The 559,128-nt window shown below is 41.2% G+C and overlaps 6 protein-coding genes and 1 long non-coding RNA gene across 13 annotated transcripts; all 7 read left to right on the top strand.

Moving 5' to 3' along the window:
* Positions 1 to 84,509: 84,509 nt before the first annotated feature.
* On the top strand, positions 84,510 to 343,960 carry PLXNB2 (plexin B2). The gene is given in 43 exon segments (XM_040544762.1): positions 84,510 to 84,597; positions 94,818 to 94,920; positions 166,325 to 166,512; positions 228,989 to 229,057; positions 260,021 to 260,244; positions 265,530 to 266,640; positions 268,385 to 268,567; positions 269,559 to 269,681; positions 273,481 to 273,581; positions 275,722 to 275,848; positions 277,681 to 277,735; positions 277,738 to 277,830; positions 280,065 to 280,115; positions 280,118 to 280,178; positions 280,896 to 280,998; positions 281,466 to 281,567; positions 286,239 to 286,331; positions 287,512 to 287,587; positions 291,862 to 291,974; positions 291,976 to 292,035; positions 294,432 to 294,580; positions 297,701 to 297,809; positions 310,308 to 310,444; positions 311,098 to 311,265; positions 312,915 to 313,023; positions 315,210 to 315,437; positions 315,929 to 316,105; positions 316,562 to 316,701; positions 317,755 to 317,855; positions 320,017 to 320,246; positions 321,307 to 321,488; positions 322,266 to 322,332; positions 322,449 to 322,595; positions 325,788 to 325,944; positions 326,982 to 327,082; positions 327,987 to 328,071; positions 333,032 to 333,186; positions 334,797 to 334,957; positions 335,558 to 335,705; positions 336,234 to 336,298; positions 337,030 to 337,105; positions 339,107 to 339,181; positions 342,705 to 343,960. Coding segments are annotated over 39 exon segments (5,556 nt in total). The 5' UTR covers positions 84,510 to 84,597; positions 94,818 to 94,920; positions 166,325 to 166,512; positions 228,989 to 229,057; positions 260,021 to 260,212; the 3' UTR covers positions 342,810 to 343,960.
* A 23,535-nt stretch (positions 343,961 to 367,495) lies between these two features.
* Positions 367,496 to 372,855, top strand: LOC121066172. Its single transcript, XR_005817557.1, has 3 exons — positions 367,496 to 367,773; positions 368,843 to 368,924; positions 369,819 to 372,855. It is a non-coding gene; the product is annotated as an uncharacterized LOC121066172 (long non-coding RNA).
* A 31,193-nt stretch (positions 372,856 to 404,048) lies between these two features.
* MAPK11 (mitogen-activated protein kinase 11) lies at positions 404,049 to 437,920 on the top strand. 4 transcript variants are annotated; one of them, XM_040549566.1, is made up of 12 exons: positions 404,049 to 404,249; positions 417,938 to 418,067; positions 419,026 to 419,084; positions 420,271 to 420,382; positions 422,821 to 422,850; positions 422,983 to 423,030; positions 425,408 to 425,522; positions 425,646 to 425,717; positions 426,530 to 426,609; positions 430,686 to 430,764; positions 432,151 to 432,324; positions 435,827 to 437,920. In XM_040549566.1, the coding sequence occupies exons 1-12, from the start codon at positions 404,137 to 404,139 to the stop codon at positions 435,898 to 435,900; spliced, it is 1,086 nt and encodes a 361-aa protein (XP_040405500.1). In that variant the 5' UTR covers positions 404,049 to 404,136; the 3' UTR covers positions 435,901 to 437,920. The 4 variants fall into 4 exon arrangements, with proteins under 4 accessions (XP_040405500.1, XP_040405506.1, XP_040405504.1 ...); XM_040549572.1 differs by lacking the exon at positions 404,049 to 404,249 and adding an exon at positions 410,788 to 410,839 and having other exon boundaries at positions 435,827 to 437,345; XM_040549570.1 differs by lacking the exon at positions 404,049 to 404,249 and adding an exon at positions 416,846 to 417,088 and having other exon boundaries at positions 435,827 to 437,345.
* Positions 437,921 to 445,751: 7,831 nt separating this feature from the next.
* Positions 445,752 to 479,748, top strand: MAPK12 (mitogen-activated protein kinase 12). Its single transcript, XM_040549548.1, has 12 exons — positions 445,752 to 445,978; positions 446,442 to 446,571; positions 456,722 to 456,780; positions 460,370 to 460,481; positions 467,012 to 467,041; positions 468,400 to 468,447; positions 473,567 to 473,681; positions 474,345 to 474,416; positions 476,558 to 476,637; positions 477,376 to 477,454; positions 478,563 to 478,736; positions 479,559 to 479,748. Exons 1-12 carry the CDS (start codon positions 445,863 to 445,865, stop codon positions 479,627 to 479,629), a joined length of 1,086 nt encoding a protein of 361 aa, XP_040405482.1. The 5' UTR covers positions 445,752 to 445,862; the 3' UTR covers positions 479,630 to 479,748.
* A 17,451-nt stretch (positions 479,749 to 497,199) lies between these two features.
* Positions 497,200 to 500,708, top strand: LOC121064105 (secreted frizzled-related protein 2-like). Its single transcript, XM_040545315.1, has 4 exons — positions 497,200 to 497,542; positions 498,090 to 498,259; positions 499,057 to 499,149; positions 500,248 to 500,708. Exons 1-4 carry the CDS (start codon positions 497,256 to 497,258, stop codon positions 500,556 to 500,558), a joined length of 861 nt encoding a protein of 286 aa, XP_040401249.1. The 5' UTR covers positions 497,200 to 497,255; the 3' UTR covers positions 500,559 to 500,708.
* Positions 500,709 to 503,378: 2,670 nt separating this feature from the next.
* Positions 503,379 to 524,535, top strand: HDAC10 (histone deacetylase 10). Of its 4 annotated transcripts, none has more exons than XM_040549538.1 (21): positions 503,379 to 503,473; positions 504,362 to 504,428; positions 505,322 to 505,456; positions 507,394 to 507,490; positions 508,181 to 508,278; positions 508,356 to 508,460; positions 508,668 to 508,736; positions 509,385 to 509,460; positions 510,001 to 510,066; positions 510,429 to 510,488; positions 510,866 to 510,955; positions 512,155 to 512,261; positions 513,910 to 513,977; positions 514,493 to 514,763; positions 515,401 to 515,491; positions 517,051 to 517,136; positions 517,640 to 517,693; positions 519,851 to 519,935; positions 520,391 to 520,576; positions 522,027 to 522,186; positions 522,880 to 524,535. In XM_040549538.1, the coding sequence occupies exons 2-21, from the start codon at positions 504,364 to 504,366 to the stop codon at positions 522,903 to 522,905; spliced, it is 1,995 nt and encodes a 664-aa protein (XP_040405472.1). In that variant the 5' UTR covers positions 503,379 to 503,473; positions 504,362 to 504,363; the 3' UTR covers positions 522,906 to 524,535. The 4 variants fall into 4 exon arrangements, with proteins under 4 accessions (XP_040405472.1, XP_040405450.1, XP_040405467.1 ...); XM_040549516.1 differs by having other exon boundaries at positions 503,380 to 503,473; positions 509,385 to 509,511; XM_040549533.1 differs by having other exon boundaries at positions 503,456 to 503,596; positions 509,385 to 509,511.
* Positions 524,536 to 525,023: 488 nt separating this feature from the next.
* Positions 525,024 to 547,994, top strand: TUBGCP6 (tubulin gamma complex associated protein 6). Its single transcript, XM_040549502.1, is given in 27 exon segments — positions 525,024 to 525,187; positions 525,446 to 525,896; positions 525,898 to 526,260; positions 527,625 to 527,788; positions 529,132 to 529,342; positions 529,860 to 530,033; positions 531,118 to 531,239; positions 531,568 to 531,643; positions 532,149 to 532,258; positions 534,020 to 534,111; positions 534,208 to 534,347; positions 535,755 to 535,904; positions 536,568 to 536,649; positions 536,733 to 536,821; positions 536,994 to 537,109; positions 537,793 to 537,931; positions 538,023 to 538,139; positions 538,389 to 539,703; positions 540,122 to 540,177; positions 540,441 to 540,627; positions 540,902 to 541,070; positions 542,009 to 542,150; positions 543,166 to 543,360; positions 543,794 to 543,926; positions 544,159 to 544,372; positions 545,545 to 545,744; positions 547,530 to 547,994. Coding segments are annotated over 26 exon segments (5,238 nt in total). The 5' UTR covers positions 525,024 to 525,187; positions 525,446 to 525,506; the 3' UTR covers positions 547,622 to 547,994.
* Positions 547,995 to 559,128: the final 11,134 nt, after the last annotated feature.

Here is a 559,128-nt window from a genome sequence, read left to right as displayed (position 1 = left end):
TGAGTCCAGCTTCGCTGGTGGATGATGGCTCATGGATCAATATATATACCGACATACCTATTGTTTAGTGGGAGCAGTAGAAATTTCAGCAGCTTCTGTGATGCTGTTACAGTTACCCTTACCTTCCCTGCAGCACTGTAGCCAGAAAGCTGGATGGAGGTAAGATTCCTCTTGATAGTGCATGTTTCTTTTTCTCTCCATTGTAATTGTCGTTCCCTTGACATGGCATACACTGCTGCTGTTAAAAATCCTCTTCTAGTTTTAAGCTAAATACATGCTAAATTAAGTAACAGCAGTATATAAATCTTCATGGAACAGACTAAATACCCTGTGAATTCATCTTCTTTTCTTCACATCTTGAGAAGTTCGTCCTTCACTTTGAGTTTCTGAATCTGTATGCATAGTTTGGCACAGATTAAAGTCAAGTGATATGGCATGGACTGCCCTAAAGTAGCCTTTTTCCTATTAAAAAAGCATAGCGATAGCTCCTGTTGTGGGACAAAACACCCTCATCCAGAATGTTATCAAGAACCTGATGTGAGATGCTGCTATCCCTGAGCTCCCACAAGCCGCAGCAGGTATGCTGGCCAAGAGCCACAACTTTTCAGTGAAGCACTACACCTCCAAGCTGCTAATAAGTGGTATCTTGCATCTGTAATGGACACTGCCTACTGGCACTCTTTTCAAGGTGGACTGAGCTCAGAAGCTGAAGCTGAACAGAGGCTGAAAAATTCTGTTTCCCATATAGGAAATATCCATGCCTCCATGATTCGCAGCATGTTCTGTTTTGGTTTGGTCTGTTTTACTTCATTATGCTTTATTGGTCTCATTAAGGCTAGATTTACCATAAGGAAGAAACCTTTTCCCTCCACTTCCAATAATTACATTCCCTATCCCCTCCTGCTATTCTTACACAGCACTCTGCAGTGCCACCCCATGGCTGCTCTGTATCTCCTCTACAGGACTGCTGTACTATCCTTATTAAATATTCAGAATATTTATGGCAATGGGATTTACCCACCAAAACAAGAATGATTTGGGTTACCTGATTTGGGATTTTGACCAGGCATGTCACTAGTCATTGGCACCTTATCTTCTCTGGCCAGACTGCAGTCTTTTCCCTTGGCTGTGGACCTAGCTGCAGTTGGCTCAGTCAGTTTTGTTGGCAAATGGGACTACTACAACAAATGTATGTGGCTAGTTTTGAAGACCACCTGGAAGCTCCTACTAGAGCAGTATGTGGCTGCCTGTGAGATGAACAGCATCATCTGTGAGGCATACAGTACATCAACACCACACGTTCCAGCTATTTGCATGTGGCTGCAGCAGAACTGACAGTGCTCAGTGAAGTCCTGCATGAGGCGGCCTCAGTCAGCCTCTGTTTGCCTTACTGGTAATGTTTTAGAGCAACTGAACAGTTCTAGCTAAGAATCTCAGAGACAAGGTTCACTGCATTCCTCAACATGACAATTTTTTCACTTGTCTAGCAGAGCCCACAGCTGTTGATCAAGTGATCAACACAGTGGAATACACATCAATTTTTCTCAGGCCTCTGCTGTAACAACTGAATTTTAAGGATTTTATACAGAGTGGTGAAGGGATGCAAGACACAGATTCTTGATGGCTCTTGAACAGGAGACCTTTATTGCCATTTTTCACTACTACATATACTTTCCCCGTAGCCCCACGTGCTGTCCACGTGCCCAAATCTGTCATACAATTGGTTAGACACCCTCAGACACGCGCCTCGAGCCAACCAGCAATTGGCCACTGCCCAAAGCTCATCTTTAACACTGTAGCCAATTTACTTTATCTCAACCTTGCTCAAGTTTTTGTTTCTACCGCCTGTTTCCTCATTATCTCTAATTCAGGGACATGTGAAACAGCGCGAAACCACCTGCGAATTCCTTTCCCACAGAGTGACTGTGATCCATGTATACAGCTTAACACAGGCTGCTGGAGCAGTGTATATGCCCCTAGCAGCAGCAGCAGTAATAACTTCATTGTTATGTATTTTTAAATCACACAACATTTAGAGATCAGAGTACAATCCATTATTGTAAAGAATGACAAAAAACACTAAGTAGCAAGCAAGGAAATAAAGCTTGGTCTGCTTTTTCTTCTACCAGAAATCAAATAGTTGGGCTTCCTTGCCTGTTCCTCATGTGTCCCCACCATAGCTCACACACTATTTTTCTGACAAGCCCCATCCTTCATCTCACTGATGGATTTATATTCTGCAGCACTCAATTGAGTACTTAGCTAGTCAGAATCTGATCTCATTACACGTGTGTCAGCAGAACTAACTCCAGAAAAGTCAATGGAACCAGGCTACATTTACAGACTTAGAGCCAAATTTTTAATTCACCACTCAACATCTGTCATAACTTCAAATTTAAACTCTCCGTGGACATGACCTACATTCCTAAACCTTACAGATGGTATTTTAATATTTCTATAATAAGAAAAATCTCATGTGCCAGAGGAGTGTACTCAGTTCTTCTCATCTAAGCTATCTGACTTTACAGGCACCCTAATTCCTCAAGGAGTGTTTATAAGGGCAGCCACTTGGAACTCAGAGAAAGGGAAAGGGAAAAGGAAAAGAAGGCAGCTATGTCAACAGAAATGTCAAGGTGCTGGCTAGCCTAAAGCTCTGTTCCAAAGCTAATTGGACAGGGGAACTCAGATATATATTTTTTCCACATTTCCACTGATTCCTGTGTATTAAACCTTTCGGTGACCTCATCCAAACTGTGCTTATCCTGAAAAGTCTGGAATCATCAATCCTGGCTCAGAACAGCTTTGAAATGATTTTTGATGATGCTTTTGACGATGGATTCTAAAATATCTGCTGCTTCACTGCTAAACACAGGAAAAGTTCTGATGTTTGGACATACTTTCTCCAGTTACGTTTTTTCTCTCTGCATTTCACACTGCAAGGAGCATTGATTAATGTGAATGTTTTAGCTGTAGTTGTTGTTTGTGTATAAACTTTTGTTAAAACAAGTACTGCAGAATAAATGACCTTTATACAGACACCTATTAAGGCACTAAAAGGCTTGGCTACATTCATCTGAGACGCGTATACATAACGTTTGGAACAATAAAGGGATCAGCAGCTGCAAGGGGGTTGAATTGAATTCTTTAACAATAGAAAAGTTTTTCAGGCCCAAATACCAGCAAAGAGAATTTTTTGCAGATAATCCAGGAGAAAGAAAATAATAAAAAAAATGCTAGCCAACTTTGCAGCAGTTAGCATAAGGGTGCCATCTGAAACATGTCAGCTTAGGGGTGCCCCATAGTACCATTCTTTTATACAACCATAGTATTCAGAACTGTTTCCCCAAATAATCCCAGATGGCATGCCACAAAATTTCAATTCATTTTAAAAGCTTTCTTTGCTGTTATTATGTGATTGAAAGTGCAAAAGCAAGTTGCCATTCTCATGGCACTATTTGCATTGGCTATTATCCCCTAAAATCCCCTTTAAACAGCTACATTGTCAGCCCATAGGCCTCATTTAGAACTACAAAAAAGCCCAGATTAATTCGATCAAAGGGAGAGCCAAGTACAAAATGCACTTTTCAAACTGTATCAGAGTAGGTTCCCTTTACAGATTGCTGCATGGCTAGAGCAATGCAAAAAAAAACCTGCCTGAAATAAAGCCAGAGCACTGACAGAAATAACTGTTCATGTTTCACATGAAGCTTTTGGGGCTCTTCCAGGGTAAATCTCTCACTACAAATGATGAGAATAAAATATATTTAAATATAAGTCTGTAAATTAAGTAGCAAGTATCAGTTTTTGCTTGTTTGGCTTTCTGCCACTACTTTCAGGAGGCACTGATGACTTAGCCAGCTACAGACATTTCTGAAATCTGTGTATTGGAATTTTTAATTAATTAACTTAACAATTAGCTACAAAACTTCCAAAAGGTACAGAAAACTCCCCCCAGAATTATTTTGTTGCTATTACAAAAAATCATCGTCACTGGTGAGGCAAAGGAAAAAGAAAAAGCTGCTGGTATCATTTCTGCAAAATAGTCTATTTCATCATCAAAGGTGAACCCTTTCAAATTAAGCACTACACAGGTTCTCAGATCTACAGCCAAAAAGTCTCTAGTGGCTTTTCAGTCTCACCTGGGGTTCTGATGACAGGCAATATTGCTGATATTTTTGTTTCTCACAGAAGCTCCTTTGGTGTCTCTGCACCGTCTTGCTCCCTCAGTCTCTACTGGAGTTTGCTTATTGGTGCTGCCATCAGTTCTCTCACCCTCGGTCTGAAGCGGTTTCTTCAGCAGCTGCTTTTGTGTACCGAGAACATTTTGCAGAGTGAAGGACTGCAGCACAAAGGTAGAGCAACTGAACACGTGCAGCAGTATGTGCCATTGCCTCTTAAAGAACACATCAGGCCGAGAGAGACACGCTGAAAAGCTGAGCAGCTGCAACTAATATTGAAGTCATTTGCTGTAGGATGAAACTGGATGAATGCTTTTGTTAGCCACTTCCAATGGGTTTTAGATTTTTGAGCGGGACCATTTTAATATAACAGACGTATTTGTTTACTTACTACTTGTATTTTATAGAAGTGTTTACGTGTTATGTAGCAAGAAAGTGTTCCTGTGGAGATAGAAATAGCTCACACAGAGAAAAAAGGCCTTGAAAATCTGTGTGATAAACATATATTATTTGTAAAAAACTATTAATACACTGGCATACAAACCTTGTTTTACTGCTTGCAATTATGAAAACCATTATATGCATTTGTGCTGTTGGGAACAAGAACAGTTAAAAAGTAAGTTAAACAGTGAAAATGTAAAATTGGTTAAGTATTAAAAGGGTCCACATTTTTTTAAAAGCATTTAAAAGCAGTTTAAATATGATAGATTTCACACTCAATTACAAACACTGTTTGAGTTTTTAAAAATCTGCAGATTTAAGCATTTAGATGTCATTCTACATATTCATGGAAAAAAATGCCAGAATTTACTAAACTCAGTCATAGCAAGGTACTCACGGCTTTGTATGGAGCAGTACACATAAAAAAAAAAAAAATAAAATGCTTCAAATAAGCCTCTTTTTCCCAAGAAAGTAAAGTAGCTCCAATGAGTACTTGTCCCAGCCATCTCTTTACCATAGGACATGTAACTTATTCCACTATTGAAACATTTTTAGTACTAAGAAGTAGTTTCAACCCATAGACAATTATAAAAATATGATACTTTATGGAATAAGGCTCTATCTTGTAAACATGCTTGATAAATTTCATGAAAACCTATTAGGTTGTACAAGGGTTTGTAGAACCAGGTGCTCAGAGCTAGATCCAAAGACTCCTTTAGATGTCTAACTATGGGTAAAAATACTTAATTTAAACATAAAGACCTTCAAACACATGCTTAGCTCTTCTTTTTTTTTAAAAAAAACTAATCCTGGAAGTGCCTAACCACTTAGAGATACTTAATTCCCAATAGTAAAGAACCATAAATTGAATCATCTTGTAAGCATTCCCAGATTCAGGTCATAACATGGAAGCCCTTAATAGGGTAAATCCCTCGGGATCCATGAGCTCAGGATCCCTGCCATTTCCCAGCAAAGTCTGATCAAACAGGCATTCTCCAGCCACACATATCAGATTACACTGCACAAAGTACAGCCCGATGAGGCAGCGCTTCTGCCGTGCTCCCCTACTAAATCATTCAGTCAGTTGTTAGAGCACTCTCGCTGGATGGCAAAGGGATTTGAACCTGCATCACCATCCCCAGGCAAAGGCAAATTGCAGCATGGATTATTCTACAGGGGGCACTCTGAGCCTCTTGTGCAGGCAGGATTACACTTCACATGGCGTAACTAATACAGGGAAGGAAAAGACCAGAAAGAAATACCAAGTATTTCTCAGTAGCCAAACTACTCATCTGTCCAATAGTAAATCTTCTCCAAAGATCCTGTAATATAAAACACACGTTTGTTGATCCTTTCAAGAGTCAGTTTCAGCTGTGAGCTATGGATTCATTTTCTTTCCCTAGCCAATGTAATATGGTATTCAAAGTGGGATACTTTTAATCCAAGGGATAGCAAGCATATTTCTATTTGTCCCATCTCACCTATTTCACTTCAATAGCCTGCTATTTTGAATATATATACCTGGTAATTTTTTTAAATCAGGTTCAGATCTCAGAAAGAAGGAATCGAATCTGAAACACATACAGGGTTGACATCAGTGTCCCCATCAGATTCACCATTCAACTGTAAATAAAAATAACTATAAATAATAAAAAAGACACCAGTATCACTGGCGCTGTCTCCAACCATATTTCTAAAATGTAAAAAAAAAATCTTTATCAAACACCTGTTCAGAGCCAAGTGCTTTCTCTAGCCCAGAGAAAACTAAACTAAAAACTGGAAATTGAAAAATAAAAACTGGAGCTGGAAATTAAATCCTGTAAAGAGGTAAGGCTTAGACCTGCTCCTTTTTTAGCAGCTCCTACATGGGGTAGTTTCACACTGTCTACTGAATTTTATGAGTTCCCTCATTAACTATCTAATGCTACTATGCATTATAAAGGTAATGACATTCATCTAACAGCTCTCGGTTAAAATCCAGCAGATGAGATGTTTCTATCCAGCCTACTGCTGTTTCTCTAATGAAGAGAAGGAACCGCTCAGGCAGTGAATACTGCCCAAGCAGCCATTCCCTTCCTCCTGCTTTGCTAATGGCCTGCTACCAGATTTCCCTGCTGCTGTGGATGGAATATGAGAAGATTTGAAGCCTAGGTACTTCTATGAGACAAGGAACCTTATCCACATTCATTGCACAGATTCCTTTCTCTCCAGAGCAGAAATACAACTGCGTGTGACAGAGCAAGGAGAGAGGGAGTGGGGAAGTCAGAAGGAAAAGTCTGCTGCTGCCAAAGTATTGCAGGAAGAGAGGAAACTGCATTGTGGCAAAACCTGGCTCTGAGGTCGACTACCTGAAGAGATCATTACCTTGTACAGTTGCTAACACTGTAACATCCAGCATGTCAATGCTGAAATCCAATTTTGGCTAGCCTTTAGTAGCAAACTGGTGCATCTCCCAATTAAGTGTTTTTTTTCTTATATATTGAAGTTACTTCTACTGTATGTGCTCAGAACAGAATGAAGTTGACCAACACTTTACTGATGTCAACCTCTTCTATTTTCTTCTTCCCTCACTTATAATGAGATACAGACATTTCTAATCAGTTCTCTCCAGGCTAAATCACTGTTCTTTCAGATCATGTAATAGAATAGTGAAGGGGAAAAAAAAAAAAAAAAAAAAAAAAAAAAAAAAAAAAAAACAGACAAAGCGATTGCAAGTGAGGTTTTATAATACTGCATTCTTTCCAGACAGCTGTAGGCTAATAAGTGATAAAGCCATGTTCTAACCTTACATTAGCATAAATCTACAATAAGTTCATCAAAATCAATGGAATTAAATTGTCACACAGGAAAAGATGTTCAGACCAATCTGTTTTCACAATCATTTTATACTCTTCCAATATCCAAAGCCTTTGGAGCATTAAACTCAATCTGATCTTGAGACACTTGATCATCTGTCTCAGAGATGCCTATTTCTTTCGTTTGCTGTTGTAAGTGTGAGCACATTAGATTTTAAGGTTTCTAAGTACTGTTACTGCCATAGACTACCTCTTCATAAGTCTGTCATCAGTGAAATCACCATATCTGTGAAATGGCCAATTACACTGCTTTCTCTGACTGTTCCCATTGTAGATTTGTAAGTTTTATATAGTTTTCCTTCAGTATTAACAATCAGAAATTAAGTCATAAGAAGGCTTTCGTCAGACAGTCATACTGGAGAGAAATGAGGGCTAGCAGCGTCTTTCAATTTCACAAAGAAATGTTTTGATATGTATGAAATGCATAATTGCAGGTAACCTTATAAACCAGCACAACATTTTTATCACTGAATGTTCACAGGTACACTGTTCACTTTACAATTTCATTTTGATTTTGCCATTTATATGTTCATCGTATTACACAGAACATTTCAGGGAGATGCCTCAGACTCAGAGTTGTGGGAAGCAGCTGGGAAGACAACTGCTATGTTAAAATGGCCTGAGTAAAATGGTGTGTTCAGTCAAACTGGGAGTTGAAAGACTCTATATGGGAATCTCCTGAAAATGTATTCTGGAACACACAAGGTGAGATGATACAAAAAGAGGAGGATGAACAGCACAGACAGTGCTTAGGAGAATGGAAAAATCACTGCACCAATTGAGCAGACAAAAGAATATGAGGAAATTCAGCAGAGCTATGATAAGGTGCGAGACAACAGCCGCACTCTGGTATTATAACAGAGTGGAGAAAAAGATTGTGTTTTCCCTCTCTTGGTCTCATTCTCCATCCCACTATTACCCCATTATTTAACCCTCCCATGAAGAACAGTACGCACTTGGAAGCAGTCTAGCACAAAATCCACAGCCTGATAGTACAGCCAACCTAGCACAGCAAGGCATGATAGTCTGGCAGCTAATCTGTAAGCAGGTGCCATTTTACAGGTGAACTATTAAAGTCAGTTTGTTACTTGCAGCCTCAGTCCCCCAGGTGGAATAATTGTAATTCCTTTGCAGCACTGATCACTTAAAGATTTCAAGTACTTGAACACATATAATTGTTGAGAGTGGTGGGATTCATTTCTGCAGCTGTGAATAGGTTTCTTTTAGCAGCCTCTTTCTGGAAACTTATTATAAATTTATGCCAAGTTATATCCTTATTCTCTGACTCAGTCCTTTTCTACCAAGGTAGGGATGGCCTTTTACTCTGCTAGCCAAAAGAAGTGATCATATTTATAAAGTTCCTCCAGAGTATCTGATTTCAGGCACACTTATGTGCATTTAATAGCTGATTCTTGTCCAGGGTCTTATAGGTCAGCCCAAAAGTTTAAAGTAGCCTCACTTTTAAGTGGATGGAAGAGTAGCTGAGAAGTTCCCATTAGAAAGAAGAAACACACTTTACATTTTCATGTCACTGATAGAAACAACATTACTAGCTAGTTACCAGAACTGGTATTGAATTAAGCATCTGAGGTAATATATGTAGTTACTCCTAAAAAATACTCCTCCCTATCATCCCGAGAAGCAAAAAACAAAGGGAGACTTGCATCTACCCTGGTCATATGACAGCATTTCATTTTGCTGTGCCAATCTGGGGCAGTAACAGACCACAGTGAGTTTAGCTAACTCATTTTTACCTTCTCCTTTTACATGACTTGTGGAAAGCTTGTGTGTCCTTGCTGTTGGATGAATAGAAAATAAGACAATACTTAAACAGGCAGTGTTATTTCTATTCCTTTTGTGTATGTGGGGGGGAGGCACAGGGGGCCTGTTTGGTTTTGGCTTTTTGTAGGTGACACTAGAGACCAGGGCAGTTTTATTTACTTATGATTTAACTAGGTGAGAAAATCCAGCCAAACAATATTCATTGCTTTTACTTTTGATGACCTATTCTTTGAACTTTATATACAATAATCTCAGGACTTGTTTACACAGGGAAGTTGGCAGAATTCGAGGTTTCATATGAATTTCAATGTATTTACTACCCTGCACTAGCATCTTCTTTGAACACCCTCAGAACAATGTAAAGTGATATTAAATGAGCCTGCCTTTGGCCAACCACCTACCTTGTGTTTCCAGAGGCTCCTGTGGGGCAGCGTAGGATCTTATTGGACTCCACAGTACAACAGGTACTGCAACTGAAGCAGTAGAAAGTTATTCAGTGTTTTTTTCTGGGTTCATAGAATCATAGAACATCCTGAGTTGGAAGGGACCCACAAGGACCATGGAGTCTAATTCCTGGCACCACACAGGTCTACCCAGAAATTCAGACCATATGACTAAGAGCACAGTCCAAACGCTTCTTAAACTCTGACAGGCTTGGTGCTGTAACTACATCCCTGGGGAGCCTGTTCCAGTGTGCGACAACCCTCTCAGTGAAGAACCTCTTCCTGATATCCAGATTCAGTATCGGGGTTCAGTATCTTATTATTTATACTGTAGCCATCACCACTGGAGTCAGCCTCTTGGTACAGCTGGTTTTCTGTGTAAAGTGAAAGGAAGTCAAATGTCCAAATGTTGCCTGAATGGCTTATTATTTCTTACCCAGAAAGTTCCTGTAGACCACAGAATGTTACTGAAAAGGCAAGAGGGGGAGACAGGACAGTTCAACTGACATCTTACCCTGCTGATGGCCACAAGTAACACTCAGCTTCAGACACCAGGAGCATGCATACTTCACTGGGCTCAATAAATCTAAGCGCATATGCTCAGGCACACATGCCTAAGCACTGCAAGACAGGCACACTATAATGCAAAGCCTTGTAACATTTTTTCTTCTTCCCTTTTTTTTTTTTTTTTTCCCAGTCTTTATCTGGGCTTGTCTGTGCTATATGTTAAAGTTATTTGTGTTCCCACAATAAAATAAATGAATTTCTCCATACCACCATATCTCTCCCCTCACCGAGCAACTCTAATAAAACAATGAATAGTGTTTTGGTTTCCAGATCTTTGCCACCAGTAAATCTCCAGCTTATGAAAGCCTTGCAGAGGAAGCCATTTACACAAGGAGGATGAAATATAGAGCTGCAAATAATCGTCCATAACCCAGTGCTTGTTTGTGCCTACCCATAAGGTCTGGAGAGCCCGTTCAGTCTCCTTATAGCTAAAAGAAATCTCATCTGCATCACTTGAGAAATGGATACAGAATCCTGCTCATCACTGTGAAGCACGGAAAACACAAACTCATATCTCGCAGTGCTGTATTTACAGGGTTGTTTGTTTTGAGGAAGTCTAATTAGTAGCTCCTAATGCCTCAGACAGCAATGTCATGCATGTGCAGCAGGACTCACACAAGTCAACAAAGAACTACTCCAGTCAGACACGCTCTGTTCATGAAGGTGAGGCACAGGCAGAAGCCGAGTCCATTCCTAGGAGATTTGTTACGTCTGTCCTGGATGCATGCGTTACTTACCTGTTCATGTACAATCAGTACCTTTTTCTATATGCTAAGATAATTTAGGAAAAAGCATTCAGCTTTTGCAAACAAAGCAAATCCTGCCTCTCCAGGCTTTCCTGGAGAAATTTCCTGATCAGATTTCATTGTACATGACTGAATGCCAGATTTGCCCCCAGGCCCAATTCTGGATGATAAATTTCAAACGTGTGGAAATGATACACCATGGCTTATCACAGCACCAATACAGTTCAAGTGCTCCCATTACTTCTTCCTTTGTTACAGAGGCAGCACCCGTATGTGAGCATCACCTGAACAGCGCAGCACAGGAACAAACAGCAGGTACCAAAATATTTACTGCAGGCTTTTTAGAAGCACCTGCTTCTGACCTTCCTCTGCTTTCTCTTGAAATCTGTGGTCAAAGTTCTTTGCGGGAACACAAAATATATATATATATATATTCACTTAGTAATAAAATGAAACCACATCTAAGCACTTTTTTTAAGTCTTTTTGAGTTTCAGAAGTAGGTCTAAAGCATCACTTTCAGAAGTGGAGATAGATATAGCCCATCCTATCACAGAGCACATACTCTGAGCTGAATTGCCTCTTTAACAATCAGGTAACAGCTTATACATTGATTTTTCAGGCTGTTTAAAGAATAGCTTCACCTCAGGTGCATTTCAATAAAACAATGCATTGTGACAAAGGTAAGGCTACTGTGAGAAGGTTCTCATTACAGAAATTACAACTTCCTGGCTAGAGGTCTGCAATCTTCTCTTACCTCTACACTATTTACTTCTTGTATAGCCAACCGCCTGGAAAAGCATTTATGGGGCAACAACAACCTATACTTCTCAGAGAGGCTGATACCACAAGTGGATGTGTTGCAGCTACAACAACCTGGTTGCGTTTCTTACCTAGCTGAAAGACAACCATTTTGCATAGTCCTTTACACAAAATGGCAGTAATCTGCCTGTACCATCAGATGGAGCCAGCGTCAGAAGATGTTTCCCTTCCCTCTCCACATGATTTTCATACTGTGGTCTTGAGGCTCCTCTGAGCATGCCTCTGCTGCTTCTTTTTTTCCAGGGACAGCAAAGCCGTGTTGAGCAGCAAGGTGGCTGCTACTCTGTGGTGAAGCTGTGGAGTGGGGTGGATGGCGCTGATGTACCACAGAGTGGCAGCCATCTTGGTGATGGGCACGGCATTGCTCTCCCTGCAAGGCCCAGAGTACAGGTGCTGCAAGGAGCTGCATGCACCCCAGGGAAAGTGTGTGGGAGACATGAAGTAACCATGGAAATGGTTGCCACAAAGTGATTTGAAAGTTATGTGAACTGGGGACTGGAGAAGCTGCAGTTCACACTACTATGAAGCCCGCCCCCTAAAAGCAAGTGTCCAGCTGCTGATTGAAGAAAGGGTTACAAGCATGTTATGATTTGATTAGCTCACTATAGCTGCCAACACTTACCAAGTAGTTTTATTTAATCAGTAAAACATTGTAGGTAGTATAAATAGGGGTTTATTGGCCAAAATTATAACCATCAGCAAAGTCAGAGGAATAATAAATCCATTACATGCTCCTCCCCACCCCAGTAGGTGCACAGCAAGGGAAATCTGACAGTAGCTGGTGAGAACAGCCACCAGCAAGTTATGCATCTGGGGGACATAAAATAGCAGCGCCGATAACAGCTCAGGTTTCCTAGCACCGGTATTTGCAAGGATATCTGTTGGTGCAGACAAGAGCTGCAGCTCTAACCTAGGGCAAAATATTCCATTTTCCTGAGACTGCTTTTCAGCCTAAAACTGGGGCAAGGGAGAAAAATCCAATACAGCAGAAAGCAAAGGCAAGCTGGAGAAATCTGCTGAGGACCCTAGATAGAGGCAAAGCCAAGGGCAATGGTAGGGAAAGGCATAAAACATGAAAGAAACCTCTTTCTATAAAATTTTGATGGTTGTGGTTTCTGCATTTGATTATTATTATATTAAACTACATTTATTGTAGTTATTAGATAACATACATTTGTAAGTTTGTTTTCATGACAATTTCATTTTTATAGCACTAGAGCTAAACTGAGGAACTTAATAGCATAAGGACAGAAACACTCCTGTCTGTATTTACATATTTATATAGATAGATAATGAATAGAAACTATGCTTATAATTTGAGAATGCTTTTAGTATTATTATTATTATTTATCCAAACTTATTTTGGAGTATACAGTAAGTAAATACTCTATATACAATGACTATGCTAAATCAAAGAAAAACTGTGCTTTAGTTCTTTAGTTGTGCGGCTTTTTTTTTTTTTTTCAGAATCTCTTTGTGGTTGATGTAAGTATTTCTGTACAAATATAAATCTTTGTAGGATATATAACCCTTTCCTCACAAGTATCTGTAAAACTGAGCATTTATAAAACAGATATGTGGTTTTTTGAGTATTAATTGTGTATTTTGTATCTTCAAAGCCCCATAAAAGGGATAAGTAGATAGGGGGTCAAGTGGGAACAAGTCAAGCCTTTAAAAAAAAAAAAAAAAAAGGTTTAGTGATGTGAATGGAAAGTAAATAGGGGGAAATGAGAATTTCATCCCCATCAGCTTTAGACTAGCAATTTTTATCACAAACACATTGCAAAATAATACAGAGAAACTAAAAATCCTTATGGCTTAAAAAAAAAAAAATGTGGGTGGTGAGTGGATCTTCAAAATTAGAAAGAAACTTCCTCTCTGGGCAGGATGGTGAATAACAGTATTCAATTAGTAGAGGGTTAATAGGCTCCAGCAGATGTGTCCTACCAGTTCGGGGGTAGATTACAAAAGAAAGGTGAAGCAGGGTTAGAAAGAGTGTGTTCCCTTTCTGTCTGGCCTGGTTGCTCTGTGGTTTCTTTGTTTGATTGTGTGGCCCCATGACTGTCTTCTGGACAATAAAGCATTCTCTGAGGGAAAGTCTCTAAAAGAATTTGGTCTGGAAGTTTACTTTCTTTCTCTGCAGTAATTCGCACAGACTGAAGGATTCTTAGTGCCTTGAAATATCTCCTGATGGCTACTGCTAGAATCAGATTCTGGACTCCAGTAAATTAAAGGATCTACTATGGAAGTTTATTTGTGTGTATAGCTGCAAAGACCTAGGCAACTATGTATGGTGTTGCTGGGAATTTATTTCCATTGTGGTAGCTTCTTTTGACAATGTGTGAAAATTTAACTGACTGCAGTTTAAGATTGAAAGTGTAAACCATACCATTCGCAAGAGTTGTGTTTTACAATACAGGCCTACTATACAACACACACGACTGTATGAATTGTAGATTAAAACTGATGAGGCGTATAAACTCTGTGTTTGGCTGGGGCAGAAAGAGGTCTGACCTGCAAGTAATCTGTTGCCAGCTGTACATCCCAACTGCAGCTTTTAATATGGGAAAATGTTTAAGGCAATTTAAATGTTCCCTCAAGCAAAGGATCCAGTTTAGTAGACCACAGACTTTCTGACCAAACAGCCTACAGTATTTCTTAGGTTTACTTTAAGTATAGCATGTTATGGAACATAATTTGCTCCAAAAGTACAAATGAAGTTTGAAAGGGGCCTTCAGAAGTACTGTTTCCATAAGGTCACCTAATGGCCAAGCATCTAATGCTATTCACAGAATTCAAATCTTAACAATATATTGCAGTCGCATATTATCAAAAAAAAAAAAAAAAAAAAAAAACTTTAGATTTTTTCCAGTGTCTTGACACAATCTCACATTACCTCAGTTTTATCTGGATTAAGCTTTAGTGCAGCAACCTTAGTCTAGGCCTCATTATTAGTTAGATATTAAATGTAAAAGAGGGTAGTCAAACCAGTTCAGGTCTGCAGCTCTGGTTAGGAGGAACATGCTGGTAACTGAACAATCAGGGACGTGATATATATATATATATATATATATATATATATATATTTTTTCCTCATAGTCATTTATATAGTAATGACTTTAGAAGTTGCTAAAGCAAACTCTGAGTATTCAATTTTTTTCATTGACAATGAAGAATATTAATTAATCTGGGAAAAATATTTGTATTTTGGGACATTATAGTTTGAATAACATTAGAACATTTGAGAAATATGGAGGCTTACAACAGGTCGACCTCCTAATCTAATTTTCATAATGACCAATTTGACTAGCATAAATGAATGCAACAACTAGTTCAGATTTCATTAGCCAAAGGCTCTATTGCACCGTTCTTGTCATAAAAATAAGTTTCATTGTTATATTATAGTCCATTCATCTTCCCATCTGAATGTCAAGGAACATACTTTGTCATAAATATATGAACATATTGAAAAAAGTGGATGAACACGGGTACTTGCTAAGCATTCATAACTGTTTCATTTCACTTCTTGCTTAGCAATCCTTAAAGATGTTGGATATAAATATTTTTTTAAAAAATCAAACATCGTTTGGTGCCTGAGTTAACAGCAAGAGTCCAAGATTTTTGCCAGCTATGAGTAACTTTGCAGGCAGTGGAACTCATTTCTAGCTTCACAGTCTGATCCAATTAAAGTTGGGTGGGGATGTAAATAAATTCCATATTCTAGATAACTGCTTTTCTGTTTGTTTACTAATTGTGGTTACAGGTCAAGGTATACTACCCAGAGATAAATCTGCCACTGGAGAGCACTGGCAAATGAACTAATCTAGTGTCTGTGTAAACTCAACACTCCGTGCCTTTGCACGCAATTTGTGTCCGTTGTCATAGCAGTGTGTATTGCTCCTTCTTGCTACAGCTGCAAAGCCAGCATACTGGTATTAGGCGGAGTTCTATGTACAACACCTTGGTAACATGTCCTGATTCAAAACAGTATCTTTTGGAATACATTATAATATGGAGTACGTATGATAATGCATTTTGAATACATTATAATAATAATACCTTTTATTCCCAGTCTCTACAAATAAGATTTCCCCTCTCCTGTAAAGCTTGAGACTTATATCCTGTCTGTCATATATGACTGTGCCATCTTACTTCTTCAACGTAAGAAATTGGGAGCAATAGCATATATAAGATACTTCAATGAAGTGATAAACACATCAGGTGCAGTTAATACCATTTAGCCCACTTTGGTGATCACAGACTGGCAATTAATGTTGAGCACAGGACCAAAATTAGATATCTGCCTATGAAAACATTCTTCCAAACATGCGCACCTGCCCCTGCCTGATGGCAAAATGCCATTCTCTGGACACATTCTTATAGCAGTTTGATGTAGAAGGGTATCCCCTGTAACATTTCCAGCCTCCCAAACACTGTACTTTGGGATGCACCCTGATTTCTCAAGCCATTTTGTCTGAAGAAGACATGACTAGAAAAGTCCTCTGTGAGAATATGAAAAAGGCTTCTGCATTCACCAGGCAAGATTGTTAAATAGTCTTTTTTATCAAATTACAGAGCTGCGCTTCACCTAGACAGTGTAGTTAATAAGCCCCCTTTTGCTTGTCAGCTTGCACTCGAATGCATAGAAAAGAAGATTAGAATTGCTGATTCCAGCAGCAATCTGCAGTTAGATTGGTTTAAACCAGTAGTGAAGTTACCCTCTGCATGAAGATGGCAGAAGCACACAATGTTTATCATTAGATCTGCTAGGAGGAAATGGAGAACCATTCAGTGGAAGACAAGGCATAGACACCCGTACAGTACTCTGTGCAAGTGCAGATTGGGTTTACAACACAAGAACACCTAATGTTATGCAAAGCATCAGAGCTCGCTGGTTGGGCACCTGTATGTTCTGCCATTTTTCGTTGCCCAGTGTCAAAAAAAAGCATGAGGATGTGAACAACTTAGAAAGGTGATGGATCTTAGCAGCTGGCACAGGAAGCACAAAGATGGAATTTCCAGTGAGATATTACAGGACCTGCAGCTCTCAGGAGCTGCATATTTTCGAACACCAGCTACCAGAGCACTGTAATGTCTGAGGAAGGGCTGAGACAGTTGTCATAATTTGAAGCCATGTCCAACTGCCTGGAATCGTACTTCTCTCTGCTGATCGTCTGTGCATAGCTGTTCGTGCAATGACCAGGGCCTCCAGGCTTTTTAAATCAAGCTGCCAGCATTAGAGCTATCTTTGTGCTGAAAAACAGAAGTGATTTTGTCACAGGGAGCACAATATACTGAGGGTCATCAGTGCCCCAGTACAAAGGAAACGTAGCCAAGCTCATTTTAAACTAGGTAGCTCATGTTACTTTATATGTCTTAGTTGCAGTGGCACGTTCAGGCTAGGTTAACTTGCCACTCTGTGGGATAAATAGTGCTAAGACTGAAATGACTTCTTGTTCTGCCAGGTTGCTCGCCTTATCCCAGCAACCTATTCTACACAATATTAACCAGAGTTAAGAGTGAAGTTAGGCTAAGGGAAGAAGATCATATGCACCTTTGACACTATGAAAGGAGATTAGTAACAGGAAGATCCCAAACAGCTTTTTAGTTTGGAATATTTTGTGGAGAGTCTGAAACAGTTCACTTTAGAAAGTTGGAAGAAGTTGGAGAAGGACTTTACACACATGCTAGGTATGGAATTGTTTAAATGACTTCAAACTGAACCTCAGTAATTTCTGGTTTCAACGGGGGTTCATAGTATATGGTTTGGTAATACTTTGCTTTTCTTGCCAGTATATTATTTAGTGGGCAACTATGAGCTGCAGAGGACTGGGGCTGGTTGCATTCACACTCACTGTCCTGGTTGCAAAGAAAGAGCTGGTGCCCCTTCTCCGGGGCTGCGCTTCCAAGGGTGCTGCACAACACCACCACCAAGTGGTCTTTGCAGCACAGTACAGTAGCACGCCAGACCCTGCATCTGTTTTGAAATGGGAATGGTGATGCTGTTTTCCAGTGTTATAAAAATGAAATGTCTCTTCGACATCAGATGAGTCTTCACCGTTAGAGAGTGTTTGTGTTTAGCTCTTCCCTCTCATATTTCATATTTCACAATCATTGCTCTTTCTTCAGACATGCCAGTAAGCTTATTTCTCAGAAGTAGGAAACTTGTAATTTAACTACCTTCACAGAAAAGTTTGTTACATTTATACAGATGCTTTCTTTAATAATTGATGTAGATAACAGAGGAACAAGAACAAATTTCCTTGCTTAAAGTTATGAATATATAAATATAGTGCTGAAAATGCAGTCTCAAAGGATTGCAGCCTGCATTTTTCACTACTGACCATTCCACAATTTCCTGCAGAGAACTGTGGTTTGAACATTTATCAAAGTTTCTTCTATAGGGGCCTATCCACTAGTGGCCTATAGAGTATTCTGCTCTTGCTCTTTGCATTTGGAGGGGATTTAGATGCATTTTTGCTGCTTAGTGTTGGAATTTTTAGTAGTTCTATTTTCCTTTTTTTTTTTTTACTTTGTCTCCCATGGTACTCTCTTTTTGCCCTTTGAAATGTATAGTACTGAGCAAGGTAATTTAGAACATTTCAGATCAGGGTTTTAAATAAATTCCCAATACTTATTAATGTGACTCCCCTTTCCAAAACTTCCTATCATCTGTCTTTCCATGGGGGCAGAGTAATTTAAAAGCATCTATATAGCAACGTTTTCTTGGGCCACTTCAGAGTCTGTATGTGTCCATAGGGATCTAGGACTTGATGTGATCCTACATAGCCCAGATGTTTTCTTGGAAGCTAGCTCAAATCTATTATTTAACAGCACTCAGGAGACGGGAAAGTAGCCACCATTTTCAGTGTAGGTTACTTTGTCCTCCTGATGGTTCACTGATTTGATCTTAATGTTAAGCATCTGCAGCACATGGTAAAAAATGATATATATATCATATATATATACACATTGTTAACCTTTTTCTTGGATTGCATCTCCTCCCTACCCTTTAAGGAGCTCTACTTCCTTATATATGAACAACATATCCTTTTATGCAAACTAAAAGTGCTGAATTTAGCAGATGCATGTGATAGTGCAGAATAAAGTAGATCAAATAGCCTAAAAGCATCTCAGAGTTCAGTATGTCTCCACCTGGACATCACAGTAACACCTAAGGGTAAGCAGTTAGAAGGCATTGTTTTGATCAGATGCTGAGCTAAGGAGGTGAAATATATGCCAGCTGTTTGCATAGTTTGCCTGAGTCACTCCAACGGAGATTTCATGGCTTTTGTAGGCTCCAGTGTTTTATCATCCTAGTTAGACAGTTGTGCCAACTTCAGTCCAACAAAAATGAATTTTGCATTGTTCTTGTCATCTTCTCTGCTAAAAGCTGTTTTCCATACTGGAAGATTATCATACACACTCCGTTAGATTTCTCTTTCTCATATTTAACTGTACCAATTCCTTCAAGATCTAAGTATCTTGTTCTTTTTTGGACGCTTTCCAACTTTATTTTTGTCAGCATGGGTACCTATAATGGGAGACTATCTATAAATATGTTTACACTATATATACACACATATATATAGTGTTTGAGTCTGCCCTTTTTAACATATCACTGTTAGAGTTGCAACATAGAGTCTGTGTGAGATTATAAATATAGTTACTTAATGTAATTCTTGATGTGATTCTTCTAATATTTCAAGTTCTTTTTCTTTATTTTTGCCTTAAGTAAACAGTGAACGATTTTTTTTTCCTTAGTTGGGCAAGAGCAGTGACTTAAGTATATAGCAGAAGCATGTATGCCCTGCCTTGTATTAGGCATTGTATGAAGACGGAACAAAGATATATCATTCTTGCACCCACAACTTACAATCTAAATATGAAGAAGATAAATTCCAGTTAAGCAATGACAGTAATTGTCAGTAGCAGTCAGAAATTGCGGTAAACAAAAGACAGAAAAGGAGGGAATGAGGGTTATAATCTCTGCAAATAGGGACTACTTTTGAAAAGTTCTGACTGCTTAATGATTCACACTACATAAACCTCAGCAAAGGTGACCAGATTATTATAGTTGTTAAGCATGCAGCAGGAGCAGTGCAAGTTTAGGGCTTGCAAACACATCCACTTGACCGGGGCATCTGAATGAGAGTTGAGCTCTCTTCAGCATAGTCATAAATACACAATTTCCTACAGTTTAATACTCATAGTTACACGGAAAGCTTTCTGTGTGTTTTTTATGAAATAAAGGAATTATTGATGGCAATCTTGCAGTTGCATTATCATTATGATATTAATTTATATTCAGTTATACAATTGTTATGATATTAAAAACTGGACAAGCCGCTTCTTTTGCCAATTTACAGGATAAAATCAAGACTAAATGAACTGAAAAGATTTTGTTGTGGAGCACATTTCTCACACCTTCCAGGAAGCTATGTGAAAAATAACAGCTTTCTGAGGACTGTGTCCATTGCTTTCCAGTTCAAAACAACCAAGACTAGATGTGGCACTTTTCAGATGCCACATTCTGCATAGATATGTTTTGTATTTCAAAGAAATCACCTCTAAACTGTCAAGAAGAATAGATGCAATATACTTCAAAAGCAAATTTGTTGAGCAAACACTTATTTCCCAAAAGTTACTGTAAAATATTGAGTGATTCATGACATATTTCTGTTAGTATGCGAGAATGTAGGGCAGCTTTTTCAAATACATTTGAAAAAGTAAATTTGATTTCAAATAGGCATTTAATGAAAAAAAAAGAAAAAGAAAAAAGAAAAAAAAAAGGCAAGTAAGTTCAGAAAGAGGGGATTAATGACAAGATTCATTTCAAGGTATGCCATAGATTGAGGTGGAATGAAATTTGCCTAAATCTGACCCCTTCCCAGGAACATGGCACCAGACATTTTTAGTACAATGCCTGTTAACTTCTTTTGGTAAGCTTTTGCAGTTCTCTCTGCTGTTTATCTGTAATAAAATCATTTTTCTTTTCTTCTTTTATTTTTGATGATAAGGAACATCATAATGATACAACCCATCTGCTTCTCCTGCCCACTCAGCCAGTGGTACTGTTTGATTATATGTGTAATGTCTAATTAGAATTTTGTGCCTGTCTTAAGCACAATCACAAGTGAAACAGGCAGGCAGGAATATAATTTGAGTCCCACAAGGTGATTCCATGCATCACTTAAGCAAAGAAGAAGGAAGACTGATTAAGAATGAGATCTGCACATCTATTCTTTTATTAGAAAGTCAGAATGACCACAAAAATTACAATCATTCTCTAAAAGCCGTCATTATATTTAACTGAGAGAATTGGGGAGCTTGCCAGGTTTAATCTTTTAATCTTTTTAATTTTAAAATACAGCTTTTCCTTGCACACAAACCTTTATTGTTCTTAATTCAGCTAAATCACTCATATTCATAACTAAACAAATATTAAGCATGATGCCTTTTGTGTGAATACCAAAGATTTTGATTTTTTTTTTGTGTTGGGTTTTGTTTGTTTGTTTGTTTGTTGTTTTTTTCTTTTTTCTTTTCCCTCCAAGGGACTATCTATCTGTTCATGAATCCTGTTTCTTGAATGGCAAGAAGCTTTGTTAAATCCATGCAGCCATACAAAATACAGCCCTTTTTCATATTTTCTAGCTGATAATTTCTGAAGAGTTTGACTCATGTATAGTAGGTGATATATCATCAGATATAGGTTTGATAAATACGAACTGTAAGGCTTTATTTATCCTTATAGACATCTATTACAGACGTCTATTATAACCTTCCCATTACCGTACTATCATAAAAGAGTCCTTGTTACTACAAGATCAACTATTTCGACTGACCCTGATGAGCAGCAAGGTTCAGCTGATCACCAGTAATTCACCAAGCCGCAACATCTCAGCCATCTCAGTCAGCAGTCTCTGGTTGCCTGAAAGGTAGCCTGGTGGGAGATCAAGTGGCTCAAAACTTTCTGGGAAACAGGTCTTGTTAGTTTCTAAATCCCTAGCCAACTATGGGAAGCTAGGCAATGTCTAGTTGACCCTTACTCCTGGAAGAGAGTGACAGAAAAACAACAGGACAGACTCGGTGTAGTGTGAGAATATGAAAATATTGGGAAATAAATTTTCAGTGTTTACAAACTTGCATCCTGTTGTCATATTCCTGGTATTCAGAAACCTGTAAATATGTCTACATGTTGGAAAAGACAACAGACAATTCTTACTTCAGCTATTTCCTGGACTTTGTTGAAAATGGAAAGACTGGTTCGAAACAATAGCTGTGACAAGGCAAATAAACATGTTCATGTCTGGTACAGCTTTCTATTTGTTCAACGTGATGCTGTGGTAGTATTCAGTAGTTATCACAGGTGACCTGGTTCTCCGTTATATGTTTAAATCCCTGTTTATAAAGCGCAACTGTTTTAATTTGGCGATAGTTAAAACCCACTTTCAAGCATATAAAATGATGTTTTAATGGACGGAAGCAAAGGCATGATTGTAAGGATGTGTAGTAACTGTAGTTTTAATACTTGTGCTCAAGATGGCAGTATGAAAGCAGGAAACAAATGCTTCTGTAGGGACTTGCCAAAGCTGTTTTGGATCTTCCCTGTTCTTGATTCTGTTGCATTCTTAATAAGTCTGAACAGTTTAAACCACGTCAAAATTAAAATTCAGAATGCTTGGCAATGAGAAACATCCAAAGAACAAATATTCAAGACAGGTTAAAAATCATTAAAACATACAATATTAACAATAGAGTATTGATGGAGTAATGCACTTTTTGACAGAAATTCGCTGACAGAATGAACAGTTTCAAAACACCAAATCATAAAAATAATAGCATTCAACTAAATCTTGGTGAACTCCTAGCAAATACTGAAGCTTCAGTGAATGCAATTGCAATGGGTTCTTCTACCATCAAAATGACAGCTATGATATTTAAAGGAAAATCTTGGTTCTCATTCTAAGTGACATTTTTTTTCCTACATTTTAATGTATTACCCATCACAGATGTCCCCCTTCTATCCTTTTGCCTCTCTGCCTTGTATCTCCTTCATGCATGCATACACGTACGTCCTTCTGTCAATGCACGTGCAGTATCTCATGTAATTGTTTTTGTCCCTAATAAATGTCTGATGTGTTTAACTACAACATAATGTATCCTTTGTCTATAGAGCTGAAAATAATTTAATTTTTGTCTCATGGAGCAACACAGTTTGATGCTGAGAAGCTTTGATACTATTAAACACAGATTGTGTTTTAGTGTTTGTGTCAGGTATCAATTGTGAAGTTATTTTATTGTGTTTTATAATACAGAAGTAATGACTGCATAATAGGCTCTAAACGAAGGTAAAACAAAAGTTCACAGTAAATTGGTGACCAACATTAGGAAGTACTAGTGTGGTGAGAAGATATCCATCTGGAGCCAAACAAATTCTTACAAAGACCTTCCCAAAAGAAATTCCTGTAAGAACACAGTGTTTCCACACAACTAGAAAACGAGATGTGTTAACTTTTTGTGACAATATAGCAATATTAAAGTAGCAATGCTTAAATATTCCAGGCCTCATTTATATCTCTAAATCTTCCATCAGCATGTTTTCTGTGACTGCAAACTAAAACAATGTGTGAGAGAAGGAGAAAGGCGTCTGGTATTACAGGTTATGCTAAATCATCTTTCAGCCCTTCTGCCTAATAAGAGGCTTTTTTGTTATGTTTAGAGAAGAGTGTGGTGACTGAGAGAAGAGTACAGGCAGCCAATGGATATGAGAAGTGAAAAAAAAAAAAAAAAAAAAAAAAACTTGGCTCAAATTCTACTATAAGTTCCTGGTGCGTGACTGGAAGAAGCAGTTGAATCATTACCTTGTCTTTGCATGTGGCTGGAAAATACCATGGTGGTGTGAATCATCACCGTCCTGTAACTTCTCTTTCTTACCGTAAACAGACAGTGTCTGGAAAAGTACTGTAGAACAAATGTTACAACTCTTTTGTAATTCTGGTTTAGGAAGAGATGCTACTAACAAACATCAGGAGAGTTAGTCCTCTGTTTGCATCTCTGGAGCTGGGGTAAGCTTTTGTACAGAAATCCTCTTGAGAGCTAAGCATTGATGTCAGAGCCAAGATTTCCAAAAATTGGGTTTGCCTGCGTGTTATTTGCCTGTATATCATCTGTTAGGAGGTTAGAGCATGAGAGTGTACCTTTCCCCTTAAAAATGGATGGCTCCTAAGTTGGTCAAAGGGAGAGCTCTTAGAAAGGGGGTAAATGGAGCAGAGTTTACTATATTCCTAAAGTCTTGGAAAGCATGAAGATGGAATAATATTCTGGATTTTGATAGCAATTTCAAGTTTAAAACTCTCTCCAGTTTTACAAAGTAGGGTATACCAAAAAAGTAAACAAGTCACCATAGGAAAACGCCCAGAGTCTGGGTCAGTGTTTTTGTTTGTCATGAAATGGGAGAATGATCTGCAAAACCCGCATCATCTACCATCATTTAACAATGAGGATACACTATGGTAATCTTTACTCCTTATTAATAGAAGTTATGGGAAAGAAAGGGAGATGTTTGTAGACTTACTTGGGTTTCTTACTCCTAGTCTGCAGCAGCACTTCCAAAGAGTTACATGTAGCCATCTGGTTACCATCTGGGGCTTATCAAACAGCATGGGACATTTCCAAGTAGTACGCTGCCAAAAAACTGAGCATCCACAGCTTGTGTATAAGAGTACCTGAAGGAAATATGCCTACTATATAATGGAAGCCATGTGTAATGAGCATATGATCCACTCTGGCTCTTCGTGTAATACTTTCTTTGAGTATCTGAGGCCAAATTCATTTAGATGACAGTAGACATAACTCCTCTGACTTATTCCAGACTGAGTCTGGCCTTTGCTTTCTGAGCTATAATCATGCTAGCTGAAATTGCACTTTCTGGCATCAGTGAGGTAAGGCTACTTTTGTAGGACTCAGTAAATACCAAGGGTTTAAACCTCAGTTGAAGGCAGCTATACAGGGTGAGCATGGCTTCATGGATGTTCCACCGAAGGAACAATGCACCTTGTAACTCCTCCACGTCTTTGCTCTGCAGCAGTGCCTACTCCTTGGGCATCTTTGGATCTGTAGAACAGCCAGAGGAGAGTTACACCCCTAAAATCCATTTCCTAGACATATATCTATTTCAACATCTGAATACAGCAGGAGTGCAGTAAGCCCATCATGATCACCTGAGTTTACAGATAAAAGAATGATTGCATCCCTTTGCACCTGCCGTGCTTGGGCAATGGGTCATCTCTTCAGATGTAACAGAAAGTAAAAATCTTCTGTGTTTCTATTCCTCCTATCTCTTGCTGGAAGTACTATTCTAGGACACACATGGAGACACACACACACACACACCAAAAAGAAAAAAAAGTGATTAAATGAAATAAATCAGATGCCTTGGTTTTGATACTTTCTGTCCTTTCTCCACATAACATTTGGGAATTCCCTGAAACACACTCCAGTGCTATTAATATACTGTTGGAGAGAGCGTATGGACTGCTTCTTCCAGTTGCATAAACTGGTGTAGTTTCATGGAAGTTAATGAACTCCCTCATTGCACCTAGCTGAGGATTTAGCCCAAGGCCCACTATGACTTCTAGTAGATTTCCTACAAAACAGTTATGTTACTACCCCTTCCTGAGATCAAGCTGAAAGTGCCTGTAGAAATGGCCCAGTTCATGACTTGTGCTCTTCCTTCAGGATATTTGTAGCATTCATATCACTCCTCTGAAAGATTTTATAATCCTATGCTTCTGTTTGTCATCAGCTGTAGAAAGCATAACTCACGGGAGGAAGGAGGACAAAATATTTGTCTCTCTACAAGCAAAAGTTTAACAAGTTGTCTGGAGTAGAGGTAGGCAAACTGATACAGATTAAAAAAAAAATAGCAATTTCATTTTAGGTCATTCAAGCCTGGTGTTTTGCTAAAGATAAAAAGTTAAATATGTACCAGAACATTTCAGGAGAGTTTTGTACAGAACAGTGAAGTTCTCTGTCCTCCTGATTTTCAGTTTGGACTAAAATCAGAAATTCCAATATGTTTCAGGAAAGTGGACACGTCCGCTTATCATATTTAAGGTTGAAATTGAAGATAATTAATAGCCTTCTAGCAAAATAGGAGACAGGTTGACGGGACACCCCTGGAAAAAAAAAGTATAGATGAGTTCTGCTCTGAAAAAAATATCAAATCTGAGGTAAGTATATGGAAATTTCTTTCCTCTCCCTTGCCAAAGGAGATGCAGGTCGTCAGGATACAATAAAGGAGAGGGTTAGGGAATTAGGGTATAAAAGGAGTTAGAATAATGGAAGTGATCCAAGTAATTGCCCTGTAGGAAAACACACAGTGCTCTTCTGGTGTCTATCATGGCTGAAAAATGATAAGGTAATAAGAGATCTGGAATTTGGCAATAGGGTAGGTGACATTGGTATGCAAAGTAATTATGCCTTTACAAAAAAAAAATAATTGCATGCTTGCCTACTTAAGACAAACAGTAATTGTTACAACCTAGGTTCAGTTTACAGCTAAAAAAAAACATTGAACTACCATTAAAAAAAATCATGGAAATTGGAACTTTAAATTTGTTATATTAAATGAAAGTAAAAATCTTTATACAAACAAACTTTGTGCCAAAAAATGTAGTCCAACACAGTCAAATTGTCTCATTGATTTATGAAAGATTTTTCAATTTAAATAAATGTCTCACTCACTGTTTTAAAAATGTATGTTTAAATTAGCAGAACATTCTAGAATGTTTTGCTTCTTATTCTGTCTCTGGCTTTTATCCCTTCCAGGTAACATGCTTAAAGCCCCCAGTTCTGTTTTTTTGGAATATTCCCACCTTCTCAATCACAACTTTGCTTCACGAGTAGGACTGAGTTACTGAAGTTAGCGGTGTTAAGACAGGGTCCTGGTTTTGACTGATCACAGCTGAAAAACATCCAACTGCTAAGTTTCAGTGAGCTGACAGTATTGACCTAGGCAAAATCTTGTAAAAGAATGAAGTCAGAGGCATGGAAGCTTAACAGGAGAATTTTTTTTTCTTTAAAGCTGGGAAGTTGTAAGAAATCTGTAGTGGTGGCCATGCCTTCAGTGGGTAAAACCTTAAGATTTGCCAAGACAATCAAGATTACTGGATGTGGAGGTCTCAGCGTCTATATTGTCCTTGTGTGGAAACTTCATGTGGCTGTTAACGCATGAAGTATCAATTGACAAAACTCATTAGAGAAGAGCTGAGTGCTTGAGTGTAGGCAGTGATCAACACAATGTAAGTAGGACCTTGAGTATTTGAGGGAAAACAGCCAGAAGCACAAAAAACTTCAGACTTGCACACATGCATTGGGCAAAATCTGAAGAACAGACATAAATGAAGAGTGTAAGTAAAGTACACCATGAGGACAGAGGGAGATGAGGACAGAGTAAGAAGGGTTGCAACACTCACTTGCTGCAATACAAAATGAATAAAAAAGCAAAATGGTAATGAAGAAAATAGTTTTTTTCACTAAGGAAAAAAAAAAAAAAAGCCAGGACTGAGAGACCAAGAGAAATATAAATGGTTTTCAAGATGTTGAGAAGGAGAAGGAAACATTACTCTCAGACAGAAAGAAGAGAATAAACGGTTGAAGATTCTCAAAAGCCTAGTGAAGAGGCAGGATCTCATTACCCAAGAGTCCTGGCTAAGAAACTGTAGACTTATTATTTGAGCAAATCCAGTAGAAAAAGTGTTACTTGTCAGGATGTATTTAATACAAGAATTAGATGAGACTGTAAGGTTAAAGAGACTTCTGATAAGAGCCAGAAGATTTAACTGATTTCCTGCTGGGACAAGTGACACAAGTGTCCCATTGGTTGAGCCTCCTGGTTGAAGAATACATTCAGTCGCTTAAAAACTCATGATATCTGAAGTTTTTCAAGTCCTTAGGGGAAAAAAAAAAAAAAAGAAAAAAAGAAAAAAAAAAAGCATGACAAGATCAGGAAGCAAAAGGATAACGTAAGATAGTGAGTGCTATTTTAGGGAGGTATTAGAAGAAAGAATAGAGTCCAAAAGGAATGCAGAAGTGTACTGACAGAGGGAAAGGAATGAGGATAAAATTGTCTTCAAACACAGGAAATACAGGGGTAAAGTGAGAATGAAGCTGAATAAAACCTGGCGGAAGACAAGAAAATAAAGAGACCAGGCTTTTTGAGTCATATACATGGAAAATCTCTGGAAAAAAAAAAAAAGAGAGAGAGAAAAGAAAAAAAGAGAAACCACTAAGTAATGATAGTCTCAGTTTCTCTGAAAACTAAATTAACTGTTGTCTTCTCAGTTTTCATTAATAACCATAGCTCAGGATGCAAAGTGAAAAGCATAATATCTAGTAGGAGAAAGAACAGAAAGGCATAGGGACCTTTTTCTGGAATGTTGTTAGTAATGCAAAATTGAGAAGCATCTGCAATACAGAGAAGCATCACGCTATCATACAGTACCTCATAACCTTGGAGACTGTCATAACAGTAATTGTATAGCTGTTGGTTCTTCAACAGGGTGCAGTTACAGAGCAATAACAAAAAATCTATGCTATAAGTGATAAGAACTGTGTGACTGGGAGGAAATGAACTAGGATGTCCAGCTGATTAGATGAGGGCTCTGAGTTGTTAACACAGAGCAAAGAACATAACGAGACATAACAAGTATTTCCAGCAAGTTAAATAGAAAAGTGTTAATGTCATGTAAATGTCATGACTTTGAGTACTGTGTACAGTACTGATCATCTGTGTTTCACCATGACCATCTATATGTGCCTGTGTGCGTTGGTCTGCTAAGACTAGTGAAGGATGAACTAAATCATACCTGTTTTTAGGTAGTATTTGAATTTAATTGTGTTATGTAACTATTCAAAAGCACTAGAGTGAAAGTAACCTCTCAAATTCCTTTCTATTTTTATTTTCTAACAAAATGTAAGTTAGCTGTCTGACAGCAGTTACAGAACTGATGCTGCGGCTTCCCAGTTCTTCTGTTAGGGAATTTTCGAAGTGTTGAAGTATTCTGATACAACTAAAAAAAACAAACCTAGTTTAAACTAAGTGTACTGTACCACCACAGTAAACTAAGCTCATTCAACCTAAATATTAACTTATTCTGTCATTCATCACTGCAATATTGTCTATTTAGTTGTTTCACACCTTCCTTTTAAGATCTGTTTTTCTTCACATAGCCAGTCTACAAGCCTCACTTTCCAGAATTGATATCTCTTGCTATCTTTAGATACCTTTTTAATATCTTTAGATATCAAGAGCATGACTATGTAGGGAAGTTGACCTCTACTGATGGTAGATCTAAAACTAAGAGTCTTGATTTGAGGATTTTCAAGAAGTAACTCAATCTTCAACCACACCAGATCAAAACATAAACCTGATTCCTTTTGCTTAGCTTTCTGGTTACAAATAAAGAAAAAACTAAATAAAATTACAAATTAGTGGAGGTAACACTACAGCAACTGTTACGTTAATATTTTAGGCATGTGGATACAGCTGTGAAAATGTGAAACAATTACAATGCTAAATTACATCTTAGTGCTGTAAGAATTGCAGCGTATTTGGTGCTATAAGACTCTCAACCTGTTTTTGCATAGGTCCCAGTCTTCATATCCCCATGTAATATCGTCAGTCAAAACATTTCACTTGCTAAAGGGTTTCATTTCAATCACTGGCTTATTATTAATAACATATTACATTCTGATAGGCTTCAATAGATCTTTAAAAGCTTCAGTTCAGCCAGAAGAAACATTCAGATTCTCAAGACTATGAAATTCCTTGACTGTGCAGTTTTCCTCTTCTGCTGCCATTAGCTGAACTCTTCTTATTGCCCTCTTCTCCATTAAAATCATTGCTCAGCTGCTGTTATGTCTTTGTTGCTATGCTAACTCTTCCTGTTTGTACTACAAAGGTGACGTCTCTCCAATCTACTGATCAGGATGATACCGGGGAGAATAGATCAGAGCTATAAACTTGATTTTTTTCAGAGTATTTGCTGAAGGACTCGTGTTTCTCACCTTTCCAGTCTGACCTTCATTTTAAACTTGGAGATGTGTAATGATGAACCTCTGCAAAGGATGAAAGAAGGGCTGCTTACTGTTGTTAGCATTTGCTTGACTGGTAACAGATGTTCATGACAGAGACAACTTTTTCTAAAGTGTTTGCTGTTTCTTTTTTCAGGTTTAATGTACAAGGGAAGGAGATTATTAATATTCTGATCGGGTACCATACTTTCCATGAAACCATTTTTCTCTCTCTTCATGGGAGCCAATCCTGACACATTTTCACAACGTTATCAATTTAAAAGTAACTTCCATTCATATTATTTCAAAATCAAGAATAATCCAAGGAAGCATTACTAGAATCAATATCAGATGTCTTATAATTCTTTCTCTGTGGCCTGTGTCAGTTTAAGTGTTACATTCTATTCAGCAACAAGAAAAAGAAAAGTGATTTGTGATTTTTCAGGCTGTCAAGGACACAGCACTTCCACTGAGTGATCTTTCCTCTCATCCCTGTAGAAATCCCTGCACCTGTGCTTGAAGTCTTCGAGGTCTCAACTAATGAAGTAGGATCTATTTATAACTCTTCAAATCTCCAACAGTTTTTGATGAAATACAGTCAGTCCTAAAAGCATCCGTGCCACACAGGTAGTTTCTCAGACTGGAACTTCAGACCAGCTCACAGAAGAAAGACAAACTGGCCTTTCTTGCCTTCTCCTCCTTACGTCAGATGTCGTCTACCAAAAGCCAGTTTCATTTATTCACTTTAAAAAGAAAGGAATCTGAACCATAATGTCAACTGAAAACTTGGTAATAACTGCATCAAGTTACTCCTGATCAGCTTTCTGTGGCCTTATAACTTCTGCTCAGCTGGTGCAGAGACTGTCAGCCTACACTTAGAAAACGGCACATGAAGTCATACAGCTTCAGCTGCGTCCACACAGTTACCTCAGCTCTCAGATCATCACAGTAAGCTGTTGAAACACAGTAATTTGACTGCAAGCCCGTGTTCTAAACTTTTATACTTCAGTCAGTTTTCCTCCCTTCTGGGGGATCTGTAACAAGTGACACCTTTTTAGAAGATTTGGGCTGAATAGTGCAAGTCTGAATGCGTGATGCTGTGGCCCACGATCTCTGACAAAGAGTAGATTGTCATGGTTGGGAAGTTTCCTCTATGGGCATACTCACCTCTTTTCCTTTGTCGGTCATCGATAATTTCAGTCACATAAATCAATTAAATGACCCTACAATCAAAAATACAATTTTCCAGCAGTGGGCTTGAAGGCATTTGATAGTATAGAATAAGTTAGACTGTTGCTATCGAAATCCCCTGAAGAGGCCAGATCCAGGCAGACTAGACCTGATCAGCTTTAACGTGGGAATGCTTTCTGTGGGTGAAGGAGGGAAGAGAGAAGGGAAGCAATGAAGAAGAGCTAGCTTCTGGAACGATCTACCCTCTTGGGTAGTTATCAGACAGCTAGCAGGAATCTAGTGTGTCTGAAAGGAGGATTCCTGGGAAGTATATCTTGCTTTAGAAAATGGAAGATTGGAGCTCCCATTTTCTCTCCAAAATAGGAGAAGAATATGGGATAATTTCCTGGGCCTCCAGCTGTGACATTTTAGTATGCAATTTTCCTCAAATAAAATTGTCTGAAAACAAACAAAAAAAAAAAGGATCTTTGCAATTTCTCTGGCTCTGTGCACAACTCTAGAGAAACATGCAGTTGTCTTACTGTTTCCTCCAAATAATATACTCCATGTATCCACCTCAGCAGCTCTGCTCATAGCACACTCTGGCACCGGCCTGTTACTGTGCTGCAGAAGGACTGAAAGGGTCTATTTTAAAGGGCATAAGCTTCAAGACTCAGCCCTGCTTTCACTGAGTCTTTGATTTCAAACGAGGGAGAAAGAGCTACTGTGTAGGCATGAAAATGGAGAGCCAGAAACAGCCACCTGCTATAGAGAGAGAGAATCCCACATGATGGTGGTAGCAGCTACACTGCTGTGTATTATGCCTCACATACAGTGCCAATGGGCAGTCTATGACCCCTGTGATACATCTGTCCCATATTCCCTGATTGAAGAGAGGACAGAAGGCTAAGAAGTAAGAAGCTTATTTTAGCTGACTGGGTTGCTAGAACACAAGCATAATTGACAGTTTTGCTGATATAGCAGACTTAAACTTATTATTTGGCTTATGCAACAAGAAAAACAAGAGGGAGCAATGAAAAACGAGAAGTAGCCAGGCAGACTTTATCTCATGACAAGCTGAAATGACTCATGCTAATTTATATGGTGGCTCTAGTGTTTTGTGTTAAACTTTGTTCTGTAGCTGTTCTCTGTTATCAGTTAAGCCTGCAAAGCCCTTCTGTACAACAGTCACAGAAGCTGGGGCTGGGTTCATCCCAGATCAAGTAACCTGACAAATGTTAAGAGGAGGCATCCCTCGTGGATCTGCGCAGGGCCAGCTCAGGACCAGGCCTGCTCAGACTATTCACTCATGTACTCCACTTCCAGTGCTGCTGACCTGGGAAGCCTCCTAAGACAGACACAGCACCACACCAGATCTGCTCTGAGCATTGCTGGTGTACTGAGTTCAAGCTGGCAGGCCCTCTCACAGTCTGAGGCTGCAGGGCTTTGCCAAAACTACCTTTGATCCAGTAGTATCATCTCTGAGAGGGAGCTAAGCCAGATTTGACCCAAGCGACTCAGATGAGAACTGGCACTACACAGAAAGGAATAGGAGTAAGAGAGACACCCACACCAAGTCTGCATACAGCCAGGTCAGATTTACAAGTCTTATTGGTATGTATCGCATGAAAGCTGACAAAATGCTTCTACTGTGCTTGTGTTAATACAAGCCAAAACCAACCAGCTACACAGAGAGCCAGCTCCATTGTCTTGCATCCACGACAGAGTTAATCTGCAACCTGGATAAACAGCCCATGGATAATTGGGATTGAAACACACGATATATCAGCATTCTCTAGGCATATTTGAGTACTGACACATCATTTATTTCCCATAGACTATGCATGCAAAGCTGAAAACAGAATCTTCAGCGTTCACAGAGAAATGGAAAAGATTCTCCATTTTTATATATACATAATACCTTCATACAGTTTTACCTACACTTACCAAAACAACTAATTAAAAATATGTTTTAGGGAGAATCCTAAATGTACAGATAGAATTGATTTGAGTCCATGTAATTACTAACCTTAGTTCAGAATATAATGTGAACAAGAGGGCAAATAAATTATGAGAGATTTGGTAGTTGACTAAAACCTGTAAAACACAGCATAAGGAGATTCTAAGATCAACCTCCAATGGTTCCACACATACACTTTAAGACCTTTGAATATGAGCATCTCTATATGACCAGGAATTGCTAGGTTCAGTTTCCTTCTCAAGTCTTATCTTAATTGACTCACACTGCAGTGAGTCACCCTGTTTTATTTGAGTTTCAGGGACTTCATAGTTTCCCTCTCCAGGACTATCTCCTAACATTGTCATCTAAAAGCTCTCTTCAAGTTCATAATTTGTAGAGCCTTCTTACTGGGATTGTTGATTCAGCTCAGCTGTGGCTAAAACCCATTTGCCCCTCTAGTTCTCCTTCAGCTTCTCATGTTAATCCAATGACCTCTGCTTTATGAGAAATGAGATAGGTAACTGAGTCCCATTAAAATGAGTACCTTATTGGTATCTATGCTGTGGAGGTAGAAGGGCTTTTACAGATTGGGAGTCTAAATTCTATGTTCTTGTGCCTAATGTTTCATATTGCTTGGCACCTTGTCTAGCTCTGGCACCTTGTGTAGGCGATCTGAAACATTCCTCTACTGACAAGACACTTGGATATAGGTAGAATTTACGCTGTTTAAAAATATCCTTAAGTGCCAGATGCATGAGGATATTTTAGGACCTAACCTCCCACTGATTTCAACAGATCTGGTATTCGCTTCCTACTTAGACAATTAGTCACCTACATATTATGCAGATAGATTTGAATGGCCATGTTTTCCCTCTGTCCTCAGCATATTCCCACACCTGCAAGCGAGGTAAGTTAGAAACACAAATGGGCCGTGCCAGCACAATCTTATTTTATACTGGTAGGTGTGGCTTTCTTTTTGTACTGTCTACATTCTCTTAAAGTAAGGAGAACACATTTGCTCTTTCTAGTATAAAAATAACAGACAGAGAAGTAATAATGTAAATCACTGCAAATAAAAACAGTAAGCTGTTTTTATTTGTAAAAAGCAAAATTCATATTCAGTATGCCAGGAGATCTTTTGTTTAGGAAGGTGAGGATTTAAATATGAAATAATGCATTTTTGTGAGAATATTACTTGTGACTACTACTTTTTAACAGGATCTAGGGAAAAAAAAAAAACCTTTCTTCATGCTGATTCAGCAGCTCTGTAGCATAAAAACATTTCTTATGATGGAAAGCAGACTTCAAAGATAGAAGAAAACATAAGAAAAGAGTAAACAGTGACACCAAATCAAAACTGCAGAATCCATTCTATGAGTCAGCTTTGCATAATGATGGGCATAACAGTTTTTAAGATCAGGTAAGTGGTTAGATAAATGCATCTTTACTGGAAAAGAAATAGAACTCAGTATAATTAGCTGATTTTGAGAAGAGCAAGAGTACTGAACTACCAGATAAGTAACATACAGTTCTTTTTTCCACTGGAGAATATCCTATACTGATCTAGATATCACTCAGATACATTGCCATTTAGATTATTATGCCAGGAATAGTTTTGCTGAGAAATATGTCAACATAAAAACCAAGAGTCCATTACAAGAATTTATGAAGTACTAGGATTTTAGGTTTTAAATGAAATACAAATTTTAGGATTTAAACAGGTAAGGTTAACATCACTCTAATGCCTAGTTTCACTAGTCCAGTACTCATCCCATGTTTCCTCCTTATAAGATTCTCCATCTTTGTGCTTTCTGTCAACACTCTTCCTTTCATCTGAGAAATCTCCATGTTATTATCTGGCCGCTAATGCTCCAAAATAAAATAAAAATTTGCCAAATTAGAGCCTTGAAACTCAGGTTTTCCAGTTTCCTACTACAAACTAATGAACTACCTCTTCTGCACTGAGGCAAATTGTGATTTTCTTTGTCCTCCCATTTACCTGGAGGATCTTCACTTATTTTCCTCACTCTCATTATTTTGTAGTGTGATGTTCTGACATTTCTTTCTGGTTTAGTACAAAAAAATGAAAATGGACCCAAAGTGTCTGAGAAAGATATTCATTACTCAGATAGTAGTTACAAGTATATAACAGAACATGGGCTTCTTCAACCCATCCCCAAACTTCCTATCTCCAAAGCTAAGCCACTGAAAGGAAAAATTTCTCATATCACTTCTTTTCTCCTAGACAATGCAGTCATCACTAAGTAACGATAGTAAGTAACAGTTTGGAATTTCGAACTGAATCCACCTTACTGGTTAAACATATTAAAACTAATTACTTCTTATTTCAGGAGTGCCTCGTGCTGTTTGAACACTAGGCTCAGGATGCTGTTGCTTAAACTTAAGTCACTAAAGATATCCTAAGATAAGCAAGATATCTGCACCATGAAAGGAGACCTACAACTGGAGGCAGCACAGAATACGCACAAACAGCACCAGATGCCTACCTGGGGGGAGTTTTAGTTTATTTGATTTATCATCCACTACATCTTGGGGCACAGTCAGTACTTGGTCCAGTCGTGACCTGTTAATAGACTTTCTGGTGCAAACAAGCAATGTGTGGCATCTTATCTCCCCAGTTCTGGAAGGCTGAGAAGACATCAATTTATTTTTAGTCACGGTTGCTAATGGCCTCAAAAAAACTGCATATGAATGTCTGCAACCATTGACTTGTATCAGAGATGTGCATGCAACAAATTCATAATATGGTAACAGCTAATTTTACTGAGACTGTATTTCTTCAGCTTTACCTGTATCCTCATTGATCTCCAAATACCAAACACTTCTTTTTTTATCTTCAAAAGCTGCAAGGACTCTAAGTCTTATTTTTATAATAAATACAATACCTGAAGTAGGCAAGCAGTGGTTCATGGGCAATGAATCCATTCTGCATTAGCCTGTCAGACTGAAAATAATAGGGATTAGGGATTACAGGTTGAAATCCAAATGTCATACCTATTTACAGGCTCTAATATGTCCAATCTACTATGGGAGAAATAGTATTAGCATGCATAGTCATTTACCCAGCTATCATATCTCCTAGTACAAACCTACATGTGCATAATTAGAATAATTGTCTAGAATGAGTATATGGTGTATAATATGAGTAAAGCTTTTTTGCTGGACAAATCAAATGAACCTATTTTTTTTAGAGGACTCTTTTTTCTGTGCTATCAACACAGTTATTTGGCTGACTTAGCTTATATGTTTGCTGTAGATGACAGGTATCCTTGAATTTCTCAGGACTGTGAATGTATTTTTATGCAGTGTCTCTGCCACAGCCTTTGGCTCTATAGACAAGATCCCACCTAGGAACAACTGCTGTTCTGTACTAGCCATCAGTTCTGAGAACATTGCTTTTTTTCTTAGTTACCGTCATCCTAGAGCTAATTTTTCTTGAACATTATTCTAAGCTGGACAGGTCTCTTTTCTATGGTATTTTGGATAATCGTACCTACAGTATCAATATAATGTCCATTGTCAATACCCTTCATTCTTAACAATGCAAGTTCTCATTGGCTTATCATATGGTTGTCGTGAGTTTCCTCAAAATCTCTTTCATATTATTCATTCATCCTCAAGCTCAGTCTAATCTCTAATAGACAATTCTGTTTCTCAGAAATGTGCTTAAATTTTCAGTATTCACATTGTTCTTCAATTCCATTCAATCTCTGTACCATCTTCTGAAAAACATATTTCTCGTGTTTCAGTTTTATATGGAGGACAGTACTATATGTACTTCTGTAAGGGGTCGGAGCTAACCTCCTTCGTCTGGGTTAATCAAGAGTCATTAGAACATAAAGTGCATTAAAGGCTGCTATTTCCAGAGACGAGTCTGCCTTTGAACTGTATTTTTCCCACTCCACTGGAATTTATTGTATGCAGATGAAGATGGAAACTAAGGTAAATCTGTCTTTTTTTTTTCCAGATAGTTTCCATGGGTAATAAAAGTAGCCTGTCCAAAGGTTCATTTGTTTTCAATTTCAGTAAAAATGGTTTTATCTCCTTGAAGCATGAGAATGGTAAAGAAAACAAATTCTTTTTCCATTTCAAAAAGTCTGTAATTGAACACATTTGCCATTGCAACAACTGAAGGCAGAACATTTCATTGCAATGACTGAAGGCAGAACATTTCAATCTGTCTTGTGGCTATCCCTTGTTGAAAAAGTATCCTTGAGCATTTCTGTAAATACTGGAATTATATCTGATTAGGTTACAAACTTCTGATTATGATGTTTTATTAAGTCACATTATAGTTCAGTGCAGAATTGTTAGGATGATATGAAGTGGTTCACAGGCATATATGGTTAGCCCAGCTACCTTGTGACAAACGGAGCAAAAATGTACAGGGAATGGGTCATGGGAGCACAGTCAATAAAATCATACATTTTTCTTTCACTTTTTATTCCCAGGGCCCAGTTCTGCAAACACATTAAATTCCTAGCTGCCTGACAGAGGATAGTATCAATCTGTGTGTTAGTGCTTATTGATTAGCTTTGCTAGGATATGTGCTGTTAGCTATAATAAGCAGAAACATTTCAAGTGAAATTGATCACATTGGTCCTAAAAGTTAGAGCATTTTTGTGGGAAGTCCTCATGTAACCATCTGATTTAAAACTTTTTAGTTTTGAAATCAATATCCTCAGACCACAGCTGGAAGAGATTGTTTCTAATGGATTTTTTTAAGTCAGTGCTTTCTCAATACCAATAGTGACATGGTACAAGTGAATTTGAGGCCATGTTGACCAAGCTTATTTTGGTATCTTCCTACAAAGCCTAAGATTCAACAGCCTTTTCTACATTACCAAATAATGTAGCGTGATAGAAGCAGATTACTAGATCAAAGCAGCTAGTGCAGTGGCCACCACATCTATATGCTACAAGGTTTGGAGAGTTTATTGCAGGCTAGATTTAGGCTGGTCCTCACAACCAAAGGTTCCAAACACACACGTGAGTTAAAGCTGTCCCTTAAAAAAGCCATTCATTCTTTTTGGCCTTTGTTTTCCCATAAGTGTGAAGTGCATTGGATACAGGTCTCAATTTCTTGATTATTTTTCTCCAAAAGTGATCAAGTTTATACACACTAGCGTAGCTATGCAAAAAAAATGAGTGCACAAAGTATGTGAGGATGATCAGGGGTTTCACTTCAAAACTGTTTTACTGTTGCAAACCAAAATGTTAATGTAAATGCAGATATTCTGGTCTTTATTCTCTGCCTCAATTTTTTATACTATAAGCATTAAAAGATCAAAGGAAAGAATATGTATATACTACCCTACTGAGGTAAGAGATCTGAATGTGAATTAGACTCTTCTACAAAGGAGTGAAAAATCCCCATTTTCCTCTGTTAGGACCATAGAAGAAATTTAAATGTTTGGCCAGACTGATGAAGCTGTCAACGTATACCTACAAAGCATGAAGCAGCTCCTGCTCAATGCCACATACTACTGCATCATGAATAGTCAGCATTGTTTTGGTATTGCGGGCTATGTTATAAATGCATAAAAAGGGAAAGAGAGGGTGGCAGCTGCTGTGTGATCAAGTATAGGAAAATTATATGGGGGAAAGGTTTGATGAGAAAGCACGTTATCAGTGGAAGGAGAAATAATGTCTGAATGCTCTATCAGCAAATGCAAAGACAAGGCAGCAGCACACAGCAAACCGGAAACTGAATAATGAATAGACAGTAGGGCATCAGTGAATGTGCCAGGTTACAAAGACTTCCACAGCATTGCAGGAGATTTCAAAATGAAACAGCAAACAAGCAAAGGCTAATTAAAATTATAGGCTGGTACCATCACAACTTCACTTGGATATTGCCAATTGCAAACAGAACTATAAATTGAGTCCAATGTTCTGGAGCCATTCAATGGACTTTGGGAAAACATGGCGAATTTCTTGTATTCCTCTCTGAGAAAAGTTGTAACCTTCAGTTAGGAATAGGTTGGGTTACAGTCCAAGGTTCATCACAGTGTAAGTAGGGTGAGTCAGCGTTTTTTCATAGATGAAGAAACCTCTTTCGTAAATTGCCTACCTGTGACTTAATGTCAGCCAGAGAGGTCCAATCAAGGGGAACTGGCACTTCTCTGGTGGGTCTCCCAACGGGAGTCCCTTGTTTAGGACATCATTGGCCATGGCCACACTGATTGGAGTCCTATGAAATAGCCTGAATCAGGGGGACAAACAGTTGCAAGGAAAAGAGGAATGCTTAATGTTACAGATAGTACAGAAAGCACTGTACTGGCACTGAAAGAAATGAAATAATGAGCATACTGACACTATATGGGGCATAACCAATACATACAGTAGACACATAAAGAAAACAAATATTATATCCTGGCAATATATTGCAGCATTCTTGTAGCAAGTTGTATGCAAAGGCTGGGATGTCTTCTGGACATATTTTTCCTGGAAATAGATTAAAACAATTCACCAACTACAGTGCTGTCTCATACTTCTGATGCTATTACAAGAAAAAAGATACAGGAATAATAAAGGGAGTGGAAAGAGGCAGTATTGTTGCTAAACAACACTTAGATAAACTGCATTAAATAAACTGCATATTTACATATACTTAAGCATTGTTCTCATGTGCCTTCAGCTAAATTAGAATTGACCTTCCTTCTCTTCTCTTTTGTTGCCAAAACCAAGAATTACAGGAGAAATTAATAGGTATTTTTCCTCATCTTGCATAGCACGGAATAGTTGTAGATGTTTGGGAGTGTAATTTGGGATCAATTTACAATGGAAGAATATCAGTTTCACCAATAATAGGGACTGCAAGGATTCATGGAAATCCAAATGGATGCACAGCATTCCAGTGTATTAATGTGGAGACAACTTTGAGGAGTCTGCAACAGATAGCAATGACACCCAACTTTACGCTCAACAACACCAGGGAAATAAATAGAAGTATCCACAGCAAAATTGCTATTGACTGCAGTTCTTGGGACATGTGGGAGGAGATTCAGCTCATCTAACTTCAGGCATTTCTAGAATGCATACACTTGACCTGTTTTGGAGATCTATATTAGGATGAGATGAATCACACATTGGAAGTGTCTGTTTCTCACCAGATTTACAAGAGCTTGGGTGAGTGACTCAGAAGATTAGGTTAGATGAATCCCACTTTACCGACCTTCCGGGCACTCTGACCTGATGCAAAAAGTAAAAGCAACATAGCAGGTGTTCATGCTTGCAAAAACACAGGAAAACCTAGACTGCCAGCTTCAGTGAAAGGTCTGAGAGCAAATTATGCAAGAAAAACACTAACAAATGTCTGTAGCTACTATTTTTTCAGAGAGGCCAGAGAATAAACACTATTAACCTTCCAGGAATCCAGATACCATAGAGACACCTAATGTGTCCTACAAAGCAGTTTCAGATAATAAATTCCAGTGACATTTGTAAGATACATTAAGAAATGGAAATTCTAGCACACCATCACTGCAAGGCGGTAGAAAAAAAAAACAGTGATTAAATTTGCTGAGGCTTTAGATAAATAAATAAATAAAGCTCTGGGAGGAGAACATGCATCCCCACCTTGGTCTTCTGGTGATCCAATCAGCATGGAAAAACATTTGATGCCAAGAGATATGTTCACCTTAGTGCCCGTTATGTTAGCTGTTTGGATGAATGTTGGTTAGGAAAAATAGTAATGGTGAAAAGGGTGACATGCATACCCAGAGCAAATACAGTCAGCAAGCAGACTTTAACTAGCTCAGCCTATTTTCTCTGAATAAATTGTGTGCTGAGAGCAAGCCATATGTTTTGAACAACGGTGTAACACAACAAAGTATCAGGTGGACATGCATTAAAGAGGCAGACACTTTCTTTCACTAGGAACACAGGCCATGAACATCTCTGTGGAACCTGGATGAAACACTCATTCCACTAAAACTCAATCAGCAGGATGCAGAAGGAGCACTGTATGCTGAGTGGCTGATACTGAGCGGAGCCTAGCATCAAACTGCCTTCGAAGCACACACAAGACTTATTGTATAATAGAAAGCCTGGACAAACAACTCTCCCCAAACCAGAGGAAAATGCCTTGCAGCTTTGATTCATTTTCCTTGTCACATTTAGCTGCAGCAGGCTAGAGAGGTGACCTCCCCCACAGCTGGAGCAGTAACTTCTTCAGCTGCCACAGCATAATCCACCAGGGATCATGAATCAGATGCTTTAACTGCTGCAGTTCACAGCCAGTGAATTAACATAAACTGCCATTGATTTTAGGTTATGTGACTAAACCAGACTGAATTGTAGTAGCTAATGAGAAAGCTACCCATTTTGATCATTACCACATAGCACCCATTCTGTGCCTTCTGGCAAGCCATCTCCAACAAAGGAAAGGGGTGGACAACTGGGTGAATAGCCTCTTCACAAACTGCATTTAAGTCTAGGGAGGATCATGAGTTAGAGCTCCTTAGCTGCCAAAAAAAGTTGATAAAATAAGAAAGTTACTATTCAGTCTAAGGTGGTATTGTTTTTATGAGGTCTAATAGAATTTTAAGTAAGAAGTTCACAATATTCCTGCTTAATTTTGTTATCTCAAGAAGTACAAGAAACATCACAACTGACAGCTTCTCAAGACATTATTATTATGTAATTCCTCTGCAAGTCCCTGCTAAGCAGCAAAGAGGATTACCTCCCAAGAGCAGAGACTTCTCCAAAACTTAAGCAAAACCATCTCCAACTCCCACACACACATCTAGAAAACAGAGTGTCATGGTGTAAGAACTCATGAACTACATCTGACCTCTGACAAGCACTGGATCCAAAGTGTTAAAGCACAGAGCTTTATCAAAGGGAAAAGAAAACTGTAATAAACAGTAACTTGGAAACACTGAGTAATAAATCAAGAGTAAATGAGACTACGGGGCCTAACGTGGAAAAAGGGGATGCATAGTTGTGTGGAAGTAACTGCATAACATTACTCAGATCTCCTGTGCTGTAAAAGGCAATGTTCTTAGAGCTACAGTCCTGATAAAACATTTACTTGGCCTCCCTGTTGGACTTTAGCTGGACACCTCCAAGGTACCCTGCCGGTAACGTGACCCAGCTTCTCACCAGTGCAGGTGGGCAACTGCCCCAGTCCCTTCCCCATCCCTCCCCAAGGTAAAAAAGTCCATATGAAGAGCAGACCCTAAAAAATATTCAAACCAAGTTGTTCATATGCCAGCTGAATTTACCGATAGGTCTGTAGGTCCTCACTTACTTGTCTGGTTTAGGCTGCTACTGGCTGGCCTCATCTCTTTGCTCCTGCTCTTGTCCACTGCCTCTGGTTGTCACCCCCTGGAGACTGCCTGCTTTTGCCACTCCGTTTGCTGCCCACCACCTGTACATTGTAAATCTTTACGGCATGAAAGCATAAGGAAGATTATAGTATTTCTTAACATAGCAACATACTCTTTCATGTTATGGGCCTGTCAAATTATCTTTCCCTCTGTGTTTTCCATCATACATTAGGTACATGCACACATTCTGCACTCCCTGGCTTGGAGACCTCTCTGCAACCAGCTGCTTTCATGGGCTTCCAGTCGCCTGCTACCTTGAGTTCATCAGGGAGCACGCTAACATTTGCTCATGACATCCCATTACTCAGCACAGCCATTTGTGTGAAGGGCTTCTTGCCAGCTGAGCACTCTGACACAGTATGCTCATCCCGTTTCCTTAGCTTACAACATCTGGCAGAGGGATCTCTCCTCCTCGGTTCATCAGGACTTCTCAGGAATTTTCATGCCATTCTTTTCCCCATCCACCAGCAGATGTTAACAGCAAGCTTCCTGTTTTCAAGGGCTTCAAACCACCAGCCTGACAGCTTATATGCAGAAATCATTTCCATGCAAGCAAACCAACAGGGTGCAAGAGCTCTGTGTATATGAAGAAAAGAAATAAGACCAAACAGTTTCTTTCTTTCCTCTTTTTACATACACACTGAACATTGAGGCCTTGATTGTTTGTCCAGTGTAGCTGCAGTGGCTGACTGTCAGATCAAAAATTCATAACTCAAAAGTAGGGGTGCACTTGTCAGTAATTACCCTAAAGCTGAGCATGTTTACAAATTACACCTTTAATGATCAACATGTTGCCAGAAATCCTATTATGCGTGTTATATTGTGAGGGTGGTATGCTCAGCACTGCCTTGACATACTAAAGTCTTTGCTTTCACTGTATTTGATCACAGGATTCTTCATGACTAAAGATGCCTGTTAAATAAAGATAAAAGTGACCCCTTACTGCTGACATGTTTACACTTACCTCAGCATGGGAGTCATGGGTAGAAGCACTTTATTTACCATTTCAGAGGGAAATTCAGACCATAAATAGACTTCACAGCCCTCTGAATGCCCCTATCTTTCTCCACTAAGTAGATAAGGTACAAAACAATTGTGTTTACTTATTACACCCTAAGCCAAGATGGATGAATCTAGGCCAAAGTCAAGACAAATTCCTCGCTGCTGCCCTGGACTCCTTACAGAGGATGTTTGCATCACCACGTCTGCTGCACCCATGCAAGCTGCAACTACAAACTCTCCTGGCCTTATAAGCTACATACTGAAAACTTCAACAAATTTGCATACCAACCAATCTTTACCAAGTTACATACCAACAGCTGTGTAATGTACACCATGTACATGGAGTAGTCACAGTTGACACTTCCCCACTCCAAGATTTACCTGGGTTGGACATGCAGCTGAGTCCCAGGACAACCCAGTACCTTGGTTTCAGCAGTTCCTTTCACTCACTTCTTCCCAGAGACAGTGATGTGGATTGCGTGAGCACAGCCCTTGGTCATGAAATGTATCCCCAGCTTGGAAGTCACACTGGAGCTCTTTGTGAGTCACATGTGGCCCAGGAGGCTGTGTGACCTTGTGCTATTCTATAAATGCAATGGCTGTGATTGACATAGAGAAATGAAGTAAAAACACATTTATTACATTCTCTGTCTTTTTCCTTTCCCAAGTGAGATAGAAGCATCATTGGCTGTAGCCCAACAGCAGTAAAACTGTTCAACTTCCAACCTCACTAAAATGTACTGTCAAAGCGGTATTAAGTAAATAGTGAATGCCTGAGCCTGTGAGAGGAAACAAAACGTAGTTCATAGATACATGAGTGACTGTATTGACAACTCTGGGATATGCAATACCCTGTCTTTGGGATCTCAGGAGTGATAAATAGGCAGTCAGAGTATACTGTTTGGGCATGAAGGAATAAAGAACATGCCTGGGCTGGTGGGGCCTTCTTCATCTCAACGAAATAGGAGTCAGCTGACATGTATTGGCACGTGGATGTTATATCACTCAGAATCAGAAATTGAAATAAAAATTGAGAATCAGAAATGAGTCTGTCCCCATAAAGAGATCCAGTGTTTTGAGAGAGATTGAGATACTTGGCCCTAGATATTTCTTTAAAGAGTAAATGAGCTACACCACGTCCAAAGGAACAGTCAAAACCCTATGGCAAACTCAGTGTCATCTACGTATACTCTAATATACATTCCAGTTTTAAGGCAGGACCTTCACCCCAGTGGTATGACCTTGATCTCCCGTACTTTTGCACACCTTCACAGAATCCTGGCCCTGTTTTTCCTTCTCTTCCCACCCTTCACCCAGCCTCCTCAGACCCATGGTCCTTATCCTCCCAGTTCTCTTTTGCCCACACCTTTACCCGGAGGACCAGCCACCAAGGGAACTGCAGCATGTTGGCTTTTATAGCCCCAGGTATCACATATCAGCTGATGGGTGGAGCTGGATGGGCAGAGCAGGAGGGACCTTCTGTGGCAGATAAACAGCTCATTACTCACCGGCCAGAGCAAGACAGTGTACGAAAAACCTCCCTATGGCAGTAGAAAAAAGAACCAAAACACAAGAAAGATGAAGGCCACTAAATGGACACTCCAATCCTCCTACTACAAAGCATTTTTAAGGAAATGCTGAAATTGACAGGGAATTTCTCATGGTTATTATACAGATGTGGAAAGATTCATGCTGGTCTGTGTTACAGAACAGAATCCTTAGGGATAAGACTATTTTCCAGAATTTTTACATCTCCAGCTAACACCACTAGAAACTGAGCAATCAAGAACAAATCTATTTTATTAGCCAGATGTGCGACTTTCATTCCTGGCAGCTGGCAGCTGAGAACTTGTAAATGTGCATTCACCTACTTCATTTTTAAGCAACATCATTGCCAACTAGCAAATTTGCCCTGACACTCAGTAATTTCTTTTGTCCATCTTCCCACTTCTCTACCTCAACAATCATGGCAATTTGTTAATTGTTTTTGTTTTGTTTTTATTGTCTATTCTTTTAACCATCAGGAAGCTGCTTTCAGAAAACCATCTGCACTTATTCACTGCCAGCACTCAATACGATTTTAATAAGCCTTGTGTGGTTTTGACTTTAACACTTGTTTCCCTGTGCATAAAAGCCTATTTCCTTAGCTGTCACAGTTTGTCACTTCAGTAAAGTTTCCTGAATTGCCTTCTAAGCAGGCCAAATTTTATTCTCACTTTCTTAAACAACTAGTTAAATCTGAGCATAATAGCGACACTGATGATTATCCAAACCAGTTGATGTCCATTGCTTTGACCATATGTTTCCCTCTGGCTAGAATCCTTCAGAAGAGAAGCAGATACCTATACAAGTACTTATATTTGTCATTGCAAAATGACAGCGATCATATTTTAGGGTTCAATGACAGCATGTCTCAATGACTTCAGGATCAAGAAGGCTCTTTTCACAAGGTGGTTTAATGAATTTCCATCTCTACAAAGCTCACCTGGGACTGAAAATTAGAGCCTGGTGCTTTTTCTGCTCTCACAGCAACACTAGCAGTGATAATTCTGGGGCTGAAAATCCCTTGCCACAAGAGGATTTCTCTAAAGACTAATGATATATGTTGGAAGGGAGTGCTGGGTGTTCTCATTGCTCTCCTGAGCAGAGGCAATCACAATCTTCATTAATAATGGAAATAACAGAGAGGTAAAAATTAAAAACCGCCATCACTTGGGTGTTGTTCAAGAAGGAAGACTGAGTTGCTCTAACAGCTTCTAGCTGTTGGACTTTCTAGTCTCTTCTGCTGATGGTAAAATTTAACCACGTCTCTGGCACTGAGTTTGATGTTACTGCACCCCCTCAGTGAGGCAGCTCGCTTACCCTCCCGGCAGGAAGGCAACGCATGGAGAGCAGAGCTTGGCCCCCTTTGCAGCTGCACTGCCTTGCTGGTGAGTGAGGTGATCCCAAGGGAGCTGGAGGGACTGTGCCCCAGGAGAACCGGAGTTGGGAAAGGATAATGGAGAACAGAAAACACTAAGAGGTTATAGGAAAGAGCAGAAAGACCACTTCAAGCAAATTGCTAGTCTACTCTTTTCATTTCAGACTGATTCTTTCCTCCCAGACTCCACGTTTTTTCTTCCATATCATGTTTAAATTGTAAGCACTTTTGATCAGGGACTATTTTTCATTAAGTTTACTCAGAAAATAATATTGTTCTGTGAATAGGTCCTGGAGACAGAAGGCCTGATTTTTATTCCTGCTCTGTCCCACTTGGCCCCACTTGCAAGACAGTGGGCAAATCATTAAATCTTCTTACACTTCTATTTTCCCATGTCTTTACTGTCTGTTTGAATTCAATCTCTTCCAGGCAGAGATTGGAACAATGAAAGCCTGATCCTTTATTATTAGCACCTAATCAAAGTGTTAATAAATACACAATACTTGTAAATAGTACAAACAAACAGCAACAACACAAGTTCAGAAGGCACAACAAGCCCTGCATTTAAAGCTGAATTAGTCATTGTAAGGATACAGGATTTCAAAGAAAGTCCAAATTACTTTTCTGTGCATGAGAATGTTTTCCAGCAGAAACAGGAACAAGGGTATAGAGAAAATTCTTAATCTCTAAAGCAAACATCAAGCAGGTGCCATATTTCATATTTTCATACACATTTTTCAGCCCAGAACCACTTTAATCAGGAAGATTTTATAGTCCAGAGCTTCCTGCATATCTCTGCTTAATGTAAATTTTAATACCTTTGGCATATTTTGGCTGCCAGCCTATTATTCACTTGACACACCCCAAGCAAGTTTTAAATTATGCTGTTAAAACAAAAACTATTTCAGATGTGGTAGACAGTAAAGTGATTTTGTAAAACAACATTGTCGGAACCTACAGTTATTGTCTGTCATTAATTTCTCTGTGTTCAGCTCTAAGATGTGTTCAGTTTATAAGTAAATTGATGGCTGGGTGGGGGGAATAGAGGGACTTCTAGTGCTGCTAATCATGGATCTGGAGAATCAGGTTGTAACTACATATTGGTTTTGGCAGCAGATCCGGGGTAAGACTAGGTTGGTAACTTATGTTTTTAAAATGACTCTTCTGATAAGTCTATAAAATCATGTAAAAAAAAAAAATTATAATAATAGGAAAAAAAAAAAGAAAAAAAAAAAAGATTAACTGCCACAGCTGCTGGGGCAGTAACTTATACTATGAGAAAGAGGTGACAAACCTGGGGGAATTCAGAAGAAAGAATTCTCATAAAATGATTTGCTACCTACAAACAAGTAATATGCATCTGCAGTCTAAAACTTTCTCGTTCTCTGCTTTAGGCTAAGACCATGGCCTTTCTCTAATGAAATATCTGCCTAGGACATTGAATATCTGATATGGAAAGGCAGAAAAAAATATCCAAGGAGAAGTAGCTTTTAATTTGTGAGAATATGAGACAAAGTATTTAATAATGAGGATTTTCTGGTGTTTCTTTGGTTTTTGAATTAGATTACCACAGCATGTAGCTCATCATATCTTTAATTCAGAAACAAAATCAGTAAATCATCTAGAAAGTAGCTAGGGGGACTGAGTTCCCGCACCCGCCCTCCAGCACAGGCCGCAAGGCACGCGCTGCAGCATGCCGCCTGCCCGCTGCCCTGGTACCGCCGGGGGCTGCCGCAAGGGCACGGCAGCCAGGGCCTTCCCTGGGCGGGTGAGCAGCTTGTACCTCGCTTGTCTGAGCAAGAAAGTGCATCAGAAATCTCCCTCTGTGAGTAGAAACAAAAAATCACATAAGAAGCACCATTAATTGGCCTCTCTGATCCTCCTAGAGCAAAGCAGTTTTAAGGAAGTGCTGATTTCATCATGGGTATCTCTCATATGATATGCATGTGGGAAGGTTCATAGAATCATAGAATCACAGAATATCCTGAGTTGGAAGGGACACATCAAACTCCACAAAAATCACCACCCAGAAATCAGACCATGTGTCTGAGATCATTGTCCAGATACTTCTTGGACTCCAGCAGGCTCGGTGCTGTGATATCTTCCCTGGTCTGTTTTACAGAACAGAGACCTTAGGGATAAGATATTTTTTTTTCCATGTTTTTAAGTTTACATCTGTAGCTATCACCATCAGAAGCAGTAACCTAGACCCAATGTATTTTATTAGCCAGATATATGCCCACTCAATAACAGGCGAACCATTTGACCCTAGGGATCTGCTGGTCAATCTGATAATCACTCAGGTAATCATGATATAGATTGCCTGAATCTCATACATGTTGAGCTAAATAAGCCTCTGCCTTGTTTGATGGGCTAATCTACTCCATCCTCAATTTGTAAAGGTCATACCTACGTCCCCATGTGGGCTTAGCATCACAGTCAAGGTTTCACAGCACAAAAGTGCTCTTTAGCAATACAATTTGAGACAGTTCTGTCCCCACAGGCCTTGTCACTTGCTCATGATCCTACACTGCAAGGCAGCCCTTCCATAGAGGCAGAGCAACTGGTTATTGGACCACGCCATGACAAAAGAGAAAATAAGGCTGTTTTTTTAAAAAATCCTGGGGGGAAGGGGGGGGGGAAGAAAAACAAAAAAAAGTTTGGTTGATTTTTTTTACTTCTTGGTTTAGCCAGCATTCAAATTTATGTTTCATTTAGTCGCTGAAAGGTCCTTTCATAGTCTACAGAGTGAAACTGGCATTTCTAGGATGCATCTCATCTCATTGAAATGTACATGTAATCTAAAATAAAGCAGACGAGCCATGCCATGAAAGTGCCTATTTCTGTCCACTGACTATAACAGGAGCACAGACTGGCTGGCTCAAATGGAGACGCTGACACTCTAGACGTCTAAAGTTAGGTGAGATAAATCCTGCCAAACATTTGTTGCTGTTCCTCATACGGATTTCCCCTCTTCGTTGCTCTTATGTGTGAGGTTTCAGTCTAATACTGAAATGTTTCTAGTTGTGTAGGTGAGGCATACACATGTACACACATTCTCTACTGATCTCCATCTGCAAAAAGCAGTGGCTTGGGGTATAGGGCACAGACATTTTCTCTGGCAGCATAGCTATGAAGTTTGCATCTCTTGTGCTGAATGCTGACATTTGTCAGTCAAACTCTGTGTTAATGTAGTTTCGCAATTCTGAAAATCTTCTGAGTAAGATGGTGGATATTTGTGGGATGTCTGCAGAGGACTCCTGGCATTGTCAGGCACGGGGCTTATTCTGCTGGAGCCATTGCCTGGCATTTCAGGCTGTGTCTAGATGACCAGCTGGGACATCCTCCTGTCCCTTCAAACCACAGTCCTCCAGCTGTCCAGACCTGGGGCTGGGTAAGGAGTTCCCTGCAGTTCCCCCCACACGCAGCTAAAGCAACAGAGTGCTGACAACATCATTTTTGCCACAGCATGGAACAGGGACATGGGTCAGGTCTGGGGAGCTGGGAGCTCCCAAATCTATCACAGTTCCCTTTACAGGGGATCTTTACCAGGTTTTTCTTCACACCCTGAAGAGTACTTTATCTCCACCACTCCAATAAAATGAGCGCTAGTGGCCTCCATTGGAGTTGGTGTTGCTTAATATAAGCATAACTTCCTCTCTTCTTCATACCACTTTCTAAGCATTAGTGTGGTAGGCACACCCTACTTTTCAGGAAATCCAGAATACATTCAAAATGAATCAGAAATGGGAAAGGGGAAGCAGGAGATATGAAACCACAAAAACCAGTAACTTTTATTAGAATCTCAAATGTGGTAAGCATTAGAACATGTCTCAGCTTTGTACTTGAAAAATTGCACCATCACTACCAGGATTTCAGCTTTCTTATAATTTATGCCATTTATCTTCTAATATTAGCAGGCTTCCCAAGTCCCCTGCTGTTGCTTGACTATCTGAGGCCCTACTACACTGCCTTGCACAGACTCTGTTCTCCCTCTCTCCTCACTTGCACATCCTGGCTCTGTCCCCAGACTGATCAAGAGCTAAGCCTGCAGTTCTCAGTCTCTTAGATACGTGGCTGTGGTTGTTGTTCGTACCATGTGAGCTGCGCTCAGCAGCAAAATGAGGAAGTTCTAACAGCTTTTGATACCGCTCTCTCTTCTCCACAAAGCTGGAATGTTTCTCTGTATTTCTTCATTAGGTCCGTGCCTGTGATCAATATCCCACTTTCTATTAATACATACCACTTTCTCTTACAAAGCTTTCATAGCAGCTCATGCACATTGACAAAGGAGCATTCTTTCTTTGCTGAATGCCCCACAGATCAATATTAACTTCTTTTTTTCCCGACTAGTGAGTATTTCTTGCACACATAACATGGAAGTGTTTCTGCAGCACGAACACACCGAATTTTCATTCCTAGTCTGTAGCAGCTGACTCCATAGGGGTAGCATTTCTTCAGATCATCAGAAGTCTTTATACAAAATGCCAGTGTTGATCGAATTGTTTCTTCCTGTTTGTTTGCTCTTAAATTTGTTAACTTTACTCACTGATTAACTGCATGGTTTTCACAGCTTGATGTTAGCCTTTTGAGGTAAAAGCTCTTATTCTTTCCATGGTTTTCTGCTGATTTCTCTTCCTCCTGCACTGCTGTTTACTGTAAACAGGACATGAGTTTATTAACAGAAATGATAACTTAATAAGGTAATACAGTATTTTCCCACTGTTGTGACAGACACCATTATGCCGACCAGTTGGCTATTCTGGGCAAACAGCTTGAAGTTGTCATTTGGTGTTTACTAAAGCGTTTGTAAAAGCCAAGAAAGACTGAACAAAACTGTTATTTTCCACGCTAGCAAAGAGGTGAATAGCTGGGAGTGGCAGCTATCCTCCTGGCTAGCATATTATTTCAGACAGCTTTCCCCATTAAGAGGTATATTCTGACCCACCACCAGTCTTGCAAGACTTTGAATTCTCTCTGGGTAAAGAAGAACTTGAAGAATTTATTAAAAAATAATATAGTTGCACGTCTTCTAGGAAACCTTCCTCCTTACAAAAGGTAAATATACCTTCAATCATACAGTTTCTTCCTAAATGGATGTTTTTATCTCACGTTTGCCTATGTATATGCTTAAATCATACTCAGTACGGATCATTTGCAAGCTGCATAAAGCCCTTTGCCCTCTGGACAATCAAAGGAAAAAGTGATATCCGTGAATACATAATGAGACATGTCTTTGTAACACCTGACCCTTGCTGCAACCTCACCTCAGTAATCTAGGACTTCAGCTGATACCAGTCTTTACTCATACCATACCAGTTACTAATGTGGTCATGCCTTCATGACTATCTGTAGATGACTTCTAACTTTTGTACACACAATCATGAGCCAGAGAGATGATGCTGCAAAACTGTTAATTGCCTGGTTGCTTCATGGAAATTGTTTGTTTTAGACTGAGCCTCTGGAGGCTTTGGGAAGGTAGACTGTCTCTTCTAATTTAAAATGACCTTACCAGAAGTTACCCATTTTTCAAAGCTTTTAGTCTTCACATTCTTTTCAGACTGTTACCTTATCCCTTTTCCTGGGAAATATCTTCCCTTATAGATGCCAGTAAGGCAAAAATAAAATCAGACCGTATTTTTTGTTTGAATACAATATATATACATTTATATGCACATACACGCATGCACACACACATGCACACATATCTCTATAAATCAGAGTGGCTAAATTGAGGAGATTCCTGTATCATATTGAGGCTAAAATTAATGCATTGCAGATCAGACTTTCCAGATGCATTTCTGAGATTTTTTGTCTCCTTGCAGAGGGAAATAATGTTTAATTGGTAACCTTGAAATGTATTAAAGTTGTATTAGATACTGATTTATGGTTCTGACAGTGCAGATAATCAGCGTAAGAGAACTACATGCAAAAAATATTCTGCTTTGGTACCATAAAGCATTAGAGCTGATTTCCTCCACTAGGTCTAGAACCAGAATGAGTTATATGAACTGTTACTAGCATCCTTCTATTTACAGAAAGAAAACAGAAAATATTGCAGAGGCAGCAGTCAAATAATGGGATAGCTCAGTTTACTTTACAAGTTTAGAAAAAGCTTTATACTCTGGATCTGATCCCTTATTGCAGCACTTCAATTTATTTTTTTTTGATTTTGTTGTGCATTGGTACACATTTTGTGGTGCTGGATGTAGCAGATGTCTTAGGGAGCCTTCCAAAGGAGACCCAGGAGCCTGTGTTTGCAGAAAAGGTTACATGGTGACCCATTTAAGGTATCAAAGTCTATGGATATCACATAGGTCTAGAGGAGCACATAGATCTGATTCATAACAAAACTATCCACAAAGACAAGTGGTAAGAAGGGGAGATGGTTAACTTCTGGCTTCATAAGGAAGCCTGAGAGACTTGAGACTGAAGAGCAAAGCTGTGTGAAAGGAGACTTTTATTTTTCTTTAGAAATTAAAAAAAAAAATAGTTTAAGAGGTGCTTATATAGGAGTTGTTGCAGTGCTTGATTCTGGCAGAAAGCAAGACCAGCCTATCAATGGTTCCCTGAACCTGAGAAGATTGTTGAGTAAATGCACTGTTTTGGGTAGATGCTTCCTAGAAAGCAATACTGGAAAGGCTGAAGAATACTGCTGTACTGAAAGGTACAGTACTGTGGTGTGATCGAAATGCTGGAGGGAAGGGATGTCATCTAGAGGGATCTGGACAGGCTTGAGAAGTGGGCCTGTGAGAATCTCATGAGGTTCAATAAGGACAAGTGCAAGGGCCTGCATCTGGGCCGAGGTAATCCCAAGTACAGATACAGGCTGTGTGGAAAATGAATTGAGTGCAGCCCTGAGGGAAGGGCCTAAGGGTGCTGGTGGATGAAAAACTCAGCATGAGGCAGCAACGTGTGCTTGCAGCCCAGAAAGCCAACTGTATCCTAAGTCACTTCAAAAGAAATGTCGTAAGCAGGTTATGAGAGGTGATTCTCCCTCTGCTCTCATGAGAACCCACCCAAGTACCGTGCTTGGCTCTGCTGCCCCCAACATAAGAAGGACATGGACCTGTTGGAGAAAGGCCAGAGGAAGGCCATGAGGCTGATCAGAGGGCTGAAGCACCACTCAGGCTGAGAGAGTTGGGGTTGTTCAGTTTGGAGAAGAGAAGGCTCCGGGGAGACCTTATAGTGGCCTTCCAGTGCCTAAAGGGGCCTGCAGGAAAGCTGAGGGGGACTCTTTGTCAAGTAGTGTAGTGATAGGACAAAGGGGAATGGCATTAAACTAAAAGAGGGTAGGTTTAGATTAGATATTCAGAAGATTATTTACTTAGAGGGTGGTGACGCACAGGAATAGGCTGCCCAGAGAAGCTGTGGATGCCCCATCCCTGGAGGTGTTCAAGGCCAGGCTGAATGGGGCTTTGGGCAACCTGATCTAGTGGGAGGTGTCCCTGCCCATGGCAGGGGGGTTGGAACTGGGTGGTCTTTAAGGTCCTTCCAACCTAAACGATTCTCCAATTCTATGATTCTATACTTGCAAATCACATTTCCAATGCTATCTTTTTGTTCCCATCATATCATAACCAGTGCTAACTCTTGCTTCCAGTAGTACCTTAAGTTACTCTAATAGTCACAAAATTTAAGTGTTCTTCTTCTTAAGTTTGCCTGTTATACTATGCATTTGGTAGATTTTTGTTTTGCTTTCTGGCTCAAATCTTAGTCTGAACGTTACCCTCATGCACTGCTCCAGGCTAAAATACAATGCTTTCTTCAACCCACACAACTGTGAAGATGTGGAAAGCAGGGGTCCAGCTGGAGAAAACATGATGTCATATTTAGAGCAGTAGCCTAGCTTCAGGTACCAACCCTAATACAAACATGTGGGCCCAGGAGGAGTTACTCAGCTTCTCCATAGTTCACTTCCCCTTCTGTAAAATAAAAATAACGCTGAGTCCCTACCCTGCAGAAGTATTCTGATGGAAATGATATCACAGTTTAAAACATAGTTAGATGGGGTGGCTGGAACTACCAACTTTCTTAGGTAGATGTAAGGTAAGATGCAGCAGCTTCCATTACAGAATAGTAGCCCACATAAGCTTTATAAAGAGAAGTAATAAGGACAGCTATTGAACACTGCTGAACCTTTTACTGCCTTTTGCTCACAACATTTCTGTCTTCCTGACATCTGTACCAATTGCCCAAGACCAGATCTTGCATTACTGAAGTTTTGCCATCATTTTCAATGAGTTGAATCAGCTTTTGTGTGTATGCATCATTATCATATTTGGATGTTTATGTACACAGAAAGAAAGCAGCTTTTCATCTGAAAGAATCTGAATCAACATCTACAGACAGCTTTCTATAGTCTTGCAAAGTAGGTCAGTAAATCAAATCATCAGAAACATTGCTTTTCTGAAAGCAGGCAAAAATAACCTCACTTAATGTACCTACACTTTTATTTCCTGTTTATGAAATCAGTTATTGACAATCTAATTTTATTTCTTGCTGAATCCTTCTTAATCATTTAGGTCTGCTAAAGGAAAAAATGCACAGTGGCAGGTGATGCTTCTAGTATAGAGTAAACTGGGTTCTTTGTACACTTAAAAGCATAATTCTTAAAATAATAATAATAAAATAATCTTGTAGAAATTACCAGCATGTTGCAGAGTGGAGAACTTTGCTATTAACATGAAAACCGGAAAATCTTGCAAAATCACCAGTCACAGTTCTTAATTCATTGGCTTTCTTGGCTTCTGTGGAGGTTTTGTGGGAGTAAAAATAAGGCTGAAACTCACAGCTGAGTTGGGAAGTGACAGATCTGTAAATCAGAGGTCTTAGCAGTAAAATCCATGCTTGGGAAGCAAAGGTTGTGCCACCCAGCTCTTTTTTCTTTTACTGCTTCTAGGTGCAACTTCAAATACATGTAGGAATGGGTTGACTTCAGAGAAGCTCTGGCTTGTATGAGAAGTTTGCAAGGTTGAGTTTAAGTTCAGCATTTCACAAGATAAGTATTTGTAGGAAATCATCTTCTGCTTTAGTTCAAACCATTAATTTAGTTCAAAACCATTAATCCACTTGGGGTGAATAAAACATTTCAATGTTTTTGTTCCTGTAACAGACTTCAGCCAGAATACCAAAGTGCTTTGAAGGCAGAATTCACTGGAAAATACCCTGAAATGTTTTGTTCTATTTTTAGTCTTATTGGGAAAGTAACACTTCTAAAAACACTTTTTTCATTCTCTTTTTTTTGGGGGGGGCAGAACCAAATAAAATCTTACCTCTGGAAACTCATTTGTAAGACTTTTAAAAACTCACATTTAGATGACCTTTTTCAAACAAATTCAGCTAACCTTGCTGTGCATCTTTGACTTTTTCTACCTTTCCTTATTTCCATGAATATTTATTTCCTTATTTCCATGAACCTGTTCTTACAGCTTAATCTGCTGTAGTTTTACAGCTTTTTTTTGCCCAAAATTCTTGCCTTTTTTTTTCACTTAGGATTCATTGGCAGTACAATTTATTTCCTTGGAAGGTAAGCAGATGTAATGCATCATGGAAGGGAATATGTATTCCCTATGGAAAGGAAGGTATGCTATGAATGTCAGAAAATCAGATAGAGCAAAAAATCTTCTGTCAGTGATTTAATGCTAAAACATAGTATTTTATGTCTTCGATGTGCTTCTCCCTTTGTGCTAAAAAGAAAAAGTGAAGAAACACATACAAAAATAAAAAGAGGAAGCTGTAATTGTTAATTTCTTTGTTTCTCTCTCTCTCTTTTTTCTTTCTTTTTTTTTTTTTTTTTTTTTTTTTTTTTTTTTTTTTTTTTTCTTTTCTTTTTTTTTTTCTTTTGAGCATAGGAGAGAAAAAAGTAAGAGTGCTTAACTTGGCAAAAGCATGATGACAGGTCAGAGACCTGCAAGGAACATCTGAATTAATACACAGTCCAGGAAATAACTGGGCATTGCAGCCAGTAATAGACAAGAGTGGGAGCCAGGAAATAAGTGGGGATATGCATACCACTCGCACGCTTCTCCTGAGACCAGCCCCTGTTGGTGTCTTGGTCCCTAAGCCTTTGCTTACCAAGCCTCCCTCCCACTGTTGCTGGTGATCATCGTGAGGAGCTCTTTGCCAAAGGATGTGCCATCTGGGAAAACTCCTCACTCTGGATTGAAAAGAAGGCTGGAGGACTACTCATTTTTTGCACCCAGTGCAGCCTAGCACATGGCTGCACAGATAACACAAACAATAAGCAACCAGTTAAGTACATCAAACCTGCACACTCAGCAGATGGATTCCTAACAGTACAATTACTTTACCACCTTTTTCTCTTTCCATAAAAAGCAGCAGTCTTTGAGGAGTGGATTTGCACTGTAGAGTTCACCTAGAAAATAATACCAGTAATGACAAGTAATTTTAATGACAATTCTTACTCTGGAGTTTTGCCTTAAGCATTACTCCAGTCTGAGGTCAGTCTTCTTAGCAGTATGTAAGCAGTCGTGGTGAGGGTCTGAAATTCTTTGAGATTTTTAGTGGGAAAATGTTTCTAGACTCTGTAGTTGTTCAGATCTGATCCATTTCCTTCAACTGAATGTCAGTACTACACAAAAGAAGTCACAGTATAAAAGGCAGTACTGTTCCGTGTATGGATTTCCCCCTCTCCTTTTTGTCTTTGTTTTTGTTTTGGTGTTTTTTTGTTTTGTTTTTGTGGGTTTTAGTACCTGGAAGTTGCTTGCTGTTGGTTCCTCAATCTTTCTTCAGGTTCTGCAGTACCTGCATGGTACTCTTCTCGAGGTCATTCATCTGTTATTTATTGCATGAATTTGAAGAGGTTCTTAGTAGTTTATGTGAAATAAGGGGCAGTCTCAAGCCATTTATTCCTGACAGGTGTCCGCGTTGGGAGAAAAACTCCACATACTTGGCAGCAGGAGGTCAGTCATAAAAGCTTCATGGGAGAATTAATCTGAACCTCCTTTAGGTCAGGGTCTGCATACTTTGGTACATCAAAATAGTAGTAGTTTTCTGCTATTCTCATTCAGAGAGATTTCATTTTTAGAACAATCAGACCTACATCTTTCATAAGTACTAACAGTGGAGATAAAGGTACCCTTACAAGGCCTTTATTAACTAGGCCTTAGAATATGCTGAAAAGATTAAAATATCCAGACTGTTAGCATTGAGAAAAAAAATGTGTTTATTATTAACATATTTGTAAAATGTTTTAGAGAAATTAGGTTGCAGATATTTGTGCATTCTTCATACTATCATGTTTTGATCTGAGTGCAAAAAAAAAGTTAAGAATGATAAGGGAGGTTAAATCATTGTCAGCTTGCATGACACTGAGCATAGTTCACCTTGAGCCACAGTGGTTGTGGGCTCTATTCAGCACAGCTAATGCAACACTTCCTCCTGCATCTCTGGCATGGAGATAACCATCATCTGCCAGAGAACCAAAAATATCAGAAATAGTTTCTGAATTACCTTTAAGTTGAACAAATGATGACTTCTGAGTTTTTAACAGACTTTGTGTGAGAGGAAGCTTTGTATGCTAGTGCTTTTTTTGACCCTGTTTTCAAGACAGCACAAGGAACAGAAAGTCAATGTTATTGCATTCCCTCTCAGACCCAAATTTTACCTGAAAAGCTGTCAAAACAACTCTTAGCCTAATCCATTTTTCTGAGTCACTGCCTGCACTCAGTACTTGCATAGCCCTGACTTTCATTTCCTCCAACTTCAATTTCAGCCCATCACATGGGTAACAAGGAAGAGAGCTAAATAACACCCAGAGTTTTTAAAGCTCTTGTAGCTGTACTGGAGCTTTTTTGTCTCCAGGAGAAATATTTAAGAATAACTTGAATACAAACTATGCAATGAGGGTTGGTGTTTTTTTCCAAGTTCTGGACAAAATGCCAGTGAAAATATGCAACTGTACATTTAAAAGAACAGTTGATCTCCATTATCTCTACCCAGATGGAAGCATCCCACAGACCAGATCTGGTCTGTAGACCATCAGACAGAGCAGAGTGAATTAGAAGTATCTTTCCTCTGAGCACTAAAAAGAACTAAATAATATTTATAAATTTTATTATAAATAATTTCATTGCCTTTCCCTATTTTAAGGGAAAATGGGCTCTTATTATGAATTCCATAGAAAATGTATAAGAGAAAAAAAAAAAAAATAAAATTACATTTAATGATGGAATGGCATTCAGAGTTCGAATATGTCCTCTCCAAATATCTGCAACCTTTCAACACAGAAGTTAGAGTAGGGGAGATACAATGTTGCACAGCTGGTTGATTGAGCTTTTATGAGTGTGGCTAAAAAGGAATGGGAATTCTGTAAAATTCGAGCTTTTCCTGGAAAAAAATATCACAGGCAGAATTTGGATGATTTGTCCAAAAATATGTGTTGATGGGAGGCATAGAATTGCTATGGTCACATTCAACACATCTACTTAAGGACGTAGTGAAATTGCAAAATGCTCTAGACACGAATGGATTTTAAACCCTGCAGCACTGAAAGTGCCCTTGCCATCCAACCCTTATAAAAGAGCACTTGATCTAGCAGGAGTAATATATTGCTGAGAACCCTGTGGCCTGTTTCAGCTTTTAGTGTGCCTAATAATATTTTGCATTTAGATGTACTATGGAAGTAAATGGCAAGACAGTCAGAAGCAAAAAACTTCCTTAAACTGCTTGTTTCAGAGGGCCTCCAAGGTGGGTAATTCTGAACGAGCAGAAGATGGCGTTTCCCACCTCTCCTTGTGTCCCTCTGGCAGCACTGGGTTGTGGTGGGATGATCAGCCTGAGCAGACGAGCCTGAATTACACACGTGTGGCTTCAGAGCACCTTCTCCACCACCACTCCCTGAGCCATATGGAGCTGCTTTTGGCAAAAACACGGGATTGGGACCGGATGGTTGACTGGACCAAAGTCCATCTCATTGTTCTTCCTTTAAGACAAATACCCTAGAGGAAACGGTAACAGGATAACCCTCAAAAAAAAAAATCCCTCTTACCAAGTTTGACTGGGAAAGGATTATTTATGAAACTTACTTTAATCATCAAGCTTTGGATGAATAAGTTGGGAGACCACACTCCACAGACAGCAGACAGAGATGAGCTACTCTAAGGGGTGATGCAGATACATCCCTCATGACTTCAGGCACTTAACCAAATCACCCTGATCACTGGAGAATTAGGTATCTAATCTGCAAAGGCAACTTAGGTTGCAGGGGATGAAAGCATATTTTCTCGGAAGTGTTTTTTCTCCCTCCCTCCCTCCCACCAACCCCACACTTTGATTACTTAAGGAAAATAGAACAGCTCTGCTTTCTGATTTACCCGCTTGGTTAAGTGCCTAAGTCAGGTGAGATAAAACCAGGTCCGATCCCCTAGCTTAGAGATCTGAATGTACAGACTGAGCAAACAGTGTAAATACCTGCCATACTAGCATGTGATAAACATGAGCTCCTCATGTAGTAAGGAAATATCATTCCCTTATTGTCTTTGGCCATCTGCACAAACAAGTCTTCATAAATATTCTAAATCAATGTATTTATCGTCTAGCTAAATTAGCAGCACTTTTTATGATTGGAGTATTTCAGCCAGCAGCTGAGCTCTTTGTACTGTGTGTTCCTTTGTAACAGATAGTCTATCACTCTCTTACCGCACCAAGCAAATTGGAGACTCACTTGTGTTGTAAATATAAACAGAATTCATACCAGGAACACAGATCTTGAAATGTTTTAAATCCAGACAGGGTTGTTAGTCACTGTCATGCAGCCCAAAAAGATGGCGAGATATGTGGCGATGTGAATTAGTGCTCGGCTACGTGAAGCCCAGTCTTCCCTTAGCCAATTCTTCAATGAGCTACCGTATTCACCACTTGGATGTGAGCAATTTAGCTTCTTCAAGTAACAAAATCTGACATCTGAATCTGGGTGGTCAAATTTAAAACTTAGAAGCACAATTCTGCCCAATTGTCTGTGAAGCCAGGTTGCAATCAGTGGTGTGCCTTCAGAGGTCTACCACAGTAACCAAGACAAGAATCCAACTTTACATGATATCCTATCAAAGAAAAGGGAAAAAAAAAAAAAAAAAAGGAAAGAAAGGAAAACTATGAGCTTGGAAGTAATGCAAAGAAAGAATGACTGTGTGGTAAGCAGAGTAAATTCATAACATATTTTTTCCTTAATAAAAACATAGCTACTTTGTGAAATGGTAGGAAAAAAATGAAGCAATGCAAGGGGAAAAGGTTATATGTCTAGTCTTTCATGTGAAAGTATGTGTGGTATGCTTTCAGGGTGACTACAAGAATTTAAGTGCATTTTTAGCTGTGTGGCTGCTAATATCACAAACTTGGTTTGGTTCTGTTTCACAAAAGTTATAAATCTGCTCCATCAGCTTAGAGTGTTTTCAAGTCACTTACATAAAACCAATGGCTAGAATTTATGCTTTTCTCTAGGTCACTCCAAAAAAATCCCATCATTCTGGAGGTGGCAGCAGAAAGTTTCTGTGCTGTTCCTGGGTGCAGTGCGGTGATGCATCTGCAGCAGCAGATGGAGAGCTGCTGTCTGTCTCCCAAGATCTCCTGACCCTGTCTCCTGAGAGATTTGCGATTGAGAATGGCATCAGTGAAGATCTTCTTTGAAGAAGAGGCAACCTTCTAGCTTGGTAAGGTTTGCAATGAATACTAATAGTTTGGCTAAGCACCTGATTTTTGTCACAAAAGTTTAATTATGCTGGGTATAGTTTCAGGTGCTTCAGCTTTACTGAGGTCACTTCGCTGAGTTTCAGAGGTTTCGTGAAGCATATTCAGAAGCTGAGCCTGAGAGATTACTGGGTCTGCCTCTCTTCATTCTCTCATATTTTTCTTTTAGTTACCCATTTCTGCTGTCATGATGGTGCATCATCCATCCAGTACATCCACTTCCACGTGTCATGAAACTTATGGCATAGTTAACCCCAGCATATCCCTTGCAGCAGACCATTAACTGAGGTCAACTCTGAGCAAAATTAATCTTCTGTCACTTCTGCCCTGCCTTGCTTCAAGTATGTACATGTACATTGATTCACCCTGTAAATTGCTAAAGCTTCTCCATCTCTTCAATAAGGCAAAATTAACGGACAACAGAACTCAGAAGTTTCAAAAATCATGTGAAGCACACTGGTGTGAAAATTACAGAGAAAACTTGAAATCAAGAACGCACTTTCACGTGCCTATTTCACAGCTAGAACATTGCTTTGGATTCCTCTGTCAAGGATAGCTCTTTTATGGAGGTTTATTCTCCGTGGTTTCCACGCAAAGATCTGACCGGCAATCCACGAGTCCCAGGCAAGGGGATTGTCTGCACAAGGCAGCTCACAGCCACCACAGAATAAATTGCCATGGGAAGATATTCTGTTGAAACAAAAAAAAAAAAAAAAAAAAAAAAAAAAAAAAAAAAGACAATCCTGTTTGGAAAATGAAATAATTACTAAAGCTATAAATAACCCCACAGGGTGGAGTCCCTGCAGACAAACACTCACACTGCTGTCCTTGCCAGGGCAATGAAGTTGGCCCTGTGCAGGCAAGGCCATTCTGGAGTAATCACTGAGCAACCAGCCAGCACCAACCAACAGAAACTATGGGAGTCTGAGACACTCCTGCCAACCCCAGCATCATTCCCAAGGTAATGAGGTTATATAGGATAAAAAGGAAGAGAGCAACTGGTGGTAAGTCCCAATACAATCGTCCTTTTTGATGAAAACACAGGGAGCAGGAGCCCCTTATATAATTCATAGGATAGCTACTAAGCTTATGCCACAGCAACGCTGATTTTGTCTCCCATCCTGCACTTTCACCATCCAAACAAGCTTCCTTGTTTAAAACTTCAAAAACACATTACTTCAAGTATTTTTATTGGTAGGCAAGCTTCTGTTTCACTCTGGTCAAATTCCAAACTGGATAATTACAGCCTGTCTGCTGAAAACTCCCACCATAATTTCATTTGGCTCTACTGTTCTAAACTACTGTGCAGAATAGCTGCACGCTAAACAGCTTCCCTGTAGCAGTGTGCAAAATGATGCCAGCAAAAATGCTCCCCTGATCTGTTTTAAAGTTTGGAAAGCACTTTAGATTTTTACCTAGTGGAAAAGGGACTCACCAACAAAAGATGTGATGTATATTGAAGCACAAACATATACTGAACTTACCGAATATAATGCATGGTATACATGAAAGCAATGTTTTAGAGAAACCACAATCAATTATTTCTATTTCAATAGAGGGGGAAAAATCAGGAAAACACATGCTTTTCATTATTTCCCATTGTTTTCACCACAAAGATTCATGGACTATGGTCTGTCCAGAAAACCATTATTCCACCCCTACCCCTCCTTTGTACTGACTGTGAATTTCATACTCGTCACACACTTTCCCAAGAAATTGTCTGCACCAACCTTTGTTGATGGGTGTCACAATATTTCACAGTAAAAAGCCACAGCATGTGTTGTAAATAGCAATAAGACTAGGTCTTGCAGATATTTTTTCTTTTTGTACTAGACTGGGAATTCTATCAAATGAAACACCTGAAGTTCACTGCTTCTGTGTGGTTTATCAAGCCAAACAAGTGAACTGGATATAAACATCCCTGCTGCATTTATCAAGAAGTGAAATTGAGCAATAAAGCAAATTTTGGTGATGAGAAGGTATATCATTGATGCCCTTTAGGTACACAACGAGCTGCAGTAAAAAGGCCTCTCATTTATTCAATTGCTGTTCATCCTCCGCCCTAAACAGAAATCTTGCAGTCAGATTTTACTCTTGGTTACCTGCCCCCTTGACAGTATCTGTGCACTCTGTCCACACAATGCAGACATTCTCTTCGAGCTGATGAACTCTGGGTATACCTATGTCAAACAGCAAAGTATTTTGATTGCAACACAGGCCTTTGAACTAAAACTCCAGAGGAATGTTGGCATGGAGCTAACAATACCAAGCAATTAGCTTAAGTGCTATCCCACCGAAATGTAATCACCCTCCACGAGAAACCAGCTCCTACTGGAGAGAGCAAGGAGAAGGTGGTTTGGGCAAGAAGGCACCTGGCAGGGGGTGTGAACATCTCCTTGGGGAAGACTGGGTGGTCAGGTGCCACATCTGACCTCTGGCAACACACGGGTGGGCCCTCGCAGGCTCCCCAGAAGTGGCTAACCGCATCCAGGGCGTCTCCTGGCTTGTTGGTAAGGTGTGTAATCTCTCAGGTTTTCCCCTCTGAGTGAAAATAGGAGGCCTAGAAATATTGTGCAAATTTTTTAGCTTGTGTGTTTTGCAAGTACCCTGAGCCTGTGGCATGCAGGCGTTCTCAAGGCAGCCAGGGCTCTCAGAAGCACTGAGCTGGGCCCCCACAGAGGGGACGGCTCAAAGCACCTTGAGCTCCTGTGTCTGGATAGCAATAATCTAGTGAGTACTCAGCCAGAGGATCCTTCACTGTGTTTTGTTATGCTGCTTCCTTTCTCGTACTGTTAACCCAGCTGAAGTTACACAGAACACCAGCAAGGAGAGAATATCATTATTACATCCTGATAGATGTTGTAATGTGCTGATACCTTCCTACAGCAGTCAGAAAAAGAGCCTTTGGTGAGGAAAAGCTGTTGTAAGAGTTTTAGTGACACAAGCTGACAGGTAAAAAGTAGGATTTCATGTTCCACATACAAGGATCTTTCTCTTTGCTGCACCAAAGATAAGGGTTGAGCCATGCAAAAGACAAACAAATAGCAAAAAATTCCAAAGAACATCTGAAAAACCTCTTACTATTGACCTGACATAGTTTCCCTGGTGATACATATGAAAGCATGCTATTAGATGCAAGGAAGGGCAGGGTGAAAGAATGAAAGAAGGTACTCCTCCAGCTGCCTTTGCTTTAGGGAAAATGATACTCAGCATCATGCCCTTAGCAGGCCTGCACAAAGGCAGAAGGATCAGGTGCCAACTGGTCTTCAGAGATGAGGAATGGAGGATGATAAACTGGACCTAAGGGAGCAATGCACAGATCTTGACATTAGGCAAGAGTCAAATGCCTACAATGTCTTCCCAGTTAATTTTGGAGACACTACATTGGAGCCTATGCACTGCATACCATGGCTTCTCTACTCTCTGTTAAGAGGAATGAGCGGTGATTCAGATGTTCATGGGGCCAACTCACCCCAGCTGTGCCCACCTCTAGTCCATTCCCATGCAATGGACCAGATTAACAGTGGTTTGAACATTCATGAGAGATACCTCTGTAGTTCCTTAACAGCAATGCTATAGCCTACCCATAAACCTCCTCCAGTGTTCACTATCCTAACAAGACAGCAAATAGCAAAAGCAGTCCTTACTAAATAACTTCCTGAAGTAATTGAAATGCATTAGTGCTTGCCCTGTCCTCAGCAAAAATGGAAAACAACTGATCAGTATTTTGTTTTTTTTGTTTGTTTGTTTTGTTTTTTAAATGATCTACTGCTGTCAATATACAGTAGACTCTTACCATAGCCTCACAATTTACTTCCTTCAGTACCAGTTCTCTCAGAGCTGCAGCTTGGCCCATGTTTTCTAAACCTCTTACCATTCTTGTAGTTCCTCTCTGAACTTTCCTCAGTTTAACTTCATTTAAAATGTAGAATCCAAGCTGCACATGCTTCCTTACATAAAGCCTCCTGATGTCTATGAATAAATGCAAGTGTTAATAACTGCTTGTAATTACCTTTTAATTTGATGCCTATTTCCGTCATGTTTGTCAGCTAACTTTTGCTACCTAAGGATAAAACTTTGTCCTTCTGTTCACTGAATTTCCTTCTACTCATTTGGAACCATTTCTCCCAATTATCAAAGCCACCATGAGTTTAATCTTATCTTCTACCAGGTACATAATGCTTCCCACAAGTTTCATCCGTACAAATTTCCTCTCTACCTCACCATTCACTGATGACGGGAGTAGCAGAATACTAGAACCACTCTGCTTTCCAGTTTTGAGAAGGAACCATTGATAACTTCTCTGAATGTGGCTTTTAAACCTGCTGTGTAAGTCCATCTTAGTCCTATTTCCCCTGGATTGACAGTCACATGACTCCGTAACAAAACTTATTCTAAACTCAAGATATGATATACTATTTCTAATGCTTGCCCTTATCTTCATAGCTGGTTAGCCTGTCAGAAAGGAAGTCTGATGGATTTGACATTATGTGAGTGTTGATTAATGCATGTTGGCTGTTTCTTCAATCTAGGGGTCCCAAATTATTGTTTAGTAATTTGCTTCAATATCTTTCTTTTAACTTTATAAATTTTGTTTTAAATCCATTCTTTCCCTATTCACTGTCCCTAGCTGTTCTTTTTTTCATAGTAAATAATTTGTGGCTTCAGCTAGGCTTTTTTTCAACAGTGGAGACAAAGAAAAGTACTGCTTGTTTCAGTCTTCCTCCTGTTTTGTCCATTAGTTGCTTACTTCCCCATAAATAATGGAACTACATCTTCTTTAATCATTCTCTTACCTCTAACATAAAGCTATTGATTAATAAGCTGTGCTGCATAACAACCTTTTCATGACAATGAATGTTCTGTATTTCTCCGGCATTCTATAAAACTTTAAATTGCTCTAAGCCAGAATTTTTCAACCATTGTGTATTCACCTTGTAGTTCAGACGAAATTACCATATTTCTCGAGTTTGCTTATGAGAATGTCATGTGTGGCTGTATGAAAAGCTATAATAAAATCAAGATAGTGTAGAGCTTCGACTGCTCCCTCTTTAAAGGATTTTTTCCATCCTCATCCACAATGAAAAAATTACAGTGATCTATTGCAGGTGTACACCTAAAATTAAGTGTCTAAAAAGGAGACAGTGCTTTTAAAGGGATCCAGCCAGGCCTACAAAGAACCCTGAATGACAGTGCTCTCCCCAAGGTTTCCACCTCCTACCCAAACTGCAATAAAATTGCACAGAGCCTTTGCATTCCTCAATGTTTATGGAAATATATATATATATATATATATATATGCATTTTTTTCAGTTGGGTGTTATCAGTGGTAAACAACTCCCATCAAATTTAAGAAAGACTGTTAAGGAGGGACATGGCAAGGCCAGGCTGAGTATGCTGCAACCTCCTCATCCTGCGACTCCACCAACAAAGCTCCCTCCTGACCAAGAGCATCCTGCCATGCAGACCGAGATGGCAGAATTGGACCTGAAATCAGTACACGTCCCTTCTGGCTCTTGTGTTGCCTCTGCTTACATGGGTCTGAGGCATTCACATTTGTATTTACACTGTTATTTGGCACCTCCTCTGTACTACCTCTCTGCTGATATATGGTTACGGAGCAGTCATAGAACGGAGGCACAAGAGAAAGTGCAGCATGTCCATGGCCATGGTGGGTGGGAAGAGTGGGAAGGCACTGCAAGCTCACCTTGTAATGCAGCCAAGATTTCCCCAAATGGCCCTGTTTCAATACTTGTTCCCTTCCTTTGTTCATGTCCCTCAGTTTGGCTGGAAAGGTTACTGACATTGAGGACCCTCTCCCTCACTCTTCAGGTCAGTGTTTCCAGCTTTCCTCCACAGCCAAAATACCAGTTCTGTTGTATAAAATGGTCCTTAAAAATAAATACATGAAAAACTCCCTACTCCTGATTTTTTTTTCCATTCCTACTGATTTCTGTGATGTTACTCTTTTGGCTTTATTATTCTGTTTCACTATTTTCCCATTCTATTTGGGTTCCTGCAATTGAATAATTATCCTGTCTTCATCCTTCAGGTTCTCTTCTTAAAATCCCTCTAAGTCTTACTCTCTAAGCAACAACTTCTCCCCTGTCTCCTATGCTGTTGTCCTCTGCTTTACCTTGTGTTATCTGCTTTGACTTTATTTTTTCTTTTTATATTTAAAGCTCTTCAAGCAAGGACAATATCTGCATGTGTAAAATGCATCATAATTCTATGATGCCGTATAAGAAAGAGCAAAATAAAGGGAAGTTGTTTTTACAATCAAATAAACACACATTAACTATGCTGCTATAAAAGAGTAACAAACAAATAGACATTACGGCAAGACCCTGTGCCAGCACCAAACTAGTTCAGCTCTTCCTTCCCCAAGTTAGGCAGGCAGAGAACAGCCTTAGGAGCTGCTTTTTTGAGAGGCAGCGGGAAGGCAATGCCCTTGGAGCAGAGATCTACCACTCGCTGACATACGACTTGGCTGAAAAACCAAGCTGAGAAATGTGCTGGTTTGGATTAGGTTATTTTGTTTCGCTTTTTTGTTATCAGTGCTCATCTGTGGAGGAGCAGGGGAATGGCTGCTGGCTGCTCCCTTTTCTTTGCCCAGCCATTCCACACGAGCTCCTTGCGGTTTCTCTTCCAGGCAGAGAACCAGCAGTACGTCTGCTCCTAAGTCTTTACTGTGAAAAGCTACTTTATATACGAAGAGTGTATTAACCACAAGTACATGGTTGGGATGGGCAGATTGATTCTGAAGCTGGTTATCTTTTGAGAATCACCTTTATTAAGATTGATCCATCAGACATTTTTTCCGATATGCTGTTTTAAGCATCAAAACCAAATGTGGCTGTCTTCTTATCAATAAAATTATGTCAATAGACTGAAGAAGACTTGAATTTCTGGGAAGTGAATACTTTCTGGCTGACTGGCCACGTGCAAATTTTAAATGCTAGTATCTCAAGTTCCTGCATAAACAAATCACATTTATTTTCCCTGTGGATTATCTCATATTCCTGCATAAACAAATCCCAATTATTTTGCCTGCAGACTAATCTATTCTAACTCTTTCAACAATACTTTAACACTTTTTACTTCAATCTAGATGATCTTTAATTTAATTTCTATGAGATAGTCCTTGAAACAGTGGTTGTCTGAAGTAGTAGAATTATCACATACTTTAAATGTCTCTCTGCTGAAATAGTGCAATTAGATTGCAACTGAATGTGGCTTTCTAAAAAACCAAGCCTAAAAAGCTAAAAAGAGTCTTTGTCCAAGAAATTCATCTCACTCCTTCCATGCTAATGAAGAACTCTGAGCCACGATGAATTGTTTACTGTGTAATGCACAGATCTGTAAACATTAAAAAACTATCTTTAAATGAACATAGAAAATACAGCTTGAGTTGCAGAAAGTTTGTTCGAAATTGCACTGTATGGGTTGATCTTCTGTTAAGCAAACAAAAATGTCTCCAGGCAGAGAATTCAAGTTCAAGTCCTTGATATTTCTTAACAACTGTCAGATGAAGCAAAACATTAAGGGCAGATCTGGAGATCTTCCTGTGAAATCCACAGGAATTTCAAAGTCTGTTTGCCTGGAGGAATAGTAAGTGAAAAAGCAATTGCAAGTCACACTACAAATTTACTGAAGCCTTGATCATGTGGTGTGTAACTGCCTGTTTGGGACCCTTGTTCACTCACAAACCCAGTTTCAGGGATCCTAAGTGCTAGGTCAAAAGTACTGAAGCCAGAGAATGCAAACTGTCTGGATCAGAGTGAAGTTATTCAGCAAGCTTAAATCAACTTGGAAAAAACAGTGGCTTTGTACCAATAGATATTGTGAGTCAATTCCCATCTGTGTGTGCTGCAGTCTTTGTCTTTCCTATTGCTGCCCATAGCCATTTTCTCCAGTTTTCCTGCCTCTTCCATCCAGCAAAATGTCATTTTCCCCATCTGAACCTTGTTTCTTTTAAATGCAAATTCAGGACATGTCTTCTCTGTCTTTGGATATTTGCTAGAACTAGAACATTTCTCTTAAACAACATGTGCCATATCACACCTTTGTATTTAGATTTGGTATAAAGTCCAGGATCTGATGGGACAACAGAGCACCATTAATCATAGCTGTTGGCTTTTTGCTTTGCTATCAGCCATGAGCTTGCTATTTGCATACTGGTTCTGCCCATCACGGTCAACTTTGGAGTCAGGTGTAGGTATTGGATCACAGAATCATAGAATCACAGAATCATTAAGGTTGGAAAAGACCTCCAAGATCATCTGGTCCAACCATCCCCTTACCACCAATATCACCCACTAAACCGTGTCCCTAAGCACCACGTCCAACCTTTCCTTAAACACCCCCAGGGATGATGTCTCCACCACCTGCCTGGGCAACCCGTTCCAGTGCCTGACCACGCTCTTGAATCTCCCAGGCGTCTAGGGAAGAAGCCACTATTGCAGTGTACAGTGGTGGAAGTCCACAAGCCCACATGGGTGAGCACATATGTAGAACAGAGCAAGGCAATGGCTGAAGGCAAGTGAACCAAGAACATTTCCATCCTGTCTTGCTGTGGCAACTTGGACTGAATCCTAGTGGGACAAAGACTAATTATAATTTGTATAATTTTCCATAGTACTGAGGTTGTTGCTTGCAGAGCATCTTGGTTTACACACACACACACACACACATACACACCTACGGTGACAGTTTGCCTCGACCAGGAAAGAAGGGCATCCAGGGGCAATTACTGCTGCACTACAGGAGAGCAGGCACCCGCAGAGAAGAGGTGGCATTTCGGTTCGACACCTTTCCACTTCAGAGGCACATCTAAGATGATTCCACAAGCAAGAGACAAAGCAGTCTGCAACAGTCCTGCAAAGAAGTTCACACTATGTGTCCTTCACACCTTTTTTTTTCTGTCTTGGCTCCTAAGTGTTTTGACTAAAGGGCTGTGTCATATTAACAGCCACGCTCCCCCCAGCCCTAGCCTGGCAGCCTGCACCACCGTCCCTCTCCTACCACGTGGCTCTGAGTGGGCTGCAGTACATCTCCTGCTCCCCAGTCCCATCCAAGCTGCCCCTTCCATCCATATGACACTGCAAGAGTGAAGAAGGAAAGTGTGTGTATATATATATATATATATATATATAAATATATATGTTCTTAACTGCCAAGATCTTTAGGTCGTGTCTGAGCTACGAAGTGAGGCTGAATGCTGATAGTTCACGAGTTTTGTCTGTTTAGGCACAGCAGTTGGGCCGTTAATCCGTATGTGGGCTGCAGTGCATTTCAGAAACAGAAATGCCATGGTCCTGTTGTCAGACCATTTAGTGTCAATAGCTGCAAATCCAACTGTTTGACTTTTTTTTTTTGCTCCTGACCTGCAAAGGGATGATACTCTGGGCATGTGACATTTTCTGGGTTACATTTCATTTCTAAACCAACAGTGGATATTTCTGTTGAACCATGGCCATTACAGAAACAAACAAAAATATTGAAAAAACAAGGTGTTTTGACTTACACACGTTTTTAGTTTGTAAAGTAACGTGTCAGTATTAGCAACACGATACATTTGGGATAGTTAGCTACAGCTGGAAGGAAATGTAAAGCATTGCAGTTACCACAGTCACGTTAACTGGGCTCCCTGTGGTGTGTTTTGCCAACCTACACACGTTGATCCCATCACGAATGTGCACAACAAAGAGACCTCATTTCACTGTGAGTTATTTCAAACAGCCTGGGTGCCCAGCTTGGCCCCTGCCAGCCAAACAACCCCCATAGCAGTCCCACTGCTTTCTGATTTGGGCATATGCAGACCAGAAGGCTGCACATCATCCACTGCTTAAAGAATTCAGTCACTAACTGTGACCTGAGGCAGCACAGGAACCTGTGGCACAGATTGGACCTACATTATAGCCTGCTGAGCTTTCTGCATTCCTGTTTGGTACAAGCTGGACTAAAGTGTGTGCCATCAAAGACTTTTTTTTTTTCATTTCCTCAGTTCTGAGCATTTGGATTCACAATATTTATATTGTGCGGCTTTGATAGTTTAATAAAAACATAAATTAATCACTGCCTTTTTCTATTTATCAGGCTATTATCACAAATAAAGTTCTAGCTGAACAAATAATCAAACTGTCACACATTAAACATAACAGAAGCAGAAGGAAGTGCTTTGGTATTTGTGCTCAAGCTCCATTTTTACTGGAGCTAGTGATGTTTATAATGAGTAGATTTTCTTTAGAAAGCACTGAAAAACATCCAAAGGATTGCTCAGAGTGTTTCAAATGGTCTAAAATTACAAAGACTCTGCAGAAGCAAGCAGCACTAGCAGCCCACTCTTCAAAAAAGAATCTAAAGGTTCCCAATAAATCTATTAGAAATGAGACCTTCTTGTTGACCTGGAGTTTCACAGATTTTTCCTCTTGCTACCATTGTTCAATGCTTTCTTTTGGGGAAAAATAAATAAAGAAGAAAAAAATACTGACTGTGGGAGGGGGAGAGAGAAGAAAAAAAAAACTTAATGAAAAGATTGCTGGTATTTCTTGGAACTAGTACTTGTGCAACTACATTGAAGTGCCTTTGTCCCGTGAATGACAAGATCACTTTGAAAAGATCTGTATTCAATAAATGACAATACTCAGATGACTAACAGCAGTGCTATATTGTTTTATGTCAGAAGAGCTCTCTGAAATCTGAATTCTCTTTCTAGGATTGATTTTATCTTCTAACAATGTATTACTGTGTGAGAGCATGAAGGAATATAGAACCATAGAACCATAGAATATCCTGAGTTGGAAGGGACCCACAAGGACCATGGAGTCCAATCCCTGGCTCAACACAGGACCACCCAAAAATCAGACCACGTGTCTAAGAGCATTGTCCAAACGCTTCTTGAACTCCCACAGGCTGGTGCTATGACCACTGCCCTGGGGAGCCTGTCCCAGTGCCCGACCACCCTCTGGGTGCAGAACCTTTCCCTAAGACCCAGCCTGACCCTCCCCTGTCCCAGCTCCATGCCGTTCCCCCGGGTCCTGTTGTCTGCAGAGAGCAGAGCTCAGTGCCTGCCCCTCCCTAACTTTATCTATCATTTCTGTAGCTGATCAGAAATTACCTGGAGTCTGGCTGCCTTAGAGGACTGGCTATAGATTTCTGTTGCTGCTGCCAGTGGCTCAAATTCAACCCATGAGGTAGCAACTGATCCAAATGCCATTGAGTAGCCACCCTCTCCTAACCTGGAGAAGGCATCATGTTTTAGATACCAATCAAACACAGCTGCAATCCAGCTTCCCCTTTATCCAGAGACCAGGTGCACACTCAGTGAGGATGGTCACATAAAATATTTGCTTCGGACCATTTCTGCTAGTGATTGAAAGCAATGACTATCATCCAAGAGTAATCAGGTTTGTCTATGAAGTGAACTGATTTTGTTCAAGCTCACAATGTGAGATAGCAAGGTGATAAAAAAGGACACTGAAATATCCTCTCAGCCCTGCAGGTAATCCTTACCAGATGAAACAAAGACTGAAAGAACACGGTGGTACAAAGTAGTTTGAAATGTTGTTACACCTCTTCAAACACTAGGTTAAAAATCTTCCTTCCCAAGGCTTCAAGTGCATCTTCTTCTCATCACTTTAAATCTGTTTTGTAAGATAGTGACTGGGTGATAATGAATGCTATCCATTTACTGCCTTTGCTGAATACGTTGGTTAATTGTGCACAACACTTTGAAGATAAAGCACCATGTTGTTAATAAACACAGTCTAATGACTCTCTCATGGTTCTTTAGCACTCCTCCTACTTTGTCCAAGGTGTAAATACCTCGCTGAAGCTAAGCTGGCCAGGCTGGCCGGCCGCGCAGGCCACATGCTGATTTCAGATGAAGGCTTTCACATCAGTTGTTCCATAGCTGTTCCCCTCCATTGCCAACACATCACCCTGTCTCCAGCTGTTGTTTCCTTGCTTGCTTGTTCAGGGCCAGGATAAGGGAATTTCAATGATTTCTGGTGAAAAGGGCCCTTCCTTTACATCAGGCTGTCATTTCCCTCTGCCTGATACACAAAGAAGCCAGCCAACAGGAGCACAACTGCTTTCATTGGCTGCTAACAGCCTTTGAGTGGAACAAAATGACGAAAAGAGAAGAAACACTAATTTCCTCTTCACTCTCTTCACCCTGCCTTAGAGTAACATTAGGGGGGCAATTTTCTCAGAGGAAAGAAAGAACCTTCCTTACCCTGACCACAGGACTGTGACAGAAGAGGCTGCTGAAATCTGCTGCTAGCACAGATTGGTATGTTTTCACACATAAAAATGCCTCTCGTTTGGTTTTCTGATTTGGACTACCACGTTTTGGGAAGACAATGAATATTGCTCTCACGTGTAATTGTCAACATGCACCATTATAAAGGTATTCATAACCCAGAAAAGCACAATGTGAAACCAAAGAAACAAGGTGAGAACTTAGCTGCTAACACGGACTGTCAGTGTGAATTAAACAACCTTCTGCACCCTACCCATGTCAACCTCACCTGAGCTAAGAGAGCTGCTCCATAAGTTGAGAGAAACACTGAGCTCTTAGGAGTGTCTGCTAACACTTACACATGTGCTTTGTCTTAAACTGATGAAAATACTCCCATTTTGGGATATATATACCAATATGCACAAAGTTACAACACGCTGTAAATGCTGGTGAGATCAAGACCCGAACCCACTCCTGTACCAGCCACCAAAGACCACAAAGCACACAAAACTTCTTAGTAGGTTTCATATCCCAGGCATGTCAGAGAGAATCAAGATTTTGGTTTCAAGCTGATACTGTTATGAATAGTACCCAACGCAGCTAAAATATGAAGGAAAATATCTCCTTCATCGGTGTAATTTGCACAACAGTCACTTTCCTGCTTGTAGGGATATTTCACAGGGAAACAAGAATAATAAAATTACCAAAGTCAGTCAGTTCTGTAGCTGATCCTATGGCTCTTTCTTAGTGTAATACCATGACAGCAACCATCTGAACCCTTTCCTATGCCTGAACATACCTAAATCTCTCTCCTGTTTCAGTCATCCGATGCCATTAACAGCCTCACCAAGATAACTTTTCCTTTATGAGGACACCGATTTGGGCTTCTTCTACCTGTTTTTACAAAATTTCCAGCACTTTAATATCTATGAAATCTGACTAGGTCATGGTTCCCTGTTTATTATGAGGAAACAGATAAAAGTCCATCATTGCAAAAGCCTTATTTCCTTAGAAAAACAGTAAAAATAAGAATATATGTTTGTCAAACCACAAAAGCTGCTAAAGGATTCAGGAGCAGATGCAGTACATGATGTTTTTTTACCTTCTGTCCTTCCTTACTGAACTAGACTTAAATGTGCTCTACAGCAATACTTATATGCCTGTGATACAGCACTATGATACTCAGTAGTAACTGTTTTGAATATGATGCTATTAACACAGTCTGATATGCTGAAATTCCACCTAGCTGTTCCATTCTGAGGTCAAAAATGCTTTTTCCCTCTCCATCTGCTACAGTTTTGGAGATTTATTGAATAAAAAAAGACAAAAGTTCTAAGCACTGAGCAAATCTGTTTTAAGAAGTATATATAACACAAATTTAATGTGTTGGGTGACTAACAACATGCATGTGTGCACTGCGCTTGCCAGAAAATATCAACATTTCCAAATAGATACCACATTTAAAATTAAAATAATGAATTTGCTAAATGTTTGGTAGTTTTTCTTTATTTTATTCAAATGGTGATTTCTGTTCTGGTAGAAGTGCAGAACAAAATTTCCTGAATTTCAGAAGTAAAACATTAAAGAGAGATTCTAATGTCTGATAGAGCTTCGTTCAGCCCTCAGCCATACAATATTGCTTAGATAATATCAGGCTTGTCATTGTTGTAGGAAGCCTAACAGCATTCCAACAAGGAAAGCTGAAATAAGGCTTAAAATTTTGCTTCTTACGAGTCCTCTGCTTGTTGACTGAAATTCTCCAGCCATTTCTCATGCCCAGTGGTTTCTGGTCTCCACTGCCCCTCCTGCTCCCTCCATCCTCCGTACGCCCCGGAGGCAGGAGGGTGGCAGCAGGTACTTTTTTACACTCTGAAACCACTGCATGCTGTAGCCAGCATGCAGAAAGCTTGATATGTGAATGCTGCTGCTGCATTATTGACTCCTGCTCTGGGACTGGCCTTTCTTACAGAAAAAAATAGGTGATCAAAGAAGGAAAAGAGCTTCCCCATGTTTTCTTTAAGGAAAGTCAGAATTAAAACTGCATTGTCTTTTTGTAGCGTTCTCATTCTTAAGCTTCCTATCTGCTGCTACTTCAAAGGAATGTAGGAACTAAAGCTCAGGTACTGCTAATGAAATACAGATTTCAGAAGAGATGACACAAATGAAACACCTGGTGAGCAGGAAGGGATGCTGAGTCTGATCTGGTGGTTGATCTAATGGTCTGCTGCCTCTGTGTCCAGCTCCCTCACCCCATTCTAACCCTTGGGCTGCTTCTGGCACCACCCTGACCTCATGGTGAACCAGCTCTGGAAGTAATAGTGGTAGACATTTGGGAAGCAGAAAAAAAGGCATTACTTTTTTTTTTTTTTTTTTTTCATTTTCTGATGGTTTGTTCCCAAAACAGGCTTACCAGGGCATCAGATGTGTACCAGAGCTGGACCAAGAAGTGCTGGAGGATTACATGGCCAGCAGCAGAGGTACGGATGGGTCAGCACCATCAATCATGGAAAGAGACGCATACATCAGCTTGGCCATAATGTGAATCTCCACTTGAAGGTATTATCAAGGACATACCAGAAGGGGAAGGAGAGTGTAACATAGGGGAAAGCTGTTCATTAATCATCCTTTGCTACTCTCAGCCTTCATGTCCTCACTTCCATATAGCTCCATGCTGAATGTACTGCTTGGGAGAGGCACCAAAGGTAGTTCAGTGCAGCTAGAAGGAAGATTTTGGAGATGGGAGTTGCTGGCTACAAGCCACAGTTGCTGCCTTAGGCCATGTCTGGACGAACACAACTTCACGCTGAACCCTTCTGCCCAGGCTACAGGCTGTGGGACATGAGACGGCTGCTCCAGGAATCACATCACCAGGTTGGAGTTGCACTGGCAGGGTATTTTAGTTTGGGCACTGAGCAGCTGAGCAGAACTTGGCTTAATTCCATCATGCAAAAGGAGTGCATCTTTGTCTGGATCAACCTCTACATGTGTGCTTGGTTATTTTCTCTAATGACAGTGAAGTTTATCCTCCTGGACACTTATTTCATTAGTTATTTTATGTTATTTTTATTACTTAATTTTATTAGTTAATTTTACAGACTTTTCCTCCTCAGCCAAGAAGAAAAAAAAAAAAAAAAAAAAAAAAGCCTGAATGCAAAACAAAACAATTCCAGCAAGACTAAACAACATCTTCAGGGTGCTATAACTGACATTGGTCATTTAATCATACCAGACTTTACCATTGCTGGGAGCACTGCAATACTTAAAGAAGCAAAAACATCTACTGCAAGGCTCTGCCTTTCTCTTACCAGCGTGGCTCAATTCTCCTCCATTTCAGAACACAATTTCCCCATAGCCCTTTTAGCTCAGCCTTCCAAGTTTCATAAAACAGCAGTACAACTTGCAGAGCACCTGAGGTGATCTTTCCATGCTATTCACTGCCGGTAAGGGCTCAGCTGAAGGATCATGGCCTGTGTTAAAGACTGCATTTCAATGACCAAGCCCACTTATACAAGCCTAGAAAACAATCAGAGACCTAGAAAACATGGCCTACATGAGATATTTGAATGAACGGGGAGGAGAAACATAAAGAAATTAAGACTGAAAGGACATATATTCACAGTCTTCAAATACGTAAAGGTTTTTTTTGCAAAGAGGCAGGAACAACCTACACCAGCTTTCAGCATCCTGGTTAGATAGTATAAGTCAGGGATATGCACTAGATAGCTCAGAGTCCCCCCTAGCCCTCTGGGTCTGTGAACTCCCATGCACAAGGTCACACCATGGATGTGGTCCCAGCAGAAAGGTCCCAGCACAGAGGGCTGCTGGTGAGAGACTTCTGCAGCCAAACATGCCTTTTGGGTGAGGAGCCTTGGCAGGAGACACAACTGTGGCTGTGGCTGGGCATCACAACCTTCCCCCTGCTCCATAGCTCCTCAGGAAGCCCACCAGTGGGGAGAATGGCCAGCTCAGCAAGTCTCACATCGAGCACACATGAACGCTGGGCTCTGCTGTCTTACCCCTGATTACAGCATCAGACCATCATTTACGTAAAATTAACATCAGAACAAACTTCAGGATGCCTTTAGCACTTTCAGAACCCAGGTTCTGCCTAAAGAAGGATTTTTGTTGTTGGGGATTTTTAAGAGAAGCTTGAACGGAAATGTATTTATGCCATAGAAGTTTTCTTGAAAGGAAAGAACCCTCGGCACTATCCAAAAAGCAATCAAATTCCTGATTTCCTGAAGCCACTGTGCAAAACAGATCCATAGCTGATTTGGTCTGGCTGAATTTTGTTCACCTCTCACAGATTTTATACCAGGCTTTGTGTTCTGCCTTGTCCCAGAGGGGTGCAGTTCCTACAAGAATTATTAGAGTGAACTACAGCCTCAGCCTGAACCATTAATCGCTTTGGGAGTGAAGACCAAGGCTTCCTTATGCTGCAGCCAGGGAGGGAATATGCGCACAGACTTCATGCACACATATACACAAACCAGAGCCATCAGAAAACCAAGCATCTGTTTTGTACTCGCCGAAACCTACACAAATCCCCACAGTTCACTTCAGATAGCATGAATTCCGGTTATCTGACATGGCTGCAATAAACATGTGGGTTATTACGACCTGAGTCATTGTCCAGAATAGAATAGCTTAATCTCTTAATAAACCAAAACATAAAGAAGGCATTTTTGAGACTGATGTGAAGAAGGCATTGAGATTTTGCAATATCCTGATGAGCGAGGGCTGTTTTCTGTAGACAAGAGACAGAGACTGCATTTTGGCCAGTTCTTTGTAGCATTTTCCTCTGAGGACAAACACTGTTTTCTTCTGGACTGCGTCCAAGTCGAACCAAGTGCCTTCATCAAAAACATTTCTTTAGGTATTCGGACACAATGGCAAAGGCGCTTAAAATGCAGTTAATGTCAATGGAGGATCGTAACAGTGATTAATGCTTTTTCAGCTGTTTGCCACTGTCCTTAAATCACAGACTTGGATGTGTGCTGACCAGTGAGCTCACCTGCATGAGCAGCTCAATATTCATTCATGGCAGAGCAGGATGGCTCTGGTATTCTGGTAGGCAAAATAACGGAGACGGGCAGGGCAATCAAAACACTATTAGTTCATCTTCGTGCCAATACCTAACCCAAATCGTTTGAGTTGGATGTCCCAGGCCTCACTACAAACCTCATGATTTATGCATGCCAAAAGCTGCTTTCGAAAGCACTCATCTTTTTCACGTTCCCCAAGAGCATCAAAATGTCCAATGAGTCTCATGGAAAGCAGCGTATTTATTTTTCACATTGCTCATGAGGAAAAGCTAATTTAGTAAACCCACATGGGGTAGCAAGCAATGTTAAGTAACTGAAGTTTCTCGTTGATTACCCCATTCCATCTCCTCCATTTGGCAGCCACAGATAAGATGTGATTTTTCTACCGATTTCATTGACGTGAAAATAACCACTTTTAAAATCAGGCCTAATGAGCTAGAAATGTACAACAACAAAAAAATCACTCAAAAATTGTAAATACGGACATTGAAATGCAGCTATTTGACATGCCGAGCCACAACAATGACACATGATTTATTGATTAGTTGCCATCACACGATGGAAGCTCAGCTAGTCATTTAAAATACCCATATTATCTTGGAAATCTTCCTATGAATAAAAAGGTAAAATATAGCCTCTGTGTTAGTAGTCAATACTTTATTTTTCTATCATCTTAACTGAGGTGGCATTGATGAAATCTGGTTGATCTCATCCTTTTAAAATGATAAATGCTTCTCCAACTCTGTTGTACCACATTAAATTCCTGCTGTTTTAGCTGCATGTTTAACTACAACAGCCCAGATACACTTGAACATTATAAACACAAAAATTCTGCAATCTACATTCTGAAAATATTAATTATCCACTATCTGAGGTTACTGATGTAAAAAGATGCATTATTTCCAGAATAAAGTAGTTAAACTCTGATTTTCCACTTCTGAACAGAGCACTGTAATCATGTGCTCTTACCAGCAATTGTCTTCCCACAGCCTATTCCTTGGTACCAAAACTAGTTCAAATATTAGTAGATAATGAGATTCTACTATTTTTTCTACAGTATGGATGCATTTATAGCAGTATGCATGACAGGTAACTAATTCCAGTAGTCAGTCAGCCAACCAGCTGCACAAGTAGCAATAGCATTGCATGTAGGTACGTTGGCTGTCATTGCAATGAATGGTAGCTCCACGGCAGCAGAGCAGGGGCTTTGGACTTACCTAGGCAGCTGCCTTCATTACAAATGGAAATGCTGGCTTGACTGATTATTATATATACATACACGTGTGTGAGTGTGTGCGTGTACGTGCGTGGGGTCTGCTTAAAGAGCAAAGGAGGAGAAAAAAGGGCAGGGTTAAAACTCACTTGTCAGCATTTTAAATTCATTTTCATTTTAGCTACATGTAGATGCTAAACTTTCTGCTGAAATTTCTTACCATCTTTTGCTCTTTTTTTTTTTTTTCTAGTTAAATTACTTAGAAAATTCAAAGTAACATTAAAAAAAATAAAAAATAAATAATCCAGGTGTTGCCTGTATGAACCTCTTCATCATCCAGGGATCTCTTAGCTGGGCTCTCAGGCGATCTGGTATAACCAGGGGTGTGTCAGAATGTCAAGTCCTCATGGGGAAGGCTGATACTTTCAGTAGTTATGCACATACACATACACATTGCACGCAGCCATATAAGGCTTTCTGCGCATTCCACATGGAAATTGTATCCAGGGCCTGCTGTTTTTCTATCTCATACCTTTGCACAGCAATTTATATCTGTCACAAAGTATATGCAAAATGTCTGCAAAGCTAAACAAAAGCAAAATTTTGACTGGGTAACATTTTGCACAGGGGCAAACAAATGTACCAAGTGAGGGGTAGTTAGAAAATACCCCAAAACACCTGCTCCACGTGGCTCAAATATTGTCTACCCCCAAAGGGAAGAATGAAAGAAATCTTACAACACACTTGATGTTATTTTACCCATAAAGATTTTCTCTGGATTGATGGAAAATGGGCTTTGAGAGAGCCATCAACCACAGGAAATAAACAGATATAGACAAATTGATCTGCCATAGGAGTTTGGTGCAAAGGGCATGAAACTCGGAATGTTTGCAGTGACATTTCACAAATCTGATAATAACAACTTAGATGTATCTGGCACTTCTCAGACAGAAAAAGTAGATTTCGGGGTGATGTATGGACTGTTAAAATATGAATATGGATGTTCGGGTCATCCAGTCCCTGGTGCAAGGCAGCACGGTGCCCTGTCGGAACAGAAGACATCAGGCTGCCCTGCACTCAGATGGAGGGTGAACAAGTCCGGTAGAGCCCTGCCTTATACCATAATAAAAAAGACTAAAACCATTCAGGCAGAGTCCTACCCCTCGTAGAAATGCTCCTGGCATCCCCATCATCAATACGAATGTGTTACCAAGGATGGCAGTGGTGCTAAGCCAGCCTGAATCTGGCCAGCACAGCAGGCACACTGCTGCTCCCACCAGGAGGGATCCTTTCCCCTTTTTTCCCCTTCAGACGAGAGCTGGGATGAGCGAGACCCCGAGGCCAGCTGTAACGATGTTGCTCTGACATGTGGGAACACAGGGGTGATCAACATTTTCTGCGCAAAGCGCAATTTAAATCATTGTAAAGGCTCTGAGGCTCCTTTTCAGCCATTTGGGTGGCTCTTGGTTTATCTCCATGACCACACGGCAACAACCTTCCTTTCTGAAGGCTGAACATCAATCACCTGGCTGCTCAGCTGCCCACCGGCCCCTCACAAAAACGTCACAACACGTTGGCCACTTACAAATACATGCATGAAGGAGGTACAGGTCTCAAAGACAACAAAGTTGCACAGGGCCCATGCGTATCAGTGACTCGAATTTATCTTCCAGCAGAGAGAAACACAGGAGGAATGCAGCCGCAGGCCACCGGGCTGGGCAGCATGGGCACTGCTCCCAACCCTCCTGCCATCACACAGAGATGGCACGAGGGGCACAGAGGAGAAATGGGAGGCAAGGGGACGGCAACCAGTGAGTCAGGCACGAAGCTTCAGGACTGGGCTTCGTTAGTCCTGGTGTTTGCAGAGTGAGATGTTTTTAATGACAACAGCTGGAAATTCTGGTCCTTTTATTACAGGCCTCTAAGGTGGTGGCGGTAGGAGCGGCGCTGTGTACGGATAAAATTGAGAACTGACACGGCCGGGGAAGGAAGCAGGGGGCAGGCACGGAGAGTGCATCCAGCATAAAGGCTAACAACAGGCAGAGACAAAAACAGAACAACAGGCGGAGACAAAAACAGAAGGAAGTGCATAACAGTGGCTGGGCGATAACAAGGTGAGGAGAGACAGAGGGAGTGCAGAGGGAGGAAATACATAGGAAATTGAAATCTGGACCGGCATCCTATCCACATGCAGCCCTGTTATCTCTGTTCTTACAATGGAGAGTGACAAGGCAGGGCTTTCCCCCTCGGTCTGCATGCTGCCCGTGCACGTGCGAGTGCAGTTAAGATCGCCAAGATGCTGGGAAGCTGTTAATCATTCAACCATTTACTTGTTGCTCTTTTCCATGCATTTCTACGTTTAGGATTTGATTATTATTACTATTATTATTTTTGGTGGGTGGCAATAAGGGGGAGGAGGGATAATCCTTCAGCAGCAAATAGCAGTTTTTCATGTGCAGCTGTTATCTGGGTTCACTGGGGAGTTATCTAGCCATATCACATACTTAAGGAACAGAACGGGCTGAAAGTCCTGCTGCAGGGAGGACAACGTGCTGCCTCCAAGACAAAGAAGAGGCAGAAGACCTTCCTGTGAACACTGGGCTCCTCCTCGAGCAGGCCTAGCTCCGAACGGTGCTGCACTGCTTCGTTTCAGCCTGGGCTAACACCAGTCCTGCTGCACACAGCTGTGCCCCAGCGGGCAGGAGCATGGGCTGAGGCACCACCCTGCTGCTTTAGCACAGCCACAGGCACCTGGCAGAAAAGCGAGGTACGGAGGCTTAGCAGAGGAGACAGCTGGCCTGTGACGGGATGCTGCACGGCCACCTTGAGCTCCAGTTCAACTTTATAATCCCTGTCACACTAGGCAAGGTCAAACGCACAGCAGGTAATTATCACGGACCGGCTGAGGATTCAGCACAGCTTCCCTCCACCGGCTCCTCTTTGGAACTGAATAAACTGTCACCACTGCTCTGCCTGTGTGTGTCCACAGGCAGGCTTCTAAAAAACATAGCCTCAGCAACAGGAGCCAGAGGGAACCGTTCCAGCCAGAGGGAACCATGCAGAGTGCCGGGAGGGGGCTAAGACTTAGATCTAGCCTGGGGATACCCACCACAAGGCAGCAGCAGTATGGCAAGCGCTGCAGCCCTGGCCAGTGGCCATGGGATGGAGCAGGTGTGGGACTACTGCTGGGGCTGCTGCCCCAGGCGGTGAGCAGATCATGGGCTTTGGAGAAGGCAGGGCTGGGGGAACTAGTGACAGAGACCCCAGAAAAAGCCCTGGGGGCAGAGCATGCCGGGAGGCAGGGATTCACAGGCCAGGGCACAAGGAGAGCTGCCTGGCCGGTAATTCCAGGGCATTCTGCCAAATTTTGGGCACAACCTGGCCATAAGCCCAGACGTTGAAAAAACAGCCTGGAAAGTGAGGTCTTACCAAGCCCATTAGCAGCCTGCAAGCTCCTCTGTCCTGGATCTCTCCCAGGGCTTGCAGGACGCGACTAACCCAATTTTCCTTGGGAAGTCCCATCTCCCTCCTCTTCAGATTCCCCTTCCTTCTTCCAGCAAGCAAAGAGGTACATGGGGGGGGCATGCAGATCTGAGACACTCCACAACGATGCCAGAGCCGTTCTTCCTCATCTTGCGGCAACTCAGCCCACTCACATACAGAGCAGGAAGGAGGCAAACAGGCAGGGACGAGGCCTTCTGCTGGAGCATTTCAGAATGTGGGGATGGGACCCAGGCAGCCCACACAACACCACGATGGTCCCACCCCGCCACGAACACTGCGGCTGCACTTTGCACAGCCGTGGCCGAGCGCCAGTTTAACCTCTCCTCCAACAGCCTGCCACTTCCTACTCCTGCCCAGGTTTTGGAGCTGGTTTTCATTTATTTCCTATTTGTTACTGCTCCAAGACCCAATGACAGTTTCTCAGCAGCTTTCCGGGTGCCATTTGAGAAGCACGGCTCCGACCAGCCCTCTCCTGTTATTTCAGCGAGAAGCCCAATGCACGCAGCATTTAATGAAGCTGCACTCAAAGTGCCAACAGCAGCTAATTAACTACTCCTTGCAACGTTGCCCGTCCACGTTTGACTGATGGAAAGCTACCTACCAAGTCTAAACAACTTGCCTAAAGCTTACGTGAGCCATTCTTCTAACCCATCCCTCTTTTTAATAGATCATCCCTATGTTATAAGGATATATAGTCAAGGCAAATTTGGCATCTGGGCGCAGGGAAGCCCCTGATGCTGCAGCAATGCGACGCCCTGTTTATGCACAAGGAGCGGGCTCTCCTCTTTGGGTGTTTCTGGGGGAGAAAGGAAGAAATTTGGGTTTTTGGAGGAGAGCCCCAGAGGGGGAAAAGACCTTCAGAAAGCACGATCGAGCACAGTATACCAGAGAGGGATAAACCCCGAAGTACTCTAAGTTCACTCCAGATGTTGCCGGGGGTGGGGGGGACATATTTTGGGCCCCACAACGACAGGAGCGCTCGGGAGAGGGGAACCGAGAGCCCCGCAACAGCTGCCTCCCCGCTGATGGGACGAGGGGTGGCGATCTCTCCCTTCCCGACCCCTTCGGGGGGCGCTTCCCCGACCCCCCCCGGGGCCGTGCCGGGCACCCCCGGGCGTCCAGGCTGGGCACAGCCGGGGGCCCCCCCGCTCCCCGGTACCGGCTACCGATTCCCGAGGGCAGCCCGGGGCTCGCATCCCGGAGGCTGGAGCGGATCCCCCAACCCGGCCCTGGTTCCCCCGCGGGGGGAGCCCCCTGGGCTCTGCCTGGCTGGCGGGCAACACAATGCGGAGCCGGGGAAGGGAAAGGGAGAGAGAAAGTGCGGCTGGCTCCTCCGCCCGGCCCTCTGCCTGCTGCTCCCGGCAGGAGACAGCGCTGCAAGCGGATCCTGACCGGGGGCAGGGGGTGGAGAGAGCAGGAGGAGGAGGAGGAGGAGGAGGAGGAGGAGGAGGAGGAGGACGGAGGGAGGGAGGGAGGGAGGGACGGGAGCCTCTCTCCTTCCCTGGGCTGTTTTTTTCAGTTTCCTGTCTCGCATTGTGCTCACAGCGGATATGTGCTGCGCCTACAGGTGTGTCCCCTCCTCGCAGCTTTTCTCCGACTCCCCGGCGTAGGCTCCGGCTGGCGGGCGGCGGATCGGCAGCGCCATGTGACGGCCGCTCGATCCCTCTCGGGGCTCTTTCTCTCCTCTTTCCCTGCCTCCCCTCCTTCCTCTCCCCGAGGTGGGGCCCGCGGGGAGCACCGGGCGGCCGCCGGGGGCTGCCGTAGCGCCTCCGCCCAGCCCCGGGCTGCGGGCTGCCGGCCGCTCGGGCAGCTCCGGGGCTCCGCGGGGCTCCCCCCTGCCTGCACCTGTTGAAGGTAACGCAGCCCCTTCCCCTGCCGGGGGGGCGAGCTCCTCCTTCTCCCCTTCTCCCCGGGATCGCGGGGTATCGGGCAGGGCGGAGGGACCGGCACGGCACGGGGGGGTTGCGCTGCCCCTCGCCCCCCTGCTGGTTTCGCTTTCGGGGCTCCCCCGTGCGCGGCTCCGCACTTCGAGCGCGGTCCTTGCGCGGTCTTTGCAAGGGCCGCGGCGCCCCCCGAGTGCCCGCAGCTCGGCCCCGGTTCCCCGGCTCCGGGCGCGGCCAGCCCCGGCCCCGCTCCCCGCCCGCTCCGAGCTGCTTCGGGTTTTTCCTCTCGTCTCTTCGCGCAGGCAGCTTTAAACTTTCTTTCCGAGCTGTTAATTACATAGGGGGTGCTTCGCTCGCGTTTCGTGCGGGAGAATGGAAGTGCGAGCTTGGAACATGGGTGACTCAAAGCTTAGTTATTCGGCACCGCAAAACACCTCTACCTTCCTTTTTTATTTTTTTTTTCCGTGTCGCGATGGGCTGTACCTGCGACTTGCGGCTGTCTCCCCATGGGAGGCTGGCGCAGCCTCGGTGCCACCCGGGGACGGGAGGGAGCGGCACCGGTTCGGGTCCTTTTGGGGTTAGCCGGCTGCTGGGGTGAATGTAGAGCGAGCTGCAAGTTTCTCGAGGCTCCGAAATCTCGTGGAAATCTCTTTGTTGTCGGTGAGTTGCGAGGCTGCGGTCCTGTCCCTACCACCATGGAACGAAAACTTGCTCGTGGGGGAACTTGGTGCTTTTGTAGCTAACGCTGTTACCTTGAATGTGATGATTAACTTAGTGAACACCAGAGGGAACTCTCAATAGGTAATTCATTCAAGAGTGATATGTGCTTGTCGTACTATTTATGTTCTCATTACAATGGAATCTAGAAGGAAGCTAGGGTCGGTAAGCAGTGGGCTGCTGGGACGTACCTGGGATCGCCTCAAGCTTTTCGAAGGGTGTCAGCCCTAAAGGTGGGCTGGCGGTTCTCTCTCGCCTTTCCAAAGCTCGAAATACATAACCAGCCTTGCAGGAGCGGGGTTGTGAGCTGGGTGCATGACCCATTAGCTGTGAAGCAGGGAGAGAGCTCATGAAGGCACTTGGGGCCAGCACTTCATACCCAGCCTGCCTCTTGGGTTGTGAGACTGATCCTGCACGCTCCGGTGCGGGGGCTGCCGCCTGTGTTGGAAAAGCCAGAACAGAGCACGCTTCCAGCCAAAACAAAAGGGAGGAAGTCTGCTCCCGAGCCTGGCGTGGTTTGTCCTCGTTGCCTTGAATGCTTGTGGTTCCCATGCCCTGGTGGGAAAGCCTGACTGAAAGCGAAGTAGAAAATTATCTTCCTTAGAGTGTTAAACCAATAGAGAACGTAAATGATGGCTGTGTTTGGGAGAGGAGTTTGCATGGTGATTTCTGGTAACAAAAGCTTTTTCTATGTTCTGATACAACTGGACAAAGCTGGCGTTGACCCAGCAAAATGTGATGCTTTTAGTAGTAAAGTGAACCCCCGAACATGCACCTGAAGCTTTGGTTACTCGTGGTAATCTGCTGCAACAGTTTTGTTACCAGACTTCCTTGATACTCCCAGATTGCTGACGACATGGGAAGGACAGCATAATAAATACACTTGTGACTCTGACTTATGCTCCGGGAGCTGAAGCATCCAGCTGTTCATCCTGTCCCTTTGCCAGAGGTTACTTTGCCATTCAGCCTTGTTTCCTATTGGAGCTTGAATCTGCCAGAGTTTACAGCTTGGCATATGAATGTAAACTGCATTTTATGGCTGTTCATGTTAGCACGTAATGTTGTCAAGTCCAGTAGCGTCAGCCTCCTGCTCCTCTCTCTGTGCTGGCAGAGGGACAAGGCAAACAGCTGGGGTCAGCTAAATCGGGCTCCAGTTTTGTGTTCTTCTTGTATGTTCTTCTGAAATGGTGTTTCCCCTAGAAAACGCAACTCGAACGAGCTACCTCTGTGTAGAGTCTCAGTGGGTACCAGTGGCGGGGAGGCAGCTTTGCACGGGGAGAGGTTGTGCAATGGTCTCAGTTGTAGCACTTGGCTTTCTGGGTTTCAGAGGAACGTAGCATGCTGTGCTGGAACAGCCTTCCTCTTCCCATCCTTCCTCCCACCTGGATTCTGGCAATCAGCAAGTGAACAACGTGTTTCTTCTAGACAAATCTTGCTTTGTACATCTAACTTAAGAACCTATATATATATATATGTATATATATATATATAAAAATATGTAAAATGTCCTCACAGAGGGCACAGCCCTTTTCTGCCCAAACCTTCCTACAGATATTATTGGAAGTAGCATAAAGGCTTAACAAAATCAGGGGCTGTTTGCCATGCGTGCAGTAAGCTCCCCAAAAATGAATCTGCATTTTGAAGGGAGCTCTCTTCATGAATGCTTGCTAACAACAAAAAGTTCCAGTGACTTGTTGCTAACATGTTTGGGTTCTAGCTTGTTTTTGAAAAAAAAATGGTTTGTACATCTATATATATTTAATGAAGATGTAATACTGATCATAAATATTTTTGTAATGCCTAGAATGTGAAACTTTTCATGCACTTTTAATATATTTATTATATGAAGCACTGAATGAAGGTATTTATTACACTAGTGCCACATTCTGACTATTGAATTACAATTGTAAAATTAAAGTAACAAGCTTAAATTAGGGTTTGCAACTTTAAACTCTTGCCAGCAAGCAGTTAATGGCAAACGTTAACTGCTAGTAAAGTAATTGCTACAGTTCTTTTACTGTCATTTTGTTCTCACTTTCCTCCAGTCAGACTGTTCTGTAGACATATAACGAATATTCCCCAAAATAGCTTGGCATTGTCGCTTATGCAATTCCTCATCAGAACCAATATGTTGATGAGCTAATGCGCACTTGATTAAACGTACTTGATTTATGCAAACAAAAGCTGTAGGTCCTTCTTTAAGTAAAGTTAGCACCTGTTAGCGAGATGAGAGTCTAAATAATTAAAATGGAATTAAGTAAACAAACAACACAAATGTGGTGTTCCTCCTACCTTTTTACCTTTGCCTTTTCAACTCAATGGTAGATATTTATTTTGCCTTTTCTTGCAGGTTTACTCAATCACTGCAGGAATCTCAATTTATAGTGAGGGGGATCAACTTCTATGTAAATGGTTTCCATTAGAATTAAAATAATAATAATAAGAAGAAGGCCATTATTAGCTATAATAAAGCCAGAAGCAACTAGAATTAGTGGAATAGTACTTTAAGGGTTTTTTTAAACACGAAGCCAGCTTGGACTTGATATTGGTCTCTTAATTCCTGTTTAAAAAACAAACAAACTTAGCCTGAGTAAGGCATTTAGGGGGTGTCTGTTTTAAAAATGCAGTATTTGAACAGTAAGTGCTTTAACCTCCTACTCCTTGCTTGGTCAAAACCTACATAGACAAACTGGAAATAAGGAACTGAAGAAATGAGTTGAAGATAGCCGTTTTATCTAACCATCAGTGGCTTAGTGTTAAAAAGCTCCCTAACTCTCTAGAAAACCACTCGGATTTGGCTTTAGAAAGAGGTTGTGGAGTCCGTGCCCCTGGAGACTCTAGAGAAGGCGATGGATGGAGGAGGGAGAGGGCATGTGGTTGCCCCAAGCCCTGGGGCAGCAGGATGGACTGGAGAGCTGCAGAGTTCTTGCAGGGCTGAGACTTGTTTTCTTTAGGCAGATGTTATCAACAGATAAGCCATCTACTAAGTATTTCTCAGTTTCTGTCCCTGTAGAATAGAATAGATATTCTGTCTCTGGGAATAGATAACTTTTGGATCTCTCTAAGTTCCTTTCTGTCTCAGATGGTTGAGGGAAGACTTGTTGACATAACACCCAAAAGAGTCTGTGCTTAGCAAACATCAGTAATGACGATTAAAAAAAAATACCAGAGCCAACCAGTCCCCGCTCGATTACTCAGGCGGAGGCTGCTGTAGAGTTTGTCCCCAGGAATGTGTCAGCAGAGCTGTGGTCACCACCACGTGCTCATTGGGCTGTTCAGTTTCTCTTTGGAATTTGGCTTCCGTGAGCCAGCAGTGGCGCCGATGCAGTTTGATAATTAGCTCCCTGCGGAGCTTCCTGGGCTCGGGAGCTGTGGTGCTCGCCAAAGGACAGAGTCCACCCAGCACCTTCCGAGGCACTTTTGACCTTACTCCACCTTTCCGTTTAGCTTCCAAGCTTTTGCCACTTTCTGAGGAAGTGTCTTCTTCAAACAGTTATCTAATCATAACCGTATTTCTAGTGTTTTGCTAGCCTTTCTCAGTAACTGACATTTCTAGCATCAGGCCACAAGTAAAGAGTAGGGACATTTTGTTAGTTTGAATTTTAGATTTTATATTACTTGACTGTCATGGTTTCCTTTATGTTGCAGATACAATATCTCTTTCTTTCTTTCTATTAAAGTTGATTAAAACCCTCAATCGTACAGTAAACCAGAAAGCTGCAGAGAAACTTTGCCCCCAAGCTGTCCTTCCTGTGCTTTAGTGCTGGTTCTGCACAGATAGACGCATGAAGAGTGTTCTGGTGGATGAAGTACATAGGAACTGTCAGAGATCAACATGACTTTAATTAAAAAATTTTTTTTAATAAAATCCACATGATTATTAGCACTTAAACTGAATTGCTACAAAACGTGCATTTTTTAGAAAGATACATTTGTGCTTATTGCTGGATAGACCTGGCTAGCATCTTTCTAGTCAAGCTGGATTAGTTCTACATGTCAACTCGGTTTGAAGGAAGCTCTCATAAACCCGACACTAATCTTCCTATGTCTAGAGATCGTTAGGGTGATAGCTGAGTCTCCTGGAGAACATAGGAATCAAGTTGTCTCACACTTCAAGCTTAACCTCTTGTCTATACTAATGGGATGTGTTTTAAATATATAGAAAATTCAGGAGTAAACTCTTCACATCTTTTTCCCTAGGGCTCCTATTTATCTTCTGTATAGTTTAAGAAGAGGTAGTGCCTCTTTTTGACAGATGTGTATACCTATATATACCTGTTTATAAAGAAGACGTAGCCCTTACATTACTAATTGCATCACTACTTAGAATTTATGAAGGACCAGTTCTTTAATCCATGTTTGCCCAGGGGGGAAATAGTTATTATTCGAATGTCTTCAGACAGACGAAGAAAGTAAAGGACAGAAAAAATAAAATACATTGATTAGGTAAAAATGGTACAACGGAAATACAAGGTGAGGTCTGCCATCATGAATCAGAAAGGTCAATTTAGTTATCTTTTGCTTGGACATAGCCTAGGCATACACAGCAAATAAAAGTTGCTTTCCTGAATCATTCAAATTAGTAGGTTACGGTTTTCTTCAGCTTTTCATAGTTATTTAGTCATTACTTTGTCTTTAATGATTCTGGTTGTGTTCATTGCAACTGGAAGTCCAAGAAGTTCAGCTGCTCTCTTGAATACGTAAGAAGACTTAATTTGTCATTCCTTAATATGTTGTTGCAATGTGTATTAAACTTGTGTGTTATCTTCATTTAATCAGTATGAGACAAATTGGTAGAAACTTGATAGAATCTCAGAATGGTTTGGGTTGGAAAAGACCGTAAACGTCATCTAGTTTGAACCCCCATGCTATGAGCAGGGACACCTTCCACTAGACCAGGTTGCTCAAAGCCCCTTCCAAGCTGGCATTCAGGCCCATCCAACACTTCCAGGGATGGGGCATCCACAACTTCTTTGGGCAACCTGTTCCAGTGCCTCACCACACTCTGAGTGAAGAAATTCCTCCTAACATCTAATCTAAACCTTCCCTCTTTTAGTTTAAAGCCATTACTCCTTGTCCTATCGCTACATGCTCTTGTAAAAAGTCCAGCTTTCCTGTAGGCCTGCTTTAGGTACTGGAAGACCACTCCTTGGAGTGATCTTGGAGTCTCCTTGGAGCCTTCTCTTCTCTAGACTAAATAACCCCAAGTTTATCAGCCTGTATTCATCGGAGAGCTGCTCCAGCCCTCTGATCATCCTCCTGGTCCTCCTCTGGACTCATTCTCATACTTTCATGTTCTTCCTGTGCTGGGGGGCCCAGAGCTGAACACAGTACTCAAGGTGGCGTCTCACAAGGAGAATCACCTCCTCTGACCTGTCAGTCACACTTCTTTTGATACATCCCAGTATGCAGTTTGCTTTCTGGGCTGCAAGCACACATTGGCAGGTTATGTTGAGCTTCTCATCCAAGTCCATCCCCATGTTTTTCTCCCCAGGGTTGCTCTGAATCTGTTCTCTGCCCAGCCTGTATTCATAGAATCACAGAATATCCTGAGTTGAAAGGGACCCACAAGGATCATGGAGTCCAATTCCTGGCTCAACACAGGACCACCCAAAAATCAGACCATGTGTCTAAGAGCATTGTCCAAACGCTTCTTGAACTCGGGCTCAGTGCCATGACCACTGTCGTGGTTGTTCCAGTGCCCGACCACCCTCTGGGTGCGGAACCTTTCCCTAACACCCAGCCTGACCCTCCCCTGTCCCAGCTCCGTGCCGTTCCCTCGGGTCCTGTCGCTGTCCCCAGAGAGCAGAGCTCAGTGCTTGCCCCTCCGCTCCCCTTGTGAGGGAGCTGCAGGACGCCATGAGGCCTCCCCTCAGCCTGCTCTGGGCTGAACAAACCAAGGGACCTCAGCCGCTCCTCATACATCTTCCCCTCTAGACCCTTCAACATCTTTGTAGTCCTCTGTGGGTCATTCCTTTTTCTGTCCTCCTTATACAATGGTGCCCGAAACCGCATGTGGGACTTGAGGTGAGGCCGCACCAGCTCAGAGCAGAGCGGGACTATCGCTTCCCTCGTCTGGCTGGCAGTGCTGTGCTTGATGCACCCCAGGGTACAGTTGGCCCTTTTGTCTGCCAGGGCACACTGCTGACTCCTATTCAACTTGCCATTGACCAGAACCCCCAAATACCTTTCTGTGGGGCTGCTCTCCAGCCTCTTGTCCCCCAGTCTGTATGTATAGCCAGGGTTGCCCCTTCCCAGGTGCAGAATCCAGCACTTGGTCTTGTTAAACTTCATATTGTTGGTGATTGCTCAGCTCTCTAATTTGCCAAGATCTCTCTGTAAAGCCTCTCTACCCTCAAGGGTGTCAACAGCTCTTCCTTATTTAGTGTCATCCACAAACTTACCTAGTATACCTTCAAGTTCTGCATCCAAGTCATTTATGAAAACATTAAAGAGAACTGGCCTAAAATGGGAATCCCACTAGTAACTGGCTGTGAATATAATGCAACCCTATTTACTATAACCCTTTGAGCCTGACCTGTTCACCCATCATATTATGTATTTATCATATTCAGCTGTATGCTGAACATTTTGTCCAGAAGGATACTGTGAGGTACGTCAGTCCATCTTATTGAGTATTCATGCTTGGGATTGCCCTGACCGTGCCCTTAGTGAAGCCATGTTGGCTGTCACCAATCACCTTCTTATTTTCCATGTGCCTTAGCATAGTTTCCAGGAGGATCTGCTCCATGATCTTGCTGGGCACAGAGGTGAAACTAACTGGCCTGTAGTTCCCCGGGTCTTCCTTTTTTCCTTTTTTAAAAACAGGGGTTATGTTTTCTCTTTTTTCAGTCAGTCAGAACTTCATCAGACTGCCACAACTTCTCAAATAAGGTGGACAGTGGCTTAGCAACTTCATCCACCAGTTCATTCAGGACCCACAGATGCATCTCATCTAATCCCATGGGCTTGTGTATCTTCGGGTTCCCTAGCAGGTCTTGAACCTGATCTTCTCCTACAGTGGGTGGTTCTTCATTCTCCTAGTTCATGTCTTTGCCTTCTGTGACTTGGGCAGTGTGGCTAGAGCACTTGCCAGTACATTGGACCTGTTGAGTTTTAAGGCAACAGAAGCAATAATTTAACTTCTTCCATTTCCAGCCTTGTGGGAGTGGTAAGAAAAGAAATGAAAAAGGGTAAAAAAGTTTTTGTGTACAATTTTGATTCACATCATCAACAACAGAAACTTTTTTCCTTCCTGAATTAACTAACAGCCCATGTAAGTTCTAGCTATGATCACAAGACATGCACAGCACTCTTTAGGGCATAAGTTGCAAAGCTAGGAATCTAACTGAAATGGGTGACTTCTTGGTTATTTTTTTTTCCCAAACATGCTAAATGAAGGTGTAGCCTCTATACCAAAGGCCTTTACTCAGGCAGAAAGAGTCCTTGAGAGTAGAGTACTTCAAAGAAGTTTTTCAGGAGTCTATAACTCTACAACTGCAAAGGTGACTTTGTGACTGAGGAATATGTATCTTCTGTGTACTTCAGGTGTTGCCTTCTGTCTTTCCAAACTGTTGAGATGAAAAACCAAAAGACTTCACTTACGCTGGCTACCCCCCAGCACTAAGTGATGGTATGAGTTTACTTACTAGTGCATCAGATAAAACTGCAGAGAGGTGCCTTTTATGTTCATTAACAGATGGTCTCTTTGTTTGGCATTTAGCTGTGGGAAGATCTGCAGGCATTTCACAGTCCATTGTGCATTTGATCCAGTGTTCAATAACATTAGTGAAAATGCAGAGCAATATCCTTCCTTTTTTTTTTTTTTTGGAAACTGTCACTCGCATTTGAGGGTCAGAGGAGCCATCAAGGCCTGCAGTTGTTTGACAGAGTCATTTGGCTATTTATCGTGGGCTCAACAAATCTTTGGTTTAAGGTATATCTTATCCCCAAAATATTGAGAAAAAGAACCAATTTTTAAGAAGTTTGTTCCTGTTCATTCCTCTCTGTTCAGATCTATATCACATTTCTAACAGGAGTCTTCTGTGCTTTTGACTTACATCTCTTGGTCCCTGTTAAGTCATCTTCTGGATGTTTTCAAGTGTTTTTTATTGCCTATTATTTTTTATCTTAAAGATGATCAAGTAGGCAGTCAGTTGTCTGTGTGCTTTATCTGGACTGAATCTTTAAATCTGATTTTGTATAATGCTTCTTTTTCCCCCCCTCAAGATGCTAACTGTATTTTTGATACTGCTCTGCAGGTTCTCTGATTTTCAACATCTTTTTTTGAGCATCAACCATGGGACTGGGTGCAGTGTTTCAGATTTAGTTGCTTGCTACTGTTACATATCCCATCCTCCCCCATTCAGTATTTCCATTCACTCTCGTATATTTGCATCCATGACCCACATTAGCCCTTTAAATAACAACAGGATCTCCAAGTGATGTTGTATGTCTATGGTGACCTCCCCATCCTTTTTGGCTTCTTTGCTTCTTAAGGTTAAGGTCCTCCAACTTGCAATCCTACCTGCGTTCCTTGTTACTAGATACATACATCTGCATTCTGTTGTCTTAAGACTGTTTTGGCTGGAATGAGCTCAGCTTGACAAATAATTGAGATAACTCTGTGTGATATCCTTTCTATTATTATTTACCATGCTACTAAACCATGTAATCCATTAATTTTATTACTGAGGACATACTTATTTCCAGGCAGCTAATAAAACTGATAAGTGATGTGGAGCATAATTCCAGTCACTGTGAACTGCAAAAGGAGCATTGCAATTGCATTGTGATGTTATTCAGCAATGACAACTTTTCTGAGATCTTTCAGTTAACTGCTTTTTAATCTATTTGGCATATATTTCTGCTATTCTGTTCGTAAGATCTGATTGATTTGATGTTTGACTGTTGTGATAACTATTTTCTTTGGTTGCTGAATTCAGTGTCAAATCAATAGATTTCACCTTCCTTACTTTTCTCCCCTTCAAAAGGGGGGAACCTCTTTGCATTTATACAGATGAAAATGAGGAATTTTCTGTGATGTTTTCAGATGCCAGTTCCAAAATACTTCTTTGCTTAGGATACTGAGAAACCCACTGAGCAAGAAATTTCTCTTTGGTTGTGCATGTTGCCCAGTCCCTTGTCTTTTGTCTTACCTGAACCATCTTTTCTGCATCTCTCCCAGCAGGAACAAGTGCACGTCAAAAAGTGCTTCGTCCTGGAAACTATTAGCACAGAAGCCTGAGCCACAAGAACTCCCTTTCTCTAGTGGTGGTCGTGCTGCTCAGGTGGGCTAAGAACTTGCTTGGACTGAGGTGTTTTTTTTTTTTTTTTTTTTTAACCTCCCTTTCTCCTTGTGTGTTGCTTCCTTGACAAAGAGGAGATCCTCTTGTATAGCACTGCAGCACGGTTTGCTTGGTGCATCAACAAAAGAGATGGCCATGGGGGGTTTATTTGCTTACGGCTTAGGTTGAAATATTATAGCTTTAAATTCAGTGCAATGATCTGGCATGACAATGTATTTACTTTACAATTCTGGTGGATGCTGTCTGATTTCATAGTGATTTTTATGCGTATTTTTATACCTCCTGAACCTATAGTGTAAAATGACGTTAAGCAACTTGTGTGTCTGAGTCATTTCCAAGGTAACTTAGTTATCAAAACATCGTATCTCAAGTGCTCAGAGTAACACTTTCCACTTCTCTAATTGCACTTTGGCAATCTGTGTTGCCTATACTGCTGCTCTTCAAATTATTGTGTACAGGTGTGCTCGGTAAGGACTTTCCACTTTACTTTTCCCAGTTGTAGCAATTAGTTATTATCTTTTCATTTTGATCCTGAGGCCTGTGAAATAAGTAAGTACGTTTTAGAAATGTAAACAGCATCCTTGAAACTAAACTCTTCATGATATTTTCTCCTACTGATAATCTGAAGAGGCAGCCTGTGTTTTCTGTTGTCTGTGGCATAATTAATCTACTTGAATTATACTTGAACGAGAGCTCATATATCAGAAGAGGGTTTAGCAGCATCGGAAGTTCACAGCTTTTGCATGAGACAGTAGTGAGGACTTGCCAATCCATGATTATTAATCTTGTTAGGAAGAGAAGAGACTGGTAAATTTGTTGTTATATATCTGCATCTGTTTTGTCCCTCTCACAGACTCTTCTGTTTTGCTCGCACCTTTCGTGTGCGGTAATGTTACAAGGTGACGTTGTTTGCTGCTGTATCAGTGTCCAAAACTGAGATACTCCTACACCATGCTTATTGTATCTGTCAGATGAAACAGGCATATCTGCTAGCATACAAGAAGTCTGGGCTGCTTTGGGTGTAAGTTTGGTGCCAGAGTGCCATATATATACCAACTAGATGATCTTTAAGGTCCCTCCCTTCCAACCCAAGCCATTCTATGACTCGATGATAAATGATCTGCTGTATGCAGTGGGGTTCTGTAGGTTACTTGACTGGTGACTCCATGCCTTCTGTTTTTGTTTCTGTCTTTCATGAGTAATTTCACTTCTGTGCCACTTTTTGAAGATTTTTTTTGCAGAATTTGTGGGTGAAAATCCAATTTATTATTTTGTGATAAGTAGGGCAAGTGAATGCCACAGCATTCCTTCTTGACCAGGAAGGATGGGGACCTTCTAGCTCTATTAGCTATCCTGCTCCTCTACCCCAAAACCCCTGTGCAAAAGGGGACCTACATACCCAGATCTCCTGACTTGAGGAGAGCCTTCTACAAAGCACTTCCACGTCAGGCTCTCCATACTCAGGAGATGACTTGGTACAGGGGGAGCGTTTCTGTTCCAAGTGGGTTAGCAGCATGTGTAGACCATCAGTCAATGATAGGGAGGCTTTGGTGGCAGTTCTTCTGTGACTGGTTCCTGGTGTCACTTCCTGGTAGCTGCTTTATTCTGCTACCATGATTGTTTTGTGAACTGGATGGGAGAGCTGATATAGCATTATACTGCATTACATGTAGCTGTTATATGGCTTTGAAAAAAGTACTTTAAGAAGCTTGATCACGTCTCTGATGTATTTTACAGCATGGCCATACCAACACATGCTTTTGCAGTGTTGGATCAAAAAGCTGAAAGGGTAAAAAAAAAAAAAAAAAAAAACAAAAAAAAACTATTCAAGAACCACTTCAACTAATTTTGTTGCCAAATTCTTTGTGTTATCAAGCCACAACTGTGTGTGCAGCTCTCATCCTTTCCTGCCCATCCCCTCCTGGGTGGTCCTATTAGGCAGGGAAGAGGAGGCTTTTGCAAACAAAGTTTGGGTGTTGAACTTGCACGTTCAATAGCAGCAGTGCCCTTCTCTGGTTCACTTCCATTGGGGATAATATGAGGTGTCCTTAAATTGAATACAGCCATTTTGCATAGAACTCGCTGTTCTGTATGGGTGCTCTAAGCATGGTGTACATATGCAGTTCGTGGGAGAGTGTGAGAATGGGCCAGCTTTCTTGGTGCCTGATGGTTTTTTTTCTATAGCTAATGACCTCCTGTGCACTAACAGCACACAGGCTGCTAGTAGGGTAGTGCTAACCATGCGTGTAGTCACTTCCTTTTCCCTCTTACCTCCTTTTAGAAGACTTTGCTCTTGAATCTTGTAAATGGGGTGATAATTTCAAAGCAAACAGCTTTCAGTTGCTTCTTGCCAACTTTTGCCCACAAGGTATGTAAAGTAAACAGAGCAGCTGGGAAATTAGATTTCTACCTCCCCTCCTGTTGCAAAGCATCCTAGGATGTCTCTTGGCTCTTTTTAAAGTAATGAGTAAAGTGAGAGAATTAGATTGTCACACCCAAGTTGCCTTTTAATCAATGTATCCATCGCACAGGTCATTCCTATTCTTCAGAAGCTTTAGGAAAACCTTGTAAAATGTGAGACTTTAAAAAATCTTTGCCATTTGCATATTGAACGCAGAAATATTTCATTGCTTGCTACAAAGAAAGAAAGTCAAAATATCAAGAATGGGGTGAAAATAAATATAGGTAATTTTCTTCATATCTAAAACAACTTTGAAGCAGATTATAGTGAAATATGAGCATTTTTAGCTCTGTTAGGCTCTTGGAGGAAGCTTAAAAGGATTTCCAGGTGCTACCATTTATGTTTGATTCAGAAACTGTGGGTCTGGATACTGAAGTGGCAGGCATACAGCACTTGCAAGGATCAATATCTTTTGTAGGATATACAGATAGACAGCTAAGCTCTGCCATCATGCCATTTTAATACAAAAAGAGAGTATTTTAAAAAATAATAAAAAAGGGAGAAAGTATTACAAAAGTGACTTTAAAAAGTTGACAAGTAAATGGTTAATGCTTAATGTATTTAGCTCCAGCCTAGGTATTGAACAGCCTTTGCCAATTGAGCAATAGAAAAATTTGTTAAATGTGAAAACTAGACCTGAGGTTACTGACCCTGAGGCACTGCTATGAGGGGAAGGCATAGCTCTAAAGATGAATATCCATTATGTGATGCCCTCCAAATGAGAGAGGGCAAGTCCCAAGTGTACGAGGCTTACAGGAATTCAAGTCAACAATCAAGTTATAATCTAATGAAGCCACAAACACAACTTCAATTTAAAGCTCACCCGTAGAAAGCTGGAGGCCCCTGTCCCAAAAGAGGACTCCTCATTAGCAATTTTACTCCCTCGGCATGCTTCAAAGGGCAGTATCCCAATAACCCATAACATTTCTCCTTCACAGGTCTCTAATCCCTTCATAAAAGTAGCTATATACATGGAGTGCTCTCTATTCCTTTTCAGAAATAGGATCTCTATTATATATAGAGATAAATAATATATAATTATATATAATACCTATAATACATAACATAATTACAATTGATGTGTTTTTAAAGGAAAGTATGCTCTGGCATGTGAAAACTTTCCCTTCATGTTTCCTGAGTAAAGGTTTTGAAACTCATTGGGGGTGGGTATTTTTTTTTTTTTTAATAAAAATTCCTTGAGTTCATTAAGTCCAAACACCTGAAAGAATGTAACAGTTCTGTCTTCTGGAATATTTCAGTTGTACCAAATGCAGAGCAGTGAGTGCAGCTGCGAGGGCCTAGTTTGGCTGTACTTGTGGTCCCTAGAATGTATGAGCTGATTTATTTATTTTTTAATACAGATTTAATCTTAAGCTCTTACATTTACTTGAAGGGAGAGGAAAGATTACAATTTGAGTACATTTTTAGTCATTTATATATATGTGTGTGTGTAATAGCCACAAAGTAAGGATGATGTGTTCTTGCAATAATTTATTTTTAAATAGTTATGCTTCAATAAAGTATACTTTTTTTGCTCTTTACTTCAAATAAACCTCACCTCAATTGAAATATATTTTTTTCCGAAGTCAAATCATGACTATCGTTTTTACAGTCCTAAGAGAAATTAGGACTCGAGGTAGCCTTCTGCTTAGTCCAGCCCCCAAAAGCAGACGCTGCTTTGTGAGATTAGATTCTGCATCCGCTTTTTACCTGTGAATCCTTAATGAAGCAAAAGCCATCCAGTCAAATGCAATACAAATATGATGCAGATTTTGCCAAAACCAGGAGATGAGCAGTCCGGCTTTATGGTTGAGCTACAATCTACCAGAGTAACCTCTTCATTACGTCCCAGCTCCCATGAGGAAGAAAAGGCAGCGGTACTCAGTGGGACAGACTGTACCAGCACAGCCTGCCTTGTGTGAAGATCAGCAAACAACGTAGGCACCCAGATATTTTGTCCTCTGAGTGGCTGTTTGAGTGCTTTTCCTCCTGCTCAGTGATTAGTCAGGAAGACAGTGGCTTACTCCTCTGTCACAACTACAGTAGCTCTTTTTTGGCATAGTCTACAGATGAATCTTTTCTAGGTGGTGTCTAGGTTTTTGTTTTTGTTTTGTTTTGTTTTTTCCTTGGTGTGATGAGGTTGCACATGTGAAAATCTTGAGAATGCCGTACTTTTTTTCCTGGTTTGTAATTTTGGTTGTAAATATCTGCCCTACAATAAGATGGACTGATGTACCTCAAATGGAATAGCTGATTTTACGGGGAAATCAGATTGGTTTCCTCAAGAGAACAGCTGTCCAAACTCCAAACACTCAGAAAAGGTGGACTAACAGAAGGTGTAGAGATGGAGACACCAAGCCTTTTGTGTATGTGTTCAAGCAGGCTGGGTGTACTTGAGAGAGAAATTCGCTTTCTCCTTTGGATTGGGAAGAAAGGGGGGTTTGCTCCCCTGTGACAATGGAAGCAGTGTGGTGATGTTTCCTCCTTCCACTTGGGCTGGGGAGCTGTCCTTCAGCAAGGTGGCCTGTTAGATCTTTTCCAGTGGGGAAAGTTGCAGGCGTTTTACAGGAGAGCAAAGTGAAGGGCTGGGCTGTACTTTCTTGCCCAGGATCAGAACTGTAGATTTATTCCTCAGCCCTGGCAGATCCAGGAGTAGAAATCATGTGTCTTAAGGCCTTTGTGTTCAGGGACCCTCAAGGGTCTCCTCCTGGCTGAAGGATGACCCTCAGGTGGTGGCTTGGACCTATATTGTACTTAAATTGTGTAACTCCAACTAATGAGAATGCTCTGAGATTACACTGAGTGCGTGTCTGTGCAATGAAATTAAATTGTGAATCTGTACAAGCGTGTCCGGTTAAAATAAAGTATCACCACATCAATCGCGAGCAGAGGCACATTGAAGTAAATCCTTCGCCGGTGTTCCTCGGGAACGCTGCAAATGTCTCTCAGTTCCTAGAATGCAAAATCATTCCTCCATCATAAAGAGCACCAAAATGCTTTTAATATTGACTGGGAGATTAAAAAAAAAAAAAAAGCCAGCAACTAAGTGTATAGTTTGGATCCTATTACTGCATTGAATGGCTATTAATATTGCTGCTGTGGGAAATGTGATAGGAAAGGAAGCTGAGCTTCCTATAACTGCAAACTTCAGAGGTTCTAAAGTTTTAAAATGCTCCTGCTGCTTCCTCCCACGTCAATATTAACTGCCATGCTCTATTTGTATTTTGGATGTCGGCTTGGGAAAAGATTTGATTTGACGCTGCAGCACAGCTTGAGGAACCTGCTGTACAGAATATTAATATCTGATCTTGTTTCATTAATATCAATTTCAGGCATGCATTCCAAAGAGAGTTAGTATTAAGCTGTTTTTAATCGAAGCGATGTTCTGCAGATTTTGAGACTTAACACACCAGCTGGTTTGCACTAAATTTTGCAGTACAAGAGACAAGACACAGGCTTCCTCACAGAAAGGGGATGTGGCAGTGCAAGAGTGCAAGTCCTTAAAGTATGGGGAGTTTTATGCACTGGGAATGATGTCTTGCTTTCAAGGAGAAAATTGGTAAACGTGAGGCTGGAAACTAGAGGGATGGCTTCCATGACTCTACTCTCTCTTCCGTTTCCAACATCACTGCTCAGGTACATTTTTGTCCTGGTCCCACCTCAGCTCCTGTGCTTACTGGTGTTTGCCCATCTCTGCTTTCATTCCACAGTGGGATCATGAGTTTTCACACACGCGGGGTTTGTGGGATGTCCCACAGCTGTGCACCTCCTCCCTGCATGCACCTGATACACAAGTGGTTGTGCAGCCACTTGCTGGACCTTGGAGCAGACACTGTGATGGCCTCACCTCCTGGCAGGCCCATGCAGATCTTTGCATCTGAAACCCAACACCAAATGAGGTTATTAGACATTAGGGTGTTTTCTTTTTTGCTGTTGTCTTTTTTTTTTTTTTTTTTTTTTTGCAATTCAGAGAGACATCCTTTGAAGAAGTGAATGAACCATATCCTTCTCTCTTTCTCCACTCTTTGCACCACATAACATGGCATAATTATACAGCAGCTATATTGTTTTACAAATGCTTCTATGCGTGAAATTAGTAAGCTTCCAAAAAAGGCCCTAAAACCAAAAGACCCTGCAATGTTTGTTACAGTAAGTTAGGCCTGTGACACTCTATCCTCTGAGAAATATTCCTGCATAGGATCTAGTTATCCAGTTCATCAACATGCATAATTTCTTCCACTACTCCCAGCTCTGAATCAAGATTGGATTTTGTAAAGATGTCTGCAGAGGAGTTTTACGTATTAAGCTGTACAAGAAGAAAAGGTTAAAATTTGTTGTTACAGCAGTCGTGGAAATCTATAGCATAAATGCGTGCTGCTTTAAAATATGAAAAATGGTGTCTTTTAAATATCAAAGGGATTAGTATTAATCCAGCACTTGTGATTTTCTTAAATCACATTATTTGCATAATAATGCTCACCACCTGCTATATCTTCAAAGCGCTTTTCAGACATTAACTAATTGATCTTTGTAACACCCCTGTGATGTAAAGACCTGTTATTATCCCCACTCTGCAGATGTGGAAACCAAGACCCAGGATAGTTCAAGTAACTCGGTCGGCGTGAGGCCGAGACAGTGGCATCACGGTGCTGGGTGTCTGACGTCCCCTCCTCTGGCTGCGCCCACTTGCAGCACCTCCAGGGGTGTCTGCTCTATCTCCTTGCCCGCCTTTGTTTAGAAACACAGAAACGAATGGAGTTATTTCTTTGTGTCTTTGGGGGAATATTGCTGGGGGATGTTGATTTGTTTTGATTTTTGTTTTTTTTGCTAAATGATTTGGCTGCAGTTTTCAGTCTCCCTATAGTAAAAGAAACGGATCATAGAAAAGCTTCTTAAAGCTCCTTATTGTGTGTGTGCACCCCAGTGGTACTAGTTGAGAGCTTTCATGCATATTTTTCTTTCTTCAGGACTCGGTGTGGTCTTGCTGTTAGAAGCCTTTTGGTCAGATTTGCTGCTGGTTGTCAGAGTATGATATTCTTAAAATCGGAAGTGACAGGCTGAGTCGCATGCCATTTCAAAATACAAATCCTAATTCCCACCCCGTGCTCACAGCTCCCAGAAGACGAGGGCTGTGCTGTGCTGCCCATCAGGATGGAGGGAGCAGGGGGTTTGCTCCCTGCGGGATGCCTGGCTCGAGCCTTTCCTTCGACGAGTGTCTAGGGGAGCTGGGGGTGAGCGTTGGCCCAGCCCTCCTGCAGGTGATGTGCGGGTGACATGCAGTGCTCTGAGGGTCCCCCAAACCTCTGCAAACCTTAGGAAAATGCTGGGTGGAATTTGGTAAATGTTGCTAAATGGGGTAAAAATGAAGGATGGGCTGGTGTCATGCATGTAAGTCAAAGAACAGTTATTAAAAACACTGTTATGTCTAACAATCTGAGAAGGTGTTTAAAATGGGGTATTTAAAAATTTATTATGGCCACTTTAATCTGGCAGTGTCACTTTAATGCTTAGTGCAGGGGGTTACTATTTGAGTGCACAGAAGTGTTTTTACCGATGTACCTGCAGCACAATCTCCAGGCAGGAAAATAAATCTCAGTGCTGGAGCACTCGATGCCATCGGCGCAGACTAAAACTTGGGAAAAGCACGTGTCGTGGCAGATTTTAGGGAATGATTTTAGCTAATGTATCGTTTCCCAAGCACAGTGCCCGGGCCCCTGCAAGGGCTGCAGCAATGGTGAAGTGGCAGATGATGTAAACAAGTTAGGTGCACAATGGTATATATTGGCTTTGCTTATTGCTTAGGCAGGGGGCTGAGAAAGGCGGGGAGAGGGAGTATGAGTAACTCTGAATTCCTTTGTAGTGTAGCTGGGACAGATGGGCTGTAATCTCTCTTCACAGCACAAATTAGAGGGTTTCCAGACCCTCGGACACTTGTGGTTTCTTGGCTTCTTTTTGCTTCCTTAAACAACGTTTCTATACAGACTGTGTTTGCTCTGGTGAGAAATGGATCTGGCTTCTGGTCAGAGCATCACTTGTCCCGTAAGAGCCTCTCTCTGTCTGTTTTGTGTCATCTTCAGGTGATGTGAACATCAGAAAGCTCTTCTGTACTGTGCGGGTGACTGAGCACTGGCACAGGTTGCCCAGAGAGTCTGTGGCGTCTCCTCCTTGGAAATACTCAGAAGCCACCTGGATGTGGTCCTGGGCAAGCTGCTGTAGGTGGCCCTGCTTTAGCAGGAGGTTGGACCAGGTGGCCTCCAGGGGTCTCCGCCAACCTCAGCCCCTCTGCGATTCTGTGAGCAGGTGAAGGGGGTGAAGCCAACTGGTCTCTGTACGAAACAGGGAAAGAAAGAGAGAGTGCAAACAGCAGTGTGGGAGAGGAAGGAGGTCACACTCCAAGTGATGCTTGACGGCCAGGGATGCATTCCAGTCCTGATTAATCCGCTAATGACCTGTTTGAAGACAGAGAAGCAGGATAAAAGGTAGATCACTGAGCAAGAGGCAACATGTTATGGCAACGTGGGGCAGGACACGGTGCCCGGTGTGGGCTGGGGAAGCTTTGTGCAGTTCTACCACCCGCTGCCCCGCAGCTGGGGCTCAGGGAGTGCCTGAAGGAAGAAGGCCGCAGCCTTTTAAACCCAAATCCATAGCATATCTGGCCCCTCCCCCCTTATATTAATCAAAGGGATAAAAATATTTTTGCCACTCAAACGTACATTTGAGGTTTGGGATTAATTTTTTAAGCTTGATGTTTGTGAAGGATGCAGGGCTGTCTGCAGTGGTGACTGACGTCCTGCGTATGTCCAGCTGAAGCATCTCCAGAGCACCCTATCAGAGGGCCTCAGTTCTGGACAGCGGACAACATCGGATGCAATTTACTCCTGGCAAATTTTATTTAATTTTTCTTAATGTGGACACATACTCAGTTATGGAACTGAGATAGTAATAGCTTTCCAGCAAATCTGGGCAGCTATCAGGCAATGATCATTTTTGATCTCTTTTCTGCTAAGCTGTGCAGAACTATGAACCCATGGGAAATGTCTTGGCAAACTCTGTTTGTTTAAAATAATAGAAAACAGGTTTGGGGAGGGACTTGAAGAGGCTGTATTCAGAATCCATCCTCTGCCTTAAGGGAGGGTCAGCTGTGTTTAAGCCATTCCTTACAGATATTTGTTGAACCTGTTCTCCAGACCTCTGATGGGAAGGGCTTTGTGGCTGTGTATTCCTGTGCTCAACTATTATTACCGTGATTTTTTTCCTGATGTTTATCCTGCATCTCCTGGATGCTATTTAGGTCTCTTGTCTTTAATAGACATGGCAAATGGTTTATTCCCTTCCTCGGTGAATAATTCCTCTCTATTTGTGTACTCAATAAAAGCTAAATCGCTTGCCAATAATTCTTGGGCCCTTGAAAGAGAGAGAAAGCAAGCTTTTAAACTGTTTAAAGGTCTCTTCAGAAATAATACTGCCTTGGCAGTTTATTTAGCTTTGAACTTGTTTGTAGGCTGACTCCATAGACTCTAACTGGCTAGGTTTGTTTAGTAAACTTTTTAAAACCTCTCATAGACTCTAACTGGCTAGGTTTGTTTAGTAAACTTTTTAAAACCTCTCACCTTTTAAGAACCAATTGTTTCTGTAGTCCCTTTACAAGTGAAGTTCTGTGCCTTGTACTTGTTTAATTTCACTGTGAACAAAAATGCTAGTGTCTTCACTCAAGGGCCTGCCTTGCTTGTAGGGGCTGATTTAAAATACAACGTGTAAGTGTAGTAGCAGCTCAGAACAAAGGGGAGCCTGTTTACCCAAACAAATTTGAGGGTGAGGGCAAGGAGGTAAATTGCGGCCTGCTCTGTGCAGTCGGAGAGCAGGAGGAACCAACTGTGTGAGGAAGTGTGATGGACAACACAATCCCATGGACAACCCAATCTGATGAAAGCAAGATCCACAGGTTTCTTCAGTCCTGCCCTCCTGTCACCTCAGGCCGGCGCTGACCCAGGGAGCCAGCCCAAGCGGTGGCTGCTGCTGTGGCACCGAGGTGCTCCTGAGCCTTTCTGAGGGGCCTTAGTGCCCGAATTTCACTGGCAATTAAGGGTTTTTGTAGCCGGTTGTGTGCCCCGCTATACCCGATTGCTCCTCTGCAGGCGATTGAGAGGAGTCAGATGTAACTGCTCGCCAGGTCTTGCCGGAGTCGCTGCGCTGCCCGGGGCGGCCGCATTTTAGCCAATTGCTTCTACTTGTCCTGAACTACAGCCAGCAAACGCATTTCTCAGATTTAAGTATTCTGGGTATTTTAACCTCATTGTTAAGCTTGTGTATTTCAGCTGTAACAGCTAAGTCTATTAGCAAAGAGATTAAATTGTGTTGAAGTTATATTGCCTTGTCCAGACATGAAAAATAAATTGTTTGAAGTGGGCTTCCATCCAAAGTGTGATCACTCCTGGAGAATAAATTGGAATAAAGCACTTACTGCAGCGCTTTGCGTAAAAGGCCTTGCACACTTGCTTTCCATGCTTCGTATAGATGAGTTAGCTGCCTAATTACAAAAAATGTTAAGGAGAATCACCTATTCAAACTCCTGCTGATAGTGCTTCCTCATGTTGGCTGCAATAAGTGTGAGGGTTGCTGAAAATCTTTGTTCTTGCTGCCTCTGTTACTGCATAACAGTTTGAAATGGTGATTTTTAGAAGGAGGAGGTTTGTTTGGAGCTGGGAGAGGAGTAAGGTGAGCCCTTCCCTAACGCTGCTAATCAGGCTCCTGTTTTAGTTACCTGCTGCGTGCTCTGCAATATCTCCTGTGGTAGCAAGCAACATGAGGTTTCATCTGTCCTTTGTTTTCCTGCCCATTAAGTCCAAAATTCATTTCAGTTCTGCACAGCTTTCTTCTAAACTTTCCCAAGTTATAAATTATGGGTTTTCTGAAATCTTCAGCATTGCCTGTGGGAAGAAAACTTTAATTTGGTTTAACAGTAGATGAGTAATCTAGCTACACAGTGATTTTTCAGTTCAGCTGCAGTCAGCTTCTTATTCCAACTGTTCCACTAAAATTTCAAAGGCGGCAATCAATTTCCAGCCATCCTTGTTTGTCCTTCTTTTGATTTTTCTTGTTCTCTTCTTGGTCTATGACACTGAAAACAGGGCACAATCTTATAATGCATGTGTGCAGTTTTCAGTGTTAATGCTTTTCAACATAATTTTGTTAAGTCAGGGTGCTAACCTGTTCCTCGGCTAGAATTTTATCACAGGGACTCAAGTATTTTATGCTTGCCATTTCAAAACAGATGAACAGCATCTCATAAGGAATACATTTTAACTTCTCCTGTCTGTTTTGCTTCTTTCTGGTGTGAAACTGGGTCAACGTTGGTTAAACGAGTTTATCTCGTTCTCCGTTTACCTGAATACAAAGTCGGGCTGACAGCACTGGCTTTGTGCACAGGGTGACTCCACAGCCACTGTACAGCCACCTAGCCTTCTTGCTCGTCCCTTAAATGTAGAGCTCTGTTCTGCAGATGGGTGGGCCCGTGGGGTGGATGGACATAAGGGCTGAATTGTGTTTGTGAGGACAGGAGGTGGCTGATCGGGTGCACGAGGTGCTCCTCAGGGCAGGTGGGCATGGTAGGAGGGACACCCTGGTGGTGTGGTCCTTGTGGGTCAGTGGATGGGATGTGCTGCTCCTGAGAGAAGCCTGTGCTCATGCCTGTAATTAGTAGCTAAGGTAACTCAACAGAGCGGTTAATTTACTCCTGAGACTGTGTGAGAGGGAGGTTTGGTCCCTGGGGACTGCTGCCTGCTGAAGGAGGGGGACGTTGTTTTGTTTTAAGCAGCTAAGTGTGGCATGGACCGTTTCCTGATGAGAGGACAAACATCTTCATAGCTCTTGCTCTAAAAAGCTTTCAGAAGGCTGTGGGTGATGGGTCAGCCCATAAATGTTATTAATTTCATGTGGAGTGGCTAAACTTCCTGCTGACTTAGGTAATGTACCCACTGAGCTTGGATAAAAGGTTAGAGATGGCAATTATGGAAAAATCCTTTTCCGTTAAGCTTTTCTAAGCTTAACCAAGCCACTGTCAATAATTACTCTTTTTTTTTTTCCTTGCTATTGTGGACTGAGTCTAATCCAGACTTGGTTTATTTAATTTTTTATTGCTTGAATGTGCACACTCAAGCTACACGGAGAATATCAAGCTACATTGGGTACACACTGAGCAAATGCATTTGCTGGATGTACCTGGCGTGTTAAGCAGTGAATAGATTTACAGTATGTTTTTAAGTGGTCATAATTGGGTTGTAAAAGTGCTTTTATTTCTCCAGTTGTCTTTTAAGTTTAACAAGGCTTCTTGCAGAGTGGCATCAGGGCTGGAGGAGGGGTTCGACCAGAAGGGCTAGAAATAGCAGCTGTTTGTTTATGCCAGAATTTTTATTCTCTCTTCTTCCTACTCCCTTTCTTAGGGGTAGTCTTATGTATTCCACCCACTCTCATTCCCTTCTGGTGAATGTATGTGGATATGCTCCAGGACCATATGTGCTCATAGATACATACTTCAAAGGAAACTCTAGACCGCCTAGAGAAGCTGTTTGAGTTTAGATGAGCCCTGAATTTGCCGACTGCTACAGCGTTTCTTTTGAAGAAACACATGGCAGTGCTGCCATTTCTCTCCTGCAGCACCTTTATACACCGATGCAAACCCTTAGCCTCCAAAGCAAGCGAGCTGCTGATGCGCATACTTTGTATGAACTTAACCAAGCTGAATTTCACCTCAGGGCACCAGCTCAGCTGGGCTTTTTGGTCGCTAGCTGACGTGTTTTGGATCACAAGAAGTATTTTCCCAACAGTGAGGATAACTTGAGGTCTGTCTTTTTTTTCGCCCTCCTTGCACAATCATTTCTTCAAAGAGCACTTCTCCAAGTTTTCCTGGAACGGCAGACAGTTGCCCCAGCTGATTCAGAGACACTGCCTTGCTGTTACTTCTAGGGACTGAGGATTCTGGCTGCAGACCAGAGGGCCTTTAGCTGTGTCTGATCTTTTGCGGCTGTTCTTGGTTAGAAGCCCACTTTCAGTTAGACAAACCTCTGCATGTTTTGGTGGCTCCCATGTCATTTGTGTGGTGTTAAACTGGATATGCTAAACATGCTCTTGGTTGGGGAATAGAGGGCATCTGGTGCAGGCTTCACCATCCTTTTGCATCCAAAGAAACAGAATTGCACGAAAGCCACTCCATTCCAGCAACAGCAGTTGAGCCTGCACTGTATTCATGTTAAATGTTTGCTAGAAGTTGTCCTTTAAGTTTTCTAATATGAAACATTGATCTTTCACATGAAAGCATTAAAAAAAAAAAAAGTAAATCTCCCTACCTATTTTTATGGATATTTGGTCCATTACTCTTGAAAAATGAGAGATTGTACCTGGCAGATGCTTCAACAGACTTTTATATAGCATCTTTCACTCTTTATGTGCTCTAATCCATGGTGCTGATCTTTATTAATTTGTTTCTCTAGAAGCAAGTTTCATATCCCAGACAGGCTGATCCTGTTTGTCTGTAGCTAGCTGGAGGTAGGGGAAGGAAAATAGCTTGATTTCTCACAGGTGTTGCCATGCAATCATGCATTACCTTCTCTAGCCCTCACACTTTGGTCAGCCATGAAATGCAGCATGCGAGGGTGTGTATGGAAACTGTCAGATTAAAAAAAAAAACCCTCTGAAGGTAGGGAATTGGTAGTATTAGGGATCAGCAGTTGTGCTTGCTTGCCTCCTTAGACAGCAGCATGAAATTGCCTTTAAAGACTTGACAACAGAAAAGAAAATGACTTCTCCCCCTCTCTCTCCCTTTGGAAGACCATCTTCTTGTTAGCCCATCTGCTCATAAAGGTGCGACTCTCTCCATTTGTTATCCCTGAGATGATCTGAGTGCGTGCTGGGGGGGGTTCTCTCCTCCCCCCGTGTACTCGTTTCCCTGTTATCTGAGGCTGGTGGAGTGTTTGTGCTCACAGGATCATTTGTTTACAAATGATATCTTTCCTCCTGAGAATACATCTTCTGATGATGATCAATGGCTCAGTTACTTTTAATAAAACCGAGGCAGTCAGACACAGGAATTCTTTTGAAGCTGTTGAGGCCTCATCTGAGTCATATAATACCTTAAATGAAAACAGAGCAAATAGGAAATGTAGAAGCGAATGACAGGTGTTGGCAGAAGGGATGTTTAGGAAGTTTATAGCTTTCACGGCTTTCTTCTCTGCTCAGGGCAAACAATTACTCTGCCTTTAGGCACAGCCGAGCCGCAAATGAGAAGATGGTGGAGAAAAATGGCTCAGCAGTGGCAGGGAGGTGGGTGATGGATCCAGCCTGGCACAGCTTCCTCCTTCAGTGCAGGAAAAGCTCCTCATGCTTGTGGACCTGCTCCAGCGGTTGGAGCTGACGGCCTTGGCCGCGGGAGGGTGGCCACGGGACGGGGCTGGCTGGAGCCAAGGGCACTGCAGCCCAGCTTCCCACCGGCAAGCGGCTCGTGGGACCTCTGGTAATCATTAGCTCCAAGATGTTCTGGCAGGGTTGCGGTGGTTTGGGGGCGTGTTTGGAAGCTCGTTCTGTAGTCTGTAATAGATACTCCCATGTATTTCAGTCTCCGCCAGCCTCTCTACCTGTGAGTGTCCATATGAGAATTAAAGTCCTGTGCTGATTCAGGCTGCCCACTGGCTTTTGTCAAGCTGGTGAAGCAATGATGCTTTTCCAAGAAGACCTGGAAAAGGGGGTTCGTGAGAGATTCAGTTTAATTTTTTTATTGTTTTTTATAGCAATAGATGTGTGCTGACTGGTGACATCTCTCCTATTCACTTTTCTGATAATCTGGAACTTAAAGGCAATATATTTATGGTCTTTAAAAATCACCCTAAAATAGACCATCAGAGGTTCAAAAAAAGTTAATTTTCAGAAGAAAATGAAGTACAACATGTCTTGTGCTGGTGAGTTTGGGTTTGTAACCCTGGGCATACATAGTGGTGCTGTAGAAAATTTGAGCTCTTCTTCCCCCGCTCACTTTTGTATGCCATCAATTTCCAGACTTCTTGAACCAGTGCAAGTTGTTAGCTCCTGGCATCTCTCCCTTCTCTGCTGTGCTGCTTTATGGTTAAACAGTTGACTGGTGCTACCACCCAGGCATGGCCGTGACAAACAGCTTATTGCTTTGCTGTCAACTGAGTGTCATTCTCCATGCCACCTGACCACAGTTTGAGGGCCACTGCCCTGATCCCACCAGACCTTCCCGCTCTTACACAACTGCTGAAGTGCACTGCTCGTTTTGCACCTTCAAGATGAGGTCTTACCATGCTTGGGAAACCCAGCCTGGGCATTGGCTCATATTAACCACCATTGATTAAAATGTTAGGGGACAGATGGATGTGGGTTTTATTTCCTGAGATGAGTTTTCTTGTGGCAGGGTATGAGCAGCAAAGAGACGGGATTAAAAAGCACTTGAACCAGCTGCTGCTCGGGAGCTGAGAGGAGCTGGTGTGAGAGCTCAAGGACATGGGGAGAGGTGGGGCAGTGTTTGAAAGGGGATCTTTGGGGAGGCAGAGATGTGTGTCTTGTATGTTATTGCCAATTTGTACGTTTTTGTCACTAGTTTGGCAATAGCTTATCCCCAGTTTCTGGAGTCAAATGATGTAGCGAGTCTCAGCACTTTCTTCAAAGAATAACAATCTCCTTGTTCCTGGGATTAGCTTGAGAAGGTACAGCAAGTTAAATTCGTGCTTAAAAATCAAAGGTAAATAAAAAATATGCCTTATGTGCCACTTCTGAATGGCTGAGGTTGTCAGTACAGTCAGAGCCTGGACTGCTTTGTAGCCCACGTAGCCTGGTGTCTGGGTTGCTTGGGTACTGTGAGACTGCACACAGAGGGTGATGAAGGCTTACTGCTGGCAAGACGGACGCATCATGTTTCAGTATGCATCAAGCAGGTGGGGTGAGCTCCCAGAGACTTTAATATGGCTGTAGACACCCTTTGTCTGCAACGCTGGTTGTCAGTTGCAGTGCTGCTCCCCTTTCTGCTTGGCATGGGGTAGTTCACTGTTTCCGTCCTGCCACCAGTCTCTGCTGCCTCCATCCCTTCCATCCTGCAGCTGCTTCCCCACCCAGCTGGTCCAGCTGATGTGCTTTAAGCCAGACAGGTTTCGATTTGGGGTGTGCAAAGTGCTCTTTTGGAGGTTTTTGGAGGTTTTTGATTTTAAACTCCATGCACGTACAAGCACCCGGCTTGTCTTGGGTTGGGCGAGTGGCTAGGCTGGCACAAGGGCGAGGTGTGGTGGCCCCCCCAGCGGTACCCACGCCCATCCTCGTCTCCAGTGATGATGGCATTTTCCCTCTGCTGGACCCAGGTTTACCATAGCCCTGGAAAAGACTTCAGCATTAGCTGTGTTACCATTGCCTTGCTAAGGAGTTTATATTTAGGTATTAGTTTTTCCTGGCTCACCTTGGTGAGGAATCCTGTCTAACAGCCAGAGAAAGCCTTATATTAGGCGGGGCGAAAAAAAAGAAAAAAAATTCCTCTCCGAGCATCTGTTAGCTGTGTCCCAATTGGCTCGAAAGATCTGTGTACTCTGTGCTTGTGAGCAAAAAGCTATGTGAACCTGCCAAAATTATGCCCTTGGCTGCAAAGAGAAGAGGCACATGGAGTCCAATTACTGGCTATAAGCAGTATAAAATAATGTTAAATAACTCCTGATTTTTGGATTTAATTAAAATGAAAGTCTGATCTGGCACAGACACTTCTGAATTCTCAGCAAGGGGTAGAAGTTTGCAGCAGAAAGTGAGGTCTAGGGGAGAAACTTTGCAATAATTCTGGTAGTGCTAGAAGACAGAGATCCAAAAATATTTGGCCTTGTTCACAGCACTGAACATGCTCCCGTTCATGCTTTTTGTTGCTTGTTCCCAAGTGACAATGACACATTCACTTAAGTCATCAGGGGAAAAAAAAAAAAATTAAGCATCTGATTATGAATCATACAAAAAAAAATCAAACCAACCACTCTGTACTGGGGACATAAGAAAGATGTAGCTCAGCATTTACAGTCATGAGAAAAAAATAAGTTTGGGGAAGTAAAGCACCCAAAGTAGCCTGCAAGTTATTGTGTATCAATACAACTTGACAAGAGTGATTTCTGTCAGCGTGTCAAACTATGTATTTTGTAGTAATCTTCCTCTATTTGTACCAAAATTGCCTGGTCTGACTGACAGCTAGTTTGCTTGTTCATTCATGGAGTAATCTGTTTTGTCTCCTATGTCTGTATTAGTCTGAAGAAGAAAATTGCACGTAGACTCTTTGTATGGAGAAGGAGACCTTCCTATTCATTCCCATGGGTAACAAGTCGTTGGAAGAGCAAACCATGTGCAAAAGAGAAAAGAAAACCTCAGTTCTGCTGCTGTTTCTGGGATGTTGTTATAACACCTTCCTAATGAAGCTATCATAGCCCGGCCATGGGTCAGTCCCAGATGGGTTCTTCGCAAAAGTGAATTTGGAGAATTCCTACAGCTTCTTTAAAGTCTGTTCACTAGTGTTATGTGCTACTAATTTAGCTTCTTAAACCTGTTTTTTTCATCAACATGGAAGAATTAGCAATCCTCTGAGTATAATAACAATTTACCTAGCTTTTGGACGTTATTTCAAATACGTGGTTATAACTGGAGTACTAAAGTTTTATGTTGATAGCATTTAAAATATTGCGATGAATTACGAAGTTAAATTCCAGTAGGACCTTTAGTTTAAAAAAAAAAAAAAAAAAAAAAGTAATTCTAAGTACTTAGGCTTTCTTGTGTTATATATTTTCTGAGAGACACTGTAAAAGTAATTCAACATTGGAAATCCTGGCCTCTTTGCACTGACATGATGTTGAGCAATGCTTGGACAAGTGCATTTTTGAAAAGACGTGGTTGAAAGCTGAAAACCTATGTAATTATGTCCCTCCGGATGCATATACCAAATCTTCAGTGTTGCCACACCTCTTAAGAGCGGTCTGAAGTCTGATATCTGTCATGAATCTTGCAGTATTTCATGGGTTATTTTTTCTTTAAACACAGTTCCTCAGGGTCACATTAGAAATAATTTCGCCTTTCCATTAAAATCCTGCATTTCAACAGCTGTAGTGAAAGACAAATACAAACAACAAAAGCACATAGCTGCTCAAAAATCAGGATGATAATAGGGATGCTTCATGTATGTTTGACTTTGTGTTGCTTTTCTTTTAATGGAAAGAGATTAATTTGAATCGTTGCTTTTGAAGCACTTGGGGTTTGCACAACTGCCGCAAACCGTGGTACCACTCACCAACATAAATAATGGCGATGCTGTCGAAACCCACTCTGATCACTTCTTTCATCATTTTCTGATGGGCGTAAGCTACAGCTATCAGCATCCTAAATGCAGGACTGACCCATTCATGTGTACTGAAGTTCATGGGAGCGCTTGTTTTTTCATCCACCTTGTTAAGTGGTGCAGGACCCCGGCGTGGGGTGTACCTGTTGTATCTGGCCCATGACTGCACCTCTGGGCTGGCCAAGGTGTTACAGCACATTGAGTCGCTGTACACAAGGGCAACCTTGTTGTCTTCAGGTTAAATTCATCTGCCCTAGCTGAACCACTGACAAAGTATAGAATCATAAAATGGTTTGGGTTGGAAGGGACCTTAAAAGACATCTAATTCCAACCCCGCTGTCATGGGCAGGGACACATCCCACCAGACCAGGTTGCCCAAAGCCTGGTCTTGAACACTTCCAGGGATGGGGCATCAACAATTTGCCTGGCAACCTGTTCCCATGCCTCATAGTAAAGAATTTCTTCCTAATATCTAATCTAAACCCACCCTCTTTTTGTTTAAAACCATTACCCCTTGTCCTATCACTACAGTCCCTAACAAAGAGTCCCTTCCCAGCTTTCCTGTGTTTTTCAGCTGTGGTGCAGGTGAAGGCAGGTGACTGCTGAAGCACCAGGAGCACTTGTTTCCCTTCCAGGGGCATTCTGAGGAGAAGGGCAGTAGCAGTGACTGAGGGTGGCAACTTCATGAAAAATGTTCACAGCAGAGCTCCTGACTGCAGCTGTATTCTCTCATTTGAGTGGGCTGAGGACATGCATGTTATTAGGTGCCACAATGAAGATAAGCTTAGATGTCAGTTATTTTAAATAGTATGACTCATCCCTTATCCTTTTACCTTGTACTCTCTCCTTTCTCATGCCTTTGCTCCTCTTAGACTACAGATCATTAGCTTTGCTAAAACCACTGTTGGTATCTTCAAGGCAACTGGATCGCAGGGATGTGCCTTCACCAGACCAGACATGTCTCTTTGATAGTCGCCTGGCTGCGTTTGAAATGTCAGCTCTAAAAGGCTTTTCACAAAAAAAAAAAAAAAAAAAAAAAAAAAAAAAAAAAAAAAAGGATAAAATATTCTGGTAACAAGGCACTGGAGCTGGATGCTGTTTGTGCAAGAGCTCTAAAGGAATAAAATAAGAAATTTCTCCTTTGTCTTCTGCTGCTTAAATAAACCAACAATATACCCATCTAGCAAGGGTTTCTGGGGTCATGCAAGGAGATTATCAGTAAATCTGGCTTTGTTAGGTAGTTTGGTAGAAATCATAATGAATAGAATTAATAGATAACAAAGAAATGAATTGTGCCAGAGAGGAGACAGCATGTCTTCTGTGAATGGGATTTGTTTCTCACGAGTCTGCTGAAGTTTCTGAAGGAAACTACAACATGGATACAGCAGATCTAGCTGATGCCTTGTCAAAATCTCTTTGAAAATGAAAGTACAAGCTGCATTTTACAGGAATCTATTAGAATCACATTTTTCAGGGAATAAAAGGAAAAGACTTCTCACAAATTGATAAGTGGTTAAAAACAGGAAAGAAAGAACAGGAATAACCTGATTAACTTCCTGGTTCTATAAAGGCTATTGCTGGGATGAAGTCCTTCAGAGATCTGTGGTGTTGTCTGACCTGTTCAATGTATTCACCAATAATCTGGTTATACAGAGATGACAGAACTTGCAGAGGATAACAAAATTATTTACAGTTTTCTGGCCCAAACCTGCCCAAAGTGGCTTGCAGACAGCCCTTTCTTTCTGGGATGGCAAATGAAATTCAGTGTCAACAGATGCAAAGTAACGCGTGGAGGGGGAAAGGAAATAATCCGGTTCATGCTGAGGGGGTAAGAATCACACCTTCTTGGACATATACTGGATAATTCTTTGTAAATGTCATCTCAGTATGTGGCAGTGCTCAGTAAAGCAATAGAACACTTGGGAATGCTGGGAGAGGAGTAGAGAACAAAACCAAAAGTATCCCTATGATGCTTTAGATCCATAAATATGTGCCTCTCACATGCCGTGGAGAGTTCTGGCCATCCCACCTCAAAATAAGAATTGAAATGGAGAAGGAATAGAGGAAGAGTAAAAGACCTTAGAGTGAAAAAGATTGAGGCAACTTTCCATTGAAGAAAGACTAAATACACTATACCTCTTCAGTTGGAGGGGAAAAAAAAAAATAAGGAAGAGAGAAAATACCATAAAGGTGAAACCAAGAATGGATTTTAAAGGTACAGAATAGGAACAGTACAATTATCATGCAGCTGGCTTAGATGAAAAATAAGTCTAGCTCCCTCTTCTACCCCTTGTTCCGTTCACAGCAAAGTTAAGTCATGAAATTGCTGCAGGAAGCTTTTGGATGCCAACGATACAAAGAAGAGATTAGGTGCATGTATATGGAAAATAACTCCTTTTATTAACTTCTAAGCCTTGATGCAACTTCCAATTCAGAAAGTTTAGAAAACACATTTTTTCAGAAATCCAGGAGGGTGTTTGAGATGAAAAATGAGTGATCCTCAGTGGCTGCTACCAGCCACTGTTTAATTTTTTTCATCTTTCCTGATCGTCTTCAGCAAGACAGTTAATGTCAAGCTCTGTTTAGTTATTTAAGGCTACCTCTACAGTCAGTGGGTGGGGAGGGAGAGGCTGAGGTGATTCATGCGAGCCTGAGATAAGCACCTAAAATAGGGGAGTTGAATTGCCCCCGGGAGGACTCCCTCTCCTTGAAAACAGAAATAACCTCGTGACTAGTTCATGCTGACTGCTTAGCAAAAAGTGATGTGAAGTCTGTTCTCAGAGAAGGGTGTTGGGCTAGGGGATGTTTCGTCTGTCTTAAGATTTCTCTCAGGTTTATAAACAATAAAAAAAAAAAGCTCTTCGTCAAAGTAGATGGGTATCACAGACTTTAATTCAGAATGGCTTAGCACCATGGCAGTGAGTATGTTGGGCAGGCTTTCAAATGGGTTTTGAGCTTGTTCAACAGCATATGATTACATGTGTGAAGAGGGGCTCTAGGCTAAATGCCTGGGTTTGGTAGTGTCACCTTCTTCTTGTGCTGCCAGCCTCCTAACAGAGGTAGCATTGTCTGACGAGGGGCTCAAGGGCTTGAAGGAATGGAAACAAAACCTGCTGGAATAATGGGCAAACATTGTTACAGATTAACATTTAAATATCTTTAATTAATGTAATTACATTTTCTGAATTGCACCCTACATTGAGCGCACTTCAGTACGTTCCGCTGGTGCCCAAGAGAATCAAATGTGATTAATTTCTTTAAAAGTTGCTATCTGTAGACTACATGCAGTAATAAATAGCTCTGCAGGTCCGTGCTGGGGCTTCCTGAGCTGAGCCTTGACATGCTTGGTGGCATGCATCAGCCTGGCCCACCGAGGGCCTCTGAAGTTGGTGCAAGTGTGAGGGAACTGAAAGAAGTTTAACAGAAAGTTGCCTCACGCTTGGGGCAGGCTAACTGCGTGTCATTCATGAGGGCAGCTCATCTGACTTGCAATAACTTAATCATATGATTGTGGAGATCACTTGCGGTGATAACAAGTAAGGTAATTGGTTTTATTAAGGGCCTTATATCAGCACAGCACCTCTGTACAAGGGACCAGTTCCAAAGTAATGAAGCTCATCTATCTGCTGGTACAAACATCTCTTATGTGTTGCTGTAATGCTGGACTGAGGAGCAGAATAATTCATCTTTTCCTGGTGTCTAGATGAGTTAGTAAACAGGTGAACTCCACAGCTGAAATTTAAAAAGGATGAACGATGAACTTTTTAAATTATTTTTTTACCTTTGACAGCAATCGCTGCTATTCTGTATAGCAGACCTCCACAATATGTGCCTGTACTGTTCATAGGTTTTGATTTCCAGCTTGCCACCAGCTGCTTTAGAAATGACGTAACCGCTGGGTGAACGTGATGCCAGGCAGCGGGGCGTGAGGCCTGAGTCACGGCAGCCATGCCTGAGCTGAGGGGCAGGGCTTCTCCGCCAGCCCATGGCCCAACGGATGGCCCGACATGCCCAGGGCTTTGTTGCTTCTTGCCTCTATCACTAACTTCCTGCAAGGCCCTTATAAAAAAAAAATCCTCCGTATTGTGAGGGAAGGACTTCCCACTCAGACTTATGTTGCCTATTTGTACACCGCTCAGTTAATTAAGAAGGAAATGGAGAGTGTGCTATCACCCAAAATTTTAATTGAATTGTTCAAATAGCAGCGATGTGGGGGAGGATGTAGGATACGATATGCAAAAAGAAAAGTTTTTTTTAAATACACTTATCTCCTCTCTATCATTCCCATAGCAAGGCCTGTGTAACTGCATTATACAGCTATTTCAAGAGTGATTGAAAAAGAGCCACTGAAGCACCCAGGGGAGAAGGGAGATTCGGTGCTTTTGAATTGCTGTCACAAACAATCTAATGTTGAAACACTCTGTAGTACAAATATGATATATATATCCCCAGTCAGCTGCGTTTTCATTAGAAATTGAGACATTGAAAACTTCTCTTGACTCAATTTGCAGTGCAGTGGAGTGACCTGGAGAACAAGCCGGGAGGGAAGGGAGGCCCTTTATGACAGGTATTTTCCAAGAAGTTACCAAAACTCAGTGCTACAAGAATGTTTCGCACAATTTTCCAGGGTTACTTACTGTTTTCAAACACATACTCCCCTATCGTCATTTAAAAAAAAAAAAAAAGAAAAATGATGGCCAGCCCCTGTAATATACAAACCTTTATGCTGTCGTTGAAAGTAGGAATTTATTGCTGCCGCTACCACTGATATAAAATGAGTGACACTCTGAAGTGGGGGCTGTGGGAGGTTTAGAGAGAAGCAAGCCTGAAATGTTTCCTTCTTCAAGAAAAGGCAACCTAACCTTTTTAATAGATGGATGCTTGACACATCGTGAAAAAGCCAAATCTTGTACTAGGGGAATTATTTCTGGACACTGACAACCAATCAGCTTAGCAACATTAAGGTGAAACCTCCTCATATGCCCATTTTGGACATTTTAGAAGGCATTTTAGATGTGCATAACTTCCATGGGCAATTAGCGGGAGGATTGGCTGCTTGTAATTTTTGAATCATTCAGGAAAGTAACACCTGCACGGCTTCTAAAATTGTACCTTCATCATAGCACCACCTAGTAATTATTATTCTGAGTCATCAGCTAATGCTCATTACCACTTCATAGTAGCAGTATAATTAAAAATTCTGTGCCATATTCCAGTAGTGATCAAGCTCAAAAAACAGCGACTTTAGAGAAGTTAGTTGCAGTATACTGCTATGCCAAAAAACTTCTGAATGCTCCTCAGTTATTCCTGAGCTAAAGCTGTGTTTTCATTTTTCCTGGCATGTCTTGCATATAAGTAAACGTTGGAAAATAAGGAAGGTCAAGGCAGTAAAGGACACCAGGGGGAAGGAGTTTTTGGGTTTGCTCTGAAAGAGGCTGGGGTCAGGTCTTGATGGATGTGAACTCCTGCACTCGTTATTTTGAAGGTCAGAGGGGGCCTACTGAAAAGCAAGAGGCAGACCAAATATATATGTATATAAATAAATAAAAGGAAAGAAAAGAAAAATCACATTCTGTGGTTAATTTTGAGTTGAACAAAATATTTTGGATTTCCTCCTCAGTTCACACACAGGTGAGCCTAAGACATAGGTTTGCTTCGTGTTTTTCTAGGAAGAAAATTGATTGGAGTAGCCAGCGGTATTTCCTCAAGGCTTTCATCTGTAAAGTGTGGGGGTGGATTCAGAGGGTATTTTCAGCCTGACTTGGGTAGCTCGTCAGACTGGATAGTAGCCTACCCCATCAGTCTATCCTTTCCCTTTCCTATCTTTCCCTGGCCCAAATGGAATTTCTGTATGTGAAGTGAAACAGCTCTGGCAGGTAGGAGAGAGCAAGGGTTTTGAAGGTGGTTTAGTTTCTTGTTTGGGAGATGGAAGACTGAGCTTGGAAGTTGTTTTCCAACTTAGAAGAGGAGATGATTTAAATGGAGATCCCCAGGTTTGATGGCTGCCAGAATAGATCATAGCATCAGGAACCTGAGAAATTTTATATCAGTTCTATCAAATCTTCAAGTTCCTAAGAACAGCTTCAGCCCAGCAGATTGGCATTCTCTGATCAAATAAGCTCTAGGTGAGAGACTTATCACCTATATGCTGACACTTATGGGCAACGATCACTACCTTTTTACCTTCTCTTGGATAAATCAAATGGATAGGCTACGGTATCTGTCTGTAAGTCTAGTTCTTAAATAGAGCCTATTGCTTTCATCTGAGCTCTTACCACTTTAATGACATTAGATGCAGGCAGTTGATGTCAGGAGCAGACACGTTCTAGGAGGACCAGTGCTAAATGGCATGATTACTTCTTGCAGTTTAAACATGGTACTTTGATGCTTTGTGCGTTGGAGTATCACATTTGTTTTCAATCCACTCCACGGAGTGATTGTTCTAGCGGGCAAACCACCGTGACCCTAATGTTCTTTTAAATTACTGTCTTCCAAATTGCATTCTAACAGTGTGACCTAAATTTTGGGTCTGCCTTTTGTATAATCTTGTTTGGTTACAGTAATAATGCCACTGCTCAATTGAGTCTGTTGTGCTGTGTGATCCACATCACACCTTTGAACTTGACTTGTCCTTTCTTGCAGGTCATGTGAAAAATGGTGGAATGGTACATTTACACCAGCACTGACTTTCTTAAATAGAAGTTTCAAGCTCCTGGAAGACTTTTGTTTCGGGTCCTGATTCCCATAAAGACTAGGGAAGCTGTTATATCCAATATTAAATGCCAGTGGTCAAGAATGCTGAACTATTTAAAATGCCTTGTTGACTTGTGTAACATTGTTTTTTAAATAAAATTGTTTAGCTATAATAGGCTAACATGTGCTTAGTTCGCTGAAAGACACTTAACTAAACTTATCAGGCCGGGGACACTTTCTAGATAGGATTGTAGGTCTGATTTTCCTAAAGCTATATTGACTGTTTTTACTAAGGATTCTGTGCCTTAGTTCTGCATGGTCTTCATTTTCTATTGACACTTAGGTTCTGTTGCTTGGGATCGATGTTGAGTTAAACGGCCTGTAATTGCTACAGTGACCTCATCCACAGTTCCTAAATATTACCAAAATACTAATGATATTTAATTAGTCTTCAACCCCAGCGGTTCCTTGGCCTACTCTTCTAAAATCCCTGGGAGCAAGTGATTCGGTCTGACAAATCTTAACCGTTTTAACTTTTAACAAATGGTGTTAAACATCTTCTGTAACTTGCTCAGAAAATGGTTACCTGCCGACTGTCAAAGCTCAGGCAAAATGTTGTTTATGTAGGGTGAGGAGGTGACAGACATCTCAGTGCACTTGAAATCCTCCAGTTTCCCAGCAGAAGGCTGGTGGTGGGAAGCCTAAGCCAGGTGTACCCAGTAGCCCAGGCTGCGCTAATGGGAGCTTTTGGGAACATTTGCTTCTGCATTCTTCTGAAAGGTGACTGATGAGCACTCAGTAATGATCTCGTCATAGTCAGGGTAGCACATTTTGCTGCTATTGGTACCTGCAATTCAACCATCGTCTAATCTCACAGATGTGGTTTGATTTAACTTAATTTGAGGGTAATATGCTACAATATTGAGGGATATTTATGAAGCGAGTTCTTTGAAGCTTTCCCCTTCTGCTCTTAGCATCACTTAGTCTTGCAGGATGCCTTTTATCTTGGTACAGATTTCAGCCAGCCATTAGGGAAGCTGAATAGCGGTGCTGTTTCAGTTGGCTCTGTGATATTTTGCTCTTGCATATTAACTTTGCTGTTCTGCTTCCTATTCTGGTTGAGTCTTAATATTTTTGCCTTGCTAGTGGCTGTTTGTTTGATTTAAGGATGTGTTTGCTGCAAAGGGGGAGAAACGGAGTAGGCAGTTAGCTGAAGAAACAAGGGTACCCATATATAAATACATATATAAACATTTAATGATTTTTCCAACTATATCAGAAAGGTGGTTCTTCTATTCACACAGTGCAGGATCTCCCTGTCCCCTGTTCCCTGCTGCAGACATGCTCAGCAATTCCCGGTTTGTTTGCATGCTTGGCAGCTTGGAGCAGAGGCAAAGGAATGAAGAAGGAAGAGAAGCCCGCGCCAGAGCGGCGGGGAAGGGAGATTGCAGGCTGGGAAGTCTGTGGGGTGGGGAGGGAGGGAGCGAGCTGGGAGGTGGCTGTGCCCTCCCCGGCATGGAGGGGACAGAGCAGATGCTGCGCTTGCTTCCTCTGCTTGTTTCTATTCTCAGCCAGCGAAACTGCCTGAGTTTCCTGGTGTGCTCTGTCAGGGCTTTGTTACAGCACTGTATTTCGTGTTCAGTCTCTCCAGCTTCTTTAACAGAGCTATAGTCAGAGTTGGCCCTATCTGTCCCACTCTGACCCCAAATCCTCCTACATTTCAAACAGAAATCACAAAAGCATACATGCTTTTAAAGAAATCCTTGATGAACATCTCAGTTTGCAGTATGCTTCGTTAGTGGGAGAGCTGAAAAAGAGCAGTTATTTCTCCTCCTTGCATGCAAAGCAGAAATCCTTATCAATATTGAGAGACTGAGGTATTCATACATATATCAATACATATTTTACATATACCATAGGAGAGAAAATTAAGAAATTCAGTCGCAGCAGCCTTAGCTCCAGGGGCTGTTGGATGTTATTACCACTTTCTTTTCTTCTCAGGAAAACTTCCCACAATGAGTTGCTCAGCTTTTTTGGACAGTGCTCATGTGACTAATGGTTATATTCTATTTTTAACTTTGGCTGAAATAGTTACCAGGAATACTTTTGTACTGAACCACTGCAAGATATTTTTTAAATGACTGCTCTGGCCGTGTACATATCGGTACTACAGGAAAATAGGCAGAACTGGGACGCAGGTGTACTAAGTCCCAGTCATGTTCCAAACTTCACATCTTTTTGTGGTCTTGAGGTATAACGCTATAGTAATTTTCCCCAAAGTGCCTTTCTCCTGCTCATCCTAAGGAGGATGCCTCCTGCTTCTGTTGCTCTGAGTGCTTGCTTGGCCACAAACAACTGAAATGAGTTGTTAAACTATTTTTCTTTAAAATATCTAAAACTTTTTGTTGTTTTTTTTTAATCCGTGTTGCCTCAGATGCCAGGTGACAACATGGGGCACAAGGACTTGTGCAGCTGAGGTGGAAGCATATGGCAGTGTAGGTGACTAGAGGCTGGAATTTCATAAGCTAGGTTGGCTGCCTAAAAAGGCTTAATATATAACTATTCCTTCGATCACAGCACTTGACACCTGATAGAGCCTTTAGAAAGACTACAGGCTTTTTGCTACCATGCCTCATAAGGTTATTTTTGTAATACGATGGTTTTCTGAAGGGTAGAGGTGAGAAATGCAGAAGAAGTAAACAGCAACCATCAGCCATCGGCCATTGTAAATGGAACAGCTTTACTTAGACTCAAAAAAAAAAAAAAAAAAAAAAAAAAAAAAAAAAGAATTCCAGCCTGTTACCTCTCTGTTCCTGAGAAGAAATAGTCCAGTGAGTCCTATTATTTTGGAGGTACAACTTGTAAAAAACGAGCAGCACAACTGTTAGTTAATTTTCCACCACTTCCTTCTTGTGGGAAGGAGAGGCTTGTTTTTTAGGCCAAGTTGTGTCTGTTTCTTTGTCCCCATTACCTCCTACTAGAAAGCAATTTGTTTCTCCCTTTCTACTCACTCTTCCAGATCAGATCATTTGAGAGTTCAGCAGCTTCTCAGCTTGGCTCTGGCTGGCTCTGAATTGAAATCTCACCTGTTCTAGATGGCCTGATGCTTTTCTCTTCATGCACTGTCAACAGGAGTCCCACAGCAAATGTCTCTAAAGCAGGAAAGATGTTCAGCTGCTCCTTTGCACTGGTGCTGCATTGAATTGGTTAGTGGAGGAGCACACGTCCTGCCTTTTGGAAGCAGTACAGAAAGGATTAGAGAAATGGAGTTTTGCTCCTGAGGTGGGGGAAATGTGGATCAAAGCTGAGGGGCTGTAACAGATAATGAAGAAAAATTCATATTCTCCCTGGATATAGGCTAGACTTCAGGAGTCCGGATTAGCCAAATAGCCTGAGACTTGAGGTGTTCCGAGCATGTCCTCTGAGATACCTCAAAGGGACTCGATCACCAGAAGAGGACGAGCATGCAGCCCCTGAAGCTGCTGCCCTCTGTTCTCAAGATCAAAAGATTATTTAATCTCTCTGAAAAACATCCAGTGCCTGTTTTGCATTTCAGCTGGTGCACGTAGAGGCAAAAAAGGAGCCGACACTACCAGCAGTTAGACACCGGCCCCTGGCCCTGTGTGCCAGCATGCAGAAACACAAGCTCTCCAGCTTCCAGGCAGCGTGTGCTTGTGAAGATTTCTCCCCCAGCTGCCTGTCGTTCTGCCGTGCTCCTCCTGAGGTCTCCAGGGCAAAAGGCTGAGCAAGGCTTTTTACTTCGGTGTGTTCTCTGGTATTACAGCAGTTCAACATTGCTGTGATACGCTGCTTGGAGATTCTATCTTCAGATACTTTATTATTATATATGAGAGCTTTGAGCATTCAAAAATTTATCCTCGTAACAGTGTGACAGAGGCAAGTGCTATCACCACTTCAGGTGTACAGGAGCTCTGGATCTGCTGCCCACCAGCCACAAATCCTGACCACACCATGGTCTTGGTCCCCAAGGGCTTGGTTTGCAGAGGGGAGAATGAAACGTGGAGGTGGCTGAGGAGGTAACGAGAGAAGGGGATATGGCAGAGAAATTCTGGCAGAATTACAGAGAGACAAAACTCATCTATATGACTCTTTAAAGTGGTGTTTTTCTACTGCCTAATCAGAGCTGAGAGAAGAAAGATTTCTAACAGAGTCCTTTGGGATCACTGCTGACATACTGAGGTGTGTTGCACAAGAGGATTTTCTTTGTTTTGGCAACATGCAGGCAACACAGACTGCTCCTGCCCTGCTGAGCCTACTGTCCTGGTACCCAGGGATTTGCTCCAGGCTTCTTATTCCCCTTCTGCATTTTGTTCAAAGGGTCAGGAAATCGATTTCTTGTACTTCTTTTACTGCCCATATTTGTGTCACCAGGATGCTGTGCCAGCAGCTGCCTCAGCAACCTGCAGTGACTCCTCCAAAAGATAAACCAGTGGGTGCCCAACATGTAGCTGCTGACAGGCAGTTACTCATCTTTTATGCTCTCCTGATCCATCCTCACGTGAAGCATTATCCTGTGTGCCACTGGGTCTGGACAGCTGGTCTCTGGCAGACCTGAGGTGGTTATTTGCTTCCAGAGTTGTGACAGCCAAAATCTGGCTTCCCCAGGGTGTGGAGCCTGAGCAGTGGGCTGTGTCCACCCCACCACCATTTTTTTTTTTTTAAATCATAGAGTTATAGAATCATAAAATGGTTTGGGTTGGAAAGGACCTTAAAGATCATCTAATTCCAATCCCCCGCCATGGGCAGGGACACCTCCCACCAGACCAGGTTGCCCAAGGCCACATCCAGCCTGGCCTTGAACACCTCCAGGGATGGGGCATCCACAGCTTCTCTGGGCAGCCTGTTCTAGTGCCTTACCACTCTCTGACTAAAGAATTTCCTCCTTATATCTGATCTAAATCTTCCTCTTTTCATTTAAAACGATTTCCCCTTGTCCTATCACTACACTCCCTGACAAAGAGTCCCCCTCAGCTTTCCTGCAGGCCCCTTTAGGCACTGGAAGGCCACTATAAGGTCTCCCCGGAGCCTTCTCTTCTCCAGGCTGAACAACCCCAACTCCCTCAGCCTGTCTTCACAGGAGAGGTGCTCCAGCCCTTTGATCATCTTTGTGCCCCTCCTCTGGACTTGTTCTAATTCTTCCATGTCCTTCTTGTTCTGGGGGCTCCAGAGCTGAACTCAGTAACATTTTTCCATAGGAACAACGTGAACTGCACTTTTAATAGCTTTGAAGTATTTAGGACTATCCTAGAACTGGCAGGCTGTCTTAAAGACTGACTGGTCCTGGGTGGTGTTTGATACCATGCAAGTTTGCTTCGCCTCTTATCATGATTTATCTGAAGAGTTTTTTGGAGACTGGCTGAAACTCCTCAATTCTTACAAAGTGCCAGTCTTGTAGGCTATGAAATTATATGGCTCATCTTTCATTGGAAAAAAAGATTGATGATCTTCAAGATTTGTCTCCATAATGTGTATGGTTTCCCTTGTAGCAGAAGAAAGGCCCTGAGCCCAACCTTGTACCCCTTTCTGGACTTAGCCTTGTAAACCCTAACTTGTTGTACAGTAAAGGCCTTGGGCTTCCTGAGTGGCAACTTGAATATTATTATTTTTTTCCAAGGCTGTGGTAAAATAGCAAAAAAGCTGGAATGCCTATATTTTGTGGTACTGTCTTAAAGATCACCTGCTAGCTACATCTACATCAGCTTCTGGAAAAATCTAGCTTTAGCTTACTTCTCGTATGTTTGAGCCACCTCATTACCGCAGGGAGCCACCTGAGAAATGTGTTAATGGCCATATGCCAACAGGCTCAGCGCTATAAAAACCGCTGAGATGAACCTGTTCTGACTGCTGAAAGCCAGAAACAACTCTGCTCTTGTCTACACCAGGAAAACTACAACTTGTTAATTTGCCATCGGCCAGCAGCTGCTCTTGGGCTGGCAATGGTGGAACTGGTAAATGGAGCTCAGGCATATTTAACACTGTAATAAAACATAATTTAGAATTATAGAGCAGGCTGGTAATGCTGTCTATTATCAAGGTTGTTTGACACTTCCCATTATAAGACTCTATTTTCAGCTGCTTACAAGTTTGCCAAATTTTAACAGCTTGCACTGAGATTTCTTTAACTCAGTGTCTGTCTCTTGCTGAATATTCTGTTATTGTTGTTCAAAAAGAAGAAAACAGCACTTAGCCAGAGCAGCTCAGTTGTTTCTAAGAAAGAGCATGGGGAAAATATCTCGTTACTCCTGTTAAATTGAGGTGACCTTTTCTTTTAACAGCTCCGAGGCAGGATTTGGCAAGAGTAGGGAGCCATTGTCAGAGACACTTGTGCTCTTTCTATGAATATTGACCAAAATAGGTTGAAGTGCAAAGTCCTCAAAACATTTCAGTTAACACCAGCTAGCAGGTCTTTAATGCCTAACAGCTACGTGCCCTGAAGAGGAGGTGCCCGCAGGCCATGTGCCAGGGGAGGCTGAGCAAGGCGGTGCGCAGGTGCTTGGGGACATTGTGCCTGGCATCCCCAGGGCCCTCGACCAAGCCTGGGCCATTCAGAGGAGGAGGCTGAATGAGTTAAATGGGGCAGAATGCAATAGTGACCCCGAGAGCGATTCCTGGGTGCTTTGGAGAGCTTTAAGGTATGCGTAATATGCATGCATAATATAGGTAGACATACCCATAGGTAGTAGAAGTGCATTCCCTGTAACTGTCTTGTATGTTAAGGTATAAAATACAAGCCCAAAATCAAATTTTCTAATAGCATTTCTTAAGGGCTTCTTTTTTCTTTTTTTCCTTTTTTTCTTTTTTTCCCCTGGCTATGGTGTTAGACATTGGATTATTATCATAGAACACTATAGGCAATCAAAACTGAATTAATTTTGCTCTGTGACTAAAATCACTGTAGGTTTTTGCTGGGTAACATGTGGCTCTTTAATTATTCTTTGCTTTCCTGTAAACACACAGTTGAAATTAAGTGCTGCTTCTACCTGTGCAATCCTGCAGGGTCTGGTGAGATTTTGATCCATCCCTATGGAGACCCAGGCTCATTGGCCTTGGGGGGAACAGAGAAGAGGAAAGAGCTGAACCCCCATTAGCCTACCAGCCAAGAAAATGTCTCTGCTTTTAGCTACGGTGCCAATCCACCAATTACAGTAGTTGTGATCTAGCCATCAAAATTGCCCTATCCTTTCAGTTTTCTATTAGCCTACTTCTATGGAAATTACAGGAGCATCTCATAGCTTGTCTTGCAGAGCTTCTAAAGTCTGCAGACTCAGCATAGGCAGCGCTACTCTTTATCTACTACATATCTACAACTGCAAGTGGTAGGGCAGCTGCTAGCCTGCACCAGAGAGTTCAACATCAGAGAATCATGAAACCAATTACATTACTTACTTCTGGGCAAACTAAGTTACGAAGGAGTTCAGCAGTCCAGACACATGCGCTTATGGCTGGAGATGAGGCATGGCTGCAGGAAGACTGCATTTAAATTTAAAAATAACATTTGAAAACTTAATTAAAACTCATACCTCTCCTCCCTTCTTAGTGCGTAATGATATCAGGTTAAGACACTTTAAACCTAAGGCAATTTTGTATTTTTATAGTCACAATTTATTAACAGGCAACATTTCTCCAACTTCCCTGGGTTGCATGAGAAGCCCACAAAGACAGAAGAAATTATGGGGAAAAAAAGTAAGAGAGAATATAACTCAAAAGGCTGTCAAACACGTGTAGTTTAAAATAAATGGTGCAAGATGCTTCCTCAGCTTTTTTTCCTTCTATTATCTGCTTTGTAAAACCATTCTCAGGCTGAAGGTGGATGGGAATCCTTTAATGACCCATCAATAAAACCACTTAGGAGAGCTGAACAGCAATGGTGACAGGTGACCTTCCTTTTTTTTCAGAAGAGCTCTATTAGTGCTTGTTATCTTGCTTCTTGGTCACATTTGGGGGCCTTTCAAGGTCCCTTCTTTTTCTCCTCTGAAATAAACTGTGTTCCTTTCCATCTGGAGATGAGTCCATATCATTTGTTGGGAGACGATGGCATTCACAGTAGCCGTGCAAAAATAGCTTCCTTGCCATTGCAGAAGTGCTCTCGTAAGAGGAAGCTGAGGCAGGTGAGGAAGGGCAAAGGGATGAGGTGGTCTGAGTATAGCTGGTTTAAATTGCATGGTACAGCAAAATGCTTGTTCCTCTGCTCTGTTACTGATGTCAGTGGTGCCACCTGTCCCCTGTCTCCTGTGTTTATTTCGTAGAGCAGCTGAAACAACCTGCCTCTCCTCTGGCCTGCCTGTGCAAAGTTCTCCCATTGCTTCAATGTTTCACCAACCAAGGAATACGTTTGAAGCCAAGTGACAACAGTGCAGGGATCTCTTTTCTGTCCAGCAAATACTCAGCTAACTGGTTTCCATTTCTGTTCCCATACGGGTGCTGCTGAGTTCTTTCTAGCTCTCTGATTTCTGGGATCAGAAAAAACAGTTAACTCCTTTCTCCTATGGTGTGTTAGATAAGACTGTGAAATTCAGTGGTTTTTTAGTTGCCAAAGAAGAGACTTTCTTGACAGCATTTGCATCAATGTTATTTTTCTTCCTTTGACTTGTTTTGTGCAACTTGGATCTTTGCAGCAATGTTGGTACATGGTAGTAACGCATAAATAAATAAACAAATCTGCTAGTAAAATGCTACATTTTGTTCTGATTTACTTATAGATATTTGGGTGGATATGAAATCTGGCAGAATTGATGTGGAAAGGGAGGGAGAAAGAGACAGCTCTTTACTGAGGTATCTGTTCCTCTGAAGTAAAATGAAATGTTATGCTGCAATATCGTGGTCGGGACAGTGTAAATGTCCATATTTCAACTTTTAATAGCAGCACTTTCTTATCCATTTTTGCTTTAGACATGGAAATACAATTTCTGAGGCTTTATCAGGCAAAACAAGAAACTTAGCTTGGAAGGAACTAGAAATGAAGTTTCTACAGACATGTTTTCTTTTTGTAAATGCTGACAAATAACTCCTGCCAAATACTACATAAAGGAGAAAAAGAAACATATGGCAATTCAACGGGAGTGAAAAGATGAGCTAATCTAGCATCCAACAAGTCTTTGGATGAGACTAAAATAAAACCAACCAGCCTTTATCATGCTTGATAGCACCACTATAATTAGGAGTCTGTCACCAGGTTCATAATGAACCCTTAGCCCTATTTTCTGGGGTTTATAGTCTGGTAGTAAGAGTCACTTTGGGTTGAAACTTGGCATAGTAGAGCTCACTGTACAGAAGGCTCAGATCAGGTTTTAAATAAACTGACTGTTAAAAGTTGGGGGAGTTTTGCCAGCAGTGATCTAGCTGTGCTTATAATCTGTCCGGAATGTTTAAGGAGTCAGTGTATAATGTGATTTATTTGCCTTTAGCATGAAAAATATAAATGTGTGGTTCAGTATCCTGATGTGCTCTCTTAAGCTGCCATGTGAGGAAGCAAGAATGTAAGGAATCACATTTTATTTTTATTTTTCCTTCCTTGGTTTTATGATCCCTGTATCTGCCATGATAGGAGCTGCTGCTGCAGAGCTAGCATTTAGCATTTGCTGTACTGTACCTTGAAAATGCACTTGTAAGAAAGCTCATTTTTGAGAAGTCAAGTTTTCAATCTTATGGAGTTGTAGGGAGAAGTCTGGCAGATGAGCAGAAAATCCAGCTTGCTGCTTTCTCCCATCTTTCCCTCCATCCTCAAGACTCAGCTGCTGGCAGTGGGACTGGCTGTGCAGAAGTGCCACAGACATGCACACGTTAATCTGAGTACAGTGGTTTAAGCTTCAGAAAATGCCCATTTTTTTCTGAACTCAGAATTATTGCATATCTAATCCAAGGTACTACCCTGTGTACCAAGAGCTGAAAGAAGTCTCTTGACTGTATCTTTACTGTATGTTGTTCTCTACTCATACCTGCAGTGCTGGAGTTTCACAGCACCACACTGTTTAATGGAGCTGTTTGTGAAAGTCCGTACGAGATAAGGCAGAGCTGTCACAACATCTTCTCTGTAGAACACGCATCTAGTAAAGAAAGGTCAAATATTTGTACATTAGGGAGGGCTGTGTGTTCAAGGTGCGGGTAGATTAATAATGAGATTTTTAGAAAAACGAAGGCTCTTCTGCATCTGTATGTCCCAGACTCTTAAAAGTCTGGCTTAAAAGGAATAACTAAGCAACCTCAATAGCCTGAGCAAAACCCGAGTAGGTCAGTCCTGTCCCGGTATGATTCAACCTTCTGACTTGTATGTGAAAGCAAAGGTGAACTGAGGTGTACCCAGTTCACATTTAATATACAGTAGATGTTAACTTTCCCTCCCAAACACTTCAGGGGAGACTTTGATGTTCATTTGATGAAGGTGAAGAGGTTGGGGTAGGATTAAAGTTCACCAAGTGCTGCAGTAGTCCTATGGTGAGCACGGCAGGCAGCTGAACAGTGTCTCTGAATCTTCATTCTAGAGAAAAAGATTTTAAAACTGTGCACACCAGTGCTGGCAGCAGAGTAGGGGGGTGTATCATTTAAGCCCACCACCTCCATGCTGTATTGCTTCTGCTTTTCAGAAAGAGAAAGTCTGTGCTGCATTTCTGACTAAGAGACCTCCCCAGATATCCACATTTATGAATTAGTAATTCATAAATTAGCAGCTGCAGGTTGGCAGTCTCTTAAGGGGGCTATGCCAGATTATATTTTGCTCACTCAAATGAGAGGCTGATCCATAAAGGCTGTGCCCGTTGTCCTGGGAGTTGAGAAACCCTGCCCCCTGAAGAGACAACATGTTGTTGGAGGCCATCGTGCCTTGTCTCCAGGCGAGGCACTTCAAACCCTGTGGGAGCCAGGAGCTGCTGCCCCTCGCAGATCCTTTGGCCCCAAGCCCCTGATCTCACTGTATGCCATTCACACCCTGCTGGCACCCCTGCTGCTGACTTCTGACCTAGCTGGCTGGGGAGGACAATGGGAAGGAGAGAGCGGTAACATATGCGCCTGTATACACACTTACTCTTGGCTTTCTTGCCTATATCTGCTGGCAAGCATGTGGTAGGAAGCAGCTGCTAACACTACTAGTTGCATTACACTCTTCATTTGGGCCCTATGCTTTCCAGCAGGAGCCATGGAGCAGGGATTGGAAGCGAACCATGACAGCCTTGTGCAGAAAGAGGGAGCGAGCACGTGAAGAGCAAGGCACGGCAGGCAGGCGTGCGGGACAGCACGTCACATATTCTGACATACCTGTAACCGTGAGGGGTTGCCACATGTAACCTCCGTGGGGAATGAGTAAGATTCATTCAGCCATCTTCAAAAAGCCACCAGTCATGCAGCGCGTAGGAACCACTCATGCTAACAACTTTGATACTGGTACGAAAGACTGGTACCTTGAAGATTAGTGTGCGAACATGAGGGACCTTTGTGAGTAGGGTTTTGATCATTAGAAAAGAACAAGCTGAGATGTTCAGTCAACAATGTAAAGCTGATCACAGAAGGAAGCCACTGTACAATAAGCTGATAGAAAAGAAGGCTTTTTAAAATTTCCATTAATTAGGATGTATTTGATCTCTTGGCTTCATCTTAACTTAAAGAGAAATATGGAATCACCTTCCAATTTCTGCTTCATATAAGAAGCTCGTGTAACCATTCAACTCCTGGCATTTTCCAACTACAGTATAAATTATGAAAGAAAAAGTTGCAGTTGATGTAGAAACGCAATCTATGTCTACAAATTCTTCTGTCTTAAAATTCCAATTTTACCTCCAGAAGGTGTGACAGTTCAGGTTATAAGCTTTTTTTTTTTTTAATATATATAAATTTGCATTGTTAAACACTTCTCTGGAGGAAAAAAACAAACAAACAACAACAAAAAAAAAAAACCACACACACAAAAGCCCTAGAATGAGGAGGAAACCTTGCCATGTTTTTCTTTTTTCTTTCTTTCTTTTTTTTTATTTTTATTTTTTAAAAAGCTACATCACAATTCCTATCCTTTCTCTGGATAAGTGCGTTATTCACAAAAATATAGATATAACATCTAACGTTACTACTACTCAGAACTTCATAATTCATTATTTCATGCTTAAAAGCAGCTTCTTACTCTGTTGCAGACTGAAAAAAAGCCTATTAAAAAAAGATCAGCTCTCAAACAGCAAGGACAGAATTTGGATGTTTATCTTCTCTAAAACATACCAGATGTTCATCTCCTCAAATACGAAAATTAGGTGTTTGCCTTTTTTTTTAATAAATATTTTGCTACCAAATGTTACTTATCAGAAATGGCCGTTGCAGTTTCTTTTCATATGATCTATGAAACAATTCCCTTCAGAAAACTGTTATTTTCTATTGCGTTAATAGCCAAACTGTCGAGCTTCAACTGTCAAACTAAGAGTTTCGTTTTTTTTTCTCACTCTTCTGGAGCTTATTATTTAAAAAAAAATAAATCCCAAAATATAATTCTGCTTAACTCTTGTGCTGCGGAGACTTAAGCCTTCCCCTGTTTGCTCTCAAGCTTCCAAGTTCCATTTTGAATGTTCCCAGCTTTTGGCAACTTGCAAGTCTGACAACGCCACAGAGAGAAGAAAAGGCAAAACAGAGAAGAAGGAGCCAAGCCTGCGATCTTCATCCCAATGCGAGACCAAGGCCTCACGCCATCATCTCTCCCAGGAGGCAGGTGCTCAGGGAACCTCTGGCTGTTCCTCGTTCCTGGGCCGTGTTTGAGGACTGAATGCTGGCTATTCGCTGTGCCTTTTGTCTTGCTAGTAGATGCCTAAAAGTTTTATCATTCACTCTTATTCCAAGCGCTAGGAGGGGAATACTATTATTTCATCTGTTGCTAACTCCCTGAGCAGCTTTAAGAGTTGTTCTCCGTCCCCCCTGTATTTCCCCTGAGGCTTCAGAAAGAGAAGTCTCTGCTACTTTTGTAGCAGCCCCTCCTCAGCCTCTTCAGTCCTCCTGCCTTTCCAGGCTCCTCCTCTTACATTTCTCAGCAGTTCCTTATGGCTTTTCCAAAGAGCAGCAGTCTATAATTGGCATGGTTCTTGCCTTTTTCATTAGCGCCATTGTTAAACTCATCATGGAGCAGTTAAACTGCCTGCACTTATTAATTTTATTCTGCTGTTCTTGGTTGTAAGGAGCAAGAGACTATTGCTGACTGTCTTCGAGCTCAGGAAGAGGGCACTGAGATGCATCAGTCTCCAACTTACCTGCAGAAACTGCTTTTAGCAGAACCTCTCATTTGCCAACGTTGATTATTTAGGTTTTCCATTTGCCCAGGATAAGATTATTTTTCAACCTCCTTATATGTTTATAATCATAGACATCCATTTTAAAAAATCAAATCACCGAGCAGGGAAGCGGAGGAGCCTGCACTTACTCAGCACGCCGTGTGGACTGACGGTTGCAACGTGACATGAGAAGCCAGCCTAAACATTTGCAGCGCTCCCTCTCCAGCTTTTTTCCCAGTTTGGCTACTTCACAGCACTTGCTGCTTTTCTGCTCACCAAGAAGAAGGGTGGGGAAGCATTTGTGGCTTGACAGAATTGTATTTCAGGAAGAATTTCACTTGTGAGAAAGGTAGAAGATTTTTATTTTTGCAGGCAAAAATAAGAGGAAGAAATGAAGCTTCAGACACAGGCAAGAGCAGATACTTAAAAGCACTGTGGTTTGAATCGATGCAGTGTGTGTTGGATTTGTGCACACACAGTAAGAAAAGCCAGCAGAAGTCTTCATAGGATTTTACTGAGAAGTTAATGCAAATGCCAAACCCATTTATCATATCTTTGGTTATGTGCCACTATCCCTTATGACCTTCTCCAACCTCAGAGCAATGAACACTTTCCCTCCCATTACATATGCTTGTTTTATTTTTAACCACTTCCTCACCAATCCACTACTCATGTTTTGTGGCACCAGTAGTTTTTCCTCTTACAAGGGGCTGGGTGCATTGTTTTAAGAATTGCATATAGTTGTAGAGGGAACAGAATTGACCTGGAAACAGCTTTGAAGGATTTGTGGGACTTTTGAGGGGGAGGTTGTTTATGACTGAATTTATACAGGACTGCTCAGGATCTACCCCCTTTAATTAAAAACTTTTTTTTTTTCCCCACTCTATTCTTCCCCACCAACCTCTCACATTAGAAAGCATGGTTTCTATAACCTTTTGAGGTCCAACCAGTCTAACAGTGGTATCAGGTATAAATTCTTCCACAGCCCTGAGGAAGGTGCTGTGCCTTAGTTACTCCATCTGAAAGCACAGGCAATTCATAGCTTTCCTGTGCTTCAGTTCAAAGTTTCTGCAGTCATTCCCTTCCATTTCTGCTTGAAGATACAATACAAAGTGTATTACCAGCACTCTTTGGTGCATGGTCAGGTAGCCTCCTGTGAGCATGGAGCAGGACACATACTTTGGTTTTTACCATTCTCATCCTCCTGAGCCACAGGTGTTGACATCAAGAGCTGTTGGGCAGATCACAGCTCCTGCTCCCACCACAGCCCTGTCAGCTGTTCCCATGGTCAGAATTAGCAGGGATTGCTTAAACAGTTTAAATAGGCCTTCACAGACCTGGCTGATTTTGACAGAAGTGGGCTAGGGAGCACTATCCAAAGGGCTCTGCTGGCAGCTTTAAGAGGTTGTAACCTCCACAGGGTCCTGAGAAGCACTGGGCTGAGGGCAGTTGCTTCTTCAACTGGTGTAGCTGTAGCTGGAAAATGGTGTCCGGTTACAGGTTGTGACTAATCCCTGTAACCTGCACCATGACAAATCATTTCTCTTAGGTTGAGCTTACAAAGAAGTTGTGTAGGAATGTGGTAAGTCAAAGAAGTGTGTGCTTCAAACCTAGAGCTGTCGTAATGTGCACTCTTAGCACTGTTGTGTGGCCATGGGATCCAATAGGATTTGTCATAGCTGGTTGCCAGAGGTTTCTCTCAGAGCATCGTGAACAGACTATTTTACAGAAGGTCATCACTGAGTTCACCTCAGTTTAGACCTCAGGGGGTGGAACGCAGCAAGCATGCGGTTAGGCCTGATGACAGATCTTAGTGCTATGGGAAGTTAATTCACACAATGTTCAGCTGATGCTTTCTGGAGAACTTCAAGATACAACAAATGCAGTTATCAACAGATAATTTAGTCAGGGTAGTGGTAGAAAAGGTTCTGTTGGTCTTCTCACACCTTGTGATGCTCTTCCAGCATGGTACAGGCTTGTATGAATGTCAACTTGAAGGAAGAGGTGCTTTGCGAAGCATTGTCAACTGGAAGGTCACTTAAGTGGTGCTACTGTAGGAAGAGGAGTTAGACCTTCTGTGTCATTCCTCAGCCAAACCAGACAGAGAATTTCTAGCTTCTGTGGTTTCTCCTCTGTTCCCACTGAAGTTCACCACCACCTCAAGCAGTGGGACAAAATTTTTGGCTTGCATCTGTATGTATTTGTGTGTGAAACAAACACATACGGATACGTATCCTTCCTTTGTTCTCTGTTAATGTTTTTTACAGAACGGATCCTGTCTCTTTTTGCTTCACTTTTTGGCAGCCTTCTTCTGAGTTGGGCTTGCCCCCCATCCTGGTTTGGTAACGATGCTGTGGCAGCAGAGCTGAGGGTGGGTGAGGACACAGCCTGGTGTAAGCACAGAAGGACTACGTTGTGAATCCTTGGCCTCATTTGTGTTTGTCGATCTGTCTGTGTGCTTTAAACCATGCCTGGGAAATGCTTCAAAAAGTACTTGAGCTGAAGGAGTGGTAACCTCTAGCAGAGGGTGTGAAGGGTGTAGGAAGTATAAGGGGAAAGGCTGGAAGCTCTTCCAGCCACCTTTATCTCCAGGGGATCCATCACATGGAGTAACACCCTAAAGCACCATTGCTGGTCCTCTCAGTGCCATAATGTAAGAGATAACCACAGTCTCTTCCAAAGTGAACTGATAAAATCTGCTTCCTTTGCACAAACCTGCATTGCTCCCTTTGTGAGGAAGAAGTTGAGTTTCCCTGTGGGCCCTAGCTGTAATTTGCCTCTGTTGCTTTCAAAGGTGCCTGCCTATTCTGGACAAAACTTAATTTAAGTCTTCATTTTCCTTGGAGCCTGCCTTCAGACTCAACAACAACAAAAACACTGAGCAAGTGAAACTACAGACTTGTTCTTTTCTTGTTTTGTATTGTTGTTTTCCAAGAAGGACTGGCTTTGACTGACAGTCTCTCTTACAGAAGAAAAATGGATCCACATTGACATATACTCTTTTCTCAATTAGCTTAATGGGAAAATGAGCTCCCTATGTCTTTTCTTTCTCTCCCAGGTAAATTCGTAATTAATTCAGTTTGGGTACATTCTTCTGACCAAATGCTTTCATTCTCTAATCTGCTTAATCTCCTTCGCTGTGGTCAGGCTAATAAATTCCTTAATTCTGGAGACATAATTCTGAAGGCTGAATTTTGGTGTTTTCTCTGGACCTGGATTCTCCGCCAAATTAACGAACAGCCTTTGAAGTTACCATCAGCATAGGTTTGGCCTTTGAAAAAAAACTTCTTGAAATGAGAACTTTTGTCATCCAATGACTTGCTTTTGGCCTGAATTTTAGTTAATGTTATTAATATAGTTCAGTCTGATGTGAACTTAATAATCTCCATGGCATTCCAATATTTGAAATTATTATTATTATAAGTCTGCCTAATTTGGGTTGAGAAAACAGAGTGGGAATTGGCCTTGTCTGTCTCATCTTGCCATCCCATATTGACTAGCGATACCATCAATTTTTCTAGTGCAAGCTTGGATACCAGTATAGTGAAATTAAGCCTCCCAGAAACAAGCTTGCTTTTCTTAGGAACTCCTTAAACTGGGACCTGCAGATAGCACAGTGGATGGTTTCCAGCAGTACAGCACAGCTGTTCCGGGTGCATTGCTTGCACAGCTGTTTTACAAGGTTCCCTTTGCAGGGTCTGCACTAGTTAGTACCAGGTAACTGCTGAGGCAGCACATGGTTGTGTGTTTTGGATCTGGTTCATGCCTTGTTCTCCAGAGGCAAGCCACTCCAGTTTGTGAAGAGACCTCAATATAGAGGCAGTTGCTGTCCAATGAACATGTTATTTGGCTTAACATATAAAAACATTAGCGAGGGTTTTCTTATGCCTGTTGGCAAAAAGGTGTTCTTCTAAAGAAATGCCAATAATAACAAGAGCTACTTCAAGTAAGGTCTGAGTTTCTTGACTATGAGTGGGAAATTATGTAGATTACCAACCCTGAGAACCCTCTGATACTCAATGTCATGATTAGAGGGTGTAAAAGTCTATTTGAGGGCCTGGCTAATTTAAACTACTTGAGCTCCACAGCAAAATTATTTCAGGTAATGCTTGACAGCTGTGTTTTCCAGCAGTAAGGACTCAATGTGTTTTAGAAGACATAGTTTGTTTGCTGTTTGTGACCTTCTCTAATTTTCAAGCAATGCTTGTGCTAATGACTGTTTTTGAGGGCTTGGGGAGGGGATAGTTTTGCTAATTGTGTTCCAAGAAGAAGTTACATGATTGAACAGATGTTTACTTTTTGCTTTGTGACTGTCCTGGTTTCAGTTAGGACAGAGTTAATTTTCCTCCTAGTAGCTGGCAGGGTGCTATGTTTTGGATTAGAATGAGAAGAGCACTGATAACATGCTGATGTTTTAATTGTTGTAGAGCAGTGCTTACACCAAGCCAAGGACTTTTCAGCCTCTCTCTGTCCTGCTAGCGAGCAGGCTAGGGATGCAGCAGGAGCTGGGAGGGGACAGACCCAGGACAGCTGACCCAACCTGGCCAAAGGGGTATTCCATACCATCTGACATCATGCTGAACAATATATAGGGGTGGCTAGCCGGGGTGGAGGGGGGGGGGGCGGCTGCTCGGGGATAGGCTGGGCATTGGTCAACGGGTGGTGAGCAATTGCATTGTGCATCACTTGTTTCGTACACGTTATTACTATTAATACTATTATTATTATTGTTGTTGTTATTCTTTTCCCTGTCTTAATAAACTGTCTTTATCTCAACTCACAGACTTCACTTTCCCGTTTCTCTCCCCCATCCCGGAGAGGGAGGGGGGAGGGTGAGCGAATGGCTGTGTGGTGTTTGACTGCCAGCCGGGCTAAACCACAACAGTGACATAGTCTGATTTGTTGGCTTTGGAAGAAATAATTGGAAGATAAGATGGCAGATATTTTAAAAGGAAATTGTTTGTTTTCTATACTCTGTATAAGAGTCTCTTGCTCACTGCATGTGTGCCTGTGCATATGACTTAAACCACATTTCTGGAACAGACCTGGAATGTATTTGAAGGTGAGAGATGTATAACGTGTATGTGAACTGCAGTGTTATGATTTTAACTATGTGTATGTATACTTTTTATATATACATATATATTGCTGGCTTCTAATTCATTTTATTAAGGCTTACCACAAGATCCTTACCAATCACTGCTGCTAGGAGAGTGTCACCCCTGCTGCCCCCCTCCAGAAATCTGCTATAAATGCATCCTGCTACCTTTCCCTTCCTTCTTTAGAGAGGCTAAAATCTCCTATGAGAACTAGAGTCGACAGTCTGGAGACTTCCTCGAGTTATTTACAGAATATCACTTACTCACCATGACTGGAGGTCTGCAACAAACTCCCACCACAACGCCACCCTTATTGTCCTCTTCTGACAACAACCTGCAAGCTCTCACCTAGTCTATCATCTCTCCCATAAATGAACTCCATGCACTTGAGCTGCTCTTTCATGTAAAGAGCAACCTCTCTCTGTTATCACATTTTGTCAGCTGGCTCCCTCTCATAGCCTTCATTGCTCAAGAAGTCCCCTGGTCATAAAGCCAAGGTGCTAGCCATGCAATGCAGCAAGCCAGTTATTTGCAGGAAGTATATGCTCCTACTTGAGCTTTTGCCTTTAGGACCAGGGGTAATATCACCTGGACTCCTACTTTTGCCCTTAGAGCTCTCTGGTGGTTCTTGATGTGCTCTAGGTCTCATTTGGCAGTGGCATTGGTTCCAACATAGATGAGCAAGAAGGTGTGATAATTGGAAGGCCGGATGAGCATTCCCCCATGGAGGCCATGGAGGAGACCAGGGTTGCTCCAGTCCCCAGCAGAGGTGCTGGGCAACCCTATAGCCTGAGCCCAGGGCGATGGTGACCTCCTCCCTCTGGGGCTGTGTCCACCAGTTTTCTAGGGGGCTTTCTCCAGCAAGGGCTCCTGATCCAGAACCTGCTAATTCCGTTGGGAAAAGTAAAGCAGAATGGCCCTAGGTTTCCTATAGGGGAAAGGAAGCAAACACGTTGCTGTGGATTCCCTATGGCAGAAAATTTTATTGAAGTCTGAGTCTCACCGGGACAGGAAGATGGCGGCATAGCTCCCTGGCGGAGGGGTGTGAGGGATGTGTGCTGGGTTAGAGTGGTCATGAGAGGAGAAACTCCACCAAGTAGTCAAGCTTGACTTTTCATAATTAGTGTTTAAAAAGGCTAGTCCTGACAATGCTGAGAAAATTTTTCCTGCTTTGCTGTCTCCAGGCATCCTATTAACAGTTTTGCTGTGGTCAAGTAATCAGATACAACAGTATAAAAAAGTGTAGGATTGGTGTATTGTTTTCTTCCTTTTTTTTTTCCAAAGGGTGTAGCAATGTCTTTTCTGTACCTTTTTCTTTTTTTTTCTCTCCTTGGTGCCAAACTGAAACAGGTCTCTATTTTTGTTAATTCAGTGCTGCCATTTATAACCACATTTATGATAACTTCCTAAACCACTTGAGAGTTCCCCCATGAAAGTCAATAGTATTTCATGTTGTTGGTGGTGGTTTCTTTTTTCAATCATGGAGTGCCTCTTCTTCATTCAAATACAGACCTCAGCCTCATCAAAATATTAATAAGTAGGTTTTTATGCATAAGTATTTATTTCCAGACCCAATTTGCAGCTGTTATGGTTTGTTGGATCAGCAATTTCATTTTTTAATGAAAATTCTAAGGAGGTTTTGATTATGAAATGCAGTGTCTTGCAAAGAGCTATTAAGTTTTAATGTGTCAATATCTGCTTTTTTTTAAAATTAGTTTTAAAACTTTATACCTGTTTAAAATTAGATGAACTGTGGATAAAGTAAAGGTCTGTGTGACAGCGGGCTTACGTTTGTGTAACAATTAAAAAGAAAAAGAAATTAAAGAAATTACTTTTGAGTCAAATTCAGACTCACAGAAGCAAGAGATTTTAGGGATCAGTGCTTTAGACTACCATGCAAGATGGTTCCCTAGGCCTTTTCTGTGTTCACAAAAGCCCTTTGAGGAGGTTTTGGGGGCATTTTGAAGACCATGCACTAAGTTTAGTCTTATGGTTTTCCAGTGAAGCTGGCTGATGGGACCCTTTTAGTGCAGGGGAGGAATTTCAGCAGAAGGACAGAGTTAACCAAAATCACATAGTGTGACTGCCAACTGGAAATTAACTGTACAGCTCTTACCCTGTGGTTTCATGTTTTAGACAATGCTCCCACATCAGCTCCTGTGAAGCTGTGGGGAGAAGAGGGAAGGTGGGGGGGCGGGGAGTGAATCTGTTGCTTATTTGGGCCTGTGCAAGTTAAAGTGAACTGTACGATGTCAGGGAGGAAGGCACAGGAACAGCATGGCTTTTGGAGAGAATGCACGCCTGCAAAGGTGGCGAGACAGCGGTTTACAGTTCACTGACAAATTGCTTGGGTCGGATCCAGCTTCAGCTAACAACAAAAATTGCAAGCTGTGAGTGCACTGGATCCTGCGGTCCCCTACAGCTGTTCACCAGATCTCAGCTTTTATGGGGACGGCCCCCCACTGGCTACTCCCAGAGCAAGGCCTGGCAAGCACTTTGTCCCAAGACAGATTATTCAGCAGAATCCACCAGAAAACTTGCTTCAGATTTGCCAGGGATTTGTTGGCCCTGAGACTGGCCTGTCTGAAAGGAAAACTTTGCTGGAGGATGTCTGAAGAGCCCCTGTCCCTGAGCTTGCCTGTTTGTTTGTTAGCATTGGCAGAGGGAGGGAGAGCTTGGGGATCCATTTTGGGCTGCGCAGAGCAGTCTTCCAGTCTGTGTTCAGATACCCTGAGAAAGAGAGGAGAGAAATGACAGGAGAATGATCAGCCTCAGTTGAGCCGCTGAGGTTTTCCTGATGTGGGTGTCAGGGTTAAAAATGACATTCTATTTGTGCCTCAGGTGCTCACATACGTGTTTTATTAGGTTTTTTGTTTTCCTTTTGGTCAGGAAAGCAGGTTGGGGGCATCTCCCTGTTACTTCTGCTACCTTCTCCTTCATCAGCTTTGACTGAAACACCTAAAAATTTTAGGCCCTACCAAGCTGTTAAAGAACAGGAGGCAGGAGGAGGGGAGAGCCTGTGAGTGTGCCCCATCAAGGGTGTTTGTGTTTTTTTTTCTGGGAGCTCAGACCTTTCTGCACATCAGGGGATTCACGTGAGGGGGCTGCTTCTGATCGCCAAGAGAAGCTGAAGTCCATGCCAGAGAGGGGCTGACTCAGAAGTCAGACAGAGTGCCTGAGGCAAGCGCAATGACTCCCAATGCCAGAAGAGGTGGTCCTGCCCTGTCTTCCCTCCGTGGCCTTTGGAGCTTGTCTGTCTGCGCAGCCAGCCGGCTCAGCTGTCTCCTGCGGCAGAAAGCTCGCCAAGGCAAAGAAAATGAGTTTTTTGCTAGATTAGCGAGTCGAATCAGTTTGTTCCTAAGGGCCAGCTGAAGGGAGGTGCTGGGCCTGTGTGGTTTGGGCTCAGGAAGGGAGAAGGCCATGTGCAGGCAGAAGATCACCCTGCTTGGTGGTGCGGATTATCTGGGTTGGCTGTTGCAGAGCCATGCCCGAAGCATTTGTTCTTAGGTACCCACCAAGATGCAAACTCAGTGAAGCTTATACTGTAGAGAGACAATGTTAATCTCTGTCTGCCTCTCTCCTCTGCTTTTTGATGTGGGTTCTCTCTCCAATATTTGTTTGGGGGATATTCTTTATTTTCACGAAATTCTGTTGAAACAGCCAGTCAGCCACAAGAGGACAAATATGTTTAAAAAAAAAAATTTCATTCATTCCATTGCTCATAAAATCATTTGTGCTATAACCTATAAAAAAGACTGGATGTCAGAGAAGCTATTTCAGTTTCCTGGTCATACCAAGTATAGCCGCTGTCAGCACTGGTGATCCCTCACCCTAAAATATTAAAGCCATGGCTATGGCAAATATTATTCTTCAGCTCAGTAATTCTGTATCTTACAGCAACAGCTTCCATGAGTCAGTGACGATTGTAAATGCCTCTGTCTTGCAGAATTTTCTAAAAAAATGATTTTACTTCATTTTTTCTGTTAATTAAAGTCAACAAAATTTGGAAAAAATACTCCAGGGAAGAAAAATGTAAGTCTACTATATCTCTACAGGAGAAGGAAAAATGAAAGTGTATCAATTTGGAGATATGATAGTTTGGGCAGAACTTCCAGTGCTGAAAAGTATTTCAAAGAGACAGTGCTTCAGACATTTCTTGGGTTGCATATTTTTCAAACATTGCACAGCAACTCAGTCTGAAGTCCTGAAAACCTTTCTGGATATTTCATAGAGAAGATGCAAAATTCTGAAGACTTCTAGTCTTTCACTGGGCAATGACAAACAGGCTTGAGCTGTGCGTATTTGCAGAGTGTTTTGTTAATCATCCTTCTTTTCTAGCAAAGATTAAAGAGCCAGACCCTTGCAAACTGCAGGAAGCATTTATGAACTAACCATAGCAGAAGCTGATTAATACTTTGTCTCCTGCAGACACTGCTGTATAAAGAGATAACAAGAATGAACACCAAGCATGCTACCTTGCCCATCTACTTACACTAATGCAGCCAGCTAGTGATTAAAGCCATCTAGTTTCTGAGGGCACCAACAGAAACGCTTGGGAATTTCATGCTGAATTGATTTAGGAGGTTACTGCTCTGGCTGTCAGCTATGTTTCTTAAGCAGGGATGGTTGAAGGAAATGCAAGTTGACTTCCTGCTCATCACTGTTCACAACCTGGTACGCTAACTTACACTGAAATATGCTGGCCATCCTTTTCCAGAGATGGCAGGCTTGACAGTTCGGGGTGGCATCTGTCACCAGATATGAACTGCTTGGGCTCATATGCCCACGCTGTGTTATCTTAGGGTCAGGAGCCTGCTCTGCATGGTATCTCACCAAGAACTTTCACAAAATGATACACCCTATACATTTGCATCAACAGAGAGCATGCAGGTTAATGGGAATTACATCCTATAGCAGATGCAGTTGCCTCTTGCTTGAAGGAGGCAAACTCATGCGGTTTTGCTGGTACATGTGGCCAGCCATGCTGCCAAGGGGTCCCCTCCTGCTTTTAGGAAGGGACAGGGCATGTTCTAGGCTCACTTGTCGAAAGAGCTCTCCCTTTCTTTTCATTTTGAAAGAACCCATCTGCGTTTTTTTCTTTCCTTTTATTTCAGTAGCTGTGTTTCCTGTTTCAGGGAGTTCAAAATTAGGCTCTGATGATGTTAACCTTTCTCTACATGTACGGCAGGCCTGAAAATATTTGTTACTGAAGGCATTTTTGAGAAGCTTTTTCTACTTATTCACAGAAATGAGAGGAAGGGAAGGCTCTTCTGTCATAAAATAAACTCAAGTCAGACAGGTTTTAAAGCTTCTAGATATCTAGAGGTACATGTTTCTGTTAAAAGACTAGTTTCACTGGTGCTCTGAGTGCACTGCTGTCATTCATTAAGGTTTTTGCCTTCATCCTGCAACTCTGCTGTTTTCAGGACCTGGTCCCTGGGAATAAACCATGGTAATTTTGCAGGCTAGCCTGTGCGTTTTGAAGAGGTGTAAGCATATCACTTTCATGAACCAGAGTACTGTTGTGTTTAACAGAAATTGTGCAAAATGTAAGAGAAGAATTTACAAATAAAAATTAAATGAACGGCTAGTTTTCAAGATTTCCTGATTTCAAGATTTCATTCTCTGTAAAGCTAGCTAAGCATGACTGATGGCCTGTTCTCCTATATTTCCTGTTCTGTTGTGATTTTCTCATTTATCTGCCGTTTGCCAGAGCTCTGGCAAAGGCATATCCTCATGTCCAGCAAATTCCTCTAACCCATTTCAGGTATCTTTGGTTTGTGTCTTGATGACTGACAATGCAGTCGAAATTAGGGAGATGAAAATTGGCTGCCAAAACTCCTTTCTAGCTTTATGATTTGTCTGTTTACTGTGAAGTTACCTCTGTATTGTTTTGCTTTTCTGGTAGCTTCTTAGTATTTTCTACTAATGTGAAAAATCTAGGTTATGCGTTCATTGAAAATGTCAATATAGCTACTATATCATTAACTTAATAACCTGGGTCAAATGCAGTACTCGTGAACCGCTACGGATCAGTCCCACCTTCTTCAGAGCCCTGTCAGAGTGCATGGCCTTCAGCCTGAGAAAATGCTGGGCAATCGAAATGACTTTATTTCCATGCAATTTCCCTCTCTGAAATGTCTCTTGCTTTCTGCACCGCTGCCCATCACATACAGCTAAATGGACAAACATGAAACTGTTGTGCGTATCAGTATGATGCGCATGCCAGAATGTGTCATGCATAATCTGAAATTACCAGCAGACATTTATCTGCCCTTTTTCTGTTTATTGTTGAGTTTTCTGTGTGTGTATTTGGGCTATATGTATGTCATATTTTCTCTAAATAAATATAATATAATAGATTCCTTCTGTTCTAAGTGGCTTCTGCTCCCTACATTACATAGGCTTGTCCTAATAACTAAGTCACAAATTTTATAGCAAGTCTAATAAGTGTTGTTAAAGTCCTCACTTGAGGAAGCAGTCTCAGCAGGTGCTGTGTTTTCCTTTAAATCTGTAGGTTGCCAGCACGAAGTACCAATAACAAAGCAAAAGTATGCATTTTTGAAAGAGAATGTGGTACAGAAAATAATACTTCAAGAGGAATTTTGTTTTAATGACCTTCCTGCACAGAAGAGTTGTCTCCCATGGTTCTTTGCCATTGCCGTGTTATTGTTGTTGTGTTTTATTAAAGCAGACATGCATGGAGACCTTGCCAGTCCTTGCCTCACGTTTACCAGTTAAAAATAACAGCAGTTGGTCCTAACTTATAATAGGGTAAGGAAGAAAGGACTTGGTCCCACAACTATTAAACTGCACAAAAATTCTCTGAAGAAGGATGAATGTTTTTACATTCTTTTTCTTCAGTTCTTGGCAGAAAGCATGACAGTGGTTTGCATGCCTTTTTCCTCCCCATTTCTGCTGATGATGATCATTAACACTGTTACTTCCAGTATCATGTTTGAATTAGTGCGTCTCTCCAAGTGAAGTATTAATAGGCTTCTTCACATTAGCAGTACATTTAAATTTGCTTCTGGTCAAGGCAGGACTGTATTTCTTCCATTCTTCCAACTTTTGGATACAGCATTTGGATTAGGCTAAATACTCTGTTGGAGGTCTTCTGAATCTAGTAAATAACCTGGCTATCTGGGCAGCAACCTAAAAGCAGTCTTCTGCGAGAAGAGCTTTTATGAACATGTTGCTCTCAAGTAGGAGAAGTCACTTTGAAACTCTTTCTTATCCTGAGGTGGTTTTAAAAAAAAAATTTCCACGAAAGGACAAATGTATGGACTCCCTGGCATCCTTTCTCTTTACAGTGAACTATGGAAATCTGACCACTGCTTTTGGAAGAACATTTAAGTCTTTAAAGATTGGACTATAAGCAAATGTTTTGGATATGTGACATTGTGCTACACATCATGATTCCCTGAGTGTCTGTGCATTTTGTGGACAGTCTCTCTGCTTTACTAACCTTAACTACTTGAGGTCAGATAGTTAATTCTTGTTCTTGTTAGGGCTGATGTTTGTGCTTGCTTTCCAAGGAGAATGGAGAACTACCTAAACGTCTTTGGTGTTTAAGAATTGTTTGTAAATATGTAAAAAGGTTATTACTGTGCAGATTTGGTATCCAATGTCTTCCATTTTGCTTAGTTTCTTGGGCTCTCTGAAGACTGTAGCTATATTTAAAGTGCTGCAAACCGTGGTGGAAACCTAGCGGCTTGCTTTTAACCCAAGATTTTGGCTATATTGTTCACATCTGTGTGAAGGCAGCAACACTGTGTAATGGTGTCATCTCGTTAGATAATCAGTTGACCAGATACTCCATTGCTTACAAATCAGTTGTGGAGAAAATGTAATATGAAACTTAAAATCAAGCATGTGTATATATATTTCGATGACTGACTTCTGAATGCAGGCCAGACAGAAGCAATTTGCACATTGAAAAATGACAAGCTCACAGTGTAGAATTTTAATTAATGAGACATTTTAGCTCATCTACATATATTATTTATGCTTGAAGACTAATATCGGAATGAAATATGGCAAACTTGATCTTCCCAAAGGAGAATTTGGAGAGAGTATATAAAGACTCAGTGTGATGAGGTTAGACACGGCGAGAAGCACTCTGCCCCATTACACTGTTAATCAAACCGGTTGTTTACATCAAAAAGTACATTTGCTTCTGTCTTTGATTTAGTAGAAACCTTCCAAAATATTGGCACTCTTCCAGTTCCTAGTGTTAGAATTGAATTCCAGAGGTAACACTACTGGTGGGCTAGCAGTGCTTTGCTTTATGGCAAACAATTCCTTTGCTGCTCTAATCTGTGAGGTTAACTGACTGTTGTGTGAAGGAGTTGTTGCACTGTGCTTCACCATGTTCCTGGTGTCAGAGAACCTTGCTTGCAGCCATCACCTTTCACAGGCCTCAGATCAAAATATCACAGATCACCTCACAGTACCGTGTACCTTATAGAAATGTCCAAAGGAGTATGCACTTTGCGACTGTAGAACATGGTTGTCTTCTTAAAAGTACCACGATGGCATCCTTTGACCATCCTATTGTATATAGGTGTCATCACCTTATTGTATATAGATGCCTGTACTTTCAGTATGTTATGTGAAACGTATAGTTCATGTTTTCTAAACTTAATCAACAAATATGAGTTAAAATATCATATAATAAAAAAGAATTCTTATATCCTAAAAAGAAATCTGCGTTCATAAAACGAACATTGAGATCACTGGAAACTTCAAAGATGAATTTGAGAGGCAGAGAATGATTGACTTGTATTAATAGGGGGGAAAACTTTATTCCCAGCTGGAGAGGAAACAGCACTGGCAGAATATCTTTGAAGCATTTGTTCATAACAGAACAATCTAGTCTTTGGGGTTCTGTTAAATGAATTAAAATCAGCTTCCTTTCTCTTAACATACTGAATTAACAATAAGAGATTAACAGCACTAAGATAGAATTCTAAGAGTTCTGACTCGGTTAGCTCTTTGTAAATGGGTAAACTTTATTTTGGCCAGTGTTGAACAAATAACTCATTACAAATAAGTAATTCAAAACGAAGAAGGAATTTTTGCTCGTAAGTTCAACTGCATTATTTAAATGCATTCCATGCATTTTTCTCTCCAGCAAGTGGGGAAGGAAGTGGTACCGTAGCTGTTCTCTCTTTTCAAGTGTGTTTAGAAATCTCTGAAATATCATTATAAATCCAGAAAAGGGGCAGAAGGATGAGGTTCTTTTAAATTTCCAAATGTTCTACCTGAGAACTCAGACTACTTCAGGCAGCCTTCAAAGAAAAGCAAGTTATAAATACCGAAGCTGCAAAAGCTGTGTATGTGGTTTGGCATAGTAAGTAGAAAAACTTGCTGGTCGTGCTTTTATTTATTACAGTGAATAATTGATAATTATCAATAAATCACATATGCTGATGGTTAGCTTGTACATTCTTCAGCGTTACGGCTTCAAAGCCGGAGTGTACCTGAAGGCCAGTGTGTGTGTATGTCTGCATGTGTGGGAAACTGCAGATGGATGGAGCTGCATCAGTGGGTCAGCTGATGCTGTCTCTTATTCAGATCATAGCCTGCAAAACTGGTATCATGCCCCACGAAAGAAATTATCATAATTGTCACAATAAAATAATATCATAGATCACTTTCTTTTTGTAATCAGCAGTTCTTAATGATTGGGTGTGCTGTTTTATAAGTTTAGCTCAAATGGGCATACACATTTGAAATGTAAGCAGGATTTTTTAGGGACTCATAACTCTGTGTGCATTCAGATCATTTTTTAAACTGCATTAATACTTTATGTAGTTCTTCACATAATGCTCCTTCGGGATTTAGAAAGACAGTAATTACATGGTAAACATATACTCATTATTGGAACCACTTGTTGCAGCTTAAGAGTGTCCATGCAGATTTGTCACTTCAGTCTCTGAGGGATTATGTGAATTTAATTTTCAGGTTCTCAGTCTGCCACCCTTCACAATTGCTAAGCTCTACTGTGGAAACAAAGGGTAGTTTGAGTAATCGGTAGCGGGTAAACTGTCTGTATTAAATATGACAGGTGCTAGGGAGATATTGATGATGTTGTCCTAAGAGTTTGTCAGGGAGTTTTCGTAGATTATTTAAGACTTCTTTTCCCTTCTGTATTCTTAAAATAAGCCTTCTACAAATCTGACTTCAGATGATTCTGTTGGGTACCCTGTGATTTTTAATATCGTGAGGTATGGTGGAAATCATGTGCTATTCACTTTCCCTAGGCTACTTACAGTTTGTTTGACCTTGGTTATATCCTCTGCATCTCTTTTGCAGGTTTGACTGCTAGGCCATGTAGTCTCATGTCTAAAGGTTTGTTGATGCAAATCTTGCTGCCCTTGTTGCCCATGTACATTTTTTTAATTCTATGGCTCTTGTCAGTACATGGAGCATGCTTTGGGTAGTCAAATCTACCTCAAAATTTTGAGGAGTGAGGTAATTATTTAGTCTCCAGTTAGGTTGGTGTTTGTTTGTTTTCTTCCGTAGTAAATCCCGAGGCCTTTCTCAAACTCTGCCTTTGTCTTCTGCAAATTTGCATTGGCCAAATTGTTTTGGTGTAAATCCATGTGAGGAAGCATTCCCTTTCATTTCATCCTAATCCTGTTTCTAGCTGATTGCTAAGTTAAGATGCAAGAAATGCTCTTTCCAGGGCACCTTAAAGAGACAACTCTAAGAGGGGAACTCAAAGGTTTAAATGGTGTAACTGTGCAGACTGCCGATTTTTTTTCCTTCTTTTTCTCCCATCTGATTAATCTGGGACTTTGGGAACAGTAATCAAGGCTTGAAAGAAGTTTGGGGCAGTTGTACAAGTGCAAGACAGGCACATACTTTATTAGTCTGTATGCCAAAATTCAGATTTTGAAAATCGGTTGTCCCACGTTTGGAAAGTCTGTGTCATACTGGCTCATTGTGTATGTACATACATCAATGTATGTACATTTCTGGGAATACAAGATGCTTCTTAGTATATTGTGAAATGATAGGAATAATGCAAAATAATATTTGTAATTAAGGTTCTGTGATCCTTTCATTTGATTAATGAATTTTCCAAATTAGGAAAGTATCTATAGATATTCCTAAGGTAATTTTGATATCTTTCTGACTTGAAAGATGGATTTAAATTTAAAACTGTGGTTCACATCTGCCCGCGGATTTATCTTGACTAGCATAAAGACAAAGGTAGAGTGCTCTGTGTGTGTTTTAAGATTGTTGCTGTTAACAAGCTGATAAAAAAAAAAAAAAAGATACAGTTTGGGAGGTTGTATTAAGGAATACTTTATTATTATTGTCATTAAGGCTGTCCGTAGTTGAAGTCTGGTTGGTCCTTTGCAGTTCTTGTAGAGTTATCAGCAGTAGCTCTTCTAAAATTTCACCTTTGCTTGGTAACAAAGCAGACTGAAAAAAACCCTATTGTCAGGCAACTCAGGACTATGAAAATCTCAGTCTGAGAAGTGATATTTAATTACTTACTGCCTAGATAAGCTTGTAAAACAAATTTAATTACATGCAACAGACAAGCTGCTGACCTCCACTTAAAATCCTGTGTACACAAACTGACCTGTGGGTCTGACCTGAGATTGCATGAAAAAAAATGGCCCGAGTTCCCTCTTGTATGCCACCAAAGAGCAGCTGCACTTTTTACTCTCCCTGGGGAAACAAATGCATTTGCTGCCTGCCCCACAGTCATGACAGAGAAGCCAAAAGAGAAATTTAACCAAGGTAGAGGTTGAGATGAGTCAAATTGCTTCTAACCACAGGAATACCGAATTCAAGGCATCGGTTGAACAAGTAACGCTGTGCTTGATCTGCCAGTTCTTATATTCAGCTATCTCCCCAAATGTTAATTACTAGTGACTTTATTTTTGTACCGTAGTGTAACAAGAAGCCTTGTGTTGATTTATGGTGATGAAGACGGATAGTTTCACTGCTGAAGTTCTCTCATGACAAGGAACTGAATTTAGGTCTTTAAGTGTCTTTGCAGGAGGGAGCAGGTTGGTCATTTGTTTTCCTCAGTGCTACAGCACTGCCTTGCAATTCAAAACTAAATAAACTCGCTTTCCCATGAGGAGCATCTCTGAGGCACAAGCACAGTCCACTCGCTCAGAGCTTGCTGTGGAATTGGGCTGTAAATGAGGGGAAGGTTGTTTGCAACTTGCAAAGTAGATATGCAGTATCTTTTTAGGGAGTTAAGAAAGCAAATGCTTCCTAGGAAGTGCTTTGTGTACAGAAGTGGAACGAAAACCTTGCAATGAATGCCAGAGAACAGAAAAGCCCTTACAGTAGTAGCCTGGGAGCAGATCATGCTGTTGCAGAGACACAAGGATCGCAGCAGCCAGTTGCAGACATGCTCCTGTGCTTTTTGCCATTGTTTTTCTCTCAAGTTCTGACTCGAGCCAATTACATAAGGCTTGGACTGCCCAACTCAAGCAGATGCAGCTGGGCAAAGTGCCACATTTACCCCTCCCAGGCAGCCTCTTTGCCCCTCTGCTGGAAACTACAGCCCCCTAAAAAGGGCTGCCCAGATGACACCTCTGCTCCTGGGCTGCTTCATGGTACAGCCCGGTGTGGAAATGCAAACAGCCACCAACTGCAGTTTATGTTACGGTGGGGTACTATCGTAAATGCCGGCCAAGCTCAATTTATTTTGAATTAATATATAGACCTTACTATTACATTTTGGCAGGAAATTACCCAGCAATATATGCCTGGCCTGAAAGATGAGCAGCTGTGTGCTAGTGTCTTAGATGTTTGCCTGTCCTTGTAACTAATTGAATTCCAGGAATATGTATACAGTGAAAAAGAGATACAACCCTGTAGAGTTACCATCGCTGCTGCTAGCGTATCTATAATGCACATGTGCATAAACAAAGGAAAAATGTGTCTTCTAAAGAAATACATATAAATATGGGAAACTGCAGCTTTTTCTCATAATTGTATAGTGTGTATCTGTGTCCTTATATGTATGTTTTGCCTGTAAAACACAATTTTATTTTCCCCAATATTAAAATGTTTGATCAAAGCTCCGTGTACATCACTGCTGAAGACTGAGATACGTGTTATTGAGAAACCAAATTGAACAATAAAATACTATTCCTCCCAGGAAAGTTGGGAAACTTTATAGATCATCCTCTGCAGAGATTGCTCATTTTTACAAGGAGACAAGAATAATTGAGGTGTTACTTACTGGGAGAAAATAACAAATCTTCTTTTTACAGAAATGAACTTAGATGGATTTCCAGGGGGAAATAGGGCAGCAGGAATATACTGACCATTTTTGAAAGTCATCCGTGGCAGTCCAACATTACATCTGAAAGTTGTTGCTCTGAATGTCCATAATTTTAGCATACCTTTTGTTCTTCTCTCTTTTTAGTGGTTCTACTTTAAATAAGCTCTGCTGAAAATTTTGCTGTCAATTCTGGGAAAGAATATGCAACACCTTAATTTTCCAAATTACAAAACATTCTCAAATGCTTGCAGAGGGATCCCAATTCCTGCACAGAGTCAGCTGAAGTAATTAGGGCATGACGCAATTGTTTTTTTATGGGCCTGAAGCCTTCCCAAGAAACACAAGGACTTGCTTATTGTTAAAAGTTGCTTAAACTGTTGGTCAGGTGGCTGTAATGTTGTGGCCAAATGGTTTGAGCTTCATGACAACTAGGGTCGCCAGACCCCAAGTTACTGTGCTCACAGGACTGCAGCTCAACATGTCCTTGTCTGAATTTTTAGGAATCACAGAACCACAGAACAGCTTGGGTTGAAAGGGATCTTAAAGATCATCCAGTTCCAAGCCCCCTGCCTTGGGCAGGGATGCCACCCACTAGATTGGGCTGCCCAAGGCTTTGCCCAGCCTGGCCTTGAACACCTCCAGGGATGGGGCATCCACAGCTTTTCTGGGCAACCTGTGCCAGTGACTCACCACCCTCTGAGGGAAGAATTTCCTCCTATCATCAAATCTAAATCTTTTCTAGTTTAAAGCCACCCCCCCTTGTCCTGTCATTGTCCACCTGAGCAAAAAGTTGCTCTCCATCTTTTCTATAAGCCCCCTTTAAGTACTGAAAACCTGCAGTGAGGTCACCCCAGAGCGTTCTTCAGGCTGAACAGCCCCAGCTCTCTCAGCCTGTCTTTAAAGGAGAGGAAAAACAAACCCTGTACAAGGAATATGAAATATTTATTTATTTTGCTACAGAAGGATATATATACCATTAATAGTCTTCTACTTGATGAATCAGAATCTGAAACTATTTGTTTTGGCCAGCCTATGTGTTGTCATCCTCTCACTTCCTTCTGGAAAATTTTGGCCTTTACAGGAGTTCAGTTATAGGAGGAGCAGCCTTTCTGACTGCTGGGAAGAGCAGTAAAAATCTGCAAAGCTGTCTTCATTCAGATTGGAGAAAGTAGGCTTTGAAGTTGGGGATTTGTGCTATGTGCTTCTTGTTGTTAGGATGACAACAATTTTGCTTTTTTAAAGGAATATAGTGAACCCAGCGTTCACAGACACTAAATGGTGATGTGCTGCTTCATTTGCTTGCCCTCACTGTGGTAGTATGAACTGATGCTGGTCTTTTAACTAAGACAACTATGGAAAAATATTTTCAAAATTGAAGAGTGCTTTGGATGGGTTGTTTTCTCTTTCTTGGTTTTGGTTTTCTTTCAGAAAAAAAGAGGCCAAGGAGGTTTTTGCAGGTTGTCCATATAGAAAATGTGCATGCACATTTCATATCTTTTCTCAGAAGCTTGCAATGATTATTTTAGGCTTTTCTTTCTTCCCTGAATAAGTTTCAGTTAAACACCAAGGGTTTACTCTCTTTGCAGTTACTTTCACCCCTTTGACTATTGAGGTATAGAAGGGACATGTTACAGCAGTCTGAACGCCGATGCAGTATGAACCTGTTTTGTCAACATTTCCTTTGTCTTCTTTATAGGTATTTACAGTGAATCTTCCATGTATGGGGTGGGAAAGTGTTATCACTTCTACTGAGTAAATAGAACTGCCATGTTTTTTATTTCACTTCAAAATGCACAGGGGACTTGTTGGCTGCGCCTTCCAAAAATACTCATGGCCAGTTCTTTAAAAATCACTTTGTGACAGCAAAGATGTGGGCATTTCTGTGCCACCTCTGCACACGTCAACAGCTCAGGTAAAAACCTGACCTGAATAGGTATGTGCCAGAACTGTGACACCAAAGATTGGAGCTAAATAGTAGGAACAGATGAAGGCTTTCATTATCTGCTTTCTTTCTGTGTTCATCTAATAAATCTTAATTTACACTGACGGTCTTCATTACCTCTAGGCTAGCCAAAAGCCTCATTAAGTGCATCATCACTTGCAAAAAGTGGGAATTGTATAGAGGTATAAATAAATAAATACATATAAATTAAAGCAGCTGAAGGTCTGTACCAACTTCTCATATAGGATATTACAGCATGACATTTCTGTGTAGTCACATTTCATCCCTTTTTTACATCGTGCTCAAAGCAGATTCTCCAGCAGCAAGCCTGTATTTGTTATTGATTTTGTTTAATTTTCAACTTTGGACCCAAGCTGTTTAAACAGATTACTCCATGCTTTCATCTGAGTCAACTTCCTCATGCTTTCATCAAAGCAAAAGAGATTATTTGACTTTGTCTGCTAACACAGCATTACAAGAAAGTCATATGTTAAATGGCAGTGATGTGTTCTGTAGCAGGGAATGGCCACTCTGTCTGCGTGCAAGTCCCCTGTAATTGTTCCTTGGCAGAGACAAAAACATCTCATTCATATTTATTTGGAGGATATTTATTAATTTTCATTACAATAATATTTACTCTCTAACTGAAGCTAATACATTTCGGCACTAAGATTAGGTGAGCTGTGTTTGAATGAGCCTAATACTGTGCAGTCAGGATGTGCTTGTATCCTGGCACTAACACTTTGACTTAAGCAACAGTTTTTCTCTTTGATGCACATGCAGTATTTGTGAACTGCTTAATGCCTGGCAAGAGGGATACACCTTCTCTTCAGACTTCGCAGTGCAGTTGTGAGAATCTGATCGTAACCAGCACCAACACAAAGCTCCAGCTACACAGGAGGTTTTCTGGCAAGAGCAAAATCTTCTATAATCCTTGGCGTTTTATTTATAAGAAAGTTAAGATTGAAGTAGTAGGCCAACCAATTTCTCAATCAGTTGAATCTATGGAAAATACTTGGAAGACTCTGCTGGGAACACACAGAAATCCACCTGAATTTGTTTTAGTTCTGCAGAAACAGGTTACAGGTGTAGGATGTGGGCTCCCTCAGTCAGGGTAACGGGTAAAATCAATAGGGACAGTATCAGATGCTTTGGAGTCACAGCATCATCAGTGACTAAAGTGTTGGCAGATTGCACGTGTATCCATTTCCCTGGACTTCCTTGGGCTTTGTGCTCCTGGCTGAGGAGGTGGAGCACCAGGTTCTGGGGACACTTCTTCCTAGAGAGGAACCGCAGATATTTGCTGCCCTCATTTAAGATGTGGAAGGAGTTAGGACTTCGAGCTGTAGCTAATGACAGCTCCCAGGCACAGTCTCAATTCACAGTTGAGCAGGCAGAGAAACCCTTCCAGGCTTTTCCTGCAGAAGGCACGTGACACCTTGAGAGCAATGCAGATGCATTAACTGCTTGTTATGTTCAGACTTCTCTTTGCATTGTTTCTGTTCTGAACAAACAGTACTTTGTATTGAAGCCTCAGTCATCACGGGCTTTGTCATTAACCTGGAGGGAGCAGAGGTGCAGGTGATCTCAGCTTGCTGCAGTAAGCCACAGAAACCTACCACGAAGTCCTCCTTTGAATGCGGGTCAGGGATACCTCCCAGGGAGGGTGACCTGGACAGGGCCCAAGTGACAGAGGAAAGTGCACAGAAACAGGAGCTGCAGTGAACTCGGGAATGGCATGGGAATAAAGCATTCTTGCCTGTTTAAATTTTTCGTGTAGTTAGCTGCTTAAAAAGAGCTGCTGGAAATGATCACAGCACTTGCAACTATTGAAGGAGTGTTTCTGGTACAATTCAAACTTGAATACTAATTGATTGCGTTTCTGTAGGAGAATCAGTGCAAGGCTGAAACTGCTATACTTCTAAAAGATTACATGTCTAGGCAGTTGCTGAGATGAGTAGAGTCTAACCTCTGGATACATTGCAATCTTGTTTGCAACCTAAAGTAGCTCTAAAAATATTTCTTTACTGGAAAAATTCAATTGCATCATTTATGTAGTTATTGGCACCTATGGATTTGTAATCACAAGTTATTTTTTGAACATGATGCATTTCAAAATCAAGATATGGATTAAAAAGTGTTAAACCTGAAATTATAATGGCAGTCCTGGTGTGGATGCTGAATTCACAAAATCACAGAATGGCTGAGGCTGGAGAGGCCTTCTGCGAGGACATCTGGTCCAACCCACCCTGCTCAAGCAGGGCCACATCCAGCGGCTTGCCCAGGACCATGTCCAGCCAAGTTTTGAAGATCTCCAAGAACGGAGATCCTGCAGCCTTTCTGGGCAACCTGTGGTTGCTTCATCACCCATAAAGTGCTTCCTGATGTTCAGATGGAGCCTCCTGTGTTCCAGTTTGTGCCTATTGCCTAGTCCTGTCCCTGGGCACCACTGAAGAGAGGGCAGCTCCATCTTCTTCACACCCTTCCTGCAGGCATTTATACACATTGATAAGATCCTCCTGAGCCTCCTCTTCTCCAGGCTGAACAGCCCCAGCTCTCTCAGCCTTTCCTTATAGGAGGGGTGCCACAGGCCCTTCATCATCTTCTGGCCCTTCATTGGACTCTTTCCAGTATGCTCATTTTTCCCTTGTATTGGGGGGCCCAGAACTGGACACAGTACCGCAGGCGTGGCCTCACCAGAGCTGAGCAGGGAGCAAGCATCCCCCCCTCAACATACTGCTGATACTTTGCCTAATGGAGCCCAGAGTGCTGTTAGCCTTCTCTGTGGTAAAGGCACTTTGCTGGCCCGTGTTCAAACTTGGTGTCCACCAGGACTCCCACCCAGGTCCTTTTCTGCAGAGCTGCTTTCCAGCTGGGTGGCCCCCAGCATGTCCTGGTGCCTGGGGTTGTTCCTCCCCAGGTGCAGGGCTTTGCGCTTCTGCTTGCTGAACTTTGTGAGGATAAATTGTTGTTACTTCTCTGTTAGTAATAAATAAACAAGCTTGCAAATAGCCAAGCTTTTTGCTGGCCAAATTAGAATTGGGTCAGTTAATTACACGTTACCTGTTTTTACCCTCCCTCGCACATCTGTTTACTGAGAGCTTTGTGTATATGCTGAGAATGGAGGAAAAAAAAAGACCTGCAAGGCCTTTTATGTTTGTACTGCGGATTTATATATTTTTGAGGTTTTTATGACACTATGTAACAGTACGATCACAAATGGTGATTATAATTATCAAGATATAGCAACCTGCCTTTATTTTTTTGGAAAAGTATATCCCTAAGTCTAAGCCTTTCTCTAGCATGAGTACCTAGAATGTTATTAAAATCTGACCTCATTTAAGTACACCATCAGTATTAAAGTAGTGTACCCTACATCTCAATCATTTAGAAATTATCTGTGCCTGAAAAGATGAAATGAGAAACTCACCAATTAGTAATGAAAGTCTTAGAGGAGCAGAAAGTGACTTCAAAGAACTTGGTTATATATTTGGGTGGTGGGTTTTTTTTGATATATATCTTTTTTTTCTTTCTTTCTGAAGTACTTCCAATTTGTAGAAAACTTTTAACACTTTTTTAGCATAATATTGGAACATTTGAAGTTTCTTTATCGTTTGTGTGTAAACCAAAAGTAAAAAGAACATGTAAAATTATTTTAAAGCAAAACAATCTGTTTAGTTTTTAAAGATGAAAGGACTGAAAATGCAAAGTCTTAGTCTGCCTGCACTCTTCTGATGAGCTATTGTTTTCTTTTTTATGCGCTGTGGGCTGGTGTATGATCCGGCATTTCACCATGTTACCTAACTCTTCTTGTATGGCAAGGCTTTTCATAGTGCTTTGTGTCTGTGTCAGATCTTCTCTACTTACCTTTGTGAGATGTTTGGGCTCATCTTCTGATCAGATGGTATCAACCAGCTCTAGAGAGCCCAGTAAACCTCCAATTCCCAACCTCCATCAAGTTCAAAAGAAATTGAAGCCTCAACTCCTGTGCAGAAGGCTCCCACCTTCACATGAAGAGCATCCCACTCTTGGGCTGGTTTAGTCCTTTGGTTATACCTAGGTGTAGATGGCATTTTCAGCTTCAGTTCCTCCAAATTTGTGTTGCGCTACATCTTGCTACCAAAAACGTTTTAATAAAATAGCATTCAAATAGAGAGTCACATGCCATATAATGACTAGCATTGAAAGAAAGCAAGCATTGTATCCTCTTGTGTGCAACGTCCCGGTGCTGCCTTCTAGTTTTCCTTGTAACAGACGCAGCCTGTTTTTTAAATTTGGGGGGTTTTGCTTATTTTTTTAACAATGTTTCCTAGTTTCTGCAGAAATTTAAGCAACACTGAGGCTTGCTTTGGCCATTCTGCAAGGGATACTGAATGAGTAATTCAGACTTAAACCTTTTGACTATGCCACTGTATAATGGTGATGTCAGTAGGATTTCTTATCACTGCTCAATATCCTTTGTGCTTCCTACTGGAGTGGGAGGTAAGGAAAGAGCAGCACATCAAAGCAAATGGTGTATTTTTGTAACACCACGTGTATAAATATTGGTACAGTGGTGCAGTGGTGGTAGTTTCCAGGGTAAGTGCCAGCAAAAAAGTTTATTAAAAAAACACCTCAAAGCTGTAGGTCCAAAATTGCATAGTAAGGCACAAGAATGAATAAACCATTTAAATGGTGAGGGTATAAGTGGGAAACAGACTGGGGAGCATACCTACAGTCTTGAGCTCTGCTGTGGGAGGAGGAGGAAGCCCAGATGTATTTTTTTAAAAAGGGAGAAAAATAACTCTTTTCCATCTCGCACTGTATCAAATTCCACACCCCTTAGCTTTTTTAAGCCTCCACAATTTTTAGAAATTATTGTTTAAGGAAGAATGTAAATGTAATTATACGTAATGGGTATTATCATAAACATACACGTAATTATGTAGTTTGCAAAGATAGGATAAAAGCCATTACTGAAATAAGAAAACACTTTTCTATCAACTCTAATAATGTTTTTCCTCATCCCTCCGTTTCAAAATGGAAGCGAGTTAGATCAGCATGAGGAAGCTGTTCCTGCTGCTCCCCAGCTGTGGATGTGTCAGAGGAGATAAATTTCATGTGTGAGAATATTACCCCTTTCCTGAGGACCAATTCGCACACACCTTAAATTTCACTTTGCCAAAAACAAAGCTTTCCAAGGTGTTCATCTGTTCCCTCAGCTAGCTTTCGAGATGTTGCAAAGTGTTTGTACAATGAGATTAAAGGCCCGTATGACTAAATAAAAACAACCCCAGCTGTTGTAAATGACTGCTTTCCTCTGCCTTCCGTTTGGAGGAGCAGAGGTCAGGAATATACATTTATTTTCATCGTTGTCATAGCTTTTTCTGTGCCCTTCCAGGCCAGGTTTTGTCTGCTGTCCAGCTGGGTCATTGGCCAAAGAGCAGAATTTATTGCTGGCCAGGCTGGCCAGCGCACCTCAGCTGGGCCTCCTGGGACTGGAAGACAAGCAAGAGACTCTCCTTGGGTCATTCTTTTTTACAGTCTGTACTAAGATCAGCAATCTGAGTAGTTTTTTGATTCAGTACGTAGTCTTGGGGCATATTAAATGTCATTTCTATCAGATTTATTTATCCCTCAGCCCAGAAAATCTAGAAGAGTGGCCTGCCTCTTTCCTCAAACCATCATTGTTCAAGGTTTTATGCTGAGTTTAACTGAAATGAGTTTAACTGAAATGTTTTAAAATGAGTTTAACTGAAATGTTTTAATATATATATATATATATGTTTTTTTTTAATGTATATTATATATGTTTTTCTAGAGGGGGAACAAAGATAAGTTTTTTGGGTTTTGTTTTTAAATTCATGTCTGTTTTTGCTCACAAACTGCTCTTGCTTACAAAGGTTCACTTGTACAGATGCTTAAGAGAGGGTCTTGGTGCCTTCCAAAGGGTAGGACCCTGCGCACTTTTCTGTGCTGGACGTTACCTTGTGGCAGTTAGCCCAGGGTTATTGTAAAACCAGTTTTCAGTTAAGTAACTGAATATGAGAAGGCTTAAATAAAATGCTTTTGGAAATAGTAAATGACAAACTTCTCTGAACGTGGTTTACAAGAGCCTTGCAGCCTAATCTCCTAAAAGAAGCAGCCACAATCTGGTTTTATAGCTGATACACAACTAGTTGGCAGACAAAAGCCTTGGTAGGATTTCAATTTACAGCCTATGATACATAGGGTTCTCTCTTCCTTGTAATGCTTTAAACCGAAATTGAATTTTAAATTAACTTGACACTGTGCTGTTTTGAAGCCAGATAAATAACCACGTTCCTTTTCCCTCTTTTCATAATATATTTGATATCTTACTATGAATGTATTTCCTGAATTGATATTAATATTATACATTTGCCTGTCCTTACTTTCCTTAGAAAAAAAGTGAAACATATCTATCTTTGCTGTATTGTTTGCACTTTGACAATGATATGGTTTTGTAGTTTAAGAATTTTCCAGTTTTATTTCTGTTGCTCACTGTAAAAACTTATGTTTTATTCCATGTTTTTTCACATAACATTGATCAAACACCGGCCTTCAGAGTTATGTTCTTTGAGCATGCATGTTTGTGATTTCCATTTGTTTTAATCCATCAGAGGGCCGTATTCTCCACTTCACTACCTTGATTGCAGCATGAATCAATGTCTCAATTCCTCCGGTTTGGGAGTGGATTTTTTTTCCTGATATTTCCTGGTGTTTTAAGCTGTTAGACCCACAATGTACAGTAGCGAGTAGCTTGTATAACATACCAGGTAGTCATAAACATGGTCAGTGGTTAATCTGAAACCTGATAGCATAATTCTCTTTAACATTTGATAGATCGTACAGCTAGGAAGAATATTGCAAAAGAGCTGTTTTATAAAAGGGAAGGGGGGGGGGGGGGGGGGGAGATTTTTTCTGAGTATTTTAAAAGAAAAGCAAATAAATACCCACATTTCTGAATGTACATGTGTAGTAGAAAGGAAGACTGGTACAGTAGAATTGTTTTGTGTTTTCCCCTAATTCTCATGACTGTACATGAACAAAACATTCTTATAAAACTGTTTCTGGATCTTATACTGAAAGACGTACAGTGGCATAATTCACAATGCTGGCATGTTAGGCAAAATTTATTTTTTCTGTTCCTGGTAGAAAATGTGGCTAACATCGCCCGTCAGGGTGTGTAACTTGAAATAAAAGTATCCGAGTGCATCCTCCCTCTCTTCTCCCCCAGGAAGATGTTCTCCAAACAGCTCCTTTTCATACTGTTTGGCTTCTCGCGAGGCATTAGCATTCCAGAAAGAATTTCTGAGCCCCGAGGCTTTAGTAGTGGTCAGGACAGGCAGAAGGAAAAATTACCAGGCACATCCCCTGGTAGGCTGAGGGGTGGAATTTTAACCAGGGGCTTTCGGGAGCATATTAAAGACCATTGTTTTTCTTGCTCCCTCTTTCGTTATTCCTTTGCTAGCCAATACCAGTAAGACTTGAGAGCCTGACTTGACGCTGTTTTCATTAACGAGCATAATGAAGAAATATTTGGAGTATTTTGTCTCTATGTGTATCTTAATGAGGGAGAAAAAGAAACTCTACCTTAAATAGGACAAGAAGTTATGCAGACCTGCCTGATTTGGCCAGAAATTCTCTTAGGCACAGGAATGCCACACGAAATTGGAAACTTCTAAGTCGAATAACAGTCAAACAACAGAGCCTGAGCTCGGCTGCTTTTCAACATCTTGTGCTCCTGTCATCTCCTCTCCCCTCTCCCTTTCCCCTGCCACTCCCCCGAGGTATTCAGATGGAAAGGATTGCTTTCCAAGGTATTTACACAAAGGAGGCATCCGGCAGCACATGAGACTTCTTCGAATCCAAGGCATTTCAGCATGCTCTGATCTTTCCCCAGAACTTAGCTAAACATGCAGGAAAAGGACTCTTGCTTACTACTGTGCAGTTACTGGTCGTCTTGGTGGACATTGGCATTGTACATCCCGGGGGCATGCACGTGTGTATATTTAGGGATATTTGTTGGAGTCTTAGCCAAGACAAGTGCCAAAGAGATTACACTTCATCTTTCATCCTGGGCAGAAGAGAGCCTAAATGGGTTTATCGTGGGGTTTTCATTCACTCTGTCATTTCTCCCTTCTTTATCTTTCATTGCTAGACTTCTAATTTTTCCAGACAGCAGCGCACACCCCTGCAGCTGGTCCTGCATAATGATTCCCTCCTCCTCGACTGACACGAGGGTGGATGCATAAATCTCGTGCCGTCAGGGTGCCTCCTTCAGCAGACACTGTCCCCTCTCCCCCCTCGAACAATATCTGTCCCCTCTGCAACGTTCTCATTTACCACCTACCAGCCTTGCCTGCTGAGCCAAGATGCTGCCTGTGACCATTATCCAGCCTATGCTAAACATCGGGAAACGGTTCTTTTCTGACAAAAATGCAACCATTTTTTTTCTTCTCCTAATGACAATTATTAGTGTAAATTGGAGCGCCTTTAGCAATTGTGTTTGACACAAACATTATACCATAAAGCAGCCAGCTCCTGTGAAAAGCAAGAGCTGAGTGATGCTTTTGCATTAGGAGCTGCAATATGAGAAGGACTCTCAGGAGGAAGAATTTTGTCTGAAACAGTGGTCTTTAGGAGGTCTTAAGTTGGAGGTACCCTTGTTCTCTCAGGCCCTGCATTAATTCAAAATGATTGCTTTGAACCATTGAGCAAGGGCAGAGCTGTCAAATCTAGGGCTTCCCAGCTGCTGAACCCATCCAACATTTTGGCAGTTTATAAATCAAAGGGGACTTGCAGACTGTTTACGAAGTATTGTTTTAAAATCTCTCCTCCTTCGTCCTCCATCCTCACTTGTCATGGTGGAATATAACATCTGGCTAAAAATCAAGAGTAGTTTAAAGGGCAGCAATCCCTGTTCCTGTCCTCGAGATGAAAGTAGGCACAGGATGGATGTGCGGTGTACAGGAAGAGCTTCGTCATACTTTACTAGCACCAAAGGGCTACGTAAAGGTCAGCGTCTCTTCCAAGAGCAGCCACACAAAGTCCGAGATTTCTCCCGTAGGTGTTCAGGGCTGGCTTGTCTGATATTCATAGTCAGTTGCTTTGAGAATTCAGTGTTTTCCTCCAACTGCGAGGATTTGACTGTTTCTCTGCTGCTGTCCTTACGATGATTCATGTTGCAGTTATTTAAAAGAGGCGGATAAACTGCAATTGTTTATATACAAACAGAATATGGCATTGGATGCCAGAAACCAATCTCACTAATATTTGGCTTACTAGGTTGCATCGTTGTCGCATGTTTTGGCTATCAGAGAGAGCAAGCTTAAGATTAATTGAAAAGAGTTTTTTTCTTTCCAAGTGTTCTCAGTGCTAGCGATATTTGCTCCTCTGTAAATGCTGGCAATTGATTATAAAATGTCAGAGGTGTTAGCCGTGTCACTGACCTTCATCTAGCCAGCTGGAATACTAGGCAGGACTTGCATTAGACAGGCTGCAACCATCGGCAGGTTTTGTCGCATCTTTATATCATTAACAAAAAAAGACTGGATGGTGAGAGTGGATTGTAGATGCAACAGTGCATATTTGCCTGAATTTATTTGAAATATGGCAGTGGCTGTAAAAAAATAATCATGTTGTACTCTTCTGGGTGAGCCTGGAGGGATGTGAGCAACCTGGTCTGTCCTCTTCCCAGAGGGTTGAACAAAGCTTCCTCTCTGCTGCTGGGGGCCAGCTTGTGAGCTGGTTTCTTTCCCATGCGTTGTCATTTACTCCGTGTTAGTGGGAACCCAGTAATCTGCAGAACCGTGTCCTTGCAGCAGACGTGCATGCCAGCTGTGCGTCCTGTGCAGCTGTTCTCAGCTGGCAGGGATTTAAGAATTCTTAAATTTGACTTCTCATCTCAACCACCCCTACTTAATATAATGAGCTTCTAAGCGAACGATGGGGAGGATGTTGAGGAAAAAGCTCTTCATTTCTAACAACAGTTCTCTTCAGCTTCTGTTTGAGGCTAAGGCTCAGGTGATGGTGTTAATTTATTTTAAATCATTTTATTAAAATAAAATTGCAAATGTGCTGTATTGTGCCTGTGATTCCTGAAAAAATGAAGAAAGGATGTGTATCCCCTTCCTGGGCAGTCCCATGCTAGTGGTGTGCTGAGGGAATTAGCCTTTTCTTCCCGTGGTGATCCCTAGCAGCAGTAGCAGTGAGAGAACTGGATGGCCAACATGCCCAATGCTATGATTAGGAAAGTATCTGGAGCTCTTGGAGAGGAGGATAGAGATAACAGGAGTGTTAAGCTTTGAAAAGCAGTACAAATTAGGCTTTGTTGTTGGACTTGAGGAGAACTTTCTAATCCCATGGCATTCCTTCACCATAATGGTAGAAAAAGCATGTTTGTTTTTTATTTGAATGTTTTGTCTTTATGATGTCTTAGGACTGGAATTTTTGCACTTTACTCCCCTGGATATTCCTCTATTAAATTACGTCTTTATTCTTCTCTAATGAGAGCAGGTACATGGGGAAGTGGAACTTTTTGCATTACATTTCTTGAGTCTACTACTAATCAAAATACATCCATATAACAAAGAATATGGAAAAAAAAAATCATGAGCAAGTTTGCCTTGTGCAGGTCTCTTTGAAAAGTCATCTTTTAACTGCTCAGGAAGCTGCCAACCAGTTAAGTGGTTCGGCTCGTGCACATGGTGGAGCCGGCCAGAGGTGCGAGAGATGCAGGCTGTGCGTGCCCCGGTGCCGTGGCAGAGGGAGGAGGCGTTACAGGAGAACCGTGCTGGCAGGGAGAGAGGGGTGTGCAGCCTGCTAGGGATCCCGCTGCTCTGCTGCAAACGGCAGTGACAGCTGCAGATCACACCGGGGCTCAGTCTGATTTTAAAAACAGCCTCCTGACTTCTGAATCACAGATAGAAAACGTATTACTGTGAACTTGGCAGTTCTTCTTCTACAGTCAATACTACCACTTTTTCCCCTCAAGCTCTTCCTCATTATTGCCTAAGTGAGAACACAGAATATGTTCTTAGTTTTCTTACTATGCTAATTTTCCTTAAATGTGTTAAATCATTTGAGTTTATGGCACGTGAGAAGATACTTCTGCTAATTTAAGATTCAAAAAATACTTTCTTAAGAGTTTTCACATGTAAAATTCTCATAGAGTTGGACTATTGAAAGACTCCCATGTCAGAGAAGATGCATATAGTTAAAAAAAAAAAAAAAAGGCAGTAACTATAAAAAAAAAAAAAAAAAAAGGTTTGCTTGAATTTCTGAGAGGTACAAACTGGTCTTTGTTCCCTTTGGAAAAAATCACAGGATAACTTAGGTCGGAAAGGAACACTGGAGGTCATCTAGTCCAACACCCTGCTCAGAGCAGGGCCAGGGAGGTCAGGTTGCTCAGAACATATAAAGTATTTAACAGTCTGCTCTAGATAGCTCAAAACTTGAGTAGATGGTGGTGAGTTTCTTGGAATTTCTGATAGGGAAAAAATTGAATTGTAATATGTCTCTTTTGTCATCACCTTTCAGAAGAAAATAAAGGAGGAAGGCTGGGGAAAAAATTCTTTACTATCCATTTCGTTTTATTTTTAGATGGAAATAAAAATTTCATCAGGCTAAATCTTACTTTCCATACTCAATTATTCCCCAGAAAGTTGAAATAAGTACAGGTGTAGTCTTTTCAAAAATATGCTCCTAGAAGTTAATTTCTGAAGTGAAGGGAAACTGCAAGGTGACATTGCTTTTGAAAACTGGGCCTTAATAAAGGGCTTCATTTAGGCATCCATCCTTAAAAATGGGTGGTGAACTATCTAAGGGTTGGAAGGGAAAAGGGAAGAAGGGGGCTGCAAAAGAATGAGAGCAGATGAAAGTATAATGTAATTTAAGTCTTTGGTTAATGTCTCTATTTGAAAGTAGCACTGGTTTATTTGGTCAGCCAAGCATTGGCAGCTCATAGTCAAATTCTTATCATGAAATGTTCTTGCCACAGATGAGGCTTGAGTAAGTTTCTTATGGGCCTGTCATTATCTTCTACAAAGTGACCCTTCGAAGGCAGAGTAAGGATGCTTTGTAAACAGCTTCCTAGGGGTTTGCATTGCCCCAAGATGTCTTAAGTTGAGGGGGCACCTGCACTTGAGAAAGGCAAAGAGCCATGCTTGTTGACAACAGCAGCTTTAATGGGTTTCCCCTTTCATAAGGCTGTACTCAATATCTAGCAGCCAACATGAACACCCATCGCTGTGTCTTGAAGCCAAAACATTGCCTCGCTACGGTGCTGAGGTTGCTGACGACATGTTCTGTTGTTCCAGGTGAGAAGACAGAGGGGGACAGCCCAGGGCACAACTTTGCGGCTTACCTGGTGCCCTCTGGAGCGCAGCTGAACAAGATTAAACCCTGACACCACCTCATCTCCTCCTGAAGTTCCAGCAGAAGTCAGCTCTTCTCTCCCAAGCCGTGGTGTACACACAGTATTCTCATGTGATATTTTTGTTTTCAGGTAAGCTTGCTTTTTCTTTCTTTCTTTCTTTCTTTCTTTCTTTCTTTTTTTTTGATCTATTTGTATTTTAAAATGGGATATTATCATTCTATTTTCTCAATAAATTTGTTGCTATTCATCAAAACTTTCAAATGTTGCTGGAGCATGTAATAAATGTTTATTACTTCTAATGGAGGTAAAACTTCTAGGAGCCAATCTTGCAAGAGGCATTAAAATTAGCAAAGAAAAAAAAAAAAAAAGGAAAGAAAGAGCAGCTTGGCAGAGGTTCTGTATTCATAAACCTATTTATAGCTGGTATGCCTATTAGGAGAGCAGGTTTGTGCCTCTGCCAGCAAGATGCTCCAGCTGACTGCCGTGCTAGTGCTTGCCCTAATTTTGCACTTAGGTTCTGAGACTCCCACTGGGATGCTGAGCAGATGTGTGATTGAACTGAATGTCGAAGGTGTTGAGGTCTGACTGCATCTCTGAGGACAATCAGAGAGATTCGATCCAGATCTTTTCCAGGACCTGTTCACCTTGATTAGCACGTGTTGTCTTGACAGGATTCTCAGAAATTGGCTTGTAAAACCCCTTCCTCCAGCTAAGAATTTTCATTAAATTGAGCATCCAAAGAGACCTGAAGTTAAGATTGACAGAGGGGTTGCTCAACCATGGCTCTTGGTCTGTTCTTTAGCTGTAAATCAGTTTAAAACAATTTAGACATCTTGCTTGGTGCTGGCGACGTTCCTGGAAGTGCCACTGTCTGGAGTGCTCTTCCAGTCTGGTGTGAGTTTGGAGGGAAATGCGAAGAATTTTTCTGGAATTACCTCTGCAGCTTAAATCTCAGCCTTTTGCTACTGGTAATAATTATCCATAGACTGTGCTTTTTGGAAGATAGCACTTAGCCTTTCCAGAAAGAGAAACGCGTGTCTCCTGGATGACACTGAAGAGAAATGAAACAATGGGAGAGGGAAAAAAATTTACAAAGAACCAAGTTAAGAAAACCAAGTGTATAATAGCATTTAGCTAGTAACTGGCTGCATGCCAGTTTGGGAGGTTTTTCTTTGTTGCTGTTTTTTACACTTAGCTTCTGTGTATAAAGTTTTTACTTCCCCTTGAAAACTACTGGGAGGGGGAGGGATCAAAATATAGTTTTACGTGCATGTGAGCGGCAGAATGAATAACAATGAAGACAGCTGTTTTAAAACAAAAAAGTACATTCCCTCCTATGCACATTCATTTAGATACCTAAGACCATGATTTTTCAAAATGCAGAAAAAAGCACGAAAACAGCTACTATATTTAAGCTTATTTAGAAATATGCACAGGGGAAGATGAGTATCACGAAGGAATGTCCTGCGGAGGATGCGAACATAAGGGTAGACTCACTGAAAGGGAGTAATAGCACAGTAGTTTTTGTAATTTTGCTATGGAATTTTAAATCAATTACATGAATAACACAGGATATCTTCCGAGACTAGCCAGAAGCGCTTTTTTGCGGGTGTAGCTAGCATGGTTGCAGAAAGCCTCCATGCCAGGCTGGGATTAGCGCTCCCACAACTGAGACACCACAAGTGCTCGCGTGTTTGGCTATGCGTCGTCTCCCTGCAGTCAGCCTTCAGTGATCCGCCTCTCTCGGACGGTAAATTCTTCAAAAAATGCACCGAGGTGTGTCTGATAATACATGGTGTTTGTACGTCGGCCTGGGAAGTTTGATGTTCAAAATGGGTTTGGTCTTGGATTTTGCGTTGATTAAACGTTTTGATAACTTGCGTTATTAAAACTTTCAAAGTCTACATTAGACTTTTACAGAAATTGCTGCAAGTTGCTCAAAACTGCACTGATTAAAGGTAGTATTTCCTTTTCAAGAAGGCTTCACTGATCTAGTTGTTTCTTGAGGTCTGTTCCTTTGAAAGGAAGATTAGCATCCTCGTGCTTTTTAACAAAATGAGCAGAGTACTAAAAATACACGGTCAGCAGTTTGGTTAGAACACCAGAGTATGTGGCTCATTGCTCTACAGAACATGTAGGATATTAAATGTGGACATTAATTTTGTTCATTCCTCCATCACAAAGAAAATAGAAAATGCTTACATAAGGGGGCAAAATAGTTTATGGAATTCTTCAGCATTGCCTTTCATGGTATGCAATTATAAACTTTGATGCATGGGGGATATGAAGTGCTTCCTGGAATTATCTTGTGTAAATAAGTATAAATCAGGTTGGTTGCTGGTTTACAACCCTTTAAGCAACTACATGGTAGTGCTTAAAGAGAGAAACAAAAACTGTGAGCTTTTTTCCTAAATTTTCTCTCTCTCTTTTTTTTTTCTTTCTCTCCAGAAGCTTTCCTCAAACTTCATTAATCTTCCAAGTTTTCCCTTTAAATCGACGGCTAGCGTAAGCGTTTTTGCAGACTCATTTCATGTGAAGATTTTGTCTCTCAAGTTGTTAAAGCCAGCATAGCTGCAGCTCTGCTTCACTTGTGTGGCAATGAACTTCACATGTAAATGGGGCCTCTAATAAGTCCGCTTTGTGCTGGAAGGTGCTAATGGCTGCCATCAATCAGAGGGCTGGTAAAAGTTGTTCGCCCCCTCCCCCTGGACTAAATGAGACAGCAATTAAATGCCCTTTTGTTGAGTGATAGCTGAGACAATAGAAATCAATGTCCAAAGCACAAACCGGAATGGCAAGTCTTAAGTATAAGCTAAGCCATGTGTCCCAAGGGATTGGCATGTTGATTTGCTTACAGCTGAGGGTGGATATGAAAGGAATAACTGGACGTGCAGACAGCAGGAGAAGCTGTAATGCTCCTTGGAGTGCAGCCAGCTCGCAATATTTGCTGGGAAGACTTCTCGATGAGGACTGCTTCCATGGGCATGTGCAGCCCAGCATCAGCCAGCAGCACAAATGGGATCCGGAGCAGGCCCTGGCACCAGGTTGTGATCAAGAGATGTGATACCAGCAGTGTCGGTGGTATGTTTTTGTGTTGGCTGCTCAAGAACAGGCAATATCTGATCTGGTAGGAAGCCTGCTGATACAAGTTTAGCCTTTCAGCTTTCCTAAAAGTACTTCGAGTGGCAGGATGAGTTTATACTCAACCTGTGCCATTATTACAGAGTTTGAGATTCTTAGAGCAGGAGTTGCAGTGCTGTCATGGTACATCCTCAGAATGAGCCCTCACTGCCCCCAGATGCCATCAGTTTGCTCCCCAGTGCTTACAGGTGCAAGACCTACTCTTGTGGTTCTCAGTTGTGCTGTTTGTAAACAAAAGCCAAACAAACAAACAAACTACAACAAAAAACACTTTGCTCATCAATTTCTTGAAAATGAAAATCTTTTGATACCCTTAGTATTGGTTAACAATTGTCTCCAAAGGATGTGCAGTCATTTAGGCTGCTGAACGTGTTCTGCCTGTCTTACTGACTCCAAACCTTCTCCAAAGCTCATTGATGTCAGTGGGACACTTCCTTTTGACTCTAGCATGCTACTCACAGTTCTGCTTTAGCTTTATTGCCTCGCTGAAAGGGCCTTAAGTTACTTGTGTGCACAGGGCGGCATTGTCTCTAGTCTGTGTGGGTTTTTGTTTTTGTTGCAGTTTTTTTTTCCCCTACTTTTGTGCAAAACTGTAAATGCATCAAGAACAATAAGCTATTGCATTTGCTAATGACAAGGCATGCTGCTGTCTTGCAGTTTATATGCTGCTGGCAGGGACTGGCTATATGATGCTTTACAGCAGCTCAGCTAAAATGAGAAAGTCTTTAAGTTTGTCTCCAAATAAATGTTACAGGAAGAAGTTATTTTATTTTGTGCCTGAAAAGTATGGCACACAAATGATCAGAGTCATCTGAAATAATAACTGAATTTGTTTAAAAGAAAATGTATCTATTTAGAATATCGAATTTGTTCTGTGGAGTGCCGTATCCATCACAGCTCTTTTGGGGGCTTAAACAAAAAAAAATAAAAAAATAAAAAAAGCTACCTGTATTAAGAGGTCCATAGAAATCAGCTGGCATTGGGAATGGACTCATAAGGACTTTATAATATTGACAATTACTTCAAATGACACACTTCACAAACCCATTGTTTTCATGTAAGTTCATGTATTTGTCTCTGACGTTAAATCTGCTTCTAGCCTTGACTTGCACCTTGCTTTTGCATCAGGTTCTCTACTCAAATAAAAAGCAGAGGGCTGAGGAACCATAGGCACAGCAATACATTCCCATGTTACCAGCATAACTCTTTAATCCTTTCAATAAAGACCTTTATTTATTAATGTTTTTCACTGTTACCAATACTAATACCTTTTTTATATATATTAAAGCATTCTAATCAATAAATATATGATAATAAATTCTACAACGTGGCCAAGCTATCTTGAGATGAAGGTAGGCATAGAGAGTACAAAAGCTATTTGTAATGTTTTATATTTACTTATTCAGCATGTAATTTTGAATAATCATAGATTAGCTTTTTTTAAGCATCTGCTTCTGTATGGCAAACAGCAGTCCAATAAAGCAGAGCTGTTCACTGAGATTTGATGTGTCCATTACCTCCTGCAAATGCCTTGGAATACAATGGGGGTAGCATGCAGACTTCAGAGCTGTCATGACAGGTATTAAGAATGTGTCAAATCCCAGTGATGACTGATAACATATCTGTCATTTGTGATGGGATTATTAGGAAGAGGAAAGCCACTAGGAGAAAGATACTCTAGGAAAAAAAAGGGGGAGGGAAAGGCAGGAGGAGAGAGGATTTACTGTTCTTCAGAGCTGCCTCATTTAATTAAGCTTTGTCTAGTCCATAAACAAATCTATTAGCTTCCTGACTGCTTTGGCAGTGTAGGCACTTTAACACTGCAGTGGTAATTCCAGAAAATTAGGTTTCTCTTTGGTGGATAGCTGCACTATAGGTATTGTAGCTCTGATGAAGGTTCTTGAGGAGTACCTGGAAACAGATAGTGTAATATTACTATTCTCTTTATTTTATTTTCAAAGTAAGAATTTAACAGAATACTGTAGAAGAAAGAATTCAGTAGGCACCTAAGACATTTGCTGCATGGAAACTTAATAGAACTGAGGGAAGAGTATAGCTTGCCAGTGCCATTTGATTTGCTTCTTTGGTTAGCATAAAGCACATGAACTATTGCTTTTTATTATTATTATTCTGAATATATATCTTGTGTGGGTATGGAAGGGCGGATTTGTTTTGTGTCACTTGTAAAATTAGGTTGTGCTTAGCAGGTCTAGTGCACGTAGTGCACAGACTGATTCCTGTCAGGTGTCTTGGGCTCAGCCATAAACACATCAAAGGTCTAAAAGCAGTTAAATATTAAGAGAGAAGAAGCATCTCTTTCTCTTTTTACTGTTGTCTGGCACTTAAGCAATGTCAGGACAGAGGAGGTGACCTGCGTGCTTCTTGCTGTCAGTATCTTTGGTGTAGGAGCATCTCCACAAGAGGCAGAACCAGTGTACCTATCCCATAAGGCACCCACGTACAGAATTCAATTTTGGGGGCATATTAGGTGTCAGGAAAGGGGAGACTTGAAGCACAGTGGGCTCAAACAGCTGTTCTTAGCTGTCATATGCTCCCATAAATCCACTTACAGCAGGATTCAGCAGGATAGCCTTTGAACGGAGACTCATAAAGCTGTCTAGATGATCTTTCTGCCAGTCTTTCCATTGGCTTTTTATGGAAAAGGACGTGGTCTTTACCTCTGTCCCTTCTACATGCTCAGCCAAGGTGCTTATCAGTTCTCTCAGGTCCCCTAGCCCATCAGTAGAGGTTAGCCCTGTGCCCAAGTGGGCACTTGGGTACCACTGAACGGTTCTTGGCAGGCAGCTACCTTGTTGGACGTGTTCAAACTGGGTAGTAGCCAGCTTGGATGATCCAGCTGGTGGTCATCAACGTTGGTTGATGGCTCACTGAGGAGCAGCTGATGGTCTCAGATTTGGGAAGCAGAGGCAGAGGTGTGGGCCGCAGTTCAGACCAAACTGCAGCTGCTGTGGCATGAAGTGAACAAGGTTTGGCAGGTATGTGAGCAATGGACCCTGTTCCTGACAGCCACCGAGAGCAAATCAGCTCCCACATGCTGTCCATGCCTGGGCAGCTGGCCTCTCGTCCTGCAGAAGGGCCTGCCAGGGCAAGGCGCAATGCTGCAGCCCGCTCGTTAGCTGGCGAGGCCCGGTCTGTGTCTGTGTTTTGGGTGTAAGCACAGGCTCCGAGCTGTCGGGGTGGGTGAAGGCAGGAGTCGAGGTGCAGCAGCTGGCCGATGGTACCCGCCATCCTGGTCAGATACCTTGTGTTTACCATAGGGGAAGAGCACACACGAGGGCAGTTGCAGCTTGCCCCTGGCTCTGGAGCGAGTTCACACCCTTGCTTACCTCATGGAAACTCACTCGCCTTCCCTCAGGAAAGACTTTTTCTTTTTTTTTTTCCCCCTTCCTTCTATAAATGTATACTTACCCCACCCACAGATGCTGGCTGAGCAAAGACTGTAGAGCAATCTGCAGCAAGGACTCTGGGGTTTTACTTCTTAATATGTGATGTATTGTGGCTTAATTCATTTCCCAAGGTGGTTCTCCAGAGGGCCTCGTGGCAACCATCCCAGAACAGTCAGTGATTTGGGTACCTCAACCCAAAGCTGGTTTAGCTTAAGAGTTGTTAAAGGAGACTGATTTATTTATTTATTTATTTCCTCCAGAAGCTGAACTCAGCATTCCTTCAGAGTAACTGAAACTGTGCACACAGAGATCATTAATCATACTTTAAAATCTGGACTTCAACTTCTCCTTTTATACGTAGATTACCATATGGGATATTAATGTTGCGTCTTGCCGGCTGGCAATGCCTTATTTCATACCAATTAAATATGGTTTTGGAAAGAGGGATGACTGTGGAGAATGGCTCCGAACCAAAGAGCCCTTCCCCATTGATCGCAGGTTTGGTTTTGGCCCGGAGTGGATGTGGCAGCCATGTTCGTGTATACCAACCACGGGTAGCCCACAGTCTGTGACCACCCCTTTGGTGTGCCCACCTTGGGAGGAGACACCACTGCACACAGGGACTGCTGGCAGCAGTCACAACCTATTTTTTTTCCCAGTGCTCTCATCAGCTCCCATATTTAATGGATTTAGGTAGTGAATGGGTTTTCTGTCCTGGGGGAGCACTACAGTGCAGTGAACTTGAGTTTGGCATACTTCTCTGAGGGAAGCTGTTTCTTCCCTGTACTCTCTATCCCTTCCCCCATTTCTTTAGACTTTGCCAGTTTAAAAAAAGGAACAGCAGCTCTTATCTGGAAGGTATTGCAGAAGTGGACTTGAGAGACTCAGCTATTTCTTTTTTTCATTTTGTTGTATGTAGGGTGTCCTGAGATAACACAGAAAATCATGGGGTTGGGGGAGTCGCCTTTGAAAATCACTGAACATTTAATAAAATTCCTTCTAGGGTCCAAGATCAACGCAATACTGCACAGGCTCTGTCCTGCTGTACATGTGCTCACACTTAGCTGCAGTCCAGTTCTTGATTTATTTTTTTATGTGGTGATAAGATTAGAATCATCTTTTGAAAACAAAACAAAACCACCACTACCACCCAATTTAGATGCACATGGATATCTTAAAACAAAACAGCACTTTAAATCTAACTCCTGAGTTTGTCACATACTTGGATGAAAACTGATTTCCGTGCTTGTCTGGAGAAGTAAAATATTTCCAAAAATTGAAGAAATTAGCAATGGTAGTGATTGCTGTTTGGGGGGAGAGGAGTTGGAAACAAAATATTGCAAAACTACTTCTCGCTGATAACAAACAAAGCTCAATGGGAGATTTTGTTTTGAAAATATTTAACTGTTGACATGAGGATGTTTGTTAGAATATTTTTAGTGCCGATAAAGAAAAGCAGCATTCGTTGGAATTTTGGTAATCTTGAATGAAAACACATGTTAAGCTCTTTGTTAAGCTCCGTGCCTCTGCCCTGGATGGTATGTTGCATTATGTAGGAAAGGTTTTTTTGCAGCTGAGACTTTCCTCTATTGTTTCCACCTCTAATCTTTTTGTATTGTATTTGGAGGAGAGGGAACGAGAGAGAGGGAAAGAGAGGTTTGGTCATAAACAGAATAGTGTGCTGCAGAAATGTCTCTGATAAGACTTTTAAGGTGGCATTTGCAAGTTGCAAGGTTGCAGCTAAGCCTGTGGTAAAGCTGAAAATTTTGTGCTTGTTTAATTGTGGTGTAAAACATCATTATTATCATATGAAAAGCACCAGTGATGCCTTGACTTGCTTGATAAAATAAGAATCTGTTCATGGTAATGACCATTAACTCAGTGACAGGATGATAAAGAGATTACAGGGTTCAGCTTCCCACTTATAAAGAATTGGTTGGTGCACGTGCTATTCTGCTAGTCCAATCTCCGGGTGTGTTGTGGAACAGTCATGGAAAACATTTTTAATATTTTTAATGTGCTACCTGACAGCATGATCTCCATAGTATACAATTTTCAGTTCCTCTGACCCCTTACCCACCAATTGTATTGGCAAAACACTAATTAAACGGGAACAATGTATTTATTGTGACTAGAAGTTGCTTTTGTCGTTGTTCCTATTGTTCAGGTTCCAGAACAGGAATGAAAGAGCCTGCTTAAAGATGCTCTCAGAGCTCCTCTGTTTAAAGATGGCTCTTTGTTCAGAACTGCCAAAAAGTAGCAGCAAGCTATAAAAGGAAAACTTTCCCTCTATGCGATTTCAGTCCCTTGAGTCTTGCTGCAAAATGGTTTATATTAAAATTAAACGCAGCTAAGTCTGGAAGTGAATTAGTCTCAGTCACGGGCCATCAGTGTGTTTTGCTCTTCTTTAAACGGACTGTATGCCACTTGGTGGCACTTTGTAAGAAGGTAAATTTTTGAGTAATACAAAGAAAGGTGGGACCTCATGGAAATCCAATGGAAGTCTTGCTTATCCTCTAACCTGTGGTGGCCTCTGTCAAAAGAATTACCGACTTTCCAAGGTGCTGTATATTGGAAGAGAATGCGTGAGCACCCTGAATAGAAAACAGTGCCTGTAGAAGTTATAGTAACAGCACTGGCAGTGACCATCATCTAAAGATCTTTATGGAGAGCAAATACCTGGAGGACCATGGATAAGATTTTTGAGTTCAGGATCCACCAAAGTCACACCCCTCAGGAAAGGTTTGGAGCTCTGTGGCTTCTTATGGCCCCTAATGATGTAATTTGGATAGACAAAGCTGATTTTATCACTTTGTAAGCCTTGCTTCTCTTATGGCGTACTACATGATATGGCATGTAGCATCTTCAAATGGAAGACAACTGAAATCTCTTTTCTGTCCTAAATACAAAAAAAATAGTTTTCATTTGTGGCTGTTAGCCAGCATAGCTTCTAGAAAGTTGCACTTAGTCATGCTATACCCAGCAGAAATGTTTACTGTTTTGAAGTGCCCAAATAAATTCTTGTTCATCTTATTCTTACCTCGTTACCATTTCTGCTTTTCTGTTATAAAGCACCGTCCTTCCGTGTGTCGAACCGACCAATTACATATCATGCAAAAAAGCAGTTTGCTTTTCTTAACTCTCTTGTCCAGCTGTAGCCAGTTCCTTTGTCACCCTTCTAAATATTCTCCTCCCATTTTTGAGTGTTGCCACGGCATTTGTGTTATTCTTAGTGATGTGCGAACTTCTCTCTTCCTCACCAGCCTCTGGCTACATGCATTCATATGAAGTAGAAATGTTGCCATAAGATATGGCACAGAGAATTACAACAAAAGAAAGGCTGAGAACAGCACCTCAAGCCTGTTAGGCCGTAAAGAAGTTCAATGTGTGCGTTCACAAGGGGTGCACAGGTCAATCTGAGGAGCTGGATGCTGCCCACTGCTTTGAAAAATTAGGGGACCCTGTTCAAATCCCAGTAGTGCCAGAAAAAAAGTGGGTACTCTGAAACACAGGGATGGAGTAAGTAAGCTCTCACATTGGTATGTGCCTGGGAGCGTTTGCTGCTGCTCTGCTGTAGTTTCTCAGTTGCTTGTATTCAACTGAGCTTTAACCTCAGCAGCTTGGAGATGGTGTTCACCAGCGTTGCAGTCATATCCTGATAGCAGTTCTGTTGTGGTCTCAGAATTACAGCTCTTACTTCAGTCCTACAGGCTTTAAAGAACGTTAAACCTAGGATAGTCGGCAGAGTTTATGTGCCAGGGTTCTTTATCCCCATCCTTTTCTGCCAGAATATGTATGAATAAGTAGATTTGATTTTACAATGTTTTTGTATGTAAAGAGCTTATCCTACCTGATTCTCTTGCTGATGTCTCCGTTCCCTTGTTGCGAGCCTACTTCTTTCTGGTGAGAGGCATGCATGCTGAAATTTGGCATTACGATATGCCAATATTACACAGTCAGGGAGAAAATTAATTGAATTTTTTGTCTGTGGAGTACAGAATGCAGAAATAGAAGCATGTAAATTACTTAAAAGGCATTGTATGGTTCACAACTGCTATGCTACCCTACTGTTATCTGGAAGGTCTGCTCTAGAGCCAGCCATCTGTGTAGTTACTTATATTAGTGCATGCTTCATATCTGGCACTCAGAAAATGATGTTTATTCTTTTCTTCCTGATGTGAAAGCCATTCTCAGTCAATAAACTGTCAAGCTACTCTTTTTGTCATCGTTGCTGCCTATTTGTGCTTTTTCATATTGAGTTTCCTCAATCTTGCCAGTCTAATGTGTTCTTTTACAAGAATGTTCCAGTTTCTTGATCACTGAGAGATTTGCTTATCTTTTTCTTTTTTTTTTTTTTTTTTTTTTTTTTTTATCCCTCTCCATCAATGAAATGCTTCTTGGTGAAAATACAAATGCAGTAGAAACTGAAAAATTCAGACTTCCTTCACAGTCAATAGAGAAAAATGGGCACTTGTGGAGTGTGATCTAGTACACTGCTTTAGCTCTCCACCCAGGAGAAGATTAATTGCATTCTACAAGTGCCTGTTTTTCTCAGCTGATAAAGAGACGTTAGTTGGGTCACTGAGATAGCTATTTCCACACTGTTGCTACGTAATTTTAGGAAAGATGCTCTCCAGCATTTCAGTTTCGTCAACAAATAGCACAGCTAAGCAAGGACCTGCATCTCTTCTACTGTGTTTCTATTTAAAAACAAACAGGATGTTTGCTTGTGTTCCAGGTTCACATCACAAAGCTGGTCTGTGAGATCATCTCTTTCTCTCTCCTATTTATTCATTTTTTTCTGGTTTGTTTTTTTAACATGGAACCAAACTTGGCCACAAACAGGCTGCTTTTAAGTTTGAATATTCAGACTGAAGCTGAATCTGGCGAAGTGCTGCAGAACCAGACTGTTTGTAATCCTCTCCTTAAAAGTACTGCATGCAAGTGCTGCGGAAGCTTTACCAAATACATGTAGTAAGCAAATTATTCTTCTCTGACATTAGCCTTTTCCCTGCTATGCTTGGGGAACTCTGTGCAATTGACTTTTTGAGACTATGTTATATTTCACATTTTTGTACTCATGATAAAGCAGAGAATGGGATACACTATTTAAGGTGAAAATAATCTTGACTTCTGCCTTCCTTGAATTTGTATTGAGGGCTGCAGGTCTGCAGCAGCTAAGTTGTCCGATGTGTGTGATGAAGACAGTCCAAAAGATGGTCTCAGGCTTTGGACAGAAGGCAAAATTGGAAAATGTATAGGACAGCAACAATTTCTATATCTGCAATACTTACAAAGGAATTTTCCCTCCATATCAGTGCAGTTTTCCACCTATGTTTAGTCACACAGAGTACTGTATTTTTTTGCTTATATAAAAAGACGTGATATTCTGCAGTACGCAGCAGGGAATGGTGTGCTCATGAGGCAAAAGCCCCGTGACCTCCCCATAAGGAGCCTTGCTGCTGGAGGACGTCAGTGTGGCCAGGCAGAGCTGGCAGAGCAGGATGTCAGAGCCGTCCTCGTCCCTTCAGTGCCAGGTCTGCTGCCACAAAGAGTGGTTTGAGCTGACCTGGATGATTCTCATCAACCACAGTGCTTAAGAAGAATTGCAGTAGAAGATCATTTATTTGACAGACAAAGGAATAACCTCGTGGGGAAACGGGCTTCTGAATGTCCCCCACCCCTGTTATGTTGGGTGAGGGTAGCAAGTGTTGTGGGAAGTGGTGATGTGCTACCACTCCAGCTACTGCTTGAAGAAAGAGCTTGTCCAAAGCCTCAGAGATGTGCAAGTTCCAATCCTCTAACTGGGTTTGTGCTTGGTTCAATTCCTGCTATTACAGTATAGGATTTTCTTCTAGCCACTAAATGTCCTGTCTCTGTCTGAGTTGTGCTGATATGCTGGCCTTGGTGACAGGGTCAGTCACTTATGCACTGTGCTTTATTTTCAGAATGTGTTTTCTTTGATTAGTTTGCATATTTTTACAAACCAAGTCAATGTGCTTGCTCTGCATTGTTTGTGATTTAATTTTATTCATTTTCTTTCTTAAATAAGTATCCTTAGCCTTTTCAATTTTGATTCATATGGAAGCCTTCCAGAGCTGCATTGCATGTGTTTGATTATAATTAATTATGCACTGACTAGTGATATGCATATATATATATATGAAGCTAATATCTTTAGTCATTTAGCACGGAAATGTGCTTTTCCAAAACTATAGGCCTATACTTTAAGGGCTCTGACTCATGATTGCAGGCAGATTTATTTCCTAGAGTCATAGAAAGGTTTGGGCTGGAAGAGACCTCTAAAGACCTCTAAAGGGGTGGTGAAGGAGAAAGGGAGAGTGAACAGGTAGGAAAAAATATCTTCCCCTGTCCCCTCCACAGATTGGCTCCCTGATGAAAAAAGGCAATAGGTGTAATTGCTAATAGTTTCTGAGATATGGTTTCCAACGTATAGAGTCGACGACAGTGCTGAGTACAAATACCAGGTTAGAGTCATGACCAGAAATCTCATCATTTCATAAGCCATCGTTACACCGCACAGTATCATAACGATCTTAAACCAGGGCTTGGAAAGGATAAACAGCACGACAGGGAGCACATACAGAAAGTAACTTGCTATAAAACTCAATTTGGAAAACAGGCACAGCAGACTTGAGATTAAGGCAATCGACATTGTGACTAGCAACTATTAAGCAGGTCCAATACTTATACCAATTTTAGTTTAACACACTCTGGTCAAATCTGTCGTTATCTCAACCCTTCGTGCCCCACGTTGGGCGCCAAAAGGACTGTTGTGGTTTAACCCCGCCGGCAGCCAAACACCACACAGCCGTTTGCTCATCCTCCCCCCTCCCTCTCTGGGATGGGGGAGAGAAACGGGAAAGTGAAGCCTGTGAGTTGAGATAAAGACAGTTTATTAAGACAGGGAAAAGAATAACAACAACAATAATAATAATAGTATTAATAGTAATAATGTGTACGAAATAAGTGATGCACAATGCAATTGCTCACCACCCGTTGACCGATGCCCAGCCTATCCCCGAGCAGCCGCCCCCCCCCCCCCCCCCCCCCCCCCCCCCCAGGCTAGCCACCCCTATGTATTGTTCAGCATGACGGCAGAGGGTATGGAATACCCCTTTGGCCAGTTTGGGTCAGCTGTCCTGGGTCTGTCCCCTCCCAGCTCCTGCTGCACCCCTAGCCTGCCCACTGACAGGACAGAGCAAGAAGCTGAAAAGTCCTTGGCTTGGTGTAAGCACTGCTCTACAACAATTAAAACATCAGCATGTTATCAGCGCTCTTCTCATTCTAATCCAAAACATAGCACCCTGCCAGCTACTAGGAGGAAAATTAACTCTGTCCTAACTGAAACCAGGACACCATCTAATTCCAACCCCCCTGCCATGGGCAGGGACACCTCCCACCAGACCAGGTTGCCCAAAGCCCCATCCAGCCTGGCCCAGAACACCTCCAGGGATGGGACATCCACAGCTTCTCTGGGCAGTCCGTGCCAGTGCCTCACCACCCTCTGAGTTTCTTCTGAATACCTTCTGAATTTCTTCTGAATATCTAATCTAAATCTACCCTGTTTAGCGAAAACCACTCCCCCTTGTCCTATTAGCACACACCCTGACAAAGAGTCCCTCCCCAGCTTCCCTGCTTTGACCTGTTGTTTTTGAAAGGAAACTGTTTCCTGGATCATCTGCATCCCGTCCTCCTCTCAGGCTCTCACTGGTTAAGGTGTGGAGTTTTGGTTCCTCTGTCACGCAGGGTATAATGCCCCAAAGCAGGATCTCTGAAAACAGGAACTTAGTGGGGTGTCAGCCCCCGGGGCTCTGCTACAGATAGCCCAGAAGGTCTGATGTGGTCGGCACCTCTGAAGTTTCCCTTTAAGTCTCATTTGAGCTGGCTGAAGTGAGTCCTTCCAAAGCCTGCCACTAATTCACTGGCCAAAGTGTGCAAAATTATCTTTTGCACTTAAACTGGACAAAAAGGGAGCTTGGCACACATCTCCCTTACCAAAGATCCTCTCCTGCTATTTCAGACCAATCTGGCTTGCTCAAGGCCTTTTTATCAGGCAATGTAGCTGGTGCCCTTTTGCTGCCCTGGTGCTCCCGGCCCTCCAGCTGTCTCTGCAAGAGGCGCTTGGCAACATTTCTGAGCTCCCTGAGAGCTCCCCTCTCTTCAAGCACCGGTGTCCTTTGATCTTCCTTCCCCAGGTTTGGCAAACAGCCCTGCCAGCGGGATTGGCTTGAGGAGACCTTCGAAACTATAAACGTGGCTAATTTGTTGGAGGGCAGGCTTCTGAGCACTGGCCATTGTTTTACCTTTCCTGCTGAGGTACCTAACTCGCTTTTTATGGCTTCCGTCTGGTTTTTAATGGTGCGTTTGGGCAGGCAATGAAACAACAGAACAAGAAGAAAGATGCAATGGTTGTTTGAAAAGAAAAAAGAAAGAGTAAAAGCTTCCTTAGTTCAGTCCAAGCCAATGTTTTCTTCCCTCCCCAAGCCTAACTCCATTCATACAGCAGGAAGATACCGCTTGGCTTTAATTTAATGCCCTGCCCTGCCCTACCTCAAAGTCCAAATCCATTTGTCACTCCACCAAGTTACCTTTCGCCCATAGTTTCCAAACACCGCCCAGGCATTTAAAAACAGAAATGATCAGAGTACAGGAACAACAAAGGCTCTTTCTTAATTCATGTTTGTGTGTGCCGGTGTGTGTTATCTACGGGGAGGCATCTCCGAATGCGTGGCGTTGCAGTTACTTGTCAAGGCGGTGCTATTTTAGTCTCCTCCTGCAAGAGGGAAGTCCCATGACCGTAGCCAGCCGAAGTTCTCCCTTCTTCACGCATGGATTTTCTCCAGTTTAAACCACCTCTAAGTGATGTCTAGCTCCCTTTGAAGTTGCTAAAAAGGATTTTTGCTCTGTAAACACTCTGTATATAGCCTAAACACATGCTGCTCTGGTTCACAGAATGGCTAGGATTCCTGAAAGTTTTTGAGACTCAGATCCATTTTTGTTATAACGAAGTGGCTAGTCCCAGCATTTCAAATATGTCTTCACTGGACCCCCAAACCATACAGGATCATTTCTTCTGATGTTAACATCTGGATTCCAACATGACTCAAGTGCTTCCAGATTTTTTGTTTCCCTTGCATTTCTCAGCATGAAAATACCACAGTGGAGAAAAGCTATGTTCCTGTTAAACCAATAATGGATGTAAGAAAAGTATGTAAATAGTGTATTGCTTCCAAATTGTTAGCTGAGTAGGTTCGCTCCCTCCCCCCCAATCACTTCTATTAATAACAGAATTTCACTGCTTTCTTCTCTACCACTAATCCCGTGGAAAAAAAAAATCAGCTCAGCCTTTTGGAAGGTAAGAATATCTTACAGGAGTCTCCTGACTAGCTAACAAGAGGTTAACTTCTAAATGAAACAAACAAAAAAAGGCTAAGTGCTGAGATTTTACTCTAGCAAAATCCTATTGACTTTACAGGCCATTGGTTTGAATTAAAAATAGTAAAAACACTAGGTCTTCATGATGTGGGACAGCACAGAGATGGCTGCCGACTGATTCCTATGTTGCTAGTTTTGTACACTGTCACGTATTCTTTGCTTTATCTGCCAAAGACAGTAGTTTGTAATTCAGACCGCCAAGAGACAGCTTCTTTGAGTGTAGCAGTATTAAAAATATTGCTTCTTCTTTGGCAAACCAGCAACATTCTTGTGTGTGTATAAGAAAGATGGACTGGATATTTTTGGATGCTCACTAACTCAATTCAGCTGTCCTTGTTGTTGTTTTGTTTGCTTGGTTTGGGAAAATGAGAGCAAAGGAGACTATATAGAATTACATGAAAAACAATTCTTTATGGAGCTCTGGACCGCCTTGTTCATATCTTCTTTATATATCAAAAAAAAAATCGATCATTTGCTGTCTATTTTTATCAAAACATGTATCCTTGTAATGGGCAGACCAGTTTGGTTTTATCAAAGTATTCATCTGAGGGTAATATCTCCTGCACTGCCTGGTATACCAGGTCACGTACCTGCAGTGTCTGTTTATCTTTGTGTTTAAGAATTTACTTACACAGCAAAAGGTAAGAAAGCTTATGGGCAGGAAAACATTTCTTTTTAAAATGGTAGCAAGGCTTGTGGAAAACATTGCTGCAAAACCTCCTTTGAGGGATGGTACCCCAAACCCTGAAGCAACTGCATGCTTTGAAAGCAAAACCACATTATCGCAGGATGATTGATGGGTTTTTGTGCACAGGAAAAGAAAATGGGTATGGTCGGAGGACAAGCTGGGACTACTTTTCATCTAAACCCATAGGCAGCTGCTCTGTTTGCCATGTGGCTTCATTCAGCAAGAAGAGCAGGCTGGAGCAGACAGGATGCCAGCTTTGTGCACTGTTATAAAAGGGTGAAATATAGTGCGGGATGGGAAGGAAAATGAAAGTTGGGGAAGAAAAATCTCCTTGAGATACTGTGATGCCCAAGAAAATCTTTAGACCTTTGAAGATAAGTGGCTGTTATTTGTTCTTGGGTTTTGTTTTTCTTTCTGGGGGTGCTTGGTGTTTCACATCGTGTGTCCTTTGTTAGAAGTGAGTGAGAGGGGGTTTCTCCATATTGAGAGGTCTCTTTCTTTCCCAGCCGGAGAAGGTGATTACTCAGGAGAACATTCTTAAAACCCCACTGAATCTTGAGATCCCAACAGATAGTCCCAATATATTTAACATTTTAAGCTTTGTGTTTGAATGGCCTATTCCTATTGCTCCCTTACCACTAGCAGGAGATACACTTTTCTGTGTTGCGTCTGTTAGCAGTCAATAGCTTGGCCCATGGCAATTGAGAACTTGTACCAAAACCGTGGGTTTAGCGTGCTCACGAGCACTTGGAGGTTCTTGACAGGACTGGATTATTTTAATTGACATAATGAAGTCAATGCACTGTACAAACAAGAGAGAGACTGTTTTCAGGTTGAGGCACATTAGTTTGCCAGTAGTAAAACCTAAATTGCAGTATATTATACATCCATTCCTAGAAGATGCGAGTTGATAAAGTTGTGTAAGAAGTTCATGCTCCAACTGCTGCACTCTGGTTTTGTACCTCCTCAAACCTCCAGCTTCCCTCGGAGCAACACAAGTCTGGAAAGTGAAGGCACAAACCAGGGACTTTTCTGTGTACAGTTTACATTTATTAAGAAATGTACAAAGGGATCTGGGCTAAATGTAATGCTGGTTGTACACTGCGTTCAGAATGCTTAGGCGGAGAGGGAAGTGACGATCAAAACACCTGCTACAAAAATTGAAGCCTGTGCTGACTTTTGAAGCTTTTGAATAAGTACCTTCCTGCATGATTAGTTTATGCTGTGGCATCATCGTTGTGGATGATACATACAACTGGCAAAACCTGCTGGTTATGCTCCTGGGATGTTGCCTTTTTTCATATTTTTTGTCTCTCAATGGGCAGCATGTGGGTTAAGCTTCCTATGGGTGACTGCAGCTTTGAGCACTTGCTTCATAGCTAAAATTGGAGCACAGCTGAGAGGCAGGAGGGCTGTTAGGCGTCTGTGGGATCCTGCCTGCTTTTAAAATGTATTTCCAAGGTTTCTAATTGACATAAATCACCTAGCCCTTCAGGGACAGCTGGGTTTGTTTTAAACTTGCTAGGTAGGATTTAATATTGGAGTAAACAGTTGGTCCATAGCAAGAAAGTTGAGAGGAATCTCAGGACTGTGACGGAACAGTCCTTATGAGGCGGATACAACATTACTTCAGCACCAAATTAATGTATTTTGGGTCAACCACGTAGGCATAGAAACCATGGGGGCATCACTGGGCATGCTGGGGTGGTCCTGCAGCTCGGACTGGGCTCCCTGCTTCCCTGGGCTGCTCAGCTCTTCTTCACATCTCATCACCTCCACTCCTTTCTGCATCCCCCCTGCTTTCCTTCAGCTCTTCTCTTCATTTTTCTCCTCTCTAGTTGGCCAAACTCTCCCCATCACCTGCAGTTAGCGAGTTTGCTGCATTTGCTTTCCTCGAGCCTTCATCCCTTGCCCTTTGCAACGCCTGTTATGGGCTCCTGGGAGCAGGCACTGTCTACCAGCTGGCTCACGGTGCCGTCCTGTTCAATAGTCAGGCCTGTGATGGATATAAATGCAGCCTTACATTATTTCTTATATAAAGATACCAGCCTAGCGCTGAGGGTAATTCGTCACTGCCCTCACTAGCCTCAGAATGGCGTGGCTGAAAGCAGGAGGTTGGGCACGTCATCTTTGGTTTTTTAACCTGGTTATGCTTAAACTTAGATGAAAGGGTAACAAGTGGTTAAAAACAATGTCAGGTGGCTGGCTCACAGGGACTTAAATAGCATAAATACCCGGGAATAATTTGAAAGGCGTCTCAGGTGATATGAAGATGTATATATCTGCTAACTGCCTGGGCAAATTAGAGAATTAATTGAAAGGGAATGTTAGCTTGTTAGCTGAGCAAGCTAATGTCAAGAAAACCTGCAGCTTGCTTTTGAGTCTTAGTGATTTTTTCCAGAATAACCTATTATGAAATGATACTTTGGAAAGCAGCCTCTGAACAGAGGCGAGGGTTTGGATAAATTAGCAGCTTCCTTATGTATTTTAATTGCATTCTTATTCCAAGAAGTGATGTTCCTTCTTCCTTCCTGCCTCCTCTACACTAGAGATTAAACAACACGCTTAAAACTCATTTTTGACTGGGGAAAAACTCATATGCAAAACATTGTGAGCAATCCTCTCATTTGTGCAAGTATTTGTATATCTTTGTAAATCATATTAAATTGCTAAGATTTGTCCAGTAAAGTCCAGATGCCCGTTGTCAAAAGGAGTACTCAAAAGTGCTCAAAACGGGAAGGGAACCTTTGAATATATGCTCCTGTAGAGGAAAGGTGGGCATCTTTTCACATTTTGGTCATGCAGCTGTTGCAATGTGTGAGAGGGAGGAGAGATGGGACCGCTGTAAGCATTTATAAGACTGAGCACTGAGTAATAATACAGAACCACCCTGCTGGAAAGAAACCACCCTGGATCAGCGTTACTTTTATTCGTTTCTGTTTTGGGAACCCTGGGGATCACTTACCACTCCTTAAAACTACTGAATTCCCCAAGTAGAGAGGAGGAGGGCTTCCAAAGCGAGGAGGAACGCTTGTTGTCCCATGATCCCTTTGCTCCTAGAGGTGGGGATTTGTGAGCCACTCGTGGAGGCCAGGAGAGCAGAGAGGGCAGTACGGCAGGGCTGTCAGCTGCTGCGTGGGTGTTGTGCTGTGTGTGCCCAGTAGGTCGCTGCGTGGCTGTCACTACAAAATCAGTAGTGCCACCCTAATCTTGTAGGGAGGGGACGGGAAGGCACAAATACATGACATAGCGCAGGGAAGGATGTATAGTTCCTATTTCTCTCTTTCAAAGTGGATTTGGATTTCAAACAGCAGTCTGAATTCATGTGCAGATCAAATTGAATGCATACAGTGAAAGTTAGCACTTTTTTTGTTTTGCCAGAAAACAGAATACTTTCAAAGAGCATTCTGCAATTCAGTGGCCTAAGCTTCCTCTCAGGTATCCTAATTCTGAGTTACAGTTCGTCTTCCAAGGGCTGATAGCAACCTAGTACAATGGCTGATGTGAAAAGTAAGAACAGATTATCACTAACCATACTTGAAAGAGAAATGCATAATGGCAGACTTCAAAGGCAGCCTCACGATCACGGGTGTGTGATTAAGGTGGAACACTTTCTTTTTTTTTTGTGGGTTATGAAATGTTATCCGTGAGTATTTCTGCAAGTGGAAGTAGGATTAAATATGTATCAGAATTAGCATATTATGGTTTGATCATAGAATGGGTTTGGATTGGAAGGGATCATTGCAGGTCAGCTATAAGCGTGCAACTTTCTTCCGTAGAATGAGTTGCAAACCACAGGCTGCATAAGTGTTTTTGAATAAAATATTTATGCGTTTAGTGTTCGCCACTGTTACTGATTTAGCCTAGTCATTGGAATACAATGTTCTATTTATTGTGTATTGTTACAGCGTAAGTGCTGCCAGTTGATTTATAAACACCAATAAAAATTGGTATTTTTAATTCCTTCTTATTTTTAAAGAAATATGCCAAAATACATGCCAGTCTCTTCTAGTATCTGCAGCCCTCTGTGCAGGTGCATTTTGATTGAAGTGAAGATTGCTCTGAAATTAAACTTCGAACCCTTAAGTGGGTAATTGGGAAAGGAAGCCATAAATTGTTTCTTCGTTAGGCAACTTGCAAGACTGAGAAATCAATTACAGGGGCAGGGAGGGGAGGGAGGGATGGTTTTTCGTTTTGTTTTGGTTTTATTTTTTTCTTAACAGTGCATTTTGAAAGTAAAGATTTGGGAAAGAGAAAATAAAAAATAATAATAACATTTTGTCCAAGTTTGGTAAGCTAATTTTATCTTGGCAAACTATGTATTTAAGCAGTACCTGCATTTTGCATGTTTATTAAATGAAATACACAATATCGTTATTAGGGCACCCCTAAGGGGAGGACACCTTTTTGCTTTTCAAAAATATTATGATTTTATGCAGCATCTCAATGCATTACTTATTCCATTTCAGTCTCTTATTAGTGCCTTTGGGGAGCAAGGGGCTTTTTCCCTAAAACTCGCTAACTGTAAGCTCTCGGTATCAATCTCGTCTATTTTTGCACAGCTGCCTCGCGTCTCAGTGCTACCAGGGGATTTCCAGGTAGTTTTTTCCTGTGCAAAAGCATTATTTTCTTCTCTGCTCTTCTCCTAACAAGAATACTGAACAGTTGGGAGAATATTTTCCTGTCAACTCCTTTGCTGATCAGTAAGGGAGAGGCCGTGTTTCTTACAAGGGAGAAGATACAAAAGCTGATGAATCCTCTGTAAAGAGAATCTAATTTAACGTCTGAAAGTTGCTTGACCAGATATTATTGGCTTGATGGATGACAGTCCCTCAGGAGCATATACAGATAAGCTGCCTTCATTATTTATGGGCATTCATTAAAGTAAGCAGCAAAAACCTTATTGATCTTCCAGATTCACCTCTGAGGAATTAGAGAAGTCTATTGTCCTAGGTGAGAATCCAGAAAGATGTTTTTTAAGAGGATATAATATCAACATACTGTAAGATTGTATGCTACAGTACCCTTGCCTAGATGAATGACCTTTTTCAAAGTATGCTTTTCCCATCAAAGTATGAACTTTTAATTTTATGGAAGATGAGAAAAAATGTAGCTATCCAGGGATCTAAGTTACTCAAGAGTAAACATTTCACTTAAGTAATTTTATGCCTGCAATCCACACTATATCACTTCAGGACGTTAAACTGTGCTGGGGAGGTGTGAAGTGCTTTATCCAGGCTAGAGCTATCCCTGCCAGTTTATGGAGCAACTGAAAGATTGCTTGCTGAGGCACCTCATTTGTGGAGCAGTCGGTCCCTGAAAGTTTAGGGGTGGAAAAGAAGCAAAAAGCATTTTGTCTGCAGCCTTTCTGTCAGCGTATGGTGTGCCACGGAGAACAGGGAAGTCGTTTCCCTGCAAGAGAAAGGAGCCTCATTTAGTTGGAGTGATGTCTACGAGACGCCAGCTAGCTCTGTGGAAGGACCATTTCCTATAAAACATACTGGGGGGCTGCCAGAAGGCTCGAGCAAATTTTGGAGTGTGCCAAGCCACATGTCTCCCAGCCTGTTCCCTTCCCTTGCATCTCTTCATTAGATCCCTTATGTTTTTGTGGAAGCTGGGGAATATGCTAGTAAGCAAACAATGTTCTAAGTAGATTATTTTGTTCCATTTGCATCTAAAAAAGCAGATACAGCATAGCCAGGCTGACTGGGAAAGGGGCGGGGGGGGGGGGGGCGGGGAGGGAAGGGAAGAAGTATAGACGTTAAAATAATTGATTAAACAAGTTACATTTGTCCTTTCTGACTTAAAGTATCTTTTCATATGTTTTTTCATTCCTGTACGTACATTGTTTTGTTTGTTTGTTTAGTTGATGCTCGTACGCTCCTTGTCTTTGCACTACTGACATATCTCTCGTTCTAGATCTTCTTTTCTATCTGTATACTCCTTTCTTTCCAGCCACATACCGTGCCGGATAACATATTGTTAAGAACCAGCCACGCACTCCTCATTCCTTTCAGAAAGGCAGTGCTGCAATGCTTCAGACAGGGACGCCCATTTATTTTCTCTCGCAGGACAAACACAACTCCTACGCATGCAGGTTGACTCACCGGCGAGAACATAGAGGATAGAGGCACCAGCTCAAAACGGCAGCGCCAGGGCTGCTCCTCAGAGCTGGGTGCCCTTGGGTGACCTGGGACGAGCTTCATCGATCCCCTGCTTTGGTTGACAGTGGGCTTTGCTGCAGCATGACCATACTTTCTCAGTTAACATAGCATTATTAATTACTAATGCTAAAATGGGTACGCTCCGAGTCAAGTTAAGTACCTGTAATGCTTAATACTGAACGTCGTGAAATGCCTCACCAGCAAAAACGCGCCGGTCTTTTTTTGTCGTTAAAAGGCAGCGTGGCTCTCCTGAATTGTGCTGAACATGCTATCACATAAATAATATAGGTGATTAAATGGCGAGATGCGGGAGGCCGCGCAGGACCCTGGCCAGCTTTGGGTTGAGTTCTGGGATTTCTGGGATGGAGAACCCCTGGGGCAAGGAGGGGAGGGTGGAAGTTCACCCCGCTAGCATGCAGCAGCACACTGCCCAGCTTTTTAATTCAGATTGCTAGGCATCACCACAGCAAAAATATCACACAGATATGCAGAAACCATGTCATACTGTATCGCGAGTTTGGAATTTTAGGTGCTGCATTCGCTTGTCCCATGTCTTAGAAGCCTCTGTCTCAATTTGTGTACATTGTACAAGGGTTGCCTTAAACACAAATCTTATCTGTTCTCCTAATTTTGTAGTTACCAAAAATTCCTTCCCATTTCTACACCTGGCTTTGGGTGAGTGCACAGCTAGCTGCATTCATCCCCCTTGACGTGCTCTTGCTGCGCGCTGCTGTCCCTTTCACCCTGAACGTGCAAGGTCTGCAGCCTAGAGAGCAATTCGGTCGTTTCTCAGGCTTAGAGTCAGCAGGCAGTGGAAAACCTTAAGAGAAGTGTTTCTGTCCTTTAGCGAGAGGATCCCAGCTCCCTGCCCTCCCGTAACCAGCTCTGGCACAACGTCTTCCCAGGGGGTGTGGTGGATGGGAGCCCCTGGAGCACCAAACCGCACTGACCATGGAATCATAATTGCACGGTGCCAGAGCAAGTAGGATACCGTTCACCTGTATATTGAGAAGCAAAATATACCATAAATAAGCTACATCTTGTTTCAGTCAATTTAACAGTCTTTTTTTTTTAAAAAAAAAAAAAAAGCATTAAGTCTTCATGGCTTTATGTGCACGAAAGCTTGCAGTCACTCATCTTAAATGGTTTTGCCTTCCTCGCGTTTTTGCCTTCTTTGTAGGTATTAGCTTTTCTGCGTGGAAAGCAAGAGTTTCTCAGCAGAAAGGTGATGCATTGAAGTTCTCTAGCTGTAAGCTTATGTTCTACTTGTCAGTTCCATTATCGCATTTAAATAGTCAATGGTTTTATGATTAATTTCCAATGACATTAATCATTTACTGGCTCTAGAATGCAAGCTGATCTGTATTTTTATTGAGAGCTTGTGTAGCTACTGAAAACTTGTTTCCCAGATACTTTTGAAGCAGAAAAGGCTGTAGCACAGTGCCTGCATCTCATAGAGGGCTAGTTTGACTTGAGGATAAAGCAGAGTTAAAAAAATGTATATATTTTTTAAAGGTAGAGTGAAGCAAGTATGTCTTCTGATAAATGTGCCTCCACCCTTACATTAAATGACATTGGGCATATTCTTACTGCTTGTGGCTTTTTTATTTTTATATTTTTTCTAATGGGAGCAACATATCCTTCTACAAATCCACAGTCAAACAGATCTCGTGCCACACTGCTATGGAGAATAGGTAGCATGGAGTAAGGAGCTACCCTCTAATCAGAGCAGCTACGCAATATGTGGGTGGGCCAGCCCCATCTCCTCCGCAGTGCGGGGAAAGGCTGCGGTCCGGTGGGAATTCTCAGCTACCCGTGAAATCACAAAACCTCTGGCTGCACCCCACATTTCCTCATTCCTTCTCTTGAATCAACTTGTGACCTTGCCTCTATGGAGCTGCTTCTGGCAGCCCTGCCCCACCGTGCCTACAGCCTTCGAAGTCCCTCTGGGGCAGGGGGGGCTCATTCACGTCCTCCTCAGTGGAGGACATCGAATGGCTCGGGACACTCGCTCTTTATCATGACACGGGTAGCACTCTGCCTCCTCATGTAACAGTCTGGTTACACCCTATTTAGCTTAGCACTGGAAGAACAAAGGGCTGAGAATACTGTACATCACACTCTTCTGTGCTCCATATCTCTTTTTCACCCTGTCAAGTTTTTTTTCTGTCCTTTTTTTTTTTTTAATATTTATTTGTAAACTGTATTCCCTGATGGTCTGATGTAATCTGCAAGAGTTGAGTTTGGACTGTGTACAACAGTTAGAAAAGGAGCCTTATTTCAGGAGAAGTAGATCCTCATGGTTGTATATCTAATCAAGGTTAGAATATTTCTGCTCACAGAGTAACTTTGCAGATTTGATTTATTTTTTTTTCCCACCATGGTGAGAGCCTTTATCAGTGTTGGAACCTGTGTCAAGTACATTTGAACAATACTATTTTGTCTGAATCTGTAAAATACGCTTTTGGTAACTTTCTCAGTTTCTAAGTAAAGCTTTTAATTTTTACTCCTGCCAGGCAATAAAACTTAGCAGAGGAATATAAGGTAATTGCATGGATGGGTTCATTTGGAGCTAGATAATTTCATGGTTTGTTCACTTGGTTAGAGAGTAAGAGAGAGGAGGATGAGAAAAACAGAAGGTGCTTTAAAATGCAGTTTTCAGATTTCTCGCCTAATAACAGCTGGCACTGGTGTTTGAATAGAAACGCATAATTTCAACTTGTATAATTTGACTGTGGTGGTTTTGTAAATGCTTCTATTTTGGAAGATATTTGTGTTCGATGGTTCTTTTCTGACAGTTTTCTGACTTCTCCTTTTTGATGCAGCTTCCTTTGGAAGTTCCTTGTTTTCATTCTGGGCTTTTTTTCCTCCCCTAAAAATATTGTGGCGAGTAATAACCGCAGAAAGCTTCTTTGGATACCCTCCCACTTGAGCTGTTAAGAGCTTGAGTAATCTTGTTTATCAATTTCCACAGAACAAAAGATGGAAATGTTGTTTTTATACAAAGACTGTTGCGGGGCTTTGTTTTTCAGACAGTTTGTTGTGGTCACCATAGATGTGAAAAGCGAAATCTGCCAGCCTTTTCAGCTCGGGTGAGAAAAGTTCAAGTATTATGTGGTCGGACATTGGTAGGTTTGGTTTGTCTGCAGATGGAACTTGCGCTGGGAAAGCTCAGCATTTCCTGTTTAAAAAAGGCTTGGCTTATTAGCTAAAGGTCTTCCAGACGAAGCTGGAAATGTCACGGTGTGGTTGCTGGTTGGGATGGAGGGGGCTAACTGCGACATAAGCCAGCTCCATGGTGCCGCACTGACGTCACTCTGGAGATCTTACAAGTCTTACAAGGAGCGGCTGAGGGAGCTGGGATTGTTCAGCCTGGAGAAGAGGAGGCTCAGGTGTGACCTTATCGCTCTCTACAGGTACCTTACAGAAGGCTGTAGTGAGGTGGGGGTTGGTCTATTCTCCCACATGCCCAGTGTTAGGACGAGGGGGAATGGGCTAAAGTTGTGCCAGGGGAGGTTTAGGTTGGATATTAGGAAGAACTTCTTTACTGAAAGGGTTGTTAGGCATTGGAATGGGCTGCCCAGGGAAGTGGTTGAGTCACCATCCCTGGAGGTCTTTAAGAGCCGTTTAAATGTTGAACTTAGTGATATGGTTTAGTGGAGGACTTGTTAGTGGTAGGTCAGAGGTTGGACTCGGTGATCTTGGAGGTCTCTTCCAACCTAGATGGTTCTGTGATTCTGTGATCTTAACCACTAAGTTGACTTGGAAGGAGCATCTCAGCCCGGACCTTCAGTGTAGCAGACGGTGGGGTGAGTTCATGCAAGCATTTTCCGTGCCAGTGAGCGCTTACACTCGCGTGAGCAGGCTCGCCCCAAGGAGTGAGAGCTACAGACACCCGAGCATAGCAAGGGGCGGCAGCAGCAGTGTGGGAACCTGAAGTCACAGAAAAAAGAGCACATGCGGCTTTTTTTTGGTGTTGTTGCTTTTCAGGCACCAAAATAGACACCTTGTGTGGCACTGAGGTATGCTTGGTGTGCTGGGTGTGTTCGCATGCGTTGCATGGGGGATGCTCGATGGCAGGTTGGTGCCACCGCTGCATTTCATTCATTTTAAGATTCAGCACAGAACTGTGGAGCTTTGTTGAAACCAAAGCTTCCCTGGCTTTCATAGGAAGTTCGCTGAGATTATAGAGCAACGATGGAGTCCCTATTACTAAATCTGAGGAGCTTTGTGTTACCGCTCTGAAACCAGAGCAGCTTCTGGAATTGAGGCTGTTTATAGGTGAATATGGCTTAGGGTATTGTAGAGTTTGATGTTACAAGCATTCCTTCACAGCCCTCCACCTCTTCCAGCTTTTCTGCCAATTCAGGTGAATATATAGCAGGGCAAATTACAAGTTACTGAGGAGAAGTATTTTGAAGGGAGCTTTTTGATCCATGTCAATAGCAGGAAGAATTGGTCCTCCATCATAACAGTTTGTATGTTTTTTAATAGTTCTGCTTGGTCTTAGGGAGTATTATGGAGCAAACCCTTCCCCTGCCTCCTTCCCTCTGTACCCCCGATTATATTAGGAACATTTTAAAAGAATATAAGGATTTTAGAGTTTGTCTGAATGTCTCTGACAATATAATCATTTTATCCAGCCCAAGAGGGAAAGATGCAAATCCGACAGTTTTCTAAACACCCCGAACAAACTCATTTGTCAGACTGAGAAAATGTTGAGTACCCATATGGCAGAGTGAAAAGTCAACATGTTAATTCCTTAAGTTAGACAGGTTTTGTTGTGTTGGTTGCTTTCTTTTTTCATTATACAAGACCTGTGCTGCCTACATTTATCCTCCAGCTATGGGCTGAATTCCTTTATAATGAAGTGAAACTGTTCAGATCCTGTTTTACCTGTTCTTCAGCTTCCTATTTCACTTTTTTTTTGCTCATATTTTTTCCCCTGCATGTTTTACCCTTGTTCAGAACAAGTCATACAATCAGATAAGTCCCCTTAGCCAAAACCTCGGGCACATGGTTTGTAGTTGTTTTTAGCACAGATTTATTGTCCTGAACTTCTGGGGGTGGTTACTTCTGGCGACCACCCAGTTCAAGCTCTATTAAGACCTACAGCTATATGCAAAATGTTGTCATAAGGCACCCCATACCTTACCACAACAGCTAAAATTGGCTGGAAAACTGTGATGACCAGGATAGCCAGATGAGCACCCCGACATGTCACCTTTTTTTGTTAGTTTGTTCCTTCTTTCTGTCAGTCTTCCAGCCCTTCCCCAGCTGGAGCAGTTCAAATCACAGAGATACGCATCTTAGAATGGATATTTTGGAGTGTCTGTCTCTGTCCGTGTGCATTTCAGGTTTTCAGCACTGGGATACTGTAATTGCTTGTATTTCTCTCTGTTTGTCACACTGTTTCTTTAATGCAATCCTTTGGGACTCCTCTTTGCAAACTGGGTAAATGTGCACACCTCCTGCCCTGTACAGAAGCACAAGCCATCAAGGCAGGTTTTAGATTTTGGCATAGCAAGCGAAACCATGTAACCTGTGCTGGGATACAGAGCAGGAGGAAGGGAAATGCAGTATTGGAAAGAAAGCGAGTTTGAATCAAAGCGGAGCTCCACTTCCCCCCACCCCTGGGTTTTGCTGAGTGTACCAGTACAAGTCATTTTCATTTATTATTCATGTTGTTTGAGCCTTTAGTTTTACTTCAAGCCTTGTTGATAAGAAATTTTGACGATGTGCAATTGTAAGTTGGTTAGGAAGTTTGTTATCCTCCCAAATAGCCAGTAGCTAAGAGCTGAAGAAGCCTAGCTGAATTGATCCTTTATGAATAAATTTCCCAGAGCTGACCTCAGAAGTGGGTCTCCCTAATGATTTCATCGTCATCTGCCTGCGGACAGGAATAATAGCAGGCAATCTTCTTTGGCTGCATACAAGCAACTGCAATACGTCTGTCTGAACAGCCCAGTCATCCATAAGCAAGTTCTGAGCTACTCAAAACCTGGGTAATATGCGGAGGACAGCAGGCAGAGAGTTGAATTTCCTGGCACTTCCGTGCACTCCTGCTGCCTGCTGTTTGCTGTGCGGTGGTGAACCAGGACGGGCTCTCTCCACTTGGTTACTGGGAGGAAGCTGGCAGCATCCAGGACCCTTGCGCCTTTCCTCACCCTGCTGCCATCACTGTCATGCGCCCTGAACGGAGGAGGAGCGTGGTTGTCCCAGGAGCAGTGCTCTGGCCACAGGTTCTAACTTATTAAAATAAATCTTCATAAAAATGAGTCTGTGCTGAGCAAAGATTGGCTGCCCTGCGCGCGTGCCAGGGAGCTAGCTCGCCCTTTTAGAAATGCATGAAACATCCCGGTGCGCTTGACAGTGCCAAACACTTCCCTGTCTGTCTCGGTTTTCCCTCCAGATCATCCTTCCAAATAAATAGCTTGCCTGACACAAAAAGGGATGAAGTTAGTTTGAAGCCAGACTTGGAGTCAAAGCATATGTGTCCTTCCATGTCAGGTGCTGGCTGGGCATGCCGGCTGCTCCTTGACCAGCTCCCAAAACTTCCCCCCAGGGGAGCAGAGGCTGTGGCACGAAAGCCCTGACCTGGGCTTGGCACTGCTGTTGCAAGACCTGTAACTTGTCCACCGTGTCCACGTAGCTGCTTTCCTGGCCCGCACCCAGCACTGATTGTGCCAGACTGTTCTCAGCTTCTTGGTGCAGTAATGGGTAAGGAATGTTACAGGCACTTGAGTTTCTCCTCCTGGCAAGCTCTCTTCCCTTAGCTCTTGCCTACCAATTACCCTGCACAACTGTACCTGGCTTTTCTTAAGCTCTGACTGTCACCACATGGGCTGTCCTGCGCTTACAGACCCGCTGCGAACTGACTCAGCCAAGGGATCCCAGCCAGCAGCAAGGCAGCGCTCAAGCGTTTGCTGCTGCCTCCATCGGTGCACAGGAGCCCCATGAACGGGCTCAGGACCTCGTGGGAAATCAAAGGCCTCTCCTAGAAATGTCTTCGGCATCCTGTAGCACTTCAGAGCTTCCCCCTTATGCAAAAAGCAAACAAACAGTGAAGTCGGCCGAGGCAGTAATGCTGAGATGATAGGCACATCAGAGACAAGAAAGTCGAGTTCAGCCTGCAACACCACAGAGCAGCGGTATGCTCTTAGCTTTCGTTGTTGGCGTTACCGTCGTTGTATATTGACATCACACGGCAGCTGGATTTTTTAAAATGCTTGCCTTCACACCAAGGTTGTCATTTGCTAATTGTCTGTTCTCTATGTTTTCGGCCTGAAATGTGTGCAAAGAGGTTTTGGAAGGAGAAATTGCCTGTTAAAGGTGGGTCTGTGTGCTTATTACACCGTCTGGAAGGGAGCTCATTTGGATATCATTTTGAAATTCAAAACCGGTGGGTGCGGGGAGGAGGAAAATTTGTTTCTTCCTCCCTGCTCCCTTCCTCACTCTCTCCTAACATCTATCCACAGCCTGGATTGCCAGCTTTTTTGGTTTTGAGTGCCTTGCTGCTATTTTGTTTTTCTTGAGTTTTTAGTTTGCTTCTGTTTCAGTTTAGAAATAGTTCTTCCTGAACACTTTCTTCCTTCTATGCCACCTAACAAAACTAATTGTGGAATGATCTATGCAGGACCTCCCAAATTTCTGCTACTGTACAGCATTATTCCTGTGCTCTTTCACCACAAAAGACATGGAAAAAAAAGAAAGAGAGAACTAAATAAAAGGGAGGCTTATAGCTGAGAGACAGAAGTCTGAATTTGCAAACTAATGACTAATTTCCCTAAGTACTTGCCTACTCCTAATTACGTCTAGATTAGATTCTTGGATCGCTTGGGGCAGGGATATGTTCTTTAAGTGCCTTGCATGTCTACGTCATAAGAGAATAATTCTGAATTATGTGTAGCCAGTGAAATGCATCCACCAGAATTAAATTCCACTTCTGTGCTCTGATTTTGGGGAGAGAACAACAGCTTGAAGATCATAATCAACCTGAGAATACTCCAGATTTTCCTGGCAAAAATCATCATTTACTTTATCCTACTTGCCCTCGTGGAAAAGCTTCAAGATCTCCGGGACTCTCAGTACTACAAAAATATGTATTTAACACACAGTAATGCTGTGCGCTCGTCACTGGGGCCCTGTTAGAGTACTGAAGAATGAATGATCGTGGTGCTTTAAAGAAAGTCTGCATCACTCCTTCTCCTGGCGAGGTTTTGCTGAGCCTGCTCCTGCCTTTCTTAATTGTTTCTGTGTCTGCGTGGTGAGAGGCAGTCCCTCCTGAGCATTCTCATACCATGAGTGAACACATTTCTCCACCCAAAACTTGTTGTGACACATCTGTTTCATATTGAGACTGCTGGTTTGCTGCTAAACCCTCCAGCACAGAGTAGTCTTTCAGGCATTTATTCTGCATTCCAGCTCAGAGCTATTTGCGAGGGGAAGAGAAAGCAATGCCGTGTCTTTCATTTAAAAAGAAAAGGAAAAAAAAAAGAGAAAATGACTACCTTTTGGAATGCAACTTGCCTTTTGTAGTAACCCACGTGGAGGGGAATGCTGTAAAGAAGACAGAGCCAGTGCTCGGCTTTCCGGATGGAATAACTGAGTTGCTTTGGTCAGCACGATATCTTAATATTTCTCCTCCATCTTCCAAGGTAGCTTGTTTGCTAGCTCATGTTTGCTTCTCTATCTTCTTTTTTTTTCTTTTTTTTTTTTTTTTCTTGTTTTGTGTTGTTGCAAGTCATGTGTTTGGCTGTGGTAGACATCTCATAGATTTCTGGTAGTATCACAAGAGTATACAGTTCATATGTAACTACTGAGGAGGGACCTAATGCATCTTTGTGACTTGCAACCACATTCTTGCAAGGGCAAAATAATTTTCAGGAGTTCATGTTAGGTGATGTGGCCATGGGCACTGCTGTTGGCTTTCCTAATGAAAATTGGTTGTTTCATATGATGGGACAAATTTCAGCTAGGTGTTTCCTTTTTCTTTCATTTACTTATTTTTTTTCCAGAAAATTACATATCACATAAATGCTATTCAAGATTTAAGATATTTATTTTTCTATTAGAGAAACAAGCAAACAAAAAGTACCCATTAAAGCAGTTCCAATGAGAACTAATATTGTTATAGCGTGTTTTGTTCTTAATTATTATGTTCCTGGCTGCAAACACTACAATACTTCCTGTTGAAATTGGTTACTAACTTAATGTTCTCTTTAATATTTAGGAGTGCGATTCTTGGTTGCCTCTGACTTAACTAGGGCTAATTATCCTTCTTGCCAAACATTTTTTAAAATCCTTTCTGTCCTATCTTTAAGTGATATGTCAGAAAAAAAAACACACTAGTAATAGCATTTGAATTAAACTTGCTGAAGGGGAGTAGAATGAGGAAGCAGAATTTTCGTTTAGTTTCATAGGTGTTTTTTTCCTTACAGAGATTCATATTGTTTTGTGCAAAGTAATAAAATCACTAGCTTTTAATTAAATTAAAACAATAGCTTTCCTAAATCGTAACTACATAATTTGTAAGTAGCTATATGCATTAAGATTCCCTTTTAATTATGAATCAACCCAGAATGCTTCCTATAACCTGAAGAACACTGACATCGGTGGCTTCCATAAACACCTACAGCCAATGCAAATGTCCTGTTTCTTGATTCCTGTTGTGTGCACTTCAGTTATGTTTAATTCATTGTGTTCTTCAATTCCTGCTGTCTCTCATACCCCTCTGGCTCATTTGCACGATGTAGCAAACTGTACTTGATCGTTGCTTTTGTACGCTATTGGCAGCCTCGGGGAGGTGGGATGGTGTTCCAGCTGGGGAAGGCCTCCAGAGCCAGGGGTCAGAGCAGTCAAATAAAATGGTCACATTAGATCTCCTAAATTGCGGAGATTTACAAATTACTCAGTGCCTTTTCCTAATCAGTCTTAAATTGTGCTCTCCTCGCTTATCCTAGCTTTGTTCTTCACAGTTTGCCCCAATTCGTTCTACATCAGGTCCACACCAAACATCTCGCGCGGCATTTGCCTTCTGTGCGCGATCACCGTTTCGCACAGATGTCCTTAAGAGTAAGCTTGCGAGTGTGGAGAGAGCTAACCCATGTGGTCTTGGGTCAATATTTTGGGCGATATCTTGGGTGATATTTTCTCCTTCCATCTCCACGAGTGGCATGTATCTGGCCTCTCGGCGCGTGATGGCTTGCGAAGCATGTAGGCCGTGGCTGGGCCCCGCTGGCTGGCAGGGCCGACAGAGAGGCGGAGGTGCCAGACGGTGCAGGGGCAAAGCTGGGCAGGAACACCTGCTCCAGGACGGCCGCTGGACTGGCACCCCAAAGACACCCCCCGCCACTAATGAATGAGCTTGTTAAAGCTGTTCCACCGCTAAAGCTTAATGTTCCTGAAAGGTTCAGAGCTCCTTTTTAAGAACATTGTTAGGCTAATCTAAGTAAACTCTGCGGAGTTGCATCTAAATGTCCTTGAGGAAAGTGGTGGGTATCTACAGCGCTCTTTCTTTCAGAGAGAATGCTTTGTCGGCCTTTGTCAAAGAAATTTCCATTAAAAAAAAAAAAAAAAAAAAAGAGTTGAAGGAAGAAGGAAGATCTTTAATCCACCGGTGGTTGTTTACAGATATGAAAATAATATAGGTGACTTAAATCCCAGATCCAAGAGAAAGCACAGCAAATGCTACGAAAAGTTATTTCTTCCACATGAGAGCGAGAACCTAAATCATTCTGTGCTCTTTTAAAAGTTTGGAGATATCTTTTATTTCAATGAGAACCATATAGGCTTTTGTGTGTGCTCAAATGCGCAGAATAAATTGAAACTCGCATTCTGTGCGCTGTCACACATCGCGCCTGGAATGTGGTTGTACTTCTGGCCTGGTGAGATCAGGTTGGTTTTTTTTTGTTCAAACATAAGGGTAATTCATTCTTCATAGTCAATTGAACCCGAGCATTTTCAAGCCAGCTGCCAATTGTGCTACGTGCACTACTTGCTTTGTGGTGTATTCTTTTGTCCCTGCGGTAAGAAAGTAGGAAGGCTAGTCTGGTGACCTTAACCTTTTTGGAGGTAAAACCGAGTCCCTTGTTCGTCCAGACTAAGGTTTTCACTGAAGTTTTCAATTTTTTCTTGCTTTTCTTCTTTTTCTCTTATCTGAGAGTAACGTCCTTCCTGTACATGTATGAATTTTGCAGAGCCTAGGAAAAGCAAAGAAGCGCATCGGTAGGCCTTGGTTCTGGAGCCCAACGTTTCCGTGTTTCCTTCCACCGAGGAAAGGTCACCTTGTCACCCAGTGCAGCGGTGGGCTCAGAGCAGCTTTCAGAGGGGAATCTGAAAGGAAATTCACCCTTACCTGAGCAAAAAAAAAGTCACTATTTGGGACTTTTTTTTCTTTCTTTTAAATTGTGACAGTGAACAAGAGGCTGTGCAATAATATCCTCACCCTAAATGGGTAAGTGTGGGGCTTTCTTCTCTTTTTAAGACTTTTAAATGATCAGAAATTAATATTTTGATATATGGCTTAAATCTGTAGTCTATTGGCACCTGAGGCTATCACCAAGATTGAATCATTTTAAAACCAGTATATGCATACTTTGGGGATAGCTTTAGGGATTTGTAGGGTTCTGAAATGTTTTAGGGGTCTGGTTATCTTCTGCCTGTTTTTGTGTTTTCCTCCTGTTCAGAAATGCTTCTTTTTCAGCTTAGTTTTGTGTTGGAGAAAAGGGTTTGTGTGTGTTGTATTGAAGTGCCATACAGGAATGAAATCCTGGGAACAGCGTAGTTTCTTTCATTGCCAAAACATGTTAAGAGGGAGTCCCAGAGAAAGAGCTGGTGTACCCACTGTTATTTGGCTAGCTTTTGTTTCTTACCAAGTGGACCAAAGCAGTTACTTTAAAATTAGATAAATTATGGATCTGTTGATATATGAGGTATGTTGCTGAAATATTAAAAAGAAAAATGAGGCGGTAGAATCGAGGGTTTTGACTGCTTCTCTCTATCCCTCTGTGGCATGCTAAAGTTGCCCACTTCTATGTGATAAATTTCATTGCAAACCCCAGTAATTTGTACTTATGCTTGAACAAAATGAAATAAATGAGCATTGGCCTGTAGGTGAATGTCACAGGAGACTCCTGCAATACCAGTCAGAATTGCTGACACAGAGTTTGAAGTGTTGATGAAGGCTTAATTTGGAATAGTTTTCTCTTACTGCCTTGTATATATCTTAGAAATGTGGTGTTTCTATTTAATTAGAATTAATTTTTTTCTTGCAGTTAAAGGAGCTAGTGTCATATTCCAGCATTGTGGTTTAGTTATTACTGTTATACCACTGGGCATACCCAAAGACAGGCATTGTGAAACACAGGAGGAGTATTTACAGAGCAGTTTGTCAGCCAGCCTGCCAAAATGGTTTGAGGTATACATCTGGAGTTTAGATTCTATTTTGTTATGTTCTGTTTACAAATATCAAATCTAGGAGGTTATCAATCTACATTATCAATGTTAAGGGAGTATAATTGGTTATGTCCCAAGAATTAAAAGTTGGCAACGCTTACTCTCTAGCCAAAATATTGAGCTTTTTACATGACTATCAAAGATGTTTGTTGATTTCGGATTTTATAACCCTGTATTCCTTCTTCCATGGTATTACATTACAGGCTTTGGGGTGTTTTGACTCTAGAAATTAGACGCCCTTGTACTCTTCAAATAGCTGTTTCTTCCTTTCATATATTGCTTTGGTCACCAGATGAGAATGAAATAGATGCTTTTGTTAGTCTAGCATGAAAAGTTGACATCTGTTGTGCTGTAAAGCAGATTTCCAAGTAAACTGTATAAAATCTGTAATCCTAATAAGAGTCTGAACTTGACATAATCACTACTTTTAATAAAATAATTTTTCCATTTTATTGGAAGATAATTTAGTGGAACATGCAAAAAAAAAAAAAAAGGCGAAGGAAAAAATGTAATGATTACATTAATGAAACAGATGAACGTAGCCAGTTTCGCTATCCCATTTGCTCTTGCAAATCCATAGCGTAAAATCCTGATCTGTGAGTGAAACTGAAGACTGAAATCAGATATGTGAGGGTTTTTTTTCCATATCTCCAGTATTTAGAAGGAATAACAAACCAAACACCACCAGGAATTTAGATGAGCAGCTGGATAAGGAAGCAGTTGGAAGAGAAAAGTGCAGAGAATATGGAAAATACTTGATCACCCTGACAGGAAGGACACCCTTGGCTGGTCTGTGGGCATCACCAGTCCTGTGCACCCAGCACGTGGACTTCCTTTGCAACTGATAGAGAAGAGAGGTGGGTGTATAGGCTTCTCTGGGATACAACAATAAATTGGGGGTTGTAAACTTCCTTTCCTCCCTGTCCTCCTAAACTTGTAGCTTTTTTACTCTATTTTGGGTAGGGTAGAAGGAGATATTACTCAAGTGGAGTGGGAATCATTGGGGAAGAAAAGAAGGCAAGGTAGTCCTGGGGTTTTCGTGCAAGGATGCTGCTAGCTCTTGATATTTGTCCTAGTCAACTATATGTATATTTCTGTATACTGGTAAACCTTCTGCTTAATAGGGAGAAGCTGGAATTTCCAAATCCTTTTTGTACTTTGCAATTTGCCACAGCAAAATGCTAAGAACTAACTAGTATCAATGATAGGCCTGCAAATCTTTAATTTCTAAATAACAGTGTGGGTTTTTTAATTTTCTTCTACTTCACCTGGAGTGAGAGTAGCTCCTTCTGACTACCCAACACCCTTTGAACAAGACCGATTTCTCTCTGGTGTTTATGCACCATTTTCCATGCACAAACGTGGCCCCCCTTTGAAACTACAGAGTTGCAAGATGCTCAGATGAAGATTGTCAGTGGGACCGCAGGCTTCCCACCTCTGATGTGTCCTTTTTTTGCAGTTCCATTTTAAAACGTTCCATTCTTGGGAACTTCATGGTAAGTGTCTGAATGCATCAGCAGTGACTTTCATTTCACCTCCTTGAGACTCTTCTTACAGCAACATCTGGGAAATTCGTTTAATTTACTTCAATGTGAAATTACTTTCAATTTGTCAGACATGAGCTTTTTACTTTTAAGTGTTTAACTCCCAAGTGAAGCACATATCATTAGCTGATATTATTTCAAGAGTTAAAGTTTGGGTAACTAATATTCTAAACCTTAGCCAAATCCAAATATTTTGGTGACCATTCTTTAATAGCTCCTCCAATTACTTTATGATAAACAGAGATAATTAGGTAGTGTATATATAAGCATTCATTTTTACAGCAACAATTCTTCCTCAGTAAAAAGCACTGTTGTAATAAAACTCAGGAAAAAGAAACTAGGCAGATCTGTTTAGTTAGCTCTGCATTTTCAGCTAAGAGTTTCAACTGACAGCAGGATGTAACCTGAACACTTTGGGTGTAGGCAATGCAGACACCCCATATAAAGTCATCCCAGGAAACTATCTGTCTTAATGTTATAGTATGCAATTTGCCGTTCTGCTTCCTCAATTATTCCACCATTTCTTTTTATCCTATTATGCCCATCATCGTGGTGCATGAGTATCTACTGCATAATCTTTTCCCAGCCTGTCCTGGAGGTATGCATGCATAGAGTGGAAATTAATTTGGCATGAAATGCTAACAGTACATAAGAATTCATGTTTAAGCTTACCTCAGCAGTGGAAGATATACACAATATAATGTCATCATCCTAAATGTACGCAACAGTGTCTGATACCCTAGCTATTAGCCAAATAACCGGCCTTGTGTGTTGCTCTTCACCAGCCAGCCGTAGGCTCTGCTGACACCCTGTAATACTGTGATCCTTTCCACAGGGCTTGCCCGTTGCCTTTTAGCAGCTGAGAGACAAAGGGATGACGGTGATGAGACATTGCCTTTCCCTCCCTGCTTGTCCTCTCATGCCTGTCTCCCCCGCCCATGCACAGGGATGCAGAGCGAGGTGCTGGAGCAGAGCAGCCCCATGTAGAAGGATCTGCGAATGGCAGGAAGGCAGCATGCAGGTGGATTATACTCAGTTAAGTGGCCTTGCATCCAAGGATGTCAGTGGAAAAAGTAGAGGATTCAAATGCTCTAGTTTTCACTTTATTACTATAATTTCTATTACACGTATGACAAACTGGACATGGACAGCTCTAAGCCCCATTCACAGACCCCTGAAATAGCACAGACTCCTGTCCAAAACATTTATGTGGTGTCTTGATACTTGTTTACCTGGAAATGATATTGGCAAAGGGCTATCAGTGGTCTTCACCCTTTCAAGGCGTGCTTTTCTCAGGTTTCTGCTTTTTCAAGCAGTTCAGCCAATATATTGGGCTCCGCTTCTGAAGGACCTCTCCTCTCTCCCATCCAAATAAGAGCAATAATAAGCCTCTTTGATGAGACAGTGGATTAAAGCCACTTAAATCCTTACCGGCCTGTCAAAGCAGTGAGGAATTTAGATAAAGATTACCAATATGCATAAAATGGTGCTGTATTGATACATATAGGAGCGTGTGTGTGTGTAACTAAATGAGCAAATGCAATATATAAAAAGTGAATGGGAAGGTGCCATATAACGAGGGTGTCAGTGATTGCTGAATCTCTGTGCTGAAACAGGATCGCATTGAACACGCCGGGAATCCAGAAAGTACATATCCACTCAGGAGAATTAGTTGCATTATTGTGTTTAGATGACTTGCTTAATTCAGAGTTAATTATTGAATTCATGCTGAAAAACAGTCTGCTCATCTGCTGCTACTCAAAAGCTCCAGGAGGCTGAATAGTACAAAACAGTCGTTTTTGAGGAGTGATACTGAAGTGCAAGTAATTTTCTTACCTTTTAGTTCCTTCGTGGCACGCAGCCCTTATACTTCAACCAGGTGGATTGGAAGGTGCTGCCAGTAATCGCTGATGAGTTCTTCGCAGAGGGAAGTGAGGGATGGAAGATGTGGTTGTAACTGCATAACTGTTTAAAAATCTTTCTTCCAATTACACTACGTGCAACAAGGTTTGTAAGCATCCACTGAAGATACAATTTTCTGAGCTGCAGAAATTTATTGATTTTGTTATATTTTTCCCCCCTCCTTCGTGGACTTGGTGGGAAGGATTAACTTTCACTTAGACTCAGCCCTCATTTATCACCCCGGTTCTCCATCCAAACCTGCTGCTGAAATGTGGCAGGTGGTTTTGCCAGTAATTGCGTGCTACTTCATTCCATTTTAAATGAAAATATAGAGTACAGTGGCCTTCTTCTCTCTTCACTGGAATACTTCACAGCTGTATCGACTGAGAAAAGGCAGGAGAGCGGGCTCCCCTTTAAATTGGAGAGATGTGTTAACCTGCTGTATCTTCCCTTAGGAGCTGGTAACTTAATTTCCAGGCAATAAGCTTCTGACTCCAGCATGACTAAAAATAAAAAAAATTAAATGTCCACTTTTTTATTTAATATAAATAAATGAACAAAATCTGTGGTAGGCTTCATACTTTTGAGTATTTAAAATGAGCAGAGGCTTTTCCTGTGGACTGGAGGCAAGTTTCTTGTAGGGTATAAATATGTCTCATCTCATTCTGAGGCCGGTAACCATGCTTTGGTACAAGGTGGCTTTTCTTCGGCCCCAGCTGTGCTAAACGCTATTATAATTAGCACAACGGTTAACTTAATCAGAGCACTTGGCTCGGGAGAGAGGTGTTACAGAGTGCACCGTAATTAGCATTTTTATTCCTTTGATCCTGAGTGTGCTCTTTATTGACAGAAGTATCAAGTACTAGTTCAGTTTTTTTCTTTTAACACTTCAGGAGGCGGAAATGTAGGTGGCTGGTGAGATTACAATTTTATTAAGGAGGACTTTTTATTTATTTATTTAAATACAACCCTCCCAGAGGAAGTAGAAGGGAAAATGATGCGCGTATGTGGATAAAAAAAGGCATCGGGCCTCAGTGCTGTGCACTGCAGCGTGTGGGCAGGCTTACAGCCAGAAAACACCTCCTGGTCCAGCTGCAGCCCTTTGGAGCTGCGTGGGCAATTTGAGCAGCGTCCTAACCATTTTCGGCACGCTGCCATGGACCACATGGCTGTAGTTTGCTTCTGTAGAAAAGCTGCTGTTTCCTTAAGGTGAGGAGGAGGCTTGCGGAGAATGTGATCTGTCTGGCAGAAAAAAAACACACAGGTTTGGATAATACTATGGCAGCGTAGGTCAGACATAGCTGCTGATGTTAGCAACAGCTCTGGGCACCGACACGCAGGCGGCTGCCCTGCCCAGTGTGCCCAACGGAGGCAGGTGGCCAGAGTGTGCAGCAGAGCAGATGAGTAGCTCAGTTCATGAAAAAACATAACATTTATGCTGTCAGACGAAATGCTGAAGACTTCCAAACTTGCATCTGGCAGCTGATTGCAGGGGAGGAGAGATGGGTAGAGGCAAGATGCCCGAGGGGCTCTTCTCGTTCCACGCCACCGAGTGGAGTGGTTACCTGCAGTAGTAGCAAAGCCAAAATGCTGAAGTGGGGGGCACTTTTGGTAGATGAAGCTTTTTGGTACTCTCACCTTTTGGGAGATAGCCTTCATTAGGTTCGATAAACATGCTGGCTTTTCTGCCTGCTCTGCAGCTGGATGCCTGTAGTATTTTCTATCTCCAGTGCAACCATGCTGCACTTGGTTTAATTTGTCCTGGTAAGTTCTGAGTGTTCATTCAGTAATCTGGAAACACAGCTTTATAGACTTTTATATATATATATATTTTTTTTTTCCTCATCTCATTATTTTTTAAGTTTGGGATGATATTAGCTCAGGTATTTGGTTGGCATATCCTCCATATTCAAGTTTCATATCGCCTCAGCAATTTTTACTGTTGGTTTTAAAGAGAAGGTGCAGTAATGTTTATTACAGATAATGGAAGAAATAGGGGAAAAATAGTGAGGTTCTCCTTGTACAAGCACTTTGCAGGTTTTTACAGTTTTTTATGTGCATCTCTTTCCAGTCTCTCACAAAGAGGAAGAGTTTTCACACACCTGTATTCTCGCAGTTCATTTGTATCTGCTTTGCCAGCAGAAAAATCATATGCTAATAGAAGCTGTAGAGAATACAGCCGTCATTAAGGGACTTCCTATGTTATCCTTGACTTCACTAGATTACCTTTATCTCCTCAGGATGGATAAGTAATTTTTAAAACATTTATGTAACTAGGTTTTAGGTCAATAGCAGGTTAAACGGTTTATTTAAATAATCTTTCCTGATGGAAAGTATGTGGAAAGACCCTTTCTCAGTATTTTTTCAAGATTATATTCATATCAGCATTAAAGCAGCAAGCAGCCTCCTTGACAGTAGGCTTGGAAGATACCCATTATTTGAGAGACATGATAAAAACAGTATAATCTTTTCCAATACCCATACAAAGCCAGCAATTGTCTGTTTCTGCCGTTCCAGTTATTTATATAATTATGCTTAATGCCACACAGATTGGAGAAGAAAAAGAAATTGTTACTGCTGCTTCTGATTATTTTTCCGTCCTGAGATCATAAAAATAGTAAATGCCTCTTATGGTGAATAGAAGAAAGGACTACAGATTTGCAAGCAATTCCACAGAGGAGCTGAACTGGATGGGAGAGTGTGCCTTTTCTGAGTCTGTCTCCTGGCCACATACAGGCATGATTCCCTAAGTTCACAGACTGCTAGGAAACACTGCCATCACCTAATATCACTTCTGAGATGTTAATACCTTAAACTAAAGCATGTGGTATTTTTGCAGTTGGTTTCAAGGGTACAGGATTTTCCTAGTTCAAACCTGGCTATATCCAGGCTGTCCTGCTTTGTCCAGTTCTTCAGAGTGGCACTCCTGGTGAAACTCAACCTGTTCAGCAGCCAACAGGTCTTTAAATACCAAAATACCTCCCTGCTGTCCTGCTGAATATAACTAGGGGAGCCAGGGAAAAGGAGCTCTAGCTGGTGAGCCCCTGCTCTCCATCTGATCCCACACACTGAAGTGATCCAAGCGTGCCTGGGAATGCACCTGGAAAGCAACGCGGTGCTTTCAGACTCCTGGATTAGGGGAGCAGTTTGAAACTTTACAGACTTCCTCCTGTCTTGAAATTTGCTGTGTTCGCTTGCACACAGCTTTAGGTATTTGGATTATTTCTTCATGGTGTCTAAAGAGAAGGAAACTGGCTATGTATTATGTTTACAGCATAAGGCTCAAGTTAGGAGTTCAGATTGGGTTCAGCAAAGCTGCTGCAGTCATTTAAAGCAGATACAGGAAAAACTGAATTGTGGAAGCCCACTCAAGAACTAAATATGTTCTTATAACATATATAATGTTATGATCATCTAGGTAGCTCAGCTATAGTATTATACACTTACACAAATTCACTCAGCCTGTAAGTTCTGCTTGAGCTAGATAGTATCATTTTTAAGACATCCAATCTCAATTTTTTAAATACATTAGGTAATGGCAAATTTACTGCATGCAAATGTAAAAGGTTCCAGTGACTTCATTGCTCCCCCTCATTTTTAGCCTGAATTTTGTCTCAAACTTCCATTTTCAGCTTTGTATTTTGTTGTGCCCTTTATTAAATTGCTCTTTTTAATGTAAGTATTTATGGACTGTGATCGAGCCATTTTGAACTTTCTCTTTGTGAAACTGAATAGATTGAATTACTTCTGGCTCTTGCTTTAGAGCATATTTTCCTGACTCCAAATCCTTCGTGCAGCTCTCTCCTGAATGCTTTCCAATTTGTCAATATCTTTTGTGAAGTATGGATGCCAGACGTGGACGTGGATGCTTGTAATCATTTCAGTATTGCAGAATGAAGTGACAGAAGTAGTCCCAGGCTTCTCAGCCATGTAAGAGAAACTGAATCCTGCCACTGCAGGAATGAGGGCAACATGAGCTTGCACAGAAGATCTGGGCTTGCTACCCCAGCAGTGAAGGAGAGAGCGCGGTCGGGGCTGGGAGGAGCTGGTTCCTGCGTCTCCTCCCGTCGCCACTTCTGCCAGCACTCACAGCAGGAAGCTCAGCTCCAGCACAGGCAAAGCAGGCAGCAGGTCCAAGACTACCACTTAAAGACATTGTTTTTCTTGGTACTCTGTTTCCTTGGAAGACCTCAGCTTCCTCTGTTCCTAGTAATGTTCCTCTCAAGTATTACAACAATGTTTTTTTGCTTTGTGTCTTCCCTAGCTCATGTATTGAAAGATCTCATTAATTGTCTTAGCCCCTGCATCACTGTCAGAGTTTTAGTTGTGGGTCCCCGTGGCCCTGAAGTCATTCTTCAAGTCGTTGCTTCCCAAATTAGTTTGCCATCTTACAAGTTTAACCTGTATTTGAAGAAGCACGACCTTGCATTCTGCAACTGTTCAAAGTAATGTGTTCAAAGTGCCCCATATAGCATATTTCTCAGTTCACTCTGTACTGGCTTGCCCTTAGTCTGCCTGCTGTACCATTAGTCACATCACCTTCACCTTGGCTGCCAGAATGCCATTTCCTTCCATGTCACTTAAGACTATAGATTAGAGAAGGACCAAGATCTCTCTGTACACAAATCACCCAGAAGTTTCCTTTGGTCCCACCTTCCTGAAGTCTCTCCTATTTACTTGCAACACTGCTATGCCAGGGGACACGTGCCTCCACTTCACGCTCATCTCTGAGTGAAAGAATTAAGAAGTCATCTCTCGTTGTATGGTTCTTGTGTTGTACGTGCGGTTCCTACTACTGCAATGCAGTTGAAGGTACTGCAGAGGGATATTTAAATTCAAGTCCCCCCCTAAAAAAGCCTAATTAAAGTAAGGAAAAAAATTATGAATGCATTTCTATTTTTAGGATTGATGAAACTTGCCTTAACAGAACCTTTGGGCTTAAATTAGTAGACATTCCATCTTTAATTGGAGCATTTTGCTGCATATGATTGTTTAAAATGAAGGGTGAGTTAATTAGGCATTTATTTAAAAACTAAAACATTCGGGGAAGCCAGTGTGCAGTTTGGGATACGATACAGACTGTGCAGATAAAGGGGCAGGGAAGGGAGACAGATGAGCAACAGACGCTCGCACAGATCGTAGTTAGCTGTGCTTTCTGGGTGCTGTCCTTAAGCAACCAGGGCAAGACAAAGACATATCTCCAAGCACACCAAAACCACATTCCAAATACTATTTTTCCACCCTGCAGAATTGTAAGTTTGTGTCTGTGTCAGGAGTTGCAGAGTATCTCAAGGGTTTTGCTTTGCTTCCACCCCGTTCTGTAGATGTGCTTCAAGGTTGTTGTCTTTGTGCTTTTTGCTGCTACCCACATTATGCGTGCACTAAAATAAAGAGGGATTTGCTGCCCAGGGAGTAATGTCAGCAGAGTTGTGGGGTTTTTTGTGTGTTTTTTTTTTAATTTATTTTATTTGTGGCAGCCAGCAAAAATATTGTGGCCTAATGCAGAAAGGGAAAATCATCACAGGCTCTGTGGCAGCCAGAGGTGGATGGCAGCTCCCAGGGGCAGCGCTGGAAGATCAGGTCTGCTGATGAGCCCAGGTGATGTTAATTGCAGGAAGCTGGTCCTTTTCCCAGTGTGCCGGATCTTAAAGGAGTTATATCTGCATGTTGCTGGTGTTTACCATGCTCGAGGCTGTTTAAAAGAAGAGGAAAGGAGCATTCAAGTCTGCAAGACTTGTTGTGTGTTTTCAAGTCACTGATGCTCAGCAACCGCTTGCTCTTGCTGCCCCTTAGTCATACTGCCCTGAAAACTGCTTAAACAGTAAAAAAAAAAAATCAAATACCAGCAGATTGGGCTTCTATTTTCTGTATGTGACCATATGCTTAGAGAACCAGGCTGCAATTTTTTGGAAAGAGACTGACCGGCCACAGTGCAGTGCTTTGTTCCTGCCCTCGATGTCATCCGTAGCCATCCTCTGCTGCTGCGTGGCTTCCCTCCCAATGCTGGAGCTGTCAGAGAAGCATCGTTGCCTCCCATACGTGCTGGCAGTTTTAAGTACTGTATCAGCCCCAGGATGAACATACAGCTAATCAAATCTGACTGCGAGAAATATAGTGGTATGCACACTAGCAGGAGTATGGGAGAAATATCCCCCGAGTAAGCTTTCCTCTTGCCTGCTTAGAGCCATGCAAAGTTCAGCTCTTCCGAACACTGCACAGCCACTGAAGTCACACTCACCCCTGTTGTGTTCAGGAAGCATCTCTGTTTACCTGAATGACTTCCTTCCAAAGTGCTTTGCTGCAGACTGAATTGCCCTTTCAATTTGGATTGTGGAGTTCAGGGGGAATATCCCATGTTTTTTCTATAGTGAGTCTTTAAAGCTTGCGTCTGTTCGCTGCAGGAATGCAAAGTGATGTTTTTCTTTACCGAGCACAAGCATACGTTTGAATCTGAAAGTTGCAAAAGTTATATATGACAGTTCATGATTACAGTTAGCTCTGAAAGAAATGAAGTATTTTACTGATGTTAAACACTGAAAATTAGCATTAAAGTGGTGAATACCTGGATCACAGCATTGCAGTTTTTATAAGAATGATTGTTTGATCTAGTCTAAGCATCCTAATTTCAGGATTTACTAACTTCCACATCTTCTCAAAAATGGACTGGTTCTACGCCATCCCTGGAGGTCTTTAGAAGACATTTAGATGTAGAGCTTAGTGATATGGTTTAGTGGAGGACTTGTTAGTGTTAGGTCAGAGGTTGGACTCGGTGATCTTGGAGGTCTCTTCCAACCTAGATGATTCTGTGATTCTGTGACAGTTGTCCTTCAGTAGATTACATCTCTCTCCTCAGAGAATGCTCCACTTCTATGACATTTTCAGGCTTTATAAACCATAATTAAAACAGGTTGAATTCATCTGTGAAACATCAACATAGAAGCAGTAATATCACATCAGGAGTCATTTTGTTCCATTGTTCTTAATGGTGGCAACTGAAATTTCAACAGGGAGATCCTGGTGGTGCAATACAGAGAGCAACGAGGAATGGATGTTTTGAGCATAGTGCTCTAATTTTTTAATAAAAACTCCAAGATGTTAATTTTCATAGAGACATACTACAGTGCCACAGCACAAGCTGTGCTGGGTTGAGGGAGCCTCATTTTTAGGAAGGAGACTTCCTTTTCTAGGAAGTCCATAGCTGTCCTTGGTAATTCTCTATTATAAGTGTATTTTGAAAACAAATGGTAATCTCCTCACCCTCTTCCTTCTTTATTTTATTTTTATTGTGAGCTGTTTGATCTTTCGGAGAGATCCTCACAACAACCTTTCCTAACAACTCTGCAAGGAAGAAATCAAACCATGTTTCGTTATTAGCCCTGTGCCATTCAGACAATGAATGAAACATTGTTTTTTAATAATTCCAAGTTAAGAAGTTAAATCTTGGAAAGTTATTAAAATTATTCATGCTTAATAATTAGATAACTTTAAAATGCAAATCAGTATGATAATGCTGAAGCTTAGGTATAAGTTATTCTACAGATAGGCAAAAAAAGAACTTCACATTTCTGAAGAGTTCAAACTGTGTGTTGCGGCTCTCCTTGCAAATGTGAAGTATGTTGTCTCTGTGACATACTTTTATAAAAAATACAGATAGTAACAAATGAGCCAGTGTTTACCATGGGAAGGAGTATGCGGACGTAGCCATTAGACGAGGGAAATTTAGGTTTAGCGTTATCAGTTAGAAATACTGCAGTTGAGTGGAATATTTTATTACATGAAAACATCTGTAACCAATATATCCCTCGGGAAGCTTACATGACCTGTGATCTGTTTGGAAAAAAATGTTTTGGTTTTACGAGACTGTTCAAAAGAAACTATGCACAGCAGGCCACGTCTAAATGAGCAGGGAAAGGCCTCTCTCCTGTTTGCATGCCTCTTGGAAATTTCTGGGAGCTACAGGAATGCGTGTGCTTTCCAGGCTGTAGTTTTTGAAACTTGCTCCCTGGGCCTGTGGCACAGGAAAGGGTCTGGGAAACGTGTACAGCCTTGCGTAGTACCGTTATCGGTGCCATGGTAAGTACAATTAGCCTTGCTGTGAGCTGTCCTAAAGCTAACATAGTCACGGTGGGGTTCGTATCAAGAGGCATGATGCAGGCGTCTGACAGCGTACATATATTCTGTTAGATCAAAGTGTGCTGGTGAAACAGGAACAAATAGCATCTCTACTTTATTTCTCAGGCTTCAATGTGTACCTTTTCATGGCTGCTTTTTTTTTTTTTCTTCTCTCCTTCAATGAAACCAGAATATGTCATCCTAATTTCTATTTGGAATGCAGTCACCGCAGCTTACATTTCAGAGGGCTTTGGCAGGAAAACAAAGTGTGCAGCTGCCGAGGCCGTCAGTCAGGTCCTGGGCACTTCAGGAGCCGGAGAGATGGGCGGATAGACTGCCTGAACCTGACAGCCCATTAGGTACCTGACCTTCTGCTTAAATGACTATTGAATTCTGTAAAATGGGGATTAATGCTTCCATTTGTTCCCTTAGTTCAAAGGTGAAAGAAGCAGATATGCAGGGCAGTTAGAGACAGCTTTGCGGTGAAATGCTGTGTGTCGTGTAGCAAGGCTGTATTATGAGCAGCGTCTTAACGTGGTGTTTCTGCAAAAGGGAACCACTGAGCAAAACTGCAGCTTCTTTGCAGAGGGGGAAAAAAAGTCAGATTCTGCAAGGATCTCATTGCACTATAAAGCTCCATAATTAGAGGCAGAAAATACTTGTTTCTAGTTACTTTGGTTGCTGCCTACACCCAGCGATCAAAAGTGGCCAGTACATGATCTTAGGCTATGCAGGCATGTTCCAGAAGATAATAAGTCTAGCACTTTTTCAGCATAGGCTACAAAACAAATAGGTTTTGTGCCAGGCGGACCACTGCATTGCCTTCCTGGCATCACTTCCAGTTCGCACTTCCTACAAGATGCTCTGCAGCTACTGACATGTGAATGCAGAAGAATAGAGAGCATCCCTTAGTCAAAAAATAATTTTTTTCCTTAAAGTCAAGTGAGCTAGTGCAGCTTTTTTAAAAGTCAGCCTTGTTTTGTGAATATTTACACCACAGTGCTGCCTGTAAGTACTTTATTGCTGTAAAGAAAGAGAAAGCCTTTACAAGCATATGAAGCACTTCTGTAGGCTCTTTTGTCCATGATAATAACACTATGCCTAGGACTCGACACTGAGTGTAATTTGCCCCAAAAAAGACCATCTGATATATATGAAAGATATTAAAAATGTGTGCTAATGGGCTAGTGATGGTGCATGTTCGTGCAAGGCACAGAACTGGTAAGAGTGCAAAAGACTGTTTTGACCCAGCAAGCAGGGATGCTCTAAGGAAGGCAAGTCATTCCCAGCATGAAAAATCCTAGATTTCTAGTACTCTGTGAAACATTTCCCACCCTGCAAAGTGAATTCTGTGAAACGACATCGCTCCCTTTCTGTAAGGTGAGATACGAGTGTGAAAATGCAGGGAGTGAAACCATGTGCATCTCAGGATTTTACCTCTTCTTTCAGAATCGCAGAGTGGCTGAGGTTGGAAGGGACCTCTGCAAGTCATCTGGTTCTGCAGGACCTCCCTGCTCAAGCAGGGCCACCTAGAACAGGTGGCCCATGACCATGTCCAGATGGCTTTTGTCCACACTAGGTATGAACTGGAGCCGTGCTTCTGCAGGGTGGTCCACTCTGGTATGGAGCAGATACTCCAGGTTGGCAGCAATGAACAAACTGCTTCTGTAAGCCACATAACTGCTTTGGTATTAGCTGAGAGGCAGGGCTATTAGCCATAAAACAACGCTGGGTAACTGATAGTCTTCTTCAGGGACCACAGCTAGGATATTTTATGTTTTCAGGATAGTAAGTATTAGAAAGTCACATTAAACACATCACAGATGGGACAGGAGGAAGGTGATGTCTTGCGTCACTCTGGAATGGGCTGTGACTGCTCCGTGCAGACCCACAGTTGCCCTCAGAAACAAAGATGAGTTTCATGGCTACACCTTATGTGTATACAAGGCAGTCGCAGGCAAGAAAGGCTCTGTGTGACACAGTTGGCTGAGCCTTGTTTGCAGAAGGTTGCATCATTTATCACGAAGTCGCATCGTTTGTCATTCCTGACCGGAAAGGGTTTCAATCCTAAGACCACTGCACAGACTGTCTAGAAATGGGACAGCTTGTTTTGTCTAGCTTTTTGAGTCCACTGAAGCCAGGAGGTAGAAAGTTCAAGTCTAACATTACTGGCTTCACATCCTGTTTTAGGCAGATGGGACATAGAGAAGGCTGTAGGGAAAAGCACAGAGGAAAAGGGCAGAGAAAGAAACCTGATGAGGGAAGGAGGTGTGTTGCGTGTTGAGGGGAGGCAGTTCAGCCTCCCATTTGGAGTGGAAATGTGGTGCAAAGTCTGTGTTTTCACAGCGTAAAAATAGCCACACAGTTGCCTTGAGCAAAGGAGTTGGTAACAGCATGTGGGAAACTCTGATAAAACACCTACCTCATTTCTTAACTTTTCTGCTGTAATTTAATGTTAACAGGTGATGAATATTCTCCTGCAATGGCTACTTCTTTAATCGCTGAGTTCTTTTGACAATGAAAAAAAAAAAAACCACAAATCCCACTTTTCCTTTGAAATGGTGGAAAGATTTAGCTGGAGAGAAATGGTTAAGCAGAAAGAAAGCAGAGCAGTATCAGACGGGTGACTTGACAGCAGCTGCTGGCATGCTCATATTTTACCCATGTGATTCCCACCCATTCCAACCCAAATAACTGAGTTAAGAAATGTCGTAAATTAACATAGCTAAGTTTTTTATTATACAGCAAATAATGATTTCTGCTGTTGACATCATCTTATTTCACTGCAGTGGTGTTTAACAAGAGGTGAGTAGTTCTGGTAATCCCCAGGAAATCTGCGTGTTGTTTACCAAAACCCACTATTTTAGAGAAGAAACATGCTTTGCCAAGGGACCTGTGAAATGTCAGACTAGGAAAATGCTCTTGATGTCGGAGAGGAAAAAGCTTGTGTGTGTATGTAAAAGTGTGTGCCTTCACGGTAAGCACACAGAGGCACTTGGCCAAGCCATGGTGCTTTGTTTCCAGGAACAGGAGGCCGGTAGGGCCAGCTGCTTTCATGAGTCTTGCTCACAGGTCTGAAGACAGTGGTTTCTGAGAAGGACCTAGCCTCTTGTATCTGACAACACATCTTGCCTTTTACCTCTAAAACAAGTGTTAAGAGACAGCTCTGCCTTTTTTTCTTTCCTTTCTTCTGTTGTTGTTTCATCCAATTTGACAAAATCGTGGATTTAAATTTGTTCTGAACGTAATATTGTAGGCTTTTTTTTTCTCTTGCAAACTTTCCACTTAGTTTACTGATTATAAATGCTTAAGGATCTATTTGAGCTCTACAATCCACTTGTATTAATGAATTTTCTTTTGTGCTACTTAGCACACAAGGTGAAACGAATGAAAAACTGTATTAATTGTTCATTAGCCAAAGAATTTCTTTCACTGTAACTCAGTTTAGGGTTTGTAGACCTCTTTGCATAAACTAATTGATTTTAATCATAATATTCCAAGTGGGTTTAATTAATAATAATTTAAATGTAATTGTTTTGGGAAGTTCTTTAGCCTTGTTATGGGCAGCTGGTTCTTGAAAACAAAATTTAAGAATTATTTAACTTCAAAAACATGGAGTTATATTTCCGCAGCTGATATAAAATGAAATTAATAAATTAAAGGTGCAGGAATTTCTTTGGATGAAAGGTTAATTAAGTCTAAATCCAATTGTGTTCTAATCTAAAATTAAACATGGGAGAAAAAAAAAAAACAAAAAACACGGAGTAGGGTCAGAGAGTTCCCTAAGCCTTTCACACCTCACTGTGGTTCAGGAAGAAGGAGGGAGAAATTAGTGCCAAAGCAATCAAATCTTTTATCTCAAGCACTATTTTCAGCAAGGTACACTGGTCTTGTTTTCCATCCTCCCACACATTGGATAGGAGTTTTGGGAATACTCTCAATAGGGTTGTAATAGAGACTTCAATGCCAGGTGGCTACCGATCTTTCAAGCAGACTACTGGTTTGAGTCACAGCAGAAGTTAAGGTGTATTACTTCAAACAGGAAGCTGATTTACTGTGAATTGTCAGAAATCTCTCTACTTCCTATGCTTCAGCTAGTGTTGAAAACTTTAATTGCTGCGTGTGGAGGGAAATACTGCTTGTCAAATATGGTTTTCTAGTTGATGAGAAAGTTCTTAACACTGCAACTGTACCAACAAGCACAGTGGGGCTGTTGGGCTTGTGGTGACTTAGAGGTAACGCCATGACCTGCTCGGTAACCTCGGCAGTGGGACCTGAGATGGACCCAGCGTGAGAGCAAGTATTTCTCAAGATGAGAGCAACATCCACCTCCAAAGATGTCCAAGCACTGGCTTGGACAAGTCACTGGCAGCAGATCTGGTGAGTGCAATGTGCTGCTGCCATGGAGCTAGCCTTCGGCCTCTTCCTCTGCTGGACACTCTGGTGTCCATCACCATAACTGATAAGAGAAAGCCCTGAAGGAGAGAGGATCTTAGAATCATAGAATATCCCGAGTTGGAACAGACCCACAAGGACCATTGAGTCCAACTCCTGGCTCAACACAGGACCACCCAAAAATCAGACCACGTGTCTGAGAGCACTGTCCAAATGCTTCTTGAGCTCTGGCAGGCTCGGTGCTGTGACCACTGCCCTGAGAAGCCTGTCCCAGTGCCCGACCACCCTCTGGGTGCAGAACCTTTCCCTAACACCCAGCCTGACCCTCCCCTGTCCCAGCTCCATGCCGTTCCCTCGGGTCCTGTCGCTGTCCCCAGAGAGCAGAGCTCAGCGCCTGCCCCTCCGCTCCCCTCGTGAGGGAGCTGCAGGCCGCCATGAGGCCTCCCCTCAGCCTGCTCTGCTCTGGGCTGAACAAACCAAGGAACCTCAGCCACTCCTCATACGTCTTCCCCTCTAGGCCCTTCACCATCTTCATAGCCTTCCTTTGGACACTCTTTAATATCTTTATGACCTTATACTGTGGCACCCAGAAGTGCACACAGTACTCGAGGTGAGGCCGCCCAGCGCAGAGCAGAGCAGGACAATCCCTTCCCTCGCCCAGCTGGCAGTGCTGGGCCTGATGCACCCCAGGGTACAGCTGGCCCTCCTGGCTGCCAGGGCACACTGCTGGCTCCACTTCTACTTGCCATCAACGAGGACTCCCAGATCCCTTTCTGTGGGATGGTATGGCAAACCATGGGTGCTACTGAGAATGGTTCCTCCTCCCATGTGTCCTTGGTGTGGAAGGAAGCATGCAGCGAAAGGGAAGGGAGCTCCTGGTGTGCTGGCTACCACAGTGGTGGTGACCGTGGTGGCAGTGGCAAGGAGGGAGCCACCTGGCGAGAGCTTCCAGCTGGCCCCATACAGGGGTTCAGGGAAGTTCTCGGCACTTTGTGGAGCCAGTTTCAACAGCTTTAATTACGTCTGTGGTTTGGATCGCTTTGGTTGGCCATTAAAATTCATTTTACAAAGAGTCATATTGAAAGGAGTGAGGAATATTTGTGGCCACTGTGGATTTCCTCCAGGCCTACAGGAAGAGTAAATTAGTTACTGAAAATTTGACAGTTTGTCCCGCATGCTTAACTCTTTCCAATCTGGAAGCTGCTTTTTTATAGACAAGTGACTTTGAAAGGAAATAATATGCCTGAGGCTTTTTCTTTTTTTCCTCCTCTTTACGGTAGAGCTGTAATTGCAAAAACAGCAAGGAGTGATTTGTTTGAACAGGAAGTGTGGGAACTTCCTTTATAAATATTGTCTTTCCCTTCGTGTGGAACCAAACATGGTTTCCTCAGTTTGTGGAAAAAAGTGCTTGGACTGAATAAGCAGCACTTTTTCCCGTAGCTCATGCCCTTTCATATAAGCATGAAAGAAAGGAGTTCCATGAAAAAGGAACAGATTATTAGTCTGGGAATGAGTAAAAATTCCCAGGTGAGCTTGGTCATCAAATCGGCTGGCCGTGTGCCTTGTCATTCCCTGTAGATGCTGGCAGCTGACCTGCCGTGGCACTCTGCGAACACATGTTCGTCCTTCAGTCACTGGTTGTGCTCAGTAGCGCTGGGCAAGTTAAGGTCCCATGGAGGGGGCGTGAAATCAGTGTTTGCAGAGTCTGTGCTTGTAGAGCCCGCTGTGCTCCACGAGATACGGCGGTATCAGTCTGAGCCTGGCTGGTGTCTCAGTTTGGAATAGTTTCTTTTAGGGAAAGAAAAATAAAAATGTATCTTTCCTAGTGAAGTAGAAACAATAAGCCTACACCCTTCTCCGAGCACTGCAATACCTCTGAATTATTTGCAGAGGAGCAGGCGGCAGCTCTGCAGGCTGGGTGCCACGGGGAGGCCAGGCAGCTGCCCTGGCACAGTCCTCGGGGACAGGAGCTGGGGAGGCGCAGGGGTGGCTTCCTCAAAGCCAGGTAGGTTAAGCTGACAGAGCAAGTTCTAACCGGGCAGGCAAGGCTCTACTGGACTTTTTACTTTCATGTTTGTTTTGTTAAGATGGGCACGGTAACAGAGCGTATATACTCCTAGCAGATGCAGGAGGCCAGCTGGCCTGGCTTGCTGACATAAATAGGTGCAGATGATGGGAATCAAGGCAGGGGGTCTGGTTCCCAGCTCTGAAGGACTCCAGATCAGGAAGAAAGCTCACGGAGGAAACGGGGGGGGCTCAAAAGTAGCTGGCAGATTCTCTGAGAGGCTTTGAAGATGGAGAAGAGCCCTTGTGCTTGATTTGAAGGAGGGCCGTGTTCTTGTAATGCTGATAATTAGGCAGCGTTGCCTCGTTCCTTAGTTTTGATGGACAAATGAGACATCCCTGGTATTTAAACCTGGATAGCACTCTTGATTGCTGATCTGGCCAGCAAGAGGCTACTGTTGTATTAATGAGAACGTTCTGATTTTTACACATTTCTCAGTTGGAAAGATGAAATTTCCATCAAGCTTCAAAGCAGGCTTTGTGGCAATTTCTTACTTGTGTTCTTAGAAACAAGCAAAATATATAAAATTTGCAATGCAATGGGCTATTCCAGAAAAAAATAAAATAAAGTTAACAAGACACCTAAAACTTCACCAGTCTTTTCAGTGGGGCTCTGGCAAGGCTCACCATGCTGGGAACGCTCACAGCGTTTCAGATTCAGCTCCAGAGGAATTAGCGTCCCAGGCTGGGGGAGTGGGAACTGAACCCTGGGTGATCTTTACTTTCTTTTCTTTCCTTTCCTTTTTTTTTTTTTCCCTTTGGCTCTACACTCAAATTAGCTATCTCTAACTGTTCCTCCCGCACCTTCTTCTCTGTTCAATGTCTTGCAAACACATTTAAAGCAAAAACCTGCAGTGTTCAGGATACACTCTCCATCCTTTCAGGCTTTCCTTTTGGTTTCCACGACATCCTTTGCTGCTTTTTCCTTATGTGACTTATTCTGTCTCATCCATGTCATGTTCCCCATTTAACAATCTTTTCTCCTTTCTACCTTCCTACTCTTAACATTTTTTCCTCTCCCTCTTCACACTCCCACTGCCATGCCTGCTCATTTTTCCAATACGGCAGGCTGTGTTTTCTAATTTAGGGAATAAACCTTCAAATTCATGTGCAAGTCCTTCGACGGACTGCATGATTAAGGGACTGCAGGACTGGGCTGGAGTTTGTCAGATGTGTGGGGAAAGGTAGAAGTCTGCTAGTGAAGCCAATTTTAAAGCAGTCTTAATTACCTTGGTGGTTTGGATTGCTTTGGTTGACCATTAAAATGCATATTTCTAAGGCGAGGTGTGCACCAACGGTATTGTATAAGTAATAAAGAATTTAAAGAGCTTGATATAAAAGACTTTATAGAGGTAATATATTACTTCCAGTCGAGAGAAATAGAGGGCACTTTAAAATTAGTTTTACTAGCACCGTGTGTTTAAAAAAAACTTCTTTTTCCTTTTGTTTAACCTCCTCTGCAAGCCTGGGCTTGTTTGAGGCTCCCAGGATCCAATTTCATGTAGTATCCTATTTCAAATCCAGGCCAGAGCAGATCGATAGAAAATCAGTGCTCTCAGAAATAAAACTGCCTGTGGAATGCCTTCAGCTCCATGAAGATGAAGGGGGGATGTAATACCACAGACACTGATTTTCTTTTCTGAGATGGGAGGCTCTGAAGCAGTGTCCGTGGATGTTGCACAATTTACCTTGATTGAACAGTAATGATCATTGGGCAATTTGGGTGATTTTTTTGTGTTCTTCAGTTTGCAGTTAACAGCTGTGTTTTGCGAAGGGGAGGTGGGGGGGGGAATTGTTGCTGAGGTTGTTTTAAGCCAAAGCAGCAGCTGTAGAATATTTTATAGCGGGAGCAGAGCTACCTGTAAGTCTGCACATAGCTCGAATACCAGAGATTTGTGGTAATTCTTATCAGTGAGATATTTACTGGTATTTTGAAATGATCGAGCTACTTCAGTACTTTGAAATCTGTAGGTGAATGAAAGCTAGTCTATTAACTGGTCTGTGTTTATACCAGTATTTATGGTCAGCACAAATACAGATGATAGTCTGCTTCGTTTTCAGTACACTTCTCTGTATGCCTCCTCTCTTCCATGGCCAGAGAGGAAAGAAAAAAGAAAACAAAAAAAAAAAAAGATTTTTGGGTCACTGGGAACAGAGGAAAACGGCAATATCATTTTAGGACTTAGAGGGAGTAGGCATCGATCAATGCTTTGAGCCAAGTAAAGGGAAAACTGAACTTGTGAGCTTTGGGTGATTTTGAGTGCAGGAGTTATTGACTGTGCCAGTATTATGCTGAATTCCTGGAAAACTGACAGTAAACTTTGCTCTGCTGGAAAGTGGTGTTCACCTGCTGCAGGTGATGCTAGTGACCTGGGGAGCATCTCCCACTGGTGGCACAATGTCAGTGCGAGTGGCAAGGCTGCACAAACAGAGCCTTGGCCCCCTGTGCTGCCAGAGCAAGCGGGGGGCCTTTGGAGAGAAATTGTGTGCTCACATGTTGGAAACAGTGCTGTCCAAAGCTGGCCAAGAAAGTAACAGCAAGCACAAAGAGCGTTTGAATTTATTTTATGGTCTGTCCCTTGGGCAGTAAAGACTTGTCTGTTGTGGACCTTGAGCGTGCTGTCCCCTTCAAGGGCAGGTACACAGAAGTGTATTTCAGCTGGGCGAGGGTAGCTAAATGCACTGCCTCTCAAAAGTGGAAGTGCAAGTGGTTCCTGTCTTTCACATGAGTGTGGGGGTTGCATCTGTAGCCTCTTCCTATGTCGAACCATGTGAACTTATAAGAACACACGTGCACACAGACAGGCAAGGTAATCGGGACAGCAATCCTGGCTTTACGGAAACTCTCACGTACTTCAGTGACCATAGGATTTCACCTTTGGCCTTTGGATTAGCTCATGTTTTGTAAACTGCTTGGTGATTAACCTTTAGCTAGAATATGAAGTCTGCAGCAAGTGTTTACTTAATAGTTAGAGATTTGATTCCTGCTCCCAGGCAGTCAATATTGCTTGGCATTAGTTATAAATAAAAGATCTGTCTCCAGAAATTTCAGAGAGCCCATTCTGGTCTCCTGACAGATGCGGAGAAAGCAAAGTGCTCAAAGAAAAGACTAATGAGAAAACTGTTGGAAGTCTGTCTGTGGTCATCGTATGGACTGAGGAGGCCATGCTGAGCAGCTAACAAGACGTTCTTTACTCTCTTTGCATATTTATGCAGAGTATATCAGGAAAAAAAAAAGGCATTGATTAGTTTTTTACGAACTTCTAATTACTATTTTTTAAGCCAGAGGCCACAAAATTAATAATCTGTTACCCTGTCATATAAAGAGAATATTCACTTTAATATATTAGATTCCTAACTTGGGCACCTGCGATGCCTCTCTAGCCAACAGAAAGAGAAAGAAGCCCGCTTTCCACTGCCTTCTGGAAGAGCCTGCCTTTTCCCTTTGGCTATGTTGAGTGTAGAGAAACTAGCAGATTTAGCAGGTGTAAACATCTTGTACCATGAGATAAGTTGCTTCTCATGGGATTCATTTTGCAATGATTTGCCAAACAGCATTGAAAAGTCATGGGCATAGACTGTATTGTTTATGATTTTGAATTTATCATCTTAACTCCATGGCATTCAAGTTGCAGATTAAAAACAAAATAAAACAAAAACAAAAAACTCTAAAAGCATGGATATTTCTAATGCGTATTGATCTGTCTATCACGTAGAAAGAATCTCATATTCTCTGGCTCGCATACAGTGTTGAGCTTGTCGCATAGACTAGCCTGGTATGTTTATACTTAGTGTAGGTATTTTTATACTTAACCAGGAGTTCATCAGATATGCAAAGTTTCATTTTCATGATGAAAAAAACATACAGCCATCACTGTGTTAAAAATCTGCCTCTCCTATTATTCACCGGTAACTAATACAGTTGACATTACTGCATGATTTTTATAGCATGTAATGCATTACTGCATCATAGCATGATTTTTGTGGTATCAGTTTGGGACAACAATGTTATTTACAACCAAAAAAAAACATGAGTGAGTTACAATGACCATCCCAATAGGTACCAATATTTGTTTTATGTTACAGCTCACTATCAGGCATCTTGTTTGTGTCTCATAGCTGTGGATCTTTCTAAAATAGCTTTCTGTGTAAAGGCTTAAAAGCTGTTCCTGTTCTTGGTAGGTGTATTCCTATTTTTGGTATCCTTATTCTTGTAAATTTACCAGGCTTTGTATGCCGTTGGAAGATGAGGAAGTGAGGTTTAAGAGTTTCTCAAATAGCTTTTGAGAAACTAGGGTTGCTTCTCTGTTGCTTTGCATTGAATGAAATCCTTATGCCAGGCCGCGTGGTGAGTATCAAGGTCTGGTGGATCACCATTAGGTGCTGGCTCTATACTGGTCAGAGTGAGGCCTTGTTGCCTTATGTGAGCAGCAAGGCAGGGTACAATTTTGCCCATTGTCAACTGTAAGGTTTGTTAAATAACAATTTGAACAGGCTGGAAAAGTGTACCTCACCACTCCTTCACTGATACTTGTTTCAGTTCTTTGTCCTAAAATGTGAGATACTGGACCTCAACCAGTTCAAAGAGCACATTCTTGCTATTTGATCTTTGCAGTGAAATACTGTTGAAAGAGCAGGTAGGCTTTCTAGGCTGGTCAGAAGGGACAGCAGAGAAAGTGGCTAGTGCATTTAATTCTGTAGTCAAGAAATCTCTGTGGAAAAGTCTATAAAGAGATAAGGTATTTAGTCACATTAGACTGAAGTGAAGGATATTCAGAAAGGCTAATGGAGTACTAATTCTTGGTTTTCAGTATCAAGTTATGCTGGTCTTTGTTCTTGTATTGTATCTGTATAACTCAGACTTTGGTCTGAGACTTTTAACTTAAATTTTAAGAACATAAAACTCTAGCATATATGCTTTTTCTTTTTTTCTTTTTCTTTTTTTTTCTCTTCCCTGCAAACTACAGGAAAAGAAAAATGAAAGGGCTTAGTGAAAGTGGTGGTTCTTTTGAGGTACATCCAGCAATATTAAACACTTCCATTATCATTTTAATATTCTGCAAATTTTTGCACAGAGGAGATGAAGGTCTTTTCATAGCACATAAATTTGTGGACAAAAGGATGTGGGTTTGACTGGAAACCAAAGCAAAAGAAAGAGTTTCAGCAGTATTAGATGTAAGTGTACTAAAGGTAGAGCTATGTCGAGCAGCTTCCAGAAAATGATGATACGAAGCCTGAGGTAGCCAAGTGGAGGAGACAGAAAGGAAGTCAGTGATAAATCTTTGGAGCTTGTATGTTAGAAGTGAAACTGGTGTCTCTGAGGTCAAGAGTTGTAAAGGGCAGAAAGGGAATGACCAAGAATGACTTAAAACAGGGAGCTGAAGGTGAGCGAAGATGCAGAGTTAGCTGGGCATTGCAGTGTAGCAGTGTGATAGAGAGTTAATTAGAAATGTAAATACACCGTAATATTTGGGGTCTTAAGCTGACATTTAATACCAGCCTAAAATTTTCAATAGTAAATTCTGTGTCCTGTTTCCATATGGACACGATCTTGGTGTTGTAACACAGCGTTCCTAGCACCAAAATGTGAGGATCCATTTTCAAATTTAAGCTCAAAACAGAAATCCTGGAAGTGTTATCCTACATGCTCAGAACTATCGAGTGCACCATGCTTGTTAGCTAAACAGCCAAATACAAGTCCTGTGGGTGTGTAAATGCCTGTATGAAAAGTATCTGCTCAATATGTTCCTCAGAGCTGAAGCTCGAGGGAGTAAGGCCTGTGTCTGGGAACCGGATAGTACAACTTTCTATCCCTGACCCAGCGTGTGCCCTTTCTAACAAACAGACAAAAACATGCCTCAAAGAAATGTGTTTTGTAATCTGTTTTTAGCCCTAGAAGCAAATAAACAAAAATAGCATTTAATACATTTGTACTTTTAACAGCACTGGCTGTAGGCTCAGTAGGACGAGTGCTGCATTTGTTCCTTGCAGCTTTCAGAAGCCACCGTTCCTCCAGGAGCCACAGTACTGGAGCTTCACTCAACATTTAAATGCAGCCGATCAACCTGGGCTAACCATCTTTTTGAAATGACGGTACCTAAAGACATTCACCCTACTTACTGAGACACAGTTGCATGATGAGCAAGAGGTCTCTTGCAGGATAGGGAGTTTGTTTGCAGCTGTGCTGGATTATTTACCTGTCCTGATAGTCCCAGCTGCATTACATGTCCGTGGTGTTCTTTGTCCTTTTTTCCTAAGAAAGTCTTTTGATTTGAAAGGCAAAAATTGTGTCGTGAAAAAGCAGGAGCTTTTAAGTGCATTCAGATTGGAGTGGGGCAGTATAGGAGCTAAATGTAGTCTAATGGCAGTCATCTCCATATATCTCCCTCTGTGGTTATAGAGGGGAGAGGGAGTCTCCTCCAAAAAGTAGTTCAGAAAAGCCAGATTCCTCTTTCAGAAGGTGATCCGTAGCAGGACTCTCTCTCTTGAGCCAGTGGAAAGAAAAGAAGCAAGGTGGGCAAGATGACCTCCAGAGCTCCCTTCCAACCTCAACCATTCTGTGAAGGTCAACCTTGTTCGACTGTGAAGTTAGCTTCTGTGAGTGTCCCCTCACCCCACACTTGCTCCTGGTTCATGCTCCTGGTTGCTGTCAGCTTTAAAGAAATTTGACTATGTCATCTAAGTACTTTTGACTTTCAGTCAGCCTGCAAGAGCTTCCAGCTCTCAGGAACTCTGATAGCAAAGTGTATTTTAGTTCCCATAGTTCAAGCGTTTGTTTTTGTCCAGCCAGCTGGCCAAACCCATGCCATGAAAGACGAATTCCTTGCAGTGTGTTCCGTGTAAGACACTGAAAAAGAGCTGTTGTGCTACGAGCAGGAGGTAAAAGGAAAAAACAAAACTAAACAAAACCAGGAAGCCTTGTGGCAGATGGTACAACCGGCGTCCATCTAAACCTAGCCAAAGCAGTGTGTCATCTGGGAGTGAAGAAACCTGGAAAATCTGATGACTCAGTTTGAATAAGTAGGGAGACAGCGAGTAAGATTTCTGGCTTGTGTCCCAAAACTATTATGAAAAAGGCTCCCTATATTATGTAGTGCAGAAATCTGAGTACAGTTTGGTGGCATCCTTCTCTAACACAGCTAGTTACCAACCGTAGACTAAAATGCCCAGGGTACACATGTGAGAGCTGACGCATACAGAACCTGATTGCTCTCTGCCAGTTCCTTGGTTGTGGCTGAACCTGGTTTCCCAATAAATAAAGTTTTGGTGTTATTAGCAGGGTGCATGCTTTTATTACTGGGAGTATCACTGGCTGGACACAACCGTCAGAGCTCACAGTATCCTATTCCTTTTCCAGGCACAGCCAAATTCTCATTTCCAGGCACATCACTTGCAAGTGCAAAGTTGAGCTGTGAACCAACTGTTCAAGAAATGTCCAAAACACCATTCAGTAATGCTTGCAAAGGGTTTCTAAAGGAGAGAGATAACACAGACATAGAAAGAGAACTCATCAGGATGAAATCTTGTTTTCTTGCTTACTACCACCACTTCTCTCCTTCTCAACTGTTGTTGAGAATATGATCTTTCACACCCCTAGCACTTCCTTTTACTTCTGTATTTCCTTTTCCTTTATGTGCTTAAGTTGCACCAGGTCTGTTTTTTCCTTTGTTAGTAAGACTTGGAAAGTAATCTGTCCTTTCGCTTTGTCCTGAAGCCAAGACTCTTGTCTGTCTCATGGGCTGCCAACTTTAACTTAGGCCTCACCTCCCATGCTGTCCCAGCGGTTCCAGTCTAAGCCCCTCTCTCCTTGTAGGTCATATCATCCAACCGTGGTCTAAATATCTCAACCCGCTCTTCTCCTCTGTCTCTGTCTTCCCTTCTTTATTAAAAAAGGGAAGTCCTGACCTGAAACGTCCTTTTCACCTTGATACTGTTTGATCTTCACCTCATGTTCCTGGTGGAAGATCCTTGCACCTTCTCTCCACATCTGCCCCCTATCCTTGTTCCACCCCACTCCATTTTACATACCCTCCCCAACCTCTCTTCCTATTTTGGATGCTCAGCCTCCAAAGGTGGAAAACACTCCTTCAAGTCACTTCTAATGACATGCACGAATATTGAAACCAACAGCACACACCATGGTTTTCCTGAGCATCCTTGTAAGTGAGCAGGTTCCTCAGACAGCTTTTCCTTGGGACCTCACATAGTGCTGAGCAATTTGTATTGTCAGGAGCTCCAGGAGGAGATGAATGTACGTAGTCCTAAAGAATGTGTTACCACAGCAACTAGATATGGGGAATGCAAACAAGAAATTAAGTCCCATCGAATATTAACGAAATAAACACGCTTCAGTACTGGGCAGCCTCAGGGCACGTGAAGAGGAAAATGAAAGTCCTGCTGAGCTTTATTTCTTACCTCCCTGGGGAGCCGGTGTTAGGCAAGTCTCAAAGTCAGCCTCGTCTAGCATGGAGATGAGATGGCTTTGAAGATGAGGTGGTGGATTTTGCTGTGTGTTCGGGTCGCTCTCCCCTGGGGACTGCTATTTGATGATCTTTTAGAGCGTGTGTTGGCATTTCCTGTGAACTGCTTGAGTGTGCATCATGTGCTTTACAAAAATGAGCTGATAAATATCTGTATGTAAGAATCAGGTTGGGACATTCAGCACTCACTACATAGATTGATGGGGATATTTTATTAAGGACAGTTGTCATGTTCATATGCAAGTTGAACAGTCAAGATTAACACTTTCTTAATCATTTTTTGGCATATACAGTAATGTTAAATGATATCAGATGGTATTTTATCCTTCCCTAGAGGGACAGACACTGTTTCTCTTCCATTCTTAAATGTTTGATCGTGGGAGGTGCTGAGAGCTGCCATTGATAAGAGCATGTTCAAGCTCTTGCAAGAAGAGTGCCAAATCATACAATACCCCATCTGTAATGCCAGGCATTCTTTCTGGTAATATATCAGCTGAGCTCTCAGTTCTGTAGTAATTAGTTGTACATCTGTGAGCAACTGTCCGTCTGATTTATTATCTGAGCAGCTACTGAAATACAGAACATTGCCCCATTTAGCCTCAGGATTGGAAGTTATGGTGTGCTAAAATTGTGTTTAAAATGTAATAAAATTGACTATATATAAACAAATTATAAGTTTATGGAACACTATAGATGATCTTAAATCAATATTTTAAAGTTCATAAATTTAAGGTGATTGAGCATAGCATAATGCATATGGATATAGTTTTAATCACTGCCTTCTTTTATTTAGTGAGAAGATTAAACGCTGTCCTGGAAAATAACTTGATTGTAGTAAAGAAGAAGTAGTGGAAAAGTGAATGTAAGTATTTTGCAACATGTAAGTGGCACTTATTTATGTTTGCAAACCAATGATATTGGTGCTTTTATAGATCGTGCCAAATTGGCAACCTTATTTACCTAAAATACAACTAAACATCGTACTTTTGACATGATGAGAATGCTGGATCTGAATATTGTGCATGTGCGTATAAGGTATAAAATGTCTAATATGTATTCTTAAATGTGGGTCTGTAGGCAGTGCATACAAAAATGTTACTAACAGGGCCACATACAAAATTATTTGCATGCTTATGAACTGCTTGCAGGAAAAATGTCAACATGAAGTTTTCACTAAGTGCCCTTAAAAGGAAAAAAAAAAACAAAACAACCCCCTGTACACGTACCCAGGGGGATCCTTAAGTTCTGTAACGCAGACATATTTTCCATTTCCAAAAGAATTTAGTCTAACTTGGAATAAAGCAGCCACTATACAGTATTTTTCTGTGTACTTGCCCCAAAGATGTGAGCTGATAGCAGAAGAAGATTGCACTGTGGATTGGCAATTCAATTTAGAATGAAATACAGCGGCTGCAAGTTCCAGGCTAAGTGCATCATTGCTCACTTGAGGTCACTTTTTCAAACCTGGAGTCAATAGTTCTCTAACAATAAGAGCTTTGGTTCATTTTCTAGACCCTTTTGAAACTGTTACTTTGCTGGTGAATACCCCATTATTTTTCTTAAAGTAATTGCTTTCCCTAGCTGTATTTCATAATAATGTGAACTCCATAACTGTGTGTGTGCATATGTACGTACGTATTTGTGTGTGAAGCAAAGACCTATCTTTGCAAGTCATACCCCAGGAGGCTTTGAGTGGCTCTGGTGTGCAGAGTAGTGATAGTCATAAACTTTAAGCTGCCAGAGATTTGTTCCAGTATTTTTTTCATAATACATTTTTCCCACGATCTCACCTTCCATTTCCCAGAGCTTGCCTGATGAGTTTGGAAGCAGTCAGCTAAGTCTTTCCAAATGCTGGATTACGTACAGAATTCATGATTTAGATGTCAAGTAGGGTGGTGATCCTCTCTTAAAAGTCTTAACGAGCTGGGGCACTTCTAATTTTAGGCTATGGCTTTTTGTAAACTCGTCTTCTAAAATTACTAACTGACCAAAATAGTACCAAAACAGTGAGCTACTACAGGAAAATAGTGAAATCTGTCTGTTCTATAGAGTTGTCTGCTGATACCGGACTTTCTGAAATGAGGGTCCCAAGATTTGACAACATCTCAGCTTAGTACCTAAGCTAGAGATTTACAGACTAGACTGTGCATTTACTCTCTACATTACTGGTAACTGCCCCAGCTTGAAACCTGTATAAGATGTAAAACTAAATCCTTAAGACCTTCCAGTGTGTATTGAACAAATCAAAGCACACAGTCAAAAATAACTTTAATTTAGCTTCAGGGTCCTAGAAGTACATCTCTAGAGTGACCTTGTTATAGCCAGTGGTACTTCTTGATCGGTTCCATGTGTGTGTGATGAGTTTGTCCATGTAAAAGTTTTCTTAGAGTTACTTTCACATTATTCTTACCAACTTGATCTTTGACTGTTTCTCCTGGGAAACTTGGGAAAATGTTCGTTTATCTTCAGTTCCCTCAGAATTATGAAATAAGCAGAATATTCAGACTTCCTTTATTTGTGTCCTGTTTTTTTTTTTTTTTTTTTATGCTTGTTTAAGGAGACAGCCATTTCACTATCAGTTGAATTCTAAAAATAACAGCCCAGTTAAAATGTCATTTCATATATGTGTGTATATGAAAACAAATAAAATATGTGAAGTAGAGCTGTACTTTAGGAAGTTCAGTGGGGATAGACTATTGATAATGTGATTACTGTCTGGCCATGAAACTGTCAGAGAAATAAACACATCTATGTGGTGGGTTGGATACTAGCACTTTGTCAGTGATGTGAAAATGGATACAATCTCCAGTAGATCTTATTTTTCTGATATTTTAATTTTGTGGATGTGTAGACTGAGTTCCTAAATGAAAACCTTCTTTTTGATCTGGCTGTTGCAACTATCAGACATGAAAAGTAGGGATTTATCCTTCTGAATATATCTACCAAATAATTTCCAAACATCAGTTGGCCTCATGTTGGCTGGGATTTGGGTAGTAACATGAAATTAACAAATATAGGCAGAGAGGAGAAAATACCTTTTCATATCTGCTTTTGGTCTGGTATCTCAGACATGGCTATGGAGACATCCTCATATAAACAGTCATGGAGCCAGCAAGAGGGAATAAGATCACTTCTCAGGAACTGAGAAGAGCAGTGGCTCAACCTTCAGTCACTCACAAACTGGAGGCAGATCCCCCATACCAGGAGATCCAGCACCTCCTCTTATGGTCATCCTCTTTGATACTCAGCACATCGAGATACTAAATAAAATGATTATTTTTAGTCAGAATTGCAAATGAAATCTTAAACTTGGGTTTGAAGTACATTACTTTGGCTTAGGTTTAGTAGGATAGCTGGCAGGATTTGGGCTTTGGCTGCCCGTAAAGCCAGAAAGTGGAAAAAACTTTCAGAAAACTTCTTTTCCCCGTTCTTTTCCAACAAATTTCCAGACTGTTTTCATAGAGCTGAAAGCCAAAGCTGGGATAGTGGAGGAATCTGGGAAATGTTGGTTTGCTGTGTTTCCTCACCTGGGGAGGAGGAGAGTAGAGATGGGGAGAGTGACTTCTCTGTTTGTTTTTCATCTTTTTTTAAGTAGTAGGAAAAGGCTGGGAAAAATGTGAAATGGTCTGGAGGAGATGATAAGCTGATAACTGTTCTGCATTATGCTGATGATACATCCTAATAACCTTGAGGCAGTGAATGCAAGTAGAGGGAAGGGGAGGTGCAAGTTAGGGAGCGGGGAGCAGGCACTGTCAAGTAGAGCACAGTGCAAAGGGAAGGGGGGGAAGAACACCCAGCCCTAATTAGATGCCAAAATTAGGTTCTTGTTGTTCGTCTTGTAATCTGAGATTCCCGGAATAAGTCTTTAACATAGCATGAGGAGTTTTGTTCGCTGTTCCCAGCATTAGTTATGTAAAATGTGTGCACCGGCACCATAAATAGCCTGGTTCGAACACGCTTTTGAAGGGTGAGGACCATGTCACGTCACGTGCTCTCACTAAGCTCTGCTTGCTGGCAGGCAGGTTCCTTCTGAAAAGTCTGTGGAGATCCTTTTTAGGCTTACTGGTATAAAAAGCAGTTGCTAAAAAGCAATGACCATCTCCAAAATGTCCACCTTACTTTCAGGATCCAGCTGGGTATTGTAAAACTAATTATTGTTTATAAGGACTTGGTTCTTATATCATGAACACTATAAATAATTCCAGGCAGCCTTTGGATAGCATGGTAAATAGGGCATAGAGTCACGCTGGATAATGAGGAGAAAAATAAATATTGAAGAGCTGCTAGTTCATTAAGTAATGTCTGTGTTATGCATGAAATGAGGCAGGGGAATGGTACAAAAAGTCTCGTCATAGGGACTATCAGAAACAATTCACGTAAGGAACTTCATTTCTAGTATCTTCTTGCTTTTAGAATTTAGCTTTGCATTGTTACAGAAATAATAAGACACTGTTATCAGTACCTTCCTCAGTTCTTCTACTTTCCTAAGTTCCTTTAAGTAGCAAATTTTGAGTGACAATCAGTCAGGCTGAGCCCCCAGAATCACCTGTGAGATCTGTCTTTAGATCTGTAGGACTGAAGCTGCTGAAGCGCCGGGTAACGTTTGTCCAGCATCTTCTGTGCATCGTGAGCATCAGGTGAGAATGAGATGTGCACGTTGCAAACGCTCTGGCAGAAATTTTCTGTTTTCACCCCAAAACCCAAGTCTCTAATTGGAGTTTGGGGGAAGTAGGCAGGAGTTACATCTATCTTCACACTTGTGCTTTCTGAGATCTCTTTCAGTACCTGTTGCCTGTTTTGTTTTTTTTCTTTCCCTTTGGCTCTGTCATCTTTGTGTTGCCTGGCTGACAAAAAACTGCGGAGGATCAAGGAAAGAGGATCTCCCTGTGCTGCCACCACAAGTAGCTTGTGACACCAGGTCAGGCTGTAACTACTGGTGGCAGCAATCACAGGAAAGCCCTGTGTAATGATCTCTCTGGGGTGTGCAGAGCAGCCTATTTGGAGACTTGTGCTTCTACTTTCCCACATGCTATCAAGCGCAATCTCTGAGTTCCCTCTAATATGAGTTCATATTCACTGGGCTATGTAAAGGCCAAATGTCATGCCTTTGCTCCTAGATCTTTGCAATGAGGGTGCCACGGTGGAAGTCCTGCCCTTATTATTGAGCACAGAGAGAATGGGAGAGAGCCGACTCCTCCGGCAGGGCTCTGCTCACTGTCTCTGGCAACCGCGTGCATGGGTGACACGTGTATCAGAAGCATCACATAGCTTTGGACATGTTTCGTGTCACTGACTACAGAGGAAATTGTACTGCGGTTTTGCCTATATGTTGGCACCTTTCCCTCGTGGAGAAATGAGGCCATACTTTACCAGTAGCTGCAGCACTTGGATATCTTCAGCTTCTCATGTGTGTGTTGGTGACCTGCCTTGTAAGAAATACTCGTAGGTGAGGTATAAACAGGTGTTTGTTATTGGCAGTTTCCCTTCTCCCCTTGTTCAGTAACATTTGAGCTATGTCTACAGGTCTGGCTACAAGGCCCACAGGAGAGCAGATTCTTGCAACAAAATGCAGACAACTGTTCATGTCAGTCTGTCTGTCCCATGCTTCTCCAAAATAATCTCCTGGGGAATATGTAGAAAAACAAACAGTAGATTCTTTACTATTTTGGGAGAGGGATGGAACCAAATTTAACTCCAAAACACTAGCTTTTTAAGTGCAAAACAATCCTTTCTTAATTAATATTTGGCAGAGCACTTTAAAGATCAAAGTGTCAATATTAGCTAATTCTCATGACACACCTGTCAGGTAAGTAAAAATTATCTCCATTTATAGCCTAAGAAGCTGAAATAATGGCTAGCATCAGCATTTTCACAGTTGCTACCTACTTAATTTATCCAAATAACTACTCTAATTCTCAGTGGTTCTGCATGTTCTTGTTGTTATCCTACATTATTCTTGGAGCTCCAGCGCATTCATACTTCTGAATCTGAATGCAAGTATTTTCGGTACCGACACTTTGGATATAGCAGCTGAACCTGAGGCAGATGCCTTTTTAAAACTCAAGCACCCCTAGAAAATCTAGAGCTGGATGTTTGCTGCGCGTTGTGGGTTCGCAGGCCGGGCTTAGGCTCCTGCCCTGCCCAGCTCTCGTAGGGTAAGGCCAAAGATTGCTTGGTTCCCAGAGGAGCTGCCGCAGACTTGAGGTGTAGCTGGGCTTGGGAGGCTCAGTTTAGGGAAGTTTTTTTTTGCAGCAGGAGCGTTTAGAGAGGGAGAGGGTGCTTGAAGTGGAAATAAAAATTGCATGTGATGGCAGTTAATTTTGTTACATCCCGCTGTTGCTTCCATTAGAAATGTGGGTTACTTTGTTATTTCTGTCATGGCTCTTTCTCCTTTTGTTACAGCATCAGCAGAGTGGTATAATTGGGCCGGAGGACAAATTTTAGCCATGCTGTTCAGCAACAACCAAAAAGGAGAGGGGATTGCGAACAACTGCTGTGTCCCCTTCAGTATGCAGTGAGCCTTGTTTCCAAGTGTTGTTTTAGCTGGAGTGCTGCTGGTTTTCAAGTGCCTTACTTTGTCCCTCCCAACAGCTTTTGTAACCTGCTTGGTGTGTCAATAATACCCTGAATACCCCACAAAACTCAGCGGATGGGGTCGCTTTGGTCCCGTCTGTTCTCACTCTTGCAGGAGCAGGTGGGAGCGAACAAAACAGCAGCCAAAGGCTTTCCATGGAGGGCTTTGGCACTTCGAGGAGGGGAAGGCCTAGACTACAAAAAAGGGGGTCTCAGCTGATTGCACAGCCTGGAGCAGGGTCGCACGGCTGAATTAGTGCTTGGAACCGTCCCGCTTTCACATGCAGAGGGCTTGTTTGCCGTCTTGGCCCTGCTTAGAGTGAGAAAGTGCTGCTGCTAATAACAAGGTCCAAAACAGAGGAGGAGCAAGGGATTGAAAGCAGAAAATGATGACTAACCCTCCCGGCCCCCCTCCTCAGTTTCAGTCCCAACTAAACCACTTTACCTCACCAAAGCCCCGGTGGCTTTTCGTTTATAAATAACCGTGTGTTTGAAATGTTAAAATATGTAGGCAGGGATTAAAGGGATGTGTGATGCTCCGGCATTAAAACAGCACAGGCATCTTCAAGGGAATTTTGAAGGAAAATTAAAACATAGTTATTTTTGGCAAGGACTGCCGCATCCTGTGGAGATCAAGAGAAGGTAAAAAGCAGTTTACCCGATCCTAGTGAAACAGAGTGGACGAGGTGGAGGTGCTAGGATAGGGCTTCACATCACTTGTTTGTGCTACTAAATTTTTAGTAATGATTTTTTTTTTTTTTAATGATTTTGAAGTTGCAGGGTTATCACAGTCTTGGGGGCATGCAGTAATGAGATTCACTGAGAAATTTCTTTTGAAGGTACCTTACCTGTACTTCTTCTCCTCTTGTAAGTGCTGGTGAATAGAACTGCTTTGCTATCATCCACGTTGTAACAGATTTCTTCCTTCTCATAATCCACCAGCTAAGAGATGCATGGACTCCCGTAACACTGAACTCCACTAAAGCACAGCCCAGGGGGTTTCGTAGAATAAGCAGGTTCTGGTGCCCCTTTGGGGGGACACAGGAATGAGAATATTGGTTGTGTTCAACAACTGAAATCAAGAATTGTCCCTGTTTGGAAAAAGAAACATGCTGTGGGCTTAGGCAGGGGGAACTGTTGCAAATCAGTTGTCAGCATTGATTCTAGCATTGATTCTGGAGTTTGAATGTCATTTACAGTGTCATTCTCAGTCGCTACATTAGTTTTGTCTCCATAAACCTCTGATTCTGGGCCGAAGCGAGCCCTTTCCTGTGGCTGCTGTTGGTGGAGTTGGTGAAATCAGCTCCTTTACCCTCTTTCTTTTTAAATATAGGTGAGTGAACAAACACTAAGGGCACCGTTTGCTGCTTTTCTTACTGTCGATATTGCTGGAATTGTCTGCTTGCTGGTACAGAGCAAGCACCTGAATGCTGTGCCTGTGGTGACTCTGCAATTGCTAATACATGAACAATTTTAGGACTCCCCAGTCACTTCAGGTCTAATTAATTTTTGACTCCACTGAGCCTGCAGAACCTGGGAGCAGGGCTCTGAGGGGGGCTCTCTGTGCTGCTCCCCCCAAGCCAGCTGCCCCATGGCTCTCTTCTGCCCTCCAGGCTGTAGCAGTGGCCTCTGCCACTCTCAGCTCCATCCATGGGGATTTCAGCCCATGACTTTCAGCCCAGGGCTGCAAAAGCTCTTTTGAAGCCCTCTTCTGCTGATCCCTTGGGTTTGGAGCAGGAACACCCTGGCTGCCAGGAGGTTATGGGACTCCCCAGACATACAGTCTGCGTACCGTGTGCTGGAGGACTTCTGCACCATTCCCACCCTTCATCCTGCTGCTTGACAATAACAATATTGTACAAGCAGTTGTCATGTGTGAGCTGATATGTTGCTTTGCTAAATGGAGACAGTTTGCATTAACGCGTTGACTTGTATGGAGTACGCCACCTCTGCTGCTCCTAACCTTTGCTGTTACTTTTGTGCTAGCAAACACGAAAAAATGCCCTGTGCTTGCAGGGTGTTACTTTCTTAATGCTGTTTGTATGAATCTATTTATAAGGCTGGCTTGTGTTCTTGTTTTGTTTTTCTCCCAGCTTTAATGCATTTAAATGTATTAGTTGAGAAAAACCTCTTTAATAATCCTTAGTTCAATTAACGTTATATTTAATTAAAGGATTTAACAAGGATAAAAGTAAGAATTAAATACTTGTCCGCTTAATTTTTTAGGGCTAAATTCAAGGCAAACCTCAGCCTTGTTTCAGTTAATACAATACATGCGAAAAACACATTTAAAAATAGTTGTTCCTTTGGACATCCAGACAGTATTCTAGTGTTTTGTTGCTGTAACACTCGATTTGATCGAGCACAATGTCACCAAGTATGACAAGAAGTAAGAATATTTAGTGTTAGATATCAAATTTCCTAGTGTCACTCGGTAAGTCAATGACTTAGTAAACAAAAAATGATTTAGTTATCTTCCAGAGATACACAAAAATACAGTCTTGTTTATCCTTGCTGGTTTTACTTAAAATGACATCAGTTGAATTTGTGACTACTTAATGAATTGTAGTGAGTTACAGTTCCTGGGAACTTCTGAGTTTGCGAAACATCGTAACTCCAGTGTTTATACACAGCCAGTATTTTCTTGAAAATGTGGCTGGAAGTTTCAAGACCACTAAAGGGACCTGCCACACTTTGCTTCAGAGCTAGGCCTATGTGTTCAAAAAGCATGGTTTTTAGAGTTTGCTCTTTGAACCTGGAGGAAGGATGATGTTACTGGTTGCTCTAAGGTGTGCATAGCTTTGAGAAGTCTGGCTGGTTATTTTTCATATATAAGCACAGAGCTGTGTTTAACTTTATTTCTAAAAAAAATAAATAAATTTGCTCCTCCTGTGGAAGCGATGACTTAATGAACCATGGTATCCAGTATGGGTGTTGTTATGGGGATTTATACTCTTGACACCCTCTTCTTATTCTCCTTTCTGCTGAAATCCTCTGACCGCATGGATCTGGGGACATCACAGGGAGTGCTGGGGGCCTCTCACTGAGAACAGAAAGCTGGCTCATGGCTTTGACTTCAGCATCCTCCCCATCAATTCCACGTCCAAACATCTCCACCATTGGCTACTGCACATTTGGCTGTTCAGGATACTCATAGTGGAAAAAAAAGGGTCACAATCCTGTTTCTGTCATAATGAGCAAAAACATACGTTAGAACCATTGTCAGGGATGGTGGAGTGTCTTTAGAAAGCCTGAGCTATATATTTCATATAGGAGAAACCTGTACGGGCTAGTTTGGTGTGTGCTCTGGTTGCCAGTGCTGGCATTGCTCGCCAATGCCTCACCAGAAGTATCCAGACATGGAGTGACTGCAGAGAGGTCTGTGCGGTCTCAAAGCCAAGAAGATCCTGTTCCAAAGTGCTGGGAGGGCAAGGGGCATGTGGTCAGCAACCCAGGGGTAAGCTGATTTGTTGCATTCCCAGGTTTTTCATACCCTTGGGTGAACTGAGATCAGGCCATCCATCCATATGTGAATTTTTCAGTTGATTGACTTGAAAGATATATTGGGTAACATTTGTTTATAGTGGCCCAAGCTGCAGGATATGGATTTTATCTGGTGTATAAATATTTGTGGGGCTACCCTGCGTTTGCTTTGCAGGATGTGTATGTTTCCTTCTTGAGCTGCGCCACATGGGAACCTTCTACCTGTTTGCATGATTGCAGATGTTGCCTAAAGGAGCTCTGCACAAAGAAGTTAACTCTCCTAAGGGAGATATATGTGTGCAAAGCTTTTACAGCTGGGGGGCAAGCTATGCTGAGAGAAATGGTTCTTTGAAAATATGTCTTTGAAGTGTGTATAAGACCGGGAGGAAAAGAAGTATATGATGTAGACTGGGGATGGAAACCAATAACTAAACAAAGGAAAATGTTCCAATACATCTAGTTGGCACGACTTGAGCAAAAATTGAATATACTAACATATTATTGTAAGCAAATGTGGTACCCTGCAAATTGTCATCCTATACCAAAGCAGTCATTTATTCTCATGAAAGAAGAATGAGCAGAGATAATATCCTCTCCCTGCAAGCCTGCCTGTTTTCTCTGACAAGGTGAGAGACTGCATTTCTTTTTCCAGCTCTAGGACACCTACTGAAGTTACATTACTTGAATTGTGTCAGACATGTTTACACTGTCACTTCACTGGGTACCGATCCACAGTGCTGCAGCACAGGATTATTTGGTTCTCCCGTCTCCCCTAGCTGCTTGTTTCTGCCACTTCCATGGGTGGTATAAGCGTGGGTGCAACCAAACCTCAAGTCTGAGCAGGGAGCTGAAAACCAACCTGAGCAGGAGCTGAAAAATGGGAAGTTTCTGCTGGAGCAGCTCCGTGACTGTGTTCACACCTCCTCTTGCTTTCCAGTACCAGCACAAAGCAGAGACATTCCCTTCAGATCAATGCCTACTGCATTTAGAGGCAATATAGCTTCTTTTTGGTGATGAATGAGGTATCCACGGTTCTGCCCAGATGTTCAGCAAAGGATAACGTTTACCCAGGATCTTTCTTTGAACTGAATGGCAGGACAGCCTGGGAAGGGCAGGGCAAGCTGCTTGCTGCCTGATTCACTAGATAAAGCTGAAACTCTGACCTTGTGGGACAGTAGAGGAAAAGGAGGTGTTCCAAGTGAGGTATTAGGCATGCTGTGATCTTCCTCTTGCATCTCCTGAACAGCTGACAGGAGCCTTGCCTGTGACTGCAGTCGCTGAATAACTGGGGAGAGGAAAGGAAAGAGAAGGTGGGGACAGGTTTAATGTTTTGTGATAGATGACTTTGAGGCAAGCATCTCTGCAACGATGCTTTTCGTCGTGTTCTGCCAACTCCTTTACTGAAGCTGAACTACATTTATTGTCTTTGGCATTTCTAATACATCTAACGTTCTTGGACAAGGTAAATATCTGACAGCCCCTGTGTAGTTAATTCGTCCCCACGCTTTAAAGAGTTGTGGTATCCGTGTAAAATATTGTCATATACGAGTAGTGGGTGGCATAGTGCATGCTGTTACAATAAGGAAAGCAGAGCTTTTTCAGTATATTCTCTCAGCAGATGCACATTAAACCTTACCACTAGTTTTTCTAGAAGTGGCTGGAATTGCACAAGGGTCTCTGTTTTTTCCATTCGCCAACCCCATAAAATGCATAAGCATCTAAGAGATGGAAATTAGTACAAATTGATGTCATAAGTGTAAATTTTGTTAAAATCCTTGTCTGTCAGTGTGTGAGTGATGCTGATAAATTAGATTACCAAATGATTTTGTTCACGACAAGTTTGCTTTCATTATGGGTGAAATATGCAAAATAATATCTAAATAAAGACTAAGTTAAGCTGTTAAATGCTGCTTCCGGGAGTAATCAGACATTTTCTGGCTTGTGCTTTGATTTGAAGGCTGTCTGTCAGCCTTCATCTTTATTCGTGGTAAATAAAACCTCTTCCCTGAAGGGATCAAGGTATGAGAGAGTAAGAACCTTAATATTATGCCTACCGCAATCAGTGATTTTGTAGGGATCTCGTTAAAGTTCAAGTTCTTCACCTGCAAGGGAGCAGAAATACCAGTATATGCAGCAAATACATCAGACACTGTTAAAGGAGATCGAGAATGCTTATGTCCAAAAGCTGTAGCACTCCTCTTCAGGAGTCAACAGCTTGCAAACTCTCGGTAAAAGTAAAAGCATATGGAAAAAAAAAGGGACCCAAGTGTTCGAGAAGCTGTTTAAAGAAAAGGCAGCCAGCTACAGTCAGTAGAGAGAAACTGGCTCAGCACAGCCTGCCAGCTCAGTGGTGGCATTTATGATGCCTGTGGACAGCAGCAATAAGTAGTGGATTTTCTTGGAGTAATGGCTTTTGGTTCGCCTTCTCGCCTGGAGGCTGTGCTGACCTCTGGTAAATACTGGGGTTCTTACCAGCACCTTTTGGGAGAGAAGAAGCCTAAGACAAGATGGTAAATGCTGAAGATGATGGTAAGATCTCTCCCTCAGTCCTTCCTCCAGCCAGCAGCTCTTAGTCATTTGCTAATTTGAAAACCAGGCAGGTGACAGTCTGGGGAAGCACAGAGAATTCATTTGATGACTGGATAGCAAAGCAAAACTAATGGAGGGACTAGCATTAAGAAAGGCACATGTATTAAGATGGTGTTGTGCACTGTACAAATGGTCATTGACAAATGTCCATATAAATGAGTGTCCTGTTCATATATAAATGGATGTTTGTTCTGCACGACCCTTTCTATGCTCACCATCAATGGGACTGTGAGAATGGGAATATACTAAAGAAACCAAACTTTCCAGAACACCTTCCATGGTGATGAGGGTCAGTACAACACACCAGCAGGGCACCAGGCACAAACCGACGGACAGAAGGTGAAGTGCTGCCTGCAGCTGTTAAGTGACAGACTACACACCAAATTTCGGTGAGTGGGGACACAACAAGGCTGTTAAGTAGTTAGTACTGTAGCAACCCATAAAGACTCGGTGAAAGTTGAAGTGGATCTGACTGAAAAGCTCCATGCTCATTCAGGAGGAGGCAGCTTTTCAAAATGTGATTATGGATATATGTGAAGATTTCATAGATGATGACATGTCCATTGTAACAGTAATAAGAGGTCCAGGTAGGAACAAAAAGAATACTGCATATTCTGTGAAAAGAAACCGCTGTACACAAGTGGCAGAACATCAACCTATGTGGGATTAACTCAAAGCTCTTTAGTGCACAAAAGTGCCTGGCAGTGTCTGATAATAAGCTCTGGCTGAAACATGCTGCCTAATAGCAAAACATTGATTGACTCTCATTTAGTATTATTTCTGGACTGTGGCGTATCTGATGTGGCCCAGATTTTGAGTAACTCCTCGTACTGGTTTGTTTCTGTGTGAATGGCCACCGTATCACAGCACCTGGCCAGATCATGCTTTTGTATGCTAGGAGTGAGAGGACCATACAACAGGTTTCTCGACTATATATTGAGATCATACATCACTTGACAGAGTGTTGCTTTCATGTTCAGACAAATCTAATACTCTTTTGTTGAGAATGCATTAACAGAGTGTAACTGGCATAAGAACCAACAGATGACATAAAGCATTTGGTGAGAATCTAAATTGCTCAAATACTTGGGAGTTTTTTCTATTAACTGTTTTCATGGAATAACGAAAAGGAATGTTGACCAAAATCTGACATTTACTTTTTATCTAGTAAATGTTGCTGCTGTACAGTCTTACATTATTAAATACACCTATATCTTTTTAGCTGCTTAGTTATCCCTTGTCCTCTGTCGTTACTGCACAAATAAGGATTTTGTAGTACAGAGGCTGAGAATTTGCTCTGTGCCAAATAGTGATCCAAAGATAAGACAGGGCTAGCAATTCTTGGCTTTATTCACTAGACTGTCCTGGTTTAGAGTTTGGACTGTGATGACTGTGCTTCTTTCCTCCAGACCTCTAAATTCTAAACACATCTATCTTCTGAAAGCTTTCGTGTGGAAGTATTTATATAAGTTATCATACATAATTTCCCTGTTGCCTTTGCTTGGGTGTCATTTCTTTGTCCTGCTTTGGTTCCCTCTGAATTTTGAGCGGAGCTCTCTGGGGATCAGCGTGCTGGAGATCGCCATGGCAACCCTCAGAAAAATGCACACCGCAGGCTCGAGGCTTCGTGGCTCTTATCCCTGCGAGAGCTCTGATGATCTCTGGACTTCTGGGCTTACTGGGGGAGCTGCGAGAGGGACACAGTAGGCAAATGAGAGCTGCGTGTACCTTGCCTATTAAAAACGTTTCCTGTGTAATTTGAGGAACTCTGGATATTGTTCACTGATATACAGCCCTAGCATCCAGCATTTTCATAGCTTACTGCTGAGATTTCCATTTGCAGACTGTAAACCCTTGTTTTTATTCCACATAATTCTAATATTAGTCTCCTACATCGTAGCTCTCCCCATTTTCACTCAAGACTACTGTGGGAGCCATTGCAAAGGCAAAGACTGTTATCCTGGTAAAAGCTTAGAGATAGTTGGTGATAAAACATGTCATAAAGATTATGATGCAGAGTTTAAAAGAGGTGAATGTTTGTATCCCTGCTGTTCCCAAATCTTATTTTTTTTTCTCATGAAAACATTCAAGGCAGAGTTATTTCATAGACGAGTATTTCATGGCTCTGGTTGTGAGAGCATGGGTTTTCTACAGCAGCAGGAAATAACTGAAGCTGGATAAAAATGTATTGCCATCTGAGACAAGAAATAAGGGCTCCAGGTTATACTCTCATATGGAGTGTGTGACATCGGAGTTTTGTTTTATAGTACCGAATTAAGAAGTACAGCATATCCCAGTACATGAAGTGCTTTTCTTGTATGGTTGTTTGTTTTTGTGGTTTCTTTAGTACTATCTCATCCCACCAGACATAAGGCTAGACCAACAGAAGGATGTGGGCTTGTAATGCTCAGAGCAGTGATTAATTCAAGTGTAATCAGCAGCCTCAAATAAGGTGTCTTCGCTTCCAGTTCCTGCATGGGTTCTTGCAAAGGCTGGGCTAGATCTTGGAGGTCTTTTCCAACCTGAATGATTCTATGGTTCTGTGGGGTGTTCTAAGCCCATCAGGGCATGATTCATGAACAACCAGGATGCAAAGCAGGAATGCCCAAGTTAGTTAGCAAGGAATGCCTAGGAGAAATATGTATTTGAACTCTTTCTTTTTAGGGATTTTCCCAATCCCATTCTTGGATGCATAGAGACACCCACAACAAACTTTTCACTACCTGGACCCTTGAACAATCAGATCTCCTGTGTTGTTCTTTAGGATAAAAATGGAGCAAGGCTCATTCTCTCTTCTTTTTAAATGTCTTGGACAAGGAACATGGCGCTGATGATAGTGCCCTTCCCTTTACATCCATTCTGAAGAAGTGTGGTGTTTGAGTTCATTGTGTTCCTCAGCCTGAGAAAGAAGGGAAAGAGAAAGAAGGGGGAAGAGATGAGATCTGGTTCTTATTCTGAACATGGGTTAAATGCTCTGCCTTAATCACCGGGGTAAAATGCACAAGCTGGTCCTGCACCAGGGAGCCCAGATCAATGCCCTAAGAGTCAGGTATCCCTTTGTCTGTTCCTATATGTAGCACTGTTTCTTGTACAGCACTGGGTGTTCTTTAAACGAGATGATCAAGGAGCCCCCTTTGGCACAAAGACATCTGGTAGCAAAGCATTAGAGAGATGGGTGCAGATGGGTGCACTCAACAGCCTGAACCTGAGATTTCCCAATTCCTAAAAAAGCGTTCTAGCTACAGAGCTACTGTACAAACACTGCAGCGTTATCAGCATGTTCTCTGTCTTCCACTCCCTCCTGCCACAGGTTTGCATTTCTTTCTTAATGGAGGTGGCTCTGGCTTCTAAGTGCAGCGATCCCCACTGCTGTGTTTAAGTGCTCTAAATCCTGGATTGAGCTTCTAGGGGAGATGAATATAATAGTGTCTAGTCTGAGGTTCCCAGACAGCCTTGAGCATGAGAAAAAGAGCAGAGCTGCTGAGTCCTGACAAGGGGAAGGTAGTTCAGTTTCTGTAAGATCCAGAATTTTGGGGAATTTCATTGGGAAAAAAAACACACAGAAACTAATGGTATGCATAGGCAGAAGTTATGAGAACAGCTCTGGTATGACAAATAAACCTTAGGAATGCTGCTTTCATTTTTTGCAGTTAAAGGGCTTCGAATAGTTTATTTCAACATGCAGCCATTAACATGGAATAAATTAGCCAATTTCCTTCCAAGGGCAATTAATTAAACTCATGCATGCCTCTCTGAAAGAAGCTGTAAAATTATAAGCTATGCCACATATTTTAACCCATTTATAGACAGTAAAACTGCAGCAAATTAAGGGGTGTTGAAATGTTCCCGTAAGTGCTGTCCAAAGAATACAGCACTCTGTAAGAGACTCGCAGAAGAGAAGCAAAGTTCGTGGGTTATTTTAACTTCCTGTTTGTCTCTATTTAAAGTTCATATTTTAAAACCAGGACTGAAAAGCATATTCCTGCACTTTTGAAGACTCTGATTCCCAAGATTTTATCGAGACAAGACTTTTAAAAACTCAACATTAGAAAAGAAAAAAGTATTTATTGGTGGTGGTTCGATGCAACCACTAATTACAAATGCAGCTGGCAGGAATGTCATAAGTCAAAAAAATGTTTTACCTGAGCCCTTTGTTTGTTTTTTTTTTTTTTTTTTTTTTTTTTTACTGTAAGTTTAAGACAAAAATGTGAAGGTTATGTGGGTCACCTCTCTGCCAGAATGCATAATGTAAACAGGATAAAATAACTGGGAGTTCATGGAATCTCAGCATGAGCAAAGTTTTAAGTGCTGACTTCTTACTACAACTTCCAACATCAGCATTAATTAAATCCAGTGTATTTATTTTCCTTTGCCATTATCACTAAAATAAGCTTGTTTACATTTTTGAGCAAGTTAATGGCATACTTAGTGCTTACTTGTACTAGGCAGAAACAAGCCAGCAGAGAAACAACCTGCTTCTATCACCTCTAAAACACAATTACTATGAAATGACTAGAACAGTGGTGAGACAAGTGATGATCTATGGAAGAGTTTCTTCTAGATGAGAAAGTGAGAGGTTTAGCTCAAAGTGGCTGGGCTTCTGAATATTCTTCTGCACTGAGATGCATAACTCTCTTGAGATACGCTATAGTCGATTCTGTCAGTTCCTGAGGGCTCTGCAGGGAAAGAAGGGCAAATATATCTTGAGAATCTTTCCTAGAAAAACAGCTTTTGGTCTTGATCAGGATTAATACCCAGCATTGTTTGTTACAAGTCTGTTTGTTCCTAAAAATGTAAATGTCTTACTTATCCTTGAGGTTCTTGTACTCATTTGAATGTGTCTCGACTTTGATGTGGAAAAGCAATTTCTGCCGTGGCTAAAACGTTATGTGGAAAAATACATTTTACTACTTACATAGTTAAAGAATTCTTCAATTTGGCCCCATTTCTCTACCTCAGCCTCATTGTTTCTAATGATGCTTTCACCTGGAAAATCCAGGCCTCGAAGAGAATAATGCAGTAGGTAACACTTTTAATCAGTATAGGAAATATGAAACAGCAGGGAATAAATTTCCAACTGTGCAGACAAGGAAAAAAAAGGAAAAAATGTGAAAGCTATTTTTTCATTTCTTTCCCCTTAGATTGGTCCTACCCGTGGGGCTTTTACGGTGCCACAGTTGCATACTTATCAATAATTGTTTCCTAATTCTGCTCCGTTTCTGCGCTGAAGTAGTATAAAATGTCAAGCTCCATGCAGCCAGTCAATTTTCAGGATCCCATGTGGACAACAGAAACCAGTGTGCTGTTAGTAATCTCTTAAAAGGATAATTTTCCTCCTGTATCGATGTTTAATTGGATGGAATCTCAAATCTTAACAGTACCTACGCCGCTTCAATAGCCTTCTCTTTGAGATATGAAAATGGAGAGGGAAGGACCACTCATTTGACAAGCCAGCTTCTGTCTAATTAATCGAAACCATGAGTGGAAAAAAACCAAAACAAATCATAAAAAGTGTACTGAAATCATTTCAAGAGTCACAATTGGATGCCTCCTCTCAGCAGCTGTTCACGTACACCACGGCGTTGTTCAATGGTGAGTAAACTGACCTCATGTCTGGGGGAGCTTCTTGCCGACAGGCGTTTTGGCAGGGGAGAAGGCCGCAGCAGTTGCCTGTAACTCACTGGCACGGTGGCTTTGACTGTAGATTTTGGAAGAGGGCCACATCCCTCTGCCTTCCACCATACCTACCATGGCTGCTTCGGCATCGTGACAGGACAATATCGCGACCCAAAACTCATAGTTATGGCAAGCTGCATGAGGGCCTGCACCCGGCTGCACCCAGCGGCTGCGGAACTGCGTGCAGCAGTTTCCTTCTTTTCTTTGTTCATTATTATTTTTTATTTTACTTCATTATTATTTTTTAGCATGTTTGCATTCAAAAAAAAAAAAAAAAAGAAGGGGAAGGGGGGATTTGTAAAAGGAGGAAGGCTGTTGCAGGGAGGATTGGGGCCCTGGAGGCAGGTGGGAGGCCGGGCCGTGCTGCAGGGGAAGCGGAGGGGCAGCCAGCACCAGCCTGGTGAAGGGCCAGGAGTGAGCAGGAGAGGTGGAGCGTCTGCGCCGTGCTCGGGGAGCTTATTAGGAACGAGAAGCATCATTCAAAAAGCTGGTGTCCTGCCCTAATAAAGAAAATTAGAAGAGATCTTTAACTTTGGCAGATTGAATTTAAAAGATTGAGTGCACTTAGGGAGGCTTAAAAAGGCATTTGAAGAGTGACTTACTGGAGTAAGCAAAACTAATGCTAAGGCCTCCTTTAAACATGTCGGGAACAAAACGCTCAGCACAGGGCCAACGGAGGGCTGGGATTTGGAAGGACACTCGGAGAGGATGAGGCCATCACAAATATTTCATTCATTTTTGCAGCATCCTGTTCCTTCTGGAAGAGGTCAGGGAGCTTTTCACGTTGAAGACCTTTGGGTGGCTGGGAGGGGGGAACAGTGGCACAGGATCAGTTGGGAGCCTGTTTGAGTTAGAAATGCCCTAGATCTCATGTTTATATGGGAAAAAGATGAGACTTTAAATAGGCATAAAGGAAGTGTCTTTTAGTCCCTGGATCCACACAGAAGAGCTTAGACCATTTTGCCACTGGGCAAATTTTGTCATTGGGCTCTGGTATCAAGGCTGTACCACGTACAAATGTAGTACTTCTAGTAATTGTCATGTAGCCATTAGGAAGTGACTTATTTCTAACTTATCTCATCCTATTATTCACTGTCCCCTCTCTTTCTACTTTGTCTTCCATTAAAAAAAAGTCCCTGGCAAAGAAGTGAAAAACAACTGAAATCCTTCTGTAAGAAGCAGGGTTTGGTAATTCCCTGAGATGAAAGGAAAAAAGACAGTGAAACAGTGACATCACAGTTCTGAATCCTCATTCAGCCATTCTCGATTCACATAAATAGGGTCCAGTTAAAATAGAGGCTAAAAGGAGGTATGTTAGAAAGCCATTTAACTCCAAACATCTTTTTAAACAAACAGTGTTACCCAAGACCTCACAACTGATGCCCACTGCGGTGGGAAGGGAGCGCCACCATACAAGTGGATGTCCCATCACCGCACGCGATGCGGTGCAAAGCTCATGAAAGCTTCCAGTCATTAAACTTTGCTAAACGACATACAGCTTTTTTCAAAGAATGGTGCTCCTGCTTCAGAGAGCTGGCCATGATCCAGCCCTAATAAGTACCTTCTGTGTATCTAAATTGTTTTGTTTATTCAATTGGACAAGGTTATATGTCAAAAGATGTTACTGGGTAGGGTTGGTGGTGCTAGGACAATAGGTACCATGTCACCCAACTCATTCAGGGCTGGGTGAAGCAATTCCTACATGCAGATCATAGTGAGTTTGTGCAAATCAGTCCGAAGCTCGCGAAGGACTTCATAAATCAAATAGCAGTCCCAGTAAGTTCAAACAAAACGTTATTAATAAAAGTGCTGAACACTGTCAGGCCAACCAGACCACTCTGGGAGTTGTATGTGAATATTCTTATAATACTCCAGGATGTATAAAATAGAGACGCCTGGCTCATACAAGAAGTTAAGAAGTTTCTCCATATGCATTGCCCACCGATTTATGGCCATTCCACCCTGAAGCCTAGAAGTAGCGCTGGAAGGGGCAAGCACCACTGATTCTTCTAGACCAAAGTGGTTGTTCCTTCCAAGCAGGTATTTTTCCTCCTGTCACAGCGCTGCTTAAAAGCTAATTGAAACGTTAATAACAAATTACATTTGCGTCATTGGTAAGACATCCAGTGCACTTCCTAGAGCTCTGTTTCTGTTCTTGCCCCGCAGGAGGGGCCCTGGATGTGGCACGCACTGTTGCACGGCAGTTCGGGTGCCTGGCAGAGAGAAATCTAAAGCTATCTAACACAAAATGTGGCAAACAGCTTTGTCAGCAGTTACTAAGCTTCTTCTCAGGATTTGACCTAGACTGGAAGGATATGAAAAAGACATTACAATTTAAGGAACTTCTTCAAATAAGCAAACAATGTTCCTGCTGAGCAGAGCTATTTTTGAGGGGGAAGGTGTTTGTTTAATCACCTAATTGACCCACTGCAGTTTTCCAGATGTACTCAGATCGAGTAATGGCCTTTGAAATCAGTGGTTTAGTTGCCCTGGATTTTTTGTTGTTGTTGTTTTTATGGAGCAAGGGATCTGGCCCACTCCTGTAGCTTTTCCCGTGGCAGGGAGCACACTTTACATATTGGTGAGACTGAGCAAGGTGACCTTGCTTTGCTCTGTGAATTATTACTTCCTCAGTTTGAACACTTGCCCTGCTTTAATATTAAACCACTGTCTCTTGCTGAAGGAACTGTGCAGTGGAAGTAGGCACATTTAAACCCATTGCCAGAGAGCAAGAGACTTCATTAATGTGTGGAGTATTTGAATCCCACTGTTGTTGCTGTCCTTAGCATCGGAGATCAATTATTTCAATGCACCAAATATAGGTAATTATTTTGCCCATTCCCAGTCATTGGCAGCTTCCATATCCCTATGTCCTCTGGGTGGTTTTACTACGGGGTTCTGTCCCAGGGGCTGGCCAATTTCTCAAGACAATTACGAAGGTAAATGACTTCTCACCATCTTCTCATTTCGTTCTTATTCCACAAATCTTGGTGCGCTGTTAATGCTTTTACTTTTCAAAGGCTTGTCTGAATTCACACGTTGGGTTAATGTTACTGAATGATTATGTCAATTTAGCTGCATACTCTTATTTGACATAAGCCTAACTATGTCTAAGTAAATATTTATACTCAGTCTAAACAAATCTAAATGTTAAGTACTGACTTAAAAGCTTTAAAGTGCCTTATTTCAAAATCTTATTTAAAAACCAAATGAGACAAATAAGTGTGGTTGAAGTTAAAACCTAAACAAGTGTGACCATGTAATTGTGTACTTTTACAGCCTTCTGGATATCACACCATAGGAAAAGCAGTGAAAATCTATGAAAGCTGAGTCTAAAAATGTGTTGTCTTTGTTCTCTAGAGGCATTTTCTGCTTTCATTAAAATCAATGTGAAGCTTCTGACGATTTTTTTTGTAGGATGAGACTGTATGAGAATTTCTTGGCATGTTGATGACAGGGGGTGCTTTCAATCATCAAATTAGCAGGAAGCATAGGGTGACAGGATGTAAACAGGGCAACATGGGCTAGTTTTTGTGAGTTTCCCTTCTGCACAGCTATAGCTCTTTCTAAATGCACATAAGAAGCACTCTTGCTTACCAATTTTAATGACCACTTATGGTCAGACCTGAGGCCATTATTGAAAACATTTATTATCCTCTTTTTCCTGCATGCAAATCCTTCCCACCACGCTACTGTGAAGCCAGTGTGGTGGTAGTGACAGAGTCCTGGCTCCATCCTGTCTGCGTGAGGTAGCAGAGCTGGAGGCACGGTGGTGGACATCAGGCCTTCCCTTAGCCACTGTGACCAAGGTTTCAAGAGGCACTGAGGCTTCAGCTTGCTCAGCCTCCTGGTGGAGTAGCCTGCTTGCTCCAGCCCCTTGTCGAGCATGGTTCCATCTTTTGGCACCAGGTCTTTTCTGTGCCATCTTTCTTTGAATCAATATCCGGAGTTCACTAGCTGATCGTGTTAACTCTATCAAATGGCAGCGTACTCAGCCTGAATACACTCCAGCTTTTTATGGATGCTGATACAGGACTAGTGGAGAGACACAGCCTCGGTGAATTGCAATTAAGTGAATTCTCAGAGCAAGCAAACATGTTTCAGAGATACTCAAAGAACGATCTTCATCATCTCAGACATCCCCACATTTCAGTACTTCAGTGACTAATTTCTGAATTTCTCCCTGTCAGTTACAATTTATGCCTGCTCTTCTCCTATCAAGCAGAGAATTGTAAGTTTGAGCTTCCTACTGGCTTTTCCCTGTCATTGTCTAAGTCCTATAGAAAGCATTGAGACAAAACTTTGCTCAGATACACACGTGCAACTCCTGCTGTTTCCTGTGGGATTGTATTAACAAAACATTTGCAAAGCATCATAGAGTACACAGGTCATTTACGACTGAGAGCGAAGTTTCCTCTGATGTGACTCCACAGGCTCTGTACACGTGCAGCAAAAAACTGCTGGAAATTTGTATGTTGTTGAGAACTGGGTTGTACTGCAACTCCAGCCCCCAGTTGGGGAAGAGGGAATTCTGGCCTCCAGGACTGGTTCCCAGCTTTGTTCAGGAAGGGAAAGCTCTTCCACAGGGGAGCTGCCAACGCTTCAAAGCTTTCCTGTGTCCAGCAGGTTCTAGCCTCATATGTTTAACAAACCTCCATGGTTATCTTACAGCCATGAGTTTGATGGCAAACATATTTAAAGCTTGAAGATACGAAGTTTCTGATGGCAGTCATAAATGCACAAAAATATTAGCATCTGAATGTCTTTAGAAATTCACATTGAAAAGATAAGGCCAAGGGGCAGGATTTTTTAAACTGTGCTAGCACTCTGTCACGGCTACAGATTGCTGGTACATCACATCCAGGACATGCAGCATGAACAGGCAAATCTCTCTGTACTGTGATGTGACTGATAATACCTCTGCAAGCATCATACATTTCCACTAATTGGATGCTATTACTACCTCATGCGTAGGTCATTGCTTCTAATTAATTACGGGCCAAGAAGGTGCTTAGTACTTTACAAGATGCAGATGAAGACAGATGTCTGCTTGGGAAATTAAAATGTACCAGATTGAGGGTTTTACATAAAACCAGATCAACTATAAAAATCTGATATCTGGACAGATCCTAATAAACCTATGAAAATGAGAGAAACTAGATCGGCTTAAAGCTAATAAAAAGTGATAGAAATGTTTAAAGTCATCTCCAATTGCTTTCAGGAGGATTAGCATGAAGCTTATTTTTACAAGGATTAGGCAGAATATTTTACAGAGTAAACTGGCCCACGGAATTGTTCTTTTTTACTTGAGTCTATAGAATGACTTATCTCATGAAATGCACAGCATGGACAAAAACTCACGTTCTTTGGCTATAGCAATCAGAAATGTTCCTGAAACAACTGTGAGCTGTGCATTCTAGTTATTTGGAAATAAGGTTATCCAAATAAAAGCCTCAGAACATACAGAATAGAATAGTTGGAAGGGACCTACAGAGATAATTGAGTCCACCTGCCTGACCACTTCAGGGCTCACCAAAAGGTACAGCATATAATTGAGAGCATTAGCCAAATGCCTCTTGAACACTGAGGCACAGGGCATCAGCCACCTCACTGGGAAGCCTGTCCCAGTGTTTGAGCACCCTCATAGCAAAGAATTTTTTCCTGATATCCAGTCTGAACTACCCCCAGTACAGCTTTGTGCCATTCCCATGCATCCCATTCGGTTACCAGGGAGCAGAGCCTGGCACTTCCATCTCTATTTCCCCTCCTCAGAAAGTTTAATATATATTAAACATTTTAATTCTGACTGTCCTTCAGCTGCTTTGCAGGGAAATGCAGGTTCTCCTTTCAGTGACATTGTGCTTTGGGGCATATTTGCTATTATCCATACGCATCGGTGCTGTAAACTTTGTGTCTTAATGTAGCCCTATAAATTTCCAGTTTATTTGCTTTCAAACAGTTTCAAACGGAGAAGTGTTTATGCATGGTGATCATGTTTGAAGAATTTCCTAGGTATATGCTCTCCATTAGAAAGTGTGCAGGCTATGTTTGAAATTAGAGTTTATCTACGGTACAAAATTTCTAAACACATTGAGTAGCCACTGTAAATTCAAATTTGAAATATATATATACAGACGTACCCCTTGTACAAAGCAAACATTGTGAAATAGGCTTGGATTAGACCTTTTAACCACATCACTGAGTGCCGTAAAAGAAACATTTAGCCTAAGAGCTCAGAAGATGCATGACGAAAGCTGCCCAAAAGAAGTCTTCGGAGATTGTCTGAATAATTAGGGACGTGGGATGAAACTGGTCATGCAGGTAGGAGGATTTACACTTCTCCCTATTTGCCTCATATAATGTAGCTGGCCGTTATTGGCTCTACTAAATCAAGTGTCCAAATATGCTTACCGGCGAGAAGAAAAATGTTGCCGCCAGCTGTTGAGCAGGCACTCACTGTGGCCTCTGTCAGGCAACAAAGATGCAGAAGAAACTCATCTTATTACAGCTGGAACTGAAACATGCTCTGCACCAGCAGAGGCTAAAACCCTCAGGAGTGGATGTCCTCAGCCTCACGTGGAGCCTTGTCCCCATGGACACACGAGTCTGTGGGAAGCCATTAACGTGGGTTGAGACCTCTTTTCTCTTTGATCGTATTGAGCATTTCATGGGGCATATATTTGCCTTTGTTCGAATATAAAATGCAGCTCAGGCCAGGAAGTGGGACCTCCATAGATGGGGCTGCACATGAGGCAAATGCTCTGTACAGCTTGTCCTGTGGCTTGTCTGGTCAGAAAGCGTTAACAGTTTGCATGGCTTTACTTGTGGGTTTGCATCCTTTATCATGTGTTTTTTCACAGGGAGCATTCATTTAAGCAATAGGTTAAAGACACGCTGTGCTGCCAGAAGCAGGAAAAATGCCACTCCTTCATTTGACCATGGTTAGCCCAGCTCATCCATCAAAGACAGAGAGAGTTTAGAGTTACCAACGTTTAGGAAGAGTTAGGTCTCTAATGTTAGGAAATCAAAACCAGATGTTTTGTTTACAGTGCAATTTATGCTCTTTTTACCCTCCCTTTTTTTCTTTTTTTCTTGAAGATATGTTTCTGGGTCTTGCAGTTGTTTGAGGTTAAAATGCAATTTGGGAATGGCTTGGTTTTAAAATCAGCTGGGAGATACAGGAGACAGAGATAAATAAATCCCCCAAACCATGGGTTGTTATTGGTAGGAGTGGAAGGGCTGGTTTGCTTGTCTGTTGCTTTTTACATCCATGCAGCCAAAATTACATCCTGTGATCTTTAGAAACAAGGCTTGTGGTTCTTGAATGCCTTTAAAGAGACAGGATAAAATTGTAAATCTGGGACTAGTAATTATGGGGACAAATTCTGGGACTTAGGCCTAGAGTTTTTTTCAGGGCAGAGGAGAAAAAAAACCTACATGCGCTTACTGCACAGCAGCTTTTCCAAGGAAAAAATGCACCCTGCAGAGTGGAGTCTGATGCACAATTTGAGCATCACCTAAATGCTGCTAGAGCCTCCAGCATGGGGATTTGCTGACCCTAGCGTGGAGGGCTCACCATAGGGATAAATTTCTCCTGCTTGGACGCTATAAATTGCACTGAGCTCAATGATACCTGTTTCTGTTTGCTCCAATTAGCACAGGAGGGTGAAAATGCTCCGGAGGGGAGCCTCATGTGTAACAGGTGGATGGCAGCCGTGGATTGCCACTCATCTGCCTTTTCATCAGCAGGTCACCTTCTGCGGGCACACAGCTTGGTCCCTCCTAAACTGATCTGCGGGTCCAGCTGGGGTGGGTGCTGAGCCCCTCCAAGCAAACGGGCTGGGTTTATTCGCATCTGCCCCACGCTCACACGGCAGAGGTGCCGTGCAGAGGCAATAGTTTTGTGTTCAGTGTGGCTGAGGACCGGTAATCTTACAAGAAGAACCTCTGTTTTGGAAGAGTTAGGCAGGGATCAGTGTGAAATGGCTGGTAATATATTTTCATCACGCATTGTATCATGCTACTTTTTTGAAATAAAGTGCTCCTGGAGATGAAATCGTGTCGGGCAATTCTGAAGCTAGGAAAAACACATTTTTATGACTGTGTTATGCATCCATAAAAAGGGGATTTTATAATGGTACTGCTGACAGGCCATTAAATAGACAGGCACAGGTAGGTGCTGCTGTCAGGTCCGTGCAAGCTACTGGTTAACTGGCTATATAAATTTAGAGCAAAATGTAATGAATAGAAACATGGAAGAAGTGCGTGCAGTGTCTGTCTGGGCAGATTGGATCCACGCAAGCCGGTGCCGTTCTGTTGGACCCAGGAATGCTCCAGTCACTTATCTGAGCCTCCTTTGTCTAAAAAAGAAAGGGGAAAAAAAAAGGTAGGAAAAGGTAAATACAAGTCAAAACACTGCAATTCTCTTTTGTCTTTTCTCGCCTGCGGCAGCAGACAACCAATACAGATAAATAAGCGCAATCAAATGCGACTTGGATGCACCCAGCCTGCTCTCTATTTGTAAGCATCGGGTACTTAACCCTTTATACTGCACGTGGTATTTATTTTAGCACATTCGATTTCCTGCAAACCCTCTTTTGTCTTGTGAATTCCTTTTCAGTCACCTTCCCAGTACATTAAAAGCCTCTCCAAATATTTACCACGTGCCCTTTCTTGCTGCGCTTCAAATCTGCTTCTCCGAGTGGTTTGTGCCCTGTCTCCTCCCCAGGCTGGAGTGAAGGCTCAGTGTGTAAAATCAGCAGGTGTCATGAAGTTAAGTGCTTCTTGCTCCATTCTTCTTCCCTCTGAAAAAGCACAAGGAGGGAAACAGAAAATGTAGTTGAGAAACAAAAGGGATGTTCCCAAGTAAGGTTGGAAAAGAGAGAGAAAGTCAATGAGGCAGTGAAGATGTCTGAGCTCCCCATCGAGGTCTGAAAATCACCTGAGTTTCTTGTTCTTTTTTTTTTTCCCCTTCTTTTTCTTTTGCCTCTTGCTTTGTCATCAGAGACTTTCCACACAAGTATTCAAGCTGTAGTAGCAGCAACCATAGGGGAGGAAAACTTGGAGGCTGTTCCTGAGAAGAAAAGAAAAAGGTGGGGGGAGGAGGAGCTGTAAGAAGATGTGAAAAGATGTGTAAAGGAAGAGAAATAAAAGAGCTTTTTAAAAACTGACATGAACATTAATTTGAAGGGCAGAGAAGAAAAACTTCAATCTCAGAGCGATCAAAATGAGCAACACCGCTATGGACATACAAATAGTCCAAATGAAAGTTTAAAGAATTGAAAGAAAGACAAACCAGACAAAACCCTGCGATTTATCTCCAGCAGCAGAAGCCAGGAAAAGCCTCCATTCCTCAGCTATGTGTTTCTTGGCTCCTAACATTCAATAAACTTTCTATTTCGAGAATTTCACCCATCCTCCTCTGCTTGTCTCTCTTCGTGGCTTGCGCTATCAGCCGCCTGAGTGCGATATACGTCGCTGTGCTCCGTTTGGCGTGGCTCACAGCTTCCAGTTCTCGCAGAGGGTCTGGCCCACCTGCCAGAATTTCCTGGATAAATCCCTGGCATGGCCAGACAACTGCATTAAAATGGAGAGTGTGGAAACCTGTTCCACCCACGTGGGAAAACAAGATCACAAGAAACAGAAGCATACAGAAGTGCAATGAGAGCGGGGATCATGCAGCCATCACTGTCGGTGGAGGGGAGGGATTAGGGGAAAGGACCTGGTTGCGTAGGGCTTAGTAACTGACTTGCCATATTTGCATTTCATAGATTGAAGGGTTTATAAATTTCATACTGCCTTATCGTTAAAGCTTATACATGATTGTTCTATTAAGACCCATATCATAAAGAAAAATGACGGCTCTGCCTTGTGCCAAAGTGCCCCTTGGCTCAGGAAGTCAGCGTGCAGCCCCGTGCAGCTGTGTCGCAGCGAGGGACGTGCTGGCTGCTTGCAGATCTGCTCTCACCACGCTGAGGTCAGCAAAGGGGACGTGCTGCAGCTTGGAGCCACCGCTGAGCTGGGACAGGGCTGAGCAATCCGGTCTGGCTGCGCTGCAAATCCGGAGTGGGGTTTGCTGCTCCTGTTTGGAGGAGGAGAGCAGTGCCGGGTGGACTGCCTGCACGTGAGCTCTCAGGCCTCGTTTGTGCAAGTTGTAGGGAAAGTAAAACTTTGCACATGCTGGCGACGTCGGCTTTTCGATTTGATTTGTGCGTGTGTGCCGGATTAATGGTTAATTACGAGGGAGAACTGGTTCTGGCAAGGAAGGAGCTGGAATAGTTTGTGTTTGTTTCCACATGGTCATGCTCAGATTCCCCTGTGCTGGAAAAAAATCCGCCTCCTTTCTTGTTTCTTCCAGGGGAAGTCCGAAACCAGTCCTCGAAGATGACCTTAGCACTGAAAACAAGCAGTCCATTGTTGTAGCGGGGAGCTGGTGACACAGAGTCCTTTTACTATCAGTATAAATGCATTTTTCTCCTTGAGCCATAATACCCTTAGTGCAGGGAAAGCCAGTGAATTAAAGCTACCCCAGCTCTGTGGTGTTTCCTTCCCATGCTCTAGGCTCTCCATCATTTTCTCCTGGTTCCTCAGATAAAAGAGAACAAAAAGTTTTCCCAAGTTGCAGGAGGGGTCTGAGATAGCACAGTGCTGGCATGGAGCTGGCAGTGGTGGCTGTGTGGCGCAGTCCCCGGCTCGTGTCCTTCTTCTGTGACCACCTCGCTCAGCGATGGCTGCAGGATGCCGCTAGCCCTGGAAGCTCAGGCAACTCAGCTGCTGCATGTATTTACACCTCGACTCATCTCTTGCCAGCATCAGGGAGAATCTAAGTGCCTGTGGGCATCTTTGGTGGTGGCCGGAGGGGCTTTGTGGTCCTGTGCCGACTGCAGGCTGATGCAGGTGTGGTTTGGTCCGTAAGGCAGTTCTGGGCATCACCGGGCTTAGTGCACAATGACGTTTGAAGAAAATAAGATAAAAACTTAAAGTTTCGTTGGCGGGAGGCCTCGCAGTTTAAAAACAAACAACAACAAAAAACACACCAAGAAGCAGGTCAAAGAGGGGCTTCTGTGGGTTCAGATTCCTGCCGAGTCAGCTGCTTGCTATTAACCACGTCACTCGGCTGCTTTTCTTGCAGATCAACTGCATCTTTGTAAAACTGAGAAAGCGAGGCCTCATTAAAATGGGTGCTTCATTTCTATTGAGAAAACACAAAAAAAGATAGAGGGATAAATACAGATCCCAAACTGCAAGGGAGGTGTGGTCCGAGAAGGCCAGTTTCTGCAGTGCCATGTAGCCTGTTCTTGCAGCATCCTCCTTTTCCTTGCATGCTCCTGACTGCATCCGTGGGACTGGAATAATATATATTATAATAATATATCATATTATATATATGCAACCGTAGGATTTGAGGTGATAATATAAACACTTTTCTTTGTAATAAAAAATACAGTAATAAAAATTAGGATTTGAAGAGACCTTTCTGGCATAAGCTACCTCAGACTATTTCATACTCAGTAACTGCTGGTAGCTAATGCTACAGAAGATCTTTCCACAGTGGCTTTTCTCACTGAAATTTTTTTAAGCTACTTGGCACTGTGAACTCTTGAAGATCCTTTCACTTAGAGAATTTTTAATTCTTATAAGCAGCCAAAAATGCCAAAAAACAACCAAACAGACAACAACAACATAAAAAAACACCTTGGATTATGGCAGAATCCATAGTAGAAAAGATTTTCAAAATCCAAACACTGTTAGGTCTGGCTGTAATAAGCCAGGGAATTCATTAGAGTTCAGCTTGGTGTAGCAGAGCTCTGCTTCTAAGAGTTCATATAAATCTGCAAATTGTTTCTGGATTTTTGTTTGTTTGTTTGATTACCTGCTGATGTTGCAGAGACAGCACATTATTGGAATTTCTTGAGTTGGATTGCAAAATATGTAAGTATGCATTTTCTCAGTCTCATTAGCTGTTCTTAATGCTCTTTTGAGTGACTCCTAGTTGAAAAATTAAGGCTCACATTCCTCCTGCTCCCTCTCACTCTGACTTTGGGTATGGATCAGAATATTAAATGCTTTGGAGTTCAGATGCGTGTGGATGAAAGGTTTCGATTCAGACTACTAACAGAGTTATTAATTTAGCTTGAAGCTAATGACATAATTATTATTGCAAGTTTTGAATTCGCTAGCTATTTGTCTTGTGTAAAGTTGTTTGACTCAACTCTTGGTGTCAAGTTTGTGCAGAGCCTGTGAGAGTCCTTGGTGGGGAGGTGCTCTCCTTGTGATACAGGACCTACCATGTTGTGTTCCACAGCTGTTCATTAACACTAAAATTGAGAAACCTTTTCCACGTTGGCACAGGAAGATGTTGTGGAAGCAGGGGGCTGTCTGGTTTGCTGACTCATTTGTACATGGCGGTGCTATTTACCGAAGTTACCAGAGATGTTAGAGCTGCATGACACGTCCTGTTTCATTCCCTTGTTCTCCCCTTGGAGACCGTGAGACATGAGGCAGGGGACAGGTTTGGAGTTTGGAGGGTTTTTTCTGGTAATATGGCTGGAGGTACAGACTTTCAAACTCATCTTCTGACTTTGCGAGAAGCTTAATGAGGGGGATGACCTTGTAGGTGAATGTCAAGAAAAGTCCTTAAAATTCAGTGTGGGCAGCCTTGTATAAGTCAAACTGCTCTATCCCATCAAAACTGTCCCTTTACCGTTGAGGTCACAGCCGACCAGGCTGTGGGATGCCTCACGATATCCCCTTAGGTCCATGGTCTCTCTAGGAGTGAGTTATCTGAGCTCTTTTTGCAAGAGCCACTGCTGATACCCCCGGTCTTCTGAAAGATAAGAGTCTGCAGAGTGATAAAAGGATCTTCCTCCCCGTGCCCCTTTCCCAGGGGCATCATCCTGTGCACACTCCCCTGTTTTCTCAGTCACTGATGTCTTACTCTGAATCTGCTGGTACGAGCGATAAATCTACTCCTCTGTGGGTCCCAGAGTACAGCTCATTCTTGCCCAGCCAGATGAAGCCATGGTACAGGAAACACTGCAACCTCCCGTCTGTCTTCCTTTTGTTTTACCCAGCAATCGCAGCAAAACGCCTGCAGAATGCACAGGGGTTGAGGGCATAATATCCATTATTTCCTTTGCAAATCTGTAACTTGCAACAGGCCTTTTAAAAGAAGACTCTTACAAATATAACTATTATACACATTAAAATAAACCTTATACTACTGAAAATTACTCCAAAAAATGAGATTTTGTCTTCTCTAGCATACTTTTGTCTTCCACATAAGGAATAAAATCTATATTATAAATATTTTTCTGTTTTTTGCCACTTCTCCAGTTTCAGCAGGTGGGATGGTTTATCCCATACAAGGATGCTCTCTATATGTTAGCAGTTTGTGTTTTGAGAAGCAGTGAGAGAGAAAGAAAATGAATCCGTTTATGTTTGAGCGTTACAGGCTATCACAACTTTTAATGAAGCAGATGTTGGTTTTCCATTCTCCGCAAAGTGATCTCCCACAGGTCGCCAGCCCGTGGGTCCCATCTGCTAGCAGCCGACCGTCAGCAGTGAAGGATGGCCACCCGTCACAGCGATCGCTCTTCTCAGTGGTTCTACAAAAGCAGTCCTGGACTTAAGCCATAGTCTATAAAAGAAGTTCTCTCTCCAGAGCCTTTCCAGCATGTTGCCTTGCTCTTAGGAAATGTGTTTGAATCCTGCAGGGTGTTTTTCCAGGTGATTCCTTTTCTGAACCAGTGAACTACATCTTTGATTGGCTTTGGGAAACAGTAACAAAAGTTGTAGCCCACGTAGAAAAAAGTTGTAGAGGACGCCCACGTTCTCATGAAATCAGAAGCTTTGAAATCCTAACTGAAAACCTGTTCATCCCCCATCCTCACATTCTGCAATTTCTGTTCTGATTTTTTTTCAGCTGAAGAATGAAAGATGAATTATTTTTGTCTGTGGAAAACCTATTTGAGGCTAAAGGCAAAGTTAATTAAATGAGGGAGAAGAGAAATTTCTTTTAATTCCTCTTCTCTTTTCCCAAAATCTCTAAGCCACTTGAGTACATCCTTTGGATTTTTATCTTTTTATGCTGCAGTTTTGGGGTCTTTTTCTCTCTGATTAGGGGAAAGCTTTCAGTGGGAACCACAGTTCTCCGCATCACTTACTCTAAAAACCCATCATATCAGTTTTGCATGCCAATCTGTTGGCAGAAGCATGTCTCTAGACCCAGCATTACAAGGAAACTTCATTTGGGCTAGATGAGGTATCAGAGTTAATTCAGGATAGTACAGTTAGCAAGGAACAACTCTGCAAAAACACCACAGAAGCTAAACTGTTGAAATTATTCCTTCACTAGAAGACTTTCTTACCTGTTGTTTTGGGAAATACCATTTGCTTTAGTTGTCAGTTTTTCAGATTTTAGCCAAAACCTGGTATTCTTTCACTTCAACTGAAATAAACGTAAGAAATGAAATAACATTAAAGTTATATTGAAGGCAGAAAAGAGGTAACGGGATGGCTGAAAAGTTGCAGGTTCAGGTATACAGGTGGAGTAGAGGAGGGAAACAACCTCCACGTGTAGGTCTGTGTGTCGCTAATGCTAATTCTTCGGGGTATTTAGGAGAGTTGTGTGAAGTCAATTTGAAACTCGCTTTGTGCTTGTGGATTATGGATGCTCTTTACTTTCTTCATGCCTTTTGAGGAATTGACTGTTAACTTAAGGTTATTGGTCTTGCTTGAGTAGAAAGACATAAAGTTACATGCACTTAAATTAGAATTGATCTAGCTCGGAATGGGGCAGAGCGCTGGTAGCTGTGTCATTCCTACACAGTGTCACTTCATAGCACTTCTCGTGTATGAAGTGTTCTCCCGGGTGCTCTGTGTTTCCTGCACACCACTTCTGGAGTTTCGTATTCCTTGTAAGCCTGTGCTTGTTTTCAGTGGGTTTCTTTTAAAGTGCTCAGTTGCTGACATCCCGTTTTCCCTCTCACCAAATAATGCTTTCACCTGTCGAGTCCTGAGTGGCTGTGCAGGGGCTATATGTTACCCACACGTTCTTTTTAATTAAAATAGACCTTCTATAATATTTTTTCTACTACCATTTATTACTACCATTTTCATAGAAATCACTTTCAGTTGTCTGTAAGGGATGTGAATCAGAAGTGTGTATTTCGAGATGGGGGAAGGGTGGGGAAGGCATTGATGAAAAAGGCAGAAATCCCAAAAGGAAATGATTTTGCAATTCAAGTAATCTTGATGGCAGAGTGGTAGAGATTATGTTAGTGATATCATAGGGGGTGGGGAGCATGAAGCATGATGGAGGCAGGACTTGGAGAGTGAAAGCAATGATGTGATCAGCTGCTCTGTTGGGCTTCTTTTATCCTGATTCTGCGAAGTGCTTAAAAGTAAATGCAAACTTTGGTCAGAGGATGTATACCAGGCTGTCACAGGATCAGGGTATGACTTTGAGTAAACCATATGAGCCCATGTGTAATTAAAGTTATGTAAATAATCCATTGGAAATACGTTTGCCATGCTGAGTGTCTCAGGTGCCATGCTCCAGCCTGGCTTTCTTACTCATTTTGCCTCGTGTTGCCTTGACTTGTTCATTGAAAACAGAAGCTTTTCCCAGCAGGAAACTGTTCCTAGGTATGTTTCCACAGCACCTAACTCAGTAAGGCGTCTGCGTTAAGGGCATCCCTGGCCGTGGCAGGTGTCCTCCTGCTGCCGCTTCCCACTGCCTGAGGTTAACAGCAGGTGAGAGCAAGCACTGCAGTCGCTTTGCTTTTCTCTTCCCCAAGTCTGGGGTTTTAGAAGTGAGCGGGGATTGAGCTCCAGATCTTTCCCATAGCTTATTTAATTTTGGTTTTCCATTCCCTTTGATGAAGGGGGGGGAAAAATGAAACCCATGCAGACCGTGAAGAACTGTTGCCTTGCGTGGAGGTCTGAGATAATCTCGTTGTGTTTGACATGATGCCGGGGCGACGGGGAGTGAATGCCAAAAAGAAAAAAAAAAAGGCAGAATTAATGGAGAATGCATGTAGCTCTGAATAATTTAAGCCGAAATTTTGATTTTAGTGCCTTATAGGATTTGTTTGCCGGGCATCGCAAAAGATATTTTCTTCTAATATTTTTAATGGGATTTAAATGTCATTGACCTAGGTGGAGATCCTAATGAAGATCATTAATTTCTTGATGATACTCGCTCTGTAGACCCAAATGAAATTGGAATGGTCTTCTGCTGGCTAGTGTCTGGAATCTGATTAGTAAGAGACTGTCCTTGTCATTCATATTTTAAATCTGAAGTAAACAAGGCAGAAAATAGTAGGGAAGAAGTGTTAGCCATTTTTGTACAGGGAGATGAATTACTCCTAGAAGTATCTTTCTCTCTTTCTCTCTCTTTTTTTTCTTTTTTTTCTTTCTCTCTCTTTTTTTTTCTTTTTTTTCTTTTTTTTCTTTTTTTTCTTTTTTTTCTTTTTCTTTTTTCTTTTTTGCCTTTGTTCTCCTTTTAGGACAAAGGCAAGTGCAATGCAAGTGCTGCCTCTGTGTCATTAGCTGGGTGCCATGAGTGGACAAAACATGGCAGAAGGGAGAGATCCAGATTAATGACTGCTGTTAAACAATCCATTTGTAATAACTGCATTACAATTCAGTACCTGCAGTACAATTAGAATTAAAGAGATGCATTCTGCTCTTTCGTTACATTTTTTTAATCCACTGAAATACATAGACATGAGGGTGAACCAAGTCCAGAATTTAAGGTACAGTATATTACTATCCATTCATTTGAGGCGTGTTTTATAAGCAGAGCTATTTATGGCTTTTTGATTGTGATCAGTGATGACAATAATTACCTTGTGGGAAAAACATGAACAAATGAATCTGATTTTTTTTTGCATTTGATCCTTGCACAATAGATAGTGGAATGATAAAATTGTTGTGAAACATCATTGACGCAGTGTGTCAAGCTGTTTTTTTTATTATTATTATTTCATTGCAGATAAATGTCAGGGACAATGTTTGAAACTAGATGACATGCATTATGACATACCATTTAGCTGCGGAGATATAAGCTGGGGCCAAAGCTTGTTTGGAAAATTGAGGTCCTTGGGAGCAGTAAGAAATAGGAGTTTCTTACAAATAAGAGCAGAATTCATTCTGAGCTCCTTAGAGCAGGTCTAAGGTTGTTGCAGAGAAGTCCAAGACTTCATTACCTTGCAAGGTGTGTGCTGAAGTCTGTGTGTCTCAAGAACGGTGTATAATTCATAGGCTTTTCCTGGTCACTGTCATATGAGGTCAACCTATCATTAGAAGTTGGACTTGTGCTGTTGGTAATGTGCCGGCTCTTCTTTGACCCCTTTTTTCAGTTAACTATTCAGTCCGGTATGTGATAAGAGCTCTAGCAAAGTAAGATTGAAGTTAGCCTGTTATTTTGTCATTATTATTATCCTGAGCTACATTTAGTAGGTTTTGGGGTGTTAGAAATGAGAAGCACTGTACTCTTAGAAAAGTTGATCTCACCATTACATGCACATTTTCTTCAAAGAGGAGCAAAATGCAGTCAGTGCCAGAAGGCAGGGTGGTTCGTGATACCAGGGTGGTTTGGGGACCTGGCAGATGCCTTGTTCTCAAAATAAAAGTTCTTCCCTCCCTGCTCAAACATTTGCAGCCCAGTTATTTATGATTAACATCCCGCTATGGTCTGTTGCTGCTGCCAAAACAGAAGTTGTAGCTGGCACAGGAGGGTGGTTCCTTCATTGTTATTTTTATTGGTGTTTTTTTTCCTCTCAGTTCCTTGTTTTGGCATTTTCGGCTGTTTTCCTCCTCCTAGCAGACTTTCCTCTGCTAGGTTATTTTTTTTTAATGTTTCTCTTCTCTTTTGTGGGGTTTTATTTTTTCAGGTCTATTTACAGTTCCAAATATTTTCAGATTTAACTTTATATTCCATGTAATTTTACAGGTTCCTTCCTCATCAGACTATGGTGTCTCATGACTTACTTTGAAAATAAACATACTGTGGATTATACTTGTTTTTCAGTATTTCCTTCAAATGCTATTTATCTTTCCCCCAAAACATCTGTGTGTCCAAGCCTTCTGTTTTATGCTCTCAGAACGAAACACTTGCAGAAAACATAGAAAAAATGTTCAGTGCTTAGGAAGCCAGTTTGGACTTGCCTCCTCATTTAGCTCTTGAGGTTAAAATTAGGCCCCTTCATAGAAGTCTCAGAAAGTCCTCGTTTAATTGCAAACAGCCAGGCAATCTTCTTTGGAAGGAGAAATTGGGAGATGGGGGTAGATGGGGGACACACACACATAAAAGTATCTTAAACATATAAAACTCTAAGTGATGTTCTTAAGACAGATTTAAAACCGTTAAGTTGCAGTGCTAAAGTGAATTGAAGTGTTGGACTGTAATGTATACCAGCAATCAAAAGCAATGTTGCATACAAAGGGCTCTACCAACTTCCAACTTTACACTGGCAAAGGATTAGTGTAACACCTTCTCAAAGAGCATCGACAGATGGATCCAGACTTACTTGTAGTCAGTGGAAGGACTTTTTCCTTCATCAGGAAAGTCCTGCAACACCAGATGTCTCAGCCTCTTGTATGTAAAGTCTTCCACTCTACCTGAAACACTAGGGTCATCCAGCTTATTTTTAAAATCTCAGTAATCAACTATACTCACATTATGAAATGGGAAAGCACTATCACTTCTTGGGATGTCGTTTCAAATTGTCTATTGACCTCATGGTGCTTTAGCAGAGAATTGATTATCTAATTGGTTGTATGATAATCACTTAGACATATGACCTTATTTCATCCTTCCCCAACATACTAAATTGCTAGGCAATTAACAAGATTTGAGGCTTTCCATAATCTTTATGATGTCTACATATGCATAAGGATGAGTGTATTTGTCTGAAGTCATTAAAGAAAAAAACCTTCACATTGGTGAATTTCATGTACATTTTATTTTTCAGTTTTAATGGTTTTGTTTTCTTTTTCTTTTTTAGGTATTGCATAGAAATGGCTTTATGGATCTGGACACTGAGCATTTTGAGCTGCTTTTGCATCACCTTATCCAGAAATGAGGAACTGAATTTTTTTCAGAGTACCACGGAGCTAAATCACCTAACAGTGGACAATGACACTGGGATAGTCTATTTGGGAGTGGTAAATGCTCTGTATCAGCTCACAGAAAAACTGACTAAAATGAATCATGTAGAAACAGGTCCAAGAAAGGACAACAAAAAGTGCACACCTCCCATTGATGAAAATCAATGTAAAGAAGCAGTACTGACTGACAATTACAACAAATTATTGTTGCTGGACAAGGCAGATAAAACAATTGTGGTGTGTGGAAGCCTTTTTAAGGGAATTTGTGCCATCAGGGATTTAGAAGATATTACCAATGTTAAGTATTATGTGGACAGTAGTGGGGAGAAGTCCTTTGTAGCAAGCAACGATGAGAACGTATCAACAGTAGGATTGATCACTTCCTTGAACAATGACCGAGTGCTGTTTGTTGGGAAGGGGAATGGACCAAATGACAATGGGATAATAATTAGCACTCGGCAGCTCTACAGCAGAGATGGGAAAGACATTTTTGAAATGTATACAGACTCTGCAGCTGTTAAGTCAGCATATCACTCATCAAGCACACAACAATTTGTCACAGTCTTTGAGGATAAAAATTATGTTTATTTTATTTTTAATCAGCAAGAGAAACAGCCTGTCAATAACCGCACACTAATTGCACGTCTGTGCAAAGATGATGCCCACTATTACTCCTACTTTGAAATGGACTTGGGTTGCAAAGATGATGATGGTGCCTACGATCACTGTCATGCTGCTTACGTCACTAGCCCAGGAGAAGAGCTGGCTGAGAGCATGGCTCAGCAAAGACAAACTACGGATTCTCCCTCAGATGACAAAGTTCTTGTTGCACTCTTCAGCAAAGTAAACAAAGATAACGGCTCTCCAAAATCTGCCATGTGTGTGTTTTCTTTGAGGCACATCAATGAGAAAATGGAGAAGAACCGGAATGATTGCTACACTAATAAGAATACCAGCATGTTTTACAAACTCTTTGCAGTAGAAAACCCGTGTGGATCACATGGACTGGTAATATCAGCATCAATGTTAGAATCTGTGATAGGAATAGTGGAAATTATATAACTGTGTGTTTTTTAGGTGGCTTTGAGTTAAAGTCTAATGAGATCAGGTGCCGGAAAATCAATAGCTGGATTCACTACAGAAATGGAATGTGGTTGGGGTTGTTGTGGAACAAGTCAAGCAAGAAGTGGCAAGATAGTTATAATTTGGAGTCTTTTAAAAAGAGTTGATGTCTTCTAAAAGATGAATATTATTTGGTTTCATTAATGCATTTATTTTTAAATGTTCCTTCTGGTATGGAAATTACTGAGTCATATGCAGTGATTTGTTATGCCCATGATCAGCTTCCAGATTGGCAATTCTGGTCACAGCCAACATATTTATAATGTTTTTAAATAGTATTATTAATCCTGTAAGTGATATCTGGAGCTCAATATTGTTTCTTACTTGGATATGAATTTTCAGATAATTGGAAATATGCATGTTTCTTATATTTAGGTGGGTTTCGTATGTTTCTCTGGCTCAGAATACACTAATAGCATTATGGCCACCTTCCATTTCTTTTCATGGCTTGTCATTACCTTGGGTACGAGGGTTGCGGAGGGCACCTTCCATTTCTTTTCATGGCTTGTCATTACCTTGGGTACGAGGGTTGCGGAGGGCACTGTTACACCTCTCAAGATACTGATCTTCGTTTTATGACTATGACTGTAAGAGGCAATTTTCAGCATCTCAGTTGACTTTATGATGTTTTTGCCCATACCACTCAACCTGTTTCCAAGCCCCACTTGTGCATGCCATTTGTTACTGCAGACAACCCTAAAGTGGGTTGAGGGATTGAATCACCTTAAAAATAATTCAGCCAACTCTTAGAAAGATGTCTTAATTCCCCAACCTGAATATGTTACACACTTAAATAAGCAGTTGCTAGAGCCTAGCTTAAGAAGTGGTGTGCTACAGCCCAGGGGTAGGAGCAAACAGCTGAAGGGATGGGGCATGGGAATACTGGGTCAGTACTGGTATTGACCCAGAATCCTTTATCTCATGAAACCACAGCCCCTTCCACACAGTAGGCCTCTAACACTGATAAGAAACCAAACCAACACTTTTTGCCTCCAAACTCCAGTATTTCTCACTGCAGTACCCTGCACTTGAGATGGGCATCAAATATAGAAATTGTGAATGTGACAAGTGGAGCGGCCCTGGCTTCCAGCAAGAAGGAGGTGTGAATTTCTGGTCAGAAAGAGTCTCATTACCAAATGTAGCAGCAAAGGCAAGGTGTGGATGAACTTCCTTCTGGTAGATCTTCCTGCAGTTTGGGTTTAAAGCATATCGAAAAGGGAATGTGTTGAAAGTTCATGAGATGGTTGCCGGTGGACTGCTTTTCCATGGAGAACAGCAAATTAAAAAACAAAACAGCATAAAAACAGTCTTCCAAACAAAATCAGTCAACCTGATCTATATGACATGCTAATTAAACAAAGTGGTTACTTTTTAATCTGTGCTTCTACAATGAAAGAGAAACAAAAAAAAATTCTCCCTCCATGCCTCCTGGAAAGCAAAAGCATTGAAGCGGTTTGCAATTAGCAGGCTGCTTGTTGGCTTGGGTAAAATGGCCAGGCAATCCATTTCTCTTTCTGCTCTTCTATGTCTGAGGGGTATTATATTATGGTAATAGGGTTGCACTTCATTCTTAGCTAGGAATTAGTGATCTGAATGTTTAACATCCTTCTGTATTGCTATTCCTTATTAGAATGCAAGCAAAAATTTCCCCTGTGGCTCTGAACACTTACCGTACCTTTTGGGAAGTAAAAATGGTGTTGTAGAGAAGCCGGTGTTACAAAAAGAAGGGATGAATCTCACGGCTGTTACTGTGACTGTGGAGAATGGGCACACCGTGGCGTTTCTGGGAACTTCAGATGGAAAAATTCTTAAGGTAACAAATCTGATTAAAAAAATTAGAACGTGTTGAAAAGGTTGCAAATTGTACTGATAACATGCTTATGCTCTAAAAGTAAATGTGATTTATAAGATCACGTATCAGGACCAAATTCTCTTGGCACTTGGTATTTTTACTTTCAAACAGGAAAAAAAAAAAAAAAAAACAGGTCATTTCTTGCGTACCTCCACTTTCCAACACACAGCTGGAATTAGCATTGCCTGCGTAACACTTTTCCCAAAGGTTTAGATATCTACTGGGAGCCCTATATTCATAGCCTTAGGTAATCTAACAGCTGCTCTGGCCTTATCTCTGTTCAAGCCCATGCTTGAAAAAGAGCAACTTTTCATTTTGCGATCATTCTGGCCATTGAGTGAATAGAATACAGATCATAGAATCACAGAATGGTTTGGGTTGGAAGGGACCTTAAAGACCACGCAGTTCCAACCCTCCACCGTGGGCAGGGACACCTCCCACCAGACCAGGTTGCTCGAAGACACAATATAAAGCTAAAGTTGGAGCTCTGGTAAATTCTGACTCTGGGGCTTGTGGTTCAAGGGTCTCTGTGTCTGCAGAGTTAAAATATCAGGACTGTTACACCGTGCATGTCATTTTGTTGAAGGGAAGTGATGGCCATGTGCCACTCCGCAGTTTGAAATTTGAAGCTGATACAATTGGTTATTGTAAGGGAGGTCAGCAAATTTGAACACTTTCAAGTGCAGAGGCTCCAAGTCGAGAATTTGAATTTTACAGCACTCAAATAAATCAGTATTTCCAAAAAAATCAATGCAAATATTAGCTATTGTGAGCAGTGAGCAATTTTTTTTCCATTACTTTTCTGCTGTACTTGCTGCTTTTGATGCTAAATACTTCAAATTGAAATGTTTTCTCCGATATGGATTTGTGAACTTGAGTAAACACAGCATTTTCGATAGTGATAATTGAAAAAAGAGCAACCTTTACCACCTTTCTTTCTTCCATGAAACAGGTGTTCCTGTCATCCACTGCAACTGAGTACAGCTCTCTTACTATTGAACTAAATAAACCCATAAAGAACGACCTGGTTCTTGACAAAACCCAAGAAAATCTGTATGTGATGACCACAGACAAGGTAGCGTATCCCTCTCTTTTTAAGGACCAGGTTCAGTTTAATTTTCTCTGTGACTTTACCTGAGATTGGAATTTCTCTCATTCCTGGAAACCACACTAAGTCAGTGGGGCTGCCCCCACCCTGTGTTTGTGCGTGCACCTTTACAGGCAGAAGGAAAGCAGAATATTACAAGTAACTGAAAGTGCTGCTGGGGGTAGGAGGTGGATGAAAATACCTTTTACTAGCTTCAGCCCCCCCTTCTCCCTCCAGCAGAGGTGAGCAGAAGGTCTGTAGATGCCTGTAAAGCTAAGCAAAGAGGGTTCCTTCATCTTTTCAGTGTTGCCAGTTCTTCTGGCATCAAGGTCTCTCCAAAAATGAAGACCTTCCTCGAGTCCAGGCTAATGGGCTTAATTGCTTGACTGTCCCTTGGTTTTATCCTTAATGTTCAAGATTGGGAATGGGAGGTGAGTTGCCCTCTGAAGCTCTCTCACAGGGTCTGTAAGAAGGATGAAGTTGTGATGTTTGGCACCAGAACATCGCAGGGTCAGGCAGCTGCATGTCAGGGAGGATGCTCAAGCTGCCATCGGGCCTTTGCAAGAGCATTTCAGGATTTGGGATGCTGGCGGCTGACGTAATAGCATTTACACATCTGTAAAGCTGCCAAGGGTTTTCATGAGTCTTGCTGTCAAAAACTAAGAAGCAATGGAAAGAATTACAGTGTTGGGAAACACCCTTGTATGCTGGTGCAGCAGGAAAGGTCAGACTTTGCTCTGAAAGGAACAGGCAGTCTCTTCTCAGTTCCCCTTCTCTCAGCTGCCACAATGGAGACTTGTAAAGGAAAAAAGAAAGCAGAAAGGAAAGGAGGAGAAGAGAAAGATGCCAGACTTCTGGCTGTAACCTGCTCCTGACACTTCCCTCTGCAGTCGCTGGAGCTGCCAGGCTCACACACATGGACCAGCAGCTCTCTGGGACAGGGTGGGTGACGGACAAACTGCCACTGTTTGCAGCACTGACAGGGACACTGGGTGGGACACGGGAAACGTGCTGGTCCCAGTAGCAAGGAGAGAACGATGATAACTGTGAAAGTGGAGTATTAGGGAAGATGGTGAGGGAAGCATGTTCTCTTCCTGTTTTATAAAAGATTAATATAAATTTCTGCAGTGCTAATGCTGCATTCTAGCTGAAGGATTTCAGGCTGGAAGCTCCATTGGAAAACATGCCAGATAAGTGACTGGTAAAACATTTAGCAATGTGACAGTGTGTGAGAGAGGTTACTGCACTTTTTTGTGCTAGTTGGTACTTCTAATTTGGCTTCTGCTCAAATTTGGAACAGAACTCCAAGCCTCAAAATTGTCTGTGTGAGGCCAGGCAGCCTGGCACCTCGCGTGGCAGGATGGCATGTTGCTTCAAAGCCCTGAGGTCCCCACCAGGCTATGCCATGAGCAGAGGGGCAACCTTGAAGCAAAACAAGTTTTCTGGTGATAGTCTGTGTGAAATGGAGCATTTAGGAAGGTCCCTAATAATTCTATCTCCACAAGATGTTTAAATTCAGAAAGCAGCAAATTTCTGCCAAAGAAGGTATTTCAGTTTAATTTTTTCCAAGCAGCTCCCACAGACACATCCGTTTCTAGATAATGGGAATAAAAGTTTTCTTTTACAAAACCTGTTCAGCTTAAATATGAATAGCTAAACTTGGGAGCTCTGTCACGGCATTACATTACTGTCATCTCCACGAGTTAATTACAATGAGCAGTCCCACCCACTTTTAGAGTCAGATAGATGAAAGGAGAATGGAGGCCTTCGTAGCTGGAAGAAATGAAGTGACAGCAGCGAGGGGAGAGGAATAAATGCTGAAACACACACTACTGTTTTCAGAACAGCTGTGAGTTGTGGGAAGAGATGTACCAGAACCCTGCCCTGGGAGTTATTTAAAAGAGGGTAAATGCTGAAGGGCACAATAGCTGCACTGATCTGCATGCGTAATTCTGACCTGCCTGGCAGATGCAGCACTTGCCTCACAAGTGATGTTGTGATGGGTGATAACTTGAAGCAGCCTTCAAAAAGGAATCAAATGGAGAGAAAATATGGGGAGGAATGATACAGAGGTTAAGAATTGTAGTGAGAAGTCAGCGCTTGCTTTCCTGTTTCACTTCTCCTCCCCCTCTCCTTACAGCATCGATAGCAGTGGGTGGCTTGGAGCAGATGCCTTCAAAAGTCAGCCCACTCCTCCCAGAGTTGGGGCAGGCATCAGGAGGAGCCCCTTGAGGCTGGAAAGGACCACACCACCCTTGCCGTACTCCCTGTAGCTCATTAAAATAAACAGAAGTGGTAGGATCCCAAATTCCTTCTGATACATCCCATATCAGGAGTAAAACTGAAGCCTGTGACAGTCACTATTCTCACCAGCTTCTCTGCTTGTTTTAGCTTTTCCCACTCTCTCTGGCTAAGACCTACTATTAGAAAATCTCTAAAATTAGTTTCTCTGCATTTTGAAGATGACCGTAAGCTGAGCTGCTGTTCTTTAAAATCCATTCAGTTTACATAAAACTTGCAGAGACAGCAAGGGGCTTGTTTCTGCCTGCCAGAATTATGAAACAAACACTTTGTCATAAAAAAGCCATTCACTGGATATTAAGTTACTCACAAGAGTAGTGTTGGTTGGTGAAGCAGTGTGCCAGTAGCTCAGCTCCAGTTACACAGCAACCTGAAAAGTACTAAAAAGATAAGCCTAAGTAGTAGTAAATGCACGAAAACTACCAAATGTTGACATTTTCCTTAACTGAGTCAGGCTGAGCTCTCTTAATGTGAAAGAAGGCCAAATTCAGACTTTCAAAGTAGCTTTGTAGCTGCCAGTAGTAGGTTTAAATCAGAGGGTTAGGTAGCAGAAACAAAGCTTACATCTTGTAGTAAGCTTTCTGCACTCTCCACAAGTGAAGTATAGTCACTGACAGCACTGGGAAGAGGTATGTCCCCTTGCCCTCTTGCACAATTCAGCAGCACAATTAAAAGGGATGATAATGTGCCAACTCATTTTTCTGGGCACCAAAGAAATTGTTTATTCTCACCCCCGGAGGAAATCAAAACCAGAAGCCGTGTATTTACTGGGGGACTGAGACCTGATGATGCTGCTTCCTGACATAATTATTTCCATTTTCTGTTGTAAATCTATTGCATGGCAGAAGGGCTATGCGTGGAAAAGTGCAGTAACCCTGAGCACCCGGGCTCTCTGAAGCTTTCAAACTTTCTGAAATGCCTTCTGGCTAAAAGTGCCACTTACAGTTACATTTCCAAATGATTTCATCATCATGCTAATGACAGGAAGGGGAGGATATTCTATTTAAAAATGATCTAGCCAGTATGAAGTTAGCCTTTAGAAGGTATATGTCCTGCTGTAGCTGTTTCTTGAATTGGAAGAGCTGTTCATGCAGTTTCTGTTCCGCAGCAGCTGCTGTAACGCAGGTTTCTAGAAGTACTTTAACCTGCAGGAGGTGGATAGCTCGGGTTTTTAAGACTTTCTCATTTTTCTTGGTTATGGCAATGACCTATGTTACTTTGAAGAGAGATTAGAGAATATTGGACTGAGAAAGAAAAGGAAAAGTGTGTAAATTTAAACTTCATTAAGTCATGATGGGCGGGATAACCAGGCTCCATTTTTGTATGGATTTTGTTAAAAATCAAACTGCGCTCTGATCACAGTAACACTGGATCAAGCCTTCCACTGGCACAGGCAACAACGTTGTACAACCCCGTCCATAAGCTTTTCAGCCTTCATGTGCCTTCTTCAGATACGTTACGGTTTGTCTTGCTTTTGTCTCTCTAGGTGCATCTCCTTCCCGTACAGGACTGCCTCAAATACTCAGACTGCGAGAAGTGTATGCAGGCAAAGGACCCGTACTGTGGCTGGTGTGTGAGAGAAGGCAGGTGAGTCCTGCAGGTGTTCTTCGGGCGCAGGCAGTTGAGATGCTCAAAATGTGACCCATGCCTTGCGTTATTGCTTTGCGTAGCAATTCCGTCTCTTTGTACTTAGCCTCACGGTCCTGATGGGGATTTAATTTTATCACACAGACGTTGGTATCAATCTTCCATGCACACAAATAAGTCCCTGTTGAGTTCTGCAGATTTCATTAGTTTGGGAAAATATATACGCTTCTGCTGGTACTGAAAATCATCACACATCTTGCAACTGCAAGTTTTATGACTCTCTGAACCATCCAGTTAAATATTTTCCCAGAAAATAAGAGTGCTTCTTATTTAAAATCCTAAAAATATAGCATTTATTTTAAGTAGAGAAGGAAAACATAAAAAAGAGCATAAAAGAAAAAATTGCTAATGTCTGAAAATAAAGAATATAGATCAAATGCTGTTTTTAAATAAATGACAGCTACTGAGACATGTAGCTACATTGAGCTCTCACCTAATTGCAGGAGAACAGAAACTGGCATTTGGCTGACTTGTCTGTAGAGGTTATCTGAATTAAAATTCAAACACATGTAAACTAGAAAAAATCTGGATGTCGCTTCTTTACACTGTGCATTGATTGGAGTGGCGAGAGGCAAGAGCGGTCTTACAGCTCTCCTTTTGACTACTAAGTTAATTAACCCCTTGGCATGAGCAGTTGGGAATTCATGATTCTAAGTACTTGCTGTTGGAACAAAGGGGCTATTTAATTATAGTATGCAGATGAATTTCAGACTTCTAGCTTCCTGCTTGAAAATGTGAACTATCACATTAAGTTACCTAACAGCCTGATGTGGAGCATAATGTAAAGCACTGCAAAGAAACTTATGCGTTGCATACAGGTTTATGCAATATACTGTAACTCTTCAAGCCTGGGCTTCAGCTTCGGTGGATGAAACCTGGGGATTTGGAATATACAACTCGAACTCCTCCTGGGCTACTGGGAGTTGAAGGCCGTGTCATATATCATACAAAAGGCAATTTTCCCTAGATTTCCCTTCAGGTTTCTGATATGACCACTGACCTCAATAACTTGAAGTATTAATGATCTTTGAGAACAGGCAAACATGAATTTTTGCATTTGGTAGTATTTCTTCTATCAGAAAAAGAAAAAGAAGTGCATAATTTCTAAAGTTTTTCTTACCTGCACCAAGTTCTGTCTCGTGAAGGCATGCAGTGCTTAATTGTGTGTTTAGGGACACATTATATGAATGCAGACTTCATACGTAAATGGTATCCTTAGGGTAGGGCAGGCAGAACTGTGCAGCAACTGTGCTGTACTGAAGTCCCTGATGAGTTAATAGACTTGTGTTACAGCAGATAGAGATGCTACAGAGTTTTCTCCCAAGCGTTGCACAGGATGAAAAGAATATGTATGAGATCCCCCCGACCCTTCGTCAGGCTTTTGTAGCCACATGTGCAGCTTCTGTCCTGCAGCATCTCTCCTTTCAATTCTTCCTGTAGGGGAGCTGGGAAAATCTCCCAGTGCTTTTGGTGAGGCTGCACAGCCACTGTTGTCTTCCTGCAATGGCAAGGGTGCCCAGGCAGAAAGAGATCTTAACTAGTGGCAGGAGTCAATAAAACCATTCACCACGAGAACAGCATTTCCCTGTGCACCCCCAGCAATACTTCTCTGTTGCATTTCTACCCTCATGAGTCAGATGTCTTCTTACTGCTAACACACGGGTGTCATCCACTTGAACTACTGAAAAAAACAGTCTGTGCCCACTCCTCCAGGAGTTTGTTATGTATTAAAATGAAGATTAATCAGCCTAGTTTCAGAAGATGGCTCCATTCTCCTTTTGATGCTACGTAAAATATGATTGCGTGTCTATAAGTTTGAGTTGTCTAATCCTAGGTAGTGTGCAACATATACATATGTTTCTCCACTTGCTTTTTACATCTCAGACACAGTCAATACTTACTCCATCAATTATTCCTTCAAAAGTCCTCTGATAACAACCTGAATAGTCAATATTAAAGCAAATTCCCAGTCATCTTGTGTTGTAATTTCAGTCTCTAATTCCAGAATTGTTGCATTGTTCACAGAACTGAGTCCAGCTATAATACTGTTTTGCTTTCGGTTTTGTTCCTATCTTGTCAGGTGCACAAAGAGGGCAGACTGTGGAACAGCTGATAAGGAGAACCACTGGCTCTGGAGTCCAAGTGGCACGTGCGTTACTATCATTAGTGCAGACCCTCGAAACATGAGTCGCAGAGCCCCTGCTATGGTATGACAGGAAAATGCTTTCCCTACTTGTTCTTAAAACATGCTGATGTGACTACCAGACAAAGGAATATCTGCGTTTCTTTATGCATGGTGGTGACAGGAAATATAAAGTGTTTTGGGTATCTCAGCCTTTGGTGTTTTTCACAGTGCTCTTTCTTGCCTGCTCTTCTTGTGGGTTGCAGTTCATGTTTTCTCCTAAGAAATGCTCTTTTCACCTTCTCTGTAAACCACGGTGATGCATTAGTGTGGATGACAAAGCACTTAGAGTGAATATTATGAAAGTGTTACACAATATTGTATAGCCCATAAAAGGTAATTGATAGGGGAGATTTCGTGCTGCCCTTGCATCCTCTTTCAGCTTACTTGAGCATAAACTTAAGTAAGTAGCAAAGTCATAAGCTGTTTCTTTAAAATCAGCAGTGGAATTGCCTACACAGCAAAGTTTGCTTGCATACATGGAGGAGGTAAATTCAGCATGCAAAACTGCTCTGTGGCAACAAAACTGAGTGTTTGGAGTGTGACCAAGGTGTAAGAGCTTGCTCTGATTCCAAATGGAGCATGCCAACGAAGACTGAGGACTTCCTGGTGGTGCTCAGCAAGTCAAATCAGGTTAATTTTGAGTAAAGTAACTAAATGACTTTTGATCCTTCTTAAGCAGAAAGAGATGTTAATTCAAGTTAGTTTAATTTCATTCATAAAGGATGTAAACAGCATTCTGTTAAGGCCATCTCTATGTTGAATAAAAATGCTAGTAGAATGTAAATAACCCACTTAAAATCCACACCTCTTCTGAGTTCAGATCTTGTCAACTTGTGTTGACAAGTCTTCGGTGCCTCATATCAGAATATCAAGTAATATCAAAATATCTAAACAACAAAAACAAGCCCAACTTCAAATGAGCATCTGCATGCAACCTTCAATATTACCAGTGTCGCCTTCTTCTCGTGATTACTTTACTCACCAAAAAGCATTGCAGCTCATGAGACAGCAGACCAGTTTCAGTGGAAAAAGAATGATTACTATTTCTTTTCATACAAAATGGAAAAAGTTAAACAGTATAATAAACACACCAGAAACATCACATCACATCAAGGAAGGCATCCAAAATTTCATTTCAATTTTTTCCTCTTCACTTGCTAAGTTTTCCCTTTCTTGTTTTGTTTGTTTGTTTGTTTGTTTGTTTGTTTTCCTTTTAGTTTCTAACATGTACACTGTATCGATAATTTCCTTGAAAAGGTTAAGATCTCACCATCACTCTCTCAGAAATTCTTTTTCGGTAGTAACAATAGATATCAGCATTTGTGGGTTTTGTTTTGTTTTGTTTTGTTTTCATGTACATTCACTCTTGTGAAGACCATTTTTCTACTCAGCCCTTTCAAACTCCAGCTTTTCCAGCCTATCCAGCCTTGGTTTCGTTCTTGACTAATAACACCTACGGTTAATGTAATTTTAATTAAGTTCTTCAAGTTTTAAGTGTTAACTGCTCTGTTACTGTTGCTTAACATGGATGCTGTGTACAAGAACGAAAAGCTGTGGGTGTATCTGTACAGACATTTTTGTCCTGATCTAGTGCACTGACAGGACAAGAGGTGTTTGTGACAGTTTAATTCAACATAGACCCATCTGGAAAAGTGGTAGAAAGATAAGAAGAAAAGATTAGTAGTCGGGAACAAGTTAAAATTGAAAAGGAGAACCATCATCTATGGTACTAGCCAAAATATCACCTTTGGTTGGGGAAAAAAAAAAAGCAGCTGAAAATTCTCTGGCCATAAATCGTACTGGGCCTTGGTTAATTTCTTTCAAACATTTTACCTTTTTATATATTGTTTGCAGGTGAAACTGACTGTAAGTCCACTGCCAGCTTTGAACAGCAATGACCAGCTTTTGTGTACATTGGTGAAACAACCCATCCTGCTCAATTAAATGAAGGGGTTATTATCTGTGGTCCACCTAAAGTAATTCCTCCAACACCAGAAGGTCAAGGTAAAGAAATTTTGCTACCTGCCATGTATAATAAAAGGAAGGAACGCAAACCCCTGTTTCCAATGTGATTCTTTTATATGAACTGCATGCAAATTTTTTTCTTCTTCCAGTCCTTTGCCTCAAATAGCCTATTGTTGATCTTTGTCCAGTCAAACATTAATTTGAAAAAAAAAAAAATTTTTACTCAGACTTTTTCCATTGCTGTTTTCACAAGTTGTACCAATCTCCAGTGTTTCTACCTGGAGAAGGGGTGCTGTGTCCCAAACAAGCAAAACCCAACTACTCTAATCTTAATCTAATCACTCCATGTTGTGAAGCCAGAAGAGCAGCATATGCACAAGTTTTCTTGTCTTAGTTTTGCTCTGCTCAGCCATAGTTCAGTGGCTTGTTTTCTGGTCCATGTCACAAGGTTGTCCTTTCTGTCATAAAACCTGCCTCTTCTACTATGTGCCCTCCAGCTTCTGTAATAGTATGACCAGCGGAAAAATATGCGATCGTATAGTTAACGGCTGTATCATTGTTCTGAACCACTGATTATACGCTTAAGGTCTGTTGCCAACCATAATTCTTGTGCTGTTTCCTAGATGGTGCTTTATTTGTGCCTTTAGTCCATATATCTTGATACATAAACACATGGGATAAAACCGGTGACACAGCACAGATTATTAAGTGGTCAAATTTAAACAAACAAAAAAAAGTGTTCTTACATCCTGTATAGAGGCAGTCCCTGTGGATAGCTTTCTTTTATGTACCAAACCTGCCCTGAAGTGTCAGAGTGGTACTTGGAAGCACTTTTTAAGACAATCTTCGATTCTCTTAAGCAGGTCAAAATCCAGTTTTAGTTGTGCAAAGAGCAATGCTGTTAAAATCTCTCTTAAGTTTCAAAATAGCTGGGGTGTGTCAAGGTATCAGACTGTGCAGTGTTAAAACAGCACTCCTTTACTTAGGGCCAATTCACATTCCTTAAATATTTTGAAAAGTAACGCATAGAGAGACTAAGTTGATAAATATGACAGCTTGACATCTTCCAGCATAGAACGTAAGACTAGAAACCTGTCGGGAATGGCATTAGAGTAACCAAGTCACCAAGAAATACTACACCTCCCTGAGTTTGTCCCACAGGGATCCATCTGAAAGAATGTTGAAAAATAATATCAAGATGTTCAGAAGCTTGGCAGACACTTCAGCAGAAGGCAGACAGTTATTAACACAGGCAGTGGTTCCTGACAGCATGTGACAAAAAAGTCCAGAGCTGACCACTTACTGCTAAAAAACCCTGTTGAGTTTAGAATAACCCAAGTTGATGGAGTCATGGTCATTCCAAAAGGAATGTGATATTTCTAGAGAAGAGGGATGCTTTTTTCCAGTCCTGTTTTTAGGAAACCCCCTGGCATTTCTACCAGTCCAGAATATTTAACGGAACCCAGTGCAGGCAAAGGTGACTTCCAGTCATGCTGCTCATGGTCTTCAAGAACCTGTTAAAGGAAAGCAGAGTTTGAAGTTGCCCAATAGCTTGTGAAATAGCTTGTCACAAGGGCTTAATGATTTCTGCAAAAGGTATTTCAAACAGCTTCACTGAGGAAAGCATCAGTTTCTAAAGATAAATTTTCCACTCTCAGCTCAGTAATGATCCAGATAAGTACATTTGTGGGGAAATTGCGTATGGCAAACTGAAGATCACAAGTGACTGTAGTAACTTAGCATTGCAAGCATTGTTGGGCATTAACTGCAAGGACCACTTGTTTCAATTCACATGACAATGACAGTTTTAATCCACAAATGAAACAAGTAATTTTACATGAAGACATATTCATATTTAAGAGAATCTTTGATTTAAAATGACTGTTCTCGTGCCAGTTTTCATCTGCGTTCAGTTACCTTCTTACTCAGTTTTCCGTATGCTTTTAGACTCTTTAATATTCTAGCATGATGATAGTACCACTGAGAAACACTTCCATAAAGCAAAACTATTCTATAATTTTGCTCCTTCCATTTATCCCATCTCTGCTTTTCTTCTGAAAACCATTTGCTGAAAAATTTAGAGGTTAAAAAGACAAAGCAGGGCTCATAAATCTAAAGTATAAGAGGTCATGAGATCCAGAGTGTCAACTGTGTAGTTAAATATTTGCCTGTCCTATAAAATAATAAAAGTATTATTATTGTATCATTCTGCTCAAGAGCTAAAGAATTCAACAACCACTTAGATAACTTTTTTTCTTTTTCTTTTGTGATAGATCATGTTTCAGTTACATTACGGTTAACCTTTAGAGAGAATGATATATTTTTGCATCACATACTTACCCTTTTTATGACTGTGAAGAAGCAATGAATCTGTATGAAAACCAGCCGTAAGTATTTCAGCTTCTTACTGAGGTGTTTAGATTCTGTGGCATGGTGTTTCAGATAACTGGCAGCTGAGTTACTGAATCATCTCATAATTAAGCCTTTTTCCAGTGTCTTAATTCCTTTTTTCTTACACTTTAATGGATTTTAAAAATGGTTGAAGCTGGTAATGTAAAGCACTTGCAATGTGAATATTCATGGCACATACAATTAAAGGCAAGTTCATTGGGCTTCCATCTTTGGTAGTATCTAAAGTATCTGCAGGTGAGCTCTGTGGACATCCATTTACTATGTGTTGCCACGAATGTTAGCTTGGAGCTTTGGGTTGTGGTACATTCAAATATGATGATCAAAGCTGACTCTGCCCCCGTCATCTTCCCCACTTGAGATGTTACTGCTCCAGGACAAACAGCCAACTCAAACCCTGCATTATTCAACCTGACGTATGAAGGTTGATCAAGATCGTTTCCTTTCTTCTTGGACCCAGTCTCAAAGTTTGTGAGAGGTGCTATGGTTTTCTGATCCTTGCTTATGTTTGAGAAGAAAGTAGCTTTGGGGGGTTCTCAAACTGTTCTTGCTATTCGATTTTCGGCTTAATGTAGTAAGGACTCTGTAGCAGATTGATCTACTCTCCATGAATAAAGATGGAATTTAATTTACTTTTTTTGTCAGTGGGGGAAGAAACCTGACAGTTTGTCATGACTATCATGTTATATTTGTAGATGCTATTCCTGTGCAAGCAATAGATGGAATTGCCAGTGGGACTGGAAGAGACATATCTGTGAAGAGTCCTCTTCAACAGAGGATGTGATCAAACAAAATATGGTAATGTTTAAAAATAAAATTTATTAGATTTTTATTAGAAAACTTCAATATTTTCATTGCTTTTTTTCTCATATCCGTTGGTTGAATTGGGGATTTTTAAATGACTCTGAAGTTAACTCCAGAAGTGTGAGATTTTTTTAGTGACAGTGCGGGGGTGGGAATTTAAGGGTGTGATTGAGGAGGGGCAGTGAGACTGAATAACTCCTGAAAGGATATTTTTGTTCCTTTACTATTTTGCTTCAATGGGAGGAACAGGATTTCAAGGCTGGGAAAGATAATCACCCACAGCTTTGACATATGCTGTAGTCATTTTTAGCATGTCTAATTTGAAAGGGTGTAATCAAATCTGTCACTGTATTTTAAGCATGAAGTTCTTTAGAACAATCATTCCATTGTCCGAAGGCCATCGGAGCTTGTTGTGATAAGACTTTTGTTTTGAATAATGTGTAAAATGTTTGTCTCCCCAGGAAGAAGAATGCCCACAGTTCCTAAACCCTAGCCCACCAATAATACCTATGGAATACCAAACAACAGTGTATTTTGAGGGAAAACATCTAGATTATTATCAGGTAAGCAGATAAATTCAAAGCTAGCTGTCATTTGAATTCCACTTCTCCAGCCACACACACTCTTAAGGCATTAGTTTCTGTATTCCTGGGTGATTTTGCTCATAGTTCTTCTTAAAGAAGGAAAGGGGCTACACATTTAAGTTTGATATAAGATTAGTTACTGTGGTAGGGTCTCTAAATCTGAAGTCATCACAAAGATCAGAACTGGGCAAAATACTGTAACTGCTAGGTGATTTTTGTTTTAAAGAATGTAAGGTGGACCTCCTCAAACACCTTAAGAATTATTCTTCAGCTATCAAAAGGAGAGGATATTTAGAAAGTCTGAACGTTAAATATCTCTTTCTATTTAAATACTTTTGATAATTCATATATTAAGCACATAATTCAATGTCCTTAATTCTCTTTCCACTTTTCAAGCAAAAAAAAAAAATGCACTCAGAAATTACATGCTTTTAGTTTGGGTAAAATCACATTTTGTTCTTTTTTTTTTTTAAACCATCAAACCAAAAGATCAGGTATTTTCCCAGTTGTAGCAAAGGTTTCTGTTTCTCAGTACCTGCTTCCAGAAGGTCATTTACAATGCTTCTAACAAGTGAGAATTTGACTCCAAGTTTTTAATTGTTTTAATCACCTGGACATTGCATAAGTGTTAGTGTAGGTGATAAAAACAAAGCTTAAAAAACAATTCTTTAGGTGATAGCTTGAGTATAGTTCTTGGTTTCTGTCGTTTGTTTCTGTGTTTTCTTCATGTAAGTACAAATTAATGATAAATATGCTGGATTGTATTGATTGCTTAAGCCACCAGCCATCTATCAATTGAACAGATTCATGTTTTTTGAAGGTTTTTTTCCCATGTCAAACTGAAGTATTTTAACTCTTATAAAGTCTTTCTATCACCTCTCCTATGACTGCCAAGAGAAAGAAAAGGGTAAACAGGACTGGAGTATAACAACAATATAAGAAGCATGGTCAAAAAAGGCTAAAAAGAAACCCATAAATACTGCAGTCATATCAAAAGCATACTGTGCATGTGGTGCTAAACAAGCATATGTTCAAAAATAAATATTTTTGCTTGAAGACATATAATATATGTTAAAAAAAAAAAAAAAAGGAAAAAACAGTTGTTGAATTTTGTCAGTTTTCTGTGATGGCCAGGACTAGCAGGACATCTGGCTGGGTGAACGAGTCTGGTCTGACTTACACTGTGTGCAAGATGCAGCACACAACACTTAGCTTCAGGATTTAAATCAAAATGTAAGCTTATTGTGGAGAATTTACTCCAGTTTCTTTGTCTTAGTATTGTGAAGAGCTGACAAACTGGTTTCTACACTAGAGGGAAAAGCTTTCCCTGCTCTCTTGATCTAAGTGGAAGAGCACATTCTCTCTTGAGAACAAACTCAGGGCAGATGCATTATCTAGATGTGCCAAATTTGCCTTTTAGAGGACTCTTTTTCTTAAAGAAGGAGAAACAACAGAAGGAACCCACAAAGCTAATCTCATTCATCTAGTTTATCATTCTGTGAATAAGCACTTCAATCTTCTGAACTACTAGTAGAGAAAAGAGAAAGAAAATGCCTCTGCATTTTTTTTTCAGAGGTATCAATTACATTTAACAAAGCCAGACACATACTGAGGATTTGAATGCTTTGTCATAGGATAGCAACATTTAACAGTTTTCCTACCGAGCAGACCAGTATGCATTTATTTAACTGGGACCCAGGGAGGCTTACATGGAATTCAGGTGTCTGTAAGAAGTTAGATGGATGGCCCTAGGCTGGAAAGACACTGGAGAGAAACAAGTGTCTAGTGATGTCAGAATTTTTCTTAGGTGATAGCCAAGTGGAAACATCATCTCTGTCATGGGAGCAGCCCTATGTATCCTGGTACAGAAGTACATTTTTACAAAAAAATAATAATGCCTTCAGTGCCAGTATTTGAACAGGCACACACAGTGTCTACAGCTGTATGCACAGACCTCTAAGGATATGTGAAAATAGACAAATGAAATAGTTGTAATTATACAGGCACTCGTTCCAATGTTATCAAACTATCTGAAGCAATAACTTCAATTACTGAAAGTTCATTTGAGTAATGGGATAACCTGCACTCAGTGTTCAATAAACCTCTCATGGAGGGCAGGGTGGCTCAGAAGAGTATGGACAGATCTTTTACAGGAGTTGGCACACAGCCCACATGCAAAATAGGATGTGGCTTCTCACATGGGTGATTTTGCCACAGGACATCTTGGGCATTATGATGTATGGAGGTAGTAGTTGTGCAGCCATGAGCACATTTAAGGTCTTTGTTGATTAGGACATTGGTATATATCAGGTTTCCTCCTATTGTCCTTGCCGTCGTTGTTGCTTAGGAAAAGGTGATCAGCAAAAAATGAATGTTCTGTTGTTACTTTGAATTACTAGCTCTATTATCTTAGCTTAATCTGTGCTTTGTTTAAAAGAGCATGCACAGCCTTCCTAACCGTGGGTAAGCACACTGGTCGGTGTCATGCATGTAAGCATCTCTACTTGTAAAGGAAGATTAGCAGTTAAAGTTTTGGCTTATCCCAGTGAGTAGGTTATGTGGATAGCTTCTGAAACTGCTATTGCAGAACTCAAGGTTGAAGAATGAATTCACAATTTTTATATACACCCTCTTAACTTGTGAACACTTACAGTACAATGAATAAATCTCGTTGTGAGAGCCTTTGCTGGAGGCAAATAGACTAAAAGAAGAGAAGCTGTTGACTGTTCTTCTGACCCTCCTTCCTCTAAAAGAATTTGACTAGGAAGCAGAAGTAAATCCAGGCTGTCATTGTTCTCTTGGGAATAGCCACATCCAGAACAAGCAGCTGAGGGGCACTGAAGGAATGTTTAATATTGATCAATTGTATTGCGTGCAAGAGACATTCTCCAGCTAAGTCCTTGAAAGACTGGCACAGTAGAAAAGACGGATATACCAGCATCAAGATCACCTTATTAGTTCTCAGAAGATTTTAGTTATAAGTAACTTCCCATTTGGATTTGTCTTTGCCATGCATGTCAGATGCATAACCTGCTTCTCGATGTTTGCTGCATGTCTCTTCTAGCACCCAGGCTGCTGAATAGAGCTGTGGCCTCCTGCTAGAGAGCCTAGCATTGCAGCTCCTATCTGCCATTCACTCCAGGTGGCAGCCATCACACACATCGAAGGTCCCCTCTTCTTCCAACGTGGCCTGCTAAGCATGTGGGAAAGCTTTACACTGCAGCAGCAGAATTTGAACACTTTTTAAAACATATGATATATTGAAATGTAGAATAGGGAAAGTGAAGCAGTGTTCTTCAAAAAAGAGGTTTGTAAGGTGCTTTAAAACTTGGACATATACATTTTCTGTAAAACAGAAAATGCAGAAAAGACTTTCCAGAGCTCAGCAGCTCATTTTCTGTATGCAGCTTCTGAGGAGGAAGAAGTAAATGGTCTGTTTCCCTCTGTAACATAAACCTCTGAGAGACTGGAGTCAGGTCCTTTGCCGGGTTAAGTACATGCTTCTCCTCAGCCCCAAACCTTGGTGGGCTCTGGTGTCCAGAGTGAAGGAGCGATAAGAAAGGTTTCCACTTCGCTAATTAGATAAACCAGGTCTGTGAGTTACCAGCAATGCCAGCATTAAAGAAGTAGCTACAAATAAACAGGATAAGATCTACTTCCCTCATAGACAAGGTTATACTTTTTCACCCTCAGAGCAGGAAAGAGGAAGCAAGTTACCAAAAATTTTTTTGCCATCTGCTCTGAGATTCAAGTGGTTCAGGTTGAAAGCAGGGCCTAGAAAGCTTTAAAGGTGAAGGTGGTTGTGTAGCCCTGTGGACTCTGCTTTCTTCAGTCTTTACCAACAGTACTGTCTAAAGATATCCTTGCCACTTGTTTCTTTCTCAGGGTCTTCTAGCAAAACTGTTTGGACAGCTGTTCTGTGGGCCAGGATGGGAGACAGACCCAGCACAGAAACAGCATCATGGGTTTCGCTTTCTAGCTAGCTCGGGCCCTTGAGTGAGAACAGCTGTGCTGAGAGTTGTGCCAGTGCTGCTCAAGTTGCTATGTGCTACAGCCTCAGGGCAGGAATGAATGGATTTGGGACACAGGGAGAAGAGAGGGGAAGAAGGTTTGTAGGAGGCAGGAATACCCTTAAGCTGGTGCTGCCATCAAAGACTATCTTGTGAAAACACAGCTGGAGTCTTGGTGAAGCAGGAAAAACAAAACCAGCAAGGTCCGAGAGATGCTCATTCCTTTCTCCCGTGTAATTCTTGCATTCCTGCTCTGCCCAGAATCCCCACAGAGAAAACCTTAAAGGGCAGAACTCACGCAGTTCTGCTAATGACACATCTGATGTGTGAAGCCCATCCAGCTTTCAAGTGTCTTGGCTTTTCCTTAGTGCTCCCTGAAACCAAGTGCTAGATGTGTTCTTGCTTTATTCATACTGCTCGGGTGCTTGCACCTTAAGGGAATGTTGGAGGGGAGCAGCAAAGCAGCAGATTGCACTGGCTGGATGTTTCACCAGCTTTGTTTTCAGGTGACAACTTTAACTGGTTAGCCTTCTCCATTTGATCTTATTACTTCCAGTGCTGAACAGCATATTGCCTGGTGATATTTTATTGCACTTGGTAACGCTGTAAAAATTCTAAGCTGAACTCCTCTCTTCCACAGGATAAAAAGTTTGTGGTTGGAAACAGACAATTTGAATTCGAAACTTTTGTTGATGAATCAGCAGATGGAAATTTTTCATTCATGACTAAAGAGGTAAATGCAAAAAAATGGTCCACCTACCAAATATATTCTGTTCTTATAGTCCTGTTCCAGTATACACCTGTGTCTGGAAATATGTCATACTGGTTTCACTCAGAGAAGAAAGTCATCTCTGGTGGAGATTCTCCATTGGTGGTAGCAATCAAAGGCAGGAGCTTTGGCTCAGTGTTCCTAATGTTTCTTCTTAAGGCTCTGAATCTTTATCCTACTTTTTATCTATGCATCAGCGGATTTGTTGAACTGTCCCTGGATGAATATGGGACCATCACTCCTTTATTCTCCACTTCTTACACAATCTGGTGAAATCATTGAGGATGAAAGATGAGCATTTCAGAATTCTCCCTCTCCACATGCCAGTTAATCATCTTTCCCATCGCATATTTTTACATCTGTAAAAATTGGAATGGTAACAGTATGTTGTTGTTTGGCTACTTACTAGTTGTGCATCTTTCACTCTGGTTTCTCTCTTTACAGAGAAAGGAAATAGTATCCAAAAAAAAAAAGTCTACCGTGTTCAAAGTTAAAGTCACAAATGTTATGCTGACTTTAAACCTTTATGTCGTATCAGCTTGCTAAGAGAGTGGTTTTGAGAACTAATTAACATTTATGCAACATTTGAGTCTAGCACAAATAATTTCCTTTATAAAGCCAGTATATTTTCCTTTGCTGTTTTTCTTTCCCACCTGTTCTTATTGCTGCTGTCTTTCAACCTGAGCAGAAGCCCATGTCTTGGAGCAAGTAAACCTTTGGCTGTAACGAGGGGGCTGCAGTGCAAAAGATGCAGAGATTTCCCCTTTGTGTAGTGTGAGCCTGCAATGGCCATGGAAATAATGGGGCCAGATGGTGTGGGAAGGGAGAACTCAGCAGGGTCAGCAGCTATTTACTGCCACTGAACAGTACCCTAGCTGCTTGGATACTTACAACCAAACATAAATTAAATTAATGAAAAATAAGTATTCGGATATTGCTCTCCTGTGGTACTTGAAAATTCTGATTGTGAAGGATTAGGTTCATTAAAACATTTTTTTCTATAAATATATTTGGCCAAGGGTGAAAAAAGAACATATTGTTTTGGATAGTTTCTGAAATCTTCACAGCTTTGGTTACCAAGCATTACAGAAGGTAAGCGATACACCTTGCAAAATTAATGTCTCCATTGTGTTGTCTTTTTCAGTTCTCCTATAGCGCAAATGAAACCGTACAACTTAATTTATCCATAAGACAAGCAAAGTCAAGATTGACAGCAAACTGATGGGTAAGTACAAAATGCAGGAGTAAAGAAAGGTTAATTACAGTAAACAGAAATCTATTTATAATTTTGGAGTCACGGATAGAATGTTACCTTCTAGATTTTACTGGTTTTGTTGAAACAATCAATCTGACAGATCAAAAGTTATTAATACTAAAACTCACACCAGTGTTTTAGTGTATTTCAGGCTGTTTTGAAGATGTTGCCAGTATTTTCAAGTTTGATTTTTCTCTGAAAGGCAATATTAATAGCAAAGCTTCGCAGTTCAAGCATACTTCAGCAGTTAGGTTTTTAAATGGCCATTTTCCTTCTATGCTCTCCAAAATGAACTTGCTCCCTCTGATAGCAGAAAAGTGATTTTTCTTACTGCCACTTCGTCTGGACTTCACCTCAAGTCTGCACTTTCAGCTGTCTCAGCTCCTAAGTGGCAGCTTCGGCAGTCTTTGTTTCTGCTGGCAGTCAGCAATACACTGTGTGCTTCCATCTCATTACTTTATTCATTTATTTCTATGGCAACAAAAAGTATATTTAGTATATAGCACAAGTAAAGAATTGGACTCCGATATAGATCGCTTATTTATTTATTTTTACTTCTTTCAACCTACAACAATGAAGCAGTTACGTCTGTGGGTCTAGTCCGGTGCTGAGGTGAGAAAGCTCTGTTAAAATCAGCGGAACAGTTCTGGGAAGTGGGACCTGCCTGGCACTTCTTTGGACTGATGTTTAAGCACAGTCTTGGAAAAACAGCAGAGCAACACAATTACTACTCGTGTGATGAGTCAACATCAGTAAAACTAATACTGCCCCAAAGTAATTCCCCTACAGATTAAGTTTTCAGACTGTATTTTTCCATCTGTACAATACTTAAATTGATCCCGTGTCACATTGGCAACACAGAAGTATGTTTTCAGAAGATTTTTCCCTATGGCTTTTGTGCAGTGATGGAAGCACTTAAAAGAGGACATGGCATGCATGTTATAGGGAGGTCATATTGTGGTCTCACAGTGTCTTCATTTCCATTTTAAAGGCTGTGGTGTTTAAAATCACAGAATTTTGACCAAATGTTCCCAACATCTTTTTTCCCAGTCTGGGGGAAAAAAAAATAGAAAAAAAGTAGTAGCTAAATTATTAAAGAGAGGTTATCATTTGAATCAAAACATAGAACCCTTGCAAGAGGGGAATTGAAAAATTATCACAAATGTCTCATCTCTTTTTATTATAAAAGACTTTTTAATCTAAATTATCTCCTGCTTTAAAATCTCCTTGTCATGTGAAATCCAGAGCATAGTGTTTTTTATGCATCTTGAAAAGAATTGACTTTGGGTATGTGGTTGCTGCTCAGAAGCACCTTTGAACTTGCCAGTCAAAGAACCCTTTCTCTGTATGACACTTAGCAAATACTAAGTTACGATAGTGCTTTTACATCTCGAGCCATTGGGGTGCTGAATGGTATGACATCCAATATATCCCTTTTATCCTTTGTCCTTTTTATCAATGATTTTCACAGCTGCCATCTCAAGGTGATGGATAAGAGTCCTGAAATCTAATGAGTGGCTTGCTGCTGGTACATTTAATGAGCTGATCAGTGAACAAGGGACTGTTTAATGCTTTAAGGCTGTAGCTGTCTCTGCAATGGGATGTGAGGGACACCAAGACGTGGCAGTGCTAACATTGTTTATGGAGGGATGGGAATGAAATTCCCTCTCCAGCCAATGAAGTACAACACAGCGATGCTGTAGGCGTGCTCCCGTGCTTTGCTAGATGGTCATGTGGTGGTGTGGGTGGGCAATGCAGGGTTTAGGAAGGCAAAGGGAAGAAGGAAGGATTTGTTTACAATATTGCCTGTCCAGGTTTCTGTGCAGTAGTAGCCCTTGTTGAGTGCCCGGATTAAGGAAGCAAACTGGTTGCATGGGCATGAGGACACTCTTCCTTGCTGCTGCCAGTGCTGTCTCTCCTGTCAACACAACAAAACTGATGTATCCAGGCTGTCTCAGACTTTTCCCCATCACCACATTCATATCCAACACCCAGAGTGAAGAGTAACACACAAACTATTGCTTATGTGTTGTTAACTCGGTGACTTCCACGCTGATGGGCTCAGTAATATGGAGCAAATAATGCTACTCCTACTTTGTGCTCATCGATTCCTTGTAAATTAAGAGAGGAACTGAACCAATGCATGCTTTTTCTCATTGATTTATTGATACTAACGCCAAAGTCTCTGAGCTTTGCGTGCACCTCCAATGATAGCTTGTCTGAATGTGTCCTGGCAAAGCTGCTTGATAGCAAGTGGATATGCTGACTAGATTAAGAAGAGTTAAAAGCGGTCTTCACTGTTGCATTAATTCTTCAGTGTAAGGGAGGGAATAAAATCATGCTATTCTACTAAAGACTGTAACTGTGACACTGAATGCAAGGTTTTTAAATATGCAGGCATTTAGAAGAAACTGCCCTTGTGGGGTTGTATGCTCTCATGCAAAAGGCAGAAAGACTGTAGTGAAATTTTGGGCATCTGTAATAATTGTTCAGAGCTAGCAGGGGCATAAGGGCACTGCTGGAAAATAATGGAAAACCAGCATTACCTTTTTACCTTTTTCATTTCAGTAGGAATTTGACATGGCATCCTCTTAGAATTAGATTTTAAAAGCTGCCTCTGCTGCTGTTATCTAGGATATCACGTGCATTGAAACGTTAGGGACTGGAGGGTGGTTTTGCTGGTGTCCTTCCTAGCGTCCCTGCTCCTCTTGAGAATAAAAGCCTTCTTTAAATAGACATTTTTATGGCCTTTACCACATGCAATCTCAAAGGGATTACCCCAGTGTCTTACCCACCTCTGGTCACCTCCATTTATGTCGGTTTGCTTACTGCAATCCGTAAGGATGAACCTCCTTGGGGATAAAACAATGTCACCTAGGGTAGCATTTCTTGAGGGTTAATGAGCTAAAGGCAGTTAATGGCCGCTGGAAAGGGGAGATGTCGATTCTCTGTCGTGTACTCCCCACTCCCATCTGTGAGCACATTTAACACTTGAAAGAGCACAGAGGAAACCTGGATAGTTTTCTGCTCGTCTGGTAAGTTAAGCTGATTTACAAAAACACTCAACAAGTGCCAGAGCCTCGGTGACAGAGGGTGAGGCTGCGTGGCCAGAAAAACGGGGCAGCCAAAAGGCACAGAGAAGCAGCATAAAAGGAGGGAGCAAGAAGCTCCCCTCTTTATGATAACCAGCTTCACCTACCCAGGGAAGCACAGCACTCACATGCTGAATAATCTGTGCCGCATGCACGCTTCCCCACAGCAACGTGTGACATCTTTCAGTCTGTTTCTTCCGGGCTAGCTCTCAAGGGCATCTCTTAATGTTTTCTTGCAAGGCCAGGCTTTCCTTATGGTGCTGAACCACCAGCTATGTCTGAAGGCTTTGCATCCACTTGGCAAAATTAATTTTGTTCAGTGACTGTGCACCATACTGAGATTGACAGGGGCCAAAATAACCTTAGTGTCTGGGACAGCTGGTGCTTGGTTCACCAGTAGGAGAGGGTGTGACTGTCAGACCTGATCTCTTGGTTTTGAAGAACTGGGATTAAACCCCACTGCAGAAGGAATAAGGCGATTGTCAGGGTGCAACTCCAGGCAAAGGGGAAATTGAAAGGTGAGGAAATGGAGAAGAATGGAGAAACAAAGAGGTATTAACTTGGACAAAGGATACACTTCATGAAGTGTTGACTTTATATTCGTTCAGGTTTTACTGATGAGTTTGGAAAGGTCCAAATGTCCTGTAAACAGCCCACAAGGCAGCTCGCTTCTTTTAAATACGCGGATTGGCAGGGGTCCCACGCCAGCTGATGTCTGTCCCGCAGCGACACCCCGGGGACTAAGCAGCTTTCCATGTCTGGCTCCTGGTGCACCAGGAGGACTGCTCGTCGGAGCTGGTCTTCAAACAGTCATGTAGCCAGGTCATTAAGGATGGTCAAAGAAAGGACTTTGGGCTCAAGAGTTTTGACAAAGTCTGAGTGACAAAACGTGTGTTTGGGTTCTTCTGGGCAGCTTGTTTGTACTCTGCACATGGATGGTGTTGAGTTTTGCTGCAAAGTCCAGCAAAAAATAAGGTTTCCTCCCAGCAGCATTCAGGGGTTCAGTACATAGTGTGCATGTTCTTCACAGGACCAAGCTGAGCAATGGGTGTCTTTGTACATAAGAATTAGTTTTTCCTTCGATAATACACTGAATATCCTTGAAACAGAGGGAAGTATCTAAGTGCATTCTCCATTCCTATTTCAGTGACCCTGTACAACTGCTCTTACGGGGCAAGTGACTGCAGTCTGTGCCTCGCGGCCCATCAAGACTACAAGTGTGTCTGGTGTAAAGAAGATGGCAAGCCGAGCAAGTGTGTGGTATGACAAGTTCTGTCATGTTCCTCCCACCGACACATGTCCTCATCCGGAAATCACTCGCGTAAGATTGCTTTTGTTCTTCTTCTGACCAGTGCATTATTTTTCAGCAGAAAGCATCCAAGCAAGCTCATACTGAAAGGCTTTTTTTTTTTTTTTCTTTCTAGGGTTAAGTAAGCCTCTGAAATAGCTGCATGGAAATAAAGCCAGTAGTGATGTGTGTGAGAGATTTAGAAAGAGTCACAATAAAAGAGACTGAATGGAGTCTTTGAGACTCACTGGTTTTTAAGCCATGGCCTCGCTGTGCTATAAGCCAGGCTAGCAGCATACCCTTAAACATGGCACTTGAAGCTTGGGAATAAACATGGGCTTTTCTTCTCTCCCAAAGTCTGCTCTACCTGAAATAAATTTATAAAAGAGGATCACCATGCACTCAACTGCAAGCACTTAACAGGCTCACTAACAGGCCTCAAACTCGACTTTATACATAGCATTTAATAAGGGAGCTGGTTCTTTCTGCACCAAAATTTGTTTTCCAGGTGTCAGTGATACTTCCCAGTCCCCACTGGGATGCAACCCAAGGCTGTAGAAGTTGGATGTGAGAAGTCAGAGGGGCCCAATGCACAGCTTTTACTGGGCAGTGGGTCTGCGGTGGGAGCATCCCCCTGGGGTGAAGGAAGAGCTTATTCTACCCTGGTGGATCAGCAGCCAAAGCAAGAAGTGATAAACTCTCATCTGCTTTCAGCAGTTGCTTTTTGGCAACAAACCAAATGCTGTTTTTCTGGGCATAACAGCCTAGAAAACAGTGTAGATACATACTTCCACTGATCACATCTAAATTACGGCAACAGTGGCATCAGTACCTTGAAACCCACACACGCCATTTGATAAGGACATATCCCCAGCTATCACAAAATGCAGTAGTGATGTGACAGAGGCCGAGAGTCATAACGGGGGTGTTTCACTCCAATCAGATCGTTAACAGTTTAAGTCTGAAACCTGTGTTTCGTGCTGGCAGAGACACGATGAATCTCTCCTGAGGCTACGCAGCTAGAGGTGCAGTGTGGGTACAGCCAGAATGGTAGCACAATGGGTGAAATTGGCTGTGATGCTATTTTTGAGAAGAAATGGCAGGTAAACATTTGAAGTCTGCCAAGGAAGATAGATTTCCTGAAATCTTGACAGAAAGTGTAGAGAAGGATTCTTGTATAATGCCTGTGCCCTGATAAAGCTGATGTGAGTGGGAAGGAAAAGAAAAACAAAGGAATATGAGAGTGATACTGTTTGTACGTGATTACAGGTTAAATACTTACAATGTTGTGATATATTAGTTTTTTCAAGGCTTTTGTTAGGTTCAAATTTGAACAAAATATTTGGAAACAGCTATAGACACTGCTGAGTCATTTTTCAGCTACTTTATTTATGCACTGAGTGCAAAGGGATGGCCATGGGCAAAGGATCCAGTTTTAGTAATTTAGTAATTTAGAAACTGGGAAAATAGAGCAAGTGATTCTGGAGCTGAACTGGTCAGCAGGCAGCAGCAGCAGCAGCCATGTGCCTGTGCCCAGACTTGCTTAGTTAGATCTAAGTTAGAGTTAGATCTAAGAAACTCAGCAGACACTAACATCCAGATTTTCAGAAGATACATTTGTTTGGCTTCCAATTGCTGTATCTGGGACTGTGCAGTCTCCCTCTTCCAGGTAATAAAAAATTTACAGCCCTCCAAAGCTGAACACCTGAAAAGGTCTCAGTGGAAGTGCTCCATATATTAAACAGCAAATCAGGTTAATGTCCCCCCAAAATATTTAGAATTATTTAGAATGACAGAGTATTTGAATTTAAAATTCATATTTTAAGCTCAGAAGTCCTTTTCAGGTTTGTCAAGGATTTTTTCAGTCCTCATTTTATTCAAAAAGTACCCATGTACTGCAACACCTTACCAGCTGATGCAGTAAGGAAGACCAGGGGACTAAAGAAATTTTTGAAGAAGCTGTTTGGGGCACCGCTTTGTGTTTATAATATGCACTGTTTGGATGTCAACCTAAAGGGAGAAAAACATGTCAAAAGCAACCAACAAACAAATAAAAAAAGTCTGGAAAAGTTCAGTGGGATGGTTATGAGAGAAGCTCGTTCAATTTGCTTGTCAAAATCACAGTGCTTTTATGGAGAAAGCAACTTAAAACAGAATAAACACCAGGCAAGAATTTTATACGTAATAGTCTGCCACAGCAGACATGAAATCTGCAGCTGATGAATACTGGTTATGGGCTCACAAATGAGTAATTAGCATTAAAAAGTTAAGGTACAGAGCAAGTTTTTATGCGGGTACTACAGTAAACATCTTTTTCATTTTAAGTGCTGGTAAGTCAAAGTAGCTTTAAATAATATGGAAGAGCAACATGGTCACTGCAATATTTAATTTTGATTTTTTTTTTTTTACTTTCCCTCATGCAAACACAGATTGAGCCAAAAACTGGACCACTAAGTGGTGGAATTCTTTTGACCATAATGGGATCTAATTTGGGAATAAAAGCAGAAGATGTAAAAAATATAACGGTGGCAGACAAGGAATGTATTTTCAAAGAGGAGTTCTACTCTGTTTCCACAAGGTAATCACTGGACATTTTTCACAAGATTTTAGGCAAGATTTTAGATGAGATTTTAGTTCCCAGAAAGGAAACTCTGTGCATCTTCAGGAGAATAAGACATTACTGTGGGTATAGGAAATTATCAAGAGGAGAAAAAACTAGTGCAGTATATGTGCAATATTTCATACTAACGTGTCCAAGTTTTTATTTAAATTTGTTATAGATTCTTATATAGCAACAAATTTATGATGGCATGCTACCCTCTTGCTCCTGATTGATTGACTTTTTTTATTTGTTTGAAAACCTTTCATAAACTATTACTGCAGATGTCTCAAAACTATTTATGAGTTTTTAAATTAAAGGCATTGTAAGTGTGCATCTAGCCATTAAAATCTTTGCTAAGTCTCAACCACAGTGCAGCCAAGCATACAGGATTTATGGGAAAGCAGGCAAAGCAAGAGGAAGCTTAATTCTTTTTGTTACAGTCCAGCCACAACGTTTCTTTCCTGGGGTAGGGAGGGAGCCCTGAGTTTTGGTTTAGCTTTAAATGACTAAGTTTCATCGCAGAGCCAACAAGTCCATGGATGTTGAGTTGCCTAAGCAGGTTGGTAGCTGTTTTGTGGATTACTTGTCACACTCTTAAGCAGCGCCAACAGTAAAAACAAGGAGCCTAAATTCTTCTAGGTGTCTAGGTGTTTACTACAGATTATATCGAGCATCTAATTTCAAGAGGGAAATACCCTTTTGATACTCGCTGATAAAAAGAGTAGCATAAAGGTTCGGTAGTAATATTAATAGTAATGATGTATTTTAAGCAGTGTGATTTTTATTTCATTCACTTTTGATATTTAAAACTGAAATTGAAACCTTGGCTTTCTCTCCCTTTGGTTCTTTTAAAGTTTAACACAGTAACTTTTTGCTGTTTCTGTGGCTTGTTTTGAAAGAGATTTTAAAGATGCCTAAGTGATTTTGTTTTAGCTTTTGAAGAAGCTTTGGCTTTAGTCAGTTTGTAGATCATGCATTTAGCATCTTCTTGGGCTCCAGGGACCTAAAAGTATATATACAGTTGTGTATCTCCTGCTGCTTCCCAAATCTATCACCATCACTCCCGTTTACGCACTCATCACTATCCAGAAAATTCCCAACTCCCTTTTAGCCATCTTTCCCCTTCCCTATTTTCAGTGTTGCAAAAGCTGCATTGAATCCCAGCGTAGCCTTACAAGAATTTCCCCAGCCTCTTGTTTTTTTCTAAAGCTTTTTGGTATTTTTAAATACATGGAAAGGAGCCAGAACTGAGATGACTGGTTCCTTGTATCATAGCAACATTACTGGTTTCCTAAGCTCTGCCAGTGTGGTAATGGGTGAGAACAAATGCAACTTGCATAATGTAATTTACCAACAAATTAGGGGGTTTTGAAGGATGTTCTCCATTAGGGAAGCCCTGAAAAAGAAGTGATTCAGAATATTTGAATGGATATCTGTAATTTTGCATCTTTATCTTCTTCCATTCTTTTGTTTTATTATTACCTTTTTTATTTAATTGAAAAGAAAAAAAAAAAAGAAAAAAGAAAAGAAAAGAAGAAAAGAATAAAGAAAAGAAAGAAAAGAAAAGAAAAGAAAAGAAAAGAAAAAGAAAAGAAAAGAAAAGAAAAGAAAAGAAGAAAAGAAGAAGCACCTAGTGTTTTCTGTCCTATCCTTCCTGCAGTAAAAAGCCAGTCATTTTTAGGAGGTGTTCTTACCATGAGTGGGAGGGCAGCAAGCTTTATGGCATTGAAGGCTGCTCGCTGGCTCTGCTGTGATTTCATTGGTCGGCCTTAGAGAAGTCGTGTCCCCCATCCTTTGTAGTTTTCCACTTGTAACGTGGTGGGAAGGGAGGCAGTGCCAGTGCTGGGGCGGGGAGGGAGCTTTTCTCAATTAAAATCCTGCAAACCATGCTGCTGCGCTCCCCCACACACACCCCAGCCCTGGCCCCCGACTGCTTTCCCTAGCTTGACATATGGTAGAAATTCCTCCCAAAGGCACCGTTTCCTGTTTCTGCCTGACAAGAAGATACAACTTCCAAGAATACAGTAGAGATGATGAGGAACAGACTCAGCGGCCGTACACATGCCAGGACATGCAAGATTTAGAGAATTTTGTCCATTTGCCAGTACCCAGGCAGAAAATTCTGGAGTGATCTGCGAGGGGACTTGACAATCCTTTTATTATAAGTCCCAATTTAAGTACATTATACTCAGTAATTTGGGGTTGAGTTGTTTTTTTTCTTTTTCTTTTTTTTTTTGTAAGCAGTTGTGCATTGGTTACAGAAGAGCAGTAATCCAAGGAGAGAAAGAATGAAGAAAATGACAGTGATTTCCTAGGGTGTGTCCTGCACGAAACTGCCTGTGCAGGCTGCAGACGTTATGTGCATCCTTAGCCGACTGTATTAGCAGCTCGACGTTAAGCATTTGTCCCACTTTTCAAGTGTGTCGAATCTTTGTTGCATTTTCATGCTCATATTCTGCAGGTCACCTGTTGGAAACATAAATTCAGACCTTGCAGCTAACCCTCAGCAGCAGTGGGGGTTAACGCAGGATGTTTTCTCCTCCACTGTTCCTTGACCTCTGATTTTGTGGGGTTATCTGAGGATTTATTTTCAGAGAACAGTAATTCTGAAGGGATTTTGATCATAGGTGCGAAAATGCAGTAGCTTAAAGCTGGGAGATAGCAGGATGCACAACAAAAGTATTAGCAGCTGAAATACACAAAGGTATAAGATAGCTGATTGATTCTTGCATCAAAGTAGGGGGGGAAGGGATTCTTTGTGGGTTTTTTTTTGACACCTCCAGGTACAGTGAAAACCTTGTGTAAGTTTGGGTAGTTTCATCTATGATTTCTGGACTGAATTTGAGTCTTCTGCTAAGAAGTCTGCTAGGTAGCTGCTGTGCACACTGCTTAGGTTTCACTTTTACTCCATGTAGTTACAAGAGTAAAATATTCTTGGGTGGATTTGGTGGGAATCTGAGCCAGAACTCAAGTACCTTGTGTAGGAAAAGCAAAGTTTGTGCTTTGGCTGACAGTATGCGTGGTAACTAACGTACCTTGCATTTGTATTGCAGCTGCTAGTGCTAACAGATAACTTACATTGTTATTTCCTGTTAGGATTGTGTGTCAAGTCGGAAGAATGGATGAAGCTACACAAGGTCAAATTGAAGTTAACATCAATGGAAAATTAGGTATATCACCAAGCGAAGTGAAGTTTACATACCAGGTAAGTGCATTTTTAGCATTGACCCGTTTTGTACTTTGCTCATGACTTAAATTCAAAGTTTACAAGTTACGAACACAAGCACAGTCGCTTGTGTTTGCCTTACAAACTTTGTTTAATCAATAGCACTGTAATTTAAGCATGTTAGAAAACACTTAAGTTGAAAAGATGTGGTAGAAAAGAAATGTTAATCAACTTATTCAGCAGTGACACAATATCTCATAAGTGTCACTACTGAATAAAAACAAGTCGGACACTGGAAAAAATTAGATTTTCTTTAGACACACAGTTATTGCACTGTTTTAATCACTGGTGTTAGACTAGCCAGTGCTCTTAATTGCAAGAATTAATGCACAGCAGCTGAAGAATGAGTAATGAAGGTGCGTTAATTTTTTTTAATAATTTATTTCATTCAAAAACATGGCATGCAGAGACACAGACAGCATGATGTGAGTTCGTATTACAGATGTGCTTTGTTTTCAGTGTCACTGTGAAGGAGAATTTAATTTGTGTCTTTAATTACTTTACCCTAAACATAGCCATGGGTTGTAGCTGTTCTAGCCTGTGGCTTTAGCTGCAAGTAGCTTTATCTGTATCTATGAGGTCTTCAAAATTTATAAGAGCCTGCGATAGCTGAGAGGTTTAACTAATCTCTATCCTCATCTTGATATTTAAAATTACATCTATAAACTGTAAATCTATAAAACGTAAAGGGTGTGTTACAGTTTTATCTTCTCCCATATTTTAACTTCTGTCTCATTAATTCTGATTTTCTGTGAGAAGGAAAGGAAGGGAGTCAGCAGTAGGAGGTGGAATAAGTCAAGAATGACATTCAGCTGAGAAGAGGATATTCTTGTTTTCACAAAACAGTGGTTTTTTCCATTATTTTCAGGCAAATACCTCCTTTCCCTTGTGGTATCTCTGCAAAAGCACGCATTTTGCTTGAAAATGATCTTTTACTGTCACAACCTTCCTCTGCTCCTTTGTGGAAATGTAGGTTATAATTAAGTCTTCCTTTGTCAATCATCTTATGTGTCTTAACCAGAGTGGGAAATGTACAGAAACATCAAGTCCCATGTTTGTGTGCTTGTGATCTCTAGGACAGAGGCTATGACGTTATGTTGGTACGTTTTACACCAGTTCTCCTATGTTTCTCCTGTATATACAGATTCTCTCATGGTTTGCATGAAAACCACATGAAGAAGTTACAGAGTGTATTGAAATGTAGTGTGAAGCCTCCATGTAGGCTTAGAAGACCTCTCTGTGACCTTGTTCTGACGGGGTTCCCTGCTTAACACATCTGTGAGATGAGATGAGATCAGCAGCCACTGCTTTTGCTGCTTAAAGGAAAGGTTATTGAATGCCTGACAGACTCAGGGAGAAGCTGTCATGCACGGACATCATCCAGGTGGACGTTTTCATGAAAGTCCAAGACTTCCTCTGTGCCAGTCTCTGAGTCACTGAAATATCAGATACCTAAGCCAGCTGCTGCTAAAAGGCATTTTTATTTACTGCAAAAATCTTTCCATGGGGACTTTCTTTACAGAATGTGAAGCAATGGCAAGTAATACAAAATCATCAAGCACAGCAGTTCGTGCCTTAAAACTGGTGAAATTGGTTTCTAGTTTCATTTCTTTTACTTTTTGTTCTGTGAGAAAATAAATCCAGCTGTGGACTGTGGTAGGATTAAAATCAGTGCAGGCTGTCACATTCATGCACACCTCTGCAAGCGTGACACAAGCACTTTTGGCATCTCAACAGGCTATCAGAGCAGCCAATCCAGTCAGTTGGTGTTGTTTTAAAATTTACATTCTTGTTTCAATGTTGTTTTCAGGCAGTTCCTTGATGGCTTGTTTCAGGAGACATAAGAAGTCTGTGCTTTATATGATAACTCTGCTATTCAATCTATAGAAAAGAAAGAAAATACTCCTCTATCCAAGAACCTTCCTAAAATATGTCTCCTATTATGTATTTTCCCCTTTCTTTGGCACATTATCTGGCTACCCTGCTGCTGGTAAAAATCAGTTTTTACTGTGTACTTTGATCACCCTAAACACAATAGCTTCGGCTTTAGCAGTGCCTGTTTTAAATGCAGTGTGTGGCAGCACTGTGCAGAAGTGTACAAACAACACAAAAGGAGACAAGGATCTGCTTGGCCTGATGTGTCTATGGAGAGTAGAAGTGTCACCGTGCTCCCCACAGTCTGGGGGTCACACATGTGGCTAGCGGCTGCCACCAAGAGCACATAGTCGGTTATCAGGTACTACTATGTTTGGCTATGGTCAATACCCAGCCTGAGGGATGGGTCTGTTTTTAAAGCTGGATTGATGAGGATCAGCACAGCTCTGGGCTTAGACTCATGCTTCTGCCCCGTTCTGCCAGCACAGCACATTTCTGAGGCAAGGAACAGGTGAGACTTCCTCTAGGTGGGTCAAAAATCCAGTCAGAAAGGATTTCAGTTTAAAATCACTTCTGAACTAAAATGCCCTGATCCACAAGAGTCTATGCTGTGTAGTAAACATCTCATTCATATTTTCTGCATAACGGGAAGAAAGTTCTACATTGCCATCACAAATTTCTTCTATCCATTCTGAGTGTTGTTCGAGTCCAGACATTCCAGCGAAATTAAATTCTGGTAACCTTGTCCTCTTCCACTGACCTTTCTATTGTTTCTTTCACTATAAACAGAATAGGGCATTCTCCATTTTACTGAAATAGAAATGAATTGATGCTAAATGTTAGTATCCAGCTATGCAGTACCTCTGACAGCTTGGCTGGTCTCTACGCAGGTGGAGCCATGGCATGGCTAAAAGCCAGTTTTTTGTTTGTTCATTTGATTTGTTTGCTACTATGGCAGTGAGAAACAGTATTGAAGGTGGGAATTAAGCTTTTCTTAGGTGTATGGCCCAGGCTGGCTGATACCATACAAGCATGATTCTTGTCTCAGATCTCATCTTCGAACTCAAGCCAGCAGAATGAGAGCTTGCAGCTGGCTTTGGTTCTTCAGTGCCTGTTTGCAAGAGCAGTTCTGTGAGCTTTAGTCTGAGTGGATGAAGACATAATATGGTTTCAGAAAGCTCAAATAAATGTAAGAAAGGGGGACAAATTAGAGTCTGATCTGAAAACAAACACAAAGATGACTACTCACCATACTGGGACTTTGAGTAACCCGATCTGCACAGTTGGATTTAACAAGGTACATTCTTCCACTTTAATATTCTCACAAGTTGGCATTTTCCTCTCATCTTCATCCATCCTCTGTTTCCCTTCTTAATGTTAGAAGCAATTGCTCAGGGAGCTCTCACAGCCACAGCACTATTAGTGCCACCAGGCTCTCGTGGAGGATTTTAGCTCACTGCTTGATTCTTCTCCATGAGTCTTCACCATAGCACATACATTTATACTGTAGCTTTTGGGGGGGAGTTTACATGGCTTGTTGCCATTATGATTGATGCTGATAAACCACACAACCACAGCAGTCTGGAATTGCTGCCAGAGGGCAGTGGCGTTTTATCCTTGAGTTCTGGAGCACAACTTGTTTGTGCGTCAGCCTGCACAGCAGTCAGAGAACTCCTGCATAGCTCAGAGTTTTCAGTAAGAAGGCCCTTCCTCACGTGAGTATTATTAGACTTAATTCTCTATTATCTTAGACACCACTACAATATATGTCCCACCATTCAGTGTTTGTGGGTTCTGCTTGAAAGCTGCCAGTGAACACTGGGTGTATGATAACGCAGGCTTTCCAGTCACACATGCTTCCATTTCTCCATGAAAACTGTCAGCAAGGCCCTGTAGTCTGTTCAGAAAATGATGTGCTCTCTGCCTCAGGATAAAAAGAGGCAGAGATCTCTGCCTGCAGTCCAAAACTTAGTTGTTTAGAATATCAACGCTCTGCGTAAGCATCCCATCCACAGCAGGCAGCAGACACTACAGAGAGGAGTGTGCACTGCCTGGCAAACACTTTGCCTTCACACCTGGAGTGGCTGGAAGCATTTGGGCTGACCTGTGAGGTTGGGAAGAAGCAGACCCAGAGAAGCAGGACCCAGCCAGAAGTAGCCCAGGACCTGAATCCTGGCTGGTGCTGTGCCTGGGACTGCTCCAGTGAGGCGAGCCAGGGAGTCAGGTCAGCTGCTGCGGCGAGCACTGGGCTGCCAAGTGTGCACCATGGAAATTCTCTGCCTGAGCATCATGTGAGGGGGCGGCTTGTCTGAAGAAACAAGCAGCAGGCTCCCCTGAGTCTGAGAAAGAAGGGGAGCGGAGGGAAAGAGCAGTTCCTAATGGTTTGTGTGCCCTGGTCAAAAGCTTAATTTAGCTTCTGTGGTTACCTTTATAGGCCATGAGAAGACATTTTGACCTTCAAGAATGTGGCCAGTGCCTACAGCACTTCGTGGACTATGCTTTTAATGCCTTTAATTTTTGCATGCATTATATGCAAGGGTTGGCAGAATAATTCAACTTTGAACGGGGTGGGGGTGGATAATTTTGGTAACAAATGAGTTGTTTTACAGACCTGCTTCAAGAGCCAGAACTTAGTGCAGCTGGGATCAGGGTGAAGAAAGAGAAAGCATACTTGCTGGGGAAGGGACGGATGAGAGAAAGGCAGTGCAATAATATGTTCTCTACACTTTTGAAAGTCTTACCCACATGTATGTGTGCACTGTCATCAGGTCCTTGGCACTGCATCCCTGTGCTCTGCTTGTGTGGAAGCACAGGAGCACATTCATACTAGTGGATGTGTGCTTACATCAAAGGCAAACCCCCACCCAGAGGTCACTGCCTACAGGAGCTGACAGGAGGGAGCTAAGGGGTTTTGCCATTTGCTGCCCATCGTGTCCATTTGAGCACATCCATCTGTTGCTGGCTTCCTCTTGTGCTGCAGCTGGCATCTCTCACAGCATCATGGGGATGTGCTCTGCCACCATCCTCTTTTCCCTCCCCAGTTGTCTCTGCTTGTGGTCTGGCATGGTTGCTTTTTTGCCTCTGAAGCACAGACATTATGCCAAGGTCTCTTTGCATCTCCGCTAGGCTCTCCTCATCTGTTGCCTTCCAACTGGTTTTGAATTTCTGGCCCCTCTTGTGATTTACCAGTAGCCTCCTTAGTGACTGGTTGTTTCTTTCTTTGATTTTCTGCATTACTGATGGATAAAGGGTGACCACTTTTATCTCAATGGTGTAGGTTTTGGGCTAGAAACTTCCTATCATAGCTCAGCAATATAGCAGTTAGTATCATTATTTACAGAGTCATACCCCAGAATATAAAAAGTTCAGGACATGCTTGGGGATAGGTGAATGGAAAAGCAGAGAAATTGGAAAAGAAGAGCTGCAGAGCCTTAGTGGTGCTCCACAGGGGTACGTTCCTCTTGTTCTTGGATACTGTGCAAGGGGCCGGGAGTGAGTTGGCTTGACACAACAAGGTAAACCAAAAGCTGCAAAGCAAATAAACAAGTGAAAAGAACATTAACCAGTGTGGCAGATCAGATCCCAAGTGCAGGTCAAGAGAGTGTAAAGAGGCTGGGGGAAGGCTTCTGTGTTGCACCCGTGTATCTGTAATGGGAAAATTGCAAAGAAGCTGGATAACAGGAAGAAAAGGAGAATAAGAGTAACCCCGCTGTTAGCCAGATAAAAGCCATGCTTCGATTTGACACCAGCAGACTGCAGAAATCTAAAATGCTGGGAACCCTCCAAGAGCATTTTCAGCCTGTAAAAAATATCTTTTAATAGCATAGTAATCAGAAACAAAGAAATAACAGATCACCTTCCGAAACGTGCAAAAAGACCAACTGCAAGCAATAAAATATTAAAGAAGAAAAAGTTCATTCTAGATTAATAAACAGGATGAAAAATACAAGAGATCAGACACGAGTGCTCAGAAGGTTGGCAATAGTTTTATCAGAAGCAGCAGTCGTGTACATTGCTAATAAGTAAGTTCGCTTCTAAATGTGATTATAAGTGGAACAGACATGGGGATAATTTACCCTCTAGCACACAGAAAGCATGAACTACACTGAAAAATATATAAGCATTCCTGAGAACAAATATGTAAGTATGAGGCACAGGATACAAACAGAAAGCAAAGGAAAGATTTCTGGCTGCAACAAAAAAACAGGACACTGGAAAATGGCCTGAACATGAAGTCATATACATGCTCGGGCCAGTGCAAGCTGTTTTGCTGGTACTTCATTTTCCTCTCATACCTGTGTGCTGACAAAGCACAGAGTGTCTCAGAGGACAGGCTGTTGCAAGAGCATGACATTACTGTGAGGCAAAGCCCAAAAATACAGCTTGTGAAGCTCAGGTCAGTCTGCAATGCATGGATGAGGCAGGGGTACACCGTAATGTGAGTGCCAAGTAAGGGTTTGTCAAGTTGCAAATAAATCATCTGTATTACAAAGAGAATAAATGAATTTGCTACCAAACAACCTTATTCTGTTTGAATGTTATATACTATAAGCAATGTGCAAGGATTTTGCTTAAAATTGTCACTGTCTCACTGCTTCAAATCGGAGCAGAAAACCACTGCTTTCAGGTAAACTGTATCAACAGGATCAGCACTGACTGTAGTCATAAAGGCAGACCCCGTAACCTATTCTAGCATTACTGTCCGCCCACCGAAGCTACCTAATGGTTATCAAAGCTCTGGAAACCTGCTCATCCGTTCAGGAGTACTCATTCAATAGTCTGGTACAGCATGGAAAAGCTGAGTTGCAGGTGCATTACAAGACCTCTCAGCATTGTTACACCTACCTGTGATTTAAGGAAAGTTGGTACATAGGATATATAGATGCTCAATTTCCCACAACCAACAAGCTAAAATCTGCTCCAACCTACAAGCAAGAAATCCCATTGAGATCAAATTATTTCTTTGGGATAAATCATTCTACACCTGTCAGGAGTGAGCTACACCTGTTGAGAAGAGATCCCTGCTCAAATAGCACAGCCATGGGTGCGCATATGTTTTACCAAAACTGCAAATCCACTTCCTACAAGCACAGAACATGATCATCAAAGCATAGGTGGTGAGAAGTCCCTCTGCTGGGAGGTGACCTACCTGACTTGACAGGCCACTGAACAACTGACAGGCATTGGAGAAAGCTTTTTAAAACCAGACAATCTGAAAACCCACATATGAGGTACGTGTTACTGCAGAAAAGATTATGCTCACTCAGACACTAAATAACTGGAAAATATGAATGATATTTGTCCAGTGACAAAGGGAGAAGTATAGACCACTGCAACTTGAAAGAACATCTGTCCTTTTCAAGCAAAATAAGAACAAGACTGCACTCTATGTCAATTATGATTTTCTACACTTTAAGGAATTATAAAACAAAGGTTAAATTAGCATTTGTAGGGTTGTTTAAGTTTTACTGTGTCCATGAGAAATGAAGTATTGCCAAGTCTCCATGAGAGCTGATGTTTTCCAGAAGAATTATTACAAGGCTGCTATAAATTCCATATAGGACACATAATCAAATGTTCTACTTAACATTATAATTTCAGTGCACACTGTGGTGTGATGCTGCAGAAAGTGTGATGTCCTCTGAGCACGTTCTGACTGAGAGAACAAAGACACAGAAGTGCAGAGGGCTGAAAATGGAAGTGGGGTGTTTGTAATGATGGCAGGAGTACTTCTGATTCAGGAACTGAAATGAAAAAAGGGAAGAAAGCAGGAGAAAAGAAATCCCTGAAGGGATTTTGAAAAGGTGGTATCACTGATCTCACATCATTTGAGGTTCTGAGATTGTCAGTGCAGTTTGTAGTGGCTGAATTTTCAGTATTGCTTGGGATTTAGCCCAAATTAGAGGTATCTGCATCTTGCTAAAAGCTGCATTTTCATTATCCCTCAGACAATGTTTGCAGTGAAGGATTTACCCTTTTCCCTTCATTTTCTTTTGCAAGGAGAAGAAATCTCATGCAGAGTTGTGTTCAGCAATGTAGAGGTGTGGGTTTGTTGCAGCTCTGCTGGAATTTGTATGGTTAAGACCCAGTCTAGCAACTTACAAAGGTCTGAGCCTCTCCGTCCTGTGGGTGAGTGCAATGTCACCCATGGGAAGGTGCTGCCTTCTCCTGAGGCAACACGATTCTTCTCAGAGGCTTGCTCCACCACTCAAAGAGTACTTTTTGAACTTATAATGACATTCAGCAAATATCTTCTCCCACTGGTCCTGTCTACCTAACTGCATTTCTGAAAAATACTTTCCAGCTAAGCATTTAGATGACCCATTTTATTCTTTACTAGTACTCTAAGAGACTGCCAGGTAGGCCAAGACAGCTTTGTGCTTTACACCGTCTGTGAACATTTTAAGAGAGCACTAAAGCTTGCTCATAGTGCATTGGTTTTACGATAAAGACGTTATTAAAATTGTTAAAATTGTTGGTAGTTTATTTAAGCTTCTTATTTTTTTTCTGGAAGGTCCTTAAGAGAAAGGGAAAGGAAAAAATTGTGAAACTGAAAATAGCAAGTAAGAATTAATCAAATCATTTTTCTGACAAGTTTATGGTAACAAACTGTTACTATACGATGCTTTGTTTTAGTAGTCATCCTGAAAAATTCCTTTGCATGCAGAGCCCAGTTCAGCTTCTCCTTATTAGATCATCTTTATGAGGCGTCCACATTATTTGGTCCCTGGAGTGCTCTTGGTATTTGCAAAATTACTTTAAATAGGTTAAATATGAATACTTTGAGTTAAGCTGTTTTAAAATAGCCCTTTGAGAGATTGCTGCAAAACCAGTGATTAAAGAGAAAATAAGGGTTAAATGTAACTATTCCACCTCCTCCTTGGCTGCTACCTGCAGCAGCTACCAGAGTGATTCTTGGCCTCAGGTTTTCATTAACTTGAAGCGAGGCTGAGATGTGCTGGCTCCGTGTTGCACCTGTGTCATGGAGGGGGGCTGAGGTGTGAATAGCACATTCTTTTTGGCATAGCTGAGTTTCCACAGAATGACACAGAGTCACAGAATGGCTGAGGTTGGCAGGGACCTCTGGAGGCCACCTTGTCCAACCCCCTGCCCAAGCAGGGCCACCCAGAGCAGGCTGCCCAGGACCACGTTCAGGCAGCTTTTGAAGATCTCCAAGGAGGGGACGCCACAGCCTCTGCCAGTGCTCAGTCACCCTCACACAGCACAGGAGTAATTCCTGGTCTTCAGAGGGAACCTCCTCTGTTTCAGTTTGCTCCCATTGCATCTTTTCTCATCACCAGTCACCACTGAAAAGAGCCTGGCTCCGTCCTCATTTAACTTTTTAACTTTTAGCAGGCGGAGTCTTGCTAAGAAAAAAAAAAATCTGGGCAAAACAGAACAGGTACTTATTTTACTTCCCCGTTGCTGTTGTGTTATTCAGAGATAACTTTGCTATTTGTTTACCTAGATACTATATCCCTATTCACAGGGAGTTAAATGCAGGCTGCCAATAAAAGTTTCCACACAGAAAATGGTTCTCAGTGGTTCTGCTTCAGCTTTGTGGCTTGCTCAGTGTTCACTGATAGGTAGCAACTGAACCAGCTTTTGCACTGCCAAAGTTACTGATCAGATATGCCAGTCGAGCTTTAATCGTGTAATTATTTATCATTTTTGCTGACAGAAAGGAATACAGCTGCCTAGCAGAAGCTTCTTAACAAGCTTCCTTTTTCTTCCTTTTTTTTTTTTTTTTCCCCAAGATTACAGGGTTACAGAGAGTGGGGTATGCTGCTTCAGAAATCTTTTCTTATACCTTTCCTTCCTAAGTCTTTGCTAAAGGCTTGACTTTAAGTGGAGGTAGGATTTAGGGAAAAGGCTACAAGCTTTAAATATATTTTTTTTCTGAGGTTGAGGGAGAAAGAATTTGTCCATATTAATTCTTTTAATGGTTCTTGGGGAACATTTGCTTCTGGAAACGTTGCAGTAGATTTTAACTGGTGATGATAAAACAGTCCAATATTCTTAACACTTTGTAGCAATCAATATTTAATCTGGAGTTAATAAAAGGTATGGTTTTCTGTATATCTATCAAGGTTAAACTTAAAGGATTTGGTAAATTTTTGTAAGCAATACAACTTAATAATCTTTTTAATCAACAATATTGTGGTTCAGAAAAGCACAAACGAGTTTTCTTGTGAAATGCAAGTCTAGACTTGTGTTAATTTAAGCTTCAAGTGTGACTTTTAAAACTGACCCACTCAAATCTTCTATTTACTCTCGTGCAATTTCAACTTAGGTTAAATAAGCAGGCAATTAAATCAAAAGAAGAGTATGTACAGAGTTATGTAGATCTAAGTAAGCAAGTTTCAGTCAATTCTGTTATATTGAATCAATGCTCCTTTTTGTTTAAACCATGCTTAAAAATTACTTTGAGTCGATTCCTTACGTAAAATGTTGTAACTCAAGTGATGTATTAAATTAAAAAGAAATCAAAGGTTGGTGCATGAGAGCAGTCATGTGCTGTAGCATCGTACATCTTGAGGAGTGAAGGGTTTACAAACAGATTTCTCTCAGGGAAGAAAAGCAATTGACACCCAATTAGTGTTAAAGCATATTCCTAAAGCTCAATGACTTGAGAGCAAATTACAGTTGTCATTGTGGATTTGTGAAGTGTGCTGAACCGTGATGCATTCCTTCAGAGGGAAGTTGCTCAGACATGAAAGAATAAAACAAGCACAGCAAGTACAAGTTCTCTGTGTTTCTATAATATCAGTGCTTTAATAAAACAAATTTATCAAGTAACCACGAGGTCAACTGAATGCTTTTTTACAATTTCCTGCTACTTGTTAGAAACCCATCAGTGGCTCACTGAGCTTTTGACCAAACTCTAGTACATCATTCCCTCTTTTCCCTGACATTCATGGACCATTGTTTTTCTAGCTGCAAGCTGACACAGAGATGGCAGTCTGTGCATGAGCAAAATAACGTAGGGGAACGCTTTTTCCTATGTGATGAGTCAAGCAAACTCTCTTTCCGAGCATGGCCTTTGCTCCTTAGAGTGAGAGACCAGTGCAGTATGATGGTGATCAGGTAAACCCCAATCAGTAAGGGAAGTTCTCAAACATCATTGCCCTTGCTTTATTCATAGAATCATCTAGGTTGGATGATTCTATGATCCCCTCCAACCCCCCAGCTCAACTTGAGACCATTTCCTTGTGTCCTATCACTTGTCACCTGAGAAAGAAGACCAACACCCTCCTTGCTGAGGCCTCCTTTCAGGTAGTTGTAGAGAGTGATAAGGTCTCCACTCAAACTTTTCTTCTCCAGACTAAACAACACCAGTTCCCTCAGTTGCTCCTCATAAGTCTTGTTTCCTAGTTCCCTCAACAGCTTTGTTGCTCTTCTATGCACATGCTAGAGCACCTTAATATCCTTGTAGTGAAGGGCCCAAAACTAAACACAGTACTCAAGGGGCGGCCTCACCAGTGCCACATACAAGGAGACAATCAATTCCCTAGTCCTGCTGGCCACACTCTGATGCAGGCCAGGATGCCATTGGCCTCCTTGGCCACCTGGGCACACTGATGGCTCATGTTCAGCCGGCTGTCAACCAGCCTGTATGTTCCCGTATGCAATAGCCCCAAGGCTGGACTCCATCATTGTCCACTCATTTGAACAAGTTGGCAGGCAATGTGTGCTGAAGCGAGGCCGATCGATCTCACGTGGCTTACATGACTTCATTCATGCTCTTGACTCAGTAGTGGCCGTGTTGTCCTGAACAGCAACACTTTTCTCAACTGGGAGTGGGGACTACTTAGCAATGAAGTAATTAAATTGCACTGTTCATGAAAAGCCCTCACTATTAATTTACAGAATTTGTCATGTCTGGGGTAATACAGTCATGGAAACAAGGACTGAATTGAGAAAAAAAGGAGTGAACTTAGTTGAGAAATTTAAATTTCTGACAAATTTCGTGACAATTTGAAACATATCTGCTTGTTCCAATTGATTTTAGGAAATCCTCTCCAACGTTCTAGGTGTATAAAGAAAAGTTTATTATTTTTTGATATCTTTTCTCTGCAAGCTCATTGCTCAAGAAAGGGATAATAATCTTCTACAGCAATTAAGAATCTTATGAGATAAATGGGACCTTAATATTCTCTCTGTTCAGTACCAGTTCTGAAAAACTCGCTCTGTCTCTCCTGTCACTGACACAGAAGGGGTAAGGAAGGGTGAAAGTAGACTCAGCCATAAGGAAGAGAGAAATCTTAAAATAAGTATGAAAACAGGAAGTCCAACAGGAAGCTCACACAAACTTAATAGCAGCTAACTGTGCATCTTGCCAGTAGGTAATTTAAATCCATATAAAGCCTCATAAAGTACAGTATGGAAAAAATGTGTACATTCACATCACATTACTTCTTCCTTCACTCACCATGAATAATGAAAGACTTTGTTTTATTTGAGAAGACTTGTCCTTCATTATTTTAATTTATTATCTTTTGGGTAATGATATTAAACTACTATTATCTATTATACCAATTAATCCTGGTGTAAATTTTATTTTAATTTTCTAAATTAGTTTTCACCATCTGCTCTTTGCAGGAACCTCATCCATCTGGAATAAGACCTGAAAGTGGTCCACAAGCAGGTGGAACCACACTTACCATCACTGGTACCAACCTGGAAACTGGTTCCAAGAAGGATGTTCGTGTTTTAGTCGGTAGCCAGCCTTGCAATGTGTACGTACCCTGAGTAACTAATAGTACAGAGTTGTACCCTAAAAAAGTACCAACCTTTTCTGGCCTTTAGAAATTATACAGGTCTGTTGTCTGTCTCATAGAGACTCATGCCATGCAATGTGGCTCTGCACATAATGTTCAAACAGAAACTCACTGAGAGGCTTCAGCTGGAAGAAGCAGCTACAAAAATTACCAAAGTCGGAGGACTCAGTTATCCAAAGAGTTTTTCCAGTTTCAGCTCTCTCCTCATGACCAGCTGCTCCAAATCAGCCATGCTCTCACTCAACATCTCCTGTATGGTTCCATATAAAATTTTAATCCTCTGGTGCCCCTTGACGTGTTTCTCTCACTTCTTGTTCTCTTTATTAATTGCTGCCCTATTCTCCCCCCAAAAGTGGAATGAGCTGAAGTGTGCTGACATCGCATTGTTCTTGTGTCTGTACACTATTCTTTTTCATATCCTGTTAAAGGCTCTAAATGATCTAGAGAAAGTGTTGTCTCCTCATGTAATTGTTCAGTGCAGAGCAGAAAATAGAGCTCAGAGTTCTTTTTTGTTTGCTTGTTTTTGTTATGGGGTACTGCTGTAAAGAATACAAATCAGAGTAATGTTAGTAGCTGAATATGTTTCCTTTTCTTTTTCTTCTCCGATCTAGCACTGACTTTGGAGAAGAGATCGTTTGCGTTACAGGACGTAATAGCAAAGTTGAAGCTGTTAAAGTCACATTGCTCTACGGGGAAACAGTAATTAATGTACCAGGACAATTTTCATACAGTGAGAATCCTACCGTCACCAAGTTCCTGCCAGTAAATAGCTTCAGCAGGTAATGAAATGTTTCTCATAGCTTCATTTACAATTGGGTCAAAATATGTTATAGCTTTTCCTCTGTATAGAACTGTTTGATATGAAAACTGCCATACTCTACCTATGTTCAAATTTAGATACATAGAGTTTGTGAACTTTCGTAACCATGGCTGATGTTGAAAGTATTCTGTTTACCTCCAAATTTTAATCACCATTTCAAAGCTATATACTGAAATCAATAAAGGTAATGAGCTTCTTTTAAATAAGCATGTCTCAAAGAAAGAGATTTGAAGCATTTCGGCATGATGTCAAACAACACGACCTTTGCATGATGTACAAATCCTTCCCCTCTCTAAAGGAAAGATCATCATCTGAAAGTGATATAAAAGGTTTCTAGCCAAAATGTTTCTAGCAGTTCTTCTGGTCAGCTTTTAATAAGTAGGCTGGAAACAGAGGAAAGCTATGGCTTATCATCTTTTTGTCCCATGAGGAAAAAACGTATCTTTAGGAAATCTAGATCAGGGATCCATAAGTCTCTTAAAAGGAGTTGTTTCTCCTACAGTGGCACTCACTTAACACCCCAGCTGGCAGCTGTTCATTCGAAACAGCATTCCTTCTGGAAAAATGCTCACATAGTATCAATTGTGAAACCAAAGAAATGTGTGCCACTCCTCTACTTGTAGCAAAATGGCAGATCATCTGTATAAATGTCCTTTTGTCATACCTCTGGTTCTGAGAGTAATTCTGTAACTGGCTCAGGGACAAGCTTGTTAACTTTCCCCATGCTGGTCTCTGTTGTTCCCTAATATTCTGATCATTCTGCCTAGTGGGTGCAGTTGGCAGAGAGAGCGGTTAAGATGTTTCCACCCTCTTTCAGCAAGAAGAAGTGTAAGATCATGACCTTAAAAATAGGATGTTAAAAATAAATTGACTGTGACTTCTCCTGGAGGAATTGGTACTTGCCTTCTTGAATATGGAGTAATCATTTATGTAAAATAGGATTTGTTTTTAATACTTGCATTTGTTTTTTGCTTGGGTTGTTTGGGGGCCTGGAGGTTTTTTGGTAGATCACTAGTGATTTACTCCAGGGTATTTAAAAGACTGTTTTTGTTGTTGTTGTTGTTTTTTCCTCTTTATAAACTGAACCTTATTATAGTGGATTGCTTTGAGGATAGCTATCCTTCTAAATCTATGTTACTTAGATGACTTCAGTTCCCACTGGCCACTTACATGCATTCTTCTTCTTATGTGAATGCATTCTCTTTTAAACAATATGTTGCAAATGAAAGGGAATAGAGAAGCCAGGTTCCTACAGATCTGTGGAAAATACACCCACCTTTGTCTGTGTGAATGCTAGGTGGACTGATTGTAACAAAAACATTGGAGAAGTAAAGCACATAAAAATAGGTATCAATGAAAAGCCACAGATACTGGCAGTGATTTGCACTTCTTTATTCTGCTATTTTAAGACTAGTATGAAGTAGACATTGCTGATTTTAAATACTGTCATCATTGACAATTTTAACAGAAAATCTTTCTGTAGGATATCTAAGTGTCCTGTAGGCATTACATAACTGTTTTCAGTAGAAGTAGTAGCATGCAGGATAAAGTATATGGCTGTAGTATTTTGCCAATGAATTGACTTATTTTTTTAATTTTGCCTTTCAGTGGAGGGAGAAACATTACAGTAACTGGAACTGGGTTTGAGCTCATCCAGAGTTTCTCACTGGTGGTATATGCAGAGCGTCCAGAAGCAGGGAAAGCAAGTCTCAAAAGGGTAATTTTCTTTTTTTCAAAAAAAAAAAAGGCATCATACTGGATGCATAACATATAATCTATTCAAAAAATGCAATGAAAAGTTTGCCCACCTGAATTCACTGGGATTGAGGTGGAATGAGATTTGAACAGTCTTCTGGGTCTCCATGTAAGAGGAGCCTACTCCTGCCATCCTGACTTACATTTACTTGCACCTTGTAACCTTCTGCTTCAAAATTATTTTCATTCAATATGAACAAGGATAGAAGAACTAAGCTTTAAATGGTGAACTGGATATATTTGAGAATTTGAAAGTGGTATAATTTTACTTTGTCTTCCTCCTTCTCCTCCCCTGCAAAGTTTAGCAATTTGTCTGAAACAGGACCTAAATCCAGACAACGTCGAGTACTTGGCTTTGCACAGTCAGTCTTTTATTTTCTCACACCTCAACGAACAGTCTTCTACTTTTCTTTCTTGCTTCAAGCACATTCCACTTACAGCATGATCCCAAAAAAAGATATGCAAGATAAATAAAGGTTAAAAATAAAAAAATTTTAAAAAACACTTCTTGCATGTAATGCTAAGAACTGACATTACCAATTGGTCTCGATTTTCCACTCTTCTAATGAAGATTGCGGTTTAATGCAAAGATTGAGAACTTAAAAGCAATCTTCCTGCAAGAATGTGTTTTAAGCCTTTTTTTAAAGCTAGCTTTTCAATTTAAGACTGTCTTGTGATCAATATCAAAAATAATTATTATCATATAGAGTTGGTAATGTACATTTCTTGTATTATATGCGTGATTCAACTTATGTATGCCAAAGCCAGCTGGATTTGGGTCCATCAAAACACTCTCCTTTAAGAATGTTAAGAGGAAAACTGCCTACATTTTACAGGCTGTAAACTGCAAGATGTAGTTATCTTGCTTACCTTAAACCCCAGGAAAATCTTAAACTCTGTTTAGCATTCTTGACATTATTTATCAACATATCTTACCGCCTCTCCTCTTGTATGCTTAGCATCAATTCAACACATTAGCCTAAATCTGCATTACATATAGTACATACTCTTGGTTAAGACTAGAAACTCTTTCATAATCTTTTGTTTTGCTTCCATTTATGTAGTCGTATCAAAAATGTAGGGAAGAAGCTACCAAATTGCATTTGATTTCTCAAAGTGGGAAACTCAGGTGGTGATAGAAGAAGTTTTAAGGGTTCATATTAGTGTTGTTGGCTTGGTTGGTATTACTGAATGGCTGAAGGAGTTTCTAGCATAAGTATATGAGAACAAGTCTTACGAGGAGCGGCTGAGGGAGCTGGGATTGTTCAGCCTGGAGAAGAGGAGGCTCAGGGGTGACCTTATCGCTCTCCATAGCTACCTTAAAGGAGGCTGTAGTGAGGTGGAGGTTGGTCTATTCTCCCACGTGCCTGGTGACAGGACAAGGGGGAATGGGCTAAAGTTGCGCCAGGGGATGTTTAGGTTGGATATTAGGAAAAACTTCTTTACTGAAAGGGTTGTTAGGCATTGGAATGGGCTGCCCAGGGAAGTGGTTGAGTCACCATCCCTGGAGGTCTTTAAAAGATGTTTAGATGTTGAGCTTAGTGATATGGTTTAGTGAAGGACTTGTTAGTGTTAGGTCAGAGTTTGGACTCAGTGATCTTGGAGGTCTCTTCCAACCTAGACGATTCTGTGATTCTGTGAACATTTGTGTAATTGTGAGTGAGGTGGGGGACAGATCAACAGAGTTGTTACCTTGTGTGGGTGATTTACAACTGGCAATTTTTTTCAGAAATTCACTTAATAATTGCCTTGAATTTCAGAAAGGTATTCTACAATGTCAGTAGAAAAGAATCTACCTGAGAAACTTAATAGTACAGAAGATGGTCTGGATTAAGCCTGCCACATTAACTTCTTAATCTTAGAGCAATTTAATGATATCAGTCCAGTGTAGTCCAGAGTCACAGAATTTAGAGGCAATGGAAAGTGAGCTAAGTTTTTTTCGGGGGGCAGCTGCTAAAATATAATTAACCAATAATTTGTTCCCATCAACATCTTTTTTTCTTTTCAGCAAGTACCTCATACTGTGTTATTTTTTGCTGTATGGAGGATACAACTCCAGTCTTTTTATTTTACAGTGTGAAGTTATCAACCGTTAGGTACAGGAACCAAACTCTAATATGCACGTTCTTCTTGTCTCATTTCTTATAGTTTCATGGAAGATCTGTTACAAGACTTAATGAAACCACAGTGATTTTTTCTTCCCCACCAATACTGGAAGATCCAGAAAACTACAACATTACCACTATTATTCTAATGGATCATTACCATTTGGTTGTAAAAAATGAGAGCCACTCTTTTGCATATGTTGCAGACCCAACCTTTGAAAATTTCACAGATGGCATCAAAAAGCAAGTCAACAAACTCATAAATGCAAAGGTAAATCCACCAAGAGATGGTGGTTGTTCATTTTGTCCTTGAAGTGTGTATGGGATTTTTCCTTTCTTTCACAGACCCTTAACCTATGATGAACAGCTGCTTGGTAGCATATCGAAAATGCTTTCTAGAGTCCCTTACCTCTGCTGGATGATGAATATTGTCAGCTCCCCTTTCCTTCCCTCTCCCCTTCTCAGAGAATTTTGTTCTTTTTTGCCGTACTTTGGGTTTCCCCAGGATGCCCCCTACTCCTGAATCTGACATTTGGAAATGCCCTCTCCCAGAGAGCTCCCAAGGATTGGATGGAACTTGTCTTCTTGCACCAAGAAAGAAAGGAGGTGGAATTGCATAATTCCCCTCCGCTCCACTCTTCTGTACACTGCAGTTCCAATCACATCTGCTGCTCAGCACGATCCAAACGGAAATTAGCAACTCGGGACTTCTTGTTTCCCAAGACTTTGCCATGATAACTTAGCCTTGTATTTTCTGTCTAGGGCAGTAACCTGAACAAAGCCATGACGATAGACGAGGCCCAGGCTTTTGTAGGTGATGAGCCTTGCAACATAAAAACGCTGACTGAAACAGACTTGTATTGTGAGCCACCTGAAGTACAGCCACAACCAAAGAAAAGGCAGAAGAGAGATATGATCAATAACCTTCCTGAGTTCATTGTAGGTTATCTTTTCAATATAATATAGTATCATGTTTAAGTAACGCTGCTACAATAGCTTCTTAATTAAAATAATTTGTTCTCTAAAGTTGTTATAGTACTGTAAAAAACTCCTTGCAATTCTTTCTTTCTCCAGCTTCTGCCTGCTGTCTAGAAGACATCACACATAAAGAGTGTTCCCAAGCTGCCAAGCTGTACCTTCATGACATAGGAATGTAAAATTGTAGCTAGGCAGACTGGGGATTTGTCTTCCTCTGCAAAGCAAAGTAAAATTATTTCATAGAATAAAGTGCTAGTGACCTAAATTCAGTATAAAATATTCAGAAATGTTTCCTTTGTTTGGCAGATTGAGATAGAAATTTACTTAGTAAGAATTACTAAGAATTTAGAGCACAATTGAGAAGTGAACCATTGTCCATTTGCAGTTTCTGAGGCAAATGTGTGTTTATCTAATTAGGTGAAATTTGGGCTCCGAGAATGGATCCTTGGAAGGGTGGAATATGATACACGTGTGAGCGACATCCCGCTGAATCTTATTTTGCCACTCGTACTTATTCCTATGATAGCAATCATCGTCATTTCTATCATCTGTTACAGGTAAGAATTTCCTTTAATTAGGTCTTTTTGCTGTCCTGTGGCTTTGAAGGTAATACATGATTGTTCTGAGCTCAGCCTACAAAAAATTATCCTTACAATTTTTTAAGAGCTGTAGGGTTAAGAAAAGCAGTTACAGCTGGCGATATGTATGGGCACCAATTTATTCCTCTCACACACACCAAATTCCTTGGTGTCAGTCAGCCCAGTCTGTCCTTTATACATCAGCACAACAGTTGGTCCCAGGCTTGCCTAGTGCACAATTGCAGACTGAGTTGCGCAGATAGCATTCTTGAAATGGCAACTGAAGTGCCTCTCACGAAGGAGATAACTCGTTCTGCATACATATCTTTCAGCGTTTATGCTGCTTCAGTCAGTACTGTAGATCAGAGCTGGATAGATTTGGCTAAGTGGTCATTTGGGTCTTTCCAGCTGAGATAAGTGTTACCCACACAACAAATTTCATGATTAATGATGAAATTCATGCTTCACAAAGGGCCAGAACAATGTCAGTACTTCTCTTAAGACCTACTTAGCCCAGTTTCGGGGTTAGTAATAAATGGGCCTCATACACAAACCTTAGGAGGGGGTGGATTTCACTCTGGTGGTGTGTATCAATGTAACCAAAGCACTGCTGAAGTGCTAAGCAGCACTGACATTCTCATGGATGTCCTGCAGCCTCCTTGATGTGCTATGATGATCTCTAGCTGCTGCAGAACATGCTGCAAGCAGTCCCTGTTCAGTACATACAAATTAAGTTTCTGTAGTCAATACATGATCACAAGCATTTGTAACTACCACTTATTGGATGTCAAATCTCTGCCCTAGTGTGTTTTAAAGTAGCAGGCCCATGGTGGTGCCAGGTTGTTTGGCACTAAATGAAGATTTGGGCCGCTGTTGCTGTTCTCCTCCATTCTCTCTCTGCCACTAGTGTTCAAAAGGAAATCCAAACAGAAACGGTCCTCCAGTCATCCCCTTGGCTTTCCATTCAGAGCTGCTGCAAATGATTTGCTTTTACAGTTTGTAACTTTAAAATCTTACTTCTATTCCATAAAGACGCAAGAGCCAACAAGCAGAACGGGAGTATGAAAAAATTAAGTCACAACTTGAAGGCCTGGAGGAGAGTGTCAGAGACCGGTGCAAGAAGGAATTCACAGGTATGACAGATATTTTACTGCTGTGAGTCTTGAGCAATCAGAAGAATGGTGCTATCTTGCTAAAACTGTCTCCTGAGAACAAATACTTAGAAGTAGACCTTGGTAGTCTTGATTACACGCGTTGCCATACAGCACATAGTTTGCTATTATATATGAAAGTCATAAAGTAAAATAGGGAGTTGAGCTTGTTAAAGGAAATGGACAGTTTCAGTCTAAAGGGAGCACAGAGTTGGCAACTGGGAAATGTAAATTAGTTGAGATTGGGGTTATTTATAGTGGCCAATGACATGGAGGAAAGAAAGGTTTGTAATGACTTATCATGCACTTAGTATTTAACACAATGCCTATATATGCCACGTATGTACATAAAAATGATTTTCAGAGCTGCAAAATGTATTTGCAGCAATCAGCCTACAAAGGGATAAGTTGGCAAGCATGCACGAAAGAGCTAGCGCGTTGCACAGTTCATCACGGGAATACCTTAAGCTTGACTTGAGGAGCTAGCTAATTGTTCTATGTAAATGTAGCAGCAGCATCCCAGGGAAGGCTGCGGGAGGTGTGAAGGCTCAGCATTTCTACATGTTGAACCGCTCATTGCAATACTTCAATTAACCGTCTGAATGCAAACATTGCAAATATTGGCTTAAATGATTACCATGAAGTGTCATCTCATTACCTGAATCATACTTGCTGTTGGGTCATGTTAAAATTATCCCAACTAAAAAAACTCCATGTTTTATTTCTAAAGAAAGAAAGAAAGATTATTTCATGTTGGCAGTGGCTAAAAAGTGGAATTGAATTAAGCACCAATTTGAGGTTAGAATTTGAAATTAATTTTAGGAGCTCAGGGTATCTCAAAGACTTCTGTCATGCTGGAAGCCTCTTCAAGTCTTGATTTCTGGGAACTTCTGGGACAGAATGTTCTTTCCTTGTGTCGGATTTCTTTCTGTGGAAGGCCAACTCCTTCCACGTTCTGGACACAACCCAGAAGCAAATCTTTGAATCAAAAACTGTTCCTAGAGACGTTTCATTTCAAACTGCATTTTGAAATGTGAGAGGGTCAAGCAAGGTTAACAGCCCTCCCTCCATCACCTCCTGCATGCAACTTCATAACCATTTCTGAAAGGAGAAGGTGCCTTTCTCTTTCTGACACTCCTTGGGGATGCTACAGACTCCTGATGTTTGCTGGGTTGAAGGTTTCCTTTCTGCTCCACCAAGCACAAAGGCTGGGGAAGCAGAAGGTACATCCAAGGAGTAATCCAGTTCCCAAACTGCATCCGTCTTGGCTGACAGTTAAATGAAACACTGAAGTCAAAACACATTCTGGATGCATGCTGTAAAACTGTAATGACAACAGCACAAAGTGCAGACAGTCTGAAATACATAGGACCAATAATAGCTACAGAAAGGGCCATCAGGAGGAAGTACAAATACCACAAAGCTGGAAACCACAAGACACTTAGTCTCTTAGCTTTGCTGGCTGTTAAGAAGTAAAGGGGTAAATAAATGCATATGAGCAATAAACTTTCAGAGACACTGGATCACTATACTAATTAATGTGGTACTCTAGTCAATCAGCAATACTGGGTAATTGGAAAGCCTTCAGCTAAAATAGCTGGTCCGAAAGATGATTCCCTAATTGTTGTCCCTTTTAAGAAATTCAAAGCTTTTGAGTTCCACAGAAATGTTTAAATCAATTTCAACAAGCCATTTAACCTTCTTCCTTCCTGCCATCCCCTTCCTTCCAATTAAATTAGCGGGCTTTACACTTTAAACTTTATTTTCCTGGATTGCTATGTGTTTTTAAAAATAACTTTTATTATTACATGGACTCAGAGAAAATAGAATATACATTGAAAAAAACAGTATTGCTCTGTCTATTTTTTGCTCTTTGCTACAATCCTATGTTCATATGTATAACTCACTCAGATAGACATAAACAGGGAAACCATCTGTGCTAAAGACAGTTATGAGCATGTCACCAGAGGATTAGCTGTGGTCATAGTTGACAGGATAATTGGGAAAAATAGCAAGAGAAGATGTGAGATAGAGTTTTCAGCGTTGAGTTACTTTTTCTACATTACAAGATACCCAAAGAGATCATGCTACCTGGAAAAAAAAAGCTGCATTTTTTTCAATCAACTCTTAAACTGTATTCTAGATCTAATGATAGAGATGGAAGACCATACAAGTGATGTAAATGAAGCTGGAATCCCAGTACTGGACTACAAAACATACACAGACAGAGTCTTCTTCTTGCCCTCCAAAGACGGAGAGAAAGATGTGATGATTACAGGGAAGCTGGATATTCCAGAGGCTCGGCGGCAGACTGTGGAGCAGGCTTTGAACCAGTTCTCCAACCTCCTCAATAGCAAATCATTTCTCATTAATGTGAGTATTGAGGTAGATTCTCCTTGTCCTTTAGCTGGGCATACCTATATGAGCAACACAGTAGGTTTGCAAGCACAAGTGAACCCAAGTTAGTAAAAATAAGTGATTTTCATAAGTTTCTGTTTCCAAAGTAGCTGATGGCAAATCTGTTGCATCACAGCCAGAGCTCCCTGGGGTTACAGGGAAGATAAGATTTCTGTAGAGCCAGCCAAGTCATATTGCACGGACTTAGTCAACATGACAGTGGCTGCAGGAAAACAAATATTACCTGATCTGCCATAAAAACTGCTGTTACAGGGTAGTCCGTTTTAGCCTTTTAAGAAATGTGGCATGGGGAATGCTTATTTCCTCCTGGTTCAGCTGGGTGCTGTGGTCTCCAGTTACCTGCCACAAGCTGTCAGCTGGATTTCTATCCCAGGGTCCAAGACATAGGCTCCTCCAACCAGAAAAAAAATGGTCTATTCATGAAGATGATTGATGAGTGCTCAGCTCCTCCAAAAAGACACCTAATTGCTCACTGTCAGAAAATGAGCTGATTGTCAGACACCTAAATATAGATTTAGGCTTCTAACTTCTCCTTTTTAAATGAAGTTCCAGTGCTGAGCTAGTTAATGGTAGTATTACAGTTTCTGGCAGAAGAGAGTGCATTCCCAGGTGTACTTACTTAGATTAGTGTCTTTGTAATATGATGTGAAAGGACTGGGAATGTGGGGGAGAGAAAAGTTGATTTTCCTTTTTAAAAAAAATTGTCACAGAACACACCTTTTATCTTTTTTTTTTTTTAATTAAAGCATAGCTTTTACATAAGGATTCAGTTAAAATATATTATTTATATATATTATTCCTTGGGTTAGTCCGGTAGACAGTGTGTGTATCTAAAACCAAATTATAGGTAACGTTTTCTTACAAGTAGTTTTTTCAAACTTCTGAAAACTTTTCCATGCTGTGCTTAGGAGATTAATGTTAAAATAATATTCCTCATCTTCTTAATGCAGACAAGCATTGAGGCTCTCCAAAAACATGCTATCTGACTTGATTTTGTATTTGTTTTCTGTTTCAGTTTATTCACACGCTGGAAAACCAAAGGGAGTTTTCTGCTCGAGCTAAAGTGTATTTTGCATCTTTACTGACAGTTGCTTTACATGGAAAACTAGAATACTATACTGACATCATGAGGACGCTGTTCTTAGAACTGATGGAGCAGTATGTGGTGGCCAAAAACCCAAAGTTGATGCTAAGAAGGTTTGAATGATTGTTATGTTTTTCTGTAGTTCTCTGTTTTTCTGTAAATGTATTTCTTTTGCAACATGACTATATTAAAAGACCAATTATCTGTGGAAGTCAAAAATACCCTGACCCGAGGATATTTGGAAAACAAGTCCACCAGAAACAGCTGTAGAAGGCAGAAGCAGGACTGTTGGCAACAGATTTCCTTATTCAAATTACTGTAGCGTAGAATCTGTATCAAGATTACTGAAGCATCTACCTTACCTCAAAATACAATAATGAACATTTCATTTACTTTTTAATCTAATTTTATTCCAAATTATCTAGCATTTATACCACACATCATCTCTGTAATGAGCACACATAATCAGCTTTCATTTTGTATTCAATGAAGGCTTGCTCTAATGTTTTTAACCCTCTTGTTATCTTAAATACATTACAAAAGGCCTTGCTCTGCCTATGTTGTAGCTTTGTAATCTGTAGGGTTATTTTCCCAGTATGTGCACAACTGGGTTAATTTTTTAGCTCTTGTTCTTACAGTATAGACACAATTTAAGATTTTGCATAAAGGCTGTGTGCTTTTCAGTAATGAGCTGAAGGTACCCAGGAATGATGAGCAATACAAAGCACTTATCATAAAGCAAGTACATGCTCTCAAGACTCTACAGGGAAATCATTGCATTAGGAAAGTGCATGCAGTTAAGCATGTAAAAATATTATATTTCAAGCAATGTTTTTCTTTAAAACTTTGTCATTAAGTACCGTTAACATACTTGGTGTTGTTTTTTTTAGATCTGAAACGGTTGTTGAGAGAATGTTGTCTAACTGGATGTCTATTTGTTTATATCAGTACCTCAAGGTAAGAGTTGAAGTCTGTTGCCTGTGGGGTTTTTTTATCAATAATACTTAAACATTCTGAATTGAGTGTATCTTTTGTTTTTGATGTATTTTATGTTATTTTATTTCCTTTAACAGGACAATGCTGGGGAGCCTCTTTATAAATTGTTCAAGGCCATCAAACACCAGGTAGAAAAAGGTCCAGTGGATGCTGTACTAAAGAAAGCCAAGTATACATTGAATGACACAGGCTTATTGGGAGATGATGTAGAGTATACACAGTTGGTAAGCAGTGCATGATTATTATATTATAAAACTATTCTTCTATTTAAAGTAAGACCTGTAGTGTTAAGTCTGTACGTACTTTCTGGACTACTATGATCTGCATAGAAGTTCTTATCATGGGCAATATTGTAGACAGTCTTACCAAAGCAAGTCTCCAAGAACAAAAATAGAGTTGTAAATTATCTTCTAAGCATTAAATCCCAGTCCTGCCACCATAGAATTCAGTTCAGTAAACCCCTTCCACAATTTTCAAGGTTTACCCAAAGAGTGTTTGGGGTGTTTGCCTTCTTCCCTTTTCCCATCTAAATTAATTAATTGATTTTTGTAAAATTCTTGCACTAACATTGTGCTTGGACTTCAGGCTGTCTCTCTCCCTTGATATTTCTACTTGTCAGTATATCCAATGTCATTTTAGAGTTCACTTTATTAGTATACCATGATGAGCTCCTTTCCAGTCCTGTAAGATGGCTCTGCAATATCCAAAACACCTTATGAAACTATTTCTGCACTTGTTTGTTGGTGAGCCAAACTCTTCTGAACACAAGCAACCAAACTGGCATTGAAGGAAGTTTATATCCCCATTAGAAGTTTAAATTCCCTACACCGAGTTGAGGAAGCTGTCTGTATAAGGCAGTCCTGGAGACCCGTGTTAGATGCATCAAGTGGGATGAAGTGGACACCCCTGCCTCTTCCCCATCGGAGATCTACAACCTCTGAATCTGATCTCCAGTGCCATGGTCCAGTTCTCTCTGTTACAAATTCTGCTTTGGCTTAATTCTGTTCACTGGCATGGATTTGCACCATTTTTTTTTTCAACCAAACTCTAGAACTTGGGATTCATTGTCTTTTTAAAAAGCTGAAACACCCTACTTTTTAGCTGTTTAGGGATTGTAAATTCTAGTTTTTCTCCTCCTGACAGTCTTGCTGATTCTCTTCAGGATACAGCGAATATCCAAAATACAATGAATATCCAAGACATGGACTGTCCTTGAAATAACAAGATTATTTTTTTTCCTCTCTGATTCCTTTTTTATTGGCATGGTAGTAGTCATTTGTGTTTGTCTCCAACTGAGAAAAATGCAGTGACATAACTGCAGTGTTGAAAGAGATACTTAATAAAAATTTTTCTTAAGTCCTGGTAAAAAAAATCAGTATTTTGTGTATTCAGAAGGGATGCTGATGGGAGGGCTGATGTGAGGAGATTGCTGTAGGACTTTCACTCATTGAATCACTCAACTATTGCCTAGACTGCCTTCAGGAAAAGTGTGTACTGGCCAAGAATAAATATTTTAAATTCAGTTGATATTTTGGGAATTAGCTGAGTTATCATCTGAGCTGAAAGTACCACCCATAGAGCCACACTAACTAACAATGCTGTGTGCATTTTCTCTTGTGCATGGTGAAAAAAAATGTATTTGCACTGTGCATCATATAAGACTTCAAGGCAATAATTCTCTCTTCAGTCTGTTCCTTTTCATAAAAAAGAAAAAAAAAAAAGATGTCTACAATTAAGCTAATTGAACATAGTACAAAAGCAGAAAATTTGTGCATGTAGTCAGATATGGGCAGAACAAGCATGCTACTTAGATATTAGACATTATAACATTGTACAGTAGCAGTATTTGGTCCAGATTCACAAATATCACATGAAACAATTGTCTCTGTGCATGCACATAAGATGATGAGATATATACAGATAAATGTATGATGAAAAATTATGAATTGGGATAATATTGCTTTAAATTATTGGGATCTTTGATGATGTTGTGGTAACTGCGAACAGTTAGGGAGCATTCGTGCACCAAGGTCGGTTAAAGCATGAGTTAATTAGTTCACTTCTGCAGGAAAGTGAGACGTGGTGGGAGAGTACGATACAGAGCAGTTGTCTGTGCTCTAATTGTTCTTATTTAAAAGCTGAGTCTGTTTTGCATCACTGGTTACACTGACATGCTGCATACTGAACCAGCAGCAAAATCATGTCTAATTACCATAAAGCTAATAGGAAAAGGAAGGTGAAATCTCATGATTAGTTTGAGAGTTCTGTCAAGGGACAGTGCAATCATGTTTAATTTCACTGCCGTATGGCATAGTTTTTCTTCACTGTTTAAAAATACCAACCATGCAAGTTCATTTCTGAGGTTTGACATGATGAATTTAGGTATCATGGTTGGCAGGACCATATCTGAGAACTCAGATGCTTAGGATCACTGGCTGATCTTGTGACATGCCTGGCCTCCAAAGTCACCTGACTAGCAAAAGATCCACAAAGACATGGTGTTGTACTTATTCAGCTAGTGAAAGAAAGAGGCTTTTTACAACATCTGTTCTGCTGCTTTTTCCTCCCATGAAGGTTTACTGGCCATCCTTTTCTCATTTGCTTTTATCTGTGTTGAAATTGACCTATCTATTGAAGCTACTTCTAAAAAAATCCCCCAAGATTTAGCAAACTGCAGGCTTTTGGGGGTTTCTCCTTAATGTCCAAAAAAAAAAAAAAAAAGTCAGTACTATCAGAAAACAGTAATATTTTAGAACTAACATAAACTACTTAGGTATACTAATATATGCTTAATGAACAGCTGGTCACTGGAGATAAAGTTACAGGACATGGGCGAGTCACTACTCATCAGTTGAGCCATGTTAAATCACCATATGTACAGTCAGTCTGCTCAATGAGAAGTAAAACCAGAACTACAAAGATAGCATAAAGGAAGACAAAATTGTTCAGCTACAGTATTCTAGGAGCTCAGAAAAGTGCAGCTCCAGTGATTATTGGTAACTCATTAAATTTAGGCACTGCATTACTTGTTCATTGCTGTGTCTCAAGTTATCAGGCTGCAAGAGAAGTGGTCCTGCTGCTTTGGACTTATGCCTCCCCTTTGTTTTAAACTTTAATAAATTACCAAGACTCAATAATGGTATCATATTACACATAAGCAAATCTATTCTGCAGCTTTTCTATTTAGTCATAATGGGAAGAATTAACTGGAATTAAAAGAGCTGGTTGGCTGCGTAACAGTGAAGGATCTCTCAAGGAATCCATAGTCGCATTGCAAATATGTGCTGCTGTGCAATAATCATTGCACAATAAATTTTAAATATGGTTTGCATTTAAATCATCCAGAAAACTAGATTTAGAGGTAATTCAAGTACTGGTTTGTCTTATTAACCATATATATATTCTTTCTTTTACAGACAGTAAATGTGTATGTACAAGATGGAGGAACTGATTCCACACCTGTGAAAGTGCTTAACTGTGATACCATATCGCAAGTGAAGGAAAAGATAATAGACCAAGTCTATCGAAATCTGCCATGTTCTCAGTGGCCAAAAGCTGAAAGTGTAGCTCTTGGTAGGTAGCTAGTGATCCAATATTGAGTAGGTGAAATGTGTTTTGTAATTTTGACTTTTCCCATTGCCAAAAATTTCTACAGAAGCAACATTGGAGAAAAAAAAAGGGGGGGGGGGGGAGGTAGAGTTGAATTCACATTTAGCTGGATGCAAATATAGAGCATTTTTCCACAATCTTAATATGCATTAAAAATTAATGCTTCCCTATAGAATTCTTTTTCCCGGTTCTTAAAGTTTTGGTCTACTGTCATTAGTGTGCAAAGAGCCTGTTAATGACTGTTAGCACAAATGTATTCATGTCTGACAGAATCAGTATTTCAGGTACTAATTAATGTGATAATGACAGCATGGACAATTAACTGATGGAGAAGTAATGATGCAATTTCAGAAACCAGTACTGATTTTGACTTGCCTTTCTAATGATCGTTCAAAAAAATTATAAGTTAGAGGAGTTGCACTTTTAGGAGATGATGAGCCACCCAGCCTCTGAAAATCATCCTCCTTGAAGGCTTTTAGAATTGATGTTCTCTTCTGAAAAAAAAAAAAAAAAAAAAAGAAAAGAAAAGAAAAAAAAAGTGAGGTAACTTAAAAGGCCTAATAAGCTTATAATAGAAGCTCTATTTAAGTAGTTTTGCAATATCCTCATTACTGCCTTAACCTGAAAGTAGATGATGCAATTTTTGCTCTTCAGATAATCCTAGTAAATTACTTAAGAATGCCTTTTCCAATCCACAGAAAATCCTACTCCTATATTTTGGACTGATAGCATGTTATTATTGTATGCAATTGTAGTATTCTATGCAAAGGAATTTAACTTTCCATGGAAAATGGTCTGAAGTCATGTACATGGCTGGGAATAGTTTGTGCAAGCTTCTGTAATGAAGGCCAAAGCAATAAATAACACACATTGTGACATGTGCCAAATTACTTTTAATGTTCCACAATGCATCAGTGGTTCTCTAAATTGAAACATTCTTGGAGTAGTTATTTTTGCACATGGTTAAAACTGTTTTTTTTCTCATTTTAATTGCTCCTTAGAGTGGCGTCCAGGTTCTACTGCACAGATCCTCTCAGACTTGGATTTAACATCCCAAAAAGATGGCAGATGGAAACGTATCAACACACTGATGCATTATAATGTAAGGAGGTGTTTCAGAGCAGTTGTTCACATCTGTTAACTGTTCTTTAGTAATAAATAAAATATTTATTTGTTTGTAGAGAAACTTCTGTGGTACATAAGGAATCAAATGAAAAACTAGCTCTGAGTCTAGGCAGTAACAGCTTGGGGATCATGAAAGGCTAGGTCTGGACATATTGCATAAACATCTTACCAAAAACATATTACCTAAATGTAGGCACTTTGGTTTCATCATCATTGCAGCGTCCAAATCCAAATTCTCCTTTCAACATTCAAAAGCTCCCTGTACCTTTGCTGGGTCTCATATTCATCTCTTCTTTTCTTTCCTCTGCCACTTCCTACCCCTGAGAATTATCTTTGTCCTTGCTCTGCTGCTAAATAGATTTTGGGTTGGTCTGGTTTGTTCTGCAACACTGTCAGGAGAGCAGATGTTGATGTTTCTGTACCGTCTGTTTTAGGTTTCATATTGTGCATACTACCAAACACATGCAATCCACTCATCTTGCCTTTTTATTCTATTTATCCATTTGTAAAAACAGATATCCTGGTTAGGAAAGCTAGAAGTTAGTTTTCTCTCAAAAAGAGACAGCTCTGATTCTTCATGATAAAATCCATGTTTGCACAAAGGGCCCTGGCATTGGACTGATGAACCACTGAAGTCTTGGAAGTGCTTCTAGCTTTTTGAGTAATCTCAGAGGAGGTGTTGATGTGATCTCTTATGAAAGGAGATGGGTGGCAGTCTGCTCTGAATTGCAGACCCGGTTGCCTAATAGACGTTTGAAGGGCAGCATTTATCATAGGTCCAGATATCCTGCAAAAGGTTACAGGAACCACAGTTTAACTGTTAAGAGGTTCAGCCATGCTTACTTATTTTGAATAATGTCCCTGTGTTTGTATTTTCAAAGGTCCGAGATGGTGCCACACTCATCTTATCAAAAATGGGAATTTCCCAGCAGCCAGAGGATAATCAGCAAGATGTCCCAGGGGAAAGTAAGTATCTTGGGCTGCCCTACCTCCCAAAACAACTAGAAGTCAACCAACAGAAAGACAGTGGCACTGTTGTCTTGATAGTGTTCACTGAGCAAATCCATGGAACTATATAAGGCGTATTTGTTTTGTGTTGCCCTCTATAAGCTTGCAGTGGTTTTCTTTGTCCTGGGTATAAAAGCCTGAAATAATGAGGCTTTAACCATAATTGGCTTGATGAGTCCATAGCCCAGCTTAATAGAAAGTGCTCTTAGAAAATATATCGTGGATATTTTGTTTTTTAATCCCATTACATCTGTAGCCATAAAGTATGTTTCATGTTTCCAAAGCTTTACCTCTTTTCCTCCTTCCTTCTTCCTTTTATTACTTTCCTTTCCAAATTTCTTCCACTTATTAGAGAATTGAACTCACCATTCAGAACCACAGGACAGACCTGTTCCCCTGCTCCATGACATAATGGATCTGATGTAATTTCTGTTTTTTACAACTACATTGCTTTGCAGACTCGTCTCTGTACATGCATATTTTGTGTCTCTCTCCAATGGCAGGCAATATTTCATCAGCTCTGTTTGCTTGTTTTTTTTCTGGGCTGTGTTGTCTAGTTGTGTTTATTCCATATGTTATCTCTTTAGATTCAATGTTTTCCCTGATTTCTTTGTTTCAAGGTTTTCAATCCACTGTAAGTTAGTATCAGGAACTACCTTATAATGTTTCCTCTCTTTCATGTCACTAATACAGCCGTTACTTAATTCTAATACTGCTGCTTGCTACAATAAGCTGAACTTCTCAATGCTGGAGACAGCGTGTTAGCTTGGAACCTGTCTTTCAAAGCTTTTAGTTCCCTGTGTCGGTACTCTGTCTAGACCAATTTCCTTTATCTCACAACCTCTTGAGACACAATATCCATTCCAGCCTAAAATGCACTCAGATTTTAATGGAAATATTTACTTGTAAATTCGTGTTCTTTGTCACATGATTTCCTTTACATTTTAGATGTTCAGTTTCTCTTATTTTTATCTTTATATTCAGTTATTTTAAATGAGTTGGAAGTTAGATTTATGGAATGATAATTGTTGAGATCATTCTTCGTTCCATCAACCCATTTGATATACTTTTCTGTCTAGCATTGATTGCAAAAGCCATTGGTTCACCTAATAGTTTCATTCCTTTAAACAGATTTAGCGATCTTAGATTGAATAGGTTCCAAGGGCTCAGCAGTCAGACTGGAAATAATATACCAGAAATGTACATTTTTTCAAGGAGATGGCTCTCAGCTGATAGCTCTGACGTGTATTATTAGTATTTAACAAGTGTGCAGATTTCCATTTCATTAGTGCTGAGTGTTGGCCAGGAAATCAGGACAGGCTGAATTACTTGCCATTTATTTTTTAGTCTTTCCTCATGGATGCTTTCTGTCAAGACTTCTACCAGAATCCTTTAAGGTTCTCTCCCAACAATCATGGCTATACCTCTGCTGCTATCCTCTCACCACGTTACTGCAGGTGTTTGCCTTAGTTGGACAAGTGGTGGCTATTCCTTTATCACAGCAGTTGCCAACCCAGCTTTTTCACTTCATAAAACGTTCAGTTTAATACAGAGGGTAATGAAGTGCAGCAAGGTGAGGAGCCCATTCCTAGTCCCTCTTCAGTTCAGTTGCATTGATTGCTGAGATAACTGCAGAGGCGTTATTCACCTCCACTCTGAAGAAGTAGACCAGTGGATGGAGCCTGGTGGTATCCTCAGCTTGCTTTCCCTTCTTAACACGAAGCGGTGATCAGTCTCCAGATCTGGGTTCCCAGTCTTCCATCCTCCCCACATCTTTGTGTGAGAGAGCAGAGGACCAGATCACGTGTTTTTATTTGTTTGTGGTTTCTTTTCTTCTTTTTTTCTTCTCTACAAGTGCATCTTTAGCTATTCAGTATAGTGAAGCTCTTTGAACACACATGATCTGTACTCCAAGATGGACAGACTCCTTAGCTATATGTGTGGCATATGAAATTGTAAAGGAGAAGCAGACTTCTGGGGACAGTGCTGTCACATAAGGGTTCTCATACATGAGAGAAAAAAATCTGTACAGACAGCTCAGATCCCAAAGCATGGATTGAAGACAGCTTCCACCTTGTTTCTTCTACACACCCTGTCTTGTGCAGTGGTGATGTACAAATTTGGGAAGACAGCATTTTGTGCCAGGCTAGCCCATTTTCTTTAACGCCTAAGGGTCTTCAGAGCTAGTTGGTGCCAACTTGTTCTTTCAGAAAGCTATAAAATGTAACAGAGCTAGTGCAAAGCAAGAGCCCACAGCGACAGTGATTTGTGAGATGCTATGTGTATAAAAGGCAGAGGAGAGGATCAGAGGCTTCCCCTCCCACACATACGCATTTATATGACACAGGGATTTACAGGGCTGGAATAAATAGAAATCCTATCTCTGCTCTATGAATAAGGCTTGTGACGAAGTGGTTTTCCTTTTATCCAGTCTCTCATTAACTTGCACCTTTTGCATTGAGAAATGTCAGCTGAAGCCATTGACTGTCTGCCAAAGCACTAGGCTTTGCACAGAACGAAAATGTAAAACCATGTTCGGAGATGTTGCTCTAAAACCTGGCATTGCTTCCATGCTGCTTTTGATTCACAGCTTCTAACAGGAAGACACTGGAAGCTGGCAGTTGTGACAAATTAAATGCAGAATCCTTTGCTTCTGGAGATAATAAATGCAATTACTAATTTGTATCAAGATGGAGAATGGTTTCAATGATTTTATGCTAGGATTTCTGTACTGAACTATAAGCCAATGCAGCGTGTTCTGTTGAAAACTTATTCTGGGTATTTCTTTCTCTTTTGTTTTTTTGCAAAGGGGTTGGTGTTGTGGGTTTTATTTCTTTCTTTTTTTCAGTTATTCTGATGTGGAATAGCCAGAGGGCTGCAGATCAGAAATACTGATTAACAGACGTGTGTAGGACAGCCCTTCCTCCACCTACCCCGAGCAGCAGCCTGTTCTCAGGGGGGGATGGAGCGAGCCTGCTGCAGGCCATGCAGCAGGAGGAGGCCAGGCTGGCTGCCACCAGCTGACTGGCCTCCGCCATGTCCCCACCTGGTTCGTGCCATTTTGTATCGGCCAAAGACTGCACAAGGGGCAGGGAGAAGCACTCAGGGGGAAACATTTGACCCAGTGGGCGCAGTCCTCTCTCCACTTCCAGCTTGATGCATCTTGCGGCTACTACAGCCACAAAAGACAGTGTTCTCCCCTATATTTTACTTCCTTTGCTCCCTAGGTTTCCACTGGGAAGATGTTATCTCCCAGAAGTCTGGTCTCCTCCTAGCAACGTGCTGCTAATACGTCTTGTTGCCCCCTCTTCTGCATTTCTCTTCCTCTTTCTTGCTGCTATTTTTAGCAATGAACTGGGATCTTTGTTTTGCAAAAAGTTCATCCGGTTGAGCTGCACTCCCTTTAAGCCCTACTTTCCTATTAAATAGCTATCATTTCACTAGTAGCCAATTCTGCTGTTGCTGAGCAAACACACGCCAAATTAAGCCGTATGTAAGGGCAAGTAATCTTCGTGGAATCCCCCTTGGTTTCTTCTCTTTACTGCAAAGTTAAATCGGGCCACGCACCATCAGCAGGGCAAAGAGAGGATGAATTCCTTTGAATCACAGGAGGAAGTAGAAGAGTACCAAACAACTGACATAGTTTAGTTTCTTCTCTTACTGTGTGATTTTGTCCATTTATTTACAAGAGTAAATAACAGGCATTGCAAAAGAGACTCCAAACTTCAGGCCCATCAGCAGTTCTTACTGCACTGGCAAACAGTTGTTATGAATGGCATCAATTGTGATATCACAGCTGCTTCAAAATAAAAGGATAGCTTTTATTTCTTTCTTACTTCATGCACATGAACTTCCAAGTCAAATTAAGGACTTTCAAAGGACAAGAGCATTAAATGTCTCATTTTTCCTTGGCTAAAAGATCTACCTGGTCAAAAGGAAGTAAAGGCACCAGAAGACTGCATAGCTCATGCTTTCCACGAGAATGTATAAAACAGATTAATGTGAAAGTGTTGTCTTGGCCAGATTACACATTAATGTTATTTTCTTCTATGATATAAAATATTTAGTACACATCTGGTAAATTTAATGTAGATGTTGAGGAACTTAGTTAATAAACTACTGTGGCCAAAAATTTGAAAGGACAAAATTTGTGCAATTAGAAATTGATATTTTTCATTATAACTGTGATTCAGTTACATTATACACATATACTTATATTAAAGCATAAAACTTAGAAGTATTGCAAAATAATTTGCGTAAGAGGGCTGAATCACAATTTTTATGGGAAAAATAACTTTCATGTTTTTAAGACGTCAATGATTTTAAAGGCCCTGATTCAGTAACCTCAACTGGAAAAGCATCATTGATTTTTGGGATTATGCCAAGCAGATATATTAACACATACTTTAGGATTTAAAGGAAGAACAAATGAATTTGCCACTGCCAAATTCATCAGAGCTGCTATAATACCTTGTGTTGTACCTAGAGCAGGCTACAATTGTCCTTTCCATGGGGGCTGTTGGGTCAGACCTAACTCAGTTTCTGTAGCTTGATCTTGTTCACCAAAGGGTAGGGTATTTCACTGTGTAGATCTTAAAAAAATGTGCATATTGTGCTTGCACGACTGAAGAGGAGTTTCCTTATTGTATGCTTAATTCCTCTCCTTTTTGTTCTTGACAAAAGCAAGCCACAATCCTACTTCAGTGCTACTCTTGTAACGTAAAGCAATACTTGTGTATTAATGAAAATTTAGTTCTTGGGTTGTTAGAGGGGAACCAAGTAATCTAGGTCCTCTTGGCAAAAAGAAAGGTAAGTCAAGGATAGAGTGCAAGGGTCTTACAGGTACTGATGTGCATGATTATTTCATAATTATTTCCAAGGGAGAGTTTTTTGTGATTATTGCAATTACTGTTTCTAGGGCATGCACTTCTGGAAGATGAAAATAAGGTCTGGCATCTAGTTCGGCCAGTAGATGAAATTGATGAAGGCAAATCAAAGCGAGGCAGTGTGAAAGAAAAAGAGAGAACCAAAGCTATTACAGAAATCTACCTGACAAGACTTCTGTCTGTGAAGGTAAGGGTCAGATGTCACAGTTACACCGTGCCTCTATAGATGTTGACGTGTAACCGAAGAAAATGATGCAAATATTAGTCATGCTTTTGGCTGAAATTTTGAATATCTGTGTCATGTACATACAGGCTTGTGTTCAGAGCTTCAAGTGATTAATAAGCCCTCAAGAACATTGCTGGGAAAGAGATAAATTTTAACTCCAGATGAAAGCTGAGAACCATAATTCTGAGTTAGCTAAATGAGGATTTTTCTTGCAAGACAAAGACAAAGATGGATATTCTCTTCTGCGCCACCTGTTTAAATAATATTCTCTTGGTTTTTATTCTAAACCAAATGCTTTACATACTGCTACAAAGCCTTTTGTTTCCCCATGCTTTGTTTCCAGTGCTGCAGTATTATCTAGAAAAATAGTAAAAATGTTTTCAAATGGTAATAGTCCTTTGAGAGTATTTTTAGTGTTTATACTGGAGAACGGATCACAACCAAAATAATTATGCTAAGGATTCCTCCTTGCAGAAGGAGTTTAGGATAATGTACTTAATGACCAAGACCAAGTTCTTTGTGAAAATGGGAGTGACTTGACTCCAGCTAAGGCTATTTGACCAAGTGTGAAAGTGGACCGGAAGGAAAGTCTGTGAATGGATGGCACAGACTTGCAGCCTGCAAGATGCGTGTATCCCTCTCTTCTGATAAATCCCTTTTCTATTCCAAATAGCCAGTTGGTAGATCATTGCCAATCTGGAGCTTTACTAACTTGTACAGAGCTGGTGAGGTGTAATGGCTGGGACCACAGCTGCCCATACAGTCCAGGACCGGTGACGTGTCCTCCCTGCCTGCACTGCCAGCACAGGGGTTTAGGGCTCAGTCCCTGCCCCGTGTTGGGGCTCGCAGCTGAAGTGATGGAGAGAGAGAGGATGCAGCCCTTCAAACATGTCCGTAGGGCCAACCAGCTGAGTGGGGATGGACTGCATGTGGCCTCAACAAGGTCATCTTCTCCTTGTCTCTACTACAAATGGACAGTCTCAGAGGTCGTGGTCTTTAAGGTCCAAGCAGGTGCAGGGATCCTGGCAGAAGTGCAGCCCTCCTGGGGATGCTTCATCCCTCACACTTGGTGGAGCTCAGGGAGCTGGACCAGGATGGGCATCTAATGAGACCCAAGTGCTTTCCCCTGCACAATAAGTTAAATGGTCACTGGTGCTTCTTCCTCTCAGTCTGTGTTTTAAAATTGCTGTACTGGTGCGTGATGCTCTGGAGCTGGGAAGCCGTGAAACAATTACAAAATTGCCAGCAATTATTTATGTGCACAATGAGCTTAAATTGTAAATCTATTGTAGGAACCAGGTTCTGCTGCTTTAGTCAGGCAGAAAGCACAGCTTTCCGTGTTAACTGCATGATGATAATGGATGAAGTGGGAGTCTTTCAGACTAGAACATAAAGTTGTTCTCTAGAATGTTTTTACTGTTTGGGCTGTTTGCAAGGTTTTTTGTCACCTGGCACCCTCAGCACTCAGCATTGATGACCTTCAGTAACTGCAACTGGACTAAAGGAAAAAAGACTCTAGGATAGCACTGAGTTCAGCTTGTAATGCAAATTTCTTTCAAATTCACTTTTAGGGAACACTTCAGCAGTTTGTAGATAACTTCTTTCATAGTGTGCTCAACTCAAACCATGTGGTGCCACCAGCTGTGAAATACTTCTTTGATTTTCTTGATGAACAAGCAGAAAAACATGACATCAAGGATGAAGATACCATTCACATCTGGAAAACAAACAGGTATGAACAGACTAATAATTACATTGCAGAGGAATGAGAGCGTAGTTCCCACGTATGTGCTGGCACTCTTACCACTAATCAAAGTAAATTTCATTTGTAATTCTCAGAATCATTTTAATTGATATAATATGTTCATATGATCAAAAGTATTCCCTGTAAGTCTAGAAGTTGCAAAAAATGATACCTACTTATGGGATAACTGTTGGCAGATTTACCTCTTTGCTTTTCATCTTTCCTCAGAGAATAGGAAAGCAAGAAGCAAAAGGGACTAGATTTACCTGTCAAAGCACAAAATCTAATAAAATGTTACTCAGGTAGTTTTTCTAACCACTCAGACATCTTCTCTTGCTGTTTGGGGACACTTAGGATTCTTCTCAAATAAGTTTTTCTCGTTTTTTCTGTGAGAGATACAAAGGCTTTGTTTCCAGACATGAAAACCAGACAAAAGATAGCTTGTGTAATTGTTGAAATATAAAATTAATTTTCATTGTAGTGAGATCAAAACGCAAAACCCATATTTAATTTCATGTGCTTTGCTTGTTGTATAACATTTATTGTGTAAAAGGTGTGTTTTTTTTTACCTTTTTCCTTGCTTTGCAGCTTGCCTCTTAGATTCTGGGTAAACATACTGAAAAATCCCCATTTCATCTTTGATGTTCATGTTCACGAGGTAGTGGATGCTTCCTTGTCAGTCATTGCACAGACTTTCATGGATGCTTGCACGAGAACAGAGCACAAATTAAGCAGAGTAAGTGATTTGCATTCTACATCCTGACTACGTTCATGCCTGACAAGACATGGGGCATTGTCCTAAAACAATACCCATTCTCTAAGAAGATACAGCATTGATAGTTTCCTTTTGGTTTTATAATGAAGTTAGCATTTCACCACTTAGCAGGTTGGTGAGCATGTCATTGTTACTGTGTAGTCTGCCAACTGAGTTCCTAAAAAGCAGAAAATATCAACTGCTTTTATAAAAAGCAAGTTTAAGAAATAGTTATTTCATGTCCACCATAATTTAGAATCATCTTCCATTGATATATTTGTCAAACTTGACAAATAATGCCATATGTAAACTTCATCTTTTTAAGACAAATAATCCCACCCATGTACCAACATAAACGTTAATAATATTAATAATAAGCATCAGAATGTTAATATCCACAAAGCTCAAGTGCATGTGATTAGGAAGGCTTGATCTTGGGTTTTTGACTTCATGTTTTTTCTTAGAGACATTCATAAATCAACCAAGTTTCTCTCTATTATATTTTTTCAGGATTCTCCAAGTAATAAATTACTTTACGCGAAAGAAATCTCTAACTATAAGAAAATGGTGGAAGAGTAAGTATAAAGAGACTTTTTTCATGCTGATTCAAAGTTGTTAGGGTTTTAAGCCTTTGTAAATGTACTTAGTAACAGGAAAAGTGAATGCTGACACAGTTGAAGTCAACTGCCAAATGTTAAAAATTTTATACCTGAATGTTAAAACGTTCCCTTGTTAGCAGTGTTTCCAGTGTTGAAATGGAGTGCCGTTGTGACCCAATGCATGTCCATGCCTGTGCCAGCAGACGGACAGAGTTATTTGTGAAAGAACACAATGCTGTTCTGCATGACAGCTGTTCTTACCCATGATCTGTCTAACCAGCACTGCACTTCCATAACTGAATAGGGATCAAATCCTGAAAACATTTTCACAAAGACATTTTTTCTATTCAGACTCTGACTTCAACATTTACTGATTTGGGAATTCTGTCAGTACCACTGAAGGTCTGCTACAGGACTCAACTCTTCCCAGCTGATGACTTCAAAAGTTTGAAGACATGAAATAATCATCAGCTGGATTATAAATAGATTTCTTTCCCGTGTTGTGGTCCTGTGCAATCAGGTGTGATTTGCCTTTCTTGCAAGGGTATCAAGTACTAATGACTGCTGGGAGACAGCATGACTAAATGAATCATTGGTCTGTTGTGGTGGAACATCTCCTGCACAATTAGGAAACACGTTTAAAATAACTGCAAAATGAAAATTTTGTGTATTTCACCTAACTGAAAGTTTGTTTTAATTTGTTGCAGTTACTACAAAGGCATTCGTCAGATGGTGCCAGTTAGTGACCAAGATATGAATACCCATTTAGCAGAGATTTCTAGGGTAAGAATAAATTAAGTTTCCTTGTCCTGAAATTGAAGCCAAGTATAGCACTGTTTTTCTTTATCTTCTCATTCTAACTCGACAAGTGGGTTTATTGTATGTTGAAGCATCACATGAGTTATTTAATACATCTCTGAAAGACTCCTGCTTAGTGTAGTGCTTTTTAGCCTTTTGAAGTGTTGATTATTGAATGGAACCAAGAATGGCTATCGTCACGAATCTCTTTGAGTGATGTAGGTGCCAGAGCAAAGTGTTTGAATTTTTTCACATCCATTGTGGAAAAATTACAACACTGCTGAAAGGTGTTTTCTCTCCGCAACACAGAGAGGGTTTTTAACATTGATCATGCTGATAACAAGTGGTGGCTGAATTCAGAGTGCTATCGCAGCAACAATTTGACTCCAGAAATGAAAGGGGAGTTGCACACGTTACATATAGTGCATTTTAGAACTGTCTGTATGAGGACAATACTTTTGCTTTACACTGCACACAAGAAGCTCATCATATGCCTGCTCAATCGGCGCTTCTTCTTTTCACAAAATAGGTTACTGGGGGTTACCTGCTATGGAGGAGAGCAGAGGGGGTTGATTGGTAGCTGGGGGCTCTGGTTTGAGACTCGGGGAGCAAAAACACTACAAAACCCGCTTCATTCTTGAAAAAGCCTGTCTGCTGTGCTGCTCGGCTTAGCTAGAGCAGGCTCATGCCTTTAAAGCACTCGATTTAACCCAGAGAACCTGCAGAAGCTCTCGCCAGTCTGAAAGGAATGTGTTTAGCCTGAGCAAAGACATACTGTATGTACTGGCTGGTTTGCTCATTTGCCTAATTTATTTTAAGAGTCCTAGTGATATAAGGATGTTTGGAGAATTCTTGTGATTTGTTTATTTCAGTGCCCTTAGGACCTAACATTTTGTAGATTAACGTCCTCATGAGAATGTTTCTATTTTCATTCAGCCACTATGAAACTCATCTGCACTGACATTTCATTTTCCAGTTCATTTTATTTATTATAAAAATTGAGATGTATGTAAAATTTAAATGTTTGGTCATTAAAAATAAAATCAAAGGAATGTTTTAAAATCAGCAGAATATGTTGATCCTTTCTATTTACATTGCAAATTATGATAGAAGTAAGTATGAAAAGACTGATGGAACATTGCAAATTTTGACCTGTTCTGGAAGTGACTTTTGTAGGGCAAAGAAAGATGGATGTTTCTCTGCTTGTTTACAGCTTGGATAATCATTTGTGCCAGTAGCAATATTTTGCAATTCTTCATTTTCTTAACTAATTTAAAAAACTAAAGGCATAGCTAGAGAGTTGAATCCTATACGTTTGAATGAGAAACATCTGTTTAGACAGTCAGAGCACATTTGCTACATAAGTTAAATGTCATGGGGAGAATGAAAGGAGAGGTAATGGAAGGGTTATTTCTTGCATCATTTGAAGTCCCTTTTCTCTCTCTCTCTCCCCCCATCCCCCTTTCCATCTTCCTGATTCAAATGGCTTTTTCCAAATGTACATGTGCTTACTATCTTGATGAGTTACACCTTCCCTATAGTGAGGTGTGAATAATTTCAAACAGTTACAAAGAGCTGAAGAAATGATTTCAAACAGACATGGCAGTGACAGAACTAATGTTTAGTATCTCAACAATATGTAGATTGTACTGACTGAATGCTTTAGTTATACGTACCCATGTTGTTAACAGATGTTACAGCTGTAATCTGTGGTTTGACATTCAAAGTTCAAAATATTTTCCACCTCCTGTGTTAGAGCTGCAGACAGGCCAGAAAAATACCAGTGGGAAAATCTTGATCTAAAAAGCACCAAACAAAAGTTTTCTCACCCCTTTTTCTGTCCCAGCATCACTTAGCAAGAGTTACAGGATGCAGAGCTTGAATTTGAAAATGAGACTGTGTGCTCTATCCAGCAGTCGTGCATGTGTGTAACTTTCAGCTGTGATGAAATTTTGACGTTTGCTGCTTACGTGTGTTGTTTAACAGGCACATACCGATTCCTTAAACACGCTCGTGGCTCTACACCAACTCTACCAATACACTAACAAATACTATGATGAGGTAAGTTGTGGGGTTTATTTTCATATTTTTTATAATAATGGTAAAAAGTTATAAAGGCTAACTTTCCCTGGATAATCAGGTAAAAGCAATGCTGAACAGAAAGCTCTAACTTTGCAGTTACACGCCTTCCTTGGCAATTACACTGCCTAAGGGTATATTCTTAGAAATGAACAGCTTCACTATGGGTTATCTCATTTTGGTAGTGATCGCTTAATGAGATCTGAAAGAGAAATAGATTTAAAAATCCTTTCTCTTCAGTTCAGCTATCCTAATGCCTAAGAATTAGGACATTAGAATGTCACCGAGCAATTGCAAGAGCTATATGAGGTTCCAAGCCAGTAGTTTGGTGGGGATTTTTAGGAACAATCCATTAAACTTATTTTGCTTGTAGGAATGGGGCATTGCCTTTTTTTTTTATTAGTTAAGATGCACTTAAAACTTCCATGCATGCTGCCGTCCCCATTTTGCTGTGCCAAATGAAGTGCCTGCCCAAGGTAAACCCAAGCAGAGCAACTGCTGAGTATAGTCAGATTCAAAAGGAAGCTTTACAGATTCAGTCCAAAGTGTTTCTTGGATTCTTCAGGCCCTGTGGAAAGGGGGACAAAGAATATCCCAGTGTCGCTGGGCTGTGGCTATGGCTCTCCAAACTTAATCTGAAAACAAAAAGAGAGAAGGAAACTTTTATTCAAAGGTTTCCATGGAAATGAATGCCTCCAGAAAACGCTCAGAATTAAATCAAAGCAAGTAAGAACAGATGCTGAATCAAAAAAGGAGTACAGCACATGTGAGCTCTCTTCAGTTGGTCCTGCACCTCAGCACAGTTTTTGTTTTCGCTTATATTTAGCAGCAAAGGCAGTGAGTCTCATCCGCAGCTTCAGTGCAGCTTCTTTCTGCAGGAGCAGCCAGCTTTTCACAGCTTTAAATACAGATGTAAGCAAGGAAAACCAACTCATCCTGAGACTACTTGCAGTTGGTATTAGTAGGAAAAATGACTGGAGACACACAGGCCAAACTGATGGTGTTGGTTTCCTCATCCCCAGAGCTGAGGAAAATTATTTTCAACATGTTCCAGAATATCTGCAAAAAGCCAGCCATATCCTTGGCTGCATCAGAAGAAGTGTGGCCAGCAGGTCAAGGGAGGGGATTCTCCCCCTCTGCTACTCTCATGAGATTCCAGCTGCAGTGCTGTATCCAGCTCTGGGGACTCCAGCACAAGAAAGTCATAGATCTGTTAGAACGGGTCCAGAGAAGAGCCACAAAGATGGTCAGAGGGCTGGAGCACCTCTCCTATGAAGACAGGCTGAGGGAGCTGGGGTTGTTCAGCCTGGAGAGGAGAAGGCTCTGGGGAGACCTTATAGCGGCCTTCCAGTATCTAAAGGGGGCCTACAGGAAAGCTGGGGGGAGATTGTACCAGGGAGTGTAGTGATGGGACAAGGGGTAATGGTTTGAAATTGAAAGACGATAGTTTTAGGTAAGATATAAGGAAGAAATCCTTTACTGTGAGGGTGGTGAGGCACTGGCACAGGTTGCCCAGAGAAGCTGTGGATGCCCAATCCCTGGAAGTGTTCAAGGCCAGGTTGGATGGGGCTTTGAGCAACCTGGTCTGGTGGGGGGTGTCCCTGCCCATGGCAGGGGGATTGAACCAGGTGGAAGGAACCAGGTCCCTTCCAACTCAAACCATTCGGTGATTCTCTGATCTCTGCGGCCTAACCTGTTGTAGAAGTACTCAAGCAACCTGTGAGACAGACAAACCATAAATTCCTGATTCTTCCACACTCCCCTGTCCCTGCACCCAGCCGTGGTTTCTGGATTCTCACGTTTGGAGGCAGGCACAGGCAGAGCCTCCTCTCTGCTCAGCTGTCAGAGTTTATCAATGGCAAGCCAGCAAACCACAAAGCAGAACTGCAGCCCTTCCTTTTGCATACATCACCGTATAACAATAAGATGCATCTGATCAAAAGGCTGCTAATTCAGAGCTGGGGAGATAATATGTCAAGAACCATTCAGTAAAATAAATCAAGCTTATTTATTTTCCATAAAAATGTTTTAATTTGCATAAATTGGAACATTTTGCGGCTGCCCTTATCTTTGTTGCTGAAACGGTGGTTGCCAGCATGCGCTGTACCTTGCACAGCTCTGCGGGGCTTGACAATGACTAAGTGGGTACGGTCTAATTGTCCACATTTATATGAAAGTTATATTCACCAGCAGAGATAATCATGAATTATTTAGTCTTGATTTGAGGCGTTACAGCTAGGTGTAATTGTTTAAATGAAGGGAACAATATCAAATTAAATTAGGCCCTATTTAAATACTGTAATAAGAGTTTATTAACTGTCTTGTAAAAATGTTTTCATGCTCTAAAAACAAATCCATTAAAATAATGATTTCTAAACAAATTTGATCCAGTGTTTGAAGCTTTAATGCTGTACCAGTCCTCAAAAGGAAAATTGTTAGCTAGATTGATACTGACTGCATTAACCTCCATTGTCAGTAAAGCACAAGAAGCAGTGAGAACCGCAGGTAACGACAGGCAGACTCGATTTCTCCAGTTCTTGTACTTGCAAACTTTATGTAGTATTTAAATATAGCTAAAGCCTTCTGCTTGATGACAGCATCTGACTTTTATTAATAAAGCCAGTTCTAGCAAAAGAACAGTTTTGCCATGTAATATATTCTCCTAATGGAGAAATCTAACAGTTGGTGGAAAAGTTTCCCTAAAGGATGGTAGGAATGAAAACCTTTCAAAACCTTTGAAATTTGATCTTGAGAAGCCCTAAAAAACTCTATTTGAAGAAAAGCCTTCTCATAACAGTTGACCTTTTCTAGCTTTCATTTTAAAATCCCTGGTGTCTTAGAGTCGTACTTTGCTGTATATATTCCGTACGGCAGAGGCTGCGTGTGGGATGTTGGGGGGCTCCTCTGATGAGCTGTTTGCTTCCCGAGCTATGTTCTACCAGCCCAGGGTCTCAGCTCTACCTCGAGAAGCTCCCTGACACTGTGACCAGTTCATTTTCTTCAATATATTGCCTATAGACAGACGAGATTTTTCCTTGCCTTAAGCCATGCCCATACATGGACCACCCAGGAGCTGCTCATAACCAAAGCTCATGGGGATGGGGCTTAGTTACTGCTGGTAAATGACCCTTAAGCCTCTTAGGGTGCACCATAAGTAAAACCACAGCTTCTTACATAGCTGTAAAGTCAATGCTTCTGATGTTTTCCCCCTGCCTGCTCCGCCTTGCAACATAATATTTCAAAAGATAAAGTACTACCTATTAATTTGCTTGAATCCCGGCATAATGGGAAACATTGTAGTAACTTAGATAAAGTAATGGAGACAATCATCTTTATTGTCTTCGTGTAAAAATAGAGCATGGAGCCTCGTAGATGGACTTTATCTTTGGTGCAGAGTGAACGCAAAAGACTGGAAAACCAAAGCAGTATCAAACACTTGGTCTGGGAATGGTGTCGTATATTTTAAGCTAAACGATTCTAAACATTCTCTGTTTATTTCTTCCAGATTATAAATGCACTTGAAGAGGATCCAGCTGCACAAAAAATGCAGCTTGCCTTCCGTTTACAGCAAATAGCAGCTGCATTAGAGAATAAAGTGACTGACCTTTGACTCAAAAGCCGCAATAAAGAAATCTGATCTGAAGATGTTCAAATTCGTTGTTCCTGTTAAGGAAATAGTGTTCTATTTTTTAATGTATAATTACAACTTTAAATGAAAGAGTTCATGTTTTTTTGATAGCAGAGGTGTAATGTAAAAATTTTTACTGTAAATTATGCTTCTAATTAAAATCTGTGTTGTGTGTAAATGAATCTTCTGTGGGAAAGAGTCCTTTGGCTGGGGGCAGGGTGGGGGGGTGGAAGAAGGCAAGTCTGTAGTTCATTTAATTTTGTAGGATCCGAGACATCAGCATTTAGAATTCATTATGCAAGTAAATTCAATACTATAGCATCCTTTATATTTTAAGCAATATTTGTACTAGGAAAATAATGGCATATTCAGAGAACCATGCAATATCCCCTTTTGTTTCGATAACTGGAAATTGACGTCCACATAGTTCCAAAACTTTGTCTGTGCTCATCATGAACGTAGTAAACGATGTGTCTCATTTCTCCGCAAGATCCACAAATGGGATTTGCTACCACACATGGTTCTTAGGTTAATTATTTATGTCCATGGTAATGCACAGAATTGCACCCACCACAGCTGGCAGAAATAAAAGCAATGTCATGCCTGTAAGGAGGGTTCTACTGATAAAGTCTCATTTGGTTCAGAAACCACTGCAATGGAGAATTAGTCCTTAAATCTTTACAACTCTTTGTTATTATTGTGAGTTTTATGATATATGCTAATGTGCCTTACTTGTACTAATTCTGTGAATCTGATGAATGGTTTTGTAAAAAGAAGCAGATCGGAAAAAGAGATATTTATGTGCTATTGAATGACTTTTGTGTGAAAAACATGACCAGCAGAATGCTTGTAATTAGCTGCTTGCCGAGAGTGTGCCGTTTAACATGATTTGATTCTGTATAATACCTTATTTTAGAATGGTTCTGATGATTTTTTATTTGAATCTTGGAACTGTCCTAGAAATACCATCACTTGTTTTTATTGTATTTGTGATGTAAAATACTAGTATGATATTGGAAAAAATCATATACCCGTGTAATGAAAACCACTCAGCCAGTTTTGAGCCTTGGAATGCTGCATTTGATCAAACACAAATCATAACCCATAGCAAAGAAAAATAAAATAACTTGTCAGAAAGCGTGCGTTTACAATATAGGTAAGCTACATACAAATCAGAAAGATAGGTACGTCTTCTTCAATTGCTGTATTGCACATCAGAGAACTTTATTCCTTTTTGTCTCACGACTTTTGGCAGTAACGTAGCATTTTAATGAAGCGCTGCCATCTGTACAAGTTCATTCGTTGTTCCGCCGAGCGCCTGGCCACTGCTTATCCTCAGCAAGCTAACACAGCTCCTGCCGCCCGCTGCCCTGCCCAGTAGGTTGCCATACAGTCAGCTTCACTGTTGTCGATTATTTTTTTTACTTTTTGGAAGGTTCCTGGTGTTTGTCAGTGGACCTTTCCTTCAGTTTCCAAAAATCGAAAGCCTCACCAGAACTAGTACCGGACTGGGAGGGTTTTTTGGTTTGCTGGTTGCTGGTTTTTTTTGAACTTATTGCGTTCGTGTATAATCATTCCTGAACCTGCCTGGGCTATAAGTTATTTTACACTGTTTAGGACTGAGGTACATTACTGCTACATAAAGGTGCTTTGCCAGCTACTCCTTCATCAACAAAGGCATCCTCATTTCATGGCTAATCTGTTTCTTTGTCTTTATTTGTAAATCCTGTTAATTGTAAATCAAATACAACATTGTTTTTTTTTCCACAAAGTGTCACGGGATCTTTACTGAAACCGGGGGGGTGGGTGTTAAAAGGGGCTTCCAGTTCTTCCTCTGGGGGTGATGGAGCAGCAGCGCCCAGCAGTCTGCGGTCGGTAATGGAAGAGCGCAGCCCATTTTGCAGCTGGTGTGTCTGACATCAGGCCCTTGTTATGGGCATTTGCTCTGAAAAATGAGAGTACTCTTGAGAAGAGAGGATGCATTGCAACATCCCGTAGCAAGGTCTTCATGCCTGATGGAAATCCGCCTTGGGATCTGAAAGTCAAATAAAATACAGGCTTGGTAGCATCCCTCCAGAGAGACCAGAAAGCCCTGCTCGAGGAAGCAAGGCTTCCAGAGGGGACGTGCCATGCCCCCAGCACCGCCGACTCAATGCAGAGCAGCTGCAGGCGATCACAAGCTGCTGTGGGCTGTGGCAGGGCCGTGCTAAGACCCTTCCTGCTCAGGCTACATGTGTGTGTGTGTCTGCTGGGGTGTGCGAGTTGTGTGGTGAATCCGTGGTCACTCTTTGTGACACTTGCCCTTTTTTCACACCCTGGGGGAGATTTGCAGGCTTTCTGCGCTGTCTGATGGAGCACGGGGGCCGATAACTGTGAGCAGCTGCAGCTACAAAGCAGACTCAATGCTCCTTCTTCAGTTCCTCTGTCTCCTCCCCCGAAAGCACAGAGCTGGACTTTGAATCGAAGAACTGAGATGTTTTATTTTATTCTTTCTCCTTTTGGCTAAGCTCCTCCAGTGCTTGTTTTTCCACTCTGGCGCTCTGCTTTGTCCAGACCTAGTTTTTGGCTTCAGCTTTCCCTGCATTTTAGCAATCTGATTCTTAAAGGCTTCATGCTCCTCCTTTGGTTTCTGCAGTTCCTGCCATCTGATTCATCTACAAGATAAAAGAAAAAAGCCCACTGGGGGTCTCGCTCCCTTTCATCCCCTCCACAGCCCCTCTGTGGAGCTCTTCTTGGAGCACCAGAACCTTCCCTCTGCATAATGGGAGCCTCGGTGCCAGCTGGGAACAAAGCTCCCGTGCTTGGACATCTACCAGCCGTAGTTCAGAGCTGGGTGCAGGCTGTCAGCCACCACGGGCAGGTCTGAGTCCCATCACTGGGTTCAACTTTGTTTTCTAGTTACTCCTCATTTCCCCACCTGCAAATAACAAGGGGGGATCTCAGGTGCTGGGACACGGCCCATACCTCTGCGTGCCTAATGCTGAGTAACGTGAACAGGAGCTCACTCTTTCCTCAGTGCCATGGTTCCCTCTGACACCTTCCTAGGTCTTTTTCCAACTCTACGTTCTATCGATTTATGGGCAACAACTTCTGGGTGGAAGGGACGTCAGCTGCCTTGTACGTGTAAGGCGTAGTGCTTCCTCAAGATGTTTTTTATCATCCATCCTACAGCCACACTCGAGCCTCCCCGTTTTGCCGGCTGCTGTGTTGGATGTGTGGTCAGCCTGCTCGGACTGAGCTGTTTACTCGCACTCTCTAAAACTGGCTTTTCTGGCACCCTTCTGAACAGCAGCAGAGCCATCACTATAAACAAAAAAAAAATGTACAGGGAATTAAGAAACTCAGATTGCAATTCATGCATTCACAAATTCCCAAACTCTTGTTAACATGGGTGGTTTTTTTGAACCATCTGTGTAAAGATTTGAAATGTCTCTGAGCTTGAATTTCAGCTGTCCTGGACTTATCAGCACTGATGGGATTTTTGTGGTCAGTCCCTTACTGTTCCAGGTGCCCAAGCCCGGAACTAACAAAACTGTTTTCAACCATATTATGCCCTGGTATTATGGACCTACTTGGCCTAAAATCTCTGATTGTGACCAAAAACTATCTTTTTCACATGCTTCCTGTGGCTGCAACACCTCGATTTACTATGCTGTATTGAGGTTCTAGTCAGATTTCCCATTTGTACCTAAGCACAGTAGTCCTCTGAAGACTTCCTTGCTAAAGAATTTGATCATGAGGAAAGATTGCCTTGTCTTTAGACTTTTTCAAATCCGTTATCTTCTCTTAGAAAATGTCTTCTAGGTGTGGGTTTTTTTGGTTGTTGTTTGGTTGGTTTTTTTGGTTGGTTGGTTGGGTTTTTGTTGTTTTGTTTTGTTTTGTTTGATTGATTGATTGATTGTTTCTGGTTGACTGTTGGTTTGTGTCTTTTTTTTTTTTTTCCTTCCTGTATCTAGAGGTAACCTGTCAGAGCAATGAGACAGTTAAGACAATGAGACAGTTAACTTCAGAAGTTGAAAGGAGGATGCCTGCTGCCATTTTTCTACCAGCCACTGGCTAGAGTCCCACGCCGTTCTGATTTATGCTCCGATGGGCTGGAATTTGGCAATTTGAGCCACTAGAGCTGTTGGCGCTGGAAATCTCAGCACCGAGGCCCTGGTAAATTGCTTTCAACCTCACTCCCAGCTCAGTGTAGTCAGGCTCAGCTCCTGAGGCTATTCAGGCTCCCCATCACACAAGCCCCTCTCTTCTTACTGGTCTGTTTTGCCAGCTCTGCCTGGAGCACGGAATCCTCTGGACAATGAGAGACAACAACACACACAAACTAAAATGATCAGCGAGTCTGTTTCATCAGGCTCTGTACTTGCCCAGTCCATGTTTCTGTTTTTTATTTTGAGAAACCTTCCTTCCGCTGATGAATGATGAATTGGAAAGGCGCGCTTGTGAACAAGAGTTGTTCTGTCAGCCTTCCTCCTTTCTTAGCCTTTGTCCTAGGGCAGCCTCAAAACGATGGTGAAAGACCTGGTGTTTGACAGTCCCTGCAGAACAGGAGGAGAAGAGATTCCCTAGACCCACAATTATCAGTATGTTTTTAAGTATTTTTGTTGCTGTTTCTTCAAACTGTGGCCCTTTGTGGCTCAATGGCAAGGAGCATTTCTCCATCGACTGGGGAAGAAAGTTGTTTCTCCTGTGCAGGCTTGTAATAACCATCCAGGCTCTGTGAGAGCAATGCCTTTGCACCAGTCCTTTAAGGCTGACTTTGGTCCTGCCTGTGCATACTGCTTGCTGCTGTGTGTCACTCCCAAAGAAGACAAAAATCCTATTATTCATAGCCAGGCAATCAAAAGCTATTTAATTTATCCATGTATTCCTGGCTCTTTGCTCCTTTTCAGATAATTGCCATTTGAACTAGAAGAGAGTTTGAGTGAGTTTCCTTCTTTTTTTTTAAGTTTTCAAAGTACCTATGTGTCTTAACAGATTGAACTCTTTAGAAAGTGGGACAGAGGACAATAGCTCATGTACAGCTGTATATGGCTTGTCTTAAAAGGAAATAAAAATCCTATCATGAACCACACACTGTGTTTTTGAAATCCTTTATTCAGTGCTCTAATTCTGAACAATGTTTTTGGCTTATTTAATTCTCCTCAAAATTGAATACCAAAAAAACTCTTTTTTTTTCTTGTAATCTACTGTAATAAGAAAGGAGTGAAATGAAAAATGTATTCCTTTGATACCCTTAATCTTTCCTCTCCTGTGGCTATGCTCCTATTCAGTAAGAGATCATACTTGCTAGTTGCAGGGCCTGGATGCCAAGCCATGGGATATAAAACAAACCAAAATCCATGTTTCCTGCAGCTGCATCTGGGTCCATGGCAATGCTCACAATTGTAAAACTGCCTCGAGGATGTTATTTGGAATTTTATTGTTGTGGGTCTGGCTGGTTTCCTTGTCTTCCTTCATGTGATCCTTCTTTGTGTGGGTTTTTACCTTGCGTTTCAGTGGCACCACATTCCGCTGAAAGCCCGAGGAAGGAAACAATCGCTGTCTGGATTATTCATGCACTTTTCATCTCCAAAGCGCCCCTGTGGGCACTCACGGCCCTCCCAGGCTCAGCTCACTGTGGAATGACAGAAGGGGATGTTTTTATGCTAAAGCGGACAGTCTCACTGGAATATTTCCATCTGTCTAAACCAAGCCGTGTTTGTCTTGTTAATAAAAACCCACTGGTTGAGTACAGTACTACTCATAGCTGATGTATGAGCATCCTTTCTGAGTTGGTCTAAGCTCTACCTGAAGTCTGGAGCACCCTCTAAAATAGTGGCCAGCAGCAGGCATGTTGGAAGAGCAAGCTGTACCTCAGCAAGCTGCACAGAGGCAGCCACCCCAATATACCACCGACTGGCTGGTCGAATAACCAACGGGCAGAAGGGGTAGGGTCTGAAGCACCCAGAGCATCGAGCGACCCCTGCCTGTCTAAGGGGGCTCCTTCTGCTCTTTGCTAGGTCTCCTGGCTGGCCACAAAGCCTCTGCCCTAGACTGGCGGCAGCACTACACTACCCCAAATTAGAAAGCACCACAGTTCTTGTTAAATGTACTCTTAAATAGAGAAAGGGCTGAATGCAAGAGGTCTGCATTCAAACTTTTTTAAAGTTCAGGTTTGCCTGATGTGGTTATTTAGCCTCGCTGCTGCTTTTAGTGGACTGAAGTTTGTCCTCTGAGGCTGCCATATAGCTACGGTACCCAGAGGGCCTGTACTGAGGCCTAAGTTCAGGCATTAGCTCAGCTAAGGGAGCAGAAGGACCACCGTCGGTTTCAGCAGAAGAAGGTCTAGTGTCCTCCGTTCTGCTCAGCCATTACTATATATATACTTTTTTTTATACAGCCATTACTATATATATATATATATTTTTTTTTTTGCTTTCCTTGTGCGTTTTAAGCAATTGCAATTCCCTGTTTGTACTCCAGCATGCTAGAAGTCAAGATGAGAGCATCCATCTGTTTTTTTAGTGCTGTTTTGGAACTACAAGTCTGGTATTTAATAGGGTCATTTCCTGGTGCACTTAACCCCCTTGCAGTACTATTTGGTAGAGAGCTGCACTGAGTTATATTTCTGTTTGCTGTGTGTGAAGAGCCATATGCTGATCGCTTTGACCTGGCTATCTGCAGTAAAAGTCTCCAACCGCCCAAGTGTCATAGCAGCTTTTGATTTAGGTTATGGTTGTGGTTTTATCTCTTTCCAGTGAAGGGAAGATTAGTAATGTTTTGTCTGCCATTTAGCTGGAAAATGTCAATAGTTTAGGTGCATCTCTGTGAGCAGAGAGGCGAAAGGGAAGGCGACATCCTCCTATGAAGTGTTTTTGGACTACCCCTTTATGAAGTTAACTAAGTGAAGTTAACTAGTTAACTACCTGGTGAAAAAGAAGACCCCCCAACAGTGCTGTGACATGCAGGCGTAAGTCCCTGTGTGGTTAATCATTCATCTGAATTAGAGGTGCAAGTTTTTTAATACAGAGCCTGAATTTAATTTCAATCTCCGCTGTCCATCATTATCTGTCTTTATCAGGTTTTTGAGACGGCAGCATACACATTGTATCTAAGATTAGATTCTGGCTTTAAATATTTAGAGTCTGAATCACATCCATTTGTACTTCGTTTCAAGGTTGAAGAAATGTGGCAGGACACGCATTCTGCGGTAGTTAAAACTCACAAATCAAAGGAGTGCTGAATAATTCATCTTAAACTTCTAAGCAGTTTCTCTTTGTACCAATTCCTGTGTGTGGCAAGCAGCTGGGTGGCGAGCTGGCCAGCACGGCTCTTCTCTGCACGCAGTGCCCTCGCTCTGCCTTGCCAGCTGGAGCCCCTGCCCTGCATGCTGGGCCGGCGGAGCTGTGGGCTTGTGCTCGTGGCTGATGTGGTCACCTGGGGAGCTGGCTGAGCCTCACATTCCAGGTTGGACATGGCTGAGCTCCCATTTAACTCAAACTTACCTCTGGATGGTGATTTTAAGGTCTTATCAGAAGACTATTTCCATTGCTGATGACCAACAGGCAGGTCAGCAGACAAAATTTTTATTAACCATCTGCTGGGAAAGGATGCTAGCTTTAGCTTTTCTCCAGCAAGTGGCAAACCCAAGGACAGATGATCAAGCAAGACGAGAGCACCAGGGTCACAGAGAGGATTGGATCTCCAAATGTGACAGAGGAAGGACTGCCTCCTTGGAGCCATCGAGACCAGAAGGATCTGCCCTGAGTTATGGCCGCTGCAAGATTTCCCCCAGGACTGCTGTCCCCACTTGGGAGCACCGTGAATGCACCTTTTGTTTGCCTTCTGACATGCAGAAAGCCAAAGGAAAGGCTCTCAGGTGAGACAGTCATTAGATTACAAACTCCGCAGTCTCCATCCCCTTTCCACTGCCCAGGATCTGAGCCTGGAATGAACTGGGGCATGCTGTAGAGAACGATGCATTGCCTGACCGAGTCTGCTCCAGCAGAAACAGCAAAAACACATCTGAGTGGCTGCCCGTGCGATGGCACAGCTCTGCTACAGGCTGTTATATATGCACGCATAAAAGAAATCACATATGCAGCTCTTGATAACAAACCCAGATACTTTAAATTCTTGGTGGAAATTCTCCCTGATTGATTGTTTTGGTTTGCTTTTTGTTTGTTTTAATACGGATTTCTTTTTAATGAAAGAAATTCCTTTACTAAGGAAAGTTCAGCCTTACGAGCCTGCATATTTCATTTTTGCAAATGGAGTTGAATTCTGACCTCATTAGAACTAGTGGGTGTTTTGCTTGGATCTGGGATCCAACAATTTTACACAGTGAAGTTTTAGACACTATTAGACTATTTGGTGGTAAAGTAGGCTATTTTTGTAGCATTCGCATAAAACAATTTGCAGTTGTACTTTACAGAACTAGCAACGTGATTTTTTTTCCACCTCTACTGTTCAAAATAGAGAAGAAGCCAAACTGTGCTGTGTGAACATGGACATGACATTGAAGAATAATCTGCGTTGTGTCTATCCGTCAGCCATATCACCCATGCCTGTGACATGAAAATAAATGGTCTGAGCAATACAGAAGCTGATGAATGGATCAGATCGGGCCCATTTGCATTACCTTATCTTTTTAACGTGGTCTTGTGTATTAACATAGTTGGAGCATTGATCTGAGGGGTCTCTAGCTATTCCTATGCTGCAAATGTTGACCTTGCTCCCCCTGGATCCATCAAAGCATATGGAAGATGTCAAGTGACTGAAATGGACTCTGGATCTCTCCCACAACTTCCAGGTGATTTACTCTAAAATCAATCATATTTGCTCTAAAATCAATACAAGCAGTGTTTTAACATGATCAGCATGAGAGAAAGAAAACTGGAGGCTCCTGCTAAGGTAGAGATGGAAGGGAACCAGACAGATCATGCTTCAGGTTGATGATATTGTCCTAGTGCCTGCTCTGTAAAGGGAGGGCTGGCATGCCCTGACCATTAGGCATTAAGATTACTCCATGGAACCATTACTATCTTCATCCAGGAATCCTGAAATGTTTTACAAACATCAGTTATGCCCTGCGAGGTAGGATCTTGTATCTGCTGAGGTGATAGATAAATAAGTACATTTATTAATTAATAAAAATCACTTGCCTAAGGAGAGAAAGCACATTAACAGCACAGCTGGGAATAAAACTTAAGATTCCAAGTCCTCAGCCCCTGCCTTTAACCTGCTGGCAGCACTCCACACAGTGAAAAACAAAAATTGATCCAGCTATACTGCTGTCTCCAAGCTGACAAGTTTCCATGCTTTTGTATTGAAAAAAAAAAAAATCAGACACAAATTTGGGACAGAAAAAAAAACACCTGGCGAGGGTGATCTGTGCTCAAGATCTATCAATCACGCAAACAAAAAGTCCTGCCTGTGGTTAAATATATGGAGGTGTTTTTTGAAAAGAAGCTTGCCCCATGCGCAGTCTGGTGCGCTGCTAACTATGCAAACTTCTGGGTTTCTAGTGTTTCTTGACATATAGTCTGACCTATCCCACAAACATGGGCAGAATGTAAATCTACCTGCCCTGTAACGAGACTGAGAGCAGAACTTTGGCACCATCTACACAGTTGCCTAAAACACCTTCACAGATGTGGATGTACACGTGTAAGTGATGTGTGCGCTCCTCAGCTCTCGGCCCATCCCTCTCTCTGAATACCACTGGCAGTGTTCAGGCGCACAGGGCTGGTGTCAGAGGCAGGCCAGAAGCTCCAGCTTTCACACCCTGGAAGGATGCATCGCCACACAACACAGGCCTGTGCCAGCCAAAGGCACGCCGGCAGGAAGGAGTTGTCCCGGTGATGACGGCCGATCCTCCTGCTTGTGGTTTTGGGGACTATGGGGGAGGAGAAAGCATTTGGTTGAGATGAACGAGCTAAAAGATGTTAGAAAAAAAAGCGAGACAACTGATACAAGGAATTATATGATATTTTATAGGTTTTTCGCACTTTAAGTAGTCTAAAATGTCATTTAACTTGGGCAACGAAATTTGATTTTACAGGTACATAAATATATACGTATCTATATATGTGAGCAGAGAGTGTTGTATAGCTATATTTAACTTGGCATGCCTTTAATAAAACTTTTCTGTGGAAAACTCTCAGAGATTTTTAATCTAAGCAACTAACCATAAAGTTTTCCCCATAACAGTAAATTACAACAATTTTGCCCAAGGCTTTAACATCCCCGATTTTGCTCTTTGAATTAGATTGTGATGATCAATATTAATAGTCCCTGTTCAGATATGGTCACTGCAAAACTTAGATGAAACCCTCTTTGCCTCTGAATTTTATTGCAAATGTGAACATTTATCAACACTTATTCAAGACATAAATGAGAAAGCGAACAGCTATATCATGAAAGAGCCTAGTTAAAATTTAACCTCCATGCCACACATCTAGAATATTTTTCAGAAGCAAATGTAGACTTAATGTTATTGCAGGGAAGACAGTAAAATCCATGAATATTTGTGAGTCCACTCCTAAGTGCTTTGGAGAGTGAGAAGGTATATTTTTTTCTGAGTGTGGTCATAGCTTTTTTGCATTAGCTCTTGGACATATTCATGAGTCTTTCTGTCTTTCATCGTTTAGAATGTATAAAGGTCCTAGAACTAAACATCTTTCTGCAGGTAACTATATACCCTGAAATAAAATAAAAAAAAATAAAATAATAAAATAAAATAAAATAAATAAAATAAAATAAAATATAAAATATAAAAAAATAATAAATAAAATGCCTAGACCCTTTGGTGACATAAGCTACATATCCCATGCCCAATAAACACATATTTTGTCCAGCTGTGTAGGCTTTGCCTTGTGCCCAGCGAAGGTGCAGCTGTGTTGTGCTTGGACACACGCTGGGCACGTCACTCTCAGCACCCCCAGGCTTTGGTTTCCCATCCCCACTTTCCTGTTGAACTAAAGTTTGTATCCAGTGTTTTGACAAGAATGATGTCAAAACCTTTTGCTTGTGCTCTCTGATGGGACAAATATAGACGTATCTGCAAGACAAGGCAGAAAAGGCATTTGCCCAAAACAGCTCTCAAGGCAAGGGGATTTTTTCAAGAAATACTGGTTAAAAAAGCAGCAGTTCTGCTGTTTGAATATAAAGTTGTCTCAGTGTCTGCAAGAACAGGAGGGGCTGAGGTAAGTCGTTTTTCAAAAGCACAAGAGAGCTGCCAGAGGCAGGTGGAAAAAGTGAACATGACTTTTTAAGGCAGATTTTGTACAACTCAAGTCCACCACATTTGTCACTGGAATCCATATGAGGAGCTTGCTGCGCTGGAGACCCTTCAGAGCTGGTACCTGTTGGGTCTCCCTTCTTCGCCCCTCAGTGATTATTTATTACAACAGGACAGCTTTGTTGAGTGAATGGCTCTGTGGGGCACTTCAGGCACCCTGTCCCTGCTTTTCAGTGCACCTCACACACCACCATACCTTTGTACCTTCTTTGGAAGCCACCATGATGGTGCATCTGACCAACAACCGAAGAGAAGAAACAGAGCGTGTGGTGGGAAACAGCTCCAAATCCAATGGTTTGGGACTAGGTATTTCTTGCACTATGGCTGTGGCGAAAGCAGTCCCAAGAGCTGGTGACAATCCTGATCTCCAGCTCAGAGGAACTGAACAGTTTCCCTTGTGGCCTTTCCCTTTGCTTTGTCAGGGAGTAGCTCCTCATTGTCCTAGATAAGAGAAGAGGGAGGGCTTTTTCTGTGGGCTGCCCAGAAACCAAAAAGCCTGCAGGCAGAAAAGATACCTCAAGTGAGCACAAGCTCCTGCACTGTCTTACACCCTAAAATCACCAGGTTCTGTTTCATGAATTTTCTTCTGAGGTTATCCTCTTGATCAGCTCCACCTGCATAACATTACCCAGATTTCTAGCAAAATCTGGATTCCTGGCCTTGGATCCCTAGCAGCTTTACTGAACTTCTGGAGGTGTGTTTTTCTAGCATTATTTATTGTGACTTCTCCCTTGTTGCCTCAACAGCTATTCTCCTCTAACAGCTCTCATCTTTTCTTTCTCCCACAGCCCCATCACCCCACACAGCCCACCTACTCACACAAAATCTATGTACCTCATGTAGCTTTATTACCACATATCTCTTGGTCATACTGGCTACCACCCACTTCATAGAATCATTGGATAATCCAGGCTGGAAGGGACTTCAGGACAGCATTACACCCCTCTACTTTGCAGTTGTACTGCTAAGTACAATTTTAGGAATGAGGTTCCTTAGAGACTTGGACTCATGCATCCTATTGACTACCAAGGTCCAATGAGTGCCTTTCAAAAATATATAAATGTATATTTATTTTTTCTTGTTGAACACCCCAGGTTCTCTCACTCCTGCTTACCTTGTAGGAAGCAGGTTAGCAAAGGTGTGACAAAGCTGGGAGTTTTAAATTCTATGGCCCTTACATCCTCATATCATTAACGGGAAAGAACCCAAGAATTTCAGCCCCAAGAATCACAGTCTTAAGCAACTGAGTTAACAGAGTAATAGCTGGCAACACTAAAATGTGTCTATCACTTGGTAAACAAGCTCCTAACTGAGCCAGTAGTATGTGCCCTGTTCTGCGCCAGGAGAGGAGGTTAAAGTCCTCCTCTGGCAAACACCCACGTCAGGAGCTCTCAGGACAAGCCTGTGGCCAGAACATGTCTTTTGTTTAGATATCACTCCCTGGCCTGTACTATACAGAAAATCAAAAGATTTCTTTTTTAGTCCATAAATCTATAGATATTAATGTAGAAGTATCTGTTGCTAACATGTGACATCAGTCATCCGAAATCCCCCCCAGCCAGCAACGGCATCAAAGACTTTATTTCCTCTGTTATTAGGTATGTTGTTTACAACAGCGCAGAAGACCACAGAGAGAGTTAAAAAGATATTTGCCATCCCTCATTAGCGATGTCAACACTGTCTCTTGGGTAAAAGGATCTTTGGGTAAAAGGGTAAAATCTTCCATCTGGAAGGTTTGAAAAATCTCTCCAAGTTTTTGTTCCTTAAAGTCTCTGGTGTCAGATTCCTGTGTTGGGGGATGTCTGTACATCAGTTTCTCTCACTGGAGGCAGGATCTGTTTTGTGAATTCTCTCTTTTCCTTCTTTTTTTTTTTTTTTTTTTTTTTTTTCAAAGGGGCAGTTAAAAGTCATTCAGTCTGTGTTGTTTATAATTTTGTGTTCTTTCAGAATAATTTTCAAAACACTTTGATTTTCTTTTCAGCTGTGAAAGAATAGTCCAAGACCAAACATGTTATTCTTTGAAATTAACTCACTCACTAAAGCTGGTTTCCCTATAAATTTTACTGAAGTGGGTGATTAAGATCTCTTCTCTACAAATAATGTGTCATGCAATACAGCTGTAATGAGACTACAGTCTGATTATTTAAATGGATGAATATTTTTATTAACTGCAAAATCACTTTTGGCATGCTCTGTATTTACTACTTAATGAGACTTTAAAATCACAATAGCATTTTCACACATGGTTAGGGAGGTTAACTGCAAATGCTGGTTACTTCTGCCCTCAAAGTTGAGTCTGGCCTTCACGTTTCTCTAGGGCATCCATTTCATATAAAGAACAAGCTTTATCAAGAGCCTGAAGTTGGAGGTAGATTATACATGCTTCATATTTTCATATCCTGCACAGAGCAGCTGCAGGGTTAGTGGGCACTAGTGGATTTCTGAAGTCCTTTAAGAACCAAAAAGCCCACCTAGAAAGGCAGCCATTCACCTACATCTGCAGATGGGTGACAGAAAAAAAAAAAAAAAAAAAAAAAAAAAAGGAATATAATGAATCAAGAAATAAAATAAAGAGTATGAGGAAATGATAAAGAATACATGAAGTGAAATGCTTCAGTAGATGTATATTCTGTATGCTGAAGTCAATGAAAAATGAGATTCTAAAAAAAAAAGTCTTCCCTAGCCAGCATGAGGCAGAAGCAGAGCATTCATGAGAAGCCCCTAACCCTCAAAGTCACTCTCACCAATGCACAGGCTTCAGCCTCATGGCAAGCAAGGAGAAATGGGCTAGAGGAATCCAGAATGACACCGCCAGGAAACCCTACGAAGAGCAGCCTGTTGTACTCCTTGGGAGGTATACACGAGAAATGGTGCAGCTGTGGGATTCAGATTCCTTCGGGGCTTTTGAAAATCAGGAGGTTTTAGACACGATCAGCGGTAGTTCCAGTAAGAGCCACATTGTTTCTATATTTCTCTAGCAGAAATTTGAAATAAAAACACATGGTAGGTGCTGGGCCTTCCCCAAAAGACTAATACTGCTTTAAGTTATCCTGAATCTATTCGTGCCATCTTCTCCTTTCTCTGAGGCCTGGTAAAATACTTCATCAATTATCTACTACTCCAAACTGTTACAAAGGACTCCTGGGATGAGCACCTCTGCAGTCTAGGATATGAACAAAGTTTGCTTATTTAATTTACAATGACGTGTGGGAAAATTCCTTTCTGAGTAGGGTTTCTGGTGGGCTGCTGGTTCTGTGTAAGGTCAAAGTCAAGGAAAAGGTGCCAGTGTAAAGACTTCACTCTCCTCCTCCAATCAATCATCAAAACTTACAATGATCTTCTAGGAAGGTCCCTCCTGCTCCACTCCCCTGTTCACATCCCTCTCTAAAGGACAGCAGACACCACCACTGTAAGACTCATCCATTGGGATCAAAAGGGATCATCATACTTCTTCACAGCTTATTTGAGTAGAGCCAGAAGTCCCTACAGAGGTGAATCATTTGGTGGCACTAGTGGTGAATCATTTGGAGGTGAATCATTTGGTGGCACGAGTTTGAACCTGCCTGCAGCACGGCTCTGTCATTACTGCTCTGAGCTAGTTACGCCACTTTCGGTGTTGGGCCTGCTGTGGCTCTGGTTAGATGGTACTTCCCTACACAACCTGCTATTGCACCAAGCGTGTTCGCCCAGAAGAACTTTCATTGTTTGTCTCCATACTGTGGTACCGTAGAGGTTAGCAGGCAATTGTGGTTGTGCACGGTCTACTTTAGAGAATAGTCAATGAGAAGGAAAATCTGACAGCGTAAGAAGGCTGGATTAAGAATCTGATTTTTGCTGTGCATTCATGTAACGATACCAGTGGACCATAAAGACAGCTGTGAAGAAGTATGATGATCCCTTTTGATCCCAATGGATGAGTCTTACAGCGGTGGTGTCTGCTGTCCTTTAGAGAGGGATGTGAACAGGGGAGTGGAGCAGGAGGGACCTTCCTAGAAGACCATTGTAAGTTTTGATGATTGATTGGAGGAGGAGAGTGAAGTCTTTACACTGGCACCTTTTCCTTGACTTTGACCTTACACAGAACCAGCAGCCCACCAGAAACCCTACTCAGAAAGGAATTTTCCCACACTTCCATGCTTTTTTGTTTTGTGCAGGTGTCTTTTTCTCCTCCCACATTTTCCATCTTAGTGCATGAGAGGGGAAAGATGAGCTGCACCTGAGAGAGCTGGACTCTGCAACAGGAAGCTGAAAGGGCTAGGTTTGGGGTTTTGGAGGCTAAAAAGTCCTACATGACACAGGTCTGGGGTGAGGGAGAAAAGAAGTCAGTAAGCTTCTGACCCTGCCAGGTAACAAGCCAGCAGGCTCTCAATAAAGATAAACCATGTTCATTTCCTGAGTCTTAACTGGTCCAGAGTACAAACATACTGACATGAAGCTGTCTGTGTAGAGACAAACAAAGAGACGATGCTTGAGGTTTTAAGTGCAGAGATTTCATGAGGACTTTTTCCTGTAGCAGAAATAGCATCAATAAAACTTTTAAACTAAGGATTTAAAACATAAATAAATAAAAGACCACCCAGTTAAGCACTTAAAATCATCAATAGAAGCTTTCGTTTGGGAACTGCTCCTTTTACCCTTTCTTTTAATTTCAGATTATTTAAAGGGACAACACTTTCTTCACTTGGCAACGCTTGAGATGGTGTTAAAGGTAAGAGCCTTTGTCAGGAGACAAGAGAGAGTGGGCAAGGGGAAGAGAAAGGAGAGAAAATCTTAGAGATTAACTGGAAGGAGTTGTTTTTCTTCAGCTGGAGTCTGATCAGGCTTTCCTGAATACAAATTAGAATAAGTCAAATAAAAGCAAGGGCTAATAACTGCAGCCTCTGTTGCTGGTGCTAGCTCTCTACTAAAGAATGGCAGATACATGCGTAGCCTTATCAGTCACAGATGTATGCAAGCAGCAGGATGTTTGGAGTTTTTCTTTCAGTTGCATATTTGGCCACAGGCTTAGAATAAAATTGCAGAGAATGCAGGCTTAGCCAGCTATGCCAGACTCTCATTGTAGAGAAGTTATAAACACCCAGACAAGAAAAGAGAAGAAAGAAGACAGGGAAGGAAAAAAAGGTGATATTCAGGAAAGGCACAGTGGATGTGGCCTAGTCAGGTTCCTCCCTGGCTGTCTGAGTGGGTGACACCTGTGGGGTCCTGAAGGCACAGGGATGTCACCATGGGTCCCACAATCCTACACATGAGAATGTGGTAGCCATCAGTGTAAAGCTCCCTCCTCTCAGTCCATATGCTCTGCTATTACTGATATTTATATATTCCGATATATTCACTGATATTTCCAGCTCTGCAGGGGTGCTGGTTGACAGCGGGCTCAATATGAGTCAGCAGTGTGCCCAGCAGCCAGGAGGAAAAGCTGCAGTCTGGGGCCCATTAAAAACAGCACAGCCAGCTGATCAAAAGGGGTGATTCTCCTACTATATTTAGCATTGGTGCGGCCTCCCCTTGAATATTGTGTGCAGTTCTGGGCGCCACGATATGAAAAGGATGTTAAGATACTTGAAAGTGTCCAGAGGAAGGCAACAAAGCTGGAAAAAGGGCTAGAAGGCATGTCCTATGAGGAGAGGCTGAGGACACGGGTTGCCTAGTCTGGAGAAAAGGAGGCGACCTCATTGCCCTCTGCAACCTCCTGAGGAGTGGAAGTACAGAGGGAGGTGCTGGTCTCTGCTCCTTGGTCACCAATGACAGAATGCAAGGGAACGGGACAAAGCTCCACCAGGGGAGGCTCAGACTGGACATTAGGAAAAACTTTACCATGAGAGTGCTCAAACACTGCAACAGGCTTCCACACAAGGTGGCTGATGCTCCGTGCCTGTTAGTGTTCAAGCGGCATTTGGATAATGCCCTCATTAATATGCTTTAACTTTTGGTTAGCCCTGAAGTGGTTACGCAGTTGGACTTGATGATCTTTTTAGGTCCCTTCCAAGTGAACTATTCTATTCTATTCTATTCTATTCTATTCTATTCTATTCTATTCTATTCTATTCTATCCTATTCCAAACATTTGCTGTCCCCCAAATGTGAGCAGGCCAAGCCACCCATGCTTTCATTATTAGACACAGCATGCAGCACATAAAATTTTGTTCATTAATTCCCAATTTCCTCTTTGTCTTTTTTACCAAACACTGCCTTTGGGTGATAGCAATGAAAATCTTGGGCTTTGCTAATCTGTTTTTTTTTTTTCTCTTTAACCTTTCCTTTACTTAAATGAATAATTTTAGATAATGGCTTGAATCTGCTTTTTTTTTTTTTTTTTTTTTTTTTTTTTTGAGGCTACATTTCCCCATCATAACCAATCAGTGCCATCTTGCCCTCATCCTGTACCATGAGCAGCCACTTGCCACGTTCTGTGATACAGGTTAGACTATAAGCTCAACAAAAGCCTTGACTGCAACAGTCATCTTTCTTTTGTCTTCCTTATGAAATTAGTAAATGCCATTTTTCATTGGTTCAACTTTAAAAAGATTTAGAGGATAGGAATGTCATAAAACCTCATCATCTTGGTTTTAGGAAAATAGCTCTTGTCAAATAAACCTGAATTACTTCTAAAATGATACTACAACTTTGATTAAGTGTGTCATAGCTCCACAGTTATCTTAGACTTTCATACAGCTGTTGAATTAATACAACATTACACTGATCAAAAAGTTGCCACTAAATAACAAATGAAATAACGTAGAAAGCTAACACTATTTGTGGAAAACATCATTACCAATAGAGTACCATCGGTGACTGTGGGAAATTGCCACTAATCAGGACTTCGGCTGTTTTCAAAAGTGATCAAGGAGTAAATTCCAGGGACAAGGACTGAAAAAGTCGCAAACAGTAATGGAAAACAAAGCAGACAAAACCCTCTAGATTGCAATCTGAAGCTCTCCAAAGAAATTGGCATAGCCAAATGATCTTCTTCCTTTACAGAAAGATGAAGGGAAGTCTAGACTTATCAAATAGGGGAAAAAATGAAAGAAGGTAACGAGACAGTAGACATGATAAGTATTCCATACCGAAACTATAGCAACAAAAAACAGGTTAATGCATTAGCTAGTGGAGGGTTGATTATAAAACTGATTAAGTACCAGGTATTGGTGATTTAAGACTGAAATACTGTGTGTGGTTTGGGGCCCATTTTTATAAAAGGGTACTGACAAATTGGAGAAGATAAAGAAACTAAACTTTTGGAGAACTGGAGTGACAAAGAGCCTTGTCTCTCTCAGCTTACTGAAAATTAAGACCAAAGAATCATAGAATTACAGAATACCTCAAGTTGGAAGGGAACCACAAGGATCATTGAGTACAACTCCTGGCTCAACACAGGACCATCCAAAAATCAGACCCTGTGTCTGAGAGCTTTGTCCAAATGAACTCCAGCAGGGCTGGTGCTGTGACCACTGCCCTGGGGAGCCTGTCCCAGTGCCTGACCACCCTCTGGGTGCAGAACCTTTCCCTAACACCCAGCCTGACCCTCCCCTGTCCCAGCTCCATGCCGTTCCCTCGGGTCCTGTCGCTGTCCCCAGAGAGCAGAGCTCAGCGCCTGCCCCTCCGCTCCCCTCGTGAGGGAGCTGCAGGCCGCCATGAGGCCTCCCCTCAGCCTGCTCTGCTCTGGGCCGAACAAACCCAGGGATCTCAGCCACTCCTCATATGTCTTCACCAGTAGGCCCTTCACCATCTTCATAGCCTTCCTTTGGACACTCTCTAATAGTTTCATGTCCTTCTTCTACTGTGGCACCCAGAAGTGCACACAGCACTAGAGGTGAGGCCACCCAGCGCAGAGCAGAGCAGGACAATCCCTTCCCTCACCCGGCTGGCAGTGCTGGGCCTGATGCACCCCAGGATATGGTTGGCCCTCCTGGCTGCCAGGGCACACTGCTGGCTCATGGCCAACTTGCTGTCAACCAGCACCCCCAGATCCCTTTCCAGCCTCTTGTATCTTCTACATATATTCCGGATTGCCCTGTCCCAGGTGCAGAATCCAGCACTTGTTCATATTAAACGTCATATTGATGGGGACTGCCTAGTCCATAACCAGAGTGGACTTCCACCTTCAGAGGAAGAAACTACTGAATAGTAACATGGGTTTTAGTTCTAGCAGTGAAAAGCCTATCTAGAACAGTGGTGAAAGAAAGCAAATGAAGGAAGAGAAAGAGAGGGAGGGAGGTAAGGGAGGAAAACAGGGATGAAGGGAGGGATGCAGGCTGGCATGTAGATCAAATGCAAACTATGTTTGGACAAAGGTGCTTAACCACTGAAACTACCAGCTGAAAACATTTACTCTTCGTTATTTAGACTTTCTGTATTAAGTCTAAACGCTTTCTCAAACATGCCTTTTAGCTGAGAACATACTATATGACCATAAAGAAACTATTACCACTTCAACACAGAGTATCCTTAATTGTTTGTGACACTTGGGAAGCCACATCAAATGATGTAATGACCTCTCCTGTCCCATAAGGTATTTGAAAATAGTTGGTAGTTTTGAGATCAATGGTTTAAGTTATACTTGTCCAAAACCTTGCATTATTAGGCACTATTTCCTCCTAGTTAAAATTTCACCATGCAGAAGTTGAAAAAATGATGCACTATGTACTTCATGACTCCTTCCATTACAGTCACTTCATGCATGGCAAAAACGGACTGGCATTTTCTGAGTTGACATGCTAAGGTCTATTGTCTTTACAGGCTGGAGCAGAAGTCTGAAATATGGCACATGTGATGGCCACAACACGTTTGATCAAACTGTACTGTTCTGAGAATAACCATTTGCATATTTTTAACATGGCAGACAGAAAAATGGATTTTCAACAGAAAACAGAATTAATCCTACTAATAATCCCTTTTTTTTTTTCTTAGTTCCACCTCAAGGACTGTTAAGCACAATGTCACCAGGCATGTACACAGCTTGGACAGTACACTCCAGCCCATGCTTTTCTGCAGTTGCCTCTTCAAGACTCTGTGCCAAGTGTCCATGGCAATGTTCTGGCAGTGGGGGATGCTGCAGGGTTAGCTTCCATGAGGAGAGGGCATGGGTGCCCCATGTCAAACACATCCAATTCCAGCTGAGCTTCTTGCGTTGCAGCACAGCAAGCTGGTGGTACCTCTGGGAAAAAAACAGTTGCAAAAGGGGAGAGAATACTGGACAGGCAGAGGAGGGAACAAAAAGTGCGAGAAGCACACAGGAGGAAGTGCTTCACGGCAGAGCAGATACTCCCTGCAACACCTGGCAAATCAATGACAGAGCAGATATTCCTGAAAGGGACTGCAGCTCACGGGAAACGCACAGTAGAGCACATGAAAGAGTGAGAATGAAGGAGAAGCAGAGAGCTACATCCTGAATGCACACACCACCACCACCCCCTGCCATGCCACTTGTCACTTCACTGAAGGGGAGATGCTTGGAATGAAGTTGAGCCTGGGATCAGGGGAGGAAAGGTGTTTTCCTTAAGTGTGCATGTTCATTTCTTTTTTGTTGTTGTTTTTGCTTCCCACTAGTCAAATCAGTCATTAAATATTCATTTTAGTTTTCAATAAATTAAGTTGAATTCTCCAGAGTCAAATCTGTTTTCCTGCAACAGAAATTGGTGAGGATCTCCCCGGCTTTATTTTGACCTATGCGCTTTCTCACCCATTTTTCTTATTTTCTCCCCCTGGGAGAAAATTTTTCCCTTTTCTTTTTCTCTGCTGGGAGGGGGGCAGGTTGAGCATCAGGGTGGGACTTTGGCTGCTAGCCGGAGCCAACTCACCCCACACATTTTGACCAGTATGGTATCAAGTGTCAGAAAAGAAAGCAAGGGAAGCTGCACTCTAACAGCTCCCTCTGCATGTAGCTGAGCCACGTGGAGGACAAGGAGGGAGCCACCCAAACTGAATGTTTGGCTGACATCAAAAACTTGCTAATCTCCTCAGAACAGTGGCAGAAATACTTTGGTGTGGACTCTTGGTGAAACAGATCCACACACAGGTCATCCCAGTTCTGCAACCTCCTCTGAAACACCAGCCACCCCAAAAGAGCTCCTGTGCAGTGACCCTGAGGAGCAACTCTGCATGTTTGGAGGGAAGCAAGGCAAGGTCAAACCGCATCCTTTTCCTCCTTGTTCATTCCTGACAAGTGTAGCAGAATGTGCCATGTATGGTTTCTTTCTCAGCACGCAGCTAAGGGGACGTGGGCTAAGTCTTCACTCACACACTGAATTCTTAGAACACACTGCCACACTGCTGGTCCAGGCCAAGAAATACTCCCCCACATCATTCTTGGCCCCTGTTCAGGCATTAGCATACCACTCCGAAGAGGCAGACTGCATATTTTGGCAGATAAGAATGCTTAATGGTATGGACATAGCCTGTTTCATGCCAGTCAATCTCTGTGTCGGTGACTGACCCTGGGTGCTGAGTTTGCTAGCAATGACACACCCACATTGTCTTCAAGAAATACTGCAGGTGAACATGCAGGTATTCGCATTTACAGAGTTAATAAAGATAGCTACACCCTCATCTGGCATTAACCAACATATTTAGCTGAAGATAACGTTGCTTTAGACCTGTTTATTTTGGACTCTGGTGGAAATACTCTACCCCCTTCAAAGATCCAGTCCCATAAATCAGTGCCAATGTTGAAGCACTAATTGTTATTTTTAAAGCTCAGAAGGCTAATAGAAAGAAAACCTTCATGCTTTGTTTTTTTGAATAAGTATCATAATTTTAGTCTGTTCCCTAACTTTTTTAGTCTTGACCAAAATATCAAAGTACCTAGGCAGGGCAGTATAGCCCATGGGGAATGCCCTGGGAGTCTGGCCTTCAGAGCTGTGCTCCAAGAAGTTCCTGTCACTCCCTAAAAGCCCTTCCAGAAGGTTTTCACTCTGTTGTAAGGTAGCATTGAAGGGGCAATCATTAACCCTCAGTCAAATAAGGCAAATAATTTCTTGGAACTAACCTTATCTCTGAAATTGTAATGTTCTTGCACAAAAAATATTTTCCATTTTCTAATAACCACATGCTGTTTCTTATTGTCAACCTCAATGAGTCATTTAATTATCAACTTAAAAGCTGTTGCTCTACTTTCAAAGTAAAAATTTGATTTATTATAATTATGCTGAGTGAGAATTAATGCCTATATTTGTGGTATATAATTTTACATGTTGACTTGCAATGCCTTGAGACCTTGAGAAAGACCATATGTGCTTGCATAAAGAGGCACTCCTGGCACGGGTACAATTTAAACAAACGGTGCATGCAAATAAGTAATTGTAAGTAATCAAAAGAGAGTTCTCTGCTAATAAGAGCTAATATTTATTATTATTGTTCCTATCACTGCTCCTGGAGCCAGAAATTACAAAACTGGATTTCCTGATTTGCCTTATTCGTGAATAAATAAAAAGAACCCAAAGATCTTTTTTTTCCTTTTTTTTTTTTTTTCTAAATGAATAAATTCAAGTTGGTTCCCATCTCCCATATTTCTTCTCCCAACTGAGCAGCTTAGTGTACTACCAGTGGAATGCAACAGATTGTGAAGGAGTCAAGAAGACATTTGAAAATAGATTTGTTCAGCCATACCCTGCAAACAGCACATCTGTTATTGACAGAGTGAAAATAGAGCCTGCAAGGAGTTAGTGCTAAATATAATTCAGCCTCAGGAACAGCATTCTTGCCTAGATTTTATTTTATTTTATTTATTTATTTATTTTGCTTAGGTAAAATTATCTCCACTTCAATACAGCTTCCAAAAGTGGATACAGAGGGCCTGTTTTTAAGGTCCCTAGGCAATGAAAGACACCATTCAAAATCATACATTACAAGCTCTTTCCACATCATCTTTGTGACACCTCCACAACTGTGAAAAATCTGTTAGAAAAACAGAGACATTGCAAAGAGAACAGCTCAAACCGTTGGGTCATTAAGGTTATCAAGTCTCCATGGACATGCCTTATTTTTTCACCTGGGAATGTTCCATTAGAAGAACTTTAGCATTTTAGCACTTCTCTGATCTTTAGAGAGTCCAGCTTTCTGTGCAGCGTGGGTGTAAATAATTCTGATACAATCCGGGAACTGATGGACCCCTTCCATATGCACCCAGGAAATCTCTTGAAAGAGATACATCAGTCCTGGGAAATATCAGAACAGAATTAGGTGAGCCGTAATAGCATTAATTTGACCCCTGGGATGTAGTCCTAATTCATCTCACCTAACCTGAGCTATCTAAAAGTTTCTCTCCAACCTTGTGTAGTCTTCTACACACCTTCTAAAACTGGTGGGGAGGATGGACCATGTCCAGATGGGACGACAGAGGCCCACAGTGGGATAAGAAATTAACTTAGATTAGACACAAGATTCACTACAGCTCAAGTTACATAAAATAAATAAATAAATAAAATAAAAGATTTGCAGCTTTTGTACACAGCTGCTTTGCAACTACTGATATTCACATTTCACATATTTTACAGTTACCTTTTTTCACAGACCCTCCTGTGTCCAGCAGCGCACAGAATGCACAGTGTTCTCTGAACAGGTAACTAACTATTCAATGTATTTTGTTGATCCATTTAGAAAACATATCCATTGCACAGCCTTTATGACTGCGCACCATCCAGACACACACGGAGTTGTCTTGCACATTTTCATTACTGGAGCTGCTGGTATTCCTGAAGGAAGAAGCCACCGCCTCACGCATTGGATGTTTAGTGACGTACAGCAGCCATCACAGTTTGTTACCAGTTGCTGATGGCAGGATGCTGCTCCCCACTGAATTTCAAGTGTCCAGTCAAAACCAAAGCCTTAACAAACATCCTTGAGAGACTTAACGCAAGCGAGCTGTTGGGAATGTCTTGTCCTCCCACAAAACCATGTATGAATGGGTAGGTGCCCGCAGAGCTCTCTGTAATAGGTAGCTCTGATTCTGCAGATGAAACAGAAGACTTAATTGCCAGCCAGGCACTTTTGAGGAGCGTCACATTTCTCCACAGCACTGGCCTAGTCAAGATCTCCAGGCCTGTTAAGAACTAGAAGGCTTTTTTATTATTAAAAGAAAAAAAAAAAAAAGATTTCTTTAGAATGTAAATGAATTGAAACTGCAGCTGGCCTTCAAAGAGAAAGCAGGGTAATTACATTGCTACAAGGCAGTAGTTGAATTACGGGTGTAAAGGAGTACTTGCACATGTAACTATCCCAAAGGTAATGTTATTATCAGGCTATATATGCTACAGTTGCTATTGCTTCCCAGGCTTGCTGCATTCTCCTTTTATAAAAATAGTCTTGTGTTCCTGCTTTCGCTGAGTTACTCACATCAGGATTTTTAGTCACTTCAGAAATGCATCACCTGCAAGGTTAAACACAAGTCTGAGGGCTAAGGGATGGAGAAAGAAGCTTTCCAGAGCACAGCTGTCCCCTTATCTTGTGATCCCAAACTCTTCTCCCCTCCCCACAGCTGAATTTAATTCAGACATTTAAAATTGATATTGTGAGGTCTTTCCCAACCTTATCAGCCTTTGGCCTTAGCAGACAAACAGAATCAATGTTCCTGCCATCTCTCTGGTGTAGCATTTCCAGTCTTGGATGCATTACCATCAGGTAAAAAAAATACTGTATGCTTTCTTCTGTAATGCACTCACAGAGGTAATAATTCTTTCTCCTATTATTTATCAGATTTATATATATATATATTTAGGATTACAGCTACGGGAAATGCTTAAAAAAATTTACATAGACCAGGAAGTATTAGGGAAAAAGGGGGTAGAATGTCAGTTTTTCTCCACCTGGTAAGCTTTTGTCCATGCATTGCAATCTCCTGAGTTTCTGCAGACTGCTGTATTTTATTTTCTGAATGACAAAATTCACAGCAAATATCAGAAAAGAGCTATAATATCTGCACAAATAAAGCCAAGTGGAGAGTGAGATACCCTCTAAGCAGATTTTAAACTTTTTCAACTATACTTTTTAATGTCCCATGTAGTTTGACTTTCCTAATCAATAAAAATCATTCTGCTCTCCATTCTGTTTCTCCAAAAAATATCTCACATAAGCGTTCACCGTGAGCTCAAGCAGACGAAAAGTAAAGACATCTCGGATAGGGTCCTCTGGGGCATGGTTTTGTGATGTGAACAACGTGAATCAAAGGCTCATCACTGCTGAAAGCTTTTTTTTCCCTCTGCTTGCCTTCTGCTTTGTTCCTTCCCCCTCTCCTCTGCCTCCCTTCCTCAGCGGCACAGCCCTGTGCCCTCCCTTGCTGCAGCTGTGGGGCTCATCAGAGCGCCAGGTTTTGGTGGCTTGTTTCCATGTCTATAAACTGGGAGATAAGCTACTATCACGAGAATGATTTTATTCTACGTTGGGCAATACTGTATCACTTACTCTATCTGTCACACCGTGCTCAATGCTGCATGTTAGGTAGGCAAATCAATCTGTCATCTTGAAATGACTCCTGCTTTATTTAATTTTCTTTCTGCTTAAATGTCATGTTGCTCTGGGTGCTTTCAGTGCATACTTCAGTGCCTGCTTCGGAGCAGGGCTCACTCCACCAGTAGGACCCTGACCCCTTCACCAGGGCAACTAAATCAGGAACAAGGCTTCCTTTGCTAAAAATACAATCAACAGGGGGAAAACCAGGCATATTCAAAGGGTGATTCAACCCACATACTCTCTGACTTGTCCTGCAAACACGGCGCTTCCTCTTTTGTCATAGCAGGAACCTGCACCAGCAATACTCCTGTAAGGCATCTACATCAAGCTCTAAAGTTCAGCAGAATGAATCGCAGCATGTACCTCAGGTGGGTAAAGGATGTTACTGCCTTAGAAGTGAAGCGCTTGCAAGGTTGAAGATACTTTTCTAAAAGCGTGTGTTTGTCATTGTTTTATTTTATTTTTAACTTGGAGCGGCGCAGCAGAGTTGGTTAAATTCCTGCCCAAGGAAGTTTTGTGTGCGCTAAGGGACATGGTTTAGTGATGGGACTCGGTAGGTCAGGCTGATGATTGCAAAGGTCTTTTCCAACTGAAATGATTCTATGATTATATAACAGCATCCCAAAGCAGGCAACCTGATTTTGCCGTGGCAATGCTCGGACTATCAATCTTATCCCTGAAGTGTTCATGTTTCAGTTTCTGAATAACTTTTTGAACAGGAATATATTTCAAATGCCTGGAATAGGAGAGCCTCGGACTGTATTAATAATGGAAGAGGATAAAGGAAGTAATCTTCACAAGATCAGAATGCTGCCTTTCAAGTGTTTTGATGGAGCACTGATTTCAGACCAGTTCACACTGCTCACAAAAACACCATCTAGATCCTCATATTCAGAGACTTTCTTGGGAAAGCAAAAGACCATACACCTTGCAACACTGTTTAGATGCGTCTGCCAAGTTAGAGACAATAGAGCAGATGCAGAGATATGAATCACTAAGACCAGAGGGTATGTGGTAGGGTGACGTGCAAAGCTCCGATAGCTGCTCTTGCACTGCAGATGAACTCTGAGTCACGAGCAGGTCAAATGTTGTGTCCCCACACAACCTACAACATCTCATTGGTGGCTGGGATCACAGACAGAATTGTGCTTTTGAGTGCAAATGCAAACTTTTTTCCCAAAACAGAAAGTCAACTGCCAACAAGTTGGGGGGTTTTGTTTTTGTTTCATTTTTCAAGCTACGAACACCAATTTGTTTTAAAGACCACTGTGAGGACAAGCAGAACTGGAACTGAAAGACATAGCATCTCCCATGCTGGCCAGAGTGACCAGAAATCATCCAGGCATGCCAGTACAGAAATAGCTCCTTGTTAATCAAGCACGTGCATTTTGTGAAAGCTTCTGGGCCTAAAACAGGCCAGAAAGCATCACTGTGTGTTGCTGCTGAATACCCTGACTACTTCCAAGGCAGGAAGAACCACATGGAAGAGTTACTGGCCAGAACAAGAGCTGCCTGCCAGTCAGCATCTAATTATGCCTAATGGAGGCCAACAACGCTGTCTCTAATTACGTTTACCTAGGAGGTACCACATGTCCCTTTTTGTCTTGGATGCAGGAAGGCAACAGGTGAAACAGTTGTTTTCCTTCTCTGTTGCAAGGATCTTCTGTGGCTGTGCTTCCAAAAGGCTGTTGGGAAAGGGCCCAGGGGAAGAAGAAGGCTGGGGAGGGCTGGGCACCCAGGGCTAGATTTACCACAGGAGCTGTCTGAGAGTTGTTGGGATCGCGAGCTGCAGGACTCCACACACAGCAGAAATTATATCATTAGTTTTCAAGCTGAGCAGAAAGCTTCAAGCTGACAAGCTCTCTGCTGTGTAAGTGTTGTCTAAGAAACTGTCCTTTCTTTGACCAATTAAAGCACCTTTGCTGGTAGGAGCGTGTGGGTAGCTGTGCTGAGCTCAGCAGTGCCTCCTTTCCAACTCCCAAAGAACTTTTTCTGAGTAGTCAAAGCAAGGCCAGTGCCACAACTATTCTCCCACAAAAATGCTCTGTTCCTGAACAGCCACTTTTAGCAGGATTTCTGCAGCCACTGTCTAAGAGGATACAGAACCAGATAAGTAATTAGCAAGTACACCATCAGCAATTGCCTTTTTTTGATAAAACAGCCCTGGGCCATGAGGATTCTGAATTCTTATGTTCTGGAGGACGTCAGCCCAAACTTATTCAAGGAAATAAAGTGATAGCTATTAAGAGTACTCAATAGTTTGCTGTTTATAGCAAAGGAGCAGAGCATGAGCAAGGAACTATTTCCCTTACCGAGTGCAAGAAGCAAATGCCTAGAAAGTGAAATAGTTGGGGTTCAGTCCCTGCTCCAGGAGCTTTAAAAGAGCTCTGAGGAGGGGGAGGAAAAAAAAAAAAAAAAGAGCAGCTTGAACTGGAGAGATATAGTCCAGATCAGCCTGTAGCTCAGGCACTGGATCAGTTCCCTTCTTAAAGACAGGCAGATCTGAATTCAGATTTCATTCCTTTCGTGACCTAATGCCATTATGGGAACTGATACATGTATAAGGAACAGCACTATCACTTACCCCACCTTGTGACTCAGAACCTTTGATTTTATCAAGCCTCTTCAGAAACAAATCAGGACAAGGCTATAATCTACTTTCATGTTTTGTTTCAACAAAAATCTGTCCATGCTGGACAAACCTTTGCATGCAGTCTGGTTCTTTCACCTTACAGAGGGTAGAAGTTGAAAAACAGAGATGAAGGCAGCAAGGATGGACCAAGGCAGGGAACAGTTTCTGTAAGGGAATAATGAACAGATGAGAACTCTTCAACCTAGAAAAAGGCAAATGAGGAAGGCTACAAACAATGAATGGTGTTGAAAAGGTGACGAGGTAATGATTATTCACTGCATCGCTCCACACAAAAACTACAGGGCACCCACTAAAATTATCGGGTGCCAAATTAATAGGAGAGAGCAGGTATTTCTTTGCATAATGCATAATTATATTGTCACAGGCTGCTGTGCAGACCAAAAGTGTAGATAAACTCAAAGAGTCATTACAGAAATTCAGGGAGGGCTAGTCCACTAGTTAAAAAATATAAAATAAAAGAAAAAGAAAAAAGAAAATGCAGTCTCAATGCAACCTCTGGCTCAGGAAAGCAGCGATGGATAGATCACTGTTGACATACTCTCCCTTGTGCTTTCTCTGAGCATTACTGCTGAAGTGCCATTGTCACTGCGATAGACAAGCTACTGGGCTAACCTCTGTACAGCAATGTTAAGGTTCTTAGCCTGATGCTAATTGTCTTTTATTTTTTGGCTGAGAAAATAGGGTATTCACACAACTCACAACACAGGTGTAGGATAGAAAGACACACAGGATGCAGGCACCATGCCCACTCTCCCATGTCACTGTTGGATAAACACTTTAATTCAGATATTTTGAATATACATGCCCTACAACTATACCTATACATGCAAAAGCACTACATTATAGTCTATAAAGCTACCATGATACAATATTTATATTTGAAAAATGAATATACTAAGGCATTTGCCTTATCTCAAACAGAGCAATAATACTTCACACTTTCTCCTGCTAGGCTATATTTAGCTTTCCGTCATTGTGCTGCTTTTTCTGTGCCATTTTCTATAACTTTATATTGCCCCCAATATGTCCTTGTTTGAGAATTCCGCCTCACAGAGAGGCACAGCAGCTGTTTCTGACACATTAAGGAGCAAACTAAAAAGTTTGTTTATTCAAGGATAAACACTGCAGTTCCTTTGCATAACATCCTGGTCTATCTTTGCATGAAATTTGATCAGCTGCCTGGTATTGCCCAATACCATACAACCCAGTAAGGGCTTCCACCAGAAAGCTAATGTTTAAAACCACCTAAAGGAACATCTCAAACTTGTTTGACATCTCTACTACTGGAGAAGTCATAAGCTGGGGTAGGTAATGTGGAGAACTGGCCTAGTTCTTGTAGGAATTCTTTTTCCTCTTCATGAAGGATCACTTCTTAGCTAATCCTCAAAAGGGCTCAATTTTACCCTCCTGGACATTATAGCTTCTCAGGCTGTCTACTACTGGATCTGTTGCTGAATATCAGTGCCCTGGTGTAGCAACCCCTGCTCCTCCAAGCACTTGGTGATTCAGAGGCAGTATTGACATTTTTGCAGAAGACCCACTACAGTGACCTATGCCAAAAGAAACCCCTTACTCTTGTAAGAAAGTTTGATATCTGGTGGCACAAGTTATGAGGAAATAAAGTGCATTTCAGTTAACTTTGGGGCTTCTTGTACAGTTTTCCTTAACCTAGTGAACTGTGGGAGATTTTTTGCATTGTGTACACTAAGCCCAGACTGCCTCCTATGGCAAAAGCATTGAAATTGCTTCTGAGACAAAGGCTTCTCAAAAGGGCCTGCCTTTTTTTCCTGAGGACTCAGATTCTTGGACCTTTGAAAATCTGGACCACTCATATTCAATCAGACATCCGAAATGAAGGTAAAAGGGGTTAGACACTTGAGAAAAATTAAGCCAGCTAGAGCATCACAAAACCACTTCTGATAGCTAGAAAAATATTAGTAGGCTGGAGATGTACATAACATGCTTGTGATATTTCTGTCCAGCTATACTGAGGAAAAAATAACAAACGAATAGCAAAATGACACACATCAATTTAATTAGATTGACTAATAGGCTCAGTTTGAAACAAGCATTAAATATGGGACATAATATCCATTTACGAAACAAAATTTCCTTCAAAAGTTTCGGAGGAAAATAAATACTCGCTTGTCATCACTGTCTTCTGGAAAGCTAGGCAAGTCATAGGAAATCTTGTTTGATGCTCTTGCAAGCATTAGGTCTCATTCAGTACCTAAAGAAAGTGGCAAACTTTTAGCTTTTTAACTCCTTCCTTCTTCTTCTCCTTCTTCTTTTCCTTCTTCTTCTCCTTCTTCTTCTCCTTCTTTTCCTTCTTCTTTTCCTTCTTCTTTTCCTTCTTCTTTTCCTTCTTCTTTTCCTTCTTCTTTTCCTTCTTCTTTTCCTTCTTCTTTTCCTTCTTTCTTTCAAGATTTTCACATGATGTCTGTCAGTGGCCTAATATAAAAATGGTCTGAACTGTGGGAGTAGAACTAAAAGGACAAATGGGAAGCATGCATTTCCTGAGAGGGAAATGTGGTTGGAGGTAGCAGGTGCTTGGCTGGGTTCCCCAGGAGCAGAGGGTTCCCAGTGGATTTGCTTACCTGGATCGCAGTGGTCATCCAGATCAGGAGCGAGGTGATAACCTGTTGCTGAGTCAACTTTCAAACAGCAACGCAAATTAAGATCTTGTGAGCATACGTGCCCTGGGGCAGCAGTTTCCTACCTCCCACAAACAAGCAGATGACCTTTCTCAGGTTGATTTTTGTATTTGGCAGGAAGCTGCTCTCCTGTTTGTCGCCAAAACACATCTGATTATATGGGGAGTGTGACAACATCTTTGCATTGGATAAATTCAGAGGACACTATGAATTTATTCATTTATCAATCCTAACCAATTCTGAATTTAAAATCAGAAAATTGGGTCAGCTGTGAAACAGTGCTACATTTCACATCTGGAATGTGTGTTGCAGCTGCATTTCAGTCTCGAGGTAATTATTTTGATCCCAAATCCAGTTGCTGTAAATAAATCTAATTAATTAGAATGTTTTTCCTTTGCCTTCACAGAAAAAGCTCAGTATTTCAGAAGAACCACAACCATCAGAAGTGGGTCCTTGCTTCCATTCTGCTCAGTTGTCCTAATTTATAAGAAATGTTCTTCATTTAAATCTCCATCTACTTCCCTCCCACACAAACCCAGTTTTATCTTAGATTTCTGACATTAAATCACTCCTATCAGAAAAGCTGCGTCAGTTCCCTGAAGCCTTAGCTTAATGCTAAAAAAAAAATAAAATTACTAAATTTTGAAACATTTCTACATTATTTCCCTCCAGATTCTCCTTTTGACCTTGGTCACAAAAGCAAGCCAGTGCTAGTTTCTGTCCTCCTATTGCACTCATTCAATCTGCTTTGGGGTTCACTTCGGTTTTACTGTTTTCTCTAATGAGTAGCATACAGACTGTATAAATATTTAAAAAATGAATAAAATAAACTGTGCATACTCTCCAAACTCCCCTGGCTAGAATTCCCCTCCAGCGGAGACACCAAAAATGCTGCAAGCAGATAAATGTTACTAATGGCCACCCTCATAAACAAGTGGATCAATTAGCTTCTTTCTTTCCTCAGAAATGTTTCTCTCTCCTGCCAAACTGAAAAGCAGACAAACTAAGGCTGCATTGCTTGAGTGAAATAAAAAATCACAACTTACTTAAAAGTTTCAGTAGTGCCAGGTATGTCACACTCAGGCCATTACGTTAAAAATGCTTTTGCATTACAGCGAGTGACCGCCTATCAAAAAATAAAAATAAAATTTGGTGGTGCCGAAAGATTTCAATGCGATCGCACCATGTGTTTGTCTTTTAGCTGCACAGTGACTCCTCGCCAGCAAACATCCATGCCAGTAATTCATTTGTTACAATATTTGCAGGAAGCCCAGGCGTGGGTCCAGCAGGCTGCTAGTGGGGTCAGGCGCTGAAGTAGGAAACCCGGCGTGTGTGAACACGATCCAGCACGCTCAGGAGCCTTTCCATGTTCAGAACTAAAAATGCGTGTTTATAAATAAAGCACAGAGCCCCCTCGGCCGGGTTTGAGGCGGTGGCGCAGAGAAACCCCTGCCCAGCTCGGGCCCCGCCGCGTAGCCATGGCGGCGCCGGCGGCCGAGGCCTTTCGTGGGCTCCGAGGGCCCCCTAGCGGCTCACTAGCCTCCACACCGCCTGGTTTCGCCGCAAAATCACCTCCCGGTGCTCCGTGCCCCGGGGAAGGAGGACCCTGAGGGGAGGCTGGTGGCGGCTGTGGATGGGAGGAAGGCAGGAGAGGTGTCCCACACACGGCGGGATAGGCAGAGGAAGGTAAACGAGTCTGTGGTGCTCCCCCTTGGGTTGAGCAGCCCCGCGCTTCCTGACCCCAAATCAGACGATTAGGCAACAACAATGAAGATTTATAGTTAAAGGTCAGGGTTTCCAGTTCCCACAATTCCTCTAATTAGCTGGAGCCTCTCAGAGCAGGCTGCTTTGACCTTTTGTGTCCCCTCTTGCTCCAGCGCATGCAGAGGAAGCGCCTAAAATACATCGAGGCATTCATCGGCATGTCGAGCTGTCGGTCAGGAAGGGCTGCAGCTCTCAGAAACCCCCTTGAGCTGCTGTTAGGAAACAGCCGAGCACTATTTAATGAGGATGTGGCATGATTAGGATTTCTCCAGTGACACTCTCCACAAGCCTGCCCGTCTCCCTTCACCACTCCGTGTCTTCCCAGGCCGGGATGCTGCTAACAGAGGAGGGCCAGCCCTGCGACTATAAACAGATCTTGAGTTATAAACAGGCTTTTAAAGAATGAATGAATTCATTTATTTTTGCACCCTATGGAAAGAAAAAGAGAGAGAGAGAGACAGATGAACTACTGTAACTATTTTATGGAACTAAGCGTACCCCAGCATCAGCTGTGCTGTCACTAACTTCTAGCCTGACCATGGTCTGTCAGATGTGACTGTGAGGCCACATTACCTGTTTGTGTGTGTGACAGATATTTCTACAATCTCATATTTTCATGAGCAATAAACTTAGCAAGTGATGCACTAAAATATTGCTACTTGGTTTTGTATTCACCTAAACAATATGGCTGTTGTAGGTCAAGTGCTGATGAATCCCGCATCCTTGTCCAGGGCTGTATCAGGGTTGTAATCATTTCTGACAAACTTTTTAAAGTGCAATTGCAACCTCATTGCTGGGACCTATTTTTAGACAGACAAGCCTTCCCTAGGAGCTATTTTACAACTCTTAAGTTCTGTGCTCTGAATAGCAGACCTGAGTAGTTGTGAACATTTTGCTGAAACAGCTTATATAGCACTGCATGGCTGGGGAGCAATTAGGTTATATAAACCCAGCATAATGAAGGAGCAAAAAATTGAAGATGTACATTAATGTCTTGGCAATTCCACCTCATAAGGCAACTTGTATGTTAAGAGCATTTTGTCCATATGATTGTGAAGTGAGAACATTTCTTGGCAAAGCCATTTTTTCTTCAACTTATGCAGGTAGAACATACATCAGCTAGAGGTTTCAATTCACAGCTTAAAAGTCAATAGACATATTTATTTAAGTATTACTAGAGAAATCACAATTTTCCTAGGTTAAAATTCAGCTCAATATGTTGAAGATATGAGTTTTCAAGACTTGACTTTTAAAGTACTGTATCTTTAATTTTTTTATTAACTTGCTGCTTCCTGAGTCATTGATTAAAAGAGATTGGCTTGCATATTTTGTTGCTGGGCAAGTACGAGAAATGCCAGCAAACTTTGTAAGAATGATGATATACTAAAGTTCTCCAGACAGCTCTTCTTCATGTTCTTGAATGCAATCTAATGTGGCCAAGTACAGTACAATATGCCTTCTTGGGCATTGTTCAAGTAAAACAAATGCCCATAGTATTCAACTAAGTCACTTGACCAAACTATAAAATATAGCACGGTTCATGTAGGGTGATTCAAAGTGATAATTAGGTAAGAGAATACTAGTGTTGACATAGTAACAGTACTTCTAAAACAAATATAATTACACTGTCTCTTGCAGTATTAACTGAAAATCACAAAAAGCTGTGCAAACAGTAATTCAGCGTACAAATAATAGGAGGAAAGAGTGTTTCTTACAGAAACAGGCAAACTGGAGAAGGAAATGATTTGTCTAATTACCTCGTCTGCCTCTCTCGTAGAACAGACTGATACCTTTGTATCCTGTATATTTGATTCCTAATTCTATACCACGCATAGTGCTATTCCACTTCAAAACTGAGCACTTAAAGGGATTAGTGTTTGTTGATATCTTTCATGAGATAATATAGCCTTGTTCTCCTTTATGCTGTTTACCCGTAATCTTTTATTTCCAAGGAGAAAATTCTGATTAGCCTTATGCTTTGAATAGCAGAATTATTTCCTAGAATGTGACAATTGTGTAATCATTCAAATAAGCCAGTAAACAAGCCGGGACAAATTTATCCCTGGCATAACAATTGTGATTCAATTGAAATAAAAAGTCATAAATTCAGCCCACAATAAAAGAGTAAAATGCCCTTGGGGTTCAATGAGTGAAACCTCTCAGTCTGGAAATACCTGTTCTGGTTCCTTAACCAGATTAATGCGTCATCCTTACAGAATATGCTGTATGTTAAAATACAGAGTCATGGACAGAGAGCAATGAAACCTGTTCCTAAACAAGCTGAAATTGTCTTAGTGAATACAAAACAAAATTAACATTCTATCAAATGTAGGCATCTGGATTGGAAGTAAGTTATGAAAGATAAATTTCTAATGACCCTTTTTCAGAGATGAACTAAACCTCTTTACATAGAACAGGCATTTTAATGAAATAGAAAAGATGCAAGTGGCTTTTAGAGAGACATGGGGAGGCTTGTAGAAGATGGAAGTCTAAAGAAGCTGTGATGATACAGTTTGTGTTCCCCAGTGCTTCATGCAACCACAAACTCGTGGCCAGTATGGCTTAATGTATTGCGTAGCTAGAAGCCCAAGAATTCCCAACACACCCCAGAGCACACCTGTACCACAGTTGAACTGAAGACACAGTGTCCATACCTGGAATACTTCCCAGCATTAACAGCTACATTCTTTGAAGGACTCTGAAAAATATGAAAGAACTTCCAGAAGGACTTGGAAGAAAGATTTGAAGTCCAGGGAACCTAATAACAGGAAACAAAAGAACCTCAAACTATTTAGTTTGTTGAAGAGGAAGTTCAGAGTTGATTTGATTGAAGTATCTGTTTAGAGGATTTCTAATAGTAGAAGCTGAAGGAAAAGGAAGATCGTTTAGCTGGAAGGTAAGCCAAATAAAACCAGAATAGAAATAAGGACCACATTTTTCACAGCAAGCATAATTAATTCCTGGAATCATCTACTCATGGAGCAGGTTCTTTGTCCATCACTCTAAGTCTGTGCAGGTCAGGTATGAACTTTGCACATTAATATTTGGAAAGATACACACTGAGATCTGCCGAAAAACATTACTGCAGCTTGTCCAGACATTGAAAGTGCCAGCTTGCCCAGATGTAGCAAGAAAATCTCATAATTCAGTAGTAAGCACCTGCTGCTGGCTACCAGCACTCAGAAAAGTAGATTGAACATTATTTAAAAAAATAATAATTAAAAAGAAAAAAAAAAAAAGGTAGCACGTAATATTAAATAAACTGCTAGACAACATTTCTTCAGAGTTGGGAATCTGTCAATGTATGTGTGTGGTGCAGAACTCTTATGGTAAGAGTTAAAAAGTCTTCAACTGCTTTATGTCTGGAAGTAAAACCTGGTTCTGGGCATTCAAAGCATTGCCTGACAGTGGCAGAGCACTAAGCCTTAGTGCTGCTCGTTTTGCTCAGTACAGCACAAAAAGGAAGGTGAGTATGAGCAAAGCAGCCTCTGAAGTCCCCCTGTTTCTGAGTTTGCAGGGGCCCGGGGCTTATAACAATGATGATCCAATGGTGAAATCTTCCTGTGGCTGATGCTATCAGGGAGGGAAAAAGAAGAAAACAAATCTAATAAATCTAAAAATTTCACTGCTCTGCCACAGGACTGAGCAGGATCGCGGGTGGTCTGAATCCAACGTCCAACCTCAACAGCCCCTCCTGATGCCTTTCCTCCCATCACAAAGGGTACGGCCTCCCGACCACACTGCCTGCATACCTTACAGAGTCACTCCCTGACAGCCCTCTTAGTGTAAGCCTACAGTGAAATGCCCTCCATACGCCCCCTCAGAAAAGAAGAGGATGTCCTGAGAATATCTGGTGGGTCAAAAAGGTGACGTGTGGGAAGGGGGCATGGGAAAGTGGGTTGTTTTGAGTATGTGCTGGTGGTATCCTTGAGAGGTACTTCTGTCAGGAGTTCTGTATTAAGGTGGAGAACATCTGTAATCGCAGCAATGTGTGGATGTATCACTCTGTCTGCCCATGCCAGTGACTGTCATCCGAAACACCAGGGTGCAAAGGCAAGAACCTAAAAAGGCCAGGAGGGCGGAAGGCCTTGTGGAGGAATCTCCCGCCAGGTATAAGAGACATGAAAGGCTGTAGAGATCTCTCTCCTGAGCTCAGAAAGCATGGAGGGTGCTCAGATGTCACCTGTGAGGGGTGAGGGCATGTTTAATTCTCGGTGTAACACAGGTTCCTGCAAGAGCTGAACCACGGCATCAGAGCTGCAAGACTCAGCTGGTCCAGCCAGAGCACCCAGGACAGCGGCTGCCCAGGAGATGGGCACAACTTCACAGCAGATCAAAAAGCAGCTGTAAGAAAGGAGTCGTGCCAACGGATGAAATGAGCTTAGTAAAGCCTTGCTGTGGAGCAGCACTTAAAAATCTTAAAGCAGTGAATGAAGGTAACTGCAAGAGGAAGCAAATAGATGGTTTAGCAGTTGATTCTCCAGAGGAAACTACAGTACACTGTTAATAGTACTCTTACGCTTTAATATTTAGATGCTATTACCCTGCTTATCTACCTTGTCAGTTTTCTTTTTCATTCCTTAATAAAAGCATTATCTGTAATCTGTGTGATTCATATTCACAAAGGGAGAAAATCAGCTCGTTGAACACCAGAAAGATTTCTCTGAGTCTTCGGGTAGGAGCTAAAACTGCTGATTTTTCTTTTTTTTTTCAGTGACTCTTAAGATTTGAAGCCAATGCTTGCTCCTGCAAATTGTTTTGGCAATTGGGTCGCAATTGCTTGATTCAAGATCAGAAGTGAAAAGGCACAAGGACCATCATGCACTCTCTTCTTAAACCCCTCTTTTAACTCACAGAATAGAAATGTTCCTGGAAAAACTCAGACAAATTTAACTCAGTCAGAGCGATATAATTTCCCCAATCCTGTTTCAGAAACAGATGAATTGTTTTGAATACATTTTTCTAATTAGAATTTCAGTGCGAAACAGATATTCAGAGAGGAATCACCAAAAAAAACCATTAACATTTGCTAAGACTATAAATATGACGAAGTGTATGAGACCATATTAATAACAAGCTGTACAGCTTGTATACTCTAAATAAAATAATCTCGTTTATGCAGGGAGGGCACTTAAATTCTTGTTAACAAAAGGTTACAGTGGGATCCAGTATTAGTCATAAGCTTCCAAAAAAGAGCATTGCACTCGCAATCATCCCATGTAAATTCAATTCAGTGTTCACCTCTCCTGCCCTGTATTTTCAGTCCATGATAGATACATTCTTTTACATGGCCTATTTTTTAAACTTCAACTTTGAAGATCCTCCCGTCTTTTAGATGTTGCTAATAATTCACTGTAGCTAAAATCCCAATGCCTGTGATAAAAAATGTCCTTCCATATTTTATACTGCCAGAAATGTCCATTAGTAAGAGGCATGAATCATATTGCCATTTCATTTTTCTGAGAGAAAAAAAATGTTTTGTGTTCATTTCTCATAATTATTATGCTGTTTTCTTAGGAAAGCTTGTCAGGGATTGGAGAAATCAGGTCTTATCTGGCTACACAAAGCAGAAGCATTTTCATGGTGACACTTTTCTAGTCCACTGAGAATTCATTGCTGAAGATATGCTTTAGTGCCTTAGTTTAAAACACAAAATAAAACTGAGAATGTGGGACCAAAACCATGTACAGTGGGAAGTTCACGGGAGCCTTTTGTCCCCAGGAAAGCAGACTGGATTAATTCCCCTTTCAGTGTTCACAGGATGCACACACCAATGTCCCAAAATGGCAAAAAAAAAAAAAAAAAAAAAAAAAAAAAAAAAAAGTTAGAATTGTTAGAATTGGCAGAAGACTTTTCCAATTATATTGACTTGGTTAGCACAAGTGAGTGCACAGAGTGCACAGGACATTTAAAAACCAACTTCCACCACTGAATTAAAGAAAGGGTTCTCTGCGTTAGTTTCGTTTACCATAGTGGAAAATCAAAGAACATGAAAGAAGCGGAAAAAAAGATAAAGTGTCATTTAAATCAATCGATCAATGAATCGATCTATTTATCTAACATCAGCAAAGACCTTTTTGTAGAATATTCACTCTCTGGGCCAGGCTTGCTCAGTGCTATCATATCATTAGGCAGGAGGCTCTGTCCTTGCAGAATAGACTGTCTGGTGTGGACGTGTGAGAGCCAGTTGAGAATAGACTGGGAGATCACTGTATGGGTCCGGTGCCTTAAAAACAGAGCGTCTTAGCACAGAGAGAACCAGCCTGGAGGAGTTGCCGTGGGTTGGTTTCACCAGAAGCCAGCCCACAGCCACAGCGTGAAGTGTAGGTCACCTGCAAAGTAATGCAGTTTAACTACCATGGCCCATTATTGAAGGGTCGGTTTTACTCTGCCTGGTTTCTGTATGCTCTGCTCTTCTATAATTCTGGGGGGGGGGGGGGGGGGGGGTGTATGTGTGTATTTTTACATACAACACAATTTTATATCTTCATGAAGGTTCTTACTATGATTTATTTTTTTTCCTTGGCATAAGCCTCCAAAGTGCACTCAGCAAGATCCATTTATATATATATATATATGTGTACATGCATATATATATATATAATATTATTGTATTTAGTATCTCCAACTTAAAATTGAAAACCTAAATATTGCCAAGAAGCACCTAAGGATGCTCAGAAGAGCTGCACAAATTCCTCTCTGGCTGAGGTCGATAGCAGCAGCCCCGGTCTGTGTAACACCTTTTCATGGCTTAAATGTTGTTTAATAAACAAGCTCAGACAACATGAGGCAAAGGTTTCCAAATTCAACAGCTAATCTGTCTGAGAATGGTACCAATAGCTAAAATGTTGAGGCCTACATAAGTTACTCTGTTTGATACAAACATTTGATATGATGTCAATTTAAACATTAAAATCTGCAAGTTACTTCAGCCACATCATCATGTAAATAATTATAAGCAAATTTTTTTGGAGGGCAGCTACTTTTTCTAATGAGGAAATGTTTACCAGGGGGTTATTTTTGTGAATGTACAAAATTTCACAGATCAGGCAAATGGAGCCAAGAAGAGAGAACCCGAGGAGCAGCCAAGCCCGTTAGGAACACCAGCAATCCAACACGTGCTGCTGAAAGGAACTCGGAGAAATCTCTTCTTACTGGAGAATATCAATATTTCATAGTGCTCCTAAATCCAAAGTTTTAGGGCAACTTTTTAGTTTCTTGGAAGCAAAAACCATTGCATTCTGCTGAAGAACCTGTAAGTATGTAAATAAATAAATTAAAAATATTAGATAATTAAATCATCCCATCTTTGCAGTGCTACACTATCCCGCTGTTATCAGCTTAAGAGTGTATTTTATTCCTAACTAATCAGATGGAGGGATTAAAACCTGCCTACAACAGGGAAACGCAAAACAGCTAGAGGGAGAAAAGCCAATTTGATGGGACAGATGGGCTGGGAGACTGTGACATGCAACGCCTTACCATGTCTGGGAAGGAGAGCAGCAACTTCATCAGGAAAATGGATTGGCAGAAATATATCAGCAACAGCACTTCAACAGCCCACAGGATCTGCTGTTCTTGCCTCCAGCTTTCCAGGGCACAGGTTTTCCAGGAAGTTTTGTATGAGGGTGCATGTGTGTGACACAGAAGATGAACTTCCTGATGAACTGTCACAACTCGAGCAGTTATGGTATATTCTGACGAGGGTGCTCCCAAACAGAGCCATTTGTGGTAGCGACTGCAACACCTGCTTAATGAATGCCTTCCCCATGCAATGCATTTCAAGCACTGCTGTCATATGCATTGTTTTAACTGCTGTTGCTAAAAACATTGCCTATATTGAGCTCCCCCAATGCCCAGAGGTGCCTTTTCTCTTCCACGTTGTTAGTGGTATTGGGTGCAGTTCTGTGCCCCCTTAAAACCAACAGGAGCTTTGCAAGTGGCATCTGTATTCATAGGAGCTGCTACAGACAGTTTCTGAATCACAAAGGATCAATATTAATTACATTTCACCACTTTAACACTGTACTGAAAAAAAAAAAAAAAAAAAGACTAAAAACTATCTCCATCTTCCCTGTTCATATTCTTCCTCCTTCTCAGTCTTTTCATTCCATTTCTCTCTTAATTTCATTCCAATCTCTCTCAATTCCATTTCTCTCTCTCCACAGTTCCAGTTGAACACATGGGACTAGCTGAGGTATGTCCCAAACCATATCAGAAAGAAAAATTGGCTTTGTGCAGCTTTCAGAAGTCTTTGATCCTCAACTAATCTGAGTGGGGTTCTGACCTCCCAGCATCCCTGGATCACCAAGGACCCTCCTCATTACCAGCTGTATATCTGAACTATCATTTTTTCCATCATGCTCTTTAGTTCCTTTCTTCACTGACAAGCTTGTTTTTCATGCATCCTTCCTCTTTCTTAGATGAATTTGTAGATCTGTTTTTTTATCCTTTCTCCTTTCAATTTATTTTTTCCTTCTTTCCTTCTTCAGTTTCATTCATTCAAGATTTTTTTTAATTATAATTATGCACATGTAGTCATTTACTGCAAATTGCAGAAGTCTAATGTTTAGCACTGGAAGTCTTTCACCAATTTCTTTGAGGTTTCCCCTGCATTCAGGCTGAAGAACTGCTTTCAGAATCATAAAGAAGTATTTTGGATATTAGCTTTTTATTGTTCTCATTTCTTCTGAATTTTCCATCATAAGTAGATCCTTCACCCTGTCCATCTGTAATCTAAACTATATTGAAAGCGTCTTTATGAGCCCTCAGAATTGTAATGAGGTGGACATTAAGATAGGCATTTTAAGATAGAACTTTCTACCTTTTAGTTTCCAAATCATAATTTCACACTGTGGTTGCTATTTCCTTACACACTAACGTATTGTCAGAAGGATAATCCGGTATTTTCATGACTCTTTAGCATGAGAAGTCATTTCCTTTAAAACTGTTACTCGTACTCTGTTTCCTTGGTCTTTATTTCCCTTCTTGCTGATCTATTCCTCATTCTTCCTTTGTGTTGCAATTTAATCCTCATTTGCACTATGTCCAGCCACTGGCTTCTTTTCCCCCAGCTATTTAATTTCTGCTGGAGGAAACTACTTCAGCTGCAGCAATCCCTGAAGGTAACCCTCCTTCCACATTAGAAGTAGCAGATTCTTTCAGACTTAATTAAACTGGAACATTTCTGCAAAACAGCACCATAGGTTTCTGCAAGGGGACATCTTGCATCCCACGAAAGTGATGGCTGCTAGAAAAGCTGAATTTAAAAAAAGAGAAATCAAAACCTCAGAAGTGATTCTCCTCCTACTTCAGTTCAATTATTCTCAGTTTGCATAAGAAATGAAAAATATGATCCTAGGTGTTCCAGTAGGTCCTTGTAAATCACCTGCACACACTTGGGGACTCACTTGTGGAATATTGAGGTAGTAAGTAGTTTGAATTTCCCCAGAAATGAGAAAACTGTATGTTCCTGCTCCCCTCCAACCTGTTTCCTATTAGTACTTGCTAACAAATGCATCAAGTCACGAATGCAGGAGCAGCTGCCAGTTCTTCCACTAACATGATGGCTACACTCCATCATCAGAAAAACTTCAGCAATCAGGAGTCACTCTTTGTGTCAGAAATATTTCCTTGATTTTACAGAGCAGTTGCTCTTCGTGGGGAGAATTTTGGTCCTTCATCAGTTTTATTTTCTTTCATTTAATTCATTTTAAAGGAGAAAAATCTATTTTGATAAAAGGCAATATCCTGGACAGCGTGAAATGACTTGTCAGAAACAACCAATTTGCAATCAGATGGGGAGGGTCTTTAGAATTGTGCAGCAGCAGAGATTTTGCTCTGCAGCAGGCTGATTACACTAACTTCAATGGATGTTAATAATTTTCTATAATAATAGAATAACTGTTTAGAATTGGACATTGACTACAGGTTGCATTGACTACCTTTGCGAAGAAGCAAAGCTGTGATGGGCTATAGGTCTGGAACAGAGTAAAAGACTGCAAATCCCCTCTCACCATGACCTCCCATAACTGTGTGGCTGCCACCACCACCACTATTTGCCTCCCACATACGTGTGAAGGGTGTTGGTCTGATTCTGCACCTCACAGCAAAATTAGTGTCTAGAACCTCCGTTCGGGACATGACCTTAAGTGTGTATGTATGGTTCCTCATGTAAGCATGCCAATATCTGCATAAAGGCCATCACAACTTGAGAGCCACTGAAGTCTAAAGCATCTACAAGATTAAGAGCTATAGCTCTTCAAAAGTGCAAAGACACCTTCTGAATTAGGGCCAGAGGCAAGGAATACATTATGTATAACAACCTAGCAAGGTGTAAGTTTAATGAATAGACCTTTGGATATCAGATCTCCGAAATGTTATGAAAACATCAGGCATGCTGACACTTGAGGTATAGAAATGCAAGCCCTTTAAACGTGTAGAGCTGTTTTGTTTTGTATTGTTTTCCTGAATGATTCTAACTGTTCTTTTTTGTACAATGTTTAATTACAGAGTTTCTTATTCAATCTTACTGCTTTTGCTTTTAAAAAACATGGTACATTTTGAATTTGCATACAGAACAGCAAACATCTGTAAGGGGTATGTGAAATGCAATCACGGTGTTCAATACCAATAGTTCAGGGAACAAATGAATACCTAAATTAATTTTAAGGCCACATCTTTAATCTTACATGTTACTTAAAAACGAGTTTGTCTTCGCTCTGCTAAAAATAACTGATGACATGGCAAGTCTCCATATTTTGTGACCTGTGCTTCAGAATATTCTCCAGATAGCAACCTTGGCCTGGCTGCAAGCCAAACAAACCTCTTTGTGCTTTCTTTCATTCAGCCTTTTAAAAATGCTTTGATTTTAAGTTTGTAGCCTAGAGCTGTAAAAAGGCAACTTGATACAATACAAATCTCAGGATATGATGTGGTTCGTAGGAGACACACCAAATTATAAAAGCACTGTTCAGTCTGGAGCTTTAACAGCTTCAGTTAAGAACTACCATATATTCCAGCCCAAATAAATGGATCATCCTCAAAGATGAGTGAGCTCTAGAGCCAGAGAAGCAACTTTTTAGGAGCACCTGCCAAACTGTATTTTCTTTCTCAATTTAGAGGTTAAGAGCTCTGGTAGGATTTCAGTGGGAGCTGAGGGATGCTGCCCCACAGAAATGCAAAATGATGCAAATCTCCCCATTGGCAGTACCTTGCCTCTGAAGGGCAGGGACTGTCTGTGTCCTCTGGATTCAATGGATTCCACCAAATATAGTGGAAAATGGAAACTCTTGCCTTCCTTAGATGAGTTTTCGAATTACAGAATTTCCCTGCACTACCTCAAACAGTGCTGTGGGATGTTCAAAATATGCTCATGTCTCACAAGTTGTTATCTTTGATATTACTGAAGGTAAGTGAATTTGCACTGAGGTGATTTTTTTAGTCCATAATCAATAAGACAGGATGTAAGTTTAACTCTTGACTTCAAATGTGAAATTCAAGAAAGGCTTGTGAAACTGAAACTGTATGCCTTTTTTCAATTATATCAACAGACCTAATGTAGGCCAATTCCTCTTCCCATCAACCTCAACTCTTACACCCTTAAAGCATCACAGCTGCTGCACTGCTGTTGCTCCAGCCCCATGGAGAACAGAGAACAGGAAAAGAAGAAATGGTGGAGAAAAGAGTTGCACAGATATATGTAATATTCAAACCCAGGCCAATATTACTAGTGAGTTGTTTGCCTGGGTCTGTGGTGATGTTGGTAGGAAAGCTAGTGTGATTGTAAACTTACTTCTTCTGCTCTTCAAATACATGTCATTTCTTCAGGAACGCTGCTTTTGTTTCATTGAGCTAAACTGTCCAAACTTTCTGGGAGGGAAAAAAAAAAAAAAAAAAAAAACACTAATGGAGATTTTATCATTTCTTTGACTCTACTGCACATGCTATATGCCCCTGTCATCCCTAGCACCAGTGAAGGCAAAGTCAGACTTGCACAGATACCAGTTCTGCACTGGATGAGAGACCACGACCTTCTAGGTTCACCAATAACACCTGTAAGAACTGTCGATGAATATTTATCGGAAAATGAAGGGACAAAAGGGAAACAAGACAAGCTGCTGGAATTATGGGGAATTTTTGTACTCCTCATCTGTCCTCCAAGGCTTCTTCTTGGTTATGGATTGCCCTTTCCACAATGCTTGCACCATGCACTTTCTCAGAAAGCTTTGGCCAAGATGCAGCATACACTTCTGCTGATACTTGATATTGACACCTGAGAAGGTGTGAGGCCTCAGCATGGATTTTGGCTTAACAAGGGCCTGGCAGGTTGAAGTAAAAAATGCCTCAAGGTAAGTGAACTGCCTACAAGGCGATTCTCTTTCTTCTAAATCTTTTACTCTATGTCTGAATAACAGCCTATACTGCTTATACAAACTCCTTAGGTTGTTCATGCTGACTGAATGTTTCAAAAAGCAAGATTGCTCCTAAATACTGGATTTTTATGCAGTGCTTGAAGTCCCAAATTGTTATTCAAGGACAGAAGATATATTTCCAGCAACAAAAACAACTCAGTGGGGAGTTTAACTATTTTATCCTTGCCTTTGCTGTCTCACAAATGAGACAAGGTTTCTTCTTTTCAAAATAGTGCCCTAATTTAGCATTCCTGCAAACTGTTTGATAAAGTGTCTGTCTTTTAAAATGCTACACAGATCTCAGTGCACCAGGAGTTTACATTGACAGAAGCATTAAAACACAAATAGTAATGTGGTACTCTTTAAAGATGTGAAGGAAAGGTATTTTGGAACATCTTGGTAATAAGACCCCCAAAGTAATAGATTTGGGCTATGAAAGACATTGGGTAAAATAAACCTTGGCTAAGGTATGGCAGGAATCACAAAAAATACATATGAAGAGCAGTACAAATAGCAGAGTCTTGGCTCTCGCTTGCAGTTAACTGCCTTGCATGTTCTTTCTTTCAGCTACAGCACCCAAACTACTGCTGGGGAACTGCAGCGTGTAGAATGACACAAGTACCAGGTTTTGTCTGGCAGCCATGACATGAGTGGTTGTACAGCCATGGTGAGAGGATGCAGATCTTAAAAATTATGAAAATTTAAAACATATGAAAAGTCAACATTGGTGACATAGCTCGGTGAAAGGCTTGACCCTTAGTTATGTTAATCAGATTTCACACCCCTCCTGGGAAGCTGAACTCATCGGCAGTTGGTTTGTGGTAGCATTCCTGTGACAGTTGGCTTCTCAGCTGATGGTCAGGCTCATTCTATCGTGATCACTTCAGCCAGTCATATGTGCGATGTCCTACCAAGATGCACCTACTGACTTGCTACAAAATCCAACTCTTCATTCAGTTCTGCATCCAAAGGTTGCAGCACCTATTTGCCGTGTCCCCCATAATGGCCACTGCCTGCTCTGCCTGCTATGTGGCTGTGCTGGGTGAGTGAGGGGAGATGATAGGTCTGCTTCGGTGGTTATCAACCTTCCTCTCTGGGCCCAGGTCTTTGAGTGCAGAGACAGGGAGCAGTAGCAGTTATCTCCTCCAGCAGCACCAGGGCTGTCAGTCCTTGCCCAGGGCTCACTCCTTACCCATGTTTATTTTCCTTACTGCTGCTCATTCTGAACTTTTTTCCCTCAGAACCAGCATTGAAGCATTGCTTGAACCTGGCTAATCCAGTTCAGAGCTTCTTGGCCATTTCTGCACTCTCTCCCCATGCTCTGAGTAACAGAGGCACACAGCGAGAACTGACAAGGCACCGCCAAGGGCCAGCACGATCCCACAAGCTCTCACGTGAGTGACTGCACTGTCCTTGTACCTCTCCATTGAGGTCTTCCTCACCTGTTTGGATCCCTTTGCAGGTTCAGCAAGGCTGGCTGGACAGGTAATGTACATTCAGGTGTTACAATGATGGTGTGAGGTTTTTCTTGTCGGAGAAGCAAGTTAAAGGAGAAAAAAAGCATGGACGTTCAGCCATGGAATAAATTAGCTTCCAGACTCCGATGTGTATCTTGACACAATTATGCAAAAGCTTGTCAAAAGTGAGTACCAAAACATTTTGTTTAATCAAGAATAACATAGTGTACCATAATATTAGTCTTGGCTGTGCATATGTCAGAGGAGTTCATATCACCATGAATCAAGTTATGTTTTATTTAAAGACATTTTTTGGGCAGCTCAGAGTTAAAGATGTGATCTTGTTAGGTCAGGAATGCTCTCATTTCGATGATTTAGGTTTCAGAAGGGAAAGTCCCTGAAACTGATATGGAAGTTGGATGCCATGCCTTCATGCACCCCCCTCCCATGAGATGTTTGTTTGTTTGAAATTTTACTGTATATCAGAAGTCAGTGCAAAGCTAGGTGGATTGCCGTAATAACAGTGACCTATGGCTGGATTGGGGTTTACCTCCAAGCCCATTCATATGACTTATGCCAAGGTTACTGAAAATCAGACAGTACCAAAGGAGAGACATTTCTGTCTACAGATTCCCATGGCCTCTTCTGCCATACATCTTTCTTTTCACACACACATGCACACACACACACACACACAAAAGTAAACAAAACATAAGGACCAAACCCACCAAGTCCAAGCAGCCAATTAATAAAGAAAAGAAATACTTCAGGTCAAGGGAGATGAACGAACCTGCCTCCCCCAGCAGACTATTCAGCTGCCAGAATAGCTGCTATCACAAAGCTTGTGCGTGACCCAGTCACTTTTTGTTCTGAAAACATTTCCTGCTGCAATAGACTGTTTGGCCCTGGAGCCTCCGTTTTCCTGTGTTTCTCACTGTCAGAAAGTGCGCAGATTTGCATTACTTGTATCAACGCAGCAGCAGTCAGCAATATTTAAAACATCATCAGAAGTGCAGGGAGCCAATGACATCAGTTCTGACTGATTATCATTTTCTAACTGAAAATTGAATATTTTTGTTAGCAGCTTTTGCCAAGTGTATTTACTTGAAGCACTTCACCCATTCCTGTACTTGTGCCTGCTCAGCACTGCTCTGTTACCTGTGAATACCTGAGCTGCTTCTAAATAAGTCACAGAAGTGTGAAGTTGCACATCTGGTAACTAGCTCCACCTTCTCTTTAATGTTGCCTTGGCCACCTTTACCCCACACACAGTGTGCAGCATGGATATGCCCCTCAGGATAAGTTCACAAGGCAAAATGAAGGTGCTGGGTCATGGATTGGTAACAGTACCTATGATGCTTTAAGATCACAGTCCGTAGCACATGCTGGCAACCAAAGCAGGCACAACCAGAGGCAATAAAAATGTGTTCAGTGTTACACTCTGAGCTGTTGGGTCTTTCCCCAAAAGCTCCTGTTTATTCCCCTCCATGACAGCAAGAGCATGCACCTTCCCAGGACGAAAGGACCTGAAACCAGGCTGCATCGCTGTGCAGGAGCCAGAAACTCAACATCAGGAGGACATACGTGGCACAGGGTGAAGGATGTATCTCTCTACACTATGTAAATTGGGGGTGTAATGTCCCTAGGCATAAGCTGATGCAGGAATGGGGTTCATCTCTCACATTTACCTGCTTACATTATTGGGGTGTTTGCTCTTGCACAGGAAGAAGCTAAGGTTTCTCTTAGGCCAGTTTCTGGCCTGTTCTGTTGTTCCCAATCCCAACACTTTATTTTCTGATACTCTTAGTACTCCACTGCATCAACTGATGCTCATTGGATGCTCCACTGGTCCTGTCACCCAGGCTGAAATTTGTGTGCTTGCGTACCCTACCAGTCACATATTTCCTCGGCTGGATGTGCAACTTTTTAGATATTCCTATAGACCCTCACTACCAAGCAAACTCAATACCTAGAATTTTTTATGACTTTTACCCTCAGAAAGAGGTAACAACTGTTATTTTTGTATTAGAAGTGGAGGAAATACAGGAGGTCAATTTCAGAAAGTCAGCTTTGATGGCCATGTCTGTTTGTAGACAACAATTTGATGCTAAAGTCTAATACCACAAGTTTCAAAACTCTGTCTTATACTCCTACTGCCTAAGTCCATAGATATTTGGGTTTTAATATTCAAGGTCCCTCACCTACAGATCCACTTTTGTAAATAAATGGAACAGCCTCCATCTTTTCAGCCCTTGCAAATCAAGTCTCTCATACCTGAGCTGACTAAGATCTAAAAATTAGTCTTTTTTGAAGTGCATGCATTGAGCTCCTTCTCTAGAAGGTGTGCTTCAGATGGTTATGGTATTCAGGAAAAGAGTGGCTGGATTCTGTGCTTATTTCTGCTTATTCAGGCTCAAAACTGTCTTTTCCTCTCTTTGCCCTGTCTTTTCTAGGATGTTAAGGACTTGGGTTATGGAAGTGTAGCAGTGCTCTTAATTTTGTTGTTTTTAACAGCTCAGTTTTACAAATGGTAATCAAATATTCCCTACCAAGAGAAAGAGAGGATTATTTTAAATTTTAAGAATTGTTCTTGATGACTTGGTTAAAGCAATGACTGAAATCCAGATATGCTAACCAACAGAGGAGCAGCTTACTTGCCCTGCAGTTTATTTGGTCTTTAAATTCCGTCTGTACAAAACCCTAGATCTTCTGTAAGAGGAACAGGTTCTCCTTCCCATCCCAATTTGATCCATTTGCACTTCCCTTCCTCTCCCCCCCATACCTTTGAACGTGGGGACTGGAACAGCCTTAGCCAGTGGGCAGAAATATGGGGTTCAGAACAGTTCGTTTGAAGAAAGAATTAAAATCATACTTCTCACTTCAAAATGAGTTTTCCAATTGCTGAAGTCTTGTATAGAAATGTATCTGTTTCTCCCACTTTTAGAAGAAAGGAGTGACTCTTTCTCTAACACTTGCTAGATACTGAATCCCTGTCTTGGCAGTATATTCTTCAGAGGATGAGCACTGGAAAGTTTTAGGCCTTAAAAAAAAAAAAAAATGCCTTTTAAAGTATCTGGACCAGACAAACTAAATGCTTTGCATCAAATCTCATTGCATGTGTGTGAGACAAGAACTGAACACACATTTCTTAAGGTCTGAGCAACTGCCCGTGCCAGTGAACACCCTTCCCTTCCCCTCTCTGGCTGATAAGGGATGTGTCTGTTGCTCTCTGGAAGGCCTGAGGCAATGTGTGGCTTCTGGTAAACAAAAGCAAGAGACAGGATTCAAGTTGTGCTGAAGCCTGCCTGCTGACCTATAGTCATAGCTGAGGCTATAATTGTCTTCTCCTTATGGCTGCAAATGGGACAGCTGCTACTTTAACAGATTGCCAACCACTTGCAGCGGTATGGAGCATCTTACTTCCCAAAGCCACCTGGCCATACTTTACCAAGTTACCTGCCAAAAAGAGAAACAGCATTGTTCTTGCTTGCTCTGCGTTTGTCCAAGATTTATTTATAATAAATATATATTTCTATTCACAAAAATAGATTTCTCTTTAATTTTCTTTCCTGCTTTGAAGAGGAAAAACAGAGAGAGGAAAAAAGCAATAACCTACCATTTGGCTTCAGTCACTAGTTACTGGTTTTGACCATCTAGCAGCTCTCATATAAATGCTTTAAAATCATGGAAAGCTATTCCCTGTGTGCCTTTGCATTAGTTCAGAGAACTCATCATAATGACTTCTGATTGTGGCATTTCCTGATTACAGGATTGCAGCTTACTCCTGTACAAGGGAGTGAAAAAACACAGTGTTTATGGTTGGGTTGACCAGGAAAGCTGCACATGCAGGGAAAGGCAAGAGGCATGTGATTGCTTTCTGGAACAGTAAAGCTATTAGCTCTGTGGCAGAGGCCTAGAGCTGGAAAGATTGTGTTCATTGTGCTGGGGGAATTATTGGACTGACTAACGGAGGTTGCCATATGTGTGAAGCATTTGTGTAGTTTCCTTTCTATGATTACAGTTATTTCATTAAATAACAGGGAAAGCTACAGCATTTAAAGTCTAAACCTCCTCATCTGTTGCCACTTCCTCTCAGAGTATCACTTGTCACATTCCCTATGCTAAGGACCATCACCTTCATCAAAAGATCTAATGAAACATATTTATCTCTAAGGTAGACTATTGTCAATTTATACCTGAGAAAGCAAGCTTTAAGCCTTGACTATGTTTCTATAGTCCTTGATGACTTGTTGATTAAATATTGTATAGGTATTAGTTCAGTTTGAGTTATGCTTACTGCAGACCTCATGCATGGAAAGTCAGGTCAGTGAGCCCAAACCCAGTGATTTTGTTACTTATGCTCTCTTAGCAGTGATCCCTTTGGGCTATTCTCACACCCATACTGTCTACAGCTTGCACTACTGAGGGAAAATTCCCTGCTAGGCGGATTCCTCCAACCGTACAGGCTGGATCTATCAGCAGAAGGGCAAGAAGTAGACATAAGGGAAGAAAGAGAGCATGCAGAACCCAGTAGGTCAAACCACCTCCTTCTGGGTAAGTTAACGAGAGAGTGCACTGCACGGCAGTGGGGGCTACAGCCCATCTGCCTTCAATTTCTTTTTGTCTTCTTCTCTGCCATGTGTGACTGTGGGAAATGTCTCCAGGGTTTGTCTTGGTCTAAGATAAATAGGAAAGAAAGAAAGGAAACAGCAAGAGAACTTGTTCACACTATTGGGGTGAACATCTAGGAAAGGAATGTCTAGGAATATTTAGAGAAAGTTCTTCTCCTTAGTAAAGCAGAACTGCTGATAACAAGGCTTGTGTGACTACAGAATGAACTAATTGAAAACAGGGTTGCACTTGAAGGAGAATCCTGACCTCTCATCTTAAATTTTAAACCAAAATGATTTTTTTTTCTGGTCTAACCACCTTTATTTGTAGAGTCATGAAGATCTGAGCTCCATTGTATTTAAGTTCTGTAGTACAGTGTGGTTGTGAGGTACAGTGGGTCACTGGACAAAGGAAATTACCTGGGGGTCTGGGCCTTCGCAGAGAAGTCTTGTGCTGTTTCTTACCCATATGTTGTGATTCAGCTTTTCCTTCTCTTTGTTATTTTGTCTTTTGTTTGTGTGACTTGTAAGAGGAATGTCACAAGACTGAGAAGGAGTCTCACAGGTCAAGTCTGGGCTCCTGTTGTCATCAAATATAACAATCACAACTGATGCAAAACTGTGCGTTGATGTAGTCCACTATGAATACCTTGATGGGGTCCAATCTCTATAAGTTATTGTCTTCTGAGAGTCCTGCCAATTTGGAATAAGGTTGAAATCCTAAACTGGAAATGAGGAAGAAGGAGAAGCTATCTGAACGAAACTATAAAACCTCACCATCTTTGCAGCTGTTGTAACTCAAGAAAACCACTTGTCCAGGAGGTGAAAAAGCTTCAGAAGTCTGGATGCTTGCAAAAAAAATCTGCTGCTCTACTGCAAGGGGAGTGTGGGTGTTTATAATAGCTAGTGACATAATTTATTGATCATCTGCGAATAAAGGAGTTGCTCCATAGCTAGCAATTTCTGTAAGTCAGCACACAAAATAGTGCTGAGATTGAATGACTTTGCATGTTCACCAGTCCACAAAGCTACTGGTGACTACAAAGCTCTTCTGCTCCCACAGCAGAGCCAAACAGGATGTACAATATTTTCCCAGCATGCGGCTGAATTAAGAGTTTGGTGGAACATCATGAATTTAGCAATTCATCACATGAAAGCAAAGGACAGCAAAAACTGTAGGAAAAGTAACAGTGACGGTACATGGCCTGGTCTGAACGCTCATGGATTTGACTGGCACTTGGATATCACTGCGCTCAAAACCCAGTAGGATCACCAGCAGACTCTATTTGCATACAGGCAAAATGCCACTTCTTCACTGAGCTCCTGCTAACATGCTTGTTGTCTAAACTGGAGGAAAAAACAGTCTAGAACAGGGCCTTTGAAATGTTGCTAACCCTTGTGTCAAAAAGATTTGTTAGTGTGGTATATGCAAATTGAGGCAACCCCAGACATTGATCTAGGCCTCAAAAATACCCTAATAATTGCTGAGTTAGAGAGAGAAGTGGTGAAGATGCTAAATTGATTCAACAGTATCACACAGAATAAGAAAATACAGATCAAATGGAAGGAGTAATGGACATTCTTCAGACATTCTTTAAGTCCAAAAGACAGTAAACAACTAGAATTTTTGAATACATACAAAAAAATCTTTCAAATGAAGCTTGATTCAAGGTTTACCGCTTCTGCATTTTGAAACAGGAGAAGTTGTGAAAACCTGTAAAAGAGGAAAAGATAAAGAAGCCTGTGTGCTTCTAAAATGTCTGCTGGGGAAAGCCTTCTACAGAGCTCTAGAAGGAGGATTGCCTAAAACTGATACATTATTTGCTAAAGCTCTGTGTTATCAAACAGAGGGATAAAGACTGGCAGAGAGAATTAGTTTAAATGGCAATGCTTACAATCAATCTGAGGTTTCTAAGAAAATATTGGGCCCTATCCCAAAGCAAAAATTGTTGAAACTGCTGGACAAGGCAGTTGGCTGATGTCTCTTAGGTGGAAATGAGGACAGACTGCAACAGATGAAATCAAAAAATTATACATGGAGAAGAAGCTGCTGGGGTGAGATGGAGTATGTTACCATGGCTGTAATAAAGACAGGCTCACACCAGCTCTGAGATTATTTCAAAAACACCACTATCATGACATAAAAATCACTATCTGTTATCTACATGGAAGGATATACTTGACTCATTAACTAGTGATAAGAATTTGCTTAAGATGTACTAAGTGTAATCCTACATAAAATTGAGATCGAAGTGGTGTTAAGGAACATTAGCTTACCAAGGTTTTTACTGTAAAATGGGCTGGTGTTTACAACAAAATTTCTGTCTTTGCCAGTTAAGGCGTCCTGTATTGGTTCCCCTTTGTGTGGCAGAAACAGTAACTTCACATGCATTGAAAAATTATATTGAATTGCCTCTTGTCTTTGCTTGTAGGTCTCTTATCTCTGCCAAACATAATTATGCTTAAATTGAAAGATAAGCCCCAAATGCACTCTGGGGATGTAGAAGGTTTTGCCACAGGTCACCATCCTGTCACTGAAATGTCACACAAAGAAGGCAGTGGACACAACCGTCATTTTTGAAAGCCCACTGCTATGCCATTCATGTTCAATTCAGTAAGAAAATGTGGCCTGTTGGTTATTAGCAGGAGAACAGTAAGCAAGCAGGAACAAGGACAGTCTGTAAGTTTTGCTACAGGGGGCGTAAAACCTTAAGAAAACTGGGAATGGTTAATTCTGGCTTAAAAAATAGAATATAATACAAGAAAGGACTACTTTAAAAACTCCCCTGTGGCCACAGAAAACCGTGTCACAACTATTTTTTCATGAAATAATCACCTCCACATGAGGAGTTGCTAGAGTTTTTGTTCACCCTTCTTCTCAGAACCATAAAGGAAAGGGTCGGCCTGTCTTAGAAGAGGAGACGTAAGGAGATTGGCATATTTAATCTGAACATTGCCACAGACATGTCTGATGGTGAGAAATGCACTGGGGGAAATAGAAACACCAGGGAATGGCCACTTTGGTAGTTTAGAGACTAGTGTCAATTTTCTGATAAGGGTAACAAAAATTAACTGCTTTTAAGTTGGCACATAGTAGGTTCGTGATGGTGAAGGTAGGAGCTGTAACTCAGTGATCTGGGAGGTTGCCCCCAGCCTCATATCCCCTGTTGACACCATTGCCTCTCCTTGGACATCCCCTCCAACATTGTTCCCTCTGCCTTTTTGCCTGACCATATACTTGCTGCAGCTAGGATCTGCCTCTCGTATTTCTTGAAACTGCTGATAACTCCACTCCCTTCCAGGCCTTCTGATCTTCCGCTGACATAGCATTCCCTTTGTTAAGCTCCGCTTTATAAGAGGAATATTAAAAGAATTAAAGTCTGAGGTTCAGGTCCCTCAATTGATTGTCAAAAGAACCTTATCTCTGTCATTGCTTTTATTAATTGTTTTAACTGTGTACAGTCAGATACCATAGTACATAACAGGTAAAGTGAGGCATCACCTGATATTTACTTCTGAAATATTAGTAGACATATGTCTATGCCTTTATTTGTTTTAAGAGGACAGTACACATATAAGAAGGTTGTTTGATCTGTGGGCAGAGCTTATGCAGCTCCAGTCATAAGAACTCCCATAAGTACAAGAAAAGCTGAAGACTAATAAGCTGCTCTTTCACAGCAGTTTCACACAGACTGTGTAGGTTCATTAGGAGAAGTATGATTAGATTGCAGTGGATGCATGGTCTACATAGTGTGAAGGATGCCATGAGTATCAAACACGTGCTGAATGATGATGAAACTGTGAAAACTTTTGCCTTTATGAATGGCAGCTTTTGAACAGTGTGGACTACATGGATCACAGTTCTAACCCAAGCGGCTGTTTGAAATGATTTGAAACACATCACATTATTGTCTTGCCTTCCTGCCACAATAATATTAGCAGAAAGTTTGATGCAAGTATTTAACAAGTATGTTGTGGGTCCGAATGTGCCTGGTAAATGCAGTGTGCTAAGCCATGCAACAGCTGTTTCCTTGGGTTTATCAAGCCCCTGTGAAGCCTCAGTAAAGGGCATGCCTCCATCAGGTCTGTCATTGTCTGCACTGCTCAACATCTGCAATGTAATTTGTCACATTATAGCCGTTATTTGGAGCCTTGCTGACACACGTGCTTTGAGCAAACAAAAGGCTGTTCAGCAAGGTCCAAAGACAGGACATAAAGTTGAAACTGAGAAGGTGACACTATAAAATCAGTGAGGAGGATCTTTTTGATATTGAAGTAGAAATTCCACTTTGCACCTTGGTGGAATAGCAGACTGCACAATGGAGTCATGCTGGTGGGAAGAAAAAAGGAGAAGAAAAAAAAAAAAACACCTGCAGATATGTTGGAGAGGTTCATAGGTTCATATACAACAGAAGAACTGAATTAGTACATTTTTTCTCAAGTAGCCTGAGAGTTGCATCCTCACCACATATCAAACAATGACTGAAAAACACAGCATTGGAGACAAGGCAGTAGTTTTGGTATAAGGGTGATGTAACCACTTTATGGGAGATGAAAAGCACCAGACTGAAGTACAAAATTCTGTAGATGAGTAGCAGATGGTAAATGAAAACTTGAATACATGCATCCCATACTAAGCCAGGCTGATATTTACTAGCTATTTTTTTTCTGCTTTGACAAGTTTTAGCATCAGTAACTGTTTCCTCTAGGTGCTCATAAAGAGTTAAAGCTGAATCAGAATTCACAAATTGTTCTCCCTTAACTGCAAATATTTGTGTATTTTTAAAGCATGCCAGTAGTGCTTACCTTGTCTTACAGCGTTGAAGCTCACAGGAACCAGCCAGAGCAGCCCTACAGATGCAGCTATTTCATGCAAATTTGTACATATCTACAAGAATAGCTATTAAGAAGCCCTCTAAGTAACACATTCTCTTCATACTGACTTAGTGTGTAGAATTAACACAATTTTAGGCAAATGGACAACTCATGAATACAACTGTTCCAATTCATAAATATTTTTGATTGTAATTAAAAGGATACATAATTAGGAATGCACAGCCATTTTAAGGGTCCTACAGTGCTTTCTTCAGAGCTAAATGAGACTACACAATAGCCAATTAAACAGCCTTCCTCGAGTGGGATTTCTTATAAGTATTGGAAAAGCAGAGAGCTTGGTTTATGTCAGCTATTACATAAACATTTGTTTTTATCTTTGGAGACTCTTCAGAGTCAACCAGGTGAAATTTACAACTGATGTTTATCCAAGACTCAAACCCAAATGAATGCATTTGGAACAATGTGTTCTTGCTCAATGAAATCTGTCTTTGACTTGAATGGGAGCAGTGCTGGGCTCTCTGCAACTGCTGATTATGCATGTCAATATTAGGCTGCGTTTGAATGATGCCATATTATGCATAAGAATAAAGTATGGAGTTGTTGGGAGACACAAAGCAACATAATTACATGGATGGCAAGAGAAATACAAAGCAAAATATAGCAGCATATACTAATAGCTTAACTCAGTCTTGTCTCATTATATGTGGATCTTTGTTCACTTAATTAGGAATTATTTTAAAGTTAAATCTCTATTTTTTTTCTAATTATAGCCTTGTTCTGAAAATGCATACACTGAGAAGCCCTTGTTCACATGACTGAGCAGGATATTGTATTCGATTAAATTCACTTTGGAGACTTGTGACACCAATTGCTAACTTGTTTGCAGTTCCAATCGCTTTGAAAATCCAATATTACTTGAAGCTAGATTAATACCCATATGTTCCTGGATGAAGAAAACATTGCAACTGTGTACTGGTAGACTATAGGAGACTGAGATATGCTTCACTGTTAACTCCAGGTAAAGGAGGCTGTTTCAATTTCTTCAGAGACATTCATTCAACAGGATATGAGAAAAATTTCCTACCCTGTGTCCACAGCAGTATGAAAGGAATATTGGAAGAATATTGTTGACAGTGTCTAAAAATAATAATCATAGATAGTATGAGTGCTATTGCTATCTGAGGTAATATCAATATTATATATATACATCCTTAAAGTAGGGAAACGATCCTAGTCTCAGTTTAAAAGTGTGGAAAGGTGGCAGAAGGATATCAAGCAACCAACCCAATTCAACACAGAAAATGTGGGAGACAGAAAGAAACAAAGCCCCAACACTGAACTCTAAATTAGAGTCCATCTTCTCAGAAATAATAAAAACCTGTTCTTGACATGTAATTATTCTGATATAATCTGAATTTTTAAAAACTTCAGCCAATAGCAGGATTCCTCAGTGGGTTTCATGTTTTCTCATGGGAGACACGGATTTTTTTGACCAAACTTGAGGTCCAAAAGGAGTAGCTAAATTTCAGTGGTTTTCTCCAAAGTGAGACCCCTACTGTTCCAGCAACATAAGCTTCTGCGGTTTAAATATCTAAGTTGTAACGTGACATAATAGTCTCAAATGGGAGCAGTTTATCTGAATCAACTTGGGTAGTGCATAAGGTTACCAAATGGGTATTTGGTGGCAAAGGGCAAGTCAAACTGGTGTTGTTAATAGCAGAAATAAGAATGACACTACCTTGCAGGCAAATGCAACAAGCGTCTTGTAACTCAATAACAAAGATATACAGTCTCTTGCAAAGCAATCTCATGCAAACTGATGTATTAAGACCAGCTAATGATTGACTTGCTATTTACAGAGGGCTCCATTAAGCCTTTCCTGTTGCCTGTACTTCGTCTTTTATGTCATTACAAACAGTGACAGCTTTCCTATGTAATAATTACATATTCATAGACATGGTTTCAGAAATTCACAATAACCTGAAAATAAAACCAGCACTATAGCTAATTACCACAATGTTTTATTGTTCACAATAATGTATATAACATGCCAAGATCAATTTTTCTTTTATAAACATGTCAAATATTCCTTACAACATTTTCAAAAGACAGCAGGATAGAAAACATCTTCATGGTATTCTCAGTTTTCTTTTACTGTTATTCATTTGAGGTGGTTATGGTGAAATCTATTCATGGGCATCTCCGAGTTCACAATTAACTCTGTAGCAGATCTAGCAGCAGAACCAAGGTGGTTCATTCTAAAACTTCACTGATATTTTGTAAATCTTTGGTTAAAGCATCCCTCAGTTTACAGGAATTACACTGGGAACAGTCAGAACTCCATTGTGCTGACATACGATGTTTTCCACAGCCTGTTTTAAATCAGTCCTGGTTTTACAATACCATGAATCTATTTCCAACCAGGAAATGACATGTTTTCACTATTTAGGTGGCTCTCTTTCTTCCTTTGAATTTCCATTTTTATTATTAGCATCAACGTTGCAAAGAGTTATGCATCAGGCAGTGCAGGCAGGAAGGGGCACTTACCAACATAGTGCCCACTATCAGTTTTATGGCTTCCCCTGGCCCACGGTCAGCCCTAACGCGGCTTTAGGTGCAGCTTAATGTGGCATTATCTCATGTACTGGAAATGAAAGTTCCTAAGAAGGCAAGTATATACAGAGGAAGCCATAACCTTATTACTTCCTTATTCCTTCACACCTCTTCAGAGTGCACTCACACTCCTCTCTGTTGTACATGTAAACAACTGGCCAGCCTGTAAAACAGGATCTAGCAGAAAAGAAGATGGCTCACTGAGAAAGCAGCCTCTTCCTTTTCATCATGCTGCCTTAGCTGAGTCAGCAAGGATGGATGAGCTGTTCCTCCCACAGCAGAAAAGGAGGAGCAGCTGGATAGGGCTTGCTTTACAGGAGGTGTTGAGAGACATATAACCTACCTAGCTCTGAAACAACTCAAATGTGTTGTCCTCCATGGTCCCTGGGTTCCTGGGGGTTAATTTCATTCCCTCCAGATTTATCATATATGGATTTTAGCTCGTGATATTTCACAAAATCTTAGTTAAAAGAAACTAATCCTACTGAATAGAAATGTCAGTATAATTAATGCAGGAGGGTAAACAGGTGGTTATTGGGGTGTAATGGGGATTCATTTTGTAAGCATGCTTTTTAATATCTCCCTCATTACATGGAGAAGAACATTGTATATGTAGTATCCAATAAAACATGGTAATCAAACACAATCTCACAGTAATGATTGCAACACAAATATCTGACAGAAGCTCACAGAAGACAGGAAATTGAGAGAGACTGTAAATATCAATGACAAAAAATTAACTCCTGTGGGAATTGCATGATTAGAAGCTTGAGCAGATATGGATAGATTTAACTTCCAAAAATCATTGATGCAGTTAGCAAGAAACAATCTAACGCTTGGTGAGTGGGTGAAGGTCCAGAGGCCAAAACACTGCAAGAGGCTAAGTACAGTAAGTCAGCAAGTAGGATTATTTGCTTCATTTTTGGCACTGTAAAACATTTTGGCTATCTTACTTTAGGAGGGTAGGGAAGAAATATTTCTTCTTGGCTTGGTATAGAGTGACTACTGTTATTCTGATTTTAAAATTCAAAATGGTAGTACTGAGAAAAAAACAAGATACATAAATGAGTTATTAGATTTTTCACACTTGCCACTTACTCCATATACTATGCCCAGAAATTAACAACACAGAAAGGGACCAAGGAGCAGATTCTAGAGGACCAGAGATGTTCGTTGCACTAGAGCAGGGTGGAAAAAAAACTTAGGTTGTGGCTTTGGAATTTCTTAGTTCTCCTTGTGTGGATGGTTCCAAATGGTTGTACTCATATAATTCATGGACTTTTTTAACCTGAAATGCAATGAGCAAATGCCAGTTGCTGGTGCTGTTCACTCAGGTAGTCTTGGTATGGAAGTCCAACGTGATCTGGGATTTCAGAGCTGAACTTGAACTGTACAGTGCTTGGAGCATCCATAAAACTTGCCTTCTGGCTCATTATGCTTGGAATTATCCAAGTGTACATGTTTTGTATACTCACAGTGCTGTCCTACCATAAGGCTGAGCACCCTTTTGTCTGAACTGCAATGCTTGGTATAGGAAGATGGTGCCCTTATATGAGGCTTCTGAAAAGACAGGATCTACTTTCCCCACTGCTTCAAAAGCAGATGCAGAATAATCTCCATACAGTGAATCTATGCAAGCAGGCTGCATACAAGTTATTTAGAGGCGCTCAAGGGAGTGTAAGAAGTTATAAAAGGAAATTATACGCAGGCAAATACAGGGGTAATGCTGCTGATTCCAGAGGCAAATATAGTGGTAACATTGCTGATTCCACAAGTCGCTGAGATACTGTATCAGTGTATTTTGAAAACAAACAAACAACAATAAAAGAACCACCAACAAATAAACAAATCAGAGAACATTTTAATTTAGGTGGTGTGTTTGGGGGATTTAACATTTTCAAGACTTTTCCCATCTTCATCTTGAGGGCTTGAGTCTTTGGTGAAGGGCCTGGAACACAAGTCCTGTGAGGAGCGGCTGAGGGAACTGGGGTTGTTTAGTCTGGAGAAGAGGAGGCTCAGGGGAGACCTCATTGCTCTCTACAGCTACCTGAAAGGAGGGTGTGGGGAGCCGGGGGTCGGCCTCTTCTCTCAGGTAACTAGTGATAGGACTAGAGGGAATGGCCTCGAGTTGTGCCAGGGGAGGTTCCGGCTGGAAATGAGGAAACATTTCTTCTCAGAAAGCGCAGTCAGGCATTGGAAGAGGTTGCCCAGGGAGGTGGTGGAGTCACCGTCCCTGGGGGTGTTTAAGCAAAGGTTGGACGTGGTGCTAGGGGACATGGTCTAGTGGTGACACTGGTGGCAGGGTGATGGTTGCACCAGATGATCTCGGAGGGCTTTTTCAACCCTAACGATTCTGCGCGGGGCAAGGAGGTGGCCGAGAGGTGTGTTGGCGGCACCGCCACCTCCCCGGCCGCGACTCCTGTCCCTGCTGCTGCCACCCCTGTCCTCCGCCTTCCCCTCCCCTTCCCCTCCCGGTCCCTCCTCCCCGGCGGCGCCGGCCGTGCCCGCCTCGCTCCCCGCCCCGGCTGAGGGGCGGCTGCCGCTGCTGCTGCTGCCGCTGCCGGCGGCGGCTCCGCCAAAATGTCCGAGCGCGGCGGCTTCTACCGGCAGGAGCTCAACAAGACGGTGTGGGAGGTGCCGCAGCGCTACCAGAACCTCACCCCCGTGGGCTCCGGCGCCTACGGCTCCGTGTGGTAGGTGCGGGGCGGCGGGAGAGGGGCCGGCAGCCGGCAGGTGCTGCCCGGGGGGCCCCGCTCCGCCCGCCCGGCGCCGGGCACACAATGCCGGCCGGGGCCGCCAGGCCTCGCCGCCGACCTGCGTGCAGCCGAGCGGGGCTCGGGGCGGCTCGCCCGGGGTGGGAACGGGGCGCCGAGTGGGGCCGGGGGTGTCCCCGCCGGCAGCGGGGAGCGGCGGCGGGCGCTCTCCCTTCAGCACGCCGCCCTCCCTGCCTCCCTCACGGCCGCCCGGGGCCGCCGGCCGTGCCTCGCCGTAACCCGGGCAACCGGGCAGCCGCGCCGGCCTTCCCTCAGGGAAAGTTGGGGGCCCCCGTGACGGCCCGCTCGGGCTGGAGGTGGTTGCCCCAGAGCTGAAAATGTTGCACAGTCATGGCGTGCCCCAGTGGGAAACGGGCACCTGTCCCCACACACGGTCGTGGTCCCCTCACACGGTCGTGGTCCCCTCACACGGTCGTGGTCCCCACTTGTAGGGTTTGGGGAAGGGCTGTAGGGCTGCCTGTTGCTGGCCCCCTCAGTCCCGCTGCTCGTCCGCTCCATGTCGTCGCCGTATAAACCCTACGTCTGCACGTGTGTCCATGAGCTCCGCTCTTCCTGGCAAACGAGGCAATGGCAGGACCACTGAACAAAGAATCGGGTTGAATTTTCACCTCAGAAACAAGCGGGGTGGCTGGAGCCCCTTGGGGACCCCTCTCAGGCGAGGCAGGCTGCAGACCGCTGTGGGAGAGAGGGGTTTTGCTGGGGGGCTTCAGGGGGAGACACAAATTAGGACAGAACGAGGCCCCAAGGACTTTGGAGTCTTATTGTTGCATAAGGGTTTATCACATCTCCTTATCATACAGCCGTTTCCGTTTTTTTTTAGTGAATTCCTATAGCGAGTTTGCAGTTTGGGGAGCTCCCGGCGCAGATCAGGCTATTGCTTTCATGTTTGATGCACGCTTTGCTTACAAAAGCTTTGAATCAATGTTTGGAAATAATAGTAATGTTTAAGGAGTTTCTGTAAAAGAAGCATGCTGCTTTTATAAGCTAAATGGAAGTACGTAAAAACAATATATAGCAGGCCTTCAAGCAAATGTGCTATACCAAAAAGGTTTCTTTAGAACTTAACTTTTTGCCATTGACTAAACTTGTGAATAGTCTCACTCACTTTTTCCTCTTCACAGCCAGATACTGGAGAACGTTTATGGAGTTTCTTATTTATTGCTTCCTTCTCTAGCTCCGTGAAGTGCCTCTGTTACAAGTAAAATAGGAATATGTATTTAAAAGCCCTCCGATAACCAGCAGAAACACTCAGGACTAGTGAGGACTATCTTTTAATTCTTCTCTTCTTTATTATTTTAGTTTTATGTTTTCACCAGGGAAATATAGGCAAACATTGTGTAAATATTGATACCTCTCATTGTAGTTAAGGGTATAGTCCTGTGTCTATCTGATTGTTGTGAATAGTTTCACAAGGACATAGTTTATTTAGAAGACAAATTCTTAGTTTTCTTTCTCTATGATTTTACAAAGTAGGAGCTGGTTATATAGTATGAGAAAAAACTACTGTCGTATTCCAATGAAACCTGCATTTCTGATTAGTTTTCCTGTTTATACTTCCCTAGTCTTAAGGGGAAGAACTACTCTGCTGAATTTTGTAATGAGATGTCAAGACTTTTGAGAAATTGCAAAGGAAATGAAAACATGTGGTGGTTCACTTGCAGCACAGCTGGCGTTTTGTTGTTGTTTTTGTGGTTTGTTTTGTTTTTTTTAAACAGTGTTAGTGTTAATTTATTGTACCTACTTCTTTGCTGTCCGTGAAGCAAATCCCAGTATTTTGTCAATGGAGAAACCTAGAACTGGCATATAGAATGAAGACTGGAAGATGCTATAGGAAAGGTTTATTCTAAAATATACGTTTAGGAATTAAATAGAGTAATAAAATATTGCTCTACATTAATAGCCTTGTTAACATCGATGAACTATAAACCCAAACAGATCTTGAATGTGAGGAAAAGGTTCATGTCTCAGAAAAGCCATCTATTTTTAGTCTGTATTGAAATTGATTTTTTCCCTCTATATGCACATGCTTTACTCAGGAGACACACGAGACACAATCATTCCCTTGAGTAATATGCTATATTGCTTTTGTGAATAATTGTACTCCTATTCAGTAAAATGTCTAAAAACATGTTTAAGTCTTACAGAAACCATTGGAATTAAACAAATTCTTAAGTGCTTTGCTGAATAGAAGCCAAAGTCCTGAACTCCAAACACTGGCTTTAAAACAGGAACAAAGTTGTTGTAACAAATCTTTTTTTTTTTTTTTTTTTTACCTCAGGGAACCTCTTCTGTAGTCTTACCCTTTCCTTTTTTACAGTAAATTGTCAGCAACATCAGATAGACTTGTGCAACTAAAGTGATACTTGGTAATAAGTATAAGGCAAATATTTGCATTTACACTAACTTCTGATTGCCGTTTTCTTTGCTTGCAGCTCTGAATCTATTGAAGAGTTTGTGTCAGGAGGCCATGTTTTGGCCCAATTTATCGATGTTTCGTACGTTTAATACAGTTTGCATTTGGATTAATTATTACGTACCTCTCCAAAAGTGAATTTGTTTCAAAATGCTAATATTGATATCAAGCACAGTGCTTCCCAGTATGCTTTTCTTCTTTTTTATTTAGATGCAGATATGTATAAAATATCTGCCTTGGTACCAGGAACTTTACTGCTTTTCTCACTTCGAATGCACATCATACAGAAAAGTCCTTCTTGGAAATCCTGGAAAGATCGCAGCCACACTGCTGAAGGGAGTTGCGCTTCAGCATCCACATGAACCAGAGAGAGAACTGTGAGCTCTTTCCCTCAAGTTCTTCACTCCTGCAGTACTCTTTGCATTACTCATGTATCATAACTGCACAGAGGGCTTCCTACCTTGGCTCTCTGCTGTGGCCATTCAAGCTGGCGGTTGTCTTTCCATTGGCTGCTCTCAGATCTGATTTTGTTTTTAATTCAGGGGAAGAATTAAAGCCCTGTGAATGCATGGGATGTGTATGGTAGTTTAATTACATTTAAAGTGACCAATGGAGTCTTCAACAGTACGTTTTTGTCAATTTTTCTTTTTTCAGGAGTTGTTTGCATATTGGCATGTATCAAATTTACATGCACAACTGTTTCGTTTGGAGTCAACTTCTTCTTGTGCTATCGCTTCGATTAGCAGGTAGATTTACATATATATATTTGAAAATGACTCTTCCTCAAACCCAGCCTGCTAAATTGTTTAATTTGAAGTTTCCTTGCACAATGTCCACCCTCAGAGTTGGGTTTATCTCTCACTGAAATCAGAGAGCTGTTTGACTTTTTTAGACCGTACCCTGTCCCTGCTAATTGTGCGTTTTAAAAACATTTTTGGTTTTAAGTGCAGCATTTAAGCTGATAGCCATTTAGATGGAAAACAATCAAACTTTCACAAGGTAATTTTCATCTACAGTCATTTTGTTGCAGTTCTAGAGAAAACAGGTGGAGGTCAAGCTGTATCTTAAATTCTTGTCTCTTGTGATTCCATCTTTTAAATAATATTTCTGATTGTGTTCAAGTCTTATCGACTGCTCTGGTGATACTGCTTATAAGCAAGATCCCCAGCCTGCAGCATCTCTGCCTCTCAGCTGTATCTCCTTGTTGGATCCCATGTGCTCTGGCACCTGTCCACCTTTCCCTCTGGGACTTGGTGTTGCCACCTGTCTGAAAAACAGCTTCTTCATCTCTTCTATTTTAAAGCTTTTTTATTATACCCCAAATTATGTAACATGGATAGCTCTTTGCTTTGCTGTTGTTTTTTTTTTTTTTTTTTTTTTTTTTAAAGCCTGTACGTTTCTTTTCATGCCAGCTTTTGTAAACTGTCTTCCAACCTACTTAATCCTACCTTTGCCTGGGAGGTATAGGCAGCCTTCTGCAGCATGCTGTCTCTGATCTCTCCAACGGGTGATTTCCCATTAGCATATTGAAAACTCTGTTTTCTGCCTTCCCTGGAAAGAAAAGACCTTGCAAGATTAACAGAAGTGAGTCAAGGACTTCTTCCCAAACAGAAACCTGTGTGCTGTTTCCTCAGAAGCCGTTGGTATCAGTAGTGCTTTCCCTGCGCTGATTTTTCCGTACCTTTTGCCTTTCCTCGGGCAGTCACTCTCCTTTAACTTTAAGACTATGCAATGCCTAGCACAAACTCAGGTAGCATAATACATTTTTAAAAGTAGCCTGCTAAGTCAGAGGGTAATGACACAGGCCTCAGTTCGGGAAGCGGGTGGGCAGAGCCTGCCTTAAGCCATTTACATGGTGTAGCACTTACACAGGTCGGTCCCTCCGTCCCGCTAACCGTAAGAGCAGGCTTAAGGTCCATTCCGTTTTTGTCCTGGCTTATCTTGTGTAAAAACTGGGGGGTGGCTTAGGCTTCTATTTTGCTTTGAGGAAGTGCAAGTGGAAAAATAAAAGCAGAAGACTTTAATCCTGAAGTTCAGCCCCTTCTTTCCCCCATCCACCCAGTCCTGTGATTTCTGGCTGGATTGTCACTTGCGGTGTATGTAGGGCAGTAGCATGCAAGACTGCAATGTGAGATTACGGAGGTTGTCCTTGATGCTGAGCTAACTGAGTAGTGTGTGAGTTTTTTAAAAACCTGATATAAATTGTCTTTGACTAACAAAGCAAAAAATTCCCCCATCCAAGATTGTACTTGGTGACTTTTGTATGATAATGTTTTTAAAGGGACCTTTTACTTCGCCTTAGTGATACTAAGTGTAAGATTTCAACTCTAAGATCACCTTACCGGAATTACGATGTGTGTCGTTGTAACAATCCAGGCTTGTTTAAATAGTACATGCTTAGATAAGCTTTTGGAGTGGTGATAACACACAGCTCCTGCATGTAAATACAGCTGGAAACCGAAGACCGTGTAGATCTTTACAAGCTAAAGGCAGGATCCCAGGCACGTGTAGAGCCAGTTGACTTCAGTGGGCTCACTTTGGGCTGCTCTTCTTTTGGATTAGCTCTTTTGTTTCGGATGCACATACAGGGGCAGAACTTAGTCCTAAATATAATTAGATTTTACTGGGAAAATAGTAAACAATGTTGTTAACATAGCGCTGTCCAAGCTTCATTAGCAGTTGTCTGATTTTGGTATGCCTCATTCAGAAGGAGAGTTTTGAGGGCTTTCATTTGTTTTGCATATATTTACAAAGAGCCCTTCTGAGCTTGTTAAAACACTTGGGAGGGGTGAGGGGATAAATAAAAAGAGTTACATGGTCAATGTTACATGTTAGGAAAAGGATCTTTGCAACAGCATTGCTAGAATGAATGGATGAGAAGAAGTTAAGCAAAAAAAATGTTGCAGAGCATGAAAGACCGTCAGAGGAAGATGACGAAATAGCTGTTAGGAATGAAGACACCATGGGGTTTGCAGCTACAAAGCCAAGGGAGGTCAAGAATTCAAGACGTTTCGTGAAAGAAAGATCAAGGAAGAAAGAAGACAGGAGAGCATTTCTGAGCGTTGGCCAGGGAGGCAGCACTGGAGAGCCGGGTGAAGGTGGCTTTGCTGGAGTGCTGGGATGGAGTGCAGCCCGCACAGGACTCCTTCCATCCCGTTTTATTCTACGTGTTTTTCAGTTGTTAGAACAGCGTAGCTACTGACTTTGGAAAGGAAAGGGAAGAGGGGTGGTAATCAGTGGAGTCGAGGTTCATGTTTAAAATGAAAGTGTCTAAGAATGCTTTTAGTGAAAGAAATTGAATCAGAAAGGAAGTGTTTGTGGAGAAGGATAAGAAGGGCTGAGAATAACCGTGGCAGAGATCTGTTGGTAGGGCACCGTCACTAAGCCAGTGGAGTAGTTAGAGAGCAGATGAGAAACACCCGTATGTGTGTGAGGAGTGTGGTGGAAGGAGTTGCAGGAAGGGTGGAAAAAAATGCAAGCTCAAGAAGTGGGAAAGACCACTTTGTATTTTGCTGGTTTTATTTCGGGGGGAATTAGTGAGACCTTCTTGAGAGAGCGGGGCGGGCATGAGGTGGCAAAGAGATGAGGGGCACAAGACGAGCCAGTCGTGGCAGAAAGACAGCAAGAAATATGGAACTACAGCCTTTTGTGTGGTCATAGGAATATATGATTAAAATAAAAAATTCTCAGCAAAGGGTCTCCTCCGTCCCTCCTTCAGTATAGCTGGTTATAAGATGCACCTTCCTAGCCACATGGTATAGCAGTGGCTAGCTAACTGCTTTCCTCTCCGGCCATCACAACTGATTGTGACTGCAGTTGCCCAGGGTGCACAATCCCTTTCCAGAGTCTCAGAGCCTGGTTGCTTCAACAAAGCTTCCCAAAGAGCTGTTTGCAATTTCAGAGCCCTTAGCTGGTTGGTACCTAAAAGCCCGTGTCCTTCTTCTGGGTGTAGGCTCGAGGGAGACAGGGCGCTGCAAAACCCCTACGTGACCTGAGAACAAAGTGCTAACGTTTAATATTTTGGCCAGTGCAGGGAGAAAAAACAGGAAATGTGAAGGAGAAGTGGGGGAGGAATAGGAAAAAGAAGGACGAGAATGTAAGTCGCATTTTGTCTGTTTAGATTTATGCAATATATTTGAAAGCACTAGTGTTTTTCATATTAAACGTTATATCCACATTACCTGCTAACATCTCTAGCTGTAGGTTCTGAGCCCGTAATTTGTAACTACCTGGCAGCCTTTCCTAATGAAATGCTGAATAGAATACAGTTGTCATTAGCATTAATCTGGCTTTGTGGCAGTTGACTGATTTTCTTGCTTAAATACCGGCACTGGGCTTATAGGCCATCTAAAATACACGATTATTTTAGTATCCATGAGTTGGCTACATGTGCTGAGGAAGCTGACAGCTTCTGACCCCAACCTTTTGTATGTTTTTCTCACAGCGGTAATTTTATATGCATCACTCCCACTGCTATAAGCTATACTGGCGATAACTTCACCTAGAAAAGTGTGACTGCGCTTCCCTAAAGTTATTTGAATATTTAAGTCACTGTGGAGACAGAAGAGACAGATCAGAAAACAAAAAATAGCTCGTGGATTCAGAGGCTGATACAGCATCATTATTGCCGTGTTGTAACATTAAAAAAAGATTGGCAATGCCTGTAAACAAATGGGTAGCAATTATTTTTTAGTACCATTGCAATGTCTGCATAAGAGTATGCACTTGTTTTTATGTTGGTTAATGAACAATTGTGTCGCATATCTAATAGATATTTCCCGCTTTTATATTTAGATCGAGTGGTAAATTAATCTGAGATAATTGACAGTGATTGAACTAAAGCCAGAACAATTGATGGGAGTGTTCAGCATAGTGTGTTAGAATAATATCCAAGTGATAGGATATAATTTTACAATGCAATAACCTGACACCATCAAGGAAGGTTTTCTTCTCTAATGGGAGATAAACGCGTTGTTTCAGAGATGCCCATTACTCATCCTCCCACCCTTTGTCTTGTAACTGTCTCATTTTTTCTCTATGGGTTCCTTCCGATGCACGTACGTGTTGTGATTTGTGTGGTTTAGTTAACAAATATAAACTCCGTACCGTAAGTCTGGCTCTTGGGGGTGGAAATCACCAATTAGAACTTGTGTAAAGTAACAAAACATTTATAAAGAAGAAACAAATGAGCCAGTTACTGGATTTTCTTTGCTGCTTAGCTTAAGCTTACTGTGTGTGGCCTTGTTCTGCTGTTCTCTTGCTGCACTGCCAATAGCTGTTATGGTACATTTTCTGGTGCTGGGTAGATGCTGTGTGTACTTTTTTTAAGACTACTGACAGGTTGGCAGGGCCCTCTGGAGGCCCCCTGGTCCAACCCCCTGCTCAAGCAGGGCCACCCAGAGCAGGCTGCCCAGGACCACGTCCAGGCGGCTTTTCGTCTCTAAGGAGAGGACCCCACCACCTCCCTGGGCAGCCTGTGCCGGTGCTCAGCCACCCACACAGCACAGAAATGCTGCCTGATGGTCAGAGGGAGCCTCCCGTGTGCCAGTTTGTGCCCACTGCCTCTTGTCCTGTCCCTGGGCACCACTGAAAAGAGGCTGTCTCTGTCTCCATTGTATCCTCCATTCAGGTATTTATATACACCTGAGGAGATATTCCATACTACAATAAAAGGTGGACTCCTTAAAAAAAAAAAAATCTTTATTAAAAAAAAAAAAAAAAAAGAAGAGCAAGATCCTGGAGAAGACCCAGAAGACAAAGATCACAAAGTAAACCTTGTAAACAAAACCCAAAAGCCTTGTTATTCATGTGATGACTTTAATTAAGTGACATTTATGTGAGCTGTAAAAAGAGCTGTCATTCACTCATTCACTGCAGTTGTGAGGAACTGGGCAATAGAAAATGTCCAGGACAGGATTTCTGTGTGTCCCCCTTTTCCTAATTTACTTCCCGATGCACAGTGCAGTAAGGACTGTCTGTGGCAGTGCTTATGTGCTCTGAATGCTGACCTCTCTTCTGTTCCTTCCCCCCAAAGCTTGCTCACATACACCCTTCTGCTGCTGTTACCCGCTTTTTTTTTAGGAAGTCAGGACATTTGGGCATAAGGAGGTTCGTGTCTCCTGTGATGAAAGGAGTCGAAGAGTTTGTGAAAGGGAGCTTAGGTCTGTGGATAAGAGCTCAAGGTTGTGGCTGTACCAAATATGTGACAGATATCCTGTGTAATTCCATTTTATTTTCTGGATGTTACCTTCTTTCTTACCAAAATTAAAGTTCTGCTCATGTGAATCTGTGTTTTGAGCATGAATTACATTTCATTTTCTTTTGTTTTTTCCCCTTATACTTACATGCAATGGGGAATCTTCACTTACTGGAGGAGTGTGGCCCCTGGGTTGACCAGTGAAGGAAAGAAACTCCTGTGTTGTGCTGCAGTGAAAGAAGTAAAAACAGTAGCCTCGAACATACGTATCCTAGACCTAGTATCATCATCACATGGAACAAATTTAAGGATCCACTTGTGCATAGTATTTCCTCCAAATTTTGTGTAGGATGTCCAACCAGTTGTCAAACTTGTGGTGATGTAGGGGTAACAGCCTCCCAAGCTGGGACACTGAATTGTATAAAATAAATCGGAAATGTTAGTCTTCTCTGCATTTTTTTTTCCACTTAATCCAAAATTAATCTCTTAGCATAAGAATATCTTAGAATAATTATTTGTACAGATAGAGTGCTTCCACAAACAAAATCACACTTTGCAGACTTATGGTTGTCTGGGGTGATGGGGTATTATGGAAAATCAGCTGTTAGAAGCTGGGAGCTCACTGCAGGTGCACCATCCTGGCACCACACATGATCAGCTTGGGTCATGGCTTCGCTTTGCATCAGCTAGACCTGAGCTGACTCCTGGATGAAGAGAACTTTCTGGACCAACAATTCATTCCAGCTGAGTCTTTTCCAGGTGTCTCGTATAGTATTGTGCCCAGCTAATGAGCCCTCCCAGAGCCCAAAGATTAGTAAATTCAGGGACAGGACCCGCTGATCCCGCGAGCAGTCCTTCCTGCATCACCTACTGGAGTTCACTAAATGGGACACGAGTTGGCTCCATGTGTGGCTCTATAGGTTGGGCTCCCACAAGCAGCCCTCCAGCTGCTGAAAGAAATCTGATCTAAAGGCTAAATAGCCGGAGCTGAATAGTGTACTCCTTAATCCTAAATCCCTGAAGGATGTGAATGGGTTGCACACGAGTGGTTTGTCCAGTATTACCAGTCCGCAACCGCAGGGGATAAACTGACCATGGATACTAAGGAAATGACTATATGTACTGTCAATATTTATAAACGTCAACTACTAAAATCCATGCCCAATCAAAGTCATGAGGTTAGCATGAAACCTGGGCATTTTGCCTTCTGAGTTTCTGGGCTGCATAAGCTTTGTTTGTTCAAACTTTTCTCTGAAACCCAAAGAACAGGAAAAATGTGCATATAAATAGAGATTCTTCTTTCATCTAGTGGAACGTCAACAGAAGTGTTAGACGCAGGAGCTGACAATGCTGGAAAGGTATGTCTAATTTAGGCACTGATTGAAATTTACATCAAGCAAAAGTCTCCAATCTGTGTCAAAACGATGCCGTCCCTGCAGGGAGAACATTGGCTCGTTTATATCCTTGATCTTAGAAAGGACAGGCAGCAAAAAATGCCTGGCATAACTGTCTGGGGTTCTGGGTCAAGAGCAATCATGTCTAAAAGGGCTATTACTAAGATTGATACAAAATTGTTCCTGGTAAAATAAAATATAGTTCAAATTGTGTTTCTTTTTGTGTTGTGATAGAAATTCTATCTAACGTGGTGTTCCTACATACTGCTGAGGCATGAGGGCGTGCTGCTCTATGGTAATGTTAGAAATACTGACAATATGCAATTAAAAACTCACTTTCACTGTTTTCTACAAATGAAGTGTGGAGACGATGTCCTTTTACAAGTATCAAAGTTTATCTCCATGGTATTATTCTGTCCAGCTACATGAGATAACGTAACCATCAGCAGCAGGACACCTGAGGATAAGTAACCTGAAAGAAACTCGGGTAGCAGTAGCTGAACCGCTGGGAGGACGTTTGTGGCCAGGTGTAAGCATTTGTTACACAGCTGGCTTGCCAAAGCTGAAGCCTGTGCTCCCAAGGACCCGCAACAGTAGAAAATACCTTGCAAAAGAAAAAGGAGCTATAAGTTTCTGGCATTTGTTGGTGAGAAGCTGCAAAGGCCGAGAGCCTGACAGGGAAGTGGTCTCAGTTTAAAGGCAGAGGTGGGAAGGCTGTGAGTGTAGTGCATGGTAAGGGAAGGTGAGGGTCTCCAACCCTTTTTTTTTAATAACAGCACGCCTTTGGCTTGTTTTGAAGGAGCTGTTTGGGCTCGTTTTTGCCAGCAGCTGGTCGCAGGCCCCAGAGGAAGGGTTTCTGGTGGTGCCAGGCGGAGCTGGGCCCGTGGAGCTGCCATGGCTGGCACCAGAGGCCTGCTGTCCGGGGAGCCAGTCTGGCAGCCGAATGCTCTGAGGAAAATGGCATGGGCAGGGACACAATTAGTCCTGCCGCCTAACAACTCACACAGGGGGCCATGAGCGATTCAGGGGATGACTCAGATGGCAGCTGTGATGGTAGAATGGGGAGAGGGAGAGACCGAGTCCAAACTCAGAGATGGGGAGTGAGGCGGGCAGCGGCCTGCTGCCTCCGAGCAGAGTTCACAGACACTGGTCGTCCTTGGATCTGACAAACAAAAGAGTCCTAACAAAGCGAAATCTATTGTTTTGAATGCTTCAGAGTTAATAACTTGAATTATGATGATGGTAAATGAGGAAAAATCTTGAAGGCATTAGCTCTGACTACTTGCTACTGTTTCTTGCCTGTGAGGGAACACGTTTGAACCAAGACCGCTCCTGGCCTGTTGAGCTGCAGTTCATCATTTCCCATTGGAGGTTCCAAAATTCAAGTTTCTGTTTGCTTTTGTGTTTTTGTTGTTGTTGTTGTGGGTGTTTTTGTTGTTGGTAGTCCTTACGTGTTTCCATCCTGGGTCTACGAAGCTGCTGTCATAAGAATTACTGAAAGTGGAAAATAGTGCTTTATACCATCTGAAAGCTTTGCAGCCTTGAGTCATATGGAGGGTAAAAAGCAATCTATCTTAAAGATCAGCAGTTTTTAAACTACTGAAACCCACGTTTGACCTTAGAATTGGGAGGAAAGGGATGTTTATCGTGATAATGGGATTTAAAACCTAATTCCTCCTAGGCTTGTATAATGTACACAGTATTTCACAAACCGGTACAAGAGTGAGTGGGAAGGCTTGTGAACTGCCAGAATAGTTGAGATGTTAAGCACAGATTGCTGTTTTGGGCAATCTTATTTATTTATCTGTATAAACATTTCCTTTTTTACTGGAAAAACTTAGAATGGATCTAGCAAGTATGTATTTCTGAGACTGTGGTGCTCTCCATTGGCTTCGTTGACCAGGATTACACTCATGACAATTATATCTCATCTTTGTTATACTAACAGCGAAGCATTGGCTTCCCTTTTATTTCTTCAGATTGACTTTTGCAACCTTCATGTTGTGTTTGTGGCCACTCATGTGGTATTTATCATGTCTTTATTGTCAGCTCTTCTTGCACCATTCATTCCTTGAGCTCCTCCACATATTTGAGTAACAGAGTGTCCTCATATCCTGAATAACTGTGTCCCTACCCTTCTGTCAGAACAAGTGTCTTATCATATCCCTTCCACCTCTCCTCAGAGTGATACGGGTCTTCTCCTACTTCCTATGCTTTCTTTCTTCTGCTCAGGGAAAGCCCTTCCTGAGGTGCTCTGCAAAGCCACAACCCTCTACATCTTTAAAACTTCCCTGAAGATCCACTTCTGAGATGCTTGCAAGAAACTAGCTAAGTAATCTGCTTATCTATTTCATTTATCTCATGAGTGACTCACTCCTTTCATGGTGCCTGCAAGAAACTTGTTGATTAAATCTACTTCCTCTTACTCTGTTTTTATTGAATAAAACATTGCTGGATTGTGCTCTGCATTGGCCTTCTGAGAGGTTCAGTGAAGTCTAAGATAGCTGGGTCATGATCATCTTTTTGATGTCACAGTTCTTGCTTTTGTTGTTTGTATCTGGTTTTGCTTCTCGTTAGAAACACTGCCTTGTCCTCTAGCTGACTGCAAATGAAGAGTTTCTGCTGCACTTGGCTCTTCATGACTTTCTGGTGGACCAAATACGTGTAGGAGTCCACAGCCTCGGAGCTGATTAGAGGCTTGGTATAGTAGTTTGGGAGCCACTCCAGGCAAGACAGATCTTTTTGTCTCTAACAGGTGATCCTACCACAATTCTCAGGAGTGTTTTAAACACTGACTGTGAGGAGATACTAGCATCTAGTGTGCCTATTGACCGTTGTCAATCCTGTACTGTGCATTTTTTCATGTTATTTGACTTTCAGTGTTTTGTAACTCAAAAATGTTCTGGAAGATGAATATGCAAGGGTTCTGTGCTTGCTAATGCTGTTGCTAGCAATTGCAGATAGTGTTATCTACAATTTAAACAGAATTTCGAGGCATTAGAATTGAATAAAATTTTAATTTAATGAATAACAATTTAAAGCAATTCTTTTTGTAATATGAGGAAGTAGCAGACTGAAGAGAAAGTAGCAGACTGAATATTTTTGTAATCATACTGTTTAGTGTCATGAAGTAAAACATAAAGGATTGTTTCTATTCCCGTGCTATGTTGCAGACCGTATTTATCTGTGCTGTGATGTACTTGTCATGTCTTGTAGTGCACAAAAAACACAAGTGGGTTTCCCTTTCCTGCAAATGCTTACGTGTGCATTTACTGTCCTCTTCAGTGGGACATCTCCATATGTATGAAGTTAAGCACGTGCTTTATGTCAGCAGGATCTGTGGGCTGCAGTTCAAGACATGTACCTGTTGTTCATTTGTTACTGGCATTTCCCGAGGAAACATTATGGGAACTGTCTTTGAATGCTCATGGTTACTGCTGACTAGCTTCCCCCAGTTGCAGTCCATGAGCAGAAGGTAAAAGAGGGCAAAGGAAGGAGTAAGAATCCCCTGCAGAGCTTAAGTTTCTCCAGTGAACTACAGTGAACTAATGGAGAGCTTTGAAACAGAACATGCCTTCAACATAGACTTTTTTTTTTCTTGTAGTTCAGCTTATGATACCAAAACAAGACAGAAGGTGGCAGTAAAAAAGCTTTCAAGACCTTTCCAATCACTTATTCATGCAAGGAGGACCTACCGAGAGCTTAGGTTGCTGAAGCACATGAAGCATGAGAACGTAAGTGAAGAGTGAGTGCTTTCCCTTCTGATTTTTATGACAAAAGTTTGTAATATAGACTTAATTTCAGTTAGGTACAATCTTGTTAGAAAAGTATGTACAGCTCTCTTCTGGCTACCCAAGATACCTGGACCTAGCTACCTCGTCTGTAGTGAAGTCACTGACTGTAAATTAGACTTTCTGTAAAAGGCTGCCTTTTTATTATAAAATGATCCAGTTTGATCTTGAAGATCCAGCTAACAAAATCCGAAACAAGTGGTCCTGCTCTTCTGTAACTGAAGTAATAGAGTGTTCTGCTCACTGCTATTGGATGCTATTGAAACATCAGTCCAGGAAAACGAGAATACCTCAAACCTGCTTTTGCTGAATTTGGATTCTACTGAGAAATTAAGACAGATACTCTTGTTGAAATTAGGGACAGCGTAATACCTAGATGAAATATACTAGAACATCAGGCCCTAAATAATTCAGTACTTAGGCCTAAGTTTATAAGACAGTTTATTTCAGTGAGAGTATCCACTTGCTTGAAAGTAACTTGAAGAATGGAGCCCTGAATAAAACATAGTGGATTGAAAAGTATCATGCAAAAGGGATGCTAAAAACATTAATAAACAGCAGAACAAGATAACCTGTGAAATTGTACATAATATTAAGTATAGTGAGTGTGCAAGCCAAATACCAGCTTTTCTATAGTGAGACATTACCTTTCCTGTCTTTATCTCTGATCATCTAAAGTCTTGTTATACTTCTTGTAATTAATAGATTTTTTAATTAGTCATGGAAATAGCTGTGTCTCTACCTGCACAAACCACCTATTGTGCAGGTTGCACTGAGTTTTCAAGATGAATGTGTGTCATGTATCTGTAAGCTTCCTGACAAAAATTCTAAGCAGTCAATACTAATTATATATTGCTTTATATATTTATAAAAATAAAATGTCAATTCCCTTGTCTTTCAGGTTATAGGATTGCTAGATGTTTTTACACCTGCAACATCAATAGAAAATTTTAATGAAGTGTAAGTAAAAATTTAAAAGAATTCTGATTAGTTAGTAACTAAGTACCACTCTAGTTTTAAAAAGGAAGCACATATTTTTCCAATAGACTTGAAGCCAAAGTCGATTTTGTGTGAAGAACTTTAATTGTGAATCTTTTCACAATTTTTCCCTAAAAAGGAAAGCAGGAGAACAGGCCTCATTTTAGTACTTTTTTGAATGATGATATATTATAGCTGTCTCGTAAATGGGTTGGTGTTGCATAAATGGCAGTAAACTTAAAACTTCTTCAGTTTGATTATCTGTTAGCTATAGATTATTTTTTTCAGTTACATGGGATTGTTCAGGAATGCAGGAAAGTATTCTGTTGGCTAACTTAAGCAAGGTAAATTTAGGCTAGATTCCTGACTGACCTAGGGCTAGTCGTATTTCGCTGTTACTCAAACATACCATTTATACTGAGTTGCTCTTGGTTTACATCTGGTATAAAAAACTAGGTAAATAGCTTAGAAGAGAAAATAGTAACTAACTTTCTTTATTATTATTATTGTTGTTGTTGTTGTTATTGTTGTTGTTGTTGTTATTATTATTATTTTAATCCATGAAAATTATTGGCCAAACTCCCTTTGTCTCTAGGGCAATACTACACAAATGAGAACTGGGAATGGTAGATGCATACTTTTGTCCCAATACTTTTTTGGAACAGAATCAATGTTTCTGCAAAATTTGTCAAAAAATAAAACTTCCAGTGGAGGTAGGGAAAGAAGTTATACAAAATGCTGCTATTTCAACCAATCCAATGTTAATCTCCATGATCAGATATTCCAGGGCCTCACAGGAGCTGTAGTTTTGATGCCCCAAGCTCGCACTTTTATGTTGGGTGAGACTTCCTATTCATCTCAAGACACGAGGCTACACTGAACTGCTATAGCATGTCATGGAGAAAACACAGATAAAAACTTTTAATGTACCATAAGGATTTTTCTTTTTCTTGACATGAAATCTCATAGCTGTGATTCCATTATTAGAGCTCATAGCTGACTGGTGGGACATAAACCCTATATTAGTAGAAAATGGAAAAGGAATCTACATGGGAGCGTGTAGTTACTCTTTAGATGTGCTGATCTTACAAGGATTTCCATTCTGCCAATCTTAAATGAGGTGGGTTTTTTTTGGTTTTCTTATATAGGGTCTGTTTTGTTTTCGCAGGTATCTTGTGACGAATTTAATGGGTGCTGACCTGAATAACATTGTGAAGTGCCAGAAGTTAACAGATGACCACATACAGTTTCTCATTTATCAGTTACTTCGAGGTCTTAAGGTACTGGTTGAATATAAGGATATTAGAGGCAGCAACCAAAATGTTGTAGTAATGACTGGTTCACTGCAGTGACAGTACTTAAAACACTTTTGTTCGTGTTAAGAGTACACAGATAGCAGCGATCATTTCAGAAATAATGTATTATTTTGCTAACCAAAAATGAAACCCCAAGCCTGCAAGTGCTGACATGCACAATGCATGTGAATATTTCCCTTAAACATTAATTTCAGCCCAGTGTCTATTTAAGCTATTATTGAAGGAGGTTCACTTGTTTTATGGTCTCTCAGGTGAGCAGTGTGTTTTAGACATTTCCTCTTTCAAAAGAAGGTAGTGAGAAATTTTCTGCAGAATGTGAAATTGATAAAGCATAATATGGTAAGTAATTCACATTCATGAAGCATGAGGCAGTTGGAAAAGCTACAGCCATGATTTTTGTAGAGATCATCACGAGTGAAGAGATAACCAAGTTATTTGGGTTTGTTGGGAAACTTTTGAAAGTAATAGTTTATCCTAGCAATGTACAATGTTACAAAGAATTACATTGGATTTATCTTGCCTGTGAAGTCATTGTTTCCTTTAATCATAGCTGTTAAAATGTATAATCATAGCTGTTAAAATGTATACAACTCAGTAACATAGGCAATTGGCAATGAAATTGTAGCAAAATTTTCTTCCTAAAGAACTAAAATGTTACCATCTTCCTGACATTAAACATGAAATAGGAGAAGATGTAGAAAATGCTTCCCAGAACTAGGTGATAAACATTTTTTTTAGACCAACATTGAGGGTTTTTGTCCAGGCATATGTAAAAAGAAAAGGGAAGAGTCTGCTGCTTTAGTACTTAAAGTTGTAATATTTGATATTTTTGACATGGAAAATTAACTGCATGTTTGAAAGCAAGCTGGGATAAAAGGCTCTGAGATACACTTACTGTGTGGTTTTGAGCAAGTCACCTGGTGCTTGAGAGCGTAATTGTTATTCAGGCACGTGGGTTCTGTCAATTTAAGTGCAGATTTTAGTGAATAAGAATTGCAGAACTGAGCCCTTAATTGCTTTGTCACATTTACTTAAGTTAATAGCTTAACTAGGAAGACGGATTCCAGAGTTAATTATCCAGCATGCGGTTTTGAATGTAAGACTACGTTGCATCAGATAGCAGTAAATATAGCAGTAAGAGTTGTGCTGCAAAGTGAATTATGAATTTCAGAAATGCACTAGCTTGTTTCCAAGGGGAGGGGTTGATTGTGGTTTGTCTCTACTGGAATTGAAAGTCTCACATCTCAGTGGCTGAACATTTGATCAGAGATAAGTCCCTTGTTTACAATTAAGCTGGGGTCATTGCAACTTGTATTCTTATATCCGAGTACGCTCTGGACTCGCTGGTACATCTGTCCAGCAGCACCCCATATAGGCTTCAAGCCCTGCAGAAGCCATCTGAACATCGGGAGCATTAGCGTGGGATGGAGCAGTTTGGCAGACTGCTGAGCTGGCTGCTTGGTGTTACCTACAGCAGTTGTTGTCTCAGCAGAACCTGCACACAGTTAATTCTGTTACAAGCGGTGTTCTAGTTTCCTCTGCATTCAGCTGTTCACAGCTATTGTGAACAGCATTTAAGTGTGTCCCTGCCCCGTTCATAAACAGTGCATAGGTTTGGAATGAAAAGAATGCCGTTTTGTTTTCTTTGGGTTTTTCTTTGGTTGATATACCCATTTTACAGGTAACCTCTGCTCCCAAGAAAAAGATAAATTCTTCTTTAGAGAATGGAAGAGAATGTTTTAGAGCACTTACTGATCCTTGTAAGATTATATAGATAAAGAGGCTGTTAATCCTAACAATTGAACTATGGGCAATTACAGAGTAAGCAAGCTTTTCTCAATCTTTGAGTTTTTATATTTTATGTAAAATAGCAAAGACACTAAACAGCCATTGAAACTTTGCTTCATGACCCTGCTGGAAGTGGATCTGAAGCAATACTGTGTCCTAGGTGGTTCTTTGGCCACTAACCTGCCCAGGGGTGCACCTGCAGTCAGTGTTCATGCATGGATTTATATAATCTAGGAGTCAACTATACTGCTCCATAGGCCACTGACTTCACTGAGATACCAGCTGATCAGAATGGACATCTAGATAAGACTGGAGTAAATTTCAAATAGGTCAAAAACTTTTGACGGAAGAATTATTGCAAGTGCTATCATTTATGATAGAATCTAGTGTTCATGGCTACATTTTTTTGAAATACCTAGCTCTGGGTAAGATAAAGCAAGTAGGTTTTGAAGTTAGTTGTATCTCCGTTTGCCCTGAAAATTTAGTGCGACATAAATCTTTGCTGTGTATAAAACCATCAGTCCCAGTAGCAAAAAGATAAATCAAGTGACTTACGCCTTCCTTCACCTCTGACTTCAAACCTTACCTTCTTTTTTTTCCATTTTGTGTTGCAGTATATTCACTCAGCTGGAATCATCCACCGGGTGAGTTCATTCATTGCTATAACAAACATGAATGGAGCATGTCCCTCCATGCATCAAATGTGTTAGTAAGACATAGAGCATACCTTAAAAGGTTAAAATGGTATCTGACTAACTGTCTCTGTTCTGGTACAGGACCTGAAGCCCAGTAACCTGGCTGTAAATGAAGACTGTGAGCTGAGGGTAGGAATCATGCTGTTGTGATGAAGAATGTTGTATTGCCTGTCAATATGACAATTTTCTGAGGAAACGTTAGCTGCCGTTTTTGCTTCTGATTCCAGTAATTTTGTGTGTTTGCTACTGCTGCTCCCCTGCCGTAAAAAAAATGTTTCCACTAACACGTGTTTTCTTCCAAATGTTAATTTATTATCAACATAAGTATCTTTTTAAAATGTTCATCCCTAGTTCCTCACAGATAGTACATAGGCTAATAATTTGGCCCATGAGACAGTACTTAATTGAGTACATCTTGAAATGTTGACCTATGATATCTACATCTGCCATATTTAGATGAAGCCATGTAGCAACTTTCATTTTTATATCTACAGAATACACAAGCTAAATTAAATAGAAATGGTATGAAAAGATACCAGTATTACGGGTTGAATTACCAGTTATAGGCTGCAAAAAAAAATTAAAAGAAGCAAAATACTACAATCCACACTTCTGAAGTACTATTTCAATGTATATGCCTATATAAATGCATAGCATTGTGTATCTGTATGATACACTATCACTTAATAAGCATGAGACTCTAGAGAAAGAAGGGATGTCTTCCAGCTTTCTAAGCCTTTAAGCTTAAAAATTAGTAGTGTAGCATTTTTCTGTGACAGCCAGAAACATCTTTCTCTCTGTGTCTGAGATTCTGACGTAATCACTTTATTCCAGTTGCAAGGGATTTAAGAAAAGATTACAAATATTATAAGAACAGAAAAAAAAAAAAAAAAAAGAATACTGAATAAGAGCAATGAAGTTAGGTTCTGATCTGTTGTAAGTAACTGTAGTTCCTGTTTGATTTAGTGAGAGTTGCAGATGCTCAGCAAATTTCATGATTATCCCTTTAATGTTTTCATGCATATGTGTTCCACATCTGTGAAATTTTATGGCTCATCTGGTTCTGATCAATCCCTTCTAAAATGTGTGCTGTGCTTTTGTACTGTAAGAGACTTTTAATCTTTTTTTTCTATTATTTTATTTGTGCATATCCCTTCCTAGCATTTTTTACAATGCTATTTACTTTGTTTATATTTATAGCTTTACTTCCTCTGATACCAAATTATTTTCTAATAGAACAAACTAGTGGATATTTCCAAGTACAAGCAAGAAGGAAATAGAGTCACAAAGAAGGAAAATGTGTGTGTACATACACATTTGATAGAATGTATCAGCTGTTAAAGAGAAATATTGCTGAAACTAAATAAAGGCATTAGTACTCACGTTTCAAGCCTTTATTCATGCCTTATTTACCTCATGCATTTTTTCAAGAAAGATATAATGCCTTAAAAGTTTATTAAAAATAAAGATGTTAATTTATTATTTATACCTTAATATTTTTCTTTAGGCTTTGTATATCTTTAAATTGGATTATAACAGCAGAATTTTGAATGATACTTTAAAAATTTTCATGCTCCCCATGAAAAGGATTTGCCGTCAGCTTAATAAATAGAACAGGATCTAATCATGGGAGGTTGTGACTGATCTTAGTTCATATTTCTATTTGAAGAGATACCAAATAGCTCAGATGACTGACTTAAGCTTAAGCTCAAACGGTACTCGTTCACAACCGTTTCTCTTAGAACTAGGAATACCTTTTTGCTCCATAATTAGTGCTGCACAGACTAATCAAAAATTGGAAAGCAAAGAAATGAGCAGAAAAAAAATTAATTGAAGTAACTTCCTGTCAGTGTAAACTTAGCAAGGGAGAGCATATGGAGGGTAACATTTTGCCTTCATGCCTGTGAGTAATATGTGTACCTAAACAGAGCTCCGTCGTCGTTTCAGTGGGGGAGTTCTACCGAAAACAGATGGTATGTGATTTAAATGTACCTCGTTATGCAGGATATGTTTCCCTCCTAGTGCCATCAGAACGCTGCGTGATTTGGGTGAACGCTACCTGCATGCAACAATGCTAAAACAGACATGAGAGGGAAACAACAGAACTTCGGGGGGGTTGTGATTAGCCTGCATGGTCTTTAAATGTTATGGCTAGTGGCATTTGCTGTTGGCATTTTATACAAATGTTCCCAGATGACAATGGTTCATTTTTATAGCAGCTTATTTTTATCAAATGAATGCTGGAGGAAAATTGAACTTGAGGCAAAATGCAAAGTTTTTCTTAGAGGACAAAGGGCCAGATTCATCACAATGGAAGTATCTTTATATAGACCCAGAGACTGCACACAGCAGGGAGAGCAGATGAGTTCATCCACAGTGTTGTGGTTTTACTTCACTGATAGTGAGGTGCTTGGACTGCTGGATAAACTCAGAAATAGCTAATGGGGAAAAGCAGCACCTATAACAAAAGTAACAAGGGGTTTATTTATTTATTTTTATTCTGTAGATTTTAGACTTTGGTTTAGCTCGACAAACTGATGATGAGATGACTGGATATGTTGCAACAAGATGGTACAGAGCTCCAGAAATTATGTTAAACTGGATGCATTATAATCAAACAGGTAAACTGTGAAGACTTTCATTTCCCTACAGCTGTATATAGTTATAGATTTAAACTTAGAGACAATTCTACTTAATGATCTCTTTGATTCATCATACACATTTCTCTCTCCAATTTTTGGCAGTTGACATCTGGTCTGTTGGATGCATCATGGCAGAACTATTGAAAGGGAAGGCCCTATTTCCAGGAAATGATTGTATCCTTAACACAAAGCATAAAATACAGCTATAGAAATACTCTAGTTCTTCCTTTCTTCTAATAGCTCAAGAACTTCGTTAGTCCCTGTTTTAACCACATTAAAACTACAGTCATTGTTCAGATGTTCAACTAGATGGTAGCTGTGCTTCAGGCTGTTCAACTACCTGATAAGTGGTATTTGGAAAAATCAGTACATCTAGTTTTCAATAAACAAGATATTTTTGCTGTTAAAAAATATTGTCTACAATTATATGATTACGCCAACCTAAAAAGTTGTACAATAACCTTGATTCTCTAGGGAAAATGTAATATGCTTTACAGGTTGTATATGACAGTGAAAATTGCACATTTGAAAGTTTTTAATCTTGAGAGTAATATAAAACAGATTTTAAAGCTACCAAATGGGGATTTTCTTTTTACCAGCTCTCGGATTAGTAATCTAGCCCAATTTGGTATAATGTGCTGTTCTTCAGAAATCCTTCAGAACATTAAAACATAAAAGTGCAATTAAATGTTCAGTTGGGAGCTAGGACAAGCAAGCAATATTTTGCATGCAATGCTCTCACATACAGGTACACCTGACAGAGATTCGCATAGTGCAATAGAGACAATAAGAATTTGATACTCCAGGATTAGGTTTATGCAGGTATGAATTGATATCATTCAGTGAACTAAAATGGAATTGTCTTGCTTAATAGTTTGAAACGTCTTAACCACATACATGAAAATTCATGAACTGTTTAAACCCAGAAAGATTGTGTTGTTGTTTAATTTTATTACACTGCCTTTAGTTTTCCTGAAATAATGTAGATATCGATCAACTGAAGAGAATAATGGAGGTTGTGGGTACACCCAGTTCTGAACTTCTGAAGAAGATATCATCAGAACATGTGAGTTTACAGCTTCATTCAGCTAACTAACTTTTTATCATTCCTCTGTATAATTGGCATTGTACATCACTGGTTAAGTTACAGAGATATCTGATTTGGAAATGAGCAAACGCTTTAAGATGATCTCTCTTTTTTACTGCTAGAATGGCACCATTAAAAATGTTCTTTGCAGAGGTATCCAAATGCCTTGACTGTCAGCTGGATTAATTTTAATAACTGTTCTCGTGCATTCAGTTTTTCAAAGGAGTTTTGCAGTTGATCTTGAAGATCTTTTATTTTTCTGCTATACTTATAAGAAAGAAATATCAAACTGATGTTCAGCTCTATTATGTCTCTAGTGATAAGTCCAATGTCTTACAGCTGCGTTATAAGGAATGAGATGTGGTGTTGATTAACAAAGGCAGGTAATGGGCACTGTAAAAATTCAGATAAACAACACAGAAACCTCCTGAGCTGAAGCTGTTTTCTTAAACATTCTCTATACAGACCTCAGTCTAATATTGAAGGCTACTTTTCAGCTCGTGTGTGTATTAATGGGTTTTCTTTGAACTTCATGAAGATCATCTTAGTTGTTTAAGTAAGCAGACAGAGAAGGCGAGCCAGACCAACGCTGTATTTCTTGAAGGTCCAAGCGTAATGAAACCTCATCAGCACTGGCCAATGCACAGCCCTAGAATTTTTGAGTACTGAGCACTTGAGAATGGCTGGGGCAAGAAGGGGATCAGTCCTTGCACCAGGGGATTGGGTCAACTGGCAAGTCTTTAACTGTTCTGTGTTAAGCATAGGACCTTATATGGCCTTTATATGTTATTAAGATTCTATGACTTCTGCAGTAATGCATGCAGAATACTGTATACAAAGGTGTGATTTGCCCACAAGCAGTCAGTTTGTGAGATTTTTGATTATGAGATTAAACACCTTAAATACTTACTGGAGATGGTATCTGGTTTTGTCTTTGATTTCTTGTCTAGACCTTAGGGATCCATAGGGATTCTGAAACTGTTACACTGGGGCTAATTATACCTTTAGAGTATATAGAGATCACAAAAGTGAAGTTAATGAATGGGAGTGCTGCTAGGTCACCTCCAGGCTGTTGCTACCTACTTAGAGAAGCAGTCTCAAAAAGATTCATACCTTGCTTGGAAGTACTTGTCTCGTGTATGGGAGTGTCTGTTCCATTCCTTCAGTCTCATTCTTCTTTACCTTGTAGTTTGTCCTTACAGTTCAGATATTACTTAATGCTGCATGTAGTCCTGGACAATTTTGTTCTATTCCTTTAACAGCAAGACCAGAGGTTTTCTGAAATGTTAAGCCTTAAGATATTTTCAGTTATCAATAGAAGACTAAAGAAATGGGAACTGAAAAATCAACTTCATGGGATGTTTTAGCACGAGTTACTGAGCTGTTTTGTTAGTTTTTCATGTTAATATGGGTTTAAGCTGATCACAGTTCGTTATTTTCAGATAAATTTAAACACCTAGATTCTATTAGTTCAGTTTCTGTGGCGAGTATATAGGCACAGTTGACAGGTTGGTAAGTATACTTTAGCAAGTCTGTGTTGTTTTCAGAGAACTTCTGGACAAGCGTGGAGTTAATTTCGACCATGTCTTGTTCAGTCAGGGTTGGATTAGTGATGTTAATTGATGTCAGCACAGAAAAAACGAATCCGCAAATTCACAGATGTTTGTCATAAGATAAATTTACTTCTTATTTCTACCTAGTCTGTACCTTCCATGCAAGAATGTGTGAAAGCTCTCTTTTGCTCTGCTGTTTGTACATATACAGAAACTAGTGCCTGAGAAACTGACTTTCTAGCATGCGTCTGCTACCTTTATGAATTTCAGGACAGGTGGAGTGAATCTTGTGTTTGACTAGTCTTTAAACATCATTCTCTACATGACTGGCTACAGATACTAAGCAAAAAAAAAATCATCCTTGTAGAAAGCCTTGTCATCAGCCCCTGTAGTAAGAAGGGAAAATGCTAATATAGGTTTAACAGGTTGGAGACACAAAGCATGAAGTTTTACTTCCATTAGGACAGGAGCCTTATCAAGATTCTGAAATATGTCACTAATAGGAGTCTACCATTGTATTAGAATATGCTTATATCTTCTAAAAAGCAGAAAAAAATAAATAGATCTGCCTTGTTAAACTAGAAAAATTTAAAAACAGAATGTGCTATGTAACAATTTAAAATATCTTTATATCTTTTCATAGTAGCTGCAGAAATTAAGATGATTGCAGAGAGAGCTGTGTGGGGAACAGGATCTGTTTCCTAAATGTGGCTATAGATTGCACAGATTGTGTGTCAGAGTAACCTCATAACATTCAGAAAGGAGAAGCGCAAAGCCCTGCACCTGGGGAGGAACAACCCCAGGCACCAGGACATGCTGGGGGCCACCCAGCTGGAAAGCAGCTCTGCAGAAAAGGACCTGGGTGGGAGTCCTGGTGGACACCAAGTTTGAACACGGGCCAGCAAAGTGCCTTTGCCACAAAGGAGGCTAATGGTATCCTGGGCTGCATTAGGCACAGTATTGTCTGCAGGTCAAGAGACATGATCCTTCGCCTCTACTCAACTCTGATGAGGCCACACCTGGAGTACTGTGCCCCTCAGTATGAGAGAGACCTGGACATACTGGAGAGAGTCCAACAAAGGGCCATGAAGATGATGAAGGAGCTGGAGCACCTCTCCTGTAAGGAAAGACTGAGAGAGCTGGGGCTGTTCAGCCTGGAGAAGAGGAGGCTCGGGGGATCTCATCAATGAGTATAAATACATGCAGGGAGGGAGCAAAGAGGACAGAGCCAGGCTCTTTTCAGTGGTGCCCAGGGACAGGACAAGAGGCAGTGGGCACAAACTGGAACACAGGAGGTTCCCTCTGAACATCAGGAAACATTTCTGTGCTGTGTGGGTGACTGAGCACTGGCAGAGGCTGCCCATAGAGGCTGTGGAGCCTGCCTCGGTGGAGATATTCAGAAGCCACTTGGATGTGGTCCTGAGCAACCTGCTGTAGGTGGCCCTGCTTGAGCAAGGGTGGTAGGATCGGGTGGCCTCCAGAGGTCCCTTTCAACCTCAACCTGTGGTTCTGTGAGTACATTATAGTAGCTTCATAATGCACTGAGCTGAATGCTGAAGATACTTCTACACTTCTCAATCTGGGATCTAACTTAAAGCTCAGTGAAAACAGATGTATTTACTTTGCTGTCTTCAGTAGGCCAAGGATGTTTAGTAAGCCTCCTGCAGGTAGTCTCTTTCTAACAGACTTGCTAAATGTGCAGGGAGGCTGTCCCTGTTACACAAACATGTTTTAAAAAGACTAAGGTTTGTTCAAAGACCACCTGTTTTTGTTTGTGTTGTTTCCTTGGTAGGGGTCTTTTTGTTTGGTTGGTTTGGTTTTATTGATTTGGGGACAGTCATTTGCCTCTTTAACTGTTCTGTTTTCAGAACTCCTGTTTGTGTCTGTAGCCTTTAGGATCAGCATTCAGCCTCTTCACTTACTGATAAACATTTATTTATCTACCGCATCCCAGAAATTCTTTGCTTATGTAACATCAGGCTTCACACTAACATTTGTGGGTCAGACAGGAGTGTAGGCCTTTCCTAGTGGAGTTTGGATGAGCCTTCCACAGCCGTGGAGATAAGGCAAGCTATAAACTCTGTTAACCATCTGAGGATCTGGGCCTATCAGGCTTTGTTCATTGGTTAGTGAAACTACTGTTCAACAGAGGAGGGAGAGAAGGGAAGGAAGCAGATTGGATTATACCACTTTGCTGAGGGCAACTGAAAGATGATTTAGGTTGCAATTTTTGGCTGAAAGCTACATGTGTTTCCTGGGGATACACAGCAATGAACCCTTATGAACAGGTGAAGACAGAAGTGCTAACACATAAGCCTTACAGGAAGGTATACCTGTTTGAAACTCTCTGGCCTAGTAAGTATATACACGAGTAACTGGTTAGAAGGTTTCCCATGTATAAGAAGTATAATGAGTGTTACTTCTGATTTTTTAGAGTTGGTATTGTTATTCTTGGGCAAAATTTAACCTCTGTATATGGTATGTATCTTCATTTATTCTTAGGCAAGAAAGTACATTGAATCTCTTCCACATATGCCTCAACAGGACTTGAAAGCAGTATTTCGTGGTGCCAATCCACTAGGTAAGAAAGACAGACTGATACAGTTTAAATCTTTCACTAACATATGAACTCAAGTCTACGTTTGCTATGTGATCCGATAGAATGATGATCAGCACGGTGAGAAAAACATTGTTTAACCTTTTGTCCTGCGGCTGTTTTCCCTTCATGAAGCCTGTGTATTTTTTGTATTTTTTTATTTTTTTTTGATGGAGATTACAGGAACCTCCTAATGGAAAAGTCTGTGGATGAAAACAGTCTGTAGATGAAAAGCAAAAGCAGGCTATATATAGCAGGAATAAATAAAAAAATGTCACAGGGTCTAGACTAGAGGCATCACTTCTGGCTCAGGAAGGCCATGAGCTGCAAATTGCTGGCAAGGAGTAGAATATACCAGGAAATATAGCTGTTTGAATGCCTTTTTTGTGTGTTGTTTCTTGTGAATTTATTAGCCATTGTTGGACACAGGATGTTAGGCTCGACAGACCATTGGTCTGATCCTGCACTATTGTTTTTATGTCTAGCCAATTGGATCTGTCTGTGCAAAAGAGATTTTTCTATGAACCAGTTCTTGTGACAAGGCAAAGAAGATGCTTGAGCCACTTGAGTTATCTTACTACAGTGCCTGGTCTGTTCCATCAAGTGTACATTAAAACATTGTATGGAGGGAAGTATTTTGAGTTAAGGTATTTTGAATTCTTTCTGTTTATTAAAAGACAATTTCATTTTTACAAATACAAGTAGTTGTGAATGTTTTCTTATCACAAATGGATTTTATTTGCATGAGGTCCATGAGTACATGCTACGTACTAATATCATAAAGGCCAACTGATGACAATCCTTATATGAAAGCACTAAAAATATTTTTTATATATCTTAAATACGATAAACTTTCAGTGTAAAACCAAATTCAGAGTTACAGATCTCTCTTATATCTAATAGTCTGCAACTGTTGACCTTAAACCTATTTACTTGATGCTAAGCTTTGGAGTATTCATCTGATGATTTCATTGGTGCAGCTAATTGAAAGCGTAGTCGTACATTCACCATTGTATGTTACTTGAGCTGGCACTGATCAGGTTAAGCACCTGCTGCACAACGCAGGATATTTAAGCACACAAAGGTGTTTTCAAGATCAAAGCCTTGGATGTCTGAAGAGGTGAATCAGATTTCAAATAGAATATAGTGAACCGATGTGCATACCACAAGCAAACCGGAAGCTTCTTTCAGCTATGAAAGTTCTACTCACAGTATAAAATTTTCAAAACTTGTTTGTTATATTGTCTGCATTTTTTTTGCAGTAATGTCAAATGATTTTAAGGTGAGACTAGAATTTGTGCAAACAGTTGCCTTATCTTTTACTTCTAGACAGTCTCATGACTTTAATCTGAGCTTCTCTTTTTCCCTTAGCTGTAGACCTTCTTGAGAAGATGCTTATATTAGACAGCGATAAAAGAATTACTGCCTCAGAAGCACTTGCACATCCATACTTTGTACAGTATCATGATCCAGACGATGAACCCGTGGCTGAGCTGTATGATGAGTCAATAGAGAATAAAGAGCGAACCATAGATGAATGGAAAGGTAACAGAGAACTACACAAAGGAGTTAATATGTACAGCAGAACAAATCCTTACTGAAGTGACAGTTTTGCTCTGTTTCTAACCAGAGCAATTTGAACTCTTAAACCTCAGGAATACAGAATAAGTCCACATGTGTGTTTGTGGGAGTTGAGGTGGAAGAAGTTGTGGTTTCTCTCAGGATTTTGCTCCCTTCCCCCAGTGTTCCTCTATCAACTCCTCACTACCTTTTTTGTGGCAAGTTTAATGGTATCTAAAAGCTGATGGTAGTTACCATGTAATGACTCATTCTATCTGGCTTTTAATTTTCTAGGCCAGATCCTCAGCTGAAGTAACAGTCCTAGGGCAACTGACAGTATTTGGGATTTTGGCCTAGCTTTCTTCAGCACCAGAAATGAAAATTGTCCACATACTCATATTTAACTAATCATTTGCCAACTCGTTAAGAATAGTTAAACCATGCTCTTGGTCTTGTTTGAGATGAGAGCTGATGATTTTACTTTGGAGTGGCACCCCAATACCCATCCTTGGGAAATAATGCAATGACCTTTTTTATTAGTTAATTCCATGCTTGCATCACAATTATATTGCACTATAGTGTCACGGAAACAACATGGCTAAACACTAAGTTTGCAAGTATACTTGAAAGTACAGTCCAATTTCATCATTGTCTAATGAGGACATATTATGCTAAAATATCCTTACTAGACATTATAAATTAAATGAGTAATGTTCTGGAAAACTAATAATTCCTGTTTATTAATAAAGCCCTTTCCTTGGCTTAAGATAAAATACGTATACAATCACAGAATCATGGAATCATTAAGGTTGAAAAAGACCTCCAAGAACATCTGGTCCAACCTACTACCAGTGTCACCCACTAAACTGTCCCTAAGCACCATGTCCAACGTTTCCTTAAACACCTCCAGGGACGGTGATGCCACCACCTCCCTGGGCACCCCGTTCCAATGCCTGACTGCTCTTTCTGAGAAGAAATTTCTCTTAGGAGAAATTTAAGTATTCTCTAAAATACATGTTCTTCTGTTTCTGTGTGTATATTCTGTAATTTTTACTCCACAAAGGTTTGATAAAAATATATTACCACAGTGAGAAGGTTTATGGTGACAATTACTGACCTCCTATACCTGCCTCATGCCCTTCCACTGGCTTTCTACACCTGTGCCACATTTTATCCTGAGCATTGTGGAGGAGACTAGCAGACTGACTACTACTGCAAATACACCTTAATGAAAGACAGGAAACGGGTCATGGGTGTCTCTACAATAAAACAGCCTCACAGAACCCTGTAAAGTGTTTTCTAGAATCCTACTGGGTCTGTACAAACAAGGCACCGATTACTCTTTACATGTGCTCTCCTCTTCAGGATCTGGCAGCATATGACACCTCACATATATCTTGTTTATGATGAGGCATGTTCAATTTGCTTTTGTACTTACCAGTGGATGATTTGTTTTCTGCTGCTTTTTCAGTTGACTGAGTCTTTAACAGGAAAGTTTAACAATTTCCGATTCATAAAGATGATTTCTGTTTGTGATGAAACTCTGCTAAAATTATTTCAGGAACAATCTTAGCTTAACACTTTCTTAACTGAAGTGATGAACTGGAGGTGAGTTATCTAGGAAGGGCAGTGTATCCTGCTGCAGTATCATAGTTTTCTATATCATTGTCTTTTTTGGAACTACAGGTGAAATTCCTTCTTTATACAGGACAAAACCAGGCCTGAAACAGAAATCTAAAAACTGTGCTCATGCATGCAGGACACGCAGCTCTTCCTCCTGCCCATATGTTTAGCTTGGGAAAGTAACTCTTATTTTCAAGTACAATATGTGCCACATTTAAGTAAGATGACATTAAAGGTCACAATTTGCATAAAATGTTTGTATTGTTAATGAAATATTGACCCATTTTCTGAAGTGGCATATTTCTCCTCTTCTGTTCAAATTAAAAGTGGTGCTTGATCCCAAGAGGCACTGAGCAGCCAAAGTAAAATGAGATTTCAGGCACTTTGTCTCACACATTAGGCACTTTAGAGTTTCCTTGACCTCCATTGCACACTGCTGAGGTTTGCAGCCTAAGCTTATACATTTTTTGACACGTTTAATCAGTTAGATAATATTTCAAGATGCAGAGGCCAAGAGAATGCCATTCAGAGTTGAATTCTCTGCACTCTCTCTCCTTAGCTGCTGGTTCCAGTTCTACATCTCTCAGCATAACGTCTGTGCTGTTAGCTAACTAGGTGGCATGAGAAAGAGTAAAGAGCTTCATGAACATACAGTACACAGCCACCAGGAATAATTTATATTACAGTCCTGGGCATCTGATTTGTGAGGGCACAGGCTTACTCAGAGTTCAGCAAAGACTGCTCTAACATACCTGGCTGCCTGTGACTAGATGCTATTTTAATAGCTGCAGATTGATCACTGAGTCACCTAACAAATCCTTCAGCCTCAGGGATCCACACATGGAATTTCTTACAGGGAAATTCTTCAATTGTTAGTGAAGCTGGCACACTGGTCATTGTACACCATGCTACAGCATAACACAACCAAAGTGTAATCAAGACCCAGCCCTAAGATTTGTACATACTTCTTAGAGCAGAGCTAGGTCCACTTTTATGTTTAATAGCTGTCTCTGACAGATCTTTTTAATAAAAGAGCTAATAAACACAAGTTTGATATATCAGCGTTCGGAAAACAGATCCTGAAGTAATGCATTGTTGGCCATTCATTTATGTGTGGACAGGGTTTGGTCCTTAAAATACACTATCTAACTTGAGAAAATACATAGGAGGAATCCGCTGACAGCGTATCCCATTGCTGTGCAAGGTGCAAAACACAAAGTGACTGTCAGCGTGAAAAGACAGAGGGCTCTTCCTGAAGCAGGGTAAAACAGCAGTGACTCCATGTTTCTAGTTAAGCTTTTCTTGATGAAAGTAGAACTGCTACGTGCTTGTAAGACAAAAGAACATTTTGTCAGAGGGCCTTAAAATTAAGCTAGTTACGATAAAATACAAAAAAAAACCACCAAACCACCTAGATACAAGGCATTAGTACAGAATTGCACATGATTTATGTAGAAGGCAATTGACTGAGCGATGATAAAGAACATTCTCTGCAGTTAAAAGAGCACATTTTAAAACCTGCTTGGGTGCTTTTGGAGATGCCACTTTACATTACATTTTATCTTCTATTACGTCACTTTGGCAGGTCATCTGACAGCATAATTGATGTTTCCATTTCAGGCCGATGTGCTTTAGTAATTAGGTGAAGGGGACAGGCATGTTTTACAATAATAGCGAGTCTAATTTATAATCTGAAGTTAACAGAAAGATTCATAGTGAATTCAGTCTGGGTTTGGATCTAGAATCTAATAAGGCTGGAAATACAAACTACAAGTCACGTGCATGTATTTAACAGTTTTGTCTGGAATATTTTTCTTTTAAAGAGAATAATAATACTTTTCTCTCTCTTACCCCCTTCCTACAGAACTTACCTATGAAGAAGTGATTAGCTTTAAACCACCTGACCTAAAAATGGATAGCCTGGAAATAGAACAGTAAATACAGGCAGCTGTGTTTTGCCTTGCTGCACTATAAAGACTGTTAAAATATAACCATACAATTTAACCTGTGTTCAAACGTAGATTTTACTATCCAAAGATGTTGGAGAAGATGTGGAAAAGCAGATGCATTATACAGAAGCCAGATGTTGTCTGTTTTGGGGTTTTCTTGCCTTGTAATATGAATGTATTCCCAATTCATAAAGGGTGATAAAGAACTGCTTCGTTCTGACAAAATTATGCACTGAGTTCTGTTCAACTGTGTTTTCTGCATGTTTCGTCTTATCAGTTGTATTGCCAAAATGAAGGTGACATTTTAAATTAATTTTAAAATTGTACATTTAACGCATGAATGTATACAAACATAAACATAGAATTCCATAAAAGTGATCCATTTTTTTCTGGCATTAGCCTAATTTTATCTGTCCATTTTCATTTTATTTATAGTTAGTGCCTTTATGAAGAGAGGGCGTGGTAGTGAGATAGACAGAATATGCATACGTAGTCATATCTGTGGTGGTCTTAAAAAATTACTGGATGTCTCTCAAACAATCTAACACCAGTTCAAAGTCAGTAAAAAATAAATCCCTGTCTTCTGTTGCCATTAAAGTGTCTGTCCTCATTCTTTTCCCTATACATATTTTTATTCTGCACAATACCAGTTTGTGAGACCATTTTAATTCTTGCTGGTACCCCTAAGCATGCCGTTGGTGGAGAGCTGGTGAACTTGCACAAGTTTCCAGGAGGGTGCCCTGAAGGCACCCCAGGATGTTTCTAGTTTTCTGCAAGCTTCAGCAAAAGCTGTCACAGATCACAGTGCAAGGATACTCAGTCAAGTTCACAACTTTGAACTCGATATTATTCATTATCTTATTTCCCTTCATTTGGTCCTTGAGAAAATAGTCTAAAAATTGCCACTGGAAAACAAAACAAAACAAGATTTAAGAACAGTTTGCAGATTTGTGAAACACAAAATATCCATCTTGACAGATTTTCTTTCTGGGCAAAATTTTAAAGGCTTTCCAGCTCTGAAAAGCTGGAAAATTAAATCTTAATTAATAAATTGCAGGATAGACCACATACCAAGTTGTATTAAAGAATTTATTATATCAGTTCCCCATTGAAAGCATAATACTACAACAGGAATATCCTTTGGCATGAGGCGTCTTGTGGTTTCATTGCTGTGTCTTTCTCACATAGTGGTGAATCATGGTTGCACAAACTAGTCAACGTTCATTTTTGTGTCTTGTTCTCACTGTCAAGGTCTCATTTTGTAGGTGGCTTTTTATATTATTTACATTTTCTTCAACTTTTGTCATTTAGATCCAGTTGTACAGCTATTATATGACCTAATGAATTCTACTGCATTTATTTACCTTCCTCTGTATCTTTTCTATGTAAAAAACAAGATCTTTTTCTTAATAAACAGGTAAAAAAAATCAAGTCCAAGAACTTTTATTTTCCACAGACACGTGATGTGGTATTGCTTGTCTTCTTGAAAAGTAGAACTAATCGTTCCATCTAAAACATTTGTTCCTCATGTGTGGTCTAACTGGTGGACTTTTGTTGATAATGTTTGCAGTTACCTAATACTTACCTTCAGTAGAATGCAGCTGTTTGGATTCAACGTTCTTCAAGGCTTATTAACCTGAAAGTAAATGCTTGCATGGATTTATTGGGAGTCCTTTGAATTGCTGTCTGGCTGTCATTACATCAACGTCCTTCGAAGCTGGATGAAGCCTGTAATAGTCATTCAGCGATTGTCTGAATTTCATGCTAAATAGGTGAAAAGATTATAAATCCTTAAATGATTTGTCTGACTGTGCAATGAAAAATAATCCCTCAGACATGTCTTAAGTATATATTTTTTTAATTTGCTTGTTTACGACTTAACAGAAAAATAGTTTGGTGCTTTATTTTCTCTGAAATCTCATATTGAGGTTGCTAGCCTGATCTGCAGATATGCTCCAGCTGGAAGGGCAAGAATGAAATGAAGAAATTTCCTGAAAACCCTTCACATCAAATGATAATGAGTTTAGTGTGGGTTTTGTCCCATCATTTGTTTAATCTGGTTTCCTGGCTACGGGGGTGGCCATCACCAAATGTTTCAAAAGAATGTGTAAAACTCCATGGTAGGCACATAGCAGACAATCTCTGCTTGACATATCTCTACTAGTTAAGTAGAAAGACAAAGTTTTTTATCGCTTCCAAAATTTGTTCTCCTGGCAACTCTGAATCTTCTTTAAAATACCAAACAAAAAATGTATTTCAATTTCCATTCGCAGATGTAATTTCTTCTAGGAGATAAATTATGTAGGAAGAGCACAGTCATAGCCACGTGCAAACTAATCAGAGGTGACAGAGTGATGGATAACAGGAGCTCAGCTATTTTTAATGAAATACCATCATAACCCACAAATCATTTCTCATTTTAATGTTAAGAAAAATGGTAGTGAGAGAGATGTTTCTTTCCTTGATTTGCCAAATCAAGGCAATTTCTTAGACCTAAAAGCCACTAATTAATATATTTTTCCTAAAACAGGTAGCAGACTCCCTTGTGGAGATGCGGGAATGCAGTGTGGGAAGTTTATCAGTTCCCAACAGCAGGACGGGGTAATTGGAAAGCCAGTACCCCACTGAGACCACAACATGGACGGCTTAGTACTAAAAATGCTTATCATCTGAACACAGATGGGGAAAAAAATCCTTTGTCAAGCAACAGAAACAGGCCAACAGAGGTAACCATTTAGGAGCGAGGTCTTTTCACGGCTGGTGAATGTGTAAGATCACTTAGAAGTAATTTGAAAGAGCAGAATAAATAATTATATAATTCGGGATTTTATTTCATTTTGGCTTTTTTTTGCTAAAATGTCTTTAACAAAGGAATTGTTCACATAGCCCAAGTTTTACTTTCAAAACATTTCTACAGTAGAGCCTGCTAAACTGTATTTTTTGCAATTTCCTAAGACCACTCGTTGTTATAATCGTGCTTTTGTATGTTCTTTATATATGGCACGTACATTTGCAGAGAGTGCCATAGGCTGTAGCCCACAATATATGATGGCACTTGCCATCCCTGCCCACCTGCAAAGCACAGAATTAATTCTCAGCAAAACATGGACAAACAACACAGCTGTACCTCAGCTACTCCCGTTGCCGCTGGAGGAAAACATCACAACTCTCAGAGGACTCTCACTGGTTAATTACCATCATTGTTAGCAATTTACTTCTCATCTGAATTTACCTGATTTTAGCTTTCAGTCATTAGATCTTGTTATCCCGCTACCTGCTAAATTGAAATTACCTCTAGTATTTATTATCTCACTCTAATCAGCATTAAGTGCAGCCCCAAATCTAGTAATTTTATCATCATTGGAAGAGGTCTTGCAGAAGGAAAAAAAGTCTTTTACGTTTAGCTTGATCTTTTGACATGCATAAGTATACACTACATTTCTTTTTAAATCTGCATCTTCATTTTTTTAAGCTACCTCATCGGCATCTCTAATTTACAAGTCTGCTGATAGAAAGAAATCCTGACGATGGTTTAGAAGAAAAGCACAGCATTACAGGGTATCGCTTGCCATAATACGCAAAACTCCCTCCTCCCAGAAAATACACAGTGGGTGCACAAGTACAAAACAGCAGGGTTACTAATAACTCTGGGAATATACAGAAAACAAAATCAAATAGAAAATGAGGTGATCAACGCTGGTGTATGAAGAAATATAATGCAATAATAGGTCAATACCTATTAATTAGACAGCATTGTTGCAGAATTCCCATTAGTGCTCTTAGTGTTTGTTTATTCATTTATTTATTATTTATTTGGTACAAAAGACAAAAAGATACAAAAGCAAAAGGGAAGGAGGTTCAGTTCACTGCAAGACTACATGGAGAGAGCAAGTGCTCACCCCGGGAACGGGGGGGACGGGGACAGACAGCTGTTTGAAGGACAGGATATTGGCAACAACAAAGTCTTTGACAGAGGTGGGGAGCAGTCAATACAAAAGCCACTTCCTTCCTTTCTTCCCGTCACATGAGCCCCTGGATGATAAAAAGGATGCCGACGTCCACCTTCACAACACCCACAGCCTGGTCAAAGATGAAGCTATTGAAAATGACCTATTTAACTGCAGTCCCAAACCACTTTAGAGTAGCCTTTGCTACATCTGTAATTGCTGGCCTGGCTCAAGAATCCCTGCCAGGTAAGTGGTGATAAACATTTAGCTCTTGCTAAAAGAGAAAGGTCCTGTAAGTTGGATGATTTATGTCCTTTGCTAGCAGCAGAAAGGAATTCAAGCTAGGCAAGCTCAGCCTCATTAGGAAGGAACTAATCACAACAGCCGTCAAAGGAGCTGCTTGCTTCTCCTGCCCATGAACCAAGCTGCTAGCATCTGCAGATACAGTGCAACTCTCTGAAGCTGGTTCTCAGAAAATCTGCACGCTCTCACAAAGTGAGCATACCCAGTGGCATTCATTTCTGACTCTTTGACATTGATTGGTTTTCAATACTGAGTGCTGTGTGCATTACTAAATGGGACCCGTGTAAGTAGGCAGAGACGAAAAGCCTGAGGATTTTATGTGACAAGTATCAAGAGGGTCAGAAAGCTGCATTAGTGTAGCTGTCATTGACCTTCTTGCTCCTGTAGTATAAAATATTGAGCTGACATGTATAAAAGGTTCTACGTTGTGAATAAAAGGGGGGATATCCTGTGAGCTTCCAGTGCTAATGCTGATCTTCGAACCAATACGATCCTTAATCCATTATACAGCAAATTTCTACATAATGAATGAAACTGTTCATCAGGCTTCAATCCTGCGTGCATACAGATGCTTCGTTTTGCAGTCGCATGGTCCCTCAGCTCCAGTTACTGTCACCAGTTAACACGGGCATTGTATAGAGAGGTTTTAGCTCGTCCTTTTGGATTCCCATTTGATCACTGAATGCAGTAGCACCTGAATCTCAGTGGCAGCCATGATACAAATACACACCGAATCTGCCCTGCCTGGCAGCCTCCACTGAGCCATACTTCATCCCTGGTGGAATAATATCCTGTAGAACAGCGCTAAGATAATATATTCGTATTTCATACTCGTTTTATAATAGAGCCCAAAGGCTCAAACCAAGAATAAACCCTAGGTGTTACATTCTGTGCTAAACTAACACAGCGTACTGACGTCCAGTCCATCTTTCTCATCAGCATCAGTTGGAAATGCATCAAATGAATGCAGTATTAAGGAGGATGGGGAACATGGGCAGGAGTACCATTAAGGTTGTGGTGATATGAACTGGTGATGCACACAACTATGTAGGGCCAAATAGGTAAAAGCGATCACCCTATACCCGTAACTGTACTTTTTGTGTGATTTTTGAATTAGCAATGGAAAACTCTTCAAACCAAGAGTGTTTTGTTTATATACAGATTAAAAGCAGCACTGCTTCCTCCCTGCTCCCGACGCTCCAAAACCAGACAGAAACACAGATTCCTTCTCACACATCAGTTTATTTTAGGAATCAGTAGCAGAGAGCCTTTAGGCATGATCTGAAGTCAAAGAGCTACGAGAGCGTGACAAGGAGTTGTTTTATACATACCTAATGCTAATCTCTGCACCTGGCTTTGCTTCTTCCATCCCACCTCCAGCTGGGATAAATAAAGAGTAGGGGTAGTAAATAATGCAGTAACTTCTCTCTCAGTACCTTGAACAAATGAAATGCCCAGTCTAAAAAACTAAAATTAATTTTAAAAAAGCACTTAGGTGGTACATGTTTATTTCTACCTGCTCACTGTATTCTCACAGTATGGCTGGGCCCCCAAGTCTCCGTGTTACAGAAACCGGGATTCAAGCACCCTGCTCAGAGGTCACAGAAACAACGGAATAGTTGCAAAACACTTGGCAACAGCTCCAGTGGGGAAGGGTGTGGACACAATCGCACAGGAATACTTTCAGAAGAATATCGGCGTTTTTGTTTAAAGCTTTACTTTTCCTTGTAATAAATTAAATTGATTTGCTTCCTCCACAGCAACATACATAAATAGACAAGAACAGACTACTTTTTGAAGGTGGGGATAGACAGCTGTTTAAAGAAGTAATATTCTAGGAATCAGCCTTTGACGATTCAGCAAAATTTCGAGTTTTACTGCCTTTTTCAAAGTATGTTTTACTGAACTAAAGTATTCACATGTGAAATACTGCCAAGATGAGCTTGTTTTGACCACGTGAAAGTCATCTAAAAGATATGGACAGTAAGGTGGGAAGGAGCTTGATTTTTCCAAGGACCTTGTCTGATCTTCTGCTTTCCCCTGTTGCCAGTGTCTGGGCTGGGGGATCACCATCACCTGTTCACACAGATGCACCTACTTCCCTCAGGACCGGCTGTCAGCTCCCAGTTTATGTCCTGACAAACTATGCCGTGCCATTTTATCACTGTTAAACTCTTTGTTCTGAGCAGTTACCATGCAACTCTCTCACCGGACTCTGTAACTACTCTTCCTCTGCAGAACTGCTCAGGCAGAGGTGGTTAGCTTCTCCACTGCTCTATTAGAGAGCTCCTTCTGCAGCACAGAAGCCTCATGTCCAAACTGGAGTGGAAATTGAGTTATCAGTCCCTGGAGGGAGCAGAAAGACTGCTGTACACATCCTATCTATCTCGTATGTTTTATGGCTGATGGCAACCTTCCAACACATCGAAAGGTGGCTCTTTAAAAAATGAAAAGAAAAGAAAAGAAAAGAAAAGAAAAGAAAAGAAAAGAAAAGAAAAGAAAAGAAAAGAAAAGAAAAGAAAAGAAAAGATATCAACATGAATGTTTCTTCCCAGAAACAACCTTCCCAACTTCCCCCATCCCTTTACAGGCCGGGCACTTTTATTCATGATGTTGAAGGAAGGTCTCTTTGTTCTATAAGCTTTACAATAAATGTATGCCAAAAGCAGAAACATCTGAGAGCATTCCTTTTTTAATTAGCCCTGTCAAGCACACACTGCCTGGGATAAGATATGGCTGTAGTATCATGTTGGTGTAATCGCAACAGATTGTCTTTGGGAAAATACAATATAATATATCCAACCAAGCCTAGCAGGATACCAAGACCGATGCATTTTGTGACTGCTGTGAGATCTACTAGCTGTGGATGGATCCAAGTTTCTCTTTTCACTCCTGCCACGGATGCTCTTAGTGGCTTTATTAGACAGCCTCCCTTCTCACAACAGTGCTAATTTCCTGTTCTTTTCAGTAAGTTTATCGGTGCATTTGCTATATGTGTGACTCAATGAGGAAAGGTGGTCTTGAATTTGACCTATGCTGCTCCCTCATCCATCTTAAGCAAAGTAAATCTAATTACTTATGTGAAGGAAAAGCATGGGGAAAAGCAGCATTGGCCAATTTGGTCACTGAATTTAAAATATCTTAAGAAAGCTGCTCTGTAATCTTCTGAACTTCTGCACAAATGTGATGTCTTGGTGCTGGGTTAGTATTTTCACCTACATTGTCAAAATCATCCACTTTCTGCCTTGATAAAAAGCGGTAAGAAAGCATCATTTTGCTATGACTGGATTAAGGAAAAATGAGCCGTAGACCAAAAGTAGAACAAATTCTCATTGTATTATATACATACATATATATTTGTCATTAAATGTAATTTAAATAATGGTGTCGCTCAAAACTGAGTAAGAGGTACCGCTCTCTAGCTTTCACCTCGCCCATACCATATTTCACTACAGCCACCATCAAAATGCCAAAGAGTGCATAAAGGTGATGTCAGAAATTAAAAAGCAAACAAACAAACAAAATCTGCTGGGACTGCGGGTTTGAAAAACAAATGTGTACCATTAATCTAACAGTTGACACGAGCCTTGCATTACCTGCCGAGTGTCAGAAGGTTGGTTTCCGTTCTCATTAAAACAGGGAGTCAAACAGGTCAAATATCAGCAGAGAGCAGCACTGGAAAACACCTGTATGGTGGAAGGATGTTGTGAATTTGTATCTGATATGCAAATAATGGGAGGAGGCAGGGCAGGACTGATCTCCCAGATTTAGTAGTTACACACAGAAAGGTCTGGACCCCTGGCAACTACCAAAAAGGCCTCGGGAACAATGAAACTTGGCCAGATTGCCCCTCTCTAGCTAAGCCACAAAACGAATTCTAGTGACAGGAAGTCTGAATTACCTAACCTCAGCAACATTGCTCAGGGGTGAAGTCAGACAAAACAAAGGGCAAGGATTCTAATTATATACACACAGAGAAAACATAATGCGTTTTTAAAAGTAGGTCTTTGCCTTACACATGCTGGACCAGGCCTATTTACTACCAAAACACCGTGAAGGTTGCTATTTTCCATCTTCCAGCACTGCAGTGGTTTTAAGCACGTTTGAACTGTTTCATATCACACCAAATGTGCAGGGGATCACTTGCTTTAGCAACTAAATTAAGGATACACTTGTTTCTATTTAACAATATTAAATATTGTTGAAACTTTGGGTCTGATCCTGAGGTGAAGTGGGAAGTCCACAGCTGCGCAGCTTTGTGCAAGGGTGATTTGAAAGCTCACTTTTGTACTCCCAGCTCTCATCAGACTAAGTTACAGCCCCTCAGTGTATGTGTGGGAGCCACCAAGGACTGTCATAGCACAAAGACATTCACTCCCTTACTTCTCCTGTGAGCAAACACTTCTGCACACACACGGAGCTGCAGGAAGAAGGGGGTCAGGCACAACCCCTCTGTCTGGCTGTGAAGGATTGCCCCGTCCTCCCACTGTCCCTGCTTACTTTTCGGAGTTTCTGCTGCTGCTTGTGCCCTTTGTGTATGCAGCACCTACTGCCTGGCATGACCATCATGTATTTCTGTGCTCCAGTTTACCAGTAATATATCATACGGGTCAGAAAAAAAATTCAGTGGCCTCTAAGAATATAACTAAATGCAGTTTTTCTCCTTTATCTGTAACTGTCGTTTCTTCTTCTTTCCACTTTTATTTTTTGTCTTATATCCCTTAACGCTTTCATTAAAAGTCAGCTATCAAATCCAAAGCTCTAACACAGAATGAGCCCAAAGGTGCCACACCGCGGTGTGTGTATACACGAGAAGAAGGCTGGGATGTATTTGCTTTCAGCTTCATAGCAAGTACTCAACACACCCCTAATTCACGCCAGGATTTCAACACGTAGCACGGCACGTGCTCGCTGAGCCTCTGCCACCACACCAGCCATCCATTTGCTCCTGTCAGCTCCAGGAACTGTCCCAGTTCCAGCTGCCACCGCCGAGACCGATTTCATGGGGGCAACGACTGGAATTGGGAAGATCTCTTGAGCTTTGCAAAAATACATGTCACCCCTCCAAACCCACAGACACGAGGCAGCACACAATGGTGCCAAGAGGAGCAGATGGATTTTAAGCGTGTCCTGCTACAGCAAAAGCCTCACCCAGCACCTTTGTCTGGGTACACACCGCCAGGCACACACAGTGAACCACGCTGGGCAGCTTGCCGTCCTCCACCTCGACAACACCTGCGGGTCACCGGGCCCTCCTGTGGGTCTGGCACTCGGTGTCTCCGAGGGAGAGCCGCCTGGGATGTCTGTGGGGTGTCCCACACCCCCTTGGCCGCGTTACTGAGGGGATAAGAAGCGCCAGAGCTGCTGAAAGAGCTCCTCACACGGGGCCACGGGAACGCCGCGACCACGGAGGCGGGCTGAGGCGCTGCCACACGCCGCTCCTGCCCTACCTAACCGGCACCTGCCGTGGCCGACACCCGGCTCCCGGCTGCCCCGGGCCGGCTGGCGGATCCCTCCCGGTCCCCGGGGCAGCCCGGCCGGGCTGTGCGGGGCAGGGGCGGGCAGAGGGAGGGAGCGGCGCCGAGGGAGCGCGGCCAAGCCCGGCCCCTCGCCTCGCCTCGCCTCGCCTCAGCCCGGCGCTCGCCTCCCGCGCTCCCCCCGGGCTCTTTGTTGGAGGGTGCCGGCAGGGGGCCGCGGCACCATGTCCTCCCCCAAGAACGGCTTCTACCGCCAGGAGATCACCAAAACCCTCTGGGAAGTGCGGGACCGCTACCGGGACCTGCAGCCCGTGGGCTCCGGCGCCTACGGAGCCGTCTGGTGAGCGGGAAGGGGCAGGGACAGGGCTGCGCCCCCCGGCCGAGGGAAGGGACCGGGGGCCGGGGGGGAGCCGCGGCGGAGCGCAGCCCGCGGCGCTTTCGCTTTGTTCCCTGCTGCCAACTTGTTCCGGTTGTGGGGACCCAGGCGGCCCCGCCACGCTGCCGGCTCGGGTCGGGGCCCCGCGGAGGTCTCCGCCGTCCCCGGAGCTCGTCCCCGGGCGGGGAAGCCGGGGGGGTGCAGGTCGCCCCCCTGCGCGGGGCAGCGCGCTGAGGGCTGGGCAAGGTGAGTGTGCCAGGGCAGGGCGAGTGTGCCAGGGCAAAACAAGTGTGCCAGAGCAGAACGAGTGTGCCAGAGCAGAACGAGTGTGCCTGGGCAGAGTGAGTGTGACAGCCCTGTGGGGCGTTGGGGTCGGCGATGTCGCCTCGGTCCTCGCTCACCAACCTCTGCTCCTGTTCCCCCGAAGCTCGGCTATCGATGGAAGAAACGGTACCAAAGTGGCCATTAAGAAACTGTACCGCCCGTTTCAGTCCGAACTCTTTGCCAAGCGAGCCTACCGAGAGCTGCGCCTCCTGAAACACATGAAGCACGAAAACGTGAGTTCGGTCACCGGCAGGTCCCACCCGGGGCAGCGGCTTGCACGCACTAAAACAAAAAGAAAATTGGCAGAGCTGGACTAGGCAGATGTGTAGCTGCGTAGTGTTCAGGGCTCTCTCAGCGAGACTGGCATGTCTGTCTTTGTCTGTCTGTCCTTTATCTCCGGGTGTCTGCTCACGCAAAGTGGAATCCCCTGTGGGAGTCACCTTTTCATTTCTATGTAGGAAGGATTGGGGGGGAAAGGTTAGGACCACAGTGCTCAATCTGTGCTCAGAGCTCACAAGAGAAACCAAGAGACCTGAAATTACATCTTCATCACTGCGTTCACATGAGTTACAGGAGAACGCAGAGCATGGGTCTGTGCCTGCGTATCTCACGTGACAGCATCTCTTTTTCTGAACTTTCTTGAAGGTGGGTATGGTACACGTGCGTATCTTTTGGGGGGAGTAGGGTTTTGTTGTTTATCTCTCATAAAGTATTTGAAAGTTTTGGTTTTGTGCTAATGTGAAGCAGGAAATGTTGGGGAATGACTAAATAATTTGCTTACTGGGAAGCAGAGACCAGGATACAGAACTCGGCACAGATTCCCATGCAATATGAAAGAACAGCTGTAGAAAGAAGTGTTGAAAGTGAATGAGATAAAGATACTTAGTCCCAACAGATCTGTGTGAGAACAGCTTTTGTGGAATTGAAGTATGAGAAGGGTCCCAGAATGGACTGGGAGGATCACAGTTGTGGCTTCAAATGCTGGTTTTGGAGAGCGTATGTGGCAAAAAAAAAAAAAAAAAAAAAAAAAAAAAAAAAAAAAGGGGGGGGGGGGCAGAGGAGGTCTTTTTAAAATGATGCCTAAGAGCCTGGTTTAAAATGTTAATGATGTGGGAGATTAGAACATCACTCCGTTCAGATAGCCTTCGAGGCAAGCTACAAGACTGAAAATGAGTTGGAGAGAAATTAGTACTAACAGTAGCCAGTCATAGTCATTTAACATTATGGTATTAATGTTCTGAGTACCAGCAAAATGTAGGTTCATTTTGAAGAATAATTGGTGGGAGATGCTGACTGTCCAGAAAAAGCAGGCCTCTTTGTAGCCTGAGGATTTTGTGTTTAACATTTTAGTCTGAATCTTTTAATGTATTTCATCATTTTCTTTGATGACTCTTTTGAATTAACTGCTTCTAAACCACTATTGTATATATTAAAGAGTTAACGCTTGCAGGGAACTTCTGTGTCATATCTGGGCTTTCTACTCTCTGCATTTTCTTTACTGAACATTTGGGAGCAGATCAGCTCATGCAGTTGCCAAACTCTTAACCGTGTCCAGAATTTGGAGATTATTTTTCTTCCATTTCCCAGAATAATCTGTTGGGCAGCATTTTCCACTCCTGGCTGCTTTTATGTAGCGTGTGCCCTTCAGGGTAATGCTCTGGAACCCCACCACAGCCTTGTTAGATAACTGAAGAGTCTAGAAGAAAATGCTCACTGGGGAATGTGAGCATGATTTATAAAAGTTACAAATCAGTATAGGTGGAGGAAAAGATTAATTTGTAGTCTTAGAAAACAGTTTGGGCCACAGAAAGAAAAATCTCACCTTGGTAGTAAGGAAGAGTTTTACCGTGAGTTATGGCATTTACTCATTAGAGAACAATAACTGTAAAAATGATCACTCAAGGGATTTGTGGACACTGTAGAGAGAGAAGCTGTCTCCACCACCCATCCAGTATGAGGCGGAAGTGGCAGTACTGCCCTTTCCGAGAATTTCCATCCACCATTCCAGTCTCATACCATTCATTTCACCCACTGTGAATTAGGACTAGCAACAAAGCCTTTCTGGATTTCTAGCCCCCATGCTGACCTCGGGGTACTCCTTTAACCATTCCACCCATCCAAAATTAGACCAGAGTGGCAGCATCATTCCTCATAAGGATTTTCAGGCCTCCCCCAAGTCTTTGATCCACCACCAAAGACATACTTTTTTGCATATTACTATCAAAGGATGGATTTACAGAAATGTGTAGCATTTTGATCTTCTTGTCCTTCCTTATTCACATCAGCAGTCCCCAGCATGTTGTTCACACTTTTAATGTTACATACAATAGGGGCAGGACAACCGCCCGTTCTGTCCTTGCCATTGTGGTTTCCATGGGCTGTTGAGTTTTGAATGGGCGCTACTCATGTGAGTGAATATCTCCTTATAACAGGAAAAAGTAGAACAGTGATTTAAATATTGCTCCTGATTTTTTAGTTAACTGTTATGTTATAGCATACTTCTGCATAATAGCAGGCATCCGTCTTTCTGGCTGTAATATAAGCAACTGCTATTAAGAAAGAATAAAATTGAAGTAATTGTTTCAAAGACCACAATAAAATAGCGATGACACTAAGATCTCTTTCTTGGGTGTTGGTAATCCAAGTGTAAGTAGTGGTGTGCAATAGCCAGTCTAACAGAACTGCCGCTATGGATTGGATTTGGGGTGTTGTTGCAACATTGCACTAATCTGCCAGTACACAAGTCTTCCTCTTGTTTCTTCCTACCTCAGGTTATAAACTAATTCATAATTTTGTTTATATGATAGTTAAGGTGACATCCAGGTCACTCTTCTAGTCTGTTTTTCTTTTAAAATGACTTGGGTAATCGTGATGCACTTGATGGCAGATTACATGAAGAGTGCGATATTTTGTCCATTCCATGACACGCTGTGGTAAAAAATAGCATCTCTGATCCATGAAGGTGGCAGGAGATACCTTTAAACCCGTGCCACAGCAGTACAATTCATCAGTTTGCCTTGTTTCAGTGAAGAAAACCGAAGAAAACTTCTGCTTGATACCCTGGATTACCTCCCTTGTTGATCCTTTGAAGAGTATGCTCATTTATTTAATGTGGAACATTTGTAGGATGACCTGTCATCTTGTAAAAGTAAATATGGGAGTCATCCTTCTGAATTTTAGTGGAATTGTATTTTACCTTATAGTAAACTAGCTCACAGGTCAGTTTGCTCACCTGTTTAGGCATTTTCAGGTAATGGTGCTTGCAAGGATGACCATCTCTCAATTATATACGCTAGATCTTTGTGCTTCCTAGTAGCTCTCTAGCAGCACATTACTGAAATGTCGTGAGGAATATTTCTGTATAAGCCGTGGAAACTTGGTAGTGTGGGACTTATCTTCACCCCTTTGCAAACAAATCCAGGGGAGGAGTGGTACTGAGGACCGTGGGGTAGAGGCCGTGTATGAAGAGGGTGAGGCCTGGCTGTTAAAAGATAAGGCACTGTCCTTAATGGCACTAGTACCTATTTTCTGGGAGGTGTTTTAGTCTGAGGGGAGCTGGGATCTTTTACAAACGTCCTAAGCTACTTGTGCTGCCTAAGAAGTAATTTAATCCAGATCAATTCCTCTGATACTGCCAAAAAGAAGTTACTTTCCAGTGGGATAAGCTGCCGGATCACCATAGCTGCATAAACAGATATTCTGGCAGAAGAGGGAATGGTGTGAAAATGACGAATAAAAACAGCTAAGGCAGAATGAAGAATGCACTGTGGGGTTTTGTTGTTTTTGGTTTTATTTTTCATGCATTCGTGCTAGCTTGAAGTATTCATCCCACTACAGCCTTAACAGAGCTCTCTCGTTGCTTTGGCATCTACTGCATCCTGCAGAGAAAAACAGACTGTTTACCTTTAGGAAGCTTTTTGCAGTAGCGCTGCTTTTGTTCTCTGCTTCTTTACATTTTGAGTTCATTTAACGTGAGGCCAGTTAAAACTATCTGTTATGGCTCTGACTTAAAACCAGCAAGAGAATGGAAACCCTGCCAGTGTGCTTGCTTGGGTCCTGGCTTTGACTTTCAGACACGTGTGTAGGTCTGCATGCGCGTATTCCTCTGAAGTCAGTGGAGATGTCTGTGTTTGTAAAATTAAACCCAGGCAAGTAAGCAGAGGTGCAGACCCTTTAGTTTCCTTTGGCAAACGACTTGGATTTTATTGTGCATTTAGACTGGAAGCGATGCTATGATCCCCACTTTTGATGAAGTAACTGCGTCGTGACTCATGCTGGCTCAGCCCTAGTGCCCTGCTCACCTCTCAGCTTGCTAACACCAGCTTTGAAGTTACCATCAGGAGCGCAGAACAGCTGGCAAGAAGAAATGGCATTGGAGAGAGGGAAAAGCAGCAGCTACTGTTAATGTATTGTTTCAGAATGGAGTGTGGGTTTTAGGAAGGCGGTGTGATCGTCTGCCTACATACACATATATCTGTGTATGCGTATAAGCATACACGGTAATTCTGACCCAGTTCTACCAACTTCAATTCTGAATGTGTTTTTGGCATAAAACTTTTGACAAACGCCCGTTAAACATAAGTTGAGTCGGTTAATATTCTACAGATGTTTCTCTTCCTGGAAACCCTGTAAGAGTCAGCTGCAGTATTTGTTTAAAGGTACTCTGTGTTATGCTCTCAGTCATTGCTCTGTGTGGAAATTGCTCTCTGGTGAATTCCAGCATCTGAAGAACAATGTATGTTTTACATTAGGGGAGCCATTCAGCTTTTTTCTCCTTCTTGGAAGAGACTCAGGTATCCAGCAGGCACCGAATTAGCTCTCTCTCTACAGTTATGCTTCTGAGGATGATGCACGCCTTCCATTTTGGGTTAGCCGATAATTGTGGTGACTTCTTTATTTTGACAAAAGTGAGGCTTTTTATTTACACTTACAGAGCGTCAACCAAGGGAGGAGTTTATTTCAGAGAAAATAGTGGGAAATTTTGCCTCCAACCTGAGGAAACTTTCAGACTGTCACCTTTTGCAGTTCAGCCAGCCAGGCACAAGCATTAGAAGAGCAGCAGTCCCTGCACCGTACAAAATCCAACCAAGAAGGGAGTTATAGATGAGACGTGCCTTTACAGACAAAGGGTGCCAAATGTGAATGCTCACTGTATTAGATTTCCTGCAGGAAGCCCTGCAGGACTGCACCACCTAAAAAATCACATCCTTCGAGTAGCTAAGTGCCTGTTAAGTGCAAACTGGGAATCCTGGCTGGAGGTGGCGAATTGCCTTATGGATTGCAAGCAGAAATACAAGTATAGCTGTACAGTTTGTTGCTGTCAAAGTGTTGTAGGGGAGAAACGTTGATGGACGATTTTCTGCATGTTGAAAGCTAAAAAGAGCTCGGGAGCTGACAGGACACCGGAGTCACTTGTTTTAGTACTCAAAAGCCAATAAATCAACGTAGTGATACCAGTTGCTACACGTTCTACTTATTTTTACAAACCCGCCTAATAGGTGTTTTGTCTAGGCTGAGCTTCAGCCACTACCTGTTTGTTCACAGCCCAGCCTTAGATAGCAGTAAAGCAGGCTGAAGTGCTTAGTCCAGTAAAACAAAGTAAGGAGGACAGCAGCAAAACCCAAGCCTTCTTTGTCTTAGGATTGTCATCAAGTCCAAAGTGCAAGTCCACAGGATCTGAATCTGTCGGATGCTGCTCATGGGTCTGTAGGAAGAGGGAGGCCATCCTGAGGCATGGCTTGTGCCTGTGGGCATCCTCTGACTTGCTTTTACTTCACAAAGAGCAGAGAGTCCTCCAGCCCTCAGGACTGCAGCGAATCTGATCAGAAAAGTACTTCTCCCCACTTGTTATTCTCTGCCGTTCTCCTTTCATTCTTTGTTCCTTCACAACTAAGGTTTTAGGGCACTGTGAAAGATGCCATGCTCGTGTTGTCAGCATTATGCAGAAAAAAAGGGGAAGGAGCTCTTCGTCCCCCGGCAGACAGCCCTCAGCACGGTGTAGCAGGGCAATCCCAGGTGGAAAAAAGGTGACTGTAGCACAAGCCTTGTGCTTGATGGTTACGATTATAAAGATCGAGGCTTCTTAGTGTAATAAAAGGATGCAGACGCCCTGTGGTGCGGAGCAGCGCAAGAGCATGAAGTTAAAGCTAATGCTGCAGAAAATGTAATGCAGTATGATATATATAGTTCAGTGTACCCCAGCAGGGATCTCTCTGAAAAACGTACTTGTGTCTGTAGCCTGAGTGCCAAAGCCATTCAACTTCGCTGTGTCTTCATGTATAGCATCCACAACATAAAGAAGCACTTAGTGCATGGGAGACGCAGCCTACATTACTTATTAATTTATACAGGATCGGAGTCTTTCGTTGATGTACTGCTGCTTACACCAGAAATTTTCCTTTACAGAAACCCGGCGGAACAGCCCTCGAACAAAAGTAATAAAATGCATGCAAGTGCATGGGAGTGTAGAGATGAGGAGCTCCTTGCTGTTGTGTGCCAGTGGTGAAATCATGTTTGGAAAAGGAGGCAGCTGTCTGCTGAGAAGGGAAGGATGGAAATCACCTTACAAACACAAAGCTGCTATTTATTTGTTGACAGTAATTAAAATTGGCCAGGGTGGTCAATATAAATGTCTTGTGCAGGGGAATGGTAGTGATTAAAAAGGCTGGAGACACTGCCACCCTCCCCTCACCAGCTTCACAGAAAAGGGACACTATCAACAAAGTCACTGTGTGGAGTGCGAACATACCCACGTAAAACAAGTCAGACCAGCAGAAGTGTAGCTCTGCTGTTACTGTGGTTTTGCTCTGCAGGAAGAAGGGAGAGGCTCGGGGTCATGCTTTCTCCTTTAGACATGCTCTGAGACCAACAAGGAGGGTACTGCAAGGGAGCTCACAGAAATCCAAGTTGTTTTTCAGTCAGATGGGCAGCAGGAAACAAAGTGCATCCTTTGTGGGTGGATTCATTCCAGAAATTGGCTTTTGGCAGAATTAATGGGGAAAAAATGCGGCCATGAAAGGGCAGTGCTGCTGCTGGTTTCCGCAGATGCTTTTCATTGCCGTCCCATGGTGTAGCGAGTTCGTTCCTTGTCTGTGCTTCCATCTCTGATAAAATCAGTAAGCAAGCCGAATTAACACCAGCATTTAACTACAGAACGTTTCACACAGACCTTGGTTATATTTCATAGGTACACACTACGAAAAAGAGATGATTCTTGTCATTTATGTCTTATGGTGGCTTACTTCTGTGCTGGGACAGTATCTTTCAGTACCATAAAGTTTTTACAAATACTGCATTCAATTGAGAGAGAGCATTTCAGACAGACTTAGGATTTTCCATGATATGGAGGAGGGAGTTTCCTACACTTTGCCCAGTTCTTTTCCTTTTCCTGAAGAAATATCTGGACTTGTATCTTCCTCAGAAGATTTATTTTATCCTGTGCCTCCTTGTTCTTAACATATCTGCAGAAAGCAAAGACCAAAATGGAAATACTAATGACTCTGTTCCAGTAAAGGAAAATCGTCCCAAAGCACAGCTATTAAATAAAGATCACCGAGGAAAAGGAAATGGGTCCCTTGCTTTTATTTCTGAACTTTTAGTACAACTTAATGTTTTAAACACTAAAATGGATTTCAGGATTTTTAGAAAGCTCACTTTGGAGAGCAACAAAAGTATTGTGAAATCCTTGGTATGTTAAAAGAGTTTTCTGGTTTGTTATTTAAAATTCCCTTTGACAGGAGCAGAGCATTGGTCTCTGTGGAATTTCTCAATTCATAGGGTTTGCAGCAGTGCAGGCAAATGATCTGCTCATCTCCATAGGTTTGCGACCTCACCTCAGAATTAGTAAGGGTTTTGTATGCCAGGCGGCATAAAGTAACTACTGGACACTGTTTATTTTAATAGAGAAGAAGAACAGAGAATTTTAATGAATTTTAGGGTGATTTTGTTGTTGTTGTTGGGTTTTTGGTTTGGTTTCGGTCTGGCATTCTGTGTATTGAAACGTGTTCTTTATGTTCCTGTATTTCACAGCAGGCATCTGATAACATTTTTGTGTAGCGATGGATGCAGTACAGCGTCCTTATCATTTCATCTTCTGCTCTGTCGGTTCTTTTCGTGGGGTTTTCCCTGCATCATTTACTGCTATATTCCTACATCGTAGAGTTTATTTTCAATATGTTTCATGTTGCTTAGGCAAATAGCTCAGGTAAATGAATGCGTGGAAATATCTCCTTGAAGAGAGCAAGCAGGACTTCTGAAAAAGTTGAAATAGGGAAAGAATTGTGTGTTGGATGAGATTATTGTTAAACTATTTCTGTTAATACTGAAATCTTTGGCGTATGGAGAGCACACAGCTTTTCTGACTGTGTATGTTCTGTGTGTGTGTACACACACACTGCCTTAGGAAACACCCTTGCATTATCCTCCAGTGTTGTCCCATACATCTTCCTAATTCCTCTGTCCTCCATGTAGTAACGGAGAACTTCATGTAAAACTGTCATATAAAAATATACAGATTCTTACTGTGTTATTAGAACTGAAGGTATTGCTTCAAATAACGACTACATCCTCTGTGGGTATAATTATTGTTTTATGGTAGTTATATTATTTAACTAGTTTCATATAACAGTCCTCAGGAAAATATTATTAGTGATTTTTTTAAAGATATATACGGCCACAAAGATAAAGAGCTGTAAGCTTTCTGTCTTCATCTTTATTAGATTTTCTATCTTGTTCATCCTTATGACATTTTGATAATATCCAGGCTAACTGTAGTAGATCCCTTGGATGTGGAAAGGATAAAAATACATGCACTGGGGATTTCATGAGAGTTGGGTATTTTTATTTAAAGCTTTAAGTAAAGGAAGTCTTCTTTCTTTCTTTCTTTCTTTCTATCTATCTATCTATCTATCTTTCTATCATCTTTCTGTCTTTCTATCTTTTACAGCATTTCAGCTCTCTCTGCATTTCTCTTTACTTCCACATAATTTTTTAAAGATCTCCATTTTGAGGAACAATTAAGACACACTAATAATGTCCCAAATATATCCTGCTTTGTTATCAAAGTGAATTTTGTGGTACTTCTAGTACTTTGATGGTAACATCAGAAGACATAATATGTTGTTCGCCACGTTTTCTTTCTTAAAGTTTCTAATTTTGTACAGTTCTAGTCTGATGTGTAATCCCTAAACCATACAGCCAAGGAGATGGGTCTGAATAAGGTTATAAATGTTACAAGTCGTTGAGGAATAATACTTGTATTCTCTTTCATTTTCCATTACTGTTGCTTTCTCTCCCATACGGAGCCTGCCCCAGTGGTTAATGCTCCAGGGGCGTGCTGACAGCAGGAAGACAGGCGCTCCCTGGTGAAGTGGTTAGCTTCCAAAAAAACATTTCAGAAACCCAGCGCAGAACCCGTCTGCATTAACAAGGAAATCGGGGCCAGACGGCCCTGGCATGAGTTTGGTGATGGCATTGTAGTCTGCCTTACAGGCCCGACATCATCATTTTTGTCACAGCTGTTTCGATGCCTTTTCTCGGTGCGGCTTTCAAGCTCTCGGTACCACAGTAACCCTGAACTCGTGGCCTGCCTCTAAAAGCTGCGTTAGAGGAAGCAGCTGCCAGAGGCACGTTAAAGGACCAACCCAAAAAGCTGCTGCTGTAGACAGCGTGCGTTCCCACCAGCCCCAAATACCGTGCTCCAGTACCGACGTGGCAGCCTGCACCCGGGAAAGGCTGCGAGTAGCCCAGTGCCACTGGCTGGCTGCTGGCAGAGCCTCGGCCTCCCCTCCCTGCTCCCGCTGTTTGACACAAAATGCTCTTAAGGAGAACCCAAGATATAAGCCAGAGTAAATCATGTTAAGCTCTTGATAATGCACTCTCTAATAAAAAGAGTTTAGATCTAGTTTCTTGTTCGCGCTCTCAGTTAGGGATTGCAATCTACCTACCTAAATAGCCTCGCGAGTGAAATTAGAAGGTGCTTAAAGTGGTCTGCATTGCTGTCAATGCGTGCCCAGCTGGTGAGTAGCACTTTTGACTGCTTCAGATTATAAACTAGTATCTCTGGTTTATTTTAAACACATCAGCCGTTCAGGTTAAAGGATACTCTCTCCTCTTATATAAAATTGTAAGCCTCTGAACTTTTATTTAGGTAAATACATTATTTTTTTAATCAAAATTGGCCCTTAGAGTTAAAAAATAACACATAACGAAACCTGATGTTGCTAGGCACTAAATCAGGTATCCTTTCTGCCATCTTTATGCCTGTAGTTAGTCTCATTATGAAAATGTTTTTTATCATATTTCTCCACTTACTACGCAGTTCAGGAATCTGTGTTAAGGCAGTATTAATCCATGTTTTTTTCTCTCCCTTCCCCTTATTTTCAGGTCATTGGAATACTGGATGTGTTCACACCAGATGTAACACTGGAGAAATTTAATGACTTGTAAGTTTTGAGTTGTTTTTGTTTGGGAGCAGGGGAGCGTTGCTTGTTTGGAGGACTGGTTGTTTGCATTTTTTAATAATGGGGAATTCCAAACCCGTTGCTTCATGGCTTTTTCTGAATCCCATCTAAATATAACTGTTACATGCATCTTCAAAAGCAGTAGGTTTTCAGACTGTCATTAGAACCAGTCATCTGTTTTATCGGGTGCATAATACTTCTTTGAGGCCTTGGTAAATCCCAGTTTGATGGATTGCCTAGCCCACTTTTTAAGATCTGATTTTGTACCCTAAGGCCCAGACTGATCAAATGATGGAGCCATTCTTAACCAAGCAAACAGTCTGAAAATCATGCCTGCTATATAGCATATCTCCAGTGTGGTCCATCCTAATTCTAAAATTAATTCAAAACTGCTGTTGCTGCTGGTGTTTTTTTGTGAATATCTGAGCTCTGCTCTGTTGTGCTCCCTGTGTGGTTTCCCATTGCTGATTTTACAGTCTCTTACATCTAGCTGAGGGTGGTCTGCACTCCTTCTTGACTTCCTTTGGCCCCATAGGCCAAAATGATCCAAGCAGTACATGATAGAGATCATTTCTAGCACCAGGCATGTACGTCTCTCTGATGTCTCCCTTTTGGCAGCATCTCAGACACCAGATACGTAGTGTCTGTATGGATCCTGCTGCAGTTCTTGTGAATCCAAGTCACTACAGAAACAGTGGTCAGAAATCTCCATTAAGGCCTCTTGGGCTTAATGGAGATTTCATGTTACATTTGTAGAACTGTGCTGGGTTTCTTCAAATGTACCTGCGTTTAAAAAACAACCCAGCATATTTGTATGCTAGTAGAGAAAGCTATCTGACAGGAAGATGAGGAAAACGAAGCACAGAAAACATGGACTAGGTGTTCATACATTTAAGCCACCGTTGAGCCAAAAACAGATGTTGTCCATATTGCCTGTAGTGCTAGCTTATTACATAACGTGTAATAAAATGCACGTGTGTATGATTAGCATTCAAGGATTGCGTTTTAAATGTGAGCCTAAAATCATCCTGCAAGTTTTGGAGGTGCAAGTCAAGTAGGTGAGACACATTTATGGCTAAAACTACAACCTAGGACAAAATTTACTTTCAGGACTTCTGGCAAGCTGTCAGAGATGCGCAGGGCTAGATGTGTGTACATTTGAAACAAAAGTGGAGAAACAGCTTTTGTGAACGAAAGGTCAGATGAGTTATTTGAGGGAGACTTTCCTTTTGCTGACTAGCCATGAGATGTTATCTGTGGCCTGTTGTATAAAGATCAAATTCAAGCTGATTTGTGGGTAGACGCAGCAGAAGTAAGGCAGGTGGTTTCACCAGAGCCAGCCCCCAGGTCTGATCTTATCTGAGACCTTGGGTTTCTCAGCTAACTTCTAGCCCTCCTGTCCAGAGGGGAGCATGCTCCTACTCTACCTGCTGCTCTATCACCTGCTCCTCTGCTCTACCACTTAGTATAATGATGATTAAAGACAAATCCCATCTCCTTTATGAAGGAACAGTCAACATCCTTTCCCTGCTCATGCTTGTGTTGATTTTCCTTCAGAGTCAGAAGCTCAGCTGACTGATGTAGTGTACAAAATTAGAGGTGCATAAATCTTCACCAATGGAAGTCCTACTGGACAGCTGCTCTTCATCCTCTTTAACTGTATTCCTTGCATTGTCTGCTCTTGTGTCATACAAAATGTGCCAGAGCAGGTTGCTACTCCTCATGGTGTAAGAATCTGGGGGGTTTAACTGGAACTGCAAGGAACTTAAATGTGTTCAATAGGCATCTAGTCCACATTAAAGCGAATTGTTAACCAAGCGTCTAACCTTTTCAGATTATTTGAGGACTTCAGGATTGTAAATACATATTTAATAATAAACATAAGTTTGCCAAATTTTAAGTAGAAGACAAAGTGTTCAAGTGAGCTCCTAATGTTTTATCCTGTTGTTCTATTCCAATGCGTTGCTCATAAACTATTACTAAAGTTTGAGTTTACAAACTCAGGTGGGAATGGATTTTCCCTCCCTTACATTTTGTTTCCCTGCCATTTATCAGTTTGACTGTTAGAGATTTGAAATCATCAAATTGTAAACTTAGCACGTTGTGTGTGTGTAAAAATAGTCTTCCTGCCCTGTTCTTTACAGTGCTTGGTGGTTATATATTGTGTTGAACTTTGTCTGTTTACATAACTCATTATCCATCCAGAGCCCTGGGATCTGTGCAGGTGATAACATGCTAGCAAAATCCTAATGAATGTTGAAGGTCACTACCGGTAGTAAAAGACATGTAGATATTTATTTATTTCTCTCGTCTCACCTCCTTCTACCTCTGTTGTTTTTTTTTTTTTTTTTTTTTTTCTGTAACACTCACTAATGTCTTTTTCTGGCTCATTTCAAATATTCATGACCTCTGGGAAAGAAACTCAGTTTTCTAGGTTACTGGGTCTGTTGATAAGCATCTTGTGGGTCATGCTTGAAGAGAGAAAAAATTTCATTCTCTTCTCCGTATTTGCTATGTCCTATATAATTACTGAATCAAATTGCACATATTTTCTGTCCAAACAGTAGCAAATTTGTCTGTGAATGCTTGGATTGGGAGCCTGATGCCTGGTCCCCAAAGACTTGACGAAAAAGGTTTGGTACCTAGGGAATGTTGAAAATACTATCTATAAGTCCAAGTGTCCCATTTGCCTTTGACTTTATATTCAGTATCTATTTTGTTTATAATTATAACTCTAATACTGTAAAAGAAGTTTTTGAGCAGGTTTAAAAGTAGAAATCAAAAGAATTACTGTTTCTGTATTTTAACCAGAGGAAACCCATTTAAGTCTACATAGTAAAACTTGTCTCCATGAAACAACGATCACATCTAATCCTTCTCATGATGAAAATGCATCTGCTTTTCTTCATACTGTGAAGAAAACTGGTGACTTTATCCTCTGGTGCCAGACGTGACTGGCTTTGCCTCTGTCCAGACCTGACTTTAAGAATAGACTCTGAAGGAGTTTCCTACAAGCAATGCAAAGAACAGGTTTGTACCTTAGGCGAAGACTAGCGGTGAAGTGCCGCCTTGACATTCTCAGGCTTTCTGTTGCTGCTGTCCCTCACCAGTATGAAGTACCAAAGATAAAGGAGGTTATGATCCTAGATGAAAATTAATCTGTGTTACATCTGACCTCATCTATTAGAATGAACCATCTAGGCAGTTTGGTTACCCTGTGATAGTGAGATAGATAATATCATGTGTGAATGTCCTAGTTTTCTGCGTAGATATCTTTGAAGTATCATGTGGCTCTTGATTAGGTGCCTTTTATCTAGTTCAGTGTCTGTACTCTCCTGGCAACTAGCAACTTTCCATAACCACTGACAGGGTTGTGCGATACCTCTTCATGACAGTCTTAAAAGATAAAAACTCAGAAACTTGGAGGGCCTGGGGGGAAGGTGGTAGAATTGTTTGGTAAACAGAATGATCTATAATTTAATATTGTCACTGAAATATAACATACAATTATACTTCAGTTTATTTGACAGACTTATTCTGTCCTTTTTTTCTTTCCTTCTTTCTTCTTTAGCTACCTTGTAATGCCATTTATGGGAACAGACTTAAGTAAGATAATGAAGCATGAGAAACTAACTGAAGACCGAATCCAGTTCCTTGTATATCAGATGTTAAAAGGCTTAAAGGTTTGCCACTTTTATTTTCATTTCACAATCTATTTTCCTAGTAAACCATTATGGAGAGCTATAAATACTTATCATTTGATAGCAGGATAACATTTATCTCGCCTGGTTTGGTACAAGTATTTACATTCTACGTAGGAATTGTTTTGTGATAATAAATGTTATCTGGTGGGGCTGGTTTTGGTTTTGTTTTGGTTTGTTTTTTTTGTGTAATGTTTTTTAGTTTTTGTTGTTTTTTTATGTTTGTTTGTTTGTTTTGTTTTTGTTTTGTTTCATTTTCAAGCAAAAAGAAAAGATCTGGGGTAGTTGTTCAAGGCCTGTAATACATTGATCCAGGATGACTATGACTGCCTTATTTCCATAAACCAGAAAATCTTGCTGTGACTTTTAGTTGCCTTCTTCCCCAGTAGGTGATTGTGGTGCTGCTTTGCCACACCTCTTTCTGTGGCTGGTTGGAGAGTACAGAGTCTGCAAATGAAACAGCTGTAGAGTTCAGAGACAGGTCTTCCCTTGACTTGAGCCAAGCCAAACTTAATATCCTGTTGGCTAGAAATGGTAGATCAGAGTAGATCACTGCTGTAAGTGTAGTATCTTTCTGTGCTCTGCCGAGGAGCATATATATATATATATATAAGGGATTGGGATGTGGGGAGTGTGTATGTGTGTGTATATGTTAATACCATACATATGTGTGTGGTATATGTGCACCATACATATCTATTAACCTGTAGGTGTGGTATTTTGGAGTGAAACTCTGTCGCAGAGACAGAGTGTGACCCTCACTGACTCCAGGTGCTCACACTGGTTGTGATGACTGTTCAAGGACCACAGAAAATGTCACTTTGGTCCCTGTGTGTTAAGAGTCCAGTTCTGCTAAGCACTAAAGCTCACTGCTGAATGTGAATAGGTAAGTCATTCTCTGGAATACATCTGTGTTATTTATATATTCAAATGCCTTTCTGAGCAAGAAACAAGAATTCAGAACAACAAGAATTCAAAATTTAGGTGAGATGTTACTATTGTAAATCCCTTGACGTAGCTTTGCTGGCTGCAGCCAGGCTCTCCTGCAGTGATGGCCATTTAATTCCTTTTGCAGTTCTGGAGACATGCTTTGTAACAAGGCCATAGAATGGCTCTGTCTAGGATTGAATGTAGTTCCTTTGATTGTTCCTTGCATGATATAGTTTTTGTTTTATGGTCCTGCAGCTTACAACATGTGGGCAGACTTTCCTCTGCACATGTACAAAGCTAAGTGGAGTCAGCGGGCTAGAAGGGGGGTTGTGTTGGATAGGGATGTGCTTGCACAGTGGAAATCCAGCAATGGTTTTGATGCAGGAAAGTGTGTCACATCAGTCAGGATGCTGATTTGTTCGGATCTGTATTGGTATTGCCAAACGCTATTTAAATAAATAATACTGCAGGACAGCGTGCTGTTCCTGGACAAGAACATCAGTAACAGTGTACACAAAATTCCTTTGTATCTCTGTACTTAACAGATAAAGAAGGACAAGTAAATTGTTTTATTCTCATCACAATACTTAGTAAGTACATTTTGTTCTTGAATCCTGTGTTAGTCATTTCTCCTTCACCCTACCTACAGTTTTACGTTCTTCGTTCGGTAGATTTTAAGTGATACAGCCTTTAACATATACTAAGCAATTACCTTCTTTATCCGACCATTTGGCATTTAAATGTTGTAATTCCATTCTACAAATACAAACTAAAGCCAGGTTTAGAGAAATTGGCAAATTCGCCTCTGATCCAGGCTTTGAACCTGCAGCCTGGTCTCAGCAGCTGTATTAGATCTTCTGTTAGCAGTGGTTCACCTGAATGTTTTGTGTCTTTTCCAATCCCTGTCTCACATTTTTGAAGAGCACAACTGTGCTAAACTCTTATGTTTTGTCATTCCATATTGCAAAGCAAACATTTGAGAACGGTCTACATCTGTTCCATTTGGTTTCTTCTTGCACCAATTCATCCAGCCCCAGTAACACACCTAGCTGGAAGTATCTTTAAGAAATTATCCAGTAAGAATGCTTCAGGGCTTTTTACTTCAGAGAGATTCTTGCAGCATGGCCTGTGCTAGGAAGTGGGTTAGGCGGAAAACAGTATTGCTAGCATACATTAGAAAAAGAAAATGGGTCAGTAACTTGACTTCTAATGCTTCTTTTAACAATATCAGTTAGTTGGCTGTTTAAGAAAGGATCTGACAATATTTTGCATGTAAATCTTTTTCAGGTCTAATGTTTCTGAATTAAAGACAGCCCATCTGTGTTTACTTTGGTCGCTTGCTTTGGAGGCGGGTGGAAACAAAGCGTATACTCAGTGCTCGGCTGAGGCATTGTAGAGGAAAATATTTGCAACACCTGGGAAGGAGGAATATGCAATTCTGTAGATCTTTGTTGTAAAACTATTTCAACATCCCACCCAAGCTAAGCCTCTCATTTCATAATGTGTATTGTTTTTCTGCACATTTTTTCTTTGATGGACTCTCTTTTGGCAGGGGGTGGTGGTGGTGGTGATACAGCTGTTAACTTCAATATGCATTTGTCCTTTCTGTAAAGTACTTGGATATGCTTGCAACTTGGAAGGGCTTTTGTCATTTTTTTTTGTTTGACAGAAAAGCTTCATATTGTTAAAGAATACAGAAGGCAAGCTGAAAATAAATGTCCTTGTGTAGGTGGAATGGAACTGGAGTTTTCAGCTCTTTCAATCCTGGGTCCCTTTTCTGCTGGAATGCCAGTTGGGTTCGTGTTCCTAGAGGTCTGAGGATGTGGGTGGCAGTCATGTTTCTTTATTTGTACACTGTTTGAGAATGAAAGGATAGCTCTTGGGCTGTACAAACACCTTTTAAAGCTTCTTTTGCCGTATTCATGATAATAGTTACCTCCTCTAGTCCTCTCCTTTTGTCATCCCTATTTACTGTCTTTAATTTTGTGTTCTTCTTCCAGCTTCACCATTTTCCCTTCTCCCCCCTCACCCATTTCCTCTTCAGTTTTTCTTTCCCTGCCAAGTCACTCCTCAGTTTCATTTTGCATGCTGCCTAGAATACTTCTTCCTGAGTCTTTTCTAATTCCCTTTTGATTAGATTTTTATTTTGTGTAGGTATTACATATGCAGACAAGAATGCTTAGAATTTTGACAACTGTTGGATAGCTTCCTAGCTATCGAGGATTTATGAATGCTACCAAAAATTGTCTTTAGGATTATGCACAAAGCTCCTGTGTTCCAAGGCACTTTGCACATATTAAGCTGGATTCTTGAATCAAATATTGTTCAGGTAGAATGGTAATAACACTGTGAAGGGTGTGTCTGCTATGGTCCAAGTGCTTTTACGGCACAAGCAGTGAATAATCTGGCAACAAATGGATAACAATAAGGAAAATCAGCAAGAATAGGATCCTGTTTCAGAAGGCTGTTGAACTGAAATGGAAAATCTTCTGAGCTAAGACTAACATAGTTCCAATGCTGTTACCTACCAGCAGATAAGAAAATGCAGTTAAAAATACTGCTAAAGTAACATTGCAGCTCAATGCCAGTTTTCCAGTTTACAAAAAAGCTAACATTTACAAAAAGTCCTGTTTCACGTAATCTCAGTAGTCTTGTATAAAGAGAAGTGTTTAGAAAATATATAGGTTCTCCCCAAAGTGTTAACATGACTTTTGGTGCTGTGACCATTCATAAAACCTTCAGTGGGGTGAGAACACCAACAAAACCATGCTCTTCCCCCAGAACCTTAACAAAAACTCAAAAGGGTGCAGTCCTTCTAATTCCTGTTTCTACATGCTACATTCTTATGTGCAGAAATTTCTGGGTCTGCTAGTTATTTCCTTACTGTGTACAGTCATACCAGCAAAAGTAGCCTGTAGAACATTATTAGCATCTGCTCTGGAAAATCAGGAGGCTTCCGTACAAAGACATTGAGATGATTTAGAATGTAAGTAGTAATTGTGATATCTTTGATAAAGATGGCTATTGGCAGAAGACGCCAGCTTTTCATCCATTTGTTGGGAGCCTAGCTACTTATAGATAAGTTTCTTTAAATATATATATACTTGTATCCTCTCTGAACAGCTGAAAAACTTCCTCTTTTTGCATCTGCTTCCTCCCATCCTGATGCACTTCATGCACATCCATGACGGAAACAGAGTTTCACAGTTCTTCATTTGCTGTAGTGGTTTTACAGCCTGTGCTCTGGGGAACATTTCTGTGCTCTCAGCCCCTTGTGGTCGCCCCAGGAAATCCTGTGAAGCACTTTGGCAATTCCGAGGGGTGATGTTAAGACTTGCCTGTTCTGAAGTAATAGGCAGAAGAAACTGATCTACCCTATACTGCAAATGTAAAATGCTGAATCTGGGACTTTGGGCAGCCAGTGGACAGAAAGCTTTTCAGAAAAGGACTCAGGCAGGGCAGTTAGCTTTGTGCCCTTGTAGCAGCAGAGCCCTGTCACAGTCTTAGCTGTATGGGTACTGTTATAGCTTGTAGGTAAAGGGAAGGGAATTTTTTTTCCATCTGTTCAGGAAAATGTTTGGGCTGCCTGGAGAAGACAAGGCTTGGAGCACCTCTTACCAATGTTTATACGTATCTGATGGGGGGAGGTAAAGGAGACAGAGCTAGACTCTTCTCACTGGTACCTAGTGAAGGTACCACAAGGTGAAACACAGAGAATGAATGCCTTTTTTGCTTCAGTCTTCACTGCTAAGGTCAGCCCTCAGGAATCTCAGACCCTGGAGACAAGAGAGGAAGTCCAGAGAAAGAAAGACTTTCCCTTGGTCAAAGAGGATCGGGTCAGAGATCATTTAAGCAAACTTGACGTCCACAAATCCATGGGCCCTGATGGAATGCACCCATGGGTGCTGAAGGAGTTGGCTGATGTTGTTGTCAGGCCACTCTCCATCATCTTTGAAAGGTTGTGGAGAACAGGGGAGGTGCCTGAGGACTGGAAGAAAGCCAGTGTCACGCCAGTCTTCAAAAAGTGCAAGGAGGAGGACCCAGGCAACTACAGGCCAGTCAGCCTCACCTCCATCCCTGTAAAGGTGATGGAACAGCTCATCCTGGAGTCATCTCCAAGCATGTGGAGGATAAGAAGGTGATCAGGAGTAGTCAGCATGGATTCATCAAGGGGAAGTCATGCTTAACCAATGTGATAGCCTTCTATGATGGGATGACTAGCTGGGTGGATGAGGGGAGAGTGGTGGATGTGGTCTACCTGGACTTCAGCAAGGCTTTTGACACTGTTTCCCATAACATCCTCATAGACAAGCTCAGGAAGTGTGGCCTAGATGAGTAGACAGTGAGGTGTATTGATAATTGGCTGGATGGCAGAGCTCAGAGGGTTGTGCTCAGTGGTGCAGTCTAGTTGGAGGCCTGTAGATGTCAGTGTCCCCCAGGGGTCAGTACTGGGTCCAGTGCTACTCAACTTATTCATCAGTGACCTGGACAATGGAACGAAGTGCACCCTCAGCAAGTTTGCTGATGACACAAGGAGTGGCTGATACCCCAGAGTGCTGTGCTGCCATTCAGAAGGACCTGAACAGGCTGGAGGGTTGGGCCGAGAGGAACCTCATGAAGTTCAGCAAAGGCAAGCGCAGGGTCCTGCACCTAGGGAAGAATAACCCCAAGCACCAGTACAGGCTGGGTGGTGACCTGCTGGAGAGCAGCTCTGTAGAGAGGGACCTGGGAGTCCTGGCGGACAGCAGGCTGACCATGAGCCAGCAATGTGCCCTTGTGGCCAAGAAGGCCGATGGTATCTTGGGGTGCATTCGGAAGAGTGTTGCTAGCAGGTCAGGGGAGGTGATCCTCCCCATCTACTCAGCCGTGGTGAGGCCTCCCCTGGAGTATTGTGTCCAGTTCTGGGCTCCCCAATACAAGAGGGACATGGAGTGCATCCAGTGGAGGGCTACTAAGATGATTAGAGGACTAATCGTATGAGGACAGGCTGAGAGAGCTGGGCCTGTTTAGCCTGGAAAAGAGAAGACTGACGGGAGACCTCATCAATGTGTATAAATACCTGAGGGGAGGGCGTCAAGAGGATGGAGCCGGTCTCATTTCAGTTGTGCTCAGCATCAGGACGAGAGGCAATGAGCACAAACTGAAGCACAGGAGGTTCCGGCTCAATATGAGGGGGCATTTCTTTACTGTGAGGGTGACAGAGCACTGGCACATGTTGCCCAGAGAGGTTGTGGTGTCTCCTTCTCAGGAGATATTCAAAACCTGCCTGGATGCCATCCTGTGCAATGTGCTCTAGGTGATCCTGCTTGGCAGGGGGCTTGGACTAGATCATCTTCGGACGTCCCTTCCAACCACGTCCATTCTGTGATTCTGCAATACCAAAAATTACATTACAAAAATTAAAATGCTATTTTAATTACATGAACACTACAGCTAAAAATTCTGTGTAAGGAAGTAAACTTTTTCTAATTTCAGATTACTTTAGCATTATGAAAAAGTACTCTCTCCCCACTCCCCAGGCAACTTCTTAAATTCAGAACCTAATTAACTAAAAATGTTTTTTGTATTTTGTTTTTTTACAGTATATTCACTCGTCAGGCATAATTCACAGGGTAAGTGGAAACAATATGAAATATGTTTATATTCTGACAATGTGACTGCAGTTTGTGTATATGTATGGTTTTAAGTCTGCCTGAACTTAAATTTATAGTGTTTAGGTTTGATTGTGCCTTAGGTTTCTTGTTCAATAGAAACAAAAGGTGTTGTGGCTACATCAGTGCAAGTTGGGCACTTTAAGTTGGACATGGAAGCTAGGCAAATTGCCAGAATAATGCAATAAATTGATATTTTCATTTCTGTAGCGGCTGTGATCACGAACTAAGTGTACAGTTGCTTAATTTTTTTCCAAGCTCTCTCTGGATGATACTTTAACTTCTCAGTTTCATTGCAGCTCTTTGCGCCTTTGTTTCTCTCCAAAGCCCCTCTGACCTTAAAGCATTTGTATGAAACAGCTGGATGACTTCAAAAGTTCAGAGAGAAGATTCCTCTAAAAGTCTTGCTTAGATTAGATCTTGTTCAGGGGGGTTGGAACTAGGTGATCTTTAAGGTCCCTTCCAACCCAAGCCACTCTATGATTCTCTGGTCATGTCCTAATGTGTGACAAACTAAAGGTTTGCAAAAGCTGAGGGAGAACTTATTTCTGATTTTTTCTTTCTGTTTATAACTATGAATATATAAGTCACTGACACTGGAAGAACTTCTTAGTCATTGAGTTATTGCCCTTTGTTGCTAAACTTAGAAGTACAATTTTTGAACATCATTAGAAGTCTCTCCAGTAGTTAAAGAGGCATAAGGGATTTTTTTTTTCAATGTTGTAGTCACCATTCAGTGGACTTCTTTTGCTAGGAAATTCATTTTCTCACAGAAGGCAGTACAGGCTCTTATGTAGAATCTTGTTTGATTCCATCAGTACTTGTTCTAGGTATAGCAGGGTATGTATGGAGTCTTTTAAAGTATACTTTCATGTTCAATGTGTATAATCCAGAGATAGTGGAGGAAATTTATTTTACTTCATCTATGTATACATGAATCCTTAACTTTGTGGTGTCATTATTAAAGGCAGCAAATTTATGTCCAAACCTGATGCACATTAAGATGAATGAGTCTTTTCATTGACAAGTATTTTCCTAGTTTCTGACTACTAAACAAATAAACAAACAAAAAAAGTTGATTTGTCTCGGGGGAGAACACAAGGGAAAAAACCTTACTCGTATTCAAGTTTGTGTGTTTGCTTCTGTTATTTGTTACATTTAATTTTCTAATTTAGATTTATGAGATTGTTTTGCTTGTTGCTGTTCTAAATAATTGTAGGAAAACCACTTAGCCTAAATGAAATAAATACTTTTAAAGTGTGCTTTATTCTGTTTGCTTTAAAAAAAATAAATAACATCCATTTCAAATGTGATTACAGGATCTAAAGCCTGGAAACCTGGCAGTAAATGAAGACTGTGAATTGAAGGTAGGATATGTTTATTTGAAAAAAGTAGCCAAATGTATCAAAAAACACCACAGAAAACACAGGGCAACAGCTGTAGAAGTGCTAGCCAGTTTCACTGGTAGGTAAGGATTTCAGTCCACAAGCTCAGAGAAGTCGTGGAGAAAGGAAGAGGATCAGATGGACAGTGGTAAACAGAAGTGACTGGAGACTGATCCTTATAAATATTTTCCCGTTTGTCTGACTTCAGTCTCCACACGAATAATTATGTATTTGAGAAATAAAGCCCTGAACACTGAAAAACTATTAACCTCCTATTTGTATGTCCTTGACTGAAGTCAGTGTATGTTTCATACAAATGGCAGAGCTGATGATCAGTTTCTGAGATCCTTACAGGGCCAAGCACAAGGAGTGGCTATACCACAAATCAGAAATGTTGTGCAGGATGTCAGAGCTGAAAACCTGAAGTCCAGGTAGGACACCTTGAGAAATTAGTACACAGAGTTAACAGGGAAGAGCTGCGGATTGACGCCAGGATGTACAGAGGATTGTTGGTAAGCAAGTCAGTACCACAGGCTTTATTTGTGGTGGTGTTGGAGTGATTGGTGGCTTCAGTCCTTCCAGATGGGTGACAAGCAGTGTGAGAACTGAAACTGCACTTCTTTTGGTTTGGTGTTTATGTGGCAGTCCATGCAGTAGCTGTGGGCCCGTCCATGTGTGTAGCTGTAGTTGTCAGCCTTGTTGAGAAAGAATCATGTCATGGTTACAGCCATATAAGAGCTGTAATGGAGAACTATTTTTATGATACATTGCAGCTAATCACTTCAGAGAGGCATGAGAGGAATCAAATACTGCTCGCTATGAACAAGAACATCATATTTCTTTGAAAGTGATTCCTTCTGCACTGTTAAAACTGACAGTATCAATTGCATGCGGACTAGTGTATTTCATAGGAGGAATACATCAGTTTTGATTTTTGCTCTTAATTGAAGTAGTAAGAAAAAAAAATCATTGAAGGGAGACAGTTACTCATTCATCTTCCTGTAATTCAGCTATTAACTGTTTTGTTGGTATCCTGCAAGACAGGTGCACTTTATGGCATTTCTTCTATTACCTGGTTGCTGCTTATCTGGAGTGGGGGAAGTGTTGGCATAGACCATGCCTCCCTTTGGCTTCCACCTGCCTGGGCTTCCATCCAGAGGTGGTGGAAGGATGGTGCACACCCCCACCCATTCCCAGTATGGAAAGCTGGCATGCTGTCCTGGAGACTGGGACTGTAGCACCCATTGTGGAAGGTACCTGTCCTGAAGAGTACACTGCCACTCCTGCTGAATTTTCCTTGGAAATGTCCTCAGTAAAGTCCATCTGAATAGTAATTCTTCTGCATGTTTGTCACCTCAAGCCTCCTTCTAAATCATTGAACTAAAATACTGAATCTGAACTGTTCTGACTTTATTACTCAGTTTCTTATCTGTACTGGAAATCTTCCAAAGTCTGTTAGAAAGGATATTTGTACTTCAGAATTAATTATGCAGTGTGCCCTGACCTAGCAAAAATGCATCTATTTAGCTGTGTAGAATGAGTTCGTTGAAAAAAAAAATCAAACTGTTCATTATCAAGTATGATAATAAACTAAGTAGTGCTCAACATTGCTCATTTTAGGAATACAGTTTATTCTCTCAAGTGTAGAGATAGGGGCCTCAGACTGCTTCCAGCCCTGTTAATTCTGTTCTTGTATTTTAATAGATCATTATTAGTTTTCTAGATTTTTTTGCCACCTACCTTCTTTTAACTCTAGCTGAGGTCTAATCTGAAAGTCTAAACAGGACTTTTCAGTTAATTATGAAATCAAGCTATGTCTTCTATCCTGTGCTTGAATAGTGACTGGCATATACATCCTCATAAAACAACAGTAAATTCGAATGGGGACTTTTGTGTACTGATATGTAAGTACAGTTAGGTCTTATGGCCAAGGCTTTCTCCCTAAAAAGATCAAGACTTTCTGGGAGTACTTCTGTTACGTGAGAATTCCAGCTTTGAATACATACAGACAGTCTAACTCTACAAATAGGAGATACAGAGGAAGATCAGAAGTTTTGAAGCACTCCCTAATTAAATAAAATAAAAGTTGATGCAAGAGTGCAAAAATGTTTTTTTTAGCATCTAACATAAAAATTATATACTTGCAAGTAGCTGTTGTAATACAATTGCTTGCTCTTTAGAAACTGAGGAGGAGAACAGACCTGAATGTTCAGGGTCCTGTCTTTTCAGAATTTCCTTATTTCAGACAAAAAGACGTTGTCTTTCTGGCTCGTACATGGGCAAACTATGAGTGAGTCCCAGTGTGGTAAAAAAGAATCTAGAAAAAACAGTTGTTCCCTCACTGCCCACCCTCTGTCCCCTGTCTGTACAATCAGATCATGAGATGCAATCCAGGTCTAAGACATTCTTTCATGATCACTGTATTTCCTTACTTAACACAACTTATTTTTCTGTTGCTTTGGACATGTGTAAGCTTTTAGATAAACTGAGGCAAATAATTCTATACCAGAACGTAATTTAGTGAAATGGCAAGGAGAAAACGTAGCATTAAGCTTTAGTTTTTGCTTCTTGACTCTCAGGGCAAAACTATGCTGTCCCTGGTTTTATGGTAAGTTCTGGTGTCGTATACAGAAGAAATGTGCTGATTTGTAGCTAGGAAATACTGGCCATCAAAAGGCAACTCCAACCTATAAACAGAAAGCAAACTATAAAATGTTGAGAAGTGTGCATAAAAATACCAAGGCAAGGATTTAGCTGTGGTCTGTCTTACACTGAAACAGTTGATCTGACTTCGACTGGGTGTGAGCATTCCAGGTGTAATACATAGGATGTGACCTCGTCCTGTGAGCACACTTGAAAGCCAGTTTACGCTAGCACAAAACCATCCTGCCAGGGTTATCTGACCCTTTTTCCCCTGTCTGTGAGCCCTGCAGCTTCCCGTGCATCAGCTCCAGCAGCTGTGTGGCTGTAGGCAAGCTGGGACAGTTCCTTGAATTTGTAATTAGTTAATAAATAATCAGCTTTATTTTTCAGGGTTTCCCGGCTCCCTTGTCAGATTCTCTCACCTGCCACATAGGACTCAGAAAAGTGACAGTGGAGGGTGCCGTAGGGGAAATCACTGCCCTTTTCGTAGTCTTGAAGTTACAAATTATTTTTGGTATGGTTTCTGAAGCAAGTTAGGAAAATGAAGTTCGCTGAGTAGAAAGGGAACTTATTCTTGAGGAGCCATGGGGTATTTGCTCTGTCTTTCATCATCCCTGCATTATAAAAGGGGATTTCAACTTGCTTTGAAAATCTCTTTAGAAGTTCTAGCTGAAAACCTGGAGATCACGCAGAGCATGAGAGTAACGCTTTTTTTGTGAAAATCGTTGTTAAATGGTACCACACTGATATTAAGTTCTAGCAGGATACGTTTGTTAATGAGCCTAATGAATATTTTAATGAAAAGAAATCCAAAAGTTGATGCTTAATACACAAAAATTCTTGCTTCCATTTTCTGCCTTTATAAAAATACAGACCCAAATTCTGTCTTAGCTGTCTTGAATTCCAAATGTTACAAGCCTTAGTTTGAAAAAGGCCTAAAAAGTTGTGCCAGACTAGCCTTTTGACAGGCTTTTGACCTGCTACACAAGACTGTTTTCTTCCACCCGTCTCCCTCTCTCCCAGTGTTACTGGGAAGATACAGTGGGTGTTGTATGTGTAAGCTGTATATGAAGGTGTGTATGTTGCAATTGCAAATATTTTGAGAACAAAGTCTTCGGTACCCAAAGTTTTGAGGGGGAATTTTGGCTGCAGTCATCTGTATTTTATTGGCAAGAATAAAAATCTCTCCCTTTGCACCCTGTTCCTTTTTTTAAATTGCTAGGTAGGTTGTCAGTGGTTATGGGGAAGTTATGGAAATGATGCTTCAAGTGTGGCAATAAAGATAAGCCGTGACCTTTTATACTCTTGATCTGTGAATGAAAATACAATTTTCCTTTCTGTTAGCACCAGGGGATGATGAAACTGTCATGTTGAAAAGTGAAATATTTTAAGATGTTTAATTACAGTGAGAGCATTACAAACACATCTTTCTGCTATAGTAACACACAGGTGCTCCTCGTAAAAACTTCTGATATGTCAATATATATATGAAGCCTGCTACACATGGAAACAAACGGCCCTTCATGCAGAACTGCATACTTAAGTATCTGCAAAGGATGATTTATTTTGAGTAGACTTTTCTCACCCAGGACACCCTGCTTCTTGTTAGTAGTATGAACTTGCTGGTAAGCTGTGAACAGACTCATTCCAGGAGTGCTGCTCAGTGCTGGCCATGTCTTTTGGCACCATCTTTTGATGGTCCACACAGGTGGGCCTTTATGGTAGCCACTTTTGTAGAGGTTGACAAAAACCTCTGACATTTATTTGTAATCTTGCTGCTGTGTACATTGCTGTATCTAGAGGTAAATATCAGAGAGTCTTAGAAACAAGCTAAATTGTACATAATCCTTTAAAAAATTGTACTAGCCTTACATTTCTTACAGAGGGTTGTTCTGTAGTAATAGCAGTAGATTGGAACTCAGTGGGACTAAATAATGGTCACTCCCTATACTTTATCCAGACTTTCAATTTAACCTAGAGAAAGCTTTCCCTTGTATGAGTTACTCGTAAAATAAAAATAATGATACCTCCTTACTTCAGAATATTATTGGAACATACTCTTCAATAATTGTGCCACTTGGGATATCACGGTAGTTGACACCATCTAGGACGGGTACTTTTCTTTTAGCTCTAAGAAGGTACAATAGCCATTCCACAGCTAGGATTGAATGTGACCAGTATCTTTTGAATCATTAATTGAAGAAATTATTTTTTTCTTTACTGTTTTTACAGCTTTAAGTATTTCTATGGAAGTATCTAACAGGGAAAAAAAATTGTAAAGCTCCTTCCTACTTCTGTCTTGATTCTTAAAATGAGAACAAAACACTTCAATGAGAAAAAGATGCAAAAATAACCCAATCTCTGCAGGAAGCTCCAACTCTTTTATTTTCTGCATTTTTAAAATTTGTATGAAATAGATAACTGGCTTGTCTTGGATGTTCTTTGTGCTTCACTACAGATTCTGGATTTTGGATTGGCCAGGCATACAGACAGTGAGATGACAGGTTACGTGGTCACAAGGTGGTACAGAGCCCCAGAGGTCATACTTAACTGGATGCATTACACGCAAACAGGTCAGCATCTCTTTGGAAAAGTCCTAATAGAGCTGAAGCATTCACTGAATCAGGCAAGTCTGTGTTTCTGAAGTGAGTGAGAAATTGGAGGTGGACATTACAATTTAATTATGAAAAACTTACTTGTAGATAAATTGCAGACAGTCATTTGGGGTTGTGGTTTTGGGTTGGTTTGTAGTTTTTTGATTTGTTTTTTTGTTTGTTTGTCTGGTTTTCTATATTTTCTAAGACTCACAGAAAGTTCCAACATGATTGGAAACAAGCCTGCTGTACAAACATGTGTTCTGCACTGACTAACCGTTCTGCAAAGATGTGCTGATTACAACTTGAACAGATGGGGAAATGGCAAAAGGGGGGAATTTAAGTAACACTGAGATAACCATAGAAGTTTTTGAAAGCATGGAGAAAATACTTACCACATGCATCTGCTTGTTAGTGAGAAACTGATTCTGCCTAATACCAGATTATCTTCTGTTTGCTAATCAGAAAGTCTGGTAGTTTTCCCTGTAGTTCATCATATTCTGCAAGGCACTCATTTATATTGTAACAGGCTGTAAAGGTAAACATTACACTTCTTGAAAAATATATTTTAAATTAAACTTTATCTACATTTAGATGGACAAATATTCAGTAATTTAATGCTACTGTTGATTTTTTTTTCAGTTGACATCTGGTCTGTGGGCTGTATAATGGCTGAAATGATAACAGGGAGGCCTCTGTTCAAGGGAAACGATCGTATCCTTCCTCAGTGAATTTATGACACCAATGTAAGAAAATGATGAGAGGCACTGATGTGATACAGTGGGTCTGTTGAAAAACTGATGAGCATAAATTGAAAATAATATTATATTGGATAGCATCTTTTTATTTAATTAGTTATTTGATATTTGTATGAATTTTGCACATCAGCAAATTAAAACTCATATTACTGAACATTTTCAATAGAGAGAAAGATATCATCAGGTAAAAGGTTCAGTGATAATAGAAAAGGTAAATACTGATTTATTTATTTTTTTTTAGTAATAGTTTCCACACCTCCAGAACACACAGATAAAGTGCTGGTGTAGCATATGGACTTACGTGCACATGCTAGTCCGTTTCATGCTTTTTTTCAAAAAATGTTATCTAAGTAATACCTAGTAAAATATTTTAGATTTAGAGAAAATCTGATCATATTTCATTGCTGAGGAATTAAGACAACAGTTAAGATACAGCCCTACTTCAACCTCAGGTGATACTTCGTTGGCAATAGTGGTTGTGACAGACAATGGAAGACAGCATTAATAGAATACAGCAAGAATTTTTAATTGTTTTGTTTAACAGTTTTGTATCTTTGACAGTTCAGCCTAATCATTTTTCACTGCTTGGAACCTTGTGGAGTTCGAGTCAATAAATTGCTTATCTACAAATACTTGGTTATAGAATCACAGAATTACAGTTGTTTAATTTGGGTTTTATATATATACTTCAGTATTGTGTGTAAGGTTAGGGCTTCATTACATGGATTGTATTATTCTTGTTTTGTGATGAAAAACATTAAAAAGGAAAACTGCATTCATAAAAAAAAAAGGAACTATGGAAGAGTAGAATGGATGAAATTATTTCAGCTGTAAAAGTTTTAAGTATGCATTAGGTCTTAACAAGAAAATAGTAAAATGCATGCCATAGAACAGCAGCTGACTTACACAGAGCGTTTCTCAACTAATGCTAACACTTGGCATTCTGGTACGTAAATAAGCAAATGAGTCATAATTTTCAAGTTGTCCTGTAAATGTAAGAGTCAAAAGACTCATATTTTAGTTACACTGGATTGTGGATGTTTCAGAACTGTTGGATGAAATTATGTGTCTTGCGTTATGAATAAAATTACCCTAGCGTAATTATAATGGTGACCTTCAGGCATATGGATCAGTATTAGCTGTTGTCAGGGAAATACAGCTTTCAGTTCAGCTGTGGGTAGATGAATATTTTTTTTTTTAAAGTGATTTTTTTTTTAGTATTTTGAATAGGTTACACACCTAATTTGGTATGGTGGTGTGGTATTTTTTATTTATTGATTTATTTCATCAGCATGACCTGCCATTTCCTTTTTCTTCAGGGGTTGGTGGAATCTGCACACGCTTTGAGCTCTGACCTAGCTTCTAGCATCTCACCTGCTACTCTTATCAGAATAGCAGATGAGGTGTAAAGCTGGTCTTTACCCCATTAGCCTCTAAATATGATGTTTCTTCTTTAAAACAGCTAATGATGTTGCTGATTTGTTCTGTGCTGATTTAGGACACAGAATACAAGGAATGTACTGATGCCTTATCCCAATTACTGATCACCAAAATATCAGCATGTGGAATCAAGCTAAGCAAGTGGGAAATGATGAGGAAGGGAGTTAATTTTTTTCCTCTTGAACTTGTTCAGTGTGGAAAAGAACTAACACAGACTGGTTTCCTCTGATTTTTGTTTTGTTTAACATACCGCACAGTGTTCCCTGTGACTTTTCCTGTCTCTGCAATTGCTTTAATCCCTCTTAGTTACCTCACCTTTGGGTAGAGTAGGGCAATGCGTACAATACATGTGTTGGTTGTTCAGATACTCCAATACTTTTCAACTGCTTTTGACCAAAAATATAGAGGAGGCCTGATGATGTTAAAAGAGTTTGCAGATGATTCAGTTGTGTGGTCCCAAGTTTTATAGTTTATTCTGGATGCTTTCAATGTCTTTGCCCTTTGGAAGAAAACTGATGAGTTTTCACCTCATCTTTTGTAAATCTTCTGTTTAGTTGTTGCATTGATATTTTTGTTTTATCCTCCGATAGCAAAGAAACAGAATTTTTGCAAGTTTTCCTATGGTGAAAGACTTTATTCCTTATTTCTGGTATTCAGATCTGGACCAACTCACAGAAATAATGAAAATAATGGGTACACCAACTCAAGATTTTGTGCAAAAACTGCAAAGTCAAGATGTGAGTATTCTGCTTTGGCAGTTTGTTTTTCATGTCTTCATTTTACTTAAGCCATTCTCAGTTCTTAAACTGGCTGAGATAATATGTGTTGACTACTGAAATCACCTATGATAGTACATATCTGCCTTACAATGCTTTTCACACCCTAAATAACTACTGGACATTAAGGGGAACCAGCAAATGATCAAAACGCTGAAAAATCTGTATATTTAAATACTTCCAAGTATGCAGCGTGGAGTGTATAAACAGTTGACCTGATGCATTACTTCCTTTACTGGAAAAGTACTGAAAATATGAACCTATTCAGAGGACCCAGTCATTCTGTAGGTGTCTCTGACTTCTTCTTTCCTATTCCTGTGTAGATGTCTTTCTAGAATCCTTAAGCTCCTACTATAAAGGACCTAAAATTAATCATTAGACTAACTGTACAATTTAAATACTAATGAATTACTGTAAAAGATACACTTCTAGAGAATATGATCCTCTTTCAAATGATGCATAAATCTTTATTCTAATTAATATATTAGATATTGAGTAGTAATTATGAAAACTTTACGTATCATTTCTTAATCACAATTTTAAGGTGCGATTTTAAAAAAAGCTTCTTTCAACAGTTTCAGCAGTTTATGACAAAAAATATTCTATTTGTAAATGTGCTACCAAAGCATTGTTAAGTTACCTACTAAGCACATTGCAAAGGAGGCAAAGTTCTAATTAAATATTCATGTTTCTTTTAAGGCAAAAAACTATATCAAAAGCCTCCCAAAAGTCCAGAAAAAAGATTTTGCATCCGTCTTGAAGTATGCGAATCCTTTGGGTAAGACAGTTTGTATGGATGTGCACAATTTGTGTTGTTCTTGTGTTTGCATTGGAGGCAGCAGAAGTGTCAGTCATGCGATAGGTTACGTGGTGGTTCTCATGCTATTCTACCTCTTGCTTTCCATAATTCATAATTTCAATTCTAGTGGCTGATCTTTGCCAGGTTTAGAACCTGCCAGGAATCAGATGATTCGAGAGTCAAAAAATAAGTATTTTGTGCTTTAGGCTCCAATCCAGCCTATGCTTAATGATTTTACTGGAGCAGCTTTCCCAAGAGCCCGTGGGGATTTAAATATATGTAATAAATTTTTCTGTGTATTATATTTAAAATATAATTCTGAAAGGTCATTTTGATCTACAATAGAAATGCAGGCAAATAGAAAGCTGACATTTTAGTCATGGAATGAATACATCCTGAGAAACATCTGTGCATTCCTGCGAAGAACTGGCTTGTATTTGATGGATATAAACAGCTAGAAGAATGTACCAAGCGTGCATGACTGTGCCATGACCTGAGGCAGCAAGAGCTCTGAAGTGGCTCTGCCCAAGCTTTATCCATTCCCCAATGCCCTGAACACTCAACTTTAAGAAGTTGAAATGATATATTCAGACACAGTAGGATTACAAAGCAGCTCTGACCATGGCTAACTTGCTGGCCTTCTTAGCTGCAGCAAACTCTACCCATTTCCATGTAAAGAAATTTCTTCCTATCACCTCTTTGGCCATCTGGCTGCTCCTTATGTAAAGAACAACTGCTCATGGTCTGGGAGAGCAGGTTGGAGAGGCTGGACTTGCGTTGTTAGGTGGATTGTTGGACTTGATGATCTTAAAGGTCTTTTCCAACCAAAATGTTTCTGTGATTCTATGAATCCACAACACGGCAAGTGGGCATTGCGGTGTCCTGGCCCATGCTGCTGTCCCATCCTCCTTTCAGGTGCTCCACCCAACTCAGAAATATCCTTACAAGACTCTTACAGAGTGAACACCCAATGATTCTGCTTTGTAAATCTTGTCTATATGTTTAAAACATCCCCAGGACAACATTACTTTGTACAAGCTGGAATCAGTGGCATGATTAGAATGCAATGTTATTTGCTGTTCAATAGCTGTAAGCCTTTTGGAGAAGATGCTGGTGCTGGATGCAGAGAAGCGAGTCACAGCAGCTGAGGCTTTGATGCATCCTTACTTCGAACCAGTTCACGATCCTGAGGAAGAAACTGAAGCTGAGAAATACGATGACACGTTTGATAACATGGATCTACCCCTGGATGAGTGGAAGCGTGAGTTTAGTTTTGTGATGTTTTCAAAAATGGACGGATAGAAAGGCCATCCAAAAATGGGAATATTCTCCTTTCCAGCTGACTTTCTCTGCTTTTAAGGGAACAGAATAAGTAGGCAGCAGTAAGATAGAGAAACACTAATGGTCAGCCAATGTTTCCTTTTATCAAGTCCTCCAGAAACTATCGCCAATGGTTTTCTTCTCTTCCTCCTAACAATGGATCCTCTCATCTCTTTCTCCGTGTGTCTTCCTTCCTATCTCCTGCAATGCAGGAAAGAAACCATTTCTGTAACATGTTCCTTACAGGGCATAGGACAGGGCAACAGGTTCCTCAACTGTTGGCTGTATAGGACTGCAGCTGTTGCTGGCCTTAATTTTCAGTTAGATGTTTTCACTCCCCATGAGAGCCTGTCTCAGCAGAGATTTAAGTCTGAATCTAGTTTTCATCTTACTTCAGAGATCTGTATTTTGGCTCTGAGATGAGGACTTGATTTATAATTCTGCTGTGCTCCTAGGCACAGTAGTTTACTTTCTGGCCATATTGTCCACGGTGCTGTAATGCTAGTGCTCACACCCCTTGGAAAGCATCTACAAGATTTCAGTATTGGGCTACTTCTTCAAAACTGAAGTGGCAAAATAGTGGTAACATGATCCCTGATTGCCTTACTTACTGTATTCTTTCTCACTTTTTTGCCTGAAGAGGTCTCTGTCTTCTTCACCTTGATCGGGACCTAACCATGCTGGGAGTTGCATCTTGCCTCATGTCTGTGCAGCTCCTTTTCTGACCAGACAGCAACGCTATGTTTCTTCTGTTGTTTTCCAGGTATTACATACAAAGAGATACTGAACTTCAAACCACCGCAAACATCAGAGTCAAAGGAGACAGCAGTGTAATTGTATGACCTGGTCTTTTCAGAACTCAGAAGAAAGCAGGAAAGTTGTAAATGTTTGTGATATTTCAGGTGTATAAAACTTTTATAAATAAACTGGATGTAATCTGTTTCATCTCCACTGTAAGAAAGAGCAGTGTCTTTTACTCTGCGTGTGGAAGTGGTGCCTCTGGGAGTAGCATCTCTGAACTGTCCAGAAGATTATTTCTGTCCACAGCTTCTCCCTTCTGCATGAAAGGATTCAGACTGTGATAATCGTGTGCCATCCTTGAAAGAGCAGGTAGGGCTAATTCTTCAAATCAGACACGAGTACAAGTCAGCAGTGTAAGCAAGTGGAGACGCAGAGGATGTCAGTGATGTGCAGCGTCTGCTCTCCAGGGCTGTTGAACCATCTCAAATGTTAAAGGTATCAGTGTGACTTCCTCTGGAATATTTCACCTTGATGAGCTGCCTGTGGAGGCTAATCAGCTTCTGTTTCCTCAGCTAGCATAGTGTGTAGCAGAGACACAGCCTGAACGGAGGCCTATTTCCTTTGTCTTGTCTGACAACCAGGTCTGACAGATTTATGCAAGAGGCAAGAAGCAGACAAGTGTCAGTGTCCTAGTTTTTTTAAAGTAACCAGCATGGTAGGACAAGATTTCCCAAGTTCACTGGGTGAGCAGCCACTAGGCAAGCAATCACTTTCAAGAGTTACAGTGTTTTTATCTCAATACGGTGCAGTCGCTTTGTATAATAGATTGGGGATCAAGGATTTCCAGGGAGAAACTCTTTTAAGACTTTCTGAAATGTTATAAGCTCTCTAGCATCTTGGTGTTGAAACAATCATTGAAAAAGTGCATCTTCTCAGAGGACATACTGATTAGATAATCAGCAGCGCTGATCTTGGAAATACAGCTGCACGCAGGTGACATTGTAGAAAATAAAATGAAGATACAAATATGACACTGCAGCAAATCATGCTACCTGCAGCAAGCTGTTTTGGTTTTGGTGTGTAGAGGTGTTGCCAGGTGCAGAACAACAACCATTCTGGTTTTCATCCTTCTGAATTCAGCTTATCTGGTAGGAAACCCTCAAACCTTCTGCTGGGAAGTACCTTACCAGAAGGAATCAAATTCCTGATGACCTACAGGGGGATGCCGGGTGCTTCATGAGCTCCTGTTACTGTCTGGCTTCATTTCTTGTATTTTCCTAGGTGCTTAGTTCATAATAATCTCTCAGACGTGGGAAAAATAAATTAGCAAACCTTTGGTGAAGAATTTCTTTGTAAGATCACTTCTCTTTGTTAAAGGTAATCTCTTTAAAATTGACTGCTTGGATATGGGTTATTCCCAATGCAATCTGCTGTTTGTTGTGTGTTGCTACTAAATGAAACAGTTGTGAAGGAAGACAATTTATATTAGCAGGTAATAACCGAAAAAGAACTAACAAATTACTTGTGGTTTGGGTGGATTTTTTTTTTCTTTAATAACTAGTTTAAACCAGACATTTAATCAAGGCATGGTTGCTCTGTTTCTTTCAATGAGCGTTTAACTTAAACACCTGTAAATAATGAGGTTTGTTTAAAAATTATTCACAATAAGCATTGATTAGTGGAGACAGGCACCTAGAGAGACTAAATGGTAGCAGAAACCTTGAATTATTGATGTACTTGACAGTTTATTAAAAACTGTAGGTTCAGGAATGCATGAAAAAAAGCAGTGAATGTAATTTGAAACAAAACATCTTTCCACCCTAGAGGTCACTGAGGAAGGCACAGTTGGGTCATCCCCCATTTTGCGCTATTGACTTTCTGCTTGGGCTACACTTTCGTGTTAAATAGGAACTTTTTCACTTACTATGCGTTTTTTAAGATCATGTGGTCCTCTTAAAAGTCATGGGAGAAAAGTGCCCGTTGTAGGCACTTAGTGGGTTTTGATAGGCACAGTCAACAGCTGGAAAGAATGTCAAAACGTCTTTGAAAACACTCCCTTTATAATTTACATGGAATTTCAGCATCCTAAGTTGTAGCAAAAGTCTTAAGCCCTGAGATAATGCACGTGGCTCAAATGTTAGTCAGACTTCAAGAGCTTTTTTTCTTCATTGCAAACCTTGTTTGCTTTTTTTTCATAAATGTCAACAATTCAGTGGGCATTTTACACCACACACACACACACCCTAGCTCTAGTGAAATCGAGCCCTAAAAACCTCCAGTGGCTCTGGGGAACTTTGCCTCTTTTAATCTGGACTTGGTACTGCAGAAGCAGCTAGCCCACGTGAGAAAGACATGAGAAGATAATGTGAGGTTTCTCTGTATTTTGGGGAATACAGAACTCCTAAAATAACTGCAGAGAAGACCTTGGTGCATGTACCAGAAAAGACAGACGTACTGCTGTGCTGTCTAGTCAGTAAACAGTATGTAAGGAAAAATAACAAACATGGGAAGTTTGGTACATCTTGGCGTGATGGTTCCGTGAGGAGACCGGAATCTGAAGAGACTGCTCAAAATAGCAGTAGAGATTATTAGTAAAATAGCTCATTACGAGAAATGGGAGGTGAAGGCAGAAACATTTTGCTTGGGAGGCAGCTGCTGCTTCAAAGGGAGAGACAACATTTCCTAGGGTTTTATTTGCTATTTCTACTGGTGCTAAGCAACTCAGGAATAAGAACCCAATTTCTGTTTGCCTTAAGGAGAACTGTAAATATGTTCTGCATGTACTTGAAATGTATTGTGAAAAATAAAGGTTGGGGTTTTGTTTTTTACACAGTGATGGTCTTATTCCCTATGTATATTCCCAAATGTATAATCAGTACTGAAAATAGTATTTTCAGTATAAGGGGACTGTATGAAACCTCATACTGTGGGTACATTTCATGTAATGTGAGCTGCTGATGTAGTTTACTTTGGAGGTCAGTCAGACCACAGATCCTAAGCTTTCTCCCCTTTTCCAAACTGCACGTCAGCCACAGAGCGGATTTAATTGTACCGCTGCCACCTAATTAGTTCCTAGAGCATCTTGGGTTTTGCCAGACGTCTCTGCTTTGTTCTGAAGGATGGGATTTGCACGCTTAACCACTGCTGCGTTTCTCAGATTGGTTTTAAAAGCCGAAGTCAGGTTGACAGTCACCAAACATATACACCTTCAAGTTGAGTGTGGGACCTTTGCCTTGAAAACCTACGTGCCTCCTGGCTGCTTCAGGTTAAGATTGTCCCGTTAAGTGTGCATTGCACTGAAGGCTTATTGTTCATGTTGAATTTTGATAACATGATGGTGTGAGCCAGGCGTGGCTCACCATTTCACTTCTGGACTGTTTTCTGTTGTATTATGGGATAACACTGAGGTGAGTGCTAAACTGTGTCCTGCAAAATGCATTCAGAAGATCCACTTTACTGTTAATTTGGAGCTACCAATCATACGAGCTGGGGGGGGGGATTCTTTTAGCTCCCTACTTTGTGATCTGCTGTTCAGATAAAACTACCAGATGCTTCTGGTCTGCTTCAGCTAAGGTTATGTAGAAAAAAAGTGTGTTAGATGTGAGTGTTCACTGGATCTTGGCATGAAATACTCCCCTTGGGCTCTATGTGGCCTGTGCAGGTACCAGGGAAAGATCAGGGGCTCATAACACCTGCTGTCTGCTGATTGATTTTCCATCACTTGAATACATTGTAGGGCAACTGGCTGCATAAGCCGAGTAATACCAGGAGCGGTTTCACAGACTACAGCGCTTAAAATCTCCTAAGTAGTTTTAAAAATTTAGAAGGGTGAGCTGGAAAAAGATCAAGAGAGGAGGACTTCCACCATGCAGACATCCTTTGAAACTTCACGACTACCAGTTAATGAGCAGCTCTTGTGCGCAGCTCTTGTGACTGCTTATTTGCAGTCATTTGGGGTAGGAACATCATGGTCTAAAGACTGCCTTGCCATCTAGCAACCACATGCAGCTCGCAGGCACAGGAACGCTGCATGCTTTAGAGCCACCACAAACAGCGTTCCTCTGCGAGGAGGTAAATGGGGACAAGGAAAGTATTTAAGGATTCATTATTTTTATCTGCTGCTGTTCTGCTCTGCAAGCAGAGTTCCCTTATGCTTTACCTTGCTGTATTTCTGTACTAGAGTTTTCTAGCTCACACCGTCTGTTTCATCACTATGCAATGAGGTGGATTTCCCAGCAAAGTTTGGGTAATCCAGGCATGCAACTTCTGTGCCTTTCATTGAAGTATGTTAAATGCGCAGTTATCTTCAGGAGGCAAAATGCAGCAGCCAGTGAGGCAAGCCAAACGACTTGTAGTGAAAGCAATTGCTCAGGTCCTGTGTGAGAATTCTGCCGTGTTGCTGCAGAGCACCCTTTGGACACGTGCTTGGCCAGGGCAGGGAATGGTGCTTAGGGACATGGTTTAGGGGGTGATACTGGTGGCAGGGGGATGGTTGGACCAGATGATTTGGAGGCCTTTTCCAACCTTTGTGATTCCATGAATGGCTCTAGCGTGTTTGGGTGGTGCCTGCAACAGTGGGACTCCCATCAGGTGAGACTCGCGATACCAACGCGACCAAAGGCTGCCACTATCGGTTCAGTCTGGTATTAATGAGAAACCCACTGATTACTGAAGCAGTAAAATTACACAGCTCGTGGACACCACAGGCTTTTAGTCCACTAGGGGCCTGGGTCAAGGCAGTTTTTTTGTGGCATTTCAGAAGCTCCATTTGTACACAAGAGTTCCTGCCTCCCAAGAGCACAGCTAGGCATCTGTCCAAGCACAATGCTGTTCTAGAAAACTCCTGAAATTTATGGTTTTGAGTCAAATTTGAATTGTCTTTTTTTTTTTTTTTCTATAAAAACAATAGTGTGCTACTGTAAGGAGAGAAAATATGGCTGAGAAGTCGAATCAGGAAAACATGGTTGAAGGTTTTCACCGAAGCACCCCCCCCCCCCCCCCCCCCCTTTCAAGATCTAGGGTATATTATGCAATAAATTTCAGTTCCAGGGAATCCAAATTGCTTCCCAGAAAGAATCCTGAGCCATGGATGGAGCAACTGAGCCCTTTCAGTTAGAGCATGACCTCTTAAAGAATCCCAAGGAGATTTTTCATGTAACACAGAAAATTAACATAAGCTTGCAATAAGGAGAACATATACAAAGTGTCTGCTAGTCCTGAAGCTGGGCACTTTTTTAAGAGTAGGTTAAAATATTGATGAGGGAGACTCAAGACCACAGGGAACTCAGCAGAAACATCATGCAGAAGGGTGTGTTGAACTGCTGGAATGAGAGGATGGATTCAGGCAAATATTTTATTACATTTATATGTTTCCATTAAATGTAATACATCTCCAGTGGGTGTGTTAGCTAGGGGTTTTAATTATGGATTTCCAGGCAAAAACTTAAATAATCATCTTAGGGTTTCATTGTTGTTCCAGTAGTCTCAGTCTTTCCGTATCATTACTGCCATCAATGCAGCATATCTAGGTGATCTCCATTTCTCTGTCAATGTGCTTTATCGTATGGGCTTTATGCCATTTTTCTTCATGGCATACCGCTTTCATTCAGGGAAATGGCCAAGGCTTCTCCAGGAACGCATTAGGGTGGGGTTACTGAAAAAGATTAATGCTCCTGCCCCCAGCTCTCGCAGAAGGTGGGGGGTGTGGGGTAAGACAAGGCAGAGTGCAGGACGTGAAAGAACTGTTTTATGGTTGTGGTACCCGAAATGATCCCCATAGGAGCAGATCCTCCCCCTGCCTCCACCAAAGCCTCCTGTGACGGTTCCCCATAATTTAGCCTGGAGCCCCCAGCATCTGATGCAGCTGTGAGCACTCTGCTCCCTGTGCTGGGCACGTAGGCTCTGCACTAATAATCCCACCGGTGCCAGGAGCATCTCCAGGTGCTGCACTTCAGCTGCCTGTGCCGTTAAATTGCTAACACAGCTTTGGCCTGGGCCCTTTGCAGTCTTCCAGCAACTCCCTGGGCACAGCTGGCAGTGGCTATGTGCACTCCTGACCAGCAACGGGATGCAGTCAGCTGTCTTCAGAGGGCAAATGTAATAGCAAGGAGCCAGGCAGCTCCTTGCCACCTGGTCTTAGGTCCAGCAAGCTCTGCCAGGCACGGTTCATGTACTAGCACAGGCACAGAGCCGATAGTACCTGGAAAACTGTGTTTGCCCCAGATGGATGGATGGATGCATATGACGTTAATCTCTTCGTGCTGCTGTCCCCTTGCCATGAAATAATAAAAATGTGATGCCTGTGAAGCAGTTGATGCATGGCGTGGGGTCAAGAGGAATGCAGTGCCCAAAAGAAAATAATATGTATTTTCCCTGCCATTCGGGAAACCTACAGGAAGTCATCGCAAGTCTCTATTAACAGGATTTGGACCACCTCCATGGTAAGTGTCGTGACAATAAAATTCACTCCAATACAGCTTTTCATATGTGATGTATTTATGCAAAAGGTAGTGATGAGATAGGAAGGAAAACAACCACAAGAGAGCACAGAAAACAAAGAAAAGCGTCTACAGGATGATTTTTTAAAAGTCATTGTTGGATAAAATCCTAAGTAAATAATCAGAGCCATCAGCTTAAACCACAAGAGTGAGAATACAGTGGATTTGAGGTCAAGTTGGAAGCCAACAGAATGGGAGGACAGGGATACAAAAAAATTCCCGTCACATTACAGGCTTTAAATGTGACTCACTTCGTGGCTTCTAAATCAAAGAGCTCTGTTGATGCTCTGAATTCAGGGGGCTGAATTACCAGAGCAGGTGTGAAGCTATGGCCGTAGGTAAACAAGTGAATATTTGGAATCTCTCATTTTGGAGTAAAACAAGTGGGATTCTCTCCACTAACAGAGCTCATTGTAACTATAATTGTTATAGCTACTCAGTGTTGCCATTTCAAGTCTCTAAACCAGAACATTAACTACTTTTCCTTTGATTTTTCAATTGCCTTGGATTTCAGAGCCTTTCATGCTTTATGGCGGGATTAGTGGTTATGATCGCCTGGATTTGATACGATTAATGTTATGGACTTGCTGTGCATCTTCCAGCTTTGGAATTGCTTTGCATAGCTAGTGTTTGGCAGCATTAGCTGAAGTACTTCGAGATATAAATTATTTACGTAAGTGGAAAATTTGCTTTGCACCGTAACATCCCGCCTCAGCAGTGGGATAAGCACGGCTTCCCATGAGAAAATGCTGGAGAGTTGAGCTCAGCTGACAGCATTGCTGTGCCCCAAAGATGTGTCAAAGTCATACCCGGGGATGCCTGAGGGTGCCCTTAGAGTTAATAAAGGCTTCTCTGATATGATCATGGTCAGCTGGTCCATATATCCTTTGCGATCAATTAGTAGGCTTAAAGCAGATTAAATCTATTTTATCTTGTCCAGGAATGTTAGGCCTAAAAAAAAAAAAAAAGCAAATCATTAAGACCAATTCTAAAGAGTCTGAACCAGAAACGTGCCATTCCTCTTGGATATTTATTCTTGGAAAGGGGAAAAATGAAAACTTGAAAGAGAGCAGAAGGCGAAGCAGTGATTTCCCTCATTTTCCATTGTTTCTCTACTCAAATAGTGTTCTTGCCAAGTAAATTGAAAGCTATTACTTCTCTCCCCAAAAACCAGCCAGTCTGCCTGCTGCCTGCCTGCAGGGAGGGGATGCTGAGCCAGGTCTACGTGGAGCTCAGGGCTGCCCTCACTTAGAGGAGCCGCTTGACCCCTTCACAGCTCACCACACGCACCTGCAGCGCTCCTTGCTGCAGCCCAGGTGTTAGGATGAGGATGTTTTACTCAGTCTACCTTATGGCAGGGCAAAGTCCCTTCCATTCTATATCTTTTTTGAAGGTACGTCCCTAAACCAAATGTTTTTATAGAATATCCTGAAAGATAATTCACCAGTGAGTACAATGGGTGGCCTATGTACGTTGGCCACCTTCTGTCAGGCTTGCTAAGATCCAGGCATGCCAGGAGAACTGCACTGAAGTCAACAGGATGTTTTATAGCATGCAGCATAAGCAAAAGGGGCAGAATCTTGGCTTTAAGGATTTAATCATGGATTACGGATCTGTCGTTGTCCTCCTTGGGTACAGGATCAGCCTATCAGTAAAACAGAGAGGACGGAGCCAGGCTGTTTTCAGTGGTGCCCAGGGACAGGACAAGAGGCAGTGGGCACAAAATGGAGCACAGGAGGTTCCCTCTGACCACCAGGCAGCATTTCTGTGCTGTGTGAGGGTGGCTGAGCACTGTCAGAGGTTGTGGAGTCCCCTCCGTGGAGATCTCCAAAAGCCGCCTGGACGTGGTCCTGGGCAGCCTGCTCTGGGTGGCCCTGCCTGAGCAGGCGGTTTGACAAGGTGGCCTCCAGAGGGCCCTGCCAACCTCAGCCTGTGATCCTGTAAATCTGGTACTTCTATTCCATTGCCATGGAACGTCAGGAAGAAAAATACTGCTCAGTGTGAAAGGACGACAAAATCTGACGCAATTATATGTACATGTATATATATAAATATATAAAAATACAGAGCATTTACCCACGCAAGTTCTCAGGTCACACTCTCCAGATGTATTTTCTAAAATTATTTTTCTCTCTCACCCAATAAAAAAGCTCTCCTGCCTTGGTACATGTAGCAGTAGTGATGCTGTAGTAGAGATGCAAAGAGAGTGTGTATGGAGAGTGGGGACTGCTTTTGCCAGTCAGACGTACCTGGGGGAAAAAACTGCCAGGCAAAGCTGTCAGGCAGACACACTCCCTCTAAGGTCTGAAAATAAAGCCTCACGCACAAATCTTTTGTCTCTGGATGCTCTTGACTCTAATTTCAAAATACCTTCCCCTCTAACCTATTTACTCCTCTATGGTTTCCCTAATGAAAAGGGCCTCCTGTGGACACAGCTATCAATCCTTGGTCACTGCAACCAGCAGGAAGCCCTTAACATTATTTAGGGAATGAAAATGGCTCCTAAAATAAACAAACAAAAAAAATCAGCCTCTCCCAATTAGCCTTCAATTTAATTATTTCCCTGGCTCAGATCTCCATTCTTGAGTTTCATAAACCAACCCTAAGTAAACCACAATCCTAAAGATCATTTCAGGCACTGTTTAATTTTGAGCAGTTAGTAAATGGTTGCTGTATATTTTTTTTCCTTATTTGTTTGCTCAGCTCTTGTGCAGCTGTTTAGGATGGACTAATCTTGGTTCCATTTCGCAGTAGCAGCCCTGGAAGAAAAACACCCTGGGAGGAGTGGATGGCTGTGAAAGCCAAATGACATAACACTGCACAGACAGGCAAAGCAGCCAGATTAGCAAATGGGCACTGGAGTCACGGACCTCCTAATCCTGGCCTGCAGGCTGAAGGGCTCGCACCCAGGTATGCAAATCCAAATAGGGTTTAATCATTAGGGTGGAGACTTCTTTATCAGTGAACTTCTCTTTGAGATAGGGTAATAGAAACCAAACGTCTTTGATCTCAGCAGAGGCTGTGTGTGTGACACAAGCCATGGTGTAAAGGAAGGAACCTGCCCTGGCTGCCCTCTGAACTTTCTGGGAGACCAAAGGCCCAGGGAAAGAAAGATTGTTTTCTTCTCTGTCTTTTTTTTAAAGAGTATTTTGTCTAAGCTTTCTATTTGAAAAAAAAAAATTTCTTTCTTCCTTTATTCCTTCCTTTCTTTCTTTCAATTGAGTTCTCCCCCTTTGCAGAGAACTTGAAGCCTCTCAGGAAGACAAACGGGGCTGTCCCACGAAGTGGATCAGTGGGGATGGAGCAGCTGATTTGACTCTCAAGCCTGTTGTTGGAATTGCTACAACAAAGCAAACGCTTTCTGTAGGAGCAGCTGCTGGGGTTTTGGAGATTTTAGGGGCCTGTTGCTGTTTAATTACAGAGTGTTACCAGAAGGCACTCTGTAACCCTGTTAGGATGCAAATATAAAGATTTAGTAAGCGTACAAGATGCCAGATCTACTTACTTTTACCTGACTGTTCTAATAGATGTCTTACCAGATGGGCAAGAAGACTTACTATCTAACTGGATACCATCCCATCGCAGTGTGACAACAGAGGGAAAATCATAAGGCTTTGATTGAAAAAGAAGTAGTGTCTGTCAAGCCATTGCCACATTTGACATCTCGGGCTGTGCTTCCACAGCTGCCCATGAAGATCCGACTAAAGGCTGACGTGGTGCTCTCTCCTAGCTGCAACTGGTGCTTCTCAGAGCTCATCCATACAGAGCTGCTTCACTTCACTAAGCTAGGAAGTAATACCAAACCAAAAAAAAAGGAGCATTCATTTCCCACCTCAGATGAAATGGCTCAGCACAGGGGCAGAGATCAGCCGAGGATGCTGGATGCTGTAGAGCTGCATCTCAAACCAGTAAATATGCTGCTGCTCACTTGAGCGGGCAGTCTGTCTACATTAAGCTATAGAAATTAAAAGGAAAGCCAGCCCAGGGTATTCTTCAGAGGTCTGGATGCCACATCTGGAATCAGCTCGCATGGTGGTGGAGCTACAAATACCTGACTGAGGGGCTGGTGCCTCTGGGGTGAGCTATAGGCATCGCCAGCCTGCTGTTTTCCCTTGGCATGCAGAGGTGTGATTTGGCTGCACATTTGTAATCAAAATGGTTTACGCAAAAGGCCTGTGCTGTAGTTAATTGAAAGCTGGAAAATGTTTTGAGTTGAGAGCTCCGTGAGAAATAAGGGAGAAAAGTAGATTAGTCACAGTCATAAGAGCAAACGTGTCATTTGGCAGAGCAAGAACAGGCATTAAAAGGCTGTCTCCTGCGGTCATCCTTTTCCAGAAGGTGTCTGCAGGAGAGTGCCTAAAATGGGGAGAGTGAAAATAAGTAGAGAACATCCAGACCTTCAGTAAGTATCCCTTACCCATCTCCTACCGAGCTCAGATGACAGAATAGAAGTAACTATTCCAATCAAGTATCTGCAGAGTAGTCAGGTAACATTTATACATTGTATGCCTTTGAGTGGGCACACTCATTTGTGAAGCAGTCACTCTCTTAAGTAGTTTGTAATTACCACAATTATAAATCTATATTCTTTTCCCTGCATCCGCAAACAATTTTTGAAAACTGAAACTATGCACACACTTGAGTTCAGGGCACATCCATTTGCGTTAATTAAGCCGCCCAAAGTTTACTATACTTGTATGTATTTGAAGGAAAATTTTTGCAAATGCTTTTACAAAAAAAAAAAAAAAAAAACTCTTTCCAAAACTAGTCAGACATAGAAACTTAAAAATTAGGCAAAGATTTATCCAGAAAATACTTTTTCTTTTCAAAATTTTAAACTAAATCTATACCCTTAAAAACATTAGTCATATCTTTTAAAAAAAAAAAAAAAAAAAAGCTGCCAGGAATCCAACAAACAGAATCCAGAACCTGACATTCACTTGATTATTTATTGACAAAGCTTTGTTTTCGTCTCAGACCACCAAAACCACTTGCAATGGGGACACTTGATTTGATTATATACATTCAAATACATCTTCGGTCCAAGGAAAGAGATTATATTTTGCCATCATTATTAAGAAAAAAACTCTTGCTAATGCCAGAGGGAGTTTTGCTTAGAGAAGAATTGCCTGTAATGCCTCAATTCATATATTTTAGGCACATTTATTTATTTGTGAAACCTTACAGGCACTATGCAAGCTTTCTTCTTTAGCAAAGCCCTTATGATGAAGTCTGACATTTACACAGATGCTTCGGGTCCATTGTTTCCGATGGCATCAAAGAGAAGTGAGTTTGGCCAGCCATTTAATGGTATAATGTCAAATTCTGGTGGCCTTTCCTCCAGGTAGCTGGAGGAGGGAGAAGTTAGATGCAAAATGCTGTCAAGTGAGTTAAAAGGGATCGGCTCCAGGCCTGCTGGAGTCAGCTGAGCACTCACCCAGCCTTTTACGTGCTTAACTGATAGAGCTATCTCCTCTAACAGCCAGAAGCCAGACATAATTTTCAGGACTTAATGTGTTTCTGCCTTATCGTGATAATCAGTAGCTGGCTACAGGCCACAGACAAAGAAAGTATTGGGGATAGACAAGACAACCCTGTTTACTTTCTCAATGGACTACAAATAGTTGGTATGTACTTGCTGTTTACATGTAGGCAAGACAACTGATCCCCTATGGTTCTATGAAACACTCCTGAGCCTACTTTTACTGTCTTTTGTTCACAGAGGTTTAGAAATAACTTGGCACATTCTCCTTTGGAACTAGATTTTTATTTTATTTGTAGCTGCTTGTTACAGATGCCTGAGAGGGAACGCAGCTCTGATACAGAGTCAGCAAACCAGTAACAATGGAAAAAATAACCCTAAGAAGTTTGATTTTTTACAAAAAAAAAAAAAAAAAAAAAAAAAGAAGGAAGAAAGGAATGAAGAAAGGAAGGAAGGAAATGAAGAAAAAAAAGATGAAAGACAAAGACTAAGAAGGAAGGAATGAAGGAAATGAAGGAGTGAAACAAACAAACAAGTGGCTATTACCACTGGCTTTGTGTGGAAGGTGCTCACCTAATACATGATCAATTATGTAAAAAATTGAATTCAGACAGCCTGTACCATAAGGCTCTATCATGTAGCACGCTGGATATTGTCTAAATCTAGCTGCAAGACAGCTAATCTCCCTGTGCCCTTTTTCAATCCCTGACTTATCTGGTCTACTTCGGAAATGCTACTTACTCGGGTTTTGTATAGCATTCAGCATATCTGTGCCTTTAGGTGATGCTGTCAGAATCCGTGTGAGTCTTTACATGCCTCCTCCCAATCCTTGCAGTATCTGAATGCTTCATATTCAAATGCGTTTATCTTCCAGCACCCCCAGTACTGTCACCCAGAAGTGCTGTCACCTAAGTCTATGGGCGAGGGGAGTAAAATTTACAGGTTAAACAGGAAGCTTGTGGCGATGTCAGAAACTAAATCTGGGTCACACCAAGCATCAACTTTCTCTTTCGCTATTAAAACAAACTCTCCTCTGGGTTAATCAATTACCAGGAACAAGGACAGAGCTCAACATGCCAGGGCAGTGAGCCTGTTACAGATTTGTAAGGAAATCCAGTATTTCTATTCTTTAAAAACTAAAGCAATGCTTTAAAATTGTTTAAAAATCTTTAAAAATTAAAGCCTTTGTGGTGAGTAAATTAAAGAGGCGTTTTCAAAAACAACCATGTTTCTTCCTCTGCTGGTTTACAGATACCATACATGGCCTAAGAGTTTTTTAATACAATAGAAGAAAACATTATGTAATAAATGCTGCCCCACAGAATAAGCATGTTGGTCCAGCAAAGCTGCCTTCACTGCAACAGCTGCCTCTCTGAAGCCTCCTTTTGGGACTCTGGGTGCATAGTTGTAAGCTTTGGTCCTTGTCTAAGAGCCTTGCACTTCTGCAGTTACACTTCAGATAAATTCCAGTTGAATATTACAACCACTGTTTAGATTAAATCCAAAAGTCCCTAGATCTGCTAGTTTGCTCTCAAATTCCTAGTTTCTTTGAAGAAAAATTCAGTCCCATTTCTTATTAGGGTCTGACTGGTGGCTCCGGGTTAATCTCTGTCTGTCTCCCTGGGAACAGTCAAAGGAGGCAGAACAGAGGTGGGCAGGGTCTCCAGCAACTATTCGTGTTATCAGGGTCCATCAGCAGGTGACCATTTCTCATATCCAGGAACAATAAATACGGCCCATGGCTAATGGACTGACTGCACGGCTTTCTTCAAACATTTCAGAGAGAATTAGCTGGACTCCAAACTTTGAGATGAAAGTTTCCCTAAACCTCAGGTCCTATGCTTTATGCTGCCCAGTCAAAATACATGCAGATGCTGCAACTCTCTTGATAGTTTGCAAAACTAAAAATATTTCATTTTATTTTATATAGCCCTTATTCAGGCAATCTCTGTGTATGTATCACTACAATAAGAAATACCCTTCCTCTATCAGCTATTGTGTAATTTGAATGTTTAGCTGGCGTGGCAACAGTAAATCACAGTTTACTGTATTCCCAGAAGCAAGATGTGCATGTATTTACATGATTTTTTTTTTCCATGTAATGTCAAAGAACAGCTGAACATTTGCAAAAAAGGAGAATTCACGGCACAGCAACACAGGTGCTGCAACTCATACTTCTGCCAAGGATCCAATGTCTGATGGACCTGAAACACTCTCCAAGCAATGGCAATCTACTTTGCATGCCCATCTGTAATAACTGTGCTACATGACTCTTGCTACAAATGATAAATGATAATGACTTGCTGTCAAAACAAGTTTCAAGGTAACACCTGCTCATGAGTAATATCAAAATAATTAAGTCTAAACAGAAGCATAGCGAAAATCTTTCCCTTGCTTAAAACTGACTTTTCAGTGTGGGGAAAGGAAGTGTCAAATTATCAAATTCCATAGTAAATAACAATGCTGAAAATGACACAGTCTAGGCAATCTGGCCCAGCATCTTGAACCCCATGACTGTCAGAATAGAACAGAGGCAGAAGCTCCCCCAAATGATCCTTTTTCCTGACAGAAGGCAGCTAACAAAAATGACAGACTGGGATTATGGATAATGCTCTGGCTTCACATCCAGACTAAAACCAAATGCAGCGATAGGTATCAAGCAAAGACATTTGTATCTGTTTTGTTCTCAGAGCCAGTGACAATTATTCATCTGCCAAGCATATTTAGATACACAATGCTTCACCACCTCTGACAAAGACATGAAGACTTCCTGTTCCCTGGGTGAACTTCAAAAGAAGAAAGAGAAGCAAAATAAATGGACTGCCACTCCTCTGCTGGCTAAAATCTTGGAGGTTCTTCCACACCATTCAGTCCCCCAGGTTCCAGCTAAAGTGCTGTGCTACAGAGAGAGCTGCATGATGTCTTATGTCTCCTTATGTCTCCGGAGTGGTCAAGCCATCAGCCTCCAACTATGCCACTGTACTCAGAGAGTAAACCAATTTTCTTCAGCATTATGAAATGATGACCCACTGAAAGTCAAGTCACCAGAAGCAAGGAATTCAAAGATAGCTGATCTACTTTGTAACATATCTAAGGCTGAAAGAAACTTTAAGGTACAGCTCTGTGGTGGCTCATAAATGACCAAGCTCCTGAGAAACCCTGGTAGGAAACTGACTCAGAGGTACACAATTATTTATTTCTAAGACAGTTCCTATGGCGACTAAGTTTGTCAGGAGAGGTATTAGCTGGTATTAGATCATCTTTTTCTCACACTCTCTCATTATCCCTGTGTCTATTCTGTCCATTAATGATGTCCCACAGGGAGCTCTCAAAATCGGGTCTCTTACATCACTAGCCAGCAAGCATGATTTCAGGCATAGCGTGAGCACAGCCCTAGCATGAGGGCACGTGTCCAGACTGCTTGCAAGGCACACAGCGGATGGGAAGGGCAGAGCGAGCCCCATTTGGTGGCACCATGGAGGCCGTTCCTGCAGAGCAACGTAAGCACAGCTCATGACGGCCAAAATGGCAGTCACCTGTGACCAGGGCCACACGGGTGCTGTTGCAGCCAACTTGCTGCTATTCATGAGTGGATATAGATCATCTCAGTAGCTGTGTAGAGTTATTTTGGATGTAAACGTGTTCTTCAGTTCATATCCGAGGGCCATAACTATGCAAGTGTGCTCCCTCCAAAGCATGTTGGCTATGGAAATTCCTTTTTGTGTGTCCAGGCCTACAGAGCAGCCCAAACCGGCTTCCACCAGAGCCTGCTAAGTGCTTCTGCAAGGAGATCCCAAAACATACTGTTGTTACTTTCTTTCTTTCTTTTTCTTTTTTTTTCTCCATCAGATGACACTTTCCAGACCCTTAATATATATATGACTCAGAATTGCGCATGTAATACCATGCTATACACACAATGGAAGGGTTTCCTTTACCAGAGATCTTGACACCTTATTTCAGGTAATGACCAGATGAGAAAAGTACAACAAAATAATGTTATTAGGGCCAGAGAGGAATTTGATTCATTTCATAAAATTATGGGGTGACTTGGTGAAGACATTAGCAACATGGATGGATGCAGAAATTGCTGGCTAAGAGTGAACTTTATACATAAAGCTCAGTTTCACTCCAGCTGCTGAGTGCTGAAGTGACACTCATGTCAGAGATGTCCAGGTGCCTTTTTTTTTTCAATGTATTAAAACAGATACTGTAAATTTGCCAGTAGCTTAGAATAAAGAAAAGAGGTAGAGAGGAATAAGTGGGGTTTTGTCATTGGTTTCGAAGATGCTAGGACTAATATTCTAACATTTAGATATAAACATGTAAATGATAGGGAGCACATTGTCTAAATGTACTACATCTAGGTATAACACAAAAAGCTCCTGTTTCTGAAAACTGTATTTCAGTCAAGCACCAGCAATACTAGACGGTACACTGTTATAAATGTACTTTGGTCTAATAATCTAGGCAGATACCCACGTACATATTGTTAGTATCTAAAAATTTCTGCTAATAAATCATGTGATAAGAAAGGGAAATTAAAACAAAACAAAACAAACTATTTGGAAAAATATTTTCATCAAGCTAAAAATTTCCACAAAAAGTTTTGTTTAGAACTCCAACTCTTTTAAATATCAAATATTCTGACTTTTCTATTCATAATAGGTAAGCTACACATTACCCAGATCGTCTCCTTAACTGATTCCCCAGCTTCTGCTCTATAGCTAAAAGCCGTTTATCAGTCATATACTAAAACTAATGAAGTACTGTCAGTAGTTCTGCTAATATTTATTGTAAGAAATTAAATACTATTTTTATGCTACAAACAGAAAAAGTACACACCTGGTATTACTTGCTTTCACAAATTTCCCTTCACAGAGTTTTGCATAATTAAAATTTATTAATAAAAATGTAAAATGCTGAGTTATTTGAACAATTTTATGTGTTACCAGATTCATTTGAAATAAGAAAAAAATCCATATTTCTTTTCCCTCTGAAGAAATACTGATAGCCACAGTAGTCCTACAATATGTTTCTGTCAGGAAAGATTAAATCCACCACTGAACTTGAATAAGTGAAAGAAGCAAGTTCTGTAGTCACTCCAGTCAGTAAAAAACAACAGCTGTATGTTAGGGCGTCTAATAAAAATAATAGAAGTTGGAAGATTTAGTATGTCACATGTCTCTTTTTTGGTGCTTGAGCAAATAAAGAAACTACCTCTGCTACATTGTAAAACAGTGGAAGAGACATGAGCAATTAGCACAAGCAAAATATTTTCACTTGATAAGTCAATCTGGGCTGTTTTTTCTGCCCAGTCAGCAGTGTCTGAAAACAAAGGAGACAGAGCAGCCCTGGGAGACAGCTTGTCTGCCCAACCACTTTTCTGGGGGATCTCTTAATTTGATTTGGAAAGCACATAGCAAGCCTCCTAGGTGTCAAAATTTAATATGCCACATAGCACGCTGCAGCAGCTGACGCTGTCGGGCACGTGAAAGCCTATAGCAAATCTGTGTCTTTAGGGAACATACTTCTGTACCTCGTCTCCACCTCCCTGGTTATCACAACAATCACTTGAATAGGCAATAAGACCCGGTCTTGTCTCAAGTGATTTGATAAGCAGTTGATAACCAGGGGTTCATTAAGCTCTTGGGGTATATAAGCCACAAAGTTTTCAGCATGCCCCTGTGCTCGGGAGGTTTGACAGCTCCCTGTTTGGCAACCCAGGACTCACTAGAAGATGTTATTGATGGCAAAAATACTTATTTTCGCTCTGAGTGGTTTCCTCAGAGTGGCAATGGGCTTCGACATTGGATTATCCACCAAATGTGTAGAGATACCCGAGGAGCTGGACATGTGCCACGAGATTGGGTACTCCGAAATGAGGCTTCCCAACCTGATGGGACACACAAGCATGGCAGAGGTTATCCTAAAATCCACCACCTGGCAGCACCTGGTGCACACAGACTGTCACCCTCACGTGAGGACATTCCTCTGCTCTCTGTTTGCACCCATCTGTTTAGATACGTAAGTACCACGGCTCCGTACAAAGAGCCAGCCTTTTTGTCGGAACAGGGATCAAATCAGACGCGTGTTTGTTGTAATGGAAATGTGATCTCTACTTTATCTGAAATAATTCTGTTAACTTTTTCATACTCACTGTGAATAAAAGTAATGAAAACATGTTCCACTTAAACTTTAGTTTGCTTCATGGAAATGAATGCTGTTGCCAAAAAATGTCATGTTTTAGTTTGTTGCAGCTGAAATTTATTCTTGTTCATTTAGGGTTAAATCCAGGTGACACTGAAACCGAACACCCATTGTGAATAGACTCAGGCTCTTGCCAAAGCTTTTCTCGGATAGTAAGAAAAGCATTTAAAAAAACTTAATTCTATAAGCACAACCCAGTCCAGTATACAGACCACGTGCCCAATTTGCATATCCACCACTTCTATAACTGTATTATTGCTGAAGGATGTCAAATATCTGCATGTGTTTTGCACAGAAATCACTGCTGAAATAACTTGTTATCACTGACTTTGACTGATTCAGTCTGGTGTTTCCTGCGATGCAGATTCATCCATCCTTGTAGGAGTATGTGTGTTGGTGTCCGGGACAGCTGTGCACCCGTGCTTGCCTGCCATGGACACTCCTGGCCAGACAGCCTGGACTGCGACCGATTCCCTGCGGACGAGGACATGTGTCTGGCATCGCTTACAAAGGAATATAAATACTTGCACAAAGGTAGGTGGAAGATGGCAGAGGGGCAGGGCGCTGTACTTTATGCTCCAGAGAAACAAGAAGATACAAGAGGCACAGTTCCCAGTCTGGAATTTTGTATAGTTTCAATAAAATGAAGTGTAGATAATCTACTCTTAGTGGTGGAAATGATTATCTCCCTGCACAGCTACAGGCAGTATCATGCTCATGACAGCACACTGTATTTGATTTATTTTGAAGTCTCTTTATAGACTTACCAACTTTAATAGGGATCTGAGAAACTCACATATGCATTAAATTGGTCCTCAGATCAGCTTGGGAAAGTTGGGAGGATTTATTATCTAATTTTCCTTATGGAAACCTGAGTTAGAATGACATTAATGGTCAAATGTTCAAATGTGCTCAGGCTTATTTACATATGCAGGAAACAGTAGAAGTAGGTTGCTGCTGGCACACCCAAATTCATATGTTCAGTCTTAGTTCAGCTGAACCCAGGATCGCTGACAGAATTGCTCACCTGACCCATTCCTCACCCACCACAGACATATTAAAAATAATACTCTATTTGATACTGGCATTTGATGCTAATGATTGAGCTTGTCAGTCTGAACAAGGAGTGAATGGGTATGGAAACTGAAACTCCCTTTCTTTCTTAGCCATGTTTTCAGAGAAGTATGTGGATGTTCACATTATCACTGAACAGCTGTGTATTTTCTATACCATACCTGTAGTTAAGCAGTAGGCTCTCAGTAGGCTCACAGTAGAAAACTAATACAAAACATTCTAAAAGGTAGTGATAAGACTTTACAATTTCTTACCAGTCCTACCAAAGCCTGCATGCCAGACCTGCCCAGCAGTGGAGGAATTCTTTACACACAAAAGAGTTCTTGAAGTTTTCTGTGACAATAACTTCGGTAAGTCCTTGCGAATACAGCTGATATTAAAGAAACTAGCAGCTCTCTTTCAAAAGTGCTTTAAAATTAGGATTAAAGTAGCTGACAGTTTCTGCTGGGATTTCAGAGTCTGCATCCTGAGAGCTTAGCTGTTGACTGAACTTTAGGTTATTTTTTCAGAATATGTTCTTTCTGAGCAAAATATTTATTTTGCATGAAAGACTTCTTTATGATCTACTCTACAAAAAAATAGCTTTTCTGTTCTTGTTGAGCTGGCTACATTGTAGTACAACATGCTTTATGGAAAACATTTCTGGCAAAAGCATCCAAATTAGCTGATTTGTCTGTTATCAGTATTTAAACCCAAAGTAAAGCTTTGGTTGTTTGACCAGTGAATGTCCTGTTACTTGCGTGTTTAAGTTGTTCATGATACATAGCTTACTGAAAAGATTCGGAAAAGACTTGGAAAATTGTAACAGTCAAATTTTTACTTTGTGTTGTCTTATTGGAGTGACAGGCAATACTTTTGAGTTTGCCCTAGAAACATCCTGCAAAGTCCTTTGAAGTCAATGCAGAGGCTGTCAGTGAATTAAGCTGGCCTTAGATCAGGCACTGCAGAGGAATTTCATGCTAAGAAGTGCTGGTGGAGTTATGTGGGGTAGGTAGGTGCCTGTAATGTAAAGGCAGTATCTCGAAGGGTGGTATCAGCAAGCATTACGGGCTATTTTTGCTGAGGCGTTCATAATACAGACAAAGTGAGTTTCAGCAGAATTTTTTGGGCAAGGTGGGCAGCCTTGTGCTATTAAAGCAATGCCAACAGCTTGCAATATCTATCCACAAAGTCACCATCATATACAGTGATGGCAAAAATATATTACCTTTGTGAAAATGTTTTCCTAGTTGTCTGATTTAGTGAAAAAATTCTCAGCAACATAATCGTTATTAAAAAAAAAAAAAAAAGAAGTTTTAAAATCTATACTGCTGCTGGATAAGATGTCACCATACTTTATCACCAGAAATTATCAGAATATTTTAAGGAATCTTCCTGCTTTCACTGGTAGTGTGTATTTCTGCATTTGAACAAATGTAGTGACTTATATTTTTCCTTTTTTTCATTAGCAGTGAAAGTAAAGCTATCCAAAAAAAGAACGTTACTTGGTGACCAAGAGTACAACATTGAATGCCAAGTGGAATTTATTACCCAGGGCTCTCTCTTACCTTACGAAACTCAGAACATGATACAACAGTGGCTGCTTATCAATGAAAACTGTACACAGAAGATGACTCAAACGCATCGTCCTATGGTATATCTCCTTGTGGGGAAGGTTGAAGAGGGTATCATTTTAGTGAATCAGGTTTATCGCTGGCAGAGGAGGGACTCCCAGCTGACTTTGGCCACTCAGAAGTGGAGATACCATAAGTGCTTGTAAATATTTATCCTAATATTTGTAAAAAGATTATTATTCTTCTTATGCCAAACCTGTTTTGTAAATAGGAATGTACTATAAATGCAATGTAAAGTCTTCATGTCCTTTTAAACTGTATTATAAGTCGAACTTAAACCTAGTGTTATCATAGACTTCTTTCTGTAGTGTTCCAGCTATTTGTCAAGTTTGAACTTGGTCAACTATTTATAAATGTTTCTTTGAGATATTGCAAAAATCTTCTGTAATATGTATAAAAACTGACATGAAACAGTTTTAATCCAGCTGAGTACCTTTAGGGTTTTTTTTCTGTAGCATGCACACTGCTATTTTCTTGAGTTACCGTTCTCTTGCTTAATGCTTCATTAATCCACCTCATTCTCTGCGATTGGAGTATTTTAACAGAAGGTGGCCCTCTGCTGGGCATTTTTGCCAGTATCAACATGGAATAAATCAGAATAAACACAGTAACACAATATGGTTAGCCAGCCCCAATCACAAGAAGAGTTGGTTATTTGGTGTCATTTTACAATGACAGAGTTGATGTCTCAGTGGTAACATCTCAGAGCACAGGCTAAAAGCAATTTTTTTGAATCTTTTTGTTCTTATGTGACCATCTTGAATTTAACAGTTTAACTGAAATCTAAATCAGGGCTTCCCTATTAAAAGCCCTTTTTTCATTTTCAGACACATTAAAAATGTCAATGCAGAGACTTTACCAGCTGTAGAAGTGGCCTGTAGGAGACCAATGGTATGATAATATTCAAGAAATGCAAAATATTACAGTGGCCACATGATTAGCATCTTCAGTTGTGGTGCAATACACTGATATTAAAGACCATATGAAGACGGACACAGCTTTACATAATTTTAGACTAATTTTGTAAATATGTGTAATTATCACAAGAACAGGTATTGGCAGTACATAAACTAGATGCTATTTCAGTAATACAGAATCTGTTATGGTTGTATTCTCTTAAAACGAATATGGGTAAAGTTATGGTCAGTAGCTTTTGAAAACTCCCTTCTGTAATGATCAGAGTTCTTGATAAGTCCCCAGTAAGTGCAGGTTTGTATACATGCTCCTGATGACACCTGGTCCATCATTTTCTATGATGAATGAGAAAACTAGTAGAAACTGAGGAAAGTTGAAACAACCTACATTCAGTTTATATTGTATAATGAAGTCACTGTTTCAAAAAATGTAGGTTATTAAAAAAAGAAAGGGGGTGGGGGGCAACCCTGGATGTTATATACAGACTGGGGCACGCGAACTTGGAAAGCAGCCCTGCAGAAAGGGATCTGAGGGTTTTGGTTGACAGCAAGTTGGCCATGAGCCAGCAGTGTGCCCTGGCAGCCAGGAGGGCCAACCGTATCCTGGGGTGCATCAGGCCCAGCACTGCCAGCCGGGTGAGGGAAGGGATTGTCCTGCTCTGCTCTGCGCTGGGCGGCCTTATCTCATGCACTGTGTGCAGTTCTGAGCACCACAGTATATGAAGGACATGAAACTTTTAGTGAGTGTCCAAAGGAGGGCTTATGAAGATGGTGAAGAGTCTAGAGGGAAAGACATATGAAGAGTGGCTGAGATCCCTGGGTTTGTTCGGCCCAGAGCAGAGCAGGCTGAGGGGAGGCCTCATGGCGGCCTGCAGCTCCCTCACGAGGGCAGCGGAGGGGCAGGCGCTGAGCTCTGCTCTCTGGGGACAGCGACAGGACCCGAGGGAACGGCATGGAGCTGGGACAGGGGAGGGTCAGGCTGGGTGTTAGGGAAAGGTTCTGCACCCAGAGGGTGGTCGGGCACTGGGACAGGCTCCCCAGGGCAGTGGTCACAGCAGCAGCCCTGCTGGAGTTCAAGAAGTGTTTGGACAGTGCTCTCAGACACAGGGTCTGATTTTTGGGTGGTCCTGTGTGGAGCCAGGAGTTGGACTTGGTGATCCTTGTGTGTCCCTTCCAACTCAGGATATTCTGTGATTCCATGATTTTCTATCATGAACTAGAAAACTAGTAGAAACTGAGGAATAAAAGTTGGGACAGCCTATATTCAATTTATATTGTATAATGAAGTCACTGTTTTGAAAAATGTAGGTTATTCAGAAGCTTAGCTCATTTGATCCTGCTGAGTCTATGATGGTCTCTACTGGAAAAATGGTAAATATTTAAAGAACTCTGTCACTGCTTACACACTCCAGCTGCTCCAGAAGGGCGTCTGATGGAGGTTCACGTCAGCGCAACGTGCAGGCCCCGCAGTGAGCGACCCATTTAAAAAGTGCTAGAGAAACATTGCTGATCTTCAGAGGTCCCTTACAGCCTCGGCCAGTCTGCGATTCTAGCCTGAACTACTGAGGGGTAGACTCTTGTTACTCTGTAAAAACAGAGAAATAATTGTGTTAGCTCGAGGTTTACTTGTATATTTATTCCCCTTTACTTGAGAGGAAGCCCTGCTTTTGTTTGTTTATTTGCTCTCATACTTGTTAATGTAACAACACTTAAACTTAAAACTTAATAATACATGTAGTTGAACTATGTTTGGCATGAAAGTACTGTTCAAACTGTCAGACCTACTTTACGGAGCTTGCAAAGTAAAGTAGCCTTGGGGCAAATTTGTCATTTTATACGTGTTTTAAGGTCTCCTGTTCTACACCAACGCTACGTACAGCGGCATAAGAGCCAGCAAAACAAAAAGCAGGAATTTCAGCCGAGAAACTTCCATCCCTCAGCTGCCAGCCGCTCCGATGCCACATGCCCCCGAGGGAGGTACCCGCACTGCAGCCTTGGCCGCCGCCCTGCGCCCTCCCTTCAGGCTTGGGGCGTTCCTTAGAAAATCTTCCGGCACCTCCGGGGGCCGGCGGCGAGGCGGGGGCTGCCCTCGGCCCGCCCCGAGCCGCCGGGGCGCTGGAGCCGCGGTGCCCGGGGAGCTGCGTGCGGTGTGTGCGGGGAGGCCGGGGCCGCCGTCCTGGGGGCCGGGAGGCTGCCTGCAGGGCCCTGGGGGCTGCTGGAGGCCGTGTGGGGTGGCTGGGGTTCCCCACAGGGAGGGAAGGAGGGAGGCGGCGAGGGAAGGAGGGAGGCGGCGAGGGAAGGAAGGAGGCGGTGAGGGGCCCAGCTTGCACGCGGTGCTGTGTTGACAGAGCCGGCGGCTGCTCCTGGACTGCAGTGAGGTGGTGCTGCGTTTTGAGTCCTTTTTCTCTGCATCTGGTTTTGTTTTCTTAAATAAATACCTCTAATATTTTTTGTTTGTTTTTGAAAGAAATAAGTTTTAAACACGATAAATCCCTGTATTGTGGGATCTGCGGTGTATGTAGTCATATTATTCCGTGGCTTTATACCTGAAGTTTTCACGAATGCCTGTTTTGTTTCATGTCAGCTCTGGCAGGTGGCTATCCCCATGTAATGCCTGGGAGAAGGCATGCACAGGCCTGACCTCAGCTCCTCTGCAGCCTTCAAAAGGCCCATAGCCTGGGCTAGAGGGGCTTGGAGAGCTCGTGCAACCCCTCACCTGCCCCAGAAATACCTCTGCTGAGGCCTTGAGCGTTGAGATAACCAGGAATCCTGCCTGTGCAAGGCCAGCATCCAGATCTCTGCCGTCAGTTTTTGCACTCTTGCCTCGCTAACCAGTCTTGTCGGGGTTCCTCCTAAAGGGTTTTCTTTGATTTCACTTTGTACTTACAAAGTCAAAAGTGCACAATCCTCATACAAGCAGATATGCTGTGTACACACATTCTCACTAGCTAATACAATATTAAGCTTGTTTTATTATACATTTGTTTCTAGCCTGAAATATGCATCTGGGGATTTTTGTTTTGTTCTGTCTATAGCAATGGCTTCAGGAACAGCATTGATTTATGATGAGGAAATGACCAGTCATAAACTACTTTGGAATGAGTAAGTCAATAACGTCCTGTCCTTCTTATGAATAGGTTCTTATTAGGCCTTCTAAGAGAAATATCAAGTGAATGAATTCTTTGTAAATGTATTATGAAAAGTCTAGTGATAGATATCCTGTCGTTTTCCTAGTAAACAGAAAGGCTATCCTTTTGTAGAAAAACTTTTTTAAAATTCTTAATTTGTATCCAGAAGCCATAATATTAATCTGAAGTTGGATTTGAGAAGCTCTAGCCATCCAGTCCAGGAAGCCTTAATAAGACAAGTCTTCAGCTTTAAGCATCTGAGCAAACCCCTAAATAAAGTCTCCAAAATAAAGTATTTTAAGCTAATTAAATTGTTTATAAAGCTAAATATCATTGGATTCAGGGAAAAATATGCAGATATACTTACTTAGCTGAAACTCTTCAATTAAATTCTGTTAGAAATGTATATGTGCTGCTTGCTTATTTTTATACGAATGAGACCAGTACCTGTATTGTGCTTGAAGTAGAAGTCTGCTGTTATCTTCTCTCCCAAACCTATTTTTCCTTGGTTGACCTTCACTGTAACCTACAGTACATTTTCATTTTATTGTTCCTGTGTCTATAGTAGCCAATGCTACTTTAAGTGATGAGAGAAGAAGCAAGAAATGCTATTGTGATTCTTTTTATATAAGGGCAATACACTTCTTTTTGCTTACAGATTTTATATTATTATTTTTAGCACAATTCAAAACTGAAAAATATGTGAAGAATTCTTTTTTTTTTTAACTTTTTTTTTTTACTCTTACACATTCCTGTGAAGATATTGAATCTTTTCACAATGGGAAGTTAAGAGTTAGGCATTATTATTAATACTTGTAAGCTGTGCTGATGTGGTGCTATAGTAATATGATTATCACTTATTTCTAGTCCTATCTGTGATATCGAAGTGCCAGAAAGACTGTCAGCCTCCTATGAGCAGCTTCAGTTTTACCATCTTGTGGAAAGATGTATCCATGTGCCTGCCCGAGAAGGAACTGAAGAGGAGATCCTGTTAGTTCACAGGTCTGAAATTTATTTTCATCACCATTCAGATTAATCCAATGAAATAACATCTGTCATGTCTACCTCCAGATCATATTTTGCTCCATTTGAAAACGGAAGTCTGCTCTAAAACAGAATGACTTCCAGTAATTTCAGTGGCAATGTGTCAGATTTAAAGTTGTACAAACAATATATGTATACGTATGGTTTAGGTGGTGAAGTATGAATCTGCTGTTCTACTAAATCCTCATTCTCACTCTGGATTCTTGAGCAATGAATGCTGTTTTATATATAGGATTAAAGGTAAGCTTCTAATAAAAATTCGAACAGGACATTAAGAACAATGTAAAAAAAAAAAAAAAAAGATCTTTCTTTAGAAAGATGATAACCGCCTCTTTTTCCCAAAGATGTGATGGTAACCAGATTCAGCCAAGAGTTTAGATTACTCAACAAGTCCATGGTGGTATGGCAGGCCTGATGTTAAGCTAGGAAGTCACTTCAGAGGTCAGTGTCCAGGTCCAGATCAGTGAGGTTCATGGCTGGTCACAGATATGACTACTCAACACAACTACAGCGTAGCCAAGAGTGAGAGCCTTACCTTAAAGCAGCTCCCAAGGAGGGGAAACCCTTGCCGAAACTTCTAAGCAGAGCTGTTTGGAGAAGGTTTGGAGAGTTGTTTGGAGAGTTTTGCTCAAGGGAGGCTCCTTCTAGCTCGCTCTTTCAAGTCCACCAGCTGTACCACCTCTAAACGGGTTCTGAACCCAGCAGCAGAACCCCAGGAAGGGAAGGGTTGCACTTGGGAGCCCTGACACTTGTGACAGGGACCATAGCTTGATCCTGAGTCGTGCTTAAATTTTCAGATTCCACAGCAGTATTTTTCCTCAGAATGTACGTGTTAGAATGCAGTTAGTGCTGTGTACCAATGTAATTTATTTTCATAGTATATATGCTGCTGATTGGGTACTGAAGAGACTTGATGACTGTACCCTGTTTAGCTGTTTCTTCTAGATTACATGGGACAAATAAACTCACAAAGGTCTTGTTTTGGTTTCCATAGGTAAGCTAAAGATAATAGACCTCTTTCCTTTTTAAAGCACTTTCAGGTTTAGACAAGTATGTAACTCCTACAAAAATGTTTCGTTTGCATTCACAGTCAGGTATGAGGCTGATGATAAAGTTAAACTAATAATTATACAGACACTCAGGTTCAGACTGGTTTATTCCTGTTAACACCTTTGTTTTGTAGCCATTGTTTAGCTTACTTTCCATTAGGCAGCACTACTGTGTCTGTCTCACTTTGTTGTGAAATTCTGCTTGCTTTGGTGTTCCACCTAGGGGAAAGCATCTATGGTCATTGTAATCCTGGCTTAGGACACATAGGAGAGTCGATGTTGTCAGCATCCATTTCCAGCTCACTCCACAACAGCAAGAGAGCCGTGACAGAGAGTTGGTGGAATGCTGATTCTAGTGCCTTAGCACTTATTGCACTCTTGAACTAGTGAAAAAAAAGAGTTAGTACACACCTGATAAGGGATTCATTCAGATAATCTGTTTTCCATGAACAGAGGAGGACTAGAGTCGTAATTCACATGCTGATGACTGCCAGAACCCAGTTTAGTTCTTGTTGGGATGGTATCTTTATGTAGCGTGCATTGCAAAACGGATCACTGCATAGTGAATAAATGGCCTTTTTGTGCTAACAAGACTAAGCCCTTTTACCACTGGAAAAGGGAGAATAATAATTGTCATATTCTTATGACATCCAAGAACTCTTGCTTTCACAGCACTCCCGATTCTCTTCGCTGTATCCTGCAACTGGTGTTCCAGAGTACTGGACGTGTGAAGTCTCAGAGACAAGCCCCTTTTAACATATATTCTGTTTTCATTACATTTTGCATTTAAAGCTATAAGTCGATTTGCTTAATTAAGTGTTGTGTTATTCTCTCTCTCCTCTGCAGTTCAGAACACTTGGAAGTTGCAAAAAGCACGCAGACAATGGATGAAGAGGAACTGAAAAGAGTGTCTGGGAATTATGACGCTTTTTTCTTTCACCCGGTGTGTAAATTAAACTACTTCCTCTATTGGGAGTTGCACGTATTTGTATTGTTGCATCTGTGTGACAATTTTCTAAGTAGGGGAACATTGGCAATAAGTTTTTTTTGCCGTCTAAATATATTTGCATGTATTTATGACATTATTATAATTTGTTTCCAATTTCGTGTAATGCTGTAATTTAAACTGGTTAAGCATTCTGACATCTATTCTGTAATCGCATTGTAGCAGAATAGCAGCACACTACTCAAATTTTTTCTCTTTTTGTTACTTAACTACATCATTGTAAGCCATTAGTGGCCTGCAAATCACGTTTTAATAACAGTCACTCTTAAATGCTGTGCTAGGTAATGGAGGGGAAGGCCTTTCTGTTTTGCTTCTGTAAGATTTTGTTCCTTATTTTCAGAGATGCCATGTTAATTCAGTAGAACTAGTTAGTTCAGTATATACATCTCATGTTTCTTACCTCCTCCAGAGAGAACATCCTTGTAAAAGATACGACAATCACAGATAAACCTAGTAGAGAGCACATTGGAACTTGTGTTGTAAAATTCTGCTTTTAGCTAACTGAATGCAACTTCAATAGGGTAGACTTACGTCTATTTCCTATTGGGGTGCAAAGCATGTCGTTTGTGATTAGTCTAAAACAAGCCGATGAATTATTGATGCTAACTATGAGATTCTCTTTTTCAGAACACTTACCGCTGTGCCAGACTAGCAGTGGGAGCAACTTTGCAACTAGTGGACTCTGTGATGTTAGGAAAAGTGTACAATGGAATGGCATTAGTAAGGTAAAAAATAGGAGCAAGTCTTCACTTCTTACCAAAATTGCCTTTGTTGTGAGTAATGATATAAAACTTTGGTTTAGACCTCCAGGTCACCACAGTCAGAGAAATGCAGCTAACGGGTTCTGTTTATTCAACAACGTTGCTATTGCAGCAGAATACGCAAAATTGAAATACGGTATACAAAGGTAGGTGCATTGACCCTGGAGAAGCTTTTCATGCACAGTTATGGCATTTAGATAACCATTTGACATGATACCTTTTTAGATTAATGTCTAGACCTTTCTGGTTGTCACATACCTTTTGAGTCATAAAATCGTATTTATTCATCTGCATTTCCTTTAGTTCTAGGTGCTCTGGTTCTGCTGAATGTTTTATTTTACTAATCTTTGTAGAATCCTCATTGTTGACTGGGATGTGCACCACGGGCAAGGAACTCAGTATATATTTGAAGAGGATCCAAGGTTTGAAGGATATTTTATTCTTTATGTTAGCTAGTTAAATATTGCTTGCTTCTGTAGAGAGTAAGATTCCTTATCTTTCTAAAACTAGAATCTTACAAAACATTGTTCTTGCTATTTTAGTGACTGTTGTTTTTCACTTGTTATCAAGTAGAAGGAAAAATCTATCAAAAATAAATATTTAAATCTATCCTACTGTAAAGGATAACAAACGCAAAATGAGCAATATGGCTGTCTTAGTTTGCCAGTAGTAAGATCTCTCCATAGGAGTATTTGGGTAATATCTCCGTTCTTTCTATTCAGGAATTTCTCAGTTTAAATATTCAGGAAGTATTTGGGTAAAACAGATGAGCTTTGTACTGTTTTCTGAAAAAGCACAGAATTAGGTTCTACAAACAAGTTTGCTCTTCTGAAAATGTCCTGTCTTTGATCTGAAGGGAGTGCATACAAGACATTCTAGCAATTGTCCTAAGTTAATTTTGATATAGGGCCTCCTGTACCAACTTCTGCAGTCCAGGACGGTTTAGAGAAAAAAAGGGCAAAGGCTGATTCTGTCTTCATGCTTTCCCTCAGTAAGTCTGCTAAGTTCAGGACATAAGGTCAGTCTTGGAACCTTTTTGTGAAGTTAGATTTGTTTCTTGTATCTTTCAGTGTTTTGTATTTTTCCTGGCATCGCTACGAACATCAAGAATTCTGGCCATCACTCAAAGAATCTGATTATGATGCTGTAGGTTTGGGAAAAGGAAAAGGCTTTAATATAAATTTGCCTTGGAATAAGGTAAATGTTGCTTACAGCACAATAAAGGAAATGCAAAGCTTTATTTCTCATGCATTAGGTAACACTTTCTGAGAAGTGCAGTACTTCGCTTGGTTGGCAGATGTCTTAGCACAGTGTACCTCATTTCTGTCAGTGGAATATCTGCAGAGAAACATGGCTCAGAATGTGATTATTTATTTTTTTTTTAAATGAGGGAGAGACAGACATGAACATTATTTTTTTCTTCAATATCTTGCCTAGCCATCAAATCAAAAAGTGTTTCAGAAGATGATGACGTTCATCTTTGTTCAGCGTAGAACTGAAGCTCATACTTAAGACTAAAAATGCTGTATGTGTATGCACTTAAAGTACATGGAATTCGTTTTACTGTCTCGTATGGTTGCCTCATCTTTAACTTTTGATACTATCTTTCCCTAAAGTCATGAAGAACCTCAGAAAAATCTGTTATTCCAACAGGAAGATCTGACCTATATTTCTCACATCTTGCAGGTTGGGATGGGAAATTCAGATTATCTTGCTGCATTTTTTCATGTGTTGCTTCCAATGGCTTTTGAGGTACTTTTTTACTGCTCTGTTTTTTGAATAGCAAAATCAAAGGCTATTTCATAAGTACCGTTGAATATCTTGTAGAAATGCAGTACTCACCAGCAGCACAGTTAACACGTAATTTCTGCTGGTATGAATGATGTCCTGATCAACATAATAATGTTTACGAAATGTTAGTGTTGAAATACTCAGTACAAAGCTCTGCAACTTTTCCATCAAGAATGAAAACAGTCTAAATGGGTAAAGTTACTTTTTAATTCAAGGAGAGTATTTGTGTTTATGGTCTGGCTCAAATAATAGCTGAATGTGGTGTGGTTGAAATCCAGTGCAAAATACAAAGGAATGTGCTGCAACTCTCTGTTTTATTACAGTTTGACCCTGAACTGGTTCTTGTCTCCTCTGGATATGATTCAGGAATTGGAGACCCTGAAGTAAGTAACTTGCTGTGGTTTGTCTTGTCAGTCATAAAGGTGTTTGTAAAATATTCCTGCAGCTTCAATGTCCAGTGATTGCTAGGTGAAATTCACTTATGACCAAGCTAAAAATACATGTATGAGTCTTTAAGCTGACCCCAGCTCATTAAATACTATGAGACCTGCAAAGACGAATTATCCAGGCGTAATTACTGCATCATTTTTTGCACCTTTCTTTAAAGCAGTTGGTTCAGCATTTTGTTAAATACAATCAGACGTGAGTGTTCCAGTATTCTGACTCAGTCTCATGTATTTCAGATTGTCTGTTTTGTTTTTTTTTCACCAATGTTTTTGATTCAGGGTTTCATCTCTTATAAATATTTTCTTTGATTTAGGGGCAGATGAATGCCACTCCTGAGGTTTTTGCCCACCTTACCCATTTCCTGATGCAGTTAGCTAATGGAAAACTGTGTGTCATCCTAGAGGTAAAGACTTGAAACTTAACAAAGTCATTGCTTCTTTTTATATCTATTTGAGAATCAGGAATACAAAAACGGCAAAGATTTGACAATGCCCTTAAGACAACACATTTCTTCTAATGCCTAAGAGCTGTGTTTTTTGTTTTTTGTTTTTTTAACTTAAAACATTGAAATGGAGCATATGGTCATTCTTCCAAAAACACATCCTTAACAGATGTGTTCAGTTCTTGTGTGCAGTGACTGTAGACTGCTGCTCTGGACAGTCCCCAATGCATTAAAATGTATTTACTGAATAAACTGCATTACCAATGTTTCTGCAATTTTGTCTTACTCCAGAAGAGTTTTAAAAACCTAAAAACGTAAATAAACAGAGCTCTTGCTAAACTTGCCTAGATGTTTTTAATCAAAAAGGTAGATCTTTTTGAAGAGCTCTCTTTTAAAAAAAATTTCCTCATTTTGAAACCTACATTTCTACTCCCCTTTTGCATGTTAGAAAAATGGTAACTTTTCAGGTAAATAACTTTGTGGATTTATTACTGCCAACAAGGTCTCCAAGACTGAATTGTTTAGGAATTGATTAACCTCTGCTTTGCTTGACCTGTCTTCTGTCATCCTTTTCTTCAGCAGGTTATTATAGATACTTCTGTCTGCTAGCTGAAGTGCAGATAAGCATCCCCTCATGATACAGATGATGTGACGGCTCCGCAGGTGGTATGCAGGAAGCAGTCTATCGTCTTTAATTCAGCAGTCTTAAATCTATCTTCAGTTCTTCTCCACCTTCTGCCAAATCATCAGGACAGGCATATCTTAGAAGTGTCAGGCTGTGGGAGATTTCCCTTGTGCAGATATTTTAGAGGACAGTGATAGCACTTACCTACTCAGGACTCTTCCAAAAGAATTGTAGAAAGTGGCATGCAATGGAGATGGATGTAAGAAAGTATGTTTTTAGGGTTTTCAGGGCATCTGTTTTCCGAAACAAACCACAATAAAGTGAGTTGAGTCATGGGATGCCAGTGAAGTTCAGCAAGTAGCCTCTAACCTAGTAATTTTCAGTATGAAAACGGTGACTTAGGTATCATCAAGAAGATGCATATCTTCTTCCATTTATGTGAATTCAGATATATTTCGAAAGTTTATTTCCCGTGATGATTTTCAGACTTCACAACTACTTGTTCCTTATGTGGCACCAAATGCTTCTTTTCTAGGGTGGATACCACCTGAAGTCCTTGTCTGAATCAGTCTGCATGACTGTAAAAACTTTGCTTAGAGATCCTATACCTCAAGTAACTGGAGAAATGGCCCCTTGCCTAAGGTAAGCATGTGAATAATTTTAGACTAGCCCATGTGTTTATCAAAGAGACTGAAGATATGCATGCTTTGAACACTTTGCTGACACAAGGTTTTATATGATGCTTTATAATACATTATTTTCTGCTTTGGATAACTTGCTTTCTGAAAAAGTCATCCAAGATGCAGTTTTGCATACTTCTGTTTCTGAAATGATTTCGAGTTTCAAGAAGTTCTTAATGACTGACATAATTTTATGCTATTTATCCTTGGGCCTTGTTACCCTGCAGAGATCCTTCTCAGTGCTGAGACAGTCCTGCTGTAATCAAGGCAATGCCAGTTAGTAACAGCCAGTAGTTTGGAAAGTATGTAATTTCAGAGATTAGTTCTTCAGACTCCAGGACCACTTTAGTTGCAATAGCTGGAGCTGGCCTTTCTGCCATCAGTGAGAGCTGATGCTGTGCAGAGCCACTTATGATGACTCCTTGAGTGTCTAGAGTTCGGAGCATTGAGGCCTGGGTTGCTAAAGCACTCAGCTGTGTGGAGCTGCACAAAGATAATTTAAACTCGGGGTCTAACGTATTTTTGGAGACAGTAAAACTGTGTTTGAACAGTAGTGTATCTGACCTAGTGAAGCATTCCAAGCCTTGGGCCTGAATCAGTCCTACATCTAACCAGTGTTTTTCTCTCTTCCTGTCTGTACCATCTCCTCCACATCTCCACGTTCTGTCTTCAGTCTCTCTCCTACCTCAGTAGCTGTCCCATGTCTTTTTTCAGCAGTAATGCTACTCATGCATTTTGGTGTGTAGAAGCCAGCATGCACTACTTGACTATGTTAAGTAAAATTGAGATCAGTCAGGGAAGCAGCATAGGTTACGAGGGCTGGTGGGCAGAATTGGATTTGGTAAACCCCCGTGGAACAGAGATGGTTCTTTTGCTCCCAGTGCACCCGATAGAACTCGTAGCACCTCTTTTTTTCTCCTCTGCCAATTGTAATCTATCAGGTTGCTATCATCCTAGGTAATACAGAGTCAATTACATATTCACCCGTTATATCAGTCCAGCACCTGAACACCTTACAGATTATCTCCACGTATACAGAATTTGTCCTGGATTTCCCGTGACGTGAATGGTGTTTGTATGACAGGTAGTATAAAAGGGCCATTTGCCTGTAGTGCTAACAGTGGTAATAAAAAAGAGTTCAAGAATAGCAAGGAATGTGATCTACTTGTTTTCTGCCCCCCTTTCAATCTCTCTGAACAGGTAGTTTAGCTTTTGAGTGAATTTAACTACATCTGTACATTCTGTAATCTCTGATGAGAAGATAAAATCTCTGACAGAGCAGAGAAAGACATAAAATCCTACTTTTCCTGAAGTCAGGGACAGCTGTGCTTCCTCCAGCAGCAGTCAGGATTTCACTCAATGTGTGTAAATGTGTTTACTTAAAAGGCACATGCTGCACATGTTCTTCACTTTCCTTTTATAACTCTTGCATCTAATCTTTCCAAGAGATCTGGCTATTGACTCTCATTCTCTTTATTTTTCTGTTCTGTGTTTTCGGAACAGACCAGAGCTTGTTCATTTTCAGTTATGTGTTTTGTTTTTCATTGAGGTAAATTGTGTTTCCTGTACTTTCATTGCTGCTGATACTGTTAAACCTGTTTCTCTTATAGTGCTATTGAATCTATTCAGAATGTGAGAGCAGCACATAAACCCTACTGGAAATGGTTGATGTATGAAGGTAATTAAATGTGATTGGTAAATTAAATCATACAGAAATCCAAAATGATTATTTCCTCTGGTTTAAATGAATTGAACTACCAGTGATTTGTCTAATGATTGGTGAAGCACTGTGAGGCTTCATACAGGGCCAAGCCCTCAACTGGTCTGAAAAACAAATAAACAAACTAAAAAAAACAACAACAAAAAAACTTTTATTAACTGATGAAGCTGTCAAACATCACACCAAAAAGTAGTGCTTTAATATCTTTGTTTGAGTATGCTGTTTTCTGTGTGGAGAAGAAAATGGAGGTGAGGTTTATTATTATTGTTTGCGACCTGTCATTAGATTAAAAAGAAATGTAGCATCGTTGAAAAATAACATCTGTGGCAGGAAACATTGTAGTTAGTGCATGGAAATAAGTACGCACACTATGAGTATAGGTGTACTTTGTTTTGTAAATAAATGTAAGTAAATATTAACACCCTGCTCCAAAAGAAATACATGTGAAACCCCTCTTTTTTTTTTCCCTCTAGACACATCATTTTTGCATAATTTGAGCACCAAGTCACACTTACCAAAGACGACTAATACCAATCCCTCTACAGACCACGAAGATAAGATAACTAACAACAGTGAAGCTGTCAAAATAGAAAGATTTCTGGAATTGCACATGAGAAATATTCTATTTCCAGTGCCTCCCATCAGAACAGCAACAACTGAGTCAAAAGCTTCATCATACTTGCTCCCAGCACCTGTTTGTGTGGTGAAGGAAATGGACAAAAATGAAGTGAAATCTCTTGCCAGGTTAGTCCTATTTATTTAATTCCCAGCATGATTGTAAGGATGAGAGGTCTTGGTACAGACTTTCATCTAGTTTAGTCTCTGCCATGGTCTTCCTGGCCTCAGTCTATTCAGTCATAACCAGAATTACTTTGAAAAATGAAGAAATCGGTGTTTGTTATCAACCATATCCTTAAAGTCCTTTATAAAACTAATCAGAATATTTGAGAGAAAATTATTTCAAGAGAGAACAGTGCAAATGTGTTCATTTAGAAAGAGATTTTGTTAGGAAGATGCCTTAAAGCTCTGTGTTCACTTTTAGCTGAAAAAAAAAGTCGGACCAGACTGGTCTGATTTGAGAAGCTTGACTTTCTAACTTAGTAAGTCTAGTTCTGTCAGAATTCTATTTCATGAATATGTCATCAGGCATTTTTTGTTTTCTTTCCAGTGCAGAATGGAAACAGGTTTAGGGAGCTCGAGATTGTCAGGCAAGAGTGTTGTCATCTTCCTGCTAGGGCTAGGTCTTTGAGAGTGAATGTGTAGCAGCGTCTGTACAAAATGTACCCTGTCAGCAGTAACTGCAAAGTACTGTTAGACAGTGTCCTCTTCAGAAGCATTATTGTCCCTAGCCTAGTTTTTCTCCATATAATTTATTTTACAGTGACTTTTATGCAGACCTTGTGAACGTGGACAAAACCTTGCACTCTCTTGGCAGTATGTTGGCCATCCTAGATAAAATACTAAAGAAGGAGGTAAGAATAACGTGCTTTAATCATGAGGATTGGAGGAGGGGGCGTATTCCTCTGATTCCTGCTTCTACACTGTCATCTGGATATTAGTTACTATGTAATTCACAACCCCACTAACCTCATCTGGACTGTGCTAGATAACAAGAGTGAGTATGCAACATGAGAAGACATTTAAGAATAGTTGTTAACCCCAAAACGTTGTTCTAATTATCTTTGGGCCAAGATATTGTCCAGCTTTGCTGCAGTCACAGCTTGTGAAGCCTTAAGAACTTTCTCATCGCTTTCAGACACACAGTTGATGCAGACATTCACTCTTCCAGCTGCTGGAGGCAGAAGGCTGTGTATCAAGCACCAGTGAGCAGCAGCAAGGAATCTGAGCAAGAGATCTCAAATTTTTTCCTGTCTGAATGCAGAGTTTTGCCTTCAGTCTTTAGAAGAGACTTTACTTCTGCATTACCCTGTATTATAAGATGCTATTCTGTGCAAAGCTGTACACCCTTATCGTTATATATACACAATAATTTACTCGGTCCTTTGTTTTCCTGCCCCTGATCGCTTTAATGGCATGGTTTACAACACCAATGTGTGCTGTGATTCTAAACAGAGTAATTCCAATTCAGTATTCTAATTCTTGCAAGGTCAGGAATGAAGATAAGGCAGGCTTAGACGTTGCAAGTTTATATTTTTGTATAACAATTTTGAAAAGCAAAGAGAAAAACTGTAAGTTTAAAAAAAAAAACAAAAACAAAATACAAGATTTTTATTATGTTATAATAAATCAGTCTTTCTTTGAATGACAAGCTCTCTTTAAAGTGTCAAGCCAGTGAGGAAGACTTACCTGTCAGAATGGCCTCTTTCTTAAAAGCCTTCTTGCTCATGTTAGTCATGACTGTGAATTTCAGGGACAAATTTCTAACGTTATAAGCTGCACATACCTCTAGGAAAGCCTATAAATAGATGCGAAAAATTACTGGTAAAAGGAAACAGAACTTGTCATGAGTTGCAGATGCTAAGCTGAGCTTTTTGTGTTGACAGATACAAAGAGGGAGAGCATGCGTTATCTTTTTGCTTACCTTCCATGTAGAGCTCAAAGCGCTACAGAACACAAATGAACACTTAAAGGTTGATGACATAATACTGGCATTGTGTTTCCACAAAGGAATAGCTTGCATAGGTTAAAGGAGGAGTCAGAGTTCAGGGACAGCCTCCTTTTCATTGTCTGTTTTTCTGGTGCAGTTTGCCTACTGGCCAAGTGAGTGTATCCAATCCACAGACTATTGAGAGGAACGGTGAACACAACCTTCTCCTGCAAAAGATTTTTTTTACAGTTGCCTTTCAGCATAGCACCATGCTTCTGAAATAATACAACGGCTCTTGGCATAATGATCAAATGTGGCCTCTTTGTTGAAAACGGATTACCAACCTCTTAACCTCAGGATCCCTTTTGTGCAGCTTTGTTTGAGTGATACATATAAACAAGTAAAATTACAGTTGGTACACACAAGGAATAACATGATCTTCTGCAGCATTAACTATTTCTGGATAAAAAATATATTTTGCAGGTATGCAATGGAATTGCAGATTCACCCACAGCTTCTGTTTCTGTTGGTGTAGCACTAAGATATTCTGTTCATTTTGGATTTCAAAGGTGAATTTGAATCTTTTGCATTTGGTACCCTTAGGCAAAGTGTAAAAATAAGATAAAAGTGTATGAAATATGGAAAGTTGCCTTTGAAAAGCTTAATTTTGAAACAAATAACTTCTCCATGTGCATAGCATTTTCAATAGGCTGTACAGACAGTGTTGTATATGCCAGCAAAAACCTCTTGTGTTACCAAAGGCACAACATTTTTAAGGATGACTGTTGTGCTAGCCTTGTTTTCTTTGCCAGATTTCAACTCTCTTTTCCCTGAGGGCATTTTTTTTGGCTTTTTTTTTTTTTCCACCCACAGGACTGGTGGGAGGGAGTTCCCTTGATCTCATAAATTTGTTTTCTTTTTACTTCTAATGAACCAAATTCAGAAACAATGTACATTCTGTTTTATGTCTAATCTACATGTAAACTCTTTAAACAAATTGCACTAATTGGGGAAAAAAAAATACTTGCAGATGTAAATACATGTGTACATCATTTTTCTTTGTGTTCTACAGAGTGCTTTGCATATTTGTTGGAGACATGCAGATCATACCGAACACAGAAGATGGGTGAGGTTTCTCTTTACTTTAAGGAGTCAAATCCCATAAGCTCTGTAAATGTTCATAAGTGTCCATATGTTTGATGAAATCTGCACTAAGGAATCAGTCGTGAGCTGATTTTAATTCAAGTTTAACCTGAAACAAAATACAAAGCAACCCAAAATATATCTCTAAGACAAACTTCTATCTCTAAATGACACCATGTGAATTTTAATAGCAGGTTTAAAGTATAATCCTTCTATATCAATCACAATTTGGATTTTTACTGAAAACGTAATATTGAAAGTACAAAGTAATAAAGAAAGCAAGTATTTAAAAGGGAAATTTAAAATGATAAGTTGAGATATGAAAGAAATATACATGATATTAAAATCACTGATAGAAATGAAAGTGTGTATGAACAAATTAAAATCACCAATATGAAATACGCTATTACAGATATACAGACTGTGGTCTGAATCTACCTGCTTGTGAACCACACGTGAGGATTGATCAGGATCTGCTGTAGCCCTGCAGTAATTGCAAGAGGCACATAGAATCATTAAGGTTGGAAAAGACCGGCAAGATCATCTGGCCCAGCCGTCCCCCTACCACCAGTATTACTCACTAAACCATGTCCCTAAGCACCACGTCCAACCTTTCCTTAAACACCCCCAGGGACGGTGACTCCAACACCTTCCAAGATGAACCATATCTCTAAGAGTATTTTCTTAGTTTGTATTAATTAAATCAGGAGTCGAGCTCTGTGCGGGAACCTCTTAGTTTAACATACAGCTCTATCCATCCTGCAAAAAGGAGAATGTGAAGTTCACTCTTGACAGTTTTCAGCTAAGCAACATTGATTTCACATGTGGATCATGTCCCTGTTGGAGACACTCCTGTAGACGTGTACCGTCAAATTAAATCAGTCCGTTTTTCTGCCTGGGAATACCCATATAAATCATGCTGTAACTCATGTTTTTTTTTTTTTTCATTTATTATCTTTTAAAAAATGCCTTGTTTAGGAAAAGAGAACAAGGATGTGACTAGTAGTTGTAAAGAGAAGTAAAATAAGGAAGGAATAAAATCATGCAGCAAATAAGTAACTTTCACAAATAAAATAAATCTAGTAAAATTCCAATGATTTCATGGCCTGCTGCTGTTCCTTCTCAAGAGCAAAAATAAAGTAGTCCTAACTGAATTACCTAGATTCACTTTTTTACTCGTTTACAGAAGCCCTAATAAAACCAGACCCATTTCTTCTATGCCTCAAATCTTGTGTAGCCATCTACACATCACCAAGTGGGTGTATGACACTACAGAATCAACTTAGTACATTTATATTCAAAACTTACTAATAAACAGTTTGCATATGTTGCAAACTATGTGTTTGTTGTTTGTTTTGTCCTAGTATTTCAGCACTATGGTTTCTGAAAATGTGGAGATTATGAGAGGGAATGGTAACAGGCATTTAACTTATAGCAGTTTAAATTATGACCCAGCGTAGCATTAGGACATGACAGGTAGTATCCAAATGTTCTACAAAGCCACACTCCTTAAACTTCCCTTTTCTGATGTTGTGTCATCTGCTTCTTTAAAAATCCAATGTCTGTCTCACTCATAGACTTTTCACTCACTGCTTCAGATGAAAAAACATAATAAGCAACACTTCCACCCAAAAAAAAAAGCACAAAAAGGAAAAGGTCAGTTGGTCTCAAATAAAGAGATCAGATGGAAAGTAAAAACATGAGAGTTTTGCAACAAAAACCTAGCACACAGTTACGGTGCTGATAACTAGCATAAGCTAGGGTCTGAGAACAAAAAAGCAAAATAACTTTGTTCTTCATATACGTTAAAATATGTGCTCTGTAATTTCAGAGCATAGTGTGCTTGCACTGAGTTCCTTATTGACAGTCATCTTTACTTCTCTATATCTTTCTTTGCCAATTCCCATTCTTCTTAAAAGCGATTTGCTTGTAGTCTTTAATACTTTTTAAAAGTATTTTTTAGTATCTTGAAAAAGGTATGATTTCAATTTTAATTGGTGTTTACATGGTGGCACATTATGATGCAGATAGTTATTTGCTCTTGAGATATGACTTAGTATTTAAGGAATGGTGGAAGAAGGGAGATATTTTTATCTCACTGGAAGTTGGTGAAGTACTGAGATGTGGCTTTTGATTACAGAAAAGTACTTGTGATAAATGTTTGCGAGAAAGAACAATCTGGAAAGATCAGCTCTAAATACTTTATTTCTCTGAACTGGAAAGAGGTAAGATTCACTTTCTGGAAACAATATAAGATAAAAACTTTTTTATAACAGAAAGATTAGAATATATTTACAAATTAATAAAATGGCACCGAGAATTACTGCTCTCACTGTAATTTGCACCTTTGAAAATACTTCCCTTTTTGGCCTTTCCATGGTGCTACTCCTTAACAGATCTTTAGTGTGTATTAGAATGCATAGGTTGGAGGGAATATCCAGTGGCTACTGTATTTTATCGTCAAGAAGGCAGAGTTACCATGTAAGACACTAAGAAAAATATGAATAATCAATATTGAACAAAGCTGCATGTTTAATATAAGGATTGCTGCGAAAATAGATCAGTATCCTGTTTCCTAGCTCAGTAAAAAGCTTTTTGAGGTGCATGTTATGTTTTTTTATCCTCTCTGGGAATTTGGGGCTTTAAATTTGTGCTAAACTCTTTCTCATTGCTGTTAAAGGATGCTGACAGGAGTGACTTCTTTTCTGCTGTACTTGGATTCATTCTTCCTGTAGCATACAGTTATCAGCCCAACTTGATAGTAATAGCTGTTGGACCAAACAGGAGCATTGGAATAAGTGGAATTTCTCTTCTTTTCGGTTTACTACAAGGACTAGCAGAATCTCGAATTCTTGCGGTGATTGAGGTAAGAAGTGGTGCTAAGCCATGCTACTTCAAAGTGCGCAGTGCAGAACCCAAATCAAGCAGCAGAATGGCTGCTGCGTACTGCTTCGAGATGCTCTGTTGAAAATACTGGCTGGTTGGTACCTCTGAGTTCATTACATAAACAGCCCAAGTTTCTCTCTGGCTTGAGACCAAAGGCAGACACAGACACACACCAAGGTGTAGGCAGCCTGTGTGACTGAGAAGCTGAAGCACGAATGCAAGGCCTGAACTAGTGGTTAGATCTGTACACAATAGATACTGTTGTGACAGTTTGCCTCAGTTTGGAGATTAGCTTCCCTTTGCATGTGAAGTGCCAGTAAGCATGTCTTCCATGAACTTGTTTAATCTCTTGAACTCAATTTACACTCTCGGTCTATGCAGCATCTTGTGACTGTAACACAGTTTCTCTGTGTGTCCTGTGAAACAGTAGTTTCTGGTTGCTTTTGTGCCTTCTAGTTCTTTATTGGGAAACTTTATTCTAGTTCTTTATTGGGAAATAATTCACATACACAATTTTATTCTAAGCTGTTCCCCAGTAACTATCCAAATAAAGACATACCATTCATTAAGCTGCCAATTAAGTGGATTTTAACATATTTATTCTGTAATCCTCTCAAATGCTATTTGTTTTAATTTACAATGTTGATATGTAAATTGTCTAAGCCAATATAACTTGATATAAAGTATACTGAAATAGTGCATGTGCCCATTGCTAATTAGGAGTACGAAATAGAAAATCTAATTGATAGACTGAAGGGTAAATTCAGAGATAAATAGAAAGCTAGACAGACATCTTTAAGAATTGACTGAGACACTTCCACTGGTGCTCTGCAGGTAGCTCCAGAAAAGGATTAATGTGCTGAGATATTCTAATGCAAGTGCTTGGCTTTTTAGAATAACTGAACAATTATTTTTATATTTAAAAAAAATAGAGTGCAGTCTTCCAAATAAATGTTAATAATCTTCATGTATGAGGGACACCAGAATATAACTTCTGAGAGCAAATTACATCGATTTAGGAATGTCATTGTGTCAGGAGTTCAAAAAGAAATCATTACTCAATGAAGCAAAATGTATCACTGTTTTCTGCAGATAGAAAGTAAATGATGCAGCAGCGCCATTCTTCCCTTTCCTTCCTTTTTAACATTTTCTACATTTAATCTATCATTATTTCTTTTTAGTCACAGAAGTAAATCTGAGATTCTTTCTCTATTTGAAAAAAAAAAGCTTTAAAGTGATTAATATAAATTTACCTTTTTCAGAAAAAAATACCTGTTTTGACACCTTTTTATTTGAAAATTGAAAGTTGCTCATTCGTGTTGCTAATACTAGCAAGTTAATTACAAAAGCTTGTTTGAAACTCTACCAGGTATTACTGAAATGCAGAAAGCTTGTATTGAAAGAGTATTTTCTATTTTCTTCTTAAACAGGACACAGATGTAAATCTAATGCAAAGTGTAGCCAAAGCACTAGCAGGTGCTTCTGTGCCTCACATTGGAGCTTATGTACCTCCCACCCAAGAAAAAGTACATAAAATAAAAATATTAAAAGACCAACTTCAGCAGGAATGGAAAATGCTTCAGTGCTCAGGTAACTCATCTTTAGTTCTTATTAATATATATGTTTTTAAAGAGATGACAAAATACAACTGGTTTCTCTTAAGTCAATGGGACATTGAAGTCAGTGAGAGCACATTGATCTAATGTGAGCAGTATGAAACTAGGAATGCCTTTGATTCTGCCCACTGAGACAGAAGGCACTGAATTTCATAGCATAAGAACTGTACCCTTGGCAACTCTGAATGTTGTTACTCCAAAATTTTATATTATTTATCCTGACATAAAACTACCAAAATATGTGTTTAAAGAATGGTTAATAAGGTGGCTGTGATTGCTAATGTGTTTTCTGAATGCAATGTAGAATCAGGTAACATTTTTAAATAACTGGAAATAATTTTGATTAACTCAGGGATTAGTTGTGCTTAAAGGACATTCACAAGCAGTTGAAAAGCAGGTATGCCAATTGTATAGGAATCAAATTAGGCAGGTATTAGGCAAACAAATTTCCGTTGAATAATCTTTTGCTTTGTTTTTAAAGCAGAAAATTTATAAACTTAAACAATGGTAAAGGTGGGCATCTCTCTCTGAAACAAAGAGCTCTGCTTGCTTGCAGAAGAGATTGCCAAGAGCAGTGGTCTGGTTCTAATAAAAGTGTTCTTATGGACTTGGGAATTTTGGTATGAGCTTGATTAATAACTGTTAGTCTTATTGTTGTTCTTTTCAGTGAAGGATGGGATTTCAAGTAATTGACTTCAATTTAGAACCGTATTACGCAACAGAAGAAAATGTGTCACTGTTAATTTTGCCTTTTAAAATCATCGGGGGAAAAATGGTTGATCTCTAAACAGAGTAAGAACCATTCACAATTGTCTACTGTTTTTAAAATACTTAAAATTCACAATTTCAACTAGAGCATTGCGCTTGTAAATTCTATACCAGCACCAATTATGCAAGACTGACACTTGAAGCCTACCTACTCCCATGCTTCATTGCTACAAATTGGCACCTGTGTCATTTGTGACTGCAAAGTCTGATTGCACATGCAGTAGCTTGACTGTATGAATGCTAAAGTAGTCCAGAAGACAGGAATCTGAAATGAGCAATCATACAAGCCAAACATTTCAAAATTACTCAACATCAAAATGCTTGCACTGCTGCCACTACCACCATTTCATTGGAATGGAAGTTTAAATGTAACAACAAGTCCTTTGGATTCATGAATTTTTCCTATGACTTAAAGGATTCACCAAATACAGTCTGTTCTTTAATTTCTCTGGTCAGTCAGTTGCAGGAAGTTAAGAAAGAAAAGCAGCTACACAGCTATAGTTTCCTAGATCATACCTGTGTGGTTGAGACTAAATTTGATTTCCTGAACTATATAGGGCATGTGGAAAAAAATATTTTGCACATATAAAATTACAAATACATAATTGAATAAAGCAGTGTAAAGATTAAAATAAAGTTTACAACTTGTATACATACTGTAAATATTCTGTGGATAGGGGACTTCATTCTACCCTCATTTCAAATGCAAATTATCTCTATACAGCAAATAAAAAGCAACACCCCACCCCCCAATTTGGTAGTGGCCTAGGGGTAACATCATGTGAATACTCAAAATTATTTCCTCAGGAAGTTTATTTAGCCATAATGTGTCTCGTTTTCCAGCGTTCCAGGTACATTTTGTACTCATTTTCAGGAGCATTTTTCTGTGATTATGACTTCAATAATGTAAACTTTTGCTTTGAAACACTTAAAATTTTGTCTATGCATAATTAGACAGGATTCCTACAATTGTTGCTACTGGGGTCAACTACATATCATTTGAATAATTAGGTCAGTCTTCACAGTCCTGTTTTTAGAACTGTTGCAAGTGGCACCCTTCTAGTTCACACTGGTTTTTCAATTATGCTGAATGGGAAATGACATTTAATCCTTGAAAATTTTTGAAATGGAAATTATTTCGGAAGAGACTAAAATTTATGTCAAACATTTTCACGAGAGAAAGTTGAAGAACACAAGATGTCCTGTTTCAGTTCAGAATTTCTTTAAAATAAACTGAAGTTCTTTTTGGAGTTTGAAGTTACTCTGAATTGAAATCTGAATTAGGTTATGATATGTCAAAATGGGCTAGGTGGGTATCTGCCTAACTTGGGCTTCAAAAACTTTTAAAAAATAGAAGCATTATAAGTGTATTCTTCTCCCTTCTACTCCCCTGGAGAAAAAAAATCTGTGACAATTCAGCATTTCTGAGGAAAAAGCATTTTTCCCAACTGCCTTCATTAACTCTTGAATTACTATTGTCAGTCATGAGTGTTGTATTTTGTTACACATATATTTTTGTCGATCAAATTTAATAAAACGTGAATTAAAGGGCAAACCCGTGTATTTTCATAGACCTAGGCTGCCACTACTGCTAGAAAGCTGCGCCTAGAGTCATTGCATTCCGCGGCTGGGGCCCAGACCCCAGCTAACCCCCATCGTCTCACAGGTAACTAGTGATAGGACTAGAGGGAATGGCCTCAAGTTGTGCCAGGGGAGGTTCAGGTTGGAAACGAGGAGACATTTCTTCTCAGAAAGGGCAGTCAGGCGTTGGAATGGGTTGCCCAGGGAGGTGGTGGGGTCCCCATCCCTGGGGGTGTTGGATGTGGTGCTCAGGGACATGGTTTAGTGGGTGACATCGGTAATCGGGGGATGGTTGGACCAGATGATCTTGGAGGTCTTTTCCAACCTAAATGACTCAATGATTCCTCCTGGGGGTGCGACCGCCCCGGGGGTGTAGCAGGAACGGGGAAAGCGGCGCAGATCCCCCAGAACGTCCCCGTGCGGAGCGGCGGCGGGGCCGCCTCATGGCTGCCCCCTCAGGGTTCCCGCCTCATGGCCGATCCCGCCTCATGGCCGCCTCAGCACCGCCCCGTCCCGCCCCAGGGCGGCCGCTTCAGCACCACCGCCTCCCGTCGCATCCCCGTGACGTCCCTTTGACGTCCCGGTGCCGGTGCCGGAGCCTGGAGCCGCGGTGGAGCCCGGCGCAGGTACGGGCGGGGAGCGAGGGCTGGGGGGCTGCTCTCGGCCAAGCGGCCGGGAGAGGCTGGGGGGGGGGGGCGAGGCCCTCAGGTGCGCGCCGGGGCCCGTTGTATTTGTGACCACTCGTAGTGGTTTTTTTTATAGCTCGTGTCCTAAATACGAACTGGGTCGGTGTTCTTCTTTCTCATTTTGTTTCAGTTAAAGCATACTCGCCAGTTTCTCGTATGTGTGTCACAAACGTCTCCATTCTTTCCTGATGTTTCCAGGTCTTCACATGAAACCAGAGCGCCGGTGTTGGACTGTAGTTGCTGTAGCCTGGCAGCTGGGATGGAAATGGAGAGCATTACGCAGCTGTTCAGTGACTTGTGTGAAGCACACTTGGCAGGTTTGCCGTGGAAGGTCCACCTGGGCAGGCGGAAGATCAGCAAGAGGAGGGCTAAGCAAAATCTGAAAAGGGTTGCGTATAATGCCCTCTTCATGAACCTTTTTCAAGACGAGGCTCGTAAGCTGCAATCCAACATTTCCAGGCTTCCCGTGAAAAACAAAATTTTGATGCTGTCTTTCAACCTGAGAGTTGGTGGCCTAGGTGCTCAGGCAGACAGACTGGAGAGTCTCGTGGAGGAGCTGGAAACAGCGGATTGCTTACCGTTTACTGAAGTTAATTCTGTCTTGGATCTCCTCGTGCAGCTTGCTGGGACAGGTCCTCCTCAGCTCGTACCACAAAAAAAAGGACTATTTCCTAAACAACAAATATGTTGGGAGAAACGTCAAGTATCAGGGTTATGATTATTACGATGTAAGTGTGTTTGAAGCTGATATACAATCTCTAATAACAAGCGAAGAATGTCAGTTCAATGACACGATTCAGAAGACGCTTCAGATAATGGAGGCTGCTCCTGGAACTGGACTCCCTGCTATAGGCTTGTTCTCCCAGAACTATCCTGCTGGTGACAAGTTTGAGAGAGAAACGCGTGTCTCGCTCTTCGGCGCTCTTGTCCACAGCCGTACGTATGATATGGACATCAAGTTGGATTTGCCACCAGTGCCTGACAATGCAGATTTGTCTGGACTTGCAATTAAAGTATGGGATCATTTGTTTCGGACTCAAAGTGTATGCATGCTTTCAATAGGCCATTTTGAAACTGTCTTTTTAAAATACAGGTAGTAATTTCATGTGTGATAGAAACGTGACAGTGTTGGAATTTAAGCTGAAGCATAAAGTCATATGTCTATAGGCTGTATGACATTAAGCCATCAGCTGTACCTGTGCCTTCCCCACCCTAGTAATCTTTTGCTTAGATTTTTGCCTGCTTTGTATATTGAACTCCTTTGCGTTGTCACTTGTCTGTTACCGTTCAGCCTGACTGCTTAAGCATTCCTGTCTGAATGTATGTGCTTATGTGACCTAACTTCTTGTATTTTCTTCTTGGCTTGTTGTATCCTAAACCATTTTTGTCAGTTACTATATTTCATAAAACCTCCAGGGTCCTGCTGTCCTTTGACCTTTTCATTGTGTACAGTTTCTGCTTTATCTTTTTTTTGTCCATTCTATTCATTTTTGCTACTCTATATTCTCATAGAGGTATTAGATAAATATACTTTTTTCCCCTTCTTTCTGTTTTTTACTGTGCTGGTAAGGTTTTTAGTATTTCTCTTTTTAATCCACGTTTTGTTTGCTCTATTTAGCATATGGATAGCTCTTGCAATTCCCTTAACTCAAGGTCTTAACTGAAATTCAAATGCAGACACGTTAAAAAAGAAATCCCCTGTACACATATGGATGCAAGTCATCACTGAGGGAAGGCAGAAATTTTTTAATGAGTGTTGTACTCTTTCTATCAGACTGCAGGGTTTGAGATTTCCTGAAGAACACGCTGTGTTTCTGCGGATGTAATTGTGATAATCTTTTACTAAAACTGGGGACTATTCTGCACATACAACTGTTGAGGATGTGGCATATAAGTGTTTGAACACGTGCAGATTTTCTGCATATGAATAAGCATAAGAGAACCGACTATGTTCGTTATACTGAGCAAAATGTGTACAAATCTGAAGAATTAGGGCTTTAATAACCTGTTTAAAAGACATTCTGAGCAGTACTGTTTAATTAGTGTTACATATTGTTGAATATCCAAGAGCTCAGATTCTCAATTTGTAGAACTATAAGCTTACCAAAGGAGTAAATTTTAATTTTAATATCAGCAAACTTGGTGTATTATTTTGATGTCGTTGCCATTTTGTGTGAAGATATTGGTACCTGTAGAAACATAACAAATGAAGGAGTGAGTACAGGAGAAATTTAAAATAGATATAAAGGGGTGGGTGGGCACTGATTGAGCTGTGTTGAGTCTCTTGATCACAAATGATAGCAAAACATCTTCATTATTAGCATATATTTCTCCAGTAATATCTTTTCACATACAAAACTTGAACTCTCTCTGGCAGGTTCCTCAAAGCATAGACCAGTCAGAAGATGAGGGATTCCAGTCAGCATCCAATCTGACTCCCGATTCTCAGTCAGAGCCAAGCATGACTCCAGACATAGACTTGTGGGATGCAGTGCTTACCTACGGACCGAGCAAACGAAGATGCTGGGAAAGAATTGGGTAGTACGTGTCTGATGTTATTGGCAAACTTCCTGTGCATCTTATGCAAATGTATGAAAGTGCATTTCATCTTAATTCCAAATGACCTCAGTAGAGGAATTAAATACACAACTGGAAAATTGTGTATTTAATGGACAGAATTCAATATATTGCAATAATGACTGAGAGTAAAAAAGGTCATGCAATTTCCACAAACTAGTTCCTAAGTTTCAGCTGTTTTATAGGAAGAGATTTTGTCAAAAACACTGAAGGGCTTACAGGGACACTTGCTGACTATGTGAAAGGCAACATTTTCCTAACTAATCTGACTATGCGCTACGCAATTTATTTCATTCTCAAATGATTTTATATTTTCAATTTCTAAAGAAAAATGCTAGTTGTAGAGTGCTAGAAGAATGAACCCCCTATTCCCCAGTATTGTGTTCCTTTTTCTTTTGTCCGTAACCAAAAGAAATCATGGTAACTGATGTCCTGGTGGTGATGTTAGACCTGTAGTTCTTTTGCCCGTTGGGTGGAAGATGCATCTCCTGAAAGAATGTTCTAGGAAGTCCTGTTGAAAGCTTCCTAGCTTCCCTAAAAAATAAATAGATCCAGCAAATATCTTTCTTACATTTCTGCTGAACAGTAGTGTGCCTGCTACTAGGAGAAATTTGTTCTGTATGTTTTCTGAAATTTTAAGTAATAGTCTAGTGATGCATCTGTCGCAATGCCATGCTGTGTTTTTTCCACTCTGAGCTCAAGAAGCTCATTTCTGTTCCCTGATTTTTCAAAGCCGCCATAGCACACTCTGGCTTTGCTCAGAGTAAAAGACAGTTTTTCTTGTTACCATTTAGATTTTAAGGGTCTTAGGGTCAAATATAGACCAGATACCTGAAGCTTTCGTGTAGTAAATACTATTAGAACTTGGAATTTTTGGAAGAACTGGAACTGGCAAGAAAATTTGTTGTGGAGAGAATGGTAATCCTCACAGGGAAGAGGTAAAATGTGCTCATACAAGTCATTATAGTATTCTGAGCATATTGCTCTCATTTTCCTGATAAGGAGACTGCAGCAGGGAAAGCCACAAACAAAGCTGGAAATTCTCTGGCAAGGTCTCTGTTTCTGAAATGATGTTCAAATTATCTGCCAGTTTCTTCATTGTCTTGAGTTAAGGCTATGGTTTCATTGACTGCATGAACATTCCTTTGACAATGTAATATATTACTAGTAACCTTTTCTGTAGTCAGTACGCATTACTGGCTGCGTAAAATTGTGAAATGCCCTTTTTAATTTATTAATTTATTTTTAGGAGATACGTTTCTTTCTTCTCATGTAGTCACCTCTTAATGTTTCATTTACTCTGACAGTCCACCTGGTAAAAAAGAAGAACCGTACCTTACTGAGGCTGGGAGAGAAGCTTTTGACAAATTTTACAAACTTCGAGAAGGGGAATTGCAGCTAGTTAGTAACACAGTGCTACAGCTTCCACAACTTGTGCTAATGAAAGAACCTGAACTGGTTAAGGATGTCTTGAATGTCCTCATTGGTGTGGTATCTGCTACATTTTCACTCAATCAGGTATGGAAGATTTTTAACTACACTTCTTAGTTGCATGTATTTCTTTTTGTAGATATTTCCTCTTCAATACCTTTATTTCTTTTGAGATCTTGAAATTGTGGATACTGCTAAAAAGTTGAATGTGACCTAATTGCAGTAAGGTTGTATTTATATATTGCAATTATGATTTATTGCAAAAGGCAGAAGATATTTGTCATTCTCTAAGTGAAAATAGGTTTATGAATTATTGAAATTAGAAGCATAAGTAGTTTTGTAGATTGGGTTTTCATTAAGAAATGGGGAAAGGAGTCTTATTCTGTATATTTGAAAATATCATTCATGCTCTTAAAATTTTTGCTACAATTTAATATGCTTATCACATTGTCCTAGATATGTACTCTGAGTCACCAGAGTATCTAAACTGAAAATGTGTCTGCATACATATTTAGGTATGTAAATGTTTGCTATTTTAAATCAGAATACAGCTGTGAAATATTTGAAGCTGTTTGGTTTTTTATTTCTCCTTGTTTCCTTTTAGGCAGCCCAGACATTTGTGATAAAGGAGGGAGTCTATGTATCTGGAACGTCGCCGGAGACGATGCACAACCTGCTCTCGGAAGTTGCAGAATATGGAACCTATTACACGCGGCTAAGTCGTTTCTCTCTTCAGCCAGTCCTAGATTCGTCATACAACAAAGGGCTTGTGTTTCAGGTAGCACGATTGTCTTAAATCATCTAGATTTAATGGGCCGCTTATTTTAGGTTGAGAAGGTAACTTTGATTTCATGTAAGGCTGGAATTTCTGTTTTCTGCAAAACTGTAAAGCATTTTCAGTACAAGTATTTATATTTACTCATCCCAGGTCAGCAATGAACAGTGCCGTTGTGAAGCCCTGTTTAAATCAGAGCTGTGGGCACTTAGGGTTTGCCTGCACTGAAACAACAGATAAAAGAACTTCGTTACCTGTAGTATGATTTGTTTAATCATGTTGTTCTGTCGAAATCTAAAGGGATATAATTTTTAGACATTTTAGAAATATTTATACATTAAAACATACAAATTTAAAATACAATAGCTTTCTTAATACAGTATGTGTGTGTATATATATAATATGTATTATTAGTATACTTTGAAACTGAAATAGAGAAACATGATTTTTAATAGCTTTAATTACTTTTTCTTAGCTCAGAATTAAGTGCAAATTTTCCATGTCAGCCCTCTGTATCTTATGCTGAGCTGGATGCACACTGTGTGATATCAATTGAATTCATCTCTTTCTAAGGCAGGGAATTCATCTAGGATTAGTTATGAAAATGTATGCCTTCTTAGTGCTTGATTTGCAGTTATGCTAATAGAAACTGAATTAAAAAGTCATATGCAATTCCTAGTCGTGCTAGAAAGAGTTAGACATTTTAGAAGAGATTTTTTCCATTATCCAGTCTAGGCATGGAAGTAAGGAAACAGGTTTCCCTAGGTTCACCGTAGAGCTGTTAGAGAATGGGAAGCTCTTCAAAAGGGCAATTCCGTGAAGATGAACCAAGAGGCTCTATTGTACTGTACCCAGGCACGCTACATCTGTGCACTGGATGTAGAAAGAGTATAAAGGAGTCATCTGGCTAGTTGGAGTGTCTGAAGTTGTGTGGACCCTTTCGTTTGTATACAAGTCCCTCTCACCTTCACACACAAAATATTTTATTAAAGGTTTGTTTTCCTGCTGATACAATTGATGCGAGATAAAAGTAGGCTATCACCAACTTTAACAGGAAGACTTTGTAAATATTTTCTATTGATACTAGGCTTTCACAAGTGGTCTGAGAAAGTATCTTCAATATTACCGAGCCTGTGTTCTGTCAACGCCTCCTACTTTAAGTCTTCTAACAATCAGCTTTCTCTTCAGAAAATTAGGTCGTCAGCTGAGGTAAGAGAATAACATTAAATATTTGAGCTTTTCATAGAAGAAAAAATACAATCTATTCTTTCTTGTATACTGTAAGAGACAATATGAAACATTCTTACATAGTCTCTCAGTATTTTTCCTGCATTTTCACAGGAAGACTTCTTTATATCCCTGAATGTACTAGGAAAAACATGTGAAGTCTTACATTTGATTTCTTTGTTATCCCTTTTATCATTCAGATGAAACCATAGGGTTGTTGTATGATACTCAGCTATAGCAAAGTTCACATCACTGTGATCTCAGAGTCTTCTGACTGAATTTCTTATATATGCTTTGATGTTTTTTATAGATATCTAGCTGAACTTTGTGGCATAGGAACAACAACACTGGGGATCAGTGGCGGAGCTGGTGCTTCATTCCCTACGGTAACCATTGATTTGATGTTTTTATGTTTTGTTCTGGTTACAATAATGACAATGTTTTTCAAAAATAGGTAGGATTTTACATAAAATACTTAGTCTGTACACTACCAAATATATGACCTTGAGCCTCTACTTAGAATGTTGGGGTCTTTTCTCCAGTATTTAAAAGATTTGGAATTTTGTCCTGTATTGTCAAATCCTGAAGTAAAAAAAGGACCCTAAATAAGCTTTAGAGTGCATTTGATTTCAACCTAAAGGAGATGTTTGTAGCAAATCAAATTAATCCAACTCTATAGTCACTGGAGAGAAACAGGTATGTTTGAAGTGACAATGAGTTACCTAGCTCAGATAAAGTCATCATAACTGCAGTTATGATCCAAAGGAAGGTGAATCCAGACTTCTCTGTCTAGTGAAACAGATCTAAAGGTATGGATTCAGCAATCTTTTGCTATTAAAGTTGTAGTGGAATTTGTCATCTAATATTAGAATATTTTTTTCTTTTTTTTAGGGTGTGAAATTGCTTTCATATCTGTACAAAGAGGCTCTCAACAACTGTAGCAATGAGCATTATCCGGTTCTTCTGTCTTTGTTGAAGACGAGTTGTGAACCGTACACAAGGTACGTCCACGCTGTTCTGTGCCTAGCTGTGTTTAAGCGCAATTTTGAACTGCAGTATGGTCAGCAACTCTGCTAACTGCTAACAACTGCTTTTAACATTTTCAGACAAAATATAAGATATGACTGTATCTGCTAAATTTCGTATTCAGATCCATCCATTTTGCTGAATGCTTCTTTCCCTCTCTTTTCCAGCTCAGTAACAACATATGGGTTTTATGTAAAATGCTGAAATTGGTAAATGATGCATTTCTCTTGATGTTTTGCAAACTAGGAAAGTTCATGCTTATTTCCACTGTGTTTATGAGCTTTTCAGTAAGCACAAAAATAATAATTAAAAATAATAATGATAAAAAATAATATTTTTCATTAAGTAGATATAACTAACTAACAGTAGGAAGTAGAGTTCCTTGGATTGGCAGTTTTGTTATGCACTACACATCAATTTAGAAATCATTATTTTATATACTTCTGAAAAGACACTACTGATTTTTTTTAAATAGCTATTTACAGGAATTACAGCTGTAGTCCATCATCAGTTTATGATACTTAATAAATACAATAATATTAAAAAGAAAAACAAAATCTGTCAAAATGTTCTAAACTGAAAATTAGAACATGAACACCCTTCTTAGTTTTTCTTCCTTTAACTTAAAATATTCTTCAGAGAAATTTAATTTCAGATTTTCTCAATTTAACAGGAGATTTATTGAAACAGCTTCTGCCCTGCAACTTACAGCATGCAGTCAGGTTTCTGAAATACCAAGGGCAGGATGTCATGGCATCACTAGGAACCTGAAAAATGTGAAATTACGTGTACTAGTACATAGTTATGTACAGCACTGACTCCTGAATTTGTTGCAGATCTTTATCAAAACATCAATCATAGACTATCAGGGCTGCCATGGAAGGAGGCATCCATCCTCTGAAGAAAGTGTTATCTCACTCCTTTATCAACCTGAAAGAAATTAACTGATAGAAGTTGTTGCTCCAATAGATAATAGAAACGTCAGTTCTAATACATGAAAAGTTCTTTTTACTTAATACCTTAAAATTGAACTGTGGTTCCTGCACTAAAGGTTTCCTGTTGTTTCCCTGGCCCAGCTTCTAGAAATGATGTTAGTGTAGGAACTATTAAGAAAAGAGAAGATTAACTTCAAGGTGCTCTGAACCTTTTTATCTATAGCTTCAGGTAATTGCTTTTTTTATTTCTTTAAAAGTTTGGTATTGCACAGAGCAAATACGAAAAAGCAAGAATATCCTAAAATAGGTGTTCTCATTATTGTTCACATATTAAAAATGTCTCTAGGTCCAGAGAAAAAGTGCTTGGTATTGTATCTTTGTTTTATACCCTTTCAGTTTCTTCCCACCACATCTCTTTAAAATAAGTCTGTCCTGCTTCTTGCTCTCTCTGTACTCTTTTGATGAGACTGAAGTGTGTGTCACTGATGTGACCGGAGCTTTTTAATATATACTTAATAAATTTACATACAGGAATAACTAGGGCAGTGTTCTTTGTTTTTAACTAATTATCAGTGAAATATTCTATATAAAGTTGGTTTCTTTTAAGAAAAATGTCCTGTATACACACAGTCCTGTATATATCTTTAAATATCACTGTGACAGCACTTAATTGCTTTTTTTTATCCTGTCTATAGCTTGTGTGCTTCGATGTTTTAAAGAATATACTTATTATTTGGTCATAATAAAGATGAGAAGGCAAGAGGATTGATTTTCAATATTGTTTAATTGTATTTCTTTTAGATTTATCTATGATTGGGTATACAGTGGTGTATTCAGAGATGTTTATGGAGAATTTATGATCCAGGTGAATGAGGATTATCTTTGTTTCAGAGGTATGGTATGCATACAGAACATTTCTAATGTACAGCAATTTTGCCATTAATTAAATTATTAAAAATTTATATATATATATATTTTTTGATATGCAGATAAACATTACTGGACTCACGGTTATGTCTTGATTTCAAAAGAAGTAGAAGATTGTGTCCCGGTATTTCTTAAACATATAGCTAATGATGTATACATATGTGGAAAAACCATAAACTTGCTGAAATTGTGTTGTCCTAGGGTAAGTATTGGTTTAGTTCTTTCCTATTATATTGAAACAATCACGTCTCTTCAGAGTACTTTTGCTAGGTTTTTAGCAAGGTTATTCCTGTATTGGTAAATGGTACTGCATAAGCAAGAGGTTGATTCATGAAAGTCAAGTATTTGTTCTCAAGTATTTGTGATCTGATTATCCACTCTGCTTGCTAATATCTGAACTACAGAAATACACATTTTTAACAGCATCAGATTTATCATATACAATGCACAGGCTAGATTTCTTGTTTTCCGTTGTAAAAGCAGGAGTGATGTAGGCTTCCAAGCAAGTGCCTTCCATTTTTCGCTCAAGATACCTTAGTTACTAGGTCTTGACTCAGTTCTGCATAGCTCTCGTATTTCATCTCTACCACTACCTTTCCAAAAAGAGCTTAAATAGTTGTTTATTTGTGTTTTGCAGAACAAGTTTTATACTTGGTAAGAAGAACATGTTAAAGTACTTTTTGTCTTCACTCTTTTCTGTGCGTGTGTACCAGTGAAACAACCACTGAGGTGTCTGAAATCTGTAGGCATTCTTTCCCAAGTAAAAAGTGTTCTCTTTCTTTTAAGGTCAGAGCAGCCCGGTCTTGTCAGAGCTGGGCAGCTCAATATCAGATACCAGTCATAAGCCTAATATCTCAAGTGAGATGCCTCTCTGCTAGTTCTCCTAAGTCTGCTCTGATAAGCATTCTCAAACCATGACTCAGGTGCTCCAATAGTACCAGGCTCTTTGCAAAACTCTCAGCAATCATTTCCATCATAAATGACAGCTTTGTTGGTCACTAACGCAGTATTTTCATCAATCATTCCCCCAGGATTTGGGGAACCCAGGTTCAATCGTCTTCCATCTGCGTGAAGAATGCCAGTCATATTTCATCCCTTTCTATGATAACACCCTGAACAGTTGTTTTTTCATTTTGCTTATGCTAACACTGGGCATCCTATCTTCTGGTCTGTAGCAATAGATTGGGGAAAAGAGTGCAAGCATGCTTGCACACTGTTTTTGTAAAGCTTACCGGTCTGTTTTCTTCACCAAATAAAATTGCTTCAGAGATTCAGGGAGGGTAAGGTGGAAGAGAAGAATTACGCTACTCAGCTTAGAGAATAGGTACTCTGATGTGCACTGGTGATACTTTTAAGAGTCATGTCTTGTGTAGAGCTCACTCCTGTAGGTGTTAGTTACATTCCAGACAGTCCCTATTAGGTGGGGATCTGTGGGGATTATAAGTGATATTATTATTAGATATTATTAGAATGTATATCTTCTGTGGAAGGTTGTATCAGTATCTTTAAGCATTGTTAAGTTTAAAAGAAAAATTGTAATATGAGCTCATAATCTAACATTTTGCAATTTTAAACATGTATTTAAAAGTAAATTTCTCTTTGTTTTCAGCATTATATATGTTGGTCAGATATACCTGTTCCCCGAATCTCAGTTATTTTTTCACTTGAGGAGCTGAAAGAAATAGAGAGAGATTGTGCAGTGTACGTAGGTCGAATGGAAAGAATTGCCCGATACAGTTCTATAAGCAAGGAGGAAAAGGTAAATGAATGAAAAAATAAAGACCTGATTGTTGGGATTTCTTTTCTCGAATACTCATTCTTCATTTTATGTTGTAACTTTGAAAGGATTTATATTCATGGTCATAATTTTCTCATTGGCCAATTGCTGTTTGAACTGTTAGTGCAGCAAATAATCTTCTAAGACAACTTATAAAACATGAGGCAGTGTTGTTATTTCTCAGTATTTTCATATTTTCAAGGAGGCTTGGAATTCCATCTTAGTTCTTTGCAGCAAGAGATTTGCCTTGCTGCTGAAAAGCACTGAAAATACTGTTAGATTCTAATTTAACAAATGCAACAAGCTAATTAGTGTTCAGATAATACTCCTTTTATAATTTGCATGGCTAATCATTTTGTCAGGACACTTTTAGTTCTGTCTTTCATATTGCATCAATGTACATGTGTATTGGATTGATTTGGTTTGATGTAAGGTCTAGAGATTAATAAGCTTTCAGTAATAATTTTAACTGATTATATACTTTCATTTTAAGGAATTGCTGGATTCATATTTGGGTACTGTAATCATGAATTAATTTTAAAGTGTGCTTCTGTCCTAGCAGCAGTGTATTTTCAAGTCTAAAATAATAGAAATATATCTACCTGTTGATTTTTTTTTCAGTTGGTTGATTTTTTTTTTTTTTAGGATTTGCGCATGGAAATAGCCAAACAAGAGTTAATTGTTCATGCTCGAGAAAGTGCTAGCAAAGTACTAAAAGCCATTAATGGTAAGCTGTGATGGAGTTTCATATGTTCCTGTGTCCTAGTGGGTTTGTTAATGTAAAATAACAGTATCTTTACTGAAATACAGATCGACAAATATCAGAACGAATGGCTTTGGATGCAAAGAAACGCGAACAGTTTCTGAAGTTGAAGGAGCAATTTGCAAAAGACCAGGAGGTATTTCTAAAGGCTAAGTGAATTTCTTAGACAAATCATTGAAAGGTTATTTTGAATTACAGTATTTAAGTTGAATGGATAGCTCACGAGGTGCAAATAAGAACTTTGTGCAGATGCATACATCACAGCTGGTATTGAGAGTGGCTTTTAAAGGTTTTAAATATTTATACAGCGTCGCCTTGCAATAAAACAAGAGGAGATTGATGATGATTTCAGCTATGCCCGAGAGCTCAGAGAGAGAGAAAGAAGACTGAAAGCTTTAGAAGAGGAACTGGAAAAAAAAGCAAGGTAACTGTATCTTACTAGTCTTCCCAAGCTTAGATACTCCGAAAGCATCATAAAGACCTCAGAAAAAAATACTTTATTTTGCAATTTATGGCATTAGCAGTTCCCAGACATTGCCCTACAAGGGTAACGTTTGCAGTTAAAAGATGGATGCAAGGATTTTTTGTGATCTATGAGCAAGTTTATGATTTAGTATAGTTTAGCAGTTCAAGAGTTTGGGACCCACTGATTTGTGCCAGTCCTGTCCAGTCTGTTTTTTGTTATGAGGTTGAAGAAAAACATTAGCTACATCTTAGAATTAAAAGGTAAGCCCACAGCAAAAATGGTCACATGTATGTCTCAGAGCAGAAGTAAAAAGCAGACAGAGGTAAGTTTACACTGATAATTAATTATTTGGTTTGCTTTTGTTATGTATCTAGTTTTATTTCATTTTATACTGTTAGATCCAAAAATACTTAAAAAAAAAAAAATGAGTGACATACTAGCATAGTTATAGGAACACATATATGCTAAGAATACAGTCCTGTTCTCTCCTCTTGTTACTGCTCTGTAAATGAAGCCTCTGTGTTTTACTGTTAAAAATTTAATTCTCAGTTCTGAAGTTCCAAAGGGGCTTATTCTTCAGAGGAAGAGGAAAATTAGTTTGTGGAAATCTGTAACTTAACTTTGTTTTTACTTTCATTTAGGCAAGAATTGATTGACCACTATAGCAAACTTTCTGATGATGCAGCCCGTAGGGAACAAAGAGCTTTGTGGAAAATCCAGCGACACAAGTTGGAAACAGCCCGTATTAAGTTTCTATTGGAAGATCAAAAACGCATCGAGGTATTTTCTGAAAAGATTTAAAGAAATGTTCTGTAGAAAATGTAGTACTTGGTACATTGTAAGACTTTTGTTTTGTCATTTTTACTTACAGGAAATGCTAGAGAAACTTCCAGATGGAAACTACAGGAGAAAATTAGATATTATTCCTTATAAACAGTGCCAGTTGGCTTTAGAAAGAAACACCGTTGTGGAAGATCCACATTCACAAGTGAGTTTATTTGCTTACATAAACTCCAGGTAGGCTTTGCAGGTTTCCCTCGGGGAGTTCATTTCGTAGTTCAGTTCCATTCAGTAAACCGAAGGTTCATTACAGCAGCAGGGTGAGTAGTTACCACAGTATTTGTAATACATGTGAAAAATTGGAAAATTTAAAATCTCACATGTAATAAAGTGGTACCCTAGTAAGTAGCTTGATTATGTGGTTAGCCATACAGTGAAATAATCATTTCTCTTTTAGGTATCACCTGTGAAACCTCTGCATTCTAGTGAGCGAGCTGACAGAAAAGGATCTGAGCCTGGACTGGAATATGTTACTTCTACTGACAAAACATTGACCATGCCACAGGTGACAAATAATAATGCTGGTCAGCATTTTCAGCCTAAAGCTGCAGGGTCTGAAAGCAATCCCCAAAGTTCAGAGCAAGCATGCAGCCCTCTATACAGTGCTGATTCCTCGCCTGAATCCAATGTGAATATAGAAGATTTCTTATCAAAGCCACAAGAGGAACAACCCATTGCCATTAGCGTGCAAGGATCTTTACTAGATGAAGCATTTCGAAATATTAACTCGGATCTCTCTGAGACTTCTCAATTAAATGAAAATCAGCCTGTCTTGAGCGGAGCGCTGGAAGGAGAAGGCAATACACCAGTACATCAGCAAAACGAGTATGATTTTAATACAGTCCTCAGGCCATCTGCTGCTTGGCAGGGACACGTTAGAGTCGGAGAAAATGTGTTTGACGTGGAGTATAGAAGGCCTCGGTGGAATATCCACGGACATGCATCTGATGCCAACATTAGAGTGGGAGAATATGTGCCTCAGGTGGACACTTACCAGCCACGTTCAAATCCTTACGGGCATTCTTCCGACTCCCATATAAAAATCAGCAGCTACACTCCTGAAGTTGAGTCTACCCGACCCCGGTGGAATATTCATGGACATGTTTCTGAAGCTCATATTAAAATTGGGGAATATGCTTCAGAGGTAGAGCTCTCGAGACCTAGGTGGAGCATTCATGGACATGCTTCAGAAGCCAATATTAAGATTGGTGAGTATGTGTCAAATGTAGCTCCTGTAAGGCCTCGGTGGAACATCCACGGCCATGCATCTGATGCCAATATTAAGATTGGTGAAAACGTGTCAGAGGTTGTCTCAGCCAGACCTCGCTGGAACGTCCACGGGCATGCCTCACAGTCACACATCAAAATTGGAGAACTGGTTTCGGATACAGAGCCTTCGAAATCTCGTTGGAGCCCGTTTGGTCATGCATCCCAGTCAAGTATCCAGATAGGGAAGTGGGCTCCATCTACAGAAGATGATCCGATACCTCATCGTAAAACCATTTCTGGCCCTTCATCTGACTCAACAGTTCAGCTGCTTCTGTACAATGAAGAATTATCTCCTGCTGAAGCGAGTAGAAAGGAAGGAAAAACATCACAAGCTAAGGAAAAGATTTCACCACAGTCACAGTCATCTGACAGTGGTCCAGTCTTTCCTGATGCTAGTACTGAAGATGACAAAAAAGAATGTACACCAGAAGAGAAACAAGAAGGTAAAATAAAATTGCATTTATTCAGTCAGCATTGAAGAGGTCTTAAAAATCACTGTAAATGTTTATGTTCAAAATGCGTACTTATTTCTTAATTCCTTGTGTATGTTTTTAGATGCTGTTAGAATTCGGAGGCAAGAATTTAACTTAGTCTTGTCGCCTATATAAAAGAAACAGAGAAATAAAAATAATTTTTAAAAAGGGCCTGAAACTTCGTGAAACAGGACCTCATGTGACCCTTGGTAGAGAACGTGCACAAAGCTGCCTGGGTTGGACTGTGGGGAGGGACTGCTACTGATGTGGCTGTTTTATGACAGTCTATAGCCATTGGAGAAATTTTGAACAACTTTGGGAGCAGATCTGAAGTATGAACTAAGTACTATGAGCAGGTCTGAGTAATTGTCTTTATTTGTAATTACAGTAATTGCAGATGGTGTCAGCAAGGACCCTTCTCCAGATTCCTCACAGCGTGTACAGGTAAGAAACAAACTTAGTAGTGCAGAAGACTTCCTGTTCCTACAAAGGATTAAGTGGTCTGGTAGTTAAGGTAGTAAGTCAGTTGTAATTTATTAATCATTGTAATACCGTATGGGTTTTGCACATCAAAACAGTATAGGCAAGTAAGCTCTCTTATTTTCAAATGGAACAACTAGTCTGTTACCTCTAAGAACACATGAAGTGTGAACAGACAAAACCAGCAGCTCTCCTAAGAGTAATTTTTCCATTTTTTTTTCTTTTAGGCAGAAGAACCTGAACAATCAGTTCCACCGGATACTGGGCCTCAAGAAACTGTGCTTTCTGAACCTAGTGCGCCCGAAACTAAGGATGAGGAAGAGGAAGATACGTGGAAGAAAGAACAAGCTTATTTGAAAGCCTTATCGGATCAGTATTGTATTGAAAAATACCAAGATAGTTACGATTTGATGTGTGAGTAGAACTCGTGGAATAGTAGATCAAGAGGAAGGTGCAGTAAACTTGAGCAAGAAAGCTGAGTGCCAGAAAAACTATCTGAATTTCCAGTAAATTATCAGTATTATGAACTGCAGCAGCTAAACAATTTGTTTCTAGGCACAAAGATGAGAAATACATGTTGACACGTTATGTTTTTCTAATGTAGAGGGGCTTGTGGAGATTAATAGAAACAGATCATCACATCGCTTAAGTATAACAACTTACAATGTCTGTATATTTTTAAATTTAGCAGAACTACCTGTTTCCCATCTCCTGCATCATGTGATACCAAGATCATACACTTTTCCTGTGGACCCTATGGTACAGTCAGCAACAGATGAAACGGCTGTACAGCTGAGTGAGCTCCTGTCCCTGCCAGTGCTGATGAAACGTTCTATTACTGCTCCACTTGTCTCTCAGTGAGTACTTGCTAGAAATAGGGAATCCATATTATACCGATTAATTCTTCACACTTCATGAAGTATTCTTCATTAGTTCTTTTTTGAGACTAGAGTTGCACATAGATGTGTTTTCCTGATTTTTCTCTTTGCTTCCAGAAGTGGTCCAGTGGGTGTCCAAAAAGTTCAGATTTATATTATAAATAGTAACATAAACATATATTTTTATGCGTAAATTAAAAAATTGAAGGTCTGTTTTGACATACAAAGGCTTAGAGGGAAAGAGTTTGCTATCAGAATGCTGGATTTTACAGCAGTTTGCATTGCGGTGTATTATTTATAAGGTTTGTGCTTTCTTTGGTAGGTGAAAGATGAGGAAACAAAAGAAAATCGTTTATGTGAAAGCTTGTGCATATTGAGTAGGATATATTTTACGTTTCTGTGGGAACTCCATGGTCCTCAGGACTGTTTTGAAGTTTAATAGAAGTTGTTCTTGTTGCTGCTGGTATATATAAGGAAACCACATATGTGTTGGACCATCTTATAAATCTATCTGATGGTATATAAGTTCTATATAGAAAGGTCTAATTCACCAGCTTAGTTTTAAACATCCGTATTGGCTACAAGAGGTACGTGTATACAGGTGAATGTTTTCAGCAAAGCAGAGTACGTTAAGTCTGAGCTGTGTGCTGGCAGAATTAGCCTGTCCCTGGTAAGCAAATTACACGATTTAAAGTTTAAACCCAGTTTTCTGAAGTGGTAGGTTTTAATTCCGGCATATTCTGGACGAAGATTTTTGATCATAAGTTTTGTCTCGTTCTCTTTTGGCCTATGTGAATGTCATCCTGTCTTGGATATCAAAGTACTGGAGCGTTAGCCTGAAGTAGCCACAGCTGAATGTTATCAGTAAGAAGGAGTTCCTTGTAAAAATAATACCTTTTCTGTGTTTTCATTCTTAGCGTTTCTCTTGTGAACAAAGCAATAGTTGATTACTATTTTGTGGAACTGAACGTAGAGAAGCATTTTGAAGCACTGAGACATTTTTTATTAATGGAAGACGGGGAGTTTGCTCAGTCACTCAGTGACCTGTTGTTCGAGAAGGTATTTGCTGTGTCTTCTTAACATTTGTTTTTCGGTTGTCTATTTTAGCTTAACTCCTCTGGATTCATTTGGATGGAAATAAGAGAATGGTGTGAATTAGAATGCTAGCTTGTCCCTTTTAAGCTCATAAGGACTGAGGCAAAAGATCTTTGCTCAGATCCTAAGGAAGAGAGTAATGTTTCCTATTCTCCAGCAATTTTGGCACACTGAGAGTAATAATTTCTAACTCTGACAGATAAACAGTTAGGGAAGGAAATTTCACTGTTTTCTGTGAAAACTGCTGCATTACTGCTCTGCCTACTCCCATCTGCCGGCAGCGAAGTTGTAAGAGCCTGTTGCAACTTGCTTGAGATGCAGTGCAAAGGCCTGTGTTGTAAAATGCCAACTCTTGCCACAAATACCCTATAGAGCAGAGGGGAGGGCATCTGAAGAGAGTGCTGGGCTCTCTGATGAGACTGCATTCTTGTGACTTACCCCTGTGTTCAGGGGGAGGCAGCAAGGTAGGAGGGATAGGCGGCGTTAATTTATCTGGTTGTCAGTCAGATACATGCCTGTATCCCAGGGTATGTACACATCCTTTTCCCAACTAGTGAGAGAACTCTGGGGTTTAGACTCTGAATGGCTTGATTTGTGTGCCTCTGGGGGTGCTGAGTCGGTGAGATGGGCAGACTGGAGTCAGAGGGCCAACACCAGTCCTCTCCCTGGCTTGCTGCCCCACTGAAGCCTGAAGGCTGCGTTCCCTGCAGCAGGAAAGCTTCGCAGCTCCCAAACCACAGCAAACCGCGGTCCAGCATGTCAAAAAGAAATCAGTGCGGGTATGAGATTACCTTGATGCTGTGGACAAAAATAGTTCAGAAGTTTCTTCAATAAGCTGCTTGTGCATCCCTACTGCAGAAGTAGAACCTTCTAGTCAGAATGGTGGGGCAAGGAGGGCAGTCACCACTTTAATTCACCTGCGTTCAAGAGACAACACTCTTTATTAATACTGTGTAATTAGGATTTCTTCTTCCCATAGCTTGGATCGGGGCAAACACCTGGTGAATTGCTGAATCCACTGGTTCTTAATTCTATCCTGAATAAAGCGTTACAGTACAGTCTTCATGGTGACACCCAGCTTGCTTCCAATCTTTCTTTTGCCCTCAAGTACCTTCCTGAAGTGTTCAAGCCTAACGCGCCCGATGCTCTGAGTTGCTTAGAGCTCAGGTACAAGGTAAGAAAATGTGTAGAAAGCAGTAGTACTGTAATGATACCGTGGTTCTTAGGTACTGTGGTTGAATAAGTTCTTAATAATGGCTTCAAGCCTGTCAGAGTTTAAGAAGCGTTTGGACTGTGCACTTAGCCACATGGTCTGAATTTTTGGGTAGACCTGTGTGGTGCCAGGAGTTGGACTCGATGATCCTTATGGGTCCCTTCCAACTCGGGATATTCTATGATTCGATGATTCTATGATTCTATAATGGAATACCTTTAAGAATGGAGTCAAAAATTGTGTAATTGGAATTACAGGAATTACCTATCCTGGCCATCGCATTACGTTATGAATATACATGCATTAATTTATATGTCTCTGAAATGCTCTGAAATATTCCAATAATTTCTAGCACAAAAATGCAGTACGATCAGCACTCGGTTATTTCTTTTAGGTTGACTGGCCTCTGAATATTGTCATAACGGAGAGCTGCATGAACAAATACAACAAGATCTTCTCCTTTTTGCTCCAGTTGAAGCACATGGTGTGGACTCTCAAGGATGTTTGGTTTCACCTAAAACGCACTGGTAAGTATAACAAGTGCTGTTTAAAATGCTTTTAGCACTCTGTGCTAGATGATTTATGATAAACATGATTTAAAGCAGTCATGTCAAGCTTCAGAAGTCACAGTTTAATAAAGAAACTTCCTTGGCATTTTAAGCAGGCTCTACTAATAGAAATATTCATTCCTTTAAGAATCCTGAGCTTAGACGGTCTCAGTGGGTCCTGATGATAATATATTTCTGTTTTTATTTTCAGCTCTAGTGAGTCGCGCATCAAATTCTGTTCAGTTTCGACAGCTCCAGCTGTATAAACACGAAATGCAGCATTTTGTGAAAGTTATTCAAGGTTACATTGCTAATCAGATTCTTCACGTTACGTGGTGTGAATTTGGAAACAAACTGTCTTCTGTTGGCAACTTGGAAGAAATTCACAGAACACACGCTGAATACCTCAACAAAGCAATCTTCAGGCAAGTGAGCACGCTTATTTTTACTTCAAATATTTAAGTTAATGGAGCTGCCAGTCTACCCATCTGTTTGGCCTAGCGTATGTGTGCAAAACTGACTTCTGACTATACAGACTACTAAGTCTTTGTATAAGTAGTCTTCATATATGAAACTGCCTAGAGTAGAAGCCTTCTTATGAAGGGAAATAAACATCATGGCACATAACAAGATCCATACGTTGATGCTTTTCCTCAGCTACCCATCCTTAGTCCCCCAGACTCCTTGGAGCTGTCCCCAGCTCCTGTTCACCCTGTCGCTGTAAGCCTCAAGGCCACCCAGGTTGGACAGCTCTAATCTGAAGACTAAAGGCATTCTTGCCACAATTCTGTTTTTTCTCACCCCCGCCCTTATCATAGCCTCTGTAAATGAATGCTATTTCCCTTCTGCACGAGCAGTGGGCACAAGTAATCCTGGCTTAAGGACTGTAAAATGCTTCCTCTGTACATTTAATATGCCTTTAATGCACGTGCAGTGCCCAGGACTAGACCATGAAGGAACAACTGTGACTCGATGCCTCTGTCCAGATTCACAAGCAGTGCGAGAGACCTCTCCTTTAGGAATCTTAGGCTTTTAGCCCTTTGGTTACTCTACACGGGGAAGGAGGGTGGTGGGAGTTAGAGGAGAGCAGCTAGAGCTTATTTGGTTTCTTCTTAAAGTATATACACTAGAATGACAGTGGGGAGGCAGAGAAAAAGAAGGTAGAGAACAGAAATTATAGACAAGAAAAGAAACGTGTGTCCTTTCATATATCTTTTTTTAATTTTAATAAGAAAAACTTACCTAAAGTTGCTGTTTGGATACCGGGTGATGGGATGAGAGGGGATTAGAGTTCAAAGAAACTGACAGCATATATTTTCAAATACCAAAAGAGATGATATTTATATCTCTTTTGCAAACGTGCAAGTCATTCTAGAAATCACATACAAAAGTGCAAGTATCAGTTTCTTGGAATAGCAAGCAAACTATGCTTAGGCCCTTTTTAAAATCCCTGTTGCAGTTGGCTGCAGACTTGTGGATTTATTGTTTTTTAAAGCAACTAAAGAGGAAATGTAAAGGATTGTCACCCCATTTTTTTTTTCTTCCTGTGACCCGTAAATGATGTCAGCTACATTTAACATTGTTTTTGTTTTGTTAGAGGTCTGTTGACCGAGAAGGCTGCCCCTGTGATGAACATTATACATAGCATCTTCAGCCTCATTTTGAAGTTCCGCAGCCAGCTGATCTCTCAGTCGTGGAGCTTTGATGCTGGGAAGCAGATGGCTGTTCATCCCAACTTTGGTTTGATGCAGCAGTCATACAATACCTTCAAGTATTATTCCCACTTCTTATTCAAAGGTAAGAAATTGCGTAACTTCCGGGACAAAGATAAAAGAAAACAGTCAACTGAAAAAATTATCGTTAAGAGCTTTTGGAAGCATGGTGCGTATAGTAGGAAGATGTGTGTACTTAGTGTGTGTTAGAAAATGTAGTTCCCAAATGAAATCTGTGTTACCTGCAAAGGTCTGCATATCCATCAATTAAAATGTCCACACAAGGAGTCTAACAGATATCCCCAAACTGACCATAAATCTTTGCTAATTTGCAAAATAAAGATTTAGCACTTAGCTCTCTATATACGTGCTTACATTTCTCTTTCCTCTGGAATTGACTTCTGGAACTTTTTATTGGCAGCCATGAGAGATAGTTGTAAGTAAAATTACTTCTAAGCTTTATCTGTCTGCATCAGCTGAATATTACTGTTGTTACGAGATTTGAAAGTTCTGACTCCCATGTTAGACTAAGGCTCAGAGAGCCTCCCCGCAGTATTTGAAGCTTATATCCAATGCTCCAGGCAAGTAGTTCTTAACTGCACAGATCAATTGTCAAATGTTTTGTCCTTTAACATGATAAAATTTCTTCTTGCTGTCATTTTAGTCTATAATATGAAGAAATGTATCTTCCCTTTCCATTTCTCTTTCAGACCTTGCTTATGTTTTTAGTAGACGTTACTTGTCCTTCCCCTGAGTACAAAGGTAGTTCACGGGGTTTGGTTTCTTTTAGAACCCCCTTAATTCCTGGAGGAAGTGGAATGTTTCCTTAGTTCTATTTTTCTAGAATATTTACTAGTCAGATTATATTCTTCAGGAAATGAGCTGCCCTTCTTATTCTTTAAGGATGTCCAAAAATGGTGTCAAAGGACCAAAAACAGATATTTCAGGATGAGTTAGAATGGCTGCTTCCAAATTCAACAGGAAGTCAGAACACCTCTGGGAGCCACCTAAGCCCATACTACGAGATCTATGGTTGCTTCATGGACAGAGATTAATAAAGCGTTCTGTAAGGAAACCTGCCGAGTGACCCAGTTCTTTACACCCTCTTTATTTAGCACTACAAAACCAATGTGTGCTTGTTCATGTACACTTGTTCTTTCAATCACCGTGTATTGTAAAGTACTCTCTTTTCACAATGCATCGATCCAGTATCCATTGAAAGCCAATACAAAGTACTCTGGACTTCAATGGCGTTGGTGCAGGCCCTGACTTCTAACTGTACACCTTCCCTTCTTCCTTGCATGCTACTGCTGCTTGCTGATTCCCTTTATGTTAGTGCATGGGATGTTTACGAGCTTAGGAAGTTTCAGTTGCCTCCTTTGCTTTGTTACTAAGGATGTTTAGAGCAGTCAGTTTGTTTATTCATAGAATTTAAGGGATTTGTCCTAGGAATTTGTTTGATATCCTCTCTCACACTGGACTTTGCCTAAGAAAACCTCAGCAGAACGTCTCTCCCAGAGTTCACCACAGGACCTAAACATGCTTCCTGGTCAGCTGATACTATGATAAGAACATCCCATCTTGTTGTAAAAGCAGCTTGGAGAAAGCATATTCTTTATTGGAACAATACAGTTTCACTTAAAACCAACATGTAATCATCCTCTTGCATCTTATTTGAAATTTTTTATAATTCCAGAAAGAGATACTGGACCTGTCTTATACAAAATTACACATTTGTATCCATTGTCCTTAGATTGCAACAGTAGGCTGGTTTTGTTTGTTTTCCTTAAACAAAAATGCACAGATACTGACTGACATTAGAATATTAATCTTATTTGAAGCTTATTTTATTTTTTGTTTTTTTTTCCAGTGGTAACAAAGCTTGTAAATAGAGGATACCAGCCACATTTGGAGGACTTTCTACTGCGAATTAACTTTAATAACTACTACAAAGATAACTAAGACCTTCAGAGTAAGGATCACTGATAGCATGGTAAAGCTGAAACAGATAAACCTATATGCTTATAATTTATAGAAGCTTATGTAAATGCCATGCAAGAAGCATTTTTCTCCAGTGAAATAACCCATCATCTAATAGCTTGAAGAATATCAGCACCACATGCAGAGAACAATATGTCTTAAAATTTGTAACACCTTCCAGTTGCTTGATCTACTGAGAATTGATGTTGTCATTATTGCAAAGAGAAGATGAGTGCCAGGTCTTAACAGAGGAGAGAGTGCAGAACTGTACATCTGTGAATGTGTAAATGTTGTATTTTCAGTGTTGTTGTTTCCTCCAATGTAAATATATGTATGTGAAATAAAATATACTTTCTAAAATTTTTTAGACCGGTACAAGGGTACAAGGGTTCAGACAACCTATTTCATGTGTTTTATTTTCACATTGATCTTATTTCTCAGTCTAAAGATGATAATTAGTTTCTTGAAGGCTGGTAGTTACAGGGGAAGAAGGGGCCTTGATAAAACGCAGTGAGATCTGCTCACTAGGAGCATGCTATTTGACTATTCGAGCACTAGGCAATTGGTGGATCACTCATGCCCAACTTACTTTCCTTATTCCTGATTTAAGCTACACATCTTATTTTGCACTGATTCCGTAAAAGAGCTAGAACAGAAATTCAGCATCACTAAAGCGAAACAAAACTCCAACTGCTGCTTCCAGCTGCAGGATCACGTTTCACTTTGTTAATAATTTTTCTGCTCCTTATTTGCTTTCTATTTTTCCTTTTAACATTGTCAAAAGCGATGATCGAACTTCTAACTTCATGGTACGAAAGTGGTGTAGAGAGGCAGTCTGCCTGGAATTTTTCAGGTTTGAAACGTTGATTTTGAGACTATGAGGTCACAGTTGCTTAAAATGTAGATATAGTCATCAGAATCTCAGTTTCTGATTAGTGGTCACTTAAAGGTACAGACACAGCCAACATAACAGTACTATGGAATATTGAATATGATTTTTATTTTAATGTATACAGTTTTGCATTTTTCTTTTCTTTCTGAAATGTAGACTAAGCATTAGAGCCAGAATGCATCAACTGTGAAGCTGACCTGAGGGTTTTGCTCCTCTGGTACCAATGCCAGGATTGAAGATCAAGTAACACCCAGGTGTAACAGATCTATTCTGTTTCTCTACCTGTGCTTTATTTTACTCATTTCCTTCTGCTGGGCAGTCAGAGAATGGTTTGGGTTGGAAGGGACCTTAAAGATCATCTAATCCCAACCCCCCGCCCTTGGTCAGGGACACCTCCCACTAGGCCATGTCGCTCCAAACCCCATCCAGCCTGGCCTTGAACGCCTCCAGGGACGGGGCATCCACAGCTTCTCTGGGCAGTGTGTTCCAGTGCCTCACCGCCCTCTGAGTGAAGAATTTCTTCCAAATATCTAGTCTAAATCTACTACCTTATAGTTTAAAGCCCCCCCCCCCCCCCCCCCCCCCCCCCGTCCTGTTGCAACACTCCCTGATGAAGAGTCCCTCTCCTGCTTTCCCGTAGGTCCCTTTAGGTACTGGAAGGCTGCACTCAGGTCCCCCTGGAGACCCACGGATGCCTCTCCTCAGGTCCCACGGAATTGTGCAGGTAGGTTCCTTAGCTGGTCTCAAACCTGATCTTCTCTCATTCTCCCAGAACAGGAATGATCGAAAGAGCAGGTGGCTTGCAGATTTATACATTTTGTTGCATGTTTGCCTACCTGAGTTACTGGTCCAGAACTAAGCTAAGGCAGCTATGTGTGCAGGCACACGTTCCCCTTTTGTTCCGACCGATGCCTTGTCCTGACACAACTCTCCACTAGAGAGCAGCCAAACAGCTTCCACAGGGAGCAGCTGATGTTTGGGACCTCAGAGCTCTGCACTGCAGCGTAGCTAGAGGGACAAAGTCGTAGTGTTCCCCTGAACCCAGTGTAACTGCAGGAGGAAAGCCCCCGCCACTGACCTGTAGCCAACTGACCTGCCTTAAGTGCCCGAGCAGGCCATTGATGCCGCATGCAAAGATTGCGTGGGAAGAGGGAAGAGAGACAAGGCAATTCAGAGCCCCAAAACTGAGCTCCTGCTGTCATTACGTAAGAGCAGCCACCACCTCTCATTTAATTTCTAAAGGAGCTCTGTGTAATGAAGGAAAACAGGAAGGTTAGCAAGAGCTAAAAAAAATCAGACTTCTCAAATGCCAGCCCCGAGTACTGCTCATCCTCTTCCCACTGCACACTGATGCAAGATTCCCCAGCATGGTGTTATAAAACCAGTCTTAGGTTGCTGCATTCCAGCTTAGTCCATTCCCTGTTAGTGAAAGAGACACTAAACTGACAAAGAACAGCTAGTTTCTTGTAAATTTATCCAAAAAGTGCCTTTTTTTTTTTCTCCTTAATCCCTTATGCTTCTTGCATCTTCCTATTTCCAGTTTTCAAACATTTACAGAGCTAGTGGGTTGGGGTTGGACTACATGACCTGGAGCGATCTGTTCCAGCTGCAGCTGCTGTGTGACTTTCGGGTCAGCTTCAACGCTGCTGCTTGAATTCGTTTGCCTTGCATGCCCACTCCTTGCTCCCTGCTCTCTAACGCCGAGTGTAGTATCCAAATTCATCCCTTCGGTACACCTTCTGAAAAAAAAAAAAACAACAAAGATTTTACAGCAAAGTTAAGCCTTCAGGTGCAGCCTGGCAGTGATGCCTTTGTTCCTTACAGACAGAAGACTTAAGGAAAGAAAAAAAATACAGCAGTGAGTGTGGGCTGAGCCCAGCCTGCAGCCAAGCAGCCACGCAGGTGCTCCCTCAGCCCCCGCTACCACACGTGGGACAGGAGGGAAAACAGGGAAAGAAAAACGAGGGGGCAGGAGCAGGGAAATGCTGCAGAGGCCTCACTCCTCGCCTCCCACAAGCAGATTGGTGTCCGGCCCTGCTCTGAGCGATGGCTCCCTTGGCAGACACCCCTGATTTCTAGTTTTTTATCGCTGAACAGGATGAGCTAAGGTGTGGAAGGAGCCTTGGGGGCCACTTTGGGCCACCTGTGTCCCCTCCCACCTCCTCACCCACCGCTCAGCCTGGGGGCCTTGGGGATGCTGAGTGAGAAAAAGAGAAGGCCTTGACGCTGGGAAAACAGGGCCCAGCCGCAGCCAAAACACCGGGGTGTTACCCTGTTATCTGGGCTGGCTGAGCCGCAAAGGCCAAACAGCCCCGGGGGGGCTGTGAGGAAAGTTAACCTCCTCCTGTCCGGTACTATTAATTCTAATTTGAAAAATACTGCTTGTTTAGAAACAGTAGTTCGGCGATATCAAGAAACCCCTCAAACTGGAATAACTAACACGTTTTTCAACTCCGTGATATTGGATGGGCAGTTGAGCAATGCAGTGGTTGTAGCAGCGCTCTGCTTTTCTGCATAGTAAAGCCTCTGAGTGCTGGCCTGAAAGGAAAGTCATCCAGAAACCTCTGCAAGGCTGAATTTTGCCTCAGAGCTTTGGAACCAGTAACTGCTAATTGCGGAGGAATGGTGGAGGACGGCCAGCCTGCTTCCCTGAGCGCGTGGGGCTGGGCAGAGGGGGAGCTGGCTCAGTCCGTCTTCGACCTCTTCTGCCCTGGTTTTGTTTTCTTTCACTGAGGAGAGATCTGGTGCCTCCCGGTCTGGGGAAGAGCTGAAAGGCCGCTCCTCTTTTTTTTGGCAGTGGCAGGAGAGGACAGAGGGGAGACACCAGTTTTCCAAACAGAAACTTGATGCCAGTCTTGCTACTGAATTTGTTAAATCACAAAAAGAGCGTTTCAGACGCGATGCCTGCAGCGCTGACAGGGAAAAGCAGAGGGAAGCAGCCAGCAGCTGCCCCCGGCTGCTCCCAGCACTGCCCACGGCATCAGCCAGGCATCCTTTTCACTTCTGCCTGCAGCTCACACACCACAACAGGGAGGCTGCTTTGGTGACCGAGCAGGCTTTGCATCCCCTGCCAGGCCAGGGAGTCAGCACGGCTCTGCCATCCTCAGTGAAATCAGTTCCCAGGGCTTCGTGGTCCTCGGCTGAAAAAATGATAAAGGCATTACCTTTTTTTTTTTTTTTTAAATGAAACTTTTTAGCAAAAAAGGCAGCAAATGCTATTTAAACATCAATTTAACTATATATTGTTATACTGTATTATTAAAATATTAATTTTATTTATTTATTAAGTCCACTCAAGGATTTAAAAAAATAAAAAATAAAAAAACAGTACATGAAGTAAGCTTTGCAGGTCCACTTAGCCTACTAAAAATGTTTCTGCTTACACTTGCATAAACTGTGATTAAAGCTCACCTCTGGATTTATTTGCTGAAAGCGCAGGTTTGGCAAGAAACCTGCAGTGCTGCAGACTTGTCCTTGCCCAGCCAAAACAACAGCAGGGGAGAAACAGGAACAGCTCAGAGCTTCAGATTTTTGCCTGCCTTGGCTGTGGAGAAGGGCAAGTCCGACTTTTCTCCTTGTTTTTCTGCTCCCCTGTTAATTAGGGAGCTGCTGTAAAAACTGCACAAGTGGTTATTTACCATGCCTGCCCCTTCAGCCCTCTGTCACTGCTGCAGGGAGGTTTGGCCACCCCTGGCACCCAAACCTGCCCTTCGGGTGCTGCATAGCTCGTGACAGCACAGCTCTGCGACACTACACAGGCAGCCCTCGTGTCCTTTGGTTTCCCCACGTCACCGTGCCACTGCCCTCTGTCACACAGCAGCTGTGCCCAGCAGTTGTAAGGCTGACTCTTAGGGGTGCGGGGAGAACTGAGGTGCTAAATGGGGGCAAATGCCCAGGACCACATCCGGGCAGCTTTTGAAGATCTTCAAGAAGACAGACGCCACAGCCTCTCTGGGCAACCTGTGCCATGGCTCAGTCACCCACACACAGCACAGAAGTGTTTCCTGAGGGAACCTCCCGTGTTCCAGTTTGTGCCCATTGCCTCTTATCCTGTCCCTGGGCACCACTGGAAAGAGCCTGGCTCTGTCCTCTTTGCACTCTCCCTTCAGGTATTTATACACATTGATGAGTCCCCCTTGAGTCTCCTCTTCTCCAAGGTGAACAGGGGAGGTGCTCCAGCTCCTTCATCTTCTGGCCCTTTAGCGGCCTCTCTCCCATGTGTCCAGGTCTCTTGCACTGGCAGGCCCAGAACTGGACCCAATACTCTAGGTGTGGCCTCACCGGTGCTGAGCAGAAGGGAAGGATCACCTCCCCTGACCTGCTGGTGATACTCCACCCCACGCAGCCAAGAGGACCGTTAGCCTTCTTACTGGCAAGGGCACATTGCTGACTCACGTTCAACTCGGTGTCTGCCAGGACTCCCAGCTCCTTTTCTACCTGTGTAACAAATCTCAAGGGCTTCGTAGCTGCCTGATGTGATCCAGCACGACTGAGTAGACAGAGTGCACGATCTAATGTAGAATGCCCTGTGGAGACAGGCACTCAAGTCTGTGAAGTATGAATCTAAAGAGTAAATTCAGGATAAGCGGGGCCTGAATTTGCCCTTTCAATGGGCTCCAGAAGTTCCCTTGGCCTTTTGCATAGATGTACTCCATGCAAAGCGATGAACAGCAGGCTTGGCCTAAAACCTGCTTCCATCACAGGCAAATAAATTGAAATGTAGGCAGAAACAATACCAGGAACAACCCTGTTCAACAGATACTTTGGAGTGTGCAGATTTACCCCAGTTGAAGCACCATGAGGAGCCACATTTCTACCTAGGAGGAAAGGCAAGCTACCTCAGAGCTGGGTGACACTCCAGCACTACCTTAAAATGCTTCTCAACACTCCTAATTAATCAGTAGAACAGTTACTCATTACTTTTAGTATGACCTAAAAAGCACTTTACAAGCAAACTGGAGAAGGGGATGGGAGGAAAAAAAAAAAAAAACAAAAAAAAAACCTATAATCTCTCCCCCTTCTCAATTTTTGTAGACTGCAAGCAAACAAACCCCACTGCATGAGGACCCGTGTGGCCAAGCACAGTACAGATGAAGGTCCCATGGACCTGCTGTAGCATTAAAGGCCCCAGAGGGCAAACAGCTGCTGCCAATGTCCTCAGGTGAGATCTTCCAAAAGGTGAACTGCACCAAGCCAGTTAGCCTCAGAGTGATAGTTAGGCTGACCCTCACAGAGAAATTTAGGTTGGTGAGGATCTCTGGAGGTCAGCTAGTCCTGCTTATCGCAGATCCAACTGATAAAGGCCTGAGTGTCCTGCTCTAATGGTATCTTGAGCATCACCAAGAATTGAGATGCTACCACCATCTCTGGGTGACTTGTTTCAGAGTTTGGCTACCCTTATAGTGGAATTAAAAAATAATATCTTTAAAATAAATCGGTTTCCCACGTTGTAACTCTGTCCGTTGCCTCTCATCCCTACTGTGTTCCTGAGCAGAGCCTGCCTCTGCCCTCTCTGCATCTCTCTGAACACTTGCTGTAGACAGCAAGACATTTCCCTTTAGCCTTCCTTTCAGGCTGAAGAAAAGTTGTTCTCTCTGCCTCTCCTATGCACAGCCTTCGACCATACAACATGAGCTGGGCGGTTCTGCTCAGAACCAGGTTTTGACTACACCACCACCAAGCCTCAGAACAGTTACATACTACTGCTTATCTAGCAAACAATGCAATACTTCTCCACCTCAAACCCACACTTCTCCTTTGTCTGCCCACTCCCAGACCGTCAACACCGCTAAGGAAAATGCATAAGCTTTGCTTATGGAAACCATAAACAATCAAGTGATCTGTTAAAATATCTGATGCAATGTAACGGGGAGATGGGGTTGGTTTAAAGCCACGTATGGAACTACATCAATCCGTTGGGTTTGCCAGTAACCAGCCCTGGAGTAAATGGAGAAGGATCCTCACCAAGGGATGGCTGCCTCCACTGAGCCTTGGCGCTCGCAGGGAAGTCTCCTGTACTCACAGGCTCTGGGAGTGAGAAGGTGGCCTGAAAGCTGCAGAGCTCATTTATAGATTACTCAGTCCTGACAGTGAAATGTAGCCACAGGCCAGAGCTCCACCCCATCCAACATGCTCTATACCAGATGGTTTCCACTCCAAAGAGTCCCATTCTCTAAGACTGCTGAGATCCTTAAAAAAAAAAAAAAAAAATCAAACTGTATGAACTACTCAATCCTATTTAAATGACTTCTTTTTCTTTTTTAAAGCATCTTCACTTTCAACCTAAAAGCCTATTTCTTTAAGCAGAATTTAAAAATCACATCCTGTATCTGTTAAGACCAGGTGGTTGTTTTTCTTTTTCTTCTTCCCACCCCTCTCCTTCTTACACCCTTGGGATTAAAGAGGTGTCAGTGTAGGTCTTACAGCATTGTAACTAAGAGGGAAGTTTCCCTTTGAAAAAGGAAAAAGGTCCTTACCCTGCTCCAAACATACTGCCAAAAAATGCTGGTGAGGCAGAAGACTGGCTGTGATAAGTCACTCCTCAGAAAACACTGCAAAAACGCTATGTGAGATTGTGGTGATCCAATCCGGCCATCCGATGTTAACACAGAGCTAAGGTTTCTACAGAAATAAGTCCACTGAATGGTATGGTTAACAGAAAGAGTCCTTCAGGAAATAACAGGCGTGAACTAGGATATCGAAATTGCATTTTGATTTTTTTTTAATAAAAGAATTAAAGACAGTAGCAGCACTTGTTTGAAAAGAAATAAACAAAACCCAAAAACATTCCAAAGTGAGAGTTGACAGTAAAACATCAGGCAATTGTAGCTTTATAAGCTTATGAAGCAGAGTTATGGTGATACCTTGAAGCCTTGAGAGGAGTCCCACTGCCAGAAGACTCTCCAGTTTTGTGATCTGGGTACCACCTGCTTGTAGGCAAGGGTAGATCACAGAATCACAGAATTGTAGGAGTTGGAAGGGACCTTGAGAGATCATCGGGTCCAACCCCCCTGCCAAAGCAGGTTCCTTAGAGCAGGCTGCCCAGGTAGGTGTCCAGATGGGCCTTGAATATCTCCAGAGAAGGAGACTCCACAACCTCCCTGGGCAGCCTGTTCCAGTGCTCCGTCACCCTCACCGTGAAGAAGTTCTTTCGCATGTTGGTGCGGAACTTTCTGTGATCCACCTTGTGGCCATTGCCCCTTGTCCTGTCCCCACAAACCACTGAAAAGAGGTTGGCCAAATCCCTCTGTCTCCTACACTTAACATATTTGTAAACATTAGTAAGATCCCCTCTCAGTCTTCTCTTCTCAAGGCTGAACAGACCCAGATCTTCCAGTTTTTCCTCATAGGGAAGACGCTCCAGGCCCCATATCATATTTGTGGCCCTCTGCTGGACTCTTTCCAGGAGTTCCCTGTCTTTTTTGTACCAGGGAGCCCAGAACTGGACACAGTACTCCAGGTGAGGCCTGACCAGGGCAGAGTAGAGGGGGAGGATCACCTCCCTTGACCTGCTGGCCACGCTCCTTTTAATGCATGCCAGGATCCCATTGGCCCTCTTGGCCACCAGGGTACACTGCTGGCTCATGGTCAACCTGTCATCCACCAGGACCCCCAGGTCCTTCTCCTCAGAGCTCCTCTCCAGCAGGTCATCCCCCAGCCTGTACTGATATGTGCAGTTGTTCCTTCCCAGGTGCAGGACTCTACACTTGCTCTTATTAAACCTCATTTGGTTTCTTCCTGCCCAGCTCTCCGGCCGGTCCCGGTCTCACTGAATGGCGGCACAACCTTCTGGCATGTCAGCCACTCCTCCCAGCTTTGTGTCATTGGCGTACTTGCTGAGGGCAGACACTATTCCCTCATCAAGGTCGTCAATGAAGATGTTGAACAAGACCGGACCCAGCACCGACCCCTGGGGAACACTGCTAGTCACAGGTCTCCAGCCAGACTCTGCACCACCGATCACCACCCTCTGAGCTCGGTCAGTCAGCCAGTTCTCAACCCACCTTACTGTCCACTCCTCTATCCCACACTTTCTCAGCTTTGCTATCAGGTTGTCATGGGAGACAGTATTGAAAGCCTTGCTAAAGTCAAGGTAGATGACATCCACTGCTCTCCCCCGGTCTACCCAGCTGGTGATGCCTTCATAGAAGGCTACGAGGTTGGTCAAGCACAACTTCCCCTTGGTGAATCCATGCTGACTACTCATAACATTCTTGTCTTCCAATTGCTTGGAGATGACATCCAGAACGAGCTGTTCCAACACCTTTCCAGGGACAGAGGTGAGACTGACTGGCCTGTAGTTTCCTGGATCCTCTTCCTTGCCCTTCTTGAAGACCGGAGTGACATTGGCTATCCTCCAGTCTTCAGGCACCTCTCCTGTTCTCCAGAACCTTTCAAAGATGATAGAGAGCAGTTCGGCGATCACCTCTGCCAACTCCCTTAGCACACGTGGATGCATCCCATCGGGACCCATGGATTTGTGTGCGATGAGCCCACTCAGGTGCTTCCCAGCTACCTCGGGTCAACCACGGGGGAGCCCTCCATTTCCCAGCCCCTTTCTCCCCCCACCAGGGTCGAGGAGTCCCGGGGGGGAGTCCTTGAAGCAAAGACTGAAGCAAAGAAAGCATTCAGTATCTCCGCCTTCTCGGCATCTCCCGTTACCAGGACACCCCCCTCGTTCAGCAAGGGACCTACATTATCCCTAGTCTTCCTTTTACTGTTTATATACTTAAAAAAACCCTTCTTATTATCCTTTATCTCTTTTGCAAGCTTCATCTCTAGGTGGGCTTTAGCCTTCCTCGTCACATCCTTGCAGGCCCTGACAACATTTCTATACTCCTCCCAAGAGGACAGGCCCTTTTCCCACATTTCATAGACCTTCCTCTTCCTGTTGATCTTGTCGATGAGCTCCTTGCTCATCCATGCAGGTTTCCTGCCCCCCTTCCCCGATTTCCTACTCTTAGGGATGCACCGATCCTGAGCTTGGAAGAAGTGCTGTTTAAATGTTGCCCAGCTCTCACAAGCACCCTTGCCTTCTAGTAATGTAGCCCATGAGATACCCCCAAGCATGTCCCGGAAGAGCTCAAAGTTGGCTCTCCAAAAGTCCAGGGTAGCAATCCTGCTTTTTGCCCTACTTCTTCCACCAAGTTCCATCTTGAACTCCACCACCTCATGACCGCTGCATCCCAAGCTGCCCCCAACCTTCACATCCCTAACAAGCCCATCCCTGTTGGTAAGGACAAGGTCCAGAAGCACCCCCCACCTCGTCGACTCCTCCACCACTGGTGTCAGAAAATTATCTTCAATGCATTGTAGGAACTGTTTGGACTGCGCGTACCTGGCCAAGTTGCTTACCCAACAGATGTCTGGATAATTGAAGTCCCCCATGAGAACCAGTGCCTGGGATCTTGAGGCTACTACCAGCTGCTTGTAGAAGGCCTCACCGACCTCCTCCTCCTGATCTGGTGACCTGTAGTACATCCCCACAACAGTGTCCCCCATACCAGCCCACCCTTTAATTCTCACCCACAAGCTCTCCACTTGTCCTTCACCCACCCCCAGGTGGAGCTGGATAAACTCTAATTGCTCCCTCACATAAAGGGCAACCCCACCCTCTTGCTTCCCCAGCCTGTCTTTCCTAAAGAGAACATAGCCCTCCATGATAGCATTCCAGTCATGCGAGCTGTCCCACCACATCTCTGTGATTGCAATGAGATCGTGGCCCTGTGACCGAACACAGATCTCGAGCTCATCCTGTTTATTTCCCATGCTCCACGCATTGGTGTACAGGCACTTTAGGGAAGCAGCAGGCGCAGTTACCCTTGGAGGGATGCAAGAAGAAGATTCCGGAAGGGGTACTGGGATCATTATCTTCTCTGTGGAGCCCTCGGATGATCCTATGGGACAACTCAGAGGTTTTTCCCTACTATCTTCAACAGCGACACCAGTGACAACTTCCCCCAGCCCTTCTCTATCACTTCTAACTCCCCTCCCTTCCCCTGTCAAACCTAGTTTAAAGCCCTAGTAATCAGCCCAGAGAGCTTGCTCCCCAACACACTTGTGCCCTACTTGCTGAGTTGGAGTTGGTCATCAGCCCACATACCCGGCTTCTCAAAGGGCTGCCCAAGATCAAAATACCCAAAGCCCTGGTCCAGACACCACCCCCTCAGCCAGTCCTGTTCTCCTGTCCTGTTCTCCTCCTTCTTTCTGGGTCCCGGTCACCCAGTGGGAGGACAGAGAAGAACACCCCCGATCCTTTCAACAACCTTCCCAGGGATGCAAAGTCCTTTTTAATATTACTCATTTTTCTTGTCACAGCTTCCCAGGACCCAGCCTGAATGACTATAAGAGGATAGTAGCCTTCTGGTTTAATGAGCCGTGTCAGAGCCTTCCAAAATGTCTCTGACACGCGCTCCAGGAAGACAACACACCTCTCTGGAGAGGTTATCCAGGTGACAAATGGGAGCCTCAGTGCCCCCCAGCAAGGAGTCTCCTATCACTAAGACTCTCTGCCCTTTTATTGTGGCACTGGTTGTGATGCAGTGCCCCATCCGGCCCCGCTCCCTATGCTACGTACTTCCCCCAATCTTGACATGCT

This window comes from Cygnus olor, chromosome 1, assembly GCF_009769625.2.
Source record: "Cygnus olor isolate bCygOlo1 chromosome 1, bCygOlo1.pri.v2, whole genome shotgun sequence".
NCBI classification, from domain to species: domain Eukaryota; kingdom Metazoa; phylum Chordata; class Aves; order Anseriformes; family Anatidae; genus Cygnus; species Cygnus olor.
The sequence above is the reverse complement of the archived record's forward strand: the minus strand, read 5'-3'. Positions and strand labels throughout refer to the sequence as shown.

Excerpts from the sequence above, each read along its gene's own strand:
- MAPK11 (XM_040549558.1), top strand. The coding sequence starts at position 417,498 with ATGTTGCAGACCGTATTTATCTGTGCTGTGATGTACTTGTCATGTCTT. Across the intron at positions 420,383-422,820 it reads AGTTACTTCGAGGTCTTAAG|TATATTCACTCAGCTGGAAT; the intron begins GTACTGGTTGAA and ends TTTGTGTTGCAG. Across the intron at positions 426,610-430,685 it reads AGAAGATATCATCAGAACAT|GCAAGAAAGTACATTGAATC; the intron begins GTGAGTTTACAG and ends ATTTATTCTTAG.
- MAPK12 (XM_040549548.1), top strand. The coding sequence starts at position 445,863 with ATGTCCTCCCCCAAGAACGGCTTCTACCGCCAGGAGATCACCAAAACC. Across the intron at positions 445,979-446,441 it reads GGCGCCTACGGAGCCGTCTG|CTCGGCTATCGATGGAAGAA; the intron begins GTGAGCGGGAAG and ends GTTCCCCCGAAG. Across the intron at positions 476,638-477,375 it reads AAAAACTGCAAAGTCAAGAT|GCAAAAAACTATATCAAAAG; the intron begins GTGAGTATTCTG and ends GTTTCTTTTAAG.
- LOC121064105 (XM_040545315.1), top strand. The coding sequence starts at position 497,256 with ATGTTATTGATGGCAAAAATACTTATTTTCGCTCTGAGTGGTTTCCTC. Across the intron at positions 498,260-499,056 it reads ATATAAATACTTGCACAAAG|TCCTACCAAAGCCTGCATGC; the intron begins GTAGGTGGAAGA and ends ATTTCTTACCAG. Across the intron at positions 499,150-500,247 it reads TTTCTGTGACAATAACTTCG|CAGTGAAAGTAAAGCTATCC; the intron begins GTAAGTCCTTGC and ends TTTTTTCATTAG.
- HDAC10 (XM_040549516.1), top strand. The coding sequence starts at position 504,364 with ATGGCTTCAGGAACAGCATTGATTTATGATGAGGAAATGACCAGTCAT. Across the intron at positions 504,429-505,321 it reads CATAAACTACTTTGGAATGA|TCCTATCTGTGATATCGAAG; the intron begins GTAAGTCAATAA and ends ACTTATTTCTAG. Across the intron at positions 508,279-508,355 it reads AATGGAATGGCATTAGTAAG|ACCTCCAGGTCACCACAGTC; the intron begins GTAAAAAATAGG and ends ACTTTGGTTTAG.